General features: G+C 42.4%; 17 protein-coding genes and 2 long non-coding RNA genes across 60 annotated transcripts in view; 6 read left to right on the plus strand and 13 right to left on the minus strand.

Annotated features, from left to right (window-relative positions):
• Positions 1-20,902: 20,902 nt before the first annotated feature.
• dpys (dihydropyrimidinase) lies at positions 20,903-35,442 on the plus strand. 3 transcript variants are annotated; one of them, XM_052064760.1, is made up of 10 exons: positions 20,903-20,993; positions 21,609-21,883; positions 23,733-23,891; positions 25,424-25,603; positions 26,241-26,430; positions 26,623-26,779; positions 27,735-27,876; positions 28,763-28,905; positions 33,667-33,874; positions 35,049-35,442. In XM_052064760.1, exons 2-10 carry the CDS (start codon positions 21,632-21,634, stop codon positions 35,106-35,108), a joined length of 1,491 nt encoding a protein of 496 aa, XP_051920720.1. In that variant the 5' UTR covers positions 20,903-20,993; positions 21,609-21,631; the 3' UTR covers positions 35,109-35,442. The 3 variants fall into 3 exon arrangements, with proteins under 3 accessions (XP_051920720.1, XP_051920721.1, XP_051920722.1); XM_052064761.1 differs by having other exon boundaries at positions 20,925-21,003; XM_052064762.1 differs by having other exon boundaries at positions 20,925-20,998.
• Positions 35,443-38,092: 2,650 nt separating this feature from the next.
• Positions 38,093-39,882, minus strand: LOC127601223 (dendritic cell-specific transmembrane protein). The gene is made up of 2 exons (XM_052066286.1): positions 38,823-39,882; positions 38,093-38,434 (listed from the first exon to the last, which is right to left on the minus strand). Exons 1-2 carry the CDS (start codon positions 39,849-39,851, stop codon positions 38,093-38,095), a joined length of 1,371 nt encoding a protein of 456 aa, XP_051922246.1. The 5' UTR covers positions 39,852-39,882.
• A 2,921-nt stretch (positions 39,883-42,803) lies between these two features.
• rims2a (regulating synaptic membrane exocytosis 2a) lies at positions 42,804-198,282 on the minus strand. 30 transcript variants are annotated; one of them, XM_052064595.1, is made up of 33 exons: positions 198,013-198,267; positions 197,383-197,568; positions 174,384-174,416; positions 173,611-173,703; positions 168,092-168,302; positions 166,571-166,582; positions 149,107-149,396; positions 117,255-118,195; positions 107,444-107,655; positions 106,105-106,224; positions 105,045-105,144; positions 104,850-104,973; positions 98,056-98,102; positions 97,326-97,438; positions 96,560-96,607; positions 93,844-93,974; positions 93,482-93,653; positions 91,300-91,453; positions 91,165-91,188; positions 90,123-90,191; positions 89,164-89,302; positions 87,236-87,352; positions 84,653-84,808; positions 83,338-83,444; positions 78,180-78,212; positions 74,750-74,850; positions 72,242-72,408; positions 57,746-57,990; positions 46,169-46,310; positions 45,915-46,027; positions 45,700-45,801; positions 45,472-45,611; positions 42,804-45,382 (listed from the first exon to the last, which is right to left on the minus strand). In XM_052064595.1, the coding sequence occupies exons 2-33, from the start codon at positions 197,550-197,552 to the stop codon at positions 45,179-45,181; spliced, it is 4,830 nt and encodes a 1,609-aa protein (XP_051920555.1). In that variant the 5' UTR covers positions 197,553-197,568; positions 198,013-198,267; the 3' UTR covers positions 42,804-45,178. The 30 variants fall into 30 exon arrangements, with proteins under 30 accessions (XP_051920555.1, XP_051920550.1, XP_051920554.1 ...); XM_052064590.1 differs by having other exon boundaries at positions 84,623-84,808; XM_052064594.1 differs by having other exon boundaries at positions 57,746-57,963; positions 84,623-84,808; positions 198,013-198,266.
• Positions 61,406-170,570, plus strand: LOC127600296 (uncharacterized). 4 transcript variants are annotated; one of them, XM_052064774.1, is made up of 2 exons: positions 61,406-62,789; positions 169,954-170,530. In XM_052064774.1, the coding sequence occupies exons 1-2, from the start codon at positions 62,197-62,199 to the stop codon at positions 170,528-170,530; spliced, it is 1,170 nt and encodes a 389-aa protein (XP_051920734.1). In that variant the 5' UTR covers positions 61,406-62,196. The 4 variants fall into 4 exon arrangements, with proteins under 4 accessions (XP_051920734.1, XP_051920735.1, XP_051920732.1 ...); XM_052064775.1 differs by having other exon boundaries at positions 61,406-62,783; XM_052064772.1 differs by lacking the exon at positions 61,406-62,789 and adding an exon at positions 101,305-102,091 and having other exon boundaries at positions 169,954-170,570.
• A 627-nt stretch (positions 198,283-198,909) lies between the features above and the next one.
• dcaf13 (ddb1 and cul4 associated factor 13) lies at positions 198,910-208,917 on the minus strand. Its single transcript, XM_052064776.1, has 11 exons — positions 208,716-208,917; positions 208,224-208,423; positions 208,004-208,111; positions 207,819-207,908; positions 207,537-207,692; positions 206,086-206,163; positions 205,920-206,002; positions 202,540-202,704; positions 202,173-202,308; positions 200,375-200,538; positions 198,910-199,898 (listed from the first exon to the last, which is right to left on the minus strand). Exons 1-11 carry the CDS (start codon positions 208,783-208,785, stop codon positions 199,811-199,813), a joined length of 1,338 nt encoding a protein of 445 aa, XP_051920736.1. The 5' UTR covers positions 208,786-208,917; the 3' UTR covers positions 198,910-199,810.
• Positions 208,918-210,619: 1,702 nt separating this feature from the next.
• LOC127600327 (mitochondrial folate transporter/carrier-like) lies at positions 210,620-215,366 on the plus strand. The gene is made up of 7 exons (XM_052064824.1): positions 210,620-211,015; positions 212,426-212,576; positions 212,648-212,733; positions 212,962-213,116; positions 214,182-214,295; positions 214,472-214,617; positions 214,733-215,366. The coding sequence occupies exons 1-7, from the start codon at positions 210,823-210,825 to the stop codon at positions 214,854-214,856; spliced, it is 969 nt and encodes a 322-aa protein (XP_051920784.1). The 5' UTR covers positions 210,620-210,822; the 3' UTR covers positions 214,857-215,366.
• Positions 215,367-215,821: 455 nt separating this feature from the next.
• On the minus strand, positions 215,822-221,545 carry LOC127600344 (collagen triple helix repeat-containing protein 1-like). Its single transcript, XM_052064856.1, has 4 exons — positions 221,307-221,545; positions 218,912-219,130; positions 217,762-217,978; positions 215,822-216,271 (listed from the first exon to the last, which is right to left on the minus strand). The coding sequence occupies exons 1-4, from the start codon at positions 221,463-221,465 to the stop codon at positions 216,129-216,131; spliced, it is 738 nt and encodes a 245-aa protein (XP_051920816.1). The 5' UTR covers positions 221,466-221,545; the 3' UTR covers positions 215,822-216,128.
• A 120-nt stretch (positions 221,546-221,665) lies between these two features.
• On the minus strand, positions 221,666-234,793 carry LOC127600265 (frizzled-6-like). The gene is made up of 8 exons (XM_052064704.1): positions 234,626-234,793; positions 233,202-233,597; positions 226,246-226,442; positions 225,575-226,154; positions 224,979-225,398; positions 223,838-223,986; positions 223,394-223,753; positions 221,666-223,162 (listed from the first exon to the last, which is right to left on the minus strand). The coding sequence occupies exons 2-8, from the start codon at positions 233,373-233,375 to the stop codon at positions 223,006-223,008; spliced, it is 2,037 nt and encodes a 678-aa protein (XP_051920664.1). The 5' UTR covers positions 233,376-233,597; positions 234,626-234,793; the 3' UTR covers positions 221,666-223,005.
• A 628-nt stretch (positions 234,794-235,421) lies between these two features.
• klhl32 (kelch-like family member 32) lies at positions 235,422-270,693 on the plus strand. Of its 2 annotated transcripts, XM_052064706.1 has the most exons (11): positions 235,422-235,627; positions 236,822-236,947; positions 240,015-240,192; positions 246,797-246,904; positions 250,142-250,240; positions 254,017-254,232; positions 260,620-261,346; positions 262,599-262,657; positions 267,219-267,411; positions 269,571-269,665; positions 269,932-270,693. In XM_052064706.1, exons 1-11 carry the CDS (start codon positions 235,623-235,625, stop codon positions 270,091-270,093), a joined length of 1,968 nt encoding a protein of 655 aa, XP_051920666.1. In that variant the 5' UTR covers positions 235,422-235,622; the 3' UTR covers positions 270,094-270,693. The 2 variants fall into 2 exon arrangements, with proteins under 2 accessions (XP_051920666.1, XP_051920667.1); XM_052064707.1 differs by lacking the exons at positions 235,422-235,627; positions 236,822-236,947; positions 240,015-240,192; ... (1 more) ...; positions 250,142-250,240; positions 254,017-254,232 and adding an exon at positions 256,612-258,412.
• Positions 270,495-314,388, minus strand: mms22l (MMS22-like, DNA repair protein). The gene is made up of 26 exons (XM_052064626.1): positions 314,256-314,388; positions 313,528-313,714; positions 313,294-313,419; positions 312,828-312,880; positions 312,382-312,469; positions 312,116-312,293; positions 310,838-310,931; positions 310,383-310,513; positions 309,623-309,736; positions 309,054-309,230; positions 308,192-308,254; positions 307,950-308,069; positions 306,342-306,577; positions 281,467-281,683; positions 281,061-281,350; positions 277,115-277,293; positions 276,704-276,854; positions 276,391-276,518; positions 274,290-274,432; positions 273,841-273,997; positions 273,580-273,725; positions 273,170-273,381; positions 272,891-273,057; positions 271,980-272,076; positions 271,731-271,898; positions 270,495-271,660 (listed from the first exon to the last, which is right to left on the minus strand). Exons 1-26 carry the CDS (start codon positions 314,371-314,373, stop codon positions 271,570-271,572), a joined length of 3,831 nt encoding a protein of 1,276 aa, XP_051920586.1. The 5' UTR covers positions 314,374-314,388; the 3' UTR covers positions 270,495-271,569.
• On the plus strand, positions 292,573-298,270 carry LOC127600378 (uncharacterized). Its single transcript, XR_007962318.1, has 4 exons — positions 292,573-292,949; positions 294,276-294,497; positions 297,720-297,770; positions 297,882-298,270. It is a non-coding gene; the product is annotated as an uncharacterized LOC127600378 (long non-coding RNA).
• Positions 314,389-321,126: 6,738 nt separating the features above from the next.
• Positions 321,127-328,816, minus strand: LOC127601224 (uncharacterized). The gene is given in 4 exon segments (XM_052066287.1): positions 321,127-321,169; positions 326,592-328,049; positions 328,051-328,657; positions 328,750-328,816. Coding segments are annotated over 4 exon segments (2,175 nt in total).
• A 146,801-nt stretch (positions 328,817-475,617) lies between these two features.
• On the minus strand, positions 475,618-480,502 carry LOC127600406 (uncharacterized). Its single transcript, XR_007962352.1, has 2 exons — positions 476,595-480,502; positions 475,618-475,909 (listed from the first exon to the last, which is right to left on the minus strand). It is a non-coding gene; the product is annotated as an uncharacterized LOC127600406 (long non-coding RNA).
• A 6,761-nt stretch (positions 480,503-487,263) lies between these two features.
• pou3f2b (POU class 3 homeobox 2b) lies at positions 487,264-491,025 on the plus strand. The gene has a single exon (XM_052064793.1). The coding sequence runs from the start codon at positions 487,562-487,564 to the stop codon at positions 488,744-488,746; it is 1,185 nt and encodes a 394-aa protein (XP_051920753.1). The 5' UTR covers positions 487,264-487,561; the 3' UTR covers positions 488,747-491,025.
• Positions 491,026-497,411: 6,386 nt separating this feature from the next.
• Positions 497,412-515,125, minus strand: fbxl4 (F-box and leucine-rich repeat protein 4). Of its 5 annotated transcripts, none has more exons than XM_052064724.1 (10): positions 514,752-515,125; positions 514,581-514,641; positions 513,175-513,797; positions 509,773-510,100; positions 506,144-506,388; positions 505,737-505,950; positions 503,626-503,697; positions 502,114-502,238; positions 501,803-501,990; positions 497,412-501,091 (listed from the first exon to the last, which is right to left on the minus strand). In XM_052064724.1, the coding sequence occupies exons 3-10, from the start codon at positions 513,669-513,671 to the stop codon at positions 500,928-500,930; spliced, it is 1,833 nt and encodes a 610-aa protein (XP_051920684.1). In that variant the 5' UTR covers positions 513,672-513,797; positions 514,581-514,641; positions 514,752-515,125; the 3' UTR covers positions 497,412-500,927. The 5 variants fall into 5 exon arrangements, with proteins under 5 accessions (XP_051920684.1, XP_051920683.1, XP_051920686.1 ...); XM_052064723.1 differs by having other exon boundaries at positions 514,581-514,644; XM_052064726.1 differs by lacking the exon at positions 514,581-514,641 and having other exon boundaries at positions 513,175-513,618.
• Positions 515,126-515,609: 484 nt separating this feature from the next.
• Positions 515,610-518,516, minus strand: LOC127600317 (uncharacterized). Of its 2 annotated transcripts, none has more exons than XM_052064811.1 (6): positions 518,288-518,516; positions 517,580-517,651; positions 517,374-517,492; positions 517,220-517,268; positions 516,714-516,808; positions 515,610-516,596 (listed from the first exon to the last, which is right to left on the minus strand). In XM_052064811.1, the coding sequence occupies exons 2-6, from the start codon at positions 517,616-517,618 to the stop codon at positions 515,906-515,908; spliced, it is 993 nt and encodes a 330-aa protein (XP_051920771.1). In that variant the 5' UTR covers positions 517,619-517,651; positions 518,288-518,516; the 3' UTR covers positions 515,610-515,905. The 2 variants fall into 2 exon arrangements, with proteins under 2 accessions (XP_051920771.1, XP_051920770.1); XM_052064810.1 differs by having other exon boundaries at positions 517,723-518,516.
• Positions 518,517-536,176: 17,660 nt separating this feature from the next.
• Positions 536,177-549,528, minus strand: faxcb (failed axon connections homolog, metaxin like GST domain containing b). The gene is made up of 6 exons (XM_052064783.1): positions 549,034-549,528; positions 546,718-546,853; positions 546,353-546,549; positions 540,169-540,386; positions 538,914-539,030; positions 536,177-538,385 (listed from the first exon to the last, which is right to left on the minus strand). The coding sequence occupies exons 1-6, from the start codon at positions 549,291-549,293 to the stop codon at positions 538,063-538,065; spliced, it is 1,251 nt and encodes a 416-aa protein (XP_051920743.1). The 5' UTR covers positions 549,294-549,528; the 3' UTR covers positions 536,177-538,062.
• A 2,754-nt stretch (positions 549,529-552,282) lies between these two features.
• coq3 (coenzyme Q3 methyltransferase) lies at positions 552,283-564,329 on the minus strand. The gene is made up of 6 exons (XM_052064816.1): positions 563,705-564,329; positions 561,651-561,788; positions 560,016-560,115; positions 555,767-556,033; positions 553,262-553,421; positions 552,283-552,788 (listed from the first exon to the last, which is right to left on the minus strand). Exons 1-6 carry the CDS (start codon positions 563,896-563,898, stop codon positions 552,625-552,627), a joined length of 1,023 nt encoding a protein of 340 aa, XP_051920776.1. The 5' UTR covers positions 563,899-564,329; the 3' UTR covers positions 552,283-552,624.
• A 1,149-nt stretch (positions 564,330-565,478) lies between these two features.
• Positions 565,479-576,716, minus strand: part of pnisr (PNN-interacting serine/arginine-rich protein) — an 11,468-nt gene continuing 230 nt past the window's right edge. The window contains exons 2-12 of one of the 2 annotated variants that reach the window (XM_052064688.1): positions 576,259-576,350; positions 575,989-576,162; positions 570,741-570,982; positions 570,269-570,431; positions 569,829-570,019; positions 569,557-569,694; positions 569,383-569,482; positions 568,816-568,869; positions 568,277-568,471; positions 566,287-567,364; positions 565,479-565,815 (exon numbers count right to left, since the gene is read on the minus strand). In XM_052064688.1, the coding sequence (XP_051920648.1) occupies positions 565,782-565,815; positions 566,287-567,364; positions 568,277-568,471; positions 568,816-568,869; positions 569,383-569,482; positions 569,557-569,694; positions 569,829-570,019; positions 570,269-570,431; positions 570,741-570,982; positions 575,989-576,162; positions 576,259-576,346 (2,457 nt within the window). In that variant the 5' untranslated portion in view covers positions 576,347-576,350 and the 3' untranslated portion in view covers positions 565,479-565,781. Of the gene's footprint in view, positions 565,816-566,286; positions 567,365-568,276; positions 568,472-568,815; positions 568,870-569,382; positions 569,483-569,556; positions 569,695-569,828; positions 570,020-570,268; positions 570,432-570,740; positions 570,983-575,988; positions 576,163-576,258; positions 576,351-576,716 lie in introns of those variants that run through there. The other variant, XM_052064689.1, reaches the window with a different exon arrangement.

The raw sequence follows: 576,716 nt of genomic DNA on the forward strand, positions 1-576,716 counted from the left end.
AACAGAAATCACGCACGCTTAACATTCATGTTTAACATTGAGTCGCAAAGCGAGTACCTGACTTAACAATTACCGCAAATTAGCTACTTGCCACTCAGACCTTTCGGAAAACTCATTTTGTCATTTGACTCTGCATTAGCCCTTCCGCTCTGCTCTCTCCAGACAAGCAGGGATGTTCAGGCAGTCCACGGGGAATTAGGGAATATTTCCCTCCGCCTGTGATTCTCCCCATGGGGATAGAGGTTGCTACTGTGTGACTTTGTATCTCATTTGTTCGCTTATGTAATTGGAGCACTGATAATCCTCTAGGACTGCAAGTTGTGCACCTTCGAAACAAGAGACAAAGTCGTCAACATGCAGGCAAGCGCAGACTAAGCTGGTAATTGCTGCATGTACCAATATGGATTGCAATACAAGACATAGGCCTCTATTGTATTTGAGAACAGCTCCTGTATTTCAATCCCTACCTACAAATTCGACTGTGACATACGCCACATGACATTGAGGTGCGTAAACAAACCATCTACAATAATGTTCAATGTTACTGGGAGCTGGAGCCTATCCTGGGAACCTCTGGGCAAAATGCAGACTACACTCGCAGACTCGTCGCCAGTCAACCAAAGGGTGCCGAAACAAACAACCATTTACTCTCTCATTCACACTGTCACTGAGTGGGAAAGTCCGGCAAATGTACCACGACACCATTGGTGATTAAACCGCATCCTTACAAAATGCGAAATGAGCGAAGTGAAATGCATTATATCTAATCATTTTGCAGAACAATACTTGAAAATCAAAATTTGAAGCTGGAATGGTCTGTATCCTAGAATCTGGAGCCTTATTTTTATTGTTATTCTTTAATAAAGTCTACCGCACAATTGAGACAGTGTTCTGTTTCGGTTTGGTTCACTGATTTCAACACTTGACCCTCTTCCTGAGGCCACTGGAGAGCATCAACTTTGGGAGCAATGAAGACGGGAGGGCAGTGGAAGTGTCAGTATCATGCTGACGAACAACGTAACATCATTTAACCTTTACAACATCCGTATCGATCCATCTGGTTGTTATCATTCTGCGATCAGAGCTCAGCTCGGGAGGCTCAGCTTCAGGGGCTGGTTGAGTCTACCTCACAATATTACGCACAGACAGACATCAGGTGTCCTTTTTTTGCAGCCTGCCCTTCCACCATCCTTCATAGGAATCATTTACTGCAAAAATAATACAGTATGCATATTGTACAATGCAAAGGCACCATTTTTTTTCTTTCTACCCTTTCGTGCACCCCGTAACTTGATAACACGATAAGCTGTCCACTGCAGTAACCGCTCTCCCTGAAAGGGTTTATGAATGTTTCAAACTATTGATTCGGCCACACCTAGGGTTAATGATGTCACTCTTAAAAATGTATGTTTTCTGCACTGGTATTTATCCGTTAGTCCTTATGCCTTTAACTGTGGATCATAGTTCTGTGCTCTCTCTCTATGTGACTCATAGATGGTCACGTGCTCATGAAAAACAACTCGGGTCAGAATTAAACTTCTTACTTACTACCTGCTCCGGCCTTCCTGTGTGTGATTTGCTCCCCTGACCCGTGCAGGTTTTGTCCGGGCACTCCAGCTTCCTCCCGCATTCTAAAACCATGCCTGTTAATTTAAGTGAAGACTCAAAATTGTACATAGGTAGTGGGGGTGAATGGTCTATATGTGCCCTGCGATTAGATGATACTTTTAAATTCATAATGATGCATATTGTACAATATATAGTCGGAAATGTTAATTAGGCATGCAATACAATTTTCTTTTCAAGCAAATGGATGTTAAAGCTCCACCGTTATCACCCTTTGCCGTGAATGTGAGATATGTAAAATGCTGCTTTAATAGAGTTTTTAACTGTAGATCTCAAACAGAAAATTGGACATACATTCTAATTGAATACCTGGTTGAAAATGCACCCTGCACACCATTATAAATCATCTGGAATCAGTTTTCCTGAACTCCTCTCTCCCTCTTGCACACTTTGTGAACACAGAGCAAGGCTTTTTCAGCCTCTGATAAGTGTTAATAAATTACCTGAATTTGAAAATTAATGGCTAGCTGCCTGCTTCTGGGAGATATCATTGTGCTTCATGAATATTTTGATTTTGTGATTAGATCAAAAATGTGGTGAATTCCTAAACAGCCCCCTTGTCGAGGCACTCCTGATCATAAACTCTTCCCTTCTGGAAAAAAAAAACACACACACATTCCATGCAAATGTGCTGATATGGAATAATTAGAATGAGTTTTGCTAGTTTTTTTTTTTTGCAGTAATATTTGCATGTCTTTAGATCTCGGCTGACTGATCTGCTCCAGGCTTAGGGAAAAATATGTTTTTGTGCAGCATACCCGTACCAACCCACCCCCAACCCCACCTCCGTAAAAAAAAATGTACCTTGCCAGGAGAGATAATGGCTTATATTGTGATGTTAAAGAGGCTTGTATTTACAAAAAGAAACAAAGGCAAGGCATGTGCCAGCCCTGGAGAACATTAGGCTCTTCCTGTCTCTTTCTATTCACACACTGTATCAGTGGCATTCCAGCTCCGAGTGCTGATGGGGATCAAATAGATTTCCACATTTTTTCACATTTACAGGTTTGAGAAGGTGAGCAAACGTGTGAAAAGCTATGCAAAGTCTGATGACATTTAGACATTTGTTACCGCTGTTTATTTGCGTAATATTTTCTTACATGTGTATTCAATAGAAAAGCAATCGCACCAAGGATATGCATTCATCACGAACGAAATCCTCAAGTAATGACGGATACTCAATCAGGTGTTGGATTGGACCCCTTCGGCTGTACGGACCCGTTCTTAAAGGAGAGTGCCAAATTTTGTCACCTTTCAACTCCAAACGTCATTTTATGTGATAGACCAACACAAAGTGGCCCATATTTGTGAAGAATCATCTTTGAGGTTATTGACATATTGTACATGCTTCCATGCGGGTCCAGCTACTCAGAGCTAATGAGGGAAAGTGGTTTAGAAAATGCATGGTTGAATTGATATTGTGTCTATACTGTATCTACAATGTAACTGTTACTGTGGCAATGTAAATTGTTTGATGTGAATAAAAACACAATCAAATAAAATCCTTTCTCCTCTATAACAGCTTCAAATGACAACGAGTATGCAGAAAAGTGGTTAAGATTGAATGACTGTGTCTAATGTAAGTTGTTATGATGTTATGACTTCAAGATGGTGCCACAAAAGTGTCTGCCTTTACAGCAGCTCCTATACTTTTTGTTCTTCCACTTTCTTCCTTTCATAACTTTGCTGCTGTAAATTGACAATTTCCTCATTGTGAGATGAATAAAGGTTTTCTTATTATTTTCAACCGATATTCAATTGAATATACAGAACTACAAAAACATCATATTGAATATTCAAACCGATGAACTTTGAAACCCATTTTGAAGTTGATGCCTACAACACGTTCCAAAGAATCTCAGACAAGTGCATGGTTACATGTACCGTAATTTCCGGACTATAAACCTCGACTTTCATCACATGCTTTCAACTCTGCTACTTATTTAATGAATCGGCCAATACGATTTTTCTAATGGCCGCCAAAGAGCTCTAAAGCATAAAAGGTCGTGAGACAAGTTGATATACAGGTATACTGTACGTGTCGTGAAAGTTGACACAAAAGCGCAGATTGTAGAAAGCCTAATGAAGGAATTTTTTTCATAGACAAAAAAAAAAGCATTACTTGGCGGCGAATAGTGACTTTTGTGGGTTTTTTGTTACTTGGCCCTGTTAGTGCTGTTTTACTGCCATGGTGTTGCCGTGTTACAGGCACTATTTGGAAAGAAAAATTAAGGTATGTGATTAAAACTTTGAAAACGCTTTGCGTGTACTGTCTCTCTTTGTAAATATCTCATGATACAATGTGGGAACTTGCGGCTTACAACTAAATGCGCTCTATAGTCCGGGAATTACGATGTATATATGTTGATGTCACCTTTCCATTGAAAAAGGTTCAATAAGCATTTGCGAACTGAAGACACAAATTGTTGAAGCTTTGTAGGTGGACTTTCCCATTCTGACTTGATGAACAACACATCAGTCTGGCTCAACAGTCTGGCTTTATAAATGTGCCACACATCTTCAATTGGCAAGCGGTATGGGCTGCTAATAGGCCAGTGTTGTGTTCACACACTCTTTTACTACAAAGAAAAAGTCTTTTTTTTTGTTGCCCTTGTCTGGGCTTTTTTGGAATGTGCTGCAGGCATATAATATTAATAATAATAATATTCACACCCAAAAACAAAAGAAAATAATGTTAAACATTTGAACATTATATATCTTCAAGTATTTCACTGCTGTGATTGGCTGTCAACCAATTCAGGGTGTCCCCCACCTACTGCACGAAGACAGCTGGGATAGGCTCCAGCACCCCCCGCGATCCTAGTGAGGATCAAGCGGCTCGGAAGATGAATGAATGAAAGTATTTCACTGCATCCAAGTTAAACAGGATTTGCAAAGCACTGTATGCCGTTTTAACCCTTTCAGGGACTACGGTTACTACAGTGGACAGCTTATCATGTTATCAGGTTACAAGGTGCATGTAAGGGTTACAATTACGTTTTATACAGTCACGTTTGCGTGCTGGTGGTGGACCCCCAAAAAAGCAGGCAGACGGGAGGAGCCGGGTGTACTTGAAAAAGTGTATTAAAATACTAAGGAAACGAAATCCAGAACACACAAAGTCTGGACAATAAAACAAATCCAAAGTAGCAAACAAAACCATGGCATAAGCAAAAAAACAAAGTGATATACACAAACCAACAGAAACTGTGACAGCAACTAACAGGACAGAAGCAAACAAGCAAACAATGACCCGACACCGAGTGGTCGTGCCGAGTCCTTTTAAAGCAATAATTAGATAATGACCAACAGGTGTGCAGCTGCAGGGAGAGCCCTACAGTGCCACCTGTTGGTCACGAACAGAATCAAGACATATACAATGTCCAAACTTTATTGAAATTGGGGTTTGGTGCTTTTGTGCAAGCAGTGCGGGTTTAGTTCCCATTATGTGATGATTGTGAGTGTGGGTCAATGAGTTGATTAATTTAAAAACATAATGCCCGCATAACTTCTATCCACTCCAATTCTGTTGTGGGCAGCATATACTGTATATGTTCTTAGATTTACTCTGTCTAATCAATCTCTTCTGTGATATTGGGCTTTTTTTTTGTCTTCCCCACTAATGTTGGCACTGCTGCAGTAGACATGCAGGACATTACAGTATGTGATACAAGATGATGGCAGGTTCTCAATGGGAAGTTTTGTGACTTCAGATCTTAGAGTAGTATCCTTTCAAACATACTTTGAAGCCATGTGCTGTGTGCACACACAATATGTGTGTGCCCGGCAGCTGCACGGGGCCCAAGGGACCAGCCTGTGTGGATTGGGTCTCCTTACTCCACAGCTCATTAGTGGAGAGTGAAAGGAATCCGCACAGATGGCTGTCAATGGAAAAAATAATAATAATAAGTCGGCTTGCCGAGATGTGTCAATCGAGGTTTAAGTTCCTTCTGCACATTTCTGTGACATTGCAGAATTCAAACGATATTTGTTTGAATTAGTCTGCCCAAAAAGTACAAAACCCGAACGCATGGTGAAATCTGAAAATGTGTTTTCTAATGAATGCTCAGCCCACTGAACATGAGCCCGCACTTGTCAGTCATCACCATAAATTACTCTTACTCCTCTGACATTTTTTTCAGTGTGACACATGATGGGCTTGTCTGTTCAGCAGAGTAGAAGACTGGAAATATGGCTTGGAACAATCTGGTGAGATCAATTAGATTGTTTACCTGACAAAGTTGGAATAGAGGCCAGCCACTGTAACGGCTGCTCATAATTTTCACTCCAATGCTGTCACCAGCTCCCGTTACTCTTATTAATGCAAATGAAAGCCCACGTCCAACACAGTCTATCTACTCAACAACCATGTATTTTACTCTGATTGCTCTCATAATATGCCACACTCTAATTGTCTAGAAATGGTCTTGAACTTATGACATTTTTCATCAAGCCTGATAAATTCACTTTAAAACATTTATTGTGCTGTTTTGGTTCTCGGGCAATTACATATTTTAATGAGACAGTCTTTCAAAGTCACACAATGCAAGAAGTGTATTGCACTGAGAGGTTTATAATTTTATAATTTATAATTGTGGCTGTACAGTGACGATGATGATGTGATGATGGTTTTGTTCGTCTCATGTCACCACACTTAGTTAAGTGGCCACTGTGTAAAATGACGTTTGGTCAATGTTAAAATGTACATTGAGCAAAAGTAATGCCAGAAGTGTGCACATCAAACTCCTTGTGGATTAACCGTGATTTCTTGCGTTCGTCGGAGTGAAACTGACTGCAACACGGATTAAAAATTACTCTGGTCCAGAGATGGTACTTTTCAGTAATTGTACATAACAGCAATATGAACGCCAATGTGAGCTGACCTACTTATGGGGCTCGGAAACTTTCTATCCTGCAGCGAAGTCTAAAAATAACCCTGTGGCCAGTTTTGCATTCATCTCAATAGAAAACCTGACAGTTTTACAGGGTCCTGATCAGCAGTAGCAGTCTGTGACATCTTACACACTCTTCTCCTGGATGTTAGTCACTTTCTGAATTTTGCAAATTAAATTGCCATGAACATGCAATTTTAATGGGCATGTCAGCAGAGTTTCCTAATGAATTGAAGATACTGTACAGGATACCAAGTCTGATGAGATAAAAGTGTAAAACACCTCAGGACAGTTATGAGGAACGAGCCTGTGAATATTCTCATTCATCCAGCTCATTTCATTCTCAGGGCACCGAATCGATCACAAGTGAACTATTGTGGTAGTCTTAGAAGACGTTCGCCTTCAATCCCAGCAGGTTTCATCACTTCATGCAACAAGGCTTGCATGGATAGGGCTTAGATGGTGATGAAATTATCCAATATATCCATTGTTTTATTTCATAATGAAAAATAAATTAAAGGATAGGATTAAGTATTTTGCTTCTTCCTACTCCTCATCAAACATCTTAGTGATGATGGGTGCAGTGTTTTCTAATTCTTTAAATACAACATTTTGTTTGTTTGATGTTACTGTTTTTCATTTATATTTGAAATAAAGATTTCTGTCAATCAATCTGCACCAGCCTGAGTTGGTGCGGCAAGCCCAACTATTTATGCTCCATTTGGAGGCGCGGCCAAACCATGAATGTTTTTATCATTTTTTTGGAATGCCAAGGCATCCTCTCTTGTAGTACGCATGGCTCCTTTAAGATGATAGAAAATTAGAGGCTTTTCATATAACACATTATGTAGTTTGGTGGGACTCTATTAGTCGCAATCAAAGAGGACAGCATTCCATGTGGAGCCACACAACTGTGTGACAGCTTGCATTTTGTCAAATAAATAAATCCACCACAAGCTGCACCAACCAATGCAATAGTAATGAGGGGATGTCTTCTACACAGCTTGGTTGGGCTTTTTCTTGAAATACAGTAGTGTCCGTTTGAGTCCAAGAATTGCCTTATCACAGTGATTGTGACAGAATCTTTAATCATCGATAATTTATATCTATCAAACTATGTTTGTTTGTTGAAGAGTGCATTTAGGACCAAAGTGTGCCTCTGCATATTGCCTGTGGGTAGAAAACACTTTTTTTTGGTTTTGTGTTTTTTGTTGTTTTATTTTTCTTCATAAAATCTGTGGTCTACTTCCCTCCCCCTTGCGACTTCCTCTCCTCTAGTGTTCCTTCTCTCTGAGCATCTTGGGAGCATTGAGCTCAGACAGCAGGATTAGTCAAGGATCCATCTTGAGACGCAGATAATGTTTTGCACACAGACTTCCATTCCCTCCACTGCTTCTGCAGCACTGATTAGAACTCCAAACTCTACCAGAAATGGCTATTTGTTCTTAAGCTCGTTTTTTCCCCCTTCTCTCCCTTTGTTGTTCTGGTTTTGTGAGCCATCCTTCTAATTCAGTGCAATAACAAGTTACCAGTAGGTCAAAACAAAGGAATCAGCCAGCATTTGCTGGTCTTACGGTGGACTGAGAGCAACATGGGAGAGCCACGGGGCTGTTTAAATATGCTCTCGGGCTCCCTCGCATTTGCTAAATGGCTGCAAGTGGGTCGCCCTGCTACAAGTTTTTTTTTTTTTCCTCCAAGATTCAATTATTCATATTATATCTATTGGGGGCTTTGTTTGAGTTCTGAATAGTATAAGAGCAGGAAAGTTCAATGGAGAGTTTGTTATATCATTCCAACACACGCTTACTGCACCGTAGGCAATGAATTGCAGGCAATTGTCGTCTCACCTGCCTGTCAATGTGATTGACAGGTGATTGGAGGGGTTGTTTTGGGAGATTTACACACGCGTACACACACACACACACACACACTTGCAAAGGGTGACTCGCAAAAGGTGACTGACAGTCACAAAGGTACACTGTACAAATAATTTATTTCTTGACTCTCGTCTCAAGATGTACCTCTGGCAATTGCTGTTAAAATTATTTGCATTGGAAAATTATAATAGCATAGAAGAGAAATATACCCCCAAAACAATCGCTTGTATGACACCACATGTCTGCCAGTAATTATTTGAGGTAAAGCAGCAACGATAAATACAAAAAGTGGATCTGGCCTGACATAGAGCAGTGAGAAGGCTGTTTAGTACCAATTTAAACCTTACAATTACTGAAATCAAACAAGCTGACATTTAAATATTAATAGTCTCCACTTACGCGCATGAAACTATTACATGTTTTGTGTGATTGTCAAGAGGGGTGAAAAGCGCTTCAGTTTCAAACACACACAATGCACCACTGAGGCAGAGCCTGTGCAAATTTAATTTAGAGACAGTCTCTCCTTCCCACCACAGCACAGGCTTTTAAGACAGTGAAGTGACTGTTCTTCGTTGCCCGTAAAAAAGAAATAAAAAGAGCCCATTATCAAAGCATTAAGATATGATTTTTCATTTTTCTTAAGGAATATGAAGAGAGTTGGAAATAAAAGGAAGGAGAGAACGACATACTCCAGATCATATCAGTAGAGAGGTGGGAGGGGTTGAGGGGCGGCATCGAGGCTGATCTCTGAAGGAGCTTATTACAGAGCCAGTTAAGAAGACAAGCATGGTGGTGTACTGATCACAGGTATGCACGCCAAAGGCACCTGCTAGATTTCACGATCAGTCACAGTGTCAATAAGTCAGAGGCCCCCCGACTGCAGCTTGCACAAGCCGCTCAGGCCACCCGACCTCCCAAAAAGAATGTCCAGCTTCAGGAACCATTCTCACAAACATAGATTTAGTCAGCAAAACATCTTACACAAAGTTCGGTGGTTTTCTTACAACATTTCTACTCACGAACCAAGAAAAATGTCAATTGTCTTTACAAACATAATGTGCAGTGTTGGAGAGGTATTAATTTACCATATGTTCGACTTTGTGGTTGACAGAAGTGTAGAATTGCACTGCATCATGATAAGCCTTTTGAAGAACGTGGGAATCTACATATGAGGGACAGAATATAACAAACCCTTAGTGTGATGCAGGCACTTTATTTTCTAATAATAGTTTTTTTTGGTTTTGTTAATTTGCTTTTACGGCGGCCCAGTAGTCCAGTGGTTAGCACGTCGGCTTCACAGTGCAGAGGTACCGGGTTCGATTCCAGCTCCGGCCTCCCTGTGTGGAGTTTGCATGTTCTCCCCGGGCCCTGTGTGGGTTTTCTCCGGGTGCTCCGGTTTCCTCCCACATTCCAAAATTATGCATGGCATGCTGATTGAACACTCTAAATTGTCCCTAGGTGTTTATCATTTTACTTTATGTTAACCGTTTTGTTAAGCGCTTTGTTACAGCTGCCGCTGTTGTGAAAGCGCTATATAAATCAGCATGTATTGTATTGTATTGTATTGTAGGTGTGAGTGTGCGCGTGGATGGTTGTTCGTCTATGTGTGCCCTGCGATTGGCTGGCAACCGATTCAGGGTGTCCCCCGCCTACTGCCCGGAGATGGCTGGGATGGGCTCCAGCACCCCCCGCGACCCTAGTGAGGATCAAGCGGTACGGAAGATGAATGAATGAATAATTTGCTTTTACAGAAAAAAAAAATCAAAATATTCAGCTACATCTTTGTCAACCGGCATGCTGGGGAATAGGATTTATTTGCATATTACAACCAAAAGAACATATTTGGAAAAAGCAAAATACATCTACAATAGTAAATATTCCCTGTAAAATGCATATGTTGAAACATTATGAAAACATCGTTATTGTTGTCTTTTTAAATTGTTCATTTTCGATACTTCATGTGTCAATAAGTTTAATGGACATGAAATCAAATAAAAAGTTACCGGTATGTCTCTTATAAATTCAGCCCCCCCCCCCCCCCCCCCAACTCATTCTAGCATACTGTATGTTTTAACTCAAATTTGAGCCGGTAATATTACCACAGTGGAATGTCAGCTCACAATAGTTTCTGCAAAAGCATGAAAAAGTACATCAAAGCAAATAGCTAGCCGAGTGACTGAACAACATATTTTACAGACAGTGTTGCAGGGAACTGCCGAGCCCTCCTTTCCTTTCATGGTCTCCACACAGAAAAAAAATTAAGTGTATAGCAAAGCATGCAGGAAGCTGTCGACTGAACTGTAGGTATTCCCAGCATTTGATGTGAAATGGCTGCACTTTTTGTTTTAAATATCGAGCCGAGCAAAAAGCAGTCTGGCAGTGATTATGGTCTGGCCACAGACTCAAGGTACAGCAGAGATGTCTGACCAATAAAATCTCACTAGGAATTACTGTATGCTGTTGAACATCTCATTAGTTAGCATGTCTGAATTGCTGTTGTCATTTTCCAATGGTGATAATCACGTCTCTAAGGGTTTTCAAACGTTTCGGGTGCCAGGCCCTCTTACAGGGAAGAAGTTTTGCCATGGATCCCCGCCGGATCATACGAATAACAGTGAAATATAACTAACGTGTATTTCAAAATGCATCCGAGTAGAAAAAGTTGCCCATTTTTTAAAGGGTAAAGAAGTTGCAAGGTTACATTAAGAAAATCATCTTTTTAGAGGAAAACGAATTTGTAATATTAACAGTTGTATTATGCAATCCCTCCTTATTAGTCACTGCAGCTGTCTATGTGGGATTAAGTCTTCTGCGATTGGCTGGCAATCAATTCAGGGGGTACCCCGCCTACTGCCTGAGGACGACTGAGATAGACCAGTATGCCCGCGACCCTCGTGAGGATAAGCGGCTTGGATAATGGATGGATGAAGATGCAATTCTTGCAAGAACAATGTATTTTGTCAGGTAATGAGATGTAATTTTACAAGGATAAGAATGTATTTGTTCAAAACAAAGACAGAGAGCCCTTCGTAGATAGGCGCCCATGCGCACGTCCAAAAAAATGGTCAGATCTTCATTTTGGTGCCAGGGCTAATTTTGTCAAATGTGTTTGGGACCACAGTGCACTTCACTAGGCGTTCTGGCGCATGGAGCTGCTGTAACCCCTCCGCAACTGATAATTTGGTCACAGAAAGAAGACTGTATCCAGTGCAAAAACGGACACATTTCCATTTTCGTGCTGGGACAATTCTAGTTTTGCATGTTTGTGAATTTGATCGACCACACTGCGCAACGCCAAGTGTTCCGTGAGACCGAGGGTGTTTTCAATGGCATTACCCTGTTACACCTGCCAATTTGGTGAGAAAAAACAAACAGCACAGCTATTCTGGGTGTCAAATACAGACGCACAGTCGTGGGTGCAAAGGTCCAATTGCCCACATGTGCAGCTGACTAGATCATCCACAAGGGGAGATCTTGCAGTTAAGCTGTAGAAAAAATTTGAAAGGCTATTTCTGATTCCGCAACACCTTAAGAATTGCCTACATTTAGACTGCCTTCGTTTTAATGCAAATGAGGGATCCGCTATGATTGGCTGGGATTTGGCCACATTCCACAATGGCACAAACACAAAATAAAAATATATTCTCATAAAATTATGGCCTTTATTTGGGAAAATATACATTTATTCCAAAATAATGAAAAAAACCTTAGTCCTAAAAAAGGGGACTATATTCCTGTAATAATACACTTTCTGTTCTTAAAAAAATTAAAACTTCGTCGGATTTGCATGTAATGCCAAACATAGAGGATTTGATTGGCACAAAGCAAAGTAGGAGTAATTTTAATTTGTTTTTTCTGTCTTTTTAAAATTATAAATTGCAACATAATATGCAAATTATTCTAAGGACATCAAGCAAAGAATCCCAAACCAAGGTGTACCCTGACTCCAGTTTGAGAACTACTACTTTAAAAAGCATCATCCTCCCAACTTGGATGAAGTTCTGCCACCTGCAGTGAAATAGCCACATTTCAAAAGCAACATAACTTTTTTTTTTTTAATGGCAAAGGTCTTCACTGCTCCTATGACCTTATTTATGGTGTTGATGATTTAGGCCTGTGCTATCCAAGAGAACATTTTAAATTGAATCTTTCTGCTGTGCACTTGATGTGCATCCAGTGGCATGTTGCCAGCAACTTTCTGTCAAAAGATCTGAAATGTGATACCGGAAGCACATTTTGATTTATAGTCGGGTCGAGCTGGTCTTTCTTCTGTGTGAGCTGCTTGACAATTGTCGACTCACGTGCTGTTAATTCGACCTTCTTCCTGGTTTCATAGAGTTCACCTAATTTCTTTGATATATTTCACGCAACCGAGAGGATGTTCTCATCTGAGGTCAACTTTGAATAGTGGAGGTCAATCAGTGAGCAACAAACATCAACAAGGACATCTTCTCTTCCCAGTGAAGGGATTTAATAAACGAATCAATGGGCGGAGCGGAGTTACACAAAGTGTTGCATCGTTACAGATTTCCACAGTCCTGACACACTCCTGCTGAGTTAATAAATCTGACCTCTGCTTAATTAGAATAACAGAATATCCTCCACTGAGGAAAAAAAAATCAGCATGAGAATTTTTCAAACTAATCGCTAATTAAGATTACTCACGAAGAAAAAAAACATGTCAATTAAGATGCAAAATTTTGGTAAGAGAGAACCTCCACGCGGAGCTATGAAAATGTCTTGCTGCGAAGGAAAAACATATTTACTGTGAATGGCACAGCAGAAAATACAACAAACCACTTTAAAGCACACAATTTTCGAAATCCAGTGCTTTGCTTCTTTAATTGCAAATTTTGTAGCATTGCTCTTTTGACCGAATGAGGTGAACAGGGCCAGAAACACAGCCACAACATAATAATTGTGCTGTAATAACTGTGCCTCCGCGCTCGTCTTGAATCTTGGCCCCTGCTGCTGTGAGGGCTGTAATGCTGCAGCAAGGAGTGTTAAGAGGATATCATTATCATGTGTTTTCACCAGTAAGCTGCAGATTTAGTTAAATATAGTAGCATTTTTGTTTCCTTTTCAGTTTTGCATTAAAGCTGGGTCAAGCCGACCCCTCCCATGGCAATTCTTTGCAAACAGAGCTGCCAAATCGCCTCTTCTGCCACAAATGTGGCCAATATCGATGCCATGCTCGAAAACTGATTGAAAGGAGACTTACATGTTTCAAAGCATGCTGGGAGCTGGGGGCCAGGCAAAAGCCCAAAGTATTAAAGCAGAGATGGTCACCAATACAGGACAGCCCATGCTATAAAAGGCAACATATGCCTACATGTCAGAGCATCCACACTTCAATTCGAATACTGTACTGCTATTTCAAAAACTAAAAAAGTGTTGTCCTAATTCACCAGTGAAATATGTTAATGTATAGTGATTATGATATTTCTATGCATGTATTTGTATATATACTGTACATGTAATGTGAGAGCGTGTGTGTATAGATGCCAGTTTTCAAAGATTAATAAATTGCCATTGTCACAGACATTTTTTTGTTGAATTTATCACATTTTATTTTGTCAAGTAGTTGCATGAAATGAAAATCATCTGGATTTGTTTTAGGTAGATTATACATCTACTTCAAAAAATGTACTTAAATACAGAGGATTCTATTGTGTGCAACCACTTCACAAAGTAGAATTTAGTAAATTCAACACACCATTTTTTCTGTGTATTTGTTGTTGGTCAGAAGAAAGATGTAAAAAAAATTCAACCAAAGGCCAAAAAGGTTCGATTGCCTTCTCAATGTACCGTTTGCTTCTGTGCCGTGTCGAGCTGCACACTTTGCTTGCATATTTATTCATCTGTCTTATCTATCAGTGCAGATCTTCGGATGAGATAAACTAACAACATGAGGGAATGATAGAACATGTAGAAAGACTGCTACATGCAATGTGGTTAATTAAACAACAGTAACAAAAACAATTGTCACTAAAGCCTTGAAGTTCCATTTAACTTCAACATAGTGAGGAAAGTTGTGAACAACGTAAGGGAATAAGTGGCAAGTGTTAAAGAACACCATTAAAAAAAAAGATTAGCCATAAAAAGTCACTCTCTGGGTCCAAATATTCACTCAAATGAACAGAAACATTTGAGTCAAAAAACTTGCCTCAATTGTCTACACAAAAACATTCCACTGCCACAAAAGTGGGTCCACTGACAGACATGTCAGGCCATCCATCACTCATCAAAGTGCCATCACAATATCAAAATTATAACTTCATGATTATGATCAAGACTATTTACTACGACTACTACAAAAGGTATTTGTTTTGAATTGAACACATGGAATGGATGTTCTTGTCATTTGCACCTCCTTATATGGATAGTCCATTTTTGGAGTTGTCATCCTTCACCTTAAGAGTGGGGCAAAATAATTAAAATACTTCCCATACACAACGGTTCTTTACCAATAAAAACTATTTTTTTAAATCAGTGTCTTTATAAAAACATATATATATATTATTATACATGTACGGGTATATTAAATATATAGTTGGTGGCCTAGGGAGACTAGAAAATGTCCCCTTTCTGATTGACACTGGATATATGCAAATAGCAATAGCTTTTTAAACAGTGCCATGCTTGTGCTTGTTGAAAACATTGTGACCTTTTGTTTCACCACAGCAACTCTTGGAAAGCATTCATCATACACGTGAGGGTATCATGGAGCTCCGCGTGTCATCTATTCCTCAAATGCACGTACACTCTGAGAGGACACCAGCACAAGACAGTTAATTGAACAATATTTTGACCGTAATGACAGGCATGAGGAGAAACTCTGCTCAATGGTGCCATCTTGCGTGTCTTTTACTAACAGCCAGGATTTGTGCCCCAGTAATATTTCGTGCGACTGGTGAAGTTTGGAGAACAATTATCTGTTGTATTTGCATTAATGTGATTACTCTGCGTGCAGATTCATCTGCAATTATAAAGAGCAGCATTAAAACACTAATTAATTAACTCAATGGTGACAAGATAGATTAATTCTAGACAAACATGAGATTCCAGCAAGTAAATGAGCTCTGGTGTGCCGATGCATGTGGGAGTGCTGCTGCAGAAGTCATTCTGATTATCTGCAGACACATGTAGTTGCAAATCTTTTAATTAACAAAGACTATGTGGGTTACTTGGGCGGCCATCCTGTTTATTACTTGTACTGCATGAGAATTTGGACAGTATGTTTGGGAAAAGAATGATTTTCAGACAGTGATTGAGCGGCATCTCGGTTGTAAACGATCCCATCGCTTTGTTATCAGCACAGAGGTTGTTTGCATTTCTTGAGTGTGTGCTTTTGCCACAAAAGCAGGTTTGGACATGAGAAGCAGTCACACAAAAAGAGATAACCAAATTAGGATTTAAACAAAGCAGGTGGTCAAATAAATCACTCGCTCATGTGCTGGATTGATGCCATTGTTGCAGAACAATTACTGCCAATCAACATTCAAGAGGTGCCATTAAAAATGTTGTCCCCAATGCTATCACAATTTTGGGCTGCCAGTAATGGCATGTGATTTGTATTATACACATACATTATATATATTTGTTTGTTTTTTTACACACCAGAGATCAATTTCAGATCTTTATCTAGACCAATGAAAGTTTAATGAATCAAAGCTTTCTTTTTTTCCCCTCACTGTGCTGCCCGTATCTGCATATGGCAAAATTAAGCTTGATCAGAGATGCCAATAATAGTTCAGAGATGGAATGCCATTTTTAATTGGACAGAAGCCCATTATTTTCAATGCAGAAGGTGCAGTGAGGCACATGAAGCTCTCTAATATTTTAAAAGTCATGTTTAACAGCCCAACAGTTGGGCACAGCATTGAATTTGCCTCACAAAATCATCAGCAACCTTCACGCAAAACAATTTAATTGTCTCCCATCACATTTTCTGTCCTCGACGTGAGATGCATTACCATTTTTGTGACTGCTTTGCGGTGGCCTTTAGAGGCTTGAGCTGCAACAAAATGACGTTTTGAAGTGCAGCCGGAGACTTCTCAGTGTCTTCGAAGGCATGATGTCACTTTTGCTGGCTGTAATTGCTCACTCTTTATTTAAATACCAAATAAACGGTCGCCTTAATATGACACAGAACTATGAATTCTTCATACATAACATACATTACCATTTCAAACTCAAATATTTAAACAACCACTCATGACCATAAATTTCATGTGTAACAATTTTATGAGATGCTTTCAATAATTAAATTCAATATTGTTGAGATAACATTCTTACAAAATTGCGTTGATATTGATCAATACAAGTATATTAGGGATACGATTTCCTACTGCAAGACCGTACAAAACAAATGTTTTTTTTGGGGGGGGGGGTTGCTTTTTTTTTTGTTTCATGAGAGCTTGTTGTACTGACTGAAGCCTGAGGAGAACACTGTCATCTGCTTGTCAATAGAGGTAATGCAATCTGTTACAATTCACGCATGAATATTGAAGAGCCGATTCGTTTTGCCCAAATATACACGACCATAAAGGATGTGATACACACACGTGAACAAAGCCACGGAGACAATAATCATTGGAAATTAGTCAATCAAAAATGTTGTTTTGCCACCCAATATAGAACAGCCGCTATCAATTACGTTGCAATGTGCTCTCATATGCAGTCACAAACACCGTATTGCTATTGAAAAGAAAATGCACTTTCGTGTGTTTATTTTAAGTGAGACGCAAAAATGTGGCGACCTTGTGGATGATGCGTGCGTTCAGCTCAAGGTCTTCGATCTTCACAAATGAAATGACATTATTTCTTTTTGATGCAGCGACATCTGGTGTGTGTGTGTGTGTGTGTGTGTGTTCATTCTTGGAGTGCACTTGAATCTAACTGACGTGTGTCCTTGCTGAATGTGTTGTGTTTTTCGTCCGGCAACTGTATGGAGAGAGAGAAGAGCTCGAAATGACCGCATTTGAGAAAACCAAAGAACACTAGATGAAGTCAAGGGGACAATACGGATCATCTGAAATGTTTGTTTCTTCCGATTTTCCTTCGCGATCATGTTGACAGCTTTATAATGAGTGTACGCCGTATGCTCGCGAAAGGATAAATTGCTTCTTAGAAACAGATCGTGTGCATATTAATGTTGAAACGAGTAACAGAAAATGCTCCAAATTTTAATCTAAAAACATGTTCACCAAAAACCATGACTGCAGCTCAATGAGAATTGACCCGAGTGATTTATTTGCGACGGTGTTGCCCCTCCACTGCGCCAACTGAGCACGCTCACTCACTTTCAGTCGCTTCCCAATGCTGGCGGATGAAATGAAACGATAACACGTGAACGTTTCTAAATCCAGCGGAATCAGAACTTTCCTCTTTCAGCAACCCAACACAGATACTTTTGGGGAGATGCCATTGCTGCCTCATTGCTTTTTCACTCCCTCTGATTACTCCTCTCATCTTATGTAAATCCTCTTAAGTCACATGTTATTGTTTATTGCAACTGTGAAGGTTAGGTGTTCCTAAGCCCCGTGCGTGCGCTTATCTCTCCAGCGCACGCATCTTTGTCTCTCCAATGTGTCTTGCTTCGCTAATACACTAATGGATGAGGAAAGTTGTCTCTCTTGATGCGGCGCAGACAACCAATCTACTGAAGTAAAAAGCTAATCTCTCCCATTGGCTAACAACTCCTCATAAAAGGGAAGCAGACGCACTCATGCAGCTGGGATATCTCAGCATTATCAGGGCCATATTGTTCGGGGGAGGTGGGTGTGGGGGGGGCGGTTGAAAGAATGTCACATTATGAACAAAATCACGTGAATTTTAGAACACTTTGCTCACCTGACACCGTTACGTTTAGCTTGCTAAAAAAAAGATAACCCTTTTCAATAATAATAATAAATCATCATCATCATCCACTACACTCATTATAAGAATTTACCATTTCAAACTTAACATTTACTCTTCAAACTGCATATGTCTGGACCTACCTTTGTGGTGTCAGTCGATAGAAGTACAGACCTTACTTTCACACACATTTAATCCATGAAGCTTATAGCAGGGGTGTCAAACTCAGGTCGTGGAGGGCCGCTGTCCTGCATGTTTTCGAAGTCTCCCTGTTGCAACACACCTGATTCAAATGATCAGATCATCAGCAAGCTCTGCGCAAGCCTGACATTGAACCTGCTCATTTGAATCAGGTGTGTTGCAACAGAGAGACTTGGAAAACATGCAGGACAGCGGCCCTCCACGACCTGAGTTTGACACCCCTGCTAAAGTCAACTAAATTAGGCACTGACTCACCACATTAAAACTGACATCCATTAAAATTGCCCATTTCAAACGGGTATCGATTTATAGGAATAATGTTTCTCAGACATGTTTCTCAGGCTTTTTCTGTATGATACAGTGCAGTTCCATGACACTACAAACCACAATCACGGGATCAATTGGTGTACTGTTAAAGGATTACGTCTTCAAACGGCCCATTGTTTACTTTGTAAATACATACACTGAAAACTGATCTACCCGTGCCTAATGAATTGGTCAGCGAGAGGACATTCGCATTTTCTTGGACTTTGTAGATATATAAAAATCAGCCAAATAAACACAAGCAAATAGTTTTTGTTACACAACAATTTGATCCAATTATGACTTTGTGATGATTCCCTTCAGTTGCAACAAGAACAAAGTCACCAAATACCTTGAGTCCTACGTGTGGATGCACACATTTGTAGTCAAACTGCACGTCCTGGGGATTTATTAGGCGACTATATTGGGTAGGGGGACAGATTGAAGGAATGAAAAGCTGCTTAATATGGCAGTGACACCCATATTGAATGTGAAAGGCATTTCTTGAAGCAAATGATTGTTTGCGTGCCAAAAATGATAACTTGAACTGTTTGCAGTAAAAATCAGATTGAACCATTCCCCATTTGGCTGGATTAAGTGATAGCAAATTGCAGAAACACTGTGTGCTGCCTGCAGATACCAAAATCATCAAAGTCGCTGCCAGGAAGGTGGACCAATCTTTCCAATACTCCTAGAAAAAAAAGGAAATCACTCCCAGTTCTGTGGACCTGCACAGTTGGTAAAATTTGGTGGTAGGCTTTCTACATAAGCAAAGAAGATATGAATGTTATAATGTAATATTTATGAGCTAAAAAGAAAATAAAAGACAACATTCACACAATGAGTGTCTCCGGGATTCAGCCAACTTTCCTGTTACTGTGCTTTGATGAGTCTTTACATTTCAGGCGAGCTGTTGGATAATTTGAAACGATTTAAAAGGAAAGTATACAGCAGAGTAAAATGAAAGAGTTCAATAGAGAGTATAGAATTAAGTTGAAGTTCAATCTAATGAGTCCAGAGCTGTAATGTGTGATCCATACTTCCATGCAGAATGAAACACTAACTTAGAATGGCTCCCCAAATCTTGCTATAGAGGATTACAACTGATTTTTCTTGTTTCAATTGGAGTTGTCTTCTCATTACATTCTGTGGGGTTTTGTGACAGTACTCATCAGTTCGAAGCAGAAATATGAAATGGAATAGTTTGGTAACAAGCATTAGCGAGAATTTTGAGGTAGCTTTCAGTGTTGAATGTAATTATGCCTGATTCACACAAATGTTTGATCCGAAGTTTTCTTTTAAAAACTTTGTGATGAAAGTAAACTTTTAACAATTTTCGACATTCAACCTCACCTGCATGTATGTATGAATCACGAGCAGCTCCAATCAACCAATCAGAGGATAAAAGAGGTTGATGTCACTCTTTGCCTTGGTAAACATGCTGAAAGATTAATCTAAAATTTGAAACCGCAATTTCAGCGGTATGTGTGAGTGTGAGTGAGACAGAGTGAGAGTGTGAGAGAGAGAGAGATCAATGCCAGTGCTGGAGATTCTGAAGACCATTTTTACATGACAAAACATTTAAGATCAAATCTGATCACACACACACGCACACGCACACACACACACACACACACACGCGCGCGCACAACGACTAAGACGTACACTCTGAAACTAAGATACTATAATAGACATTTCGAAAGGAAATGTATACACTTCATCTGAATTGTAAATGTAGGTTCGTGCTTCTGGTAGTGCTGGAGCAAGCAGCGTGCCACTGAGAAAGATAATCTTTCACTGGTCAATATCGCAGTCAGTATGTTAATCATACTGAGAGTAAATATCAGAATCAGAATCAGAATCGCCTTTATTGTCATTGTATAGCATACAACAACATTTGTGTGCCACTCCTTCATGCGTTTCGAAAAAAAAGTTAAATAAAACAGAGTAAAATAAAATAAAATAAATACAAAACTCAACCACACACAACAACAGCAGCAGTAGTGGCAGTAGCAAAATATTTAGATGAAACACACACCTTGGCCGTAAACATAAAACAATCGAGAAAACAAGTAGGCTAACTTCTGCTTTCTTGCAATAATTTAGTTTTTTTTTATTTTGAAGGTTGGACTTTTATTTTGAATTTCTGACATGAAAAATACAGTACTGTATTAAAACCGTTGACTCCCAGCAAGAAATAAGAAAACTACGACCAACTTCTGCTATAGCAATAGTTGAGTAAGGTACACGTATAAGTGTGGCGTGTTTGTTTTTTGGGGTGGGGGTGCACATGATGTATTTTGTACTGTATGGCATAGTTTATTAGTTCTAAAATAAACAGAGAATGTTGTTTGCACGGATGTTTTTGCACGCGCAGCACAACTGTCCACAGTTGCCTGTCATATTAATTACAGAGATTGCATTGTTATGTCATACAATCTCTTTTTTAGCAGAACCGAATAATACCCAAAGTTTTGTCCATGTTTAACTGCAAATCAGGCAATTTTCTCTTCCAAAAATAATGAAAACGTCACATTTGTGTGTTACATAAACGTCGAAACGATGCCAAAATTTTGGAACGGTGTTTTATCTCCCTCCGGTGGCTGAGTTATGTATAACATGTACTTGAGGCCTGTTGAATGTGGTCATTGACTGTTAAAAGTCAACGCAAGCGATGTGTGTAGCCTACAACTGTTAGAGAAATAGTTTGTTGGATTCATGGCCACGAGGTCTTAGGACAAGCATATTTGCTGATGTTCCGTGAACTTTGGAACAGAGATTAGCAGTTTACTTATTAAAAGCCATTCTGACTTTCCACTGTGCAAACCCTCTCTCTGCATTCTCATAGACATTCATCAGTTTCACAGCAGGATGGCTGAGCCCCGTGGGATACTGATAAAAGGAGGGAAAGTTGTGAATGAAGACTTCTCTGTGGTCAGTGACGTCTACATTGAAAATGGGAAAATAGTGGAAGTTGGACTGAATCTTCAGGTTCCAGAGGGAGTAAGAATTATTGATGCTCATGATAAACTGGTCATGCCGGGTGGAATTGATGCACACACACACTTGGAGCTGGCGTTCATGGGCACCAAGACTGTGGATGACTTCCATAGTGGAACTCAGGTAAAACACACACACACACACACACACACACACACACACACACACACACGCACACGCACACACACACACTTTCCAATCTGATTGCATAGTACATTCATGTCATTATTATTCTTTTGAGAATCAATAATGATTTCTGTCAGTGCAGCAGAGTGGAAAACTGGTAAGGTCACCTGTCCAGCTCACCCATGAATCATGGGTCAAGCGAGTAGTTACAAAAATGCAGGATTCAGTGTTGTGTCGGGGACTTTGTAATTCTCACTTTACGTGTCTCAACAAAGATCAGAACGTGTCATTATAGCTCGGTCAGAATCGTGCTATTAGGCTGTGGCATGCATCTCGTCGGTCACTCCTGTTCTATTATTCTTGCACTTGCTCCATGTTTTTTATTAGGATATTTTTTCACTATTAATTCTTTTTCACTGTCTCTTACAGTGTGCTCAACAGGGGTCCAACATTAAGCCTTTTTTGAGGGGTGACCCTATTAGGCCACCATATATAATGTGGTGGCCCTGTTAGAAGTGGTGCTGGGCGCGTATAAATGAATGATACTGTCTAATACATTAATAATAAATGTTTTTTTTTACTTCTATAAAGGCAGCGGTCCTCAAACCTTTTAGTGCCACTGACAGCTTTCGTGTTTTGATGTTTTGATTGACCGGCATAGAAACAAATACAAAAACAAATGTTAAAAAATATCACTCACTCTTAGCTATGCTTCGATGAGACAGTTCGGAATGACACACTGCTGTAAAGTGACATGTGTCTGTGAAAAAAATACAAAGTACCTTTGTCTGCAATGAAAAATGTCCTGGCACGGTTGGGCCAGCATCTGAACATAGGTAATGGCCCAACACAGCAGAATACTGTCCACGGGTAAACAGGCCACCATTACAGTTGAACCCTGCTCAGGTTCTTCTTGGTGGATTTGGTGCCATTGTATTGTCCTTTTAGATTACGGCGGTCTTCTGACTGGGTATTATATGTCCCTCACACAAAATTTAAAACGAAAGGTTATAAATTCTTAGAATGAACAATTTCAAAAAGACACATCTTTTAGCCTGGCATTTCATTAACATTAGCTTGTTGTCTTTTTTGTTGTCTTGTTGTCATTTTTGAGGTTTTCTTGTCGTTGTTGGATGTAACTGTAAAATGTAAAATGATGACATTCTGTGTTGTATTCTATAACCATGCAAAGCACGTTAGTGAATCCTCTGTGAAAGGTGCTGTATAAAAAAAAATGCTGACTACTTACCTAACCATCTGATTGGAGGTAAGTGTACCTAGACCAGTGGTTCTTAACCTTGTTAGAGGTACCGAACCTAACCAGTTAATATGCACATTCACTGAACCCTTCATTAGTGAAAAAAATATATATATATTTATTTATTTTTACAAATTCAAGTCATAAAAAATGCATTTTATTAAAAATAGAAAAAAGTAAACACAATTAGTATAAGTATGAAGTATACATTTTTTAATTTTGCACAAAATGAACTAGCCAGTGATTGCGAGACGGGCGTGTCATAACTAATTGACATGGTGAGTTGGGTGTGTCTTCACCTCCATGGCAGAGGCTCTGTCAAACCCCTGAGACTGATTCACTGAACCCCTAGGGATCGGTCGATCCCAGCTGAAGAACCACTGACGTCGACTGATGCCGTTACTTGGACATGTATTTTTACAAAACTGAATGCCAGTGTTAAGTCCACTGATATTGTAACACTTTGAGGCATCGGTGGATGTCAGAAGCAAGTGTCCTTGCATCACCTTCATGCAACCTTCTGGCAGTTGACTTAGCACTGAAGTGGCAAAACCTTTCAGCAGTTAATCTGTAACTATATCTCACCAGGCTGCCTTAGCAGGAGGGACAACAATGGTCGTGGACTTTGTCATCCCCCAAAAAGGCAAGTCTCTTCTGGAGGCCTACGACTCTTGGCGCAAGATGGCGGACAGCAAAGTGTGCTGTGACTACTCACTGCATGTCGCTGTCACGTGGTGGAGTGACCAGGTGAATGGGTTGCCTTTGCTCACCCATATATACTACTACTGCTACTGCAACAAATAACAGTGATGATAATAATAGCAATAGTACTACTACTACTACTAATAATAATAATAATTCAATGTTATCATTTTGTCTGTCTATTTCCATTAGCCTCACAGTCAATTTATCTCAGACAAATTCATAAAGAGAGAGGGAAGCTGTCTCAAAGGTCTGGAGTCCTGTGGCAGAGCCAGTTTTGTTGTTGTAATTAACTATTGCACATGGTTGGAGTTTCCTTCATTTTGGTATTTTTACAGACACGCACAGTTAGAAATGGGTGGTTTGGGTCGCTGTGGGCAGAAACAGCTGACTAGCTTAGCGGCCAATCAAAGCAGATCCTCTCATTCCCTTTAAATTAAACGCACCAGAGGCGCAGTTCTTAAAATGGAGGAAGCAGAAACTCTCTCGCTAGTCCAAGCAGAGATTGACACGCCCAATTTACGTTCATAGGGAACTGCAAGCAGACCTCCACTTGTGCATGATGTAAAGCTTGCCAGGGTAGCCACAGAACACGGCTGTGAAATTGGCACTTGGAGACTACCATACAATCCAATTGTTTGTGCCCGAGTGCCCCCCCACCCATGACTTTAATAGTGAGTTTAAAAATGTAATAATAATAATGATAATAATAATAATTTAAAAATATGTTCAGTTGCTTTCTGCAGTGATTCAGAGGGTTTGATGCATGCCGTTGTCCCATTTATGAATTAAAAATGACATCCACCACAGATATCTGAGGTGCTCAGAGTCTATTAACCAGTACCCTGATCAAATTCACCAAAATTACTCCATGAGCACCTGTGCCACAACTTAGACCCGATTCCTGCAACCATAAAGTTTAGCCAACTTTCAGCCACCACATTGTGAGATCCACCGAGGCTTGTAAAAGGAATGCATGGTCTGGCAAATTCTCAAACATGCTAATTGAGGTTTGTACCAGCACAAAAATCAAGATGCACCAATTTCTACGTTGAGCACATATGTGTTGTCTATGTATAGAGAGCAATGTCTTGAGTGGTCAAGTCTCTGCAGATGTTTTGTTCAATATCTATTTCAATGTCAATAGCTTGAGGTCATTTTGACATAGTAAAAAGGCAGAAAACCATCATGGTCCGCCAAAATGTCCTTCCTGAAATCCATTGCCCCCATAATAGTAGCAGCCATCAGTTCATTATCCTCATCCATCCATTTTCTACATCCTTTGTTCCCATTAGGAAAGCCTATCTCAGCTGTCTTTGGTCAAGAAGCATGGACACTCTGCAATGGTCGGCGGCCAAATGCAGGCCATTCAAATTCAGATTCACATCTATGTTCACTTTAGTGTGCTCAGTTAACCGAAGATTCTTCATTTTTGGAATGTGGGAAGAAGCTGGAGAATCCGGAAAAAAAATCTCAAAAAAGAAAAACAACACAAAATAACTAGAAGAAACTGCAAACACCACAGCTGCTCTTCAGAACTATAACAATGAAGTTAATACTTTTTTTCTCCTTTCCAGGTCAAGAAGGAAATGGAGATTATTGCCAAAAAAAGAGGAGTCAATTCCTTTAAAATGTTTATGGCGTATAAAGATGTGTACATGCTGCAGGATAATGATCTCTATGCGGCCTTTGCCCAATGCAAGACCATTGGTGCAATCGCTCAAGTGCATGCTGAGAACGGAGACCTGATTGCTGAGGTTGGTAGTGTCAAATTTTACCATAACTTGACACACACACACACCTGCAATAAGCAGAGATCAGATCAAATATCTCATAGTGCCGTATAAAAACAAGTGTAAAATAATGTTGCCTTCCTAAAATAATGGCCTAAGTCATTTTTTTCAAAAAACACAAAAACTGAAAGAACTGTACTGATTATACATCAATATACTGATGAATAATTGTATTTAAGGGGTAGAATTGAATGATGTGTTTAACTATGTAGCTGATTGTAACAGACGTGGTCGTTTACGGCAAACACTTTTTTTGTTAAAATATGACATTTTATTTAAGAAAGTGGCGATGACTTGGTTTCTCATTGATACAGATGCTATGGTAACAAACACCAGTAGGGAGCAGCAGATCTTTAAAAAAATTGAACAGCCTGCAACGTGGCACTTTCCTGTTTTGAGGTTTTATTAAAGTTCATGTTCTTAATGCTTGAAGCACGATGTGTAAAGTCACAGATTATTTATAACTATTTCACAATTTTGCATACAATTTTTGTGGAATCAGTGGAATTATAGTGTAGATATTGTGGCACACTGAGCATTTTTTCTCCAATTGCCACCATCAACCTACTTTGTTGTTTTTCACTTCATCGGGACATGTCAGGGAGCTAAGAAGATGCTGTCCATGGGCATCACAGGGCCTGAGGGTCATGAACTGTGTCGGCCGGAGGAAGTAGAGGCCGAGGCCACCCAAAGAGCCATCACTATTGCCAGTGCTGTCAACTGCCCTCTGTATGTGGTCCATGTGATGAGCAAATCTGCAGCCAACGTGGTGTCCAAAGCCCGCAAAAATGGTAGGAGAGGGATGCTCAATTTATAAGTGAGGAAAAGCTACAATTCCCTTCCACTGATGTTTTCAAAATATTGAATGCTTCCCTGTGATGGTTGACATGGCACGAGGAAAGCTTATAAAACAGTCACACTCTTGTATAGTAAATGACGTTGAAATCGTTTATTGAAGCTGACGTGAAGTTTTCACCTACTAGGGCGGGTGGTGTTTGGGGAGCCCATTGCAGCAGGCCTGGGAACTGACGGGACTCACTACTGGCACAAGGATTGGGCCCATGCGGCTTCCTTCGTCATGGGTCCTCCCCTAAGACCTGACCCCAGCACTCCTGGGCACCTCATGGACCTGCTGGCCAAGTAGGTTGCTTACCCGGGTTTCCTCTGCCTACCTCCTGACACATTCTACAAATATACCTGTCTGGTTAATTGAAGGCTTAGTTTTCCCTCAGGTGACAGTGTGAGCATAAATGGTTGCGGGTGGCGAACAATCAAAGTGGTTCGCCACCCGTCACCCACTGTTAACTCACCTGCAAAGCTAACGAGGACAAGTAACATCAAAATATTGTTTGATTAATGGATAATGCTATCTATCATGGGGGGGGGGGGGCAACCCAAAAAGCAGGCTGGCGGGAGGAGCAGGGTGAACTTGAGAAACTGTATCAACAAAATACGAAGAAAATCCAGAACAAACAAAATTCTGAAAACAACAAGAATACAAAGTCACAAATAAAAACCCATGGCATAAGCAAAACATGACAAAACTACAAACAAAAATAAAAAATCAAGGGCAGTAACGCACAAACACGAACCAACCACCAAGCACACCAAGCAGTCACAGCAACACAAACAATGACCCGACACCGAGTGGTCGGGCCGGGAGTCCTATTAACAGAGAACCTACTCATGACAGGATGACCAACAGGTGTGCCGCTCTAGGAGGAGCCCTACAGAGCCACCTGTTGGCCCCATCGTCAAAGCTATGTGTTGGCCAAACCACAGAATCACTGAGTATGGGATGTTGCACATCTCAAGGTTGGAACACAGTTACGTGTGTATGTGGTTGGAACAACATCACTGAAACATCATAAAGGGAAAATCAATGCAATAAGATTAGATATCCTTTATTTGTCCCACTGGGGAAATTTACAATGATTGGAACGATGAACAGTATATAGTACGACTAGCATGACAAGGCAGACATTCATTCTTGAATTTCCAATTGAGATCTGCATCTTTGGATTCTTTTTCGTATTATTCTAACACAACTATTCTGTCATTCTTTTGTGTATTCATCCCCTAAATGCGTCGTTAGTGATGACCTCAGTGTGACGGGGACCGACAACTGCACCTTCTCAGTTTGTCAGAAGGCGCTCGGGAAAGACGACTTCACCAAGATCCCTAACGGGGTGAATGGTGTGGAAGATAGGATGTCCGTCATTTGGGAGAAGGGAGTGGTATGTCCACATCACATGCCCATACTTACACTCACTTGCTTATATTCTTCAGACAGTGTATATAGGATAAGGAGCATATTTTATTGTTTAACCTTTTCCATATCACTAAAGATTGTGAAGCTACACTCCGTCATGAATCAAAGTATTTGTCCTTCACCATCAAGACAATTTTGGATGCACAGTTTTGACGCAATATTAATTACAGTTTTACCAATCACAGTTTTACCAATCATCAGAGGAGATGTGTGAAGAGTTGACAACTGTAAATGGATGGAGCATTTACATTATTTTTAAGTCTATGACCGGATCTCACGAAAACTACGGTACTCATGATTTGAATTGCTGAACGTTTCTCCGGCCAAAGTAAACCGGATTTAAGACAAATCCAAATTCCAATGAAGTTGGGACATTGTGTAGAATGTACATAAAAGAGAACATGCAGTCATGATTAGGAAATGCTTTTCAGTCTAGATTCATGACAAAGGCAAGATATCGAGTCAACTCCAAACTGTCTTGATTGTCTTTTGCAAATATTCATATTGAATTGGATGCCTGCAACATGTTCTAAAGAGCTGGGACAAATTTAATACTGTGTTTACATCAGATTTCCGTTTAAGAGATTCATTGTGGTGTCCCACAACGATGGATTTCTTTTATTCAATTACATATGTCACTTGGAATTTAGCTGTTTTATTATTTATTTGTCGTTGCAATTTAGCATTTGTGACTGACATGTCAATTAATCGAGCTGACCGTTCTTTTTCTAAGACTAAGTGCAGATTTCAGTGCTTTCAAATCACACATTGCACCACATTGGCTTCTGTCTGTTAATTGTGTACAGTGCTCTCACTCCAACTGGCTTATTTGTGCTTTTCTAACTTCCCAGCACAGCGGCAAAATGGATGAGAATCGATTCGTAGCTGTTACCAGCAGCAACGCAGCAAAAATCTTCAATTTCTACCCGCAAAAAGGCCGCATCGCCAAGAACTCAGATGCTGATGTGGTTATTTGGGATCCCAAGTCGTCAAGGTGAGGGGCCAGTCGGGCCATTCAGCATTCCACTGATTAATTGCTCACATGAGAGATCACATCCCATTTTTCTATGAAGGACAGCTCCAAAAAAAAAAAAAACAAGAACACAAACAATACCATGTATCTTGTTATGATCCAATGTGCTGAATTTACATTAAAATTCAACGGATATGACGTCAGGACAAAGGGCAGCCTTGGCGGAGTCCTACCCTCACTGGAAACGATTCCGACTTACTGCCGGCAATGCGGACCAAACTCTGACATCGGTGGTATAGTGACCGAACAGCCCGTATCAGGGGGTTCGGTACTCCATACCCACGAAGCACCCCCCACAGAACTCCCCGAGGGACACGGTCAAACGCCTTCTCCAAGTCCACAAAACACATGTAGACTGGTTGGGCGAATTCCCACATACCCTCGAGAACCCTGCTAAGGGTGTAGAGCTGGTCCACTGTTCCACGGCCGGGACGAAAACCACACTGCTCCTCCTCAATCTGAGGCTCGACTTCCTGACGGACCCTCCTCTCCAGCACCCCTGAATAGACCTTACCAGGGAGGCTGAGGAGTGTGATCCCTCTGTAGTTGGAACACACCCTCCGGTCCCCCTTTTTAAAAAGAGGGACTACCACCCCGGTCTGCCAATCCAGAGGCACTCTCCCCGTTGACCACGCGATGTTGCAGAGGCGTGTCAACCAGGACAGCCCCACAACATCCAGAACCTTGAGGAACTCTGGGCGGATCTCATCCACCCCTGGGGCCTTGCCACCGAGGAGCTTTTTAACCACATCGGTGACTTCAACCACAGAGATAGGAGAGCCCACCTCAGAGTCCCCAGGCTCTGCTTCCTCCAAGGAAGGCGTGTTGGTGGAGTTGAGGAGGTCTTCGAAGTACTCTGCCCACCGGTTCACAACGTCCCGAGTCGAAGTCAGCAGCGCCCTATCCCCACTGTACACAGTGTTCGTGGTGCACTGCTTCCCCCTCCTGAGACGTCGGATGGTGGACCAGAATTTCCTCAAAGCCGTCCGGAAGTCGGCTTCCATGGCCTCACCGAACTCTTCCCATGCTCGGGTTTTTGCCTCGGCGACCACCGAAGCTGCGTTCCGCTTGCCCAGTCGGTAGCCGTCAGCTGCCTCTGGGGTCCCACAGGCCATAAAGGCTCGATAAGACTCCTTCTTCAGCTTGACGGCATCCCTTACTGCTGGTGTCCACCAGCGAGTACTAGGGTTGCCGCCACGACAGGCACCAACCACCTTACGGCCACAACTCAGATTGGCCGCCTCAACAATAGAGGCACGGAACATGGTCCACTCGGACTCAATGTCCCCCGTCTCCCCCGGAACATGGGAAAAGCTCTGTCGGAGGTGGGAGTTGAAACTCCTTCTGACAGGGGATTCCGCCAGACGCTCCCAACAAACCCAGGTGGTGATCAGTTGACAGCTCCGCCCCTCTCTTCACCCGAGTGTCCAGAACATGCGGCCGCAAATCCGATGACACGACCACAAGGTCGATCATCGAACTACGGCCTAGGGTGTCCTGGTGCCAAGTGCACACGTGGACACCCTTATGTTTGAACAAGGTGTTCGTTATGGACAATCCGTGACGAGCACAGAAGTCCAATAACAAAACACCACTCGAGTTCTGATCGGGGGGGCCGTTCCTCCCAATCACGCCCCTCCAGGTCTCACTGTCATTGCCCACGTGAGCATTGAAGTCCCCCAGTAGAACAAGGGAGTCCCCAGCAGGAGTACTCTCCAGCACACACTCCAAGGACTCCAAAAAGGTTGGGTATGCTGAGCTGCTGTTTGGTGCATATGCACAAACAACAGTCAGGACCCGTCCCCCCACCCGCAGGCGGAGGGATGCAACCCTCTCGTCCACCGGTGTGAACCCCAATGTACAGGCACTGAGCCGGGGGACAATAAGTATGCCCACACCTGCTCTGCGCCTCTCACCGTGAGCAACTCCAGAGTGAAAGAGAGTCCAACCCCTCTCGAGAGGACTGGTACCAGAACCTAGGCTGTGTGTGGAGGCAAGTCCGACTATATCCAGTCGGAACTTCTCTGCCTCACACACCAGTTCGGGCTCCTTCCCTGCCAGAGAGGTGACAGTCCATGTCCCAAGAGCTAGCTTCTGCAGCCGAGGATCGGACCGCCAGGGTCCCCGCCTTTGGCTGCCGCCCAGCTCGCATTGCACCCGACCCCTTTGACCCCTCCCACGGGTGGTGAGACCATGAGAAGGGGGACCCACGTTGCCTCTTCGGGCTGAGCCCGGCCGGGCCCCATGGGTGTAGGCCCAGCCACCAGGCGCTCGCCAACGAGCCCCACCTCCAGGCCTGGCTCCAGAGGGGGGCCCCGGTGACGGGAAACTGGGTACCATCGATTTTATTTGTCATAAGGGGCTTTGCATTAACCTGCAAAGGACAAATTGAATCTGATTTTGGAATTGTTTCCGCCTTTCTCCCCCTTAACAAATGTAAAGCCGAACACAAGAGGTCTCTTCATATGGAGCTGGTTGGGAGCACACACACACACACACGCACACACACACACACACACACACACACACACACACACACACACACACACACACACACACACACACACACACACACACACACACGCGCATTTATGTAATCCAAAACGAGACTGTGCTGTTCTGCTTAGAAGAGAATCTGGGCTGAGCCCCCTGAGGGAAAGCGTTATCAACTGATGAGAAGAACTCATCGTGACCCAACGTACTGTATCTTACTGTAAATTGATATGCTTGCATCTGAGATTTGCTCCGTTGTTACCGTGGACTAATTTGTTCTTCGATCCAATCAGCCTTCTTGTTTCAAGAGATATAGCATTTGCTTTTTTTGATGGGCAAGAATGCCTCGTGATTAATTGCTGCTGCCGTGAATTCATCTGGAAAACTGTGGAATTTATAACTCTCCGTGCAAGTGTCACTCCATAACATCCGGCGCCAGAGGCTACAAACAGTTGCGTAACACAGAGGAAGCACAGTCACTGGCCTCATGTCACACAAATAGGCTCCTTGGATGATGAGAATGCAACTTATTTGTCTCAGTCTTTGCAACATTTTTATTTTGTTTTTCTTTTTGTTCTTTTTTCAAAATGCTAAGGAATATGGAAGCCCAGATGCACAACAACAATAATAATAATAATAATAATAATAATAATAATAATAATAATAATAATAATAAATGCATTTGTACTGGAGTCAGTTGATCTTTCTTTTTGTCCTATTACAGTACGCAATTCTATATTGCTGCCGAGTTGGATTTATATGACACCTTTTAACCCAAGAGCTTTTAAATGGTGAGAACAGTTGTGTACATAACGGCGCCTGTCCAGGATCTTGCCAGGCATTGTCCTGTGGTCCAACCCTGTCTTGTTGTCGTCCAGATGAAGTGATTAGGGCATGAATCAGAATCATCTTTATGAGCCAAGACTGTTACAAACACTCCAGGAATTTGTCTCCGGTAGTTTGAGCCACAACAAACAAGCTACTGAAACAAAATATACATTTAAGGCATAAACACAGAAGTACAGGGTCATTGAGCAATGTAAGGTAATAATGAGATACTTGAACAATGACAGTTGTGCAAATCATACAGACAGTCCTTACGAACGTCTCTTACGAATTTTCAAGGTATTAAACTCCTCAACAGTAAAATGTTTCCTCTAGTTATGAAATACATTTCAAGATACGAGAGGTAAAAACACAGTGTGGGCATAACGCAACATACTTATTTTCATCCATAATCCGTTCCAGAAGGCTGTTCGAAAACCGAAATGGTTCGAAAACCGAAACCACGCTCTTTTTAAAATAAAAATGTTTACTGAACACGTCTGCTCACAATGGAAAGCAACACACGGAAGCGTCACTTCCTCGGGTAGGAAGGTGAGAGGAGTCAAATGGTGCATTCAAGTGCGCTCAGTTTGTTCGAGAACTGAAATTTGTTCGTCATTAGAGGCATAAAAAAAAACGAAATTTTTGGTCGAAAACCGAATTGGTCGAGAACCGAGATGTTCGAAAACCGAGTTTTGACTGTAGCTGCTCTGCCATTGGCCAAGAGGGACCTCGACCGTATGTTTATGTAGATAGATCGATATGTGTCTATGCAGCGTCATCGGGCCATGAGGCATTAGAATAGGTTTACGTAAATGTGAATCACCTAGAAAAAGTGTTCACTAGTCAGGCAATCGCTCACTATACTGAGGTTTGCCTTGGACATTTTCGAAGGATTGTTAAAAGCTGACACAAGCAATCTTTGGATCAGTTCTCTACAAAACGGCAGACAAAAATGAGAACATGAACTAAAGGGACACAAATAAGGGACACAAAAGTTAAATGACCATTTTTATTCTTGACCATTCAACTTCAATTAATCAATAGTGTCGAATAATCACACAGTCCTACTTCAGTCATCATTTTAAATCAGAAGGATTTATTCATTACATTATCGACTTACATTCCAATCGAGGACCTAACGGAAAAGAACAGCGGCAATTCATTTACCTGTATATTACATTTATCTGTGGACTGCAGTAACAACTCTGAGAAAAAAATTATATCCATGCATAAAATTACCATGATGTCAATCATTCCTTGTCCAACATCGTCTCCAAGGGGGCAATTTTTGCTTGAACACAAGAATCACGAGTGAAAGCGGTCACAGAATTGTATTCTCTGTTGTGGCACATAGATTTCTGCTCTGAGCAGGCCTTTGCTTGTACCTTTGCGTTTTGACAGAAAGATTTCAGCCAAGACGCACCACCAGGCTGTGGACTACAACATCTTTGAGGGCATGGAGTGCCATGGAGTGCCAGTGATCACCATTTCCAGGGGCAAAGTCGTCTTCGAGGACGGACGGCTGAAGACCACACCTGGCTGGGGCAGATTCATCCACAGAGAACCCTTCTCTGAGTATGTTTATAAACGAATCAAGCAGAGGGACCAGGTCAGTAAAGATGCCCTAAAAAAGAAAACCACTGAAGACAGAAGCGGTATTTGCCAGTCCGGACTGTTTGACTCCTATTAATTCTCCCAATCCTTGTTCACGTGGAACAGTCGTGCTTTAGCATGGTATTGTTGAAATAACGCACAAGCACAAACACTGTCGTGCATCACAGTTGTTGTTGTGTTCCACAAGCTACAAAAGATTGTCAACATAGCGACTTCTCATTGAACAACAAAGCCAGAAACGTTGCAGTTAATGTTGTGACTTATTACATATGAAATGACTCGACTCCAAATTTTGACATTCACACTAAGTGGCTACTCACTTCAACTGGGTTTACCCTAATTGAAAACATTGTCCAAAAAAAAAACCCATTTTAGTGGAGTCAATGTACTAAAATGAATAGTTATGTAAAGTTGATTATGCAATGGAGAAATGGTGCGTCCGGAAATGATTTGGCCTCAAATCACACTTTTGCCAAATGAAAATGACCTTCTTCTGAAGATATTAACAATGAATACATAATCATTTGAGGCCGCACACTGCACAGTGGATAGCGATTTCGCCACACAGTAGAAAGTTTCTGGACTTGAATCTTGACTCAGGCCTTCTTTTGTGGATTTTGCATATTCTTATCATTATTATGGTAGTTAAACGTAAGCCTCTTAAAGTGTCTGTACTTTTATGAAAGACAATGTTTCATAGTTGTTTGTCAAATATGCTCTGCAATTGACTGGTTGACCAGTCAAGCCTGTTGGTCGGCTAGGCTAGGCTAGGCTACAGCTCACCTGTGTGTGTAATGTAGAAAAGCAATAAAAAAAATGTGTGTGTGTGTTATGGCCATCGTTACTACAGTCCAGTACAAAAACACATCAATATGTTTACATTTTGTATTAATTTATTACAGCAATATCTAGTCTACATAAATATTAATTTAAGGCCTAGTGACAGGACCGCTCAAAAGTTTGCCAACACAGTTATGACTGTGAATGTTTTGAACAAATGATGAAAAAGTGTGATTGAAAAACAAACATTTGTAACGTGAAATACCAAACAGGCTAAGAAGTGCTACTCGACAAATAGAGAGCTGTATGGTGGACCACAATGCCACCTGTCCTCAGAGTTCATTTCGATTACACATAACCTTTCTGTCTGTTTTATCTTTTGCCTGCAGGTGGGCCAACCTACAGCTGTGATCAGAAAGCCATATGATGGAAAAGTCATTTCTGTGTGAAAATGTGAGTCACTAAAGAAAACCAGTTTGAGTCTCCTGCTGTGTTCGTGCCCTTGTGCACACACCACCATCAGCACCTGAGCAACGTCTCTCTCTCTCAAACAGAAATCATCATGCTTACTTACACATTTGATATATGCTTCTGTGTAACCTGTTGTCATTTTAACCCTTTCATGCACCCCGTAACCTTATAACATGATAGGCTGTCCACGGAAGTAACTGCGGCCTCTGAAAGGGTTAATTAATCTTTCCCCTTAGGAGTGGATGGATTGAGGTCAATTCAACATCAAGGTCAATTTCGTGCTATGTACTTTTTTAAAAATTTTTATAAAATCCAAATAGCATTGCGAAAAAAATAAAAGTGGAAGTAGAACAGTGTTGATTCATGATTTAGGCTGCAATATTATTGTCGTACCCATTGAACACTGTCTTGTTGTCATCTCAACCTTTGCGTTTGGTGAAAGAGTCTTTTCATAGACTGGAGAAAAAGTCAATAGACTGACAGTACCGGTAATTACATTTTTGTTGACCCACAATAACTCTGCATTTGCACATTCAGCAGGATGGCACATTATCATATCCACTCCATCCTTGCCCTTAAATGGAGCAAAGTCCTTCCCTCCCTTGGTAAAAAGGTCTGCGGCTGTCGGCAAGCATCATGTGGGAGCTTGCTGTCGGGCTGGCATGCTGACGTGGTTTTCTGCCGCAGGGCCCGTTGAGACATAATGTGAGCTTATCAGGTTGCCTCACGGGTCAGTGGCAACGTGTGACTCACACAAGGCCCAATCTTTCGTTGGCTGTACCACTTCCTCTTACTGTTTATCATTGAAATGATGGTGCCACACAGGAAGGAAGGAATAGTACAGTTGAGTTGGGGAAAAAAGTACAAGGTAAACTACAATCAAGGCATATATGTAACACTCATACATGAGATTATCCGCACATGAGTAAAGAATAGCGTGCTTTTATTTTGGAATACATTACTGTGGTCTGGATATGAAAAATTTACAAGTGTTTTAACGTGAGGCGGCACGGTGATCGACTGGTTTGCATGTCCTCCTCACAGTGTGAAGGTCTGGGATTCAATTCCAGGCTCGAGCCTTCCTCCTTCTTTGTGGAGTTTGCATGTTCTCCCTGTGCCTGTGTGGGTTTTCCTCCCACATTCCCAAAACATGCACGGTAGCTTATTTAAATCATCTAAATTGTCCTGAGGTGTGATTGTGAATGGTTATTTGTCTGTGTGTGCCCTGCGATTGGTTGGCAAGCAGTTCATGTTGTACCCCACGTGCTGCCCAAAGACTGCTGGGCAAGGCTCCACTCTTTGTCATGTGTTTATATGTTGAATAAAATTACCCAATCAGTACTGTTAAAAAGACATGGAACACCACACATGACTTGCTTTCTTGTTTTAGTGACATTGTGGACATTGTACTCCACTTAGGTCCTGTTTACAATTGAATGTAGTCAATAAGTCAAATGAGAACTTTTTTTTTCTACAACACACAGCCAGTAAATTAAATCATCAAACGTTGAAGAATTTGTACTATGAAAGTCAAATGCTCAAATGAAAGTCATACAAAGAAGCAAGTGGAAGGAGGGTTGTGCTGTAATGCTGTTCACTGCCCATTCAAGGGACATCTGTCTTGGATAATGTTAGTACACGGTCCCAATCCATGCACACACAAGGCACCTTTATTTTGTCTCATTAAACCCAACAAAACTGCTTATGCAAGAAACACAGAGCAGTTTTATTTGCCCTGATCACACTAACGTATCAATTGATGCTCTTGTCAGTTTATATAAACTGTTGCGATGTTTATAGTCTTGAAAGGCAAAAAGTGAAATCAATTAAGTGCTTGAAACTAGGAATGCATGGTTGTAGATGACACATTATTAACCACTATACCTACATAACATGTTGTCATGGTGGTCGGAGGACCCCAAAAAGCAAGCAAGAGAAAGGAGCAGGGTGAACTTGGAACAATGTATTAATCAAACCCTGAGAAAACCCATTCCAAAACATGCAAAGTCTTAAAAACAACAAGAATTCAAGGTAACAACAAAACCCATTTCATAAGCAATAAATATGACATGATAAACATTAAACAACAGAAGCAGTGACAGCAACACAAACAATGACCCAACACAGAGTGGTCTGCCCACGAGTCCTTTTAACAGAAAACCTACTAATGACATGATGACCAACAGGTGTGCCCCTGTAGGAGGACCCCTCCAGAGACAACTGTTGGTCCCAAACAGATCAACCGTGACATATGTATGACTAATTTATGCAGAAATGCAAGTAATTCCAAATAACTTTTCACTTTATCTTGCTACAGAATGATATGAAGATGTACAGTGGATATAAAAGGTCTACACACCCCTGTCCAGGTTTTTGTGGTATACAGTGTAGATTAAAAAAAGAGACCAAGATAAATCATAAATAAATCATATAACTCCTCAAAAAAAATATAAAGGGAGCACTTAAACAGCGCAATGTAACTAGAAGCGTTCCCGTTATTTTTTTGAGCAGTGTGTTTGTGTGTGTGTGTGTGTATAAATATATCCATCCATTTTCTGACCTGCTTCTCCTCTGCATGCTGGAGCCTTCCCCAGCTGTCTTTGGGCAGTAGGCACTGGAGACTCTGAACCGGTTGCCCTGCAATTGGTTGGCAATCCGTTCAGGGTGTATCCCGCCTATTGCTCGAAGACAGCTGGGATTGGGTCCAGCATGCCTCCGACCCTCTTGAGGATATACTGCTCAGATAATGGAAGGTTGGATGAATAAATACATGAATACAATGTCAGTCAGTCTTCATGTGTATGAGAAAAAACTTCCTCACAAAACGTTGACGTCTTCAGGGAAAAACAATGGACACCAGAAATGTGGCTGGTTGGTGAAGACAAAAAAAGAAAAAGATTATAATCCAACCTCAGAAATTCCCCCCCCCCCCTCCTGTCCCAATTATGCATTATTTTGTGACTCATACCTTAGTGATGAGTGATTTAAAACTGTCGCCGCTTTCTTTCTCTCGCCTCCTTTTTAATCTCTTCCTCAGAATTTTGGTATGAAGATACTTGATCCTCTCCTCTGCAGCGGTGCAGTAGAATTTCTCACACACCATGAGCCTGATCTGGACCAACTTGGCTGCCACTGGGGTCATAACAAGCAAGGTCAGCAGGATGGCAGACAGTGGGCCGACAGAGTTTGTGAGCAGCAGTTTGGGTTTGGGGAGGCACTGCTTCTCAAACAGCGTCACAGAATAAGAAAAGTCCTTTTGGTGATTCTCTTCACCCAACTTTACACCAATTATGGCTGCAACCCCCTGAAAAATGCAAGAAACACTGTTGTGCATAACATGTGCATATTATTCACATTTCCCATGCATTTGTGAATTATATACTCTTCATAGGTAACTACATTGATATGACATTATATTCCTATTGCCGTGCCTGTCTGGAAAACTCCCCACAGGTGTTGTTGGTGCATCATTGTTAGGCAAGTAGGCATACTTGGTGAACTGAGTGGGTGTTCAAATGCATCACTGCGAGGAAGTAACTGACCAATCATATTAGTTAACAAGTGAATCAGAATTGCAACAAATCTCAATGAAATAGTGGCTTACTGTGTGTGAGTATGCATTTAAGTGATCTGCCATAGTGTTAAATAAATATATTGTGACGTTGGACTCGTAATTAAATCAAAGGACGTACTTTGAGGCTCAGCAGCAGAGGGACGTGGAATGGTTCCATTTCTGAGAGCTTAGTTGTTATAATAGCAACAAAATAGTACAACAGGGCATCCACAGTTATAAGTATGACCCAGATGGCCAAATGGTAGATGACCGGAATGCCAAATTTGAACAGAGCTTTTCCTTCCTGGGCGGTGGGACGAAGAGAAGGGATGGACGGATAAAGCTTCTCCTCCTCCGACGTGAGAGGGAGCACGTGTTGCTTTCCTTCCGCCTTCTGCTTCTTGTCAAAATCAATGAATTTGTCGCTGATGAAAGAGTTTTTGTACTTCATGTCACTGCAGTAATTTCTAACGTGCAGTATTATAAAGATCATGAGCACCAAGACGCTGACGATAGGATAAATGCATTCCTTCACAGAGGAGACTGTGTTTATAAAGGTCATTGCATATTTGACACTTTGATTCAGCTTTAATTCGGCTTCGGTGAGTCTCTCCTGAAAATTCTCCAAGTTCACCTGAGGTGAAATCTTGAGCTGGGAGTCAAGCTTGACCACCCCGAGATCCGTCACCCCGAGCAAAATATCAGCCAACCATTTCAACATCTCCACATAGTTTCTGAAGGGAGCAACGACTGCTGTTTTCTTGGCCATCAGGTTACAAATCAGGCTCCTGACCAAGTCTGTGAGGTTCTCCAAAGTGTTGTGAATATTCCCAAGGACAACTACACTTGTCCCAGCGGTTAGCAGCAGACTGCGACTCTTCTTGGTGAAAATGGAGATGACAAATAGCGTGAAGAAGCATCGTACTCTCTGTGACAGGAAGAGGGCAAATGTCAACAGGACCCCATGGAGGGCGGCGATCCCCCCGGATACTGAAGGCTCACAAGTCAGAGTATAGAGGAGGTACGGGACGAGTAAGCCACTGAGGAGTAGGCTTAGGAAGACACACATGAGGAAGAGGACGGCGCTTCTCCTGAAGCCCTCTCTGTTACTGCTGGTGAAAACATCCACAGCCAATATCCTCATGTCAATCAGGCCCTTGCTGATCATTGTCCACAGTCCTACGAATCCGAAAAAAAAAGTGCTCTGGGGTGAGATTAATCAGATGGCTGTGCCGTATATTAGGTTGTTTGTGAAGTATGAACCTGAGACTTGGACCCGGGCATCTATTATTATGTGTTGCTAGCCGTCGCCTTAAATAATGCTGGAACAGGATGTGGCTACAAACCACAGTCATTCGTCACAGCGCTATACAGTCATTTTTTTCTCAAACAAAAAAGGAGGAAGTAACGAGGATGAGGTGGATGTGGGGGGTTTGGAATGACATTTGATTTAACAACAATCAGTCATCGTAAAATTCAAAGTCTATTTTTACCAAATGTAATCAGTTCTCCAAACATGGATAGCAAATATTGCAGAAACATTGCATTGCTGGTATTATTAATAAGAGCTACTACTACTCAAGCAAATGGGTCACTCAAGTCCCATGTATGTGTAATAATTATAATAATTATAATCATAATAATAATAATTTAATAAAATACATTACTGTAGTATATGAATAACTGACCAGTGTGTTAACATGAGGCTGCATGGTGGTCGACTGGGTAGCACGTCCGCCTCACAGTGCAGAGGTTGTGAGGTCAACTCTGTCCCCGACCTTCCTGTGTGGAGTTTGCATGTTCTCCTTGTGCCTGCTTGGGTTTTCTCCGGGTACTCCGATTTCCTCCCACATTCCAAAAACTTGCATGGCAGGTTAATGGAAGACTCTGAATTGTCCTGAGGTGTGATCATGGGTGTGAATGGTTATTTGTGTATGTGTACCCTGCGATTGGTTGACAACCAGTTCGAGTGTAATCTGCCTGTTGCGTAAAGACAGCTGGAAAAGGCTCCATATATATATATATATATATACACACACACACACACACACACACACACACACACACACACACACATACACACATACACATACCACCCGGCAGGTGAGACGAGGATTTTATATATATATATATATATATATATATATATATATTGCTGAAAAATACTTGTTGACGGGGATCCCGGTGCGGCCGTTGTGCGCCGAAACGTAGTTGGTGACAGGGTGCGGCAGACACATGCCATAAAATATAACACCCGGAAATATGCTGTCCGTTAAGGAAAATTCACATATTGTCTCATAATTCCTGATGGCCACCCCGCCCCTGGTACACAGTGTCATTTTTTTCAGGCCTATCCCCCCCACCTCCACACGCACTCTGTCTTTAAATATTTTTCCCATGTATGGTTGTATGTTCATCAAGAGGCTAATAAATATTTGGTAATGATCGCAAATGGCTCACAACACAAACAACTGTGAAATAGGAGGATTGCCAAAACTACTTGTAGAGAAACAGATGGGAGCGCAGCAGCCTCGAGCGATACTAAACTACTTTGAGCTCTTTAATCCAGCGGTGCCTGCTCACGTGCGGGACAGAATTCCGCACCATTTGAGTATGAGGAGATTTTTTTGCAGAAGCCTGATGCTGTGGAATGCAAAAATCTCACCAGCAGGTTACAAATCATGACAGTTTACTTCTTGGGGAAGTGGATGGAACATGGAATTGGACAGATTTACAGTGTCTCTGCGGCTTTGCAAACACCGAGGAATGAATTCAGAATCATTATTTTGTCGAATGTCTCCAATCTGACATTTTCTTGGATAGTTAGACTCAACAAATTTACTGGAGGAGCTTCCCAAAGATGAGCATGAGGTCTGAATGACATGAGGCGAGCCATGTGAGTAGTCCATAGTAGTAGTTGTATTCGTATGAGAAGAGTCAGGGCAACTATTTTTGTTGATGTTTTATATGTAAGCACTTTGTTCCAACTGCACGTGTTGTGAAAGCACCATCTCAATACATCTGTATTGTATTGTATTTGTATATTTACCATATTGGCACCAAAGGCCTCAAATTATTTTAAGATACGTGAGCCATCTTGGGCGGCTCAGTGGTTAGCGCATCGTACTTACAGTGCAGAGGTACGGGGTTCAATTCCAGCTCCGGCTACCCTGTGTGGAGTTTGCACGTCGCCCCGGGCCTGTGTGGGTTTTCTCCGGGTCCTCTGGTTTCCTCTCACATTCCAAAAACATGCATGGCAGGCTGATTGAAAACTCTAAATCATAGGTGTCAAACTCAGGTCGTGGAGGGCCGCTGTCCTGCATGTTTTCCAAGTCTCTCTGTTGCAACACACCTGATTCAAATGAACAGGTTGAATGTCAGGCTTGAGCAGAGCTTTTTGATGATCTGATCATTTGAATCAGGTGTGTTGCAACAGGGAGACTTAGAAAACATGCAGGACAGCGACCCTCCAGGACCTGAGTTTGACACCCCTGCTCAAAATTGTCCTTAGGTGTGATTGTGAGCGTGGATGGTTGTTCGTTTGTGTGTGCCCTGCGATTGGATGGCAACTGGTTCAGGGTGTCCTCCGCCTACTGGCTGGGATACCCCCCCACCCCCCCCATCCTTGTGAAGATAAGCGGATCGAACAATGGATGGATAGATGGATGGATGAGCCTTATTCACTGACAGCAGCAACAACAAAAAAAACCCACCTTTTCAAACACTTTAATGTTATGTACAATACAAGAATCAACAGCATTTGCCACGTGTGCTTAAACCCGAAAATAAAAACAAAAAGAAGCCAAACCAAACAATTGATATACATAATGCTAAACAAAATAGTCAATTGTGAAAATGTACCCCAGTGAAATGGCTACCGCTAAAGCAGCTTGTTCTGCAACGTTTATTGAACGCTACAATTGTAGCTCACCTGTTGCGTAAAGTCAGCTGGAAAAGGCTCACTTATGACCACAATGAGGAAAAGCGGCATAGGAAATGGATGGATGGCCGACAATTTTCCCCATTGTTGATTCAGGTTGTGAGGAAACCAGCAAGTTAAAGGAGGATGTGGTGCGTGAGTGTATTTGCGCTAAAACCGATAATCACACAACAATCAGCATTTGTGTAATATCATGTTTTTTTAATTTTTAATTTGAAAAATAACTTACATAAATCTCTGTACTCAACCATACTTGTTAACCAAGACAAGCCTTGGCATGAACACATTGCACAAAAAGAAAGAGAAACATAAATTAAAGGCAGTCAAAAGGATCAATTAAATGTCTTTTTCATCATGTGAGGCATTTTTCCTGCTCCAGAAGTGTCATCACGGTATTGTGTTTATTTAAAATCTGACATCTATGTATGTATGTACAATGGGAAATCCAAAATTAGAAGATAGACTGCAGACTGTGACAGAAAAATAAACAAACAAACAAAAAAAACATCCTTGGACATCTCCATGTGGTAAAGGAATAATGCCCCAGTACATTTTCATTCAGACACAACTGCAGCTATGCAATTTATTAACCTATCAGACATTAGACGTTTTGATTATTACTAAAAATAGAAAATAAAAAATTATCAGGTCTTGGCTTTGAAAAGAAAACTAACAAAAATATATGAAATCAATGTCATTTTCATGAAAACAAGAACAAAAGCATTTTCTGTGGCAATATTCCATCTCATTTGAACTTGTGATGAGCTCATCTCCTAAACAGTGCTTCTATGGAACTCCAGCAACACATCTTTATTTTGCAGGTTTGCTTCCTCTTGATTACGTCTTGACCTTTTGCTGTACCAATACAGAATATTTTGAAAGTTTGACAACAATAGCGAAATCAAATATACTTGTCATCACACCTCCTCAACCCCCTTAAGAAGAAAATATTTTCCTTGTCACTTTTTTCTTCAATATCCCCAAAATAATATGAGCTCGGGAACTTCGATAATTGGTCATTGGGTGACTGAAAACCAATTTGGTGTAACAATTAATTCATCGTGAGGGAGAAAAATGAATGACATTGACATGCACTGTACAAGAAAACTGCAAAAATTCCAAATATCATCTTATATCAAAACATGCTGAGTTACTTTAAGGTGTGCCCAAGCCATGTTGCAGAGAATCCTTTTCAACATGCTTGTTAAAGAAATCAAATCAGAACTAAATTGCATACCAAAACAAATCAAGAACTGTGAGATTGCCAGATCTGGACCAGAGCAAATCCGGACACTACTTGGGGGGGCGGGGGGCATTGGTAGAAATGAACAGTACAATGTAAAGTACCCTGGGAGAAGGAATAAAAAGAGAATCATGTACAATTTTCACATAATCTTTATCTCAGCCTTTTCACCATGAAATAAGCCATTTACATTTATTGTCATTATTTTTATTTATTTGTGTGTGTCTCATAAAACATCTGTTAAATACTGTACTCCAAAATGTCCCTTTTGTTTCCATGATCTTACTGACTCATGAACGTACGGTCTCAGGACTGATCAACAATGACTTTTCTCTTGATTGTGATCTTGCATTCATTCTCCAACCATGCACTAATGAAACACATCTTTAAAAAGAATACAAAATGGTTGGAAATGGCTGATCTGTTCAATTTCTTTTTCTTCATCTTTTTTCCAAGTTACAGCCTTAAGAAAAAAAAACAACATTTGTTTTGTAGTACTCAGCTAAATTTGTATTCATGCAAATGAACTAAAAAGGGAAAATATATATTTTTTTCTGAAACCTTTTTCATACAATACTTTATATCAAAAAGAGAAAGAGTGAAACAAAGATGGTGGATTGCCCATCTTTTCACCGGAGTTTTGACGACCCATTATTGGAAATTTGTAGCCACGGCAATATTACCTCTTGATTCCTGCTGCCTGGTTGAGCACATATCAAAAGTCTGCAGGCTATTTTCTTTTCGGATTTGGGGACGTATGGGTTCTAGCTGGGACAAGACTCACCCTATTTAATGGTTCAAAAAAAGCTCACTACAATTAGGCCGATTGGTGGGGCATGACCAAGCATCTGGAGGTAAAAGCCACTGTCACTCCCTTCGGACATTAAAAAAAAAATAAAAATACTAAGACAGGAAAAAGAAACAAATAAAAACAAATCCAAAACTGGAAAACAAAGCCAAACGTTTAATTTTCATTCGAAAAAGGGTTTCTGTAGAACTCGTTTCGCGGTTCCCAGTGCTGACCCCCATGGCTTCGAACCGGACGAAAACCTGGATATGACGGATTCCTCGTGCTAAGGAGTTCATTCCAGTTTCCTTCCGACAGCAAGAACAACATCACCCGGCAATCCTTGGGCCGCCAGACGCTTGCGATGCGCCGCGTGTGTGAGGTTTTTGCTCAAAACACAGGATCACATTTGCACCCCGAGAAACAGGCTCAGAAGACACAACATCAAGCATGCAGTGTAACCGGGGGGCGTGACCTGTCATCGCAACACCGACTGCTACAACAACGCTGTCAGTCCGCACGCTGCTATGACCGTGAGAAACTGTCCAGTGAGGACTGGGAAGCTCTTCTTGTCAGGGGGGCGAGAGTTGGGTCCACCAGCGAGGAGGGAGGAAAGAGCTTGAACCAGCCGATCACCATGTTGGACAGGTCCAGCTCGTCTAACAGTATCTGAACTGCTCCCATGAATGATTTATGGTCCATACGTCCATAGTCGCCCCAGACGATCACCTAAAAAGCGGTCGCATCATATACGTGAGTCAAACGAACGCGACAAACTCAGGCCATGCACTTGCGTTTTTCTATTTTTCTCTTCTCACCTGTAAAACTTTCCCTCCGGGGCTCTCCTCAAACGGCAGTTGCTGCTGGTAAAGAGGATCCAAGGTTTTTCTTGCTACTTTGGTCTTCTTTTTGGCTATGCAGACTCCATTTTCCAAAAGGTAGACCTTAACATAGGGTGCTGGGAGGAAAGGGCCAAACAACATAAGTCACTTTCACACACCAACGGAATTGCCGTCATTGTTTGTTAACATCACGCCTGCTCTTACCTGGCAGCGCCTTGGAATTTGGTTTTCCGACAAGGCCGCGAGCTCTGATGACTTCCACCTCCAGCGCTCCTTTCTTTTCCACCATGCCGATTTGGATGTCGCCTAAAATAAAACATGTCCAAGGTGCGCATTTAAAAGATGGGCAAAAACAGCAGAAGCAGAAAGCTCCTCCACATGTTCCTAAGATTCGGCGAAAGGAAGATTCTTGTGTTTACCCATTGGTGGTGTAGCCAGCGTCTGTCGTCCGACGAGCTGGGCAGGCCCGAGCCCGTCCAGGAAGTCACTAAACTGAGCTTCTGAGGACAGCCTCACTCCAGGGAAGATGAGACTAGACCACAAATACACGCTTGTTACCGTGGTGATGAACATACTGTATATATGTCAAATGACAGGAGGTAAGCAGCTGGATTGAGTTCAGGTGCTGGGAAGACAACAAAATCAAATACAGTGCAGGGCTTTGTCTGCTTACTTTCCCTCGGAGCTGTAGCTGTTCATGCTGCCGTCTGTGGATTCTCGGCTGGCCTGACGAGTCATCCGACTCCTCATTTCCACCGCCAGGCCCGTCTCGGTGCTCCTCTGGATGGTGCTGCGCAACTTCTTGCCCCCTGCTTCTGCATACACAATAGAGAAGACAGCACAAGAGGAAATGAAAAAAAGAGGGAGCCAGACAGACGGACGGACGGATGCTCGGTCATTTTTGGGATTGAATCACTGCAGTAATGCATCCAACTAAACACGAAAGACACTTGAATCACAGACAGCATCATCTGCTAAACTGGGAGTTTCAGTTTGACAAACACACCATCAATAAATACATCCATAAATCAATAAATAAACTGTGGCTTCATGTCACACCAGAAAATCTCGGAGCTACTCCCCAAGAACTATCTGACATCTGCCTCATCTGGCTGATCGAACATGACAGTTGACTGCTTGCATCAGCCAGTGAACTCTCGTATGTTCACAATTTCCCAGCCTTCATGAAAGCACACGTACGTGTCAGACGTACCTCGACTATGATGACCGCACAGCTAAATATATGCCGCTGTAAGTTTGTATCCTTCCTATTTTAGAATCATCCTGCTCACAGCACCATTCAAGCCGAGCAACAGTGACAGATTCTTTGATGTCTGGCTGGATGTCATTGAAATCGTAGTACGCTTGCTGCGTTTATTGAATCAACAAATTATATCTGCATGATCCGTTTTGTTTTCTTGTCCCCCTGCTTCTTTAGATTGCATTTCAGAATAATGTGACCGCACAGTATTTTTTCATACAGCATTTACGGTGCTCACAAAACACAATCAAAACAAGGGCAGAGCCATTTCAAATGCTCAAGATGACATTGCAAGGATGAAAAGGAGTCATATCACTGCGTAAAATGCAACATCAACAACGAGCACTGAATAGCTTGCAAACTTTTCCTTGCAAGCGTACTCAAGCGTTAACAAATCTAAAATAAATGGCACAATGAGTGCCAACAGTGTATAATGTTCAGAAGTCACCTTTGGCATAAATATGAATATTAATGACGCATGAGTAGGCTGGCAACCAGAACCAATTCATAGGGGTATTTTCAATACATATTTTTCAATACATGCTTCCAAAGCATGTAGTTCAAATGTAACACTGGTGATAAACCAAAGCTCATATCCAAGAGATTTAGTTAGTCAAACTCAAAACATGTTGTCGGTCCTCCAAAATACATATTTAGAGGCCAACCAGTTTTTTCGATGAGCATAGTGGTGTGTCACCAGTTTTAATGACACAGCAAGACATCTCTGCATCTTGTTTCAAGATTGATTGGTTTAGTCACTTAAAAAAAACAAAGTGAGCATGAGTTGGTGTGTTAAAATGGATATTTCAGTCACAACATTGCAATGCATTCCGCAGAGCAACTTGAGAATGGATCCAAGACTGTAAGCAGCCTGTGCATTGTTGGCAAGGGCAATGCACCTCACCCGAAATGTACTGGATTGGTTAATTCGTTTGCAAGTGATTCATGAGTTTTGTTCTGCATTACAAATACTTCAAATGTGTAAATCCAACCGGTAGGATCTTTACCACACAGTCAATTAGAAGCAATCACTCATTGCACGTCCTAAATTGTTGTTTTCCATGAGCTGAGGATTTCACGACAAATCAATAGCCTAAACGATGCACAGAATTGCATGTAGCTCACAGCCGCGGCACATTGTTGACTGAAGCTTGGCGGTGAATCCCACACACACAGCATCCCTCGGAGTCATCTTACCTCCATCGTCTTCATCAAAGGAGTTCATGCAGGGGAAGTAGACTGCCAACGCTTCAAACGACGCGGATAAGCTCATCTTACTCTGGGAGCGCTGTATACGCATCCCAGCAGCCGGAGCAGAGGAATCATGCCCCTGCCTGCCCATTGTGATGGCTGGCACGCGTCCTCAATGCGGTGAATCGATTGATCGACAGGTCGAGCTTCCAAATTCAACTGGTCGAATTTGTGTTTAGCAAATCGATCTTGTCTGTCGACTAGTCTGTCTGTTGAGGTGCGGCTGGGATTTGTGCTGCTGTGTGCCCGATGCTGCCTGCAGCACCTCTTTCTTTTCTAGGAGGAGGGTGGGGGGGTGCTGATTCTCGCTCCACCAATCAGAGGGCTAGCCTTCTTAAACCTCAGCTGAGAGTATGGGTGAAGAAGCTCTACCCAGAGATACGTAGAGACCTCCCTACTGAGTCCAGTTTTATCCTTTTTTTAAAAAATTCTTTGCGTTATTCGTCGCTGATACTTTCATTCCTATTCATCAGTATTTTTTTGTTCCATCATTGGTATCACGATCCCCTCGGATCCCCATGCTATCCACAGAGGCCAGAGAAAACAAGCCGTCAGTCTGCCTGCCAGCTGCCTTGCCACATAGCAGCCACTCCAATTGCATGTGCCATTTTCTGCTCCTTTGATTGTTCTCCCTCCCATTAACTAGCATTACACAGCTGTGTTGACTTGGGAGCAATTTTGTTTGCACAAAATGAGAGTTCCATAAGATGATCACATCCACATGCTCAACCTAAAAACGTCATCTACCATCCATCATTCGCCTCTTTTCACTTGATCGCTCGTGTACCACATCGCCACAAAACCGTTCTCTCTCATTCTGTTTAAATTAGTGTGAAACGTATCCAAACATTCGATGTCAACCTGCTTTGAGTAGACTTCTCTGGTGGTCTGAATTCATATAGCTTGAACTCAAAATGTGAAGTTCACTTCCGTATTCCAACAATGAGTGTCGTACATGGAAGGTAAATGACTGACATCCCAAGCACAAGAGGTTCAATCTCTTGCTAAATGCTACTTCAACTTCAAAAGCCAAACCATCACGCACTTGCTAAATGGCCACTGTCGCACGTTAATAAAGCAAATAAGAAAATATCCCATGGCTGATTGCACCGACAAGGCAGTGCAAGGCAAAAAAAAAAAAGACCTTTGGAAATAATGTTACAATAACATGTATCTCCTTGACGCGTGAGCATAAATGCATACGTTTATTCCTGTGAGATGCGGCAACCTATTTCCACAAGTGTGCCACTTAAGGTTTCATCTGGGTCAGCACAACTCTACACTCGCACATATGTGGGAAGTTGGACAAAACAGAGCAACATTACAACGTAATACGTACGTAATTGGGTCATATTTAATGGCTCCTCTTCTTGTGCTTCTTTGTGAAGGCCTATCCTATCCATTTGCACCCTAGCGCAAGTCTGTTTCCTGGAAAAACAACACGGTGCACTTTGGTTGGTCTCAAACCGGCTGTGACTGTGCTGAAAGCGGACAGATTCGACTGGAATCCTCGCCAAGCCATTCAGCGCTCACCCATGTTTCTCTCAAAATTCTCAATCGTAATTGAGAATTCATTCATTCATTCATTCATCTTCCGAGCCGCTTGATCCTCACTAGGATCGCGGGGGGTGCTGGAGCCTATCCCAGCTGTCTTCGGGCAGTAGGCGGGGGACACCCTGAATTGGTTGCCAGCCAATCACAGGGCACACAGAGACGAACAACCATCCACGCTCACACTCACACCTAGGGACAATTTAGAGTGTTCAATCAGCCTGCCATGCATATTTTTGGAATGTGGGAGGAAACCGGAGCACCCGGAGAAAACCCACGCAGGCCCGGGGAGAACATGCAAACTCCACACAGGGAGGCCGGAGCTGGAATCGAACCCGGTACCGGTGCACTGTGAAGCCGACGTGCTAACCACTGGACTACCGGGCCGCCTAATTGAGAATTTTGTTCTCAATTTCCCAGATTTTCTAAATTGGATCAAAATTTGGTTGTTCACCAACTCTCCCCTCTAATTGTCGTGGAACAGTGAGCCCAACACTTCTGGCTTTGACATATGAAAAAAGCAATCATGAGACAAGAGATAAACCTTTGAGCTTTACTTGCCTGGTGTTTTCATCTCAAGATTCATTTGTGGGTGACCAAAAGTATTGGAACCCAGACTTAATAAATGAATAAGACTTCGTTCGGGTTACAGGGAAATCCCTTGCTTGCAATAACTGCATCAAACTTGTGACGCATTAATATATATATAAAAAAAACACATTTGCATTCTTCCATTGCGATTCTTTTCCAGGCTCTCATCACAAGTTCTTTTTTTTTCTTGGTGGGGGGTCTGCTTTAGTGTCCTCTTGAACAAGTTAAATGCATGCTCTATAGGGTTTACGTCTGGAGACTGACTTGGCTAGTCTCAAACCTGTTTTTTCCTCTTATGAACAAAACTTCTTTGTTGTTTTGCTTGGCATAATAAGACAGCACAGTTCAGGGGTACCGGATTCAATTCCAGCTCCGGCCTCCCTGTGTGGAGTTTGCATGTTCTCCCCGGGCCTGCGTGGGTTTTCTCCGGGTACTCCGGTTTCCTCCCACGTTCCAAAAACATGCGTGGCAGGCTGATTGAACCCTCTAAAATTGTCCCTAGGTGTGATTGTGAGTGTAGATGGTTGTTTGTCTCTGTGTGCCCTGCGATTGGCTGGCAACGATTCAGGGTATCCCCCGCCTACTGCCCGAAGACAGCTGGGAAAGGCTCCAGCACCCCCCGCGACCCTAGTGAGGATCAAGCGGTTCGGAAAATGGATGGATGGATGGATGGATAATAAGACAGTTGCATGATGAATCCTGAACACTTTTGTTTCTTGAAAGTCACCGAAAGAATGTTTCTGTAGATTTCTCAATTCATTTTACCGCTGCCAGCTTGTATTGTCATCAATGAAAAAGAAGAAGCAGACGGAAGCCGAGCCCATGACATAATCTCTACACCTTCACAGGTGAGCTTGTATGTTTGGGCGCGTGAGCAGTCCTCACTTTAAGCTGTGTAACCAGTTCAGATGTAAAGGGAAGGTTGAACTGGTGATCCCTGTTTCCTCTTCCTCTTCTGATGTCTTCAAGTGTTTCCAGCAAAAATACAAGGAATTGGGCTCACTGTTCCAATGCTCTTGGCTGTGGAGCCAATTAAACCTGCGATGAAAGTTCACTTCATTTGGTTTCCATTCATTCTGACACATTGACGATGAGTGAGGGGTAAAAAATAGGAATTTAAATGGAAACATCAAGTCATTTACATCACATAGGTAAGCTGAATGCTTAATCGTTCCCAAATTAATGTACCATAGTCAAAATGATCCTGGACCTTTAAACTGAAATTTCCTTCTCCTGATTACTGTGGTTCATGAATTTCATACAGTATACTTGATTAGAATTAGATGGAATTGCGGTTAGAGTGGTCACTGAAAGGAGGCAGTGAAAGAAATAGGGGCAATATGCTGTTCCAACAACAGCGAGAACAAAGTAATGATCCGAGTCAAGCAAGAAAGATACAACAATCAGTCTCCCATCTGTCTCAGTCTCCCCCGCCAAGCGCGTCAAAGGACACGTGGCAAAAGTAGACGGCATTACTCAAACAACACATACACGTGATGTTTCAACTTTTGCACTTTCGAAGTTTATTCTTACCCATACACCTACTGCACATCAGCACATGGGCTTTACGAGATTTCCAGGAAAACATGTTGCGAACGTGACACGTCTCAAGGATGACAAGGTAATTAGAACTGCCGCAAAGATGTACTGCTACTCGTTGTGTTCTCCTCATTAAGGGTGACAATTATTTTGCCTAACGTTGTATTGCTGTTTTTCAAGCCCTCTGTGTTTCTGAGGCTAATCACCAGATTATTTATAACGGAGGCAGAAGGAATGAATTGAGCTGTTGATGAAAGCCAGTTTACTAGTTTGAGTGGGATTTTCTTTAGACCTGATAACTTTAGTTTCAGATCTTGAATTTTGGTTCAAAAGAAACGTAGTTCTTATTTTGGAGACCCCCGAAGTTGCACTGCGCTTTCACAACGGCATGACTAACAGAGGTAAGCACGACGGTATTAGAGTGTGACGTGGTCCCAAAGGGGCGACAACATAACAGGAAATGATATGCACCTCAGACGACAAGAATCTAAAAAATTCTGTCCGTTCTACCGTAACGGCAGAAGAGCGCAACATCCCAGAAGTGCAGTGAAGAAATCATCGTGATTGATGAGGCCAGGGACTCAACCGTGCTGAGCGTCAACAAGCAACTCTGGACCTGGACACTTTAAACACAACTCACTGCAGTGATAGCAGCCAGACATGTACAAACGCACACTTACGCATCGACACTTGCAGTTAAAACGTGACTCTTTCTAACGCTGGCCTTCATGTTGAGGCAGTTTTACACCCTCCTCCCATGACAGTATGTTTAGCTCAAGTGGCAAACCGAAAACCCTTCAGTGACACACCTGTCACCTGTCACCTATCCCTTGACCTCGGTTGTGGTCGTTGGGGCGCCCGTGAAGACCCTTTCACCGTTTCTTTCCAACCGTCTCTGTTTTCTGCCGCTCTCTGGGACTTTGCGAAATCCAGGTTGGTCCACTCTCTGATGTTGTCCTCCCACCTCTTTTTCTGCCTTCCTCGTTTGCGAGATCCTTGTACAGTTCCTTGTAGCACCGTCTTTGCAAGGCCTGATGATCTCGTAACATGGCCGTACCACCGTAACTTCCGTCTTTTTACGATGGTGAGTAGGTTGTCATGGTGTCCGATAGCTTGTTGTATCCTATTTTGAACTTCCTCGTTTGTTACATGATCGGTGTAAGGGATGTTTAATATCTTCCTGTAGCATCTCATCTCCATTGCAAGGATCTTTCTTTGGAGATCTGCTGTTAGTGTCCAGGTTTCACATGCATATAGGAAGATTGACATGACAAGGGAGCGTAGAAGGTGGATCTTTGGGCGCAGAGCTATGTTCTTATTTTTCCAGATGGTTTGGAGTTTTGCTATTGCTGTTGATGTTTGAGCAATTCTTGCCAACATCTCTGGCCTCGAGCCCTCGTCTGAGATAATAGAGCCTAAGTATTTGAATGACTGCACAGTTTCTAGTTTTTTCCCACTGACTCGGATATCAAGATTGATGCCTTGATTGTTGTTGGTCATCAGCTTTGTTTTTTCGGCAGATATTTCCATGCCATATGAGGCAGCTGCTTCGTCCAGGTGTTCTACTAGTCGCTGTAACTCATCTTCTATTCCTGCCAGTCCATCTATGTCATCAGCAAATCTGAGGTTGGTGATGTTTCTCCCTCCGATGGAGATTGTGCCTTCATGATGTTCAAGGGCATCTTCCATGATCCTCTCTAGATACAAATTGAAGAGGGTGGGTGAGAGTAGGCAGCCCTGACGCACACCGACTGTAGTTTTAAACCAATTGCCGATACTTCCATTCAGGAGGACAGCACTTGAGGCCTTTCCATACAGGTTTTCGATGATTCGGACGAGGTTGGCATCGATGTTATACTTGCGCATGGTGGTCCATAGGGCTGCGTGCCATACCCTGTCAAAGGCCTTTTTGAAATCTATAAATACATGGTATAGGTCTTTTTGGTGCTGTAGGTGTTTTTCGCAGATTAATCTTAAGTTAAAAATCTGTTCTGTGGTGCTGCGTCCTGCTCTGAATCCAGCCTGTTCCTCAGCTATGATGTTCTCAGCTATGGGCTTCAGTCTGTGCAGAATGATCTTCAGCAGGACTTTGCTTGGGTGACTGATCAAGCTGATAGTGCGATAATTTTCACACTGCTGTAGATTTCCTTTTTTCGGCAAGGTGATTATTAATGATTGAGTCCAGGGTGTTGGCCAGACTCCGGTACTCCATATATGGTTGCAAATTTTTGTGAGGGCTGTTATCATTGCCTCTCCTCCTGCTTGGACTAGTTCCGCAGGGATATTGTCTGCTCCGGCAGACTTTCCTTTTTTAAGTTTCTTGACGGCTAGTTCCACTTCTTCGCGCAGTATGGGGCTTGAGTCTTCTTCTGGTGGTGTTAGTGGTCATTTGAGTACTGATGGGTCCCCATTTAGTTTGTAATTGTACAGGTCTTTGCAGTATTCTGTCCATCTGTCCAGGACATCCTTTTCTTCTGTGAGGCATATTCCGGTCTTGCTTTGTATGCTGCTAGGTCTTCCTTTTTTCTTGGTGGTCAAGTCTTTCACCACTTGGAATGCTTTCCTTGTGTTGTTACAATACAATACAATACAATACATGCTGATTTATATAGCGCTTTCACAACAGCGGCAGCTGTAACAAAGCGCTTTACAAAACAGTTAACATAAAGTAAAATAATAAACACATAACATAAAACACGGACAGTCGTGCAGTCCTTCTTATCTAGGCTTTCCTGTATCTCGCTGCACTGTTCTATCCAGGCTTCTTTTGCTTTCTTCATTTCCTTCCGGACTTCAGTGACAGCATCAGGCTAAATTAGTTGGAATTTTAGGAGCAAATTTACGTTCACCTTTTTTATAGATCTGGACTGGTCTATTTAATTTTTAATGTCACTCTATATAGTTTGTTAAAATCTCACAGTTTAAGAGTAGATCATGAAGGAACACCATATTATTTTGAAATCCAACAAATGGTTATTCATTTATTTATTTATGAGGATGGTTGTAGGGCTCCAACTAACTTATTGCTGCACTCGATTAATCTGTCAATTATTTGTTGATTAATCAATGAACCATCGCTTCATTCCAAAACAGCACATGATTTCAAATTGGCAGTGTGGAAAATGCAGAAAGATTAGTTCAATATGATTTAATCAGTGGTTTGATTTGTCACATTTAAAAAAAGGTTGCTCATTGTTTTCCAAAGTAAAAGCAATTTATCATGAAACAAGGTCTCTAAGCAATTAATTGATGATCAAAAATAATTATTAATTCGACAATCAATTGTCAATTAATCATTACACCTCTTAATGGATGAAAATCATGTCAGGTGCCCATTGAAAAGGTAAGTATTGCATGTAGCAGCAACCCACTCACCCTGTTGCACTCAATTTACCACGCTTTTGGTCATGTTTCATCAAGCTTCCTGATTGACTGAGAGCTTTTGGAAGAGAAGCGGCGAAGGGGAAGTCTTTTTCTTTCTTTTTGATCTGTGGTTAGAAGTCTAAAAATATAAAATTGGAAGTTCAAAGTTAGTCATAACACAAACACAGTGGCCTGGTTGCCAGTGTACAGCCTGTCTCAGGTCCGTGTCATTCACCCTCCATTTAATTCCACAATCCAAGCCAATATTTTTGAATACTCTTTTTATGTTTGGCTGATATTATAAATATTGTTAAGAATGTGTAATCCAGGTAAACATGTTGAAGGAGTTCGCACACCTTCATCACAGTCAAGAGGTACTATGTTCTCAGCTCAGGCCCTCCTGTGCGGACTTTGCTTGCTTTCCTCGCGTTTGGGTGTTAGTGGTAAAAAAATTTGAATTTGGGGTTTTGTTGGGTGGTGTTGTGTGTTCCTCCTTGGTAATCATTCAGTTGATATGAAAATGAAGGGTTTAAGTGGGATTGTCAAAATTTCCTGTTGAAATGACAACTTGACAACTCGACTTAACTACTTCGCATGAACATTGAAAGCCTGAAATCGACTAATCACGTGTTTTGGGCATTTTGTCTTCCAATCAGACAAGTTGGAGACGACTTTCATCTTGCCCGTCTGCTGCCATGGCCTAAAGCTCTTTTGAGGAGCGACATGTCCGGCTAACAAAGCAACCCAGTCTTAGATCTGCGCGGGTCAGAGAGTATGAAAATAAGATGGTGGTTGATGAGGATAATACTTTGTTTTACTCGCTTTGGCTATTCTTATGGCCTTTTAGTCTTAAAATATCCATACCAGCGGGACCAGGAGACTGGCAGCAAGGAACAAGGGTAGCAGCACAAAGTGAAGCTCCATCTTTGACGTTGAAATGTTGTGTTCAATGATCTTTGGACAAGAATTATGTGGCAGCGATAACTTGACTCATAACACAACATACACCAAAATCACAAGACATGTGTTGCCATACTACGCTGCAAGATATTTCACCAGAAATGTGACTGGCAACATAGTCAAATACAAAACATGCACATTTATTCTCAAATGTACTCAAAGCACGAGGGAAGAGAAATAATGGAACAGACAGGTGCTTCATTTTTTTTGGAGCCTTGCCATCACAGAAGATGACGGGAGAAGATGAGACCGGCGCAGGGCTCTCACGATTTACATCAAATATATTTCGCGTAAGGGTGAGTTGTATTTTTAAAATCATTTGTTTTGGTCTGTTTGTAAATCGGCAGTTGAAATACGACTGCACAAAGTAAAACAAGGCTCCATTGTACACCGAAGTTCTAGGGAACATAACAACTTGTGCTCCCCATCGCTCTGACATCTCTCCCTGAAAGTCTGCATTAAGTATACATATAGGAACCCATTGTCAGCCATTAAGATGATGAATGAAAACTATAATGTTTTTAAGCCTGGACCTGTGTAATGTAATTGCAGCATTAATTAAACATTCATCACTTAACATTCAGCAGCGATTAGCAAATGGTTGGTGAGGGTCATAAAGTGGGCCGCACATAATTATGGGTGGGCCACGGAAAGCATTACAACTCAGAGGTTCTCAGTTTACGACAGTATCAACATTTGACAATCAGACGTAAGCAATGATACTTTGCACAGCAGAGCATCACACGTTGCGGTGCAAGAAGGCATGCACACTTATTCCTGCACTTTTATTTATTGCTTTGTCTATCTATTCAGTTGTACTCAGATTAATTTTAATTTACACTGACAGAATAGAGGGCATCTCCCACTTAAGTCAAATTGAATCAAAATCAATAGCTTGGGAACTACAAGTTCAGAGGCAAAATCAGAGCACTTGTAAATCTTATGGAAATACTGTTGTCTGAACACTACTTGAATAAGACAAAACCAGCTAAACTCATGACAGGAATTTTACATGAATATAATTCCACATGAATTGCTCACATTATTCCTGCGGGGCAACAGCCACTATTCTACAGGTATTTTTATAGCCAGACCACATTTTAATTAATACAGAATACAACTGACAACTGAACCAGGTCCCAAAATAAATACACAAATAAAGACAAATATCCCAAGAAATCGTATTTAAAAAAACAAAACCAGCATTTCAATGACACCAGAACACATTTTCTCAATTACACTGACACGTACAAGCAATATGTGGCAGCGTTTATGAATGCCAACAGCATATTCAAATGAGCATCACGAGACTAAAAGCAACGACAGGAACTCGGCAACAAGAACAAAGCTCAAACAGCTGTGACACAGAGACAAATGATAAATGATTTCTGTCGAAGCAGCAGGCATCGTCATGTAAACTCTAAAGCAGTAACGGAATAAGACTTATAATAACAATAAGGAAACAGTAGAGGGATTTCCAAGAGTTGACATAGCCTAGAGGAAAAGAGGAAGACATGAGGCAAAAGTCACGTTGTCGGCTTCATCTCGCCTTTGCCAAGTCCAAACCCTGTCTAGGTTAAAAGTTGGGAAAAAGAACCGTTGGGTAAAATTGAGTATAGACATCACTGTAAGAGACACACTGCAACACAACTAAAGAGGGCCACGATACAGATGCACATTGATAAGACACAAAGAGATACTGCAAATCAGTGTGGATGTTTGGCGGCACCTTACCTGTTTGGCTGAGTTGTGAGGTGCTCCGGCTCTTGCGTGACATGCCAACCATGGCCTGCATTTTGGCACCAATGCTGGAGCGCCTCTTCTTGTCGTCAGTGCCTACCGTGCCGACCGCTGTGTCCGACTGGCTGCCGTCTGTCTTTTCCAGGTTACACATGTCACCGCTGATGCTGGTGCTCTTCGTCATATTCACGCCGCCCGATGAGCCCATCTGCCTGTTTTTCATTTTGGATGCAAAGTCACTGTCAGCCACCACCATTGACAGGGGAGGAGGAGGTGAGGGTGGGGGGGGGGCACAGGAGAGAACAGAGAAGAGAGAACAGGCCAAAGGACAGGAAGAGGCCAGCAGAAAGGATGTGATAAGAGAAGAGGTAGACAGAAAGTGAAGGGAAGGATGGAAGCAGAAGGGCGGATGACAGGAGAGTGTGAGGGGATGGGGAGGTGTGGGGTAAAAAGGAGAGAAGGACAGAGTTCAGGTACAGGAATTCATGACTTACGGTATAGATGAGTTACGGCTCAGAGTGGATCTGCATGCCAAACGACTGCCTAGGTGTGGTGAATTTGACATGTGGTACCATTTTCAACTATAGGCTGGACAGTTGGGAAGCTACTGGTTCGTTTTTCCACAAAGATCAAATCAAAGCACAGAAAGCATGTGAATATCTATTGTCTGTGTTAGTCATCCCTACTTAAAAAGTAATCACTGCAGAACTTGACCTTGGAGACAAAACGTGGAAGATGTGTGATATGACTCAAAACGGCAAGTAAGAAGGTTTGTGGTGAGTTGATTTAGTCATCTGCTTTTTCCAAACTCGGTGGAGAGCTTTAAAAAGCCTAAAATGTCCTGACAGCATTTAGAAAAATCTGCAGCATCGCGTGGGTTACCAGACTGACAGTTTTACAGTTTACATGGTCACCATATCATCCACGTACCATAAAGGTAAAAACTAATCGTGTTTTGACCAAGTCATGTTTTAGATCTGTTTTCATATCTTACACTGATCTACACTTTGGTCTGCCAAGAGAATTAATTCACAAGTCGAGTGCTTCCTATCTAGGCCACATCCCAAATTAAGATCTTATTTTAGCTCATCCAGTTATGTTATCTTTAAGAGACAAATTATGCTTTGCGTCATGGGGTTTGAATCGCTGATGAGATGGATTACATGTAGAACCCTTTATCTGCTGATCACAATTCAAAATGTTTAACCTTTGTCATTTTTTGGGAGAGTATTTAAAGAGTCATGTGTTGTTTGACGGCAAATTCCATCAATTACTCAAATTGGGCTCTGCAAAATCTGCTCTATTAAATACAAAGTAATCTTGTACCATGTTCAGATCATTCAAACTGGAACACAGGCTACTCCCTATCACGCTAGCTATCTGTGGAACTGTACGGACTGGTACTGAGGAGTGGCTGTTTCTCATGTTGCTGTCCTGCTGCTGGTGAAATAAGACAGATGTCCGCACAATGTGGACAATACAGCGACTCGCTCTGCTTTTTAAAACTGTTTACGTTGGTGCCCATGCAGATGAGTTCTGCTGTGGATCAGTCTACCTTCTATCCATAAATATTGAATGCTTGCAGTGCCACAGTGTTGTGGATTAATTCTGAGCCTCGAGATTTCTCGGGCCCTCGATGGGAATCTGGAGGTGTACACTATTGGCAAAGGCTAACATGGCTCTGGAGCACGCACAGAAGCTTTCTAGCACACAGCAGTGTTCAGTGAAAAATACTCAGTGGAGAATAAAACAGGACACCCTGTGCCTCACACATTGTACATACAGTGGATCTAAAATGTGCTCACACCTCTGTTCAAATGCCTGTACTGTGTGATGTAAAATAAATTCACCAAGCCGTTCCCCACCATTAATGCAACATATACACTTCACAAGTATTCAACTGCTTGAAAAATAAATAAATCAATAAATCTTTGAGAGATGAAAACACTGCTCACCACTCAAACTATACATTGGCTACAATGAAGCATGGTGGCATCATTATGCTTCGGGGCGTTTTTTTATTCAGATTTCTCGTGTTTTGGTAAACACACTTGGCCAATAAAGATAATGCTGATTCTGTCAGGCTAATAATGAAGTCTTCTGTAAGTAAAGAAAACAAACCCGTTCTTTCAAAACGGCTGTTATTCTGGTCAAACTGAGCCAATGTAGTGCCGGTGTAAAAGAATCAACTAGCTGCAACGTACAAGAATCTGCCCGGTTAATAGAGTTGATGCCACATGCCAGGAAGGACTTCTGACTAAAAATCTTGGCTAAGATAAGATATCCTTTATTTGTCCCACACTGGAGAAATTTACATTGGCTAGCTAGATTATATCCGGTCCCTCAAGCATTTTTTTAGATACAGTATTTCTGTTAGTCAACGTGGCAGCATGCTCCTGAAGGGGAAATGACACCGCTTAAATTTCAGGATTTAAAAATCACTGCTGCCAAGCATGTGCGCTTTTCCGCCAGGCTTCGAAAGTACTAACCTGTCTTAAAAGGCAAATGGCACCGCTGTAGGAAACCATGACAAGAAGGCGCAGGCAAATGAGAGGAGGCGGGGACAACTTTTCCACTTGTTTAAATATTCTGCCAACAAAATATATTTTGACCCATTGTCGATTCAGCAATATAATTTTGGAGTTTCTAAATGATCAGAAGTCTGACTTGGAGCCAGTAACAAAGAGCCAAGCTACATTATGGAGCCACAGACTCAAAAGTTCCTTTCAGATCTGCATTTTCCCACTTACCCATTGGTACTGCCCCAACTTTTTGAAACCGAGTATTACATACAGTACATTCAGTTGCTCTGCCCTCGGGGCGAGTTTAATCGGAACAGTATGTATATATACAGTATATATACTGTGTGTGTGTGTATATATATATATATATATATATATATATATATATATATATATATATATATATATATATATATATATATATATATATATATCTATATCTATATCTATATCTATATATATATATATATATAATATATATATATATATATACACATATATATATATATCACAGCTGTCAGTTTAGCACGTTATTATCGGCATTCATTTAAATGAATTTTAATGTGATTAATTATTTCCTTGCGAGATTAATGCGGCACACGTCACAGTGGATGTTACGTTGCTCTATAAATAAACCGGAAACAAAACAACAAGCGTGCTGCAGAAGTCCACGCCCATGTCTGTTTTGCCAGCGTGACTCACCGAAAACGGATACTTAAAGTGTTTATGAATGGAAAGTTTACTTTTAAAAATTGCCAGATAGTTCCACTGACAAGACCAAAGTTGCCTGTATGTTTTGTAGTCCTAAACCGAGCTATCATCACAGCACGTCGAGTATGAAATAGCACTCAAAAGACCAGGCACACAGCTGATGTGAGTACTCCGCCCCCTCGTATAAGATAGACAGCTATGGATAATTTTAAAGCAAAGAAAATGGATAACACGACGATGAACAAATTTGCTGAAGCAAGTTTGTCAACATTGTCCACAGCTCAACTCAAGCTGAAATCATTCGCATTGCTTCTAACGACTCCACTACGGATTGTCAGCGAGAGCCTCCATTACAAGCTATGCACAGAAATTGTACGTAGCGGAGAGAGAGTTTCAGGAGAGAAATAAGAGACGAGGTTGATGAGCCTCTGGTGAATAAAGAACAGGTAGTCTGTTGAGTACGACGTATGCCACGGACACGATAGTTATTTGTTTGGAACTATTTTGTGTGGAAGGTTACCGTGTTCCATGTCCATATAAATAAAGGGGGTAGAGCTTCTCTGTGTTCGTCTGACAGTGACGGTGCGCTGAGGCACGTCGAGAGTTCAGCAGTGCAGTGGTCGCCACCACGCTGAAAAACCTCTCCAGTGTTGACCAACAGAATCAACATAGTCTGACTGCTGTGTTCAAAGCAAACTTGAGAAAAACGTATGCTGAAATCCACTATAGGCTGAGTACTAGTTTACCTTAGATAAACACTTCATAATTTTGTATCGCTCTGTTTTGATTCCCTAAAAGGAGCTGGTAAAGGAGCTGTTGTGTGACAAAATATTTTTTTCACTGTTGTTGATGGACAGTAATATTGTGTGGATAACTGCTCCAAGCGAAAAATGTTCATGTAAAATTGAAAATTGAAATTGTTATTTCAGTAAATATTTGCATCTTGCACATAGAAAACGGATCCACAATTCCATGTTGATGAGAGCATTAAAATGGGAAAAAATAGGACAGAAAATATAAAAGGAAATTTAGAAAAAAAAAATTTGAGTAATCACGATTAATTATTAGTTAATTTGAGCTAATTATGACAGTTACATTTTTAATTACATTAAATATTTTCATCGTTTGACAGCTCTAATTGAGGACAGCTACAAGTACCTCGGTATACCACAAGCCAATGGCAACCTCGAACTGGCAACAAGGAAAGCGGCTATGGCCAAATACCTCCAGCGAGTGAGGCAAGTCCCAAGAAGCCAGCTCAATGGCAAGAATAAGACCCGGGCAATAAACAACTATACCCTGCCAGTGATCAGATACCCTGCAGGAATAATAAGGTGGCCAAAGGAAGAGATTCATACCACGGACGTTAGGACCCGAAAGCTCCTAACCATGCATGGAGGGTTCCATCCTAAATCCAGCACCCTGAGACTGTACGCAAGCCGAAAGGAAGGAGGCCGGGGACTAGTGAGTGTGAGAGCCACTGTCCAGGATGAAACATCCAAGCTCCATGAATACATCAAGGAGAAGGATCCAACGGATGACGTACTCAGTGAATGTCTCAGACAATGGGGAACAGTAGATGAGGCGCTGGAACAGGGACCATCATGGGAGGACAAGCCCCTACACGGGATGTACCACCGGACCATAACTGAAGTGGCCGATCTCAAGAAGTCCCATCAGTGGCTCGAGAGGGCTGGCCTGAAGGACAGCACAGAGGCACTCATCCTGGCTGCTCAGGAGCAGGCCCTGAGCACCAGAGCCATTGAGGCCCAGATATACCACACCAGACAAGACCCAAGGTGTAGGTTGTGCAAAGAGGCACCTGAGACAATCCAACACATAACTGCAGGGTGTAAGATACTTGCAGGGAAAGCCTACATGGAACGCCATAACCAGGTGGCTGGCATAGTCTACCGAAACATCTGTGCGGAGTGTGGACTGGAAACCCCAAGGTCAAAATGGGAAACACCTCCGAAGGTGGTGGAGAATGACAGAGCGAACATCCCGTGGGACTTCCAGATCCAGACTGACAAGATGGTAATGGCGAACCAACCAGATATCGTGATCATAGATAAAGGGCAGCGGAATGATGGAAACATCAGAAAGAAGGAACACGAGAAACTCGAGAAATACTAAGGGCTCAGAGAGGAGCTGGAGAGAGCCTAGAAGGTAAAGGTGAGAGTCGTGCCTGTGGTGGTCGGAGCACTCGGGGCAGTGACCCCCAAACTAGATGAGTGGTTGCAACAGATCCCGGGAACAACATCGGACATCTCAGTCCAGAATGTGCAGTGCTGGGAACAGCAAGGTTACTGCGCAGAACCCTCAAGCTTCCTGGCCTCTGGTAGAGGACCCGAGCTGAATGAGGGACGGACACCACCCGAGGGGGGGTGACATATATATAGTGGCGTCTATATATATATATATATTCTGGGACTTCCGGGTAGAGTGAACGCTGGCACGTTTTGGCTGCCGCTGCTCTCCCACAAACTTTTGTGTTTTACGGTATTTTTACGCTCGATTGTTTTACTGTTTCGCATGGAATCACGATCATCATCTCACAGTCATTCCACCCAGCCCCCATTCACGCCTGCCTCGCACTCTCAACTATCTTCGACTGTTTCGTCCCGGCGTCTCAGCATCCTACCTGTCAACCTGTCGCTCCTCCATCGACCTGTCAAGGGTCTGCTCCAGTACTCGTTGGCCGAGCTCCTTCGGCTCCGCTTCCAATGGCTGGGCCCTCCTCCTGCTCTACACCGGCTCCCGGACATCGTTCGCTTTCCTTCCCGGAAATATATTCATCGTGGGTCTCGTCGGGGCTTCTGCCTCAACCGATCCAACACCATCATCTCCTTCTGGTCTTCCTCCCGTCGGCCATCCAGAAACGCCGGCCGATCCAACGACCATCGTGCGTTAGCCGGCTTGGCTAGGTCGGCTAACGGCCCACGCAGCAGCGAGACTGCCGCCGTCAACTTCGGGCTACTTAACATCCGTTCGCTTACTGGGAAGGGTAATCTCATTCAAGATATCCTCACGGACCGTAAGCTTGACATTCTTTGCTTGAATGAAACCTGGCAAACTCCCGGGGACTTCTCACAGTTGAACGATTCCACCCCCCCGGGATTTGTTTACATTTCCAAGCCCCGCAATTCTGGTCGCGGAGGAGGTCTCGCGATAGTATACCGCGAGAAGTGGAAAGTACTTCCGGTTTCTCTCCCGCCACTTTCCTCCTTTGAATGCCTTGCCTGTCAAATATCCGGACCCATCCCCACGATTATTGCCACAGTGTACCGCTCCCCCAAACCCCACCGCGACTTTTTAAATGAAGTGTCTACTGTCCTCACCCATCTCTCCTCTCTGTCACCAAATGTAATAATCCTGGGAGATTTTAATATACATATGGACAACACTGCTCTTCCTCTCACCATTGACTTCACTTCTTCAATTAACAGTCTTGGTTTTGATCAATTTGTAGATTTTCCGACACACATCAAAGGTCACACCCTGGATCTGATCTGCTGCTCTGGTATTTCCCCCTCCAACTGTACTGCTGATGAACTTCCAATAACGGACCACTTCCTTATCTCATTCAACATTACACTCCAGCTCTCAACTGCCAAATCACCCCGGACCATTGTCTACCGTAATATTAAAGACATTAACTCTCTCACTGCATGGCTGACCACCCTGACTCCGGACATTGACTCATCTCCTGATGACTTGGTTTTCCAATATAACTCTGGTCTCACCAGCATCCTCAATACGCTCGCCCCTGTCAAGTCCCGCCCTGTCCTTTTTACTCGGTCTGCCCCTTGGTACACCCCTCATCTACGTTTCTTGAAATCCCAAACCCGGCAGCTTGAGAGACTTTATAGGAAAACCGGCCTCACTGCTCACAAGGACATCTATGCAGCTCAACTATCCCTCTACAAGGATTCCATCTCTCAAGCAAAATCACATTACTACTCCGGATTCATCTGCTCCAATGCTGGAAATACTAAGACTCTCTTTTCCCTTTGGAACAGAATCACTCAACCTCCTGACTCCCTACTACCTCACTTTTGCTCTCGTGACACCTGCAACGCACTTCTCCTCTTTTTCAAGGAAAAAATCAACAGAATCCACCAGCATCTGGGCTCCTCTGTACCTTTCCCCTGATCTGACCCTCTCACCCCTTGCAAACTGTTCTCTTCTTTTGAACTCCCCCATCTCTCATTAATTTCAGACCTCATCATTAAATCCAAGACTTCCTCCTGTCAGCTCGATCCCCTCCCCACAGTTCTGGTCAAATCCTGCCTACCCTCTCTGCTTCCCTTCATCTCAGCCATTATCCATTCCTCTCTGTCGACTGTAATTGTTCCTGTGCTCTTCAAAACTGCAGCTGTCACCCCAATCCTGAAAAAACCTGGTTCATATCCCAATGACTTCAATAACCTACGCCCCATTTCCCATCTTCCCTTCATCTCGAAAATTCTGGAGAAAACTGTCGCCTCTCAGCTCCACTCCCACCTCACAGACAATAGTCTTTATGAACAATTCCAGTCCGGCTTCCGTCCCCGTCACAGTACTGAAACAGCCCTCATAAAAATCACAAACGATCTTCTCATGGCAGCAGACTCTGGCCTTATCTCCATCCTCATCCTCCTTGACCTGAGTGCAGCCTTCGACACAATCTCTCACCCCATCCTCCTCAACAGACTCTCTACCATAGGCATCACCAACACCCCTCTACATTGGTTCCACTCTTATCTCGCTGGCCGCTCTCAGTTCATTCAACTTGATTCTTTTACTTCACAATCCCTCCCCGTTTCTTCTGGTGTTCCCCAGGGTTCTGTCCTCGGTCCGCTCCTCTTCATTGTCTACCTCCTTCCACTCGGAAACATTTTCCGCAAATTTGGCTTACACTTTCACTGCTTTGCGGATGACACCCAGCTCTATCTCTCCAGCAAACCCGACGCTTCTCTCCCACCCTCGTCCCTCTCTCACTGTCTCTCAGAAATCAAATCTTGGTTCACCCACAATTTCCTCAAGCTAAACAGCAATAAAACTGAACTCCTACTCGTCAGTACCAAATCCACTCTAAACAAAGCCGACAGTTTCTCCCTCACAATTGACAATGCCACTATATCTCCTTCCCCCCAGGTGAAGAGTCTGGGTGTCATCCTTGACAGTTCACTATCCTTTCACTCCCACATCAATAACATTGCCCGGTCCGCTCATTTCCACCTTCGCAATATAAACCGCCTCCGTCCCTCACTCACTCCGCACACCACCGCTATCCTTGTTCACAGTCTCGTCACTTCCCGTATTGACTACTGCAACTCACTCCTCTTCGGTGTCCATCAAAAATTCCTCCATAAACTTCAACTTGTTCAGAATTCAGGAGCCCGGATCATCACGAGAACCCCCTCCTTCCATCATATCACCCCCATCCTCCGACAGCTCCACTGGCTTCCTGTCAAACTTAGAATCAACTTCAAAATACTTCTCTATACATTCAAAGCCATCCATAATCTTGCGCCCCCCTATCTGTCAGATCTTCTTCAAATCTCCATTCCCTCACGCTCACTCAGGTCCTCATCCTCCCTCCACCTTTTTCTACCCTCTGCCCGTCTCAGTACAATGGGGTGCAGAGCCTTCAGTCGCTCTGCCCCCAAACTCTGGAACTCACTTCCTACCAACATTCGTAATATTGACTCTCTTTCCTTATTCAAAACCCAGCTCAAAACCCACCTATTCAGACTTGCCTACCCGCCTTAAATCTTTCTTTCGTTATTTATTATTTTATCTGTGTTTTACTATTGGTCTTGGCTGTACAGTGTCCTTGAGTGTTGTGAAAGGCGCTTACAAATGTGATGTATTATTATAATATATATATATATATATATATATATATATATTCATTCATTCATCTTCCGTACCGCTTGATCCTCACTAGGGTAGCGGGGGGTGCTGGAGCCCATCCCAGCCGTCTCCGGGCAGTAGGCGGGGGACACCCTGAATCGGTTGCCAGCCAATCGCAGGGCACACATAGACGAACAACCATCCGCGCTCACACCCACACCTAGGGACAATTTAGAGTGTTCAATCAGCCTGCCATGCATATTTTTGGAATGTGGGAGGAAACCGGAGCACCCGGAGAAAACCCACGCAGGCCCGGGGAGAACATGCAAACTCCACACAGGGAGGCCGGAGCTGGAATCGAACCTGGTACCTCCGCACTGTGAAGCCGACGTGCTAACCACTGGACTACCGGGCCGCCTATATATATATATATATATATATATATATATATATATATATATATATATATATATATGCAATGTATATCAAGCTCAGGTAATAACGTGGGCGAATTTGCTTTAATCATGCGATTTATGCCATTCGGCGAAATTTTCTATATGCCATGAGTGCTCTTGTGAATAATGCAGTCATTTTGCCTAGAGATGAATGGCCCGGAAGAGCCAAGCTCATTCAGGCCTTAAAACTAAAGTCTGTGGCATAGACCCCCTTTGATTTTATTCTTGGGAAATATAAGCTATAATTTGCTGAAGCAGAGGGACATCTGACACAGTCCTCTTATGTAATTATTGCAATTGAATAAAAAAATTGTGACGCGTTTGTTGAAATAGAGCCTTTTTCAATGCGTCACCCTCGGCACAGCCATTATACATGATCTAAAAGAGCAAAATTTACATAATGATTTAATAATACGGTGTTTTGACATTCAGTCGCAGTCAAGATCAGTCGGCCCGATCCATTCACTCCAGCTAGAAAATAAAAATTAAATAATTAACTAATTAATTAATTAAAACTACACCAATCTTCATAGAGTTCAATTTTCTCTGTGAATGTTTTAGCCCCCACCAAACAGCAAACGTGCCTCTTTGAAAATGTCGGCCTATCTTGAGGTTTCAGATTGATTCTGCTGCTCGGGTATGGAATGATGCTGATCATGGGGATTTTGTAACCTGCATTTTCATCTTGGGCAACATGTTCCCAAGACATAACTTTAGTTCCATCTGAGATCTTCAGATTGGATGTCCTGTATATACTGAAAAGATGCAGGGAAAAGCTAACGGCAAAGCAATTTAATGACAGACATCTAGATTGGAAGACTATCGACAAAATGTCCAACAATCCTTTTCTCAAATTGTCATCTCAAAATTAACACACTTTCTGAACAAGGGACTGTTTCCCATTTGTTAGCCCTTAAATTATTCAGTGGAGCAGAGAAATATGGTTCCTGCTATTCTCTCCATATGGTTCCTGCTCTTCCAAGCAAATAGTCAAGCAAGCTTGTCCACACAGTATACCTAAGTTATGCAAAAGGTGTACATGAGAAATAAAGTCCAACTAAAGTCTGCAATTGTCTTTGGAAATAATTCAGCCCAGAAATGTAACTATAACCAGTTGTTGTTGAAATGGTGCGGATACACCAGGGTTTAAGTAAACATTCCCTCCTCCCTTTAAGTAATGATGAGTCCCCGGCCTTAAAAACACGGGTCTTTACTCTCTTACATGAATGAACCGTTACCAAGGCAACAACAATGGTGAAACAGATTCGAAGAAGATGAGATGTGAGATCGAAAAGCGTCAAAGGAACTCGTATTTCATCTTGGAGACAACTGGACACGTTGGCGTGCAAGTGAGTCGGGTGTTTTGTGTCTCTGTGAAACATAAGTTCTCATAAGGCTAAAACCACATTTGGCTCTTCTGGTGTTTGCACACCAAGCCAATGCGGGGTAGATGTGTATTTACACTGTGACCTGAATACATAGGGAATGAGTCACAAGCAAATGTACCTTGTAGCGATGTTTCTGTTGTATCACTCTGCTTCAGTGCTTTCATGGTTTGAGCATGGCTGAGCAATGAACAAACATTTTATCATTCGAGGCAAGCTGTGTCTTCCTTTATGTATACCGTTCTGGCCGATTTCAGTCATTGAAAGAATAATCTTAAGGCTCTGAATGAATCAAAAATACCGGCCTACAGTAAGTTACTTCATTGTGTAGGCTAATGTGCGTGCGGTAACATGGCAGATCATTCAACTTCACGTCGTTTTGCCTCTCCACATTGTGAAGAGTTGGGATCAATTATTAAAATATAATTTTAACAGTGTGCATTAAAATGTGTGAAATAATGCTTATTTTCTTCCCTTTTTAATGTTTTTTAAAAATTAATGCTACACATAGAAAAATAAATTGAATAGGTTTGGTGTCTGCAAGTATGGTAACTTGAGAAAAACACATTTTTCCCTTAAAAAAAAAAATCTCCAAATTGGAGGATATTCTACACGGGTACAAATGAAACTAAGAAAATTTGTCACATTGTATCGATGTTTACCAGTACATTTTCGTTGCCTACTAAGAATGATAACGGCCTTGCAAATGGATATGTTGTGAAACAAGTGGGGCGAGGAACAAGGAAAACATCCATAACAATAATTACTGAAGTCAAATTGGATGCAAATCGCATTGTTTTGTGTCTGAAACAATAATATAGACAAAATAGAACCAAACTATGGTATTTTTAACAGATATTCTTGAAACAAGTGTTTGATAACTACCAATTTCTGTAAGCCGTGTAGCTGTCGACAACTGTCCAACTATTCAGGTTTGAATCGTGCCTTAAAACCACATGTTTCTCTTCTTTCCGCAGAGCTTTGATTGGATTTGGAACAGGGCTCCCTTTAGAATACTCTGACGTTTTGTTCTTAGCCATTCTAGGGCTGTATTTTGGGACATTATCCTGTTGGGAGGACCCAAACGTTGTGGCTGAGACCAAGATTTGTGACACCGGGCAGCACTTTTTGCCCCAGATTAAGATATTGGCATTAACATATTTTCTGAAGAGACCTGTTCTAAATCTGAAGATCTGAAACATCGTGTGGAGAATTCACCCCTTAACCCTGCGGCAACTGGGCCAGTTTACTCAAGTGGTGGGATAAAATACCGGTTGATAGGTACACAACTCAAATTGAGTTATGTTGATTTCAGTATCAGGATTAGCCTTCGGACGCCCCAAATAATCATCTGAATAGCTTTGGTTTCGACATACAATATGTAACCCATGTTGGAAATGGTTGTCTGAAAAACTCATTTTTCTCCCCAGGTCATTTTCTTTGAAATACATTTTTGCTATTTAAGTATTTTAGTTTCTATGTCTTTTTGTTTAATTCCATGTCAATGATATCATATTAAAACAAAAATCTGATAATGGACTACCTATAGTATGGTTCTTAAAAAAAGCACACATTGCAGCAATTTACCCAAATTTATACTGCAGCCGTCATGAAAATGTTCCATCTGTTACAAAGCAGGTTCATCCGGCTCACTTTCAGTCAAATCTTTAAATTATGTTCGAAAGCAAAAAGGCGTGACTGAATATGTTACTCTACAATTAATTTCCTCATGTATTTATTTGAAATATTGGCACACAAACGTTTGCTCTTTCCCGAAAGTAAACTGAAGTTACGATGATAAAGGCTCTGGCATTGCTGGAACTCAAGTTAGGGTGGTTTGGGGGAATGTTGCAGGCTGTTGTGGAAAATGGGAGTGGCAGGCACACAGTAACAGGAAGGGGATTAGGACAAAGCACCGACAGCACAATGAGCAACACAGACACACAGTGAAGGAACACAAAGTGCAGCCATCAAGTCAAAACAAAGGACAGCTATCTATATTCCTGGGTGACCGTTGACTTTCAACCTGAACACTACTTTTAACTTGGTCAGAATCTTTCCTTCTGAAATGTGTTTTTGCAGACAGCCTGTCAGCCATTGGGGCCGTGCAAAGACCATAATGGGGCGCATTGCTTTTATTGTAATTTGTTTTGCTCGAGCCCGTAAAATACTGGGGATTACTTGCGTTGAGAAGTAGAACTAACGTGGCACCTGCGGTGAATTGCACTTGTAGTGTAGCCTTTCTCTCGGACTATAAATACATGTGTTCTGGTTTGCCCTTGATGTTTTATTTCTGTCAAATAGGAAGACTCTCATGTGGCCAGAATAAAGGGGCCGTCGTTGATTGTGCTGTACTCAAAATAACGAGGGTGCTTGCTCTGACACACACGTTAAAAAAAAATGAATTCAAGGAGATTGTTTGATAATTAGTGAAATGTCCCCATTTGAACTTTGGCTGAAGTCAATATGGATCAGTTTCAAGCTGACAAAGCTACATACCTTATATTGTTGAGGTCGCTTTGTGGGTCTTTCAGTAATACTAAAAACTGATTTGAGAGCTCTCTCTTGGGTTTCATCATAGGGCATTATCTTAAATTCTGGTGTTTGTAACACTTATTTGGCGGTTTTGTCGTCCATGTCTACACGATTGCTTCACCACCATGAAGGAAGCATGCGCAATGGTGATGCCTCACATAAAAGTAAATGAGCAACAGGGTAAATCGAGGTTCCTATTGATTCGTGGGAGTCTGCGGTTCGAGGCTGCCACGCTTGTTACCTGAGGTCAGTCTCTGAGATACTCCTCTGGTGAAAGTCGTCCTCTTTCATCAGCATTTCTTCATGATGCTGCTTGTCTTTGTCTACTTTGTCCCTTGATCCCTTTCTTTCTCCCTGCACAATCCCCTCTTTATTGACCCTCATCCCTTCACCTTCGCCTCTCTTGCCTGTCTCTTCCTCTTCTAGTACTTTAACTAAATGCTCATCCCCCTCCCGCGACTGGCTCCTTGATCGCAAATGGCTGTAGACGGGGACAGAGGCAAGACAGCAGCACATGCACAGCAGAAAGAAAACCAAACAAAAGCATGAGAAGTGTCAAGTGACAAAACTAAAGCCAACCCACACAGAAATATTGCAGCCAAGATCAAAGGTTGACAGAGCAATAGCAGAAGACAAGAAATGGAGAACTATTGCCGAGTGTCATGCACATTTTTTTTCTTCATCTGATACGAAAAACACCAAAACGATGCAACGTCTTCGGATAATTTCGTCAAATACCACCAGTTGTGGACAAGCCTCTCCCACAGCTTAAAAGCAGCAGAGTTCAACTGTTTGGCTCAAGATTTTTCGACAAGAGAGCCAAACCTGAACTCAGTGGGGTGAGAAAATGACCCAGTTATGCATTTTCCTCTTATGGCTCACCCAGGTACAAACAATTTCAGTGATGAAAATGTCTGTACATGGGAGCATATACGGGAATAAAACATTGCAGCTGTGGGGGATTTGTCCACTTGTGAAAACAAAATGTTGGGTTTATTGTGAAAAAAGTTCACCATTCCCTGAAAGCAGAGGTCAGCCTACCGGATTTTGCGGTTTCCTTGTGGCCTTTCAGACTGGACAGACATGTAGCTCGTGCTGCTGAACCGAGAGGCGCTACTGGTTCTCGACACAGCGGACACGTCGCTAACATCACTGTCTGATGACTTGGCGGACAGGTTATCTGAACCCCGTGGATCTCTGCCGGAATGCTGAAAAGATGAGAAAACAGGTTGTAGTCTTTCTGTTGTTTGCACAGACCAGAGCATCTGCACACTTGCATGATCTCCCAAGTACACCATTTTGCTTTTGAAGAGCAGCCACCCTCCATCAGGTTGGACCATGCTGCAGGGAAACCCATCCATTTTCTATCCCGCTTCTCATGATTATTATTTTTTTTTTACATTTACACTGGGGGCCATTGCTTGTGCTTTAAGATGTGAATAAAACAATGTCAGGAAAAGCCTACTAGAACTGCTAAACGTGATTTGGGGTTAATCGTAGGCACCATCAACTCATTCAGTACCAGCCAATTCTGGAGCAAGTCTGAAAAGACGTTTAAAAACGTGTTTGGGAGTGAATGATTTAATGGTGACCACATTTAACATGTTTAATTAAATGTGATTGGTTGATCTGGACATAGCCACATGGTCATTTACAAGATTATCTCAATTATTTCCCTCTCCGGCCTCGAGAGAGCCCAGGGAAGCAGGGGAAGAACATGTAAACTCCAGATGATAAGGCCCTATCGGCCTTGATGGTAAAGCACGTTCCACCATACCATCCGAGTGTGCGGATGTGCATACAGTAACATCACTGACATGGACGGTCTTTGAGCAATGTTTATGCGTGACTAAGAGGAGGTATTTCCTCTTGGGACATTCTGAACGTTGTTTTGTCAATGGAGCTTCCGAGAAGAGTATTATTCAACAGACAATTCATAAGTTGGTCTGCTTTTTACTGCACACTGACTGCTTCTAAAGTGAGAGTGTTCATAACACAGACATAAAAGGAAAGATGGGCAGTGACTCCTGAGTTTAGCTCAGACACCAAGGAGACAGCAGGCTGCGGCCAAGCTTTCTAAACATGTCCATGATCACTTTCGAGAGTAGTAAACACTTGACTCTGCAAAATGTCAAAGTCACGTTCCTTTAGTTTACAACAGTGGAGTCACTGGACTGAAAGAAAACACATTTTTTTATTTGCTGTACCTTCAGCTGTATCCGGTCGTTCAAGTACTGCAATCACTTTCATCTATACTTTGTACCTTGGAAACGGCAGCTACTGACTCAGATTTTCACATATATCTTGAGTAAGTTGTTACCGTACATACAAATAACAGTCTGAAGACAATAGGCGTGATTAAATTAATCACTCGCTCAAGAGATGTGGGAGGTCACCTCTCTCGCTTCAGCTTTTATGCTAAATCAAGAGGTTCGAGCAAGATTTCCATCAGGCTGGCCTCAACACATAGCTCAAGCTCCGGAACTAGACCACTTTAGAAGGGTTGGACTCTCTTCTAGCCAGGAGTTGCCCCCGGGGAGAGACACAGAGCCACAGTCAGCTAAAAAAAAGTAATCTGATGACTGATTACTACTTGAAAAAGTCATCTAGTTACTTTAAACGTTAGTGTAAAGCTGTCAATCATCTTATACACCAAACAGCACCTCAGAGCCCCACCTTTTTAGGAGTCCCTGGAAGGGGTACCGGAGAGGGTTACTGCTGGGGACTCCCATGTGGGCAATGATAGTGAGACCTTGAAGGGCATGACATCCCTTCGACATTAACCTCAGTGGTTCTTAGCTGTTGGAACTTTGTCCTCATCATGGATTGCCCACAGGGGTGTCCGTCTGTACAGGCCACATATTGATGATCAATTTCATGGTTGTGTCAATGAAGCAGAAGGTGGAACACCTCTCGATTGGCAGAACAAGGCGCTCACCTTCTTAAAAAGGGTGTGTGAGTTCACACGATCGGGGGCTCATAAAATCCTACTGGTCTATTCAGGGCATAAGGAGAGGAGGTTCAGCTTCACACCCTCAGCAGGCTCTGAAAGGGTGTTTGGGAGTTTGGCTATCCAATATTAAGCCGGTTTTGGGACTTGGAATGGGGTAGTGGCAAATGAGGAGAGTTGCCCTGCTAACTTGATGAAATGGCTGGGAGAGGGAGGTCTGGGCTTCACTGCTTAATTAGCTGTTGCTGCGATCCGACCGTGGATAGGAGGTATAAGAAATTAGAGAAATGATTAAATGAAAAATATAATACTGTGCAACAGTTTTATCTCATCATGAAAAACTAAAATGTGAATGCCACATTCTTCTTTACAAAAATGAATAGGTGGGACAAAAGAACATTTGATTTAAAGAAAGATTTGTCAATGAGGCCCCAATTTGTATTGCCGTTAAAAGAGCTGCTATGATACAGGTCAACACTATTGAGTGACTCTTTAATTACGTATGTGTGCCATCCAGCATCAAAGCAGTGGTGGATATGTCCACGACTCTCATTTAGGATGGATACGGCTAACAAATCCATGTTTCGACATGGTTTCACCTTGTGGTAGTCCTGCTCCAGCCGTGAGTCGGAGCCAGCTCCCTGCTTGTACTTGTTCATCTTCATCTTCATCTGCCTGGTCCTTTCTTCCATTTCAATACCTGAGCAGAGAATGACAGTTGTCACGTGGAGGTTAATAATCAGTAATAAACATGGTGTCCAGAAACACTGCAGTGATGGGAGACAAGCTTCTGCTGTGCTATGAGTCATGAACTATGATAAGGACCAGTCAAATGGGAGAAAGCTGAATGGTCCGCTTGGAAATCATCAACAGACTGAATGAAGAAACAAGCTTTGGAAGACAAGTAACAGTTCAAATTCTTCAAGAGCCATAATCTCACCTTTCATGGAAAGTGATGATGAAATACTGCATGTTTATTAATTGATACACTGGATAAAACAGCACTCTTGGCCAACTCAGATCAAACGTTTCATTTCTTAATTGCAGCTGCAGGTTATCATAATTTTCTCTTCAATCAATTGAGGGCATCATTCTTTGGGATTGTAGCTCACTCTACAAACATAAGTATATTGTTAGCAAATACAGTTATTCTTCTTGTGTTCAAAATGTGTAAACTGAAATATGAAAACTAAAGGTTAACATCTAGAATCAAGTCGTGGCCATTTCTTCCATCATCCCTGAAAGGAGCCTACATTTTTCCCACCCACTGCCTCTCATTCTTCTCACGTATAAAAGGCAGCTAGCCTCTCCAAAATACAGTTGCCTATGCTTACTGCTAGAATTCTTCTAAAAAACCTGACATCGACCCCAGTGATCTGACGAGAGAGCCACAATTTCAGACCCATTGTCAAATTCTTATTCTTTACATAAATCTTCGAAAGAGCTGTTTCAGAAAACCCAAGAAATATGTCCGCTCAGGCAATCTCTATTAAACATTGCAATGCATTTTCCAAAGCTACCACATCACTAAAAACAACCCTAATCACCAATGACCTCCTTCTTTCCTCTGATCTTAGCACAGTCACAGTTCTCTTCCTCCTCAATCTTCTTGTAGCTAACGTTTCCATCAATCATTCTATCCTTCGTCATCTGAAACCAGTTGGCATTGTCAACACTGAAGTTTCCTGGTTCATCTCATAACTGTATGACAGACCCACTACATTTCTATGACTATGAACAAACCCAAAAGTAAGTCCCTCAAGGCTGTGTGCTCGGCCCCATTCTCTTCATCCATACATTCTCTTAATCAGTCACCCACAGTGGTTAAGTGTATAGGTTTTGAGTACCCTCCAGCCACTTATGTCTTGTCCAGTTGTGCCCCGTTGTCTTGTCTGTTTGTATTTAGCTCACTGTTTTCTGTCAGTCCGTGCTGGATCAATGTTGTTGTCAGTTATGTTGTTTGAAAAGGCACCTGATACGCTGTCTCACTTGGCCTGCTTCCTGCATTCGGGTCCACCTTTTTCATTAAAACACCATGAAAGCCCTCAGATGACTCCGACACCACACTGTGGCAGACGGAACCTTTGCCATCACTACTTCAACCCTCTGGAACTCCCTGTCCATTGACTTCAGGGACTCTGACACCCTCACCTAATTTAAAAGTCAATTCAACTCCCACCTTATCGAAATTTCTTACATCTGAACATACTCCTACAAGCCACTCCTCTCTGTTTGGGCCGCTGCACAATGAGCAAAGCGGCAGAACTCCATTCATTCGTACAGTGTGCAGGGTTTTGCCACAAGAGCCCACCAGTTTTGTGGCGACTCAAACATTTGAATCGCAATTGCATGATGTGACAACTATGCAAAATATAGTCATCAAAATGCACGCAAGCTTTCAGACAGTCGAAAAAAAATCAATTTCAGGGTTATAAGCAAGCAAAACACAGCCACTCATCACGCACTGCCAAGCAACAGAAATACATTATATACAGTATGCATATGGTGGTTTACAATACGTGACCATATTTATGAGTTCATATGTACCTGTGGCTGAAATAGTGAAGCTTGTGGATGTGGCATACGTACAGACTACTTACATTTAAATGAATGAGAGTGAGCCCTGTCTTTCAATACATCCCCATCTTTTTTCTCATCCATGTCTTCTTTCTGTCTCAACCTGTTTTTTCCTTGACGGACGCTCCATCTTTTTATGAATTTTAAAAAATGATACCATGCAACGTATTGTATGAGGACCCTCAAGTCCTTATGCTTGATTGACCAATGGGGTGGTGGTTCAGGTCCTAGTCGGAATCTAAAGCCCATTAGCACAGTCTGTTTTTTTTTTTTACCTGTTTGTTGTAGAGCATCTATAGTATTATGAAAAGTGGTATGCAATTCTGATATTGATCATTATTATTATATATCATTATTAGTATCATCAAAGCCATCCATTCATTTTCCATACTGCTTGTTCTCATTAGCGCTGCGAGTGGGATGCCACTTAACCGAGCTAACTTACTAACATACTGTACGTACTGTAGACCCTTGATTTTTCACAAGCAATTTGCTGGGCAGTCAAACAAAGTATAAACACAATTCTTATTAAGTCTACGTCAAACCTATTGTGCTGCCTTCAGAGTTAACGTGATGATGAATAATACTAGTTTTACGCACACACCGACAAACAACAGAAAAAGGAGAGCAAATGATTACAAAGCCTTTTTCTCCCGTCGTAGCTATCTGGTTATTGTCACTGATTTTATGGTCAATGCTCAGATTTTTCTTCTCATTAGAAAGACTGTGTTATTGATGACTCTGTTGCAAGAAAATCTGATTTGTGAACAATATTTATGAAGGCTAAAATTTAAATCTCGCTGTAGATAGTGCTGAAGAAAAAAATAGGTCCGTATCTTGAGCCCTACAAGGGCGTCCAACACTGAGGTAAAGCAAATGTCATTGAGAGCATTTCAAACCTGTGTTATGTGTTAAGCTGCCTGTCAAAGTGGAATATGCTATACAATGGTCTTTGATAAATAACTTCAGTACTGAGTTGATGGATTTTTTGATTCACACATCGACAAAAAACACAAAAAAAACAAAATGAGAACCCGCTGCAATTCTGCACTGAATTTGTCTGGGGATCTGATTATGTGAGATCATGACAGATCATGATTCATTCTTTATATGTGTAGAGACCAGTACATTGTATCCGTTTTGAGGAATTTGAGACAATGTCACCACATATTTGTTTTATTTCATGTTTTCTATGTATTTTTTGGTGATATAAAAGAATGACATCTGGCAATGAGAACTATAACAAGGATTTACAATGTTGTGAAAATGAGATGATTTTCTTCGTTCAAGCCACACAGTCTGAACAGTGAAATAGTCAAATAGCAAGCAAAGCTTAAAAGACAACTGAGGTCAGTTGAAATAGGTGGCATGGGTAAGTCAGGGAGACTCGTTTGGGGTGATTGGTGGGTGCAAGCAGAATCAGAGAAGGAAGGTGATGAAGAAAGGACAGACCTGAGTTCGTCCAACTTGGTGAGGCAGTGTCTTCTGCGATCACATCCAGAATGGACAGACACAGAGAGTGGAGAGGAAGATGGATGTGAGAGGATGCAAGAAGGGGTTAGGGTGAAGTTAAAGGCAGTGTGACACCATCACACCTAATCACAGAAAAGGCCACTGTTGGAATGGTGAGAATGAAGGCTCGGGGAAGGGAGGTCACATAGTACAACAATACGAAACAACAATGAAGCAATGGTCATCAGTGAACATAAAACATGAAACACACACACACACACACACACACACACACACACACACACACACACACACACACACACACGCACACGCACACGCACACGCACACACACACGCACAAATAACGCAACATGAACAGAAAAAAACTCCACAATGGGCATAAAAGCAGAAATAGTGCAAGAGGATGTGATGCTATAAGAAGCTGAGGTAGAATTTTCATTATTAAATAACTGGAGCGGAGCCGGGATTGTGGAAGGCTCTGTGCAGAACAAAATCTGTAATAATAAAGACATGTTAACGCACTGAACCAAACGGAAACTTGAGCTCTCTGGGAGTTGGAGGGGTGAAAGCGGGGTAGGTAAGAGAGGAAGGAGAGGTCAATTGAGCCTGTATGGGTCAACTTTGTGAAGTCTGGAATAAAGATGTAAAATTATAATTCAAAGACACACAAATACAGAGCTGCAATCTGGAAAGCACACAAAGGAAAAGGCACAAAAGCACAAGGGCATTGGGAAATACAGCAAGAGTAAGTGGACGGCTAAACACACACAAGCATTAAACTCATGAAAGAAAATGATGTGACACATTGAACAATGCTTTCACATTGTTCTTTTTCAATCAGTCAAACATTTTTGTCCCTTTCACCAGTCCCTTCACATTTGCAGCCAACCTCAACCCTGAAATATTCTGGCAAATATTTGCTTTCACTTTGGTGAATAAATGTGTTTGAAGCAGCAAACCGTTTGTGATTTATTTCCCACAGCTCTTGTTTGTTTCACTTCTTTATCACTTTGTGTCGCAAATCGACAAAGCAGCAGTGAGTGCAGATAGGGAAAAACAATGAGTCTTCTCCAGACCTAATTCTTTTGGGCAGTTTGCATGAAGCTCATTAGTTGAAAATTCAGGTCAGTAACGGAGTGTCACGTGAATTAAAATATTTTGTGAGACTTGTGATGTGCCTTAGCAGCTTTCATCTCTTGGTGCAAGCTAACGTCACACTGTTATGAGAATCAAATAATAATCGTCTTATCAAGCGAAATTTGATGTCTTCACTGATCTCATGTAGTTGAGTATAAGTTGCTATGCTTTAAAAATAGGACACCGAGACATGTAAGTTTTGAATTGATATTAAGACTTCACCGATACTAAAAATATGATCAATTACTACTATTTTAAGAAGTACAGCAGTGGCGCTATAAGGACGGTTTTACCAGAGATTTGATTCACCAACACACTACTACTACATTACTACTACTACTACTACTACTACTTTGACTACTTCGACTACTAGAAGTAATTGTAGATGCAGCAGTAGTTGTCTTGTATCAAATCCACAAGACAAGGCTTTGTTTGGTATGGAATGTTGTGGCGTGAAACTAATGAAGAAGGCTGCTGACATCATGGGATTGAAGATGAAGACATTTGATTGAGAGAGAGACCTGTGATGACTGAACAAACCTGTCTCCATCATGGACATTCATTTACACCCTTTTTATGACACTCAGTTGCAGCAGAAGAACTCTTTCTCCAGCAAACTTACGCTGCTGGAAACAATGGCGTAGGTCATCCTTATACTGACATAAGAACTTTCCACTGTGTGTGTGTGTGTGTGTGTGTGTGTGTGTGTGTGTGTGAAAAATACTTCTGAATACTGTGCAGAAATGTTATACATAAGCAATATGATTCATTATCACACTGTTTATATTATTTTGCCTATTTATACCTCTTGATTTTTCTGTCATTGTTATATGACTTTCACTGTTTAATGTTATGCACACATTTGCACCTCAACAAATTTGAATGAAGTAAACGGGTTTCGTACAATTCACCATATCACATTTGAAAGTGGCGAACGGCACATAAGCTACCATTCACACTCATGTTCATACATACTGAAGAGAGTCTTTCATGGAACATGTGTGCATGTTTGCAGTGAAGTAGCCAGAAGCAAACCCACAAAAGAACAAGTTGATAGTAAAAAGACACGCCTTAGAGTTGTGGGGCAGACACGCTACACACCATGCTGCCCTGCTACTATTACTTTTATTATTCTTGTCCAGATGTGTCAACTCCATGCAACACTGCAACACCACACACATAGACAAGAAAGACAAACTAAAGGAAGCCATCCATAGACTGCATGTTCACATTTAATACTCAATTCAATGATTCCACCATCTAATATATAATATAGATCTGACATGACGAGATATTTTTTCTCATTTTTGGTAAGTGGATGGACTCCAGGAATCTGACACAGGGCATTATTAAAAGAGGCAGACTGCACACCCAGACCAACAAACCTGCGACACCGAGGGAGGGATGTGTCCCTTCATCAGACAGCGAGCCATTAAGCCCTCGCTGCTGGTCCTCCCAAGTTACTTCTAAAAAGGCAGACACAAAAACAGCTAAGCCAAGATGGAATCATGACACAAACCCGGTCAGCCGACTTAAAATGACAAAATGAAGCGTTTGGGTTTTAAAAGGCTACGTAAAAACAGAGAGAGAAAGCTCCTTTCCTCTTCAGCACCAAACAATGAACAGCTCCCTTGTCATAATTTAGTTTTACATTTATTATTACATGCGCGCCATCTGCTGGTCAACAACGGTAATGACATATTTGCTTCTCAACAAAAACACATCAATAATGATGTCGAGTATGTCCCCTGAAACAGAAAAAGGGATGTTCTGGGATGACTATTCTTTGCATTATTTTAAATGTAATATTTAACTGAAAGTGTGTGTGTGTGTTTGGTAATCCACATGAAATTTCAGTGGTTTGCATTTTAAAAATGAAACTGTGAATTATTGACTCCTATTAAAGAAGACAGCACAGATATGGTCTAGGATGCCGAATGGCAGAAGCAAAGATCAAAATTACAGAGCTCTATCCATATGACATTGAAATTTAAGTACGGTCCAAACATGCATACTTCTGAATTTAACCCTAATATATCCGCTACTCCACAAATAAATGCAGAGAAAGAGTAGGAGGAGAGAAAAGTAAAGAATACGGAGCTCAAAGAAACAGATTTGGTGAGGGATAGCCAATAGAGGAAATCAAACACAGTGACACATGCCAGAGGACTTGCCTTTCCTCCCATTTACTGCCGGGCTTTGAATCTTTTCTGTACAATATGCTACTGGTGGAAACACAGAAGGTGGCTCATAAATGGTCAACATTTTCAAACATTAAACAATACTATATATAATTAAGGCATTTCTTATTTTTAATAAAAAATAATCAATGAATAGATCTGCCAACACCATTTCCCTGCTAGCCAATACTTTGCACGGACAAACTCCTGACCAGTGGTTCTTAACCTTTTTAGAGGTACTGAACCCAACCATTTAACCGAACCCTTCATGAGTGGAATATATCTATATATATATATATATTTATAAAATCAAGATATTAAAAAAACAGACTTATTAAAAAGAGAAAAAAAGTCAATAAAATTTCAAGAGATAAGTGTACTTTTTTTTTCACGGCAGTCACACGTTGACTCCTAAGCGAACTAAATTTCCCGCAGCCTGCGGCCACATTGCATTGGACAAACAATGCAATGTGATCATCCGCAGCCAAGTGGGCGTGTCGTAACTAATAGACATTGTGGACTGTGTCCAAACCTCCATGGCAGAGGCTCCGTCGAAGCCCTGAGACCGACTCACCGAACCCCCGGGGTTCAATCAAAACCAGGTTAAGAACCACTGCTCCTGACTGTTATTCTCAAAAGAGTATTCCAAAAAAATCTGTATATCCAAGAGTCACTTGACACTACAGCGGGCATTGTATTACAGTACTGGCACATAAAAGGGAATATGATACAATCTAGGAACAGAATTAGTGGCTGGAAAAAGAAAAAAAACTACAAAAACAAAAAAAAAACAGCCACACATTTAAAGACACACTAGATTAGACAGGGTCCAAATCAGTTTTGTGAGTGGCCCAGATAGCGAGAGTACTACTAAAAATGCTTGAAGAATTACAAAAGGCAGGACTGAGAGAGCAACGGAGAGAAGAGCAGCGTCGAGAAGACAAAGAGCGCCCTAATGGACTCTGACAATGATGAAAGAGTCTTGCAAATGATTTGACAAGTCCTGCAGGACTGTCTGTGCTTTTTAATTCCTGCAAGATTTATCCCAGCCCTCAATCACTGTAAGCCACACCAATGGCTTCGGGGAAAGAAAAAAAAAACAAATGAAGTGATTGCTTTAAACTCATCAACTTTTATAGGATATTAGGAGAGTAAACGGGTTTTAAAAGGGTGCTGAGGATATATGTTCTATATCTTAAAATGTCACTTTGCATCACCAAGAACGATGCAAAAGATGAGACTAGAATGGTTAATTATGTCGAAGTACTGGTAAAAATGAAAAAAAAAATCTTTACCCAGGGATAATGCCTCAGGTAGTCTAAATGTAAAAAAATTAAATAAAATAAATCACAGCACAAACTCAAGACAAAGACACAAGAAAAGAAGACTAGGAGCGGGATCCAGACACGCCAACACAGAGGAAATATGTGACGACAAAACAAGAGTTAACACGACATCAAACATATCTGCAACCACCGTTACAGAGAGGGTTTCGGGGTTCAGCGTGAGGTGTGGCTCAAGCACCATTCACTCTGAAGACGTAAACTCCTCACACACAGGTACGAACCTTCACAAGGCTCGGTCCCTTCATCTCCATCTTCTACGAAGGAAATGGGAAGGGAACCGAGCAGACATGTTATGTAACCTCAATCAAGTACAAAATCATTCAGACCACAAGAAAGAAGAAGCAACAAACATCTATTTCACATTTCTCAAAGTGAAGTGTGGGAATAAAAATCGGAGCGACATCACACAGCTAGCCCACAATATGAAAATCTGTCCAAGGAATAAAAAGAAGAGAAAACAACCGGATGACTTACTTCTCTCCTTCCCTGTGGATGGAAGCTGGGGGAGTTGCCGACCTCGTCTGTGGGACATGGGTGTACTGTTTGGACTGGTCTGGACAGATCCACCACGCGGGTGCGCCCTGTATGACACAAAGTTGTTAAAAGTGTGGTAAGACGCACAAAGCACAGATCGTCTGGATGCAGCCATATAAAACAGATGAGATAATACAAAGCTAACATTTGCAATCCATATCTATTCTCCTCAATCTGACCATGTAAATGTCATCAATGCATTAATTTAACTACTTGCTTTGACCATATTAAGGTCAATGTGAGGTAGTTGACAACACAACGGGGAGGATTCAGTGCACTTTTGCATCCCTAAAGACAACGCACGCATAATGAAGTTTGGCACATGGCATGGGAGTGAAGGGACACATCAACTGTTCGGAACTGAGCTGCAAAACAAAACAAAAAACAAAAGCAAAAACACAGAGGCGTTGAAACGCATGTGCAGTCAGTCATCACGCTGCAAGAAGAAAAAAGTTCAATGCAGAATCAGCAGACCATTGCGACCATGCGTTCGGAGCGTCTCCAAAAGGGCTTGAACTCAAATCAGAAAGGAAAACATACAAACATAGGATGCCATCAAAAGGGACACAAAGTATCAGTCGATGTTAGTAACCAAACAAAAGCAAAGTCAGGCCAACACTGCTATACTCACACAGGTGTATGAGCAGTGTGTTCCAAAATCAAAATGAATCGGCACGGGATCTGGTGCCAGGTTTGGCGTGCTTTGGACATGTAAGAAAATGCAGCATCAGTACTCTTGTGAACAAAAACACAAATGGGCAAGGTGGGTGCATTTTAGGTCAAATAAGGTAAGGCGAGCAGGTATCGAGATTGTGTGCGTTGGGTGGTGGTGAAATGATTTCCGTCATTCGTTCTGGGTTAGTCGGGTGAGCTGGTTTAGGGTGAGTGCGAACTTGTGGGGAAGGGAGTCTAGTCATCAAACGTTTTAGTGGAAGTGGAATTCGCAACTAGGCCTAAAGTAACAGTATCTCATGTAATGACCAGTACTGATAATTTTAGGAATACGAACAGCTGCCTGAAAACTAATTGTACTGCAAACCTAACCTGGAATCCGTTGGCTGCATCTTATTTTTGCTGGACTTCATTTGATCAACAAATGCGGAATATCCGAACTTTATGTTGGGTTTATTCTCCCTCACAGTTAAAATGCCTTCAGGGAAGTCACGGTAAGGCCCAGAGTCTGAAATTGTGATGAGTTGATTGACGACTCCAATCTGGGTCACACCTCGTCATGGCAGGTGAGGGAGGGGCTGACCTCCCAGATGGCAGAGACGGCAAGGACCTCATCATCGATGAGTCGTGGGGGCGTTCAGTGGAGCGTGATCGGGATGCGGGGCGCTCTATTGTGGGCCGCTGGTCTGCAGAACGGGACCTGATGTGATACTCGTGTCTATCCATGGCTCCGTGGCTCCTATAGATGTTATTGAGAGATAGGCAGGAACTCAGTGGGCCCCTTGTGGCAGGGACAGTCGGCTGGAAGGGAGGTCAGCGCGGGCGACAGCGGTTAGCCTCCAAATCGATGCACCTCACCAATGGCTGGGCATGTGTTCAGTCAGGACCACACATGCGTTTTTGCCTTTGTCAGCAGTTTTACTCAACACTATTATCGAAGAAATATTTTCCAACCCCGGAACAGTGCAACATGAATATTAGGAGGGCTGCCGCAGTGATCAGAATGCTCGATCATGTCATAGTTTTTTTTTCTCCACAACAATATGAAACTATTTTTATCATGGTGCATATTTCCTGATTCATTATTCATTCTGAAGATTGCTTCCAAATATTATACTGCATTTGCTGTCAATAACTGCACCTGAACTTGAAGCATACAAAAATACAAGTGTGGTCCTTTAGGAGCAGTTTATGAACAAAAGATATCAAATCAAATGATTCAGCAACGCAGAACAGTAGCTGAATTTTTTACATTTTATATGATTGAAATTTCAGTGCATGCAATGACTGAGCCTTGTCGACAATGTGAATGGCTAAATTAGGCGGGGCAACTATTTGCCATGCCATTTGATGCTTCTGTTATTTTTTTTAACAGGGAATTTAGTGAGATCCAGTAGCTGTGAAACGTGCAAGGTATAAGATTGTGTGCTCATGCTACTGGCATAGTGCTCATGTGCAGCATCTTTGGGGGTCCAAAGTGCTCAGTGAGTGACGGTTATATTCATATTCCATTGAATTGCTCATCTCAGCACAACATAGTATTTTGGCACGCAGGGTATATATAAAAAAAGAGCTGTAAAAAAAAGAATTCACACTGTTATCAACAATTAACATGAATGATACATACACTTAAAAAAGAAAGGAAGAAAGAACGAAAGGAAACAACCCACCGATGAACAACAATTAGGAGGGAATACAATACATCATGTGGCACAGGATTGGGTTTTGGAGCATGCATATGATAAAAAATGTCAGTCGGTTGCGACTACAAATACAAACTTGGATAAACTTGTAAAGACACGTTAGGTCCTTCCTATAAACACAGGGGCCGTGTTTTCTTATGAGACAGTAAGACATCAATTTGTTTCATGATGCGATGTCGAAAATCATGCGGCGTTAAGAGTGTTCTACAGAGGAGATTTCAGTCTTTAATGAAGTTCATCAGTTAACTACCTTAACAAGGCTTGACGCCCTGAAAAAAAAATGTTACACTCATGGCCAAAAAAATCACTTTCTGTGAGCATGGTAGAAACCAAGCTGTGTAATTTGGCGGCATGTTGACTTTTTGAAGAAGCACATACCGGTAGTTATTGGATGGTGATGGCCTGTTGCAACGCTTTCTCATGGTACCCTCTGTGGCAGTGCACTTCAACGCAAGTACCATTTCCTTTTAATCTTTGAGAGATCTCACCTAAATAAGTCAACCCAAAAGCAAAAAGTCCCCTCATGCTTACATTTATTCACCTCTGTTCATAATAGCCCCCTAGTATTTGCCTTTCCTGCGCCCTGATCACTCTTGAGGCCTTTTTGCTGCTTTTACTGACCCAATGCCGACAAACAAACGGCATTGGGGAGTGGAGAGCATCAGATTCCTCAACGAGTGAACATTTCTGGTCATCTGTGCTGATTTGGAGACCAGCTGAGCTTTGGGGACATTTTAAGACACTTTAATGAAAACAGTCAAGCACTTTGAAAGAGTTCTGAGAACTCATCAGTTGTTTGTCCCAGAGGAGGAGCAGAGAGGCACCGATGGAATTTCTGACTGAAAATCAGATGGCAGAAGACTGCGTGATCATTTACAATGTTTCAGAGAAAAGGAACATGTGAGTTATTGCATTTTTTTTTGTGCAGCGGGGCACTGGCATTTATTTGTCCTGGGGGTACACTGGTGTTATCAACTCAATGTCCCATTCTGCGCAGGCAGCAGAATTTTAAAGGGCAAGGACAGCATTCACAGAGTTACTCAGCTGCTCCAAGCAATATACCTTACATCCCAAAGTATTGGTGTGCAAAAGGTAGCTGCCAATAGACTGAAAAGTACACTAAGGACCATGCACAGCCCGTATCAGCATACAGCTGCTTGCGCAATGTCAATGGAAAAACAGAAAAGAAATCAACAAAGCCACAGTCACGTGCTGGCCAGCGATTTACTGAAGTTGTACTGCTGACAACAGCAACAGAAATAGCTCTGAGCCTCAGCCTACAAACACAGAGACAGTTGTGTACCGTTCATGTCCATTTACACAACTTCAGAGCAGTGATGTCTCCTTGGCAGAAACCGATATCCGACAGGATATCCTTTTCTGGCATCACAGTCACAGATAAATGAACAACGGAGACGTCGACATTGCGGATGCACAGAGGCAGCAGCACTGCATGTCAATACCTCTCAAAGTCATAGTCAGAAGAGTAGGCGCCCTCAGAAAAGGCACGGGATATCCGAGTGGAACGCAGTAACCTGACTGCTTCCTCACGGCAGATTGGGTACACACGGTGGTTTCGGCTGGGAAAAAATATCATATCACAGCTGGTCAGAGGTGGTTGTTTTTCTCCTCCGCAAGGGATGGTAACACAAAGAGAGGGTGGGACCGCTAAGTTTCCATTCACAGATCATTTGCATGCACTCCTTCATGTGACTGCATCCTGAACTGAGGGCTATTCTGCAATGGTTGCTGCCTGAGGGACTGCACGGGCAATTTGAGGCAGGATAGGAAATGACTCTTGGCATGAAAACAATGAAAAGGATGAACATATTGACGACGCAATGTTGATCATGCATGGCTGAGGTGTTTTGTTGTTCGCTTTTTGTTTTCGGTTTAACCGAAATGTCTGGCACAAGTTCGAGCGTTTGACGACAACGTCTACACTGTCGTGATAACGTAAATGGCACTAAAACTTTCGGCTTTCAGTTGTATCTGGAAACCGTGAATTTTAATTGACAAGTAACGATATGTTAAAATGTACATACACTTATTTTATGTGAGGTAGGAAAATCAAAGAAGTTACTGCATGTAAAGTTGACTACAGTGAAAGTAAGCGTATCACATAGTCATTGTGTCAACAGAAAGCACGACACACTCAGATGGGAGATGTCTTGGAGAACAGGAAAAAAATGACTACGGATTAAAGGTTTGCAGTTTATTCAGTTGGAAACTGATTTGTGGGGTTACATGCACGTTTAGGTCAACAGCTACCTGGGCTCCTTTTGCATCATTCGACTGAGTATGTCTGGTTAGAGGAAAAAAAGGCTGCGACCATATGGAGGAAGGATAACAGATAGATCTGAGATGGTGTCAAAGGGGAATAGGAAGTGGAGGGGTGGTCCAAACGTGGACAAACTCACAGTGATGCAGATGAGAAAGTCCAAGGGGATTTGTGAAGATTACCGGTACATTTTTTTTTTTTGGCAAGAACCTTCAAAAGTTCAAATAAAGTCTTTCAAAAAGGAAAATAAGACAAAGTATGTTACTTATATGGCATTATTTACCAGATGCAGGTTGACTGCAACTGGAGACAATGGCGAATTTTTAAAATTTATTTATTTTTACATAAATCCAAATGACCTTAATTCGTTTATTATGTCATTTACTAATTCCTTAACTGAATGTTGTTTGGTAAAAAAAAAAAAAAAAAAATAAAAAGCCGCTTTACCTACACAATTTCGGTAAGTGTGTTTGCTCTGTCTATGACACTGATTTAGAGCGAGCCTCGAGAAAATTCAAACTATAATTGGACAAGAGGAAAGTAGCTATTCGTCTGCCAAGGCTATGCCCGGACACTTTGAGAAACATATTCCAATGCTGAGAACAAATCATAAAAGAATGAAAGGTTACTAGTCACTTTTTCTCCATTTCAAGATCTTCAGCCGCTATAAGGCATTACCCTCCAACTCAAACTGGAAAAAAAAAAAAGGATTTGGTTCAATTTTTATGTAATACACCGATGCCATCTAGGAACTCACGAGTCAGGGATCATTTTGATTAAATTACCCAATTTTTCACTCCCCCAAAAATTTATGAATAAATTCTCGTAACCCAGAGCATTCCGAAGGCATATATGCGTACAGAGGTTGCAACCCCTTGCTTTTAGGCACATGCTACCCTAAATTAACCTACCGGTAATCTCTCCCCCACCCCTCCACGATTTAATTGAAATTTGAATGGATTACAAGCAATACCATTAAAAAGAATTTGATTATCACAATAAATAAGGTCAAAAGGAACACTTAAAAGAAAGACGATAAAAAACAAACAAACAAACAAACAAACAAACACACACACAAAAAATGCTTATTGTATATTTATTGATAGTTACCTGGCAGGTGGGGGAACGCTTGGAGAGCGTGAACGTGCTCTGTGAATTTCAGCAGACCGGGAACAATGGTTCGAAGACATCACCTGTTCTGGGACAGACAAAGTGGAGCTCTGGAAGTCTCTGCCATTCGGTCGGTAGTCTGTGAACACGTCAAGGAATGAAGGGGTAACACCAAACCATTAGTTATTTGGATCTTGTGGTGCTTTTAAAGCATGCCAACAGCACAGCAAACAAACTAGCATGCTATAAAGCTTCGTGGGCTTGGTGACTGCAAAGATTCATCTCTGACACCTGATCATCAAATACTGTAACATCCCTTTCATCGTAACGAGCCTTTGAGAGCACACCCCAAATAGTTTGTTTGGAGGTAGCATGGGGGCATTGAGGACCCTTTTTATTTATTTTTTTGTAATTGTACTAACCCAAAAGATTTTCCAAATACACTGATAAACATTCACAAACAATGGGAGGAAACAGGGGGAGAATACTGGAAAAACCAAACGCACCATGACCTCTGTCCCCACGATGTTACCAATTACGAAAAAAGCATTGGAAAAAAAAAATTAATCCACAAATATGTGAATCCGCAAGTGCCGAACTGCAAGTATGCTGGGGTCGACTGCATTACAAAATAAAACTCAGTTTCCACATTTCAAGTACTTGTCATTTTGTGGCCCCTTTTCTCAGAACAGCTTCAGCTCTCATTCTGATGTTCAGCGTGGGCGTTCAGCTGGATATTTTGTAAAAACAGACAAATACCAAGTTGCAATGCAGAAGCAGACAAAAAAAAAGATCACAACTGCCTCTTCTTGCTGCCGTTACTGCTGACATTGGGGGTGTAGTCTTAATCTACCTGTTTTATCCAGACTTCACTTTGTAAAATGGTAAAAGGTTAAAATTACACGTTCGGGTCAACACAGACAGAAGTTAATAATGTCAATATGAGCAGAGTATGTTACCTGTTATGACCCCAACACCATCTTCACAATCATAGTCTGAAATCTCGCCATCACTTATCCTCTGGGATCCTTTGAGATAAAGATAGATAGAAGTGAAAAAACGTGAGTCACGAATGGGCGGAGCGAGTCAAGAATGAAACAGGTTTTAATGCGCTTCAATTAAGGCCTGAGATCAAACATCACTGCAGTCTAAATAAAACCACTGCAGTGATGTTGAATCATTTACATGTGAATTATTATTTTTTGGAGCACTTTTACTGACCAAAAAGTAAACAAATATTCGTGAATACATTGACACTGGTATGCATCACCACACTTGCATCACAAACTTTTCACAACTGTCATCACTTTCAATCCTTGAAGTAGCCAACATCAGGTGCCCACAAAAGGCATTTGAAAAGAAACTGTCAAGAGGACAGTATGTACAATACATATACAATATATAAGCATATTGGGTGTGTTAAATGACAACAGAAGAGAAGGAGGAGGCCTATGAAAATCATTTAATGTTCATCATGGATTTCACAAATGATACGAAGATGTACTGTAGCCCCTGTTTACAGACCAGTCACATTGAACACACATGTACAAGCAGAGCGAAATGAGACAGAGAAATTGGGTTTTTAATTTGAAGGGACCTGCTTGTGATGGGAAATATCACAAAGGGAAAGCAAGTGGTTTCGATCAGTCACAACGGGCAAATTGGGATTTTATAGCATTTTAGAGCACACCATTAGGGCTGAGTACAGTTGTTGCAGGAAAAAATTTTTGGTTGCGGGGTGGCACTGTTAGACATTTAACAGGTGGAGACGATTATGTTGGGGGGGGGGGGGGGCTACTATGTCTGCTAACCCGTGCAGATTTCAAAAATGGTGTAACTAACACACGGGCTCGCCACATTGCAACACGTGAAGGAGCAGACACATGCGCCCTTCACGGATGTGGGCTACAGAATCAAGCCAGAGGAATGCATCAGTCCAGAGGATAGCAGACACTGAAATGCACCATAAAACGGTGCCGCCTACGAGTGCGGGACCTTTACCTGAGTATGAATATGAGCCTTTGTCTGCAAAAGCAAAACCAGTACAAGTGATGTGACACACAGGACATAAAATACTCATAGTCATTTAGCAGGGCTTTACGACACGCGTGTGTGTGTGAAAGAGTCAGCACTTACTCTGAAGTCGCTGTGTTGGACTTTCTCCATGAAGCTGCCGACGTTGTGTGTTTGGCGAGGCACGCGGGAGTGGGATGGAAGACACGTCATGGGTCTGGAGCTTGTACCAGTGAGGCTCGTCATCCAGAAGAGCAGTCTCCAGTTCAATGAGTATCTAACCAGTGTGAAAAGCCAGAGTCAGACCGTGGCAATCGCTCATCGGGAAATTCATACGAACCAATTCAAAGGCCTTTGTCCTCGTTAAGAATTCATCTTTCAATTTTGCGATTTCATTTCCAAATGTGTATTTCCCATAAACTGAGCGGCGAACGATTGCTGCAAGTGTTTTCGAAGGCAACAAATGTTGCGTTCTTGTCAGGATTCGTCAGGGGTCGTTTAAGCTCACAAAGGTGCGCCAAACGGTCGACAAACGTTCACCTATGCTTCACTTGTCACAAATATTTCCTTGCAACAAGAACCCCCCGACCCCCTAAAACTGTTGGCAAACATCTGGCGAACTTCACGTGAATGTTTGCAAGCATTTGAACCAACCCTGACGAACGCTGATGCGAACACGCATTTTTCTACCCTCGCCAACAATCGCAATTGTTTGCCCCTTCGTGAGATAGCGGCCATACTTGCACTGATCTGATCGGTTGGATTGAAATTGGCCAATATCTTGCATTTTATACAAAATCTGTGATCGGCCATTGTCCCAATTTGCCCAATCAATCAATGATGGGGAAAAAGATTACAGCAAACACAACCTTGTTCACTTCGGGGACAGTCTTTACTGCCGTAATGTATATGTGAGCCCGAATGCTAATCTATTTATAGCCTTGTCGCCTTGTCGCATGTCGTGTGAGCCTTTGTACCTTTGAACATCCAATCAGAAAGGAATAGTATTGATGTAGTTTTATGATTAATGTGGTAAAAAGGTCAGAAACCCATTTTTTTTACATAAAAACCAACCAGCCCCAGTTTGTGTGTTAATGATTTCATTTTCAAATATTTTTAAATTAAGAACACAAACAATGTTGTCATAGTCACATCAAAATAGCTTTTCATCGCCAGGTGGCAGTTTCAAGAACTTTGGCCACGCACATTCAGCCAATCACAGATGTAAAAAGGAAGCGGGCGTGTTCTTTGAAATCAGACGGGAACGTATGCGTTGTTGACGCACAAAATTTTGGCTCAACGACGATACAAGATGTACTGCAGTCATGCCGAACGTGAATCAAGCTATTCTCGTGACACAATTACATATAAAGTCAATACAATCTGTGTAGATGGGGGCAAATCTTTGCCACAGCCAAACGACTTTGAGAATATGCTGACTATGGTACATGCGCACACACAGTCAGCTAGGCAGGCAAAAGTTGGACAATAATGCAAAACCAAACAATTACTGCGCGGTCTGCGGGTAGCAGGACATATACAACACAGACGGCTTCCAAGAGCAGCCAAAATGGAGCAGACAGAATGTGGAGTGAGGAAGTTAGCCTAGCTGCTTAAGTGTTCTGCTGAACTAAGATAGCAATGTTTTTAGCATTAGCCAAAGTTTTAGAAAAACCCCGGCCACCTGACTGACTGCCGATGTTCATGCATCCCCCCCCCATTTACATTTTTCATCAAAGAAAGAGATGTTGTAAACACATTATATCGGTTTAACATTTATCAGTGCTTGTGGAAGAGTTATTTTTAGTTCATTTTTCCCCCCAATGCATTTCAATGGCCATCAATTATATGTGGATTTTTGCTTTTCATGGACCCCTTGCAGTCCTTATTTGCCGTGAATGGTGGGTGTCAACTGTCGAGGAAATGTACAAGTTGTTTAAATTGATTTACTGCTCTATCTTCTGATTGGATCGATGATCAGGGATTTTATTTTATTTTTTTGCCCCCCAAATTACGATCATGCAAAGCCTCGTATCATTCGGCAGAAAATTGGAAGTGAAAATAGTTTTTCCACAGCCAACTCATCCAACCGTGGGCCAGGCTCCAGTATTTGTAACAAAGGCACTGCTGGAAAACAATTGGGAGCAAAATAACTTGGCTAGATGTACAATTAAGAAGTAAGGCAAATTAAGGGGATGCACGCAATCCCTGATCATGGTAAAAATGACAAATACGGTAACTGTGTTCCAACACATATGGATGTAGCGTGTACACATTGTGGAGATGTCTTTTTTGTCTTTCTTACCTCTCCCAAGAATTCACTCTCCTCTTCCCTCACTCTGGCTTGATCCCATAACGTGATCTCCAACATGCGCTCTCGAAACTCCCGCCGATGTACCGGGGAATACATAAAAGTCTGGTTCCATTTGGGCTCTAAGGATTTCTTGACTGTTTTTGTTCTCCTCTTGCTTTTGTCACTGGGGGAACAACAATTCAAATTATTTTCACCGACGATCAATAGGTTAAAGAACCACAAAGTCAAAGGTGCTGTGGTACAGTACACACCCAACTGCGGAATGATGGGAGTGTGGACAGACATGACACTGAACACGTTAGCAAATGTTGTCACTACACGTTACCATGGACGGGAACGGTCCCAGTGCTCACCTTCTATCAGGGAGGAAGTAGATTTTCACGTAAGGGTTCCTGGGCCGACCATCTTCCCTGGGTGGCAGGTCTTTGGCTCCCAGTATGGTGACTATTAATTGATGGCCAACTTTGTCATACCACAATTTAACCTGCAAGTGCAGAAAACAAACTTAATTCAGTCACGGCGATCTGAGCCATAAGCTGCGAAAATACACAAAGTGAATAATGTTGGGGAGGACAACTTCACTGGACTCTTTTAAATCTTGGCATGGACTTTTGTTTCTCGTATGTAGCACAGTTGTTGACTACAAAATGGGGTGCTCTTTGTTCCCGAGAATTTATAAAGTCACCTGCCTGAAAGTACTGAATTAGAGTATGAGGTCATTCAAATGGACAGTGCTGGCATTGATGCATTATGTGTTTATGTTTACAAAAATGTATTATTATTATATTATTAAATGTGTCTGCGACAAACAGTTTATTACATGCCTTGTGTATGATCAACTTGTGTGTGTGTGTGTGTGTGTGTGTGTGTGTGATTGCGGATGTTTGGGTTTGGGTCGATCATTCATCTTGCAGTGTTTCTCTTGCACAGAAGAATACATATTCGGGAAATGAATGGTCTGTAATTCATCTGGTTCTCATAGAACTAACGTTGAAGAGAAATACTACAAGAAAGAAGAAAGATGCTCTAACATTGCCAGCATGAGCTCAAGGGAAATAATGCCATCTTGCAGTGATGATGTTGTCTTTAATAATGTCTCCGATATTGGACAAAGGGCACTGATATTGACAAATCAATCATGCTCTTGCAAGACTAATCAAAGGTAGTAAAAAAGAGAAGTATGGACTCCAAAAGCAGACACTTAGAAGAGGTAAAACTCTTAACAGTGGCCTCAAAGCAACTGGATGAGATGGAGAAAAAAAAGACATCTTCTAAGTTACTGTCCATACTTCTTTGAGAATATGATCATGAAAAGCAAGTGAAACTATCAGCTATCCATGCAGCATTGTAAAAGAATGCAGCCAAGACAAGGTCGCCGAGAAAATGTAAACAGACGGACGGGAGTTTGTCACTAAAGTTGTTCCACATAAATTTAAATGTCAAAAGCAGACGACTAAAAGAATGCTGCATGTCAATCAACATGATGTGATCATATATTTGTGAGCTAATTCATTGAACAAAACAAACAAAAAAAACCCACTAATAAAACACTACAATAGCATCAAAACGCAAGACATCTACAACCAAGTCTCCCCGTGACAGTACAAAAGGGTGTTAACAAGCTGATTTAAGTATTAAGTTTGATCCAGACTTTTTTCCAAACCGAGCTTTTCCTCAACCAATGTGAAATGCACACTGCTTATCTGAAGGCATCACGAGACTTCTCTCTGCATCATAACAATGGAACCCATTTTCAAGCAGCTTTTAAAATGGCATCACCAAGTTCTACTTTTGACCTTTTTTAATTAAAAAAAAGTGTAGTCGATACCACCACATAAAACTTGCTTGCTGTGAATTCGAAGGCTACAGTCATATATTTTTAGCACAATAGCCACAACTATAGAAATGCTGACAACTTTCACAAAACCTTATGAGAAATTTGATCAATCATCATTGACATCGGTTATTAAAGTACTTTTATGAATGACTCCTTTGACGTAAGGTGTGGGCTTTATCCATTACCTGGGATCAGCCAACACATGCTTGCAATTTCGGAGCAAATTGATTGAACAAGAAATGTCCATGGGTCTTTTTAATAGCCCCTAAATCTAAGTTATAATTGTTGATATCATTATAAACACACATTTATGGAGCTTAAAAAAATATAATGAAATCAGCTAGACTTTTTCCCCTCAGGACTTATCGAGGAGCTGAAAAGACACCCGCACAGAGACATCCACACCACACACACACACACACAAACAAGGTCTAATATTCTGCCAATGAGTTTGACATTCATTCCACCTGTTTATAAGAATCTCTACAACTTTTGGTGAAAAATTAAACAATCAAACGTTGAAACCCCAATTCCATCAAAGAGTTATAGAAGGACACGGCTGACATCCAAGAGAAGTCCTTGCTGTCAAAGACGGGGTTCCTCATCTTTGTTTTAGTACCATTACGAATGTGCAATAGTCCTGTGTAGTTTACCTGGACGATTCATGATAGTTTGGGTGTAAAATGAAATGTTCAACTCTGCTTTTGCTGCGAAATGGCACCTCAAACAAGTTCAACAAAACAGGATTTAGAACGGTTTACACTTAGAACACACATGGAAAGGTATTCCTGGAGAAGTGTGTGTGATGTAGTTATGTATAAAGGTGGCTTTATTTTATAATGATGTGGAAAATAAATCCAGTCCTCTGTCCTTAAAACACCCTCCTGCAACTGTGTATGTCAAAATCACATATACCGTAAATGTAACGTCAGTAAAAGTGAACGAGGCAATGGAAACTTTTTTTTTCTTCTGATGTCGATTAGTTGGGCATGCACTGCCTTGGCAAACTGACATGAATGGGTTAAAATGAGCAATACATCATAACTCGAATCAAAATGGTGATAGCAAGAAATCATAGAGAAGAATGTAACACAAGGCACTGCACTGACAGGGAAACACAAAGCATTAATTTCCCTGGAAATGCATTTTCCCAAGTATGGAAACAGAAAAAGGCCAGTCAACAGTAAAGAGCAAAGACCAATAGAGGGTGCCCTTCAGACAGGGCCCATTACCTGGACCCTAGGGGGAATAGGCGGTGTTCTTCTACTAAGGCTTTGGCTCTGCATAAGCAAAATTAACAACAAAGGGAAATGCGATAAAACCAATATCCCACAAAACAACATCAACTCACAATTCACCCAAACACAAAGACAGGTGTGTGTGTGTACCTTTAGGGTATTATTCTTTTTGTCGGCTCATTTATATTTTTGGAGATTTTTTTTCCCCGACATGTCTCTTCGCTGCTTATCAGATGTTGCGGATGTGCAATTAGCCAAACCTGGCTTCTTGTGTCATCATCCCCACAAAGATTTTAGGTTGGAAGACTACAATATTTTACTAATCTAGCGTTTTCCTCACGTGAACATTTTTCATTGCATAAAACGCACAGACTCACGCACACACATGCGCGCGCACACACATGCACGCACACACACACGCACGCGCACAACGTTTATACAATTCGATCATGTCCATATTTCAGTGCAACTGTTTAACCCATTCATCCAAGGAGGGTTTTCAAACTAGAAAATGGACACATCGTATCACTGACACTCCAGAGTTGGGATGGTAAAAAGGTCAGCCAAATATATGTGACTCCGTGCCCGTTTGCCCGAACAAACTCGCACGCCCTTTTCTTGAGTTATGTCAGTGTGCGCATTGAAAATGATACAAAGGAAAATTGAAAACATCAATAGGACGTGGCTCCTGTTCATAACTCATCTCACCAATGCACAAGGCCTTTTATCATCATCCACGTGTCAGTTTAAGGTCACTTACTGAAAGCTGCCCTGACAAGTACTGCGGCGCGTCCCTCAGCATGTTGGGACTCATGGGGGACGTGATAGAAATGGACGGACGATCCATCTTTTGGGACTCAAAAGAACTTGAACCTGAAAGGCGACACAAGGCAAACATTTAGGAAATATAGTTCACTTTAATATATAAAAAGAATGCAAGAGAAACGATGAGGCAATGATACAAAGGGGAGATAGGCTGGGACAAAATAGAGAGGCAGACCGACGTAGAAATTAATTCAGATTTGGGGTTGATGATGATGTTGTCCTTATGAAGGGTTTATAAATTGCTTGAAAATAAGTTTATAGTTAATACTCTCTAGCTATGTAATAAAATGTTAGGAATATCATTCAAGTGTGGATGTGTCTTAATTCTGTGCCAAGGACGTTTTTTAATGTTTTTATTCCAGGATCGAGGCATTCAATCCCTAGTAAGTCTATGTATAAAAAAAAAAGAAATAATGCAGTAGCGTACAGAAACAGCTGAAAATGGCTGCCACTATTGCCACCATAATAGGAGTGAAGTACATACTACTGTTTATTTGTACATCGTTGAACCCTTTCAGGGACAGTGGTTACTACAGTGGACAGCTTATCATGTACCGGTAATCAGGTTACAGGGTGCATAAAAGGATGAATACCACTTTTAACCTAAAAAAGAGACGCAGTGGGATTTTGTCATGGACCAAGCATATTAAATGGTAAGGACTCACTTGATTCCAGTTGTGCATGTGTGCTGTCTGGTATCCTTGGAATATCTCTGGGGAGGGAAGAAAGCGTGAGTGTCAAAGAAAAGGATGAGAACAAGTGAATCGATAACCTAATACTGTGCTTTAATCACTTCCAGTACAACATTAGTCTTCATTTAGACGGCAGACCCCTTCACAGTACAAACCAGACAGAACAATGGACTTATTTTTAAAACTGCTGCTGTGTGTGTGTGTGTGTGTGTGTGTGTGTGTGTGTGTGTGTGTGTGTGTGTGTGTGTGTGTGTGTGTGTGCATGTGTGTGTTTGTGATGTTTGCATATGAGGCTTGAGAGAGTCAGAGCCAGAGAGAGAAAGTTGGCAAAAGGCGAGAACACATGGTGGCAGCATTCATTCTTAGACTAGGTATGCATAACACTCAAAATCCGAACCTTGCACCTCCAAAACCATCACGTTTGTTCAATCATTAACCTTGCCTCGTCAAAGAACGCAAGATATTTTCAACACTTTAGAATGGTTAAAAATAAACAAATAAATAAAATAACCACAGGTGTGAACTGACCAATCGTATATATTTGTGAAAAAAATGACACTTATCTAATTGTGACATGATGCCAGTGATATTTCAACAATTATAATTCAACCCTGACAATACATTCAGCCTTTTTTCCTGCAACTGTCACTCCTGCATATTTGAGGATATTCCCGATCAGCATTGTCCGCCTTATCCCGTCTATTCTTAACCTCTCTTTAACTCACCAAACGTGTGTTCACTCTTCATAAATTTTTGATGGGCTCCATGTTGAAACGTTAACTGGTCACACTTTGAAGCATTAAGATGGTTAAGTCAGATCTTTCCGCTTGAGCGCACCCCCTCATCATGCTTTTTTCTTTTGTTGAGGATAATTTAGTGTGGCACTCACAGTATTTTTGCTTTTTGTCTAACTTGTCCTGTTTTCCCTTAAGTTCACGGCAAGATTCATATTTTTTTTCCTCTCATTTTTGGACATATTCTGCATTCCTTGAAGCACAAATGTTTAGTTGGGTGGAGAGCTAACAGTTCTCCAAGTGAGAAAAAAAAATATTCTTGCTTCATTGTTGCTATTGTGAGTGAAATAACGCAATGTTGTCAACTTCTTGACATCAAAAATCAGCTTCACCTATATGCATGTGTCACTCTTGCCACAGTCAGGCCACGGTGCCTGCACACCAGAAGGGTCTGCACAGAATGTACAATAACCCAGTTTTATGTGTGGGGAAAAAGTTCAGATTTATTGATTTATTCATTTATTCAGTGGTTGCGGCTTATACGGCATACCGGGGCTTTTGAAAGGACCATTCAAAACCACCAGTGATGACAATGATCCTTTTTCTTTTAATTTGAAAAAGAAGAAGAAGGAAAAAAAAGATCGAAAACCAGGGGTGGGGGAATTAAAATACAGGGGGCTTTCTAAGAAATGAAAAATAAATGTTCACATTGTTTTGATTGTTTTGATATTTGCCAATCCTTGAGGGCTGTTTTATATATATATATATATATATATATATATATATATATATATATATATATATATATATATATATATATATATATATATATATATAGAGAGAGAGAGAGAGAGAGAGAGAGAGAGAGAGAGAGAGAGAGAGAGAGAGAGAGAGAGAGCTGTCAAACGATTAAAATATTTAATCTAATTAAAAATGCAACTGTCATAATTAACTCAAATGAACTAAAAAATTAATCGTGATTACTCACATATTTTTTATCGTTTCTGACTTTCCTTTTACATTTTTTGTCCTATTTTTCCCCATTTTAATGCTCTCATCAACTTGGAATCATGAATCAGTTTTCTATGTGCCAAATGCAAATATTTACTGAAATAACAATTTCAATTTTCAATTTTACATGAGGGCGGCCCGGTAGTCCAGTGGTTAGCACGTCGGCTTCACAGTGCAGAGGTGCCGGGTTCGATTCCAGCTCCGGCCTCCCTGTGTGGAGTTTGCATGTTCTCCCCGGGCCTGCGTGGGTTTTCTCCGGGTGCTCCGGTTTCCTCCCACATTCCAAAGACATGCGTGGCAGGCTGATTGGACGCTCTAAATTGTCCCTAGGTGTGAGTGTGGTTGCGAATGGTTGTTCGATTCTGTGTGCCCTGCGATTGGCTGGCAACCGATTCAGGGTGTCCCCCGCCTACTGCCCGGAGACAGCTGGGATAGGCTCCAGCACCCCCCGCGACCCTAGAGAGGATCGAGCGGCTCGGAAGATGAATGAATGAATGAATTTTACATGAACATTTTTCACTTGGAGCAGTTGTTCACACATAATCTCTCACACAATATTACTGTCCATCAACAACAGTGAAAACAATATTTTGTCACACAACAGCTGCTTTAACAGAGCAATATAACATTATAAAGTGCACATCTAAGGTAAACTAGTACTCAGCCTATAGTAGATTTAAACCATGGTGTGTGTATATATATATATATAATATATATAGCGGCTGGATAGCTCAGTTGGTAAGGCATCGGTTTGGCATACGGGAGACGGTGGCTCGAATCCCACTTGGGGCAAAAAATGAGCACATAACACCATCCAGTGAGCGCCTAGCAGCACAAATGAGGGATGGGACTCACCCAGGATGGCTAACCGAAGGGCGAACGATCCTGATCATGAAGGATCCCTCAAAGGGTGCGGTCCCATCCAACTATCGGCCAATAACCTGTCTCTCCACAACATGGAAGCTGATGTCAGGCATCATTGCGGCTAAGATAAGTGGACACATGGATCAATACAGGAGCTAAGCACAGAAGGGCATTGGTAGAGATACCAGAGGAGCCAAACATCAGCTCCTGGTTGACAGAACAGTCGCACAAGACTGCAGGTCCCTATGACTCGATGCCACATACATGGATCACTGAATGCTTGGAGTGGTATAAGGTGAACAGGACCCTAAGAGCCTTCGTTGCGAACTCGATGAGGATGTGGAAAACCACACTTGAAGCCAATGGCATGCCACTTACCCAAGTGTCCATCAAATGTGGCATATACCAAGGTGATGCACTCCCCCCAATGCTCTTCTACCCCCCAATGCTCTTCTACATAGGACTAGCCAAGACATAGTATCCATAGCCAAGACAGGCTATGGATAATGCCTCAGAAATGGAGCTACAATCAGTCACCTCCTCTACATGGATGACATAAAGCTGTATGCTAAGAGCGAAAGGTTCATAGACTCCCTGATCCACACGACCAGGATCTACAGCAGCGACATCGGGATGTCATTCGGGCTTGAGAAATGTAGTCGGATGGTGACTAATAGAGGAAAGGTAGTCCGCACTGAAGGGGTCTCACTCCCTGAAGGAACAATAGCAGACATTGAGGACAGTTACAAGTACCTCGGAATACCACAAGCCAATGGCAACCTCAAACTGGCCACAAGGAAAGCGGCTACGGCCAAATACCTCCAGCGAGTGAGGCAAGTCCTAAGAAGCCAGCTCAACGGCAAGAATAAGACCCGGGCAATAAACAGCTATGCCCTGCCAGTGATCAGATACCCTGCAGGAATAATAAGGTGGCCAAAGGAAGAGATTCAGACCACGGACGTTAGGACCCGGAAGCTCCTAACCATGCATGGAGGGTTCCATCCCAAATCCAGCACCCTGAGACTGTACGCAAGCCGAAAGGAAGGAGGCCGAGGACTAGTGAGTGTGAGAGCCACTGTCCAGGATGAAACATCCAAGCTCCATGAATACATAATGGAGAAGGCTCCAACGGATGACGTACTAAGAGAATGTCTCAGACAATGGGGAACAGAAGATGAGGCGCTGGAAGAGGGACCATCATGGGAGGGCAAGCCCCTACACGGGATGTACCACCGGACCATAACTGAAGTGGCCGATCTCAAGAAGTCCTATCAGTGGCTAGAGAGGGCTGGCCTGAAGGACAGCACAGAGGCACTCATCCTGGCTGCTCAGGAGCAGGCCCTGAGCACCAGAGCCATTGAGGCCCAGATATACCACACCAGACAAGACCCAAGGTGTAGGTTGTGCAAAGAGGCACCTGAGACGATCCAACACATAACTGCAGGGTGTAAGATGCTGGCAGGGAAAGCCTACATGGAACGCCATAACCAGGTGGCTGGCATAGTCTACCGAAACATCTGTGCGGAGTATGGACTGGAAACCCCAAGGTCAAAATGGGAAACACCTCCGAAGGTGGTGGAGAATGACAGAGCGAAGATCCTGTGGGACTTCCAGATCCAGACTGACAAGATGGTAATGGCGAACCAACCAGATATCCTGATCATAGATGAAGGGCAGAGGAAAGCCGTTGTAGTGGATGTAGCGGTCCCAAATGATGGAAACATCAGAAAGAAGGAACACGAGAAACTCGAGAAATACCAAGGGCTCAGAGAGGAGCTGGAGAGAGCCTGGAAGGTAAAGGTGACAGTCGTGCCTGTGGTGGTCGGAGCACTCGGGGCAGTGACCCCCAAACTAGATGAGTGGTTGCAACAGATCCTGGGAACAACATCGGACATCTCAGTCCAGAAATGTGCAGTGCTGGGAACAGCAAGGATATTGCGCAGAACCCTCAAGCTTCCTGGCCTCTGGTAGAGGACCCGAGCTGAATGAGGGACGGACACCACCTGAGGGGTGAGATGAGGATTTTTTATATATTATATATATATATATATATATATATATAATATATATATATATATATATATATATATATGTGTGTGTATGCATGTTCATTCTACAGGTGCTGGAGCCTATCCCAGCTGTCTTCCAGCCAATCGCAGGGCACACAGAAATGAATAACCATCCGTGCTCACACCTGGGGACAATTTGGAGTGTTCAATCAGCCTGCCCTGCATGTTTTGGGAATGTGGGAGGGAACCGGAGGACCCAGAGAAAACCCACGCAAGCATGGGGAGAACATGCAAACTCCACACAGGAAGGCTGGTGCTGGAATTGAACTGGGTACCTCTGCACTTTGAAGTAAAACTGGTACGAATTGAGTCAAATAGATTTAAAAATCAAATAAAGAATAACTAGCGGCCCGTTAGTCCAGTGGTTAGCACGTTGGCTTCACAGTGCAGAGGTACCGGGTTCGATTCCAGCTCCGGCCTCCCTGTGTGGAGTTTGCATATTCTCCCCGGGCCTGCGTGGGTTTTCTCCGGGTGCTCCGGTTTCCTCCCAAATTCCAAAAATATGCATAGCAGGCTGATTGAACACTCTAAATTGTCCCTAGGTGTGAGTGTGAGCGTGGATGGTTGTTCGTCTATGTGTGCCCTGCGATTGGCTGGCAACCGATTCAGGGTGTCCCCCGCCTACTGCCCGGAGACGGCTGGGATGGGCTCCAGCACCCCCCGCGACCCTAGTGAGGATCAAACGGTACGGAAGATGAATGAATGAATAAAGAATAACTAAAAGAGAATACTGTGGGAGAACAAGACTTTCTAAAACACAATTTTAAAAATAGTTTGAAAAAGCATTGATCATACCCATAGAAAACATCATAGTTTTTAACCTGGATTTAAAAAAACATTTACACTTCATTGGAATGTTTTAATTCATTAATTTTATTCACTCTGAAAATAAAGGATGCCAGAAAATTCGGTATTCATTTACCATATTTTCAGCACTATTAGTTGCACCTAAAAGCATTCAATTTTCTCTAAATCCGACGGTGCGCCTTATAATCCGATGCGCCTTATATATAGATTGATATTCTGATTTCTTCGACGTAGTATTTTAAATGTTCAGTAAAGAGCTTTGTTAATTTACAGACGCAACGGTTGAGAAAGCTCTACATAAATAAAGCTATATTTTATTGTAATGTATTCCCTTTAGCATAGCATCTAGTGGATGTGTGGTGTGGACGCAACCACAGCCACTATTGTCGCTTCTATTTATACAACGATCAGGCAAGCATCTGAAGCCCCATTATTCAAGTCTACTTGCTTACATCACAGCCTTATTGGGGTATGGTGGCCATTTAACAACCAACCAAAACGCCAGCCAGCGGGAGCACAGCCTTTTATCACTGAACATTCTGTCATTGCTGAAAATTAGTCCCCATGTACTTTTGAGCCCACTGCAAACATTTCTCCTCGTACACATTGATTAGGGGTGACCACAATACAGCGTAGGATGTGACTTCAAGCCTTTGTAGGAGCTCTTCTCGGTAGACCACAAGAGGATTCAATTATCTGCTCACATTTTTGGCTCGAGAGCTGGTCGCTTAATATAGTATAATTTGCCGGAGAAAAACTTTTCTTTATACACTTTTATGTGAATGCATCTCTTTGCTCTCAGACACAATATTTTTTTTTAACCGTGATACGTTTTCTTGAAAAGTCTGTTGTTTTCAGACATTGGACAATTTCATTCTTTTCACCAGCTGAAAAGATTTCCCCTTTTCCCCAGACTGCATAGAAACTTTGACATACTCGAAATGAAAATTGATGATGATTAATTTTTATTTTACTGAAATATGTCAGAACAGTTTTGTATAATTAAGTCATATTTTGAGGTCTACATTTTTCCAAAGCAAGTCTGACTGATGCGGGCTGGTCAAAATAAAGTAGTCCAATACCCTATACATTTAAATATTGATCATTTTGTAAGCTTCATCAATCTAACAACAACAACAACAACAAAAATAATAACAATGCATTTATAGTGGATTTGAAAAATATCAGAGAATTCTAATGCATGTACAAACACACTCGGGACACAGATGAGGTGTCACAAAAGGATGAGAGTAGCACATTGAATTCGGTTGTGATATCTCACCCGATGGGCCGTGAGACCACCAGTTCCACTTGTGGTTCAGGCTTGGATTCTAAAATTATATTGTAAACTTCTTTAAATGTGGCTCCTTGTAAAAGCCTTCCATTCCATTCCAGCACCTGGTCACCTGTAAAACCATTACATTTTATGAAACTCAAGTGCTTGTTCTGATGTCAATATTCGGGTTGTTCTGAATACCTGGTCTGAGGTGCCCGACAGTATCAGCCAGACTTCCTTTTCTCACTTTAGTGATGAAAGCGCAAAGTCTGCCAGATTCTGTCATCTTGCCTCCGACCACCTGTGGTGAAGAAGAGAAGTAAATGTCAGGGCAACTACACACTGATGGAAATGAAACCTATTTCTGGGAAAACCGGTGAGCACATCGCCTACAGTTACAATGCATACTCCTGTTTGTCCGCAGCCAGTTTTCAAGCATGATACTACAGAAACGCAACTGAAAGTCTGACACAAGAGACGATAGACTTTCTTTTCTTTCTGCTTTTATGACCAGGGTAATGCTTTTGTACTCTGGCACACACACAAGTCCTGTTCTGTGGTTCGGTAACAGTGCAAGCCTGTGGGCTAGAACTGTACTATCGTCGAGATGCCATACTCCGCTCTCGTCATACAAATAAAATCCTGCTTGATGGAAGCTGAATGCCAACATACAAAAGAGCTTAGGGAGGTTTGCAAATGAAATGGCTTTATATAACAAACTGAGGCCGAAGTGGGGGGCCTCGCAGAGGAGAACGAGGAGGGATGGACTGTGAGGGCAAAGCTGGCGGCATGAATGATGGACTGACTGGCTGGCCTGCAGAGTGCGTTTGCTGCTGCTGAGGAGACAGAAACGCACAAAGGCACCGAGCAGACACAAATGTGCATTTTTAGGAGGCTCATTTAATCAATAATGATATCCCTCCCACAACCCCCCACCCCTACCCGCTGTTCTTTGTCCACTCTCCTTCAGGTCCTCTCTCTATCTGGACTTCAGTTCTTTTTGTTATCTTTGTATGCAAGCGACAACAGTGGCACTTGAGTCTATGTGGGGATGCCGCATGTGCTCTAATATGTAACGTAATCATTTTAGAGGTTTCAATTTCAAGCGTGCTCTTATCAAACAATCACAGTCATGAGGACCAGAGTCAAGTCCCACTGAAAATTAAACGAAAGGAAAGTAAAGAGATATTGGCGGCATCAGGAGAAAATCACACAAAATGAGAGTACAGTACCGATCAAAACACTCCCAGAGTAAGCTCACCTTAAGACCAAGCAGAGCTCCTGAGTCTCGAGGCACACTTCCATCTTTCATTCTCTTATTGAGCAAAATGCGCCCTATTAGGCGATCCCCGTCTTTGGACGGCTGCCACGTCACCGGATGCTAAGAGGTCAGAGCAACAACACACTTTGTGTTTACAAACTTGAATGTGATCACTTGAGTAAGTTCAGTGGATGAGGGCAATTGGGGAAGTGTTTATTCACTTAGAGGGAGAAAGTTCACACAAGCTCAACGTTCAAGTACAGTACAATAAAAATATATTTTTAAAGTTCATTTATTGGTTGATTTTTTGTTTTCAATTTTCCACCTCAGAAAAAGAATCATTTATGAAATCGATTGATTTCATACTTTAGAGTCAATGTGAGATTTAACAAATTCACAATGGCCTTGTTATTTCCGGAGCTTTTGTGAACCTGCCAGGGTGGCGGGTGGAAAAAAGCCTCATGCAGTGCCCCATGCAGAGTACAGCAAGCAGGCCCAGCGAATCAAACTTGGCTGCGCGTATCCAGCCATATTTTTAAGAGGAATGATTGAAGGGATAGCAGATTATGACAAGGGTTAAAAGGGTCATCTTCAATCCAGCAACCAAAATAAAGACAGAGATATGAAAACAAAACTAAACAAGGAAAGCACATTGCGCACAACCAGGCAGTGAGACACACAGGGAGTGAAAACAGACACAGCAGTGGAAGGGAAACGAGAAAAACATGTTGGTAAAAAAAAAAAAAGGGAGAAACAAAAATCCACTCTCCCCTATTAGGTGTGCTGACAATCAGTTGGGTTTTTGTATAAAAGTGGGTGGAATATTGGCCAAGGGAAGGTTTTATCTGGACTGGTTGCTGTGGGGGAGGGTAGCAGAGTGAGAGGGATGGCCGAAGGTTTTCCTGTCGCTTTTAACAGGACCGCTGCAGAGCAACAACACAACATACGAAAACGAGCATGCAACTAGGAGAGACACACATTCCATTGTGCCATGACAAACAGAGAGGATCAGTGTCAGTGGTGTTTTTTTACGACTGCAATTGTAAGGTGTGTGTTTGTTTATTTATTTCTATTGGGGAGAAAAACAGCAAGTACAAGTAGCAAGCAAAGAGGGTGTCCCTGCAATACTTTTTTTTCAGCCACACCAAGCAAGGTGCAGCCATAATTAACCCAAATAAAAAAAGAGGAACAAAATCGGAAAGAAAAAAAATGGATCTTAGACAACGTCAAATAAACCGCAACAAAACAAACATCGAACCTATTTACACTTAGTGACACAGAGCAAACAAAGACGGGGAGGTCAGATTAAAAAAAGATGCAGGCTCGATTGTCTCAGTACCTTCTCACTATGGCTATGCTCCTCGTTTAGGGTAGTGCTACTGCACGTATCAACTCCTGAGTCTTTAACTTGCGGTTCACACCACGCCAAGTCCTCTTCAAATGAGTGTCCCCCAAAGCGTACCATTTTCTTTTGCCTTTCAGATAAGGTGTGTGCCGGCTCAGACATAAATGGCTGCTCAATTGTTTTTCTTTTTCCCCTTTGACTGTCGCCTAAAGGGTTGGGATAAAAACAGAAAGAAAACAGAAAAACAACATGCAAAGGTGTAAATAAAACAAAGGAAATGTGAAATGACAATAGACTCTGGAATACAAGGGACGAGGGGAGGAGAAGGAGAGGAAGAGAGACAGAGAGAGGTTATGAGGCAGGAGGGAGGGGGCTCCACATGTCTCACCAAAGACATTGGGGAGGCCTCGCTGCTATGCCAAGACGCATGGTCCCACCAATGGCCATCCAAATCTCCTGTAAGGCGCGGGGGGTGGGGGGTGGGGTGTACGTACATGAGAGAGGACAGCAAGAGGGAGCAGTGAGGACATCACGGACCACAACATCGACAAAACCTGACACAACCTGACACACTCGCACACACACACACACACACACACACACACACACACACACACACACACACACACACACACACACACACACACACACACTGTATGCAATTTCTTTTGGGGGGGCATGATGAAATTATACAAAGTCCATTGTTGAATCTTGTTCTGGTACAGGCGTAGCAAAATCCAATGACATTTGATTGATTCATTCTGAGTGTGGGCGTACGAGACCGGACACCAGCTCGCCGTCAATCCCGGTAAGCTCTACACAGTCAGGGAACAATTGTTTCCTTTTTACTTCAAAGCTTTCTCCTTCCTCTTCTGACCACCTATGTATTTGTTTCAAAAAGCTTCCACTTGCCTGTCTCTTTTCCAGAAAGCAGGCAGTGGGGAAGATCACTTCCGGACCCACGAGGAAAACAAGCAGTGTGACATGTATTTCTCAAAATGGATCTCAACAGAATTTATGTCTCACAACAGTTCCACAATCCAGAAATTAGGTCCGCCCTCAGGCTTCACAGAATCACGCCTCTTCGGTGGTTACGTCTGGTGGGTGATTCAGAAGCCAAGACAGGAGAATCGAGGTGCCTTGAACGTGCGTAGGGAATTTACCTAAGTGCAAACAGTAGAATATGTCCTATAGTGTGCCAAAACCAAAGCTCCATTAAAGCTCATTACAATGAGACATACTTGTCTTCTCCAGAGTTGTGAGAAAGGATCATAATCAAAATCATTACCACCGTCCATACAGCCATCAGATGTTAGTATGAAAATGAATAATGCATTTTGATAAAGCACTTTGAATGTCCCTTGACAGGCGTTAGCCTCTGTGACCCTCTAACAGCAGCTGACAAGAGTGATTATTTTCCCCAGCTGCTTTGATGTCAGCAGTATAAACACTGGAGAGTATTTAAGCCTGGCAGACAAACTCCATTGTACAAATCCATATCCTGAGGTCAGACCTTTTATCTGGGAAATGAAAAACAGACATGATTACTGTAAAAACACATCGCACTACATACGTGCACAAATTGCACGTGATCAATTCATGAACCATAAAGGTGGCTAGAACCCTTCGCACCAGAGCATCACTCTCAGGACAGCAGAGTTTTGGACAACACTGACTTGCAAACAAAGTCCTGACCTCAACCCATCTAAACACCTTTGCATCGAACCAGAACAGATGTTCTGGAGGGACCCAACATATCTATTTCATCTTACACACGGTCACTGAACAATCAGTGTCTGCGTGTAAGATAAGAATTGTAGAAGGGGTATGTCTGTGTCAGGGTGCAGGTCAGTCTCCAAAAAGTCACGATGTGAATGTGAGAGTGAATGGTGTCTGTCTCATTGGTACCCTGTGACTGACTGGAAACTAGTTCTCTGCTGGGGGAGGCCCAGTTTCTAAGCGGTCTCAAAAAAAAAAAAAAAAAATGTTCTTCTGGACGAACAGACCAAATAAGATCTTGCAAACACCAAAAACTTCACAAAGGTTTTCAGTGACTCTTCCCAGAAGAGTGGAAGCTGTTGTCATTACGAAGCAAACTCGCAATATCTCTGTACTGCAATTGCCTGTCTTGCACTTGTCTCTCTTGTCCTGCCTTTTACATACTAAATTACCTTACTATGAAGTAATCAAGTGTGCTTGCGCGCACACACACACAGACACTTACAGTGTATAACGTCGCCAATACTCTCTTGTTTTTTTCCTCCAAGGCCATCATCTGCGTCTGTTAAAACAAGTGAGCACGGGTGTCGGCATTGAGGGCCATGCAGTATTCCGTTTCTCTCTGCTCAATCTTTATTAACCGCGGCCCTCCGAAATTGGGCACCGTGCCCCAACAAGGCACTGTGTGCTTTTTTAACGGGGGAGGAAACTCATTAGAGTAGTGAATTGTGAGTATCAGCAGTCTACGCCCAGCCCTCCCTGTTCGCCCTGGCTCCGAGACCTGGCCTTCAGCCAGAGACTGTTACACCCGCGCTGCAAGAAGGAGAGATACCGACGCTCGTTCCTACCGACTGCTGTCAGGCTGATGAATAAAAAATACCAATCATAATAATAATAATAATAATTAAATGATGTGAAGGAAAATTGTAAATAGTACTGCGATTTATCCATTTGTGTTCATATTGTATTTAATTGAAAGATGTTTGTTGTTTTTTTCTCTTTCTCCTTTCTTCTTTCTACATACTGTACATTCTTGCTGCTGGAGGCAGTAAATTTCCCCAGTGTGGGACGAATAAAGGATATCTTATTATTATTAGACACCACAAAGTGCTGATTCAGGATGAAGGCAGAGCGCAGGCAGTGGCGGAGTTCACCACCAGCATGCTCGCCATCATTTTGACAGCTCAATAAAAACAAAAAAACCCAGTGTAAACTATTAATTGGATCGTTAATTATTGCTGCTGGTTTTACTACAGCGCAATAGGTGCAGAAAAGAGACATGTGTGAAACTGTGTACAGTATGTTACCAAGGTGACAGTGTCACTAATCGTGACTAATTGCGAGGGGTCACAGCATATGTTTTAAAATGCTGCGATTATTTAAAGTACTATCGAAGTGTTAGCCCCATTTGAGTGCACACACTTGGTCGCAGGTACCTGGAACCTCACCAAGTGAGCCACAGAGCAAGGCGGACTTCAGCCTGGATTGATCGGCATTCACTTATAATGAGAGAGGCCGCCATTCACACTTACGTTCACACTGTCCCAGAGTCAAGCAAGTGAACCACAACACTAACCGTGATTGGTTGAAAAAAAATGGGTTCAAATTGTCTCAGGGATTTCCTGGGTTGCAAAAACCGATTTCCACATGAATCATTAGGAATGTTGGCCGATGACTGCACAATGCCCTCCCTGCTGCTGTAGTTAGCCAACCCGTCCGTCCCCTATTTTGTCTGTTCGGCACTATTATGAGACTGCATGTCAGGGGAATCAATAAGGAGTAAAACACAGGGAGAGGATCATAGCGGTATATCAGTAACCAGCTCTCACAGGCACGAGCCAGACCCATTACGGATGGCACACCCTCTCGCTTCCCAACTTCGCTTCTTCTCATTCCATCAAACCCTCCTCCCTCCATGAGGCCTCTGGGGCTTTTGGAGCTTAAAATGCACCCTGCTTAGCCTGCTATTACGTCTCATCTCTACACCCAGGCAAGCTGAGTGCACAAACCCTGAGATGCTGACAGACCACATATGGCGAAAAGGTGCTTTGCGCCCTCTTTGCAGTCACTGTGCCGAGTTGGCCTCACGTTCAGGTTGATTGTTTAGTTTTGCTTTGGCTGCGGAACTAAAGAGTCAAGGTCAATATTTGAAATGGAACGGCGAATGACGATCATGGTCAAAATCACCGTGGAGATCATTTAAAAACAGATGGATCAATGGCGTGGTGTATGGGGTGTACGGGAGAGGTAGTACCCTTTAGGGCGATACGGTCGCAGCTGCATTGCTGATGCTTTATAGCTGGTTGATCCCTAACTGGTCCTCACCAACACCCAGCTCTTGTCTATGGCTCCAAGTAGCAGAGTTTCTGCGGCCACACCACGGTAAACTGCTTCGACCGGCAGGCTAAACTAGACAAGGGTAACCGGGGGGTCCTTGGCCCCCTGGTGAAGAGCTTGGAGAGGAGATAGGCACCACCAAGTTTAATCGCCTACTGAAATGTCATGAGGAATAAACAGTCAGGATCACACATGCCGGATCGGTCGAGGCCCGGAAAAACAACGACCGAGCTACCCACTGATTTGCCCCAGGGTGGGGACGACAAGTTTACTACTGGGACAAGAACACCATCAAGTCATCACAGCCTCCCAAGGAGTGATACCGTCATTGGTACATGGAATGTCCGCACACTGTATGCCTGTGGGAAAGTGAAAGAGCTGACCCATGAACTAGACAGATACAGGTGGGACGTCTTGGGAATGGCTGAGGTTAGGTGGACCAGCTGTGGTGAGACCACCACAGAAGAAGGTCACAAGATATGGTATAGTAGAGAGGAATCTAGACACCAACATGGAGTTGGCTTTATTGTCAACAACAGCAAAATTAACTCAGTCATCAGCTGCACGCCTATATCCAGCAGGCTCATCAGCATCCGGATCGCTGCGCGGCTCATGAATATTACCATCATACAAGTGTATGCCCCAACGATGGATTATGATGATGATGCAGTAGAAACTTTTTATGAGGAGTTAGAAAACACCATCAAGGCAACACCCAAGAAGATTGTCCAGGGAGACTGGAATGACAAAATAGGCACAGACGCACATGAGCACTGGGAAGGGACAGCAGGACGTTTTGGACTAGGAGAAACGAATGACACAGGGCTAAGACTGCTGGAATTCGCAAGGAGCCACAAGCTCACCGCAGCCAACACACTGTTTCCACATAAAATCTCCCGCAGAACGACATGGCATTCACCAAATGGTGTGACACACAATCAAATCGACTACATATTCACCCCACAAAGATTCAAGTCAAGCATCAACAAAGCCCAAACCAGAACGTTTCCTGGTGCGGACGTGGGAAGTGACCACGATATGGTACTGCTGACGCTCAGACTCAAACTTAAAACACAAAAGCAACACAGTACACCACGCATCAGGTTCAACTTAGACAAACTGAAAGACCCACAAGTTGCAGGAATATTTGAGGCAAGCATAGGAGGAAAATTTGCAACACTTAACCTACTACAAGACATAGACTCATTGACAGACACTATGGAGAGCATACTCGTAGAAACAGCGACAGAAGTATTGGGGAAGTTTAGAAAGAAAAAGAATCCGTGGGTCACAGATGACATCCTTGATTTGTGTGACCATAGAAGGACATTAAAAAGGACCAAGAAGGATGACCCAGAGGCAGCAGAACAGCACACTCTGGTGAACAAAAATATCAGGAAGAGGATGAGGGAAGCGAAGGAGAAGTGGATCACAGAGCAGTGTGAAAACATAGATGCAGGGATACGACAGGGCAACAGTAAAGCAGCATACGCCACATTGAAGACACTGACAAAGACACGGCAACATACAGCAACAATAATAGAAGATGGGGACGGTGCTCTGCTAACCGAAAAGACAGCAGTAACCAGAACATGGACAGAGTACTGCCAGGAACTCTACAATTTCACAATAAAACCCAACCTTAACATAATCACCGACGCCACAAAGACTACCAGCGAAGATGCCGACGTGCCAATACTGCAGGCTGAAGTGGAGGAGGCAGTAAGGAGCCTGCAAATTGGCAAATCACCTGGCATCGACAACATTCCTGCAGAGCTTTGGAAACATGGAGGGCATGAGACAACAAAAGTACTCACACACATCTGTCAAAATATCTGGGTAACCAAGCAATGGCCCCAAAAATGGACACAATCTCTCGTTATTCCCATCCCTAAGAAAGGGAACTCAAGGCAGTGTCAGAACTACAGGACCATCAGCCTGATCTGCCATGCAAGCAAGGTGCTACTACGGATCATCCTGAATAGACTAAAGAGCAGGGCAGAGGAAATCATTTCAGAAGAACAAGCAGGATTCCGACCAAAAAGGAGTACCACGGAGCAGATCTTTAACATCAGATTACTCATCGAGAAACACCTCCAGCATCAACATGACCTTTACCACAACTTCATCGACTTTAAAAAAGCCTTTGACCGTGTGTGGCATGAGGGGCTGTGGCAGGTGCTCCGAAACTACAACTTCAACAATAATCTCATCCAGGTCATCCAATCACTCTACACAAATTCAAGTAGTGCAGTTCTCATTAACAACACTATGAGAGAACTTTTTAAAACATCGATCGGTGTCCGCCAAGGATGTCTTCTGTCCCCTGTCCTATTCAATGTCTTTCTGGAAAACATCATGGACGAGGCCCTTGAAGAGTTCCACACCTCCATATCCATCGGAGGAAGACCCATCTGCAACCTCCGGTTCGCTGATGACATAGACCTTATGGGAAAAAGCGAAGCTGAACTCCAGGATCTTACCACCAGACTGGAAGAGGTAGCGAGGGCTTATGGCATGGAGATAAGTGCAGAGAAAAGCAAGATACTGGTCAATAGCCACAGTAAAACAACACCAACAAGCATCACATTGAACAGGCAAACCCTGGAAGAGGTTAAGGACTTCAAATACCTTGGGTCCTTTGTGAGTGAGGATGGCAGCTCCACAAAGGAGATTAAAGCAAGAATAGGCATCGCAACATCAGCCATGACAAGACTGGCCAGAATTTGGAGGAGCAATACCATCAGCTTCACGGTGAAGGTCAGGCTGTACAAGTCCCTGGTACTCTCCACCTTACTATACGGCTGTGAGAGTTGGACACTCACAGCAGACACGGAACGCAGGATTCAGTCCTTTGAGAACAAGAGCTACAGAAGGATGCTCCATATATCTTATAGAGAACACCGGACAAATGACTATGTCAGACAGCTAGTCACCACTCTCGTTGGAGAACAGGACCCCGTACTGTCAACGGTAAAACGTCGCAAAATGGCCTGGTATGGCCACGTTACAAGGCATACCTCGCTATCCAAAACCTTCCTACAGGGGACAGTGGAAGGGAAACGGAGAAGAGGCAGACAGAGAAAGTGCTGGATGGACAACATTAAGGAATGGACTAACTGCAGCTTCCAGACCCTGCTACGAACAGCTAAGGACCGGGAGTGCTGGAGATCCCTGACTGCCCAGACCTCCACCATGGCACCCCGACGGCCTCTTAGGCCATGGGATGAATAAGATATGAAGAAGGATCAATGGCTGTCCTGTCGCCTTTAGTGACAGTGTTATAGGTTACTACTCTGACTTTCAATAATAACATGAACGCGCATTATTTATGTCTTGGCAAAATGATTCAATAGTTCAGTGCAGTATTTTGTGGCTCCATCAAACAGCTGTAATTGTCAATCAAAAAGTAAAACAGTCAATTATAAAATCAAACAAATCCTGGTACGCTGGAACAGAAAATTAGTTTCTCAGAGCATTGTATGCCGTTTAAGTCTTACGTTTGATTTCAGACTCACTCTTATACAGGCTTGAATGTGGAGGAGACAGACACATGCAGACACAACCAACATTAACTCTAACTCCAAAACGGCCTGACTTTGTCTCTATTACCTGGAAAGCCCCACATCAATAATTTACCACTGGGTTATGTGTGTCAGGGAGCACAACAGTTACACAACAGAATAAATGAACATTAAGGCTAAAATAGACCTGAACGATTTTGGAAAATGATCCACCTGCAATTTTTTTTCGCATCAATTTCTGAATAAAAAAAAACCTGCTTTTTAAAAAGTCCTTTTTTCGTGCATTTTCAACAAACACAAGCTACTAATGAATATTCATTACAATGAATCATTGCGAATGATTGCCCGTGATGCAAACGAATTATGAATGACAACAAACTCATGAAAAAAATGACAGACACTGTCGGAAGCGGGTTTTCGTCCGTCAATGTAATTGTCGTGAAAAATTGTCAGTAAAAGTACCGACGGAACTCTCAGTCTGTCACTGACAGACACCCGGCTGATGGTGACACATCCTGCCTGCCTCACGTATTGTCGCGGGGGTCAACATAGTGACTTTGCTTGAATGGACTTCAGTGTCTAGATATGAAAACACTGCACGCTTCCTGTACAATAGGTGGCGGTATGCCTCCTCGATGTCATCATTTCATGTAGACGTCGACGAAAGATGTCACCTTCATTGGTGCCTGTCTGTCACAAATGCTCTGTCTGCGCATCAGAATCATTACTATCACCACAAATATCTACGTAATGATTCGCTTAACGTGAGATTAAATCATGGTCACATATTCACCTGGTTACACTTCACAACTTTACAGATGCAAAGATGAGAGCAACTGCTCTGTCCCAGGTGTGTCTCCACTGCCCCGTCCAGCCCTAATCCATGCAGTGCATCTTTGGAATGATTTTTAAATATGTAAAAAAGTGATGTGAGATATGTTTCTAATCCATTACAGTGAATGCTAGAAATTTGGAAGAACCATCAAAGCGTTTTTGATTTCACTACATTTTAGAAGGTGGCGGTAATGCACCAAAAGCTGATTGCCATCCCCCAAAAGACAGAAGAAGACAACGACGTCTAAGGAAAAGCAATGAAGTCATGGCAACTTTGTTTTGGTTGCCACCAAGATTTAGGATGCACATTAATCCGCCAGGAATGTATTCTGGCTAAGGTATTTTATGGTTTAAAACAGCGGCAGGCAGCCACCGCTGTACTTAACAGTTCAATAGATTGGCAAAATAAATGTATTTGTGTGTACAGCTCTTTAGGCATATATAGTTCACTCCATTTACCATTTAAATGAAATTGCATTTTTCATCTTGAATATGACTTTTTTTTAAGCCGTACAAGTTTAATACACTGTATTTATATTATCCTGCAAAGGACAATGTATACCATAGGTGTCAAACTCAGGTTCTGGAGGGCCGCTGTCCTGCATGTTTTCCAAGTCTCCCTGTTGCAACACACCTGATTCAAATGATCAGATCATCAGCAAGCTCTGCGCAAGCCAGACATTTGAATCAGGTGTGTTGCAACAGGGAGGCTTGGAAAACATGCAGGACAGCTGCCCTCCAGGACCTGGGTTTGACACCTACGATGTATACTATTGTTTTTATATCTCAAAATGAGTTTATTATAAATACACATGCACACGCGTGTGCGAGTGCACACACACCAACACACACACGCACACACACACACATACACACACACGCACACACACACACATACACACACACACACACACACACACACACACACACACGCTCACACACACACACACACACACACACGCACACACACACCACACACACACACACACACAAGCTCAATGTTTTTCATTCTTACAGTTGATGGCAAGTTGCTAAAATTATAAAATTTCAAGCATAACTCACATAAATGCTCATGTTTAATATAGGGAACCAATTTTTTGTTGTTGTTTTTGTTTAGAACAGAAAACAAAGAGCCTTTAACATACTTTACAAAACAAAGTAAAGGTGCATCTTATAGAGAACGCACAGACTGAAGGTTATACCTGACAGCTCAAGCAACATCATCACAACCAATCAACATAAACATGAAACAAGAATAACCGAATCTGCCTTCTCTGAAAAAAACAACACATAATGTTGTCATAATTACAATGGAGTGTAGATTGCAGTTACAGAAGGGGAAAAAGCATAGTAAATGCAGAAAGAGTGATGCTAAAGGGGTGTGTACGTACCTTTCTCACTGACTGACTCACTCTCTATCTCCACATCCTCACAGCTGGTGTACTCCGGCGTAGTTGCCAACTCCTCTTCTGAGCTGCTCAGTGACACCTGCCGCATCTTCCCTCCCTTTTTTGTTTTGTGGGGCTTGGGGGGTGGAGGACGTACAGACTCCGACTGATCCGAGCTCAGAGAGTCATTCCTCAACATACTTTCCATCTTCTCCCTCTTGCTCTTGCGAACAGCTGAATTGGGGTCCAAATGATGTTGTTGTCTCCTCATAGATTCCCCTCCTCCGCCCATGTCACCTCTCCGAAGATCCCCAGATAACACAGGGCTGCGGTGAGGTGTTGGGGGGCTGTGATTTGATGTTCTATGGCCCCCAAGGCCAGGACCCATGGGCCCTGGTGAGGAGCGGTCAACAGAGTAAGATCGCTGTCCCACCATAGGCGGGCGCCGCTCGGTGAGGTGTTGACGTGACAGCCGAATCGGAGCCGGGTCGTCCTGCTCAGTGTAAGCTAACGAGACGTCGCTATGACGTCGCTCATGCCTCAGGCGGCCCACCTCCGCATGCATTCTCATCTGCTCTTCATAGGGCTGCGGCTTAACAGGATAGCGTGCTAGGTTGGGGTCGCTGCGATAGCGAGTCTGGAACTCCTCCTGCCGTTGTCTCTGGCGTTCATATTCATTGTGTGGCCCATCTAGCTCCTGGTCCAGAGGGTATTCTTGTGAGTGCCAGTGTCCAGGACCCTGCCGGTCTCTGTAGCCAGTCCATGCTGCATTTACGTCCGGGTACAAGTGTGGGCCCCTCGGAGCCCGCCGAGGGTCCCCATTCCCATAGTCAGACGGTGATCTGGGCATGCTTCCGTCTGTCGGGGCATACTGCGAATGGTCAATCCCCTCCCTTTGGTCGTATTTTTGGTGTGGATCTCTGGATGCAGATGGACTACGTTTCCTGTAGAACAAAAAAGTACAATTACGATGAATATTTGCTGTTTTCTTAATATCTGAACACAGCTGTTAGGTTTCAATTCAAACTAAACAGAGACAGCCAATATTTGACACTTTTTGGTATCGTTTTGTTTGTTTGTATAGAATTAAGATACAATATCCTTTATTCGTCCCACACTGGGGAAATTTACAGTCTACAGCAGCAAATTTGGGGGGTAGAAAGAAGAAGAACAAAGTGTTTGCAATACTTTAATTAGTATCTTGACAAGGTGCTTGAATGATCAAAGTGAATTATATTTTATTGTTATTGTTATTCAAGGCTGTGAAAATATTGCTGTGTTTGTTCAGATGCACACGTGTGCGGGTAAATCCATAAGCAACGTGACAAAAAGGGACACTCGTTTGTGACTATGCTTCACTTTAAAAACAGTTGGATCAAAAATAACCCAATTTCAGTCAAAAATGTAATCCACTATCTGTGTCAATTTGACCCAAAACTCCATAAAATCGGAACTTTTTGTTTCACATAATGCAAAAAAAAAAAAGTTGACATTTTTTATCTATAGAACAACCCAGAAAGTTGGGACAGATTGACCCAAGTAGCGGGTTAGTCCATTTTTGACCCAACTGATTTCTGTATCTTGACTTTTGTATTGTCAGAGCAAAATGAAAATATTTTCTCTTGTAAAAAGAAGCCACTCATAGTCCACTTTCGATTTATCCCCTGTAAGTTTTTCATGAGTGACAATTTATGAGCTCCATCAATTACAAATGCCTTGATTGCTCATTGGCCAAGATGAGCCCAGGTGTTATATATTGATCAATTGAAGGCATGATTGTGGTTGGTGCTACATTTTTACTATATCATATATTTTGTTAGTAAGCAGTAAATTTACATATAGTTCAAAAGGACGTATATGTGAAAGCAGCATGGCTCAGGAGTTTGTGGGTTTGATCACTGGCTCCTGTGACTATGGCGAAGTATCCTTGAGCAAGATACTGAACCTCCCTGCCCCGAGTTGCTCCTGACGCTGCGTCAGGAGCTTGTGGGTGGAAACGCGTTATACAGATGAAATCTCATTTCCCATTAGGGTGTCTTGACATTACTGAATACTTAAAGACTGATACTTGAGGCAGGGACAGAATGATGAATGTGCATTTAGTATGGAGCGTGAACTACTGTACAGCTAAAATATGGGCTTTTTGAGAGGAAAACAAGTAGAGCAATTGTACAGTGCAAATGTGAATTGGAGGCAGATTACTGAATGAATGCTCGAAAGAGCTGAGGGCTATAACAGTGCAATCATTTGTTAAGGTCACAGGGTTGTGTGACACCACAAATACTATATAGACCAGGGGTCAACAATCTTCTGCGCACGGGCACCAGGTAGCCCCAAAGGACCACATGAGTAGTCGGTGGGCTTGTTCTAAAAATAGCTCGTCAGTGACAGGAAATTGTGAAATTCTAGGAATGACGTAGAAGATGTATTAACAGAAAAGCGCACTGACCAAGTACAAACAGAAATGGCTGGTCACACGGAGCCAGGGAAGAACAATAAATGAACAAAAAGCACTTATAAAAGGCTTGGTAGAGGTCTACAACACTTGAAGCACCACAGCGAACAAGGTCAATAATCCGACAAAGGAGTAGCAGAAGTCAAGAGTCCTGAAATACAAGGCTAATGATGATCGGGAACAGGTGCACAGACTGGAAGGAAACATGCATTGCTCTAGCTGGGGCTGAAAACAAAACAAACACAAAAGGTCGGTGACCCCTGGCATAGACTAAAGAATGGCTAAAAAATGGTTTGGAAATACAGCTTTCAAAAGCTATTTTCCCCAATTTTATATAAATCTAATTTGTTTTTATGAATTTACTTAGCCCTGCAAATTTTACCAACAACAATTGCATCTCAGTTTAAGCAACAAATGTTTTTAGAGTCTGCACCAAACTGAATGGCAATATCAATTTTATGTCATTTTAGTAAAGCGCTCATTTGTAGAATATTAATAATAATGATATCAATCTAATAACCAATTCCATTTAAGATAAGATATCCTTTATTGGTCCCACACTGGGGAAATTTACAGCCTCCAGCAGCAAGAATGTCTGTAGAAAGAAGAAAGAAAAAACAACAAACATCTTTTCCATACATTATAAAATCGTGTGTTGAATTTTCACTATTTTATTTCATCAAGTGGTTGCACAAAATGAACACATCTGAATCCAAACAAGTTTTTTTTTTAAGTAGAGCAGTGGTCTAACACTTGATGAAATAAAATGGAGCAATTTTTCTTCCAGTGTACTGTATATGTGCAAAGGGCGTTTTACAGAGCAAAGCTTTTCCATTTGTTTGCTTCACCACACAACATCCAACATCCACCAAGAACCAGCAGTTGCTCTCAACATAACAGTTGTTATAAAGTCCACTGGCTAAGCAGTGCTAAGGTCACAAGAAACAAGGTAACAAATGAGAAACAATACGTTCAAATCTTGGCTTTTCTGTTGAGACTTTTTGCCGAACAACTGTCGCGATGGAGACAGCATTACCATATGATACGTAAAAAGAAACAATCTAGACATTTACTAGAGATGTGCATCTGTCAAATAAAAGAACATAAATTGTGATATATGGGGTGGAATAGCATTCATGGATGGTACATTTCGGTACTGCGTGTTCACGTTATTTATTTATTTTTTGTCTCCAAGGTGAAAATGACAATTTGTATACAGACACACGTGTGTATACTTTGATAACCTCCGCCCCATCTCCAACCTTCCATTTATCTAAAAAATCCTTGAAAAAACTGTTGCTGCTCAACTCCACTCCCACCTGTCCATTCACTCTCTCTATGAACCCTTTCAGTCCGGTCTCCGCCCCCGCCACAGCACAGAGACTGCCCTAATCCGTATTGTAAATGATCTCCTCATAGCATCTGACTACGGTTTAGTCTCCATCCTCATCCTCTTAGACTTGAGCGCTGCCTTTGACACAATCTCCCACCCTATCCTCCTCAATAGACTCTCCTCCATTGGTCTCTCCCACACTCCCCTCAGTTGGTTCCACTCCTACCTCACTGGCCCCACACAGTTTGTCCAGCTCAAATCATTCACCTCAAAGGCCTCCCCAGTCACCACAGGTGTACCACAGGGATCTGTCCTCGGTCCACTTCTCTTCATCATCTACCTCCTGCCTCTTGGCCATATCCTCCGCAAATTTAACATCCACTTTCACTGCTTTGCTGATGACACTCAGCTCTACCTCTCCTGCAAGCCAAACTCCATACTCCCACCCCCCTCCCTCACCTCTTGCCTCTCCGAACTCAAAACATGGTTCACAACAAACTTTCTTAAACTAAATGCTAATAAAACTGAAGTCCTCCTTCTTGGCACCAAATCCACTTTATCCAAAGTAAACAGTTTTTCCTTCAACATTGACAGTTCCCTCGTGTCCCCCTCCCCCCAGGTTAAGAGTCTGGGTGTCATCCTGGATAGTATGCTCACCTTCCACTCACATATCAACACCATCACCCGCACTGCTTATTTCCACCTCCGCAATATTACCAGACTTCGCCCTTCCCTCACCCCCAGCACCACTGCTATCCTTGTCCACAGTCTTGTCACATCCCGCCTTGATTACTGCAACGCTCTCCTCTTCGGTCTACCTCAAAAGTCCCTTCATAAAATCCAGCTATAAGCATGGGCATCTAGAACGTAACTTGCCGGACATACTCATGCAGAGGTAAACAAACACGGCCAAGTTCACATGCAGCCGTGTGCAGCTCAGCAGCACACTTTTGGAGCGAGGAGGAAAACAACGGATTTATTCCTGTGGTGTGTGACACGATCCAGTGTAATTTGTTTTATTAATAGTAGACGTGGAATTGACTGCATGTACACCTAGTCACTGTCTTAGTAGAGACTTGTCATGCAGCTTGTAAAAAGGCTGACAATGTCCATCAGCATGCATGAATACCACGGCTGCTTAAGCAGCTTTTGGCAAGTACGGAAGAACAATTGCATGGACAGTATAGCAACTACTGAGCAATCAATTCATATTCATTGCAACCCACACATAAGAATAGAGGACAATGGAGGTACATTGCCATTAAAGCATATCCTCCAGCTAAAAATGGATCCACTCAACGAGGTTTTCGCAAGAAGTAGCGACATGCCTAAAAATGCAGCACTGAGGTCTGACTGCTGCAGCAATTGAGTCACAAAGCGCACTGTGATGTTCCCGCTCCATCACATCCCCTTATAAGGCAAGATGCAGATGTGATGTCACCATAGGCTGAGACACAGGTCAGAGAAGGAGGCGCCGTTGTGTTCAGCAGATCAGCCACGAGTGAATTATCTGAACAGGCGGACAACAGAAAGGCACGTTTGCAGCCTGCAATTGATAGAGTGGGAAGAAAATGCTATCCAATTGTGACTGCATTACATCAAGCCTCTGCTGTGACACTGCTTTGACCATCTGACTTCATTAATCAGTACACAAGGACAACGGTAACAATGACAAGGATGGGAACAGGGAAAGTGGCTCTCCTAAATAAACAAAAGAATATTTTGGGCATGAAATCATATGAACTTGGGCTCTTTAATGTCCATGGTGAAAACTATCTCAACTGCCAGCAGTCTTGCCAATTTGACACCTTTTTGCCCAGTGTGCTTGCGGTTGTGTGAATGAGTCAGTGCATTTGGGATCTTAGTAAATCAGGTCCTCGGGATGGATGTTAAATGTTACAAGTTGTAGACTATTATCAAGTAGTGCATATGCATAATAAAAAATAATCCTGCAAACACCTTTGATATGTTTTTTCTCTGGCTAGTATTATAAACACACACGTTGCAAATGCTGCAAACTTCGGAGTTTACTCCTGCCACAGGTCACAACCAAGTTGTACAACAGCATTTCTAATGTTTACTTGCACATCTTTTATTGCAGTAATGACAACATAAAACTAAAATAATCATGTGACCCTGAACATACAAGTGCTTTTGATGAGATGTTGAATCCGGTCATGAGATTCACCAAATCGCCACACAAACGCAAGAGCAGACAACACAGGTTGGCTGCCGAGAAACAAAACAATGTTCGTGTGAAAAATCCTTTATGTGGGAACTATTAAAAACCTTTTTTGTTATTGTTTTTTTCTATTCACGAAAAGAACCCTGGCAGCAGCAAATACATGAATACAAGTATGACTCTTTCAATTGCCTTTGTGAGGCCAGCAATTTGCTCTTTGCCTAACCAGCTGCTCGGAACACTTGTTAAGTAAAAAAGACTATACCATTTATTGAAAAAAAAAAAAAAACAACCCTGCAACATCAACCCAATAGGTATAGTGCCACCTGTACTTTGTGTGTCATAGAGAAAAGTCAAATGAAAACAAATGAGTGATGTCCTGCTGGAGAGCTCTTTCTTTGAGACGGAATCCGCTTAACTAATGATAACAATTCGTCTTGGGAGGGTCACTATTGAAACAAGATAACCAACAGGAAGGCAGCAAGGAGAATGTGTTGATGGGAACTCAAGCATTAAAGAGGAGAAATAATTACTTCACATGGATGCATCATTATTGATTCCTTCAATAATAGTAGCCACTGCGTAACTCTTAGACCCCTCAAAATAAAAGAAATCCATTATATCGAAGCGTATCTGTGTTACCATGTATGATAAATGCATGGCAAGTCTCAACATCTGCTGCACATGCTGCATTTTTCGACCAGTCTGCTGCACAGTTTCCTGCTCCTTACTGTATATGACTGAATAGAACAATTTATAACCCTGCTGCAAAAGCTCCTAGAAGTCTAAAAGAGAGCTCAGGATCAGGACAAAACATCATCATCATCATCATTTGACTGCTGCATCTGGCTAGAGGTCAAGCAGGAATGCTGCTCAACATGCCTGTCATATTCCTGTTCTGGGCCTGGCCAGCAGGTGGCAGACTGAGCGGACTTGCTGGCTGCACACCTGCTGCCAATCTGTCAATTACGGAACTGTGTATTTAAGCACTCGCAATCTGTCTTCTGGTTGTCCGAGTATTATTTATGCCTTGCTGTTTCCATGCTCATAGACTATTCTTGCTATAGATCTCGTCGTGTTTCGCTTTTGAACTCTCTGTACCAATGGTTTTGTAAGTATTGGATTTTATTTTGTGATTTGGCTTTCTCTTGCGTGTATTTTAATACATTGTTTTTGTTTGTCTTCGCGATCCTTATTTTCCTCCCTTGCCTTTTGTGCAAGCGCTTTTTGTTGTTGGTTTTTTGTGCCCTCTGGTCCTTGTTTTGACCAGCGCTTTATGTTATCTCTTAGTCGTGGTGATTTTTGTTTTAATACAAATTATATTGCATATTTTTGCAACAGAGACCTTGTTGACGTCTACACTTTGGGGGTCCAAACTTAATTCGGCTTGTCCGAAACGTAACAATGCCAAAAATAACAACATCATCAATCACAAGCAAGAATCAGATATGCAAGCTTTAATTCAGGATGAGGTTCATAGTTACAAACTCAACAGAAAGGAGAAAGATGAGGGGTAAGCGGAGGGATTGGAAGTCTAGGTGGGTAAAAAAAATCTCCACCTCATCATTTCCATGCATTATATTTATGCAAATACTGAACGTGTCTCCCAGGCTTGGCACTTTGATGATGCAGCTGTTTTTCAGCGGCTTGATCTGATTGAGATCTGGTTGATTCTGTTGGAGTGTCACCAATGCGTTACGCTCCCAAATTGATTTCACATCTGTTATTGTGATTGTCCAATCATGCCTCCCTATTCTGTGTACTACCATTTGCCTCACCCTTCCCAAGAGGGTGGCTCAGAGCTGCAAGGGACAATGGGCGAGGGATGTGACGGCAGACGAGTGTGGAATGATATAATGGCAGGAGGCGACACAATGTTGCACATCACTTATAAGGGTTGGAGATTGAGCTGTTGTAACAAATCACATTGTGCAAGAATGTATAATTGACATAATCCTGAAAAGGCAGCCACGAAGACAAAAATTTAAGACACCGGCAGAGCGGCGGCTGACGCTCTGTGCGTCACTCAAGAGTTAATAACTCTTGAGTGTCCAGGTCAGTTTGCTGTATATTTCAAAATCTATGACGGTGGTAGTTGCACTTTGAATGGTACATGAAAATAAAATTATTCCATGATTGAGGCACAAAAATTTTTTTAATTCACATTTTTATATTATATATTAAATATATTTCGTATGAAAGGGCAGTAAGAACATGCAAATGGTGTGGACTGTTTTCAGTATTTTTGGCCACAACATTCGTCAAAGAAGAAGAATCTGTGCTTGGTGGTTGTGCCTTCTCGGCGGCACGCGTGTACCAGCACTGATTTTGATTGGGAGGAATGTCGACGCCCTTAAACTGTTGTTGCTTAACAGCTCCGGGGTACTTGTGTCTTGCGCCTGAAGTAGGCAGCATTTTCACAGCGCCGCTTTGTTCAGCGAAAAGGTCGTTGCTGATGAGCAGGCTGCGGCTGGATGGATGCATGGCTTGAGGAGCCGAGGATGAGAAGAAAGGAGCGTCACAGCAGAGCGCCGATGCGTATGTGAAACTGGGAGTCGCGGCTTGAAATTGAAGCGGATTTACATGGACAGGAGAAGAGGGCCAATCTCTTTTTCGTTAATGGATGCTACAGCCTCTTGTTGCTTTCAAGCTTAGCTTGTAGCAGACATGTGCACATTTTCAGTATGACGTCTTTGATCCACTGGTGAAAAAGACACTTTGATTCTATTACTGCTTCAAACAAAGTGAATGGAGGAAAAGTGGTTAAGATGGCACGACTGTCTGTTTTATGTGTTGTGTTGTATTATTTTGTCATTTTATGTTAAGTGTTCTTTTGATGGCGGCGCGGGCACCCACAGCGGCTCCTCATGTCTGTTTAAGAGGGAGAGAATTTCATCTGTGCTGTACATTTGACAATAAAGTTGTACTTGATACTTGATAAATATGTAATGTTTGCCTATTATGTTCAACCAACAGTAACAGCCTAATTTGTTGTGGAATAAAATGAATATATAAATAAATCAAAGCACAAATGGTTTGTTTGTCAATGTGTGTGCTCTGCGATTGGCTAGCAACCAGTTCAGGGTGTGCCCCACCAACTGCCTGAAGACAGTTGGGATAGAGTACAGCAAACTCGCGACCCCTGAGGAGAAGCGGTTTGGATAGAGGATGGATAGATGCTGCAGAGTTGAGAGGGACAGTCCAAAAAAACCTTCAGTTTGAAAAAAAAACATCCCTTTAGTGCTGTCAAAGGATGCTCCGTCTCCCCGTCATCCTCCTCCTCCACCTCAAGTACAAGCTGTCCTGTTAAGATTTGTTCTTTATTTCCAGTCTTGCACATTAGGTCTACTTAGTGCCCGCACTTGATGCTGACACAGTTTAGGGACATCGACTTCTGCTCCTTCAACAGTCATCCCGCTGATATTAATGAGGCCAGGCCGCAAGACTAAAGCTGAACAAGAAACTTTGAGGACACTATGCACTTGGGAGACTCTGAGAATCTGGAATTGCAAACATGGTGACATATTTGAAAACTATAGAACGACAAACTTAAACCTTTCTCTCGACATTGACTGCCATGGACTTTTTCTATAGAGATTAAGGGTTTTGGTCACAATACCACTGCTTACTGCAGCTCAGAATGTGATGATATCTGTCATTATGAGATTATAGGAGACAGTTAAGTGACAAATATTCACAAAAATCACCAAACACTTTCTATGTAGTCTGAACATAATTTGAAGTTCTTCATGATTGAATATTGCCGTGGAACAGAGGTGAGCAACTCAGATCCTCAGATCCTAGCTCCAGGACACTCAATTTAAATTCACAGCCACATTTTTGTTGTCTTGCCGCATTATGTAGCATGAACAACATCGTCCTACAAACGGTTCATAGGCAGTGACCGACAATGAGATGGAGCAAGACACCTGCCACTCACGAGGTTTTGCAAAGAAATATGTGATTATATTCAACTATTGATAGCTGTGTGGCGAACTGTGCAACTGGTATGTGAGCACATTGCAGGAAGCACGTGGAGACATTTTATCATCTATTTGCTGGATGAAAAAATTCTGGCACAAATGCGACAAAATCAGAACAGCCGTGTGTTGTCTCAAGTGTTTCATTGAATCTCATTCCTGTCAACCTTGGTTAATAGCTAACTTTATAAATGATTACGATTCCCCTTACAAAGCAACAAAAACCCATACAACGGTTTACCGCGCATGCGCACATCATGCTTTATCAATTTGACCGTACACAGCGATGAAAAAAAATATACGATTGAGGATGGTTTGCCGTGACAATAGTAGCGGTCAACGACGGCATTGTCGTTGGCTCCCAGCAGGTGAGACGATCTGGATTTGAGCCAAAATGGTCTTTGTGAGATCGGTTCACAATTTTTTTCCCCCATATAAAAGTTGTAATACGCCATGTATGATTTGAAATTACAAAAAAACCCCTAAAATATGGGGAAAACATACAAGTTGACAGGTATGCAATTGAGTGATGAAAAAACATGCTAGAGTGGGTTTGAATATTATTCAAACCCTGCAAATGTTTTTAATCTGCTGTGTTCCACTGTACAGAATGCCGAGCCTGGAGCGCACGCAATGCTCTCGTTCTTCCTGCAGAGCCAAGCTCCGGCACAGACCCGCGCTTGTGTCCTGCTGTCGTGCATGCCCACAAACTGCCCCTGCTGCATCTATTCTTTCTGCCCCAAGCCCCCCCTACCACCCCTCCTTGAGGACCTGTGCCGACGGACTACGCTCTTGCGGCAGCACGCGATCATCAGGCGGGCTCTGGTCTGTTAGATTTGGAGTGTGGCATAAAATGTGTGCATAGTTGCTGAAGGCACTGAAAGTGCAACGCATTTGGTCGTGCATTTGAGCAGGAAATACACACATTCAGCTCTTTGATTCATGGGAATGATGAAATTGTTGACAGTATTGGATTGAAAAAGAAAATCACGGGAAAGCATAGAACAGACAACTAGAATGGAAAATAAAGGACTGCAATCATCACTTGTTTATTTTTAAATCTTTTCACTTGCAAGGAGGGGACAGGGAGGCTCTTTCTCCACTGCCTGTCCTGACGAACGCATCTGTTAACATATCGTCCCTTACATAAGCACACCCACCAACACCTTGTGTTTTCCTGTTGTTTGTACTGTGTATGGTGAATACGGACTCTGCTCTGCACTGCACTGCCTGTAAGGTCTCCTTTTAAAGAAGAGACACAGCAAGCATTCTATGTAGGCCAAGCCCCAATAGACTACGCCCATCTAGATAAGATACAAGTCAGAACTACCCTGGTGCTTGCTATTCCTCTCTGCAGAGAAGAAGGTTAAAAGTGCAAACAACATATATACGCAGGTGTGTGTGTGTGTGTGTATATATATATATATATATATATATATATATATATATATATATATATATATAATATATATAGAGAGAGAGAGAGAGAGAAAATGAATGACATGCCGGCTCAGACGTCGCCCGGCCAAACAAGGTCTGCGTCTGGTGCAGGGGAGCCAGAGCACCTTGATGAATAATGGCCTACTGGAACAAAGCGGAGATGGGCGAGATTGGATAACATGGCTCTGTTGGAATGCTACTACTCAAGCAACCCTAGTCAGAGGGGTTACATGCTAAATGGTTACTTCAAAACCCACAGTCACGGTTGACCACGAAACAACTAGTAGCTCATCCACAAACGGCAACTGCTGTCACAACTTGAGATTGATGAGGTACAACGCAGGTTCCATGGTGAAGGGCCCCAGGCTGCCAGATCAGAGGAGGAGGTCATACCAGAGATTGGGAGGCAAGCCCCAATGAATGCAGATGATGAGATTGGGAGGCCAACCCCAATGAATGAAATGCTGAGTGAGGCAGCAACTGACCTGAAAGCTAAGATCATGGCGAGAATTAAAAGCGGGGCAACCTAGAAACCAATTACAACGGCTATGTGAAGTACCACCTGAAAGTCTCATGGAAAGTTTGAATGCAGCACAGAGGGCAATCCCTACCGTAACGATCACGGAAACCAATGAGCTGATATACGCTTCAGCATCAGTGATCCTTGAGATGCTTGGCTATAAGAGCAACCATGAAAGCCCTGACATACGTTACCCAGCATGGAAAAGATGGTTGGAGGCTAAGATCAAGGCGGCTCGGAAAGATGTGAGTCAATTGAAGGAGGGCCAGAGAGGTGTGATGAAAAGACCGATACCCGAGAGGTACATCCAGATGACCATACCTGAAGCACTCGAAACTGCCAAACAAAGGCTCCAAGCATTGTCCAGCCGCCTAAAGCGAAACGAAAGAGAATGAGGCCTGACGAATAAACAGGCTGTTCGCAACACAACCTGTGAAAGTGTACGCTCAGTGGCAGGGTCCTAACAACTGAGCTGACCCACCAAGACTGGAAACTAAAAGGTACTGGAAGGGCATATAGGAGAAGGAGGTTGCACATAACAGCATTGCACATTGGCTGGTGACACTGAGAGAGGAGCACAGCAACCTCCCTGAACAGAACCCAGTTACCATAACAGTGGCAGGCATACAGGAAAGAGTCTCAGATATGAAGAACTGGACAGCACCAGGCTGGTCCACACCTACTGGCTCAAGAAACTCACAGCACTCTATGAGCGCCTAGCAGCACAAATGAACCAGCTGCTGAGGAATGGGACTCACCCAGGATGGCTAACCGAAGGGCGAACAATCCTGATCATGAAGGATCCCTCAGAGGGTGCAGTCCCGTCCCAATTATCGTCCAATAACCTGTCTCTCCACAACATGGAAGCTCATGTCAGGCATCATTGCGGCTAAGATAAGTGGACACATGGATCAATACAGGAGCGAAACACAGAAGGGCATTGGTAGAGATACCAGAGGAGCCAAACATCAGCTCCTGGTTGACAGAACAGTCGAACAAGACTGCCCCTACACTGAACTGAAGTGGCCGATCTCAAGAAGTCCTATTAGTGGCTCGAGAGGGCTGGCCTGAAGGACAGCACAGAGGCACTCATCGTGGCTGCTCAGGTGCAGGCCCTGAGCACCAGAGCCATTGAGGCCCAGCTATACCACACCAGTGGTACCAGTGGTTGGGCAAAGAGGCACCTGAGACGATCCAACACATAACTGCAGGGTGTAAGATGCTGGCAGGGAAAGCCTACATGGAACGCCATAACCAGGTGCCTGGCATAGTCTACGGAAACATCTGTGCGGAGTATGGACTGGAAACCCCAAGGTCAAAATGGGAAACACCTCCGAAGGTGGTGGAGAATGACAGAGCGAAGATCCTGTGGGACTTCCAGATCCAGACTGACAAGATGGTAATGGCGAACCAACCAGATATCGTGATCATAGATAAAGGACAGAGGAAAGCCGTTGTGGTGGATGTAGCGGTCCCAAGTGATGGAAACATCAGAAAGAAGGAACACGAGAAACTCAAGAAATACCAAGGGCTCAGAGAGAAGCTGGAGAGAGCCTGGAAGGTAAAGGTGACAGTCGTGCCTGTGGTGGTCGGAGCACTCGGGGCAGCGACCCCTAAACTAGATGAGTGGTTGCAACAGATCCCGGGAACAACATCGGACATCTCAGTCCAGAAACGTGCAGTGTTGGGAACAGCAAGGATACTGCACAGAACCCTCAAGCTTCCTGGCCTCTGGTAGAGGACCCGACACCACCCGGACACCACCCGAGGGGGCGGCGAGACGAGGAATATATATATATATATATATATATATATATATATATATATATATATATATATATATATATATATATATTAGAGCTGTCAGTTTAGCGCGTTTTTATTGGCATTAATTTAAATGAATTTTAACGGAATGTGGGAGGAAACCAAAGTACCCGGAGAAAACCCACGCAGGCCCGGGGAGAGCATGCAAACTCCACACAGGAATGCCGGAGCCATAATCGAACGCTGCACCTCTGCACTGTGATGCCGACGCGCTAACCGGTCGGCCACCGGGCCGCCCTTTGACCCCTGCGCCACCCTTCTGAAATTATATTGAGATTACTGTTCATGTTTCATGCCGAAACTATGTGGGTTTTTCAAATTACAATCGTACAAACATTTACTGTATGAGACAACACATCACCACCAAAATCTTTGTGGCAGTTGTCACTAGACTGAAGTACATAAAATAGAACAAAAAAAAAAAATACCTGTCTCTGACCAAAGGTCCAACAACAGCAAAGAATGAAACATTCCCACATATACCGGTTGTTATGAGAACCGCTCCAAATGTTGACTTTGTTGCCATAGCACACTTCTATGCCATGCAGGATAAAATCAGTCATTTAAACAGACCATTCGTTACACTCAAATTTATCGGTTGCCGACACTTTAAGTATGTGGCCAGTAGACTGTATTTCCCAGCAGACGGTGCATACCAATGGACTGCATGGACGGCAGGACTCCTATCCAACAGTCAAATAGAGTTGCATTAGCCTCTTGTGCAGAGTTAATTAGTGCCACTGAAAGTCATCACTTCTACACTTGACTTTTCAGTCTGAAAGTGCATAATTAACCTTGAGATCCTGTTTTCAACCCTGCTTTTTTTGTTGAATGCCTAGTACTTGGTAGGACTTGGGTATGACTGAGTTACTCTACATTGTTACAAACTTTGAGTGGATTTTTAAAAATGTACTTCCTTGTTCTCTGGTACTAAAGATTTCGTGTTCTCTCTCTCTCTCACACACACACACACACACACACAAACACACACACACACACACGCACACACAAACTCCTTTGGATTTGCAAAGTATGCAGTTTTCATATCAATGAGGAAACTGCATTTGAAATCAGAGGCAGTGATTCTGTCTGGCTCTCTAGCGATACAAGTTGGTAGGTAATGAAAAAGCTGAGGGGTGAGTCAGAGCAGCCTTCAATAATTCTTGCCGACCAAAATAACATCTCTGGGGCTGAACTGTGTGAGTAGGCTGTGCTGGATTCCTCACACCAATCCGTTAGCAAAGATGCAGGAATGCAGGATGAGATGAGCTGCAGGAAATGACCTCCCATTAGTGGGAAGTAGAGACGTGGAAGTCTGATCAAGGTGAGAAGTGCTCCTTTGTTTGTACAATCATTGCTGACAAATGATGATGGGCTTCAGGTTAAACAGCTCTCCATGTCGGGTTGGGGCACAGCTGTCTCATATAACACCTCACCGTGTCAGCTTCCAAAGGGAGAATGAACCCATCATCTGGGATTACCAGCACCAGTCTAATGTTTTAACAGTAAACCTTCTCAGCGTCAAGCTTTACGAGGTGGTAGTTGTAGGACTCCAAAAAGCAGGGAGGCAGGAGGAGCAGGGAGGACTAAACAAAATGTATTTAACAAAAATACAAACAGGAGTACACTGGAAAAAACTCACTGAAATACTCCAACAAAGTCCTGAACAACATCAAACAACAAACAACAAGACACCAAAGTAGAAAAAAAAAAACTGACAGAAACAAAACATGACAGGAGCATACAGACACTCACACGGACAGAACGCAGGGAACTAACTACAAGCAAAGTGACAAGACAATGAGAAACACCTGGACAAGACACAAAGGGTTGAAGGATCTGATCGGTTCAACACAAGGGGCACGAATGACGAGAACAGGTGAAGACAAAAAGGCCACATGGGGACCAAATGTAACCCTACACAAAAACATAACACTTTGTCACTTAACATTCCGAAGACATTATTGACATTTCCACCTAATCTTGGTAATGCTCAGAACATTTGTCTTTCAGGCCAAAAAAAGCTGGGATTGAAAAGTGGAACAATAGCCAATTATTAATGGCCAGTACATCCAAAGGCTGGGGAATGAGACTTTGGGAATCTTTTACAGACATATATTGCCTTTTGAGTTTGACAATTACTGTAGTTCCTTAATGAGACGTTGATAACAAATAGGGGTCAAGACGCTGACTGCATTAATTGACTGAGCATTACATATGTTTGAGGAAAATTGATTTGTGATCAAACTGGCCATACTTAAGCAGGAGAATGGTTTCAAAAGGTGATAGTGGGAATTGGGGTGATATAGTGAAGGTAAGAACATTTGCAGTGACAAAAAGTTAATGCAACAAACCCAGCATTTTTCCTGCATTGAAAATTGTGTGGCTGTCGCCTCAAGCTAATTTTGTACCGCCCCCAGCCAGACCGATCGATATCGCTCAACACAGCATAAAGCTCCAGCTCCGTTGATTGAACGATTGATGTCCCTCTGCGGCAGCTTTCTATTTTGACTGTAAGCAGCGTTGCACCACTGTGGAGGTGCTATATGAAAGGCAGTGCACAGGACAAATCTGAAGCAACTATCGAAGAAGAAACAGATCGAATTGTGTGGGAAAAAAATGTCAAGGCGAGATTTGAAAGAGCGCAAGAGACACGCTCAAGTCAATGAGAGGATCTGTAAAGTCCAAAAAGTGCACAGCTGTGCATCTTTTCAGACTGAAGCGCATAGGAAAATATGCCCTAAAATGGTCTGATTGGTAATGATCCTTATATTCATATAAACGCACGTGAGCAAATATAATGAAGCAAACAACTGAGACAGGATGAGCAAGCAGGAGATTATGCAGAGTCTGGTTGCAATACGTGCTATGTCAATAATGTGAAAAAAAAATTATAAAAAATGACAATTGTCCAACTGAGCTTTTTCCCTTTCCTGAGCCACCTCAAGAGATCAACTATTATCCTAAAACCTAAAGAACTATACTGGGGATATTACATGGTGCTTCTTTAATGCTAACTAGCAGACAGACAGAAATATTGAAGGTAGAAGAAGTGGATGCAGTAGGAGGCGGTTCTTATTCTCTGTTTACTCAGCATCTGCTTGCCAGAGTTGGAGGCTTTTGATCAATCCTTGGCTGAGTTCTCTCCTACGTTGCAGAAGAGGCCCGGAGAGACCGCCAAGTATCGCCCAAATGAACTGAGCTAATTGTACACATTTCGGCAGACAGGGGAACTGCACACGGTGCGGTGTTTGCAAAATATGGAGATAATTAATCTCATTGAGCTTGTGAAATACCATGAGTGCTGCAAAAGAGGATTTGAGAACAAGCTAAGGATGAGATGGATGACGACAGCAATGGGCCGGATAGGCGCAGATGTTCGATTAAGCTTTTTCATGATTCTGTTATCAAACGACTTCTTGAAGTGTATATTTGGTAATTTAATAAATTAGAGCATGAAATGGGTTTGGATTTGCTGCACGGTGACAGGATTACATGAAAAACAGCCCCTTAGCCATTCATGAAACAATACAGAGAGATCATTACAACAATGTCATAATGTAAGAGCCTCTGCCATGGAGGTTAAGACACACCCGACTCAACATGTCAATTGGTTATGACATGCCCGCTTCACCATCACTGGCTGGTTCATTTTGTGCACAATTTAAAAAAAAACGTATACTTTATACGTATACCAATTGTGTTTTTTTTTGTTTTTGTTTTAATAAATGTGTTTTTTACGTCTCGAATTTGTACCAAAAAATATCCCATTTTTATTTTTCATGAATGAAGGGTTCGTTGAATGTGCATATGAATTGGTTGGGTTCGGTACCTCTAACAAGGTTCAGAACCACTGCAATAACTGCAGTGTACGATACACAAGAAACTTTACATTGACCGCCTCCAACATCATGACGACTTGCACAGTTTAATGAGATTCAACATGAGGGCTGGATCAGATATTCTGCCCTTCCAAAGTAATAGGACTTGCTATTGATTGAAACATGGGCACTGTCAGGTACATGCAGCTTCGGAATGTTTGGTTCCTTTCCAATAGCCGTTGCAAACCGGCCGAGCCCAGTTAAGGGACAGGACTGCATCTAAAAAGGGCCGCCATCTTGCATAAAACTCAGCCATACAATCGATGCAATTTTTATGGCAACCTTTGATGGGCGAAGTGAAGGAGAATAGGTCGTATTATAACAATATCTTGTCTGTGTGGTTTACAGTGGTGGAAATTGCAATGCATCCCCAAAGTTGTTTCTGATATTTGTCTACTTAATCAATTGCACGAGACTGACACAACCAATTAAGTGAGCATTGCTATTTTGCTTACGTATAATCAACATGATTTCAGAATGTAACGTTATCCCCTGCTCATTTGTGTCACCAATGCTATCACATCGAAAAAAACCCAGTCATATTCAGTATGTAAAAGTGAAACTGGAATGTTAAAATGTGCCGTAACTTAAGGTTAAGAAGCAATTAGCACTACGGCCCAAGAGGACTTGTGAAATAACTTTTGTAGCTCCCCTTCCACAAACGCCCTACACTGACAGAAGGCAAGAATAGCAAAGTCAGGCAAATTTTGACTCTCTTCAAATTACTAAATAGTTCCTGACATTGACAAATAACATCGCACATTGGAGCATATGGTTGAAGGAAAAGCATCATCCATGCAGTTAATCTTCTCTCTTCTTGCTGTTTAAAAACAAATGACATCAGACATCTGTGTAAGCACAAAAAAGCAGCAATTTAGAAAGCAATAGATCTGCTAGGTCCCGGACTGCAGATGCGTGGCCAACCACATGCACTGACTGTCCCAAACACAAATGGAGGAACACACATTTATGTCACCCTTGTGTCTTCTATTGAGTCAATTTAGAAGCACAGGGACTTTAGGGACCTGGGGCAAAACTGCGATGGAAGACCCCTTTCTGATGAAATTGAAATAGTCTTTTACTGGGTGAACTCCAGAGCTAGTGTCACTCAACCATGAATGATATTTTAAGGTCAAGGGTCACACTCTTACACACATCAATGCATGCGCACGTGCCCATTCAACCTTTGAGGTAATCAGTTCCGCTCCACGGGCATGAAAAGGATCCATATGTCAGTACTATGCGAGTCTGTTGCAATGTATCTATTCAACTGTTGCTACCTTTATATACCTTGTTAATCCTGTTTCACTGCATGGAAAGAGCTCTACATAACGTCTATGTAGCTGGGTGATGCGTGACTTGGGCTGTGAGACTGTGCTGAGGCAACCTGCAACCACAGCAGCCGAAGGCAATTTCACCTAGCTTGTAGGGCAACAGGATTAGCATCCAGCAAAGCAAATCAGGGGTTAGGGGCATCAGCAAGACGCTTATCTTACTATATGGTCCACTCTAGCTACCTACTATGGACATTTTTTTTCTCTCTCACTGTGTCTGATTGTGAGGTATGACTTTATAAAAGCTGAGGAGCTGGAAGGACTTACTTTCACTCATCTACTTTCTTCTGCACTGCTATCATTTTTATTTTAGCTTTCTTCTTGACTTTATTGCTCTCTTTATCCCTTTCTTTTTTTCCCTCTCCAGTGTGCAATCATCAAAAGTCCTCTCTTAGATGCCCAGGAAATAAACCGGGGCCTCCCTTATTCCTGCATACATCTCCCTTGGCGAGGACAAAGCCAATAAAAGGCTGCTTTAATTACAGCAGCTGAGTGCTGCCAACACCCAGGTACAACACCAGTGGGTTGAGAGGTGCAGAGATGAGAAACTGGATGCACAGTCGCATGTAACAGAAAAGGCCTGAGAATAACGGACCCGTTTTCACTGTTGGTGGAGTGACAACTGAATTGAAATCTCTTCGAGACACGCTCAACAAGTTGATCAGAATGGAGGAAGCCTTTCGTATTAAATGTAAACAGAAAAAATTCCTGTTGTTTCTGTTCAACTTTGACAAAATGACGAGGATGAATCTGCACAAACACTCTGTCGGATGCCATTGCTGTGTAGTAATTGCACCTTTTTTTACTGGATGAGCATAAAACACGACTTTGTTTAAAATCAGGTGGTGTTTGCATTTTGGAAGTACCAACATCCAAGAGTACATAGTTATTATGACATATTTTAAGGGATGCTAATAATGAGTATTTTCTTATCCTTCGTACGCTGTCTCTCGAATCATATTCACATACGGACGCACGGTCGTGGGTGCAAAGCGGTATCTAATTGTCACATGCGCGCCCAACGACATCAGCTGCAAGAGGAGATCTTGCTGTTTCGCTGTATGAATGCACTTTACTGAGCGCCAATCTGATTTCCCAGACCACAACAACATTTTCTGCTCCTGCATTGTCAAGCATGTGTGCGCTTTCACTGCCCAGATTTTAAAGATAATGAGGGGCGCGGCTTTGATTGGTCGGGAGTCCACAAAGGGACACATTCACCCTTACGTTCAATTCTGCCTGTGTAAAGTCTAGGAAAATACCAAAAAAAAGAAAACTCCACCAATGCGCAGTCAGACTGCACTTTACGCTGTCCTGAATACATTAAAGAAATGCTGATTGAATGTAAGCGCAGCAGGGATCTGAGCTCTGCAAACTTGGGTCGAGTAGTGGAGGCCAGATTTCAAAGTAAACGTGGGGAAGCTGCATTTTGCTACTGTGCTGCACACAAATGGAATAACCTGCCAAAAGAAATGAAGTCAGCCCCAAGTATAACTGATTTTAAATCCAAACTTGGCTTGTTTTCCAATGCCTTTGATTACGGTCTTCTAAACATCTTTTAATATTGTTTACCTTTTCAGAAACCTACCGGTACTCTTATTCTTTACATTTAAATGTTTTTTCAGCTTTCTGTTAATTTGTTTAAACATTGTCAATATGTTATTTTACAGATGTATGGAAGCTACTTTTGCTTTTCTCTGATTTGCTTCAGATTGGCATTAACTGTTATGTTGGTAAAAGACTGTAGGTGTTGTTTCCTTGCTTGTGTACTTTGGATGAAATTTGCTCTACAAATCAAGCTGCCTTGCCTTGTCTAGACTTGCAAATAGGCCCCCATGAGTTGAACTGAACCAACTCAAACTTTATGGACACGTGGCCTCTCCTTCAATTTTCTCCTCTCACTTCCATGTTTATGTCCCATAAGCTTGCCTCTTCTATAACTGTGTCACCGTGGTTAATGGTGGGGGATACTCCAGCCACATTCTGGTACTTTGTATCTTGCTCTACTTTGTGGCTCTCTTTTTCATTCATTCATTCATTCATTCATTCATTCATTCATTCATTCATTCATTCATTCATTCATCTTCCAAACCGCTTGATCCTCACTAGGGTCGCGGGAGGTGCTGGAGCCTATCCCAGCTGTCTCCGGGCAGTAGGCGGGGGACACCCTGAATCGGTTGCCAGCCAATCACAGGGCACACAGAGACGAACAACCATCCACGCTCACACTTACACCTAGGGACAATTTAGAGCAGTGGTCACCAACATGGTGCCCGCGGGCACCAGGTAGCCCGTGAAGACCACTTGAGTAGCCCGCCAGTGCCTGGACATTGTGATTTGCTAGTAGAAATTATGATTTAAAAATGCAAACATTGGCAGTACTGTGAGACATTTCGAAACACGATCAAAGTCTGACAATTTAAATCATCAAGTATTAAAAATAACACATCCTCATATTATTGAAGGTATTTTGGACAAATATGTTATTTCAGACGTGTATCAATTTGGTAGCCCTTCACACAATCGGTACACATGAAGTTGCTCTCACCCTCAAAAATGTTGGTGACACTTGATTTAGAGTGTTCAATTAGCCCGCAACACATGTTTTTGGAATGCGGGAGGAAACCGGAGCACCCGGAGAAAACCCACGCAGGCCCGGGGAGAACATGCAAACTCCACACAGGGAGGCTGCAGTTGGAATTGAACCCAGTATCTCTGCACTGTGAAGCCGACGTGCTAACCACTGGAATACCGGGCCGCCCACCCTCTTTTTCAATCAACAGCCAAAATAATTTTGTCGTTTTAATTATTTTTCCGTTCATTTGTAACACCTTGGGAAATTGTGCAGAACGGAGGTCTACAACCTGGGGGGACCGAGCCTTCTCTGTCATCGCTCCCACCCTCTGGAACGCACTACCACAACACATCCGCGACTGTACTGACCTCCAATCCTTCAAATCATCTCTTAAAACTCATCTGTTCCGCAATACTTTTAACAGAATTAATAAATGACCACTTCAAGTGGTCAAACAGCCTCTCATGCCTGCAAAACTATTGATGTCGGGAAGTAGGCCTGGGAACAATAGACCAGTTCTCCTTTCTCATCTCCTGAACTGTACATGCTGTCATGCTCTTAAAAGCTCAGAGCGCAGCGCACAGTTGCAAATATGCTTTCACTTCAGAAGGCAATTTGATACTGGGAACTAAAGTCAACAATTGAGAGTAGGATGATGACTCATAAAAGCACACCCAGGATCATCGAGCTAGGTTTGGAGTTAATGAAGAGCAGCACCGCATATTCATGTGAGTGCTGCATTCATTCCATTGCACCTCAAACGAGCAATAGTACAGGCTCAAACAAGCCATTCATTACATAAAATATAAAAGCTACGCGGAAAAGACTCATGTCCTGTATATGTAAAACGGAAAAAGTTGACATTGTGGTCTGTGTGTGTTTTAAATGTAGGGAGCACTCAATTCCAAAACCTTCTAAGAACGGATCCCCACACCCTATTAGGACCCCGGCTGACATGTGCATGCATTATACATGAAAGCAGAATCTAAAAGCATGCAGCCCATTAGCAGGCATGGTATGGGCAAAAAGGCACAAAAAACCTTAACAAAAGATGAAAAGTGACACCTCCAACACAAAGAGCAAAGCTTGAGCTAACAGCAGCCTGTTTAGTCTCTGATAAGACCACTAATATGCAGTAATAATAATAATAATAATAATACATTTTATTTGTGGGCGGCTTTCTAGAAACTCAAGGACACCTTACAACAAGCAGTTAAAATCACGAGTACAATGTTAAAAACAACATCAAATAACATAAGAAAAAATACAACAAAAATAAATAAATAAAATAATGGCTTTATGGTCTGAGTGAATAGGCTTGTCGAAACAGATGTGTTTTGAGGCTGGATTTGAAATGTTTTAGTGAGTCTGAATTACGAAGGTCAGCTGGGAGTGAGTTCCAAAGCTGGGGAGCAGAGCGACTGAAGGCTCTATTTAAGTGATGTTGTGTTGTAATCAGAGTCAAAAGAAATCAAAACTAAGCTGGATCAGCCGCCAAGTGCTGTTTTGCTGTGTTCACTCATGTGATCTACAACGAAACCTACATGGGTGAAAATACCCCTTAGTGTGAAAAAATGTTCACACATGAAAGCCATTCCCACTTTTCTGCTCCCCCTACAACGAAAAGTCCCCTTGTTCCGTTATACGAAATATTTTTCTCTGCTCTTGCTTCACAACGAGATTCACTACAACGAAAACAAGCCTTCCGCAAAAGTCGAATCCAACCTCAGCATGCCACAGCGACCTCTACTGCTTCATTCGGAAACGTCAACAGCAACCACTCCACTGGTTTACACATGCACAATAGTACAGGAAGTATATGTTTCAGACGCAGCACGAACGTTGCACTGCTAAAATGGTGACAAAATGGACCTTTGCATCCCAAGGTAATAAAAATGAAAGATGGAGGAAGCAAAATAAAATACACTATGCAAGAAATTGATGTAAGTGAAAGTAAATGCTGATCGTAAATTTCGCAATTTCTTTCCCTTTTTTTCTATCTACGCTGGCTATATGAAGGGTCAAAAACGGTATGCTCATACTTATGCACTATTGGAATACAAATAAAAACATACTTATACAGTATGTTTTTTGTGTGTGTTCGTGTTTACGTCTGAGATAAAATTTGCTACAGTTAAAAGTCCCCTGTTGTGAAAAATTTCTTGCTGAAAACATGATTTTGGTGTAGAGGAGTTTCACTGTACATAGAAAGGGCACATTTTGTAAAAATGCAGGTAATGATAACAGTTCACTGGAATTGTGTTGTTCATTTTCTGAAACTACAAGTAAGCCTTAAATCAACAGTAAGTGGAAGTGGACTGTGATGGGAATGTGAAGATCTGACGATTGATAAAATCACTTTAATCCGCCAAATGGGATGATTATTGGTGATCTCCATGTTAAACACTTTCAGTTATTGACTGGAGTGATCATGTTCAGCGGTCGATAACCCAGCAACGTTGTGAGGTTCACTGAGTTTAGGATGGGGGGAGGGATCACAGTGTGGTGATGAGGAATAGGCTGAAGGACTCCAGCTCCTTTCACCATCAGCATAATGTGTCTACCGTGGCAGTGAGGTCTGCTCTACAAATGAAACAAGCATTTAGCAGGCTAATCAGAACATACTCCAGTGCGGCGAAGCCAAATCCAACTTCTCTTGACAAACCATACAAGCAGACAGTCTTCGAGCTTGCTAACATTTAACATGTTTAAGTACTAGTAGCGTTTTTTTTCTTTCTCTTTTCTTCTTTCTACATACATTCTTGCTGCTGGAGGCTGTAAATTTCCCCAGTGTGGGACGAATAAAGGATATATCTTATGTCTGTTGGTCTATCAAATCCCACCAAGAGCAGGTTGCAATTTGATTAAAAGCTAGAGTTTAATACAGAGCCAGAATATCCCTCAAGGAAAAACAATTTAAACAGTCCAGGTGTTGGTACGATTTTTTTCCTGATACTCTGCAGAGGGTCTCTTTCTAATTTCCGATAACTACATCCATGTGGTTCCAACTAATAGTGAAGTCCTTTTTTTAATTTGGTGGACTTGTGCAGGACACTTGTCCGCTTACATGTTGGAACCACAATGCCATGCATTTGAGTGAGTGTGAGTCTGTAGTCTATTGTTTCCTGGGTGAAGTTAAACTACCGGTCTTCAACTCCCTCATGTTCTTCTCTCCGGCAGCACACCACAGCGGCTGAGAAGCGCGCACACGCTGCAGCAGTGGTGCGCTGGAGCATGCACGCACACGCAGACACAAGCGCAATACGTCGCAACGAGCAACTCACGAACTGCACGGTTATTGTTTGAAGCCCGTGATTGTGATACAATAACAGACGCACACATGCACGTACAGTATAGTTACAATCACGGCACGCACGTGCGCGCCCACACATGTAGCGCACTCGAGCAGCATAGCCGATGTTAGGTGGCAGGAAAGATCTGCAGCAGAAAGCTCACTTCTGTGCCGGCGGCTGCTACTACACGAGTAAGGCTGCTAATCGATAAACGCAACAATGCTCCCACCTCCAATACTGGCACAGTCACGGGGATGCCCTTCCTCATAAATTAGGAGCACGTCTTCGCTAAGGAAGCACTCACCCTATGTTGCTCAGCGCCTGTTCCAACAGCTCAGTCTGTAAGATGTTCTGAGGGGCCGAGAAAGCACCATTGAAATGGGATAGAACCGAGCTACAGAACTGACGCAATGTCTCAAACTGCATTTTCACCCTCCTGCTTTCCTTCTTTTGTGTTCGACAGCGGATCTCCTCTTTGCAAGGTGTTTTTTTTCTTTTCAGCCACAATACACCCCGAAGCCTTCGTCTCCCCCTTTACACATTCTCCTCGGTTTGTGTTGACTCGTATCGCCGTGGGCGCATTAAACGCGACGACGTCGATCAAGTTCCATATTTCCCCAGCAGCTGCTCGACAAACGTGTCCTTAGGTGAGTCGCATTCCGGGTGGGATCCTTTGGTCATAATTCTTCGGACTTGCGGTAAGAGCGCGTTGAAGGTACCCAAAAGGCGTTGTTTCTTCTCCCGATCGTGACACGGACGTCGCGCGGGGCTGCAAAAGGCGAGTAGTCGCCCGCAGGAAGGTTAAGGTGGGGAAACATCCTACACGGCGACCGGGATCTGCATCTCCCCCAACCATGCATCAGCTGTCTCACATCCAAGTCATATTTTTTGTCGAGGAACGGCGTCTCGCTAACACACGCGCCCTGCTGCACTGGGATGCAGCCCACTCTTTGTCATCGCTCTCATCCTGCGCGCTCTGGCATAAGCGCACAGCAGCAGATATAAGGCAAAGCATCACTGAGGCGACGCTGTCGTCAGGTGTTTTCCGCGACTGGGGTCACACCATCCGCTCATCATTCCGATGCAGTGGCGTCCTACAGCGACGCCTCTCAAATGGGAAGTTTGTGTGTTCACGACATCCGCGGTGGGTGGAGGGGCGGGGGCTGCTATGGAGACGAGGGATTCCGTCCCATGAGTGTAAAGTGTAATTAATCAATCGCCCCATCATCATATGACATCTTTCAGGCCATTAAGATGACATATCAAATCTGTATTCCCTTTTGAAATGAATTGGAAATGCAGTCATCCGTTTTTGCCCCCTAAAACGACACTATTATTTTACGTGTTACACCAAAATAAAATAGCACTGCATTGTGAATGAATGTAAAGAAATAAACTAGGTTGTAAAACGTGTAATTGCCGTGTGGTCGACATGTTGTTTTTATGTTCCATCTTATGTACAGACAGCACTTGGTAACAGCTGCGGTTGTTGTTAAAATGTTCTATAAATACAGTTGACTTGAGTCTCCACAACTGTGAGTCTGAACTGCCGCCTCGTGAGCATGTCAGGTTAGTCAAAATGTGACCGTCTTGTCATGTGTCTCGGTCTATTGCTGCTGCTTGCTTTGAAGTGTTCTCATTTTGCAGTTGCACGTTTGACCGTTTGCACCGTTCAATATTCGTCTGAGGGTGCATTTTGACTGTGAGTCTCCTTTTTTTCCCACTTCACTTGATTTAAAGCATCCCGCTAGCTTTTCGTCTTGATTTATGTGCAGGTGACCCCCAAAAAATTAATGGCTGTTCAGTCGCGGGTCTGTTGTCATAACCGAGCCACAGCTAAATGGATGATAGAACAATAAAGATTCCTACTTCCGCCTTGTTTCGCCTTTGTGTTTGTTCATTCAGGAACCCAGTTTTGTTTTTATATAGATATTTTTTTTTTAAATAGCGCCACCAGGATATTAAGGGCGCATTTGGATAGTCATTCTGTCGCCCGTACAATTTGCGCCAGTTTTTACACCAAGAGCACGTACCCCCGTCTGTGAAAATAGAGTATATACTGTATATGGTGATAGGATTTATATTCATGCTTAGATGGCATTATAAGTGCGTCACTACCAGATACATTTATCTGTGGACTCAGTTTGGGTTTAATGATGACTATCCGCGTGGTTATCACTCATGGACACAGGATCAAGCGTGTAAAGACATCTCAAAGTGGCCACTTCACTGCAGTTGACATCATGCGGAAGTGGATATCTTCTTGCAGTGACTCGTAAATGGACTTTGTGTGCGTGCATGACGCGCATGGACTCCAGCGAGCCAGTTTATGCTTCCGTTATGTAGACCGTGGGCCTGCCCTGCGCCAAATTTAAAGGAAATGAGAAAAGCAATTTGAATCTGTTTATTGCCACAATGGCACAGAGGCCCATTCCTAACTGTGTGCATGTCTACAGAAATACTAAAAGAAAGAAAACTCCACCCATGTGCACTGTTTGACCGAACTTTGCGCTACACTTGTGCTAGGTACCGAAATAGGGTCCATTGTGTTGGTTATGTAATACACACATTTGTGGCCTAAATTTAAAGCTAAATTCATCAGTTCATGCTTTTCTCATGAAGAACATTCCTCCTTTTTGTAAGGTGTAACAAATCCTAAAGGAGAGTATTGTAAAACAAACACCTGCCTCGAATTCATTTCTTTGCTGGTGTACGCTTTTAGGGACCCAAAACAGTTATTTTATTTGTTCTATATTTCTTAAAATAACTGGCTGATTAATCGGTTAAAAGTGTATTTGTATAATTAAATAATGAAGTCGGCTTTGAAAAAACAAAACAAAAAAAATCATTATTCATTGGGTCCTAGATTTTACTTTATAGAAAAGCATTTTAGTGATTACAATCCCATTAGTCCATCCATTTTCCGAACAAAGAGAAATTCAATTTACCGCTTTTGAGTTGCAGACCACACACATGAAACCAAATCACACAACTGCAGGCATCTAAGGAGAAATGTCAGGGTGAAAGGGGCACGTAAACAGTGCTGCACCGCTTGAGCTGAGACCAGGAAGCAGACGAGCATCTTTCCAACAATTGATTTACATTTTTACACTTTTTCCACAGCGGAACTTAAAAATTCTGTTCAATTGTTCCTTAATCTTCCTGAATCAACACTATTCCAAGAATTTCCAAAAATCTTGTAATGTGAAACCATGACATACTTCTTGCATTGTAATAAGAACAGAGAGTGGCTAACTGAGAGGTGTAGAAGTCTGAACTGCTTGTGAACAGACATCCATTAGATGGAAATAGGAATCATCTTCACCAGTTGTACTCCAGCACATGCATTTGCATCATACTTTGCCAAAAACTAGACATTTGTACAGAAGCTTCATCGTGTTATGGAAGCACAGAGATTTGAAAACACAAATGAATGAATGAATGAATGAATGAATACATACATACATACTGGGAGATTCTTCCACCACCATGGCCTTAGGTTTAACTAATACCAGACTATAAACATGGATGGTGAGCAAAAGCGTGCAACGCTTTTTTTGTAGAGGTGTCTACAAGTGTTTCAAATGCTCATAGCTTCGAGAGAAGAAAGAGGAAGGAGCCACCAGGTGGATATGTACTGCCTTACATGGTAACAATATCATGACATGGAACTACATTTTAGAGTCCATGCAAGTACAGCATGTCAATGGTCCCCGAAAAGGAATTCAGTGCACATGAAATAAGAAAAAACGTTTTCTGAACAATAGAATTAAGTTGAATACCTAAAGCACTGTAAAACCTAAACTGGCCAACAAGATCAAACGAAAACGAGTCAACCTGTGAGCTTTGACCCTCCATCCACCAGCAGTTCATCAGCACTGTTTTCTTACATATTTTGTGTGGTATGTGAGAGTGGGTTGGGTGGATGGGTGTCGAAGAATTGCAGAGAGACACAGTCTATGTATCTGTTTCTCCTTTATAGGCTTTATGTGGACAAGCAGTTTGATGTGTGGCTTGCAAGGAGGCACAGTTTCAGTCACTGCTCTGCACCAACAGTGCACACATGAAGCATTCTTCTTCATGTCATGTCTGCTCACAGTGAAGAAGCAACCAATACTTCCACCGACCTAGTGCAATGCCTCAACGCGAACCGTAAGAAACGTTGGGAAGACATGGTCCAAAGCATAGACTTCACTCACTCCAGCAGAGTAGCTTGGAAGACCTTCAATCGCCTCACAGGACGCAGCTCTCAACCCAAATGCTGCCCTGTCACTGCCAACTGGATTGCACATCAGCTATTAGCTAATGGAAAGTATAAAGAGGCTGACAAAGTCCATGACCTCCGAGTGAAACAAGAATGCACCAGATTATGGAATACTCCAAGCATTGATGATTTCCTTTCAGCTCCCTTTTCCACCAAAGAGCTAACCTCTGTCATCAAACAGATCAAGACTGTCAAGCCCAGGGCCCTGATAATATTCCATCTGAGTTCTTGAAATATTGTGGCCTAAAATGCATGAACTGGCTATGCAAATACCTCTCAGCCTGTATGAAGCACCTGTCTATACCGAAGATCTGGCGGAAAGCTGCTGTGGTTTCCTTGCTGAAACCACATAAACCTCCCAATGACCCAAGGAGCTACCGCCCTATCTCACTGCTATGTGTTCCGTATAAGATCGTGGAGCGACTTCTCCTGACCAGACTTGACTCAGTGGTTGACCCCCAAGCTGCCTAAAGAACAAGCTGGCTTCCGACATGGACATGGACATGGACACTCTACCACCCAGCAAATAATCAAGCTGACCAGTACTTCCGAGAAGGGAAACAAGGCTGGAGTTATCTTGGTTGACCTAACTGGGGCATATGACACTGTATGGCATCAAGACCCGATACTGAAGCTTCTCCAGATGATTCTGGACAAGCAAATGGTTCGCTTCCTGAGCAATATTCTGGCAAACCGAAGCTTTGTGCTCAAGACCAGCGACGGACAACGCAGCCAACCCCACTGCTTGAGAAATGGAGTACAACAGGGATCATGCCTCTCGCCTATGCTCATGTATATCAGCGATATGCCCAAAACCAAGTCTCATCAATATGGATATGCTGACAATCTTGCACCATGCTACTCCCACAAAAGCTGGCGCATGGTGGAAGAATAACTAACTGCTGATATGGCATTGATAGCGGAATACTTGAGAACATGGAGACTTAAATTGAGCTTGGCAAAGACTACCACCACACCTTTCCACCTAATCAACATGGAATCCAAGCGCCAACTCACTGTCTACTTGCATGGGACTCCACTACCACATAACCCATCCCCCACGTACCTAGGAGTGAAGCTCGACAGACAGCTCACATATAAACTGCACATAGATGCTCTTCGTGCCAAAGCAACAGCTTGAAACAATCTGCTGAGACACCTAGCTGGCTCATCCTGGGGTGCAAGCACTCACACACTCCGTACAAGTGCTCTTGTGCTTACTTACAGCACACCTGAATGCGCAACACCAGTGTGGTGCCGATGTACCCATTCAAAGAAGATTGATGTTGCCCTCAACGACACCATGAGGATAATCACCGGATGTCTGCATCCCACCCCCACGGAGTTACTACCAGTATTGGCAGGCATTGCCCCAGCCAGCTTACGTAGAGAAAAAGTGACCCACTGCCTTGCTCAACATGCTTTGCTGGACAAAAACCATGCCCTAAACCAGTTGATCGCCGAGGTACAACCTGAAAAGCGCCAAAGGCTAAAATCTCGCCACCCTTTTCCTCATCATGCTGCAGAACTTCATGATTCCAACTTTAACATCCTGGAAGCGTGGGGAAGTAGTTGGGATAAAACTGCAAGAACCAACCAGTTCAAGGTCCAACCCAACACCGAACCCCCACCTGGCTCAACGCTACCCCGGAAAGTCTAGGTACGACTCAACCGCCTAAGAACTGGGGTAGGCCGTTTCAACGACAACATGTTCCGATGGGGTCTCGTTGAATCACCATTCTGCGACTGTGGACCAGAACTCCAAACTGCAGAACATCTCCCCTACTACTGTCTCATTCATCGACCACCAGATGGCAACTTGAACCTCACAGCACCTAATGAATCTACTGTCCAATGGCTGCAACGTCTGGATATTTAACACCGCAAAGCTGCCCTCATACGCGAGAAGCACTCTTCTGAATAGCCTTCTGTTCTTTTAGCCAGACACCTCCATGAAGCATCTGTATAGTACTGTCTATCATCATCATTTTGAACGCATCAAATAAAAAATAACCATTTAACTCAGGGGTCCCCAACCGCCGTGCCACGGACCGGTCATTTGGTGCCGGGCTGCACAGAAAGAATAAATAATTTAAATTACTTCTGTTTTATTCGTTTCGGAATCTGAAAGATGTTTTATTGTGAAAAAATACCAGATTTTCTGTTATATCAGTCTACAGTATGTCACTCTTGATGCAGGTGAATGCGCGCTTCACGGTCACGTGATAGGTTACCGCACAAAAAACAAACGTCTTTGAAAAGTTTGCTTCAGGAAGGGGAAAAGGCACAACCAGGAGACAGACAGAAGAGGAGCCTACCACTTTCAAGAAAGAGAAAGCTACATTTAATAGACAGGATCAGGAGTCCTATTTCAAATATGGCTTTATCTCAAGGGGATGCGCCAAGCCTACTCTGCATAACAAGCAGCAATGGTGAGTCATATTTTTCATGCACTTTTTAGTTGCGACGTATCTTATTTTGAAGGCACGTTTAAACGTTACCAGAGCGACCAGAGAATGTTGCGGCCAGATAGGGTGTTCCTCGTGTAATGTTTATTTTTATGTTTTGAAAATACCACACTTTTCATGCCGGTCATATCATTATATTGTTGTATTTATCCTGCCTTAAAGGCCGGTCCCTGAAAATATTGTCTGACATGAAACCGGTCCGTGGGGCAAAAAAGGTTGGGGACCTCCGATGTAACTGATCTAAAAATATTTTGATCCCTCCATGCATATTGTATCATTTACGTGTCGTTACTTTTGGAAACTAACCTGTCTATGGGTGTATCGCCATGTCCAGAGTACCTCAGCGAGCCGTTGTCGAGGGACGCCTGTCTGGGCAGGAGCCCGCCGTGACGTCTACTTCTGTCTGACGTTGGTGTCAAGTCCCCTGACGCTGCCCGGTAAGGGTATAGCGAAGGGTCCTGCAGTTTGGCTTTCTTTCCTTGTGGCCCGCCTTCAAATACAGCCCGCGCCTGACCAGGCACCGAGCCATAAAACCATGCCCCCGATTTGGTGAGGATTTCTTGTTGTTTTCGGCACAAGTTGCATACCCACATCACCTATAGGAAGGAAGAAGATACATGTTAGCGGTGTAATGGAAAGTGGCTGTAAAAATTCTGTATATCCATGTTCAAATGTCAGATTTTTGTGACATAAAAATAATGAGATCAGAATAAATAATTTCAAAACTTTTCTTTGGATGACTTACCGCTAAGTGAAAAAAAAAATCAAGAGTAAAAATAAACAACTGAGATAGTGAGGTTACGCAAGTTGCATTCCCTGTTACAGTCGCCGATTGTGTTTGGAATTTACCAGTCACATGCAAATTCATGTTAAATGGGAGTCAGCACACACCTGCCATGACTTCACAACTGCCTCTTATTAACCCCAAGTTAGAAGTTCAGAAGAGTAGGCTTCTGGGGGGTTTCCTCGCAAAAACCTGAGCATTTTTTTTGCTAATACTCACTGTGATTTGAAATTTCCTTCATTTCGACCAATGCTCTAGTTCCAGCTTTAGAAACCAGCCGCAAAGCATGATTCTGCCGAGAAAATCCTTCATTGTAGGTATGGTGTTCTATGTTCACGCCAAATATGTCATTATGAGAAAAAACTACCAACTTGGTTTGATCGGATCATAACACATTTTCTCACGTGCATTTGGTAGATTTCAAGTGTGTTTTGGGAAAATGGAGCAGAGCTTGGATATTTTTCTTCGGAAGAATAAGCCTTCCGTCTTGCCACCCTACCTTGTAGCACAGCATACGAAGAAGATGGGAGATTGTCACATGTACTTAACAGCCAGTACTTGCCAGAAATACCTGAATCTCCTATATCCCTGTCAGATTTTTGACGAACCGGTTTTGTTCTCATTTTTTTCATTACTTATAGAGGAATGTCCAGTTCTCGGAAATGTCACTGTTGTGCCATATTTTCTCAACTTGATGACATCGTTGTATTTCATGGCACATCTAATGCCTTGGAAATTATCGTGTACGCTTCTTCTGACTGATACCTTTAAACAATGAGATCTTTGTGATACTGCGGATGCTCTCTTTGGACCATGGCTTGTACTGCGCGATATATTGTCAAGAAAAGGCCACTTGAGCAGCTACAATTTATTTGGGGTTAATCAGAAACACTTTCAAATGGTCACAGTTGGGTGCCGACTCACAATTTCATGTGAGTTTGAATGTTATTGGTTAATCTTGACACTACCATATACAGTATGAGTATATAGTTATAAGATGGTGTGCACACTTTTTTTGTTTATTGAACATAAAACATATACAGTAATAATTTGACAGACAATAAGGTAGATAAAAAAGTAAAAAGAAAGAAATCAGTCTTCATTCAACAGTTATTATGTTCAAGGGAGTAGGATGAAGTAAAAAACTTATCTAGTCCTACCCCGTTATGTTTATATCTACTAAATCATTTTTATATCAATCAGAAAAGAAAAAAGTAAGAAGAAGTCTCCATTAAGGCTCATACTTTACTCTTAACCGTGATATTTTTACAACTTTTGGTTTGTATCGGGATTATATACATCCACCTGGCACTCTTGTGTCAATTTTCTCTTGTATTCATAATGGATATTTCAATACCTTTCTCTATTTATCAACTTAGTTCTAGTTCTCTTAGTTTTATCATTATATTTAATGTTTAGAATTTATCATTTTAACTCTGATTGATGTAGGTTGTTTGTACTATTTTTTTGAACTTGTTTTTGAACTCAGCAAGCGATTTACTCATTTTCAGGTCCGTTTCGAGATTATTCCACAGATTAATACTGTTGCTAGATACACTTCTTTGCTTGATGTTTGTTCTTGTTTTGAGTTTTTTGAATAAGTTGGTACCTCTTAATTCATAGTTGCTTTCTCGAATTTCAAAAAACTTCTGAATGTTTTGGCAGAGCAGGTTATTGTGTGCTTTGTACATTAATTGGGCGATTTTAAAGTCAACCAGGTCATAAAATTTCATCGTATTTAATTTGATAAATAGTGGATTTGTGGGTTCCGTATATTTTGATCTATTAATAATTCGAATTGCTTTTTTTTGTAGTTTGAGAATAGGGAGTGTGTTTGTTTTGCAGGCATTTCCCCATATTTCCACACAGTAGGTCATGTATGGTAATAATAATGAAGTGTATAATGTGTACAAGGATCTCTTATTTAGCACTTCCTTGGTTTTGTAGAGGATCCCTACGGTCTTGGCTATTTTTCTTTTTACGTTATCGATATGTGGTTTTCAACATAGTTTTGAGTCTATTACTAATCCGAGAAACTTGGTTTCATACGCTCTTTCTATTTCAATTGAGTTTACCATAATTTTAGTTTGGTGTTTGATTGGTCTTGTGCCAAAAACAATTAACTTCGATTTTTTTCAGGTTAAGTGACAATTTATTTCTGTCGAACCAGTTTTTTAATTTGTTTAATTCGTTTTCTACGGTTGTCAGAAGCTGTTTCAGATTTATTCCAGAACAGTAGAAGCTTGTGCAACTACAATATCTCAGCAATTTCTATGCACTTGCGCTTTGTAAAAAAACAGTTTTAGTTGAGCTGTACAAGTTGTAGAGTACATTAATGGTGGAAAAAGTTGAAATTATTTAGCTTGATCTGATTTCTTTGTGTCACAAAAATGTGGCATTTGAACAAGGGTATGGAGACTTTTTATATTTGCTAAATGTTCAATTTTCAATGATGAGTAATAATGGAATTATCTGTAAATGTATGAGATGTAAATTGTTCACAAAACAAATGCAGACCACTGTTGATGAATGAAAGTCTTTTCGATTCCAAAATATAATCGACTGTGTCACAACAGGTGACTACTTTTTAAAATCAAAACGAGGTTTCCACCCCACAAAACACATTTCAAAAACTGGCAATCTGTGTTGATGAGGGAACGATGATGGTTTTTTTTCACACATGCAGCAGCCTTTCACATAATTAAAAAAAGTTTTCATTGTATCAATGTTTTTTCACATTTTGAGTCTGTGAGTCTTTCATACATCTCTGAGCATAGCTCAAACTTGATCTTTAAGCGGCTTGGGTTGGCCAGGCGTGATCAATCCCACCCACATTTTTGAAGTTGTATCACGTTGCCATTACCTTTAGTTTTCCGATTCACATACAGTACTGCCTCAGCAAAGCTCCCGCATGAACGCTAATTGTTGCTGAGATTACTTAATGAAGGCACAGTATATAAGGGTAGCACATAATGCAATTACAGTTAATGTACTTTACAATGATGAATGGAAAATTATAGATACAAACTTCTTTAGTTAAGCGCTCCAAATACTAGAGATGAAGTTTTTACTGCTCTATGATGCCGTCTCTTAATCTGGACTACTTTGCGGCTGCAGCACCAAGCTCAGTACATTAGCTTCAAACATCGAAGAGCAGACAGCAGCCTTGATCATTATGCTCGAGTGCGAGCGCATGTGCGCACACCCACACCGACACATGCGCGCACACACACGCACAAACACACACACACACACATGCGCGCGCAGACACGCACAGGCTAAGTCCCAGTCCCAGTACCTGTTAGTGTACTGCAGTGTTTTTCAAACCCTGAGATATTGTCAGGTGTGCCATGGGAAATTATACAATATGTATGCCTGTGTGGTTGATCGCCTGGAAGAGTAATCAAGTAGTACTCTTCCATACCAGTAGGGAGCAGCAGCAGCAGCAGCTAGGAAATTGCCTGATGCTTCGAGACAAGCGAAGTTTCCTACGCAAAGCAATAAAATGAAAAGTATTTTTCATTTAGATTTACGTTTACTGGAGATGCAACGGCACCAATGTTCCCTCTAAGCTACGCAACTGCGCACTTGTCACACACTCTCAGCGCACATGAAAACCTATCCAGCGCAGTGAACACACTGTAAATTAATTCGATGTATAATTTATTTTTCTGTATCAATTTGCTGTATAATTCAGTGAGTGACAGGTGCCCAGCCAATCACACGATACGATGCAATGACGCTATGCAGTCAATCACGGCATTGACAGTACTTGCGCATATTCTCTGCTCCATAACAATAACAGTGATAAGTGACGCTAATGCCTTCAACACCATCCAGCCCAACTTACTGGGAGACAAACTGCAGAACGCCGGAGTGGACCACTATCTCACAGCATGGATTACAGACTACCTCACAAACCGGCTGCAGTACGTGAGGGTACAGAGCTGTGAGTTGGACAGGCTTCTCTGCAGCACTGGAGCGCCGCAGGGGACTGTTCTGGCTCCATTCCTGTTCATCCTCTACACCTCGGACTTCAGACACACCACTCCAAACTGCCACCTTCAGAAGTTCTCCGATGACTCTGCGAGTGTAGGCCTCATTACAGAGGGAGACGGTCGGGAGTACAAGGGACTGACGAAGGACTTTATGGACTTGTGCCAGCAGAATCACCTCCAGATCAACCCTAGGAAAGCTAAGCAGTTGGTTTGTGGATTTCTGCAGGAAACAGTCCTCACCTGCACCGATGAACATCCAGGGTATGGACATAGAGAGGGTGACCTCCTACAAGTACCTGGGTGTTCTTCTAAACAATAAACGGGACTGGTCTACGTCCTGATTAGGAAAGGACAGAGCCGACTCTTCCTAAGCAGGAAACTGAGGTCTTTTGGGGTTCAAGGGTCACTATTTAAGACTTTCTATAACTCGGTGGTGGCTTCGGCCATCCATTATGGCATTGTCTGCTGGTCAGGCAGCATGGTGTGTGGGACAAATAAATGCTCATCTTATCTTAATGCTACTCCTTTATCATGGCTAAACGACCGGGCAGTGAACATGGTACGTCGACTCCCCAGAACAAAATAAGAATGAACTGCGGTTCTTTTAAGTTGGAATCGCTGTCGGAGTATGTGTCAATAGAAGAACAGGCAATGAAACTGGGTGACATGTTTTCTTTTTCGACGGAGAAAAAGAGTCTGCTCTGCAAAACAATGCAGCAAAGCTTAAGCTCGAAGCAAATTTTCCGATGGAAAAATACGGACTAAATGGAAGCTGGACTACCTCAAACGACACATTCAGCAGAAAAGTCATTTGAATGATGTTGGAATTATACAAAGACTCAAGATGGGAAAAGTGATTGGTACAATACTGTGGGAGAGCGCAAACAACCGGGAGAAAAAGAATCGGCTGTCACACAGAAAAAAATACGACCCTGAGCAAGTTAAAGTTCTAATTGACTATATTTTACTTGCCATTAAAACGAATGCGCCACATATTGGATTGGCGTTGATTTAATTCCTATTCAATGTGTTAAGAATATTGCGTTCATTTTCAATGTTAAAAAAAACACTTACAGTAACAATATAACATAAAATAATCTTTTTTTCACATTTTGAGGTAGTGGTGTACCGCCGGATTTGTTCAATGAAAGAAATGTGCCATGGATCAAAAAAGATTGAAAAAACACTGATGTGGTGTAATGTCAAAGTCTGGTTCAGGTGATCATATCTTATTTTAAAGTTTGTCAGTCAACACAGGGAGAAAGGCCAATGGTTGACCGGCCACACATCCGGAGGACTAACCAACAGCGATAGCTACACCACTCACCCTCACTCGCACACGCACTGGCAACCAAACCGCCCCTCTTAAAAGTCTCGGTGCTGAGTCAGTGCATTACTGTTATTAGCGCAAGCAGGACTTGAATGCTGTCTCTCCCGCTTTCAGAGCATGTATTGAAGCTATATTGACATTAGTGATACAGTTAGCATCTGTACAGTATGTAATGTGCTGTGGTCTTCTCAAAGGATTTCCTGTAATGTCCAAATTCTGTGTGCTTGCATATTTCAACAATTCAATCTGGTACATGTTTCATTCGCAAGTTGTTTTGATTTCTGATTCGTTGAAAAGAAGATCTGGATATGGCTACGTGTTTAACGAAGCTATCAACAATGATCCATCCATCCTCACAAGGGTAGCGGGGCATGCTGGAGCCTATCCCAGCTGTCTTCGGGCAGTGGACAGATTACACTCTGAACTGGGTGCCAATCGCAGGGCACACATACACACAATCATTCACACTCATGATTGCACGAAGGGACAATTTAGAGTGTTCCATTAACCTGCCACACATGTTTTTGGAATGTAGGAGGAAACTGGAGTACCCGGTAAAAACCCACTCAGGCAGGGTGAGAACATGCAAACTCCACACAGGAAGGCCAGAGCCGGAATCAAACCCGGTACCTCTGCACCGTGATCCCGACGCGCTAACCAGCCGAGCAATGATAAACTAAGGCACTTATATTTTCAATTCAGACACTTGTGCACTTGCAGGCATCATGTACTAGCCTATGTGTTATTGACACATGGGGCATTTATGACTAGCTATCAATGTTTCAGATAGGCTGTAACTGTCCTGACACAATGGAAGATGAGACGCTACAAATTGTGCTTTATGCGTCCCGGTGGAGAGGAGTCAGCGAGGCCATGACTGCGTCTTTAACCGAGGTCATGGCGAGAGCTCTTAGGTCAAACATTAGTCATCGGCGAACACCCACCAGCCACTGGGGCAAGTTTTCCTCACTGATGAACCACAGTCAACTTTTTGCAAAGCATGCCGAAAAATTGGAGACTATAAGTGAGACCATTAACTCAAATGAGCCAGTGTGTCTAAAAATGATTACTTTAATCTGTTGGGCTGCAGTGATTGAAGAGCTAAAATTGTGGTTCAGCAAATTCTGTAGCACTGACACATCACTCGCATTTAGGCGAAATCTCAAACTACCATGTTGTATTTCCATCACACAACAGGATAGAATATTACAAAAAAAGGTAAGATAACAAACAGATGAATACGTTCAAGATCAACTTCCGCACAAACGTACAGTGATGTCGGAATCATGCTATGCACCTTCGTCCTAGGCCACATGTACTTTTGCTTGAATTATGCACATGACGTCTGGTACAACAAAATTTTCTAGACATGGAAACAGTTTGCGAGACTACATTTTCTGTTATAGTTACAGACTTCAAGAATGTGGGAATGCCAGTTGTTGCAGCTTAGATGATAAATACTTCAATCCCGCTATACTACTCATCCTACTCATGTAGCAGGGTAGGAGGATGACATAAAAAAAAGAGGCTAGCAACAATGTACAGTCACATTTAACTACTTTCCAAACTCAGTCGCTTCAGACATGAGGCAATGACCAATCTCAAAAGCTCTGCGGCAAATCAGTCTCTACACAGTAATAAATTTGGTCGCGTTTTGTTAACAGAGTTTGGACATAGTCCTATTTACTCTAAAGCAGACGTACGAGCCAGCCAAATCAAAAACTTCCCACTGCACAGGAACCACGTGACTGGGGCGCTTACCGGTAATTTAAACAAGCATCACATCACTCGATCGACTCCGATCAGTCTTCAAAGTTTATGTCAACATCTCTACTGATGTCAACTTCAACCGCAACGGCTGCAAATGTGGCATACGGCGCTAATGTTTTAAATGTTATGAACATGATGTCTTCCTCACCATTGGCGCTCACTACAGTAAACTGACAAAAATGCTTCTGGTCCATAAAATCCAAAATATTGTGGTGATCCTTTTAAATCTTTTTTATGGCAATCATAGTCGATACCTGTGCTCATCATGACTCAAAATGCTTCCCTTTGCTCCGACTTGTCCCGACACAGCCGCACACTCGGTCTCAGGCCATTCCATTGTTTTGAATTGGAGGCAAGGCAACACAACTTCTTTAATTCTTAACATATTGACAACATTTAAACACTATTTTGTTCCTTTATTCAAGTTCTTTTCAGTGACACTGGTCTTTCTGATTGGAAAAAAAAAACATGTGGGGAAAAATTAGAAACATTTAAATAAATAGACAAAAACGGTGGTGGCTCTAAAAAAGCTAATATATGAACAGTTAATATAAAATAAGAAATCAGTTGATCATTGCGCCATGTTTAACCAATTTATGTTGAGTAGCATCACAGATGTGTTCAAACATGTTATCTGTCAGTCGGTCTACTTAAAGGGTGACATGCAGTCATTGCGCTTGTGATATGTTGTGTAACACACAATACACTGAACAGTAGGACCCCAAAAAGCATGGAAGCAGGGAGGAGCAGACTGGATTGACAAAAATGTATTCAACAAAAAATACACACAGGAGTACAATGGAAAAAAAAAACACTAAGTCGAAGTACTCCAAAAAAATGCCTGGAAATCACAAGTATCAAAACAAACTATAACAGGAAACAAAACATGGCAGCTCACATACTCACAGCTCACATGACCCAACAAAGACTGACAGAAACTCAGGGAACTAAATACAAGCTAAGTGATGAGACAAGGAGAAAGACCTGGACAACACACAAAGGGTTGAGGGGGCTAATTGGTTACACACAAGGAACGAGAACAGGTGGCGAAAAAAGGGCACATGAGGAATCAAAACCAAACGTAACCAGATCGAAACATAACAGAACAAAGACAACAACTGATAAGAGTTGTCTCGGAGATTAAAAAGAACATTATAGACCAGCATGTTAATGTGAAAGGCTACAAGTCCATCGACAAACCGATTAATATTCCTGTGACTGCAGTCCCATATATTATTCAGAAGTTTAAGATCCATGGGAAGGTAGCCGACCTTCTTGGACATGGCCACAGTAGAAAATTACTGACAAATTTAAGAGACCGGAACTAAGAATCAGGGGTGTAGTGGGCGTGGTACGCGGGGGTACGCCGTCCACCCACTTCTCCCGACGCCACATTCAATTTTTATTGAAATGTTTGTTGATCATTGTTCTAATGCGAGTTATGCTTAATAACGTTGGCCTGTGATTGTTTTGGAGTCGTAAAACATTCAATTTAATGTTAGTTAAAATGGTGTTGTAGCCTATGATTGATGTTCTGTATGTATATATCGAACATCCCGGAATCGCGTACACCCACTTTAAAAATCCCCACTGCACCACTGCTAAGAATGGTTTAAAAAAAAAAAAAACAACCTCCAAATAAATTAAAGGTGAACTCCAAGGTCAAGGTACATCTGTGTCAGATTGCACCATCTGTCAATGTGTCAAGCAAAGGGCGGTGAAAAGCAAGACCGGACTTTGCCAAACTGCATGCTGACAAGCCACAAAGCTTCTGGGAGAATTTCCGACGGAAGATGAGACAAAGCTGGAACTTTTTGGCAAGGCAAATCAGCTCTATGCTTATAGATGCAAAAATGAAGAATACTAATAAAAGACCACTGTCTCAACAGTGAAACATGGAGGGGGCTCTCTTATTTTCTTGCTTCATCGGGCACAGGGTTGTCTTGAATGTTTGCAGGGTACAATGAGATCTCAAGACTATCAACGTATTTGAGAGAGAAATATGCTGCCCAAAGTCAGAAAGTTTGGTCTCGGTCACAGGTCGTGGCTCTTTTGTAACAAGATAACGGCAGAAAACACACAGCTCACCACACCCAGCAATAGCTAAGAACAAAATACTGGACAATTCTAAAGTGGTCTTCTAGGAGCCCTGACCTAAATCCTACAGAACATCTGTTGATGGTGCTGAAACATACTGTATGGAGAACGCGCCCTGAAAAACCTGGGACAACTAGAGCAATTTGCCAGTGAAGAGTGGGCCAAAATATCTGCTAAGCGGTGCAGAGGTCTTACTGAAAATGATAAAAATCGTTTGACTACAGTGAATGCCTCAAAAAGTTGTGCAACAAAATATTAAGTGTGTCCTCATTTTTGTCCAGGCTCGTTTCACGAGTTTATTTTAAATAGTTCTGTTGAATCGCAATTCAAAAGCAATGTCTGATTTTCATCTGTGAATTTAAATTATATTATTAAATTATATTTGTATTGATCATTATATTTTTCAGATTCAGGTTATTCCTGTGACCAGATCAAGGAACATCGTTAATATTAGTCAACTGCGGGTTTGTGACGACCTTTGAGACTTTTCTGAGATTAAGGGCTCTTCAAATATACTTGACTTGACACCGTGCGTTCCTCCATCAACAGAGGGGTGCCTACAATCCGGTCAATGTGTATATGTAAATTGCTAATTATTTTCTCGATTGTTTATTCAATTCATATTTGGAGTGGGGATGGGGGAGGGGGGGGGACACACACGGTGAATTAAAGGTAAAATATCACACGCTTACACTTTTTGTTCATATCCATTGTGGTGGTGCACGGAAGCAAACATATGGTAATGAATTCACTGCCCCGACACTAATGGACCTGACTGTATACAGTACAGACACATACGGGCACACACACACACACACACGCGCACACACACACTCGCCTCCAACCCGCTTTCATATTAAGTCTTCATGGCTGAGTGCAGGAAGGGGGTTGGGGGCTGCAGCCCTCAGGCAGGGCCATTTCTCCTTGTGTTTGCACATTTCATAGTCATTGAACCTGCAGCTAAAAATAGAAAGCTAAAAACTCTCGCACTAACCACACAACCAACCACAACAATATAGAGTGTATACCCTACAAATGAGCTCTATCCTATATACCAAGACACAGAACAACACCACACATCTGGTGCCAAAATATTACTTACACATTCTCCATCGTTGTTTCGGCTGCACTTGGTAAAGCATGTCACTGCACAAAGAGGTGTTCTAAATGACAGATGTTTTTAAAACCAGTAATATGTAATCTGATATGTATAAGTAATATAACAATATCACATTAAAACAAATAAAGAAATGAATAAATAAAAAAGATCATTTCCAAGCCCCTTTTTTTGCTGTCTTTAATATTGACATTTCCCATGTGGGTGGCAAACATTTTCAGCGCCGAGCAGGAGCGAAGAGCAGTGAGCGGCTCCTTGTGGCCAATTAACGGCACTGCAAACCCGACTTCACATGAACCGAGAGTGAATCAGCACTATTGCTGCAGGTATTCACTGGGTGCTCACATTGAGAGCCGGTCTCCGTGTCAAATCAAATCAATCACATTCATTTATCTCGAGAAGGGAGGTTATGTCTTCAATGTCTTTTTCATTTGTTTTCCTTTGGCAAGACTTTATCAAAACTGAATGTTTTCTTCATGAGACATAATATAGGTATGGTAAGTATGATTGTATACAAAAAAACATTTCTGATTGATTTACTAACATACAGAGGAAATTAATAACTGCATTATTTACATAACGCTCACTGTTCAGTACTACCTCACTAATGGTCAATTGCTTCATGACTACGCACTTTGTGTGCTTATGCCTTAAATGCGTATTTTGTTTCAGTGGTTTCTTTGCTATAATTGTGGAGTGGCTAAAACGACCAGAGACACATTTCTTGAGTGTATTATTCAGATTCTGATACTTGTCAATGACTTGCAAATACTGTAACCCGGGACTATGCCAATAGCCCGGATCAAAGCGTGTCTTTTGACATGCATGAAATTGTAACTATCAAGCAAGATTTCCTGAAAAGGCCAAGACATTGTTATCATCAGTGCTGTGTGAATCTAATTCAAAAGCGAGGAAGATCGAGTATTTTACAGGTATCACGTACTGTTGTGACAGACACATTTGATGAGAGACATCTTTGTAAAAGTCCCCAAAATAATTAAGAGTGGAGATGCCATCTGATGCAATATTGATGAGGCATTAAATGAGCTGTCAGAGGTATCATATTGCATTGCCGTATCTCTCCTTTACTTGCACTGAGGTGAGCTGAACTTCTCATTAAAAGACTCATTGTTCAGGGAGCGGAGCCCTTCTCAGAACATCCCGGGCTGGACCGCGCCCAGATGAGCTGCAATCATCAATAAGGATAGGAGCTAATACACTCCGGAGAAAATTATCGCCACAACTGGCGAGCTGCAGTCACTTTGTGCTGGTTGTTCAGCCAATGAATAATGAATTTAAAAGACTATCGTTGTATACAGACTCCCCAGGCATCTTTGCTCCAGGGCATACCTATCTAAATATAAATAATACTCCGTGTTAAGCCTACTTAGTTCTTGTTTGTGTTTTCTTTTTTTCTGCCCGTAAAATGAGGCTTTGGGGTATTTTCAAAAGCAAAAGGGTCTCCATAACGCTGTCGTGTGATGCACTGCATGTGCAGATGATGAAAACAAGGCAAGCAGCTCCAATCACATGATCCACTGGTGACTGCACGTGGTGAATTACATTTTAATGAGCTTCTAATTTTAGTCTGTGCAATAATAATAGACTTCATGAATATTTATGTCCCCTGTTTGAAGCTCAAACACACGGGAATGAGCTGGGAATACATTTACAACAATATTGTACATGCGAATATGTGGTTTGCTCACACACACCATCATCAGTATCTGTTTTTTAATTTTTCTATTTTACATGCAAAGGTTGACAAGTTTGAAAGGCTACAATAAGACATGAACACGTGAACCTGCCTCTACCAATAACCGAATGCAACTGTGCATGTATGCAGTAAACTGAATTCAGAGCATCAAATATTAAAATTGTCATTTGCCAGCTTACCCATTGTGCTGCCGAGAAAAACACGGAGTGTTCGATTCAATCACTCCGGAAGCCTGGCTGTCTGCATCTCTCCTAACAAACAAACCCGCTCCTCCGACCTTCAGGACCACGGACAGCTCCACGTCCAGACACCAGCTGCTGAGCTCATCGTGAAGGTTACACCGGAGACTCGACCGGCCACATCCGCTCTGATCAAACCAACACCGCAGTCTCTGCCCTACTTTCTTTCACCAGTGTGATGTCACAATCCAAATACTTGACTAAAAATAAAGATTTCCAGTTCCAGCCGATCTGTAGTACTGTCAGGACCACTCTCGTAAAGAAGCATGTGAATCAAGCGATAAGCCGTCAAATGAGGTTACGCATTCCACCACCGCCGCATTAGTTCATCCATGACACGGTCAGCCTGCCGTTTACATCAGTGAGCTTCATTTATATGCGGCAACCCCCACGATCAAGCAATAAGACCGAGCAATGTGGCAGTGCTGCACACTGACGGAAAAGGTTTCTGCTCCGCACTTTGTCATTCGCTGTGTGCTGTGACCACTCTTGTTGGCAGCGCACTCACAGTCTAGTTTGTCCTCAAACAACTGCAAGAGGATGAAGTCACAGAGACAAAAATATGACATGAAGTTACAGGAATGGTGCCGCGTTCACATCCAGTAAGAATAAGAATGTTCAATTCCATTTCACGCCCAGAATAAAACCAAATGCAGATGTGATGTCAGGGCACCCGCCGACCCCCGTACCCATAGATTCCTTTGCATTTTGAAACAATTCATTTGCTACCAGGCTCCCTATAAAGCGAATATGAGGTGTTATGTCAAGCCGACAAAGGTGAAAATATTTAGACTTGATATTGGGATGATATACTAAGACAATACTATTTCTGTTTATCATTCATATTTCACTCATGAATAATAATATACCAAATACCAAACGTTCAAACTTTAAGCTCGAGGAAATGACAAAGAGTCACAATCGAGAGACGCCAATGAATGGAAACAAACACTGGACAATATCTATCCATCTATTATCTGAACTGCTTTACCTTCACGAGGATCACAGGCGCGCTGAAGCTGATCCGAGGTGAATTTTGGGCAGTAGGTGGGGTACACCCTGAATTGGTTGCCGACCACTCGCAGAATGAACAACATTTGGTCTTGAAAATGAGCATTGCTTCAGATCACGAGCGACATTGTTTTTACAACCACACGCACGCAACTCAGAACAGCAATGTTAGCACCATTGCCAGTGTTAACTCAAGATAACCTCTGCCCTGCCTGGTCCATACAAACTTAGAGACCGCTACTGTAAACTAGGCCATATGGTTACCACAGCAGGAACAACGATTTGTATGTTGATTGCTTACAATGATGTAATCTATGCTGTATGTGGTTAAAGCGACAAACACATTTAATTTTAAATATATTGGTTGATTTTGAAGAGAAAATGCTACAATATGAAACAAATTCCTGGGGTCATACAAAACGCATTTCATTTTGTATGGTGATATGATATGACATAATGTGTTCTAATGGGTCAAAGGACTTAAGTTCACTAAATGCTCTTTTCAGATATAATCCTACAAAAATAGGTGGCAAGAAGCACATTTAGGGATTTCAAGAGCTGCTTTAATCACAAATGACTTCCTCCCTGGAGACTGTAGGTTCCTCGGGCTCTGTTGAAGCCGCATTAGAGGAAGCATGAGAGAACTTGCAGTGAACTCCACCAGGGCATGTAGGCATTCTGAGGACTTCAAAAACATTCGCACGTACTGTATATAAGATACAGCAAAGGTTTTAAAAATCCGAATGCCCCCCCCAAATAAAATATTTCAAGTTCGCTTCTTCCGTGTGTTTTTTTTTTTAATGTAGTAAGTCAAGTAACATAAGATGAGTATTCACTGAAAGAGCCTTCAAAATTTAGATCCAGTGTATCGAATTCCACAGAGCAATGGCTCTGCTTGCTGTTGACTCCAGACATCAACTTCTACTAGTAAACATTCTATGCTGTTTCACAGAACAAGATCTCACTCACCACAGCTTGACAGAGTCGACAGACGGGTAAGGGAGGGGAAAAGGGCAAATTTCACCACGGCTCGCTCCTTCACTGACACACATTACAAACTGAATGGACGGCCCACAATATGGCGGGGCAGAGCAAGAAAATCTTCGGATCATCCCAAATAAGCAGCACCAAAGGTAGCTAAGTGACAGACACTTCCAACCAGCACTAAAGCCCCTATCCCAATCAAGGGCAAACATTTGCGACTGTTGGAGAAGGTAGCAAAATGCACGTTCACATCAGGGTTCGCTCAAGGGTGCAATCATTCGCAATACGTTTGATAAACATTTGCGACCACGAACGATCCCTGACAAACATGACAGCATGCACCACTTGCAAATGTTCGCCACTCAGTGCCGATAGGAGTAATGTTCAAGCTGAGAAGGAAGAGGCCACAGTAACAACTGTCGCACTGTTTGATAGCTCATTTGTAAGCTTTTTTTTTTGCAAAAAGAGTGAATGTGCCCTGAAATACTTCTAATCTATCTATCAGTGTCATTTTCTGCTCATATTTGATTTAGCCAACTTTTATTCCATGTCAATGATGTCTCACTAATGTACAGCTACTTTATGCCTCTGTGCATAGGAGGATCCAGCCCATTTTTAGGGCGGGAGCAGACGCCTGTGCTTACGTGCATGCAGAAGGCGGAAGGAAATTGTAGTTCGTATGCAGAAAAATAGACTAAAAACAGAGATAAAGAAAATAGAAGAAAATAATTGGGAATAGCAATACTTTAGCTTGAGGATTGATACTTCACCCTTTCATTCACCCCGTAACCTGATAACATGGTAAGATGTCTATTGTAGTAACCGCTGTCCCGAATAGGGTTAAATTTAAACACTCTGGATCAAAATATTGATATTTTGGTATCCGTCTGTAGTGCACACAAACTTGCAAACCTCAGTCAAATAAAGGCATTAATGACGGACATTGGATCAATGTATCAGTTTCAATATCTTACTAGACATTAAACGCATAGCTTGGTTACCTGCCTTTTGGTTGATGGTTCAGAGAGAGTGAGACTGAGCAGCGAAGGGACCTTGTACTGCATTAGTGTTCAGTAAATTATTTTATCACTTTTATGTCTGTCCTCACATTCAAAAGAACAAAGACACTTAACATATATCAGTGGATGTCTTTCTAGACAGGACATTTTCATTACTATTAATTACATCATGTGTTACGACTAAATTTGCTTGGTTGCGTTGTATGAGGAGATGAAGAAAAGGGAGAGACTGCCTTTCAAGAAAAGTGGTACACAACTTGGTAGGCACTTCTGAAATATACATATTGTCAACGTGTCTGTTGAGGAGCTGGTGTATATCAAAAGACGTCCTCCCGCAGATATTAGGGTTTACCCCATGTTTGTACTTTACAAATGCTTTTTTTTTGCGCTGTCATCATTGAAATAACCTTGATCAGATTTGTTTTATTCACAAACTTCCCTGCAGAATTCCGAAGCAAATTTAGTTGTTTTTTTTTTTTTTTTAGTGAAGTGCTACACCACTGCCACGAACAGTCCCCTCTCCTCCAGGTTTTGTAGCATGAGTAGAGCTGTCTAGAGCACCATTAAACCTCTGTTCCAAGAATTATCCCTGCTTCGATGTATTACTGTCGTGTTTATGCTGAAATAGCAGTTGGTAAATGACGGCAGTAGCCGGGCTAATTTCTATTAACCCACCGATGAAGTTTCACATTGTATGTTAGCATTAAGCTTGAACACTTAGCCTCTGAAAAGGAGGCTTGGAAAACTGCTAGCCGTGTGTGTGTGTGCGTGTGCGTTTGCGTGTGTGTGTGTGCGTGTGCGTGTGTGCGTGTGTGTCCGCATCCGTGCGCGCGCATGCGTACGCACGTGTGTGCATCATACAAATGTGCTTGAAAGCTGGCAAAATGTCAAGTCTTGTACTGTTTATGCATTCCCCAGGAGTTGTAGCTTCTTGTCTCTGTACACATCAACCCATTCATGAGATTCTATTTGGTACAACATCACATTAATATTTAACGCCAGCACACTGTGTATTGATGGTTGACCTTGAGGGTAAAAAGGCCATAACACTACTGAGCGACAGGTGTCATTGCCTCTTTTCACTAAGTGGCACTTTCATCGGACTATTTGCCAACCCCACAAATATGCCATGACCGGCGTGCAGATCTCCCAACTATCTCCTAAAAGGAAAAGAAAATACCTTTGAGTGTATTGCTCAGATTTTTTGGCGTCAAAACCTTTTGAGTACTCTTTGCAGGCATGAGGCAAATAGAAGCAAAATCATGTAAGAACTACAACTTTTATTAAAATCGATATCTCTCACATCATTCAACGCCTTGATGCAAAATCTGTTCATCCAGACAAAACAAACACACGTCGTATATTTTCATTTTAATCAATGTTAGCATTCATTCATCACATCTATGGTTTAACTTCATAAGCATAATAGGTTCGCTAAGTTTTTACTCCAAACCTCAATGTATTTCTCCAGAATGATACATTGATGAGATAATTCCAATCAAATGATTGAAACATGACTGATATTTCTGATTGGGCTGCGGTATTTATTCCAGCATTAGGTGATGCACTCACAGAGACTGCTTTTCAGTATTGTTGTTGTTGGTGTCGGACTGTTTTTGGCTGCTGGATGTGTATGTTGCACATCACCGGAACAACAATGTGTCAGACACACTCCCAGAAAATGCAGAAAAAGATGTTGCTAACCACTTTGTCCTCCTATTGCAATTCCATGACAGTGGGGATGCAGTAGAAAGATAGAAAGGAAGAAAATAAAAGTGAGGAAGAAAGAGGGAAAGATTGTGAGTGTCAGTAAGAGGCGCTGGCAGGACAGTCACATGCTCGAACAGCAATTCGAGTGGATCAGTTTGCACAGAAACATTTAAGCTCATGATCAATATTTAAACCCATCAAATGTTAAAATCTTGGACTGAGTCGCTTTGGGTACATATAGTAGGTAGGCACAAAAAGCACTCATGTAGTTCACCGGTAGGGGAGAAGGGGGGTGGAACAAGGAATACCGGTAGTATCCTCCAATGGTGAAATACAGTTGAGCAACCATAGTTAAATTCTGCATGAATATGTAAAAAAAAAAACAACAACAACAACAACTGGAAATTAACACATAGGGCTCTATAGTTGTCAAACCCAATTTGAATGAAGTTGGGACGTTGTGTTGAACATAAATAAAAACAGGAAACAATGATTTGCAAATCATGTTCAAACTATATTTCATTGAATACACAACATTTAATAACTAAGAATTTTATGGCTGCAACACTTTAACACAATGTCCCAACTTTATTGGAATTGGGTTTGTAGAAAGTAGAGCTGCGCTCAAGTGTAACGAAATGGGAAAATATCATGCCGACTTTCTTGGCAGTGCAAAGTTCAACGCGTTTGTTTGGGAATTTGTTTAATCTCTCTCTGCAATGTTGGGTGTTCCGGCACACCAAGGGGCTTTGACATGCGGCCGACGCACATGACAATTTCATGCCGTGTGTAAACTTTACTTTCCTAACTTTACACTTACAAGAACCACATCTAAGTTTTGCGCTGGGGGCAATTTGGATGAATTTGATTGATATGCAGATTAAGAGCTCTGGGGATCAATGTATTTTATTTATAAATATGACACTGAGATGTATCAAATCCTCGGAATCATGGCAGAGATCAATTAATTGGACGCATGATTATTTTCCTCTTTATGATATATTTGTGAAGACATTTTGCACCCCTCTATCTGCATCAGGACTCAAGCAGATCAGTGTCTTCAGCGTGCCTCTCGTGCACAGAATATAACAGAAATAAGCGGAGCTGCTCTAAGTGGTGGTGAAACAAGTCAGCTTTGTTCACGCCCACATCCGCGCAAAATGCCCTTTTTAAAACGTGCCACACTGCCGTGGCTTGAACGGGTCTGCAAAAATACCAAAACTCGATCATACCCCTAGAGAGATTTACGCCGCAACTCGCGCCAGACTTGCACTTGGTACAAAAACAGAGCCCATTGAGTTAACAGTGAACATAATCACAACAAAAATGTTGTCGACAGTCTCTTCTCGAGGGCAAAATACTGAAAAAAGTATGCGTTACAATGAGAGACACCACTGGCTCAATTCCCAGATTATGATGTCACTATGTAGCGCAGGGAGAAATTTTCCGGAGGGCAGGACATCTGCATGTGTGTCCATATTAATGGATATTTTCAGGCATGCAAACCAGTGTTACCTTATTTGACCGCAGAGACACTCGTCCTCCGCATCGAGCACAGAATTTCGTTTGGCAATATGAACAGAGGTGGCCACAGCCGTCAGCAAACTTGGTTTTGTGGCATATCCCGCAAGTTGGGGCTTCGCTCTTCTGTTCCTGAGCCTGCTTTGTCTCATCGCCCATCTTCTTGACCTGGTCCTTGTATGATTCAAACTGCTGGTGTAACTTCCTGTGGGCAGATAGGAGGGCATGTGTTATAAAGGTCTAACGATGACTGAGACACCCAGTTTAACAGCAATGTTTCGAGTTGGAGTCTTTCAAAAAGTGTTGTTTCTCTGATGTAGTTTTGCATTCAAAAAGGTGTTTATGATAAACAGCAAAACTTTCAGTTATGCATTCAAATGATCAAACTGACGAATCTAATGATAATGCTTCCTGTTGAAAAATGGATTGTGTACACCTAATGTAATGATTAGAAGCATCATCAAAATGCCAATAGAGCACTGACATAAGGTGGACATAAGGTGGAAAGAAAAAAAAACATCCAAGGGCTTAACATACAGACATTCATTTGGTGTTAACTGCTTTATATATATATATATATATATATATATATGCGCAGAAGGGCATTGGTAGAGATACCAGAGGAGCCAAACATCAGCTCCTGGTGGACAGAACAGTCGCACAAGACTGCAGGTCCCGACGTACCAACCTGTGCACAGCTTGGATTGATTACAAGAAAGCCTATGACTCGATGCCACATACATGGATCACTGAATGCTTGGAGTTGTATAAGGTGAACAGGACCCTAAGAGCCTTCGTTGCGAACTCAATGAGGATGTGGAAAACCACACTTGAAGCCAATGGCAAGCCACTTACCCAAGTGTCCATCAAATGTGGCATATACCAAGGTGATGCACTCTCCCCACTGCTGTTCTGCATAGGATTGAACCCCCTTAGCCAAGTAATCACCAAGACAGGCTATGGATACCGCCTCAGAAATGGAGCTACAATCAGTCACCTCCTCTACATGGATGACATAAAGCTGTATGCTAAGAGCGAAAGGGACATAGACTCCCTGATCCACACGACCAGGATCTACAGCAGCGACATCGGGATGTCATTCGGGCTTGAGAAATGTAGTCGGATGGTGACTAAGAGAGGAAAGGTAGTCCGCACTGAAGGGGTCTCACTCCCTGAAGGAACAATAGCAGACATTGAGGACAGTACTACAAGTACCTTGGTATACCACAAGCCAATGGCAACCTCGAACTGGCAACAAGGAAAGCGGCTACGGCCAAATACCTCCAGCGAGTGAGGCAAGTCCTAAGAAGCCAGCTCAATGGCAAGAATAAGACCCGGGCAATAAACAGCTATGCCCTGCCAGTGATCAGATACCCTGCAGGAATAATAAGGTGGCCAAAGGAAGAGATTCAGACCACGGACGTTAAGACCCGAAAGCTCCTAACCATGCATGGAGGGTTCCATCCCAAATCCAGCACCCTGAGACTGTACGCAAGCCGAAAGAATGGAGGCCGGGGACTAGTGAGTGTGAGAGCCACTGTCCAGGATGAAACATCCAAGCTCCATGAATACATCAAGGAGAAGGCTCCAACGGATGACGTCCTCAGAGAATGTCTCAGACAATGGGGAACAGAAGATGAGGCGCTGGAAGAGGGACCATCATGGGAGGACAAGCCCCTACACGGGATGTACCACCGGACCATAACTGAAGTGGCTGATCTCAAGAAGTCCTATCAGTGGCTAGAGAGGGCTGGCCTGAAGGACAGCACAGAGGCACTCATCCTGGCTGCTCAGGAGCAGGCCTTGAGCACCAGAGCCATCGAGGCCCAGATATACCACACCAGACAAGACCCAAGGTGTAGGTTGTGCAAAGAGGCACCTGAGACGATCCAACACATAACTGCAGGGTGTAAGATGCTGGCAGGGAAAGCCTACATGGAACGCCATAACCAGGTGGCTGGCATAGTCTACCGAAACATCTGTGCGGAGTATGGACTGGAAACCCCAAGGTCAAAATGGGAAACACCTCCGAAGGTGGTGGAGAATGACAGAGCGAAGGTCCTGTGGGACTTCCAGATCCAGACTGACAAGATAGTAATGGCGAACCAACCAGATATCGTGATCATAGATAAAGGGCAGAGGAAAGCCGTTGTAGTGGATGTAGCGGTCCCAAGTGATGGAAACATCAGGAAGAAGGAACACGAGAAACTCGAGAAATACCAAGGGCTCAGAGAGGAACTGGAGAGAGCCTGGAAGGTAAAGGTGACAGTCGTGCCTGTGGTGGTCGGAGCACTCGGGGCAGTGACCCCCAAACTAGATGAGTGGTTGCAACAGATCCCGGGAACAACATCGGACATCTCAGTCCAGAAATGTGCAGTGCTGGGAACAGCAAGGATACTGCGCAGAACCCTCAAGCTTCCTGGCCTCTGGTAGAGGACCCGAGCTGAATGAGGGATGGACACCACCCGAGGGGTGGGTGGGTGGATGGATGGATGGATGGGTGGGTGGGTGGGTGGATGGATGGATGGATGGATAGATGGATAGATGGATAGATGGATAGATGGATAGATAGATAGATAGATAGATAGATAGATAGATAGATAGATAGATAGATAGATAGATAGATAGATAGATAGATAGATAGATAGATAGATAGATAGATAGATAGACCCGAGCTGAATGAGGGACAGACACCACCCGAGGCGGGGTGAGACGAGGATTTTTTTTTATTATACTCTCTCTCTCTCTCTCTCTCTCTCTATATATATATATATATATATATATTCCCAGATTATGATGTCACTATATATATATATATATATATATATATATATATATATATATATATATATATATATATATATATATATATATATATATATATATATATATATATATATATATATATATACATATCCATCTATCTATCTATCTATATATATATGTATACACACTGTATATCACATCTGTCTAATTGCGTTACCAACTCTGTCCTTTAGATGGCCTCCTACTGACACAGCACGTGATCTTTTACAGAAGATGCTGAACTCTTGACACTCCTGAGAGGCTACTGAAAACACAAGGGCCTCTACATGCATTTTGTATGACGCATGCCAATGGAGTGTCTCCTTAGAAACGAAACACTGGGCTGACTTCATAATATAGCGAATAGAATTGGTTTCTCCCCACATATCCCCTGCAACATTCATTAGTGCTTGTGAATTATTGAGTAGTGCTATCCTTTTACCACATACAGGTCTGTGTTTGAGTGAAACATGCTTCCTTTACCTTCAGCCAGTGCTTTGGTGGCTAAGTATAGCGGCCATCCACACAACCTGATAAGTAACTTGTGTGCGTGCACGCTTTTGTTTGTGAGCATGTGGCATCAAGACATGAAGGTGTGCCAGCAGCATGACCCTTGTGGCACTGCTGGATTAGAAGTGTCAAAGCCATTGTGTGATAAACAAGCCTAGATCAGAGTGTCGCCTTGTTCAACACATCTCACTGAATCTCATTTGTTGACAGAAGGTCTGATATCAGGGTGACGAAAACTGTTATGCTAGTTAAATGGTCAGTGTCAAAGAGGAGCGGAGACTACAAAACACACTTCCTCTGCTATTTCATGCTAAGATTCTATCCTTCACACACCCTTCTCTTTATACTGGTCATGCATTATAGTTCTTCACCAGTGCACTGCATACAACTACCACTATAATAAACATTTTCAATGAATACCACTATTCTCTTTGCAAAGAGTGGCTTTTTGATCTCATGAGATTGTACGGGTGTACCTAATGAGTCTACTTCCTAGAAAAAGCCCAAAGTCGGGAAAAAAAAATAAAAGTGAGACTGCCTATCAGTGATCATATTGTATGCTGCTCATTGAACCGACACATGCCAGCAACATTAATTTGAGCTCTCTTACCTCTGGGCTGTGCCCGGGCAGGGACATGCTGCCAGTAACGTGAGTCTCTTGTTTGTACATATGGCACAATATGTTCAAAGCCAGGGTGAACGACACACTGCCATGAAGCTGATGTTCATGCTGCTCTATTACGGTACTTTTTATAGTTAATCATAAGGTTATAACAATAACATGTTGAGAGCATGTAAGTGAGATAAACCAAACCTTTATTGTAATCATGATGGGACATGAGAAATACAAAATAAATTGGATTTGCTTAAATCGATCAAATGCTCCATGGAGCATCGTGCTCAGCATCGCATTCACAATAAAACTTACTTAATAAGCACAAGGCTACCATTCCTTTTGTGAAAAGCATGCTCTCCACATACCCACCGCATTCAGCATTTTTCATTCAAGCAAAGGCCCACTTGCCAATGTTTTGTCTTCTGTGGGATGGTGTGGTGTGTGTTCAGTTTAATATTTATATTAAATCATATTTTTGTATGTGGTCAACATTGAATTCAGCCAACCCAAAAAAAAGTCTTCGGAAGCTACCAAAAGCTTTCGCTGTTGCCAGACTCAAATTGAGAAGCAACTAGTTGCCATGAGTGTTTGATTTACAATAACAACGCTAATTATAAGCATTTGCAACCACAATCTAGTTACCAGATGAGCTAACAGTTAGCATAGATTTTTCTAGGCCTGTCACTTAGACCAGTAGTTCTATTATTTGCTGCTGCTACTCCTCCTCCTACTAATAATAATACTACGAACACCACCACCATCATTACTTTTCCTCCTCCTCGTCCTCCTACTACTACTACTATATTTTCTTCTTTGTTTGCCAGGATCCATTAAAGAAAACAAATCTGACAAAAAAAAGAAGAGAGAAACAATGGGATTGGACTCAGTCAGTCTGTAAAATATTACAAAGAAATGGAAACGCTGGTGAAACTTCCCAGGAGTGATTAGGCAACAACAAATTACTCCAAGGGTTGACATGGTGTGGTATGACCTTGAACGGATAGTTCATGCTCGCCCCTCTAATATAACTGTGTACCAAGACTCAAAGAAGACGCTTGATTTCAGTGAATGCTGCAAAGGGTGGCACTACAGGTTATTTGCTTCAGGAAATTGCTTCTGTATAAAGGTCCAAATACCGGTAGGTTGCCTCCCTTTAGAAAATCTTTTGAAACTGCATTTTATATTTACTTGGGCTACTTTTGTGAGAAATCAAAATGAGTTTAATGATTTGAATTATTTAAGTTTGATAAATGTACAAAACAGGAAGAAATCAGAAACACTCACAAATGTTGAGGCTTAATTGTTAAAATTTATATATTTTAATTGTATGTAAAATTTCAAATTTAACAGTCCAATCAACCTTATATTCCTGCAGAATTGCGAGTCAAATTATATTTTAAAAAATTAAGAACGGGACTTATGTAACAATTAAGAAACCCATTGTGTTTTGAAAACACAATGACAGATTTATGTATTTATCATGAATAAATCCCATGTGATTAAAACACCAGAACTATACTGTACTGTATCGGGTTGTATGGCTGTGTATGCTGAGGGAGACTGTGTTTGATCTATTACTTACGCGTCTGGCTCAGGCTCCGTGTCATTTTGGGACTTTTGCTGTGGCTGAAGAACATTATTTACCAGCTCAGTGATCCCACTAAAGGGAAACCACCTGTTCAAATAAGCAAATAAGCATGACACGTACAACGCAGCTAGTCATCACTTGGGAAAACAGTCTGTGATTTCCAGGAAGTGAACAATACTTGGGTACATTCACTACAACCAGAATAGAGAGAGAGAAGGGCACGGCAGAGAAGCAACTAGTTTCCTAAAACGAGCAATAGTTGAATAGAAATCCAGAGACAGAGGGAATGCTAAAGTGAGGAAGCGCTACAGCCAATGGAAATGAGAGCAGCCTCAAATGCTCAGCTGTGGAAAGGAGACACTTTAGGGGTCAAGTTCGTCCATACAGTAGATTTGGTTTAAGAACATCCACAGCACAGGAAGGTAGTGTTTGGGAAGAAGTAGAGATTCTATTTCAAGGCTACACAAGCCAGCCCAGGTGCATACAACACACAAGGTGAGAAAAACAGCCACAGACATAGGGACATTGTATGACTTTAACAAGGATGTTCGAAAGGAAACTGCATTGTCATTAATGTCATGGAAGTCATCTGTTTAGCACACAAAGTGATGCTCTCTGACAACAAGCAGCTGCATTCCATGAATTTAGTGACATTTCCTTCCTCCTTGTCTTAAACGCAGGGGACAGAGCCAGATGAAGCACTTAACACCAAATGACAGGAAGAAGTGTCAAAGCCTAAAGCACTCTGGTTAATGCAGTTTACTTACTGCGCTGACTGAGGCTTTGGTCCTTCTTTGATCCTAAAACATAAATCAAAAAGGTGCACAACTCAGAACACAAATGGATGAGGAAAACACAAGCAACAAAATATAAAAATCTCAAACTGGTCTGAAAATGTGCGACATAAATGAACTGAAAGAATACATGTATGATGTCGATGAGAGGAAGACAATATGGTGATTGCCGATTATAATGGCGATTACAATAATGGGATGAGGGGGATTTTGAAAAAGATGCATTCCAAAAAGATGTTTATTTGGACAAACTTATCGATGTATGCCACATGCTTACACCCCTGTATTTATTCCTCACTTTCACAACAAATGTCGGCAGATCACTGATTCAGGGAAAACAAGCCAATGTATCAGTTTAGTGATATAAAATGCATTGCATGCAATAACACAAATAGCTTACACAAAAAATAATATTGATAACAGAATTACATGCATAACTAGTTCAGGGTACGAGCCTCAAATTGGAATCTCCTTGAACATTTGGCATCATGCCTAATACATCAAACATAAAATTATTACTGCGCTGGCTTTAAATTAGTTTAAAAATGATGTCATCTCATGACGATGTTAAACTAAGCCACAATTTAGGAATGGTAGTTGGCCATCGTGACTCCACCAGAACAGGTAGTTCCGGAAACTGTGAAGACATAGTTTGAAGTTGCCAAAAGTGAGCGAGCCTACTGTTTTAACTTTTGTGGAACAATGTTAACTCTATCAAGAGACAAATAAAATGGGTTTGTAAAATGCACACGTTATGCATATGGAGCGGGTCGAAAACCACTCTCCTCAGACATTAAAGAAAACCAACTGAACAGCACTTATAAAGTGAGGTCAAAAAACAAATCTGAGTCAAAAAGTATAACAAGACAGCCTCCAGTAAGCAGCATCGAAATCACACAGCATCAAATTGTTTTACAATGGTGAGAGTGAGAAGCTCTAGTCCTGTTTACCCATCAGTCTTGCTGCTCTCTTTCCGGGTGAGCCAGTCCATATTTATCCTCTCTCTCTGTGTTTTCCCAGTGACCTACAACGTTGTTCTTTATTGATCCCATCAGTCTTGTCTCTGTGGCCGCATTACAAGCCTCATATTTATCCGACTTAGCACTCTCCCTGCCAGCTTGTCGACTGGACAGAAAGTATGAGGGCTGTCTCGAAGCACAAGCCTCTGTGGACTCAGATCCCACGTGAGTTGTGTGCTCCTGTACTTGACTGAATGTGCGTACATGTTAGTGTGGGAGCAGTGTATTATTTGCCATGAGGCAGTAAAATGACCGAGTAAGAAATGTCACAAGTGATGTAGTCACTATCCTACCATCTGAGGAGGGCAGTAGAAAATATTGACCCTCCCCCCCCCCCCAATTTGTGTGAAGCCAGTCTTACTATGTCTGGTGCTACACTGCTCTCTAGTGGACAAGTGGCCTTCAAAACTAACAATCCCACAGCAAGTATGAAATGGATGAAACAAAATGTGTCTATGTTAAAGTGTTTGTGTATACTAATAGTGAGGTATATGTGCACAATTATGCGGCTTATCCTTGAGAACCCATCCAGTATTTATCACTACTCAAGGCCAATCCAGAGACAGACAACCACTCATTCTTAGCTTTTGAAAATTTAGCATCTACTATTAATCTTACATCCATATTTTGGACTCTTGTGCGTGTTGATCTTGTTGTTTTATGATTAGTATTTTTTTCATTAATGTTGTGAGTGAGCTGGAGCCTTTTCCAGCTGACTTTGGCTGAGAGGTGCGTACCACCTGGACTGCTTGGCAGACAATTACAGTTTGTCCCTTCTTTAATCATTAAAAATTGTGATTGAGAATTGCAAGCTTTTTAAAATCAAAATTTTGTCTGCAAATGTAGACAACGCACCAATATTTTTTTGAAGATGTTTGTTTACCTCAAATGGTAATAAAGCTCCAAAGCTAACCGGATTGATGCAGGCCGGAAAATGAGACAGAGGCCAACTAAAATACTCCATGATTTTTTACAATGTGACACTCTGAATAGTTCTCTAATTCTTAGATGTGCAAAGCAATTTTTAGAGTAAAGTTAACACTTTTAACCATCCAACAAAATGAGCATCAGGGCATGACTACCCACTGCAGATAAAATGTGAAATGAGCCATGGAAGCGTTGCGATAAAAACACTTAATTCTACCACAAAAACTAATTCCGTTGACATTTTCAGCAGATATTGTAAATATAAGGTAATTTTCATGAGTAGAAGAATAATCTTACAAAAAAACTGTCTGGTAAAATATGGGTTCTCTATTAATTATACATTTTTGTTTGGGGGGAAAAAATCACCGCAGAGGAAAAAGAGTAGCCCTTACTTTCCCGTTTAATCTCTCCGCCTCTCACCTATAAACCAGCTGCTTCACAGAAACATTGATGTGACAGCTCGAAGAGCTATGAATCATCATTTTCTCCCAGTGCTGAGACAAGGTCGGCAGTATGACACATGCACCTCAACAGATCCAACAATTTCTGATTGGCAGTACATGGGCCATGTTCACTATTTGAGCATGGTTAAAAAGAAAACAACAAAAATCAGCACTGAACTAAATGGGAAAATTAACAGCAATTACAAATAATTTCTTATATGAGAATAAAGTCCAAGCTCAAAGAACATTACCATCACTTAATATCTGTAGCTACATATTACAAAAGTCTTTATTATCCATTTAATTGTTTATAGAAACATTTTAAACAAATACTGAGATGCAGCTTCATCTTGGCATCTGCAACAGACACAGTCTTTGATAAAAGATCTCATGCTTAAGGTAGTGAACCCTGAGGGCCCTCGGCATCCACCACGGATTGAGTGATAATTGGATCATAAGGGAGTCATCTGGCTCAGTGGGTAAATACCGACTACATATATCATTGACACACACCCAGCCAGCCAGTTCTGGCACGGGCTGAAGTTAATGATAGTCTGAAATCCTTCAGAGTCAAATGACCAACAGGGAAAAGTGACTGCTGGAATATGGACATTATGCTGACATGCATGAGATCAATACACATGACATATGGATGCTGGTTAGGGAATACTGTGGATGACCTATCACACTTTTGTAATGCACAAGAGCCTAAACAAGATTTACTGGAAAACAGACTTGAATCATCAATGCGTCGTCAATATACAGAGACTCCAATTGAATGCTATTTTTACCAGCACACACTGAAAAGTTGGCCCCGTTTGCCATCATATTGGGCGTACTGTCAAGCCCTGTTAGACCTCACGTCGTCCTACAGTTGCACATTTTGCTTCTTCTTTGGCTTTCGGCTGCTAGTTGGGACACGGACTCTCAAAAAAGACTGACACTCAAACCTAACACATGTCCAGCGTTTTCAGGTTTCATTCCCGATGACATGACTTTCAGTCAGAGTTGATCGCCAGTAGCCTCATGGGTGAGTGAGCAGAAGGAGCAGAGAGTGAAAATATTTGAGCTAACCACCAACTGGTTAGTTGCTGTACTGTTTTTTTCCTTTTTATAAATGGTAGTGTTTTAATGTTCCATGGTGAGGTTGACTTGTTTTTATGTGTGTGCTTGCGTGTGTGTGTGTGTGTGTGTGTGTGTGTGTGTGTGTGTGTGTGTGTGTGTGTGTGTGTGTGTGTGTGTCAGAGGGGGAGGAGGGCATCTCCCACTTAACTTTAATTACCCCCTTTATATACAACATGTTACAGGAATTAAGTCACAACTGAGAAAATTAAAAAGGTCTCACCACAATCTTTACTCTGATGTATGTATGTATGTAGGTATGTTGTTTATGGTTTATTGTACATTTCTTTGACCCCTTGGTAACAACAATATCTATGAAACTCAAGATCAATTGTGACCAATAACCATTTTTACTGAATTATTTATTGTGTGTAAAGCCTGCACTTTAAGGTTACTGTGTCACCAACAGATATAACACACAGTGGCATTATCAAGTGTAAAGAGGTTTTGTATCACTGCATTTTATATTATTACAAATCAGCGTATATGTCAAGTGCTTCAATGCGCAGTATTAGTCTTGTCAAATTTAGCATTATACGTGCTATTTGTGTGTGTGCCTCGCGATTGGCTGGCAACCTGTTCAGGGTATCGCCCGCCTCCTGTCCGAAGACAGCTGGGATAGGCCCAAGGACGCCCCACAACCCTTGTGAGTAGGAGCGAATCAGAAAATGGATGGATCGATGGACATGCTATGAGTACACTTTGGCTTTAGTCACCAACCGTGAATTATAATGGTTAATTTCCATCAAAGGTCATTTCAAGTCAAGTCAGAGCAGATAAAACACACCTTTCATTTTCCATAACTTTTTCATTAGCATAACAATTCCTCAGTAAATGGGCTATATTTTTGTACAGGTCTAGAGTGAGATGTGTAAATCTAAATCTGCACAGCGGCTGGTTTGGATTGGGTTTTGGGTGGTGTTTTTCGAGAGTCATGCAGCTTGGTGCAATGGACGTTTTGCGCCATTGTGGGTATGAAGAAACGCCCTTGACATCAGAACGTCCAGTATAGGCCGGCACGAAAATCAACATGTGCCAAATTTTACACTCAAGCACAGCTGCACTGCCTAACAAATGCGTCATTTTTTTTCCTGTCATCCACTTGCAGGAAATCAACATCATTATGTAAAAGGAGAGCATCTTCAAAACTGTAGGAGTGTAGCTCATTAAAAGACACATCATTGCCACTTGCTCATTCTAATGTATGTACAGGTAGTAGGCCAAAGCACTACGATTCCTCTTTAGACAGGCAATGCTGTTGACTTCTTCTGGCAAAGGGAGCTGGAAAAGTGTTGGGAGGTAAGAGGCTATGTGGGTTGGTTGTTGGCCTTAAAAACGGGATAGAATTGAATCCAAAGGGCACAATCATCTGAACAGGTAATTTAACAGTACACAAGTCAAACCTCCGGACCAAAGTCTAGCATTCAGAAAGATGAACAGAAGCTGGTGACTGCGGATTTTCTGCACAACAGGGAAGTGTTTAATCTGTTGCCATATATAACTAAAATCCATCTGTTTCCTTAGATTACTTGCCAGGTTTCCAAAAAGCTCATTCATGTCTCCCCTCTTCGATTCCCAAATGGAGAGTCAGCTGATCAGCAGCTCATACATTCACAAATACATTTCCAAATCAAGACTTGGGGAAACATTGACCATGGAACAGGCAATAAATAAATGAATGAACGAATGAACGAATGAATGAATTATGTGATTAAATAATTTCCTATTTTTCTCATTTCAGCTACAGATCCAATTTGGACAACAAAACCAAAAACATTATCCTTAGAGAGGTATGACTGACTGGTGACTAGTCCACCGTGCTGTCTACTTTTCACCCAATGTCAACTGGAATAGGCTACAAAAATGGTGTAGCAAATGGATCGGTAAATGGTTGACTTTTCTGTGGTATCATGTTGAGGAGTGTCCTTTGTATTTTGTCCATCTCGTATTGCAATGTGAGGTGGCCAAAAAATAGAAACACATATTAGTAACATTTGGCCAAATGCAATGACGGAATTTCAACACACACTTTAATCAATAAAGTACATTGCTCAGGAGTTGGGCTGGTATGAACTTCAACTTGAAACTTAATTCTTCACCTTACCATTACATTTGGGACAAATCTGAACTCTCTGCTCTTTAGGGAAACATTTGTTCTCCAGCATGACCTAAACCTGTGCACAGACAGATAAAGCTCTATATGCATGGGTGGAGGAGTTTGAGCACTTAACTGGCGCTGGCTGAACCTCATTAAATACCGGTAGTTTTGGTATGAACTAGAACAGAAATTGCAGGTCAGGCTCTGGCATCCAACATCAGTGACATCTGACCTCACAAATGCTGTCCTGAACGAATGGACAAAAATGCCAACAGACATATTGCCAAAATCTTGTAAGACTTCTTAGAAGAAGGAAAGCTGCGAATGGGAATTTTTTCCTGACATTTTGCATTTCCTGTAGACCCATATTTTGGCCTCTATTGTGTATTGTCATGGTCACGATCTTGCTTGTTTGTTTTCATGTTGGTTATGTCTTCTTTTAGAAGTGAATACTTGGCCGCCTTCTCTGTCTTTATTTTTTCATCCCTTTGGATCAGTTGCTTTTTTGGCAAATGACGATGTTCCATGTTAACATCACACTTCTTCCCGCTTCTAGCTAAATGGTACCTCTGGGAGTAGTCCAGAGAGCCAGCCTTAAATTTAACCCGCTGCACCATCACTTGGGTCATAACCCTTTACTTTAGCCAGATATCAAACTGCAATAATCAGACAGAGGCTCCTGAACCTAGTATCATGCCCTCCTCGAACTCGCTGCTATTCCAGCATCAAATGACTTCATAAGCACCAGTTCTGTCCAGTCTTGCTATCAACCAATTATTTTTTTGTCTCACAGCCAGTCTTAGCTTGCTCGTTTAACCGGGTGAGACAATCTTATAACTGGAGCAACTGGGAATTGAATTTCCTCGGACACAAACGGAACTAAAAAAACAAACAAAAGCTGCCTTCATCCCATTACAAATACCTGACATTGGCTACACACATCTGTCTACTCACAACGTATGTGATCCACATCTAAACAAAAACACACCCACAAAATCTCCATGAGGTTGTTGTGAGTAACTGGGTGCAGCAGGTGGACTGTAGTGTACACAGTCTGGGCTATAATAACAGCACAGGCATGGGGCCCGGCCGGGCTCAGCCCGAAGAGGCAACGTGGCTCCCCCTTCTCATGGTCTCACCACCCGTGGGAGGGGTCAAAGGGGTCGGGTGCAATGCGAGCTGGGCGGCAGCCAAAGGCGGGAACCCTGGCGGTCCGATCCTCGGCTGCAGAAGTTAGCTCTTGGGACATGGAATGTCACCTCTCTGGCAGGGAAGGAGCCCGAACTGGTGTGTGAGGCAGAGAAGTTCCGACTGGATATAGTCGGACTTGCCTCCACACACAGCCTAGGTTCCGGTACCAGTCCTCTCGAGAGGGATTGGACTCTCTTTCACTCTGGAGTTGCTCACGGTGAGAGGCGCAGAGCAGGTGTGGGCATGCTCATTGCCCCCCGGCTCAGTGCCTGTACATTGGGGTTCACACCGGTGGACGAGAGGGTTGCATCCCTCCGCCTGCGGGTGGGGGGACGGGTCCTGACTGTTGTTTGTGCATATGCACCAAACAGCAGCTCAGCATACCCACCCTTTTTGGAGTCCTTGGAGGGTGTGCTGGAGAGTACTCCTGCTGGGGACTCCCTTGTTCTACTGGGGGACTTCAATGCTCACGTAGGCAATGACAGTGAGACCTGGAGGGGCGTGATTGGGAGGAACGGCCCCCCTGATCAGAACTCGAGTGGTGTTTTGTTATTGGACTTCTGTGCTTGTCACGGACTGTCCATAACGAACACCTTGTTCAAACATAAGGGTGTCCACATGTGCACTTGGCACCAGGACACCCTAGGCCGTAGTTCGATGATCGACCTTGTGGTCGTGTCATCGGATTTGCGGCCGCATGTTCTGGACACTCGGGTGAAGAGAGGGGCGGAGCTGTCAACTGATCACAACCTGGTGGTGAGTAGGCTCCGATGGTGGGGGAAGATGCCGGTCCGTCCTGGCAGACCCAAACGTATTGTGAGGGTTTGTTGGCAGACCGGGGTGGTAGTTCCTCTTTTTAAAAAGGAGGACCGGAGGTTGTGTTCCAACTACAGAGGAATCACACTCCTCAGCCTCCATGGTAAGGTCTATTTAGGGGTGCTGGAGAGGAGGGTCCGTCAGGAAGTCGAGCCTCAGATTGAGGAGGAGCAGTGTGGTTTTCGTCCCGGCCGTGGAACAGTGGACCAGCTCTACACCCTTAGCAGGGTTCTCGAGGGTATGTGGGAATTCGCCCAACCAGTCTACATGTGTTTTGTGGACTTGGAGAAGGCGTTTGACCGTGTCCCTCGGGGAGTTCTGTGGGGGGTGCTTCGTGGGTATGGAGTACCGAACCCCCTGATACGGGCTGTTCGGTCACTATACCACCGATGTCAGGGTTTGGTTCGCATCGCCGACAGTAAGTCGGAATCGTTTCCAGTGAGTGTAGGACTCCGCCAAGGCTGCCCTTTGTCACCGATTCTGTTCATAACCTTTATGGACAGAATCTCTAGGCGCAGCCGAAGCGTTGAGGGGGTGCGTTTTGGTGGCCTCAGTATTGCATCCCTGCTTTTTGCAGATGATGTGGTACTGTTGGCTCCTTCAAACAGGGGTCTCCAACTCTCACTGGAGCGTTTTGCAGCCGAGTGTGAAGCGGTTGGGATGAAAATCAGCACCTCCAAATCTGAAACCATGGTCCTCAGTCAGAAAAGGGTGGAGTGCCCCCTCCGGGTTGGGGGGGAGATCTTTCCCCAAGTGGAGGAGTTTAAGTATCTTGGGGTCTTGTTCACGAGTGAGGGCAGGAGGGAGCGGGAGATCGACAGGCGGATCGGTGCAGCGTCTGCTGTGATGCGGACGTTGTATCGGTCTGTCGTGGTGAAGAAGGAGCTGAGCCAAAGGGCGAAGCTCTCAATTTACCGGTCGATCTACGTTCCAACCCTCATCTATGGTCACGAGCTATGGGTCGTGACCGAAAGAACGAGATCCCGGATACAAGCAGCCGAAATGAGTTTTCTCCGCAGGGTGTCCGGGCTCTCCCTTAGAGATAAGGTGAGAAGCTCAGTCATCCGGGAGGGGCTCCGAGTCGAGCCGCTTCTCCTCCACATCGAGAGGAGCCAGATGAGGTGGCTTGGGCATCTGATTCGGATTCGCACCTGAACGCCTCCCTGGTGAGGTGTTCCGGGCATGTCCCACCGGGAGGAGACCCCGAGGAAGACCCAGGACACGCTGGAGAGACTATGTCACCCAGCTGGCCTGGGAACGCCTCAGGATCCCCCGGGGAGAGCTGGAAGAAGTAGCTAGGGAGAGGGAAGTCTGGGCTTCCCTGCTAAAGCTGTTGCCCCCGCGACCCGGCCCCGGATAAGCGGTAGAAGATGGATGGATGGAGGCATGTCCAACAATAGAATTGTAATAGATACCCTTCTCCACTCCTTCCTCAGTCATTTGATTATCACTGCCCATTAGGGGTGAATTTAAGGTATGCACTTTCAAGTGCTCGGACCCTAACAAAAATTTCAGGCACAATTTAATTTGCAAATACAACGCATCTTCATAATCTATCCAACACCTTTTGGAAAGTGTATTAGGGACCAAAATAATCTATATATATATTGCGCGTCGTCCCCCACGCGGTCTGTCCTTCCGTCTGTCCCTTTTCAAAACGTACCTACTTCACCGCGCCGCTGCGCGCCGCCACTGCGCCGCTCAGGCAGTGGCTCACTACGATCGCGCGGGCATCTTAGCGAAAAAATGTTGTCTACCCACAAGCATTGCAATGAAAGTGTTAGTTATTTAGTAGAGCTAAACATCTCTTATTTTTCGCGATAAGCAATGAAGATGAACAAAAAGTTGAACCAAGCAACAACACTTTTGTGGGCCGAAGGCCCACCTTACCAGCCTTCCGCAGGAACTAGCTGATGAGCCGCCCGTAGGGCGGCGAACCAGCTAGTAGTTTTATAAGATTAAGATTAAGAAAACCTTTATTAGTATAAATAGGGGAACATGCAAATTGCAGACATGTTTTTCACTTCTATCAGAGTTAATTTGGAATACAGTACTTGTTGTGGTTGCGGTATTGGAATATGATTCGAAAAACAAACGAAGAGCAGACTTTTTTAATACACCCACTTAGGGATGAACACTTTACTTAATAAAATAAAGTTTTATATTAAGGCATGTGCTGATATTAGAGTAAAATAGTATTAAAGCTGAGAGCAAAAATATTGTGGTGTCATGGTATAAAAAATTAGAGCTCTAAAATGTCCTATTTTTTAAATATCACGGTAAATAAAAAACTTATTTTCCCAATGACCGCAATCTACTTTATTTCGTCATTATTATTTATAATCTAAGTTCTTAATAAGTCACAGTGTCCCATCACCATGGGGATAAGTAGTACCAGTTGCACCATGTTATTTTTTTAGGACAATGCACATGACTGGATATAGCAAAAACATATCCATGTAAGTATGCCCTGTTTCGTGCAGCTGCTCACATATTCCTCCCTCTCTTCTGCGTGTGACTGCTCAGCCCTCCCCTCTCTGCTCAGCCAAAAAAGGTGTCTCATCACTTAACTTGAAAGAGCGGCTCATTCAGCGATCCCTGCAAGGAAGGCAGTCATATTAAAGCCCTGACCAAACTAACACTTTGTGTCTAACGGACTCAATTTGGATTACAAATAAATGTAAAACACCCTGAGTACGCCTGATCTCGTCAGATCTCGGAAGCTAAGCAGGGTGGGCCTGGTTAAAACTTGGATGGGTACCAGGTTGAATTCCAGCTCCGGCTTCCTTGTGTAGAGTTTGCATGTTCTCCTCAAGCCTGTGTGGGTTTTCTCCAGGTACTCCAGTTTCCTCCCACATTCCAAAAACATGCATGGCAGGCTGACTGAACACTCTAAATTGGCCCTAGGTGTGATTGTGAGCATGGACGGTTGCACGTCTGTGTGGGTGTCCCCCGCCGACTGCCCGAAGACAGCTGTGATAGGCTCCAGTACCCCCCCCCCCCCCCCCCCGCGAACCTTGTGAGGATAAGCGGATTGGAAAATGGATGGATGGATGGTTGAATGTAAAACTTAAATATTAAACCACAGAGTTGTGTGCCAGAAATGCCAACTGAGAAGTAGGGAACAACACAAGTAATTAAAACACAATTTGACACAATGACTGGCCAATTCAAACTGTTTACAAAACAATGTTGTATCAAAATAAGAGGACACGGTGCTTGAGCACCCCAAGCGAGGGTATGACAGGGACATCAGGCCACGCAGGGAAGTCAGAGCCTCCCTGTCCTCTCCCCTCCCTACATGTGAAGAGTAAAAAAAGTAATAATTAAAAACTAAAGAGGATTGAAAGTGCAGTGGCATCAAGGGAAGTCCCCTTCTGCTGCCGAAAGGCGGCAGTGCTGAGCTGAAGCGCAGTTCTCCTAACATGGTGTCAAAATCCGGTCCTTGAGCGACGTTGTCCTGCATGTTTTCCATCTCTCCCGGCTACAACGCACCTGATGCAAAATGATCAGCTCATCAGGAAGCTCTATAGGAGCCTGATCATGACCCTGATAATTTGAATCAGGTGTGTTGCAGCAGGGAGTCATGGAAAACTTGCAGCACACTGGTTGAGAACTGGAGTAGACGGTTGTGGACATGCAGACCCAGCCACTATCTTTAACGTGGCACCCCCATCAATATCTTTCATTCACTTGTATTGACGTTACTGTGTTTGGCTCCAATAAATTGATCTTAACTCATGAAATTCTTTACCAATCACTTAAACATTTTCATATACAGGCCCACAGGCATTACACATTTAGGCTGAAGTATCTGTTCAAAAGCAAGATTAAGAGTTAGGGACAGACACTGAAAAAAAATACCACACAAGTGAAAATAACTATGCTTTGAACATTTGTCTGGAGACAAAACGTCTGCTGAACTTTGCTGTAGCAAAGTCTCAAATTAAAGAATTCTCTTGCGTTACCCGTCATATCGCACAGATGGAAAGCCGTGTAAACCAGATGATGCAGCAGCGATTAAAAGCACTTCGCTTGTTTGGTAAATTGTTTACCAATGTTCAGCATGGCAGGAAATTTTCCATAGATTATACTATTCTGAGGATTTCTGTAGTTGTGCACCACTCCTTACCCCACACCCTGACCTCATTTCACTTCTAAACAAGCAGACGTCGCAATGTGTAGCACAGTGGGTCTAATAATATTAAGGGATTAGCAAGAGACCCTTCATCACACTTTGGTCGAAGGGCATGATCCTGAGATCACTTCATCAGCTCTATTTGTCTTATGTCCCTCCAGCCAGATGATGGGGGATACAAAAAGGCCTCCTCGGTTATAATCATGGTGAATCATATACACCAAAGCACACATTTTAAGCATACATGCATCTAGACTGCGGATCTGTGGGATGATGCGTTTTATTTAACAACAATGCAATGTTCACCCCTAGGCAGGGTGACAACGAGTCCAGCCCCTACAATGTGCAGTATGTCTTCGTGTAGGTTCCATGCTGGTGCTTTTGTATGAAGTGTTCAAAGAATGGCCATACACAGTATAAGGCCCACTGCGACATTTGTGATGTTATGTGAATCGCTTTGAGTTATCATCCCTTTATGGCAATCACTTCGATAATCTACCTACTGCATGTACTCTACATGCAAAAAGAAAAATGCAAAGTTACTCAACATCAAATACTCTTTGGGATGCCAAAGAATGACTCATAGTTTTGAAGCCCTGAGAAGTGGAGAGTAAATGATGTAAACAGCAAAGAGTACAAAATGAATCATCCAGTGTTAAAAATTTGGGGACAGTGTTAGAAATAGTTGAATCAACGCCACTGAGTAATAAATTAGGCAGTGTAGTCTAGGATGTAACAATGATACACTGTTAAAACGGAGTGTCACCTGGATTTGGCCCTGATTGGTGTCTATTTTTGAAATAGAAACCACGCCCTTACGTAATGTCTGAAGTTGGCTGGTTATAGATTCGAGACAATTTTCTTCACCATCATTTTCCCCCTCACTTGTGTAGAGAGGAGCTGTCCATTTCCTTATGGCCCTTCTTGGTCACAGGTTCTTTCCTTTCTCTATAAGGTATATAATAAAGACCCAACACCACGTCATCTTTTCTGCAGTTTATCACAACACAATACGAATCGATTCCGGATTCTGAGAGTTTCAGATTCCGTCAGGAAGCAAAAGAAAAATACAGACTCGTGTTTATACAGGGGGGTAATATGTTAATGAGAGGCGGTCAGTCCTGCCCCTTATGTAAAAATCTGAGAAAAAGGAAGGTTATTGCAATTCGATCTTGGCATGAGAAGTCCAGGACTGAAAAGTACAGAGCTCTCCTGCTGTGCATAAATCTTGAGATAAGAGTTCCTCCTCAGGGGAACGTGACGGTCTCCAGAGGTGGGGGATGCAAAAGAACACACTACGGGGCTGTTAATCACTCAATGGAAAAGATGATACAAACAGATGTTCATGTGAGAGACTGATCCCAACAGTACTCATAGTAAGGCTAAATTCCTCAACACTTGCAAGACAGAATCAGACTTCCCTAAAATAGGCAAAACTCTCACATGATGGTATTTGATTAACTTAACTTGGTTTCCACTTGAGCTGTCCATTACATATTGTTCAAAAAAGACCAGTTGTGACTTATACTGCTGTTTTATATGTGTTTAATAAAAGAAAAATGTTTTCAATTGAACTATTGTAATATGTTTTATTTAAATTCGGGAGGCAAAGGGGTAATTTCCCACACACTGTATTGTGCATGAATGCTCAATAGTGTTCATCCAAACACTCATACATGTTATTATTACTACACTATCAACCATACATTTTGTTGCTGTAACACACTATTGGATGTTGAATATTTAACACTTGTAAATGGGACTGTAACACCAGGTATAGTGTGGATTTATAGAGACACTTTGCCGGTATTAAAATTAACATCATATTGTGTTGAATTAACACCAGCTGATATAGTTTATAGTACCCTTTATCGACCAAGAAGGATAGATTGATTCAAAGTTAATAAGGAACCCTGAATGCCTCGCTGTGATGTAATATAAAAAAAAATTGATATCCATTCATTCTCATCAAATATTTATATCCATATAAAGTAGAAATTGTGATTTCATTTTAATAATACTGCAATGAGACAACATTTTGGAAAATGTTAATGTGCTTATTGGAATAGCTGAGTAGCCGGCGTCTGTGTTTGAGTCACTGGTTTGCACCTGCTTCAAACAGATTCATTGAGCAGAACACAGAGATACACACAAGCATCCATGCACACACACACACACGCGCACACACAGGCACACACACACACACGGGCACACACGGGCACACACACACACACAACCGCACACACACACACACAACACGACACGACACGCGTGAAGAGATCATAGAGCTTTGTGTAAACTACCACTAGTAAATAAACCAGCTCTCTGACACACACAGCCAGACATTTGATTGTGCGCCAGTGTGTGTTTTTCTACACAATACAATATGCCATAATAGGCAATAAAATTGAAAAAAAAAACTGTACTGTATAGTCTTTTGACATGAAAACATACATACAGCATCAACCACATAAGTTAAAGTTATACATGTCATACATGGCAAAATAATTTCCAAGTTAAACACAATATTTATTTTGTGTGTTGCCCTTCTCGTGTGCAGTCTGTGGGTTCCAGGTGGCCCCTCGGAGGTGCCGATCCTTGCCTTTGGCATGAATGGAGATTGCTTGGGGCTCTTCTGTCGCTCGTCGAACCCTCCTCGTCCCCCGCCTCCTCTTTCCTCTTTCTACTGTGTTGCGGCATTGGGGGTTGCTCCCCATTCGCCTTGGGGCCTTTTTAGACATTGGGACTGCGAACTGCACTCATCTCCCTCTGAGGTCGGCTGGGTGGACTGTCCTACAATCATGCCTCATATCACATGTCCCACAATTAGCTACAAAATTGACTTTAAATATTCCTCACAAGGCACTTTTACCTCTAGGGAGCCTGTTGAAGGGATTCAATGGTGCTGGTGGAATTGTATTGCTTATGCTCTGTGTTCATATTCACCCAGGTCTTAATAGACATTGATATCATCTGCTCTTAAGTAGGTGATAAAAAAATGCCTCCTGTGTTGAAGAAATTACTACGATGGGCCGATCGGTCCCAGGAGGTGATGTTTTGACTGATGACAAAATGGACTTAACATTTCAGGATACACAGCATTTCAATATAACAACTCAATCACGCAAAAGTCACTTACTTCAAGTAGTTTGCATCTATTCAATATGCAATGTAAAGAACTCTGTGACACTCAAACATAAAAATATATAATCTCTAAGTGTCAAAATGCATTGCAATGACAAACCAAGGATCCTTTAGGGTTTTGTATACAGTATTTGATAAATGAAATATGGATGCCACATCCTCATTTTAAGGCAATACAACACTCCAAGACCAGGCGTGTCAAACTCCGGTCCTGGAGGGCCACTGTCCTGCATGTTTTCCAAGTCTCCCTGTTGCAACACACCTGATTCAAATGAACAGGTTCAATGTCAGGCTTGCGCAGAGCTTGTAAATGATCTGATCATTTGAATCAGATGTGTTGCAACAGGAATGGAGCCAGAACGGTCCCCTGCGGCGCTCCAGTGCTGAGGAGAAGCCTGTCCGACTCACAGCTCTGCAACCTCACGTACTGCGGCCGATTTTGAGGTAGTCTATGATCCATGCTGTAAGATGGTGGTCCACTCCGGCGTTCTGCCGTTTGCCTCCCAGTAAGTTGGGCTGGATGGTGTTGAAGGTACTGGAGAAATCAAAGAACATGATTCTCACAGTGCTCCCAGCCTTCTCCAAGTGTGACAGCACTGAGTGGAGGAGGTAGATAATGGCGATGCCAGGCTGATAGGCAAACTGCAGCGGGTCCAGTGGTCACCAGCGGTCGAAGGTGGGCGAGGACGAGTCTCTCCAGTGTCTTCATCAGGTGAGACGTCAGCGCCACTGGTCTGTAGCTGTTCAGCTCCTTAGGGTGGGGAGTCTTGGGCACTGGGACCAGGCACAAAGTTTTCCACAGCTGTGGAGCTCTGCCCAGCTTCAGGCTCAGGTTGAACATGTGCTGGACAATGTCACACAGCTGGTCAGAGCAGGTCCTGAGGAGCCGGGAACTGATCTTGTCTGGACCTGCTGCCTTCCTCAAATTCATCTTCCTCAGTTGGTTCCTCACCTGCTCTGTTGTGATGGACAGGCAGGAACCAAGTGACAGGCTGTGTTGATGAGAGCTGGTCGAAAGAGGAGGGGGAGGAGAATAAGTCCTCAGTGAGAGTGGTTGCATTTGGTGGTTGGGGGAAGGGACAGACGACTGGTCGAAACGGTTGAAAAAAACGGTTCAGTCTATCTGCCCAGTCCTTGTCCTTCTCAGTCAATGTCTTTGGGCTGTCATGGCCTGAGATGGTTTTCAGGCCCCTCCAGACACCAGTGACATTGCTGGCCTGTAACTGGTCCTCCAATTTCATCCTGTATATCCTGTAAGTCCAAAATATTATTGTCTCTGGTGGCACAGGTTACATATTGCGTGAAGGTTGAAAGGGAGGACGACAGAGAGACATGGTTGAAGTTCCCAGAGATGATCAGCAGGGCGTTGGGGGAGAGCAACTACACCGACTACTAAAATCGAGGGCTATGATGTCAAAGCCAGTGCCGCTGTGCTGAGGGTGAGTGTTGTTGGAAGCACAGATTAGCTAATAGTATTCTCAGTGTTAGCTGGGATGAGCTGTACTCATAAATTCTGATGAGCACATGTAAAACATGAACTTTCGCTGTCATTCCTTCCTTCATGCATTCATTCATTTTATACCCCCTAAATCCTGTCCTAGTTCACATAGAAATAAGCACATGACGCTTGAAATGACCGGTCACCATGATAAAGCTCTAAAAACTGTCACTTTAGTTTACGCTCATCTTAGACAAAAAAAGTTGCAGGACCAGAACAGACACAGACAAAACACTGCATTTAATTGTAGTTACACCTACGACAAGTGTCCCTTCTTTTCCTCCCAAATTAATCCAATGAGCAATGTTAATCAACGTCAATGTTTCATGAAGTGCAACCTGTTTTTTTTTCAGTAAATCAAAAGGATTTCTTTTCTTATTTAGTGTCGAAAGTACAGTTCGATGCGTCTGTTCCACTCGAAAAATGTTAACATTTCACTGTGTGTTCTGGTTCGTATTCTGATAATAAACAGACAGTTTATCATGACAGTAAAATATTGATTTAATTTTCACATTAATGTTCACCATAAAGCAAGTTAGCAAGTTCAAAGCAAGTTCATTCTCCAAAACCCGCTTAGCTATGATCTAATTCTACATAAACACATACAAACACTATATTATATATAAAATAATATATATATATATATATATATATATAAACACATAACACGGGGTAGGACTAGATACGTATTTTACGTCTTCCTACTCTCTTGAACATAATAATTGTGTTGAATGATGACTGATTTTATTTCCTTTTTACTATTTTACTTACGTTACTTTCTGTCAAATTATGACTGTACATGTTTTATGTTCAAGAAACAAAACGAAAGCTGCTTTGTGAACTGAATGTGGCGATGCTTATCTCAATGATGAGTGAAAAATGCATGCTGTGTGCAGAGTATCACACTCGCATGCAACAAGCCAGCTCTAGAAAGAGAAAAAGCTCAATACTCAGGACCTGTAAACTCATAAATACCCTCCTAATAAATAGGGAAGACACATTGATCATCGCCAGTCAATCACAGAGAACAATTTGACACGGGCAACAATTGTAACCCGCATTCGCAGCAGCACCACTAAATGGGGACTGAACCCTCTCCACCTACGTGGGATACAGACGAGTGAACCGCTTACCAATCAGTGACTTGAGATTCTGTCAATCAACTCACAAGCGGTACAAAGGAAAACCGTCATGGCTTTCATAGTATCATACAGAACCACATATACAGTAATATAACATTGTCCATGTACTTATTGTCAGTGCAAAAGATTTTTTGACAGTCATGTTTCGCCAAGGACATTTCGAACTGCAGCACCGTGGGGCAGGAAAATCCCTTCAAACTTTGTTCCAGGGATAACAGCCTAGATGAGAATAAATTATATGCTGACGAGTGCAGATGTTACTTAGAACAAAGCCTGCAAGACAATGAAGTCTGATGTGCCAAGCATGCTATGGGAGATGGCTGATGCTTGTCAGTGGGGACTGAGGCTGTCATATCAGCAACGAGACCTGATAGCATCTCGGACGTCAATGTCGCTCCTCTTGTTTTCTCTTCTCATTTCCTCTACTCGCTGCTACACTGTCAAACTTTCCACTTGCCTTTCCCTCTACTGTCCTTTTCTTTTCTTCGAACCCTTTGCACACACACCGAGAACTTCAGGCTCTAAATCGGAACAAACCATAATCAGTATGATACATCTGGTTAAACTCTGTTTTAGAGTCAAACTAAATCCTAAATCCAAACTCAAATTTACAACGCATTTTATATGTGCCTCCACCTGTTTAAGGGACCAAAAATACCGGGACAAATGAACAAGTCTAAATCCGATTGTCACTTTTCAATACATTGTTGCAAATCTTTTGCAATCAAGGAGAGCCTGAAGTCTCGAAGCCCTGGACATTTATTCGTAATCCGTCACATATTGTGTATGGCTTTTCCAATTTCAGTTCGACCTCAGAAAATTATTTCAACAGCTTGCAATGTTTTAATTGCAACATCAGCAGCACTAACACGGTCATGAATAGCATTGACTGAGAAACCCACTGACCTCCAACAAACACAGACAGCAAGAGAAACGGAGCACAAGAAAAGTGCGATATAGCTAGAAATGCAATCTCATGATTGCCCAAATCCCAAATCAAGCACTAACTTTCAGAAGACTAACTTTCTACCCTGGCTGGCAAGGCAGGAGAAAATAAGTTATTTCTCATCTGTCACTTCCTTGCTTTCACCCATCATTCGGTAACAAGTGACACCGAGGTCAGCTTAGTACAGAATGCTCTTGTTTTGGTTTTAAATGTGGAGATGATTCTGCTGCTGCTCAGTGCCGTGGTGTAACTACTGGAGAGGTAGACAGGCCCACTAGCCAACCCAAAAGGGCTGAAAAAAACCCATTGGCTTTTTGCATTATTATCACAGATTGTTTGGTTTTAGAAACAGTAAAGTCGTTCAGAAAATGGATGGATGGATAAACATCTACTGTATATTATAAGTGCTTTGCTTTAGTTTAGTGTGCTGTCTAAACTTCTCATTCATACATCCATCCATTTTCAAATCGGCTTATCCTCACAAGGGTCATGGGACAATTTAGAGGGTTCAATTAACCTCCTGTGAATGTTTTTGGAATGTGGGAGGAAACCGGAGTACCTGGAGAAAACCCACGCAGGCCCGGGGAGAACATGCAAACTCCACACAGGGAGGCCGGTGAATTTAAATGTTTTGATTTTTTCTTCAAATGGTAGGGGTTATACTTTGTCATGAGAAAACCTAATGAAAAATACATTTACACATATGTCTGATGCTGCAAGTACTTAAAACATGTTACTGAGCTCCCTGCTGATCGGCTAACTTGGTGCGCAGATATCAATGAAAACAATTTACATATTCACTTGGAATAAAATAAAATTAAAAAAAAAACATTAATCTTCACTGGCTATTTGCTTTTGAGCAAACGAAGCACAATTGTGGTTAGAAGGCAGTTTCCAAATGCCCACTCCACAGCCGTCAGTGAGATGAGATATCACCCGCAAGTGGAGATGTTCTTGCACTTCCTTTTAAAGGCACTTGTGTGCGCCAATCTCATGGATGGACACCCCCCACCCCCAACGATTCTTTTCACCATGTAGAGTTGTAGACCCTCTCGTGCCCTTAATTTAAGGGGGAGCCCTTTCCATTGGATGGCAAACAACTTGGCTGCATTCCCTACCGCAACGGCACAAAATGGTGTAAACAACCCTTTCGAGCTGTGCCAGTCCCCCAAACAACCAAAAGAAAAAAATTCCATCCATACACACAGTTGAGACTGAGCGCTACGGTACACTTGAGCTGTGCACAAAAAATAGGGCCTGTTGTCTGCCTCACTGTTGGAAACGGACATATTTTATTGTATTACTGATCTGATTCTCACTTCAGAGTGGTGATTGTAGGTCGGAAACGGAGGGAGCATGTATAGTTTGAAGACAGGGCACTCTGTTACTTTTACAAAATGTACATGATTAGTCATGTCGTGTACACTCCTTTACACAATATAATCTTATTGGAAGTGTTGCACTATGTCAACTTGTAATTTATTGTCACAAAGTTAAGCCATGGCTGTTGTACACAGTTGCGCACACACACACACACGCACACACACAAACGCACGCACGCACGCACACACGCACATACACTTGCTGTTAGTTTTGCTTTGTTGGTAGACGGCAAACATTAAACTTTCATGTCAATATTAAGTTTTAATGTTACACAATTTGTGTTTTATACCTCCACACAGTAATTCTGTGACTCTTCCAAACATGATAGAAAACAACTCTTCTCATCACGTGTGTCTCACGCAACTCGGTCACAGATCATGCGACACTACAGCGCCCTACAATAGCTACACTCGGAGGGAATCCCTTCTATCAGACAAACGTAATATTTAACACCTCAAAGGAGGTCCTCAGCAAAGGATTTGAATCCTTATGATCCTTGACCAGCAGGAAGCAGATGCACTGGAGCACTCATGAAAAGTGTCAAAGGGTTCGGGTTATACCAATATGATACCTTGACAATACATTCCTGTTTAACATGTGCTGGATTAGTGATCTTTTTTTATCACTGGTTGAATCGCAGCACAAGTAACACTGTAGAGAGACAGAGAAATAGAGGGACTGATATCACATGGGCGAAAGAGGGAAACCAGACCAACAGACACTCATTTGCTTCTTAGCCATTATGCAGAAACAGGAAGTAGCCCCAGGATCGAGGAGGAAAGTAAAAGTGGCGCTCGGGGTATTCTGTGGGTCACCCCATTACAGGCAGCTGATGGTTGCTTCAATTGCATCCCATGTCTGGATGGGTGGGGGATGGGGGTTCCATAACCATCATTACCGTTCGGCTCAGCGAGGCATTGATGCATGGGATGCCGAGCTATCTGATAGCTTCAGAAGATTTAATGGCGCAAATACTACTGGAACCACGCTTCATAATCTGCTCGTATTTGTAGGAGTATGGCGTTGTGCAAAAGGTATGTGCAGGGTCATGTGGACATATGCAGGTCTGCTAAGTAAGAAGAACCTAGCTGATTCATGCAGGTCAGCCCTGCAGGTGAAGGCTTCTCTCTCTATCCTGCATCACTTCATCCTCCCAGGATCCTCTCTGATGTTCAAACTGCCACGGTCTTGAAATGCCATCCAAGCTGCTATGGGACTCGACCGTGACTGCGCAGATGGACCAGCTACACGAGCGGCGTCTGTGATTGATTCTGAAACCGCTGGCATTGCGACGAATTACTCAAAGACAAGCTAATCCATTACAACTCATGAGCATATGAATGTTGCCTCAGTATCTGCGTTCATGCATACTTGTCTGATTCATGGGTAAGGAAAGCGGCTATTGACTTATTTGATGACTCATGACGATTCTGCTTGTCCACTTAAACCATACAATAGACAACATGGGCTGACTGAATGGCACTGAATGAAAACATCGTTATTTGACAATGAAAAATGCATCCTGCCACAAAACAAACAACAGGACTCTAAATGAGCAGTTCACTACACCAGACACAAAATTCTAATGTTACCTAATATTATGCTGAGATGTTAATCTCAGTACATCTAGAAAAACACTCGCAATAGGGGGTTTGCTGGAATGTAGGGATATGTTGCTCTGTGGCCCCCAAAAAAGTGGTGGGCCAAAAAGGCTTGTGTGAATCAAACTGCACACAGCACTGCAGCTTAGGTGGCTAGATCTTGGAATACATGAGTCATGTTTCTCATTGGGTAGCGCTAGGTAGGGATTGTCTAACTTTCGTTCCATTAGGAATGTTGCCTTAGTGCAAATATTTACCCGGTGATGGAAAACAACAGCTCTAATGCATCATAAAAGCGTATAGTGATCTGACTCACACTGAAGTCCCTGGGCAAGCTTTGAGGCAAATGGGAATAGAGCACAGGCGAGCCAATATGCACAGTTTTACTGACTCTCACTTAACATTTCATTTGGTACACCTGCACAGTCTGAAACTGGTAAAAGAGCCACCTTTATACAGATAGCAAGAACCTGTCAGAGCACAGCTGCACTGCATCATACTCAATGTTGTTTCTTATATTATGATCACCTTATACTATAGGGAGACATATCTCAGTATGATGCAGTGCAAACAAAAAAAAGAAATCCCATGACTTTGCTAATTTAACATTCCGTTTGAGCACGAAACACATCTGGCCAATATGCTCTATGTAAAAGCAGACTTTAGAAACATTTGACTCATTTGTATTGATACCTTGTACAATGGAAACCAGGACTAATTTTGAACTAAGGAAGCAACTACATTATCTCCATTAAAGAAAAAAAAACAAGGCTGGGGAGGTGGTGGGGGGGGGGGGTTTAACATTTAAACGCACCATTCCCTAGCGTAGATATGTATTTTTTTTTATTATTTTTTAACAATGCATAAGATGCTTGAGGTTTATAACCTGGACAAGACAGCCTCGTGGAATATCCCACGAATAAGCAGAGTTAAGGCTCACACGGTAAAGGTTAACGGAATCAGTGACGAAAATCCTCCTGGTCCGCTTTAAGAAAGAAAAAAAAATACTAGCTTTCAATGGACAGCGCCTGGTGCTGAAAGGTTCGAAGAGACATCTGTGCACCGGAGAAGTGTGGGCGCGCGCACGTGACTGCGTGTGCTCTCATGCAGGCGTGCACACAATCACGCGTACTTGGCCACCACAGAGGACACCTTAAATGATCTTTCCAGTGACATATTGTGTAATGCCGATGACGTTTCGTGGATAAAGGTGAAATAACTTAGCGTGTTTGTACATGAAAATGGCGCCCGTAGCCGCCGCTCACGCAACCCACCACAGTGCGGTACAAGAAAGTAGCAGGGAGAAAATCCCGTTCTATTAAAACATATTCAAATTTTATTTTCATAAAGAGCGAAAAAGTATCGAGCCCACGTCGCCTATTTCAACAGCGGCTTAATGTCAAGAGGCGACATGAGCCACGACACATCATGGAGCTTACCAGCAACCGAGCTAGCAGCCATAGCACCAGTGTGAATGAGGTGACAGGAGTGAGCAATTCCTTACTTTAACATGGACTGTTCCTTTGCCTCCTCCTTCTTTTGTCGGTCCATGACACCGAGGATGATCTTCCTCTCCTCCTCTGTGAGGTGGCTGAGGTCCGGCATCTCCGGCATGGCGTCGGCCGCTGTGGCAGCAGGGCCATGACCACCCATGGGCCCTTGTGGAGCGGACATCTTTTACTCACAGTGGCTACAAACACCAGAAAAGAATTTGCATTAGATAAAAGCATTTTTATGACAAAAAATATTTCGTGTCCTGAACAAAATCGGAATGAGTAGTTGCAGCCCGTCGAGGCTAACAGCTGACACGTCGGTTCATGCACACAATAATGTGCTGCAAAATTCAATGTCTAAAAATATAAAATAGTTACTATGAAAAGCTCATGGTGGATTTTCGAGTACGTTATGGGATGTAGGCCGAGGCTGCAGAGGATTGGTACTATCTTGGCTATTGCAGGTTGAAATCAACACAAACATTAGTGCTCTCGAGAAAGCACTCGGGATTAGAAATGGATGCCCCGAATTGAAGCGAACGCTGCAGGCTGAAATCTCCACGTAGTTTTGCAAATATTCGCCCGTTCACGGGGTGGGTCAAGAATAGAAGAAAAAAAGGGAAAATAAACGCTTGCCTTGCCTTTTATTTTGCAGTCATGTTAAATCCTGTCTAACCCATCGCTGCCATCCCTCAGAAAGGATTCACTCGCATGTCAGAATAAAACGTTAGGTCCGTCCGCGTTTGTTTCGGAGTCCTTGTGCCCCCTCTGTCACTGTTTGGCCTGTTTTCATCCAGATTGGTAACACTTAGAGAGTTCTTAAATGCACAAAAATGGATGCAATGAGAGAAGGATGAAGGGGGTAAAAAGAGATGGGGGGGGCGGGGGAGAGGGCATAAGAGGCGGAGCGACGGAAACGCGTTGCAGACTCAAAGGAGGACGCTTGGATGTTCATTGACAGCAGGCGTAAAGCAGCACGGGAAACACGAAGTGGAGCCACTGTGCAGCTGGAACATGTCAATGCCTTATTTTAGCATCATGGCAATGCGACGTGTCGAAATAATAGCTCAAGACAATGGGCCAGATACGTCTAGTACCTTCGCACAGTATTGTGTAATAATATATATATATATATATATTCTATATAGAGGTTTATACACATTAATGCACATCACATAACATTACCTTTTCTGTTTACTACCTCATTGGCAACACGCACACACACACACACACACACACACACACAAGCAATTCCCAGTTTTATAGAAAAAGTGTTTTTAAACTGCACATTTTCAAGAACCATTACTCATGCTGCCATGCTCAGGTAGGTGTGTGTGATGGATTTAAACGAAAGCATTAAGAGGATAAAGGATAAGCCTCACAAGGCCCGTAAGCAAATTAGTACCAAGTAAAACAACAGGTAGCTTAAGCGGTTTCAATCAAACACTGACATGTTGGCTCGTGACAACATTCAAATCAAAGTTGGGAAGAAAGCTTGCAAAGGCATGCCAGTGAATTATGAAAAAGCACAAATTTGGAATTGATTTATTGCAATACTACGCAACACAACACATCTCTATTCAATGTCAGAATTTCTATACATTTGAAGAGAACATATTCGACAAAATACTGACGCCGAGCTCGTCTCTATCGTATAACTGCGAAAACATTTACCTCATTGAGGAAAACAAAGTAACTCTGGTATTTTGTTCATTTTTGCTTAATTTGGGTAAATATGGATTCCACACATCTCTGCCCCAAATGAGGACAGTCACTGTGGGAAATGAATAAATGTACTGTAGGTCTCAAGGTGGTTGAATTGGTTAGAATCACATGAACGTGAATCGTGACTGCTTTGACAGCAGTGATTCCTGACATTTTTTTGTGTGGAGGCAATCAATTTGATGTTAGAAATCTTACAACACACCACCAAACAAAAGTGTCACAAAAAGTATGAACACTGCAATAACGACCTCCTCTCAGTTTACTCACAAATTTACCTATTCCGTATGAAATCTGGGGCTGTTGACTCTAACACAAAGAATATATATTCAGAGATAGCCATGAGTTATTCCGTTGTATGAATGGCAACAGGTAGATGCACCGTTTATTGTTCCTTAAAAAGTAATGAATTGTTCCGCCCGTCACTTCATGTTGTTGGCATAGACAGATGTTATTAATAAACAATAATTTTCCGACAAATGAAGCGGACAATTTCCCACAGCACTGCAGATGATCTCTGTGGCACTGTGGTTGGGAATCACTTCTCAATGGAAGTGACGAACATCAAATAGAATTTGAAAGACAGAATGTGGGTGTTTTGACTTGTACAAACATCAGGTGAAAGGGTGCTTGCACGATTCCAAAAAGAGAACAGTCTAATCACGCCCTTGGCATCTGTGATGCATCTGCAGATGTTGTCCATTAGTTTTTTTTAATTTATTTGACCACAGTCACAACGTGCTTCTCCTTTTCGGACAACACAGGCACACTTCCTGGTTTGCTGTGCGAGCGGACATTCTTCTCCCTGAAAAAGAAGGACGTAAGATGGTGAGAACAGCCTGCTGGTGATCACATAGGGGTTGGAAAATTCAGAGGTGATCAAACAAGAGGCCGGAGAAGACTGATTCAAACAATTTACTAACAGCTACACTAATGTACTCTGAAAACACCACAGTAACTCTACAAAGTCAATTATGCTTCACACGTGATCTCTGTGGAAACTTATGGTGGGGGAAAAAAAAGTATAGTGCGCTTTGGCTTAGTGACAATAGAGCGAAATGGGACAATCAATCCCCCCATCGAAACAGAGAACGGGTGTATAAGGCTTGATAAGAACATATCATGGTAGAGGATCCTCATTAGAGGGATTTTCCACAAGGTTGCATGGGACAACAAAAGGTATAACCTGCCAGCAGTCCAAGACACCATAACCCATGCACGTGTACATCATGGCTGTCCAGCAGTCACCAGTATGAAACAGGAACGTAAATAAGAACTCACTTTCTGCGGCGAGCGTCTTTCATTGCCTTCAGCTCCTTAGCCTGGTAGTAGATGGCCTTCGGGAGATGTCGATGCTGAGCAATGCGTCTGATCTGCGGGAAGTGCTTAAACTTCTCTCTCAACTTAGCGCGGTAGTTGGCGGCATTCTTCTCACGGGGTGCGAGCTACAAGACATTGTGGGAGACTTGAGCAGAATTTGAGACACAGCAGAGAAATACAGGGTTTGGATCAAGGGAGGAAAACCGCAACCAAGGAGGTGAACTATGACAACAATACGGCAAATGCCCGATCACGACAACTGAAAGGCGGGCACAGGCGGAAAGTCAAATTTGGTCTCTTTCACCAATAAGCTCACAAGATACTGAGATGTAGTCCAAACAGAAATGTTAAAAAGCATGCATCCGATGAGGAAAAAAAGAAACATTTGCAATGATCGGTTTCAACATTAATCAAAGAATACAATTTGAAAGCCATTTATGTTAACGCTGAATTTGCCGACTGACTCCATTTCAGACGGTGAGAGGCCAAATCAGGAAGGATGTTAGCCAACAAACATTAAACAAGATTAGAAAATGATCAAAATCACTGTTGTGTTACTTCATCACTGTCAAAGTTGAGACTTAAGTGTATCACACGCTGTATGCTACATATGTGACTATTAATCGTTTTTTTTAATTATAAAGAAACCAGAAATGGATTTACACGCTGGAATGGACTACAATCATTTGGATTATCAAATTAATGTAGCATCAACAACCCACCTTCCATATTGTCAGTTGTCAGTCATAACTATTCAAAGATGATTAGTGGCTTTATTATTTATAGTCAAATACTTGATCCGAAGGAAATTCATTCTACCCATTAATATTAATATAATAAAATGACTTATTTGTTGTAGGGAATACTTAAACAGCATACAATCGAATGTCAACAAAAAAGTGAAATCCAGCAACTAAAACAGAAGTTGCCTGTGATGCCTTGATTCAGCATTTCAGTATTTCTTGATAATGAATGACACTCTCGGTCCAGCTTAATTGTTAATGGTTCATTATGTTGCGAGCGGTCGGCTCTAAGTGATTGGCCGATTTAAACTGCTGATCGGAGCAGACCCTGTTTGATCTCTTAAGTGCAATAGGCGTGAATAAATCTCTTACGCAGCGACAGCATAGCAACTACCAAGTAAGTCAATTTTCCAAACGGAAGCAGCATTAGGAGAATAAGCAGAAGTGACCGATTTCAAATGAGAGATGGCTGCTGGAAATGACAGCAGCACACCATCAATCATTATTATGAAGCCGTAACTGTATTTGAAACATTACAACATGTCAACGGCTGATAAAGGAGCTTCATTCAACAAATGAGCGCAACAAAACTGTGGCGCCTGCTTCTTTGACCACAGACTGCACTGTCTGACTGGGTCAATGTATTGGAAAAAATGTGAGTGTCGAAGTCATACAATTCTTGAGTGTTTTGTCAAAAAAACTACACAGGTATTCATTTTCAATGTACTCCTCCTGGTAGATTTCGCTTAATGAGAGAGAGCCTGCCCTAAATCTGAACGTTTGGCATCTCCTGACAAAGCCAAGGTGGGTGTGCTGTCAAAAGCAACCATCTAATGAGTCAGGTAATAAATCGGAGGGTCTTGGCACATCTCTTTACAATTGAGGAAGATTTAAGTGGTGAGTGTTAAGGTGTATAGTGTGCTTTCTGGAGTGCATGCCAACTTAAATCCCCCAAAAAAGTCTTACTGGTGGTGTTCTCATTGTTACTGTGGAAAAGGATAAAACATGGTACTTACAACTCCCAATTTCTCAGATGCGGAAGCTTTCCACAGACGGATATTCATTTCATCCGATCCACTCAAAATGTAACGGTTATCGGCCGACCACTTTACGCAGATGACATGCTGCATGCGTTTGGTATGGTAGACCTCCCTGGTTGGAGAAAGACATGTTGAAGAAAAGGTGTGAAATAGTTGAGGTGCAAAGTAAATGAGCAAATGAAACAGTCAAACATGCATACAATTTTCATCAAATTACGTTATTTTGACATCCACTTCTCAACAGTTTGATCTCAGATGCACATTTATCACCCACACATCCATTTTTTGATATTTCATCATCTGAGGTGCCATTACATGAAACAAATTACAGGCTGGTACTGACCTACTATGGCCAGCATCCTTGGGGAAGATGCGGATCGTCTTGTCAAAACTGGCAGACACAAACTCTTTGCCAGTAGGGGAATAGTCAACATCCAGCACTGCAGACACGTGATCTACGTGTACGATGACCGGCTTGTTTAGGTATCTCATATCATACGTGTAAAGACTGCAGAGACAGACACAGAGACGTTAAGAAGCTTGTCAAAAAATTGCTGTCAAAGAACAGTGTGTCAAAAAAAAAAAGTGTCATTTTATAATATAAACTCAATTCCAATGAAATTGGGACCTAGTGTTTAGCCTAAGTAAAAACAAAATAGTGATTTGCAAATTGTGTTCAACCTATATTTAATTGAATACTACAAAAACATTATATTTCATGTTCAAACTGATCATCTTGACAGTTTTTAACAAATAATCATTAACTTAGAATTTTATGGCTGCAACATGTTCTCAAGTTGAGGAATGCTCTTCAAACACCTGTTTTGAAACATCCCACAGGTTCACTGGGAATAGGCGGGTGCCATGATTTGGTATATAAGAAGTTTCCCTGAATTGCTCAGGCATTCACAGGCAAAGGTAGGGCGAGTTTCACCTCAATTGCAAGAAAAAAATAGTCCAACGGTTTAAGGTCAATGTTCCACAACATACAATTGCAAGGAATTTAGGAATTCCATAATCTGCGGTCCATAATACGATCAAAAGGTGAAGCGAATCTGGCGAAATCAAGAAGCAAGTCCAAAAAACAACTTTGAATGCATGTGACCTTCGATCCCTCAGGTGGCACTGCATCAAAAACCGGCATCAGCGTGTAAAGCAGGGATGCCCAAACTTTTTCGATCGAAGATCTACTATTCAATCGACTAACCTCCCGGGATCTACCCTTACTGCACGCACACACACACACGCGCGCGCGCGCACGCCATGATGAGAAACAGCATGAAACGGAGGCATGCAACACACTTTTGCAGCCTGTTAACTATCGTAGCTCACTCGTACCGTTTTAAAGTGCTTCCCTGGGCCTTCCTAGATACCAATTCTTTGCTCGTGCCCTCGGTGAATTGTACACGAAGCAAACTCTGAATGAGAATCATGACGATAAAAGATACAGCGCAACAGCTCTGATCAGAAGTTGCAATTGCAAACTGCTGAGCGGTAACAACTTCCGGTGACGTAATCACTCGCCACCGTAAATTGAAGATTTACCTGCTTTATTTGATTACCGTATTTTCACGACTATTCGACGCACCGTACGGTTGGGCGCAGTCTCATTAATGGGTGACATTTCTGTATTTTACATATACAGACCGCACTGTACCAATGGGCGCAGTTTTACAGTGGTAAAACATACGCCAGCTTAAACATACGGCATGCATGCGCGCACGCTAACACGTTAGCTTGAAGCATACGGTAGCATGCCAAGACATACAGATACAAGCTAAAAACACGTTTTTAAAAAGGCAACGAAAGCCGAACTGAGTTCGGGTGTATTTTATTTAGCCATCGTACAATGTTCTCACGTTTTTCGATCAATCATCACCCAGAAATCCATCAAAGTCCTCATCCTCTGTATCAGAAGCAGAGGACTGCACATCCCAGTTGTCATTGAACACATCACATGCTAGTGTGAGTTGCTACGCATTGCCGAGCGGAAAGAAGGAGCAGCAACAGCAAAGTCAACATTTCTCTCGTGTGAAGCTTTCCCACATTTGAAAGTAAAGAACAGAGCGAAACATGGTGGCAGCGCGTGTGTGTGTAGAAAGAATTGAACAATTGTGGAAGTACCGTAATCCATCAAAAACGCCGCGTTCCCTCTCGTTGTTGCGTATTGTGGCGGAACTCGCCAAGCGCTGCCTCTCACTCTTTGTAAAGTTGTGTTTGCCACCGATCATCCATTGTTCCCATGCCGTTCGCAACTTTACTTTGAACGCCCGGTTGATGCCAATGTCCAGCGGTTGGAGTTCTTTAGTCAAGCCTCCGGGAATAACGGCGAGCTCAGAGTTCATTTGCTTGACTTGGTTTTTCACCGCTGCTGTGAGATGGGCACGCATGCCAAAAGCATAACCGGTGGCTTCAAGTTTGAACTGAGCTTCGCAGGCGTGTCTATTTGTCAAATTTATTTTGAGGGGTTCTTAGAAACCAAAACCGGAGTTGTTTTGCAACAATGCACATTGCCACACTATACAAGTGTTGGTACTGGCTTGCGGCGTCCCTTTAGCGTCCACTTACACGCCCACCCTTCACCGTTGGCGGACTAGCTTGCCTGTCCTCTCTCTCTCTCTCTCTCTCTCTCTCTCTCTCTCCATATATGTATATATACACGCCCACCCTTCCCTGATTGGCCGACTTCTTTCCCGCATGCCTGGCCACAGTCACTTCCGCCTTTTCTCTATATAAACAGCGTGTCGGCTGTCAGTCAGATTTTGGAACTCAGCGCATATAAAGGACGCTCCGCACCATAAGGCGTCCTGTCCATTTTGGAGAAAATTTAAGACATTTAATGGCGCCTTATAGTCGTGAAAATACGGTAATTATTTTTTTTTTGTGAAAATGAGACTGATAAGATGATTAGTGTGCAGTGTATATTAACACAAAAAATATATTACCAAGATATACAAAGACACAAAAATGGTTGTTTGTTTTTTTTCCTTCTCGAGACTCCTCGGATCTACTTGCAATCTGTCTTAGCTCTACCGGTAGATCAGGATCTACCTAATGGGCACCCCTGGTGTAAAGGATGTCACCACATGGGCTCAAGCACACTTCAGAAAACCAATGTCAGAAAATATGGTTCAGCGCTGCATCCATAAGTGCAACTTAAGACTCTCCTATGCAAAGCAAAAGACATTTATCAAAAACATCCTGAAACGCTGCCGGCTTCTCCGAGTTCAAGCTAATCACAGATGGATGGATGCGAATTGGAAAAGTGTTCCGAGTCCGTCTTTGGGAAATTGTGGACATTATGGACTCCGTGCCAAAAAGGAAAATAACCCTCCCGACTATTACGAGCACAAAGTTCAAAATCTAGCATCTATGGGGGCTGGGTTTGTGCTACTGGCATGGGTAACTTACACATCTGTGAAGGCCCCATTAATGCTTTGAATGTTGTTGAAAGAAAAGGGGATGTAACACAGTGGTAAACATGACCCTAGCACAGCTTTTTTGCAATGTGTTGCAGCCAGAAAAGTCTTTAAGTTAATGATTATTTTCTAAAAACAATAACGTTTATAAATTTGAACATGAAGCATCTTGTTTTTCTATTGTCTTCAATTAAATATGAATCACCATATTCTGTTTTTATGTATGTTTAACACAACGTCCGAACTTCATGAGAATTGGGTTTGTACAATCGGAATTATCTGAAGGTCTCACGGGTTCACTCACTTATAGTCTTCATTGCAAGATGTAAAATAATAGGCCTCCATCGGATTCCAGCACAAGGTGTTGCTCCTCATTGTCATAATAACCTAAAGACAGAAACAAAGATAATATATTCTTGCAAAGAGTAAAATGGGTTGAAAACTGTAGTTAGGGTGTGGCGTCACTGTACTTTTTTTAGCGGAGCAGCCTCTCTCATGTCATACAGTATGATACTTCTGTCAGAGGCACAGCTCGCAAGAAGTTCAGTCTGAAGGGAAAAAAAAACAATAAGATATGGTCAACACAACGGTATCGAGACGATCTCGTACAAGCATATACCATTCTGACACTTTGTTTAGTGTGCAATCCAACCATCATACCTACACGGGACACAAATCAAAATCATTTGTACTTAGAGAACAAATATATAAGATAAGATATCCTTTATCCTTATATATAGCCTCACCCTGAAGAACAAACCAAAAGTCCCAACCGAATACTAGCAAGTAAGTTGACGGCCAGGAAGGCCAGGCAACCCCGATACATACCTGCAAGAATTTTTTGAAATGGTTTCATGCCAAAACACCGCCTTTTGAATGCCTTTCTAAGTTTGCGAACCCATGTACCTTTATCTTATAATGGTTTTCAAAAAGTCACGGTCAAATTGAAAAAAAGCATATCGCTGATGTTGGTCCAGAACCACTTATGTCACATTTTTTTTCATAAATCTATAATATATACTTGTTGCAATGCAAAATGCTGTTCAACACTTTATCGCAAACAGCTGATTTCAGTTATTGCTGTGAATGGTGGCACAACCAGTTATTAGATTTTACTTAGCAATGACTTTCCACAATGGATCCGTTATTTTTTTTCCTCCTTAAAGGGAAAGTCACCCGGAAAAATGTTCTTTACGGTCTTTGTTCTATGCGCCTCCACTAGTCTCAAGACTGCATTCTGATTCACATAGCGTTTGTGGAATATGCATTAGCTCATATTCCACAACCAAAATATGAATCAGAATGCCATGTTTCTACAAGTCGGGCTGCATATAACATATTCTTGTAAAGAAACTCTTTGGGTTGACTTCCCCTTCAAAAAAATCATGAATTAGAATGTGTAAAGTAAAATGGAAATCTGATGAAATTGAGCTATTTTCTAATACTGATTGCTGGAGAACAGAAAAAGATAGAAGCATACTTTTTTCGGCTGAAAGAAGAGAGTCTCATCTGTCTTTTGGTTGCCTGCATGTTTATATCGCAACAGAACACAATAATTTGTGGGTCTTGCAAATCAGTCAAAATGCAGTAAAATGGCTGGGATTGAGGGGGTTGCTCCAGTGGAAATGGGTGGGATTAAATGAGTAAAAAATAAAAATGGAAACCATGGATCATTTTTCTTACCGCTTCATGACTGTGTACCACTTTGTGTTGGTTTATCACAATGTCACAACGAAATACATTTGTCTGTAGTTGTAACATCACGAAATGTGGAAAAGTCAAAAGGGTATGAATACTAAATACTGCTTTCTCAACGATCCAACTTCCCTGGCTAGCATGTATGCACCCATTACTGGAAATCATTTTTCCCTCTGTGACAGAATTAAAATAAATTGATGTGCTCGTTGATGCATCGGCTCACCTCCACTGGGTTAAAATGGACAGAGCTGAAGCTGTCCACACCCCAGGTGAAAGAACGGATGGGGCTGGTTCTTTGCTCATCCCAGATGTCCACCTGCTGGCCACATGTTGCAAACACACCTTCTTTCTGATGATGGGCAAGCCCTGTGTAGACTGTCTGCAATGGACGAATACTCTTTTCACTTGACAATTTTCCTGAATTTGTCTATTTGTATATCCATACACCATTAAGAGCACAATGGTCCATTATTAAAAATAACCAAGAGGTTCCTGCTCTACATACCTTGCCCAGAATTGTGTTAAGTGGCTCCACAGCCTCACCATAACCTGGGGCCTCCATTTTCCACTGTTTGATTGTTTTGTCATCCCCAACCTGGTAAATAGAACATTTCTGTTAGCACTGAAATACAAAGACTGATGGGGAAGAAGTAAATAGCACATCTCTCGCATGATAAAAGTACCAGTCACCGTGAAGAACGAAGTTCCACAGAAGCGAACAACCATTCCGCGGACAAATCCTTCATGGGCTTGGATCGTGCGGAGGCATTCACGTTTGGAGAGATCCCACACTTTAACCTGGGGATGAAATTAAACAGACTTTTGAGTGTTGCCACACAGCTGTGCAAACAACACACACATTTCAACACACACAATAATTAAAAAATATATTTATATAATGAGTAATTACCTCCCCATCACAAGAGCCAGACAACAATGTGGATAGGCTCGTGGTGTGCTTGGCCATGCAGTTCACACCATCTCTGTGTCCATCCAATGCGGTCAGGAAAGGCTTTGCAAACACCCTATCCAGTTTCGTGGCATTAAGGGCCCGGGTGTATTCTCTGCACACCTCAAATGGATGAAGTGTAGGGTCATAGTTTCTGGGAACTGGCAACAACGATTGACATGTCAAGCTATATACACGGTGCATCAAATCTTTTTGGTGCCCACCCGACACATGCACGCCTTAGTGATTAGCAAATTACACTTCAGGTTAAACAGCAAATTTCTATCATGCAATTCACATGCGGTAAAAAAAAAATCTATTGTTGATGCATTTTATTAAACAAGTGCTGCAAAATCCAATGACTTCTTATAAAAATTGGACTTAAGAACAGCATTATGCTTACCAAAAATTGCTAGTATTAGGAGCTAGCCAAGCCAGGTTTACTTTACTTACCACGCTGAATATCCAATTTGGTCTCCCGGACGTAGTCGTCCGGGTTCCTCGAAAGTACTTTTACTTTCATCTTAATGTGAAAAAAATAATGTTAAAACACACTTGCGTTTGGTTAGGGAATGAATCATTCAAACAATCACTAAAACTACAACCCATGTGTCGGTTTGGAAACATCCGTTTATGAAAACGGCGGTGCATTATGGGATGACAATTCCTGTCCTGTGGTTACGTCAGAGAAGGCGTGTACTAGAGTTGTAGTCGACATATCCGTAAAGTGAACACATTACCTCGTATTCCTCCGTCGCATCTGTTTCCTAAACGGCGTCTAGTATGCTTGTACATAACCCACCGCTGAAATTCAGCAATTGTGAGAAAGGTATGCGAGAATTAGAAGAATTAGAAGAATTAAAAACCTGCATCAGGTTACCAATTTCAAGTCAAAATTAAGCAATGTGATTTTCAAATGGCACGTTTATAGACCGCTAAGACCACGGTTTTATAAAATGTCATTAAAAAGAATAATGTCTATGTCGACGAAGGGAATTTAAATAACCTTGCTGCCCATTGTTTACGTTGTGTTTTCAAAAACTGTTTTAAGTTGAAATTCAACAATCGGAAGTACTACAATATCACGTCAGCTCATTTGAACCTCCTACCAAGGTCGACCAGTGGCGGCTACTTGACATTAGTGATGGGAATTCCGGCTCCTTTTAGAGAGGCGGCTCTTTTAGATCGGCTCCCTAAAAAAAGCCGGCTCTTTCTGCTCCCAAATGGCTCATTGTTGCTTAAATTAATTTAATACCAAAAATAACGTAATGTTATGTGTAAAATGAAGTACTAATGCAAAAAATAGACATTATATCAAATATTTATTAATTATATGGCTTTATTTATATTCTTCTGAACATACTCAACATGGAGCCCTACAAAAATAAAAACAAAGTACAAAGACCCATCTCAAAACAAGGTCGTCAAAAAGTTCCAATCTCTGAATGTGTATATTTATAAGCTTTTAACTATTTACAGTAAAACAACATAAGTAGGCTTTGACTACCACACAACAAATTATAAATTAAAATTTGTAAAACAAAAAGAAAAGAAAGCAGCATCCAGGTAAAGGTTTTAGCTTGTCTTTAGCAAAGATTGGCATGAAGAAAAAACAAGTGCCTCAGCTTTGAGAGGTTGATCCTCTTTCTCCTCTCTGTTAATATTTGCCCTGTTTTGGAGAAGATTCTCTCTGAGGGGACAGATGTTGCGACAACACACAGCCAACACAAAATGGATGAAAATCCCTTGCAATCATTTTACCCAGTTCCTCATCAATTGTGTTCTGTTTTGCTGGTTTTATAGCATTTTGTATAAAGTGGCTCATAGCGCTCTGGGTTGTACATCTAGGCAGTTGTGACATTGCAGCAGCAGCAACAGTTGCAGACACACTAGCACCTTCATTAATAGCTGGTTCCCTTGCTTGTTTTTTCTCTTCAAATTGTACTGATGGGTGGATATTTCTGATGTGCCTGTGCAGGTTATTTGTGGAGCCTGATCTATGGGATATTTTAACCTTGCACAGTCTACACGCTGCCTTTGAACTATCAATTAAATTGAAATGAGTCCATATTTCACTGCGTTTCCTATCCATTTTCACACCTTTCCACTTTCCACCGTGTTGTTTTTTTCACGAATTAGCTCTCTCGTCTACTCGTCTGTCTTGTTCGCGTGCTGCTCAGTGTGCTGCTGTGTCTCTTCTCTTACCCCTCCCCCTTCTCTAAACTGCAGGGCGCGCGCGAGTGTGTTTGTTCGCGCGCGCGCGCGCGCGCGTGTGTGTGTAACCCTCCCCTTCCGGCTCCTATCGTTCACTTCAAAGAGCCGGTTCTAAGAGCCGGCTCGTTCGCGAACGACACATCACTAATTTGACGCCACATGCCAAAAACGTGGGTCACGACTTAGCATGGATTCATAATGAGACATTCAAAGAAGTTACATCGCAGCAACACCGTGACGACAATAGAGCTAAGACTATGATTTACCTCATAGACTCGTTGGAGACTTGTGATCACGTGGTTTAAACGCAGTTAGCTTTTGCGAGCTACGGCAAAAATAGGTAAACATGAGCGCTGGCCCAGATCACGGCACCGTCGGCGTTAGTGATGGCAAACCAGGCCCTTCTGTGTCATTCGCCGGACATGTCCTGCAGGTTTTCAAACGTGTGAAGGTAGAAAACTTGGTGGCAGGATTAAGCGGAGGAGTTGTATCAACGCTGGTGCTTCACCCTCTCGACCTGGTCAAAATCAGGTTTGCAGGTGAGGTGCTTATATCAACGTACTCTAAACCAGTGGTCCTTAACCTGGGTTCGATCGAACACTCGGGGTTTGGTGAATCAGTCTCAGGGGTTCGACCGAGCCTCTGCCACGGAGGTTGCTGACTCAACATGACTATTAGTTATGACACGCCTGTTTGGCCATCACTGGCTGGTTCATTTTGTTCAAAACGTATACTTTATACTTATTGTGTTTACTTTTTTCATAAATGCGTTTTTAATGTCTTGAATTTTTTAAAATTAAAAAAAAATCATATTTTTAACTAATGAAGGGTTCGGTGAATGTGCATATGAACTGGTTGGGTTTGGTACTTCGAACAAGGTTAGCAACCACTGCTCTAAACTATTAGATACTGTCAATACTGTATTACAATAAAATTATCAGCATTTTTTTATTATATAGTTTTCTATTTCACTTAAAAATATACTCATTTTAATGTATAAAGCAATATAATGAGTACTGAATGTATTTATTAAAAGCTGTTTGCGCACCTATTTAATATCAAGGACATCAAAATCATTGCGTTTTTATTTAATATCATTGATCATCTTACCGTGATATCGGCAGGCCAAAAATGGCACTAGCAGTGGAAAAAACATGTTCCTAGTAAGGCAGTCATTCTACTAATGTTTAGTTGTGGTTCTACTAGTGCAAGGGTTCTCAAATGGCAGTATCCCGTGGAGGTACGTGACATTTTCAAATCTATTTAAAACCTAGAATCCATGAAAAAAAATCCTTCAAAAATAATTGTTAGACTATGAATATACAGTATTTCAGAAAAATATAACCTCATAAAATAAACGTTGTATTCATTGGACTATTTAATTGCATTATCCTAAAAACCTAGAGTGATCAATCAAACGTCAGCAACAATTGAAAGTGAGTTTTAAGAAAGCGGAACGGTGGGCCATTGGCACATCTGCCTCACATTTCTGAGGCTTCCAAATCTGGTCTCTGGTATAAATCGAACCATGACAGCACAGCAGGCTGTTTTAAGTCTCTCTTTCTCTCTCTCAACCAAAAAATGCTTTGCATTGATTAGTGTGTATTTGGGGAAGAAAAAAAATCACAGGATGTACATCACTGAACAAAAGGTTGAGAATCACCGTACTAGTGCACTGAAATGAACAAAAAGAGCATGTGAGGTAAATGACCTGAAGCTGGATGTCAAATATTTAATCAATGCTCTGACAGTCGTTAATTCAATAGAATTCATGTAGCTTTAAGTAAAGCCACCGTGTTATCATTAATGTAGTCAAGGTTAAACTGTTAAACCCGTGCTCAAAATTATTTGGCGACTATCAGCGTAAAACATTAAAACAAATGTTTGAGTGTTGTGATTGATTCGTCACTTGCAAAGACTAAATACACTTTCATATATTTTTGCTGCAGTGAGTGATGGTTTGGAATTGAGACCCAAGTATAATGGCATACTGCATTGCATGAAGAGTGTGTGGCACCATGAAGGACTGAGAGGACTCTACCAAGGAGTAACACCCAATGTGTGGGGTGCTGGTGCCTCTTGGGGTCTCTACTTTTTCTTGTAAGTCTGTTTGTTTACTTGTTTGTTTACACGACCTTTTTTTGTACCATGACACACTGCTTCATCCACAGCTACAATGCAATCAAAGCTTACGTAAAGGAAGGCCGCCATACGGAACTGAGTGCTACCGAACATTTGGTGTCTGCGGCCGAAGCAGGTTAGTTTAAACTATACCCTGTTTGTTCACACACTACCTCTTTGCTTGAACAGGAATCACTGATAATGCTGATCCAAATTGACTTTGTTTTGCTCCACATGAACAGAAACTTCTCTCACCCTGTCCAAATTAAGTTTGACATCTCAAAACGTCCTTCTGTGAAGTTGAACAGCTGAAAAGCATGTCATAATTACAAATACGATGTCATCTGTTTCCCTGTCACTTCAGGCATTCTAACGCTCACCATAACAAACCCCATTTGGGTGACCAAGACCAGGCTTATATTGCAGTACAGTTCTGACTCAACTAGTAAACAATACAAGGGGATGCTGGATGCCTTGTTCAAGATCTACCGCACGGAAGGGGTGTCTGGTCTCTACAAGGTCAGTCATCAACTCTGCCACAAGTCATTGTATTTCCAAGCAAACCCAGAACGGATGTGACTACTTCAGTACATTTGACCGCTATTTCTGTCGTCACCACTAGAGGACAACACTACTACACTTTTGTGGTGCACTTTGTTTTTTTTTCTGATAATCTGAAACGTAATCAAACGTTCGCTCCACTGAACGTTGTGAGAACCAGGCCACTCAATAGATGTTTTGTTGTACTGTACTTTAGTTAAATTATAATGAAAAACAATTTTATGTACATCACCGCATCATTTGCTTTTGAATTGGCCAAATGCAAAATTTTGAAATCACCCTTCACTAAGTGCTAATAATACAAGTAATAACAACCATGAATAACATAAATGTGGCCTACCACATTAGTCAATACGCAATAAAGCCAATTAAAAAACAACAAATGAAGAAATTATCTTTTTTATTTGTCTATACAGACCAATTATTGATTTATCATGATTGATTAGAAACAGATCTACACAGTTAAATACACCAAAATATGCCGTAATTTTGACCATTTCAAATTGTAATAAGTTCCATACCAATGGTGCCAAGGATAAAAAATGAGGCTTCAAAATTGTGAAAAAATCATGCCGTTGCTGTGTATACATACGCCATGAAAACGATGGTAACTTCCAAGGAGGCTAACCTTCAAAATGTATTTGTTTCTGTGTATTATAATCAGTGTTTCGTGCAGTCAATACATTATCTTCAAACATGAAGGATGTTTTTAGAAACAAATCTGTTTTCACTTTGCATTGAATTAACGTACATTGTTCAGTGGTGCAAAACTGTATTGAATCAGACGATGAATCATACAGTATCTTAACTCCACTGTCGAGCTAGACGAGTCAGGAACCAAACATATTAGATGTGCAATTGGTCATCATATCAGTCAGTGTATTCACTGTTTTATATCCTCTGCGTTTTGGTAATTACTTCAAATTCCCCTATGACAGCAAGTATTGCATGTTGTGTTTTGCTGTGAGATGACATTTGAGAAAGTTACCGTAATCAAATTACTTACAAGGCATTATCTTAAAGGGTTACGTTCCCGGTCTCTTTGGAACATCCCATGGTGCGCTGCAGTTCATGGCCTACGAGCAGCTCAAGAGAGACTACAGTAAATACAAGAAAATTCACTCAGATGCAAAGCTGGTGAGTCATTTACGGTAACCCCGTGAGCCGCAGACAGTCTCAACTGAGTTTAATAGCACTCCACACCTTTCAGCTGACTCAAGAGGCAGACCACAGTTGATGGACTTATAGTATGTCGTATGACTCACTCGCTGAGACTTTTCTTGCTTCTTCGATCACTCCGTCCCATTCGATAGAATGCATTGGAATACATCACGATGGCGGCACTGTCCAAATTATTTGCTGTGGCTACGACGTACCCATATCAAGTGGTGCGAGCTCGACTGCAAGACCAGCACAACAGATATGACGGTGTTGTGGATGTCATCAGACGGACCTGGAGGTATGCTAGCGTGGCTTGGTCAGAACGGTATACCAGTGATGCCTTCTACAAGTCTGTCCTAGCGCTGAGTGGATGAGAAAGATGGCATGTGTAACTCTCACTGATCCCACTGCAGGAATGAAGGCGCCCCTGGATTCTACAAAGGCATCATCCCAAACCTGATTCGTGTCACTCCAGCCTGCTGCGTTACATTTGTAGTTTTTGAAAATGTCTCCCGCTTCCTCCTTGGCCCAAGTTAGCGAGGTCCAACAGTAAACAGGATACACAATTGCGTAGGTGCCAAACACAGCAACAGTGACTGAATGGCCAGTCAGAATATCGGTACCCGTAAAATGAACCTCAGTGCATATTACACTGAAAAGGAAGGCTTCAAGTGTCCTTGCTGAACCTCTCAGTGCGGTTGATTGATTTCTGGCTAGTACTCTACATTTGTGCTGCACCCTTGAGGATGTAATGTTTTTTTTTTTGTTTTGTTTTTTTGTCTTTACACAGATGTGAAAATGTCTGCAAAGGACTTCACAAAATTGAAATGTCAAAGTTAGATTTTTGTACGATTTTGTCTGAAGAATGAGATGCGCTGTGGATAATCAATACAACTTTGTTATCCATTTTTAAGAATTAACTTTATGTAAAAATAAAATTTAAAAAAGTATATGTTGTTCAAACACATTTCTATTTATGGAGTATATGTAACAGTTCTATGCCTGGCACTTTTTTTTTATTGCTATAAACCTAGACCTGCACTCTTGCCTGAATTGTCTTGTTGATTCACAGAAGAAAAGAACAACGTAAGAAGGTTATAATTCCTCAGTTCTGCTTTGGAGAAACAAATATGCACCCTCAAAATTCTTCCTGTGATTTATTTTTTGTTTGGAGCAACATCTTGTTTCGATTCAGCCTGCTTTGCTTTGTCATTGAGTATCTATTTTCTATAGTTACATTTGAATTTGCATCTAGTTTAACCCATGTCTGTCCCATGTATGTGTATATAAAACACGTGGAACAATTGATCAAAACATTCTCTGATCGCAATCACACAACACGCAAGTTCCAGCCTGCAGGGAAAATTGAATCGAACTTAGACACAAGCGCACACTGCAGCACAAAGTGCAGATCGTTTTTGACTTACCCGTGTGTGTGTTAACAAATACAGCTTAACTAAATGCAGAAATATAATTGAAAGTATGCATGTTGACGTTTAGAAAAAGCTTTAAAAAATTATTTTATTAACACTGAAAGTGCAATGTAAAAAAAAAAGTCAAATGAGTACGTTAACCAATTGGCAATTACTGCCGAGAGCACCAGCAAACAGAAAAATTACACTACAATACAGTTTGTTATTCCTGGCAAAGTGAATGGCCTTTCAAATCGTAAATTCTGTCCACAAAACATGAAGTTCCCATCAGTGTGGTTGTGAGGCGTCAGCAAACCGTAACTGCGCATTTTGGAAGACGATATAACATACTCTCATGTGAACCGGGGCTGACCCCATTCCTCTTATGTAACGGTTTTTATTTGGGAAGCTCTTCAATGATAATCCTGGAAACCGAATTCCACCCCGTGGATGCATCACCACGGGGATAGTCAGCGCAGGTCCCCACCCATACAGCCACGTCCACCAAGCCTGCTTTGACACCCTCACAGAGTCCTTCCACTGACACAGAAAAAGAACAGAGACAAAGACAGCACATGTAAATTGTAGGGAACACCCAAAATGCATGACCACAAAACTGGTGTATTGTGATGTGACCTCTCCCAATGTTGACTTCCCTTGAACCATAGAACTTAATGGCGCCACATGAAATGTGTTTTTCCCTTTTAATTCTGGCTAAATTAGGTGAACAATGTGACTGCTCAGGAATTATCCACAGTGGCGGCTAAAAAAAAGCTATAGTGGAAAATGTATATATATATTTTTTTCTTTTGCCAATATATGTGTACATCTGGATTCCTTTGTTGCTTAAGAGGTCTTTAAAAATATATTTTTTCAACATTTTTAATAAATCAAAAGATATTTTTAAATGCCTGATCTCTCATCTGAAAATTGTCATTTGGCCCTATTTCTGATCACGTGATTCGGATCAGTACATCCGAAATATCAATCCATCCATCCATTCATTATCTGAAGGGCTTTATCCTTACAAGAGTCGCGGGCGTGTTGGAGCCTATCCCAGCTTCTATCCTATCGCTACTTCTAGTAGGCATGCGACACCCTGAACTAGTTGCCAGCCAATCGCACACATACACGAACAAGTATTCACAATCACATGATGTGACAAAAGTGTTCAATTAACCTAGTGTGCATGTTTTTAGAATGTGGGAGGAAACCGGAGTACCCGGAGAAAACCCACACAGGCACGAGGAGAACATGCAAACTCCACAGAGGAAAGCCAGGGCCCGGAATCAAACCCTGTACCTCTGTAATATGAGGCGGACTTGCTAACCAGTCGCCCATCCCTAATGTCATATATAGGACTGTAACTTTATAGACCTCACTATTAGCATGTGTATGGTAGTACTGCATCTCCAAACTACGAGTCATTGTTGTTTAAAAGTAACTAATGGTGTTTGCTCAGCTGACTTCCACATAAGCAATGTGAGTTCATTTCCACCGAGTAAAGGTGTGAATGAGTTTGTAAAATGTCTACCTTTATGTGCCCTGATTGAATGGCAACCTGTTCGTGGAAGTGGGTCTGCCATCTGCCTTAAGTCAGTATATACTGTTTGTAGGTGGACAGAGTGTGTGATGGTACCGATAAAATTGATGTATCTGTTACGCATACCCACGTGCGTTTTTTTGGGCTCCCTCCCACATGACCGAAAGTCAAGTCAACTGTATTTATAGTGAAAAGCACAATGCTTATAAAGGGTTGAAAAAGGTGGACTATTGAAAATATATGAAAACCTGTAACCTGACGGCTGCCCACTGTAGTAACCGCTGTCCCTGAAAAGGTTAAAGAGACCCACTGAGCACAGTGTGGAAGATGTCACCCCAGCCATCACAAGAGGACGGTTGTTTTCCTTCTTTCAAGATTGTCTCTCTATTTTCGAAATTGGTAGTCCTCATTCGGGTCACAGGTGAGCTGGAACCTACTCCAAGTGAGTTGTGCAAGAGGCAATTGAACTTTTGGACAGTAATCATACCTGAGGATGTTCTATGGATATTGATGGTTGAGTTGAGCTCTGGACTGCCTTGGTCCAGGTATATGATGGACTCTATGGGCAGTGGGGCAGCACACTCTGCTCCATTGAATGTGAAGTACCACCTTTGGCAACATGCGTTCTTGCACTTGAGCCTGAGGGAGCCACTGAAGAGGACTCTGAGGGTGCTGTCTGAGCGCAGCTTGGTAAACGTACAGTCCTACAAGACACAGCGCAGGAGAATGCAACGTTTGATGTCATGATCTACTCGGGGCTGGGGGGAAAAAAAGGTCAAATCGCCACCGCAATGTAGTAGAATGCTATTTTCATTTGGAAAAATCTAAACCTCAGTGGGCTTTTTTAATGTATTTCTGTATTAACTATTTATTGATGAAGTGAAGTGCAGACCACCCTTCCATACCACAGTTGCATGAAATATAAAAAAAACTATGCTTTAAGACTTTGCTTATTTCGGTGTGGAGTGGGGTGCAATGTATGAGCAACTCATTCATTCATTCATTCATCTTCCAAGCCGCTTGATCCTCACTAGGGTCGCGGGGGGTGCTGGAGCCTATCCCAGCTGTCTTCGGGCAGTAGGCGGGGGACACCCTGAATCGGTTGCCAGCCAATCACAGGGCACACAGAGACGAACAAGCATCCACGCTCACATTCACACCTAGGGACAATTTAGAGCGTCCAATCAGCCTGCCACGCATGTTTTTGGAATGTGGGAGGAAACCGGAGCACCCGGAGAAAACCCACGCAGGCCCGGGGAGAACAAGCAAACTCCACACAGGGAGGCCAGAGCTGGAATCGAACCCGGTACCTCTGCACTGTGAAGCCGACGTGCTAACCACTGGGCTACCGGGCTTGTATGTATGAGCAACTAACACAGACTAAATCAATAGCTTGAATATGACTCACAGGGAGGCGTGACGATTTAAACCATTCACAGAAATTGGGTGTTCCTGCTCTGGTCTGACCAAGTAGCTGCTTAGACTGATACTCGTTTCCCATCTGTAACATTTTCCAGCTCCATAATATGTGGCAAATAATGTACGTTTATGTAATCGTGGTTACAATATCTTTTAAGACTTATTTTTATAAATGCATTTCCCATTTGCATTCTGTCTGGCATGCAAATTGTACTTACAGCTATTTTTCCGAGGTCAATCCCATAATTCAAGGAGTTCCAGGCACACTGCTTGTAGTTGGGCCTCCAGGGCTCCTCGAAGAGCTCATTGATGCATTCGCCCTTCTCCCCTTTGAGACCATCACGTCCAGGGATGCCTGGCGTTCCCGGGATGCCGTTGGCGCCAGGGTTTCCGTCTCTGCCGGGGGTTCCTGCTGGACCCTGCATGCAGCTGCCATACTACCGGAACAAGCAAATCGGGGTCGAAAGTGGATGTTTAGAATTTTAATTTGGTGCTTCCTGAGAGCTAAAGTCCCTGCAAAGTGAACACCTTAAATTTGCCAGCTAGAATATTTGAAAGTCCTAGAAAATTACAAACGACTACTGGGTTGACATTGGTGTGTAAGCAAAAATGAAAATAAGATGCAATGGGACCAGGAACAACCATGACGCATCTGAATTACATATTGCCGTGTTGACAATAGGATTTGAAAGGCTAGCTACAATATTACTTTGTCTGAGCACGCATCTCTGTTGTATTCATGGTCTCTCCGCCATATTTAAAGAAATGTTACATCTTACTCAACTCGACTCAAATACAGACACAGGGCTGCTAAAAAAAGACCCATTCAAAATGAAGACCTTGCCCTGCATAACTCTGCCTAAGTTCCCTTTGTCAATCATAAAATGCATGGACAATAGTTTATACAGTTGTTCCATTTTTAGCTGAACCTGAAATCTTTATTTAAATATATTCAGATTTTATGCATGATTCCCATCCATAAGGACAAGAAACACAAACTGGCCCATATCCATAAATGAATGTCTGACGAACTGTTAATGCATTTTGCTGAACGAGCAGTGTTTGCATGACAAAGAGACATTACGTTGAAAAAAATGCCATGAGATGAGAACAAAGAGCCTTTACTTCACATCTCCGTTTGAATCCCTCGGGTGGAATCTAAATTTATACTTTAGAAGATGAGCATCTGGAAAAAAAATGCCTCCATTAAAGGGATTTGTGGTGTGCTAACATTAGCTGGGGAAACAGATGGCTAAGGGTCTGTTTTAGCCATGAGTGGTTTTGCAGGATCGATCTGTTGACGTTACATCAGTTCTGAAGGAAACTGGGAAGTGTGTGGTCAAAAACAGCTGACGATGTATTTTCTGGAATATATCATTGAAATTTGGCCCCACTAATTGACCAAGTATGAGCTCTACAAGATATTTCAGTGGTGCTTTGATTTACATGAAAATGAAGAAAACATCTCAGTGCTGAATTTTAGTTTGATATTCACAGCAAACTAATGAATGGATCCACTGTCCACTCTGCCACACTGCAGACTTTTATACCACCTTCCAGCTGAAAGTTTGGTGCTGCTTGTATGAATAATACTGAATATTCCAAACGCACAGCCCGTTACTGTCCACGCATGAAGGCTGTATTTGGCCCAACGGTTTAAGAACTCAGATGAATTTAATGCTTCGGCTGGGACAGACTGTATTGAGGACCGCAGCACTCCACGGTGAATACAAAAAAAGGGGGTGGAGGGCATTTTATGATAATCAATATAATGCTGTTTGAACAGAAATATTGACCTCACCCAGATAGCCAAGTGTAATTTGAGTTCCCAATGCCACAAGATTACGTTGTAGGACAACATGCTGTTCATCATTTCCTATCACTGCGGTGAGAAAAGTGCAACTCATAAGTACTAAAGATCTTTGGGAAGATTATGAGAGCAAAAATGGTGCCTCAAGGCTTCTCAAAGTGTGATGTATAGACTTTTAATGGGAGGTCTGGAAAGTCTTGGCCAAATAAACAGTTTCTTTCATTTGATAAATGCCCAAGAGCAGACAGAGAATGTGTGTGTATTCTTCCCACCGCTGGCCACCCACTAGGCTACTTATGAATCCTATTCATGCAAAGATTTAGCCTGATTAGTAAAAGTGCATGAAAAAAAAAGAAAGTGATGAGAATATAAAGTATATCTTTATATGGGTTCCATTTTGATGGCATTGAAACAGATGTTTAAACAGATAAAGTATAAATAGATAAAGACGGAGGTCGTGTGTTTCCCGTTTGGCCTAATTTCTGTCACCAAACCATAGCTGAAATAATAGAAAAACCAGCTGACCCCGCCACATTTCCAAAACTGTAGCACATAATTCAAGGGGCCAAAATAAAGATAATTCAGCGCGGACTCACGTTTTGGCCATTTTTTACTGTAGCCTGTGGATTTGATATGTACTATCAATTCAGTTATCTCAAACATCAACGTGCGCTTATTAACTATAAATAAAAAGTGGCACTCATCCGGGACGCAGCACGGTCGTCCACAAGGTTCCCCCTTCCATGGAAAACGTCACATCGCTTTATCGTGATGTCGACCGAGTTATTGGCAATGTGTCTTACCTTATCAGCGTCAGGGTCCTTTCGGTATCCTCTAATTCTCTCCTTTTCCACGCCAAACACGGACAAAGTCAAGCAGACGAGCAGCAGCAAAAGGCGCCGAGCTAGAGGAGACATCATACGTTGCATCTCGCTGAGAGCTTTTGAAGAGTCAACTCGCATCCAAGTTTGCACTCTTTGAATGCAGGAGGAGGGCAGGACCAGCGGGAAGGGGCCAGCCAACGCTCCTGAAGAAAACCGTTCCAAAGCAAACAGCCCAGCAACACACACATGAGAGCATGTCCCACATTATGACCAAATGTCTGCACTGCGACATGCATGCCTGGCGATAATGGCATGAGTGGAGGGGAGCAGGACATCAATGCACGAAATCCAATCTTTTATTTACGTTTAAATCTTACTTTTTTGTATAAAAAAGACACGAAATTAGAAAAGGTACGATTAAAAAAAGTTAGGAAAGCAGCAGCAGCAAAAAATGTCATAAGAGTAAATACAATAAAAATCTGTAGTTCATTATCCGCATAGGTAACAGATGAAAGTTCCACAAATGCTCCCTTTGAATTGGCCAAATTTAGACGACGTTGACACTTCAACGGAAACGGACGACAATATTTTAAGGAAAAACAATTACATTCATTGCACAGTAAATTAGATAATGAATCAAGTAGTTATATGTTATATATTTTAAAAAATAAACCCGTCACAAATTTGCACATGACCATTTTTCAATTCCTTTTTAAAATAAGTAGCCATTACATCGTCACATTATCAAATTTTGTTTCCACTGTTTCCTCCCACATTCCAAAAACATGCGTGGCAGGCTGATTGAACGCTCTAAATTGTCCCTAGGTGTGAGTGTGAGCGTGGATGGTTGTTTGTCTATGTGTGCCCTGCGATTGGCTGGCAACCGATTCAGGGTGTCCCCAGCCTACTGCCCGGAGACGGCTGGGATGGGCTCCAGCACCCCCCGCGACCCTAGTGAGGATCAAGCGGTACGGAAGATGAATGAATGATTGATTGATTTTTCAACTGGGATGCCAACGCTGACATGTTCAACATCTGCTTTTACCTTTCAAATTAAGAGCAACTTCTCAAATTAAAAACACATTTAAAACCAACATTCACTTGACCAACAAACACAGTTAAGAGCTGAATAACTGAAACAGAAAGAGGAAATATACTATATATCTAAAAAACATAGAATGACAAACATCTTAACACCTTCTATCACGACTTATTTTTAAAGCAGGAACTGGACGAGAGAGACAAACTCTCTTTAAAGGAATACATAAAAAAAACACACGGGGGCACTTCCCTCACATTGAAGGTTTGGAAACATCATGACCTCACATTAAAATACCCAGTGTAGTGACTAATTCGTTGAATGGAGGGGGAGGGGAAAAAGATCATTCTGCATTAAGACTTCCATTGAGCAAAAGACTTAATGTTTCAAATCGATCCACAGGTAATATAGTAGTTGGCATAGAGCTGTACAGGTAAAAATGTGACTACATTACCACATCGTTTAAATCCTCCCAGAATGCAGATAGATGAACAAATACTTTAGAAATTGTGGATGTAAATATTACATTTTGGGTGTGCACAATCAGTAACATTTCCTTAACTAACTGATACAATCAAGTTCAAGTGAACCATAGAAACCTGCCGTCAGTGTACGGTGACATTTTGTTCACCGAGTGTCTCAGCAGTTGCTGTCATTTTTGTCCTTTTCCTCCCCGGACACCTTGGGCACCAACTGGTGGGTGGAGTCCTCGATGCTGGAACATGGACTCAAAGCTGAATCCTGCTGTATGATCGGAACTGGTCTGACCTCTGACTGCTCACTCTTTGGTGTCATCCTAGGACACAAACGAAGCTTTCAGCATCATGGAATGGATTACTTCATTTTCCATGAGTTGCATGAGGAAACATTTTTGAAACAGTGGAGGACTAGCATCCCAGAACTGATTGTGGGAATCCAGAGAAGACAGTCATGGTCTTTCAACAAATACAATTTTGTTACGATTGTGGCTTTAAAAAAAAGTGCACTCACTGGAAGAGAAAATGTATGCAATAACAAATCGACTTACCTTGCATCCGGTACTCTGCTGTGTAAACTCCCCGACTGGCAGCTCAATTTACCGGAGCTCCCCCCTTTGCTACGTCTCCCTCCCCCTTCTCGCTCCCGCTCCTTGTCATCACGCCTGGCGCTACGGCTCGAAGTGCCCTTGGCCTGGGTATGGAGCTCATGATTTCCCAGAGGTGACGCTCCTGCACCAATGGAGCCATCGGTTGGCGTGGCGCCCGTGCTTGTGCCCATAGACTTTGAGATGACCTTCAGCTTGTGCGAGGTTGACTTGTCGTGGTTCTTCTTGTGCTGGACGCGGCTGTTATGCTTGAGAAAGAACTCGCAGGACTCCTGGAGTACCCGGCGGCTCTCGCCGATGGGACTGTGGATCATGAAAACATTGAGAAGAGTGGCCAAAAACTACAAATGTCTGTCATCGATGCCAACATTGACAAAACGTCCTTACTCTCTTTTGCGGGTCCTGTTGAAAAAGTAGGCCCACTCAGAGCAAGTCTTTTTGCTGCTGACCCAGAACACTGCAGATATTCCAACAACCAGGGTCATCAAATACTTTACAAGGAACAGTGAGAGGTCCGGTCGCTCATGCTCGGTTGCCTGACATGGAAAATTAAACAAAATATGTATTAAATAAGCAGGGGAACATTTTACATTTATGAAATAAAGTCTTAGGTACTTGGCTAAAACTTTTTTTCCATCCATATTATTTCTTTGGCACATCCACATCATAGTTCTCAGATTGGGGGTTTGAATCTGGGCTCTGGCCTCCCTGAGTGGACTTTGCATGTTCACCCCGAACCTGTGTGAATTTTTTCCAGGTACAGTACTATGGCTTCCACCCTCATTGCAAAATCATGCTTCTTACTGGAATTTAATTGCAAACTCTAAATTGTCCTTAGGTGTGAGAGTGAATTGTCAATATATGTGCTGCGACTTGCTGGCAACCAGCTCAGGGTGTACCTCAACACATGCCCAAAGTAATCTGGGATAGGCTCCAGTTCACCTGTGACCCGAGAAAAGACTCAGCAGAACAAAAAAAAAAAAAATTTTAATGGGGTGATGGATATTGCGTTACTGTTACAATATTCTACGGTAAATCTCAAGAGAATGCCTTTAAAAGAAGTCATAGAATTAATCTTGAGTTGGGTCAGCCACATTCCTTTAGTTCTGATAATGATACAGTAAATTAATCTATTGGTTGAATTATAATACAGATTTTCTCTTTTTGTAATATTTTATCATACTAACTCAACTCTGTTTTGCAGATAAATATGAATGTTTTGCGATAAATGTACTTTGCATTCATTTACATGCAATTCGCATTTATCATCAATGTTCATGCATAAAATACCAAATATATGCAAGTGAGGTGCAGGTATTATTTCTGTTCACTTGAGCTCGCCATCCTCGGCTTCGACACTACTGTAGTATCTGTGCCCATCTGTGACTGAAGACGTGTGACTTTAAAAGGCACTGCAGCTTTTCTCAACTCCACCAAGCGATTTAGAAAAAAAATACTCCATTCCCCTCTTTATCCTTAGCTTGTTCCTCTACTGTGCCACCTGGAAGTGTTGCAGAGGTACACTTACCTTATATGAGCAGGGGATGCTGTATTCTTGGCAGTGGTCATTGATCCATGTGTTCTCCCAGGTGCTGCGTTGACTTTGTTCGTAAGTGTAGCATGCTAACAGGGTGACCAGTGGGACCAGGTAGAGGCAGCTGAAGACACCGATTCGGATCATGAACTTCTTGAGTTTCCCCTGGTTGCGCTCGTCATGCTGGATAACCTGCCGCACGTGGTTCAGAGAAATGATGCCCGCAAGGATGAGGAAGAGACCAACGATGACGCCCACACACAGCGGAGCGATAACAAAGAAGCGCAGGGCCTCCAGATCGTAAAGTCCCACGAAGCAAACTCCGCTGATATTGTCCCCTTCAACCTTGTTCAGAGCTAGCAGCATGACAGTTAGCGCTCCGGGGATTCCCCAGGCGACAGAGTGGAACCACACCTAAAGGGAAAATACACAAGAGACCTTTGAACAGCATGCGACATTACCCTGCCTTGATGCACATTAAAGTCTGTCACTTCTGATCATATTTGAAGCCTCAAGTTAATTTCAGTCTTGTCAGAACAGGGCCAAATCTTTTCATCTGCTCACTTTTAGACATCCTCTTTTAATCTTACCGCTTTCTTCTCTATGGCTTCACAGCTCCACTTGGGTCCAGCTGCCAGGAACCAGGTGATAGTGAGTATGACCCACCAGATGATTCCAGCGATTGAGAAGAAGTAGAGCAGCATAAAAAGCAGAGTGCAGCCTTTGCTCTGAGAGCCCAAGACAACTGTGTCCACACTGCTGGGATGGACTGCCTTGTTACACGCTGCGCTGTTGCCCAGCAGGAAGCCAATGAAGTATATGAGTGAAACAAAGCTGTAGCAAACTGCATAGAAGATGATGGGACGCTCGGGATAGCGAAAGCGTTTGACATCGATGAGGAAAGTAAGGAAGGTAAAGAGAGTGGCGCCCAAGCAAATGATGGAGCAAACGCCAATGAAAGTCTTGGCAAATTCAATGTCGTGGGGTTTAAAATACATATTGGAACAAGGTGGAGCACAGTCCTGAGTTCCAAGGAATGATGCGCCTTGGCCAGCTTTGGATTTTAACTGCAGTGGGCACCAAAAGCCCAAGTCCCTCCTCGCAAATGTTGAGCTCATTGGGGTGGTTGCAGGAAGCTTGGAGTCATCTCCAAAGCCACATGAGTCAAGTCTAGAACAAAATAAATGGCAAGAATGTATTTATGTATTTATTTCCCCAATGGACTTATTTTGCATGACTCCTATGGATGGGTCTTACTTACTTGTCACACTGTAGCTCAGGAGGCCAGATAATTCCAAAAATATGAATGTTCTCCCGACAATCGGATATTACAGCCTCACAGTCTTCTCGGCAAGGCTGAAGCACTGTATTCTCCTCAGTGCATACCGGGAAAAAAGCCTGGCACAGGAAGTGGTGAACATTTGGGGAACAGCTCAGCCTTGCCAATGGCATAAATGGCTGCAATGACATGAATGAAACAATGTTCAGAATAACTGCAGAGGTAACTGGTTAAGACCAAAGCAAAGATACACCTTGTGTTTCATGACAAATTTGGTCTTGGTTCACACTGGCTCTTTTTGGACCAGTTACTCTGTAAATGGCATAGTGGCAAAAGTTGGAACACTACTGGGCAGCGTAAAGAATGCAAATTTCTAAAATGTATGAAAAGGGATTAAAAAAAATAATAATAATAATGTGTGCCTCTATTGCTGAGCAAGATTGACAAGAAGAACCAGACATTTTTAATCACCTCTAACATCAATAAACAATACAAATAATATTGTACATTTATATATATGTGGGTGCCTGAAAATTAGATTAGTGATGGAAAGTCCATGTATTTAAGTACCGGGTAAATAAAGGCTTGAAATATTTCACTGTGTGTGTTGAACTCATAAAACATACAAGTTTCACTTTTTGAAACAGATTCTTAAAATAAATGGACTTTGCCCTCATTATTCAAATTCTTTTGGCACCCACCTGTCGTGCCTTTGAAGGGAACAGGGGAAACTTTATAAAAATACATCGGGGAACTCAACACCCCGCGATTCACACAACAATGCCGAAAACCCTTTGCACCAAATTATAATCACGAAACATTTTTGTAGTGACTGCCAGCAAATTATAAATTGATTAAAAAAGATTTCCAAAACCGTTGATTGTGCCAGTGGCATTTCTGAGAGTTTTGAAAGGCATATTTATCAATCAAGTCTTATATTTACAATAATAAAGGTTTCAATGTTGGCAAAGTCAAATTCCAGACTGTTTTCATGACCAAGACATGTGCTTCGATTGATCTGATATCACCACTATGCTGCTCCCTGCCCTGGTGCCCAATTCTAACAATGATATATCTATAAAAAACATTCATTCATTCATCTTCCGCTTGATCCTCACTAGGGTCGCGGGGGGTGCTGGAGCCTATCCCAGCTGTCTTCGGGCAGTAGGCGGGGGACACCCTGAATCGGTTGCCAGCCAATCGCAGGGCACACAGAAACAAACAACCATTCGCACTCACACTCACACCTAGGGACAATTTAGAGTGTTCAATAAATAAATAAATATATATATATATATATATATATATATATATATATATATATAAAACAAACACCTCTCAGAAATTTCATAAAGTTTTTCTTTTTAAATTTCATGTTTAGCTTTCTGAAAATGTGTATGATTACTTTTCATCCATTGCTATAACTCCATTATGGTTATTATGACAAGAGCTGCTCAAAGATTATATTGAACAGCAGGCCAGGGCATATTAACCGATGTGTACCGGTACATAATCAGCAATACAGATTTAAAGATGTCAAATCATTGAGGTGAACAGATATTCTCCACAATAATAACTTTTCAAAGTCATTCCGCATTTCATTATCACTCATTCTTATGCAATGTTACAGGACCCCCCTGTGTAACGTAGTTTTTTTTTTTTTTGATAGAACTTGTGAACATGTCGGACCAATAAACACTTCTGTATTCACTTACAGTAATTATTGAGATTATATTAGTTTTTTTTGTTTTGTTTTTTTAAATACAGTACTTCCGCATGTCTGAATTTAGAGTTGCATGCCTTCAGCGTAGTACCATGTTGTGTCACAACATGCTCGGCAGCCCTGAGGCCTACTGGAAGAGATGCAGCATAATTCAGAGCAATAAGAAGAGGTCCCCAATTTACAGAAGCTGGTTAATGTTCCCACACAGAAGAGACAATACAGCATTGTTGTATGTGTCAAAGAAGCAGTTGTTTGAAGGGTTAGAATTACCATAACTTTTAAGCAAATTTCCTTTAGCCCGTCTGTGGAGTTAGACAAAATCATAATTTTGTTGAACAAAATGAGGGTTTACTGTATACCATGAAATGAGGCTAAAGGTTGGAGGGCAATTCCAGAGTAAAGTATTTACTCTGGAATTGTTTCGATAAGCTACAGTTCTCAACATCATCACACTAGGAGCCATTTACTGCTTCGGGTGTATATTCTGTTACCAAATGGGTGGCAGGAAATTAATTTGAGAACTTAAGAGATTCTTGGCAAGCGCAGCACTTGTTATGTGCCTGACATTATGCACTGCACATCAACTGCAATACTATCATATCATAGCATACAGTGTGTGGATTATTTAGAATAATTGGGAACTCATAAACCACTGCCAGTCCAGTAATATTTGTAAGCACCATCAACACAGACTGCTATTGAATCTCCTCCCGCCCCCCTCTTTTCTGAAATCCAGTCTGGCAGGTAGTCCACATTTCTGCGAGCTATGTGTCGTTCTCACAGTAAGTGTCCTTGTTTCTCCCCAGTTGGGGGTTGAGGAATCCTTGTCAGCGAGTTCCTCTTGCAAAGTTAAGAGGGTGAAACTATCCATTTGTGGTCAGCAGTTGGTTGAATTTTCGACTCAAAAGTCAACATCCTCACCTCGAGCATTCCTACAACTTGAGGTTTCTCAAATGATCCTGCTTTGTTAACAGTATGTCATTGGCTGCTTCTCACTGTCTTTTGCATTCTCACACTTATCACTTTCATATACAGGTGAATGCTCGTGGAATGTTGGGCCATGGGCGATACAAGGGAAGCTCTACTCCAGAAAATCCTCTGTGGTAGGCTGAGCTGGGCTCAAACTGAATCTGACTCCTGGTTGATTACAGGGCCAGAATTTGATAAGACACTGCATACCTTCTTAGAGGAGGTATGAATGTGCGCAGTAGATGAAACTAGTGAGTGATTAACAGAGAGAGTGCTTTCAATGTGGTATGCAGCACAGGCTTTGTGTGACTCTGGGCGTGTCCATCCCCTTCCTGAACAAATCAAAGGGCTCCATACAACAAAGCCGATGATTAGTTGCCTGTGGCTAAAGCTGATGTGTAATCAGAAGCCTTTAACTTTGCCAGATGATACACTCGAGATTCCCTCAGCACGTAACCATTCATGGTTGCGCTTCTAACATGTACAACCCAAACCGATTGCCTTTAAGAATGTGACATGATGCAACTATCATATATGTTCGCCAATAAAACAACAATATATCAGCAACATCACTCACATATTGTAAAATGCAATCCACGTTGTAATTACACAGCGACATCGGACACGAGTGCAGAAATGTTTGTCCTGTATTTCTTCAATGAGATGCCCTCCACTTGAACAGACACTGTGCCCCCGTTGACCACCAATGAATCATGCACTTAAAAAAAGAAAACAGAAACATATGCCTCCTTTCCTGTAATTACACTAACCATATTTTTTGGACCATAAATTGATTTTTTGATAGTTTGGATGCTTCTCCGACTTACACCAAAGTATAGTTGTATATATTCCAATTAGCGATTGGATTCGCACCAAAAATTCACATTACCCAACGTTTCTTTTTTCCTCTTTATGATGCATTTTTTGATGAGTGCAATTTATACTCCGGATCGGCTTGCAGTCCAAAAAACATGGTACTTACTGTATGTAACTTGTATAGCGAAGTAGCATCAACTTGACATGTTGACAACATTTTGCCAGGCATTATAAATTTAATGTGAACATGCAACACAAAAAAGCATGTTGACTAAATTAACTTAACGTCAGTATTGGAGAATCTTTGAATAAAAGAGTCTTGAGCGAACACACTGGAAAGCTCTGTGGGACACCTCACTAATATTTTTCCTCTCAGTTTAATGATTCCCTTGGCCAAACATTGTTTCTGTCCCTGACTGCTTTTTAGCAACAGTTTAAGAAGTTTTCTGGTCGTCAGGCTGCTCTCATGCAGAGTACAATTTATGCGATCCATGGAAATCTTCTTGAAACAGGATCTGTTCTTAACAAAACATGCAGCTTTGGACTTGCTACTACCACAAGTAATGATAACACCGCACACCTAAAACAGACATTCACGCAAAAGGGGAGGGCCGGGAGGGCGGGGGGGGGGGGGGGGGGATCGATTGGGGCGCTGCACTGGAACTCAGCATTGATAAACTCTCGATGGAGCAGATAATTTGGAGTGACATATTTACCCCTTCCACCTTCCAGTGAGCGTCATAATCTTCATCTTGAATCCTTCGAATAAACAGAAGCTGTGATTGGTGAAGTTTTATTACCTTTTGAAGCATCCTCTGAATCACGCTTTTCTTAAGCCGAGTTCCAGTGCAGCTGTAATAAAGGAGGATGAGCCTGGCTTTGCGTAAAGGACTAGCCTGCCCATTCATGGTTTAATCAAGAACAGATCCTCCTTCGGGAAACTTGTCACACAGAGTGCAAACTGTACTACACGTTAAGGATGGATGATTATTACAATCGTAATTATTTTGACTGAGATTGAAATAACGGTTAAAAAAATGAGTAGGTATTGATTTTTCAATGAACTATTTATTCAACTACTAGACCTCAACTACTCAAAACCACCATCAAAGCCTATTCAACCCTGCATATTGAACACTTTAAAAAAATATTTTTGTCAAGTACATGTAAATATGTGAAATTCAAGGCTCTTACATTTTCATTCTCCTAGAGTCGTACCTTGTATTGCCTGCATCTTTGCACACATTGAAGACATAAATAAGCACTACCCTTGGGCCTCATCTCTATCATATTTATTTTACCAAATTTTATTTTCACAACTCTTGGGACTTATTGGGCTAACCTGGGACCTCAGGGATTGTATTTTGTGCCATGTCAAGTGGAAATGTGTTGGTATAAAAAGAAAGACAAGGATTGGATCTTTGTATTATTGAAAGGGAAATTCATTGACTGTGATTGGCTGGCAACTATTTCGAGGTGCACCCTGCATACTGCCCAAAGACAGCTGGGACAGTTTCCAGCATGCCCACGACCCACGTGAGGATAAAAGCTTTTTTTTTTTTTTTTTTTTGGTGCATGTACAGTAAATACTTGTTTTCCACTTTCTTCCCTCCACATTTTGCTGTTATACGTGTGAATTTCTCCATTGTGAGACAATAGAGGTTTTCTTATCTTAATGGATGGAATATTCCTTGGATCCTTTAAAACTTAACTTTAGATATAGCTTGAAAGGACAATGAAAGAATAAAATTAGTGCGAAAGTAATTCTACACTAAAATTATACCAATTAGAAAGAAAAAAAAAACAAGACAAATACCGGAAGTCCCTTTGTGTGTTGGCAATGTGGTGTATGGATGGAGTACAACAATGAGGTGAGTTGACATTGAGCTCTATTCACTGATTGGGGAAAAAAATGTCTTAGTGTTACGTTACCTATGTGTATGAGTTTCCACATAATTTGTTCGTGAATATTCATAATTGAAAGGAATATCACTTCTGAAGTTGATGCTAATTTGCACTTAGCATGTCAATGAGCAATTACATTGACTTTAGCATTCACGCAAGAGATGTTTTAAAAACAAAGCATGGTTTGAATTTAAATATACAATGGGCTGTAATTATTTTTGTTGTGCATTTAGTTTTGCAGTAAACTCCAACTGGTTGTCATTAAACAACAACAGCAGAATCACATACACTACATGCTTGCTATGCATTTCGGGAACTTTCAAAATGTTGGGAATTTGTAAAGGCACCGCACCGCCGTTCACATTGTTTTTCTTGTATTTTAATGTTTTAAATATTGAGAGAGGCAAAAATCGAAATCTGATTACAGGTTGATTAATCATCCCATCCTGCTACAAGTTGGAGCGGTGTGGCGGCCATTAAGCCTCTCAAACTGAAAAAATTCTTGGCAGACAGCAATTCTGCTAACCTATGAAAATTGAGTCGTTCAATATTTGAGTTAAAAAGTTCTTAATTACAATGCATGGACAAACCTCTGAGTGTTCCCGCTGTCGACCATTATATAATGATGATCAAAAAACAAAACAACAACAACAACAACATCTGCTTTATGAAAGGAGAGGTTCAAATCTAGCATGTTCACTTAAATCAAGCTTGTTACAAGCTCAAACCTACTGTTCATTTTCTTTATTTCTTTCGTTTTTCCACCATTCTGCCTCGACTACTCCACTCTTGCATGCTACCTGACTATCATGGCTATAGCTTGTTGCTTCGCGATCCAACTTTATACTACATGCATTGGTTTTCAGGAGATGATCTGCAGGCACCAAGGAAAGAGTGGCTTGCCCCTGATCTACAGTTGTAAACTTGGAATGAGTGTGAACAAAACCAATGACTGTTTTAGTGAAAACAAGTGAACCCTTAAAAAAATGAAGAACCTAAGACTGTAAAATTGGGAATTCCACCAGTGTATGTCACTTAAACTCACACTAAGCTTCAGACTACCGTTACATGTATCACAAGACACCAGAGTGTCACACACGACTACAGCAAATCTAGCGAGACCAGAGCATAAAAGGATTAACTGTGCTTGCCTCTTGCTTTATTCTTTTGGTATTTGTGACACTTTTTCTAAAAAGGAGACCAGCCTCAACAAGGGGTGTGAGGAGTAGAATGTGAGAAGAGAAAATTAACAGAATGCAAGTTACATGGACTGCCAGCCAAAGTAATAATAATAATGTTGTAATAATGTAATAACATGTTATTAAAGTTAAAGTAGAGAGCTACATTTTAATATTTTACCGTGGTTACTCTACTTAAATTTGTGAGACCGTTAAGGATTTTAAAAATAAATTGAATGAGGTGCATTGGCCATCCAATTTTGTTTTTGCTTGATGCTTTTGCCATTTGTTACTAAAGACATCATGTTTGATTGTGTGTTTTTTTTTTTTTTTTATAAAAGACTCACCTCCATTTTATTGGCTGCAACATCCTGATCATAGTGCTCCATCATGTTGGGAAAGAAAGTCATGTTGTAGGACAACCCCATGCATCGATGAACCTGAATTGGCTCGCAGGTGAAGAGGCTGTGAGCACTGCAACATTGCAGCCAAAGCAGACCCAACCACACCAACACGCTCATTTTGATGGCTCACTGGAAATTTTAGGATATTTTGTTTTCCAGCGTGAATGTGTTTTTCCCTTTCAGGATCACTTTGAGGACGCAAATAGTGACTTCCCCCGACTCTGACTGTTCCACCTATCCTGGTGTCATCTCAGTGGAGGCGATGGCATGAGCAGAGGGTGTAGCTTCCGCATTAACGCGGTGCATGTGCTCTTACTTAGGAAAAGATATCCAACATCACTGAAATTAGAAGGAAATTGTGCACAGGTTACACATCCAGCATCTTACAGCCATTATTGTTGCTGTTCGTCAAATTCATGCAAGCACTCCATCAGGGCTGAGGCATATGTAGAGGTTAAGACTGTTGTTGCACCAATCACCACATACACTTATTGTGCTACCATAAAACTGACACAATGCAACTCCTAATTTTTTACCCGTAGAGAGCTCTTGGCATCCAACAAGTCATCGATGAGATGGAATAGCACGTGGGAATTTTAAAAATCCGTGTTGATTCAGTCGAATAAGTCTCAACTTGTTTGGACACATTCAACGTGACTTTTCGGAATGGATGCACAACTATATTTGCAAAATTAACCTGGAAACTTGAATGAGTGAGACCTACGTAAATAGTACTCTCGTAAGTTTATGAACATAATACGCCAGCCGTTAGTTATTGTTTAAAAGGTAACATGACAAATACATTTTTATTTGGGTGATTTATAAATTAATTACTACTATAACTACATCATGACAGTGTAGAATAGTATTTGATGTATTGGGCTTCTTTGAGTTATATTTACAGAAGTGGTCGAATAAAGTATATTTATGAAGATGGAAATTCATTCGAACATACAGCAGCAACAGGATTTGCTTTTAACCACACGTTATAGCTGCGTCATTGCATACTACAACTTCAAATCATTTTCTGGTTACGTTGGTAATTTAGATTTCAGTGATGTAATTTTCGATTTCTATTAAAAAAATAGCGAACGTGCACCGTATTACAACAACATGATTTTAACGACTGCATTCGAGCAGGGAGTGAGACAATAACATACCCGAAAAAAGAGGAAGTAAACACACGTAAATATGTATCGATTTAAGTTTGAATATATGGTCTCCCGTCAAAAAAGCAATTTCTGCGAGTTCGCAGTAAACATCGTCACCTCCGCTGCTAACCATGGAAATGTGGCACAAAACAACATTAGTAGCAACACAAACGTTTGAAAGGCTAACCAAGGAAGAATAAAGAAAAAAAAACATACCAACAACTGTTATGAAGCGAGTTCGAGCTGGGACACACTGCATGGATAAACTTTGGTGTACACTTTTGGACTGAAATTTGATCGTGCGTTTCCTGAAAAAAAAATCGAACAAACTCCCGTTGGTCAATCCAATCTCGTGCTGCCTTTGCGTTCCTGCGAAAATTGTATTTTTCATTGTGTGCGTGTGAGTGTGCGTGTGCCTGTGTGTGCGCGCGCCTATGTGCTTGCGTGTATTTGTAAATTTTCGCTCGAGGAAAGCATCCACATTTCAAGTTCTTGATCTCTTCCAATAGTGGTGACCATATAAGACATGTTGACAGAAGTTGCCCTGCTGAGAAAAGATGCTTGAACGGTTTCATGAATTGAATTTTGGGTATACATTATTTAATTAAAACAATATAATATTTATAGGTGCCTTTCAATTTTACCATGAATTTTCTTTTTAAGGGAGCAAGAGTACAACAACCAAATATGTATGATTACAGTTTTAAGGTGTTTCCAGGAGTAAATTAAGTTACATCAGCCTGATATGTAAAATTTCCAGGGACCTCAGCTGCTTCGTGAGGCCCAAACGATATTGGTCCACATGAACTTTTTTTCTCACCAGCAGAGAATGAACCAGCGAATATGGATGGACTCGTGTGAAGCCTGGCGTCTGAAATTCCAAGCTTGGCTTCTTTTCGACACCCCACGACGACCCCTGGTGTCCGGCCATCGATTACACCTCCATACGACGCTATTCCCACATTATCCACTTGGAGACGCTGCGTCCCCCGACTGTATTTGTCCACATTCATGTGACCACCGCGGGAGGCGGAGTTTGGTTGTCACATTATAGTGCTACACTGTCACTACACAAATAAAGTGCTGTTGACATTGGACTCCTTTTTCATCGTCGTCGTGCTTGGTTCTTTTGCCTGCAGATGTGCTTCAATAGTGGCGGCTTCGGACAATTTCATTGTCAAAGAGGAGACGGACGAGGACAGGACACTGACATATGAGGTGCGTGAGATGTGTAGCACACAGAGTGACAACCGTAACATGCATTCCCGAATGTGAGTGTCTACGGTGTATGGTGTGTGTGATGGAAGTAAGAGGCTTTATTCCGCGGAGAAAGGCGCTGGCCTGTTGCTAGGAAACGCTTTGACAGCTGGAAGCTTTGGGAAAGTGATGGTCAGTGCTACAATGGTGTCTATTTATCTGCCAACGCAACCCTCCTGCACCATCATTCACCTTTTGATGTTGTGCTCGAGTCTAAATCCGTATTGTGTCTGATTTGTTGTAACACCTAGCCTAGTATTTGGAGTTGTTCTCAATCTCGGGACAATTATTGTTTGCATAAAATGGCCTACTTCTTGTGATCATCTGACCATCATATTTTCCACCGTATGACTATGAGTGAAGTACCGTATCTGTATATATTTACACAAAGACAGGACATAGACAGACATGCCATGATCACGATCTGAAAACCTGTTTGTTTGTTTTTTTTGGGGAGGGGGGTGTAATATTGGACTGACATGCCCCCCCCCCCACCTATTTCTTGTTATATAACAAACTATTTATTGTGACAATCATTTATTGTTGTTTTATGGTAGATGCAAAATGGCTCCTTGTGGACTTCATCTATCAGATGCATTTGTCTGTGCCCATGGATTTGAAGGTCACTCATGAATGGATCGATAACTGCATCTTGCTGGGAACTAATCTCTCCAGGAAGATGGGATGAACCATACACATGTTTGCATATATAAACAGCTTTTGAATAGCCATATGAGGAGACATATAGTTTTGAATTGTTCCGGTCAGAATGCTGCTGACCTTAGTGCCGATATATTCTTTGTTGTTTAGTTTACTGTGGACCACAACGCAATACAGATGTGTAATGCAACACCTCTGAAGTTGTAGTGAGAGAATCTAGTTTTTGGTATAAATTTGGCTCCCAATTTTTCATAGTGCTTATTATTCCATTTTCAGACATCAAATTGCCTGTCACCGTTACAGTGCGGCTTTTCACGATTATCACCCCCACACACCTCCAGGAAACTGTAAGAATGATAATGGCCAGTGTGTGAGTGTGGCACCATGCTTGATGGGCAGTTGTATTTTTTCACGCATCACACAGAAGGTTGCCACACTGAATTTGAGTAGATTGCACGGATTGATGAAAGCTGACTCTCTGCTCTGTCCCATCAGGCTGATTGATGTATGTTGCCAGCGAGGAGACTTCAGTCCTCAGGAGACGTATAGCACCTCCACTCGACCCCCACAAAAGTCCCTTCACCCTGCATCCAGGGGCATGCCTCCGGAACGCGGCCTCAGGTAAATGACATGCTTAGTCCATACATATTGAACACTAAATCTTTACTGTACATGCAAAAGCTATCTCAATGGATGGTACCGTATATGGTGTATGGTATTGACTGCGTGAACAAGTAATTAGCAGTTGTCACCTTGTATTCATTTAATCACGTTACATTATAATTTAATACAACCAATCAATGGATTAAACGTAGATAGCCTTCTTAGGGGAACTTCAGATACTATAATCACATTGGGGCTGAAGTAAAATCAATGTAAGTCAGCCCATTTAGTATATTTTCCACCCTAACCAATGTCTCAAGGAAAACTGTCTGGAGTACCAGAAGACCAAGTTTCAAACTGATTTGTTCACCAATGAAAGCCATGTTTATTTGGATGATCACAAAAGATGGATGGACCATGTCCCAACATGGTTGCAACGCCAGCAAGGTGCCGGCGGTCTAAAATGTTGAGCTGGAATATTGGCGAAGGAGATGGTAGGCCCAAAATAAAATCATCTCTGTGATGATAGAGAATTCTGGAATTATTTTTGCAGTGCACACAAGCAGTGGAAATTGAATACTGTCCTCCAGTTCAAGGCTGTCAGTGCGCTTTTGTGCACTTGCAATATTTAAGGACAGCCTCACTTCGAAGTCAAGTCAGCCATCACAACAATTGCCTCAACTTAAAAATCAAAATTAAGTAAGGCATTGATATTCATATACAGCAGGGGTCACCAATCTTCTTGAAATGCAAAGCCTCTTGGTTACCGATCAATGCAAATTGTTACCAATAGAGGTTTAAAAATGAATCATTTCATTGATCATCAAATTCATCGATTATTGGTTCAGATAATTCAATGCTGAGAGCATTTTTTTTACCTTAAATTTGTCAATATCCTCTTTCAGCCTCACTAAAGCAGACTGACTTGTTTTTGATCAGTTACAATTGTATATTTGTAGATGTTTTATGTTATGCGTCCTGTTGTATTCTTGTTATTTTATGTTAAATGCTCTGTAAAGTGCTTTGTTCCAGCTGCAGCTGTTGTGAAAGTGCTATTTAAATAAAGATGTATTGTATTGTAAAATAAGACATTTGCAAACATTTTCTAATCTACATTTTCTTCGGAAAACAACTATTTTACCTATTACATGAGGTAAGCGGTACAGGGTTACAATAACGGAATCATAATCAATTTATGAAAGACGATTAAGATTCATCTATTCCAAAAGCAATAATGTGCAGCTATTCTAGGAATGACCTTTTATTGATTGATTGACATTTAATTGACATTAAACATTACCTATCGTAGTGCAAAATCAATTTGTCTCTGATGATTTGATTAATCAATGGAATCATTGATGCATTAATCGATTCTACAAATATTAAATAGTGACAGCCCAAGATACTATTTTGCTGCACCAATCTGAAACATGTTTGCTCAAACTATATTTAATCATCTTATTGTTCATAATTTATGTGAAGATATTGATCATTTCAATTATATCTCACAATTAGGAAAGAGATAAATATCAATACGCAACACTTAATTTCTATATATTTTTGTCGATGCTTGCATTTTCAAATGATGCCTTATATGACGTATATAACAGGCCAAGAAAGTCACAAAGTCCCATCACTGGTAAGCTATTTTTGCAACAGGCCTGCAAGCTATATTGGTGACGCCTAATGTACACTAATACTTGGTTTGTTTCTATTTGGGAAATTGAAGCTCGCGGCGCGTTGCATGATAGGAGGCTATGAAACATCATAGCGGGGGCTGGCTTGACTCAAGCCGGCTACCTGCTAACATTCATAGGGAGACGTGGCCTAACGTGTTGCAGGAGGGCCACCAGCTCCCGGTCGCTGTGCCACGGTTTCAACGACCCATCAAAATATGTTCTTACACGAAAGCGGTCCGTGGTTCAAAACAAGAGTGAGCAACTCGAGAACCCTGCCAAGCTAGCTGATCATAGTGTCAGAGGTGGGAAATTAATTTTTTGAATGGGCCATGCAACTCAATCATGTTAAATATGAATGTTAATTATTTGTATTGTTTCAATAAACTGTCATTGTGTGGCTCTGGTAATTAAGAAATAAAAACTGAAAATGTGTTCACTTATATTAAAATGACTATAAACCTCGTCCAGATGGACCATAAGTCTTTAAGTTAATCCATAAGGTCAGTGGGTAAAGAAAAAAAACCCCAAAACCTCTTTTGCTCTATTTGAGAACCACTTCCAAAAATGTAGGTGCACCCCTGCTTATATATTGATTTAATTGTTTTGTCCATTGTAATCTTAGTTGGAGTAACGATTCAAGAAAATCACCATTATTTAGGAGCAAACATACGTCATTGTCGAATCCTGAAGTTTTCAGTCCATCCACAAATCCCACAGAATACACTTTGAGGTTTTAAATGCAGTCATTTCTTTTCACTTCAATGGTGCCCCAGTTCCAAACAAACACCCTGACTCATCAGTCGTCTCACTTCTGGCCCCACCAATGCATTTAAACCCACACGCACCCATTATGTTCTTTCTCTTACACCCCAACACGACAGAGTGTGTTGCCCTGGCAGGCTGATGCATTCACACGGATGGCCAACACTAAATGGACAGAGACGGATCTGGATGGACAGTGTGGCATTTAATGAGGAGGCATACAAGAGGAGAGAGGCTGATTTTTTTTTTCAAAAATATGACCTGGTCACCTAAGCCCATCGCACTGCCTGTCAACCACACTCAGTCATTTTGACACATTGGATTCCCCAATGAAGTGTATATACGTTTCCAGCCTTCATTAAATAGTTTAACGGTGAAATGTGGTCGGTATTGTGGGTCAAATACCGCAGTCAAAAAGGGATGACACGATTCAATGCTGGTTAGTTGCTGCTTGAATTGTCTTAAGTTGATGATAATTGTAGAATCATGTTTGATGACATGTTAACATGTATTGTATTCATCAAGTCTAAATAACACCAAATAGAAAGGTGAAATCAAAAATGCAAGCACTTCAGTCTCAGTAGTTTGAAAACTCAAGGGACTTTGTGTTGGGTTTAACTGTATAATTTGTGTGTGTCCGTTAGCAGGGAGATGCTGACAGGACAGAGACTCTGTCAATCCAAGTCGCATCAGGACTCCGTCCTGTCTGCCCTCAACCAGCAGAGGAAAGATGGACTCCTGTGTGACGTCACTCTGGTGGCCGGGGAGCAAAAGTTCCATGCTCACAAAGCCATTCTGGCAGCATGCAGTGATTATTTCCGGGTGAGTGTAGAACCTTATTATACTTTATAATGTTAAAATACCGGTAAATGAATTTTTGGCAGGCAGCTCGGTAGTCCAGTGGTTAGCACGTCGTTTTCACAGTGCACAGGTACCGGGTTCGATTCCAGCTCCGGCCTCCCTGTGTGGAGTTTGCATGTTCTTCCCGGGCCTGTGTGGGTTTTCTCCGGGTGCTCCGGTTTCCTCCCACATTCCAAAAACATGCGTGGCAGGCTGATTGAACACTCTGAATTGTCCCTAGGTGTGAGTGTGAGTGCGAATGGTTGTCCGTTTCTGTGTGCCCTGCGATTGGCTGGCAACCGATTCAGGGTGCCCCCCGCCTACTGCCCGGAGACAGCTGGGATAGGCTCCAGCACCCCCCGCGACCCTAGTGAGGATCAAGCGGCTCGGAAGATGAATGAATGAATTTTTGGCAATCTTTCAAAAAAACACATTCCCACTTCTGTCTGAGACAGTACGTAATCAATGCCAAAGGAAAGACGTGTTGGGCATCACTTCTTGGGGCATTATGTCTATTTGAGAGAGAACCTTTAACATGTTCATCTTTTTAGGGTCCAATCCTGGGGAAAAGTTTTTAATCTGTGTTTTTTTTTTCTAATCTGCCTGTTCATCAAAAGATCTGTCATTTTCTGTTACAAGTAGTATACACACACACACTGACTGGCACTGACTTTTCTCGAGTTGAATGTAAAAATATGAACCCTAAATTGAATAGTTGAATATTTGTTTTCAAAGCTTTTAATTATATTTCAAAAATGTCATGCTGTTCAACAACATGATGGCAAGAAAAAAAAAGAATATTTAATACAAAATAATATTTAATATGAGTTCAAGTTCATTGTTGTTTCGCTCTTCATTCTCTTTCAATGCTTTTATATATAAAGAAATCAAACATTTGGTCTTACCTTTTACTTATTATACTCTGAAGGCCCCGATTATAAAGTACCATACACGTCTAATGTTGGAGACAAACCAATCGTGTCAGAATTAGGAAATAATTTGACAAGTTAGGATTCAATTACTGGAGCCAATCACAGTTACTTCGGAACAAGTGAACGGAAGAAATTGGTGAGGGCTCTGGGTTTAAAGATAGCAGCAAAGTCCGCTTTCTCTACGCATTGCGCCAAAGGCGCATGCACGGAGGGGGCAGAAAGAAATGCAAGGCGAGTGCACATGATGCCGTGTAATCTCTGTCACACACGAAAATTGTTTTGTGCTGAAGCCAGCCTTATGATCAGACACTGCGTTTTATAGCGATTGCCCTGCCCACTCATCACCTCAACAATCCACTCATAACCAATCAATCAAGGGAAGGTGCCCCGATGTTCAGTGTGTCTCGATCTGCACAATTGAAGCATATTAAAACGATGCACGTAGCAAGTGTTGTTTGTCATGTGTCTTGCAATTCACTTGAGTTCTGGCAGCCCAAATTGCCTTTGTCGCCAATGCACGAGATGCAAATGATCATATTTTGGTTGGTGCAGTCAAACATAATCAGTAGTTAATTGCGGGTTAGTGTAGAACCTAATTATACTCACTGTCTTTCCACTCCCACATCAAATAACATAACTCGGTACGCATATTTCCACCTACGTAAGATCAAGGGAAAGGTATCAAAGTACACTTCCCTGACACTTCATTCGCTAAATGGTAACTTTACATGCATCCATGCATCCGTTTTCCAATCTGTGTATCCTCACGGGGGTAGTGGGTATGCTGGAGCCTATCCCAGCCGTCTTCAGGCAGTAGGCAGGGTATCATGCTCAAGGGCACTTCAACAAGGTTGAAATGGCATGGGATTGAACCCCAACCTTTGGGTTGGGGGACGACCACTCTACCCACTTGCTCAAGTTTTCACTTGCAGTATTTAAGGAAGAAAATGTATTTGCAAATAAAAAGGTTGCTACAGCTGATTGGATCCCCGCTATTTCTTGTTACAGTCAAATTAAGCTTTATTTGGAGATGGCCAATAAGAGAAAAGTGCAGCAATGATATTTGCTTTAGAGCAGTGGTTCTTAACCATGGGTTCGGTGAATTGGTTTCAGGGGATCGACGGAGCCTCTGCCAGGGAGGGTAAGACGCACGCGACTAAACATGTTAATTAGTTATGGCACGCCCACTTGGCCATCACTGGCTGCGGATGATCACATTGCATTGCTTGTCCAGTCAGTGCTGCGGGAAATTGAATTCCCTCAGTAGTCAGCGTGTGACTGTCGTGATCGTACGTCGTGTGATTAAAAAAAACAAAAAAACCCTTTTAAACACATGCTTTGTCAAGCAAAAAAAGAAAGTGGTCAGACGAATATCTACAACATGCATCACGGAACATGATGGGACTCAGCGTTGAGCAACTCTCATCTCGCCGGCAAAACTAAAGGAACACTTCTCGATTCATATTTTTAGTTTTCACTAAGGGTTCGGTGGATGCGGATATAAACTGGTTGGGTTCGGCACCTCTAACAAGGTTAAGAACCACTGCTTTAGAGACACAAAGCAGATTAGGAAATCACAATGAATCCCTCTTGAAAATGAAAGGCAGATTATAATCATCCAAATTGGCCTGCAGAATTTCTCCTTCTGTGTGAGTGCAGGTTATTTTTGCTTCTCCTTGCACAAAGAGTGGCCAATTGAGTCAGACTTTTCTGCCTTCTAACACCATGATCAGTACTATCAGGGCCAAGTCATTGTACTGGTCAGGACTTGGATTATGAAATAAACCTGATGAAATCAATAGTGACCATGTACCGGTATTCACCCTCTTTACTTTCACCCACTTTCTGTCACCAGTCACCCCCCCTCCCCTCACACCACCACACACACACACACACCACCACACACACGCACACCCACACCCACACACACACACACACACACACACACACACACACACACACACACACACACACACACACACACACACACACACACACACAGTCCACATCGGAGTTGTGTGAACACAAAATTCGACTCACTAGTGAGTGGGTGTAATGAAATACCTGACCAAGCGTGAGTTATTTCAATGTGTCACCTGTCTCCTCCAATTTTGTCACATTACTAAGACATTTGGAAAGTAAATCAGTCACGCCAGCATCACATACACACGGATGCCCCATTTGTCCTCCTCAGACTGTTTGAAAGAGAGGCCAAATTTATTGAGTGTTTTTCAAACTCTGATGTTATCTTAGAGCATTAGATAAGTACATTAGCATAGTAAAACACATGGTTACAAAAGGAAGGAAAACAACTCTGTCTTAGGCCCTGGAACAGCAAGGTTGCCTGGCAACAAGCTGATTGGCTTGGAAATACTGCTGAAATCATGACTAGGGTTTTTTTGTGTCCAGGTTAGGCAAACAAGATGTAATGATGTGTTCAAAACAAACTTTGGTTTCACCGTTGGACACAACGAGACAGTTATTTTCCTTGACTGAAAGAATATACATTACAAACAATAAAATTAGCTGTAAATAGTATTCTGGAGAGTGTACGGGTACTTTCATATGGATTGTTTATTTATAAACCAGTTAATAAGGTACCCACCACTGTATATCCATCGATCCATTTTGTAATCCATAATCTAAACCCTTATCCTCACAAGGTTTGGAGACGATCCCAGCCAGCAGTCTTCGGGCAGTAGGCTGGGTACGCCCTAACTGGTTGCTGGCTAATTGCAGGACACACATAGATGAACAACCATTCACGCTCACAAACACACCTTCCGTTAACCTGCAATGCATGTGTTTGGAGGAAACCGGAGTACCCGGAGAAAACCCAAGCTGGCACGTGGAGAACATGCAAAGTCCACACAAGAAGGCCGGAGCCGGAATCGAACCCTGCACCTGTCTGCACTTTGAGGCCGACGTGCTAACCAGTCGACCACTGTGCCGCCTACAAAAACACATGCAGTATTAAATTAAATAAAAACATTTATATGTTTCTTCAAAATGTTGCGTTATGTTTGTGATTTTTTTTCATCCATTCATCCAGAAAAAACATTTGTGAGGTGTGTGTGTGTGTGTGTGTGTGTGTGTGTGTGTGTATATGTGAAGTAAAATTGTAAATAGTACTGCGATTTATCCATTGTGTTCATGTTGTATTTAATTGAAAGATGTTTGTTGGGTTTTTTTCTCTTTCTCCTTTCTTCTTTCTACATACATTCTTGCTGCTGGAGGCTGTAAATTTCCCCAGTGTGGGACGAATAAAGGATATCTTATCTTATCTTATATATACAGTATATATATATACTGTATATATATATATATGTATATATACTGTATATATGTATATCTATCATATATATATATTGCGCGTCGTCCCGCACGCGGTCTGTCCTTCCGTCTTTCCCTTTTCAAAACGCACCTACTTCACCGCGCCGCTGCGCGCCGCCACTGCGCCGCTCAGGCAGTGGCTCACTACGATCGCTCGGGCATCTTAGCGAAAAAATGTTGTCTACCCACAAGCATTGCAATGAAATTGTTAGTTATTTAGTAGAGCTAAACATCTCTTTATTTTCGCGATAAGCAATGAAGATGAACAAAAAGTTGAACCAAGCAACAACACTTTTGTGGGCCAAAGGCCCACCTTACCAGCCTTCCGCAGGAACTAGCTAATGAGCCGCCCGGAGGGCGGCGAACCAGCTAGTATATATATATATATATATATATATATATATATATGGGCCTGTTTTGTTGAATGCAGGGCTGATTTACTGTAACAGGAATCAAAGAAAGACATACAATAATTTCCAAACCAATTAAGTGACATTGCGTAAGTTCACGTGCACACCTTTTTGTGAATGCCTACTCCAAATGGAATAACGGATTCATAAATCAAAGTGCAGTCATACTTATTTTTCCAGAAGGTCAGGCTAAGTGCAGCATTGCACTCCTCCTGCAGCATCATGCAGAAAAGACTGCAGTGAGCAGGACTCAGGGATCTATATTCCAAGTCAGCAGAGCTATCCATCATCAACTGTCCCTTAGCACCGACACCAAGGTCAGGAACAGTCATGCGAGGGACAGACAGCTCTAAAAACACTCCACAGTAATGACACAAAAGCTTGGATACGCAACGACTTTTTCACTGACACTCATCTGTGTAGGCACACCACAGCGCCACCACCATTACTCTCTGGTTGTACCACCGCACTCCCTGTGCCTAATGAACCGGTGTATTTTTAATTGGCTGCGTGGAAAATCAACTCGGCTGTGTAAGCACTGGACAAAATTCCGCTCAAATTCAAGTTGTTCCAATTCTTACGTGGCCATTTGCCTGAGGAGAGCGGGGCGCTCCCATTACCGAGTTAAAGTTCATGTGCGCCATGAATCATCAAAAACTCGATTGGAATTTTGGGAGGAATGCACTTTGTTTTCATGACAGAAAGAGATGCTTTAACTGCCTTGCTTCTGGGTCCTCGACACGTATAAGGAGATTAGACACACACTGAACTTTTCATTAGATAGGGCTTTACACTTCCACAGTCGAGTGACATGAAGTACAAAAAGCTAAGCTAAAAGTTATTCCTTTACAAGGGCAAGTCAAATGATATGTTAACATGTTAAGTCTACCATTCAGTCTGAGTACCGGTAATTAAAAAAATGTTTTGTTTCATAGAATAACCACAACATGTCAGGCAATACTGCTCCACTCTAAACCTTGAATCCTCAAAAAATATTTATCATAAGAATTGTGCAATTATCATTGAGCCAAATCGGAACAAACGAATTATTAGAATCACCCATCAGTAATGCAGCGCTACTCTTCTGCAAATTACTGTCCCCAAAAATAAATAAATAAACTGACATCTCTATTTTTTATTCATGTAGTTTGTTTTGATTAAATTAAATTGGAACGTTTGGTCGATCAGATGGAATACGTCAGAGGAAAAAGAGTGAATGTGAAGATGTGAATGTAGGCGGAATAGATATCTCGTTTCCTTGTTTGGAACATCACCCTTTTGTGCTTTACTATCACACTGCTGCACTGGTCCCCTGATCAGTGGGTGACATCCCATCATGGCATGACAGCAATCAATAGCTTTGATGACCAAAGCTCCACTCATCAGTGTCAGACTACAGACACTGTGGCCCCTGCTTTGATTTTGCCCAGATGTCTGTGTGCGCCCAACTTAAGTCAAGTCAAGTCAAGTCAAGTCAAGTCAACAGTATTTATAGAGCCCTTTCAAACAGCCATCGCTGCATACAAAGTGCTGTACATGGAGCGATTTAACATACAGAATAAACAGTAAGACGAAATGGTAATAAAGGCGGTAGAAAGCACCAGGCGGTACTTAAGGCAAGAGGTGTACTGTGTATCACAAAGTACTGAATGTCCTATATTGAGTTTTGGAGCTGAGGAAAGCAATAAATACCGAAGGTTTCTTGGCTGTTGTGTCTGGCAGGTTCGGATTAAACTGTCTTGTTGTGTTTTCTGAAGATCCACAACTCATTTTGCAGTGCAGCTCCAATTCACACATAAAATACTAAAACGTAAGGGAGACAAGAGTCTGGGGGGAAAACAAAAATCTCTTAAATGATAAACCAAAATGTAAAGTCCCTCTAATGACTTCCGTATTTGGTTTTGTCATCAGGCCATGTTCAGCTTGTGCATGGTGGAGAGTGTGGCTGATGAAGTGACTCTGCAAGGAGTGACCAGTGTCGGGTTGAAGCACGCCTTGGACTTTGCCTACACTGGACAGGTGAGAGGTTCGATAGAAATGATTCATTAATAGATTATCATACATTCAATTGGGAATATGTCAATATAACAATTCATTTTTCAGTTTCATGACACATTGTCATCGCCTCCACAATTTGCTGTCTCCCATGATGTAAATATTTTTTGGGTTAATAATTGTTTTTTCATGAGCGTGTCTTTTGGGGTTTGCAATTTGTTTGTTTTTTAAGTGTTCTTGTTTTAATAAACACAAGATATTATGTTTAATTCTGATGTTTTAGTGTACATGGATAGAAGTATTTGAGTACCCAATACAGTACAGTGTTGAAGCTTTCCTCTCATTTTTCATTTATGCCCCTTTCACTATTCACTTTGCCCATTTTATGATTGAATACTGCATTTGTTAATCCTTTAATCATTTTAATGCTGTTACAAATGTATTTGCAAATTACACTTCAACACAAAGACAGTGAAAATGATTTCGCGTTAGACGAGACTTTTCAAATGGACCTTCCTCCTTGTGGTTTTTCATGCAGTCAAATACGTCTTCTAAATATCGAACATGATACAAGGTTTTTGCCGATTAGCCTTTTAATCGCACCCGCATTAACGTAATCAGCAGCGTGACTGTGGATCTGTGGGGGGAATTGTATTGGTTTTCAGCCATTCGTGTACTCTCACCAGCCCCAACAAGTGTCTGACCATGTTATACGACCTTCCTTTACCCTTGCTCCATCAGCAATATTCAGTCCCAGAAGCATCCAAGGTTTATACTGGATAGCGAGAGGCTGCAAACTCAAATTGTAACTAATGCCCTAATTTTATTTCTACAGTGGAAATGAGCAAGTGGTAGTTGGTTTGGGAGTGTAAGTAGGTCAACAGCAGGCTTGCAAGCCGCCTGCATCAGTTGGCTCAGCCATCCGTCTGCCCAGAGAAGATGATAGCGGATGAGATGAGGACAATATGCTTATCCCCACACCGTAAATAACAACCCACTAAAATCATTCACTCACACGTCATACAGGCCTGCAAATTAATGGCACACGCCGCCATTGGATCGTTTTGCTATTACTGAGAAAAAGAAAAAAAAAACACACACTTTCCATTGCTGTGTGTTTTGCTTTTATTTTAAACATTTAAACCTCAAATCCAAACACTGAAAGCAATGAATAATTGTTTTATAGGGAACAGTCCAGGTCAGTGGTCAACATTTGAACACACTTAACTAAATTGCAAGTGTAAAAAATGGCTAAAAACAAACAAACAAGAACTCATCGTTAATCTTGATGATGACTGACTAAAATCTTTCTTTGGAGAAGTACAGAGGCAGAAACCCCAAAGTCCACCTTAATCTTTTCATTCATTCATTAATTTTCCGAACCGCTTTATCCTCACTAGGGTCGTGGGGGGCGCTGGAGCCTATCCCAGCTGTCTTTGGGCAGTAGGCGGGGACACCCTGAATCGGTTGCCAGACAATCGCAGAGCACATAAGAGACGAACAACCATCCACGCCCACGCTCATGCCTAGGAACAATTTAGAGTGTTCAATCAGCCTACCATGGATGTTTTTTTAGGAGAATGTGGGAGGAAACCGGAGTACCCAGAGAAAACTCACGCAGGCCCAGGGGAGAACATGCATACTCCATACAGGGAGGCCGGAGCTGGAATCAAACTGTGAAGCATGCTAACCACTGGACTACCGGGTCGCCTGCCCACCTTAATCTGTTCCATCTAATTGTTTTTTCCACCCCAATTTCAAAATCATATCCAATTCAGATCTTAATTTCTTCTAGGGTGCATCTGACTACATCACAATAAATTTATTTGTTTTGGTTGTTTTGTTTTTTTACTATAGAGCAGTGATTCTTAACCTTGTTAAAAGGACCGAACCCAACCAGTTCATGTGCACATTCACCAAACCCTTCACTAGGGAAAAATAAAAATATGATTTAAGAAGTGTTCATTCAGTTTTGAGTTGCTCAAATGATGCAGATAGGCCATTGAGTCCCATCACTTTCCGTGATGCATGTGAATCCATGTTGTACATATTCGTCTGACCGCGTTCTTTTTTTTTGGCTTGGTTTATTTTTTTTTTAATTCTCCCCAAAAAAATCACGACGTATTATCACGACAGTCACACATTGACGACGAAGCAAACTGCATTTTTCGCAGCACTGATTTGACAAATGATGTAATGTAATCATCTGCAGGCGGCGTGTCATAACTAATTGAAATGTGGAGTCGGGTGTTTCTTCTCCAAGGTGGAGGCTCCGTCGAACCACTGCTGTAGAGTTTCAGTAACATTTCAACATAAAGGTCATTGAAGTGTCAAAAAACCTTGAACCACTTCATGTTAAGAGTTACAGAGTTTGAGTTACAGTAAAATAAACTCCTCCATAAGAAAACCTGATTCGTGAAGTCAGGCGGCTTCTTGCACACCATATTCTCTCCAAGTAAGACATTGTAACCATCATATACATGTATGTATAGATATAAATAGACCACAGTACAATAAAATGTAACAATTCAAAAAGTAATACACGTGCAAAGGGAGATTACTGCCTGTGTCTGGGAGCTGAGTCACTTCACATCAATCTGTAACATTTGCATTGTTCACAGCATTCTATATAATACTTCGGGTTAAAGCATCCATTTTGTACTTTTTTCCCTCCGAAATTGACATACAGTAAAAAGGTGTTAATGGTTTAGGACAATGGATCTTAACTTTCTTAGAGGTACCGAACCCGACCAGTTAATATGCACATGCACCGAACCCTTCATTAGCAAAAAAGAAATATACTTTTTTTATTTAATTTTATTTTTTTACAAATTGAAGATGTTTACAAAAACATTTATTAAAAACAGAAAAAAGTAAATAACATTTCAAGCGCTAAGTATACCTATCGATCGATCGATAGATATATTTTTTTCATTTGTTTTAATTGTACTATACAAACAGTCACACGTTGAATACTAAGCAAACTAAATTTCCCACAGCACTGATTGGACAAGCCATGTCACGTGATCATCTGCAGGCAGTGATGGCCAAGTGGGTGTGTCATAACTAATTGACATCTTGAGTCGCATATGTCTTACCCTCCATGGCAGAGGCTCCGTCGAATACCTGAGACCGATTTACCGAACCCCGAGGGTTCGATCGAACCCGGTTTCAATCGAACCCGGGTTCACAACCTCTGGTTTAGGGGTTATTATGACATCATTGACATATATGGCAAAGGTTGTGTTTTCCTGTGGGCAGATTGTACTGGAGCCAACAGTGATCCAGGATGTGTTGTCTGCTGGAAGCCACCTTCAGCTGCTGGAACTTCTCAGCATCTGCTCCCACTACCTCATCCAGGTACCAAACCTTCTCTCACACACACACACACACACACACACACACACACACACACACACACACACACACACACACACACACACACAATTTAAATCATGTCCTGGGCCACATTTTTTAATCTACTTGGAGGCAAAATACGTGTTTCTGTCTGTTTTATTATTGACCCAGTGTGCAGAAGAGTATTCTCATCGGGTTTTAATTTTCAAATGCATATAGAAAATGCACTGCTCAACTACTCAAAATAACCACGTTTTGTTTTATATCTACCGTGCCGCCCTTACATTCTTTATTCATTGTCAATATGTAGCGCATTTCCCACAATGCAACTGATTCCAACAGAGACTGTTTTGCAAATACTGGCAATGAAGCCTTAAGCCACTGGAAGCCAAAAGCCAAAAGCAGCTTCAAGCACACACACGCACACACACACACACACACACACACACACACACACAATTTAAATCATGTCCTGGGCCACATTTTTTAATCTACTTGGAGGCAAAATACGTGTTTCTGTCTGTTTTATTATTGACCCAGTGTGCAGAAGAGTATTCTCATCGGGTTTTAATTTTCAAATGCATATAGAAAATGCACTGCTCAACTACTCAAAATAACCACGTTTTGTTTTATATCTACCGTGCCGCCCTTACATTCTTTATTCATTGTCAATATGTAGCGCATTTCCCACAATGCAACTGATTCCAACAGAGACTGTTTTGCAAATACTGGCAATGAAGCCTTAAGCCACTGGAAGCCAAAAGCCAAAAGCAGCTTCAAGCACACACACGCACACACACACACACACACACGCACACACACACACACACGCACACACTACGGATTAGATACAATATATCCACTCTTCTGTGCAGGCACACACTGACAATTTTGGGTGCAAGTGCAAAAGCAAAATAAAAGAAAGTAAATAACAGCATCCAGCGGCAAACTATTCACACAATTAAAAAAAAAAACATTCGTTCTATAATCCCCTGACCCCTGAATTTATTTCTAATGATTAAAAAGCATTGGGTGTATTTTTTTTTGGTTTCAAACAGATGAGAAGTGAAGTTGACAAAGTAAATGTGTGTATCGTACATAAAATACATATAAATGTAGATAAAATGCATCTTATTAACAATAGCGTAAACAAGTACTTGGTCCCATCTCACATATGGAGATTTTTTATTGGTGTTGTTTTCAGGAGTTACAACTATTACCTATTCTATACTATTATAAAACACTGTTACAAACAATAAAACACACACATGATAAACACAAAACACAAGTTCACTTCCCTTTACTCCCAATACATATAAATGAACATTCAGTGTGGAGCATGAGCATGTCACTTCAGATCATTTGTGGATTCTCACAAAAGCAGCTGTTGAGGCACAGAAGAACGTTGCATTTCACCCATTTGTACAGTCTTTCCCTAACAAGTGGTCAAAGATGGAGAAAGAAGAAATCACTTTAGGATTGAGCAGCCGTTTATATTTATTGAGTGGCTTTGTATAGTTACATCCATAAATGTCACAAACAAGCTAACACTTGACTAACTTTTTTTTCAACTAGTCAACAAACGTATTCCTCATCACTGTCCCGACTATCACCGAGACGTCACTGTCCACAGGAGGAACCCTGGTCCGAACTGCTTCTGCTGGTTTTGTTTCGCTGGATGCTGCATTTATTTGTACTTCTCCAGAAACTAATCAAAATAACCGATGTTGACAACTCAGCATGTATTTGATAATTACGGATACAAACTAGAATGGCAGTTTCTAAATACGTGCGAGTGATGAAACTCATCTCGATATACCTGTTGACTTTTTAGAGGAGGAGGATGCATTTCATTTTGAATTCTTTGAAGATGAGAAATTAAATTATTTTTCGATAAATTTCAGCTCCACTTTTCAGGCACATTTTGTGGAGGTTGGCTTCGTCAATGGCTTTCACAAATTGTCATGTTTGTCCGTGGTAGGTAGAGGACCCCAAAAAGTGGGGAGGCAGGAGTAGCAGGCTGCGCTGAACAATATGTATTAACAAAAACATTTGCAGGGGTACACTGGAAAAAACTACATTAACAAATACAAAGTCCTGAAAACCACAAGAAGCCATAGTAATAAACAAACAAACTCTGACCGGAACAAAATATGACAGGAGCACACAGACACACACAACGATCCAACCACGATTGACAGAACCCAGGGAACTAAATACAAGCAAAGTGACGAGATGACGAGAAACACCTGGACAAGACACGAAGGTCTGAGGGAGCTGATTGCTTAAACTCAAGGTACCCAGATGACGAGAACAGCGGAAAACAAAAAGGGCACCAGGGAACAAAACCAAATGTCATCTTAACCAAAACATAACACAAATATGCATGAAATCAAATGATCAGCTCATCAGCAAAGTGGGAGAAGCCTGATAATGATCCTTGATCATTTGAATCAGGAGTGTTGGAGGAGGGAAACATCAGACAGAACTGGTCTACACAAAAATGAAAACAGAAAAAAACCCCACCAGATATGTATTAAACTTTATATACCCATCAATACCTCAAAATGGTCCACTAGAGGTTCACTTTGAGTGTGGGTACTTATTCAGGACTTGTTCAAACACTGTTATTTTCCAAATCCTTGAACCATTTCTGTAGGGATCATAATGGCCTCTCGATTACACAACATCCATTTTAAATTCCCACATTAAATATTTGCGTGTGAGTACAAGGTCATTTTATCCAAAAACGCCGGTCACGAGGTTAAAATATATAACTAGTTTAGCATGTTTAACTCTCAATGGCAAACGTTGCTCTCGTGAGCCATCTGGTGGTTTTACAACGTTATGGAGCAACAGATGACCAACCATTGACATTGTAAACAGATGAGCGTAAGTGATTGTTTATTAATGTTAGGAACAGTAAACCCACGTCTGTTTATTTACATGACAAAAGTTGTACCAGATGCTGAATTAGATATATTGGTAGAAGTTGAGGTCAAATGACTACTATTGATTACCTGCCATGGCATTAAAATTCAGATTGAGTGGCGTGTCACGATGACCTCCACCGATAATTGTGAATAATGATGCGCAGCGAATACTTAATTGATCCAAACCATTCTTGGTGCGTACAGTACTTTCATTTAAAAATACACCAATCATCATAACTCTCATTTAATTGTTTGATTAAAATGAAATGAAATAATCTTAATTGAAATGCGTGTGTATGTAATGTATCCTGTGCAGAATATGTACGTGATTTGTGTCGTTCGAGGGACTACACAGACCTGTCGAACATTCAGGCTATGCGCAGTTGTATTCACCAATGCCAGAAGGTGGCAGTCGTATTCCACATTTTCAAACGACTTGGATTTCCCCATCCCACCCCCTTCCTCTCACATTTATTGCCTTTCTCCCTCACTGCTTTTTCATTACACTGTGAGATTGAAATCAGCTTACGCTTAATGTAAAAACTGCACATTTGTGGCTTGTCTGATAAAGCACATGCGCTCTATCATAAATGTTTGGCAAATGGGAATGTGTGGCATTTGTTAACTAGAACTTAGTTGTGACTGTAATATTGGCGCGTGCTGTACTGACTGGATACTAATAGAATGTTTTAGCCAAGTAAAAGATGGCCGTTCATCAAGTGCTTACCTTCTATCATACAAAAGAATTTAAACTATTCTTTATTGAAGTTGAGTCCGTTTTTCTTTGCATAGGCATTAATTGCCCCACTCCCGGAATATAAACTCTGTGTCTCTGCGTGTCTGCAGGAATTGAACAGTGTTAACTACTTGGAGCTGTACCGTGTGGCCGATCTCTTTCACCTTCCTTCCTTGGAGGAGGCTGTGGTGGGCTTCTTGGTTGGTCACCTGTCTGAGCTGAGCCAGACACGGCAGGAGGACGTCCTGCAGCTGCCGTTCCGCCTTCTCAAGGAGGTCCTCAAGAGCGACCGTCTCACCTCGCTGAGTGAAGAAGAGATATGGAAGGTATAGAAACGTGTCCTAAATTTGTTTGAGATACCGTTCTTGCGTATAATTTTTGAATAACACTCCGAGTTTCTGTCATTAGTAATAGAACCTTCAACTAAACATTTTGCAGAATCAGCGGGAGCTCTCCCCGACATTCCCATCCGGGAGTGATGGGAGACTGAAGTTGTGATTTTTCAAATTGCAGGATATGTAAGGAAATGAGATGAATAAGAAAATCTGGAGGCCCAATCGTGTCTCCTGTCACGTATTTTTACTGTAGAAAACATTTGAGTTTGACTTTAAAATATGAAGATGAGACAACAGCTCAGATTGTTTTTTCGTGTATTTTCATTTGAATCCAAAACACAAACACGAAGATACGGTTGAAGATATGGTTGAACCTCTTTTCAGCGTACTGCGTTTACCTTTTCACCCCTCTGACGTTCACATTTCAAAGTTCCATTTGCCAATTTTGCTTACAACAAACATGTTTATGATATAAAATTCAATATAACAGCCATATTTTCCCACTAAAAGGTGAAAAGGCCTACTTTACAATGAACCATGGTTTGACTGTACTTGCGAAAGCAAGGCGCGGTCCTGAGCTCATGGTCTGAAAGCTTGTCTGGTAATTGGAAGCAAATCCTGCTGTCTGTGAAGGCTGACATTGTCTCTCACTTTCAAAAAGGAGTCTCCCCGACAATGCTCAGCTGAGGCTACGAATTGGCAAAATCAATGATTTCGACAATCATGGCAAGAACATCATGGCAGAGTTTGAGGCCAACAGATTGAAAGATGATCGTAAATGGCTTTGGGGCGCAGCATATCCTGAACTTCAGATTTAATTTGCTGACTGAATGTTTTCCGAGATGAATTAGGAACTCTAAAGTTGCTTGTTTCATATCTTATAATTTTTTTTTCTTTTCTCCATACTGTGTACACTTATTTGTATTTGACATGTTTATACTGTATTACATCTACGAATGTTCATTCTGTAACATACATAGTGGCCATTTTATTGGAAATGGCTACAACGAACTATCTTTATAACATACACATCCGTTGTGTCAAACAACGGTCAGTTACATCAGCAACAACCTCCAGAGCACTAATGGGTAACCTACTCATACTGTTCGCAGAAGACTTCTTGACCAATGGAACAGATGCTTCACTTGATGATGCAAACAACTTATTAGCAAGAAGAATATTAGGGCTTGACTGGAATTTGTCAAAAATCTAAGACAAGATTTCATGAGACAAAGATGAAATATTTTCAAAGCCATGGAAACACTAAAACCTTGATCTGCTCAGATGTCCAATCTGTACAACAACAAAAAAAAAAGTGGACCTGATATTAAGGCTTTGTCTTGAGTGGCTTCTGCTGGGGTGATCGAACAGATGATGACACAAGCAAAATAAATGGGGTTAAAAACATCTGCCAATTTAAAGAAAGATTTCACCATGCAGCACGATTATACTCCAAAACAACAAAGGAGTTTGTTAATTAGGAGGAGGAACTGGAAAGTTCTAGACAGTCAATCTCCAAAGTTAAACCATACAAAGCATGCATTTTACCTGCAAAAAGAGAAGGAATGGAATAAACCCTAACAAAACAAATGGTGAGAAATGCAGATGTTTGCAAAATATTTCAAGCAAATGGATTTTCATATAAATATTAAAGACTTGTTCAATACATCCATTACCCATCCATTTTTCCTCACCAGTGTCGCAGGTGATCTTGAACCTATCCAGGCTGCCTTGGCTGGTTTAGGGATGAGAATCGAAAACCAGTTCTTGTTGAGAGCCATGCACGTTGTGTAACAACGTAATTTATTAATGTGGCTAGTCATAAACATGGCACCAAACGTACGTAAGATTGTTTAGGTTTTACAAGGAAGGATAACTGCAGGACAGCTTGCAAATTGTATTAATATTTCTTCTAACCACCTCCTCTGCTGTCACTACTCCAGATAACTCAGATAGTGCCATTTTGACCTTATTGTAGTACCTGCTGCGTGACGAGAGACAGAGTCCTATTGGCTCAGAGGCTGGCAGTTCTCGGTCCAGTCTACCGCTCGCTTCACCTTTCACCGAGGACGGGGCAGTGAGAGCTCCCATACCACAGTTGGATTTGAGTCGATTATATTTGTCACCGGCTGCCCGAGTTATATTCATATCATATGAGTGTTGAAATCTTTCTGGACATTATTATGTAATTGCCAAAGAATAAGTGTGGTTATATTTTGTCAATTTCTACAGAAAAATATACATGAACTTTTTTTTTTCTTGGGCCCCCAGAGCACCCCATCCAAGAGTCCTTGGGTGTGGACCTCTTCAGACCACACCGTTGGGTTTGGAAGGTCATGTTACTTTTTTAGTATTTCTTTTAATTAAGATATAAGTGGATGCTAATCTACTTATTCAGTCTCTTTTTTCCTCCAAGAAATATCTTTCAGAGAATCGCTAAAATATTGAATCAATGAACAGAATCAATACTGGAATCAGAACTGTAAAAATCTCAACAATTACCATCCCTAGGCGGGGTAAACCTTGGACTGGTCGCCAGTCAGTCACAGGGCACATATACAGAAACAAACCTTCACATTCACGCTGGAGGACAATATAGTCTTCAATTAACCAAAGGAGGTGGAATGTGAGCGTAAGATGGAGAAGCTGAAGATATCGCAAGAATGGGGAGAGCATGCTTCCTCCTGCCCAGATTTGGATCCCCACCCTCAGAATTGTGAGGCGGATGTGCTAACTGCTCGCTCCGCGCCAAATTTATTGACTTCAGACTAATTTAATTATCTTTTGCAGTCATTTTGTACACCTGAAAAGGTGGTCTTCTAAGCTGTGAATCAGATTCAGATAGAAACACATGGAAATGAAACTCAATTTTCAAACTCTTTTCTCATCTACATTTTTGTTCCAAAATATTTTTGATTGACCGCAAAGATAAAGGTGTTGGCCTTCCTGTTGTAATACATTTGGATGGGGTGTATAAGAGTCTACCGATGAAGTACCAAAGATGATGTACGGTGATTGACAATAGAAATGAAGGATTAAACTCCTTCACTCCCAATACCACAATGACGTTGAAGGGAATCACCTGGTCACATTCTCATTCACTTGATGAAGCTGCACCAATGACGCATAAAAATGTATACCAATGTCACAGTCTTTAACTTAAAGTGAATTGTATCTTGGCACACAACTATAAAATACACAACTGGAATTGAGGGATACAATAGAAGGAAAAACGCACTGCTAACGGAACAAATTAAACACTTCCATCTGCATCTCATTTAATGTTTGTTTGTGTTGACCTGCAATCACAGTGGTATTTCCTCTGAATGTGTATGTGATTGATTGCCATTCATTCATGCGCGCGTGGAAGCAAGCGAGCTTGGCTTGTGTGCCTGTCTGATGAAGTGTCAAGGTGTGTGCGTAGACGGTGGCGTGAGGCGGTTGTGCGGTGTGAGGACTTGCCATTTTGACTGTTCATTTGCGCCAATCAGCCCCCCCCCCTGTGCCCTCCCGCCTTCCTCTGCTCTCACTCCCTTTCTCTCTTTCTCCCCTTCTCTTTTCTGATTAGGCCCTCCGCCTCCATCAGGGCCCCAATCCCCTAGCTGTCAGTCGCGCGCTCGTCTGATTGAAAACAATCAGGCCTCTGATGGCACAATTACGCTGACCCCTTAACCAGCCGCCGCTGCCATAATCAGTCTCTGATTAGGCTGCTTTAGGCCTCCTTCACTGCGCCCAGAAGGTTAATTTGAGCATCAGACGGAAGCGGACAGGAAGAGAGGGCCATCGTCCGAAATTGTAGGGGGACTGTGCACACCAATATCGGACCGATATAGCTCAGCTGTCAATCATTGTCAACGTGTGTTTTCTCAGAGAGTCTCACGCTCGGAAAATCACATTTTCTCTGCCTTTGTTCCCCCCTCTTCTGTCTTGCCATCCTTTGCTCTGCCTTCATGTAGCTAACCCCCATCCCTCCCCTTTCTCCCTCACTATCTCTGTCCCTCACTTTACCCTTTTTATACACCCCCCCCCACACACACACACACACATACACACACACGCACGCACATGCGCACACACAAACACACTTGCACTTGCTCTTTCAGCATGGAGCGGAAGGAGTTGATTTATTCTGTGCCCCGAGGAAGTTGTGTGATGCAGCGTGACCTTCACAGTAAGCTGCCGCCATCCAAACACACACACACACACACACACACACACCAGCACACATGATGTCACTTCAGCGCTGTGAAGAGGAGAAAAGCAGAGTGAGCGACGGCAAAGACAATACAGTCACCACAAAATGATGGAATCCTCACTAGAGTGTTTTGTTTCACTTTTCCACTTTTAAGTGATGTTTGAAAGGAGAGCAAAGCTAAGACTAAGATAACTGTGATTTATGCCCGCACCCAGCACAAGGTTTCCCATTTCTTCTCCAGAGCGACACAATTGTGACTTATATTGCATATAACAATAGTCTACTGAGTTGTCTTCATAGTAAAATCACTTTGTATTACGTGAAAATGAAATCAGTAATCCCCAGACGTCTTGCCCACATCCATACCTCACAGCAACTAAATAACCTTCCACAGCTCTTAAGTTCAATTACCCAGTTTACCCGCATGAAACAAACGAGGGTGCCCGTGGATGTTTACAGTCTTGACTTTGGGATGTTGTGTTGGTTTGACTGAGGTTTTCATAATATCCTGTAGGTATCCTAAAAAATAATTAGGATTAGAAGTCCTCCATTGTTTCTTCCCTGAGAATCCCCCACTGCACTTTCTTATTTTGCAATCGGTGTGTTCGCCTTCTTTTACTGTTTTTGTTTATGCCTTGATGCTGTTTTGAAGTTCCTCACTAAAGGACAACCGGTAATAATTAATTACTGTATCTGTATTTCGTGGGCGCGAGAGTCATTCACACTGATGTTCTAGCGTATCAATTGCAATAATTTTGCAATGGATATCAACTGAGACCAAATTGTGCAGTACATTTTGCTTGAACCGGAAGAGTATTTTTTAATACGTATTTGTACCAAAATATTTGTTTCTTTACTATTCAATACAATACATCTGTATACATAGTAAAATATTTAAAAAAGCAAGATTACACCCATGTCATGGCTATTATACTGTATGTAGATTGTATCCAATCTGATTGCTATTGATTCGTGATAGAGGTGGTGATAGATAGTGGTGATAGAGTACCCAGGAGAGGAAGTGTGGACTCAACAAAATGTAAAAAAAAAAAAAAAAAACACTCAAAAAATTAAATCCAAGACAAACAAAAACCCATGGCATAAGCAAAAAACATGTCGTGACAGAAATACAAACACAAATCCATGACAGTGACATACACACCAACACACAAGCAATGACCCGACACTGACTGGTCGGACAGGGAGTCCTTTTAACAGAAAACTAATGACACAATGACCAGCAGGTGTGCAGGAGGAGTCCTACAGTGCCACCTGTAGGTCACAAACACATCCATGACAGTACCCCACCCTCGAGGGACTGATCCCTGAAGTCCCAACATTCACCCAATGGCTGGGCCTGATGTGGACGTGGCTCGGCCTCACATGGACGGGGCTTGGTGTGATGGGGAACATGGGATGGTCGCATGACGTGCACTGCCTGGGGGGGAGAGAGGGCGACATGGGACGGCTGTTATCCCCCCAGGCCATCTCCCAGGAACTTGGTGCTGCTCACTCTCTCAATAGCAACATCAGCAATGGTCAGGATGGTTGAGCTGCTGTGAATGACGTCCCCTGAAGTCTACAAGTTGTCCCTATATTAAGGAAGAGGTTTTTGTTTTTGCACCACTGGGAACAGTTGGCTCATCTCCTTCATGTAGTTGACCTCATCATTATTGGTAATGAGGCTCACCACATCATGCCGTCAGCAAACATTTCTGATTGGTGCAGTAGGTTGAAACACAATCATGGGTTGGTAGCATAAAGAGCAGTGGGCTGAGCACACACCCTTGTGGGAGCACTGTGCTCTATGGGAGGGGTCAAGAGAAGTTCCTGCCAACTCGCCTGTTTTGTGGTCTTCCTGTGAGGTAGTCAAGCAGCCTGTTGCAGGGAGATATCAAGTGACTGAGTGAGGTTTTGTACAAGCTGCTGAGGATTTATTGTGTTTGCATGGACATCCATTGTTGTCGCCCGTTATGCTCATGCAGTTGTGCGCCTCTTCTCTATGTATTGTACTATTTTTATACTTTATACAATGGCCAGCAACAAATGGCAATATAGCTGATCCTAATGTTAATTAAAAAATAGATGAGTTACATTTTACTTTGGTTTTTGCTTCACAATTGTGTCTAAATTGTTACATATCATTAGAGACTTCATCACGCTTTTTGTGTTATCCTTTTTAGTTTGTTGTCATGTGGTTGGAACACGACTGCCGGTACCAGTACACTGAGGATCTTCTGCAACATATCCGCTATGGCCTGATGGATGTCTCAACTCTGCACCACCTAGCCTGTAGCCATCCGCTGGTGCAGTCCAGTTCCACTGTTGCTGCTCTGATAGATGAAGCCCTGGACTATCATCATAGCACCTTTGCACAGCCCCTTCACCAGTCAGCCCGCACCAGGCCTCGTTTCCAGTCACTCACCCTCTACATAGCCGGGGGAAGAAAGCGTGAGGTGTGCAGAGTCCGGGAGCTACGTTATTTCAATCCAGCTGCGCGGGAGCACGTTCGTGTGGCAGGGGGCTCGAATTGGAGCGAGTTGGCACCCATGCCTACTGGGCGCAGCCACCACTGTGTGTCTGTCATGGGGAACTTTCTCTTTGTTGTGGGTGGGGAGATGGAGCACACCAGTGGGAGGACATGTGCAGTTAGAACCGCCTGTCGATATGACCCCAGGACAAACCGCTGGACTGAGATAGCCTCCATGAAGGCTTGTAGAGAACATTTTGTACTGGGAGCTTTGGGTCAGTACCTTTACGCAGTGGGTGGCAGGAACGAGCTGAGGCAGGTGCTTCCCTCAGTAGAGCGCTACTGTCCGAAGAAGAATAAGTGGATGTATGTGCAGCCTTTCGACCGTTCACTTTCATGCCACGCAGGCTGTGTGGCTGAAAACCTGCTCTGGGTCTCAGGTAAATACCAATGGCGACACACAACATTACATGTATATTATGATTTGTTGACAAAAGTATTAAGACACAGTGTCCCAGTCAAACAATTGATCCAAAAATAATCCTAATATTACCAACACTTTTATGACAAGACCAATGGAAAGCTCAGTTTTGTACCACGGTGATACAAGTAAAGTCAATCAAGGTACAGTTTGGTGAGTTCATGATAAGCCTCTGGATAAATGTGCAGTAAGAATCCCTTTGACATACTCTAAAATTTCATACAATCCCATCACATTATGAAGTTAGTAGAGCCGATCAAGTGTTTTCCCTCCATGTTTGCTTGGGAATTTAAAGGTGCCATATCATGCTATTGTTAAGCTTTCCAAAACTATATTTCTATAACTATAGCATATGCATGATTATATATTAGCTTTGGCACAATGGCAATTTAATATTGAGTGACAGTATTTTGGTGGTTATCTTTCTAATCCGTAAGTAAGACGTCTTGGTCACTAAAACCACACCTCTGCCCTTGTGGCTGTCGCACCCTTTTCTTGAGATTGTCCTAAAGCTGGCTGCTGTGCACATCCCCCACAAAACTGTAATGACCCTTTGTTATCTCTCATCAGGCAGACTAGTGCTGCTTTTCCATAAGTCCCAAAGTGCCCCACACACCCCACACCACTTCGAGCTCGCTGTCACGCATTTGGTCGCCCCTCCGAGTCACTGTGTGGTGTCCGAAGCCACCACCGTTGGGCTGGCGAGGTAATGATGCTCCGCTCGGGCGGCTGGAGACTTCTCACTTAATTGAAAGGGGGCCTGTTGTGTGAAAGGACCTGCTCACCGGCTCCAGTGCAAAAATGAAAGTGTTTCACGGGTGCCTCTTTGGAGAGAGTGGCTGTGTGTTTGGTCTGCAGGGGGTGGTATTGGGGTTGGCTCCTCACTTTGTAATGTAGAAAAGTGAGGAGCCACTCGTTTTCTTTGATTGCTAGGGGCTGGTGGTTTTGAGAGCAGGAATAAGCAGGAATGCTCCGAAATGGGTGAATAGAGGAAAACACCAATTTGCGGGTGTTTTTGGTGAGGGATTAGCATTTTTAAATAATGGTAGCCAAAATATAAAAAACAACGTTGTTCAGTATGATATGGCCCCTTTAAAGTGGACGATTCACATGCCCTTTTACTTTAGTACAGATACAGTACAGTGCATGTGAAAACACTGTCCCTTGTATCATTTGCTATTGATAAAAGTGTTACTTATTTTCTTTCCTAGGTGGGGTGACAAACACAGCTCAGTACCAGAATCGACTGATGGTATATGAGCCTGAAAAGGTATCCGTTTGCTACTGTCACAATGGTAGAAGAAATGGCTTGTGTGGTACAGTTTTTCTTGCTCATTTCAATCCAAACAGTTGCAAAACAGCAACTTCATATAATCTCATTAATGTTGCCCCTTAGACGGGAATGGCTCCAACCTTGTAAATAACTGCGTTTGTGAAGTTTACAGCACTGTGCCGCTTTACTCATTCAAAAGCTAAATTAGCCAGCGATCAATTAAACGTACATAAAAGTATTTTGCCCGTATTATCAATATGAACAGAGCGCAAATACACTCATGTTTGGTAGATAGTTTCTTTGTTGTAATAATGCTTCTTGGCAAATCCTATAATGTTGGAAAACCTGTTTATTGCACTTTCAAATGGTGCCATATTTGTATGAAAAATGCATTTGTGAGATGAGGCTTTCACCCAGGAAAATCCTACCAAATCTTCTCTGACAATGCCAAACAGCTTACCGGTAGTTTGTTGTTGCCATTGACTTTTGTTGATGGATTGAATGAAAAAAATACAGTACATTAAAAAAAAACATTGGCAATTTAACCATTCATTCATCGCAACAATCAGTATCCTCCGTAGCATATGTAAGAACCATACACAGCCAGACTGACACCTGCTCATCATGTTGGTTAAACACTGCTGTTGGTTGGCGTGCCTTTCTTCAACCTGCATTTCTAGTAACTCAACGTCAACGTGGTTGTGGTTGCCATTCATGCACAAACAGCACACCCTGGCTGATTCCACAAAGGTTCAAAGGGGTTGACGTTAGGACCGCTGGGAGGCCATTCCATCCTCTCCCTCCCAAATTCTGGTGGTCGTGTTTGATAAACCCTGTTCTGTGGGACGAGCATTATCCTATTGGAGGATTGAATATGGTTCCATACTGTGGAATTGCACGCCAGCTGAAAAAACTCATCTGATATCTCTGCATTGAGATAGCCTCCAATGATGGCGAGCGTTGTTTTTTCCAGTGAGGGAGATTCCGTTTCACACCATCACACTGCCTTCACCGAAAGATGTTATTCAGTCGGTGCAGCAATCAGTTCTCTAAGTCTTCTCTACACTTTGACCCCCATGATCCAACTGCCGTAGGCAGGGTTTGAACTCACTGCTGAACATAACATTTGTTGACATTCAGGTTTCAGTGCACATGTTGGCGACACGAGCAAAAGCACAATAGAAGCCTCACTGCCTATAGCAAAACAAGCTGTTTGAGAACATTTGTAAAATTTTTCATGGGCGCACACCAGATCCCACAAATGCTTATTATTTCCAAATGTGCCAACATTTAAAAGGTAAATAAACAGACTTAGACAGACTGGCCAAGAAGCAATGCTACAACAAGCAATGTTTCTCACGCAATTTCCCTTTTATATGACGAAAAGGAAAATATCATGCTCGCAGGAGACAGAGCACATTTAACCCGATTCACAAAATTTACAGTTAACTTGATGCCAAAAAAAGACTCAATTTGTTCTGCCTCTCTTTATGGGCTATGATCCTATTTTGACAAGAGGTGTATAAAAAATGTTGCCAATATTAAGACAATAATGCTCAATTTTGTCAGAGAAGTATTCATTTGATATTACAGTATTTGATTATTCTTGTGATTGTCATTGGCTGTGGAGTGCATACATCATACTGAGATTTTTTTCTAATATTATTATTATTAGTAGTAGTTGTTATAGTAATAGTCATAATAGTAGTGCAGGTAGTAGTAATCGCAGTAGTAGCGCAACTGGTGATCTCTCATAGCACAGTGGTTGAAAATGATTGTCCTATGAAATAAAACTCCAGTCAAAAATAATTTTACGTCCAATTGTCATACGCAGCCAATTACAATGGAATGTAGTGCGATCCAGTGTGTGTTTGTGTATGCATATGAGCCAGCTGTTAACAAGGCCTCTGCATCTTTCTAAGGCTGCACATAATGTGGTGGTATGCGCCATGTTTACAAGTGAGGCACACATCCATATGGGTCTATGTTTGTTCATGTTGGCCGGGAAGCAAGGGAGGGAGGCACAAGAGAGGCTCATTTGTATTCACCACCAATCTACATTCACCTGCCAGAGCGACAGCAGCCCCCGCCCCCCACTGTACCCACAACAGATGGCCACATGTCAACACACACACACACACAGGCGCACACACTTTTTTTTGCCTCAATCAAGCCCTCTCTCTTTCTCTCGCTCACTCCCTCTCTCACAAAATCAGCTTCAATACACTTAGTAAAATGAGCAAGGACTGTCCAAAATGGAATAGCTAAAACATACGATTAGAAATACGGAGGGAAGTGATTAGTATAAAGCGGACCTTCAGTGCCACATTATTTATTTAGTAACCTGAGCATACATCATCCCCAATTCAAACTGTACAGTATTGTGCTGTGAAATAGTATTTGCCCCTTCCTGATTTCTTTGTTCTTTGCATATTTATTAAGTACAAAGGTTACAGTTCATCAAACCATTTTTAATATCAACAGAGGCTACCCAAGGAAATACAAAACACAGTTTCTAAATGCCAATTTAATTTAAGGCACAAAAAAAGTCCAAAACTTCCTGTCCTTGTGTGAAAAAGTAATTGCCCCCCTACTCGTTGTTGAATCACAAAGTAAGTATGACTAACTACTCAGCTGAGTTCATTTTCACATGCAACACTCAAACAGTTGTTGAATCAAGAAATCACACAAATAGAATCTGTCAGACAAAGTGAAGTAGGCTATAAGATCTCAATAAACAAACACATATTGCCACCATCCAAAGAAATTGGAGAAGAAATTCGAAAAAAAGTCCCAGGAGAAGTCGACAAGCAAAAATTACTCCAAGTGTGCGACGGCGACTCATCCAGGAGGTTGCAAAAGCACCCAGAACCGATAACAACACACAAAGGCCTCAGTTCAGGTCAGTGTTCACGACTAGCATAAGAAAGACACTGGCCAAAAATGGCATCCAATGGGAAATTTCCCAGCCAAAAACTACTACTGTCCAAAAAGAACGCAAAGGATCATCCCACATTTGCAAAATGACATCTTGATTATCCTCTGTCACGTTGAGCCCGAGGCGATGAGAAATCGCCTCGTGCACAACAGAAAAAACGAGGTGGATCCCCGGAGAAGCAGACAACGAAAAGATCTTGTGAGAACAAAGGGGTTTTAATAAAGAACAAAAGGAGCCCGAACAGGGAAAACGGTAACAGAAAGCGCTGGTCAAATAAGGACCAGGAAAAAATAAGGAAGACAACCGAAAACGCTCGCGAAACGATAAAGGGCGAGGAACTACCGAGATAACAATTTGATCACAATATGAAGTATGCGAAGATTGAGGCCGTAAGGCAATAGGGCAGCGAGAAATTGTCAAACGACGAGAATAGCAAATAGAGAGCAATGGCACGGTAAGGAATTCTCCGGCAGTGAGATGACTGCCGGAGTCGCCTAATAAAGGCACGTAATCAGCCCGAAATAACGGGCAGGTGTGCCGAACAGGCGGCGGGGGGAACCCGCCACCTGCTGGCGAGCACGCGACGTGACATCCTCAAGAGTTTTGGAAAAACATTCTGTGGACTGATGAGACAAAAATTGATCTTCTTGGAAGATGTCTGGCCTGTTACATCTGAGGTAAAAATGGCTTAGCATATGATAAAAAAAAAACAAAAAAAAGTTATGCCAACAGCGAAGCTTGATAATGGCAGTGTCTGTGGCTGCTTTGCTCACTCAGGACCAGGACAACTTCCTGTAATTGATGGGACAATGAATTCTGCTTTCTGCCAAAGTGCTGAGGGAGAACGTCTGACAATAAGTTTGTGCCCTCAAACTCAAATGGTCTTCGATCATGCAGCGGGACCACAATCCGAAACACACCATTTGAATGGCTAATAAAAATTAAAAAATATATACGGTTTTGGAGTGGTCAAGTCAAAGTACGAATGTGAATCCAGTTGAAATGCTGGTGTGACCTTGAATGGGAAGTTCATGCTATAAAACCCTTCAATATGGCAGATTTGAAGCAATTCTCCAAAGAAGAGTGGGCCAAAATTCCTCCACAGCAATGTGAAATACTCATCACCAACTATCCCTAAATCTTGATTTCACTTATTGCTGCCAGGGTGGCACAACCCATTATTAGGTTCAGGGGGCTATTACTTTTACGCATAGGGATAGGTAGGTTTGGATTTTACATTATACATTAAATTGGCATTTAGAAACTGCATTTTGTATTTCTTTGGGTTGACTTTGTGTGATATTAAAATTGGATTAATGAACTGAAATCTTTGTGTGTGATAAATATGCAAAGAACACAAAAATCAAGACGGGGACAATTTCACAGGATTGTATTCCTGTATATTAATAATAATAATTATTAACTTTATTGTTGAAAGTGCTTGTCATCATACTCAGACACTTTACAAGAGCTTAAAACACAGGATTAAAACGTGCACTTAAAAACAAGCAGACATGATTTAAGCATATATTAATTTTATTCATCCACCGTGCCTCCTTCCCATCACTTTCCTTCTCCTCACTTCCCTTTATTCACTCTCCACATCCTCCTCTTCTTTAGGACCAGTGGTTAGCACGCAGTCCAATGTTGCAGAGGCGTGTCTACCACGTGATGGCTGCGGTGAGAAGGAAGCTTTACGTGCTTGGTGGGAATGACCTGGACTACAATAACGACCGAGTTCTGGTGCGCCACATCGACTCCTACAACCTGGACATGGACCAGTGGACCCGCTGCTCCTTCAGCCTCCTCACAGGTGGGGAAAGTGGAGAACGCCCACAATAACAGACACAAGGAGTGGAACGGAATGCACAGCATTTACTGCGGATGTTGGACAAGGCCTGTGTCAGTCCTTACTCAAATTAGTGTTCACCTCCCACACAAGAGCTGTGTGAAACTCGCCACCTCTGCTTTAATTATGTAAAATGGTCAATGAGTAATTGTACTAATTTAATAATACTCTGAATGTGGTGTGCAGTAATACAAAATAATTATGAATACACTAATTGGATTACCTCATTTTTTAGCGTGAGATGCAAATAATATGTGTGCAGCTTTCCACCACTGAAAGCCACAATCATCAACAGATATTTCAATATCTCATATGTACATTTAATGGGGAGGCACCATCTTTTGTTTTGCATCTGAATGCATGTTTCTATGCAATATTATCTAAAAATTCTGCCTAGAATACTGAACAAAACACATCCGACACAAAAATAAACACGACTCATTATCAGTGTGAGACCTGAGCCAAGAGCAATGGCGTTGCTCGGCATAATGCTCGACTAAGGCCCTACTCCAGTGGTCTGCAGGCCACTCGGTATTGTGACACAGCGATATATATATTTTTCAAATCATAAAAAGAATTCTGTAATGGACAATATACGTGCAGCCCGGTGCAGCGGTCCAGTGGTTAGTGTGTCGACCTCACAGTCCAGAGGTACCGGGTTTGATTCCAGCTCCAGCCTCCCTGTGTTTGTATGTTCTCCCCGGGCCTGTGTGGGTTTTCTCCCGGTACTCCAGTTTCCTCCCACATTCCCCCCAAAAAACATGCATTGTAGGCTGATTGAACAGTCTGAATTGTCCCGAATGCGGTTCCAAATCTTTACATTAACATTTTTTTAATGTAATATTAGCCTTGACCAGAACATTCCAGGAGGTTTGTACATCTTTCGTTTCAAACACAAATTACCGATAACACCACTTTGGACAGACCAAGCTGACAGAAAAAAAAATGGGGTTGTGATCAGGTTTTGCAATGTTTTATGTGAACTAATAATGTGCAGTCAACATTGTGAGACTTAGACAAACTCATATAGTACTACTTTTTATATTGCATATAAAACACTCGCCACCATTGCGTTGTTCTTTTGTTCATCCTCTTGGGGGTTTTCGTGTTCTTTTTGCATGCCCTTATTGCTAAGTTTGCTTCACGTACTTTCAACAAGCCGGCTAGTAGGCGGGCTCTCAGATTCCCAATCTCTTCGCAATGGGAGTTGTGATGTCGATATAGACCAATTTAAGCCGTCTGTCAGCGGTGGGGGCCATCTCCCAACGTCACTGGACATACAACCAACCCGGCAGGTGAGGTGAAAGGAAGTGAATGTCTATTGAGAGGAGGTCGCAAATTATTCATTAGAGGAAAACACAGTGGGTGGTTGCTTCGACATATTAACAACTGCCCAGCAAATATGTTTTATTTTTTTCCCACACTCGGGCCATACCAGCCAGTCCGTGCCTGATTCTTGGGCACAGCTCATCGCTGGTGACGCCCATGCCCAAGAGTAACAAGCTCTTTGCTTTTTGTTTTGTACACTTTCAATGTAATTAAAAGAAATCATTATTATTTTTGTTTGTTTGTTTGTTTTACACACGACCAAGCAATATCACAATAGCAATGACCCCTGACTTACTGTATCTGCTGTAAGCATACAGTTGGCACCCTTAGCTCACTTGAATTTGAAACTCATTGGATAATAATTCTCTTGTCAACATCTACTGTGGCACTGTCTTTTTGTTACGATTGAGAGTGAAATATACCTCAGTCATGTTTAGATGGCAACAAATTGATATTTATCAAGAGCAGTTAATCCAGCAACAGCTTGAATGTCATACAATACAGTATAAAACATGCTTTCTACTTTATTTCGTTGTCTTTTCCAATGCTTGAAAGTTTAGATTGGTTCATTCCCTTTCTCTGCCCCCGCATTTTCTTTTTTCCTGAGCTGTAACAGTGTAGTACATGGCAGGTGTCCTCAATGTCATGTCTGGCAACGTGTGGGTTTGGGTTTTACAAACACCTCCGCTAATGTGTGCCCTGTCTTCTGTTTAACTTTGGCTGATACCATGTGTGGGAGTTAAAACTTTCGCAGTGTCCTCAGCTTGGCTATTTGAAGCTCTTCTCCTTCTCAGGTCAGAATGAGTCTGGCGTAGCGGTCCATGATGACAGGATCTATGTGGTTGGAGGGTACTCGATTTGGACCAATGAGCCTTTGGCATGCATTCAGGTGAGGGAGGATTTCTAAGATTTGAAACTTTTCATCCCTTTTCCTTGACATAGCCACTAAGGTGCAAGATGGCATGTGCATGGTGTCTGGCAGAGAGAAAAAAAAAAAAGAGAGAGAGAGAGATAAAAGTGTGTGTGTGTGTGTGTGTGTGTGTGTATTTTTGTGGGTGGGGGGACATTATGACATTGACATCTTTACACATTGACAATACAAGAGTTTGAGGTTTTAAGACCCAGGACCAACAACCTTTTTATGTCCTGTTTCAGGTGCTGGATCTGAGTCGGGTGGGAAAAGAGGAAGTTTTCTATGGGCCAACGTTGCCATTTGGCTCAAATGGGATAGCAACTTGTTTCCTCCCTGCTCCATATTTCACATGCCCTAACCTTCAGACACTCCAAGTACCCCAACACAGGATTGCTTCCGTTTGAACCACAGCAAATGCAGGACTGAAGAACAACCATACATTTGACAGTCAGTATTTGCAAATGTGATTTGAAAAAAAAAAAAAAGATAGTATTTACTCGTATTCACACGAGACTAACTCTCCTAACAAGAATTGCTGCTGTCCTATCCCAAACCCAGTTTCCCTGAAATGCAAACTAGCCATCCTGGTGTCTAGTCATTAAAATAATAATAATAGTTCATATGTAAATCATTATATGCAGACAATAAATGCAAACCCTGGAACGTAAATACTTTAACTCATTTCATTATTCACTCTGTATCATGTCAGTTATCTTTAACGGCAAGATTTTTTTTTCCCAAACCTTGAATGAAACACACTTTGGCAGTGTACATACATATCACCCTCTGTCATGACAGAGATCCATAACATGTTCAAGACATGTTTATTGTGAAATAAAATGTTTGCTTGTCATTCTCGGTACATAGATGACTATTTGTCATGCTGATTTTCAAAGCAGTTTCTACCAAAATAATTCAGTGTCGTGTTGCAATTCCCTCGTCAGTCTTTGAGTGAATAGTGTATATCGACTTTCCAAAATAAATGACTTGTGTATTAGGTGTGATTTATCTACTGTATTATTGTCCGAGCTGGAGCATTCATAGAAAACGAGGGATTAAGCTCCCTGATCATTGAGCAGCAAGAGGTAAGTGAACAGAAAATTGAGGCAATGCATGAATTCTACAGCCACCACTGAGAGTGAAGGTTGAAGTTGCCCAACATAATGTCACCGATGTGAGAAGGAAAAACAATACAGTGAAGCAGGAAAATGACCGAAACAGAGGCTTGGTGATTGCCTTTGTGATTTGGAGCAAACTTAAGTCACACTTCAAGAAATGGCTTGCAATAGGACAAACTATAAAATATTTGAGCCTTTACACATCATTTTCCCTCACAATTGGGAACTCTAAGCTTGCGACCCACTAGAGAGATCCAGCACCTAACTGTGATCACTTCACATAATCCGAGTAGAATACATCCAAAATCTGAATTGCATATTTAATTGCAAATGATATGCTTGTACAAATTCAAGTCAATACCTTCTTTACAATATATACAGTAAAGTACACTATACAACATGCATAAACAACCAGTATCGATGCTGTAGTCTTCGGTACTACAGTGATTACACAATTGCATATTTCTTTTTTAAAATACTTATCTAACATGATCAATCAAAATTATTAGTATTTTTTTTAACAGCTGATGTATTGGACATCAATCATGGAAGGGTACGTACGTCATGCTACTGTGTCGACCTGGTTGAAAAAAAAAAACATTCGAGTCAAATTTTAGTTAATCCAGCATTGACTCAATGTTTGTGCCAAACAAAATACAATTGCATGGAAGTTGTTTTTTTTTTAAGGTGAACATTTGTGTTGGTAATAGAAAAATATTTGGCAACAAAGAATATGACAGTAGAAGATGCTATGAGCTGATTTTAGGTCTTGGCACTTTCATCTGCTTCCAAACTTGAGATTTCTGCCTGCCCACTCTCCCCAAGAAGACACAGCAGTTTCTTGTATGCACTTCTGTTGAAACAAAAAGGTGAACTTGTCAAATCAAGCAACAACAATGCAGTGGATTTGTGCGCTTGCTCACCTTAAGGTGGCGTTCTTGCCCAGTCCTTTCTTGTGTTCGTTGTTTCTCAGAGCAAGAGACAGGGTAGGAATAAGGGCTTCAACAACAGGGGGATCTAAAACAGCCACCGTCTCGAGAACGGTGTAAATCTGCCTGTCATACACTCTCTCATTCTCGGCCACAAATGACCTTGGAACATAAAAGAGAAAAACGGTAAAATCATGAAGTGTAAGCCAAGCCTACTGACTGCAACACATTAATAACGGTTACCTTAAGACCGACAACAGCTGCTCACACGGTCCTTTTACACACACTGCAGCACATCGCTCGACCACAAGTTGTACTGCATTTGTGCTTGTCTTCCTCACTGCACAAAAATATCAAGCATGGGATGTCACTGAAAAATTAATTCCAGTTGAGTGAGAAATGAAGACATCTTGACAGCAAATGGATAGATTAAACATAGAGTGAAGTTCATGTTTCAAGAGTTTAATTCAAAAAGTGAAAGCCATTGTTTTTCATTTAGAATGTATACTTTTTTGAGAGGCCAATTGCTGCCAATATCTGCCAATAAAAGCATTCTGATTGTTGATGCAACATTGTCATTTCTTGAGATGAATATGTAGTCTTCATTCGCCGTAAACCATCTTCCCCAATATTATAAAAATAAAATCATGAAATATTTCACTTTGTGTGTAGTGAATCAACATAACGAGAGCGGCGCTCTGAGTTGAATGACTCAAATGAACATAATGTCCATCCATCCATTCATTTTCTGTGGCGCTTGTCCTGATGGTTTTTGCCGAGCTGGAGCCAATCCGGATAACTTTGGGCGAGAGGCGCGGCACAGCCCGCACTGATTTCCAGCCAATCACATGGCACGCAGGCAAACAACCATTCACATTTAATCACATCAATGCATAATTCGTCTAGAAGTGTCAAAAGTCCTTTCTGTCACCTACCACATGGAAATTACGGTGTCCGCCAGAGAACTGTTATGACCGTAAAAATCATCAAATGTAAAATCACCTCATACATAAACAAAATTGACCCAAATAGAACCCGCACAAGCACAGAGGGAGAACCCCCACGCTGTTTCTCTCAATAATCTAATTGATTAGCAGGCTCCGATAGCGTAAAAATTGGAAGCAGTCAACAAGCCCTAACCAACTGAAGCTCACCCTGAGGGTCATTGACCAGCATCAAGCAGCGCAGTAAAGCAGGAAGCGGCAGAGCGAGCAGGTCGGGGTCTGAGTCGCTGTTGCGTCTCAGAAGTTCCAACAGGAAAAACAGGACTGATGCGAGGCGAGGTGGAGGACAATGACCTTGGAACTGAAGGAAGCTCCCGCTGATAGCAGAAAAAAACCCGTTTATACGTAAATTAGAGCAGATTTGGGCAACCCGTGCCAAACTGACGTGGGAGTTGAAATTCAAACAGAGCAGATTTCATGTCAACCGACCAGAGGACCTGCAGGATGGTCCTCCTCAGCGAAGCTCCGGTGCCGCTTGGGATGGGCTCGCATGCACCGAGAAGCACGGGATGATTGGCGATGCTGCCCAGCGAAGTTGAGGCGGGAAGGAAATGGTCAAGATATCTCCGGATGATGGAGTGGAGCTGCTGCTTCAGGTACACTCCTTGCGACGGGGCTACACTAGAAGCCACCGACAGACCCTGCAGGGATTTTAGTGCAGGCATCATTTTCTCTGGTCCCAAAAAATATCTTGAATGTTACAGTAAGACGGTGAGAGTTTTCTGATGCATTTAGCTTTAGGCATATACAGTATGTCTGAACATAGAGGCCAACTTTTCTTCTGATGTTGTTTTTTTCAGATTAAATAGCGATTTGGTTCGTGCACGTTGGACCCAAACCTGTAGATAGAGTGGCAGGCTGTTTCTGAGAGCTGTGTCTTGCTGAGTGAGGTTCTGAGGGAGGAGCAGCCGATCCACAATGCGGAAGAGCAACTGCTGCGCCTTGGATGTGACCAGCAGGGGGCTCCAGTGCTTCACGACGCAGCCTGGCTCACGAGGTCCAAGAAAGACAGGCAAACAAACGAGTGACAGTTTCCTGACCCTGCAGGTCAAGAAATCGCCATACACACATACTCCTGAATTGTATCATGTGACTCTTACCGAGTGCCCAATACGCCAGCTGAATTCCTTTCTGATTCTTGCTGACCAATGAGGGTTTAATATATTTAAGGACGTCTCCTAGGTAGTCCAGAGCTCTGGTCACCATGGCTGAACGCTCGGAAGAAACCTGCAGTGTGCCGAAGACTCTGCCTACAGCCTGACACAAGCGAGAAGCAGATAAGCGAGTTTGGAAAACTTTACATACAGACTGTCGGGCAAAAATACACAGGGACATATGCGGAATACATCTCTCATGTATCATTATTGTACATAAAAGGTCCAGTTTGAATTTCGACGAATGTATCGGCCTTATTTGTGTGAGATTTGCAGTTCTCAGCAGGAGGTTAAAAAACAAACAAACAAACAAAACCCGTCCCCTGAAATCCAAACGCATGCTTGGTGGCTTTAGCTACAGTAGAGCACATCTATCAATGATGAGTGTACGTTACCTCAACAAACAACTCCAAGGCTGAAGTGGGCGTCGTCATGGTGGCTGGGAGAGAGAGGTTCGCTTTCCGCAGAAGACTCTCCACCTCGGGAAGCATCAGCACTAGGCGCGTCAGTTCACACAGCTGCTCCTCCATAGCGAGGCCTGTATCGGAAGTCAGGCACAAACACCACCAGGGTTTCAAAATCAGATCTAAAACAAAACTCAACTCAACTGTATTTAGAGAGCACTTTAAAGCAGCCATCGCTGCAGACAAAATGCTGTACATGGAGCAACTATCATATGTACAACAATAAAGCAAGAAATCAGAAACAAGGACGGTAGAAAGCACCAACCAGTTGAGTCAAATGCCAAATAATACAAGTGAGTTTTGAGGCGGGTTTTAAAGATGGGCATTCCAGAGAGAGGGGCCAGCAACGGTAAAGGTTTGATCCCCTCTGAGCCTCCACTTAGTTCTTGGTAGTTCTACTAATGACAGGTCTGCAGACCTGAGGCGCCGGGCAGGTGTGTAGGGGCGGATGAGCTCAGTGAGGTAAGGTGGCGCGAGGTAATTTAAAGATTTGAAAACAAATAATAGGACAAAGAACTCTAAAATGTATAGGGAGCCCGTGAAGCCAGAGTAGGAGTTATGTGCTCCCTCTTACGAGTACCAGTCAAGAGGCAAGCAGCGGCATTCTGGACCAGCTGGAGACACTTAATGGAGGATTGGCTGACTCGAAAGTAAAGTGCATTGTAGTTATCGAGCCGGGATGTGACGAAGGCACAAATTACTGTCTCAAAGTGCTCATGAGAAAGGAGAGGTTTCACTTTAGCCAGCTGCCTAACTAAACAATCACGATAATGCCACTGTCGTTACATTCCTACGACTTATTCAGTTGAGCTTGGACTGGAAGGTTGTATTCCAGAATCATCTTATGTGAAAAGTCGTTCGAAAGTTTAATCCTGAGATGCGGCCAACTGAATTATTCAGTCCAAGATGGGAAAGAGAAATTTCCAGGTCAGTCACCATAGTAACATATTCTGTGAACCTGACCTGCCCACTAAATCTAAAATGATATATGACAAAGCATTTTTGGTGGTCCATCAATAACTCTGGAACACAGAAGAGTGCACGAGGAGAAGGTGTGCCAGAAATGCCCACATTTTAAGGTTGCGCCACCCACAGCATGTATTTGGCTTGAGCGTAAATGACAGATTTGAGTTGGGTGGCAGCAGCCAGAAAAGCTGCACACTTTTCTGACCTAAGCACATGGGAGAATATGGCCATCTTGGTCTACGAAGCAGTGAGTTGCATGTGGAGATAAAATCGTGTTCAAAAAAAGATCTCATCTTAATATTTATCGAATGGATTGTCCAATGTCAATTAGTATGAATACAATTTCAGGGATGCCTTGCCCGTCTGAATTTGATGTCTCATTTGAAGCTGCTTCCGAGGAGGCTACTCCAATGCAGAACTGCATCGACATGAATGTGAGATTTTATTCGGCAGTGCCTTGCAGCTCTGATCTCAAGTGCGACTAAATATTAAGTAGGTGTATGACATAAAAGCTTATCCAAGCCTATGTTGTTGCCCTTCGCTGTCAAGGCTTTGCTGTTTTTTTTCTCCAAACAGAATATATTTTCATTGTCACTGTGCCCTAAAACCTCCAATTACAAGGGGGAATTCAATAAATTAAGTTGAATTTTTTTTCTCTCTGTTGCCATGGTGAATTGACATATGCTCACATGGTCGTCAAAGCCTTTTGTTGTTTTTACACGTGAGATTGAATTCTGCTTAGTTAAACTGTTGTACAAATACATTTTAGCTCTCAATTTTGCCACTTCTACAGTATGTAACAGTAGCATGACATCCATCCATTTTCTAATTGATGACTTCGGGCAAAAAGCGGACTTAAACCCCGGCCGGATTGATCACGAGTCGCCAACAAGACCTTTACGAATGGGTGGGAATGAATACCACATCAGCTGCAAAAAACAGTCACGACAGTCAGTAGCTTTGTGCTTTATGAAGTGGAACACACAAAAAGGAGTGATAAATTACTCAAGAACACACAGCAGAATTGGAGAAGACAGGAAACCTTGGGAGAAAAAATTGCTTTTACCTGCTCTGCTTTCAGATCCACCAAGGTGTTGCTGTAGAATACATCGGAACCAGGCCCTGACTGACAGACTTTGTGACGACGCTGACAGAATGACGCCACGATCGCCGGTGAGTGACTCCAACAGCTCTCTGAAAAAGACAGATGGTCAAAGGTTTAAAAGCAACCATTACTTGGTGCCACACAGTGAAGCCGGGAAGAACAAATGGCCACTACCTGATTCTTTTGCGTGAACACTCATTAATTAGTACGTGACAGAGCACACTGGAGGGGATTTTCATCAAACAAGCTTTGGTATGGTCGCAGTGGGCAGTACCTGTTTTGGAGTAGATGCGGAAGGTAGCGCGTGACAAGAAGTGGATGAACCATGTCATCCCAACCAAAGTATTGCATGATGGACTGCACGGGAGTGGGTTGAAGGTCTTGGGGGGCAGAGGCGGGCAGCTCGAATGCCAGAAGAGTGAAGCCTGAGGGCATTCCAGAGTCATTCAGAATAATAAAGATGCCCATGTGTCAGCTCGTACATGCAAGATCCATGCGTCGTCTTCTGTTTCTGTCATCGACTGTCACAGTTCCAAATTGACCTTCCTCATCCTTCATTTATGAAAAATTCTTCAATCGATTCAAAAGGCAACAAAATTGAATTTGGCCTCAACTCTTCTCTCTGATTGTTTTTCAGACTGTTAGTCACCTTTTCTCCCCTGATGAGGATCCCACTGATACTGACCTGCGGCCGCATCTGCCAACTGAGCCGGAGGGGTCTGAGAGAGGCGTAAATTGCGGAGGAAGGGGAAGAAGTGGGCCCAAAGTGCCACTGCTAACGCTAGGTGGGGCTCTTTCACAACGGGGTTGGTAGTCATCCGGGTCAAGGCGGGTTCTGACTGGACACGCTGTTGATGTGCCCGTCTGGAAAAACACAGATAAACAAATCTGTCCAATGCAAAAGTCAAACCTAGTGTGCAAGATTACAACCCCCGCCAAAACCCCACCTCTTTTTTTTCCTCTCTTTTTATTATTCATCCCGCTTCTCCACTGTTCCTCCCTCACTGCTTCTTAAGTGTTTTCTTTCTTCCCTCCTGGGGGATTACTGGCGGCTGTGGTGTGCTGCGGTGTGGAGCAGCAGAGTGTACGATGAGATCGGGAAGGAGAAGAGGATATTATGGGTACAGAGGGGGAGCCTAGTTGCTGATCCTCTGTACACACAATGTACTTTGGCTCTTCTGGCTCATCCCTGGCCCTAGCCGCAGCCTCACGAGCAGCTCCACAGTGGCTGGCATTAGCCCAGATAAGCAGCTGAAGAAGCTGTAATCTCATTTAGACTGGAGGTGATCCTTCTGTCCCCCTTCGACTACCCAGATGGGGGTGCGGGGAAGTAGGGGTTCGAGGTGTACAGCGAGCACAGGCTAGGACCCCCCCCCCCCCTTCCCTCCCTCATACACACACTATCCCATCCCCATCTGTACACACAGACACACACAATTCACTTCTTCCCTTCCAGCAAGGTTGCATCTAATCCAGAGAGAGCTGAGACAATCGATTAGACTCTGAATTCATTAGCCTCGTTACTACTGCGGAATGGGCCTTTCACACCCATCGGCCCTCATTGTACAAGGCATCATCAGAGACCCTACTTAATCCTGCTAACTGACATTCCTTACAAGGTGTACCCGCAAACATACAAATACATTCAACCCGGTGCCAACCCAACAAAAAGACACCATTTGGATCCTCTCTTCCCCCCATGCACTTTGCAAACTCCGAAGGTGAGTCACAACCACCTTTCACCCGTCCCTCAAACTACCCCCCCCCCCACACACACACACACTCTACAGACACCAACGAGTGTTTTTGATTTGACTTGAGATGTGCCCCACATTCACCTGGCAAAAACAAAAGGCTAGATATCAAGTGAGAGGTTGTAATGATCTCAAAGGAAGGCCTGCCTTCTATTAAGCCAGGGCGACTGGAGTTAATTGGTTCTGCTGAAAACAGATCCAACAGGTTGCCGGATCACCTCATCAGCCGGCGGCACCCCCACCTTACCACAGCCGAGAGACATGGGAAGGACTAAAGCTGAGGAATTAGGCTTGGGACTGACTTCTTGTATAAGTGCCATCAAGGGTGAACACTCGGACGCTCCATTTTCTCAGCCATTGGCACAATAATCACCTTAATGTGTGCAGATTCCACGTGGCTCTTAATCGGTGTAATGATGCACCTGCTTTTGTTTTTTTTTGCCAATCAAACAAAATGACCACAATTAATAACTGCAACAAAAAAGCAACAAAGCTTTATACTTTAGTCTCTGTTTTCGGTTTGAAGGCGCTTAAAATTACGGTATCAATTCTGTGCGTATACAACAGCAAAAACAGCATTTGGCTTGTTCTATTTTAAGATTTGACTGCTGTGTAAAACAATAACAGTACAATTTGGTGGCCAAAGTCGATAATGTACTCACAGATAAACTACTATGAACTTACTGCGCATCCAAGTTGGTTATTTTTCACACGAGGTTTGAAGCAGTCTTTTAACATTGTGGAAGTTTCATCGCTGGGAAATAAAGACAGATGGAACTATTATCCCATGTCTAAATTAAGACTACTGCATTGTACAGCAAGTGAGAGTTGTAGCTTATTGAAAATAAAGGAAGACTAATGCAACTTAACTGTTGAAATTAGTAAGCAGAAATGACTGCAAAGTTGCCCTTTGACATCAGCTTTAGTTTGAAAGTCCATAAAACATATTTATGCGCTGACTATGGCTCTTCCTAATTCACGGCGGTTCCACTTGAGTTACATTCAACTCTAGTTACAATTCGGAAATATCAATAGAAGACAATAAAACACCCAATTTGGTGGTAACCTTGTAAAAATAAAGTTTGTAGTGTGTCTGTGAACAAATATTCATCCCAAAAAATACTTGTTTTATGAACATTATGACCACAATTATTCCTGAACTGCCATATCTTATATTTTATGTATTGCATGTTTGTAAAGCGGGGAGGCACGATGGGGGACTGGTTAGCATGTCTGCTTCACAGTGCAGTGGTGCAGGGCTTGATTCCGGCTCCGGCCTTCCTGTGTGGAGTTTGCATGTTCTCCCCGTGCCTGCCTGGGGTTTGTCCGGTTTCCTCCGATTTCCTCCCACATTCCAAAAACAAGCATGGCAGGTTAATGGAACTCACTAAAATGGCCTTCGGTGTGAGTGCGCGCGAGAGGCTGTTTCTCTATGTGTGCCCTACGATTGGCTGGAAACCAATTCAGGGTGTCCCCCGCCTACTGCCCGAAGACAGCTGGGATCGCCTCCAGCACGCCCCGCGACTCTTGTGAGGATTAGCAGCCTGGAAAATGGATGGATGGATGGATGTTTTGAGAGCAAACATCAGTCGGTAATATGTAGTTGAGCGGTCGTCCTTTGTAGTAAGTCTCGTATGCATGTATTGATTATTTCAAGTTTTGATTGTAGAAAAGGTTTGCTCTTTACACTTTAAAATGTTTGCTTCAGCCTTTAGCTTTGAGTTGTTGCAAAAACCCGATAAGATGCAGATAGAACTTTTCAATAGATATGGAACATTTTTTCTCATGAATTAGTCATATATTGTTCTGCTTCTTTGTTATGAATCATACTTTGGCTATTATATCGGCGCATGGGTACATATGAAATTGTAAATATTGATAAAACTCAAGTGCACTGTTTACTCGTATCGAGTCAAATCCTTGTACCTCCTAAATAATCACTTTTCAGTAGACCCCCAAAATGTCAACTGTAAATATTGCTTCGCCAAAGCGAGAAAGCCAAAAGAGAGAAAGCCATTTTTCAACACTATGATGAATAAATTGTAAAAATTGTGTAAGCAAAGAAATAAAAAAATCTACCAAATTTTGAGGTTTCGGGTTGATGCTCGCAATAGATTTTATTTTTATGACTTTGCGGCGGCAGGCTCTGTCTCGCTCACTTAAAACCAGGAAATGGTCGTGTGCAGCAAAGTTCCTTCTGGCATCACTTAAAAAAATGCAGAGAACTGTCAGCCAATCAGATGTCAGTGGCATCAGGGCCTTCCTCAGCCTGCTTTCCCGAACCAGGTTGGAAGAGGAAGAACAGTTCCAACACCGTCCGGCCTCCAAAAAGTAAAGAATGTGTGTTTATTTACAGTATATATCCTGCGTGTATCAATGTTCTTTTATTTCATACAAATGGCTGATGTTTCAGATATCTTCCAATCTATATTTGACACAATTTTTTTTAGCCGACCTTATCGGTGTCTGCCCCAAAAATCTCAGTCCACCGGGTTCTATTGGGCGCACACCAATGTCGGGTAGATAGGAATGTATTCACCAGTCTTTTTCAGACAAAATCCATAAATTGTGGCCAATAGAGCAGATAAATACAATAACGCGTAGTGACATTAGTGCCAGTATCGGAGACAGGGACTGCTTTCAACACAAATGGCCAAGAGTGGTGAGTCTTTGTCGCAAAACTTCCTGGTGGCATTCCGTCTGACATGCCTCTGATACTATTTCAAAACCTGGCAATTTTGCAGGTAGGCTTCAACCCTGCAACTTTCACAGGTGGTCAGTGTAAAAGGGGCTTATGTGAGAGAGAGAGAGTAATTCAGTGGGAGAAAAAAAGAATAATGAGAATGGCTGAAAAGCCTGGGTGGTGATTACTCTCACCTGAGCTGGGCGAGGACAGTCAGCAGAAAGCCAAGAACAGAGTTGAGTTCAGACTGGCGGCAGGCTGGCAGCAACCACACAAAGCCTTCATTGAGAAGTTTTTCCTCTGATAGGTTGAGCCTGGTGCTTGTTTCGAACACTTCAGCCACCCCCTCCAGGTATGATCCAAGAGGCCCCCAGAGGGCAATCTTACGAGACATCTCGGTAGTTTTATTGTAGAACTCCTTAGCGATATCATTGAAAGATGTGGCTAGCCCACTAGCAAGTGGGCCGAGATCCAAGCCCCTCTCCTAGATCAAAGAACACAAATGTCAAAAGCGCTTGCACCGATAAATCAAACGGACTGGACTGGACCATGCTTCGGAATTATTCAGCAGCTCTACTTTTTTTTAAAGATTGAACATACCTGAAATAACAACACCAGTGCCAGCTGTCCCCTCCACACCAGTGTGCGGTGTCCTGGAGGGCAGTCAGATGGCAGGAAGCCCAGCAGCTCACAGGTTTTACTGGCAACATCCTCCAGTTCCACCTTCCTGGCAACCACCAGAAACAGGAGCAAGAAATTCATGAGCCCGGCCTCCGTCAGCTCCTTCATCTTCTTTGAGGAGAACTTTGAGCAAATCCTGAGAAAGGACAAAAACAATGAACACTTTGGTTGATAGTGTAGTCGTTTATAAGATCGGAACGAGTGCAACTATGAAGCGCAAATTTGGCAAAACGTAAAATGTCTATCAAATCACTTCAGAAGTAACGTGTCCTTTTTCAGTCCGCGATGACTAAACTTCCCACTCTCGCGATGCTCTCTACCGCCTGCCTCCATCCCCCTCACTGCACCAAGGGGTAAATATGCACTGTCTGGCCGGCCTTGAGAGTGTGTGTGTACGTGTTTGTGGGTTTGGAGGTTGGGTGCATAAAGTGGGAGAGGGAATAAGAAAAGCGAAACACCCAGCATTCTGTTAGATCCTGAAGGCACTGTGGAGAAATGCCTTTAAAGATCATGTTAAATGTCAGAGACACTCAGACACACAGCAGTAGGCGCTTGGTCCCTCTCTACAGCCAAACCAATTTACTGCAACACCAGAGAAGGATCAATAAAAACACACACAGATGCACACGCACACGCGCACACACGCGCGCACACACACACACACACACACGCACACACACACACACATACACACACACACACACGCACACACACACACACACACACAGAGTCATGCTTCCTGTTCACATTCTGCTCACCTGGTTAAACAAAAAATATATATACCGGTATACTGAGCCCATATTCCCCATCTCAGGTGAGTTGTGATGCTGCGTGGGTCAAAACACCAATAGTGCCAAATCCCAAGATAAACTTACATCAAAAGTGTAGGGCTGTAGCAATTTGAAAAATAAGCAAACATTGCTTATTTTCCCTCTCTTTGTGATTGTAAATTTAATATTGGGATATTATTTTTAAAGGTCCGTTTATCATGTTTTTTAAACAAATTTATAATCGATATATTTATATTTTCATACAAGACATAATTACACACACACACACACACACACTTAGACTGTATATAAAGCCATCTGACCAACGAAATGCATGTGGCATATAAAAAAAGATGCCACCATGAGTAGATGTTCTCCCCACTGTTCTGTTCTGTTTGTTTATTTGAGTGTTTTCTCTGCAGCCAAGCAGATGTTCTAAATTCCTGGTTCTGGATATCAACCTGGCCAATGTGTCACGCATTAACCTGGCCATCATTGATGACTCCCTTGGCTTACACAAACAGTCGAGCCTCCTGAGGAGGAAGGAGCGATAGCATTCATTGAGGTAACAGTAAGAGGAGGCGCGGGGTGTGGCTGGAGGGTAGGGGGAGAGATCTGGACATGTTCCAGCCTAGTCTGGCTGAGTACACACATCCACCAACCCCCACCAGACAAGCCCCCTTTCTATCCGTGTTGGAAAACACCAAAGCTTTGCTAAGGCGCATTAACCGCCACGCTCGTTAACTAATTAGCCCCCATGTCTGCAATGATGCTGAGAATATTCCAGACAGAGGGAAGACATTAGGCAGACTTATCTATGGTTGCCTCATTTGGGTGGCCAGCCTGTATGTGATATATGAGGATACCGCACTAGGTGATGCTGCTATTACACATGCATGAACAAAACACAAAACAGTGTCTTCCAACCTTGGTCCAGCCAAGGCATTAAGAAAACTTAAAAAAAAAAATATGAATACTGAAATAATGGCGATCTTGCTTCAATTTACTCACAAATGTGCATACTGAGTGCATAATCTGGGCCTGTTTAAATCACAAAAAGCTGATTCACTAGCAGGAAGCCATAACTTATTCTCTAGTTTGAATGACAACAGGTGATCACTTAAGGGCCGTTCACACGGCACACATTTGCTCCGGTGCTGCACCGAGATATTTTGTTGCGGGATATTTTGCACCGCAGCAAATTGTGTGGAGCGTTCACACGTACAAAGCTGCTGAGCGAGGCAGCCCCGACACTGTGTGTGTGTGTGTGTGTGTGTGTGTGTGTGTGTGTGTTTGTACGGCTATACTTGTGAGGACCACTGTGATTATAAGACCAACGTAGTGAGGACATTTTTGACAAGTGAGGACATTTAGGCCAGTCCTCACAAGTTTTTCATTCTAAAGGCCTCTAGAGGGTTTATATAGGCATCTCTCAAAGTTTCAGAGAGGTCCTCACAAATATACCAAAAATGATTTTTTGTGTGTATTTTCATTTAAATTCAATACACACACTTTTTACTCACTACCGCCACCTATTGATTTCTGAAATATTTTTGTTCCAACAAAACTGAAACTATAGAAAACAGTCTCATGGGCTTATTAGAAAGTAAAACAATGATGTATTTTTATTATATCTAATATTTGTCTAAGTTTAACTTTTTTAACAAACATCTTGTTATGAAATAGAACTTGTTATGCAAACCCAAATCTGGAATATGGCCTCAGACCCACACGAAATTACACCTTAAATCAAACCACTAAATAAAAAACCTAAAATAATTTAGTGAAGTACACACTTATTCCATTTGTGACATATTGAGGTTTTAGTTGTCATTTCATAGCTCCACATTTGTAATTTGAAGTGCACATTTCTAACATTAAGCAAAGCTCTCTGAGTATTTTTACTGAGTAATGTTTTATATTCTATTGTATACTACTGATGGAACTATTATTTACTATTATATTTAGGGCATCAGTCTCATCTTTTCCATAAGGACACAAGGACAGAGGTGGCAGAATAAATGTGCACTCAATTGTATTAGTGTTACTTTTGAAAAATATGACATTTAAAAAAAAAGAGTCCTTGAATAAGAGTAAATATGTACGTAGTGGGGCAGCCCGGTAGTCCAGTGGTTACCACGTCGGCTTCACAGTGCAGAGGTACCGGGTTCGATTCCAGCTCCAGCCTCCCTGTGTGGAGTTTGCATGTTCTCCCGGGCGTGGGTTTTCTCCGGGTGCTCCGGTTCCCTCCCACATTCCAAAAACATGTGTAGCAGGCTGATTGAACACTCTAAATTGTCCCTGGGTGTGAGTGTGAGTGCGAATGGTTGAACGTTTCTGTGTGCCCTGCGATTGGCTGGCAACCGATTCAGGGTGTCCCCCGCCTACTGCCCGAAGACAGCTGGGATAGGCTCCAGCACCCCCGCGACCCTAGTGAGGATCAAGCGGCTCGAAAGATGAATGAATGTACGTAGTGAAAGAATCACAAGTACTGAGTAATTGGTGAGGAACTTCTTATTTATATTTTCAAACTACCACATTAAATAGAAATAGGAAAGTGCAATTAAATTAAAAAAGTTAAAGCTGTAAGCATATTTACGCCCTCAGGCATGTCGGAGTTCTCATTGTAACATACATTCAGTCATTTTCAGATCCGTTTTATCCTCACAAGGGTCACGGGGGGTGCTGGAGCCTATCCCAGCCGTCTTCGGTCAGTAGGCAGGGGACACCCTGAACCGGTTGCCAGCCAATCGCAGGGCACACACAGACAAACAACCATCCGCGCTCACACTCACCACCGAGGGACAATTTGGATTGTTCAATTAGCCTGCCATGCATGTTTTTGGAATGTGGGATCTGGAGAGAACCCACACAGACCTGGGGAGAACATGCAAACTTCACACAGGGTGGCCGGAGCTGAAATTGAACCTGGTACCTCTGCGCTATGAGGTCATCACGCGGACCACTAGTTCACCAGGCCGCTCCCCAGAAAATCCATCCATCCATCCATCATCTACCGCTTATCCGGGGCCGGGTCGCGGGGGCAACAGCTTTAGCAGGGAAGCCCAGACTTCTCTCTCCCTAGCTACTTCTTCCAGCTCTCTCCGGGGGATCCCGAGCCGTTCCCAGGCAAGCTGGGTGACATAGTCTCTCCAGCGTGTCCTGGGTCTTCCTCTGGGTCTCCTCCCGGTGGGACATGACCGGAACACCTCACCGGTGAGGCGCTCAAGAGGCATCCGAATCAGATGCCCAAGCCACCTCATCTGGCTCCTCTCGATGTGGAGGAGAAGCGGCTCGACTCTGAACCCCTCCCGGATGACTGAGCTTCTCACCTTATCTCTAAGGGAGAGCCCGGACACCCTCCGGAGAAAACTCATTTCGGCCGCTTGTATCCGGGATCTTGTTCTTTCGGTCACGACCCATAGCTCGTGACCATAGGTGAGGGTTGGGACGTAGATCGACCGGTAAATTGAGAGCTTCGCCCTTTGGCTCAGCTCCTTCTTCACCACGACAGACCGATACAACGTCCGCATCACAGCAGACGCTGCACCGATCCGCCTGTCGATCTCCCGCTCCCTCCTACCCCCACTCGTGAACAAGACCCCAAGATACTTGAACTCCTCCACTTGGGGTAAGATCTCTTCCCCGACCCGGAGGGGGCACTCCACCCTTTTCCGACTGAGGACCATGGTTTCAGATTTGGAGGTGCTGATTCTCATCCCAACCGCTTCACACTCGGCTGCGAAACGCTCCAGTGAGAGTTGGAGAGCCCCGTTTGAAGGAGCCAACAGCACCACATCATCTGCAAAAAGCAGGGATGCAATACTGAGGCCCCCAAAACGGACCCCCTCAACGCTTCGGCTGCACCTAGAAATTCTGTCCATAAAGGTTATGAACAGAATCAGCGACAAACGGCAGCCTTGGCGGAGTCCTACCCCCACTGGAAACGATTCCGACTTACTGCTGGCAATGCGAACCAAACTCTGACATCGGTGGTATAGTGACCGAACAGCCCGTATCAGGGGGTTCGGTACCCCATAACCACGAAGCACCCCCAACAGAACTCCCCGAGGGACACGGTCAAACGCCTTCTCCAAGTCCACAAAACACATGTAGACTGGTTGGGCGAATTCCCACATACCCTCAAGGACCCTGCTAAGGGTGTAGAGCTGGTCCACTGTTCCACGGCCGGGACGAAAACCACACTGCTCCTCCTCAATTGGCGGCTCGACTTCCTGACGGACCCTCCTCTCCAGCACCCCTGAATAGACCTTACCAGGGAGACTGAGGAGTGTGATCCCTCTATAGTTGGAACACACCCTCCGGTCCCCCTTTTTAAAAAGAGGGACTACCACCCCGGTCTGGCAATCCAGAGGCACTCTCCCTGTTGACCACGCGATGTTGCAGAGGCGTGTCAACCAGGACAGCCCAACAACATCCAGAGCCTTGAGGAACTCCGGGGCGGATCTCATCCACCCCTGGGGCCCTACCACCGAGGAGCTTTTTAACCACATCGGTGACTTCAACCACAGAGATAGGAGAGCCCACCTCAGAGTCCCCAGGCTCTGCTTCCTCCAAGGAAGGCGTGTTGGTGGAGTTGAGGAGGTCTTCGAAGTACTCTGCCCACCGGTTCACAACGTCCCGAGTCGAAGTCAGCAGCGCCCCATCCCCACTGTACACAGCGTTAGTGGTGCACTGCTTCCCCCTCCTGAGACGTCGGATGGTGGACCAGAATTTCCTCGAAGCCGTCCGGAAGTCCGCTTCCATGGCCTCACCGAACTCTTCCCACGCTCGGGTTTTTGCCTCGGCGAACACCGAAGCCGCGGTCCGCTTGGCCAGTCGATACCCGTCAGCTGCCTCTGGGGTCCCACAGGCCATAAAGGCTCGATAGGACTCCTTCAGCTTGACGGCATCCCTTACTGCTGGTGTCCACCAGCGAGTACGGGGATTGCCGCCACGACAGGCACCAACCACCTTACGGCCACAACTCAGATTGGCCGCCTCAACAATAGAGGCACGGAACATGGTCCACTCGGACTCAATGTCCCCCGTCTCCCCCGGAACATGGGAAAAGCTCTGTCGGAGGTGGGAGTTGAAACTCCTTCTGACAGGGGATTCCACCAGACGCTCCCAACAAACCCTCACTATACGTTTGGGTCTGCCAGGACGGACCGGCATCTTCCCCCACCATTGGAGCCTACTCACCACCACGTGGTGATCAGTTGACAGCTCCGCCCCTCTCTTCACCCGAGTGTCCAGAACATGCGGCCGCAAATCCGATGATACAACTACAAAGTCGATCATCGAACTGCGGCCTAGGGTGTCCTGGTGCCAAGTGCACATATGGACACCCTTATGTTTGAACAAGGTGTTCGTTATGGACAATCCGTGACGAGCACAGAAGTCCAATAACAAAACACCACTCGGGTTTTGATCGGGGGGCCGTTCCTCCCAATCACGCCCCTCCAGGTATCACTGTCATTCCCCACGTGAGCATTGAAGTCCCCCAGCAGAACAAGGGAGTCCCCAGCAGGAGTACTCTCCAGCACACCCTCCAAGGACTCCAAAAAGGGTGGGTATGCTGAGCTGCTGTTTGGTGCATATGCACAAACAACAGTCAGGACCCGTCCAGCCACCCGAAGGCGGAGGGAGGCGACCCTCTCGTCTACCGGTGTGAACCCCAATGTACAGGCACTGAGCCGGGGGGCAATGAGTATGCCCACACCTGCTCTGCGCCTCTCACCGTGAGCAACTCCAGAGTGGAAGAGAGTCCAACCCCTCTCGAGAGAACTGGCACCAGAACCCAGGCTGTGTGTGGAGGCAAGTCCGACTATATCCAGTCGGAAATTTTCTGCCTCACACACCAGCTCGGGCTCCTTCCCTGCCAGAGAGGTGACATTCCATGTCCCAGGAGCTAGCTTCTGCAGCCGAGGATCGGACCGCCAGGGTCCCCGCCTTTGGCTGCCGCCCAGCTCACATTGCACCCGACCCATTTGGCCCCTCTCATTGGCGGTGAGCCCATGGGAAGGGCGACCCACATTGCCTCTTCGGGCTGTGCCCGGCCGGGCCCCATGGGTGTAGGCCCGCCCACCAGGCGCCTGCCAACGAGCCCCACCTCCAGGCCTGGCTCCAGAAGGGGGCCCCGGTGACCCGCGTCCGGGCAAGGGAAACCTAGATCCATTTATTGTATTCATCATTGGGGTCTTTGAGCCGTGCTTTGTCTGGCCCCTCACCTCGAACCTGTTTGCCATGGGTGACCCTGCCAGGGGCATAAAGCCCCAGACAACTTAGCTTCTAGGATCATTGGGACACACAAACCCCTCCACCACGGTAAGGTGACGACTCACGGAGGGCCCCAGAAAATCCAATTCATTTTATTCTGCTTTGGACATTGAAACTGGAAAATATGACTTGCATTCAATAAGTAAAGAATTCCAATTCCAAGAAACCAAGAAATGATTAAATTCCATATTAGAGTTTGGAATTATGTTGCTTTAAAAACAATTGTAAATTTTTAAGTCAGTTTAAATATACTGTGTGTGCGGTTGTGTTTGTGAACATATATATAATTTTATTTGCTGTAATTATTTTAGGAGTATGTGACATTGGTGATCCTCGTTACTCAAATACTGTATGTAGATGTTGCTCAAAATTTATCATGCTCTCCTTCACATCAGACCTCAAAGTTCACAAAGGCTGTGGGAACTTTGATAATTGACTTAATCATTGGCCAAGAAGAGGAGCGGCTGTTACCTGCTCCAAAACGAAGTTTTTGCAGCACCCCTCCCCCCAGACATGAGTTTGTTTACATTTCATTTAGCAGAGCTGCGCAGAAGCCAGCCACAACGCTTTGCAAGAAAAAAATGAGTTAGGTACTGTATTGCAGAAGTGTCCCCAGCATATCCAATTTATTTCATTCAGCTTTGGACATTGAAACTGGAAAATATGACTTGCATTCAATAAGTAAATAATTGTTTCATCTAAATTCCATATTAGAGTTTGGAATTATGTTGCTTTAAAAACAATTGTAAAATTGTAAGTCAGTTTAAATATACTGTGTGTGCGCGGAGTATGTGACATTGGTGAGCCTAGTTACTCAAATACTGTATGTAGATGTTGCTCAAAATTTATCATGCTCGCCTTCACAGCAGACCTCAAAGTTCAAAAAGGCTATGGCAATTTTGATATTGACTTAGTCATTGGCCATGAAGAGGAGCGGCTGTTACCTGCTCCAAAACGAAGTTTTTGCTGCACCCCTCCCCCCAGACATGAGTTTGTTTACATTTCAATTAGCAGAGCTGCGCAGAAGCCAGCCACAACGCTTTGCAAGAAAAAATGAATTAGGTACTGTATTGCAGAAGTGTCCCCAGCATATCCAATTTGTTTCATTCTGCTTTGGACATTTCAACTGGATCATTATGATTTGCATCCAATAAGTAACAACAGTAAGTATTCTTTAGTAAGAAATCATGTTTGCGTTGCTCAATCAGTCTTGATAACAGAATTTCCTTATGTGGGACATGACTACGGTACACGTCCTTTATGAACATGCAAGTGTGTTAACAAAATACATGTGTAAGAACACAAGCAGTAAAATGCAAAAATATATGCTCCAACAACACAAATAACACAAAAACGGCAGTATACAGTACAGGTATATGAACAAAATACATTATAACAAGAGTAGTCACAAAATGAGGGCTCTTTGCTCCAAAATGAGACCTATAACAGCTGGTGGCTTTTCTTTCCAATCACTCACTATCTCGAACTTGACCTCCCCTCGATCACCACCCAAGACAGCGTTGCTCAGCTGATGTTGTGCAACAAATGTCTGAAGGCATCCACGGGACCCTTCAAAGTCCTCCATGCCCATAGCGCGATGGAACTCGCCTTCTCTCTGATTAGCGCTCCAGTTAGCGCAAATTGTTTTCAAATCTCTAAATGACCTTTTCAAATCTCTAAATTACCTCGTGCCACCTTACCTCGCTGACCTCATCTGGTCTGCGGACCAGACATTATTAGAAGGACCAAGAACTAAACTGAGGCTCAGAGGGGATGGAGCCTTTTCTGTTGCTGGTCCCTCTCTCTGGAATGACCTCCCACTGAACATTCGGCAAGCCTCCTCGCTGCCCATCTTCAAAACGCGCCTCAAAACTCACTTGTATTCTTTGGCATTTGACTCACCATGACTTAGATTTGTTCTTGGTTTTGCTGTTCGGTGCTTTCTACCGTATTTATTACAGACTGCGTTACTGTTTGTTGTATATGTTAAATTGCTCCATGTAAAGCACTTTGTATGCAGCGATGGCTGTTTGAAAGTGCTCTATAAATAATGTTGAGTTGAGTTAGCATGATAGCAGGTCAAGCATTCCAGGAAACGTTCATTTACTCTACAGTCCGTCGAGCCACAAGCAACTTGCTTTGAGCATCTAATCGGATGCATTCCATGTTCCCTTCCACAGTCATTACCATTCCTTTGTTTGGATGCAACGATCGACAGGACGTAAATGTAAATGAATGGAATAGAAAGTCGTTCACGATTCCAGTAAACTCATGCTAATAGAGAGATTCTGCTGTTTTTGTGCCAAAGAGAGTAAAAAGTGGTGCAGACAGTTATTCCGCGGTATCGAACGGGACTTGCTTGAGTTTGCTCTAATTCGAGCTTCCGTATGGCTTCCAGGTTCCAGGTATCGGAACGTTCGTCCGTTGTTATGAATCGATCACTAATGTAATATCCATCCATCCATATTCCACCGCTTATCCAAGGTCGGGTAACAGGGGCAGCAGCTTTAGCAGGGAAGCCCAGACTTCCCTCTCCCCAGCCACTTCTCCTAGCTCTTCCCGGGGATTCTGAAACGTTCCCAGGCCAGCTGAGTGACACAGTCTCTCCAGCGTGTCTTGGGTTGTCCCCGGGGCCTCCTGCCGGTGGGACATGCCCGGAACACCTTTAAAACTCATTTCGGCCGCTTGTATCTGGGATCTCATTCTTTCGGTCACGACTCATTGCTCATGACAGTAGATGAGGGTTGGAACGTAGATCAACCGGTAAATTGAGAGCTTCGCCCTTTGGCTCAGCTCCTTCTTCACCACGACTGACCGATACAAAGCGCGCAGAGCAAGCAGCAGCCGCTTCACCGCTGCGCCTGTCGATCTCTCATTCCCTCCTGCCCTCACTTGCAAACAAGACCCCAAAATACTTAAACTCCTCCACTTGGGACAAGATCTCCTCCCCGACCCGGAGAGAGAACTCCACCCTTTTCCGACTGATTTTCATCCCAACCACTTCATACTCAGCTGCGAAACGCTCAAGTGAGAGTTGAAGGGCCCTGCTTGAAAGAGCCAACAGTCCCACATCATCTGCAATAAGCAGAGATGTAATACTGAGGCCACCAAAATGGACCCCCATCAACACTTACACTGCGCCTAGAAATTGCCAATGTCCGTAATGTTTATGAACAGAATCGATGACAAAGGGCAGCCTTGGCGGAGTCCAACCCTCACTGGAAACGATTCTGACTTACTGCCTGTAATGTGAACCAAATTCTGACATCTGTGGTGGAGGGACCAAAGTGCCCGCATCAGGGGACTCGGTACCTCATACTCCTGAAGCAATCATATAATGTAATATCGTACTCAAATGTGTAATGCATAGATTTTTATTCTGGGTGAGGGAATTTTCGTTTGACAGAAGTCAATATGTTTCATTGAACAATTATAATATTTAAGTCTGGTTTAAAAAATATGAACAGGTATATACATTTGTGTTATTACAGTTGCTGAAACATATAGATGTTGCTTGAAATTTATCATGCTCCCCTCAAAACAGACCGCAGAGTAAAATAAAAGTTAAAGGCTGAGCAATTTTAGTTTATCGTTGGCCATGAAGGGGGGAGGGGCTGTTCCCAGCTCCAAACCCTCGCAGTTGCACTGTTTGAACCTAGTTTATTCAGCTCCCCTCCCCCACACTAGTTTGAGCACGTGATCAACTAGGAGCGCGGTTCATACAGCAGCAACAAAGCTTTGCAAGAAGAGTTGAGTGTTGCAGTCGTGTCCCCAGAAAATCTAATTCGTTTTATTCTGCTTTGGACATCGAAACTGTATAATACGAATTGCATCCAATAAGTAAATAATAATGATGTTTCATCACAATTCCATATTAGCATTTGGGAATAATGTTGCTTTCAGAACAATTACAATATTTTAAGTCGTTTTTAAAATGTGTGTGTGTGTGTATATACTGTATATATATATACAGTATGTATATACACACACATGTATATATGCTGTGCTCATTTTAGGAGTACATGACATTGGTGTAAACAAGAGTTCATAAAATATGTTGATATTGCTTGACATTTACTATGCCCCACTTCAAAACGGACCTCAGAGGAAAAGTGAAGGAGTTTTGGTTATGAAGGGGCGGGGCTGTTTTCACACCCCAAAACGTCACAGTTACGTTGCAGGAAACGAGTTTCTACAGCTACCCTCCCCCACATCACACTCGCTGACCATCAATTAGGAAACGCGCGCTTTGCTACCTGCACAAAAGGAAGGCGTTGAGAAGAGTGAGCGTACGAGTCAGCATCATCGAGAAAACCCCAGAAAGTGACAAATACTTCAGAATTAAAGCAGGTAAGACACTCAAGTTTTGAATATTTTCTTACAAGTTAGTTATTCTAAGTAATTCGGGCAGGCTCAAAGGTTCGTGTTATATCAGCATTAGAGTGAAACCAACTATATGAATAACTCTACTATGCTGTACCTAAGGAGTTGTCACCAAGATAGAAAGTTTCCTCTCAAACAATAAACTTTCAATAGGCCGTCAGACACACAATACAGCGCCACAGAATAGGCCGTTGGTGTGGTAAAATGAAGTTTTAACACCCCCCCCCCCCCCCGCCGCCGTCGTCTCGCCGTCGTCGTCGCCATTTTAGTTGAGCAGAAAATTAGTTGCAAATGACCCAGCGTCTTTCGCCGCCGCCGCCATCTTAGTTGAGCAGAGAATTAGTTGCAAATGGAACCAGTGTCTTTCCATATACAGAAAGTAACTGCAAAAAGACGATGTAAAATACCAAGCAATTTATAGATAAAGTGGGTTGAACGAAATATTATACTGTGAACCATTATCAACACAAAAGTTAAAATTAAATAATAAATGAATAAAAAACAATAATAAAGGTTAAATGTGTGGATCACCAAAACCTATGCATTTTGGGCTGAAAACCCCCCCACTTATATGAGGAGAGATGCATATTTTCTATGTTTGTTAAGCTTTCTACTATTTTATGGGGACATTTTGATGATTTTTTTTGTGGCAACATACATTGTCACTGTCATCAACCTTTGCGATTTGTAACCACACTCGCTCATCGTTTATTGATCCCAAATATCCTTATTGGCAAAGCCGAATTAGTGGTGATTGAAACTTTGACTTTTCAAACGTCAAACCAGTTATTGGCCCAGGCTTATAAAAACACACTAGTGATGCATTCTCAGCATGAATCTTAACCTTATCATACTCATATCAACTTAGTGATTAGACGTTAATCGGCAAATTAGTGGATGAATGTTGATGTTGATTTTCTGAAATATCGATTGCTGGTATTGGCAGCCTCCACGATAACCTTAAAATAATGCCAGTATCAGCCTGATACCATTATTTGGTTTCGGCACTTGCCTATCTTTGCCAAGCACTGGAAATGAGTGATATAGACATTTTTAAAAATTATAATAAGTCGACTTTTAATTGATTACCCGGTCAGTTTCAAATGCTGTATTTGCCCATATTAAACAAAATAAGTTTCTATAAGGTATTTCTGTTTTGCCATGTTAATGTGTTCGATTAATATTTTATCCCACAGAACTATCTTGTCATGTAAGCCTGAATTATCAGTACTATTCTCTAACATCATTAATTGCAATGGTATTTTCTGATCTTTTTTTTTTTTTAAATAACAGATGGACAATCCCACTGAAGATGGTGATTATTCTGACTCAAGTCTTTTTGGATCAGATGAGGAATACAAACCAACTAAGACATCCTCTGAGTCGAGTGATGACGAGGAGATATTCCATCCAAAGGTAGAAAAATTGTTCTTATGATACATCCAGTGAAGACTCTACAAGTCATCAGACATATGAAGCAGAGGAGCACAGTCATGTCTGCAATTCGTAAAGAAGGTAACCCATTAACCTATGTAAAAACAAAAGATGAGCAAAGAAGATCCTTCTTTAACCATAAAAGCATTTACAAAAAGGGAAGGCAAATGAGTTTGGCACAAGAGTCATTATTGCTTCTACTGTGGCCAATCAAATTTAAAGATGGCAAGGCAATTGGAAAGGAAACATAAGGCATCACAAAATAAATTCTGTGGGGGGGTTTGTGAACACATAAAGGAACAAACTACACAATCAACTCTGAGACGGTGCAGTCTCCTACAAAAGGAAAGATGACAGAAGTACAAACGAGCACGAAAGCAACACATTCTACCCGTATGTAATCAACTCTTTTCACGCGTAGCAAGTCTACTCCTGTAGCGTTCACACGTCCCATTTTATATCGGTGCTGCCCCGCATACTAGCATTTACTCCAGAGTAAATGTTTAAACCACCTCCTGAGCAGGGTTACATTTGCTCCGTTTTAAGCTGTTTTCAGGGGCTACACTGGTGTAACTTTGTACGTGGCAACGCTCGACATGGGGGCAGTCGGCTTTTGGGGTGGGGGGGGGAGCAGAACGGATGAATGGACATGTCAAGAGTTTTAATTTCTCCATATTTTGTTCCGGTCAGTTGTCACGCAGTATGAGGAACATATATAAATTATATTTAATCCTTGTGTATTTTTAGCCGTTATAAATCAAATGTTTCTTGGGGGAAATAATGCGGCGTAAATTCACTCTAGCACCTAAAGCACTATGAAATGACATACAACAAAAATTTCTACTGTACAATATTACACGATCGATTACAGCATTGTTTTGGGTATTTTTGTATTTAGATTCATGTTCTTACCATTTCATTTATCAAATGCATTGCCCACACTGGACAATGTAATCTATCAATATAAAAGATGTTTTTCGAAACCCCTGCTATTCGCGTTCAATAGAGACCAGGCTCGTTCACTGGCTGCCACTGGAATGCACTTGAAGGGGGAAGATAATTTATGGATGATAGTTATTTTGAATCAGGAATCAGTATTTTATTTCTGCCAAATATTTGCATTGGTCTAACAAAATGTAATTATGTCGGTTGGTTCACACTGACTAGCATGAAATCATACAACATGTTCTTGTAACATACCTTTCAAATGTTATATGTTGCCCAGTAAATCTTCTCTATTCTTAATGGAAGCACGAACTTGTATTTAATACATAATACAATGATTTGCATGTCATGTTCAACCTCTATTTACCGTATTTTCACGACTATTCGACGCATCGTACTAATGGCCGCAGTCTCATTAATGCGTGACATTTCTGTATTTTACACATACACAGGACGCATCGTATGAATAGCCGCAGTTTTACAGTGGTAAAACATACGCCAGCTTAAACATACGGCATGCATGCGCGCACTCTAACACGTTAGCTTGAAGCATACGGTAGCATGCCAAGACATACAGATAAGATAAAAACAAGTTTTTAAAAAGGCAAAGAAAGCAGAACTGAGTTCGGGTGTATTTTATTTAGCCATCGTACAATGTTCTCACGTTTTCGATCAATCATCACCCAGAAATCCATCAAAGTCCTCATCCTCTGTATCAGAAGCAGAGGACTGCACATCTCAGTTGTCATTGAATGCATCACATGCTAGTGTGAGTTGCTACGCATTGCCGAGCGGAAAGAAGGAGTAGCAACAGCAAAGTCAACATTTCTCTCGTGTGAAGCTTTCCCACATTTGAAAGTAAAGAACAGAGCGAAACATGGTGGCAGCGCGTGTGTGTGTAGAAAGAATTGAACAATTGTGCAAGTACCGTAATCCATCAAAAACGCCGCGTTCCCTCTCGTTGTTGCGTATTGTGGCGTAACTCGCCCAGCGCTGCCTCTCACTCTTTGTAAAGTTGTGTTTGCCATCGATCATTGTTCCCATGCTGTTCGCAACTTTACTTTGAACGCCCGGTTGATGCCAATGTCCAGCGGTTGGAGTTCTTTAGTCAAGCCTCCGGGAATAACGGCAAGCTCAGAGTTCATTTGCTTGACTTGATTTTTCACCGCTGCTGTGAGATGGTCACGCATGCCAAAAGCATAACCGGTGGCTTTAAGTTTTAACTGAGCTTCGTAGGCATGTCTCTTTGTCGAATTTATTTTCAGGGGTTCTTAGAAACCAAAACCGGAGTTGTTTTGCAACAATGCACATTGCCACACGCTGTACAAGTGTTGGTACTGGCTTGAGGCGTCCACTTACACGCCCACCCTTCACCATTGGCGGACTAGCTTGTCTGTCCTCTCTCTCCCTCTCTCTCTCTCTCTCTCCCTCTCCATATATGTATATATACACGCACGCCCACCCTTCTCTGATTGGCCGACTTCTTTCACAGTCACTTCCGCCTTTTCTCTATATAAACAGCGTGTTGGCTGTCAGTCAGATTTTGGAACTCAGCGCATATAAAGGACGCTCCGCACCATAAGGCGTCCTGTCCATTTTGGAGAAAATTTTTAATGGCGCCTTATAGTCGTGAAAATACGGTAATTGGCTACACTACTATGTTGGAATTGATGGCTGCAACACGTTCCAAACAAGCTGGGACAAGGTGGTTTTGGATGCAGTGCTCTCTGATAGGTCGAAGGTCATGGCCTTTGAATGTTATCTGTTTTTGGCCTTGCCGCTTACATGCACTGATTGGTCCAGATTCTCTGAACCTTTTGATATTATGGACCAAAGATGACGTAATCCCTCAATTCCTTGCAATTATACGTTGTGAAACTCTGTCCTTCAACGATTCAACTTGTGGTGACCCTCACCCAATCTTTGCTTGTGAATTCAGGATAGCTACTTTTTGACCCAATCATGGCACCCACCCATTCACAGTTAGCCTGTTCACCGGTGGGATGTGACAAACAGGGGTTTGATGAGCATTTCTCAACATTATTTTTTTTGCTAGCTGTTCCATCTTTTATGGAACGCATTACAGCCATTAAATTCTAAGTTAAATATTATTGGAAAAAATTAAATGTACCAATTTGAACATTGAATGTTGTCTTGTCTTTGTAATGCTTCACTTAAATATAGGTTGGACATGATTTGCAAATCATTGTATTCTGTTTTGATTGATGAGCATAATGTCCCAATTTCACTGGAATTGGGTTACTAAATGAATGCCTTGATAGCATATTTTTGTTCAACACTGATTTAGTAAAATGTGTCACTTTGTTCTCCTTTTCATGTGGTGGTATCGACCTTTAGCCCCAAAAAGGGAAAAGCATCTCTCCAAAAGAGGGAAGACTGAATTGGATGGTAAGCTTTGGATGAGGAACTATATCTCTTTTTTCATAATTTAACCAGTTAAAATGCATGCAACGTATTTGACAATGAGTGTCAAATCAGGGATGTCCCATTTCATTGCAGATTCGAGTCCAGGCGGGGACCCTGGCGGTCCGATCCTTGGCTGCAGAAGCTAGCTCTTGGGACATGGAATGTCACCTCTCTGGCAGGGAAGGAGCCCGAGCTGGTGTGTGAGGCAGAGAATTTCCGACTGGATATAGTCGGACTTGCCTCCACACACAGCCTGGGTTCTGGTACCAGTTCTCTCGAGAGGGGTTGGACTCTCTTCCACTCTGGAGTTGCTCACGGTGAGAGGCGCAGAGCAGGTGTGGGCATACTCATTGCCCCCCGCCTCAGTGCCTGTACATTGGGGTTCACACCGGTAGACGAGAGGGTTGCCTCCCTCCGCCTTCGGGTGGGTGGACGGGTCCTGACTGTTGTTTGTGCATATGCACCAAACAGCAGCTCCGCATACCCACCCTTTTTGGAGTCCTTGGAGGGTGTGCTGGAGAGTACTCCTGCTGGGGACTCCATTGTTCTGCTGGGGGACTTCAATGCTCACGTGGGCAATGACGGTGATACCTGGAGGGGCGTGATTGGGAGGAACGGCCCCCCCGATCAAAACCCGAGTGGTGTTTTGTTATTGGACTTCTGTGCTCGTCACGGATTGTCCATAACGAACACCTTGTTCAAACATAAGGGTGTCCATATGTGCACTTGGCACCAGGACACCCTAGGCCGCAATTCGATGATCGACTTTGTAGTTGTATCATCGGATTTGCGGCCGCATGTTCTGGACACTCGGGTGAAGAGAGGGGCGGAGCTGTCAACTGATCACCACGTGGTGGTGAGTAGGCTCCAATGGTGGGGGAAGATGCCGGTCCGTCCTGGCAGACCCAAACGTATAGTGAGGGTTTGTTGGGAGCGTCTGGTGGAATCCCCTGTCAGAAGGAGTTTCAACTCCCACCTCCGACAGAGCTTTTCCCATGTTCCGGGGGAGACGGGGGACATTGAGTCCGAGTGGACCATGTTCCGTGCCTCTATTGTTGAGGCGGCCAATCTGAGTTGTGGCCGTAAGGTGGTTGGTGCCTGTCATGGCGGCAATCCTCGTACTCGCTGGTGGACACCAGCAGTAAGGGATGCCGTCAAGCTGAAGAAGGAGTCCTATCGAGCCTTTATGGCCTGTGGGACCCCAGAGGCAGCTGACGGGTATCGACTGGCCAAGCGGACCGCGGCTTCGGTGGTCGCCGAGGCAAAAACCCGAGCGTGGGAAGAGTTCGGTGAGGCCATGGAAGCGGACTTCCGGACGGCTTCGAGGAAATTCTGGTCCACCATCCGACGTCTCAGGAGGGGGAAGCAGTGCACCACTAACGCTGTGTACAGTGGGGATGGGGCGCTGCTGACTTCGACTCGGGACGTTGTGAACCGGTGGGCAGAGTACTTCGAAGACCTCCTCAACTCCACCAACACGCCTTCCTTGGAGGAAGCAGAGCCTGGGGACTCTGAGGTGGGCTCTCCTATCTCTGTGGTTGAAGTCACCGATGTGGTTAAAAAGCTCCTCGGTGGTAGGGCCCCAGGGGTGGATGAGATCCGCCCGGAGTTCCTCAAGGCTCTGGATGTTGTTGGGCTGTCCTGGTTGACACGCCTCTGCAACATCGCGTGGTCAACAGGGAGAGTGCCTCTGGATTGGCAGACCGGGGTGGTAGTCCCTCTTTTTAAAAAGGGGGACCGGAGGGTGTGTTCCAACTACAGAGGGATCACACTCCTCAGCCTCCCTGGTAAGGTCTATTCAGGGGCGCTGGAGAGGAGGGTCCGTCAGGAAGTCGAGCCTCCAATTGAGGAGGAGCAGTGTGGTTTTCGTCCCGGCCGTGGAACAGTGGACCAGCTCTACACCCTTAGCAGGGTCCTTGAGGGTATGTGGGAATTCGCCCAACCAGTCTACATGTGTTTTGTGGACTTGGAGAAGGCGTTTGACCGTGTCCCTCGGGGAGTTCTGTGGGGGGTGCTTCGTGGGTATGGGGTACCGAACCCCCTGATACGGGCTGTTCGGTCACTATACCACCGATGTCAGAGTTTGGTTCGCATTGCCAGCAGTAAGTCAGAATCGTTTCCAGTGGGGGTAGGACTCAGCCAAGGCTGCCCTTTGTCGCAGATTCTGTTCATAACCTTTATGGACAGAATTTCTAGGCGCAGCCGAAGCGTTGAGGGGGTCAGTTTTGGGGGCCTCAGTATTACATCCCTGCTTTTTGCAGATGATGTGGTGCTGTTGGCTCCTTCAAACGGGGCTCTCCAACTCTCACTGGAGCGTTTCGCAGCCGAGTGTGAAGCGGTTGGGATGGAAATCAGCACCTCCAAATCTGAAACCATGGTCCTCGGTCGGAAAAGGGTGGAGTGCCCCCTACGGGTCGGGGAGGAGATCTTACCCCAAGTGGAGGAGTTCAAGTATCTTGAGGTCTTGTTCACGAGTGGGGGTAGGAGGGAGCGGGAGATCGACAGGCGGATCGGTGCAGCGTCTGCTGTGATGCGGACGTTGTATCGGTCTGTCGTGGTGAAGAAGGAGCTGAGCCAAAGGACGAAGCTCTCAATTTACCGGTCGATCTACGTCCCAACCCTCACCTATGGTCACGAGCTATGGGTCGTGACCGAAAGAACGAGATCCCGGATACAAGCGGCTGAAATGAGTTTTCTCCGCAGGGTGTCCGGGCTCTCCCTTAGAGATAAGGTGAGAAGCTCAGTCATCCGGGAGGGGCTCAGAGTCGAGCCGCTTCTCCTCCACATCGAGAGGAGCCAGATGAGGTGGCTTGGGCATCTGATTCGGATGCCTCCTGAGCGCCTCCCCGGTGAGGTGTACCGGTCATATCCCACCGGGAGGAGACCCAGGACACGCTGGAGAGACTATGTCACCCAGCTTGCCTGGGAACGACTCGGGATCCCCCGGGGAGAGCTGGAAGAAGTAGCTAGGGAGAGGGAAGTCTGGGCTTCCCTGCTAAAGCTGTTGCCCCCGCGACCCGGCCCCGGATAAGCGGTAGATGATGGATGGATGGAAAAAACCTTACACCCAAAGAGCAGGCAAAATCTAAATTGGAGAAAAAGACAAGTACTTTTATTTTTTTTACGTATAAAATCCACATTGTAAAGCTATCACAAGGTGGTCTTTGTGAGTATCATTAAATTGCAATTGTCATCATATTTAGGGTCTCCCAGAGCAAATTTGAGGAGACCATGGAATGAAGAAGAAAAGGCTGCTGTGGAAAAACACCTGGGGAGACTTATAAAAGGGTGTCAAGCAAGAACAAGGCACTGACTGCAAAATGAAAGAGCCCGCAGGCCTTGGGTCAAAGAACCTGTAAAGACGTAAAGAACTTCAAGAAAAGATCTGCTTCTCGAGTTCTTCATTTTTAAATTTAAAATTTCTTGCTGGAGTATTTTTTTTTTCAATTCTTTTCTACTCTTCCTGAGCAGTGTTGTTAAAAATGTTCTACTTGAGGTGAGATTTAATGTTGACATGTACTTATAAAGTTTTACAATATATTTGATTTAGTTCCGTAAATTAATTGGCCAAAGCATAGGTCACTTTTATTGTAGTAGTAATTGTACAGCAATCAATCGGTTCAAGTTGTGATTGATATATAATGTATAAATGAGGAACTCTGCTTATCTTAAGTTGAAACTATCAAATTATTCATAAAACAGACTACTCACACTTTTTAAAATTAAAATACAAAATGTCTGCTGTGTAATTGCAGGTTAATAAGAGAGGAAAAACTCTGAAGGCCATACCAAAAGTTGATTTGTATGCTTAACTGCAACAAAACCAAAAAAGATAAGATATTTTAACCAAAGTCACAACAGGAGTGAGGACTTTGAATGTGCCCATTCAGAGTCCTCACTCCTGCTATGATTTCAGTTTCAAGTCTACTTTTTATTGCTCTGTTTTTTAAAGAAGTTGAAGTGGGGAAAGTAGTTGGGGTGACATCTAGTGTACAAATCTAAGACTAGTTCCTCTCTAAACCTATCAGAAAGGGTGGTCCTCACTCCCTATCTGGAGTTACCCGGACCTCACAAATATAGTCTTACAGGAATGTGTGTGTGTGTGTGTGTGTGTGTGTGTGTGCGTGCGTGTGTGCGTGTGCGTGTGTGTGTGTGTGAATGTGTATAAAAAAAAAAAATCCTCATCTCACCCCTCGGGTGGTGTCCGTCCCTCATTCAGCTCGGGTCCTCTACCAGAGGCCAGGAAGCTTGAGGGTTCTGCGCAGTATCCTTGCTGTTCCCAGCACTGCACATTTCTGGACTGAGATGTCCGATGTTGTTCCCGAGATCTGTTGCAGCCACTCATCTAGTTTGGGGGTCACTGCCCCGAGTGCTCCGACCACCACAGGCACGACTGTCACCTTTATCTTCCAGGCTCTCTACCACTCCTCTCTGAGCCCTTGGTATTTCTCGAGTTTCTCATGTTCCTTCTTCCTGATGTTTCCATCACTAGGGACCGCTACATCCACTACAACGGCTTTCCTCTGCCCTTTATCTATGATCACGATATCTGGTTGGTTCGCCATTACCATCTTGTCAGTCTGGATCTGGAAGTCCCACAGGATCTTCGCTCTGTCATTCTCCACCCCCTTCGGAGGTGTTTCCCATTTTGACCTTGGGGTTTCCAGTCCATACTCCGCACAGATGTTTTGGTAGACTATGCCAGCCACCTGGTTATGGCGTTCCATGTAGGCTTTCCCTGCCAGCATCTTACACCCTGCAGTTATGTGTTGGATCGTCTCAGGTGCCTCTTTGCACAACCTACACCTTGGGTCTTGTCTGGTGTGGTATATCTGGGCCTCGATGGCTCTGGTGCTCAAGGCCTGCTCCTGAGCAGCCAGGATGAGTGCCTCTGTGCTGTCCTTCAGGCCAGCCCTCTCTAGCCACTGATAGGACTTCTTGAGATCAGTCACTTCAGTTATGGTCCGGTGGTACATCCCGTGTAGGGGCTTGTCCTCCCATGATGGTCCCTCTTCCAGCGCCTCATCTTCTGTTCCCCATTGTCTGAGACATTCTCTGAGTACGTCATCCGTTGGAGCCTTCTCCTTGATGTATTCATGGAGCTTGGAAGTTTCATCCTGGACAGTGGCTCTCACACTCACCAGTCCCCGGCCTCCTTCCTTTCGGCTTGCGTACAGTCTCAGGGTGCTGGATTTGGGATGGAACCCTCCATGCATGGTTAGGAGCTTTCGGGTCTTAACGTCCGTGGTCTGAATCTCTTCCTTTGGCCACCTTATTATTCCTGCCACTGGCAGGGCATAGCTGTTCATTGCCCGGGTCTTATTCTTGCCATTGAGCTGGCTTCTTAGGACTTGCCTCACTCGCTGGAGGTATTTGGCCGTAGCCGCTTTCCTTGTTGCCAGTTCGAGGTTGCCATTGGCTTGTGGTATACCGAGGTACTTGTAGCTGTCCTCAATGTCTGCTATTGTTCCTTCAGGGAGTGAGACCCCTTCAGTGCAGACTACCTTTCCTCTCTTACTCACCATCCGACTACATTTCTCAAGCCCGAATGACATCCCGATGTCGCTGCTGTAGATCCTGGTTGTGTGGATCAGGGAATCTATGTCCCTTTCGCTCTTAGCATACAGCTTTATGTCATCCATGTAGAGGAGGTGACTGATTGTAGCTCCATTTCTGAGGCGGTATCCATAGCCTCTCTTGGTGATTACTTGGCTTAGGGGGTTCAGTCCTATGCAGAACAGCAGTGGGGACAGTGCATCACCTTGGTATATGCCACATTTGATGGACACTTGGGTAAGTGGCTTGCCATTGGCTTCAAGTGTGGTTTTCCACATCCTCATCGAGTTCGCAACAAAGGCTCTTAGGGTCCTGTTCACCTTATACAACTCCAAGCATTCAGTGAACCATGTATGTGGCATCGAGTCATAGGCTTTCTTGTAATCAATCCAAGCTGTGCACAGGTTGGTACGTCGGGACCTGCAGTCTTGTCCGACTGTTCTGTCAACCAGGAGCTGATGTTTAGCTCCTCTGGTATCTCTACCAATGCCCTTCTGTGCTTCGTTCATGTATTGATCCATGTGTTCACTTATCTTAACCGCAATGATGCCTGACATGAGCTTCCATGTTGTGGAGAGACAGGTTATTGGCCGATAGTTGGATGGGGTTGCACCCTTCGAGGGATCCTGCATGATCAGGATCGTTCGCCCTTCGTTAGCCATTCTGGGTGAGTCCCATCCCTCAGCAGCTGGTTCATTTGTACTGCTAGGCGCTCATGGAGTGCTGTGAGTTTCTTTAGCCAGTAGGTGCGGACCATGTCCGGGCCTGGTTCTTCATATCTGAGACTCTTTCCTGTATGTCTGCCACTGTTATGGTAACTGGGTTCTGTTCAGGGAGGTTGCTGAGCTCCTCTCTCAGGCTCACCAGCCATTGTGCACTGCTGTTATGTGCAACCTCCTTCTCCCACATGCCTTTCCAGTACCTTTCAGTTTCCAGTCTTGGTGGGTCAGCTCTGTTGTTAGGACCCTGCCACTGAGCGTACACTTTCGCAGGTTGTGTTGCGAACAGCCTGTCTGGTCTCATTCTCTTTCGTTTACCGCTTTAGGCGGCTGGACAAGGCTTGGAGCCTTTGTTTGGCAGTTTCGAGTGCTTCAGGTATGGTCATCTGGATGTACCTCTCGGGTATCGGCCTTTTCATCACACCTCTCTGGGCCTCCGTCAATTGACTCACATCTTTCCGGGCTGCCTTAATCTTAGCCTCCAACCGTCTTTTCCATGGTGGGTAACGTATCTCATGGCTTCCATGGTTGCTCTTATACCAAGAGTCTCTAGGATCACTGATGCTGAAGCGTATATCAGCTCATTGGTTTCTGTAATCGTTACGGTAGGGATCGCCCTCAGTGCTGCATTCACACTTTCTATGAGACTTTCAGATGGTACTTCACATAGCCGTTGTAATCGGTTTCTGGTTGCCCAGCTTTCATTCTCGCCATGATCTTAGCTTTCAGGTCAGTTGCTGCCTCGCTCAGCATTTCATTCATTGGGGCTGGCCTCCCAATCTCATCATCTGCATTCATTGGGGCTTGCCTCCCAATCTCTGGTATGACCTCCTCCTCTGATCTGGCAGCCTGGGGCCCTTCACCATGGAACCTGCGTTGTACCTCATCAATCTCAAGTTGTGACAGCAGTTGCCATTTGTGGATGTTGGAACACTAAGCTACTAGTTGTTTCGTTGTCAACTGTGACTGTGGGTTTCAAAGTAACCATTTAGCCCACATTCTCTGCATGTAACCCCTCTGACTAGGGTTGCTCGAGTCGTAGCATTCCAACAGAGCCATGTTGTCGCATCTCGCCCATCTCCGCTTTGTTCCAGTAGCTCATTTTTCATCAAGGTGCTCTGGTTCCCCACCTGACGCAGACCTTGTTTGGCTGGGCGACGTCTGAGCCGGCATGTCATTCGTTTTATTGTCTCTCATCATTGTATGAGGTAGGCATTAGCGTGAAGGATCTTGCCCAAGGACCCACACTGGATGGTGTTATGTGCCAATTTTTGCCCCAAGCGGGATTCGAACCACCGTCTCCCGTATGCCAAACCGATGCCTTACCAACTGAGCTATCCAGCTATATACCAACTGAGCTATATATAATTATTTTTTTAAGTCCGCAAAAAGTTCACAAACAGACCGTGAGAAGCTGCAAAACAACAGCGGGTCACAGAGAACAACATATACAGTACTGTGTTCCATGTATATGAAAAAAAATATATATATTTTTTTTTAATGAATATGTTTGAAAAAATCCGCGATGCACCGAATCCGCAATAAACGAACCGCAAAATAGCGAGGGATCACTGCACACGTAGTAGAGTACTATTTATGTTGCTCTATGTGACTCCCTTTTGTTTTGACTTTCGCAGCTTCTCGCTGAACGTTTGCGGACTTAATTAAAATAATTATATGTTTACTGTATTTTGTTATTCTTGTTTAAATCTATTCGTGTACAGCTTTAAGTCATGTTAATTACTTCAAACTGACTTCTACAAGCATGTATACCGTTAAATTCGGCCTGTACCGAATGGAGGGGAGGGGGTCGCTACTTCACGGATTTTCGTTTATCGTGGGTGGTTTTGGTCCCCATTAACCGCGATAAACGAGGGATTAATGTATTTGTAATAAGTAAATAAATGATTCTTGGACAAATGAAGTCAGTTGAATCATTTCCCACAACACCTGTGATGATTTCTCATGGCACAACCAGGGTGCCGAGAATCACTGACCGAAAAGAGGACACGCTCTCTGAAAACACCGCAATTCTAGAAAGAGCAGGTGCATATTATGTTGTTTTTCTGTGACGAAGAGCAGGTGGTTGACTCCTGAGACACCGGCTGCACTTGGAGACATACATTTCAAAAGCTTCTTGCAAGATGAGATCTTCTCAATAAGAGTGAAAAGCATGGTTAAGTGCAATTACTGTCTGAAGCTGTATGTTGGGTGTGTGTTGCGGGTATCCACATTTAACACGTTGAGATTTGGTTTTGTGTCACCAGTCGAGCTTTACCTTCCTTTGATCTGTCTCTGTGGTACTCCCCCTACGCTGTCCTGAGACAGGCATAAGGCCAGCACTCGCAGAAAGATGTGGAAAGAACTGGCCGAACGGTACAGTTGGGTGTGTCCTGGGGAGAGGAGGGGAGACGGCTCACAGCAGTTGCGTGCCTGCTGCAAAAGAGACAGGGGCGTCTTGCACAAAGTGCCCAGGCCGCTCATTCCAAGCCACGGCACACTGAATGAGGCACCCTGGGGATGGGAGAGACACAGCAGAGCAGGCAAACTACAATTGACTATGGAAATTATGTCAAATTGACAATAAGCATCTTAGCGGGGCAAAGAATGTACAGAAAGAAAAACAGACAGGGACCAAAAATCTGACTTTATCGCTGCCGCAAGATTATGTCAAAGCACTTTTCTATTAGAAACGGTTCTGGCCTTTATGATGGAAGTTCCTCCCTCACTTTAAAATCAATACCACCAGATGGCAGCAACGTATTACTTGTGTATTAGACGAGGCTTTGGCCTGACCACCAAAAGTGTGAATATGTGGGGTTTTCAGTGAACAATGCTGGCTAGGTTCCGAAACAATCAGCCAGTAGGTGAATTCACGAATTGATCATGAATACGCGGGGAACATTCCTTTTAAATATGCCATTTGTAGGTGTCTTGCAAGTCAGTCAAAGTATTTTACATGTTCCCCATGGGTCTGAAAAGCAGCCACACGAGGACCTGGAGAAACATCTCTCATGTACCACATTTTCTCAAAGGATGGCTCTTATAGATTGGGTAGCATAGACCTCATTAAGTGAGAACCAATTTATTTAGGAGTTTCAAAGAGAAAGTTATGACAAACAAGTTGGTCCAGAATGCCGCTGCTCGCCTCTTGACTGGTACTCGTAAGAGGGAGCACATAACTCCTACTCTGGCATCCCTTCACTGGCTCCCCATTCATTTTAGAGTTATTTTCAAGATCCTCCTCTTTGTTTTCAAATCTCTGAATAATCTCGCGCCACCTTACCTCTCTGAGCTCATCCGCCCCTACACACCTGCCCGGAGCCACATGTCTATGGACCAGCCTTTGTTAGAAGTACCAAAAACTACGTAAACTGAGGCTCAGAGGGGATCGAGCCTTTTCTGTTGCTGGTCCCTCTCTCTGGAATGACATCCCACTGAACATCCGGTAAGCCTCCTCGCTGCCCATCTTTAAAGCCCTCCTCAAAACTCACTTGTATTCTTTGGCGTTCGACTCAGCATGACTTAGATTTGTTCTTGATTTTACTGCTTGGTGCTTTCTACCGCCTTTATTACCGATTCGTCTTACTGTTTATTGTGTATGTTAAATCGCTCCATGTACAGCACTTTGTATGCAGCGATGGCTGTTTGAAAGTGCTCTATAAATACTGTTGACTTGACTTGACAAACTTTCCACAGCAAAACATGCTAAAATGACAACAACATTACAACAATAAACAACTTAAGCCCTCCACTCTAACAGACACCAAAGCCTTAAAGGAGCCCAACAACACAGACACTATAGGAGGAAATACAGTAGATTACGACGGGATTTAATATCACTTTGGCTGTAAATCACTATTTTGAACAAAGTATTACGCCTCACCAGGTTTTTGCTGTAGTAGTCCCAGAGGATCGAGACGGCGCTGGTACTGGGTTTCCACAGCAGACACAGAGATAGACAACAGTGCACATGCATTCTGACCTGCTCCTCTGCAAGCCCCCCCTATGATTATACAGATTATACAGACACGTATACGTTCATGCAGAGTGGTGTAGTCATCAAAACTGAACAAATAAAAAAGACTGGTTTTCATTAAGTTTGACAAGTTAGTTGAAGATGTTGACCTGTGCCTTGCAAGTCAACTTCAGCAACTCCTCCACAAACGTCCAATTGTCATCTTGGAATTTCTGCAGGGATGGGCGAAAGAGTATGAGACAGAAAACAAAAAAAAATCAAAACAACACTTATTAACATACAATTATTAATATAGACCAAATGTTCTCAAACCTTTTACACCAAATACCACTTCAAAAAATAATGTTCAGCAAAAATGAGGAAGAGGTTTTATTCCAAAACAACATACTTGATATTATTGTAAGCCACTGTAATAAGCACGGATGTTTAAGTACTTGTACTTAAAAGATGATTCAATTAAGATGTATTGCACAGAAAAGAAAAAAAACAGCTTGATAATGTAAAATGCAAATGTTTTTTCCGTAACCAACAGATAAAGAACCGTACTCAAGAAATGTGCTGCACTTGCTTTAAAAAGTCAATGTAACTTTGTGAACAATTAAACATTTAAAGCAGCGATTCTCGCATACCACTAGAGTGAGCCATCAGACAAAGTACTAATACCACCTTTAATTGTCATACCCCAATTTGAGAATCAATGATATAGACAATACATTTCAAATTGTGTTATTTATATCTCTCTCTATCAAACATGATACAAGGACACCAAAAATACTTCCATACCACAGACATGATGATAAAGTCAAACTCTAAACAACCACAAACGTCAACAAAAACAGCAATACACATGTATCATTTTTTGGGGGGGTTTGTTTTGCTTTTAAACGAATAATTTTAATCGTGTGAGTGAAAGCTGAGGATTACAATCTTTGTTGCATTGAATCATACCGAATTGTGTGGGTGTATGCAACTAACTGCCAGTGAGTCAAGTTATGTAAATGTGCCCCTTACCTCATCTTGAATTATGCCATTTTGACTGTACTGGCCTAATATTGCTAGATGAGTGAGCAGCCACCATGTGAATCCTTGGGGGTCCTTGCAGTGTGTCGGGAGGCTACTGAACTGTTCTGCTGCAGGTTTACCTGACACTAGAGGCCTCAGTAACGAGTTGAGATAGCTCCAAAAAGACTAAAAGGAGGAGAGAGACAATATATATTTCGTTGGTGCAAATGTGCAAGTAAATGCTTCAATTTTAAGTGTTAGCTGAAGACAACATTACAAATTACCGGTACATAGACCATCATACTTTATGCCGCTGTGCCAGGAGGAGCACTTGGCAATAAAATGGCTCACGAGTCCAATACAAAAATACAATATTATACTTTTATTTTCCAATTATTATGATTATTTCTCTTTTTTAACAATATTGTGAGTTTTTATACAGTATCGTGAGATTTTTTTTAATTTTGCCAACTTCCCCACAATATCGTGATAATTATTGTATTGCGAGGTTCATATCATGATAATATCATTTTGTGGCGTTTGCATATTGTTACATCCCTAATTGGCATCTACATCACCTGTGAGTGTCGCCTTTTATTCCTATAATGCAAAAGGTGAATGACAAGGATCCACAGCTCTTTGGTGCAGGAGCAGAGGTAATGGTGACTGCTGAGAACTTCTGTTGGCCTCACCTCAAAAAACAAACAAAAAAACAAATAAATAAATACATAAATAAAATAGTACACTTCATTACAATTATATTAATTGTAATAATTTGCCTTGTGATTGCATCGCGACCAGTTCAGTGATTATTCTCCGCCCAGAACAAGGACTGGAGCTAGGCCAAGTTGTTCAAACATTACATCGTTAGTCTAGCAGCAAGCACGCCGAGCAAAATAATTTTCCTCTGGCTGAAAATAAGATCACGTAAAAGCGGGCATCACGTTGACACTCTTGTTCTCAAACATGTATTCACTGTGTAAATTTGATTTTCCAAGCTGTCCATTGTCAGTGAATATAGATAGTTGGAAAGCCTGTGAAATTTTAAAACTAGCCGCCCGAAGAAAGCTGGGCTAGGCTTCAACATGGCCGTGACCCTCGTGAGGATAAGCGGATCAGATCATGGATGGATGGATGGATAGAACTGTACTGAAAAAATATGAAACGACAGCATCAGCATCAGCCTTCTCGACCGTCATCATGATGGATTGAATTTGAATCACAGTGCTTGCTTAGATCTCTTTTCTGTTCGAAAAATACATTTTAATCGATACAAGCTACAGATATCAAGGGCATATCTCAAAACTAAGGTGTGGTACCTCAATGCTTCATGCCCACCTTGCTGTATTTCCCCATGGCCAGGCCAGTAAGGTCACACAGGAGGCTGCACAGGTGCTCCTCAAACAGACTGGTATCAGTCAAGTTCTCTCCCGTCAGGTTCATGAACTGGTGTGCGTACACCACCCGGCCTGGGCAGAAGAGGAGCTAAAACAGTGAGGACAACATCTAAAGGTCAGAAAGAGGTAGCCTGCTCTGCTAGCTGCACTACACATCAACACCAACCTCAATGCAAATCACCTACAGTAGAAGAGGGGAAACTGCACTGTCCAGAAAATACAGTATTTGCTTCTTCTGTCCCTGTTAATCACTCTGACATTTTCCTTTCGTTTAACAGTCTTCTTCCGATATGTTGTTCATGTGTGACAATGACATCATTTAAAATCTTTCACATCTTTTACTACGCCAGGGTAAGCTTACTGTATTTCAGAGAATGCAAAAATACTGCACAGTACCATGCATCTTGTGGCCCAACAGGTGGAGGATCTCCAAGACTGACCAATGGATGTCAAGGTGAAGGTGTAACAAATGCCAAGATGGAGGAAAAATCTGTGGACACAACACAGAATATCCCACTGGCACAATGAAACACCACACAATATTCCAGCGCAAGCCTATCGCTGCCGTCATCGGGCATTAGGCGAGGGACACCGTGAACTGGTTGCCAGCCAATTGCAGGGCACACATAACAAGAAACAACCATTCGCACTCACAGTCACACCGAGGGACAATTGAGAATGTCCCATTAACCTGCTATGAATGTTTTTAGAATGTGGGAGGAAACTGTAGTACCCGGAGAAAACCCACACAAGCACGGGGAGAACATGATAACACCCACACAGGAAGCTGGAATTGAACCCTGTATCTCTGCACTGTGAGGCCGACGTGCTAACCACGAAGTCACAGTGCCGGCCCTCAACAAGTGATGAATTTTGTATTTCATATTTAATTCCTTTTCGTCAGCTATGATTCACAACCAGTGCGCCGTGAGAGCACGATTGGTGTGCCGTGTGAATTTATCAAATTTCACTTTATTTGTTAGACAATAATTGATCTTTGTCCAGCTATTTATGCCAGTAACTTACAGTGACTGAAATTGCACTTAAATGATCTTCTACTAGATGGAAAAATTATGTAATTGACATACCGGTATATATGCTCTTTTTGTGACAATTTTGTTTGGTGGTCTACCGTGCGATTTTTCACACTTAAAAAATGTGCCTTGGCTTCATAAAGGTTGTGAATCACTACTCTGCAGCAACTTCAAGCTTATCCCATGTCAGTGGTTCTTAACATTGTTAGAGGTACCGAACCAGTTCATAGCATTTGTTCAAAAACAAAAATGACATTCTACAAATTCAAAACACGAAAAACATTTATGAGAATCAGAAAAAAGTAAATAAAATGTCAATACATACACTGTATGTTTTTTTTTTAAATTATATGACATACTATCACGGCATTCACACGTTGACTGCTGAGTGAACTAAATTTCCCGCAGCACTGATTGGACAAGCAATGTCATGTGATCATCTCCAGGCAGTGACGGCCAAGTGGGCGTGTCATAACTAATTGACATCTTGGGTTGGGTGTGTCTTAACCTCCATGGCAGAGGCTCCGTCGAACCCCTGAAAGGTTAAGAGCCACTATACAATGTATTTCTTCACAGAAGCGCGCTGGAACAAACGGAAGCCCCAAGTTTCAATTACATAATACCTAACCAGGAGGAGTACCTTTCCAGGGTTCTGTATAGTGAAAGCATTCTGAATGTTGCCAGGCAGGTCTTTAAGACGGCCAATGAGCAGAATGATGCCGAACAACTCCTCGACTAGAACAGAGGGAAGTTGACCCTCCAACTCCTCAAAAGGGTGGGTTGGATGTACATCAAGGCTGCAGGAAACCCTGAGGTATCTGAACCCAAAAATTAAAGTGAAATGGATCACAGAAACAGTGTACAGAAACCCAGACAAGGATATGATCATTTTGGTATGGAGATTACCTGTGTAGGAAGACTTTAACATATTGAAGAAATAATACACACTGCTGTCTGAGCTCAGAAGCTTCATAGTGAAGGTTGGATCTTTGACCTAAAACATAAAAGACATGTTGCGACACAGACTACGTCGTCTTTATGTAACCAATATATAATGAACAGAATAGAAACTTGAGCTGTCAATTTTAGTTCAATATCCAAATGATTTCTCCACGGTCACCTTGAAACCAAATCTCAATATATTTTGATTGATGTTAATGTGTTGCAATGACTTTATGTGAATTAAGGATCACAACTGGATTTAGTTATTCACAGTAAGGCTGTATTAATAGCCTATTGTGGAGATTTTTTTTTTTGCCATAAATGCTGATAGCCAAACCATTAGACATATTGTGGGATAGATAACGCCAGTTATAAGGAGTCGCTCTTCGAAGATATAGAACCATGCTTACCAAAGTCAGGTGAGATGTGCTGTGCCATAGTCTCAAGCATGTAGATCTTTTGCCTGAAATTTAACACCAAGCAGAAAAAAGTACATTAGTGAAACTTGATTGAGAGTTTTATGTAGACAAAAACTGTTTACTTATTTACCATTGTCACGCATACACAAAAAGATTAAATGAAATTAGTTTCTTTACGTATGATGGTTGTGTGGGGTTTTTTTTAGGCTTCTGTACTCACATACAGTAATTCCAAAATCACAAAGGTTAAATTCATTGAAAACTCAAAATTGTCAATAGGTGTGAATGCAAGCAAATTGTTGTTTATTTATATGCGTTGTGCAAGTGACTGGCAACCAGGCTATGGTGTTCAAGCTCACCTACAAAAGTAATTTGCTTAAGCAGTATAGTAAAGGCATTGACGCACAGCTGTTTCTTGGAATGTGCAAAATTAATTGAGCTTTGTGTCTTAGTTTACCTCAGTAGACCAAAGAGTAGCTTTGTTGATTCAACCAGTGCTGTCTCTGTAACCCAGGTTAAACCAAAGATCTCTACTGTGTCACTCTCGTAGTCTGCAGGGGCTGGATCGAGACACAACAGCAGCCTGCGTAGTGGGTCCATTTCAGGTCAGTATGGTTTCATATCCTGTTAGTTTTTATTTTGTACATTAACTCAGTAAAACGCCGTTCAATAACATAAAAAACTGGTTTACCTTTTCAGTGAACCACTAGCTGTGTATCCCTCATCTGAGAGAGATCCAGTTGGATTCTCCTTTGCTTCAGAGCAACAGAACCAAGGTGGTTTGGCTGGGGAAAGCTCACACAGACCAACTGTTGGGGAGACTGGAGGGGTGAGGGATTGGTTGAAGTCGTCTGCCATGCTGCTACTCATTGTCACCTGTAGTCATTAGAAAAAACAAATAAACAAATCAACGAAGAACACACAAAATGCCACAAAAAGCATTGAAATAATTTCAGGTTCAATCAGCAATCGTCCTTATACTAATGTTGTGGGTTAATTGTCATAAGACTAATGTTATGCGTTTGCAGTTCAACCTGAGATTCAAAATATAACGTGCCCACGCTTTCGAGATCGAAACATTTATAGGTTCAAGATATGTTAGCAATGTTTACAGTGCCATTCAGTGTTTATTTACTTGATTCCGATCAGGGCAAAACTAGAATCAAGACAATTAAACTGTACTGTATCAATCAATCAATCAATCAAATTTTATTGATAAATAACTTTTCAGACATAAAAATGCAACTCGAAGTGCTGTACAGTTAAAACATGTCAATCTTACAAGATAAAGAGGACCCGCTCCCCTTCAACATATACACACATCTATATATCACCACAAGATCTTACACACACTCACATGCACACAAACATACCCGAATGATCCTGATGTTATTATACTACACTATAACATTAACGAACCTTTATTGTTGTTTATGTGAGGTAATATTCCGTATATTCGTGTCAATGATCGCAGCTTTTCCAAATGTCGCCCGACTGTTTGTGTTCCGGCAATGTCCCGCGCGTTTGCACTGCGCATGTGCGAAGCCAACACAAAACGTTTTGATTGGCCCAAAGTTCAGCAATGGGCGTGGTTTTGTAAAAACACAGCGGTAACTGGAGGAGTCGCTCTTCGAAGGTTTACTACAATCCGAAGTTAAACAGCAATTCCGGCTCTGGACACGTATCCTTCCACTGAAATTACAAATTGAAGAGTGAAGACCACAAAGCCTAGCTGTAGTCGCGCTGCTTGACACCAGCAATCGTATCCTTGAATCCTTTCCCGCTTGCCCGAACACCATTCAGGGTCGTCACGGCGAAACATCGTGATACATTTCTACCTGTCCTCTGCTGAAAAAAAATGGAGAAGCAAGATATTAATGTTAATTTGTTCACAATGTTACCAAAACAATGGGGATATTTGTTTTATAGCATAAAGTTTGAGCCAAAACATTGGTCATAAGAATGCATTCAATTTCATTCATCTTGTCCGAGAAGGATTCGTTATTGATTACAAATATTTCATAGTTCAGATATCTCTGCCAGTTATAAACAGGGACAGGTAGAATAATTAATTGATTTTTTTAAATGTGGTCAAGATCCAAACTGAAATTCTTCAAGGTTGGAAAAAAAGAAATGTCCATACATTATATTTGAGCAAAGGATTTATGGATTTGAATGTGACATTTGATCTCCTTTCACATCATCATGGTTTGAGGCTGTACCTGCATGTACATGTGAGAGTCACTTTTACTCAGATTTGGCAGTGACCGGTGGCAGACACAGCATGGAGTGGGAAAACGACATTGTTGATTGCAAAGGAAAGGTCAGGTTGACAGTAGGGTAGTTTTTCTGTTTGATTGCTAAATAAATCGGTTAAACTGAACCTTTTGTTACTTGCTCTTTTCTCATACAATTAAGTGTTGTTGACTTACTTGTTCAATTGATGACATTGAAATGCCAAAGTGCTGCACCCCATTCAGGCTGAGAGCTAAAGAGGATTTATTGGGTGAAATTGTATTTTAAAGACAAGAGCAAATTAATCATGTGTAGTGACCTGATTTTATTAAGTCCCTATTTTATAAGCAATAATGATGAAACACTATCAGGGTTTCTTTCTTCTTTTTTTCTAATCTTCATTTGGAGTACATATCTAAATACCATTTCACAATACAACCGATGTACTGTACTGCGGGTGAGAACGGGAAGCGCAACCATATTTTAATGACATAACCTAACATAAAAAAATGACACAGAAAGTAAAAGAAGTTTCGAAAAAACAAAAAAAGCCCACATACTATCTCAGCAGACCGAACAATGTTGAACACATTGTGAGGTTGTGTCAGAGATTTGACGCAGTCAGAGATACATCGAAAATAAATTCTTCTCAGCCTTGCAAAATTGGAAGCTTTGTCACCACATTTAGCAAGTACTCAGACACTAGTAGCAGCTATTTTTGCCACAAAAGTTGCAATGTGAAAAATCTACCAACTTAGTTGTCATTGAAGACTCCCTGTCAACCTTTTTACTCTTTACACAAAATATACATGACACAGAACAGTACCTACGGTGCATAGCAGTAAAGTGGAGCGACTAATTGGTTTGTGCACCGGAAGGGCCGCATATCTTGTTCTCTAGGCGCTGTTCGTAACAACACAACGTCGCCTGTATTGGATTGCAGTTGTCAGCCAGAGCAACTGAAAACGCCAGGTGAAGGGCATTTGCAAGACACATGGCACCATGTAGGGCGGCCCGGTAGTCGAGTGGTTAGCACGTGGGCTTCACAGTGCAGAGGTACCGGGTTCGATTCCAGCTCCGGCCTCCCTGTGTGGAGTTTGCATGTTCTCCCGGGGCCTGCGTGGGTTTTCTCCGGGTGCTGCGGTTTCCTCCCATATTCCAAAACTATGCATGGCAGGCTGATTGAACACTCTAAATTGTCCATAGGTGTGAGTGTGAGTGCGAATGGTTGTTCGTCTCTGTGTGCCCTGCGATTGGTTGGCAACCGATTCAGGGTGTCCCCCGCCTACTGCCCGGAGACAGCTGGGATAGGCTCCAGCACCCCCCGCGACCCTAGTAAGGATCAAGCGGTTAGGAAGATGAATGAATGAATGGCACCATGTAATATTTTGTTTTGATCTCAAAAGGGCATTGTCCAAAAGATAATAAGCCAATATGTTGCTCCACCTTTTTAATAAGCCCTGTATTTCAGTTTGACCTCAACATGGTTATCTTTTTATTTTAGAGCAATAATCTTTTTAAGCACTGTTATCATAAGACTGGTCGTTTGACCTCTAGAAATCCTTACCATACAATTTTACTATTAACTCCCTCTCTTTAAGCAGAGTAGTCAGAGGCCAGTAATGACTTTGCATAATGAGTTACTTTTTTTTTCTTTTTCATTGAGTCTGCATTCTAAAAGATCTTCATATATTGTACAGGCGAAAGTGGCAGTGCCTTTTATCTCCAGAAAAAGAAAAAGAAAAAAAACGCTTGCGGCTACAGCTTGATCAATTAAACTCTTGAAAACTCCCCACCCCTCATTCTTCTGCCTGAGAGGAATATAAAGTTATCAGTCTTCCCAAGCGATATGAGGACCGAAATAAGTAGTTTGTCTATAAAAATGTCCAGGTACTTTATCAGCATCTCTGGGGCCCCTGAGGCACGAGCAATGTTCAATGTACCCTCACGGTCCCCCCCCCTCCCCCCCACCTTTGCTGTCTACTTTGTCTCTGCCCGTGGTGTGCTCCTTGCGGGGCGGGTGTACGCTGCTGGGCCTTCACCTCGGTGGGATTGGCTGGGGCTCGAGCACCAAGTTAGGGAATCGATTTCAATCAGAGGCTTGACAGATTGGAGCTGAAAGGTGTTGCAGACGTAAAACATCCGTCAGCTCTTTTAAGACAGTGCAGGTGGGCTGCTGTTGATTTTTACTTGAAGTGAGAAAAACGAATGGGACAAGAATGCATTGTATTTGAGCAATTTGTGAGCATTACCATAATGCACAATGGAAATTCCCATTTTATGAAAAGTGAAATTTTGGCCCATCATCACAACAGAAAGCTGAGGTAGAGAACAATTGATACAAGTTTTTGCTGTCCCGGGAGGAGGGGAGTGAGTTCACACAACAAGACAATTGATGTTGTTGCTCTCAGAAGCACCTGCATCAAGGATAGGGGCCCTTGATGTCAACGTTCCAGAATTCATGAGACTGGATGGAAGATTTATTCTGGGAGTTTCACCCTCTCTGGCTGCAGATGGCCAGTTCTCGTGCTGATTATTTCATGCGGAAGTATAGCGGATGTGTCTGTGATGCTCACAAGCATTTTATTTATTTTTTACCAATTCCCAGTGTCAGTACCACATTCGAGAAACTCATTTGTGTGAAATTTTGGCCATTTGGATTTTTCCGGTTAAATATGGTAGATGCAGAGTTGACTGTTGTTTGTTGAGCAATCCAAATTTGCATTGCAGAGCATTTGATTACAGGTAGTTCTCTTGCATGCTTTTGTGATCTGAAGAAGGGTCAACTGAACCGGCACGGTGACCTTGATTCCCTGAACCATCTGCAGCCCTATGGAGACGGAATGCCATTAAGATTTACCAACTGTGGGCATTTGAACCCATTTGAGACACTTTTGTGAATAAGAGCCGGGCAATAAAAACAAATTTGACTTGGCTTGACTGACAGCCAACCCCTAAAAGCTGGAACGGATGTTCTGCCAGATAAACAAATGTTTCTGTTGCATCTTAAGAGGCTTGCCAGGCCCGCCAAGCTGACTTCTTACTTTTTCCACGGAATGCTGATGTTGTGTCACAACCTGAAAATGAAGGCAGTGGACAGGACAATGACTTTGCAGTCATAGGTTGAGTGTAGCTCTGATTACCTTGGCTGCTCAAGACATTGAAACAGCTCGCATTTTATGCCTATTTGATGAAAATTGATGAAGTCTGACAGGGAAAGAGAGAAGGACCTCACGGGCAAAGCATTCATCCTACAAGTTACTACTCGCTACAAGTTATTTTCAGCTGGCCAAAGAGTTCCAGGTTGTTCTGTGTAAGGCACGACTGCACCGTGATAATTTTGATTTTCAGTAGGAAAACATTCACTTCAGTCAGATTTTTCTTTTCTTTTTGGGTGCGATCTGTTGTTAATGTATAGTAAAGCAGTATTTATGAATCGGACCAACTTGAAGCTTAAATCTAAAACAATATAGAGAGACAACCCTGTGTGTAAACCTAAGGGTTTATTTCTCATTTCACTTTGCCTGTGCATAAAATAAGATGTTATTTGTCATTTATTCGTTTCACCTGTACTATGTAGGAATTTATAAAGGATATCGAGGTACCACTTGTCTTGTATTTCAAATTTACACATCATTTTGGATGTTTAATATTTACATCAGATTCCTCGTCTTAAGTGGACAAAAAGAACTATTTATCAGCAGTGGTCACTATGGTTAAGTTGTTAGCACTGTCAACGAACGGCAGGAAGGTTGTGGGTTTGAATCTTTGCTGGTCCAAACCGCTCCATGCAGGTTGCCTTTTTTTGCTTCTTTGTGTCTTCTCCATAGGAAGCTTCTTCCCACAATCCAATGCCAACCCTCTAAGAGGCAGCGGTGCATCAAAAGTACAACTTTATACTGCAATAACTTCGAATCACCGGTAATGCAATCAAAACTGGACATACTTTTAAAAAATACTGTAAAATATGTTGAAGCTTCATCTGTATGCTTAAAATGATCAATGACACAAGGACTGATGTTTGAATAACCAAGCAAAGCAAATGCAACATTGAAAGCCAATAAAAATGACTTCATTTTTATAGCGTGTGACGGAAAAGTGGTTAGGACTGCACGACTGTCCGTGTTTTATGTTATGTGTTGTGTTTATTATTTTACTTTATGTTAACTGTTTTGTAAAGCGCTTTGTTACAGCTGCCGCTGTTGTGAAAGCGCTATATAAATCAACATGTATTGTATTGTATTGTATTGTACTTCAGCATAATGATGGCTATTTTAGTTGAAGTTGTATTTTCAAACAGAATTCATGTGTTCTTTTTCAGTCACGAATGGTATCGTGGTTCACTCACCATACTTCTGTGCGAGAAAGTGGCTTTGGCTCCCACTCGATGTCATTGTGAAATATTGTCCTTCTCTCGATGTAATCTGTGATAGTCTGGCGACTGACACAGAGTGAAGTATGCCTTTGGCCTGAAGTCAGATCTGACAGGCTCCCACTGCCCGTTACCCGAAATGATTGAAGCAGTCTAGAAAATGAACGAATGGAAGTTTACTTTTACTGTACTTGATTCTGATACTTGGCTGCCTCCTGCAGTGTAATCGCTTGGCCACAGAGAGGCATCATGGGACCAACCGACATGGCTTACATCAGTGTTGACAAGAGATCACTGCATGTTTGCATGTTTAAAAAGCATCAGTGACATATGCCCCAGGAATTTACACTGTTGGAAGAGGGTTTTTTTTTAAATGCCTCTTGAACATGACATGATAAAGATACCGAATGGATGATCAGAGAGAGCCGAGTGGTGTTTATTTTTCTGATGAAATGTTCTCATTTGTCAGGTTAATGCCTGTGATTTGGACTCAGCACTTTGAAGTAAACATAAGTGGTGTTTGTATGCATGTCAACGACTTTGCCTAAAAAAGTACAGTTGTTTTAAGTAACTCTTGGTCAGGTGATTTTTTTAGCTATTTTCTAAGACAACGAATGGAGAAAAATAGAGGAGGTAAATGGATTATAAATTAAACCAGCAGTTTTCATCAATGGAAATTGTGCTTTCTAAAAAAAGAATGGAAAGATGATGATGATGATGTGTGTGTGTGTGTGTGTGTGTGTGTGTGTGTGTATATATATATATATATATATATATATATATCCATCCATTTTCTGAACCGCTTGATCCTCACTAGGGTCGCGGGGGGTGCTGGAGCCTATCCCAGCCGTCTTCGGGCAGTAGGCGGGGGACACCCTGAATCGGTTGCCAGCCAATCGCAGGGACGAACATCCACCCACGCTCACACTCACATATATATGATTAAATCTGTTTTTTAAAAAAACAATGCAATCACGACCTTGTAGGTCATTTTTCTTTCAAATCTGCTTCTCGCTCTGAAGCCATAGCCCAATTAAGTAATTTATTGTTCATTAGAAGTGGAAGGAAATCGAAAAAGCACTTCCAACAGAGAACTGAAGCAATAAAACATATAGATGAGGGGTGTGTATCTCTCCAGTGGAAGACCAAGTTTGAGACCATACGTCGATACATGGGGTGCAATACGATTCAAGTGGAGTGATTCGATTCAGGTTGATTCAGTGGGATTACAATTTGACTAGAGAGGTAAAGGTCAGTTCGAGAGGGTGTGATGCAACGAGTGCTTTTATTGTCATTTTACAACATTTATGAACTTGTCAGGACTATAAATGAGGCTCACATCTTTTGAATCAAAACACATTTTCTGAATCAATTTATTTTTTTGTCACGCTACTAATTGAGAACATTTTTAATGGGTGTGAGTTTGCCAAATGTTGTTGTGCAAATATATGTCTGGCAAAATTTGAAATGTCCATTCACGGTGAGATCCATGTAGGCAGGGGTTATTCTTACAAGGGTATTTCTTCTGGCAAACCACCTAAAGTTGTCTTTTAAACCTATTCATGATTACTGGTTGCGGGTGAACGTGTTGTCATTGTTGATAAGTATGTGCTAGTGTGTGCTGGCATTGTGTGTGAAGTGGTGTGCAGCACTGGCTCTGGGGAATCAGGATGCAAGCTCATTTTAACCGTGGCCCTGGTGCTGCTGCTGCCTCTGCCTTTGCCGCCTGAATCATGAATAAAACATCGCTTTGACCTTTACCGGGGGTATTGGACAGTGCATCCCTGTCTCTGTTGTCCTTTCACATTGTTCCTAATGTATGCACACAAATATTCTTTGTGCCTTTACCACACCACTGAAATCCCCTTGTATATAAAGACTGCTTTTTGTTAACAAACTAAACACATTCACCAAAACGATATTTATTCATGGTCACAGATATAGTGCTGCTCCCCTCACCCCCAAAATGCACTGGCAATCTTAGTTTCTGTTCCAGTTTGTAAGCAGCATTCGTGTGTAATTTTCAGGGACAGTTAATAAGTGAATTAATTAGGGCATCATCCAGCAAAGCCCCACCTTAACCTGTACTTCCATTCTGCTGACCAACCTCTTTTCTGTCAGCAAACGGGCGAATATCACTGACACTAAATTGCCTTAGTTATCCAAAGCTATTTTAATTGCGTCTGTGATTTGCGCCTAGCATCTACAGTGAATACCGCATAAATCAAGAGAGAACAGGCACCTCACAATTTGCTGTGATTTATTTATTTAAAACACTGAAGTGAAATGAGACGCCTGACAAGCACAACACCTGCTTCCGGGGATTTTGATGTCTGTTGGCTTTCCAGTGGTAATGCTGCATGAGTGGAATGAGAATCAAATGTCTCCATGATGATGCTCAGCATATTGTTGGTCTCTTTGATTTAGTGTGCATCACTCTGGAAAATGTCACTGTGCATCTCAGGCAGAGTATATCCCTCATGTGAATGTAAGACACAAAGGGAAGACAACAAAGTGGCCATCATGTTCCACTGTATATACACTACTGTTATGTACTACAGATGCATTTTGTAGGAATATCCGACAAAATACCATTACCGGTAGTTATTTACTGTACGATGGACTGAATTTATTTCCCAGCGTGTCATGTTTACTTGGCTTCACAGTGCCAATCTTTCAATCAAACAAGTCATTGTTGTCGGCTAAATATGGAAGGAAACAGCAAATGCAGAGCTCCTAATAAACAAACACAACTTGTAACTGTGACGGCTAAGACGTCACTAAAGTAAGACCGCCCATATAGTGATGGCTCTCATCACCCAACCAGGGCTGGAGTGGACTGTATGTGCAATCAGAAAGAGGCACAGAGAATATGTTGCCGATAATGGCAGCCATCATAGGTGCTGGGTGTCACAGACAATGACAAGAAAAACAACACTTTGGTGGTGATATAAAATGAATCAATTTCTGTTTTGGTTTCTCGGCAGAGAAAAACAATGACCTTTTGACACGCATTAAAAAACACAACAAACAAAAAACAAAGAAAGAAGTTCCGATATTAACTCTCGGAAATAACCATCCAGTTTTTGGTTGCTCACCTCTCGGATTTTATTCCCTTAATCAAATAAGATGTTGCACTGTATGTATAATTCTCAGAGTATTCTAGAAGTGTTTGCTAAAGTCTCTGTATTTGTGAGTGTGCATGCGGTTGTGCGTGTAGGTTTGTTTGGTCTTGAACTCTGACATCACGTAGTCCATGGTCTTCAACCAATGGTGAAAGGTCTCTCAGGTTCCCCCTACTCTCCTGTGAGGAGGAATACTGCCAGCAGATTACCATATCATTACCATATCATTAGCATTACATTACTTCAGCACAGCTTTGCTCGTGTCTCACTATCAGCTCATCGAGAGATCCAATCTCCAATCCGCTCCGTGCGAGTAAACCCACGACATCCCCTCCCTTCCCATTTCCTTTGTATGTACAGTACACGAGAGGTGTGTTTCCCTTCCGAGTAAAGCAAATGTAATTGAGGTAGAGTTCTGGATTTACCAGCTAAATGAAATCACACAAACGTTCAGATCGGTTTGCTGTCGAGGAGACTCAGACAGCTTCTTCTCTGAAACCTCATCCACCGAAAATGCTTTTTGAAAATTCTACTTCTATTGAAAAAAGCCTTGGTCAGATGCTAACGTATTTTAAGCCTTACGTCTGTGGGATGACACCAACCTCTCATGACCATTGCGCGTGTACATACCTCTATATAGGGTAAATGTGTGCGCATGCGTGAAATGAAAAAAGCAGTGCACTGGCGCCCAGGGGCACATAAAGGGACGCCAATCCTCTAATGGTTGATCATGGGTCCAGTCCATTAGGGAGAGAGCCCAGAGTTCAGTCTGACTCCTCAGCACAAAGAGCAGAGGCAGTGAAATTAAGGAAGGTGCAGGCCAGGGGCGGCAGGGAGGACAACCCCGCACCAGATGCATGCTGGGAAATGCAGCTCATTTGGCTGCCCCCTCACAGACCTCTATGTCCATTTCTGTTTCCTCGTGCAAGATGCACACGTGTAGCTTATGAATGAAGGATGTGCACACATTCACACGTGATCTTCCTCTCGCCGACTTTCGTCACCCAATTTAATTCATTCCATTGAGCTTTTCTCCATTTTTCTTATCTATTTCTCCCTCGCTGTCTCTCTCTTAGCCTCACACAATTCGTTCACTCTCGCCTATCTCCATCTCTTTTATATTTGCTCTCTCTCTTTGCTTACTGTCCTACATTGCAGACTCCCTTCAACAACCCCACTGAAACCCCCCACTTCCCACACACACACACTCACATACACACACACCGACACCCCCTCACTCCCAGCCTGACTCATACCTCACTCTTCATTTGCAAATGAAGGAATCTTGGAGAGCCAGGACTTGACTGTGGGGAAAATGTGGTCTCCGTCCCAGGTTGGAATCTCTTGTGGGAAATAAAGGTGGGAAAGAGGGAGAAAGAAGCGTAGGATGGAGGGGGCCAAGAGGGGGTAGAGTAGCCAAGCTCTCCACCCCCTTTCGTGGCTTAGATGATGTATAGCTCCAAAGGCCACATGTTGGCTCTGTTGATGGATTGAAGCACTTTCTTGGAAAATTAATGAGAGCGCCTTAGCACACAGGAGTCTAGCCTCCAATAAAACTGTTAAATATTGAAACAAGAGAGAAAGAGGGGGGGGGAGAGAGAGAGCGGTAAAGACGACAAGTATAGATGATGAACTCAGGCACACCCAACTGGACATTGTGACATATTTTACTTTATAGTGTTAAAGAAAATGGATGGATAAATGGCTATTGAGCTTATAGCAACCGAACTGTTCTGATTATCTTAAATGACGTTTCCCCTCCTATCTGAGCAGGCTTCTTCAGTTCATGCACAAGGCTAGTTCGGACAGTAGTTGGCTTGGGTACTGGTGTAGAAACCTAACTATTTATCCCCCAAGTTTGAACCACACCCCAAATCATCATCAATAGTATCACTCTATTGGGATTGGAATTGGCAGTCGTTAAGATGACTTGTAGAAAGACCTCAGCCGATCAGCAGCAGTTGTTGGGTGGAAACCGCCTCGTCAATGTTACATTCAGAAGCAAAAAAACATGTGTAGCCACCTCAAGGCCAATACAGGCTGTGTTGGTAGTTAGAGGCTGAATTATCCGCCTTGTTGCTGAGGGCCCTTATGTAGAAACAATTACAGGCTCGACTTCCTGGTCGAAACCGGAAATAGTAGAGTGCCATTTGTGGCAGCAGTTTTCATTTGCAGAAGTGGGCTATTTTGAACACCTTTTGTTTCCTTTTCTAATGATCACAAGTACCAGTAGCATTTCAACATGACTTGCATAGCTTGTGAAGTTGTTATACTCCTGGCGGTTGTAATAACAACCAGAAAATGATGAATCACTCGCTACAAGAGCAATCTGGAACAGCATCCTGGACGAGGAGAGAATGTTGTGATGAACAGTATAATTCCAGTGCCTACCCTTGGATGAGGAACACAGAAGTATCACGGTAGTCTGGAAATCGTCATTTGAAACGATCACCTAAATGGATTGATTTGAAGAGCATTCTATGTGGCCTCTTTCAAGTCAAGTCAAGTCAACAGTATTTATAGAGCACTTTCAAACAGCCATCGCTGCATACAAAGTGCTGTACATGGAGCAATTTAACATGCACAATAAACAGTAAGACAAATCGTCAATAAAGGCGGTAGAAAGCACCAAACAGTAAAACCAAGAACAAATCTAAGTCATGCTGAGGAGAGGTTTTATTTTGGCCAGCTGTCTAAGGTGAAAGAAGCTGGATTTAACAACGGCACCAATTTGCCGCTCGAGTTTGAAATATTTGTACAGTTTATGGGCCAAGTTTGAGACTGTTGACTTAAGATAAGGAGAAAGGGGGCCCAAGTCATCTTATATATAAATGATATCTGCAAGGTCTCAAAACTATTTAAATGTGTCCTATTTGTTGATGATACAACTTTCTACTGTTCTGGAATAAATCTGAAACAGCTCCTGACAACCGTAGAAAACGAATTAAACAAATTAAAAAACTTGTTTGACAGAAATAAATTGTCACTGAAAAAATCGAAGTTAATTGTTTTTGGCACAAGACCAATCAAACACCAAGCTAAAATTATGGTAAACTCAATTGAAATAGAAAGAGCGTATGAAACCAAATTTCTCGGATTAGTAATAGAATCAAAACTATGTTGGAAACCACATATCGATAACGTAAAAAGAAAAATAGCCAAGACCGTAGGGTTCCTCTACAAAACCAAGGAAGTGCTAAATAAGAGATCTTTGTACACATTATACACTTCATTATTATTACCATATATGACCTACTGTGTGGAAATATGGGGAAATGCCTGCAAAACAAACTCCCTATTTTCAAACTACACTGTGTACATACATCTACTGATGCCTAGTCTGGACACATCATCAGTGATGTTCCTGGATTCACTGGACGTTTCGGGTCTTTCAACTATCAGACGCCCTCCTCCAGGTGACCCAGCCGGGGTTGATCAAGTCCCGGCTTGTGTCCAGACAGCTAGCTAGCTACCATGACTCAATGGATCTCCTCTTTTGAGCCACAGCCATCTTGAGGCTCTTTCTGCCGCTTCAGTGGTATTGCGGATGGCTCTCCTTTCCCTCTCTCCATCGATGCCTAAACTACAATAGGCTCTGGCCAAGGAACGGGCTGCAAATCCTCTGCAACCAACCTCCACAGGGAAACACCTTGCTCTCCAACCAGCCAGCTGGCAGTCGCTGACCAGTCCTGCGTACTTGGAGAGCTTCCTCTCAAAGGCTTCTTCCAAGCGATCTTCCCACGGCACTGTCAGCTCCAGCAGCACTGCTTGTTTGGTGGACTCCGATACGAGGACAATGTCAGGTCGTAGGGTGGTAACTGCAATATGGCTGGGGAACTTCAGCTTTTTTTCAAGATCCACCAACAACTGCCAGTCTCTTGCAGATGTCAGGATGCCTGCAGATGATGTTCTGCTGGCCGCGGTAGGCTTGTCCCCAGCTCTGACAAAGGCGATGGTTTTATTTGAGGGGAAAGTGATTTGTTTCCGTAGAGAGCGATGCTGCTCAGGCTCTTTGAAAGTCCTAGCCATCTCCGGAGGTGGCTGCTGACCTTCCTCTCTAAGGTCTCAACTGTCGAGATGGGGACGGAGTAGACCAGGAGGGGCCACAGGATCCTGGGAAGAATGCCGTGCTGGTATACCCAGGCTTTAAACTTCCCCGGTAGGCCTGACTTGTCCACTGATTTCAGCCAGCCATCCAACTCCGTGCATGTCGCCTGGATAGATTTTGTGTCTCTCAGAGAGCAGTCGAAAACCTTCCCTAGGCTCTTGACCGGCTTCTCTGAGATTGATGGAATGGCTGTGCCTGAGATGGTGAACTGGAACTTGTTTTCCACCTTCCCTTTCCTTAGCACCATAGATCTTGATTTGGCGGGTTTGAAACGCATCCGGGCCCACGCCACCAGCTTTTCAAGACCCTTCAGAATCCACCGGCAGCCTGGGACTGATTCTGTCGTGACTGTGAGGTCATCCATGAATGCCCTGATGGGTGGTTGCCGTTGTCCGGAGTTCGTGCGGGGCCCTCTGCACTCTGGCTCAGCAGATTTTGTGAGCATGTTCATGGCTAGCGAGAACAGTGTCACAGAGATAGTACACCCTGTGATGATGCCGATCTCCACCTTGTGCCAACTGGATGTCATTGCTCCTGAAGAGATCCTCATCCTGAAATTGCTGTAATAATCAGCGATGAGATCTCTGCATCTGCTGGGTACATGATGCTTTGTCAGAGTGAGCTGGACGAGCTTGTGTGGAATGGAGCCGAATGCATTTGCCAGGTCAAGCCACAGCACTGATAGGTTACCTTTGTTCTCTCTGGCCTCCCGAATAAGCTGTGTGACCACACCGGTATGTTCCAAACATCCTGAAATTCCTGAGATGCCACCTTTCTGGACAGATGTATCGATGTAGGAGTTCTTTGCCAGGTAGGTACACAGCCGCTTGGAAACAGCACTGAAGAAAACCTTTGCCTCAACACACAGCAGGGAGATGATGCGGAACTGGTCTAGCTGAGTGGAGTTTTCCTCCTTCGGGATCCATACCCCTTCAGCCATTCTCCATTGTTCAGGGATCCTTCCCCTTCTCCAGAAGACTCGCAGGATTGTCCACAGACGCAGCAGGAGTTTGGGACAGTTCTTGTACACTTTGTATGAAGTGCCACTCGGTCCTGGAGCAGAGCTCGCCCTTGCTCTGCGGACAACCTCCCTGACTTCCTTTAGCTGCAGCTCCGACATGTCGAACTGCTCTTCAGGTTTAGGGGGGTCTATGAGGATGTTGCATTCTCCCAGCTCCTGCTCTCTTGCGGGGTCGCTGTACGTCTGCTTCAGATGTTGGTTTATGATTTCCTGCGAGGAGACCAGATTGCCACTCCGCTTCCACCCCAGCATATCCTTCGTGAACTTGAAGGGGTTAGCGATGAAAGCAGCACGCTTCCGTGCCCTCTCGCGTCGCCGCCTCCGGTGCCACTCTGCACGGCGGAGAACTAATCTTTTTCCGTAGGATGCACATTAGCTGGGCCAGGCCAGTGCGTTCCTCTTGTCCTGCCGCCTTGTACTGGGACTTCAGCGTTTTCATCTCCTGCCTGATGTTGTGGATCCTTACCGCTCTTTGATTCTTTGCGTACGTTGTTCCTGGGCTTTTCTTCTCCTCCTCGCCAAACCTTTCTGCTGCGAAGCTGACAATGACTGCTGTCATAGCTTGTAGCTTCCCGTCGGCGTGTCCCTTCGCCATAGCCTCCAGAATTTGGTCGACATCGTCGTCGAATTGCTTCCAGAGAGAGGTCATGCTAGCTGCAGGCCATTTGATCCGCCTCGTTTCAGACTTGATGCTCGAGGGATTAGTTTGCAACACGTGGAGGTTCTGGGCACTGTGGGGTGACTCCGGGCCTGGCACCTCCTGCGTCTCACCAGGTGTGACACCTGTGCGTTGTGTTGTTTCTGCTCCCAACGGGCACTTCATCCTCGCTCGGTGGATCTTCAAGCCATGGATGTTCTTGCAGACTTTGCCGCATGTACACGTTTTACTCAAAGTCGATTGTCCGTTGCCTGGGTCTGTAGCCGTTGTGTCCGTCCGACTGGGGTGCTCATCCTCCCCCCCTTCTCGGGCACCCCTGGGGGTATTTTTCCATTGAGTTCATCGTAGCTTGGTTGGGTCCCTCCTCTCAGAGGATGCAGATTGGGTTGCTGACCCGTTCTGCCCCGGTTGCCGTTTCTCCGGGCTGTCACTGACTCTCCAGTCGTCACCACGCTCTTCATGGTTGTCATCCAGTCTTTCCTGGCTGTCACTGATCTCTCAGGGTATTCGCTGTGTACATACATCTACTGATGCCTAGTCTGGACACATCATCAGTGATGTTCCTGGATTCACTGGACGTTTCGGGTCTTTCAACTATCAGACGCCTTCCTCCAGGTGACCCAGCCGGGGTTGATCAAGTCCCGGCTTGTGTCCAGACAACTAGCTAGCTACCATGACTCCATGGATCTCCTCTTTTGAGCCACAGCCATCTTGAGGCTCTTTCTGCCGCTTCAGTGGTAAAAAAAAGCAATTCAAATTATTAATAGATCAAAATATACGGAACCCACAAATCCACTATTTATCAAATTAAATACGATGAAATTTTATGACCTGGTTGACTTTAAAATCGCCCAATTAATGTACAAAGCACACAATAACCTGCTCTGCCAAAACATTCAGAAGTTTTTCGAAATTCGAGAAAGCAACTATGAATTAAGAGGTACCAACTTATTCAAAAAACTCAAAACAAGAACAAACATCAAGCAAAGAAGTGTATCTAGCAAAGGTGTTAATCTGTGGAATAATCTCAAAACGGACCTAAAAATGAGTAAATCGCTTGCTGAGTTCAAAAACAAATTCAAAAGAATAGTACAAACAACCTACATCAATCAGAGTTAAAATGATAAATTCTAAACATTAAATATAATGATAAATCAGAACTAAGTTGATAAATAGAGAAAGGTATTGAAATATCCATTATGAATACAAGAGAAAATTGACACAAGAGTGCCAGGGTGAGGATGTATATAATCCCGATACAAACCAAAAATTGTAAAAATATCACAGTTAAGGGTAAAGTATGAGCCTTAATGGAGACTTCTTCTTACTTTTTCTTTTCTGATTAATATAAAAATGATTTAGTAGATATAAACATATAACGGGGTAGGACTAGATACGTTTTTTACTTCATCCTACTCCCTTGAACATAATAACTGTTGAATGAAGACTGATTTCTTTCTTTTTACTTTTTTATCTACCGGTACCTTATTTTCTGTCAAATTATTACTGTATATGTTTTATGTTCAATAAACAAACAAACAAAAACAAGTCTACAGGTTGGAATGTTCAAGGGCCACTGGGACCAAACAATATCACCTCTGTCTTCTTTTCATTGAATTTCAAGAAATTTTGTGCCATCCAGGTTTTGATTTCTTCCAGACAGGATAGGAGTGGCCTTAATGAGAAGGTGTCTTTCTTGCTCAGTGGCTCTTTCACTTCACTTTCAAACCACCTTGCTTCTCTGTCCAGAGCATGCATATTTTTGTCCTCCAAAGAGTGCTGTGTCTCTTTGAGGCGCAGGTAGAAAGCTGAGCCTTGAGCTGAAGAGTTAGTCTGTCAATGCTGTGCCAGGTGCCTGCTCAGTGGTTGCTTGTTTTCCCAAAATATCATCATGCGATGCTCACTGCAAGTGACCACATACACCGGATTGCTTTTCTGGTTATGGGGTGTCTTTCCGGGATTTGGGTTATTGTCTCAAGGGTCTCTACAGGCACGCGTGCACCCTGCGTAAAACCTGGCACATCTCCATTTTTGTGCTCGGGCAAGTCTAGTTTTCCATTCTGGGGAATCTGGCAGACCGCACTGCAGCATGCTGGGCGTTCTGGTAGAAGGAAGGCATTTTCTTTTCCACGCCTGTGGTGCACCTGACAATTTGGTGCCAAGTATGATCTGGATCTTAGACCAGCTAAAAGTAGGTAAGTTGTGGCGGCAGTGGTGTAACATGAGTTTGGTGGATTTGATTGGAGCCCCGGCAGACGGATTCGGCACTGGTATATATGGTGGATGTCATCCTATTTCATTTCTAAATATGACCACAACATGCATCGGCCCTTTTAATCCTAATAGAATTAACTTCATTGAACACGTTAATGTTGTCATCTTCTTGATTGTATATTTTTTTTAACACACCCTCCTGGGCAATGGCACAGCTATTGGGGATGCTGCGATTCATGCATGTAGACACAAACCATTGCAATGGAAGGTGGTCTCCAAATGCCCGCTTCACAACAGTGATTGGCGATCGCCCTGGTCAGCTTTACGTCAATCTTCTGCATGGACTCCAGCCAGTCCATTTGTGTCAAATTTCAAAGACTGCGTGCACGCCTCTCATGCGCTAAATTTAAAGGACATGAGTGAAGCCGCTTTCATTGTTCAGGAAATAAGTCAGCTGTGTTCACTCCCGCAATGATGCAAACGTCTGTTTCTGCCTGTGCCCATCTGCCAAAATACAGAAACAATGAAAATTCCACCCATGCGCACAGTTTGACTGCACTTAGTTGTCAGGTGTTATTAGATTTGAAGTGTGCAGTGTTGGTTGAAGCCCTTCCGATCTTCTTCTCAGATAGACCTAATAAATACAGACTGACATTGTTGTCTTCTAAACCAATCAGAACCAACAATTTGCGATTGATTGAACTCCCTGAGAATGAAATATTGTTTTACATTTTATCCATCTTGGATGGGATTGTTTTTTTTTTCTCTGAACGATCCAAACTAGCAAAGCTTTCTTCTAATTTGTTCAACCCGTTTTATACAATCTCTACCAGAAAGAAGTGATTTGTCAAACTTAAATCATAGGCCCCAGGGTTTTCTGCAAGCCATTGCTTGAGACTCTGCCAAATAATTTGCAAGAAATTATGCTGCGTCCACAGGCGGTTATACAGGGAGGCATTTCAAATTTACTCCCACTCCCCCCAGCCCCCAGCACCACCAGCTACACACTGACTGGATATGTCATCACCAGTCAGTCACAGGGCACTTCTAGAGACAAACCAGTCACACCCACATCCACACCATCACTGAGTGGGAACCGATCCCACGCTGCCCGCTCACAAGTCAGGTGAGTGTAGCATTACACCATCAGCAACCAGTATTTTTCCATAATTGGATGTCTGTTACATCGAGGTGTTGTGCCTAGATGTAGTAGATGAGATTTTGAAAACAATACATTGTAACATCTTTCACAAAGCACACACTGTATGGACGTGCACTCTCTCTCTCTCTCTCTCTCTCTCTCTCTCTCTCTCTCTCTCTCTCTCTCTCTCTCTCTCTCCAGTCATTGCCACATTTGCGAATCATTTTATCCATTCATCCATTATTCTCACAAGGGTCGCCGATGTGCTGGTGTGCTTATCCTGACACCCTGCACCGGTTGGCAGCCAATCACAGCGCACACAGAGACGAACAACCATCCGCGCTCACACTCACACCTTGGGACGATTTGGAGCGTTTAATCAACATACGATGTATGTTTTTGGAATGTGGGAGGAAACCGGAGAACCTTGAGAAAACTCAGGCACGGGAAAAGCATGCAAACTGTGAATCATTTTAATGCTTTTATATTATACATACTAGCGAAGCAAAGCAAAATGTTTGGGATGAATAAAGGTTTTATGAAAACATAAAATAAAAACCTATATTTATTTTGCCTTTCTTTAGCACAGTTCCTTTTTACTAATTTTACTAATTTCATTTCTGTCTTTTGCATAACAAAAGGCTTGATATGTCAGAAGAGTGCAACATGTATTTCTTTTTTTATTTATATAGACTTCCATCGTATTCATAGTGAAAGTACGCATAGTCTATCCAGTAGTTGTTGGTTCCATTTTAAAATGCACTTAACATGAACAGATAGAAATGATAAGGGCACATTATTGCGCTCATTTGAAGTAGCACCATTGTCTATAAACATGTGCGAAATGCTGGTAAAAGCTGCAAAGTTGAATCAAAGTTGAATGTACCATTATCTTAAATATGTTTATTAGTAATTTGTACATACAGTGAATAATTTAACTGTAAAATAATGATGGCTACATGAGAGCAGCTACAATCTGCTATGATTTACAATACATGATCCAGTTCGTCGACTAATTGCAACTGTTATTGGTGACTAGACAATAAGCACAATAACGTGTGTGTGTGTGTGCGCGTGAGCATTTGAGTGGGTATGGGTGTGTTATAACCTCTGGCCTCCCAACGGAACCTCCTGCTACCCCCTCACCACCGCAGGTAAATTGTCTAGAAATGCCAGTGGTTGTATCATTGGAAAAAAAATGCATAACTACATCAGGGTTGTTCGTGCAAATATAGCAAACATGGTGATTACTGTAGGTTTAATTGGCATTAGGATTATGAGCTGATTCTTGGAAAAATGTAAAAAGGTGGAAGTGCTATAACACAACTACACTGAGAAAGATGGTTATTTTGTCAAGTGGTTGCACGAAACATCTACTTAACAAATCCAAATCCAGATGATGCTTAACAAATCCAGATGGATCGATTGCAGTGGTTCTTAGCCTTGTTAGGAGGTACAGGACCCAACCAGTTCATATGCACATTCACCGAACCCTTGATTAGTGAAAAATAAAAATGTGACTTTTTACAAATTCAAGACATTTAAAAAAACATTTACCGGTATTTAAAAACAGAAAAAAACCAATAAAATTACATAGCCTAAAGATAGTTTAAAAAAAAATTGTATTATGTACTATCATGACAGTCACACGGTGACTACTGAGCGAACTAAATTCCCCTTCACCGAATCCCTAGGGTTCGATTGAACCCAGGTTAAGAACAACTGATCTATTGTGTGTAGCCACTCGACAAAAGAGACTAAATTCAGCGCGCCATTTTTTTTTCCAGTGGAAGCAATGGTTCATTTGGTGTCCACATACTGATCCCAGGCTGATTTTCTGTCGCATTTATTTAAATGTCGTCGAGAAAGCCTTGTACATGTCACCTTTTGTTTCAAATAACAAAACAAACACCACATTTTAAAGTGTAGGTTAGAAATCAGTGGCACGTTGATAGTCACAAAAAATAAGAATACAAATACTATTAAAAGGCATTTGAATACAAAGATTACAATGTATTATCTGAATGACAGCTTGTGTGGGAAAAAGGCTACGGTGTCTTAGAACCATTTAATTCACTTTGAAAATCTTGTATAATTCATCCATCCTGTCATATAAAAATCTGATTAGGATGAAAAGTGATTTGAGCAAAACAGCAGATCGAACCAGCAAAGTTTATCAATAATAACATCCACCTATCCATCTACATTCTTCTGTTTATCCGAGGCCAGATCAGCGACGTAGAGAACCTCAAGCTTGCCTTTTCCCAGCCACTTAGTCCAGCTCTTATGGGGGTAGGGGGGATCACCAAACCTCAGGCCAGTTAGTGTGTCTTCCTCTGGGCGTCCTCCCAGTGGGATGTGCCAGAAATATCTCACTGAGGAGGCATTCAGGAAGCATCCTAAACATCCGCCCAAGCCATCCCATCTACCTCGTCTTAATGCAGAGGTGCAGCAGCTGTACTCTACTTTTTTCTCGGATGTTCAAGCTTGTCATCCTATCTCTAAGGGAGAGCCCGGACAACCTGTGAAGGGTCCAAATTTTGTCTGATTGTATCTGATATCTTGTCCTTTCGGTCACAACCAACAGCTCATGACCATGAAGGTAGGAACATAGATCGACCAGTAAATCAAAAGCATTACATTTTGGCTCAAGCTACTTTTTCACCATGACAGACCTGTGTAGAATCCCCCTCACTGCGGACGCTGCACCAATCCGCCGGTCAATTTCCTGCCTCATTTTGGCTTCACTTGTGCACAAGAACCCAAGATACTTGACATCCTCCACTTTGGCCGAATCTCATCCCTGACCTGAATACTGCACTCTACCTTGGCCTCAGATTTGGAGGGACTGATTCTCAAATGCTTCCCACTATGCTATAAAGTGCTCTGCCATACGTTCCCAGCAGATCATCATCATAGATTTGGGACTACAATACCTAACTAGCATGTGCCCACACCATTGGAGCAAACATACCACCAGGTCGTCATATGTTGACAGCTCCGCCCCTCCCTTTACCTTCGTGTCCAGGACATGCGGCTGCAAGTCCAATGCCATGACCATAAAGTTGGTCATTAAACTGCGGCCTCGGAGTGAAACCAAATGAAGTTCCACCGGGACCCTCATGCAAGAAGCCCCTGTCTCTTCTTTTGTACAGTAGCACATTTAACCATGACATCACATGCTCTTCCAGGTGGCAATGGCCAAATGGCACAAGTAGACACTCGTTTGCATGTTGCTTGGCCAGGGCAAAGCAATTGAGAAAACAGGGCAGAAAGATTGAAGCATTTTTCTCTACCACCGTAGTTTTAATATATTATGTTTTGCAAAGTAAATTGTTGAAAAGGGAGGCCCAGTGGTTGCCACAATTACACATTTGAACGGGTTTGTTGGCTCAAAATCAGACATGATGAACATAATCATTGATGGCATGCTAACTGGCTCGTGAACTGACTACTGTATTTTGTTGCTGGGATTAATGGCACAGACATTGTCTACTGTGGTGCTGAAACTGGCTAGCATGATGCTTGGTTGAATTTGTCAAAGACAACCCAAACAAACATTTGACACACATCTGTGAGAAAATGTCCACAAATCCACTGATAGAGATTTTTAGTTCCCAGTCCGGTCATTCACTCTATAAAACAGCCGTGCTATCTTCCCTAAGGAAATTGAAAAACTACCGACTCTGTTTGGAGTATGTTAGGGAGCAGAACAAAAACACAAAGTCTTTGTCGTCATTTCAAAACAGGTCAGAAGTCGTCACTTGTGTCATGCCACACAGATGTATGATATGGTAACCTACCGCCTGCTGGAGAGTATAGTTTTTTTTCCTCCAGTAATGTTATATGCATGATTACGTAATTAGAGTCAGTGTATTTCTGTGTTTGAAAACAGTGGTTGGCTGACGGGGATGATTTCTCCGACGGTTTGCTGTGTCAGGCATGCTCAGGATCCACGTTGGAGAACATGAGTGAAGGAGCAGATAATTGATCATGACAAGGTACTCCCATTCTTAATTGCAGCCGGTTTATTAGATTACCTTTTGAAAGTGCTTTCATTAGTAGAGAGAGAGCCATACCAGTGTTACCTTGATTGGCCTCATATTGTTTTGCTATGACCCTTCTTGACCAAGGCATAAGGATTTGTGCGTTCGTTTGCGAATGCTCTCTAATTATGATACTGTCATACTTATAACCCAGCAGTAACAATAGCATGGTAGCAGTGACAGTTCAAGGCAGCTTGGATTGTTTTCCCATGTCCTCCTAATTACAATACTTGACAATACAGTAAATATTCAAGATTCGGTATAGGACCTCTCCTATTGATAACCAAATAGAAATTTAAAAAACAATTTTGTTTCAGTCCTCAGAATTTGTTGTGATGTTTGAGGCTTAAATAGTTTCACATTCAAATTTCACATTCGTTTTTACTGTATGGATGTATATCTGCCCAGACCCGTTACCGTCAATAGTCATCACCCATTTCCACCTTTCTTTTCTTATATTTTCATCATTCCTGATATTGTTCTTTGGGGATTTACAGATTAATCAAACTTTCAGCCATGTACAAAAACAACATCCATTAGTTCTTTTTGTTGTTGTTGTTTTTGTGAGTTAAGGCTCAGTGGGGGGGGGGGGGGGGGTCATGATTAAAAGCAGGCACAGTGGCATGTGCATAAAAGTTTTTGTTTTCATGTCAAGCAGCAAACATTTCAGGTTTGTATCTACTCCAATCGCAGTCCCACATGTACAGTCTCTCTAGTGCTCTATTACTATTCCTCTCTCCAGGCCCAGTACTCCCTCATCCCAGGACATACTGTACTTGGACTGTATCCCCATCTTCTTCCTGCGTTTCACCCGTGGCCCCAGTCAGCCTGCAGCCTCCCTGCTGAGTTTAATGGAGTGTGTCAGCATCAGGGCTGGTGGATGTGCTCAACTTGGCACAGCTGGAATCCCAGAATTAAAAAAAAAACTCACTTTGTGATAATTGTTGGAGCAAGGCTTCACCTCACAAGAGGCCTGTCCCAAGTCACATTGCATCCATAGATGGCAGAATGCAAGGGCTAAAAGGGGAAGCAAACAGTTAGGATAGAAACCCGAGTAAGAATGACAATACACATTGACTAGAAACAGAATTCATTTATGCTATACCAGAAATGAAATGGGATCAAGCAGGAAAAATAATAAAAGAAGAGGAAGACACACCATGGTCAAGAATCAACAAGGGGAAAAGCCGAGACAAGGAAATGAACCATTTATTCATAGCAGACAAAGACACAAGGAGACGCTGAGAGAATCACATAAAACAGGAGAAGTACAGTCGAAGAATAATGTGCTCCTTGAAGACAGAGAGGCAGCAGGGAAATTTACAAGACAGGGAACCTAGGCACAAGTGAAAGGTAAAGAGAGAAATTAGTGTGAAAATTTAGCAAGTGATGTGTTCTTTGATTTTTTTTCTCTCTCTCTCTCTCGCCCTCCATCCTCTCCCCCCTCGCTGTCTCTTTCTAAATGGTCGTGATGTGGCCTGTATCTGCCAGCAAAAAGGAACTCAATTTGGGACAATTTACTCGGCAGTCCCAGCCCTGGTGCACCTCAGGGACAAAGAATAGAGCGAACGAAAGTGAAGGAAGATAGAATCAGTCAGGCACACACACACAGACAGACAGACACACACACACACCAATAAAATGTGCACCCTGCACACAATTGCAGTCGAGTAGATTTCACTTAGTTAGCTGTAACTCTCCCAGGCGGTCAATACAATTGAGTTTATAAAGCTTGGAAATGAAAGGCCCAGTATAAGGTTAAATAAATGGTGTGCTTTTTGATATCAGTGCACTTCATACAAAACTCACATATAAAAACAGTGGCACAGTGGATATCCGGAAATTGTGCTGGGCAAATGGTTCAAAAGTGAATATGATTGGCCACATTTCTAGAAATGTCTTGATCTTTCTTGATCTTGGGAACTACTTTTTTCCCTTCATTTTATAACATCAGTTATATTATTTGTTACTACGTGCATAGCATAGGACATATTTTACAATATCAGGAGGTGAGGGACTATAGTTGAAACACTTCAGTTCTGCAAATGCCAACACTGACAAGTCAGCTGCTTAAAGGGTCTGTTAGTATTAAGAGACAGTAGGGGGCGCCCTGACCAGGAATAGACTGGCAACTGCTGAAAGGGTGTATGCATTTCAACTGTGCTAATAAATAACCAGTGTCTTACAATATGATTCCCCTCACACGGTAGAGTCTAGAGAGTGGATCAAGCTAAAGAAGCCACTCATTGTTTTTTTTATTTTTTAAATGTATTTATTTTTATGACCTGATTGGGATTGTCTGTAACACAGCGGGAAGTAGATTTGTATCCCCACTAAATCAGTGTCATCAGTTACTTAGACACGACCGTGTGATACATTTGCATGGCCACCTTAAGATAAACTCACACCATCACTTTGGTACTGATTTTACACAGCATGTTTATGCAAATGACAATTCATTTGGACAGCTGTTGTTTCAATCAGCGTCTAGTGTTGATTACCAAGACGTGGATAAAAGTGTCACGTGGCAAATAGCTGAAAGTTATTTACTCCTCCTGTGGATGACTTTTGTCCCTTCTATTGCCACCTTCAACCAAGCTACTTCTCCTTCGAGCAGTGCTTCTTGCAGGGCTTATGTTGCCACGGAAACCGTCACCCTCTGAGACATCCCATGACAGCACAGGGTGAGAGGAGAATTGTGAGGAAAGGGTCGAAGCTTTGGCCTTGTGCTTTCTCCAGGGTGCACCAGAACGCCGCCTTCTCGCGAACACACCCATATATTAAACTACAGTATTGTGCAAGGACACGAACATGCGTTCAAAATGCATTGAACCATGAGGGGCAAAAGGACAAACGTCTAAAACGAATAAATAAAATTTAACTCAAGATTTTTGAATCAAGAAATTTTAAGAAATTGGGCCCAGGGTGCTAAACGGTTGTGGCCCACTCAGGGACGGGGTCAATGTTGGATGCAAGTACAGAACTTATATTTATTTTAACTGTGTTTCCGTCATTGCTAAATTACAGTTCATCACCATTTTTTGATAACCTTCTTTTTCCTTCTTCTTGGCAGTGTTGCATTGGCAACCAATCGGCATCGAGAATGTACTCCTTACTAGTTAGACCTAGGCACAGCACGAGAGACATACAGCCAAATAAAGCCAAACACACACACACACACACACACACACACACACACACACACACACACAACATAAAACCAGTATGGGACTATGCCATTGCAGTCTCTTGAACCAAAAGTTGTACAACACAGCCAGCTTCCTTTATTGGCCGGTATGTCCTAAAAAAGGAGCAGGTTTGGAGAATTGGGAGCAAAGAAGTTTGAGCTGGAGATCGAGTGCAGGGGTCTCCAGCGTGGTGCCTAACGGCACCAGGTAGCCCGTGAGGACCACACCAGTAGCCCGCCAGTATTAGGATTGTGATTTGCTAGTAGAAATTATAATTTAAAAATGCAAACACGGGCCGTATTATAGATTCTATAGCTACCTATTTAGCTATCTAGCTAGCTAGCTACAGTAGCTATCTATCTAATATTCTAATATCAAATGTAATTTGTACAAATGTTATTTCAGACGGGTATCAATTTGGTATCCCTTCACATAATCAGGACACATGAAGTAGTTCTCAGTCTCAAAAAGGTTGGTGACCCCTGATCTAGTGAGTGCAGTGAATGGTTTACAGTTGTTGAACAAAGATAGCATTTACCAGCCGACACAACCACCAGTCACAAGATTGACTAGCGATGTTAAAGATTTGTTTTTTTCTGAAGCCTGGTTTATTTACCACCGCGAACAAACACACGCAAGATGCATAGGGTGTGTTTACTTCTGTCAGTCATTAACGAAACAGGAGTCCGTTCGTGACGGACGGAAAAGGTCCATCGGTACTGACCCAGTTAGTGACGGTTCTAGTGATGGATGAAAACCTGCTTCTGTCAGCGCTTAGTCATTTGTCTGAAGACTGAAGACTGAAGATTGAAAACGATATACAGAATTGATTGATGGCCTATGAATAGTAAAACACTTTCTTGACAAACCTAAGTTGTTTCAGTCAGACTTGGCAAAATGTTTTGGAGAATCACCTACGTGGGAAACGCACATATGGCTTTGCAGTATGTTCACTGAAAGTGAAACTGTACTCACGTAAGAACTAGTGCATCCTGATTTTTCTGCGGGTGCCAAGAGGTATGACCACACAGGCACAGTACCTTTCACCCCAGAGTGGAAGGCCAGAAACCATTCTATATATTTTCAAAGGTGGGTGGTAAAGCCCTCCATATACTTTATCGTCTTTTTGGATAAATTGTACTTATCCAGGTAGATCAATGTAGCTACTCTTTATTTTAATTTGACAATTTTTTGTTTAAAAGAAACACTACTCTGTTACATTTAACGACATTCCGCTTGCTACTTGTATTTTTATCTATTTCCGCTGCCTCAGGCGCTGTCACAAGTCACTCTTTGTGACAGCGCCTGACCAGTAGTGAGGTCAAATGTAGCCAGGCACTTATATTCTTTGTGTTGCTTGATCCTTCCAGCATCTCCCAGATGTTGTTGTCACATTCATTTAAAAAGGAACGTCTGAATTCTCTTAAATTAGCTTCGAAAAGCCAGAAACAAACATTGTGGTGGGTCCACAGAGGAGCAAGAATCGAGGAACCACTGATGTTTCTTTTGCAGAAGTCCTTTAGCTCGCTGAAACCGACTCGTCAAACTGGGCGTGTATGAGCTGGATCGTAAACAGAGGGCGACTTGAAGTTTAACATATTATACTTTGTTTTTGTAACGGTAGAAATCTATGTTTACCTAGCAGACTACAATAAACAAGAGTTTCAGGATGTCATCGCTCACTGTGAGTAATGACGGAATGCCCTCCTCTGCGATTGTGAACATTTGCATACATACAAGTGAAGTAAAATGGTCAGTATCAAAGAGTGTATAACCATCATTTTCTACATTTTTTTTCCCATTTTTACATGTTTTTTACTGTCCACAACAGGTTATTTGATAAGACGAGTAATTTTTAAAATATTCTATGTTTACAATCTTATCAAACATTTTGGAACTGAACCATGTTGCGAAATAATGGTCCCCCATGTGTACGTTAAATGCTAACATTACCAAAGACGCTGTCAGGAAACTCACAGCTGCAACTGAAAGGCAGGGTTTTAAAGTCCTTTTTGATTATTTTTTACCCGCTAACTCCGACAACCCCAATCCAGGTGATAAAACCTTCCACAGTTTGGGAATAACGGTATTATTTACTGTACTCCACCTATCTTATTCAATAACTAATCACAGTGCCACAATAAAAGACAAAGCTTACGTATGGTCCACCATTCTCCTATATAAGAATAGTAAGCTAACAATGTTGTGTTTTCAGGATTGGAATACCCCCCATAAATCAGTGGACTGTGCAACAGCTGCTCTAGTTTCAATCAAAGGCTGGTTTGACGACAGTGGTCCATGAAAAGGCAGCTTTGAGGCTCATATGCAGCAGGCTGTACAACAAGCCATTGTTTACAGCAAACACATAATCGAGGTCCACGGTGGTTTCTCAGAGGAGGCGGAGGTCTGCCACCATGTAATCCCAATTGATCTAGCCCCCAGTCAGCAAGGCAACAATGAGCTGCTGTAATAATCACACGACTAATGACATAATTAGCAAGATGGTGGAAAACAGCTCAATATAAACGTCTAGGCCATCGAACACAGACATGACCACAACTTAACAAAATGGGCTTGATTTATTCAAGGATTGTGCGTGCAAACTTGATTTTGCACACAAACAGATGTGAAAGCTGATCCACCAACTGGGCACAACCAGGTTCGCATCCTGCAAAAATTGATAAATTGCCATGCAGATCATTTGGCGTATTGTGGGAGGAGTTCAGTTTATGCAGATAGATGAATTTATCATGCCGAGTGAGATTTATCAAACACAACATGCAGTCCATCGGCTGATTTAAATACTGTAGTACGCCTGAGGTAGGTGGTACAAAGTTGTGGCACAAAAGTAGGGTGGGAAAAATTCACTCATGTAAACATTTTTGAAATGCCAGAAACAACAATTTTGCAACACACCTATTTATCAATACAATCTGAGAGTAGTACTGTTCCATACTGTAAATCAGTATGGAAATATATGACCTAAATAGCAGATTGCAACAACTAGGTGAGCAAATCCGTCACTTTACTACTTCAACATATTAAACTTCATATTTCTTCAAACATCTTAATCACTCTATCATATACATCAATAAATAAAACAGGTAAGAACGTAAGACGTAAGAACCAATCTCCAGCCAATCACATGGCAAATACTAACGTGTAGGAAAACGCAACGTCTTCCAATGTCCCAAACGGCAGTGTCGACAGGATCAACGACCCAAGTGCAAAAATGTTGACAGAAGTTTATTCAAGCACAAAAAGCAAAAAAATCACATTTTTGGGAAATAGCTTTCAATCAAAAAGAAAATAACCACAAAATCACCCAAAAACAACTCACTACAAATCAATAACTGGAAGCAGGACGCCACAGAACCACTGGAGAGCAGAGACATGGAAAACAACCATGAAGGCAAAAATCATCTGGCACAGGAGGAGAATTTGGAGTCAATTAATTGCAGGTCAGGCTTCACGAGCCCGCTCTCCAGCAGCTCTGTCTCGCCTTCTTACACCGCCCTGACTGAAAGGGGGGGGGGGGATATAGATTCTTGTTGAAAACGTTCAAGACAAAAACGTAACCCTAACCGATATCTCATCAATTAAATGCGGAGCAACACCTTTTCGTCTGTCTTTGACAAGGCAACATCGGGTATGTTGCTGCCCTTTGACCAGAGGGTGAGTTTTCATTTGTTACCGGCAAGAAGTTCGGACTCTGTTGTGTTGAGTGTGTGCTCAAACATCAGAGACACGTAAATTGAAGTCAACCCTTTTGTTTTATATGGGCAGCACACACCATAAAGTTGTGGTCGCTCACACATAAAGCTGTGCAGATAACAGGTTTATTAGCACGAACACTTCCTATTTATTTATTACCCACAACGGCACACGCTCCAACATACAATGGCAGCCGATGAGCTTTTTTTTTTTTTTCTTTAACCCTGCAGGGCGAAAAGGATCAAACATGTTAGATATCGTGAGACGGGAAAACACACCGGCGGGCTTTACTAATAGCATTGCCTTTCCCCGGCTTTCCGCTCTGCTGTCAATGACCTTTCAAAGATGAGCAATTATATTTGTGTTTTAGCAAATTGCGATTCAATTGCAAATGCAATGAATCGTTCATCCTGATAAAAATAAACTCAGTTGAACTTGATTTGTTGAACACTTTAAAACCACCATTACTGCATACAAAGTGCAGGACAAAAAGTGCAAATCAAACATATAAAACCAACCCCAGTAAAAACAATAAATGAATAACATAAAAACAGTAAACACAATAAAACACTAAAACAATGGGGAGTCACATGCTGCATCGAAGATCAAAGGCTTAAGTGTTTTTTGAGACCATTTTTAAAGCTGGACAGAAGGGCCTTGCCGAATGTTGAACAGACTCAAAGGGAGGAACCTGCAATGGAAAAAGCTTGATCCTCAAGGCGCCGCTTTGTCCTTAAAACTAAGCTATTGCAGGATTGTTATCTTGCTGTTTGTGGTTCTTTTCAAAATTACGAAAAAAAGAAAATAAATCAGATTTTTTTTTTTTTTTTTTTACAATTGAAAATTACATGCGGTCTGGTGATTGGCTGGTTAGTGCGCCGGCCCCATAGTGCAGCGGTGCAGGGTTCAATTTCGGCCTTCTTGTGTGGAGTTTGCATGTTCTCCACTTGCCTCTGTGGGTTTTTTTTTTCGGGTACTCCTACATTCCAAAATTAATGAAACACTCTCAATTGTTCTTAGGTGTGAGTGTGTGCGCGGATGGTTGTCTGTCTCTATGTGCCTTGTGATTGGCTGGCAACCACTTCAGGGTTTCCCGCGCCTACTGCTTGAAGACAGCTGGGACAGGCTCCAGCACGCCCCGCGATCCTGTGAGGATAAGTGCATCAGAAAATGGATAGATGGCTGAAAATTATATGATCGACCACGATCTCCACAACAACTCTGTCTGACTGTCTGACTCTGTAGGCAAGGTATTCATTTGACAACATCTCTTAGAGCTTGTAGTTTGCACTGCAGAACTGTGTCACAGTGATCTGTGCTAACATTTTAACACTCTCATACCCAAACCAAATTATTCAAATCGACATGATGCACTGTAATGATGTATAACTGTAAACACACGCACGAATTATGCAGGTGTCCCAAATAATATGTTTTGTGAGGGGCAGTGTCCTCCATGGGTGTAGTGATGGACAGTATATCCATGTGCAATCCCGTTATTTTTATGTTCAGTTGTGAGTGTGACATTCCAATGTTGCATGAAATCAGGTGACAAGCCAGAGAGCTCTTCAGCTGCACTCTCACACGACTATTCTTTATATCTCTTTACCACCTATTCACATGTCAACACAGGACTGAAATAACAAAATTTTCCCCTCAATGATGTTTCCTCACTGCGGCATTGGTGTGTTTTCTTCCCACCCACTTTTCTCTCCTTTTTCCCCCCCCTCTCATTTTGCTATTTCTCTAAAGACTCCAGTCACATCTCCAATCCCGCGGCCCTATAAGGAGCTTTCACGCTTTTTGGTTTGCTTTAGATGTTTAATACCCCCTCTCTTTTGTGTCAGGGAGCTGGAGAGGCGTTAAGAAGCGCTGATAAACCCCACTTAGATCCCTTCCTGGCCCGTCACCCCGGCCTGCCGGGCCGCTTTAGCAGGGAACTGATCTGTGACGGACTGCCACTCAAACTGAGCACTTCTGAAGGCTGACACAATGGAGTGAGCAACACCAGAGGGCCCAGGGGTGGGCATGGAGAAGGGGAGGGCAAGAGGTGCCCTGAAAGAAGGCGAGAGGAGGGGCCAGAGTGTATCTCAACCTTATCAGTCTCCTCTCTTTCACTTAATGCATTTTCTCTCTCCTCACTGCGGAAGAACTCTCATTTCTCTATTCCTTCTCGTTTCCCGATCATTTTGCTCTTCATCTTCTCCGCACTTGCGCACGCACACACACAAAACCTTTCTGTTTTTCTTTGTGTGGTAGTCGAGGATGAAGTATTGAATGAAGATGGGGGTGATTAGGGTCCAGATATTGATCAGCAGTGAGTCAGGTCCTGGTAGGGCGGCACATGAGATGCATTCACTGCTGCGTGTCAAAATGAAAAAAAGGACCATCAGGAAGGACAATGTTGTGATTGACAGATGAGGTGGAGAAAAGGGGGTGTCGGCATTTGGCCACTGACACTGCCATCGCTTTCCCAGGAGGCAGCGGGTGGGTTGCGAAGCCCAAAATGTCAGCGCCGATATCTCTGCACCCCGGCTCGTATCACGCTTCTGCAGCTGCCTTCTAGCCTCCTTATTCACTCATTCATGGAGAGTCATGGGCACACAATGCACATATGCAAACATTTCTCTTGGTTTATTCCTGACCTTGCTCACCTCCTCCAGAGAAGCGATACACACAGCTACATATAAACACACACGCATGCACGCACGCACGCATACATGCACACAAACACACACACACACACACACACACACACACACATTGTAGTCATTTACACACCTGTCGATTCACTGTCTTCTCCGTACAGTCACGTTATCCGCTCTCCCTCTGCCACTCAATCACATGGCTGCAATGTTTTTGTTCTTTGCGCTCTCATTTTAGTAAAGAGGTTTTACCAAACACATATATTTTGGAATTCCGTTCTTGTGTTTCGCTGACTTTGCCTGGTGAGTTTCCCTGAGAAAATCCAACTTAAAGATAACCGAGCCTGAATCACACCTGCTCATTTTGGTTGCTCATGTATCTGTTTAACTGGCTCATATATTGATTTTAAACTCTTCCAGTTCTCCCCGGTAGAATGCAATATGTGAGTATACAATACGTGTGTGTGTGTGTGTGTGTGTGTGTGTGTGTGTGTGTGTGTGTGTGTGTGTGTGTGTGTTTGTGTGTGGTGGGGGGGCTTGCTGTACGTTTGTGTTGGTGTACCCTTACTGTCTATACAGTATGTCTCAGTGGATGATGAATGTGCTGACAGTTGTGGGGTCAGTGTCATAGACAGTGCGGTCAATTGCCCCTCACCCCCTGAGTCTAACCTTCAGGAATACTCCCTAAAGAGTCTATGTCTGCCATTAGCCCCCCTTACAAACGACGCCCCCCCCCCCTTACACACACACACACACACACACACAAAATCCCCTGTGAGTTTGTGCTATTAGTAGCCGTCAGGCCCTGGTTTGGCGAAGAGCGATTAGCATTCTATCATGTGTATTGATCAGTGGTTCCTGGCTGCTCCTCCAAAGCAACTAGAGGTCTTTTTCAAGGTACACACACACACACACACACACACACACACACACACACACACACACGCACACACACACACAGTGAATTATGAGTGTAATTCATTGATGTAAGTAGCATTTTATTAGAAATTTTATATTACTGTGTTGCAATGCTCACAAATATAGTTCTAAAAATGGGTGGTAGTTATTATCTGTTTGTTCGTCATTCCAAAACATCCATGCATCCATCCATTTTCTAATCTGCTTATCCATACGGGGGTCGCGGGCATGCTGCAGTCTGTCTCAGCCGTCTTGGATCAATAGGCGGGGTACACCCTGAACTGGTTGCCAACCAATCCCAGGGAAACACATAAACGAACAATTTGCGCTCACAATCACACTGAGGGACAATTTAGAGCGTTGCATTTACCTGCCATGGAGTACCTGGAGAAAATCCACAACAACAGTACATTACAACAGGATTTTTGCAACATCATGCAGGAACAACCCCGAATTTTGTCCATACATACAAGACAGAAAGATAGAAAACTCTATGGTCATAATTAAAGTAAATATTAGTATAAAACACTTTTATCCCATAATTTTTAACCAATAAAATAAAAAAACAGGAATTATAGCGGTAATTACGCATGTGTTCTCGTGCTACTTGATGTCATGTTCAAACGAACAAAAAAACTAAACTAACTTACTAACAAACTAACCTAACCTAACCAGTACTGGTTATTGGAGATAGACGTTATTAACAAATGTGACAATTTGAATGTATAATTAATTTGAGAATTTGAAAATTGCCAGTTTCATTATAAATGGGAAAGAAAATGTGCACAGTGCAAACATTGTGAGTGTTTGCAAGTGGTGCTTAAGTTAGTTCATGTGGAGTAAGTAAGTATTCTTCATCCATTTAACCACTCTTTGGACCGCTTTTTCTCACTAGGGTCACGCGGTGCTGGAGCCGATCCCAGCTGACTTTTGGCCGAGAAGCGGGGGACACCCAGAACGGGTCGCCAGCCAATCACAGGGACGGTAAGTATTCTTCTCAGGGGGAAAAAAAAAATTGTGACGGGCGATGAAGAGAAATTACATTTTGATTACCGGGAATTAAAATAATGATTAAAAAAAATTCAAGATAATCAAGTGCATTCGTATGAACCCCCCTCCCACCCACTCCTAATCAACAAATCATGAATTTTCATTTGATTACATTCGGGGATCTATAAACATCTCCTGTTCTAGGTCTGTCTATTGCAGTGTACAGCTCAAGGTATTCGGAACTGTATCTTTTAAATGAAGAACATAAATGTGGGGGGTTGCAAAAGACAAAGTTTCATTTGGACAGCACATTTCATGCACAAGGTAACTCAATGTGCTTCACACAAAAAAAGACACAGCAAGCACTTACAAGCACAAGAGTTAACAATATTCCAAAGCAGAGCATAGAAAGCAAAAGTGGCTGACAAAAATGACGAGAATGTATTGACAAATGACAACATTTGAACACATTAACAAAACACTATAAAGAAATAAAGGTAGATTTCCAAAATATGGAAAAGAAAAAAATGAATCCATCCATCCATCAATCGATCCACTTTCGAACCCGCTTATCCTCAGGGTCGCAGGCATGCTGAAGCCTATCCCAGCCATCTTCAGGCAGCAGGCGGGGTACACCCTGAACTGGTTGTGCTCCTTTGAACCTTTTGCGCTCACAATCACACCAAGGGACAATTTAAAGCAGTGTTTTTCAATCTTTTTTGAGCCACGGCACATTTCTTTCTTTGAAAAAAATCCCGCGGCACACCACTACCTGAATATGTGAAAACAGCTTATTTTAACAATGAAGTGTTATATTGTTACTATAAGTGTTTTTTTTTTTTACATTGAAAAATAAGGGAACATTATAACACATTGAATAGGAATCAAATCAACCTCAATCCAATATTTGGTACATTCATTTTAATGGCAAGTAAAATATAGTCAGGATCGGATTTTTTTTCTGTGTGACAGGTTCTTTTTCTTCCAGTCGTTTGCGCTCTCCCGCAATAATGCACCAATCCCTTTTCCCATCTTGAGTCTTTGTATAACTCCAACATCATTCAAATGACTTTTGTGCTGAATGTTTTGCTTGAGGTAGTCCAGCTTACATTGAGTCCGTATTTCTCCATTAGACAAATTCAGCTTTGCTGCATGTTTTGCATCTCAACCAGTTTCACTGCTTGTTCTTCTATTTGCACATACTCCGACATCCATTCCAACTTAAAAGAACCGCAGTTCATTCTTATTTTGGTTTGAGGAGACGATTTATCACATTCACTGCCCGGTCGTCTCGCCATGATAAGGGATTAGCTTTAGGTCACTTATCGCCGCCGCACTGTATTGTTATGAATCAGACTTGAGAACAAGCGCAAGTACTGTCAATGCCGTGATTGACTGCATAGCGTCACTGCATTGCATTGTGTGATTGGCTGGACATCTGTCACTCACTGAATTATGCAGCAAATTGCTACAGAAAAAAGTTATATATCTAATTCATTGGCAGTGCGTTCACTGCACCGGATAGGTTTTCTTGTGTGCTGAGAGTGTGCAACCAGTGCGCAGTTGTGCAGCTTAATGAAAGGTACCGTTCATTGTATTGTCTCGGGCCTGAAACTTTGCTTGTCTCGAAGCATAAGGCAATTACCTAGCTGCTGCTGCTCTCTACCGGTGTCATGATTCTGTTTGTGACCAGCAGGTGGCACACCTGGTGGTCATGATGTAATTAGGAGCATAAAAGGACTCCTAGCCAACCACTCCGGGTCATTGTTTGCTTGTTTGCTGCTGTCAGGTTTCTTTCAGTCATGTTTTGGTCACAGTTATGTTTTAACTTCAGTCATGATTTTTATTTGATAATTTGGACTTTGTTTGTTTTGGATTTAGTTTTCTCTATGTTTTAATACAATTTGTTAAGTACACCCTGCTCCTCCCTCTTGCCTGCTTTTTGGGGTCCACCACCACCTCGCAATGTGACAACTGGTATGGAAGAGTACAATGATTGATTACAATGTCAGGTGATAGACAGCACAATACTGTAATGGAGAATTTCCCACGGCACACCTGACAATATCTCACACACAAGGTTTGAAAAACACTAAATTAAAACTTTCAATCAAACTACCATGCATGTGGGCGGCCCGGTAGTCTGGTGGTTAGCACGTCGGCTTCTCAGTGCAGAGGTACCGATTCTAGCTTCGGCCCCCCTGTGTGGAGTTTGCATGTTCTCCCCGGGCCTGCGTGGGTTTTCTCCGGGTGCTCCGGTTTCCTCCCACATTCCAAAAACATGCATGGCAGGCTGATTGGACGCTCTAAGTTGTCCCTAGGTGTGAGTGTGAGCGTGGATGGTTGTTCGTCTCTGTGTGCCCTGCTTTGGCTGGCAACTGATTCAGGGTGTCCCCCGCCTACTGCCCGAAGACGGCTGGGATAGGCTCCAGCACCCCCCGCGACCCTAGTGAGGATCAAGCGGTTCGGAGAATGGATGGATGGATAGATACCATGCATGTTTTTGGAATGTGGGAGGAAACCGGAGAACCCCCCCCCCCCACACACACACACCAGTTCCCTGCCTTCTCTCTCATGCTTCCCTGTGCTTGGGTCCACCTTTGACTGCGACCCGAAAACTCCAGGCTACCCAATCGTGACAGACTGAGGTGTCCTGAAATAATGATATGATAATACAATTCTAATGATATGATAATATGTAGGCAATATGGGAATATGGGAGGCATTTCACCTTTGGCCAGATACCACAGACCTAGTTTCTGTTGTCAAGAGTTCAAGACATGGAAATAAAAACATGTACACACATATGGCCATGTGATGACTCTTGTGGTTATCGAGTCCCAGAGGAGAGGACTGACAGGCAGTCTGAGGAGACGAATAACGGCCAGTCCCTCACCTTAAATAACCTACTGTGCCCCTTGTAGAGGGAAGCCTATTTACCAGGCTTTTGAGGAAGTCTCCAGCTTCCCTGTCTTATCTTGTCCACATGGTGAACAATGTTTCTCTGACAGGCAAGTCAGACAGGTTTCCATGTGTGACTGGAGAGGGAGACACAAGACATCTCGAATGGATGTCTGGGTTTGATGAGCCTTGCAGTACCAATGACTCACAACTGTTATACAAACACAAGACTTAAATTGCTCCTTTGGCACAATCATGACATTTACCCGTACTGACATTGGGCAATAAATGGGCCTCATTTATTATCAAATGTTTAGGATTGATCATACTGTGCATATACACAAATTTACCATTGGTTTCATGACAATGGGCGTACCAGCCCATTTTATTTGAACAAGTGCGCGCATGTTGCTGAAGCAGCATTCATACTCAAAAACAGGTTTTTCCATTTAAACAGCTGTGCCTATGTGCAAATATGTTCTTGTGTGTATTCCATTGCTGTCGTAGTTTGTAGTGATTTATATACATTTTTGTGGATAAAAGCTTGCTTGGGTGGCTTCCATTTCATGACTGTTTGATGTGAAAAGACTCTGGTATTGCCTCTGTCTCAGGTTATATCCACACTGTCAAAGGTGTGCGTTTGTGTTATTTGAATGTATGTTCACATTCCCCAGGGTTGGAGCTGTGGCGGACGCGAGCTTGCCAGCTGCTTGCATGCATCTTTATTCTGCCCCACGACAAAGCAGCACTCTCCCCCATTGTAACCTTCACAAACACAACATACACCACGCCCATACTCACACACTCTACCCCCGACTGAGCTGCTCTTTTGCAATTGTGTTGCTCGTATCTTTACTTGCACAGATTTTTATCTGGGTTTTGGTCTTTCTGCAGCCTCCTGTCTGTTTGATGATCAATAAAATAGCTTACAGTTTTTTACTCTGACAATCGGCGACCCAATTAAAAAAAAACAACAACTCAAGAACCGTTTCAAAGCGCTTGTCTCGCAAAAAAAGAATACAAGTAATGAAAATGTATTCTGTTGTAATTATGGTTTCCTCTGTCGTGACAGCAGGTATAATTTCTGTGTTCACGCACACACACACACACACACACACACGCACACACACACAACACACACACGCACACACACACACACACACACACACACACACACACACACACACACACACACACACACACACAGGCCAAGTACCGTAAGTGCATAACATGTTGGTGGGGTAAATCTTTGAAATGCTACCCAAACTAAAGTTTCAAGTAATGTGAAAGGTAACATTTTATGGATAGGTTAGTGTTGTTGTTCTCAAGATCAATCTTGATCTTAAGATCGTTCTCGAGACTAGTTTTTAAGGGTTTCGTCTCGGAATTGAAGGTCTTGGATCGGGCTGACTGGGGAGTTTTTTTAATCGAGACTGGTCAAGACCAGGCCAATACTACTGTGATCTGTGAGAAACACGCCCTCCGCCCACAGCGAGTGGGTGAAGATGACTGGAGACGCGGCGCTTGAAAAAAATTCTGCAATTATTAAGTTTCTTTTCCAAAAACATAATGACTTTATTTGCCAAACAAAATAAGCAGAACACTGCAATGTGCAAAACCTGTGTTGCATTGCTTGCAGAAATCACATCCAACTTTTATTGACACATTGAGAGGAAGTCAAGTCAAGTCAACTTGAAACATTAATAAAGGTCAAATAATACCCATTAAATTAACTACACTGGCAAAATTACAATCAGAACACCCCATTCAGCCCAAGACAATGAGGAAAGACAGGCTCTCTTCTAACCTTGATCGGTTTCTCTTCTCTGACGTTCAGAGCTGATGATGACTTTATACCAAGTTAGCTTGTGCAGCATTGTCGAAAAGAAGATAATACAATAACAAAAAAAATAGTCAATTCCCAAGGAGTTAATTTGGAGATTCTTATGGAATGGAAATATTTTTCGCTGCACCGGTAAATTCGGCTGAACTTTAGATGTGACTCATGGTACATATTTCTCGTCTACAGCATCCACAATGTTGGTGCTGCAGCTACACAAAGTTGATCGCTTAGATCAGCAATAAACCTGAAAGCTAACACTCTGCTAACGAGTCCAAAGTCAATGAAATCGAATGAATATGGTTCATCAAATTTGTTAAATAACAAATATTCCTTCAAAGATAACGTTTGAAAAATCTTTTAAAACACTAAAAAGTAAGGGTCATGTCAAAGATTCTAAAAAAGCAATTCAAGCAGTAAATTCAAACGGAAATTTTATTTCTCTCATATGAACATTATATATTTGGAATATCTAGTGATATGTGATGCTTGTTTCCACTAAGCACATACTTGTTTGTTGTGGTACTTGTTGGTTTTGTTACAAACAAGTGATGGGAAGATGAAGCTTCACATTTGCTTCATGAAGGAGTTGTATTTTTGAAGGAAGCAAATTTGAAGCTTCATTTTCCCTTCATTATTGCCACCATAATAGGAAAAAAATCTGGTCAGTTGGTTCTGAAAGTGTTTTTAGTATGACAATGCTGAACCCGAAGCCCCGAGGAGGGTCAGTGAATGTATTTCTACCCCGCATCCCTCCCCAACAACATCAACACGCTCCTCATCTTCATCTCAGTCACGGCACAATGAGGATTCGTTTCTGTCTGATTGGTGGAATATCTGCCAACTAGGGAAATGAGAAAGTGTCACCTTATGGGCTCATTCATCAAGAACTAATTGAAGTCTCTCTATTCTGAAGTGCTGATAGAACTGCAGTTGATGAGCCTTGTTTCGATACAGTACCTGTATGTGTGCATTCATGTGCTCTTCTAATGTGCCTTTGATTTGGAAAGTTGTGCACTAAAGTGGACTAAGAAAATGGCATGTGCTATCCAAAGTCTATTGGTGCACAGTAAATTTATGTTGTAGTTTGTATGCATGTGTTCATAAAGTTGATTTTGTTTTGTCATGTTCTCCAGCCAAAATGATTGTGTGTGTGTGGATGGGGGTGGGGGGGGTATTGCATCATGTGGCTCTCCTGCAGGAATAGTATTCAGGTCCAAACCATTTTAAATGAATCTAGCAACTATTCTGAACATGCCTCTGAAGTTTAGGCTCTGCCTGCATAGAATTATCACACACACAATGTCTTTTCAAATGTGTTGATGAGGCAAGATCTGTCCCATCGTTAGGTCGCTATTCATCGTAGCAGCAACGTGTATGCTAGCTGAAGCTGCACAAACGTTTTGGGAAGAATGAAGCATGATGCGCAAAGTAAGCATCCATCATCCATCCATCCACCCATCAATCTATTTTCAATACGGTTTATCCCGAAAACGGCTGTGGGGGGTTTCTGGAGCCTTTGCCAGCTGACTTCAGGCGGAAGGCAGACTACACCCTGAACTGGTCGCCAGTCAGTCACAGGGCACGTATAAAAACAAACAACCACTCACACCCACATCCACACCATCGCTGAGTGGGAACCAATCCCACGCTGCCTGCACACAAGTGAGGCGAGTGTACTACTACACCATCAATGACACATCCATCATATATGTTAAAATTGAGTACAACTACTGAGATGCAAAATGCTATTTTGTCAGACGTGAGACAAAGCACTTGAGAGTGTTAATACCTTTTCACCAGTACTTTAAGTGGGTCGGAATGCGCCAGTATGGAGGACCAGCATGTTTCAATTTAGGGCGTAGCATACCAGGACTATAAGTCATATAAGTCCACAGAAGCATCTCCTTTTCCATTTCTCTCTTGCGCCGTGTGATACTCAGATGCCTATGGCCTATGGCTGCATTACCCGTTGTGCATTGGTACGCGCCTTACACCTATCACTCGCGTAGTGAATGTGGCAGAAAAAAGATGTGAAGAATGAAGAATAGAAATACATTAGAATGAGTTGAAACTTTGCAAAGTTATTTATGCAGTCATTGGTTGAACACAGTTTCAGCGATAAATATTAAATAATATTTATTGAATTAATTAATGACAGCACGGTGGACAACTGGTGAGCATGTCCACCTCATAGTGCAGGGGTGCAAGGTTCGATTCCGGCACCGATCTTCTTGTGTAAAGTTTGCATTTTCTCCCCATGCCGGCGTGGGTTTTATTCCACTTACGTTCCCAAAACATGCATGGGATGGAACACTCTGAATTGTCCCAAGGTGTGATTGTGAGTATGTTTCATTGTGTACCCTGCGATTGGCTGGTAACCAGTTCAGGGTGTACCCCGCCTACTGCCCAGGGACGGCTGGGATAAGCTCCATCACACCTGCTTTCCTATACAGACACCAGGAGAGGAGCGCAAGTGGGCAGGATGTTGCACGCTCCTGGCCGTGGGCCTTTACCTCCTGCCAGACCTCCACCTGACCACCTGACCACTTACGACCACAGCTACACAGCTGAGCTACAGCGGAGATGAGGGGCGAGTAGAAGGAGTGTCCTCCCACCCCACCAGCCGTGGCATATGCCTAGCCCTTTACCACCCCAAGTGATGATATTTGTGTGTGTGTGTGTGTGTGTGTGTGTGTGCGTGTGTGAGAGAGAGAGAGAGAGAGAGAGAGAGAGAGAGAGAGAGAGAGAGAGAGAGAGAGAAAGAGATAAACAGAGACAGAAAGAGACAGTATTTGACTCAAATCGACTCCTCTCCTCTGAGACTGTAATAGTCCATTTCACCTCTCTCTATTGATTCAACTGGACACAAGTTCAAGCGCTGGCAATATTCCTATTTCTTTCTCCTTTCTTTCTCCCTTCTCCTATTCTGTCTTCTCAAGGCCATCCTTTCTTTCTTTGCTCAATAAGAGGTAAGTTAAGATGACAAATTATGTACTGACTGTAAACACTCACCTTCAGCCATCTCAATATGTATTAATTAATGTCACTTTGTAATTATTTTTTTAAAGTGTATTACTAAACTATTACTAAAACCAACTTTGTAGATTGTCTGTATAGTGTCCCTTCGAAGCGCTCTCACCCGTACGCATCGAAATGAAACAGGTCGATGTATGGCACTAAAGAAGACCATTTCATGTATTTGAGGATATTACCAAAAGGAAAGAAGCACAGTCACCTTTATCTTCCAATACATCACCATGAGAACACTGTACTACACAATCCTTCACAATAATGTTTTAGCAATATTAAAACTTAAATAACATCAGACTACTCTGCAGGGAAGGCTTTGAAAGTTGAAAGTACGGATGGAATGAAACTGATATACTCATATATACACAGTATGAGTCCAGGATGAAACATCCAAGCTCCATAAATATATCAAGGAGAAGGCCCCAATGGATGACGTACTCTGAGAATGTAACAGACAATGGGGAACAGAGGATGAGGTGCTGGAAGAGAGACCATCATGGGAGGACAAGCCCCTACACGGGATGTACCACCGGACCATAACTGAAGTGGCTGATCTCAAGAAGTCCTAACAGTGGCTAGAGAGGGCTGGCCTGAGGGATAGCACAGAGGCACTCATCCTGGCTGCTCAGGAGCAAGCCCTGAGCACCAGAGCCATTGAGGCCCAGATATACCACACCAGACAAGACCCAAGGTGTAGGTTGTGCAAAGAGGCACCTGAGACGATCCAACACATAACTGCAGGGTGTAAGATGCTGGCAGGGAAAGCCTACATGGAACGCCATAACCAGGTGGCTGGCATAGTCTACCGAAACATCTGTGCGGAGTATGGACTGGAAACCCCAAGGTCAAAATGGGAAACACCTCCGAAGGTGGTGGAGAATGACAGAGCGAAGATCCTGTGGGACTTCCAGATCCAGACTGACAAGATGGTAATGGCGAACCAACCAGATATCGTGATCATAGATAAAGGGCAGAGGAAAGCCGTTGTAGTGGATGTAGCGGTCCCTAGTGATGGAAACATCAGGAAGAAGGAACATGAGAAACTCGAGAAATACCAAGGGCTCAGAGAGGAGCTGGAGAGAGCCTGGAAGGTAAAGGTCATGGTAGTGCCTGTGGAGGTCGGAGGACTTGCGACAGTGACCCCCAAACTGGATGAGTGGTTGCAACAGATCGCGGGAACAACATCGCACATCTCAGTCCAGAAATGTGCAGTGCTGGGAACAGCAAGGATACTGCGCAGAACCCTCAAGCTTCCTGGCTGAATGTGGGACGGACACCAACCGATGGGTGAGACAAGGATTTATTTATTTTTTTCAATATATATGGGGCGACCCAGTAGTCCATTGGTTAGCACGTCGGCTTCACAGTGCAGAGGTACCGGGTTCGATTCCAGCTCCGGCCTTCCTGTGTGGAGTTTGCATGTTATCCCCCGGGCCTGCGTGGGTTTTCTCCGGGTTTCCTCCCACATTCCAAAAACATGCGTGGCAGGCTGATTGAACGCTCTAATTGTCCCTAGGTGTCAGTGCGAGCGTGGATGGTTGTTCATCTCTGTGTGCCCTGTGATTGGCTGGCAACCGATTCAGGGTGGCCCCGCCTACTGCCCGGAGACAGCTGGGATAGGCTCCAGCACCCCCCGCAACCCTAGTGAGGATTAAGCGGTTTGTTTAAGGCCTCTACAGAGCTTGCAGATCATTTGTGTTGAAGTAGATTGATAGAGATCTAAAACAGGCAGGATACTGTAGCTCTCGAGTAATAGTAGATCCCTATCACTACCTGACAGAAAAAAATTCCCACTTCCATGACAATCCCAGTCGACTTTATGACTACCAAGCGAACACTCTGAGGGGGACTAGGTGCTGCAGTTGTTTTTTTAAATATTGCCCATCCATCCATCCATCCATCTATCCATCCATCCATTTTCTAAGCCACTTATCCTCACAAAGCTTGCAGGTGTGCTGGAGCCGATCCGCCTTCGGGCAGTAGGCGGGACACACCATCAACTGTTCGCCAGCCAATCGTATGGCACATATGGGCGAACATTCATTCACACTCACAAACACACCTTGGGACAATTTAGAGTGTTCTATTAACCTGCCATGAATGTTTTGGGGAATGTAGGAGGAAACCGGAGTACCTGGAGAAAACCGGAGTACCTGGAGAAAACCCAGCAGTACACAGCGGAACGGGACAAACATTGAAATTCTAAAAAAGGGGGAAACATTGACGAGTGGCTGGAGAGAGAAGAGTGAAAGATAACATGTTTATACCAAGAAGGGTGAGAGGTGGCATTAAGGGAGCAGATGTCTCTAATGTAGTGATGTTTTGGAGCAGAAATTTGAAACAACCTTCAGCTCTGCTTGTGTTTACTGCACCTTGTGGCATTTTTTTTCCCTTTACGATAATTACAGACTAAAAAAGTAAGCCGTGCGTTGTCAAGGCAAGCCTCTGCGGAAATAAGCGAAGCACAATACTGTCGATGTAGAATGATGTTTGTTGACATATTTATCCTTAATGTAGGAGGAGTGATAAAATACTTTAGGGCTGGTTATGTTGGCTCACACCTGCCCTGTAACAAATACACTTTGCTGATTGACTTAATGAGGTACACTGAAAAAAATGGTGTGTTGAATTTTCTCAATTTTATTTCGTCAGGTGCTTGCACAATATAAATTCATCTATAGATTTATACTCTGTTTCAAAAAATTACATTTGGATCCAAACGATTACCCCAGTATATTTTGCGCAGCCACTTGTGGGAAAAAAATGGTCACATTGAAAAAAACGTTTTTAAGTGTACACTACATCACTGCATCATGTAGGCTTTAATGCTTACTTTAAAGAAAAAAAGGGGGGGGGGAACAATATTGCAAATCATTTTAAATAACATAATTTATGCTTGAATCATACACTAAATGGCTTCAGAAGATTCAGCATTATGAGTTTGTACTAATGAAGACTTCTTGGATGTTAATCGATGGTAGGTATTCGCTCAAAATGTTCTTATTAACCTTAGGTGTGAGAATCCTAAGAATCATGACAAATGTGTGTGGAGGGGCAAAAGCCTCAACAGATGAACATAACATAACAGCAGACATTTTCAGGGTCATTACGATTTAATCCATAATTGCTCTTTGGCTGCAAGGTAGCTAGCAGTGGACGGCTAATCGTGGCTCACCTTCAGAAAACAGGTGACCAGAGGCGTTTGCTCTAAGACTGCAAGGGAAGCTCAGCTTCCCCTAAAATGTCAAAAATAAGTGATCAAATATATGTGTGTCCATACAATTGTGTGTACATGTTATTGACTAAATATGCACGACACCACGCTCAACTTTTGTTCCGAATCAGCTTCTTCTTACTGGTTACGACGCCACTCTCTTCTCATTCATTACCGCAGCCTCAATGTGCTTTAAACTGTGTGGACGCTGAGCATCTACAGCGTGGACGCTGGGCGTCGAGAGAGTTCAGAGCCCGTTGTCCCAGTGCATTGAAACGAGAGGAGTCATTGGATAAAGGCTGACTTTGTCCGACCCATCGGACGCTCAGCGTCTCTGTGAGTCTATGGACAGTGGGCATTTATCGGCTGGCCCGGACGCTCAGCTATTCTGCATGATGATTGAATGATCTGTCTGAGGCTGAATCTCTTTTTCATTGACAGTGAAATGAGCCAATCACCGATCTTTTGGTGTAGGCACCTGTGAGAGCATTTTTCAATTCTCATTCTGTTCTGAGTTGAACTGGAGATGTCTAATCAACTCAGCGACACTCTCTTTGTTGAAAACGACTTGCGACAAATTAATATTTTATTTCTGGTGGGTTTAATTGTACAGGAACGGAGAGTAGAATTCACGCATAAATAAACGGACACATTTTATGATGTAGGCCGATATTGAGCTTCCCCTCCTTGACAGACCAGCATACGCCACTGCATGTGTCCCATCATTGGTCATGACTTGAGCGTGAAAGTGGCAAAATGTCTGCCCCATGAGAAGCATAAAACCCGGTGGATTTTGCTTCTTAACTTAACTCATATTCCACAAATGCAATATTAATCCAAATGTCGTGTTTAGACTATTGGAGGTGCATAGAACATCCATCCATCCATTCATTTTCTGATCCTCTTATCCTCACAAGGGTCACTGGCGTGCTGTAGCCTATCCCAGCTGTCTTTGGGCAGTCGGCGAGAGACACCCTGAACCGGTTGCCAGCCAACCACAGTGCATAAAACATATAGATATAGAACATATATCTTTCGGGATGATGTTCTCTCCAAATGTGGTTTTTGGTCGTAAAATTGATAAAATATGTCACACACATTCTTAAAAAAATATTCAACATACCGTTGAACGTCAACATGTGCAGCATTTATGTGATGAAACATGTTTATTGGCATTAGAAAGACAAACAGCAATGTCTCTTGTGTAAATGCACAAGCCAACTGTCCAATTCGGCAATGGATGAACTGAGGCTCGAAGCCTGCGTTGCACTTTCCTTCACTTCCTGCCCATCCCCCATAGCAAATATGCACATTCAGCTATTTTGATAATTGTTAATTATTTGATTGAAAAAGGAAATCAATGGAAAACACACACCATAGAACTGAAATGGAACAGAATTTAACATCATTTTTTCCACCTTTTTTCTTTTTCTTCTCATTCAGAGAATGTCTAGCAGGTGTGTCTCCTTTGCTGCCCCTGACTCCACATCACTGCTTTATTTTTGTGCCCAATGCAAGTCTCGTGCAAGTGCGGTCTAATTGTGTCGTGTTTGTGTGTGCTAAAGAAACAAAAAAGCAGGGCTCAATTTCCATCTTATTTAATGCAAATGAGAGAACCCGTGCCCAAACAGGTAGTGGGAGTAGTGTGTGAAAGTGGAGAGTGGAAGTGTGTAGTCGCTGAGTGTAGAGGCATGATTGGGGACGAGCTACTGAACAAATTATATGAACAAAAACACTTACAGGGGCACACTGGAAAAAACGACATCAATAAGACAAAGTCCTGAAAACCCCAATAACCTAAAGTAAATAACAAACAAGCAAACAAACAAACAAACACCAATGACAGTATCACACCACTCCAAATACAAGTTGCGAGCATGGTCCTTTTAAGAAAAAAAAAAAAAAACTTATGACATGATGACCAACAGGCGTGGCCCAGGAGGAGAACCCCTTCGATGTCACCTGCTGGAAACAAACGGAATAGAACTGTGACAAACTGTTGTGGTTTTAAAAATGCATTAAAGGTGATAATAATAATAATAATAATAATAATAATTAATAATGCATGAAATGAATTCAATTCTTTTCTACAATAAGTCTGAAGAATCAATGGCACGCTGTTGTCATATTTATGAATGGAGTTAATCCAGTCCACATATGCCACAATTTAGACCTGCTTTTAGATGGGCAAAGGACTAATCTACGGTCATTCACCAAATTATCAGGTGTGCTGAGCGAGTGTAATAAGTGCCCAACATGGCGTAGTCGCTGTGTCAAATTTCAAATCTCAGTAAACTTGACATAAAAATAAAGATACACAAGTGCTTGCATGCGCCTGTCGATGAAAATAGAGGTCTAAGAGTGGCTTCAAGCACCGTTCAGTAGTGGAACAATAATCAGTCACCTCCCCTCCATGTATGACATTAAAGTGTTTGCCAAAAAATGAGCATGATATCGACTTCCTGCTTCATTTTACAAGGACATGCAGACTGTCATTCAGATTAGATAAGTGTGGGTGGATGGTATCTCGACGAGGCATGTACGAGCAACAAATTGAAGAAGTGGCTGACATCAAGAAACATACCGGTGACTCGAAAAGGCTGAAGTGAGAGACAGCACGGAGACCCAAATCAGGGCAGGAACAGGCCACGACACAAGATCCTGAGAGGCCAAGGTCGACCACATCCGACAGTCTTAATACATGGAAATTGAGTATGGCGGCTTAACAACAGTGGTGCAAACCAGTGGTTAGCTTCAAGTAAAATATACTTTGTAAAAAGCCAACCAGGTGAGGAAATAAATGTATTTGTCAACATGAAAACAAGGTCGAATTGTATCGGAATGATGGAAAAAGGAAATTATTCCTAAGACAAAGCATACCATGGGTCAAAAATGTTATTATGGCATAAATATGTATGACTGCTAATGAAATGGGCTCACTAGTGTTTAATGATTCCATTGATTGGTTCTGATTATTGTAATGATGAGTGATTGGTGATCACCTCTCCAGATTTTTACCTAAGTAATTAAACATACCGATATATTACCTTTTGCATTTACCGTTGAAAAACAGCAATAAGAACAAAAACCCTATACATTTCATTTTAATGAAGCCTTTTTTTTAGCTATGATTGCTAGTATTTTTCAAGTATATTTGCATCTGTTTCCTGGTATAATTTCTTCTAAATAAGTGTGTTTGTGTGCTCATGGTATGTGTGCATCCATGCAGACTTACTCCTGGCGGCAGTCCAATGATTGTTATGAGCCCGCATGCGCATGTACCTTTTGGTACGGGCTGCTTGGTTGGGATGACACTGGCCGGCCATGTAAAAGTGTGTCTGACAGGAGGAGCGACAGAGTCAGCGCTTTTTTCCCCTCTCTCCTTGCCCCCCGCTGTTCAATCCATCCAGCTGCTGTCACCACAGGGGAGCAGACAATCTATCAAGGCATCGGGATGCATTCTCCTCACCTGCGCCGCGCCTTTAATGAACAGCCAACATGATCCCGACTGACAAGCAGGAAATGGATGTAATAAAGATTGTTTCTGCATGCTCTTTGCATCCCTGATAAATCACCTCGCCGTGCAACAGATTTGGGAGCTTCATGGAAATTTGATTTCACACTGTAAGGGGGAGGATGAAGAGAGCAGTGTGGTGGGGGGAGGGGGGGAGAGATGCAGGGTCACTCAATTTTATTTCCCTTTTCTCTCCAGTGGAGCAGTGGAGCGAAGGGGGTGGGGGTTGAAGGGGAGTGAAGGAGGAACATTATATATTTTTTTCTTTCTATCGCTAGCTTGTTTTTTATCCTCCAAATGCTCGGTTAAGCCCAGAACAGGCTCTTGTGACTATAAGTCTATAAACAATAATAATATATCATTCACATACTGCAAATGTACCCGACTTGGATTTAACCAACCATACCAAAATGTGTGGTGAAAATCCCAATACAACACATCAAATCGTTCAAGTCCTGCTGGATCGGGTTTTCAGTGAGTAACAAGAATGAATACACCGCACACTGTCAGAAATGAAACTAATAGCACTTGTGTTTAGTCTAACAACTCAATCAATTGAAATTCTGAGAACTATCATCCATCCATCTATTATCAACTCCACTTATCCTGAACAGGGTCGGTGGGAGTTGCTGCAGCCTGTCCCAGCTGAGTTCGGGCAGAAGGCAGACTATACCCTGAACTGGTCGCCAGTCAATCGCAAGGCATTTAGAGACAAACAACCACTCACACCTACATCCACACCATCACTGATTGGGAATCAATCCCACGTTGCCCACAATTTAGGCGAGTGTGACAATACCCCATTAGCGACGCTACCCATCAATTGATTAGTTATTCATAAGTATGCGTGTAGTTTGCATAGGATGACAAGACGTAGTCTGGTTGGAATACGAACCTACAAAGAGCAGAAGCAAATTCAGCTGTTCAAGCACATGACCTCTGTTGAAGTGGACGATTTCCAATTTGATATTGCCAGTGCAGTTAAACTTTCTTCAAGTTTGCTTCACTTACTATCAACTAGAGAGTGAATTATGCTCGAAAATAGTTTATTAAAACTGATAATACCATGCCGCACTTGCGCCAATTCACTGCGGCTTTTTTTTTTCGTGATACAAGAGATTTATTTATTTTTTAATACAGAGACAGATTACTACATGAGCTTCCTTCACACTGCATCATACAAACACACACACACACCTCATTTGAATAAAATGTATCACGTGTTGTGGCTAACGATACACTGCTGGCAACAAAAATACTGTAGCCGCGCTCCATTGTAGAGTGTGGTGATCGAGAAAAATGAGGGGGTGAATACAAGAGAATAATGATTAGGGTTGGAGGAAAATAATCGTGGAGAAGCGGGAGAAATACCGTACATGTGGAATGGAAGAGACGAGACGAAAGGGAGAGCTCCATTGTGATACGGAACGGACCAGCGAGGATCGTGTGCGATGGGACGATGGGAATGGGTAGGTGGGCCGGGGGTGATGCAGATATGGGGGTCGGTGGGTAATTTATGATTTAATCTAATGCAGTCTGGACCTGCTGTAAGTCACACAGGCCTCAGCTGGTAAAGTGAGGGCAGAGTGGGGGGCGGGGGTACAGAAAACGAGAGAGAGAGAGAGAGAGAGAGAGAGAGATTAACCTTTCCTTGAAGGAAGTTTGTATGGGGCTGTTTTATCAGACCATCATCCCCACCTCGTAAACGTTTTCCCCTCTCCACCTCTTCTGGTCTTTGGTTTAGATTCACCAGCTGCTGCTGCCGGCACAGTTTGGAGCATCCCATAATTGGTTACTTTGGGACAATGATCTACGTGCAATTGCAGAGACACATTTTTTAAATACTCTTCACAAACTTTGTATTCCATAAGTAGAACGACTCATCGACCACCTCTTTTATTTCAGACTGATTTAATAACCAGCGACGGTGATAGTGATTCACTTCCATGTAGCCATTGTGGGTTCAATTCCCACTCATTGTCGCTGTGAAAGTGAGTGAGACTTGTTGTCTGAATGTAGAATGTGCACTGAGTGGCACGCAGTCCAGGGTGAAGTCTGCCTTCTGCTCCTTTCAACCCTCAGAAGGAAAGAAAGTAAAGTCAGTGCATCGTTATCGACAGTGGTTCTCAGAACATGTTATGCAAAAGTATTATTTTGGACCTATGGATTTGTTTATGTATTGTTGAACAATTTCCGGAATTGTTGGAGATTCTGACGATCATTCTGATGACTAAATCTTTGTCCACGCAGTGTCCCCTGTTGCCACTTGTGATTGATTCTGGTCCTCCTTTGACAATCTCATATACTGTATGCGTAGGCAGATTATGGCACACACTAAGTGACCTATTTATGCAATCTCCACGATCCACAGCATGTGTTGTGCCCTTCAACAGTCTAGGGATGCTTTTATGTACCTTGTCGAATTAATGCAGCCAAACATAAGGGGCCATAAGACTTCTGTGGCTTTGAGGCAGGGCGTCATGCCCCTAAATGGTGACATTTTGCCCCTAAAATTTTAGACAATGCAACTACCGGTACAATTTTCTTCAACCCACGTCAGTGCAACCAGTCAATTTGCATTTTTTTTTTCAAAGTAATCACTAGCTTCTGCTCTACACTTCAGCCCATTTATCAGTAATGCGGGGAAAATTAGTGGAATGATTATATTTAATCTGCATATCATTTTACAGTGTTTGCCCCGAAATCTTCTACTTGTATTCTTAAAATGTCAGATTAGGGACCATTGTGCTCATAGCGGGAAAAAAGCCAGCATTCCAGACATTTTCAGACCCTCCTTTACCCTCCCACCTGATAAAATGTGAAAGACATATGTCCCTGGGTTTGAATGAGTTTTAAAAATGTGTACTGAATGAACACTGAAAGTTGATTTCATGACACCCACACCATTTGTCCACCCAGTTAAACAATTGTGAGGCTTTGATGATGGTAAGAGTGAACTTGTCTCTTCGTCCACTCCACAGTACTTCATACAGTATTTGATGGGACCAAACTGATCCAAAGTTGCCTTTGGGAAAGTATCTTCAGACTCAAATATATATTTAGAATCTGGTTATTTCTTTGTTTTACTTTTGTCCATGCGGCAAATGTTCAAGCTCACGTTTGAGGAAAGTGTCGCCAAGTAATCGCTGGTTCACTCTGAGAGAGGCGTTGTTTCCATTGACCTGGGAAGCATTCAATTAGTACCTTTGCATGTCTGTGCACCTGAAAAGCCTTTTAAGGGGATTTGCAGTGTAAAAACTGCAAGTGCATCCTGTCTGGATATGAAGTGTTCTGCTGAGTTACACAAATTTGTCAGTATAATAGCAGCCGACCAATGACAACGTGAGGGAAGCAATGAACCACGGCTGTTGGCTGCACCAGCGCCTCCTACCGGAGCGCAACACTTGCGTCTGCAATCATCATCCCTCTCATGAGAATCATTTGCTTGGATAAATATTGGTTTTGCGTTGGCCCTTGTAATGGCACACTGTGCAGGCGGCATGGCCCCTAAGTGACGCTGTCTGTCACACTGATGGCAGGCCGGCGGGGGAGTCGACGGCACATTGGTGGGTCTCTCCAGTGCTCATTTGAATTTGCTCGTCCCCAATCATGCCTCTACACTCGGCGACTACACACTTCCACTCTCCACTTACACACACTACTCCCACTACCTGTTTGGGCGCGGGTTCTCTCATTTGCATTAAATAAGATGGAAATGGAGCCCTTATTTATGCCAACAGAAATGGAGTGTGTTATTAAGGGCACTATTGTGCAAAAGAGACTATGGCAGTAAGCATACATTACAGGGGCTATTTCTGGAGTGGCTCGAGTCACACAGAGGCTAATGCTTTACAGGTCCGTGATGACTTCAGTCTAGGCGCCAACACTCTGTGGTTCTTGTTTATGACCATTTTAGATGCGGTTGTGTGTGTATTATATTTACTGATGTCTATCAGCAAGTGCATTATGCTTGTGTTAATTGTGTAAATGCCATCCCTTGTTAGTGTGGGCTGTGGTTTAAGAGGTGGAGAAAGTTAATCAAATCTTTGGTTTGGTGTTTTGTTCCCTGGCCAGTGATTTTCATGTGTCCTTGAGCGCAACATTGTCCTCTTTTTTTCACGCGCTGCCTCTCTGCCACCATCCGCAAGTAAATATAAAAATGGAATAAATATACGAGTGAATGATTGTGTAAGACGTCATTTTGTACAATGTGCTCAGAACTGTCAAGGTAAACAAAATATTCTCCGACATTGTACATACCTTTCAATGAAGACCCGGAGCTATGATGACGTAATGTTTGACAAAAGCTTGTAACTCTGCAAATACAACTTTTGGGGGATTTACAGTCATCTTGCCCTCCAGTAAGGTAATGTACAAGTTGTGTCAGAAAGGTTCAAGGACAAGCGTCACAAAAGGCATACGGTATTTCTAAAACCCAAACGACAGACTGCTCGTTTTGCCCTTCAATGTGGACCAGAACCTCACCAAAGAAATAATTTGGCCATTTGCATCGGTCAATGAGGGTTCACAATTCCCTTAGCATCCAGCACTTCCTGGCCACGAAGAACACCACTACGCTGGAGCAACATCACTATTTGCCCGATCTGATTTCGCCATCTTTCACGAGCCTGAGGGAGTCATCTCCAAGAAATCGGAATGATTCCTTTTCTTCAAAAATATAATTTGTGTTCCCTTCCGTTTTTAATTGTACTCATCTCACCGCTCTTTTCAGATAACTTACCCCTCTCCTGTTTTTTTTTTTTTATCAGTGTATCGGCACATATATTTTAAAAAATATTTCCTGTGTTTCATCCACATGGAGCCAGTTATTTGTGAACCTGAATAGGATAATTTTTTTTCAGCATGGATGAATGTCAATACGCTGTCCTTGCATTTCTGTGTACAACACATACGCATATTTACTGAAACTATGACCCATTGGCCCAGCTCTGGCAGCATGTACAAACAACGTCAACAGTAACAATAACCATATGTTGCCTTCATGCTGCAGAAACAACTGAAGATGGTATGGCTTTTCCAGCAAAATCTCAACCCAAATCCGTTCCAGTCTCTTCTACCCCGCTTGGCATTCACTGCCATTGTTGTGAGTTTGTTTTCATGGCACGGCTTCTTCATTCTATGCTGTTGGTAACTTCCTGTGGCAGTGTAACAAGGCCATACTGATCAGGCGTATATCGTATAAAAGAGCGAAGAAGTTTGCGTGTTTTTGGATGAACACAAACATTTTTTGGAATGATTACATGTTAAGATAATTTCCATGTCCATGTGGACAAGGTGTGTATTAGTCTATTTGCCTCTGTTAATGATCGTTCGTCTGATGAGATTCTATGCAATGCTCCAAGTCAAGACTTGCCCAATGTAAAGTTTTGTGTTTTGTTGATACTTTGTCTCATTTGTCTTTCCAGTTTGTCCTCATTAAGAGGGATTTTGTGTTCATTGTAGTGGTTGGCTTTTTCCCCTTTTGAGTGATTTTCTGTCGTACTTTTTGTCATTAAACTGTTTCCCGAGGGAGCGGCCCGGTAGTCCAGTGGTTAGCACGTCGGCTTCACAGTGCAGAGGTACTGGGTTCGATTAGAGCTCCGGCCTCCCTGTGTGGAGTTTGCATGTTCTCCCCGGGCCTGCGTGGGTTTTCTCCGGGTGCTCCGGTTTCCTCCCACAATCCAAAAACATGCGTGGCAGGCTGATTGAACACTCTAAATTGTCCCTAGGTGTGAGTGTGAGCGTGGATGGTTGTTCGTCTCTGTGTGCCCTGTGATTGGCTGGCAACCGATTCAGGGTGTCTCCTGCCTACTGCCCGAAGACAGCTGGGATAGGCTCCAGCACCCCCCACGACCCTAGTGAGGATTAAGCGGCTCGGAAGATGAATGAATGAATGAATGTTTCCCGAGGATGAGCAATGGTGGTCCACTGACTAATATTGTGACCCGTTATTCACTCCGGAAGGATGCTTGACCCGGTACTTTGAAACCCTGCATGAAAAATAGTCCTGCAAAAAATCCAACATTTTAACAAATGTGCCGGTAATCTGACTGTGGGTTTCTTTTCTGCATCGACAACAAATTTCAGTTTTATACTTTTTGTATCCTGATTAAGTCACGATGGTACGTATATTCCATCACGTACCCAAGTCTGCTTTCATGTGCAGAAAAAAATAATAATTGTGGATTAAGGAGATCACTTTATTTGTGAAGGTGCTGCCTGGTTTTTGTTGTTGTTGTTTTTTGCAACTGTTGTTTTGGTTTTAGGGCTTATAATGGAGTTTATTAGCATGTGAGAGTTGTTGCCAGGGAGGTTTTCTCATCTATCGTCCTGAAAGGTTTTCACAGTTCGAACTAGATGTTAATACAAGAGTCATAACAAAAAGGTTGGCTGCACTGGAAATCCCGCTCTCCCAGGGCTAAATTGGTGTGAATAGCAATGTAGCTTCTCAGTCAAACGATACATGGAATGACATTTGGCTGATGGCTTTGGTTTTCTCCATCCAGGCAAACGTCTATTGTGATGACAAATCTGCCTCAGCACTGCACCTAACCACTGGACTGTGTTACTGGCCTCATATAGCATTTGTCACGTGGGGTGCGTGCGTGCGTGTGTGTGCATAGCTGTTATGTCTGTGTTCACAAGCTTTTAACAGAAAAACAACAATTGACACGAGTACAATGAAAAGAAAAGAAATATTGGGGGCAAAGAGCGCTGCTGTTGGGAAACTACACATCAAATAAGCTAATATCAAGTCCAGTGTGATCCCATAACTTCGCCATTGAGCGAAAGGTCAAACTGAAGTCAAGCTTTATTGATTTCTTCCCAGGCTTTGTGGCAGTATTTCTCTCCACTAGTATGGTGCTAAATCCAGGCCATATAAATTGTCTGACACACAACAACAAAAAAAGAAAACAACTTGAAAAAACAAGATGTGTACCTGACACAATTAGTGAGGTTAAAAACCCCAATGAACAAATTTCTATTGCATTCTGTACAACTCTTATAGTGTATTGTATTTCCACCTTCGTATAAAATAATAGCCAGGCATTTTTTGTACATTTTTGGGAGGTTTGAGGTTTAATCTTCTCATTCACTTACTGATGACACAGCAGCAGAAGAAACGGAGGATCAGTCTCTTGCTTAAGAACACTCTGACATGATCAGAAGGGCTGAGGACTGAACCCACAACCTTTGGGTTGGGAGTTGACCATTCAACCATCCGAGCCATGCGGTACGATGGATACGCTGACGCTTTGCCTGTTTATTTTGCAGTAAATATACACATGTAACTGGAAATGTCAGGTACTCCTCAATGTATTTAAGTATTTAATTTTTTACTCTTTACCCAAAATGTATGATTTAAATTTATCCAATGAAAGTGGCTGTAAATTGGGACCAGACATTTATGGGTGGATTCTCTCTCTCTCTCTCTCTCTCTCTCTCTCTCTCTCTCTCTCTCTCTCTCTCTCTCTCTCTCTATATATATATATATATATATATATATATATATATATATATTCTTTTTTGTAAGGATACATTTGGGTAGAATTCAAAAATTGTCTTTTTGAATTCTTTTTTTTTACGAATGGGGAATATTTTACAATTTTTTTTAGGCAACACTTGCTACTGATGTAATTTCTTTACTGCCTAAAACTATCTGGAACATTTTACACGATTTTCATGGGTACGAATTGACACTCTTCAAAATCATTTTCTACAGTGCAGTCTTTCTTTTTTACTCTTGTGCATATGTGTGTGTGTGTGTGTGTGTGTGTGTGTGTGTGTGTGTGTGTGTGTGTGTGCGTTTTATAGTTGTACTGTAGGTGTGTTTCCAACAAGCCTGCAAGTAGGGGGCCCCATGAGAGAGCTCTCAGAATGACAACATTTTATTCCAGCGTTTACGGTTGGGTCATTGGGGCTCCCTTCAGCTGGGGGCACTTAATTCTGTGATATATTCGTTTCGGGTAATTTTTGTGTTGGCTCTAGAAATGTTTTGTTCTTGTTTTTTTTAAAGCTCACATTGCAGGAGCCTGATAATGATCTTGATCCTTTGAATCAGCTCTGCTGTAGGAGGGAAACATCAAAAACATGCAGTATACTTGCATGTAGCCTTGAGGACTGAATTTGACACACGTGCTTTATTGAGTAAAATCATTCTTTTCTGTTTCTTAGTCTAAACAGCTGGTTATGGCTCTCTTTCTGTCACAATTAGATAATGATGGCGTAGGTTCTAGATTCGTCTGTTTGACTGCCTAACTCAGGGGCGTCCAAAGTCGGTCCTCAAGGGCCGCTGCCCTGCCTGTTTTCAAGCTCTCTCAGGAGGATTCAAATCATCAGGATCGTTCTAATGCTTCTTCAGAGCTGGCTGGGGAACTGATCATCTGAATCAGGTGTGTTGCAGCCGTGAGAGCTGGAAAACAGGCAGGAAAGTGACCCTCCAGGCCCTGAGCTGGACATGCTTCGAAACTAAACCTGACCCACTCCACTACCTGTCTGAGATGTATTCCAAAGTCAGTATCAGACATATCACTCACTGTACTCTTGACTCCTTAGTTGGTTAGCCATCACATGCAGGCTGCATCACTGTTATATTTCTATGTACAAGTATGTCATTGGCACCAGGTTAGTAATCTAAAAATCATCACTTTCGCAAGAGACTCCAAAAATGGTATGCTTGTCCAACCATTACATTGCATGTGTCAGGTTCGAGAACAAACCGAATAATATTTTGGATGCCCAAAATGCAGACGGAGACAAAAGGAAAACAACAAAACAATTGATTAAAAAAAAAAAAAAACGCAAAATCGACAAAGTCCAAACAGAAATTGCTGGTCACAAGGAGCCAAAGAGAATGCATAAAAAAATAAAATAAAAAGCGCTTGCAAAAGGCAAGGTAATAGCACACACAGAACACAAACGAAATGTTAAGAGTCCAATTCACTCAACAACAAAAAGGTTCGAAATGAACCTGATAATGTTTTGGGATCCCAGAAATGTAGACACCAAACAAAACTCTGTAACAAAAATCTGGGGCGTGCTGGAGCCTTTCTCAAGGGCAAGTAGGCAGGGTGCACTTTGAACTGGTTGCCAGCAAATTGCAGGGCACACATAGACAAGCGACCATTCACACTCACAATCACACCTGGCGACAATGAGTTTGATTTTCCAATTAAATAAAGGTCAAGATGATTGACTGACATGTTTCCCCAAACCAGACTTTTTTTTTCCAATAAACAAAAGCTTATTGTCCTGGACTTAACATAGAGCATGTGCAGGCCTTCACCCCCATTGAAGGTGATTTCACTGAAACGGAGAGAACAGAAGAATCTAATCCATGGATCTTAAAAATAAACCACCACATGTTAGCGTGCACGTGAAAGCGTATTCTTGTCTGTGCTGGCACATAGTGATGGATCGCAGCAGTTGCCGGTTTACCTAGCCTCATGATTTCCTGTTCGTGCATGTAACAAGTGGAGTTTGGCAGGATTAATGAGCATGCTGCTTGCTGAACGGGTGTTTGGCTCTGTGAAGCAGTCCATCATGGCCTGATGCCGAGGCTGGCCACACACTCGCATTTACGCAAACACACTTACGCACGTGCACGTGTACACGCATACAACACACTCACATTTACACAGCGCTGGTGGTACCTTAACCACTCACACCTGCTCTTAATTGCATGTGCTTAGCCCTGTCCTTTTCAGCTCCATCCCCAATGCTAGACGCATGCATTAAATGTCGACATCTCTCATAGCCTGGAGTCCTTCGACCTTGCAGCTTGTAGGAGGCAAATTGTTATAGGCCTACTGAATATTTGTGCGAGGCAGACATTGAGAAAAAAAAAACTTTCTCAACAGTTTGTCGACCAAAATGTATCTCAGTTCATGTTGATTTTCTCAATGTAATGTTAGCATCATAGAAACATGCATATGTGTACTTTATTGATCATGTGCATATATGATTTCAGGTGATAGGTACAATTCTGCATTCATTGATAATCCTCTCATCAAATATATGAAAATATTTGCATGCAAGTGTTATCAATCACAAGTGACTTCATCATTTCAGCAGGCTTCTGTAAATTTTGCAAGTTCATTTCCAGTCCTCCAAGGCTTTGTCACGATTCTGTTCACCGATTCTGGCCTCAGTCTTACATCTCTGCTTTTTGGTGGCTTCATCAAATTGTGATCCTCACCTCTTCGAGGAGCGGTATGCATCCAAATGTGAAGCAGATGAGAATGAAGAAGTGCGATGAGTATCAGCATATCCACATCTGAGGCATCTGTCCAAAGTAGGAAAAGTGTGCTGTGACCAGAGTCAAAAATCTTCCACAAGCGGAGGGGTTAAAATATATTGGAGTCTTGTTGAAGGGAAGTATGGGTGGGAGATCAATGGACAAGGCGGCCCGGTAGTCCAGTGGTTGGCACGTCGGCTTCACAGTGCAGAGGTACCGGGTTCAATTCCAGCTCCGGCCTCCCTGTGTGAAGTTTGCATGTTCTCCCCGGGCCTGCGTGGGTTTTCTCCGGGTTTCCCCCGGTTTCCTCCCACATTCCAAAAATATGCGTGGCAGGCTGATTGAACACTCTAAATTGTCCCTAGGTGTGAGTGTGAGTGCGAATGGTTGTTCGTCTCTGTGTGCCCTGCGATTGGCTGGCAACCGATTCAGGGTGTCCCCCGCCTACTGCCCGGAGACAGCTGGGATCGGCTCCTGCACCCCCCGCGACCCTAGTGAGGATCAAGCGGCTCGGAAGATGAATGAATGAATGAATCAATGGACAAATTGGTGAGTGGAGCAGGAACACAAGGAGCAGAGTCACCACCAGGGACAATGGAGCATGTGACGTTGGACACACAACATTTGACAATGGTCAGTGGTGGAGGATATGGAAAACAGCATGAAATGGCTCCACTAATGGCAAAGGCTTCATGATTTTAACGCTAACAAAAATGAAAAAGATACCACATTTAGGCAAACACACTACTTTTAGATCAGAATAACAATTATTTAACTGAACTCGCCAACCAAAAAAACTAACAAAAGAACATCGGGCTGAATTGAAAACAGCTGAAAAAACTTACGCCCACTAAACAATTTGTCACCTTTTAATTCTGACATACTTTATCAGAAAAGAAGTATTTCACCACTGTAAAGAACTACAGTACTTAGATTGTTATCTCAATCAGCATCAGGGAATGAATACCTGATCCTGGTAGTGCACCTCATTGAATTAGATGCAGTTTACAGAGCCCTAGAGGGGCAAGAGACACTCGCTAGCCCAACCGTGATGCAACCAAATCCACAGGTAACGTCACAAGCTTAAAGGAACCATCTATGGAAACATTGACCACAAACACACTCAACCCTAGCTTGAGAACAAAAAATGGACTAGGCTTCTCGTGTCTCATGACTACTCTATTTAAAATAAATAAATACCTAAATACAAATCACACTTTTTTCATAGTTTGGTTGGTCCTAAAACTTACATTCAAGTGCAAGCTGACCTTGACTGCCACTCAAAAGCCCTCCTCCATAAACGGGATGACTTTCTGTGAATTACTGCCCCCTTCGTTTTATTGGCGGTAATGCCCCAAAACATTTGCCTACTGCCAAAAGACAGCAGAAGTTGAAGAAGGAAAAGAACAAGAAGTTGAAGAAGGACGAGTAGTAGAGCAAGGAAGAAGTAATTATGCATTACCGCTGGTGGCCACTGTCTGTACAGCATGCTGAAGGTTGCTGTAATGCACCAAAGTAAATGCCAACCACCACAACAAAGGAGTAAACTAAAGTGTTGAAAATATCTTGCTCTTTTTGATGACGCACTGTTCATGATTGAACAAGCATGGCATTTTGGGGGTCTCCTTAAAAGTGATGATTTTGGAGCTACAAGGATTCTCCAGCAATAAGTATTATACGCATCGAATGTCAAGTGAAGGATTGCATGGCTTTTATTGCTGAAGAGTAAGTAATAAGACGCTGGGTACTGTCTCTTCATGACTAAAGCTTGACACAAAAATGCAGACAGCGAAAGAGAAACAGAAATGAAATTCATCAGCTATCACCTCTTGCCTCAGCATGCCGTATAGCCGATATGTTCATATGCTTGTACTTGTGGATGTGTGAATGAGTTCCCTTGAGTTTTATGCATTTATGTGTTCACCTCGGTTTTTGAATAGGGGTTGGATATCAATTTTTTATGTTTTATGTGTGTGTGTGTGTGTGTGGCCCTAAAAGGGGCAGTAAGAGAGAAATACAGAAGGGTAGAGCAGAAATCAAATCACTTAATTGCTGCATTTTTCATCTCCATTTTTTGTTCTGTGGCGGCCTGTGAGCGACTCAGGCTGTGATTCATGGAGGCGAGGCAGGCCTATGAGCAGCATCATCCCTCATCGGCACCCAGCCGCTTGGGTACCCAAAGCACCCACACAATTACAGTGATTAATATGAGTTGTTTTGGTTGTTTGTTTGTTGTTTCACTTCTTTTCATCACTACCATCATGTGGTTTCACTGGGAATGGGAGTGGTGTTTTATGCCGCTCAGTTGTCAGAAATAAACCATTTTCCATTCCAAGATCATTCCTCCCTCCTAGTTTTCACCTCGTGGGACATGAGCCCATTGAGAGTAGGAGAAAGGGAATGCAGAGATTTGTGCATGCAAGGAGGGAGGGTGAGATTCAGAAAAAGAAGAGATAAAAATAGTGTGAGAAGGAAGGAGGTGTTCATAGATGTTCCTAGGAGATGAAGGACATTGGAATGTAAAGAGAGAGTGCAGATATTGAGAAAGTGGAAGGAACAAGATGAGATTGTGAGACATATGCTATGCCAGAGAAAGTGAGAGGGCTGAATAAGGAATGCTCGGTGTTAGTCATGCACCACCTCTCCTACTCTGTGCTTTTTACATTGACATTTATTTTTACAAGAAGGCGCCCTATTGTGTGTTTTGTATGAATGTGTGCATATACACACACACGCACACATTTCTCTCTCTCTCTCTTGCTCTCTCTCCTCCATCTATCTATCTATCTAATGCCGAAAACGGTTTAAATTATTTAAAAAAATGCCTAGAGTGTCTCATTTACAAAGTATTACTTTGACATTTTATTTAGTTTTCTGTTTCCTGCTTACACTTAAGGTGGTGGAGTAAAAAAAAACTCCAAAAGCAATATTTCCTGCTGCTGCTCCTTTACCTGATGAACATTGGGTGGTCCAACCAGTATGAAGCACAGTGTGACTTTTGCTGAAATCAACACTGACAATGATCGCTCTTCGAAACAACTCTTATTTTTGTGGAGTGACAATTATTTTCTTGTCTGACATCGAATATGTGTGTGTGGGGGGTGGGGGGGTGTCACCACAAGAGGTGAAAAATCGCAGGAGCTGCAATCATAACTATTTTCAACAATGTATACCTTGAGATGAATTATTGTCTCAAAATACACAAAAAAATCACATTTGTTTTGTGTAAGTAGTTTTCAAGGGAACATCAACTCATTTGCTCTTGCTGATCTTCATTTGAGTTGAAGGTAAGCTGGGGCCCCCCCGTGCAGACTCCGGGACTGGTGACTGGTCATCTGCAAACATACGCAAGCACTCACACTCAAATTTACACCAATGGACAATTTAGGGCTTCTTTGGAAACTCAACCTTTCAGCCACCTCTCTATAACCTTTGTTGGAATACGTCACTCGGTCTTACATGAGCCGATGGGACTCCTGATTTATTTGTTAGCAGTCAGGTGTGGCTGGGCGAAAACTCCTCACAACAATAAAATATTTCCTTTAGAAACCACAGGTAACTGCCCGTCATACAGAAAATGGGATGGTTATGCCAAACTAAAATTCAATTTAAATTTAGATGAGATGGACCTTTGAGGCAATTAAAGGTTCTGATACCTTATACCTTAAAATACTTCTTGTAACGTATTAACGTTATATATATACCGGTACACACATATATACATTAGGGATGTGAATCTCAGCACTGAGGACGATTCGATACACATATCGATGCACTACCAGCGATGCGATACTTAAACGATACATGGAATTTTCTGGCGACACGATGCGATACGTTTCACCGTCTTCACGATGTGATACGACGCGATACACATTTAGTTCAAATCAATGCGATCCGATACGATACAGTGCAATTTGTTGTGATATTGTGCAATTAAACATGATGCATATACGCAAAGAAAAAAAGTTTTAAAAAAGATGGAATTCAGTATGGTATTGCAAAAAGTAGACCACTTTATTCCTTATAAACAGTAGAACGTGTAAAACGTATTTAAGCCCTTTCACAATTTGGTTTTGTGCAAAGAAAATGTAAACAATTTGGCACCTGAGACTCACAGCTGTTGCTGTAGTGTAAACACAACGAGACTACTCACTGAGTGTCTTATATGAAATATCCATCTCCATAGGACAGAAAAAAAATACAATTGAAACAATGTGGCAGTCACAGCCTCAAAGCTGCTGTGTGTATTGTAGCGTACACAGACCACTCTCACTGAGTGTCAAAATGAAATGTCCAAAAGAGTCATCCATATATAGTTTTACCTTGCGCGGTCACAGTGAGCTGCAAGGGGACCCCCAAAATAAGAGGCTATTTTTTTCTGATCCTCACCTGTTTTGCCAAGAGTTTCTCCGGTGTCCAACGAGGAACTGGACGGGAAGGCGGGGGGAAACTTGTCGGTGATCTGGTGCCATCGTTTTAAGCCCGTCTGCATATTTGTGGTGCTGCCGTTGTATGGCTTCGTAGTGCGACATTCTTTGCAAATTACGGAGCTTTTATCAATCTTTCCGTCTTTCTTTTCGAAGTTGTAGTATTTCCAAACATAAGATCTGAATGTTGCGAAGCATTAAATACAGTAGTTACCTCGCTGCTGCTTGCACGAACTTCCATAGTGTTTCGCTAGTGTGTACTGGACTGTATGTGACGCACGGCTACCGTCCGTTTTCAATAGAAAACGCAAAACAATGATGGTGCATTCATTGCGCCTAGGAAAGCGCAGATAAGTGACGTTTAACATGAATAAAACAGCGCTTGAAACGGATTTTACCGATACCCACCAATGCATCGTGATGAATCGCGATTTCACCCGTCAATCGCGTCGTACCCAATGAATGAGCCGATGCACTCGCATCGCGCACGTGCGCATCGATGTATCGATTAATATCGATTATTTTCCACACCCTTAATATATATGTATGTGTGTGTGTGTGTGTGTGTATACTTTGACTACAAGCAGTATTTATCTATACATAGATCACAAGAGGCAGTTAATGAGGAATACTCCAGTTCACCCGTGGCCTAAGGGCACACCATGATCAGTGTGTACTTGATGTGTATGGGTGTATAGACTGGAGCTGGATTTTAAATATTAATCTCAAGGTCAAAGTGACAAAGCTTTTTGATATTCATGCAGGGTTCTGTACCCTCCGCCTGGTGCTGAAGCACTCTCTGCGCTGCTGCTTTTCTCACTGGGTCATTATGTCTGCTTCACTTTCTTTTTCTTACTGGGATGTGTTGGCACAATATTGAACCTGACTGTGCGCGCTCAGAGGCACACAGCCAATGCAGTCATTAAAAGGTGGTAACATGTTGAGTGGTGGAACTATTGAAAATCATATTCACCTGTAAGAATGATTTCGCACACACAGTGGAACCACTGTTAAAATCTGTGATGGTGGATGTTTGAGCTTGTTGGAATTTTTCTGAGGCATTCTAAAATTGGAATCAATTGAAATACACTTTCACTTGCATACCGTTATATTTCTAAGGAGTATTTCAACATCACCAGCTGCCATGCAACAACACAAATTGAGGGTCTGCCATTGTGGCATACCGGAAAAAAAAAGCAAAACAAAACAATCCAAAAAAACACCCAAAAATTTAAAAACGGGTTTGTATAGCTTTAGCTGACCACTGAGCTGAGGTTTTACGGGATATGCTGACATTTCATCAGATTTCTTGACATGTTACATGATGAGGATTCGACTTATATAGGTTATTGTTTGACTTGGAAATTGTGTTTATAACCTGACACACAATAGGGTTCACAAGAGTATCGTGTACAGTGTTTCGATGTCTCGAAATGAGAAAAACAACCTAACAAACAAACAGAGCAACCTGATCAGGCCAGCTAAAGTTACAGTAAATCTCAACCTTCTTTATTTGGCTGCCATTGTTTACAAGTTACCGTAATTTCCGGACTACAAATATTATATTATATATAGTCATTCATTCATTCATCTTCCTAACCGCTTGATCCTCACTAGGGTCGCGGGGGGTGCAGGAGCCTATCCCAGCTGTCTTCGGGCAGTAGGCGGGGGACACCCTGAATCGGTTGCCAGCCAATCGCAGGGCACACAGAGACGAACAACCATTCGCACTCACACTCACACCTAGGGACAATTTAGAGTGTTCAATCAGCCTGCCACGCATATTTTTGGAATGTGGGAGGAAACCGGAGCACCCGGAGAAAACCCACGCAGGCCCGGGGAGAACATGCAAACTCCACACAGGGAGGCCGGAGCTGGAATCGAACCCGGTACCTCTGCACTGTGAAGCCGACGTGCTAACCACTGGACTACCGGGCCGCCTATATTATATATATTATAATGCAATACAGTTTTAGTTCTTCAGTTTACATAAACCATATGCCTATAACCTACAGTATGTAATTGCCACAAACGTGGTGTTTTGTTGAAAGTTCACTCATCTGTCACACCCACATCCCCACCTCCATTTTGATTTGAATAACTCTCACCTTCATTTTATACAATGGAACATGTTCATTTTCCTTGCTTCTAAGTTCAAATATTTCTTTTATCCAGCCTATCCGTGCCAGAACATTTATCTGTCAACGTGTTTTCACAGACTAACTTCTGGGTTTACCTATCAGTGTCGAGGTATAACATCCCAGACTATGTGGAGCACTCAAGTATGTAACTGACTGCTTGGCTTCGACATAATTACACTATGAGCTTGACGTAGTATGAGTGTCTAGTAAGTGTGTGCGTGAGCGTGTGTGAGCGTGTGTCTCTTTTCACCCTCTGCAGAAACATGTCATTTCCACTGCTCCTGTCCTTCTGGTAGACAGATACAACATTAAGAGCTACAAATCGGAGTGTGAGTTGAGAGGAGACATTGAGTAGGTGTGGGGATGGGGAGACAAGGCGAGAGGAGGTGGAGAGATGACAGTAATAATAGCACATAGACAATTGTCAGGGAGGCAGACAAGCAGCAATTTTGTGCAGGAGTAGAAGTCATGCTTAAAGACAAGGTGTAGACACAATGAAGATCAGACAAATCTTGGTATGTGGCAGAAAAAAGAAGTCTGTAGTGTTGTTTTATCTCAGGCGCATTCTGAATTATTTCAGCTAAAGTTGTGGGATCAGTTACATTTTGACAGCATTTTACAAAACACTTGTGTATGTCACCAATTCTTTTTCAGTTTGCTGTTGACAACAAACACAATCACAATAACAACAGAATATCCTCAGAATATTGAGAAATATTCCACTTATCCGAACTTGATAAGGAAAACAGCTTTCCTCCGATTGGTGGTTGCACATACACACACACACATTGGTTTCATACCTTGTTTGTGAGGTGTCACCATCGGGGTGTACGCTATATATATTTAATACCAGTTTAATCTATGCCTTTATCTATCCATCATCATTTGAGACGCTTATCCTCATGACGGTCCTAGGCGTGCTGGAGCCTTTCCAGCTTTCTTTGGACAGTAGGTGGAGTACACCCTGAACTGGTTGCCAGCCAATCGCAGGACACACAAAGACCACCAATCACACTCACAATCACATCTACAGACAATATAGAGTGTTCAATTAACCTACCATGCATGTTTTTGGGATGTAGGAAGAAACCAGAGTACCCAGAGAAAACCCACGCATGGGAAGAACATGTAAACTCCACACAGGATATCCAGGACTTGGAATTGAAACCATGTCCTCTGTACTGTGAGGCGGACGTGCTAACCAGTTGTCTACCATGCCACCCATTATTATTATTATTATTATTATTATTATTATTATTATTATTATTATTATCAGGATGTATTGTATTGTATAGCCATGCACTACTCACACAGCAGCACTGACTGACTAGCCGCAAACCACCAAGCCCCCTGTCCCACCCGGTGAGCACGGAGTCCCACTACGCAGCCAGTTTGCCCGTTCCATAGGTCACATCAGAGGCTGGCACACTGTAAGCCTGTTGACAGCTTGTTGTTTACAGTATGTGCAGCCAGCATGGGGTAGACACTGCGGATCTGGGGCCTGGTGGGAGGCGGATATCATGATGGGTGTGTGCGTCACATGACTTTTTTTTCTGGTGGAGGCGGGGGGTTGGGTCGTGGAGTTGCATTGGTTTAGTTATGGGGGGTTGATACTGGCGGGGGGTCTGAGACAGGTTGCATAGCACGGAGCCCCTGGCGTGAGGCCCAGCAGTGTTTGATGCTCACTGGTTCTGAGAGAAAGCGGCAACAGAGGGAGAGATGGGAAAGAAGATGAATGAAAGAGGAAAAAGGTTACCTGTGGATCAGCCAACATTCAGCACAGAAGGGTGGGGGGAAGTAGGGGCTTTGATGTAAGTCCAGGTTGGATGAGATCATTGATCGCAGGAGGAAAGGATTGCGTGTGCGCAGAGGTTTCGATGACATGACGATGGCTAAAGTTTAACTGCAGCAATAACTTTTCAGCGCAGAAGACTGTGAGCTGAGGCTCAATGTCGTGGCTGCAGTGTGACGAGGATAAAAAAATGTGTGAATGACATGTACCGTATGTATTGATAGTGAACCTGGGAGTGGATTTTAAGAGATACTTTTTCATCCTGTCTGCTTGGAAAGTGAGTGGCGTTCTCCCTCAGCTTTTAGGGTGAGCAAAGGGATTTTGACTCCCTTTGTACAAGTGTGTTGGTTTGTGTTTACGCGCGTGAGACATTGGGTGATTTGGCATGTAGGTGTGTGTTTCCAGTACCGCAAGTCACACATCTGAAAACACCCACTGGGTCTAGCACTCAAAACATGCCAGCTTCCGCATTGCATCCATGATTCAAAAGCTCCACATCCCAGGAAACTGTGCTAACAATGAGGTCCTGTATCTCCTACTAGGAAGTGATGCGAGGAAATGACACACTCCCCTGCTGAGACTCAAGTCTGACAGTGCACTGAGGTGGCTCCCAAAGAGATATACCAAACATATTTATGCCTGGTGGAAGCATGCGGCTTTGCATCGATCTGCGTGCTATCAACTGAATGCAGATTTCCCCAACATTCCTCCTCTCGATTCTCTTTCCTACTTCAACAGAATAGTTTTCCTTCTTGAGGGGCGTAGTTTAGGTTTTTCATGCTGGGGTCCAGGATTGACCGTGAAAACAAAAAAAAACTTTTCTTTGTCGTTTTTCCTTGCTCTCCAGTGAGCTTAAAATCAGCAGATTTTGTTAATATTTGCCAACAGTGGCTTGTGAAAGCCTTTCGGTCTCTCCTCTGATTGAGGAATAAATCCTGATTGTCAGACTAATCCTCCTATCATGAGAGTGTCATTCCAAGCATGCGCTCACAGACTGATATATTGCTTAACTGATGTGTACAGTCGACCCCGCGTACTTGCGGTTTTTCAATGCACGTAAAATGGCCGTCAATTCTACATAAATTATTTCACTATTTGTGGGCCGGCCCGGTGCCTTTCCCCTGCAATTCACGGGCTTTCACTGAATATTATCTCTTGTTTGTATTTTATCTTGAAACTAATATATAAAATCAACAGTGGCCAATTCTGTCAAGTTGTCGTGTCTCAAGGCAAGTCCTGAGTCTTTAACTGCGACGTCTAAATCAAATTTAATGCAGGTGTATACAGTATTAGACTCTGTGATTATTGGAGGCATTTAAGCTATGAAATAACTGGATCCTACCGTGAACCCATAACAATCCAAAGGACAGCAGGTCTAATAAAAAGCACAAAGTTTGATATTGTCCTTGGGGAAACATAGCACAGCAATAGTGCCTCACTATTGAAGTCACTGCCCTCACATTTAGCCTTTTTAGTGGATGTGGATGTACCACAGTTGGGAATCAAGGGTTAATTATAGATCTTGTCAGATCTTAGACCTGGCCAGCTCAATAAGGGCCTGCAGTCATTGCCATGCCAACTTTTGTGTATATGGTTGTGACACTTGTGTATGTACACATCTTGTGCATACACACGACTTGTTGTCCTCCTGCATCGGCTTTGTTGTTGACCCAGGGCCACGTCTGCCTCCGCAACCCGTCTGTATTGGCACAGCTCAGACTCCAGGGATTAATCTGAGGCCAGGGAACCTTATCACACTGGCTGAAAGGACACCTGTCCCTTCTTCCACTTTTAAACACACTCAATTCACACATAAATGTGTAGAAATATTCTTTCTCTGCACACGTGTTCAGTGTATACCAATTGTGGCTGTTCTACACACTGCAAATCAGCTGGTGTTAATTAACATTAATTAATTACAGTTTTCGTTTTAACACTGAGAAAGTGTCTATATGTATCCACACTACCCGGTGTTAAAGTAACATTTACAAAAGTGTGTTACAGCAGCAAAATGTTGTCTTACTCTGATGCACTGGTCAGCCGGACATCCCAATAACAACCCCCACACTAACTGGCAGCCATCGGAATACCCCAGGCAATGCATCAGTGTTTGGTTGGACTGTTCCTCTATCCCACGTATCATTCTCCAGAGCCCGAGCATATGCCCAAGTGCATCGCCTGCATCCCGCTGGCCCACTCGTTCTGCAACTATTAGGCTCAGACACAGTTTTTGAACCCAAGCTGTCTATGTGGATGGAAGAAACAGAGCAGACTTGAACACAATTTAGTGCAATTTACAACTTGAGCCTGAAAATGTTTCTGTGACCCTTCATCCACGGGGGACCGGCAAACTGCAGTGGGCAGTTCAAGCATTTTTAGTGAAGATTTACAGCCTCATTTGCCAACACCAACCAGACTGGATGAGGGAGCAATCAATTCAGACTTGTTTGCCAGATAACCACAGCAGCAACCTGGGATGTACCGCCACAGAGCCCACAGCAAAAACAAAATCCTCCTTTCACTCTGTATGGAAATATTTAGCGTACTTGGTCCACTAATCATTTTTATACTTTATTATTCATTTTAGGGAAGACGGAAAAAAATGGAAGCCGCTAGTTCTGCCTGTTAGCACCCTTGAATGCACATGCACGGTGATGCAAGCAACAGATGTATGACTGGCAACCCTGTATGTCAATCGAGGGACACATTTCACAATGTTTTTTGTTTTAAACTCATTGACTGTTGTTGTCATGCTTCTATATCAATAGCATGAAACTGGGAGGCCTAGCAGTGATTGAGTTAATGCCATACATACAATTGACAGGTAACCCCTTTGCGAGCTCCTGGTTGATTGCGAAGGAAGCATCGGGTACCCCTACCTTAGGGCACATTGGTCAAACTCTGGTCATCGAGTACCACTGTCCTGCATGTTTTAGATGTTTTCCTCCTCCAGCAAACATGATTTAAATGATCGTGTTCATTATCAGTCTCCAGCAGAGCTTGCTGATGATTTGAATCAAGTGTGCTAGAAGAGGGAAATATTTAAAGCATGCAGGAGCGTGGCCGTTGAGGATCAGAGTTTTAAACACCTGTGCCATGAACGTTTATGCAACTCAATATATACAGTATGTTACTAGTTGGTGAGGCCATGTCTTCCAGATTGGAGGAAGGACACATCGGCAAGCACCTGATAAATGACGCTCATTAGCCTGAATGGAGTCAGCTCGGTGACTCACGCAACTCATTGCCGTGCTGTGTGGCAGAGGGTGCCTACAAGTTTACACATACATGGAATTTCATATGAACCAATATTCAAGCAGAGTGAAAAGAAAATCCTTGGAAATTAGTTGGAATTAATGTGCAGCCGGAGTACATGGAGCAATTTAAAACGGTACTACAGCCGTACAACCCGTATTGTTTTGTGTTTTTTGTTATTGTAAAGTGTCTTTGGGTGTCTTGAAAGGCGCTTTTAAATAAAATGTATTATTATTATTATTATAGTACACGCAAGCTAAGATTGTATGTGATGTAAGTGATGCACTTAACACGCTAAAAAATTGCATCCCTGTATCCCTATGTCAAGTGTCCCATGAAAGTAGGCAGTGATTTCCTTTTCACAAACTCATTCTTTTCTTGTATCTCTGTCATTCATGTTAGGATGCAATATGGCTGTTGCTCATATGGTGCGCGTGTGTAAAAATTTCTTTCTAACCGACAAGTGACAAACCTGGAATTGTGACGTCAATTCAAGAACAACACGGGCAATAATGAATATGGAAAGTGTATAAAGCAAGTCAGAAATTGATTCAGAAAGCACATTTTTACACTTGTCTGAGGGGATCCAACTGTTTGAAGAGTTGGAGGAAGAGGAAGTTGATCTTGGACCATACATGTACGAGTCATTATTTTGCAGTTGGATGTCAATTTAGTTTCAACGTTTTTAAATGGATCATGGATAGGGATGCGTGCCTCTACCAAAACAACCCATGCAGATAGGTTAGTGCAATCCGGTCACATGTTAATGACAGTGAAGAGGCGAAAACTTAAAGATCTGCCTATAGTGCGACCAATGACTTTGAAAACTAAAACAACATTGGAGCACAAAAGCCAGGCCACAACAAAAGTAACTCATCTGAGTTACTTTTGCTTTATAATAAAGACAAATGGCTGGTGGCCCGGTGGTCGACAGGCTAGCGCGTTGGCCTCACAGTGCAGAGGTGCAGGGTTTGATTTCGGCTCTGGCCTTCCTCTGCGGAGTTTGCATGCTTTCCCCGTGCCTGAGTGGGGTTTCACCAGGTACTCCGGTTTCCTCCCACATTCCAAAAACGTTGCATGGCAGGCTAATGGAAGAATCTAAATGATCCCTACGTGTGATTGTGAGTGTGAATGGTTGTTCGTCTATGTGTGCCCTGCGATTGGCTGGCAACCGGTTTTGGGGTCTCCCCCGTCTACTGCCCTGCGATCCTTGTGATGAGAAGCGGATCAGAAAATGGATGAATAAATACCAGAGGACTGTGTGGGACTGGATTTGAGACTGTTGTTGTTGTTTTTTTAAATAAAAAAACCCCAGAACAACAAAAAAAGCATTTCATTCTCACTTATGTGTTTTCAGGTATATTCCCCCTGCCACCTGCCACTCTCGCTCCTCACTTACCCACCTACGGAAGCACACATCTGCAGAAACACACTACAACTTCCATCTCTGTTGACAGAGTAAATTGTACAAAAAGCTTTTAAGGCAATTAGTGGATTGAGCTTGAGCCTTTCTTCCCATTCGCTCTGTTCATTAGCAGCTCCTCGAGTGTCTGATATTACCATCACTCCAAGCTGGCATCAACATCACTCGAATTGTGTGTTTGTGTGTGTGTGTGTGCGTGTGTGCGCGTGTGCGCGTGTGTGTGTGTGCGTGAGTGTGTGTGTGTGTGTTCAGCTGAGTGTGTATTCCATTTGAATGTTGCACGTCTCCTTGTTCAATTGCAAATGCAAATTTAATTGTGATTATAGCACTGGAAATCTTTACTGTCTTTTTTTTTTTTACTTTTTTCAATTAATAACAATAAAAAGACTAAAATGGATGTCACTCAATGTGCTATTGAAGATATTTGAGTGTTTTTCCTCATTAATGTTAACATGCCATGGCAGAACTGTTTGCTGGAAACAATCTGATATTTTCATGTGTTACAGGGCTCATATCCTCCTAACCTGAAATGATCATCATCATCATCATCATCATCATCATTATTGAAATCCCTTGTTATAAGCATGGTTCGAATTTGGGTCCGAGAATGTTTCTTCTTTCTTATATGTTAGATGAGAAATAACAGATGAGTTTTCTTTTCAAAGAGGAGCATGAAACAATCATTTCAAAATGGGGTTATTTCCTTCAGATTATGGCATTACAAATCGTGTACACTGAACTTGTGGTTACATTTCCTTTTAGTACAGTAAATCTATCGCTTGGAGTACCCATTTATTTTTTAACATGTTTATCAAATTGTGTGTGTTTGCATATGTGTTTCAAAGAATTAATTATGTGGAAAACTAGAGTGTCACTGGCTTTGAAGAGGGCATAAATGAGAGTTGTACATTATTGATGAGTGACACACATTGCTGATGTGGTCACACACAGATGTGATCACTCAAGCACAAATTTTAATATGCACGGATGCGCGTGCACACACACACACACACACACACACACACACACACACACACACACACACACACACACACACACACACACACACACACACACGCACACACACACACTTTCATACAAGTATGTATATATATATATATATATATATTTGGCAATCATCCTTTCACAAACCAGAGGATTTAACAGAAGTCGTTGACATACTTGCACCACTTACTATATATTAATCGTCAAACATTTCTCTCCGCTGTCCAAATGGGACAGCAATTGGTGCTACCTGCGAAATTATTTAACATAACAGGTATCTGATCCCTGAACTTGAATTGCTCTCAGTGCGTCATTAACACCAAAATTGGGTTGAAGATAGAGCATGCTTTCAAACATGTATGTACAGTGCATACACGAGCATGACCTCACACACAAACACACACACGCACACATTCGAAGTATTCTTGTTATGATCATCTAAGTAAGGATTTTAAAATAAATAATGACATGGTTATTTCTTCAGTCTAACTGTGCTGGTTTAGTTTCAGCAGTAAAGCAACCCATTTTAATCCCATCACAGTCATATTTTAAATCTTCTCTCTTTAAATCGGATGATCGTCATGTGACTCAACTGATGATTTTCCTGAAAAAATAAAACAACCAAAAAAACAAAAACAAAACCCTGGGGCAGTTTCTCAGTTTCATGTACGGGGGATTGTGACTTTCCATTTGTTTTTTTGTACATGGTGATTTTAGTTCAATGCTTGACTTTTGATTGAAAACGTGTTTAGATTATAATGGTTGGAGTTCACAAAAACACAGCACAGGCTATGCGCAAGCTTCATCATCATTACCTTTGCTGCAGGCTTTGAAGGCGACAATGCTTTCATTCATCCATATAGTTTTTTTTGGGTTTTTTTTCTGCTTAGCTCTCGACGAAGGCGGACGCTTTTTGCACAGCTCCTGCCCTCACCTCCACCCTCTCCTTGCTCGCCACTTAGTCTTTGTACTGTCTTTGTCTAACTTTTCCTAGCCTCCTACAGTATTTTCATCCGAAGAACTAACCATGGAATTAGTTGGCTGGTCTCTTGATGCAATCGACAAATTTTTTTCTACGAAAAGAGCAGACAGTGGGGAGCCTGCTTGCCATCCGGGGACATTTGCTGCCGGATACGCCCTGGATCCATGGAGAAAGTGGAGACTGGTGTGCCTGGCAGTACTGTCCGTGGAGGATGTGGAAGACATATACATTATTGGCCTGTTGATAACAGGTATGCTGCTGTTTGGTGTTGGCAGCTTTCTGTTCTATCACAAAATTCAACCGACGGGAGCGGCTTTATTGGAAGTGAAGAAGCTGCTGGTCATTCTGGATGGTTTGGCACAAAAGTCCAACAATATTGTCCGCAATATTGATGCGTTTTTGGAGCGGCTCCGTGCGATCGACAACATCATGGAGAAGTTGGAATCCGTGCTGCGGAAAGAGTTTTTCAGAATCGGCGCCAGTGAAGAGATACAGGCCACAGACTCAAGGCTGTCTGAAATTGTTGGCGTCCGTCCCTCCAAAACAAACAACGCTGTCTGGCCCTTTCCCCTGGATGGAAGTAGGCATGGAATCTAGGGCCCCCACCATGACCCCCCTCCTTCTCGGACGTGGACTGATAAGCATTCATGATGAGCAGACCTCGACAAAGCAGCTATGACCTGTACACGCATACACATACACAACTGGACAATCACAAGCGCATACATATCCTTATTATCACCGTCTTCATCGCTCCGATTCTTTTCCCCCGTGACGTAGTATTATCTGCATAGCGCATCGGGGACCGTGCAGCTGGTCAGTTAAGCTGCGTCACGGAGTGTTCCATTAACCTGCCATGCATGTGGGAGGAAACCAGAGTACCTTGGGAAAACCCACGCAGATCTGGGATGAACATGCAAACTCCACATGGGGAGGCCGGAGCTGGAATTGAACACAGTAGCTCTGCGCTCTGAAGTTGAAGCGCTAACCACTGGACCACCGGGCCGCCCATGAAAGAAACATAGTTACCCAATTACTCCTCCCTTCTTTGGCTTTGGCCTAATTTAAAGCTCCGGTATGACTCTGATGTATCACATATATCATCCTTGCATTGTTTCCTTTGATGGTTGAATCACTTGCATGCAGCATTTCCAGCTACAGACAATGTACCGTATTGGCCCGAATATAAGACGGCCCTGATTATAAGACAACACCCTCTTTTTCAAGACTCAAGTTTGAAGAAAGACTTTTTGAACCCCAAATTAATTTTTATACAGAAAATAATTACAGTACATCTGAAACAAATGATTATAACAATATATTTGAAAGAAAGAGCATGTTATTTTGCCTCATTCAAATCTAAAGTGCAATCACATTCGTAAATGAATGGCTTCTGTTTTTTGAAATGTAAATTACATCATAACTTTTCCTCAGCTGCCGGTTAACCTGGCCGATCTTCGACCCACTTTTCTCCAGATAGTCACTACGTTTCTCCATATTCTGTTATCTCTTCTGTTATTTTCTTCTCTTTTCCTTGTTACCGCTATTTTTTATTTTTCTTCTTCGTGCTACCGCTATTTTTATTCTTCGTGGCAGGGGTTCACTTTGGCCTGGAAATCTGGCGCTATCTAGTGTCGTGAATGGGTACGATGTCTAGACCCCGAATATAAGACGACCCCCACTTTTTCAGTCTTATTTCAATGCAAATAACACCGTCTTATATTCGGGCTAATACGGTACAAAGATTTCCATACATCAAGCAGCGCTAAATTCTAAATGTATCAATATTTAAAACATAAATATGGCATTTAGGGCTATTTATCATAAATTCAATTGGTGTTTGGATTGTGAGTGGTAACATTCCAACAATCCGCCCCTACCAGGTAGGAGGTCACAGAAATGAAAGGTTTGAACCCCCCGTCTAATTGCTCTTAATACACATCAAGACAAATAAACACCTCCCTTAAATTGGCGCTGTCCTTTTCTCATCATGAAAAAAAAAAAAACAACAAATGAAAGCTTTAACTATTGAGCTCATCTAAACTCATTGGGTAACACAGAGCACCAATGCATGTCAAAGTATCACATGAATTACGGTAAACTGCAGTTTTAGCACATGCTGTGAATGAGTTCCCTGTGCGGTATTCAAAATAATTTTGTGTTATATGGCGAGTGGCGATGCAGTCAGTATTCAGACATGATCACTCCGTAGTATTATGTGTGCGTCTTTATGTTCAGTCAGTATGTTACTTAAAACTCCACTTTTACTTGATGTACTGGAAATTGTAACATACTGATATCATAATTTACTAATATTCCAAAACTGTATGTCTCCATTTTGGATTCATGGCTGTTTCTTTTTACTTATGGCTTCCCTAAAGCAGTGATTCTAAAACTAAGGAAACCCCAAGCATCTGTGAACAAGCATCTTGTTTGTGTAAGGTTCTGATAATAACTGGATGGACGGACGGATGGATGGATGAAGAAAAATTTAATGTGGTTATATTAAGCCGACATTTTGCTGTCCTCGTTCTCGTGTGCTGCTGGGGCGCAGAGCACGCTGCGCTTAAATGAATTGATGGATGCAGCTGACAATCCTCATTTTTATTCTCCATTTTCCATCTTAAAAGTTGAATTAATTCAGTGTGACCAGTGTTTAGAAGGATAGGAATTGTGTGGGGGTTTCATCGGGGCTTAACAATGGCACAAATCCACCCCCCGACCCCCCCCAAAAAAGTCACCCTCTACACTGTGGATTTTGCCGATTGTGTGCAATGTTGGGAACATAACTTGCGCAAACAACTTCAGAACACTGTCTGTCGGGGTATCGATTCAATGATATAATTGCCTCACAAATAACAAATGACACAATAATGTGGAATTAAATGCCTTCCGATAGGCTTCCTAGAGCAGGCTTTGTGTACTACAGCCGCAGGTGAATGACAGACACTTCAACAAGTGGCAGAATAATATGAAACTCTTACAACTTACAAGAATGTTCGGCCCTTTCCACTGTGACGGCGCTGCACAGAATCGCCTGCAGGATCCTGAACTCATGGCAAGACTGTAAAATTATTGACAGACGTTCCATAACTCAACTAAGTTGTACAACCCGAGCCTCTCTCAGGTAATTTGTGTCTACCAGTATTTTACAAGTATTAATAAATTGAGGGATCAAATGTTATGCAGGTGGCTGTCAAAGTAACAAATCAGAAAAAAACATTACTTGATGATTTGGTGATGAATTCTAGACTATGAGCCTGCAAAATATGCCTCACTTGATGAAAGCGATAGAAATGTGAACGGGGAAAGTGATATCTTGAATTTCAGAAAAAAGATGGACATTTCTTTTTGCAATACGTATCTCCAATGCTATTAAGTCCTCTTTCCCTCGACTCCTTGAAAACATTATCCATCAGACCAGGTTGAAGCATGTGAGTTTTAGTTATTGAAGCGCCAATTGAAAACATTGCAATTTTCACATTTTTTTTAATGCGTCTAAGATTTTGAAGGAGCTTTTGAGAATAAAATTGCTGGCATTTCATTTATTAGGTAATTTCCAACATGAAAAAAAGCAACGCTGGAAGGAATGTACCTGAAGCCGTCCGGAGTTAATAGGACTTTGATCTTCTATATTGGCACTCCACTGCCAAAAATTAAGAGCCCTCAAGTTAGTGGCCCAGCTGTAATGCCTAAATATGAGAAGAGCGAAACCTCCTGCCTTTTTTAAATGAGCTTTAGAAATATCAGGAGACTTATTCACCCAAATGAATTAAAGACAGAATCTAGTTGTTTCATTATGAAGAAAATGGATGGATGGATGATGAAAACACTCAGGCATCTTTAAAGGTTTATTTTGTACTACTAATCTTTGTACCCAAGAGTAGGTCAGTGCTCCTATAAGCGCTAATTTAATTGCACATTATTATTATTATTGTTATTAGTAGTAGGAGTAGTAGTAGCCGTAGTAATGGTAGTATTCGTCGAGTTCCAACTGATACCATCACCGGGCTCACAGAGAAGTGCTTTTTTTTTGTTGTTCAACTGCTGCTCATAAGAAGTCAGTGCAGTCGAGTTACAAAGTATTATGGGGTTTTTTTTGTGTTCAAGTATCAAACACATAAACCCTCAGCTCGAACTTCAGATAAATACTGTATAGAGCTGCCCAAGGAGCAGAAAGATTGATTAACAAAGATGTGTAAATCTCATGTACTATTTTTCTCTCTCTATATATATCGCTCTCTCTCTTACTTACAGACACACAGGCACTCACAGACACACTTGAGCGCAAAAAATAAACATTTGTTTTCAAATTGAATTCATTAAATTATTTTATAACAGCTATTTTTGTGTTAAGAAACACTAGTATTGAGTATGTAGTGTATAAGACACTAAAATATGAAAGTAAAAAATGAGTGTGATTAATCGAGTGTGAGGGCGGCCCGGTAGTCCAGTGGTTAGCACGTCGGCTTCACAGTGCAGAGGTACCGGGTTCGATTCCAGCTCCGGCCTCCCTGTGTGGAGTTTGCATGTTCTCCCCGGGCCTGCGTGGGTTTTCTCCGGGTGCTCCGGTTTCCTCCCACATTCCAAAAACATGCATGGCAGGCTGATTGAACACTCTAAATTGTCCCTAGGTGTGAGTGTGAGTGCAAATGGTTGTTTGTTTCTGTGTGCCCTGCGATTGGCTGGCAACCGATTCAGGGTGTCCCCAGCCTACTGCCCGGAGACAGCTGGGATAGGATCCAGAACCCCCCGCGACCCTAGTGAGGATTAAGCGGCTCGGAAGATGAATGAATGAATGAATAATCGAGTGTGACTCTAAACCGCAATAACCTATTACAATCTTACTTCAAATAATGTTTGGTGTACAGGCTTATGTGACAAATACATCAATGATTGATCTTAAGAGTTCTGCACATTTTTCAAAGTAAATCTGTGAGATTTTTTTTTTTTGTGTGGCATTGTGTAATGACATGATATGCCTGTAAAATATGTACGTATTTGTAAACAATGACTCGAGTCATGAGAGTGCTGTGGAGGATTGGCACACGTGCAGAATGACACGCGAGGAGTGATACATGACAATGTCAATCATTTGAACCCGTTTCACACAGAAAAAACAAATGGGAGACACAAAACCCTTTTGTCATCTTAAATGGAGATTGCTTTTCTATTCTTTTTTTTCTGCTGCAAAGCCTGTCCTGAGCGCCCCTTTGGATTACTATTACAGTTAGTTTTATATCATCATAATAGCTGCGAGATACGGGTTGGGCACACGAACGATCGGGGGTCAGGGCAGATATTTTTTATCTCCCCCAGAGCCAATTTTACATAATCAGCCAATAGAGAGGTCTGCTTTGGTAGTAAATGATTGAGGTCAGCTGTGTTCACTCCCACAGCAGTGCAAACCTCCCTCTTTTAAATGCATCATCTTGCACTCCTCACTGGTCTGTGATGCTACCAACAAATGGTCTAACCCAGTTCTGAGCACATGAACACTAACTGCCTCATCGGATTTACGGCAGTCACCACTAAAAGACAGCCGAGTGGGCAATTACTTTCATATATGTGTTGGTATGTGTATGAAGGTATTATTTCTGACCATAAAATATGGCTAGTGTTGCCCTAAGCACAGCCAAAACAAGAACAAAAAACATCTGCAATTTAGCACAGTGTTTTTTTTTTTTTAAATTCGAGTTGGGATTTCTACTAGGGCTGTCACAAACGAATCTTTTTAGAATTGATTATCCTATCGATTATTCCATTAATTACTTCGGTATTCGCCCGCTCCCCACCTCCCCCCCACACCTCCCCACACACTCTCTCTCACACACACACACACACACACACACACACACACACACACACACACCCATTACACTCACAATTTCATGAATGTTATGTGTTAGCAGCACGGAACAACCCCACACTGGACTTGAATCCACATTGTGATGCTAGGATATAACTACTCATTGCCTCACTCAGCAAGCCTCCACTGCGCTTGCAAGTCACAGACCTGCAAGTGGAAAGCGATAGCTACCTGAGTATTACCCTGAAACATGCTACTGCTGCTGAAGGACCTCTCTGTTATATTATGGAGGCACAAAACGCACATCACCATCATTATATTCATGGCCTGGTGTGGTTATGACGAAAAAATCTCGCTTCATCTTTCAGAGCAACAGTTGCCCACATTACCATGTTTTTCCGCAAGCGAGGAAATTGAGACGTCATTGTTTCCATTGTGACACCATTGGCGAGAAAGTGTGCAAGCTGCACATCAGTGTGAGCAATGCAGTGTGCTCACAAACCATGCAGAAAAGGGGGCCAATCCACTTTGAACACAAAGGGTATCTCTTTCTTCCTGTCTTTGTTTCAAAACAAAAATCAAGTCGAACATTGTGGAGGATATTTCATGACCGCAGTTCTCTGTCTTTGTCTTTGCTCCTTTTATCGCCGGCCTATCTCTCACCGCCTCTTGCCGTCACCCATCTCACTAAACTAGGGTGTCATGACCAGCCCTCGGTTGCTATGGTGACAGTCTCAGTGGTATGACAAAAGTGGCAATGACTATGATAGTCCTTTGTGCACTTATAATTGTTTATTTTTGTGTGTTTGTACTCAGAGCTGGAAGTTGGAGTCGCGTGTCTAGTTATGTGTATGGTTTTGTGTGTGCGTATACAGTATACATTTGCACATACACAGGCATGAAGCGTTGTTGCCACCTGCAGATGTTTTCTCCCCTCACCGCCTCCTGCCAGCTGCTCCACCCCCAGAAAACACACACACACACACACACACACACACGCACACATACACACACGCATGCACACGTACACAAATACTATTCTCTTAATTGAGAGACCGGTGCTTCTGTGGTACTCAACAGAGGCTTGATGATGTACACCCGCCAGTGTTTGTGTGGGGTTTTTTTTTGTTGCCATTTTTATGTGTGTAAATGACTGTTGTGAGGAGCCGCTGTGCTGTTATTCCTGTAGTTCTGTTGTGTTCCGTATTAAATAATGCAAAGAAAAGTTAAGTAACTGCTGAAGTAAATGGAATGGCACATTGGAAATCTGTGTAGCCCCAGTTAAGCCTTCCAGCATTTTATTTCATATTCTAAAATCTATTCGTAAATTATTTTCTCAATTCCCCCTATGTAACAGTCAAGCCCCGCCTTTAGTCCTGGCAGAGAGAAAAAAATCCCTGCCGTCCCAGCTCTCTTCCCTGCACTGTCAGCTCCTCTCCTCTTCTTGCCACCACTCTGTGACAAGACAGAACACAACAGATAGTTAATAATTTTCTAATTTACGCTCTTCACGGAGTGTTGAAATTGTTCCAGATAACCTGATTTATCAGTCGATAATTAGAATGTGGAGCAGGCGTATTACTAGGTTGGACATTAATGTTCGCATTGCTTAATCCACACCAGTGATGAATAGATTTCCGAATGAATTTGTCAACAGTTTTTTTTAAGTGCATGTAATTAAACCAACATGAACAAAGAAGTGAGAGAGGACACAAAGGATGCCATGTAATATACATTAAACGAGGTACTGCATCTCTCAGGTAGATCACCGTTTAGGTACGACCCTTCCGCATGACGATCATAGATCACAGGCAGGATATGACTCTCGGGGAACCGGAGTTCCCTACCCCTGCTTTAGGCGGTGGTGGTGTCCAGTCGGTAGAAGGCAGCCCTACACTTTGTGACCAGCCAATACTACCTGAATAACCCTTTCATGCACCCTGTAATCTGATAACACGACACGATGTCCACTGCAGTAATCGCTGTCCCTGAACGGCTTAAGCCAGTGATTGTGCACCTACATGAACCTAATTTCATCTTCATGGAAGGCAAGGCTCCAGGTCATCGACGTGACATCATCAGGAAACGGCTGTTGGAGACCTCCAACGGATTGCCTGCATTTTCTCCAGACCTGACTCCTATTGAAAACCTGTGGAATCAGCTGAGTCGCCATGAAGAGGTTCAAAACTCATCTTCTGCATTAAGATTAAGATTAAGATATCCTTTATTTGTCCCGCAATGGGGAAATTACACCCATTACCCATTACCATCTCTAGTGAGTATGATGTTATTTATTAATTTTAAAGTTTTCATATGGTCAAGAAAAATTCAAAGTACTTTATTGTACTGTCGAGGTTTTGGAGTTCTTGAGGTGATGTAATGCAAGATAAAGTTACCGGTGTGTTTTTTTTTAAACATTTCTTTAAAATCCTTAGATACGTAAAATTGTCTTCTTTAATGGCACATATATGCCTCTTTTCAAAACGATGCAGGAGTAGATGCTTGGAAGAGAGACTCTTCAGGCAATTGTCTGTGAATCTGAAAAGGTGTTTTTTTACAAACAGTTTTGTAACACACTCTGCAATGTGAATGTAGCCAAAGATTGACAGTATTTTTTGGGGTGCTGTACATATGATGCACAATATTTCATTTGATTATTGAGAATACAAACAAACGCAAACACAACCCTTACACACCATCTAATAAAAACCAAACCAATATGGATATACCATTTCCATACCTTGCATATTCTGTGCTACATTTCCTTGTCACAACTGTTGTCCATTTTAGCATGAAAAATGGTGAGAATGTAAGCAACAACGGTGCATCTTGATTTTGAATATACGATTGGAAATGTCAAGGTAGACTGGAGGAATTAAGTACGGTATCTTAAAAACATAATGTCTAAAATATTTTAGGATTATAATTTTTCAATGACAAAAATAGTATTTTTTTAAACTCTTATATGTAATGATTACCATTATGTGACTCCTGATTCTGAAATGATGTGAAACAAATTAACATATGCCTTCCATGGCACCTGCAATGCAACATGGCTTTGTGGTTTGAAGTCATGATTCACTAATTTGCCTCGCTGGCACTGGTGCATGCAATCAACGTTGCAGATGAATGTTTTTCTATTTTGCTCAACTGGACGTTGGACTGCAAGCTATTCGGCTTCCCTAATTATCTGCATCTTGGTACGTGATAAGTTAAGTGCTTCCAAGCTATTTAATGCTGTCAAAGGTGTGCTCGGAAACATTGCGCTCTTTTTAATGCAAGTATTTGCCTCTGCCACATGCGGCTCTGTGTTTGGATCCTCGGCAGGAGGAGAGCTGGCCGCTGGGCAGAGAAGGCAGCGGAGCGTGGTTGGGGTGGTGACAGCGCAGTGTGTGAACGGCTGTAGTCTGAATACTAATGTGTCAATTTGGAAGTCAAAACTCGACTCCATCACCACACCTCCTGCTCGGCTCCTTCACGCCTTGCCCTCCCATCCGCTCTCTTCCTCTCCTCTGCTTTCCTTCCTCATTTTAACCATTCCTCTCCTCCACTAGCTTGTTTCCTCTGCCTTCTCACTTATGTACCCTTTCCTTTTTTTTTTCTCGATCAAGGCTTTCTATCCTTCCCACACAGGAAAAAGACAGCTAATTACAAGTTACAAGTGTCCACTCCAGCACTTCTTTAACAGAGCTATGGAGCTGATTAGCCAGACAGAAGTGCACGGCGAAAAAAAAATCTCAGGGCTACATACCCTCAACATGCTCTCTCACATATGCATACCTTTTTAAAAAATATATTATTTTTTTTATGTTCACACTTGAGAACACAAATTATCCATGTACAGCTTTCATTGTGAAATGATACCAGTGTTTCATGCCTGATCTCCTATATGTGACTCCCTCGCAGCAGTAGCCTGTTAACTTTTGCTCTTTATTTCTTTTTGCTTTTTTTTTGTACACTGATGTAGGTAAGGAAAGCCATATAGGAAAGAGAGGGACAAAGGTGGAGGTGGAGCTGGGGCCTCTTCTCTAAAGTGATGCTCATTTTCTCAGAAGCAGCAAAGCAGTGACTCACCACCAGCTTCGACTGGCCTCCGACACATCTATGTGTCTGATTTGCGTGTGCGTTTGACCCTGAGGACCAGCGTGAATGCTGTGGGAGCAAAGAGACAGAGTGCAGCTGCTTCCACTGAATGTTTCCACACAAGTGGAGCACCGACACACTCGCACAAGCACAATCGAGACTGGGTCAACCAAGTTCAAAGCATTTGTATTCACAAAAGGTTTTGCATTGGCTCCACCACCTACAGTTCTTCATCTAAACTGCGGGATGTGGATTTCTACTTGTCACACTCAGAAGAACTTGCACTGAGATGGGATGTGTTTATGGCTACACGTATGCCAGGCATGGTCCGACATGAATAGTTGCTTGCTCAATTATTTTCCTTCCCAAATCATGCTTGTTATTCGTTGAGGATGGGTACAAATTCCACTGGTTAATAGTTGTGGGTGGTGAAAAGTGCTTGAAAGATGCCAAGTGCAAGACCCACCTTTGACACACCTTAGACACACCAAGCTCAGATTTGTACAATTTATATATAAATAGAGGGAAAAAAGCTCCGCCTTGTAAAGTCTAAATGTAAAAAACATAAAAAGGTGTCAAACAGAAGCTAAATACAAAGTAACCTTACATGATCTAATCAATGAAAATTCAACACATAAATAAAGTGGTGTTATAATGTATGAAGTCACACACTGTAGCGTTCGTGTTGACAAATGCCTTTGACAAAAGGTGCGGCCGAGCATGTGACATCTGGAGCTCTGATTCCAGCTCAGGTTGGTCCTTTAGCACAGCAGTACACAAAATGTTTTTCCCCACGGACCGGTTTAATGTCAGACAATATTTACAGGGACCGGCCTTGAAGGTGTGACGGATAAATACAAAGAAATACTATAATATGACTTACACGAAAACGATGGTATTTTCGAAACATAATAACAAACATGAATCATGACATGACGTGGGAATCTCCCGTTGAGATTAATCCGTATTTGAAGTAGGACTCCGGATATTGTCACTTAAATGAAACTTTCTTTTTCTGGGAAGTTGTAGGCTCCTTTTTTGTCTCCTGGCTGGGCCTTTTCCCCTTCCCAAAGAAACTTTACAAAGACGTTCGTTTTTTTACTCAGTTTGCTAGCTACCGGATATCAATTCAGCGGTAACCTATCGCGTGACCGAGAAGCGTGCCTTGACCTCAGTCAAGAGTGATATACAATAGACGGATGTAACGGAGAATCCGGTAACTTTTCGAAATAAAACATCCTTCAGATTCCGAAATGACTAAAACGGAAGTCATGCAAATTATTTATTCTTTCTGTGTGGCCCTGTACCAAATGACCCACGGACCGGGACCGGTCCACGGCCCCAGGGTTGGGGACCTCTGCTTTAGCACACAGTGAGTTCAGTGTTTGCATCTGCTCCATGCCCATTGCGAGTGTTTTTAATTTTGTCTTTTTGTGTTTGATGTTTAACCTGTTCAACAAATGTCTGAAAGTTCATCCGCAACTTTTGTTTCCTTTTACTCAAGCGGCAGTGTACGTGAAACTCCCTCCTAACTGAAATTTTTGCCTTGAAAAATAATGTTTAGGGGTCATTTGTAACTTGAAAAATATCTGGGTTGGACATAAGTAAAAGTATGACTGTACTATGGCACTGTCAGCTAAAATGAACAGTCTTAAAAAAACAACTTCAGTCACATATAAGCTCATTGATGTGGTGTGAAAGGACATCATATAATTGATAGTTTTTGAAAGCTACTTTTATGTTCACTGTTTTGCTTCTAAATGCCGTTCACTGTTGTGTTTGTAAATACCGGTGGGTGTTTTGTCTAACCTCTGGGAAATGCATTGTCTTCCCTTGCCTAACTGATAAACAGTTTAAGGTACCATATAAAGTATACTGTATAATTTCATAAAATACACATACAGTAATGTATAATTTATTGTACTACAAAGAACGTGGCACGTTTGTCAGTCTGCTGTCTTTGCTTCAGGCGTGGTGCACTGGAGTCACTCACCCGTCTTCATCAACCGCATTGGACACCACCACACCACCAAATTGTCAATACATCCAGCTTCTTGGTACATTTTTTAACACCGATCCTGATTTGTATTTTCTCCTGATTTGTATTTTCTCCCTGTTCGCAGGCTGCCATTTTGCCTATGCTCCCTGCGAGTCTACTCGCTTATAGTGCCCTGTCAACCCAGACTCAGCTCTTGGACCTCCTGCACACCTGCAGAAAACATCTCTCCCTCTCCACCTCCTACCTCCTGTTATAAAATAAACATTCTGTCTTCTCAACCTGTTTGTTACATATCATTTCTGTATTTGGATACTCCCACTACTGGAACCTTGAGAGAGACTGGCCACTATGGCCACTATTCATCCAATGTCTGAACCGCTTACCCTTACTATGAGCACGGGCGTGCTGGAGCCGATCTATGATAACAGTACGCAGAGAGGAAACAAGTGAGAAATAAAGAAAAAAGTAAGGATATTTTATTTGTTAATGTGATGGTAGTGTAATTTGATTGAACAGGAATATTTTGTCTGGTTATTTGTGGTTACATTTTTTTTTGTTTTGCTATGTGTTGTTTTATATATGTTTTCTGTAACACAGTACAGTTTGTTGTAAAGCTTGATAATTAATTTAAATTCCCTTGGAATTTCGATTATGGCTTCTCTCAATCTTTAAAACATTATAATTGGGAAAAAAATCATTTGCAGAATGGTGTGGTGCGTTTACAAGTTACCAACGTTGTGAAGTTAAACTGATTGCACTATATTGCTTGAAGAACAAACGTATAGTATATTTGAATCTGGTGTCCCAGAACGTGCTTTAAGCTATTTAATGGAGTTTACTGTGAAATTAGACAAACAAGAAAAATAATTTCACACGTTGAATATTTAAAACATGCTTTGTTTTTAAATGGCAACAGTGTAAATGCTAAAATCACTGTAATATCAAACTGACATGCTAACATCGACTTATATTCCTTACCATAACCAACATGCACACACAAACGCTGTGGAAACTCATACACAGGTAAATTAACAATTGTAAAAGGCAGAGCTGGGCATTCCGTCATTACTGATCGAAGGTCTATCAGTTTGTCATTGATGGACGCCTGTTTTGCTGACAACTGCTTAATGACAGGAAACTAACAAAACAAACAAACAAAAAAGATGGATTGATGGAAATGGGTTCTTGTCCGTAACTGTAATCATCGTTAACCGGTTCAAGTACCGACAGACCTCTTAGTCTGTCACTGACAGACGCCCATTTGCTCCTAATTTATTTTGTCATTGTCCTTCCATATTTAAAGTTGAATTTTCAGTGATTCAAGGAATTTCCCCTTCTTCAAAATTCAAGGAAACAATTACACAAGACTCTTTTTTTGTCATACCAACACACATGTCCACCTCACATGCCACAAATGCAGTCCCAAGTTAGCATGAAATTAGAGCCAAGTAAAGGTGCAACTCATACACACAAAGCAAAGAGCAATATTCTGATCTTTGGGAAAAATGATTGGAGCTTGAGACTTGGGGGCCCTTGCCTGCCTACCTGTTCTTCTGGATTTCTAAATCTGCTGCATTTGTTCCAGTAGACCTCAGTGCTGCCTGGAATCTTGCGGCACGATGTTGTACTACACCAAAGGCATACACCTCTAAATTTGGACTTCCCTATATACTGTGAAAATCCATAAAAACGATTGCTTACAAATCCGTGATAAGCAGAGCACAGACGATGAACTGTGGGCAAACTGCACCGGCAGAAGGAAGCAATGCGTCACAACATGCCTTCACCTTTATGCTTGTCTGACTTCATGATCTCCATGACACTATAAAGTCATGCAAAACTGACTGACTGAATATTTCAAATAAATATTAATTTATTTCTTTTTTTTAAGTCGTTAATTAGATAAACAAAAAATACGCAAGCAAAAATAAGCTGATGAATGATAGAATGATGTGGGATGAAGGGACAAAAATGGTTGATAAAGGACAAATATGGCATCAAAGTCTAACCTGGCGTGGTATGAACAGCATGACACGTCATGGCAGGCTCCAATGAGGCTTCACGCACCTGGGGCGCCATCCTGCCTAAGCTCAACACAATCAGTTCTTAACAGCAAATCCAACTGCAGGTTACCATGACAACTCATAGGTAGTGCCTGCGTGGGACAAAGACAGGGCCGCGTTGCGCGAGTATGCATGATTGAGAGGGAGCAAGTGAGCGATGTGTGGCAGAGCAGGCGATGCCCTCCCGGGGCCCTCATTCGTTTGTCTCCGACTGAGACCACAGGGGCCATAGCGGAGATGGGGAAGAGGAGGGGGAGTGGAGAGGAGAGAAGACCAGGCAAGTCAAAGATGCACAACTAATATGGAAAGAAGGAGTGGGGTGTGGTGGGGGGGGGGGGGGGCAGAAAAAAAATGAGATTATACAATACACTAAAACCTTTTGTTCATTTGTATCAATCAGTCCTGGATGGGAATATCTGAAATAAAGAATTCTGAAGCCATTCTTTCTTTCGGGTTGTCTTACACAGTGATTTCAAGAGACATTGAAATAACCCCACAGGCATAACTGAGTCAATGTACAAATAATTAGATTCACAATTATTATTATTTTTTTTAATGATTTTTCATTGGTACACGTTCACATTGGATTTGTGAATGGTGAATGGAATTGGAGCACCTGACACATGCTTTATTCTGTTGAGATTAAGTGAGTGACTTCAAAAAGTCTAGTCTGTGAAGGGTCATTATCTGATCCCTGAAGCACCATCGTCTCTATTTTGTAGTCTCGGGCTGATGGAACAGTAAGCATCATACAGTCAATATAGTCAAAAATGTCTGACTGGTAGATGCTATAAAATGACAATACCTCCCAAATTTCTCACTTATGCTTTGGATCATGAACAGTTCCTTGAATACAGTATCTCAAACCTTTCTCTTCTCATCATTCTGGGAGCAAAGGGCCTTGGTTTTGCTTTGCGGCATGGCTCAGTGGTGGAGGGGTCCTTCCCCAACCCAGAGGTTCGTGGTTCAATCCCCAGCCATTGCGACCATGTTCATGTGTCATTGAGCAAGACACTGAAACACCACTTGATCCTGATGCTGCGTCATCAGTCAATGAATGAGCTAACAGTATGATCTGCTTTGAATACCGGAGGTAGAAAAGGGCGATGCAAGTGACAACCAATTACCGTTTGCTGACAGAACACATAGTGCATGTTAGATGTCGAATCTGGCTTTTTTGTTTTTGAATGTTATCAGTTGTTGTAAACCTGTATTTCCATCAAATCAGCAACCGTCTCCAATGTATTGTTGACTGCTGTTGATATTGTGAACCAGTGTGCTCTAGTACTCAAGTTGAGCTTTGAATCCTTTGGGACTCCTTGTCATTTAACTCTGACTTCTCTCAGACTCAGCCATGGGACTTGTAAAATATTTTAATTTGCTGTTTTTATTCTTGAAAATTAACATCCTTTTTCAAAAGAACTTGAAATATATATTTTTTTGTGATTTTTAAACAGCCATCTGATTGGTTAACCTGACCGTGAGGGAATCAGGGACAGCAATCCCTTCATACATGTTCATTTTCATTCATTAGCTTTGAGTTGGGCGTTGTTTTGTAAGACACTTCTCACTCCTCGCTGCAGTTTATTGCTCCCAGTGCCCAATTTCTTCCCTGTCTCTCCCCGAGATTGACTACCATTAATAAAGCTACACCGTTGTTTTTTTTTTAATGAAATTAGTTTTCTTGTTTATATGCAACAAACGGTTAATAAAGCAAACGTTTCCATGCTATCTACCGAGAGTGTTGAGCATAATTTTGTGGATGTGAAAATTGTGCTTTTATATCTGTTTTACTCATCTGGAATAGGACTCAGGCTTGACTTGGACTTGATAAAGGCAGACCATTCTCAAATCCCATCTGCACCAGCAGTAAACAGTTTAAAGCATGTGGATTTGTTGTCTTTGCGTTGCCCTCAGAAATGCACAAAATGCTAAAGGCGCAATATTTTTTTTTTACATTTCCACGAGGCATGTGACTCCAACCGATCATGTTCTCAGGGTGAGACAAAGTAGGCCAGCCCATCCAGCAGCAACACAAGCCTTGGGGTTGGTCGAGTGTGACTGCAGACTATGTGGGCCCCGCCCATTGACCGCTCAACGGTTTCTGGCCCTGTCGCGAGTTTGCGAATGGATGACTGGATTAATATAACAGATTTCAAAAAATTACTTGCACTCACATTGACAAATCGATCTGGTATGTATCTGATTTTTATGATCATTTTCTAATTCCCATCTAATCCAGAACGTTAGTACTTGAGAGCAAAAACATTTCAAATTGTGTCACTTGAACCAAGTAATTCTTCTTTTCGGTTCATAGTCTTAATGCCAAAAATACATTTTGCCGAAAAAACATCATCAAAATCATTATTTTGAACCGCACTACAACAGTGCCGTGTTCCTCCAATGTTGTGATGTACACATTATGTAACACACGTTTTATACAACAACAACAAATTTATCCCTTGACACCGTATCTGAGTGGTGAAGGTTTGCAAGTGTGTGCGAACATAATGAAGGTTGATTTTTTTGCAAGGCTTCGTCCAAAGTTGCAGTTTCGCTGGTTGCTGGGGAACATCTTTGTGACCATTTCCGACTTTGAATAAACCCTGACGGAAAAAACATTCGCTAGGTGCAAACACACTAGCAAACGTTCACCACTCAGTGAAATATGGCCTTTAAAGATGGCAGTTATATTTCAGAACACTGTTGTTATGTAAATGTTACATAATTGTCTCTTTTTCACGATTCATACACATTATGCTTTGAAGTTGCTTCAGATGTAGTATAATGCTTTGTCTCTGTATGCGGGTAGGGCATTATCATGTCTTACAGAAAAGTACCTGGTGTGCAGAGGAAATTACAGGACAGCAGCTACCGCTGTGCACCGCCATATATACTGAAACAGTTGGTGGCATTGTATTGTGGTTGTACTTTGGTGGCCAGGATTATGACATGATATTAAGAGTAAGGCTTGTGGCAGAGAACCTAATTATTTTATCACCATATTCTGCAGTCATTTGTTATTTTGGTCTGTGGCACTGTAACAATGTGTACTCTACATGATGGGCCATATTGGCTCCTTCAATTACTGTCTTTTTGCAAAAACGTGAAGGGCACAATAATAAATGATGGAAAAAAAAGAATATATACTGGATATCCTTTCATCCATTTTATGATCCGCTTTATCTTAACAAGGGTCGTGGGGCATGACGGCGCCTATCACCAGCCAATCACAGGGCACACAGAGACGAACAACCATCTGCATTCACATTCACACCTTACAATTTAGAATGTTGTTCAATCAGCCTACCATGCATGTTTTTGGAATGTGGGAGGACTATATCTATATCTATATCTATATCTATCTATCTATAGATAGATAGATAGATAGATAGATAGATAGATAGATAGATAGATAGATAGATAGATAGATAGATAGATAGATAGATAGATAGATAGATAGATAGATAGATAGATAGATCTATATCTACGTATAGATATAAAGATATCTATATCTATATATCTATATCTATATATCTATATATACAGTATATATATATATACTTTTTAGTTCATTTTATCATATTTAGCTTTTTTTTTTTACCCAATCATGCGTTGTTTATCACTGAAATAGAAATATGGAAGGATAAGGAAGGTCTGATTTTGGCTCAGTCATGGCTGGTCTTACCTGCGACAGCCTCTCCTTCACAGACGTATACACGAAGAATTTTTCAATACTGGTGTGACATTTCAACGTGAATCTCCGTGCTTTTTTTGTAGCACTGTGTCATGTTGCATGATAGGTCCGTAAAATAGTACATATTTGTAAATAACCAGAGCTGAGGACACTCCACTACACTAGCACACAGGACAGTCTCGCTTGACATTGGCGTAAAAAAAAGCTTACATCAGACAAGCGTGGACCATGCAGAAGGAGCAGGATGCCAATCAACCTCGACCACGAACAAGAGCAATGAACAAGCTCAGTGTGGCCACTTTTAAACTTTTCAATCCACTCGTACACCCTTCTTTTTGATAATGTGCCATTTCCATATTGCGTTACGGACCTCTGGTGAATTTCAGCCCCAGACATACCTTCTGACCATAAAAAATTGAATCACTGCGCAATGTTCTTCACAGGTACGTTCTGTGAGTGGAGTGGTCAATATCACCGACTGGAACAAACACGGGTAAAATTTTTTTACCAGATCGCGATCACGTGACACACACGTTCCCGCACGCAGAGAAAATTCCATCGAACTTAAACACAAGTGTGCGCTGCAGCATGAAGTGTGGATAATTTAGGATTTTCTCTTGTATTACAGTAGAATCAAAAATATGAAGCAAGGTAATTACTATCGGTATGAAATTAATCATAATTTCCACCCTCCCTCCCATGACCTTCATGTGCCCCCGTTAAGGCTGAGGCCTCGGGTATAGATCTAGGCTAAATTCTTGCCACGGGATGGGTGAAGCCTAATTTTTTGGAAATAAAATCAGTGATGGGGTTTCATTTTGTGGTCCAGCACCAGCAAGAAAGGCGGAGATTTGTAATGAGCATGAAGTGAGGACTTCCCTTCAGTTGCCAAACAGATGAACTCTTGTCATCTTTCACCTCTTATGCTCCCTCAGTGTTCTAAGATGGAGAGCCTAATGCATAATTGCTAGAAAATACTCTTCATTAAAGCATGATTTGAAGAAATATTTTTTAGTCTTGTTTTAAAAGTCTGTTTTTCATGATTTAGAAACCTAATTTAGCACACAAAAGCCGAGAGGTTAAGACCCAAATGAAAGTTGCATGTTGACATCCTGAATGTTGCATGTGTTTGTCGGCTTGCCATTAATTGAGCCTTTCTCAGGCTCACTATCACTGGCTGTAAGCATAACACCTATCACATAAAAAACAATAATAATGTACTTATCATGAATGAGGCTCCATTTATTGTTACATGCTATATGTGTGTGTACCTTTGGCTTTTGTGAGGTGTGGAAAGTTGCTGAAGAGCAACCACCGGTATGATGTTTCTTGAGGCCTGGAAAATGTCCCAAGTTCAACATACTCACACACACAGGCCAAGAATATTCCTTTGAAGGTAAAAGGTGCATTATTTTTGTGAATCATGTATGTTCGATGGTATATAGTCCATCAAAAACATCAGTTAGCGTCACATGTCTCGCTTGCTCTTGTGCTCCATGCAACGACACGGGAGTTGTTTTCGAGCGGAGAAGAGAAGAGGATCCTTCGACAGACAAATAAAGATTTGAACCTCGCGAGTCAATCTGGTGACGGTTTTAGTGTTGTTAGTCAGGCTAATGCTAAATGCTATCTTCTCCAAAATGAGTGGTCATTAACGCCAAAGTAGATCAAGACAGTACTACGCCACCAAAACAAATGGAGATTGATTTGTTGGCTCTGCATGTTTTGTCTCAGAGGGAGCTTAACAAACTGGCGGCCTCATATGATGTGGAGAACAGGATTGGCCAGCAGTGAGTCAGACTCCTGCCAAAAAGTAGGGATATATGCATGCGACGTGAACAGACTGTGACAGAGTTTTGCTCTTTCCTTCCTTGCTGCTTTGTTGCTTTGGTCCTTTATTTGGTCACGCAGGGCCGGGCTTGTTTTTCTACATACAAGTTTGAGCTACTAAGTTACAGAATGATAGGCTTGTATGCCTTACCTCGTCCTCGTCCTGCTCTGTTTTTTTATTTCAATTATTGCTTATAAAGATTTTTACTTTGCCACTTTCATCTCCTGTCTGCTTCTGCATTCGAATTTCGCTCATCACGCTACACAGACGTTTTCTCAATATATAGATGCTCATACAGAAGCAAATAAAACATTCTAAAACATGTACTGTGTTATTTGTATTGATGTAATTCGTAAATTCCAAAATATCTACTACCCTATATGACATTTGAAATAAGTAGTCATTTATTGTGCAAAGTACTAACGAGTGTCCATTTCATCACCAAGGACCACGTGTTTCTCGTCACTTGAATCTTATGAAACATCTCTCAATAAGCGTTTAAAGCACTTTTTTTGTTCACTTGTTATGGAAGCCATGTGACAGTTTTCCTTATTTTGTAAATTGCATTACAATAAGTCAAAACCACTTTCTGTTGAAACTTTAAGAATTTTAGAAAATACTTGAATTGGTGTCTGCCTAATGGCCTTCTCAAACTACATGCCTATTTTGTCATTCACGACAGTGGCGCTGTGTCTTGGAGATGTCACCCGACAAGTCCCTCAGGCTTTCGTTCACCCAATTACGCACATTAATTAGCGTTGGGTTAGCAGATTGGAGCCAGGAAAAAATGTATGTAGTTTTTTTAATTTGATGGTTATACAGGTTCACGCCACCATTCAGAATTTTTCTGTATCACCGCGTGAATGTTAGTATGAAAAAATAACATGGTACATACAAACATAACAGGTAAGGTCCATTTTGCAGCATGATTAGTGATTTTTGTGTTTGTTTTTAATTATCACTCCAACATACAGTTTTTTGTGACAGAGCAATTTTTATGAATTCACTAACACTTGCTTGAACCAACTAATGACCTGATTTGAGGTGCTTGAAATTTGGTGGCCACTCGACTTGATGTGTTTGTTTTTTAATTTTTTTTCCACAGTGATTTGGAACTTGCTTGATACTTGCAGGTTACGACTTGAGACTTCCTTGTGACTTTTTCTCACCTCTGCTGTGTCAACAGACAGAAGTGAACGGAAGTTGTTTTCAATCGGTGGCCTGTTTAAAGCCAAACAGGCATGCACGAACACAAACACCCGATTAAGAAAAAAAAACCATTCATACTCCGACTACTACTGCTGCTTCTACTATGTCTGATTCATTAATTAACAGTTAGCGAACAAGGAAAATGTTACCATAGTTTGCTGCCTTACTAGTTACTTGTTACATATCTGGACACATTTGATGGTCATGATATATTATATATTCTTCTCATTGTACCCGTGGCGGGCAGTGCCTTTTGGATGTGGGTCTTTGCATAGCACTCCAGCACCCCAAGATGCTCATTATTTGTAGACAAATTCCATCATCTTTTAGCGGCAGTCTTATATGATCAGAAATGGCTATGTAATTTTTGCCACAGCACAGGTGGTGAAAAAAAAAAATCTGGATTGAAACAAGCCAGCCAGCGACAAGTGCTGACTTATTCTCAGAATGTCCACGTTTTTCAAAATTCTGATCAGGACCAAAGTCCCCCAAAAACTAAAAAACAAATACCGTAAATAAATAAAAACAACTCGAAGTTGCGCAGCCAATACACATACGTTCTGAAGCTCTGAGCGTGCATTGGTTCACATACAACTGTTCGGAGACTCGGAGAGCGTTTTTCAAATGTGGCCTTCATTTATTCAGAGACTTTATAATTTTTCATATTTTAGCAAGTAACACAAACTGTCTTCATTGCATATTCATTGAGAAAAACATTCATTTTTTTGTTACCAACCTTCCTTTTACAATACATTTGAAAATATTTGAAGAAACAATTTTAATAGCCTCTGATTTCACAACTACCGGTAGGTTGTTTTGATATGTAACAGGCGGTCATACATGGATTTGGGTTCACAGTCATAATGGCCCTTCGAATTAAACCATAACTGCGATTTGGCCCATGGCAAAAATGAGTTTGACGCCCCTGCTCTCAGGGCTCCACCTGGGGACACAGTGCACCAGGCAGTACAAATGGAAACAGTTCAAGCACAAACTGCGGATTGCTTTAGAAAACATAGGCTGAAGTCGGAAATTAATGAGAGGGAAGTACGCTCTATGTTTCCAAAAACACACGCTCACAGATTAGTACGCAGGCGTTAGAGTGAATTTCCAAACATGCCCGATGAAATGGAGACCAAAGACTGTTCAATAGCTTAGCATTGAATTGATACAATTACATGTCAATTGTGAAATGCAGGTCATTGCTTTTGATAATGTTTAGGCCAGCACAAAAGGCTATTAAGGCCCTCCCTAAATGCCACTGCCTTGTACACACTACATACTGCAATTCACAGCATCAAGTCATAATTTTTTTAGTAATAACTTGATATTAAGATCAAACTTAGGCATGGCCTGTGTGAAAATAAAGGAGGAGAAAAATGGTGCTGACTGTCTCTCCTAAATTGGAGAAGTGCAGATCTGTAGGCAGAGTTTAATTAATTACATCTCTCCAGAGTTCATCTAACCTCATATGTTCAACTCTGTGTAATAAGACCCCGTTTAACTCTGAAAATGTTAAAATTACAGTTTGGGAGATAAAATTAACACCCTAAAATGTAACTCTTAAATTTTATGACTCCAATTTTTTGCTGTGCGGTAATTAAAGACCCAAAAATTATTTTGTGAGTAAAATGCATGCTATATCTCCTTTAGCATTGCAGATATTTGCAAATGTATTTTTTACATTATCCACCTTTTTGACTACATGTACTCTGCGCCTCATGTTTCCTGTATAACCTATAAAAACAGACAATTCATCCTTTCCCTCCTTTGTCTCCTCTGCTTCTTTCAGCAATTTTCCAAGCCTATTTTTTTTCCTCATGCCTCTTAACTCGCCAGCTGTCGCATGGCCTCGGGCTTGGTGTTTTGTGGTGGTATCAGTGGCGTCCACACCTCCTTCATGTTATAGATGGTACGAGAGGGCAGCTTTAATGCTCCAGCTGTCATGCCACAACGTCTCAGTCTCAGTCGCTTGGCTGTAAAATGGAGCACTGGTCCCCTGGGCGAAGCAACTCCCAGGACATTGCCGTTAAAGGCTTTGTTGTGACCTCCGCCACTGACTTAACTATATATCACCTCTCTGGCTTGCATCCACAACATTCTGCTCACGTTTTTGAGAAGCTTCATTGTGTCGCTCTCCGTATCTTGGTTTTCTCTGTCTCTCTCTCACTGCATCTCCCACAATTTTAAACACACGCACACACACACAAACACACACAAACACACACACACAAACACGAACACGCATACATTTATTTTGAGAGATGTTTTGCTTTCATTATCGGATCTACAAAATTGTAATTATTTCAATCTATTAGCAGGCGATTACCTATTATTTTTATTTTGGTCCAATGGTGGATTTCAAGTTTTCAGGTTCATCATTAGTTCTTATTTTCATACTCTTTTATGTTCTTGCATACACTATAGTTTTGCTGCTAACTGAAGCCTATATTATGTATTTGGTGAAACACACCTACAATTGTGGAGGGATGTTAATTGGGAAGCAGTTTCATTTGTTTAAGAACCACTTTGGTTTTTATGTTCTATGTAGGTACAATGTACAAGAGGCTGCTTAGTTCAATGAAAGGCCTATGGCCATGCGTTTCCAGGGGGGTGTCACACTAAAACACACAATCAGAGGTTGAAGATGGTCCAATCAGAGTGTCCAATTTGCAGCAGCCAACTAGACATCATCCGCAAGTGGGGATCTTCTTGCAGTTCCTTTGTAAAAATACTTTGTGCATACCGATCTCCTATATGGATTCCAGCAAGTCTGTTAAGCTTCCACAATTTCGAGGGAATGAGGGGAACCACTTGATTGGCCAGGAATCAAGTCGGCTGTGTTCAGGCGCACAACTTTGCAAATGTCCATTTCTCACCGATCCATCCCATTGTAAAAAATGCCAAAAGACAGAAAATGCAACAAATGCGCAGTGACTTCATTATTATTATTATTATTATTATTATTATATTCACTGAATCTAGAGTAGCAGCAGAGTATTAATTTGTTCAACGTTAGCCTCTCCGTCACCAACACACCTGACTTTGTCATTGTCCTTTTCACATTCTCACTTCAGTGGGAGCAATGGCGAAAATGTGGATCTCTTTAGGGCACCGGTGTCAAAGTCAAGGCTCGGGGGCCAGATCTGGCCCGCCACATTATTTTATGTGGCCCGCAAAAGCAAATCACACATGTCAAGTTCCATGATGCTTGCTAAAGAGTGAACCAACATTTCAAATTGTCATATGTAATCCACAATAACAGTCAGTATTCTTGACTTCTGATTTTAAAACGAGTTATTCATCAATTCGTTGTGTGCTGTGTATGTAATACGTGGAGGCAATTAAACATTTGTATGGTTTCCCAAAATTCATAATGTCCCTCCAAGGTAAACCGTAACCACAATGTGGCCCGTGACAAAAATGAGTGTGACACCTCTACTTTGACACACACACAAATGCACAGACCAGTAACAATCATGTTACTTAACATGAAAAGGCATATTCCACCCACAGCAGTTTGAAACACACAAAATCGCACATTTTTGTACACACACAAATGTGTCAAGAATGCCTTCAGGACACCCAAGGTGTACCTTGTCCACTGCCTATGCAGTATGATATCGTGATGTTCCCGCTGTCTCTGTCCTCGCCTCATCTTGATTAATCTTATAGCAGTAAGCCAAGGACTTGTAAGATGCCCTACATTGCATGCAATCTTCTCTTAATGTGCTGCTCTCTCGAAGTGAATCTATTTGAAGGGAACGTGAGCACTGTGAGATTTCCCCCATGTTATCTATCCCATGTCTAACAAATGGCTTGATCAATTTGGTCAAGTCCAATGACTGCACACCTGTTCAAATTTTTCAAAAACATTTTCCACCAGTAGTGTAACCTATATTGGAAAAAATGAATATTTTCAAAAGGAGAATTAAAAATAAACAAATTTTAAAATGACTTCTTCTAATGTGCCGTCTTCCGTCTTGATATAGCCTTCAGATTTTTTTTTCTTCCGAAAAGACAAACAATGGTATTAGTCAACTAGACTCTCAGGACTTTGGATTAAAAAAAATGACGGAAAGAGCAGGTGGTGGGGAGTCTACCTGCCCCTCTGGGACATTTGCTGCTTGGTACTGCGGAATTCCTATTCACTCCACCTCTCCCCCGTGGCACAGCTGGAGAGACTTGAGCACACCTATTTTGTGCAGCCCGTTTCACAGATTGTTTCACTCAACCCCCTTCCTGCCCTCCCTCCCCCACCCTGTTCATTACATGTTAAATCTCGAGAATTATTGTACTCTCTTTTAAATGTACTGCATGTGCTGAGGTTTATTTCTCTGGCTCAAGCCATCCTACCATTTAGAGAAAATAGTTGGAGTCTATCATTTTTTCCCATGCTCTTCCCAAGTGTTTCCCTTTTCTAAAATGTTGGGGCGCTTAACAGTGACCCGCTAGACTTCTCATTCTGTCTCCTGTCTCCCAACAGGAGACTGTCTCCCCATGTTGGTTATTGCTGTCTTGTTTATGTTCCTCTGGATGGGTTGTGTGTGTCTTGCGTACTTGGCCAATAAATCAGATTCTGATCTGATTCTCAGGCAATGTGCACACCCTCTTACTATAACCAGGGATGTGTTCCGAATTGGCCAATCACATTCAAGTAAAATAATAATTCCGATTTTAAATGTGACTTTATTCAAGGAAAAAAAATCTAAGCTACCTGGCCCTCTGGCAACAGGTACTTGGCCCCTAAATCTAAATTAAGCCACACCTCTTCCTTGTCGAATTGCTCCAATTCTGCAAAACGGGAAGGTTCTCGAAAATGAATGGTGCCACAGCATTCAAATCAGATTCAAATCTAGACTTTGATGAGGCCACTACCAAACCTTAATTTTGTTTATTTTAAACCATTCAGATTTTGACTTGCTGATGTGTCTTCGATCATTGTTGTAGAACCCAAGTGTGCTGCAGCTTGAAGTCACAGTCAACTGCTTGTTCAGTGGTGAAAACAGTCAACCACATAAATCAGAAATAGAAAAACTAGCAAAACACTACAATAGGCCAAACCTCATGTCCAGACACTAACATAAAGGCGTTCCTGATGTCACGCCTTTGGCAACACCCACTAGAGCAGGGTTGGCCAACCAGTCAGAGACAAAGAGCCAAGTTTTTTACTGTGTTACTGCAAAGAGCCGCATCATACCTTTCCTCGCACGCACGCACGCGCACATACACACACACACACACACACACGTACACACACACACACACACGCACACGCGCAGGCACTAGCACGCACACGAATGGGCCGAAAATGAACGAAAGCTCAAGATACAAACAAACAAACAAATTCGCTGGCTCCCGGTCAATTCTGATTGACGTATTGGGCACCCTTGCCTTAAAATCAGAGCTAATTCCTTTGACTAGCTTAGCACTTAGCGCCGTTGTTTGCGCATGAGCAGTGATGCAGTCATCTGATTGGTTGCCCTCTATGTCAATCAAGTAACGGGATTGATGATAGGTTGACCTAGTACGTTGTGTGTAATTTGCCCCTTCGTTTGAATGACATCGCCACTGCCGATGCTTGTCGTTTGAAAGCCCGGGAGCCACATTGAACCACTCAAAGAGCCGCATGCGGCTCGCGAGACACGGGTTGGCCACCACTGCCTTAGAGGGACACAATGTTGATTTCAAAAATGATTAAACTAAGTCATGAGTATTTTCATAAGTAATAAGGCCAGTGAAAAACTTTGGAGTACCTGATGTGTTATTTTACTATGTTCTACTACTTTAATAATTAATGTGACACTGCCCCTTTTAAGTGGATGACCATGTGGGTTGGCCAAGTTGTATCGCCACAATTGACGAGAGGATTTTGTTTTGTGCCGTTATCATTAGGTTTTGTGAGTCAGATGCTTAAAAGCAAGCAAGAAATCCTGGTGTGTGCCGTCACTATGATGAAACACAACACAGTCGAAAACCATCGGTGACACACGGAACACATTAAAAGTGAGTCAAGGTACCCCTGTAACTGGAGAAATCAGTATCGCAATCATTGCTAAACATTTGGACAACTGTTTTTTTTTTTTTATCAATGTCACTATCGCAGAATAGCAGAGTGCAACTTATTTAGTTGTGAGTAAAGCTTTATTGAGTTACTACAACCTTTCGAGAGTTTACGGAAATGATGTTGATGGTGATGCCTCTCAATATTTGTGTCATGTCTTGGATGTGTTTTTGTGTTTTGGTTTTCAGCTCCAGCTGGAATTTCGTTCAGCGATACAGCTTTTTTGCATTCTGTAATCAAGCTCTTGGACTACTAAAGGACTGCCTTGTGCTCATGTAGCTGTTAGACGAGTCGCCTTGCTCTCGTTCTTCGTACCCAGTGCAATTCTCTAGACGATCTTCTTCTCCGTTCTTGCCATCGACTGAGTTAGTTATTCTTAATGTGCTATTTAAGTTTCTGATTGATAGTGTAGTCTGTTTTGTGTTTCACTCAAGAGTGGATTTCCTCTTCCTTTAGACAAACAATTAATGCTATTTTGTTGACCACGGTTCTCCTGGCCCTGTTAGCCAGCGATCTTATTTGGTCTTTGTTGGTCTTGCAATGTTTATTGTAAATAAACCTTTTGTCAAAAACAGATTTTTATCCTTGTTTATGTTTTTGGGATCCACGCCTTCCCGGATTATTCCAGAATGTGAACATTTGGGAGAGAACATTGTTTTCCTCTGACACCTGATTTTTGCCTTTCTTTAGCCCTTCATCTTTCTATCCCCTCGATTGGCAGTGGTTTGGCAATCCCTCCCTTGGGCTGAACACTTTGTCCTTCCACCGCATTTCACCCCCTCTTCCTCCTCCTCCTCCTCCACGGCCTCCTCCTCTTTTTTGCCCAATCCTAGTGTGAGTGATAAATTATTCGTGGGCATGCTCAGAGGGCCCAGGGCTGCTCATTCCAGCACACAGCGGACTAGCATTGATCAGGCCTGTGGTTCAACTTAATTGGAAACCTAGTTACACTGTCTACATACACACTGTGACACACACACACACACACACACATTCACTCACACTCACGGGCATGTACATGCATAAGCGTACACTTGAGGACATACCTTCCAACACTAACTCCTCACAATTAAACACGTATGTATATGCAATACAGCGTTCTGCCTGGGCATGGGTGCATGGATGATAGCCTAATTAACATAATTATTTAACAGATGCAGGTAAACCCCGTGTGTATTTCTGCCATTAAATTGTTATGTAATTACCATCTCCCTATGTATCAATTTAATGTATATATTTAATATTTTAACACTAGAGCACCACTCAAAACATGCACATTCACTGCGTGAGCAGATACTGCAATAAAATATGGACTCAAACAAGGGCAACTTGGCACAGAACAACAAATACACACACACACACACAAACATGCACTAATAAACATGGGCACACACTTGCATTTTATAGGCACAAAGCCTGAATTCTAAGCAGTACGAAAAAAAAGTAACGGTCCACAGTGGAGCAATACGTAGGCCCGGGGTTATCGATTGGACTGAGACACTGACTATCATGCAGCTAATAGATTACATCAGACACATTGAGGCGACCCAGTCAATGAGCCCTGATCCTATTAAGTAGGATTTGTAAACAGTTGTGTGCTCGCTGTGATGGCTGCTGTGCTGCTTTGTGAGTCTTGGAAAAGGGAAGGAGGCTGCATGCAGTGGTTTGAATGAGCATCATAACTATGCTGCACTCTATCCCTACAGACTCTCCTCAACTGCTGCCCAGTCATGGTGTCTCCAGAACTACACACTGCACTTCAGAACTTCAAATAAAAATGGGAATTTTTTTTCAATACACAAATAAACATCTACCTTCCCCTTCATGAAACAAAAAAAATTGAAAAATATTTTTAGAAATTTCGATTCCAGCTCCGACCTCCCTGTGTGGAGTTTGCATGTTCTCCCCGGGTCTGCATGGGTTTTCTCCGGGTGCTCCGGTTTCCTCCCACATTCCAAAAACATGCGTGGCAGGCTGATTGAACACTCTAAATTGTCCCTAGGTGTGAGTGTGAGTGCGAATGGTTGTTCGTTTCTGTGTGCCCTGCGATTGGCTGGCAACCGATTCAGGGTGTCCCCCCGCCTACTGCCCGAAGACAGCTGGGATAGGCTCCAGCACCCCCCGCGACCCTAGTGAGGATCAAGCGGTTCGGAAGATGAATGAATGAATGAATTTTTAGAAATCTGATTATTTTTGTCATGTGTACTTTAAGTATAAATTTTGAGTCCTCTCCACAGCAAAATGTAAACAGTAGCATCCCATCAGTGTCTTGCATCTATAGCCATCTGGACCAATTTACAAACAGACAGACCGAAATCCAGCATCCCGTGGAATTGTACTTTTTTATTGGTTGTATGTATAGTTGGGTCACTGGAGTACCTTCCCCTCATCAATCATAAAAGTAAAGCACCAATTAATCTTGTCAGCTACCTATTTCCAGATATGTGTCTGTTACAGAGCTGTTCTGAATTACACATCTTGGTATGAAACAAAGCTTCAAGGTAAGCACAGTCGCATTGATTTATGAAGGGAGCACTGTTTATTGCTGCGTAACAGCATTATCTTCTGACACTGCAAGTGTATGAAGTACTGACTCCATCGACTCCATATTCATGCCTAGCGCATGTTTCGCGCAAATCTCGGTCTGTGAGCATGAGTGGAGTTTCCTTTCTTTTGATATTTTCACAGACACATGCAGTTGGAAATAGGAAGTTTGCGCCATCTTGAGCGTCAACACATCCGACTAGCCTCACTGCCAATGGAAGTGGCCCTTCTCTTTCCCTTAGATTCAGTGCGTGGGATGCGCACAATCTTTGGCACGAACTTGAATTGAATCACAAAAAGTACATTGATAAGGAGCTGCAAGGTCTGCCTTTGCAGATGTTGTAAAGTTGATCACAGACCACTGCTGTTCAGTGGACACTTGGAGACCGCTTTCCGCCCCAATCTTTGATGGCGTTATGTCTTCAACAATTCAGAGGGTTCTTTGCATACTGTTGTCATATTTATGAATGAAATTCTATGACATCCACCACACATACAGGAAGCTCAGAATCTGTCTGTCTGTACCTTCACACCATGGAAACTATTGGAGAGCACCGCAAGAGTTAAATAAAGCTTGAAGTCATGCACATTACAGTGAATTAGTTAGCGGAAGAGGCAAACAAACATATTACTGAGTTACAGAAAATATATTTACGGTTCTTGTTCTGGGCAAGCCAGCAATCACATAAGCGCTGTGTTTTGTTTGATTGAATTTGCCCTGAGTGCACGGCAATTTGATTTATTGGCCCTAAAAGTTAGGATAGCACTGGGAGTACCCAGCACAATGCTCTCAAATGATATAAAAGCAAAGAAATGCAGACTTGAAATGAGTTTTGTCATAGATGGTGTAGCATGACTCCTTCTTGTGACAGGCTCCAAGTCAGCCCTTGGAAGCGCGAATAAATGGTGAATGAATGCCAATGCGACAATGATCTGGTTTCTGGAATTTAAAAAATGCTGACGCGAGTGTAAAACGTCTTCTCCACGTTTCCTGTCATAATGGTTACGCACACTCTAAAGACCAAAATTTGCTATCCCCATTCGTCTCAGGTTTGATAAATCACATTGTGTGCACAGAATTACTCCAATTGCATGTACCCCACAAAAAAGGCACAAAATGAACTGCTTGGCAATTTTGCACATTTGGTAGACACAATCATTGGTGAGTCCAGTTTGTACATCACCTTCCACATCTGTTTGCGTAAACAATAAAGTTTGAGTTTATTTTTGCCCTTGCAAACCTTTAGTAAATCAGGCCCGAAATGTAATGGATGACAGTAAATTACGCAAATCATCAGCAACAGATGCATTTAAAACAGCCGTGAATGTTGTGTATGTGTTTTTTTAACAAGGCAAAAATGACCTGGAGTCAACTGTTTTGTTGATACATATAGCCAAAGAGAAATAAAAGTGTCACTCTTATCTGAAGGAATCTCATATGGTACCAGCACAGTAAATCTAAAGAACATTATTTCTGCCTAACCAGCATGATATATTCTGGTCCGAGTCTTCAGATTAATTCTGTGACCTTAACCCATCCGCATGTCCCTTCAGGGCTTGTGCAGCAAAGAGGAGTGAAACATAGATAACCAGAAACTGGGTTCACAACCAAGTGCGTGTTTTTAAGAGCGACATGGCGTTTCTAAAATAAATAGATCTGTGTCGCGGACTGTTTGGAGAGAGGAAAGCCTTGGGTTCAATTAATTCCCGAGTCGAGTTTTGGAGAACCGCCGATTGGCTTGATACTTTTTTTTCTTCTCTTATTCTGTTATGATACAAAGGAGTTCGTTTGAAGTAATTTGTCCCAGAGAGAACGGCGTACATGCTTTGATTTAGCAAAGCAAATTTAATGTTGTTTGCTTTATGCAAACTAGCCGGATCTATGGGGCTTTCTGTGATTCCACTAGAGGGGTGATGCAGGTGCCTGTTCTGATGATGATGGAGGTGGGTGGCATGAACAAAATAGAATCACACTCCTGCTCCTAATATGTGTCATGTACTTTTCACATGCACATACTGCACAGTTAACAGCAACAGTCCACATGGATAGGGAGTATTCCTTTATTGCACACATAGAAATCCCTTTTAATCAGATTTTTCAATAATTTACTTTGCTCTTTATTTCATTCCCCCAACAAGTCAAACAAACAGTCCTTGCTTTTACTCTCAAGTTAGTTTTTTTTTTTTTTTGTAGACGAGTGCGTCCGTGATTCAGAATGAATACGTAATTAATATCCTCGTTCCCCCAAATGTACAAATGTTGAGCCTGATGATGGCTTCTTCTGAAACACGGTTCAGATTGGCTGGCAGAGTGACTTTTCTACACAGTAGGCAATCCGTTTATTTTGGCGGAACAATAATAAGTGAATATAGCCGAAAAACCCAATTTCCTTCATGCTTTTTATATTCAGAAAAAAAAGCTCACAATGACAGCCCTTTGGTCTTTTGTTATAGAAAACTGAGCTAATATCCTCTCGCTCTCTGTGCAGTTTAAAGGTCTTAATTGGATTCCATTAGTATATTGCTTGACATGACACTTGGGTCTGCTCTATTAGAATTCCCTTGTCTGGGATTAGAAGACTCTACCCGGACTGCTTTGATAAAGTCTCCAATATTCTTTGTTGGATTCCCAGTTTTAGTGACACCATTATTAAAACAGCAAGCTTGGTTTAAACCTGGTCTTTTATATCCACAGAACCTGTTGTAAATGGATGACAGATTCTCATTGCATGCTCGGAAATTCTCATAAAATGACCCTCTAGTTTCTTTTTCACACAACAACGGTGCATACGGGGAGCTCCATGAAGATTTCTTTTCAGAATAACATTTTTTGGGCCACGTTGGAACAAAGGCCAAAAGAATGTCTTTGATAACTTCTGTTTCATAGGTTTTTGCCTTAGTCCTTAGGTGACGTTGAAGATGTTCAGAGTTTGAGTACCAAGACAGTTTACCACTTGTTTCATTTAAAAAAAATAAAAATAAAAGTCTTCATTGCATCAGTCCGAGCTGAGAGATTAACACAGCAAATGTTTCGGGACAAATTGACATTTCATTGATGGATTAGCACCTATATAGTATTGTGCATATTTTACCATTTAAAAAAAAAGAATATCAGAATCAGAATCATCTCTATTGGCCAACTATGTATAACACACAATGAATTTGTCTCTGGTAGTACAGGCTCCACTCCAACTTTGGCTGCCGCTGCTCAACCGTTATTGTTTTGTGTTTTTTGTTATTGAAAAGTGTCCTTGGGTGTCTTGAAAGGCGTTTATAAATAAAATGTATTATTATTATTATTATTATTATTATTACTATGATAAACAAGGACATGCATACATGCATACAGTAAATATGGAGAGACTTTCCGTAATATCAGTTATTTAGATATGTGCAGTCTGTCTGAAATTCGTGAATCCATACAATAGTCACAGAATAATTTGACCAAATCTATCTATAGCTTCTTTTTACGATGTTTTCAACTTGTTGATACATACAGTACCGGTACATATGGCAAACGACTCTAAGTTCGCTCAGCACTTACTGTACATTACATTGAGGAGCGAACCGTTAGCTGTTTAGTGAACCGCCATGTTCATCACCACCAAAGGCAAAACAGACCTTTCTCTGCTTCATCTTAAGAAGGTTACCACTGTGCTTTCTCTAGCATCAACCCCACAAGCAGCCCTGCTCATCCCCAAAACATGCACATTGTAAAGGGTTGAATCTAAGTTGTACTAAAGCTGCAGTGCGTAGCTTCTATCACCCCCTAGATTGGAATTCTGCATTGTGACAACAGAGCCGCGGTATGACATAAGCTACGCCAAGCCCCCACCTACCTAACATGTGATTCTCTAGCTTTTAAAAAAAATTCTGTTGGAAGGACAGCCAGTGGTGAAAAAGATGCAATTTTAAAAGAGATAGTTATTTTATGCTTACTTTCTGCTACAGATATGCAAATTAAATATTTTTTTTGCAAACATGGGGCATCATGCGGCACAGTGGACAACTGGTTGCAATGTTATGCCCCGTATTAACAAAGTTGGGACATTACCGTCAGGAGCTAACTAGAATTTTTCCATTTTTTATAGTCCAGCATCAAACAACTGCTTGACAGTAGTGCTGATATTAGCATTTAGCTCAAAACACTCCAGTTAGTGGATGTCCGTGGTGCATATCAGGCATAGACAGTAAATATTACACTGTTAACATGTCACAGACACACGATAGGTACATGAGGTTTACATCGCAATGCCTACACTGACAATGGGGAGTTAACCGCTGTGTTTATGGAAACTGAGACTACAGTAATTATCCCCATATGATCCCTTGCTGGAATAATTTGATAATGTGTGTGTGTGTGTGTGTGTGTGTCTTGTCCAGTCACGACAGTACTTGGTAAAATTGTCTGAAGGTTCTACAAAGGAAATGTGTCCACAGTGCAACACAAAAGTACCAAATTGAAAATTGTTCTGTAGACACATTGTCTTCTCATAAAACAGACAGAAAGCAGACGTCTACTTTACGACAGTCGAGAAAGGTGATCTTGTCCAGAGAGCAATGACATTGTAATTCTCTAATGTTATTATTACCCCCCCCCCCCCAACCCCCCCGGTTGTCTGTACCTGCTCTGATTTACGGAGGCAGCCTGCGACAAATGGATCTTCTTCTGAACGAATGAAGTGTAGTATCAAGTAAACGCCTTTACAATGATTTTACAATCAAATATATTCGGGATGAATTATTGGCAATCAGTGATAGTACTTGTGAGCTCGTTCCTCTGCCCTTCATCTCACTCCCCTTACGATTTGCAAGCTTTCTGTCTTTGCCTTCCTGTTTCTCGCCTCCACGCACACTTTCTCAGCATGTTGCGTGATAAAATAGATTGTAATTACTGTGTTGCTGTGAGAAGAATGGATTAATTAAAATATAATGATACCGATCACACCAGCGGGCATCTGGTGAAATCTGTCCATTTAGGGGCTCTGGCAGAGGACTTGTAATACCCTGATCATACTGCAGCGGCCACGCTAATTATGAAAAATGGTTTATTACATGGGTGAAGATGGATAGAGGAAGGCAGTGTACAGCAAGTAGTTAACCTTTCAGATTTTTGAACACCATTTAGAATCATCTTCAATATGAGATTTGGAACAAGACGAAGATATACTGAACTAAATTCATTCTAACATTGAATCTTTATTCTATTGGTACATTTTTTTAGCTTATTGTTTCAAGAGGACAACCCTGTTAGTAAAGTGGTTTGTGCGTCTGCGTCCCAATGCAGAGGTGCAGGGTTTGATTCTGGGTCAGGCCATTTATGTGTTGGTGGCCCGGTAGTCCAGTGGTTTAGCACGACGGCTTCACAGTGCAGAGGTACCAGGTTCGATTCCAGCTCCGGCCTCCCTGTGTGGACTTTGCATGTTCTCCCCGGGCCTGCGTGGGTTTTCTCTGGGTGCTCTGGTTTCCTCCCACATTCCAAAAACATGCATGGCAGGCTGATTGATCACACTAAATTGTCCCTAGGTGTGAGTGAGGGCGTGCATGGTTGTTCGTCTCTGTGTGCCCTGCGATTGGCTGGCAACTGATTCGGGGTGTCCCCCGCTTACTGCCCGAGGACGGCTGGGATAGGCTCCAGCACCCCTCGCGACCCTAGTGAGAATCGAGCGGTTCGGAAAATGGATGGATGGATGTTTCAAGAGGGACTGAAAAATGTATTATGGACTTTTTTTTGGTGATAATTTCACTCATTTAGAATGCAATGCGCTATGTTGTTTTAAATTGATCTATTTAGGTCTCAAATAGCATATATGTCCTGCTCGGGGTGAAGAACTAGGCGGAGTCAATATGAAAGATGTTTCGGTGTCCAACATCAGAAATTTAAGCAGATTTTAGGCTGGCTACTTTTAGATTGTGTGCGTGTGTGCGTGTGTGCGTGTGTGCGTATGTGCGTGTGTGCGTGTGTGCGTGCGTGCGTGCGTGTGTGTGTGTTGTGCAGGCCTGATCTGCAATGACAGGAAATGCTTGGTTGAGGTTCATGCTGCCAGGAGGCTCAACTAGGTCTCAAATCCAAAGTTTCTCATAACCTTTCCATGCTGCACTGTGAATGCCCACATGTTGTGTTCAATAAAAACATGGACTATGGAATAATACTTCACTAATTTCATAAGTTCATATGTATCTTTGGCTAGAAAGAAATGCATGGACTGTCTCTGTCCCTGATATGCACGGGTGTTGTCAGTATTCGTGCGATGGATAACTGCCAACATTCTCTCAAATATTCACACGCTCTATTCTCACTCACATTTTTTTTCCTTTGGGGCCATCCGCTTCTTCATTGAGAGTCATGTCAGGATTTTGTGGGGTTTTGTGCGTTTTTTTGGGGGGGTTTTTTGTAGCGCATTAGTAGATGTGCAGCACTTAATTACCTGTGATTATTATTAGTTATATTATTTTTTTTTTGCGATTGTCCACTTCAGCCATGTTTGGCAGCTTAATTGACTCGGTGTAAATAAATACAGTGACTGCTTATGTTGGTGATGAAATGTTACTTAAATACTTACATACTCGAACCTCTTTCAATAAATCTGATGATTAAATCATTAGATTTTTTTTATATACATTTTCTCAGGATAGCTACACAGTGTCGGGACATTGCGTCAACAGCATCTGCAGTATATGGCTGAAAAAAAGATCAATGTTTGGAAAGTGTACATTATAGTGGTGGTATGGGAGCTTGCTTTTTGTGTCACTTTCCATCTGTTTGACCGCCACATACAGTAGATTGAGAGCTTTAGAAACTATAACGCCGGGTACTAAGCACCCACTACCACTGCTGCTGCTCCCACCGCCATGGCAACAATAAACATGTCAGTCGCCACACGCCAGCGCCATCTGCAATCAGATTTACTGTGCATGAAATATGGTGGTTCATTTATTGGTCCAAAGGCTTGTCACTCATAATTTATTGGCTGTTGCCAGGAGGGCTGTGATGTCAGCGAGCTCTCAGTATCCTCAGGAGAGTGAGAAGAGAGCGGATGAAAGAGATAGGGGTGTGAGGCGTCGTGGCATGGTGGGGGAGGGAGATGGAAGAGGACTGAAAATGCGTGTTTTGTGTGTGTGTGAGAGAGAGAGAGAGAGAGAGAGAGAGAGAGGTGAATGAAGGTGAAAAAGGTGACAAAGATACTGTCAGTAAAAGGAGTGAGGAAAATAACATTCATCCACCCAGTTTCCCCCCCATGGTGAATTTAGCAGGTTGAACGAGTGAATTGATCAGTTTTCCTTCCTTTCATTTTACTCTCTTCCAATCCTCGCTCCATCCTCTCCACTCAGCTACTTCCTCAGTATCCTTTGATGTATTTATTTATCACATGGTTGCCAAAATGTAAATAATTCATGTCTACCTATAGCAGAGGTAGCAGTAAGTCGCATATGTATTGGTACCAAGTCAGTCTCAAGTCGCTACGTTCCAAGTCTCAAGCAAGGCCCAAAAGTCACTGTGGAAAAAGAATATAAGCAAGCCTATTTGCCACCCAATTACAAGAAAGTCGAGTTATTAATGCGTTCAAGCAAGTCGCAAGTCAAGTCGGAACTCCGGGACACCAGTTGGCCACATTGCCTGGTGACGAAAATAGTTAAACTGTTTACCTTACAACAGGGGTGTCCAAACTTTTTGCCAAGGGGGCCAGATTTTATGTGGTAAAATGTCGGGGGGCCGACCTTGGCTGACATTCTTTACATTGAACAACAATATTGTTCAACAAATTTTAGTTAGCCAGTCTGTTTCATATTTCCATTTTTATTTTAATTTCAACAATCTTAAGAATTTATTTTGGTTCATTTGAAACAGGTACATCACATGCAACTGCTTATTCACTTGACTTTTTCTTAAACAGAAGTCTCCTGAGTGCAAATTGATTGATTTGAAACACAAAATGTATAACCATGACTTTTCAATAGTCACAAAACCTTTGACTCGAAAAACAGGGAAATGAACAAGCAATACACATATCCACAACTGCAAGGATCATTTGAAATATGACATATCAGTCAATATAAACACGGAGTGATGTCTCGTTAACTCGTGATTGATGCCCTCTAGTGTCTAAATGCTATTACTCATTTAGTGAATGCTATTACTCATTTAGCCACTAGAGGGAAGCAGTACTCTATGAAACATCACTCACCAGTCTACGAGACCTCAGTCAATGCAACACGTGTTCCATTGCGCCCAACCTGCGGGCCAGACGGCACTGATTTTATGACGGGGGCCGAGGGCCGGATGAAATTCGACCGCGGGCCGGATTTGGCCCCCGGGCCGGACTTTGGACATGCCTGCCTTACAACATCCATCCATTTTTCACACCACTGTTCAGCGTCGTGGGTGCTGGAGTTTATCCCATCTGACTTCGGTCAACACCCGAAGCTTGTCACTGGCCAGTGCAGAGCACAGATTGAAACGAGCAACCATTTTGCACTCAACATCACTCCATCACTGAGTGAGAATTGAAGCCACACTACCCGCACTGAACCAAGTTAGTTGTACGTATCTCTACACTATCAGTGACTACAGTACGGTGACGCCACGTTCAACTCCAGATTTCTTCATTACAGTATAATAGTGCACGATCATTTAATAACATGTCATAAGAATATAAAACTTTGAATAATACTCACCAGAGATGCTTCTTATAAACTCCATTCCAATCAAGTTGGCACATTGTGTTTAACATAAATAAAAAACAGAATACAATGATTTGCAAATCATGTTCAACCGATAGTTAACTGAATGCACTGCATCGAAAAGACTGATTATTCTGTAGAACTAATTTGTTTTAGCTAAAACTTAAAACTATTTCATCAAGTTATCCCACCATGCCTGACGATAGACCTCGTGTTTGGCTGCACGGCATTGGCGCTCAAGCTTTCTACATGATTGTTGACGTGTACTCGTTTCATCTGTAAACCACAGAGTACAACTCTTAGGACAAGTTTTGTCTTCATCAAGCTCCAGAATCAAGCACCTTTAACATAACGGCATTGAAATCGTTGAATCAATTCAACCACTATGAGATGGAAAGTAAGCAGTTGCCACAGAGAGTACCGGTAGTTCGGAGTGCGCAGCAACAGTAATATGATAGCTTTGATTGTAGTCAGAATGATGACCTTGAGCTCAGACTTCAGATGAAGTGATGGGCAGACATACAGTACGTAGCAGTGGTAGACAATGACACCATTACATTTGAGGTTGCCAAATTTACAGTGTTACAATTTTTATGGCTCACTTCGTCTATTATCTCTGTAAAACCAAAAGTATCAATGATTGTCTGAAATGCCACGGTCCGCGGTTCCAAGTTTCATATGCAAATTAAAGTCACCTAGAATTAGTATATTATCTGTGTGAGTCACTAAAAAGCCATGGAAGGGCTGGGGGGCGGTAAATAAAGATAGAATGACCAGCGATTTCAGTTTGTACTTTGTTGCTGCGCTTGGTAGCTCCTTCAGCCAGAGACTGTTACACCCGCGCTGCAAGAAGGAGAGATACCGACGCTCGTTCCTACCGACTGCTGTCAGGCTGATGAATAAAAAATAACAATCATAATAATAATAATAATAATTAAATGATGTGAAGGAAAATTGTAAATAGTACTGCGATTTATCCATTTTGTTTTCATATTGCATTTAATTGAAAGATGTTTATTGGTTTTTTTCTCTTTCTTCTTTCTTCTTTCTTCTTTCTACATACATTCTTGCTGCTGGAGGCTGTAAATTTCCCCAGTGTGGGACGAATAAAGGATATCTTATCTTACCTTATCTTATCTTTTCCGTGATAAAAATGTTTCTTATCGTACTTTGTCCTGGCTTGCATTTCTGGAATCCAAAACATTATTCGGTTTGGTTTAGAACCTGACAGATGCCTTTTTATGCGTCACATTTTTTGACTTATTTTTGTAGTATGATTCTTGTTTGTGTTCATTGTAGGCCAAATATGCTGTAGCTCTCACCAGAGAGATGGCGAGTAAGTAACATAACACCTCAACAGATTTAATTTCATATACTACATTTCCTTGGATAGCCTTTGTGCAACCACAGCAATATCCAGGTGGAGATGGAGAAGAAATGAAAGAAACACCGTCCTCTGCAAAGACAAAGTAAATATGGAGGAGAATACACAAGTGGTGCAATGGCTGCATTGTGGCGATAAAATATGAGATAAGATTGAATCTTTCTGTTGAAAAATGATCCAGTGTTCCCAGAAAACTATTAGAATGTTTACATTTGTGGCACTTTGTTCCATATAAAAATAATTAATTGCCTCCTTTTTCAAATTAAAAGTACATTACAAGACAATTAATGATGCAAATGAGTCTCAGCCTGTCAAGAAGAGATGGAAAGTGAAAGGACTGACTGTGTTGATGTATGAGAGTTTAGTTGCTTTTATTGTGCGCGCGTGTGTGTGTGTGTGTGTGCGCGCGCGTTGGTTGTGCCGCAATGCATCTTTGTGCTCCTGTGTGCTTGTGTGTGTCTGAATTAAAAAGGCGACATGGACATGCGGGAAAGAGGAATGTGCTTTTTTTTCCATGTTTCAGGAAAATTCAGTGTGAAAATTACATCAGCGGACGTGGATAAATAAGAGTTGTGCAATCGTAATCAACAACAAAGTATGGAGGTATTTTCCCCCCTCTGTAACTGATTTGTTAGAAGAATATTTGTGTCAGGAAAAGACAGAGATGCTCCCATTTTCCTCTGCCTTCCTCAGAGGGACTGACCTCCAATGACCGTGTTCCATGAACAATGTCTACATTGTGCTCGAAACGAGGGACAGTAAAACATAATTTTGTCATAACCTCCTCTCTTTGGAGGGAAAACATATATAAAAATATATAGCCTGTGGTTAACTGCGAGCCCCCCTCACCCAGCATGGCGGCAGCACGCGGGGCTGATGGATGCGGGGCGTCAGCCAACTTTTAATTGCTCGTAAATTCTTTGATCCGGGGAAAATGCCACATTCTCCTTGTCCCCCGTCGACATGAGTGACAGAGACTCTCTGGGGGAATAACACCGTCTCGTTGAAAGATACAGACGGGAGGCAGAAAAAGTGGGTTACCCAGAAATACTAGCGTCATAAGGGACAGGCCCCCGTCTTCCACGGACACAGGTAATTCATGGCCAAGATATTTCAGGGCAAAACACACAATTCAGAAAATGAGAGCCAACAATCAAGGCCTGATTCCTTTCGAGGAAGGTCTTTAATTATATTTAACATTCCTCTGGTTGTGTCAAATCAGAGCTCTAATGATATTATTCCATTCAATGTGAATAAATCGACGTCCATTGAAACATTATATATTGAGAACATGTATTGATGATGTGGCAATGAGGGAGAAATATTGTGTACTTATTCATTTCTCCAGTACCAAGACTGGAGAAAAGAGATGAGGTTCATTTGCATATCTACCGGTAGTCGTTTTGAGCCTTGCTCCATTGTAGAACAAGCCCTGTAAGTACGTGACCACCGTTGACAGTCATGGAGATAACATTGAAAAACAGAGCTTAAAAAAACTCTCTGAAGGCTTGTCAGTGTTGCCAAGTCGAACAGATGCACACCTGATCAATGCCTCCTCCCCTTCACGGGGTTCTACTCCAATTGCATACACATGAGATTTCAGATTTTAATTGTTCTTTGGCACACAAAGTTATTTGCGGTTCTTCGAGCTGCCATTTAGGTTCACATGTCCCCGGAATGTGAGTCTCGAAAGTGGGGGGTGGTCATCCACTGGTCCTGTAGGAAGAAGCCTGTAAAAAGAAAGGGAATCTTCTGTCTTAATGCAATGATCAATGTGGAAAACTGCCAATAAAAAAAAGTAACACCAGTTTAAAGTCTACCCCTTTTGCTTGAAGTCACTTAGGAGAGGCTCCAGCTTAGTCGAGACCATGATGAGGGTTAGTGACAGACAAGATGGATGGATGGAATGAATGGGCCTTCTTCATCCACAATTCTTGACAGATTAAATTCTTTTTTTCTTCCAGTGCATTTCAATGGGCATCAATAATATGAGGATTTTCAACTTTTGCCAGCATGCGCAGTCCCTATACCCTGTCAATAGCGGGTTTCCACTGTCTAGTTTTAAGTTGCAATATCACCGTTCACCACTAGATTGCAGTCAAGGCTTAGTTGCACTATTGGGTTACATACTGCCCAGTACTACAACGTGAGTAGGACTATTTTGAGCCAGATTTGCAATGACATTCAGGACAAACATAGTATGTAAAAAAAATAAAAAGGTTTTCAGTGAAGCACACATCTTTTGTGAAAGCATTGATTAATTGAATATTTAACATTTAAAGCAAATATTGTGCAGGTATGCAGCATTTTGTCCATATTTAAATTGGGGTTTTTCTCATAAGCTGGTTAGGAAATGCACGGTCCTAGGTGGCTCCCCAGTAGCGCTGATGAAAAATGATGGGGCGCTTCAGCATTTCAGTTGCCCGTTACCTGGTCTATATCTTGGCTGTAACACGTCCCAAAGCTCATTTTCAGTGGACATACATGAAGAAAGATGGGAAAGCATGTCAACCCAATTAATCATTCTCTTAAAGAGCTATTAAAGCAAGATTGCCCAGCAATTTAATATGAGCCCAAGATAATTTGTTTTCTTTCTTCCGTAAGTGCTTTCTTTCTCTTTTTTTCTCTTTCTTTCTTTCTTTCTTTCTTTCTTTCTTTCTTTCTTTCTTTCTTTCTTTCTTTCTTTCTTTCTTTCTTTCTTTCTTTCTTTCTTTCTTTCTTTCTTTCTTTCTTTCTTTCTTTCTTTCTTTCTTTCTTTCTTTCTTGTGGTGACTGAAAAGTGTGTGTAGGAGAGAGACGGAGAATGTAATTTCCTGAGTCATTGAGAGAAGCATGTTGGTAGCCCTATGTAATTGTTTAAACCCCGCACTCCGGCACCTTCCAGTCACCCCCTTTTAATCCTCGTTATCACTCTCATTAGCTCATGGTCAAAGATCAGCCAGATCCCCCCAGAAAGACAAAACTGGGGCACTGAAGAATTGATGGTGAACTGGTGAACTTGAGAAAACTGTATGAGAGGCTGCATTTTTTGGGGGTTAAAATAAATACAATTGTAATTTTATGTTTACATACAGTGAGTGAATTGACTTTGTTCATACATTTCCCCATAACTATGACCCCCTCAGAACAAACAGCTGAGCGTATCCTTCATTTAATCATGAAATACATTAGGTCCCATTAGGGCTTGCCTTTTCCCTCATTTGGTATAGCTGAGGATATTATCAAATTGCGTTCCTATTTTTTATTTTTCAGCTATTTCTTAGTGAATTATTTGCTATGGAAGAGTGATTCCACAAGAGAGTACACATATAAGAGGAAATCATCAGGGATGCCACTAGAAATTACCCAATTCCACTTAATTTGTTCGGAAATGAACATTTATGAATAACTAATAAATCTTGGGGTGTCACGGTGGTTGACTGGTTAGCACGTCCGTCTCGTAGTCCAGAGGTGCAGGGTTCAATTCCTTCTTCCCATGCCTCCGTGGGTTTGCTCCAGGCACCCCGGTTTCCTCCCACATACCAAAAACCTGCATAGCAAGTTAATGAAACACTTAAATCAGGGGTGTCAAACTAATTTTTGTCACAGGCCACATTGTAATATTTCCACATTTTTTTCCTCCATTTCATTTGTTTGTTCGTTTGTGCGCACCACATCCAACCTCTGATCATAAGTAGGAATGCACTGGCTTCCTATTGGTCAATGCCGAAGAACCAATCAAAGGACAGCATCGGACATGTCACACTATGCGGCAAGACAAACAAAACTTCTGACATGCCAAACTTTCGTTGTTGTGGTCGTGAAGTGTCCCGGATGCCAAAGGACCAATCGACCAATTGAGCTACAATGCGTCAAGACAACTCAGCATTGGCGACGAGGCACTACGTTTGTACACGACACGTATGTCAGCTGAAATAAATTGGGCTTCATTCATGTAGCGTGAAGTCTGTATTACTCTCAGTAATATGACTCGAGTCCCCCACCTCTGTGGAGAAGTGACCCATTCACAGTGCAGCAGGGAATCGGATAGAGTCAGCATGAACTGACAGGACTGTCAACAAACTTAATACAGCCAAGCAGTTTTGTGTTCTGTATGTGTGTAGTGAGTGAGTCGTGAGAGGCCATCTCGGCAAAGACTTGTGTGCTGTTAAGATGTCCACACTTTCTGAAAGTCTAGGCTTGAGTGTTCTTGTGCATTGCTACCTCTGTGCGTTGAACCTTAGACCTAAATGTATAAATTAAAGACTTTAGATGTTTCTGTCACCTATTTATGTTATGTTGTGGATTAAAAAAAATTCCAGGTGTCTTCATAAAATGTCTGAAATACTTTCGTCAAAACACTCCAAGGTATTGAGCTAGATGTGGCTGGACTTTTGAGTCCCGAATCTAAAGTCTAATCTCAGTGGGAATTGTGAAACACACTTAAACCCTTTTAAGTCGGCATGGATTTTCCCTTGTCGAGAAAACACTTCATCACCAACTTGCAAAATTACACTTGTCAATTAGTATGCGGATTTAACTATGTGGAGCAGCAGAAACAGGCAAACACAAATACCCCTCAACCTCCATCACGTACGTGACTTCACCAATCAAATACTGTATGTGCATCTCATCAGAAGCTAATGCTATAAGCTAATGCTCATTTCTGCATCCAATAAACCTCAGTGTTGTTCTGCTTACCTTTTGGCTTTCACATAAACAGATTTAAAGTGTCATGGGGTCTTGGCCCTGCCAAGCTTCGGTGCGGGGGTGGTTATTATGTAAATCAGTGAACTTGTGATGGCACAGTTGAATAAATACAATACGGCTTACAAATACATGTTTAGAAAGAGGCAACAAAAGATCTGGCTGCTCATCAGTCCAGACTGTATGTTGCCTCTTGCCCAAAATCGGCTAAATAGGCTCAAGCTCACCTGTCACCTGAATGAGTGCTTGATGCACGGATGTCCCCTTTATTTTATGAGCTCATCCGCCCCTACACACCTGCCCGGCGCCTCAGGTCTGTGGACCAGTCTTTGTTAGAGGTACCAAGAGCTAAACTGAGGCTCAGAGGGGATCAAGCCTTTTCTGTTGCTGGTCCCTCTCTCTGGAATGACCTCCCACTGAACATTCGGCAAGCCTCCTCGCTGCCCATCTTTAAAGCCCTCCTCAAAACTCACTTGTATTCTTTGGCGTTCGACTCAGCATGATTTGTCCTTGATTTTACTGCTTGGTGCTTTCCACCGCCTTTATTACCGATTCGTCTTATTGTTTATTGTGTATGTTAAATCGCTCCATGTACAGCACTTTGTATGCAGCGATGGCTGTTCGAAAGTGCTCTATAAATACTGTTGACTTGACTTGACTTGACTTATATCTCATCCCTTCATGTTTAGATGTGTGTGCATTATATGTGGAGTGTAGCCAAATCTGTTTCATTAGAACTGTTGCTTCATGTCCTGGTGTGCACTTTCAGGAGCATATCACAGAGTCAAACTAGGAAGCCCACATTTTGCCACTCTTTATATGCCCACATTCAGTCTTTACTGCTTCCCCAGGCTTCTACGAGTGTACTGTGTGGAGGAATTAAGTGTCCCATCACTCAGTCGGGACACACAATTAGAGCTGTAGTCGTAACTTGCTGTAGACATGGCATGAGTCATGTTACTACTATATTTCTCAGCCAAACTGATGCCTGCTATTTTAATGCTCTCAAGAGGGAGGAGTAAACACATCAATGGACACACATACATGCACTCAAGATGCTCCCTCACTGCCAATCTTGGTAACTCAAAGGCAACAGTGAATGTTAGGAGGCAAAGTCGGATCGTACCGGGTGATGACACATTTTACTGTTTGCCTTGCATAAAAGCAACTGCTAAATGACACAATGGAATACTTCGCATCCATCCATTATCTGAACTGCTTATTCTCGTGAGTGTCTATCCCAGTTGTCTTGGGCAGTCAGCAGGGTACACCTTTAACTGGTTGCAGGGTGCAGATAGACGAGCAACAATTTGCGCTTACGATCACACCTAGGGACAATATGTACAGTATATATATATATATATATATATATATATATATATATATATATATATATATAAAAAAATCCTCATCTCACCCCTCGGGTGGTGTCCGTCCCTCATTCAGCTCGGGTCCTCTACCAGAGGCCAGGAAGCTTGAGGGTTCTGCGCAGTATCCTTGCTGTTCCCAGCACTGCACATTTCTGGACTGAGATGTCCGATGTTGTTCCCGGGATCTGTTGCAACCACTCATCTAGTTTGGGGGTCACTGCACCGAGTTCTCCGACCACCACAGGCACGACTGTCACCTTTACCTTCCAGGCTCTCTCCAGCTCTTCTCTGAGCCCTTGGTATTTCTCGAGTTTCTCATGTTCCTTCTTCCTGATGTTTCCATCACTAGGGACCGCTACATCCACTACAACGGCTTTCCTCTGCCCTTTATCTATGATCACGATATCTGGTTGGTTCGCCATTACCATCTTGTCAGTCTGGATCTGGAAGTCCCACAGGATCTTCGCTCTGTCATTCTCCACCACCTTCGGAGGTGTTTCCCATTTTGACCTTGGGGTTTCCAGTCCATACTCCGCACAGATGTTTCGGTAGACTATGCCAGCTACCTGGTTATGGCGTTCCATGTAGGCTTTCCCTGCCAGCATCTTACACCCTGCAGTTATGTGTTGGATCGTCTCAGGTGCCTCTTTGCACAACCTACACCTTGGGTCTTGTCTGGTGTGGTATATCTGGGCCTCGATGGCTCTGGTGCTCAAGGCCTGTTCCTGAGCAGCCAGGATGAGTGCCTCTGTGCTGTCCTTCAGGCCAGCCCTCTCTAGCCACTGATAGGACTTCTTGAGATCAGCCACTTCAGTTATGGTCCGGTGGTACATCCCGTGTAAGGGCTTGTCCTCCCATGATGGTCCCTCTTCCAGCGCCTCATCTTCTGTTCCCCATTGTCTGAGACATTCTCTGAGTACGTCATCCGTTGGAGCCTTCTCCTTGATGTATTCATGGAGCTTGGATGTTTCATCCTGGACAGTGGCTCTCACACTCACTAGTCCCCGGCCTCCTTCCTTTCGGCTTGCGTACAGTCTCAGGGTGCTGGATTTGGGATGGAACCCTCCATGCATGGTTAGGAGCTTTCGGGTCTTAACGTCCGTGGTCTGAATCTCTTCCTTTGGCCACCTTATTATTCCTGCAGGGTATCTGATCACTGGCAGGGCATAGCTGTTTATTGCCCGGGTCTTATTCTTGCCATTGCGCTGGCTTCTTAGGACTTGCCTCACTCGCTGGAGGTATTTGGCCGTAGCCGCTTTCCTTGTTGCCAGTTCGAGGTTGCCATTGGCTTGTGGTATACCAAGGTACTTGTAGCTGTCCTCAATGTCTGCTATTGTTCCTTCAGGGAGTGAGACCCCATCAGTGCGGACTACCTTTCCTCTCTTAGTCACCATCCGACTACATTTCTCAAGCCCGAATGACATCCCGATGTCGCTGCTGTAGATCCTGGTTGTGTGGATCAGTGAATCTATGTCCCTTTCGCTCTTAGCATACAGCTTTATGTCATCCATGTAGAGGAGGTGACTGATTGTAGCTCCATTTCTGAGGCGGTATCCATAGCCTGTCTTGGTGATTACTTGGCTTAGGGGGTTCAGTCCTATGCAGAACAGCAGTGGGGAGAGTGCATCACCTTGGTATATGCCACATTTGATGGACACTTGGGTAAGTGGCTTGCCATTGGCTTCAAGTGTGGTTTTCCACATTCTCATCGAGTTCGCAACGAAGGCTCTTAGGGTCCTGTTCACCTTATACAACTCCAAGCATTCAGTGATCCATGTATGTGGCATCGAGTCATAGGCTTTCTTGTAATCAATCCAGGCTGTGCACAGGTTGGTACGTCGGGACCTGCAGTCTTGTGCGACTGTTCTGTCAACCAGGAGCTGATGTTTGGCTCCTCTGGTATCTCTACCAATGCCCTTCTGTGCTTCGCTCATGTATTGATCCATGTGTCCACTTATCTTAGCCGCAATGATTCCTGACATGAGCTTCCATGTTGTGGAGAGACAGGTTATTGGCCGATAGTTGGATGGGGCTGCACCCTTCGAGGGATCCTTCATGATCAGGATCGTTCGCCCTTCGGTTAGCCATTCTGGGTGAGTCCCATCCTTCAGCAGCTGGTTCATTTGTACTGCTAGGCGCTCATGGAGTGCTGTGAGTTTCTTTAGCCAGTAGGTGTGGACCATGTCCGGGCCTGGTGCTTGGGCAGTCAGCAGGGTACACCTTTAACTGGTTGCAGGGTGCAGATAGACGAGCAACAATTTGCGCTTACGATCACACCTAGGGACAATATGTACAGTATATATATATATACACAGTCAAATCTCGGTTTTCGTCCATAATCTGTTCCAGAAGGCTGTTAGAAAACCGAATTTTTCGAAAACCGAAATCACACTCTTTAAAAAAAAAAGTTTATTGAACACGTCTGCTCACAATGGAAAGCAACACGAGAAAGCGTCACTTCCTTATCTACTCGAGGAAGCGTCATTTCCTCATGTAAGGAAGGTGAGAGGAGTCAAGTGTTTCATTCAAGTGCGCTCAGTTTGTTCGAGAACCGAAATGTGTTCGTCATCCGAATTGGTCGACAACCGAGACGTTCGAAAACCGAGGTTTGATTGAATAGTGATCCCTCGCTAATCGTGGTTAATGGGGACCAGAACCCCCCCCCCCCCCCCCCCCCCGTGAAAGAAGAAAATCTTAGGTTAGGGTAGTGTATAAATAACAAAACACAGTAAACATAAACATCACATATACATGTAGTACTGTATATGTTGCTCTATGTGACTCGCTGTTGTTTTGCTAACTTTCACTGCCTCTCGCGGGCCTTTTGCTGCATTTTTGCTTTTTTTTTTTAATGAATATTTTTGAAAAATTCACGATGCACTGGTAAATGAATTGCGAAGTAGCGAGGGATCACTGTGTATCTAATTTAATATGTTACAAAAATGGTAAGAGATAACTCTGTGTCTCAATGAGAATGCTGAATGAACCATCACACCAACTGCATCTAAATGTGTTCCAAAAATGAGATGATGACCAAAGACCAAGTCATTGAAAAAACATGCCTGTTATTGTCTACATTTCTAATCATGTTGAGGGCATAGACAAAATAGTCCAGCCTCAAATCCTTTTTGTATACCGATTATCCTGTTGATACTCCTGGCAGAGCGGGAGCCTATCCCAGCTAACAACACCATACTGAGAGAGGAACGTCTTCGTAAACCTGGGCGTTTTGTTTCTTTGTGTTACACACAAATGATTATGTCAAAACGTCCCCGTTCACTGAGCTACAAAAGCAACTGCAAACACTTTAATTTGCATACTGGCCAACAATAATGAGCGAGTTACTTGCAATATGTCATATCCAGTTGGGCGTATAAAATGTTTTTAAAAAATGTATTTATTTATTTTTATCATAAGTGAGATATCCGAAACGCGCATATCACTTTCACATAAAAATTGCAAACTGTATGTCTGCCAACTAATGGTGAATGTCGCGAGAGTTGTACTTATAAGTTGGCATCGACATCCCACTATGCAGCCTCAAAAAAAATTGGTCTTGGCTCAGTTGTTTGGTCCGCACCAGGATTCGTTTGTCTGTAATCACACCTGTGGGAAATGAAACCCATGTCCATTTACAGCGAACCAAACAATGCATGTATGAATACACCCTGAGAGATGTCATTGTGATATCAGGTAAACTGACAATCCATACTTGTATTTGCTATTCTATACAGTGTATCCTATGGTTGCAAACACCTTGAAGCCTTTGCTAGCTGCCCTGACGCAAGAGGTGAGATGCACTCACAATTGATCGTTAGTCAATTGCAGAGCTCAGGGAAAAATTGGCTTGAACTTGATGTTTCACACCATTTTGGACTCTTATAATATTCATAATAATAATAATAATAATAATAATAACAGTCATATAAAATAATCTGACCATTTTCTGTATCTCTAACCTCATGACGGTCACGGGTAAAATGGAGCCTATCCAAGATGTCTTTATGGGGTGCAATGGAACTCGTCAACACGAACTCACAGTTTATAACAACAACAATAATAATAATAATAATAATAATCCAAACTGACTGTAAACATTCCAGAATTCCTATTGTCAGCCAAATATTCTTTGTCGAGTGACTTAGTCCAAAAATGTGAATTGCAGACAAAGTTAGATAATTGCCACTCACACTAGGAATTTGGCAAGCATCTTCCCCATGAGACCCCAGATGAAATGGTGCTTCAACCCCCAAAAGTGTCATTCCTAATGAAATGGTAATTACAAACCCAGTGGAACAGCTGAGGGGCCTGCTGAGACCCACAGAGCCAAACTACCAGAATAAACCTGCTACAACATCCCGCAGAGAAGAGAGAGCTCGGGAAGGTGGAGATGATGGAACGGGGGTGGGGGGCTGGAGGGAATGGGTACAACAAGAAACAAAAAAGAGGTCCAGGTAGACCAACAGGATTTTAGGATTCATTTCAACTGTGATACTGTATGTGATACACACCAGGTTGAGTGTGCTGTACACTGGGACCCTCATCAATAACGCCGACCGTGTGGGAGACAGGAAGGGGTTGCTTGGGGGGGTTGGTGCACAGTGCTTAAAAGCACCCTCACAGCCTGGGTAATTGATTGCTTTGTAAGTGAACGTGTCTTTAACCTTTGGGAGGTCAGGCCCAGTCGGACACCATCACTCCTGCCTGTGGTTGAACCGCTTCCAGCCGTTTGTCTTCAGCTGCTCCCTCGTCTCAGGGCAGATTTGTCAAGCATGAGATGTTTTGGGTGTTTAGATTAGAGGCGAGATGGGAAAACAAAGGCAAAATGCCACCCCAAACAAAAGGCCTGGGCCTGGATCTCCCACTGATCTGCAGGCTGGGCACGGGGCCAGCTACCTGGGGTGCTGAGACTACGTGAGTGTGGTGTGTTGCTGAGTGGTTGGATGTTTGGGGAAAAGAGCGGGGGGGGGTGCTTGTTGTGGGTTGGGCTTCTCTGAAACAGAGCCACAATGAAGCCCTGAAACACATCAACTGTGGTGCTTGAACAGGAGCCAGAATGGAAGCTGAACAGGAGCCAGGGCAAAATTGAACGCCAGCCAGAGCAGTGACATGAGATAGAGGCAACACATCGCCTTGAGATGCAGCCAAAATGGCAGCGACAGACTCAGGGGCGAAAAGAGGGGCTTCCAACTGTGCCTTTGGTTGTAATACTCCTCATCACTGGAGATTTGAAAGTGTTCCTCTGCCACCCACCCAGATACTTAGGTGTTTCTGTTTGTCACACTGTCAGACAATGACTTGAGGTGATTTATCTTTTAAAATGCCAGGACTGGTGATTGAACTGGAGCCATACGATGGCGTGAAAAGATCGGTCAGAAGCCAACAACACCTCCTGACAAAACTTCCTGAAATTGACTCTCAGACCTAGAGTATTTGTATTGTAGGAATATATCTCTGGAAGAGCTGTTTATAGCTGACTAGCACCATTTCACACTTTGAACAGGAAGGAGACAAACTGAAATATTGTCAAGTTCATGTGTGGAAAGAGTGTTCATCTCCAGACGGGATACTTCATTATTGTAGCCAAAAGGAAGCCTGTTCTTGATTGTTTTGTTTTGAAGTACGTTTTGTAACCTACTGTATAAACAGGTACGTATGAACACATGCATGTCAGCATCGGTGTTTGTATCAAAGCAAAAGGTGCTGCTTCTGCCTGCCACTTCTATCTCTTCTTTTCCCATAAATGAAGTGCACTTGCCATTTCCCTCCTCTGCTGACATTTGCGGGTGTTATATTTTCCCATCTTTGTGCTTTTTGTGACTACCAGTAGCATGCGGGAAAATGGTGCTTGAGGTGATGATTGTGGATGGCACCTTGATTTTGACAAACTGTCAGTAAGCATACTGTGGGGAAGTCAGACTTGACTTTTAGTGTAGACTATTCACCTAACTCCTCTGAAATATTTCAATGGGGTCAGCTTATTTGTACCTAATGAATATATATATATATATAAATATATATATATTGCTCGTCGTCCCGCACGCGGTCTGTCCTTCCGTCTGTCCCTTTTCAAAACGTACCTACTTCACCGCGCCGCTGCGCGCCGCCACTGCGCCGCCACTGCGCCGCTCAGGCAGTGGCTCACTACGATCGCGCGGGCATCTTAGCGAGAAAAATGTTGTCTACCCACAAGCATTGCAATGAAATTGTTAGTTATTTAGTAGAGCTAAACATCTCTTTATTTTTGCGATAAGCAATGAAGATGAACAAAAAGTTGAACCAAGCAACAACACTTTTGTGGGCCGAAGGCCCATCTTACCAGCCTTCCGCAGGAACTAGCTGATGAGTTGGTATATATATATATATATATATATATATATATATATATATATATATATATATATATATATATATATATATATATATATATATATATATATATATATATATATATATATATATATATATATATATATATATATATATATATTTTGGCGGCTGGATAGCTCAGTTGGTAAGGCATCGGTTTGGCATACGGACTACGGAGATGGTGGTTCGAATCCCGCTTGGGGCAAAAAAATGAGCACATAACACCGTCCAGTGTGGGTCCTTGGGCAATGATGAGAGACAATAAAACGGCTCACTGGGGAACCAGAGCACCTTGATGAAAAATGGGCTACTGGAATAAAGCGGAGTTGGGCGAGATGCGATAACATGGCTCTGTTGGAATGCTACTCCTCAAGCAACCCTAGTCAAGTCAACATTATTTATAGAGCACTTTCAAACAGAGAATGTGGGCTAAATGGTTACTTCGAAACCCACAGTCACGGTTGACCACGAAGCAACTAGTATCTCAGTGTTACAACATCCACAAACTGCAACTGCTGTCACAACTTGAGATTGATGAGGTACAACGCAGGTTCCATGGTGAAGGACCCCAGGCTGCCAGATCAGAGGAGGAGGTCATACCAGAGATTGGGATGAATGCAGATGATGAGATGGGGAGGCCAGCCCCAATGAATGAAATGCTGTGCGAGGCAGCAACTGGCCTGAAAGCTAAGATCATGGTGAGAATGAAAGCTGCGCAACCTCAAAACCGATTACAACGGCTATGTGAAGTACCACCTGAAAGTCTCATGGAAAGTGTGAATGCAGCACTGAGGGCGATCCCTACCTAACGATCACGGAAGCCAATGAGCTGATATACGCTTCAGCATCAGTGATCCTTGAGATGCTTGGCTATAAGAGCAACCATGAGATTCGTTACCCACCATGGAAAAGACCGTTAGAGGCTAAGATAAAGGCGGCTCGGAAAGATGTGAGTCAATATACGGAGGCCCAGAGAGGTGTGATGAAAAGGTCGATACCTGAGAGGTGCATCCAGATGACCATACCTGAAGCACTCGAAACTGCCAAACAAAGACTCCAAGCCTTGTCCAGCCGCCTAAAGTGGTACACGAAAGAGAATGAGGCCAGACGAATAAACAGGCTGCTCGCAACACAACCTGCGAAAGTGTACGCTCAGTGGCAGGGTCCTAACAACAGAGCTGACCCACCAATACTGGAAACTGAAAGGTACTGGAAAGGTATATGGGAGAAGGAGGTTGCACATAACAGCAGTGCGCAATGGCTGTGACCCTGAGAGAGGAGCACAGCAACTTCCCTGAACAGAACCCAGTTACCACAACAGTGGCAGACATACAGGAAAGAGTCTCAGATATGAAGAACTTCACAGCACCAGGCCCGGACATGGTCCACACCTACTGGCTAAAGAAACTCACAGCACTCCATGAGCGCCTAGCATCACAAATGAACCAGCTGCTGTGGGATGGGTCTCACCCAGGATGGCTAACCGAAGGTCGAACGATCCAGATCATGAAGGATCCCTCAAAGGGTGCAGTCCCATCCAACTGAGCAAAGCACAGAAGGGCATTGGTAGAGATACCAGAGGAGCCAAACATCAGCTCCTGGTTGACAGAACAGTCACACAAGACTGCAGGTCCCGACGTACCAACCTGTGCACAGCCTGGATTGATTACAAGAAAGCCTATGACTCGATGCCACATACATGGATCACTGAATGCTTGGAGTTGTATAAGGTGAACAGGACCCTAAGAGCCTTGGTTGCAAACTCGATGAGGATGTGGAAAACCACACTTGAAGCCAATGGCAAGCCACTTACCCAAGTGTCCATCAAATGTGGCATATACCAAGGTGATGCACTCTCCCCACTGCTCTTCTTCATAGGACTGAAACCCCTAAGTCAAGTAATCACCAAGACAGGCTATGGATACCGCCTCAGAAATGGAGCTACAATCAGTCACCTCCTCTACATGGATGACATAAAGCTGTATGCTAAGAGAGAAAGGGACATAGACTCCCTGATCCACACAACCAGGATCTACAGCAGCGACATTGGGATGTCATTCGGGCTTGAGAAATGTAGTCGGATGGTGACTAAGAGAGGAAAGGTAGTCCGCACAGAAGGGATGTCACTCCCTGAAGGAACAATAGCAGACATTGAGGATAGTTACAAGTACCTCGGTATACCACAAGCCAATGGCAACCTCGAACTGGCCAAAAAGGAAAGCGGCTACGGCCAAATACTTCCAGCGAGTGAGGCAAGTCCTAAGAAGCCAGCTCAATGGCAAGAATAAGACCCGGGCAATAAACAGCTATGCCCTGCCAGTGATCAGATACCCTGCAGGAATAATAAGGTGGCCAAAGGAGGAGATTCAGGCCATGGACGTGAAGACCCAAAAGCTCCTAACCATGCATGGAGTGTTCCATCCCAAATCCAGCACCCTGAGACTGAACGCAAGCCGAAAGGAAGGTGGCCGAGGACTAGTGAGTGTGAGAGCCACTGTCCAGAATGAAACATCCAAGCTCCATGAATACATCAAGGAGAAGGCTCCAACGGATGACGTACTCAGAGAATGTCTCATCTTCTGTCAATGGGGAACAGAAGATGAGGCACTGGAAGAGGGACCATCATGGGAGGACAAGCCCCTACATGGGATGTACCACCGGACCATAACTGAAGTGGCCGATCTCAAGAAGTCCTATCAGTGGCTAGAGATGGCTGGCCTGAAGGACAGCACAGAGGCACTCATCCTGACTGCTCAGGAGCAGGCCCTGAGCACCAGAGCCATTGAGGCCCAGATATACCACACCAGTCAAGACCCAAGGTGTAGGTTGTGCAAAGAGGCACCTGAGATGATCCAACACATAACTGCAGGGTGTAAGATGCTGGCAGGGAAAGCCTACATGGAACGCCATAACCAGGTGGCTGGCATAGTCTACAGAAACATCTGTGCGGAGTATGGACTGGAAACCTGAGTGGTTGCAACAACAACATCGGACATCTCAGTCCAGAAATGTGCAGTGCTGGGAACAGCAAGGATACTGCGCAGAACCCTCAAGCTTCCTGGCCTCTGGTAGAGGACCCGAGCTGAATGAGGGACGGACACCACCCGAGGGGTGGGTGAGACAAGGATTATTATACGTATACTAGCTGGTTCGCCGCCCTCCGGGCGGCTCATCAGCTAGTTCCTGCGGAAGGCTGGTAAGGTGGGCCTTCGGCCCACAAAAGTGTTGTTGCTTGGTTCAACTTTTTGTTCATCTTCATTGCTTATCGCAAAAATAAAGAGATGTTTAGCTCTACTAAATAACTAACAATTTCATTGCAATGCTTGTGGGTAGACAACATTTTTTCGCTAAGATGCCCGCGCGATCGTAGTGAGCCACTGCCTGAGCGGCGCAGTGGCGGCGCGCAGTGGCGGCGCGCAGTGGCGGCGCGCAGTGGCGGCGCGCAGTGGTGGCGCGCAGCGGCGCGGTGAAGTAGGTACGTTTTGAAAAGGGACAGACGGAAGGACAGACCGCGTGCGGGACGACGCGCAATATATATATATATATATATATAAGATATAGAAAGGAAACTGACGAGACACGGAACGCCTGGATAAGACACAAGTGATTTTGAGGGAGCTGATTGGTTAACACAAGGGACCAGCCTGATGAGAAAACGTAGAAACAAAACCGAATGGGCAAGACATAAAAAGGCACACGTGGAAACAAGATATAACATGAAACAAAACTAAATGTGATCCAAACAACAGGAACAGATCATGGCACATTGTACCTGTATATAGTCTTGTATGTGTTTGATCTACAAAGTATATTTGCACACAGATACACTGAATCAATTTGTATCAGGCCTCTGTCTAATGTGCTTGCCCTCCCTTCATCCTCTTTGTCTGCTGGTGGAGACCTCGCCTTGTGTCTCCTCAACAGCCATATATATTAATTCATTATACAGATCTCTTTTTTGAATTACTGCACCATGATTCAGCTTGGGATCAGTCGAAGGTTTTGACAAAGAGACGCATGTGTCTTATGGGGGTGTGTATGCGTGCGCGCGTGTGTGTGTGTGTGTGTTCGCGCATGCGCCAGCCAGTAAAAACAAATTTGAGTGATGGGTCAGCACAAGAGCCGAGATGAATAAATGAATATTGCTAGTGTGTGTTTTTGTGGATGACACACACACCATCTTGCCGAAAGGACAGGGGAAGCAAAGCTCTGCGTCTCCTGCAGAGGGTGCCGTGTCTCTCAGCAGGGGGGTGCAGCAAGCAAACAGAGGGGGAGCCTGTACATGCCGCTCCCCAAACTCCAGCACATGCACCATCACCACCACCATCACTCCACCCTACTGTGTTACAAGAGGGGTGACTTTGTTGCCCTGACCCTGTGCTTCGATAAACCACCGCTCATGCATTATTCATCTGCAAATAGCAATTTTGATATTTTGCTGGGGGGGAGATGAAGAAGAATACAGAAGAAAATCCAAAATAGAGCTCAGCAACAATCTCGACACTATTATTAACCAGATTTGATTTAATAACTGCAATATATATATATATATATATATATATATATATATATATATATATATATTATATATATAATTCCTCATCTCACCCCCCACCCCCTCGGGTGGTGTCCGTCCCTCATTCAGCTCGGGTCCTCTACCAGAAGCCAGGAAGCTTGAGGGTTCTGCGCAGTCTACGTGTGTGTGTGTGTGTGTGTGTGTTTGTGTGTGTATATATATATACATATATATATATAGATATATACATATATATATATATAGATATATATATATATATATATATATATATATATATATATATATATATATATATATATATATATATATATATATATATATATATATATATATATATATATATATATATATATATATATATATATATATATATATATATAAAATATTTATTTTTTTTATTTTCCATGGACACACACATACACACACACTCACTCACACACACCTGTGAGGACTTATTTCATTTCAATAGATGCACAGATGTTTAACTCAGTAAGGCAACTCTTGATTAATCCGCTTTGAACAAAAAAAGAGACTAAAGCAGGGGTGTCAAACTCAGCTCCTGGAGGGCCGCTGTCCTGCATGTTTTCCAAGTCTCCCTGTTGCAACACACCTGATTCAAATGATCAGACCATCAGCAAGCTCTGCGCAAGCCTGGCATTGAACCTGTTCATTTGAATCAGGTGTGTTGCAACAGGGAGACTTGGAAGACATGCAGGACAGCGGCCCTGCAGGACATTGAGTTATGGACTAAAGTGTTTCTCCGGTCCAATTACAAAATAATACCCTGAAAAAGTGATCATATATTCGATTTGATTTTCCTAGACATGAAAACTCCATGTGAGAGACCCATTATGTTGAGCGACATATTCGTATGCTTTTGTAAATTTGATCATGAGGTGGGTGATGATGTGGAAGCTGTAAAATTTGTTCTGGAATGCTGCTATAAAGCATAAAACAATCGGCACATTCTATCTGAACTTTAATAGCTCTTGTGTAAATCAGAGATGATTCACAGGCTTGCTTTTTACTGCATGTAACTCTTCACGTTCTCCTCTGAAGAGTACACACCCCTTGCTGGCACCAGTCCTTCTTTGGAAGGACTTTTGCAGAAGCCAAATATGAAGAAAATGTTGGTGAGATGTAACCTTCTGCTGCTGACTGATGGATATTTGTTTGGGGGGGGGGTTCCTGACATTCGATTCCTGACACACATTTTTCAAAGTAAGCATCGCAGCAGACACTGTTTATTTCTCACAGAATTTCAGAGCAAATTTCAAATTTTACAACTTCAGGTACATTCAATTTTCATTCCCCATGTTAGCCGTTCCACCATTGTTTATTAATAAAACCAAAGGATATCACGGAGTCACATAGCAGGTGCCATAACTCTTTGTCTAATCTAAATGATAAAATTGAGTGCTCATGACCCCCTTTGAAAATGTATTTGGAGAGGAGGGAAATCATTCAGTACCAGAGAGGAAATCTCTCCCTCTTGCTCCTCCACTGGGGCAATGCCATCTGAAATTACTTTGCCTTGGTGTACGTCCAACAAAAGCTCTCTCCTGAATTTCATCCTCTTTTAAATTTGTGTTTGAATAACCCTCAAGCTACAAATCAAAGGATGTCGGACATGAAGAGTTAGGTCATGGAGTATGGATCATCGTGGCTTCCACAGACGTCTCCTTGGAAGAAAGAAGGGAACGGGTGGCTGCTACTTTGACTGATGGAAGTGAGAGAGTGACGGAGGGGGCCGTTCGGTGCCCATTCTCCTGAGACGAAATCCAAGCCTGTGCCAAAATTCTCATTTCCTTGCCGCAAAATATTTCATTAAGCTTTTAACTCTTTGCAAGGTGACTGGCTGAACTATCTGCAGCTGGATTCCATGTTTTCTTTGTCTGCTCAATATGTCAGACAGATGTTGACCAACAGCCTCAAACTGTGCAGCGCTAAACGGTATAAAAAAGGATGACATTCGGTACAAAACTGGTCATGGCGTGCAGCACAACATTTCACGGGTACATCCGTGCAGGTCCCAGTGGCACCGATATAATTAAGACCTCTTCTTAATTACTTAATACGCCCAATTAGCAGCAGATTTAGCTATAAGAACGATAAGAATCAGAAGGAAGTTAAGTCTATTTGTCATTGCATTTAATTCTGAATGTTAATCAAATTAGTGCGGCCTGATATGATGGAAACACACCACGCCGTGTTTTGACCGAGGGGCTCAGCCAGCTTTTCCTGTTAGAACGGACTGACAAAAACGGTATAACACAAAGGCCGCCACTTATGTGCCAATGTTGATCACGGTATTTGCTTCCATGATGTATTTCACTGTTTAATATATGATGTGACGGTATGGCTGTGACATCAGGCTTAAGTCAGGCAGCCCACCAATCATGGGCAAAAGCGTCTGCTGCTGCATTCTCGGCCACTTAATTAGAAGTTGTTGGTACCACAGAAGGTGTCCCTAACCTTTTCAGGGGCTGAACAGATGGTGTCCCTTCTTTTTGAGGTCCTGCCAATGCCCACTCTGTGGCTCCTGGGAAAATGACCTAACTCACAGGCAGCTGCTTAGTGCGGCTTGAGTGATTCTTTATAGCCACTTTTGTTGGGGACGTCTACCACCGCAAACAATGACCGAACCGCTGTAGCTCCATTCCCGCTATGTGATGAGAAATGCGTTTGGATGCAGCATTACAGTTGTAACTGTGGTTCCAGATACATGTGTAAGACAAGCGGGAGAAAATTGACATCTCCATGCGAGGAAAGTTGTGTGCACCTTCCTTATGCTGCTGGCAGATGGTGTGAATATCAGCCGTGAAAGGACCTGAGAGGGCAGGCAGAACAAAAAGTGAAAAGAGTTCCTTGACAGTTACAAAGAGGCCCCATGGAGAGGTGGGGTGGGGAGTGGCCTTCTCCCTAATGGATAAAAAGTGGCGGGCGGGGGGGGTAGACCTTGCCTGGGCGTTAATCGTCGAGGAGCGAAAGTGGATGGTGAAAATGCGCGGGCGCAGATTTGATATGGACGGAGGCGGGGGTTTGGTGCTTTAACATGCTCCGTGCTGTGTAGATGGAAGATCGGCTGTCACTCTTAAGAGACTTGGCTCAACCTGCTTCCGACCACGCAGGAAGTTGAGTTGGATGACTGCTCTCTGACTAATGATATGCGTAGCATTGTGTGGGTTTCAACATAAAGACATTTTTAACATGCTTCTGTAAAAGTTTCAAAAAAGAAAATTTGGAGTGATTCAACTCGTAAACAGTAACCCGAAAAGAATGAATTGGAATGAAGAAACGATATGCGTAGCATTGTGTGGGTTTCAACATAAAGACATTTTTAACATGCTTCTGTAAAAGTTTCAAAAAAGAACATTTGGAGTGATTCAACTCGTAAACAGTAACCCGAGAAGAATGAATTGGAATGAAGAAACGGAATGAAATTGCTCCGCATAAACACCTCAATTGGAATTTCATTCGAATTCACAGGGATGGTTTATTATGTTTGTCAATCCCAACCAGCGTCATCGAAACGGTTCAATCAGAATAGGCAGGCTACATCTACGCTCTGTCTCGACGTAAATGAGTAGCGACGTCGTCGTATACGCAATTTAAAATGGCAACACTTTATCAAAGCTCGTAGGCAACAGACTTGTTTGAAACTGCATGTACCTTGTTTCGTCAAGATATTGCTTTAATACAGTGGTTCTCAATTATTTTCTGTCATGCCCCCCCCCCCAGGAAGAGGAAAGCATCTCCCGCACCCCCTCCCCCCGCATGACTATAAATAGTATCGTTTGTCTATAAAATTGTAAAAGAACACTGTATCCTTATTAACGTATAAGAGAATTAAAAAAATGAAGAAATATGGACCAACTTTATGGACCAACTTACAACAAAGAATAGCTTTAGTAACTGGAACAGAAAAGATTTAAAGTGCATCTGAAATTCAAAAATTGCATTATATCCTTACTTTAACTACATTAAAAATATTTTTTGACTGACCATGTCAAACCATACGAATACTGAAAAATAAAATTACATAAAAGAAATACAATACAATACAATACATGCTGATTTATATAGCGCTTTCACAATAACTAATAATGCATTCAAACTAATCACCAACATTATCTCAGAGAACAATATTTTTAAAAACTTTAACCAGCAAAACAAAAATATATAAAAGTATTTGTGCTTTTTTTAAAAAAATCAAATATGATGTCTGGATTAATGGCTACAATGATCACGTTTTGCAATGCACAGCTTTTCGAAGCAAGGTTTGAAGCAGGACACAGCAACTCTCCGCTCCTGCTCAATGTGTAGCTGGTACCTGTATTTCAGTTGACTGAAGTAGCAGTCGCAATACGTTATGATTGTTGGCAATATTCAGCACGTTCTCGCTGGAAAAAAACTCTAGCAGCTTATCACCGTGATTGGGGTGTAATGTCTATAAGTAGCGCTTTAATTTATTTAGCTTCATGCTGTCCGCAACCAACATTTTTGGAGACACTAAACTCACCAATCTTTCCTCGTCTGCCACCACAGTCGCAGTGAAGCCAAGTGCTACATACGCCTTGTCTTATTTCCTCCCTGAGAATGCCAGTGCCCCCTAACGTAGTGGAGGTGCAACTGTATGTTACTTTAGGACTAAAAAAATAAAAAAGCATGTTCACCGAGGTCAAACGCGCCCCCCTTGATGGAGCCTCGGGGGCGGGGGGGGGGGTCGCTGGGGGCGCTCCCCATTATTTGAGAAACACTGCTTTAATAAAAGCAACCGGTGTGTTTAATAAACGAATTACTGTATCTCCAACCCAACAAATCACATTGTGTTGACATTTATCTCCGGGTGGCACACGGCTGATCTGATTAACAAGTAAAGCATAAAAACGGCAGATCGGGATAGATCACGGCACACGTAAAAAGGTGACCAGAGATCTTCATTATTTGGAATGATTTCAATCAGAATAAAAAAAATGTCTCTCTGTCAACCCGGCTGTGTGTAAGCTTGTGAAAAGGCCTCAGAGTCTTCCTGGAAAGTGGCTCAGCTCAGTCGTGTTTCACTGACATGGCAGGGGACATAAAATGTGTCATTTTCATCATGTACTTCCATGGGTAAACCTGTTTCCTGCATCTCTCGGCATCAGATAAATGTCTACAGAGCCTTATGGCCATGAAGCAAGAGCAGACTCGATCGATCTTTCGGGCAATAGGATTTAATAGGTGTGGAGCTTTGGGGTGGATATATTTACTCAGTAAAAGGGAGAAGCGTGACAAGACCCCGTTACCCATTTGTTCAGCTTCATGGGATGTCCTGGCATTTTGGTTTCAAGTAAAGTGAAGTCAAATACAACTTGATTGTCAAATGTGCTGTATGTGCAACAGACTGCACAGATGAAATGTCTTCCCTCTCAACCAGTCAACAATACAACAAGAGGAGCCGCTGCGGGTGCCCACACCACGATCAAAAGAACAGTTCACATAAAGTTTCATTTCCTTTTACATTCCCTCATTACATTTCCTTTATGGTGGTTAAAAAATGGACTCACAGATACTCATTAATAGTAATTTGGGACTTCATTAAGTACACCTGATATTATAAAACAGAATAAATCCATTCCACAAAGATAACAAATACAATGCCAGATAATTGTGAATAGTCCTCCCAAAGAGGTATTAATTCCACATGCTTATGAATGTGGTGGTAGTGTGTACAACCTTAGAGGATCAATAATAACAAGATCAAACTGGATTTCAGTCATTTTTAATTCTTACTGTGAACTGCCCACGGATCACCTATCCATCCATCCGTCCGTCCATCCATCCATTTTCTGAACCAGCGTTTATCCTCATTGGGGATGCAAGATAGCTAGAGCCTTTTCCAGCTGACTTTGGGAGAGAGGTGGGGTACATACGCACTACCAGGACTGGAGCCCCACAGGGATGTGTCCTCTCGCCACTGCTCTTCTCTCTCTACACAAACGATTGCACCTCAACAGATCCAGCTGTCAAACTCATAAAGTTTGCAGACGACACCACGGTTATCGGTCTCATCAAAGACGGCGACGAGTCTGCGTACCGCCAACAAGTGGAGCAGCTGGAGCTCTGGTGCGGCCGACACAACCTCGGGCTGAACACGCTCAAGACTGTAGAGATGATCGTGGACTTCAGGAAACATTCTTCTCCTCAGTTGCCCCTCACACTATCCAACTGCCCTGTGTCAACCGTCGAGACCTTCAAGTTCCTGGGAATCACAGTCTCCCAGGACATGAAGTGGGAAGTCAACAGCATCTCCATCCTGAAAAGGGCCCGGCAGCGGATGTACTTCCTGAGGCTGCTGAGGAAGCATAGCCTGCCACAGGAGGTGCTACGACAGTTCTACACGGCAGTCATCGAATCAATCCTGTGTTCTTCCATCACGGTTTGGTTTGGGGCCGCCACAAAAAAGGACAAAATCCGACTTCAATGGACAGTTAGGACGGCAGAAAAAATCGTTGGCACCGCCCTACCCACTCTTGAGGACTTGCACACTGCAAGAATCAAGACAAGTGCACGGAAAATCCTCCTGGATCCCCCGCACCCTGCCCACCACCTTTTTCAGCCACTCCCCTCAGGCAGACGCTACAGATCCATGCGCACCAAATCCAGTAGACACTTAAACAGCTTCTTCCCTCTAGCCATTAACTCTTTAAACAGTCACTGACATAGTCACTCTTCTTGCACCACAAAATGGTACTACAAAACTACTGGTATACTCTAAAATGGTTCAATGATTTTGTTGTTTACGATGATACTAGTGCAGTGTGTTATACCGGAGACAAATTCCTTGTGTGTTCTACATACTTGGCCAATAAAGATGATTCTGATTCTGATTCTGATTCTGATTCTGATCCTGGACTGGTCGCCAACCAATCCAAGGCACAAAGGGTTATTTATTCATGTAAACAGCTGATACTTGGTAAGTAATGTATCACTTTCAAATGTTATCACGCTGACATAGGAAATAAAAACAACAATAGATTTTCATTTTTATGTCAAGTCAACAGTATTTATAGAGCACTTTCAAACAGCCATCGCTGCATACAAAGTGCTGTACATGGAGCAATTTAACATGCACAATAAACAGTAAGACAAATCGGTAATAAAGGCGGTAGAAAGCACCAAACAGTAAAATCAAGAACAAATCTAAGTCATGCTGAGTCGAATGCCAAAGAATACAAGTGAGTTTTGAGGAGGGCTTTGAAGATGGGCGGCGAGGAGGCTTGCCGAATGTTCAGTGGGAGGTCATTCCAGAGAGAGGGACCAGCAACAGAAAAGGCTCGATCCCCTCTGAACCTCAGTTTAGTTCTTTGTACTTCAAACAAAGTCTGGTCCACAGACCTGAGGCGCCGGGCAGGTGTGTAGGGGCCGATGAGCTCAGAGAGGTAAGGTGGCGCGAGATTATTCAGAGATTTGAAAACAAAGAGGAGGATCTTGAAAACTCTAAAATGAATGGGGAGCCAGTGAAGGGAAGAGTGGTATCACCGAACATTAAAGATTTAATGAGGCGGGGAAAGGTAAATGGTGATAATATCATTGTCTGACCATTCGCGATTTGTGTTAGTTTGTGTACATCAAAACAAATATTGCATGTTTGACCATTTCGGTGTAGGAACATCGAGAAATGATGTCTTGAATAACATATCAGAATAGAATCAGCTGGAGGATGTTTTCTCTGGAAATACTGCTCTTTAGGTGCCACTTTTACTGCCTTCTCTTCTCTCCCCATCAAAAGCAAATCTTTTTTTTTCTGGGGTGACATTACGGGTGTGGCGAAGCTATCAATTGTGCGGGTGAAACTCTCAACTAATACATACTTGCTTGAGTAAGACAACAATTTTAAATCTGCAAAGTCGAGCAAAGGCTCATGCAAACTGTGGAGCAACAGCAAGCCTAAAACTCTTAAATCACCGTCACTGAAAAGTGCATTTTGATGATTCTGGAACTAAATTTAGTGAATGCAGAGGCAAACGAAGGACTTTATGTAAGCTGTGGGTGTTTTTGTGTATAAATAGGCCTACATCGCATTGTTTGTTTTTTGTTTTTAGCAAGATAGTTCACGTTGCTTTTGAACTATGAAATTTGAACAGGTGAGAGAGACATTACGGTCAATAAATAAAAATGCGATCGATGCATCTTCAACAAGCACCCACTGATTACTCGATAAACAGTCAGCCTTCAGTCAGTGCAGTGGCGTGACTCCCTAGCTGCGGGCCGAGACCCCCCTAAGATCATTGTTAAGGTCAGAAGATGAATATTTATTACAAAATGTTAATCTCCTTCTGAAATGCTGAAGGCATTTAGAACAAGTGTGAAGAAAATAAACAACAAGGTGGAGCCTCTCCACAGTTTCATTCCAAGAGATGAAATAAAGAAGTTCTTTGGAAGCAAACAACATCACGAGTTGTGTTTATCATTTATTTCGTTTTGAGTCTTCCCTCAATAATAGCCCTTCTCGGATTCTGTATTGAACTGCAGTTTTGTTCGAAGTCTGGCCTCCACCGCCTCCCCAAATGACCTTGTACTTGAGCGGCGCACCTCAGTCCCCCACACACTTCTACTAATGCCATTATGCTGGGCCCTACATGCTAAAAGTCAGTGGTGGTGATAGTGGCTGATTAGATTGTGTCCATCGATTGAGCAATGTGCCATTAGAACGTGGACAGTGTGGGCTGCGACTCGTGCCTCTCCTCTGAAGACACTCTGACAGTCTGAGAGCGAGGAGATGGAGCCCCATGCAGGGCACAAGATTGAGTTATTGATTAGCTCTCTTCTTTCTCTTCTCCCCGTCTCTCTCGGAGGTGCTCCCAAAGACCCCTTCATCAGGATAATGAATTTCACTTATTACACATTAACGACGTAATGTCTGTATGGTAATAATGGCAGAAATTAGCTCTTTGTCACCCCCTTTGGATTTAAAAGAGGTTAGCGAAGGGGGGGAGGGGGGAGGCAACGCAAGAATGAAAGGCCGTGAACATGTAAGGTCCCATTACACACTGAGGAATGTGATTTTTATAAAAGTGAACTCCGTGAGACATTTGCAGGAGAAATCGAGACACCTCCTGTGATTTTAGCTCTACTAAAGCGGCGGAGGAGCATTTTTTGATGGAAGAGATGTGTTTGATGTGATTGAAGGAGTGCAAGAGAGAGAAATAACGACGTGTAGCCGGCTGTGATGTGGAAAGGAGAGGGCAATGAGAAGAGCCTGTGATTCAGGAGAGACAAAGAGATGCTGAAGCTGGAGCAATGAAGTGGAAGAGTGAAAGCAGGGCCGCTCACATTATCATCACGCAGAGTCAACTCTTCAGGGTTGGTCATCATGTCTCTTAGGAAGCTTACAAATGACTAATGAGACTTGATTATAGTCCGTGAGATGGCCCGCTGTCCAGCATCAATCCACTCAGCAATTACAGGAAACACAAACAGCCTCAGCCAAGTCAAAGAAGCATGCGACGGTGTCAGAGCACAATATCTTCCTCTATAACTTGTTGCCGCTATACATGAGCTGGAAGTGCCGCTGAACTGCGTTCAGCTGCCCTCATAAAGCCCCATATCCAAAGACATCGGAGAAAGGTTGAATCATTTTTTAGCATCTTGGACACTTAACAGCATGTGAACAGCAAACTTGTTTCAAGTGTTGACAAAGTGTCCATACACAGCAAGGTACCGTTTTTTTCCTTCCTGCGTATATATTCTATTAAAAAAAAAATTGACATTTTATGCTTGAACCGGTACCTTTTTAGGGATTCTTAATACATTACAAATTTTATGCAGGTTGAGAATACATTTGTGCTTAAGAATGAGCAATGTGGTCCTTGAGTTGAGTGGCCAATAATGAGCACGGCTATGAATGTGATATGGGGATCAGGGAAACATTCTGTGCAAGTGTTTAGAGAGGAACACTGATAATAGCATACCGGTACATATTTTTGTCCGTAAAAATGTACGTTCTGACACCCATATTTAGGAGTGTTCCTATTAGTATCCCTCACTATTGACGTAATAATCGAAGCACAGAACGATTTAACTACAATTCACATACAAAATCCCTGTATTTATGGACTGCAGGAAACTGGAGGCTATCCCAATTGACTTTGAGCAGAAGACTACACCCTGCAATGGTCCTAGACCGGGTGTCGGCAACACGCGGCTCTAGAGCTGCATGTGGCTCTTTAGCGACATCTAGTGGCTTACTGGAGCTTTATAAAAAAAATTGAAAATGGAAAAAAAAATTGATTGTAGGCTTATATAGCTCAAATAGATATAGATACATGTTGCAGCTCCGAAAAAGGAGAGCTGTGGTGTTGTTTTTTTTAAACCTACACTTTTATGCTTTTAACAGTCTCGACGAACACAGACACGTCTGTGTCCGACTCCGTGCCTTCTCTCTTCTCGTTCAACTTGAGAGGCGTTCAAAGACAGCCTCCGAAAAACGGAAATTCATGATGACTTCACTGACACTAAGAAAAGCGAAAATAATGCACCAAAATAAAAATCAAGTGAGGAAATCACAAAATAAATTCTATGGGGGCGTTTGTAAACACACAACAGAGGAATGAATAACATGAACAATTCTGAGACAGTGCAGTCTCCTACATACATACAGCATGTGTTTCCTTCATTGTAAGTTTTATGGAAGGCTTTTATTTTTTTGCGGCTCCAGACATATTTGTTTTTTTGTTTATTTTGTCCAATATGGCTCTTTCAACATTTTGGGTTGCCGACCCCTGTCCTAGACCTTGACAGACAGACAACCATTGACACTCCCATTCACTAAGTGGGAACATTTACCATTAATTCGATTTATAATAAGTACAAGGAACCCACATTGTCATGAGAATATGTTCCAGACCCACCCGCAATTAATAAAATCCATGATATAGCGACTCGGAGTTGAACCGACAAGTTGACAAGTTGACTACAGCTCAAAGTCTATTCATCACCAGTCATGTGTTTTGGCATGAATAACAAGCTGGGGCAACAAGCTAGCAGAGGTGCCTCAAGAATATGAAAAAACAGGACATAATAAAGTGCTATGACTTCAATATCATAATGTTAGCGTCGATAACAAAACAGTCAACAAATTTGGCTACTGGTGCTGGTGTAATGCTGTTGTTTTATGATAGGGGTTCTAATGTTAGGAGAACAATTAGTGATACTTTGTAGGTCTTCAGCATTCATAGCTATGCAATATCTTTATATACTGATATGCACACATATATGCGAGTCATTTTTTTAAGTGTTCCTGTGTACTGTGTAATCCTGTGTTTCATTTTGCCCTTGACACCAAATATCACCATATAAGTTGCAAGGGGTTTCATCTTTGCCGCCAATGCAACCAAGTGTGATTGATGGGCATGTTGCCACGGTAACGCCCTGTAAACAGGCGCAGGCTTTTTGCAGCCTAGTGGCTCTTTTTTTTTTTTTCGATGTGCCATTGTCACGCCAGATGTGCTGCTTGTGAAGAACGAGGACAACAAAAGTGTTTACTAGGTGGAAACTGGGTGTTGGAGGGTACACACTTATCCAAGTCACGTATAATTTTCCTTTTTTTTTCTATACCCTGCTAAATTATTCAATCCCTCTAGTTGATAATGAGTGGACGATGAACTCTTCCACCTACCTATTACGCAGTTTCTCTTGTCACTTTACGATAGTGCTGTGTGATTACAATATCCTCGCCTTTATCGTGTTCACTTTATGAATTGAGTCTTTTGGTTTACTATCTTTTGTTTGTTTGTTGGTTTGTTTGTTTTCTTGAAATAAGACTGTCATTCCCAATGTAATAAGGACTTTGTGGCCAGCCCAATTGCTGAATACTAAAAAGGCCCCTTGACTACAAAAATGTTGAAAGCTTTTTGCGTTGACTTTTTATGTCACTGAGTAACTAATTAAGCATTAGCAAGCGGTTGCATGTTACACATTAAACTCAGTGGTATACAATTGGTTAAAAAAAAAAAAGTATTAACAGTAGAGAAAGTTTATAAAGGTTTTTAGATTCTACACACTAACCATCCATCTGTGCTTTGGATCTGCTGGGGCCTGTCCCAGATGACCTGGGGTGAGAGGCAGTGGCCACCATGAACTGGTCACCAGTCAGTCACAGTTTATACCGTATGACAATCTCATTTTATTTTGAAAAAAGAAGCAGCCTCTTACAGCAATACAATCTCATTATGTTTCGATATGTAATTCCATTTATAATTCCACGATCAGATTCCAACAGTGAAAATTCCTGGAATGTGTCAGCTCTACTCTCATCCAGTTTCAAGCACTCAATGCAGTATTTCCCATACAATCTCTTACGATATAGAAATGACACGTCCAACAGTTCAAACTGTCCTCCTCCATTAGCTGTGGCATATATAAGTTTAAAAATAGCACAGCTCAGCTTTACTTGGTTCAGTTCATTTTGCCACAGCAATGTGAATCATCCTTTACTTTCATCTCAGAGCTTCAGCCAAGCATGGCAATCTTCATATTTCCTCCAGACACTCTTCTTTTCCTTTTTTTTTTCTTATAGATGCGCTGATGTTTGATACGCAGGAAGGCACTAAAATGGAAGGGAAATTAAGACTGGAAGGTTAAGTAACCTTGGCCAGGTTTGACAGACACAATACTGCCGGCATCTGATTAGAATCCATACTCACAGACGGTGGCACGCAAAGGTCATTCACTGTATATGTGTGGGTGGTAGCAGAAGAGGTGGGGGCTGCCTCATTTTGCGTGTGTATGTGTGTGCGTGCGTGCATGCGTGTGCAGATAGGCAGCAGTCCTTGTAAACAGTTGAGAGAAAAAGTTGTGAAGATGAAAGACTCCCACCCACTGTCCTCTCTCACCTAGCTCTCCCTTTAAACTCACACAAACACGCTCTTCCTTCGCTCTCCTTCTCTGTGCCTCTCCCACATCCTCGTGCAGATTTACTGTCCCCTCTGTGACCAATTACCAAGGCGCAGTGTGTCGCAGAGACGGGCAGGAAACACTGAGAAGCCGAGCCACACAACAGTGCTGCTGCTCATTATAGGGGGGCTGGAACAAGTCACTGAAATGCTCGCAACACAAATTAACACTCACATCTGATGTGCCACATGCCTCAACACACCACTAATCAGTGTACACATGGAGAGTGGTTTCACACAAGTTGTCAGCCTTGCAGGAGGTCACCGAGAAACAACAGTGTCAGGTGATGGACAAGGTTACATTTATCAGTCATTGCAAATAGCACCTGAGCTTAGGAAAAGATTATTTTATGATTTAAAAAAAAAAGTTCAACCAGATCTGTCCGCTTATTTTCACCCCTGTTTGTTGCTTGTGTTGCGTTGTGTGTTTAGTTAGCCCAAGAGAAATTGGAAGACATCCAAGAGAAAGTGCCCTAACATTTCAGTAGCTTAACTAGTAGCTGGTGCACCACTCTTTTTCCTCCTACAAAACGTTTTTTATTCAGTTCTCAACCAAGCATTGAGAACAAATCTCTTGGGTGATTGTTTTGTATTTATTCTGTGCTGATGCCACTCTAGTGGACTTCTTATTGAGGTTTTTAGAAAGGTAAATCATAGAGTTGTTACTATGCAGTAGATATAGCTGTACATCTCTCAACAAAAGACTAATCAATATGGTTTCGATCAGGTTCAAGAATAGTTTGATTTGGAGTGAAACGACTCGATTCGGTTCAACTCAGCGGGATGATGATTCGATTAAGTATGGTATGGCTCAGTTCGAGTGGCAATGATGCTTGTCATTTTACTTCCATATGTAATGTGTAATATCAACAGCAACAAAAATACCAATGTACATTCATCTTCCGTACCGCTTGATCCTCACTAGGGTCACGGGGGGTGCTGGAGCCCATCCCAGCCGTCTCCGGGCAGTAGGCGGGGGACACCCTGAATCGGTTGCCAGCCAATCGCAGGGCACATAGGGACGAACAACCATTCGCACTCACACTCACACCTAGGGACAATTTGGAGTGTTCAATTAGCCTGCCATGCATGTTTTTGGAATGTGGGAGGAAACCGGAGCACCCGGAGAAAACCCACGCAGGCCCGGGGAGAACATGCAAACTCAACACAGGGAGGCCGGAGCTGGAATCGAACCCGGTACCTCTGCACTGTGAAGCCGACGTGCTAACCACTGGACTACCGGGCCGCCCACCAATGTACAGTGTGTTCCAAAAATCGTGTTTTTTCTTTCCATCCATCGATCCATTCATTTTCTGATCCACTTCATTCTCACAGGGGTCACGGGACGTGCTGGAGCCTATTCCAGCAGTCTTTGGGCAGTAGGCGGGGGACACCTTGAATTGAGGGGAACACCCTCTGCGCTCACACTCATACCGAGGGACAATTTAGAGTATTCTATTAACCTGCCATCCATTAATCTGCCACGCAGGCACGGGGAAAACATGCCAACTCCAGGGAGCCCTGCACCTCTGTGTCGACATGGTAACCATTGGGGAGATATATACTGTATATACTGTATATATATATATATATATATATATATATATATATATATATATATATATATATATATATATATATATATATATATATATATATATATATATATATATATATAAAAGTAATATATATATATATATATAGAGAGAGAGAGAGAGAGAGAGAGATTAGATTGGTCAAATCATTAACTTGTGAAAACACGCGAGGTCTCACCAGCGTTCCGAAAGCTGCTGGATCGAGAGGGGCTCTCCTGGTTGACAGTTTGCAAGTTAATTACTGTTCCCTTATAGGTATATTCTATGGAACCTTTGGACAGAGCAGGCTTTCATATTATGTTTTTAGCTATTAAATATGTATCATATATGTGTTTTAGGGCAACCCGGTGTTCCAGTGGTTAGTACAGCAACCTCACAGTGCAGAGGTCGTGGGTGTGATCCCGGCTCCGGCCTTCCTGTGTGGCATGTTCTCCCCGGGCCTGCCTGGGTTTTCTCCGGGGACTCCAGTTTCCTCCCACATTCCAAAAACATGCATGGCAGGCTGATTGAACACTCGAAATTGTCCCTTAGTGTGAGTGTGAGCACGCACGGTTGTTCGTCCATGTGTGCCCTGCGATTGGCTGGCAACCGGTTCAGGGTGTCCCCCACCTACTGCCCGAAGATGGCTGGGAACGGGTCATACTGAAAAAATAAAGAGGTGGTTAACTGAGCTACTCTTCAAGATTCATGTTTGAAAACTCAAGGGTAGCACACAGAGGGGTCTGTGGAGAGTTTGTATTGATTTGTCATGAAGACATTGGTCAAAGAGAGCTGTGGTGTTGCTGAACGAAAAGTGGGGCTGAAATGAGAGGAGAACTAGTGTTGGGACTTCTGAGGCTCTCGTGACCTTCCACAATTGTTAAGGAGACAGGAGCAGGTGAGAAGTAAACAAGTGACTTTCCTCTCTACTCTACTTCTTCCCATGTTGGTTCTGCTACTGAGAAGATGATCAAACTTGATTATCAAGAACAGGATTACTCAACAAGTCTATTCTGGTCGACTGGTAGACCGCATGCTGGTCCAAATGTTTTCTATTTCATTCATGTTTGGGTCTGTTATGGCTATTGCTCACCATGGCACACACGTGTGCGTTCGTATATGGGTGTGTATTTGTGTATGCGCCCACTTGCATGTGTGTGGACTGGTCCATTGCCTGCAGGAATTTTCCTGCTCTTGGGTCAAAAAAAGGGCGGCCAACCCTGAGCTGGAGCAAGTAAAAGTTGTAACGAGGTTTCTGAATGGGAAACAGTGGAAGGATCTCAACCATGTTCAAGTTCTCGCAAAGCAAATTAATTATTTGTAAAGATAAGAAATACTTCATACCTTTCATTTAACCAGAAGAAATGTTGGGCAAATTACTTCCAAAAATGTCACACCTTTCACATTGCAGTTACTTGCATTTGAAAGTAATATATTCCTGTACAAATATGGGTAAAATAATACTCTACGTACTACAAGGATCTTTAACTATATAGTGTGGGGTATGATCATGGCCTTTGATTCATTTATGAATGACATGAGGCGGCACAATGGTCGACTGGTTCGCGCCTCGGCCTCACAGTGCAGAGGTGCAGGGTACGATTCCACCCTCGGTCTTCCAGTACGGGGTTTGCATGTTCTCTCTGTGACTCTGTGGGTTTTCTCCAGGTCCTCCCACATTCCAAAAACATGCATGGCAGGTTAACGTTCATTGAAAACTATATTGTCCCTTGATGTAAGTGTTTGATAATGTGTGGTGTCATCAATGTGTGCCCTGCGATTCAGGGTATACTCCGACGACAGCCTTGGATAGACTCCAGCATCCCTAGACCCTTGTGAGGGTGAGCGGATTAGAAAATGGAAGGATGAATGATTGACAAGATCCGTTTTAAATATAATGGATATTTCGTCCAATAAATAAATAATCCCAGATTGTACACAAAATAAAATTAACATACACAAATGTATTTACACACATTGGAATGATAAATGTATATAATTACTGATGTAAGTTTTTTTAGGCCTTTGCCGATGCCGAGTTTTGAAACATACATTCATTCATTCATTTTCCGAACCGGTTTATCCTCACAAGGGTCGCAGGAGTGCTGGAGCCTATCCCCGCCGTCTTCGGACACCCTGAACTGGTTGCCAGCCAATCGCAGGGCACACAGAGACAAACAACGGGAGGAAACCGTAGTACCCGGAGAAAACCCACGCAAGCCCTGGAAGAACATGCAAACTCCACACAGGAGCTGGGATTGCTGCACTGTGAGGTTGACACGCTAACCACTGGACCACCAGGCCGTAGTTTTGAAACAGATAGCTGATAAATCAGATGTTGAATTAAAACATTTATAATGCATGAAATACCTTTTTTTACCCTTAATGCATCTAAATAAGTAAATTGTACAGGTAGTTTCACTGTTCGCCGACCTGGTCCCTATTCACCGTAATAGCAGCGGTCACATACGGAGTGACTAAACTGGGGTATTAAGGGAAGCAAGGATGTGAGGCGGGATTGCACTCAAAAAGTATTTCAATTCAAAAACATAAAACAAAACAAAACACTTTAGAAAAAAAAACTAAAAACCCAAAAGTTCAAAAAGCAGATACAAAGTCACAAACAAATACATTAAAGTCAGCCGGCCACTGGGACGTTCTGACTGACAGGGGTGACGAGTGAAAGCAAATGATCCAATAAAGACTCTTCTTCTTCTTTAAGTTCTTGGCGGCTTACCTCTCCCTGGTGCATACTACCACCTACTGTACAACAAAGACTGAAAGAAAGCAGGGAACGAAATACAAATGAACCTACGAGACAGCAAGGAACACCTGGATAAGATACGTGGCTGAGGGAGCTGACTGGAAGACGGGAGGGAGCACAGGCGGAAACATCAACCTAACAGGACAAGTCATGAAACACAAGAAAACATCACATAACATGACACAAAACCAAGTAAAAACGCAGATCATGACATGCAGGGGGATCAAACTCATGTCGATAAAAATCATCACCTTTCATTGATGAAGCCATTGGCACTCTACCATGCAATCACGGTATGCAACACAAGGACAATACCTGTGCGTGTCGGACAAGGGCTGACTGCACATCACACTTCAGACGGTAGTCTACCGTCGATGTCCTCTGTGCCCAAATCGGAAGAACATCATCATTTGGGACATCAGTTTGAAAGAATCAATTTGTAAGGGTCAATTTTAACCATCATTAACTGTATACTATTTATCACACTAATTTTTTTAAACTGCCGTAACATATATATTGAAGTATTTATTACTTAGTATTTATTTATTAAAATATTTAATTTTCATGAATTAATTTTTGGTCTATCTCAAGGTGACTCAGCGGGGCCAGAGGGCGGCACCTTTGCACATTCTACTCTGTGTATACGACATAATGAGAAACCACCCCTTTGGTGATTAAAGGCTGACTGAAGGCTGAATGAAAAATTGCCATTTAGACTTTTGCATAGAAACTGTTTCATCTCTGGAGTGCTTGCCCAAAAATCATGTTTAAAAAAAAATCAAGGTAAATCTTTTGTTGGCTGTAATGAAGTAAGTCTAAATTTTGAATTCTGTACAATGTAAAACAAAAGCTGAGATGCAGCGTGAGATGCAGATTAGGGTTAGCTAATTTGTCGCTTCTGATTGCCAACGTATATAGTGGAGGGCCTTTGTGTATGATTGTGTGTCAGCACGAAGTTATTTCAAGCACTGTATTCCAAGTTGATCAGAAGTGTGCTGTAAGTCTCGAACCTTTGTGTATTTTAAATTTATATATCTAGTTTTCTTTTTTTTAACTATTGGGAACTCTTTTCACTTGTTTAAAAATGCTGAATATATCACCTCTAGTGATATATTAGGCATTAGTATTGTGTGTTGTGTGTTGTATTTCAATTTGTGCAATCAGTAAGTTGTACTATCCACTGCTTGGCATGTGTTTGTGTGGTTACATAAGGCTAAGTGCTTAAGTCAGACAGGACTTAGATTCTCAGAGGCCTTATTTGGCACTTTGGTGCCAAAATGCTCCGTTAGAATTTCATAGCATGGAAGCATTTCCTATTAGCGGAGAAAATAATACTGCAAAAAATATCTCTGCAGTTTCACATCACAGCATATAACAAAGCAAACGCATCACTGCATCATAGACTGTTGGAAACACCGTCAAGGCATCATGGGGTTGTTCAGTGGAAACATATACACTCTTGCAGCCATGTACTTTCAAGTGCACACGCTAACACTCTGGCCCAAGGTGCATTTGCAGAGGTGCATATATTTGCATATATATGCATTCTTAATGAGTTTTGGGAGATCAAGTGATCCAAGCGTCCCTTTGTGTGTTTTCTTCCTTTCTTGTGTCACTGTGTGTTGGTGGGGGTCGCCCAGTAAATATCAGCCGCTGTTTGTTGGCAACCATCACAGATGGTACTGGGTGAGGGTACGCTGTGGGCACAGGACACCTATTTCTGTTTGTCAGTGGCCATTTTGTGACACTGGAAGGCGCCGAAAGTGTGACTGTATGTGTGTGTGTGTGTGTGGGGGGGGGGGGGGGGTCTGTTGTTTCGTTTTATGCTTTTTGGAGTTTTGTGAACTCTTTCCTTTATGCACTTTTACAACACGTTTGTGTATGTATGTCGGTCTGACTGGCCCTTGTAGGGTAATTGTGCGTGCGTGCGTGTGCGTGCGTGCGTGCGTGCGTGCGTGCGTGTGTGCGTGTGCGTGTGCGTGCGTGTGTGTGTGTGTACGTGCGTGCGTGTGCGTGTGTGTGTGTGTGCGTGTGCGTGCGTGTGTGTGAGTGTACGTGCGTGCGTGTGCGTGTGTGTGTGTGTGCGTGTGCGTGCGTGTGTGTGAGTGTACGTGCGTGCGTGTGCGTGTGTGTGTGTGTGCGTGTGCGTGCGTGTGTGTGAGTGTACGTGCGTGCGTGTGCGTGTGTGTGTGTGTGTGTGTGTGTGCATGTGCGTGTGCGTGTGTTTGTGTGTGTGTGTGTGTGTTTGTGTGTGCGTGTGTGTGTGTGTGCGTGTGTGTGTGTGTGTGTGTGTGTGTGTGTGTGTGTTTCCCAGCACGCGGTGTGGCCGTGATGTCCCTGTTTTGTATGATTGATGTGGTGGAGGGAGCAGAGGGGAGCTCAGGTTGGGCCAAGGCGTCAGTCTGACACACTGCTGCTTCCCCGCTGTCTTACATATGTAGCCACAGCAAGACTCCACCTCCATTCCCATTTACCATTGCCTCCTTCCCAAATACCACCAGCGTTCACTGCTTCATCCAGTGCCAACCAGTATTTGTTGAGAATTATAGATGATTATAGAGAATTATAAGTCAGTGTTTTCTTACAAGAGAGAGTGTCGGATCACTTCCGATTACTGTGGCTTCCTTCATTTTATATCTGAACTCTGCCTCCTTTTTTCTCGTGGATGCTCAGCCATTTCAATATCCTATCATCTCTTGCTCATCACTAATCCCCTCACTTATCTTTTTTCCACAGTTTTTTCCTCTCTCTCTGCTTTTGAAATCATTCCCTTGCTAATCCTCTCCTGTCTTTGTCTCTATTTTGTCCAAAAGTCAGTTTAATTTCTTCCGCCTTTATATGATGGTTTGCTTGTTTCATAATACCACAAAGACACTCCTGATGAGTTCAGTAAGAGTTGTTTGAAATCAACTTGATTCATGATTGATTTTCTGCCAGGCTCCTGCCTCTATGAAGGTTTTGTCAATCAATGGCAGACATATTTGGGTATAAGAGACCTGCACTTTTGGCAGCGAGCAAGTTTGATATTAATTTTACGTTCGTTACATAGCTGGTATGGACAAAGTAATGTACTATTCTATTAAGAGGTGGTATTTCCTTATATTTGATATATTGTCACTTTGGGACTGAATCCTTGTACTTCCAAAATAACAACCTTTCAGAAAAAAACCCCATCTCTCTTGAGTTTCCAAACACCGCTTTGATTGAGTCGGTATTACATCATGCGAGTTTGTTTTTTGAACATAAAACATGTACTGTACAGTAATAATTTTACAGAAAATAAGGTAGATAAAAAAGTAAAAAGAAAGAAATCAGTCTTCATTCAACAAAGTTATTATGTTCAAGGGAGTAGGAAGAATTTGTTTCATTTGAATTTGAATCATATTTGTCTATCATAGACAATTGCACACTCACATCAACGCAACAGCACCCTACAATGATGTTCAATAGCTACAAAATGGCCAATTTATTACGCTGGTGATGATTAAATGGTAAAATACAGTGACAGACACTAGCCGTCCTCATCACAATGTTTTCTTACGCCAAGCCTGCTACCGTACAGACAGCCTTTAACTTAACAAAAGCAAATGCCTGTGCTACGTCATCTTCGCAAGTTCTTTTCAAAGGTCTTCAAGCAATGAGACACTCAATAAATAAAACGATGAGCTGACTAGCCATGTGTATTATGGGTGGAAATGAATCTGCATACATTTAACTCTGTATGGCTCACACAACTTCCTTCTGTAACAAAGCATTAGAGCAGGGGCCGGGAATCTTTTTTACTAAGAGAGCCATAAAAGCAAAATATTTGGAAAATATTGCAAAATGTCAGTATAATAAGCCTCGGAATGTATTCTTTTAAATACATTTGTGATAATACTCACATTAAGGTGAATTGATTTCCGTTTTTCACGATTGCTAAAGATCCAGCAAAATGAGTGAAATTATAGCCTCTTGCAGGGTATTTTGATTTGAACGTAGTCAAAGTGCCGCTTTACATTCGACCGTTTCATCGATGGCATTTTGCCATTGCAAATCAGGCACACCGCAGAACCTGTTCTCTCCACAAAGGCGAATCCTTCTGTCCATTTCTCTTGAAGTGTGCCATAGTCGTCATCCTTTTTTTCTTTTCGCCATCTTATTCGTTTAGGATTAGCTTTGAGCGAATGACCGAGCGGGCTGATTCAAAGGGGCGTTTACCTGTTTCCGCAGAAACTGCCAATGTAGGCCAGTATTATCTAATCATAATTGCTCCTGGAGCCACCTGCAGCCTTGAACAGGAAATGAACAGTAAAAAATCGATGGATGGATTTAACAAGCGAGGATATTTTGTTTTATCTGCGACCCAGATGCAATAATCAAAAGAGCCATATATGGCTCGCGAGCCATAGGTTCCGGACCCCTTAATTAGAGGGATGAATTTTAACCCAAAAAAACTACTCACTTGTGTCCAACCTAATTTTGTTGACTCATAAATATATTTAAAAAATAATCCTAACTTAGGCGGAACAAGGAAATAGAATAGGTGACGTTTCACGCCACTTCTCGGACATTTTGAATGTTCATTTGCATTTATAGATTTTTTTCACCCATTTAAATAAGTAAAATTAACAAATGAAGTAGGACAAATCACTCGTAGCGATTTATGAAGCAACCAAGAACACATTACTCTTAAAAACATGTGCTGTCATCTATCATAGCCGTCAGCAGGCTGGTGTGGCAGATTTCAAACAAAATGTATATGGGTAAAAATCAAACATATACAGGAATCAGAAACCAAGCCAGAAATCACCACAAAATCTATTTGGGGAGATTTTTTTTTTCTGCAGACTTGGTTTTTCAGTCCAGATCTATGGAATAGGTGCTGCTGTTCACAGCATGAGGGAGGACCTTTAAGTGGACAACCCTCTTTTGAAGATAGCAGTCCCCACCATTTTACATATTACAACTGCAGTATTTTAGAGCTGGGGAGAAAGTACATCCATTGTGATCCACCAGTTGCTTGTCAAGGGATTTGAAGTTGATCCCATGGCATTAACATATTCACTGCCAGACCTACCTGTTTTATACTTTTGATATATAGCTGCCTGTAAACACCAATTGAATGAGCTTTTTTTATGACATCATCATCAACATCCATTGACACCAACACCACTTGATTGACGGACAGGGCAGCCTGTCATTCACCTGTCGCATGCATCAACACTGCATGCACATACAATGACACTATCTGCCAAAAAACTCAGTCAAAATAGTCAGTTGCCTTATTAGCCTCCAATATCTTTTGTCAACTCTAAATTTAATAAACAGTATTAAAAGGATTAGGGGACCAAGTAAGCCAATTATTTCTATACACGGTGTGGGAGGAGGACTTTTTCCCCCCGCTGTGTCTATTTTCAAGTGCATTTGCCTCATCTGCCAATGTAGAAGGGAAATATTGAGCGTTATTTTCTAGTCCTTGATAAAAACATAAAATCTCAGGACCGCTCCACCATGACTGATGATCATTTGAACGTGGGATTTTAGCTTGCTAATCAGCAGTCTACTGATGACGCATCCCTGAGTGATTGCATTCAGTTGGTCATCAGAGTAAAGTAAGGACAGAAACACTAGTTTCATTGTACAATACGGGTTCATGCAGTCAAGCTCGCTACACCAACATATATTTTACATATTAACCCTTTCATGCACCAATAATGATAACCTGTAACCTGATAATACCTGTTATACCGGAGACAAATTCCTTGTGTGTTCTACATACTTGGCCAATAAAGATGATTCTGACACGATAACACGATAGGCCGTCCACTGTAGTAACCGCTGTCCCCGAAAGGGTTAAAACAATGTCAATATATTCATAAATAAAGATATGCTTTGGATTTTATTGTTGGTAGATCAGTTTGCTTGCAAATCGAAAAAGTGTGGACACTCCTGTGTTATTATGTGGAAGATACCCACCAACGGCCGAGCAAGTTTTTGGGAGCGAGTGAGCAATTCATCATCTGCTATAGCAGTTCCTAAAATCCTGAATTCGAGATTATTATTAGTCAATCGTATTACACTTGTCTTGTTTTACATGAATCCATTAACTTTCTACACGAGCTTGTCCTCATTATGGTCAACTCTGAGCTGGAGCTAATCCAAGCTTACTTTAGGCAAGAGGTCCACTTTTGACTGATCACTTGTCAATTGCAGGGCATATATTGATAAACAGCCCTTTGCACACCTATGGACAGTTTGGAGACGTTAATTAACCAACCATGCCTGCATTTGGAATGTAGGAGGAAGTAGTCAGATAGCCAATGCAAGCACAGAGCGAACCCATCGCAGGCAAGCAAGCTGCAAACCTAAACCAGAAGCAGACATGTCAAACTACTTCATACTGACGCAGGTTGCCATCAAGAATGGTCACATTTCCTTGATAACATTTTCTACAAAGGAAAGTATGGCATCAGTTTCGACCTAAAACATACCATTTATGTGTTCCCCAGATCCAAGTGTCAAAAGTGTGAGCTTAATTGAACTGAAATTAAAACTTTCACAAAATATTCAATTTACAAGGGCTTTCATACGGGTCACAACTGAGTAGAAGCATGTCAGCCTTGTAGGAAGGCATGCTGGGAGGCATGCAAGGCATATTGATTCAACTATAACATCCAGCTGTTTGTTTACCAACAACAAATCAATGAGGGCTTGGGGGCTGCCATGCCTAGCCTCGGTCAGCTCAGAGCTGAACCCACTCTTAGCAATCAGAAAGGGAGATGGTGTGTATAGTCACGCTGAGCTCAGGATGTAGACACCTGCATCCTGAAAATGTTTGATTTCAGGTAATGTTCTTGTTTTTATTTATATAATGTAGGGCATCGTTCAAACAATGGATCACATCTATCAAAAAGAATGCCACTATTTGCTAATAATTTGCGGATCGGAAGACCATAGTAATCATCATAAAACGATTCAGGGTTAGAAGCAGATATTTGGGCGGCAGTGAAATTGCACACAGTTTAGTTTTTTTTTTCTCGAGTCAGTCTCACAACACTGCTCGCGTGGCCCCGAGCAAATGAACGAGTGATGGGTCTCCTAAATAGGTCTTGCTGTCTATGCTGGCGGTGAATAGAGATCCACCAAAAACGGCTCCACAAGTGATCAGGAACAAAATTACACACTTCTCATTCTGTGCAGGAAATGCATTCCAAGGTTCAGCGGAAGTTAATGTGACTCTTTGAGTCGAAAAATCACATTTTGTGTGGCAGTCACTACTGTGACTCGATAAGTATATCCCATCTGTAGAAGAGCACAATATAGATGAGAAGAAACCTCAAATACATTTTAGATGACTACAGTTATATTCATTTCAATGGAAAATTTGGAGATGGAATCTTATTTTTTTCCATTCCAACAGATAAGATTTTTTTTTGACATGCATATTCATGAAACCTGTTCTCTGCATTTAATCCACCACAGTAGTGAGCACAGCACGCACACACTGCAGCTCGCTCACAGTCTGAGATTTCAGTGGCTTGCTCAAAGTAACCGTGGCGGGGCCCCACTGAGGCAATCAGACTTCTCAGCCACTGAAGCACGGCTGCATTTATATATTTATTTATTTGTTTGTTTGTTTATTAACTTACAATGAAACATTAAACAAACAGTCCATGAGCATTTTGTTTCTTGGTGATATTCTGCAAAATGACACCAAATGTGAATGGGTATAAATGTGCTTTAATTGTGTTTAAATTTGTTTTGGCAACCATTCATGAAACCTCCAAAATGCTTTGGTTCTTAGTTTAGGATAAGTGTTTGGGACACAATTCTTTAATCCAGTAATTAATATGTCAGGCCTGCAGGTTTGCCCATAATACTTGATGATTCATCTTTAGACATTTGCATCCAATTTTGTGGATGCACAAAGCAGGGTCCTGAAAGACATCTCTGGATTTATTTGACGTGAAACAATTTGAGATCTTAACTTAACACCACACTTGTGAGCAGGACCATTTTTAGTTCATACCTTGCCATTGAAAAAGTTTGGTCGCTGTTCTTTTGTGCATTTGTGTGCATTTCTTTTGTGTCATGTAATGCAAGAAAACCAAAAGTATGACATATTATCCTCTTTGGACAGATGATAAAAATGTTCATATTAAGAGGTGTTTCACCTCTGTCGCCCTCAGGTTTGCCGCATGGGAAAGAAAATGTAGAATTTCTCATTCAAGAAAGACAGAGAGAGAGAGAGAGAGAGAGAGAGAGAGATGCAGGGCGTCGGGCACATATGGACAAAAGCCATTCACAATCACATTCACACTAAAGACCCCACGCAAGCATTGAGAAAACATGTCAACTCCAGACTGGAGAGACCAACCCACGCTGCTTATGTTCACGAGGGCCGCAGCCATGGTGGGGCCGATCGATGCCAGCTGTCTTCAGGCAGTAGGCAGGGTACACCTTGAGTTGGTTGCCAGCCAATCGCAGGGCACACATAGACAAAAAAAAAACATTCACACTCACAGTCAGACCAATGGACAATTTACAGTGTCCAATTAATCCAGCAAGCGTGTCTTTGTAATGTGGGAGGAAACCGGAGCACCAGCAGAGCAGAAGTCTAGGGTTCAAATCTAGACTTTGGACTTCCTGTGTCCAGTTTGCATGCTCTCCCCATGTTTGCAAGGGTTTTCTCCGGGTACTCCAGGTTCCTTCCACATGCCAAAAACATGCATGGCAGAGTAATGGAACACTCTAAATCGTGTGTCAAATCATGGCCCAGGGGGCAGATCCGGGCCGCCACGTCATTTTATGTAACCCGGAGGAGCAAATCATGTGTGTCAACTTTATTAATCCTTGCTGAAATCTGGACCGAAATGTCAAATTGTCATGGGCAAGAAATAACGTTGAGATTTTACATCGGCCCTCCGAGGGAAGCCATAACTCCGAAGTGGAAGGCGACAAAAAATGAGTTTGACACCCCTGCTCTAAATCATAGGTGTCGAACTCCAGTCCTCGAAGCCGTTTTCATGAATGTTTTCCAGCTTGCCCTTTTGCAACACAGCTGATTCAAATGATCAACTCATCAGCAAGCTCTGCAGATGCCTGATATTGATCCTGTTCATGGGGAGGCCAGCGGCCCTCGAGGACCGGAGGTTGACACCTATGCGCCAAATTATCCCCAGGTGTGAGTGAGAGCGTGAATGGTTGTTCGTGTCCTGTGATTGGCTGGCAACCACTTCAGGGTGTATCCCAGCCGTCTTCGGGCAGTAGGCGGTGGACACCCTGAATCAGTTGCAACATTCATTATATATATATGCCTGTGGGCGGCCCGGTAGTCCAGTGGTTAGCACCTCGGCTTCACAGTGCAGAGGTACCGGGTTCGATTCCAGCTCCGGCCTCCCTGTGTGGAGTTTGCATGTTCTCCGCCTGTGGGCGGCCCGGTAGTCCAGTGGTTAGCACCTCGGCTTCACAGTGCAGAGGTACCGGGTTCGATTCCAGCTCCGGCCTCCCTGTGTGGAGTTTGCATGTTCTCCCCGGGCCTGCGTGGGTTTTTTCCGGGTGCTCCGGTTTCCTCCCACATTCCAAAAACATGTGTGGCAGGCTGATTGAACACTCTAATCAGCCAGCCAAAAACATGCGTGGCAGGCTGATTGAACACTCTAAATTGTCCCTAGGTGTGAGCGTGAGCGTGGATGGTTGTTCGTCTCTGTGTGCCCTGCGATTGGCTGGCAACCGATTCAAGGTGTCCCCCGCCTACTGCCCGGAGACAGCTGAGATAGGCTCCAGCACCCCCCGCAACCCTAGTGAGGATCAAGCGGTTCAGAAGATGAATGAATGAATGAATATAAACATGTATAATAATAATAATAATACATCACATTTGTAAGCGCCTTTCACAACACTCAAGGACACTGTACAGCCAAGACCAATAGTAAAACACAGATAAAATAATAAATAAATAAAGAAAGATTTAAGGCGGGTAGGCAAGTCTGAATAGGTGGGTTTTGAGCTGGGTTTTGAATAAGGAAAGAGAGTCAATATTACGAATGTTGGGAGGAAGTGAGTTCCAGAGTGTGTGTGTGTGTATATATATATATATATATATATATATATATATATATATATATATATATATATATATATATATATATATATATATATATATATATATATCAATAATATATATATCGTCTCAGGGGTGAGACGAGGATATAAGAAATATTTGGTCTTTCTCCTGATAAATTAAGTAATTGTATTGTCTGTTTCTCCAAATGACCGTAAATGCTCGGCGAAGAGCACTTCGAGACCAAATGAAGAGGAGGCAGCTGGAGGCTTGCGAAGTGTAACATTGTGCACTCCGCAACATTCACCGCCCACACAGGAACGTGCACATGCTGCTCTCATCACTTTGAACACTTGCAAACAGAGGTGAGCATAGAACTGTAGAGACTGGACAAATCAAATTCTGATGATGGAGAATGAAAAAACAACACAGCAACTATTCTGAATCGGATATTCTATTCATTGACACATTCTTACCAGCTACTCGTCCCCGCACCACCTGCCATCAAACTTGCTTAACTGGACCAATGTAAACAGTGGAAGTTAGTCAGACCACTGACCACAGAGACTGTGATGTGCAATAACGAAGTGACCGCGGGCTGCACCCATTTGAAACTCTCAACCCCTCCTCAGCGATGTGCTTCTGCTCCCCTGACGCCCATGACCTCCAAAAACACCTTATTAGCTCGACTCAGACTAAGCCACACCACCTTCATCCCTGCTACTGTCATTGGGGATTAGGCCTGTTAAAAATCACTGAGGCATGCTGGGTGAGAGCCATGTGGGCTGCCTTTCCTGTTGATCTTTGTCAACATGCAGTCTCGCCGGTCATTGAGATTCTGCATTATCAGAGAGTTTAGAATGGAAAGGGAAAATCAACAATCTGATTTATCTGGCAACCTTTCCATCCCGAAAGCCTGAATTGGATTTAACCCTGCCATAGGAGAATAACACAAGAAAATACTCAAAGTTTGTTTGTGTGTGCATGCGTGTGTGCGGTTGCTTTTTCTTCCTTTGTCATGCTCTGATCTAAAAAAAAAATCAATTGTGCCCCCACCCACCAGACACACACACACACACACACACACACTTGCACTGCCCCCTTGCCCCTCCTCTCTCTCCATCCATCCATGTACAGTATTCCCTCTCTGTGCTGCTGGATCTGACCCAAGATCAAGCTGTTAGTCAATCTGCGATCCACACACAACACATTTTCAGAAATTACACATATTTGCTTACATGGTGATAGCTAGATGAGAAAGTTGTTACCACTCTTCACCCGATGCATGTGTTGCACCCGTTAAGGTTACATGCAAATGTGTTTTTTTTTTTCGAAAGGCCCACTTATTTTATTGGATGAACCCTCTTCCTTATGTCACTCCGTACCAACTCTGTCTTTTCTGCATCTCGACTCACTATTGAGGGTTTACCATTGGTCAAACAAGATCCAGGACATTCTCGGTTTACGACAGACGACATTTTTTTGTTGCATTTCCGTCTTAATGAAATAAAATAATAATAATAAATAGCTTGTATACAATAAATGGGCTATGTAATGTTTTTTTTTTTATCGTAGCCTTTCTGGACTTCACCTAATATGACACCTAATAATTATATATAAATATATAATATTTTTTAATGTAAAATAAAGACGGTGCTTTTTTATTTGACATTTACTGTGTACTGTAATGGCAAAATCCAGCATTTATAATGTATGTTGTTTGTAAAAGTAACGATTAAATTAGGGGACCTCCTGCAGTTACAAAATCTCTAGACACAAGATTGATACTAAACATGTTTGTGAGTGCAAACACCAGTTTCTGGGCCCAATTCGTTTGAATGAGAGCCCCAGCCGACGCAAGTTGTGGCCGCGCTTCGGAATGGCCTGCTTCGCTCGGCTGCCGCAGGACTCCTATGCGGAAGAGTGACGATGACCGAGTCATGCCTTTTAATCAACATTGGATTACAGTACAGAGTGATGAGTTCTTGGGAATTTCCATTGCACGTTCAACATTCCGGACCATCAGTGGATTGTTGTCGAGTCTAGCTGTGCAGGCAACGTAAGCAAAAGTGTGGTGGCCGAACAGAGAGCTATGGGTAAGCTAATGGCGAAGAAACCTCAAACCTCCACTGTTACGAGCATCTCTAACAGATCCATACCGCACAAAACAGTTGCTCTGGAACTAGAACTACTGTAGTTGGAAATTGCTTATGTTGATGACTGTTGAATTTGATTAATCATGGAAACCTGGCGACAGACTCAGACTTGCTCCCAACGCTTTAATGCAAGGCAATGGCAGAAAGTGACATTTCATCACTAGATAACGATGTCCGACTACAACGAATGACAACTTTGTTGCACGCCCGCGACCCTCGTGAGGATAGGTGCACTGTATCCTCCTGTCATAAAAGTAATGAAGACTTCTTGGAATACAAACAGCTACGGCTGGGTGAAGTGCAGCGATGATGGGTTCTATTTTTAATCATTTGGTTTTATTTTGGTACTTTAAAATGTCTGCATGTGAAAATGGCCAGTCACACTTAAATGCTTGGGGCCCTGCCTTGATTTAAAACTGTGTGTGCTGCATTGTTGAAATGCCACTGCTCAGTAAATAATTTTGTGAATGATTGCTGCATTACTATCAAATATATATAAAACACCAGTCGGGGTGATAACAAAACGTGGCCAACTTTATGAATAGGGAATGTTGCGCATCAGCGCTTTTGGCCATCGCCTCAACATCTGAAGTGACAAGAGTTCAGAAAGTAGCAAAACATGTGGCTGTACATTGTTGCTGACTACTTTTTCACGCCACCCTCCAACCCTGCTATATTAGGAGGAAGTGGGAGTGAAATGTTTAAGATGCAACAACAGGTACATTTGTAATATGCCAATTTAAAAAATGTTTCTGTATCGTTTTGGAGAAGCAGGAAGTTATTGGTTATTTGTTTCGGTGGGGGGGGACATTATGTGCATCCCTAGACATAAGTAAAATAATCACTCATGCTCGTGTTTGGTGTCCAGCAGCTTAGCAGCTTAGCTCTTGAGGCCGCAGTATTATACGCCATAGTTTCTACTATGCTGACGCGGTCTGTTTTCTTGTCGTTGTTTGTTTTGTTTTTTTCACATAATGCAGAGAATAGTCATCAATCCATTGGTCTTTGTTGGCACGCCATTTCCCAACGGATGAATGGCTTGGTTTTCCTATCATACCAAAGCAAAAAGATTGCAGCACTAGTTGTAGTTGTGTCCGCTATTTCAGTCTCTGTATTGTGTATTTGACCCCCATGTGTGTTTGTTTGGCGGTCGTGCGGCAAAGGAACGTAAATTGCTGTGATTATATGGCAGTAATTGAGCAGTGATGGTGTGTTTAATTGAGTTCTTCCTGATGTCTCTGTGACAGGTGCCTTTTTTTCATGCTGCCGGGAAAGGCTTTGTTGTGTCTCTTTTAGCGTGCTTCCTCTGTGTTTGGCCTAATGGTTTATTTGACTGGGGGATGGTATAGAGACTGTTGGAGGGTTACCTGACAGAATGCGATATATGTCTTTGTGCTTGTCTGTCTTTCAAAATGTGTATTTGAAGTCTTTCATTGTTCTTGCATCCTATATGTATTCATGCGTCGCCATGCCTATGCTGATGTCAAAATCTGTGTGTGTGTGTGTGTGTGTGTGTGTGTGTGTGTGTGTGTGTGTGTGTGTGTGTGTGTGTGTGTGTTTGCGTGTGTGTGCGATTCTGTCTGATCTGCCTCCTGGGCTCTATGACCCAAATCAAATGGTAGGAAACATCAATTTCACTTATCTTATCTCCTCCTCCCCTCCCTCCTCTCTCCTTGTCTAATTTCTTTTCTCCACTTGCTCTCCTCCCCTGCAGCTCCTCTCCTCCTCGCCTCCTTCTGTTCCAGAGGTGTGATTACGGTGCTCCGCTGTTTGCGTGTGTGTGTGTGTGATTGCTGACTCGTTGGTGATCTGAGCAGCCTGGCGCTGGGTATTGTATGGTGCAATTCCTGGATGACGTCCCTCGATGAATGCCTCTATTCACAATTATAGCCTCTCCATTAGTTGCAGCCTTCACTGCCTTGTTGTCGTCTCCTTCCACGCAAAAAGACGCAATTAAAGAGGACAAAAACAAGCGCGGACACAAACAGTGTACGTAGGAAAAACACTTGGTTGGAGAGAGCTTTTATGAGGGTGTGTGTGCGTCCGCGTGCTGTTGCGTGTGTACCGGGCAGTCTCTTGAACATACAAACAAATAGGTATTGAGATGTTCACGGATTTTTCACATTTCACATCTTTCATTCATTCAACTGGACATTGTTTTTGTGCTTGATGAATTTGACTGTTTTAAGGTTTTTTTTTTAAACTTTTGGACATCCGATTTACTCCATGTACAGCACTTTGTATGCAGCAGTGATTGTTTTTAAAGTGCTCTGCAACTTGAGATTGGATTACATTTAGTTGTTTTTTAAATTTGTATGTATGTATGAATGAATCTATTTATTCTATTTATTTTTGTTAGTTACTTTTCTGCACGATGTATCTGATCAGCTGATCCGCAACATATTTGTAAGACAACGGCGGGGTCCTATTGAGTGCCCTCATGGTAGACTTTTCTTTACGGATCTTGATGGTGGTTCGAATGCGTGACACACAGAGTTTGGTCATGAATCACGTGTATGTTGAGGTTAATGCAAAGTAGTTCAAATTAATATTGCAGAAACAAGAGCCCAAATGATGTGATACATTATAAACAGCTAAACTCAACCTTTTTTTCTTGTAGTTGAGTATTTTCAAAGCAGAAGATTTTTTCTTTCATTCCCAAACTGGAAAAAAAATGCTTGGCAACATGAACTAAGCTTTTTTCAAAACATGATAAAAGAGCATTTCCATATTTCATAGGATTTAAGAAACTGCATCAAAAATTGGGTGTCGCTTAATATTTGTTAAGATGTGATATCGGCTTATTGATATCAATGTGAGAGAATTTCCGTACAATGATTCTGCATGTGAACTGGAATTTTAATTCAGGATATGACATGATACCATGGCTGTAAGAGCAAAAGAAAAACATTTGCGCAATGGTGACAACCTTTCCTCTGTGTAGAAATCAAATTGCACATTTATCATTGTGAAGTTTTCCTTTGGCTGTTTGTGTCCATGTGCTCGCATCGTCTCCCTCCTTGGGAATGTTGTGACTGAGCCCCTGTCGAAGTGACCTATGGGGCTCGCCGCGGAATGAGACAGGAAGGAGCTCGTTGCTGTTCTCACCGTTCCGGTCAGCCACAAGGTGCTGTACAGAGACACGCAACAGACAGTGATTTCCTATTCCAATAGTGGCTGAATATCCCCTGAACATATCTGCATTGATCAACCTCACATGTTGGGATGAGCTAGTCGGCGCTAAAGGCGACACTGAGGAATGGCTTGCACTGTCCGGGTATGAGGCATGGAATTCATGTACATGCGGCATTTCCTTTCAAAGCCGCGCTCACCGTCAAGGCTTTCGGATACAAATACTTGTCTCTGCGTAATAACATGTGAAAATGTCAGAATCGTTGCCACTGAGATAGGGATCAGACAGGTGCATCAGGACTGAGATATTGTTATTCTGATCCTATCTGCACACAACACTCCAAGTAGGTTTGGATACAATGAAATATCATTCGAGCTTGAAAAGCGCTTGGAGATTCGATTGGAATATAATTGCTGGTCTATTTTACCATTTCTCAGCACTGCGTGTGAAAGTGCAACTCAGCATGTCTTTTGCAGTACACGTAGCCCTGACAACATCTTTAGCCCCTATTTTCGCCCAAGTGGTAGAGTCGAAGACATTGTCAAGGCAAAGAGGAGAATCAATTGGGGAAAAAAGGGCAAATGGATCGATGTTCGGAGACATGACAACCTCACGACCACACACACACACACACACACACACACACACACACACACACACACACACACGCGCGCGCACTCACCTTGAGTGTTGCACATTTCCTTGGGCTCTGTTCGACTGGTAAGCTGAAGAGAAGGAAGCTCCCTGAAATACTTGGCCTACAAATGACATTCTTTGCTTTTTATTCATTAGGATGGTTGGGCTGAAGATGGGGTGTGGGCTGTCTGTGCATGTGCGTGTGTGTGTGTGTGTGTGTGTTTGCTTGTGTGTGTGCACGTGGGTGTGTGTGTGTTTGTCTGTGTGTGTGTTTGTGTGTACGTGTGTGTGTGCATGTGTGTGTGTGTGTGTGCGTGCTTGTGTGCGCGTTTTGGGTTGAGGGTTGTCCCTCAGAGACAAACGAAATAAACATCTCTTTCTCTCTCTATGAGTCTCCCTCCTTCTCCCTCTTGCTCTCATTTTCACCAAAGGCTTCTCATCTAAAGTAGAAAAGAAAGAGCCGCTCTAGGAAAAGATGTCAGTCATCTGTTTGTGTTGACAAGCTAGAGGCCAAGAAAGATTGCATTGCCTGAATAAGCGGCCAATCTGTCAATGTGAAGCATTTAATGCGAAACAGATCATTTTGGTTCTTGGGCTTACTTTTGAGGATTGGCTCTTAATTCATGTACAGTATGTAATAACACAAAAATAAATAACATTTTGCCCACAAAGATCAATAATAACGCTAATTTAGTGGCAGTCCTGTATAGAAGAGGGCAAAGGCAAGCTAATTAAGCAACTAAAATTTAAAAAGTTTGATTATCTGGAATTAATGTTGTATATCAACAACACCTTTCTGACTGCTGGTGGCATTTTTGTTCATGTTTTTAAATGGAAAACATTGTAAGCTGTCCACTGCTGTCACCGCTGTCCCTGAAAGGGTGAATTCAAGTCAATGTCACAAAGTTGTGACGAGTCAAAACCACAGATTGCGACATCCGTAATGATGGTTTGTTGAGTCAGCGTTCAACCACAGATATCTGCAACGTCATTTTGCCAATACGACACTTGTTTTGTAATCACAGAGCTCTATCTACGGTTTACTTACCGGTACTTCCAAACAGATCGAAGGGGAGAAGATCTCTACTGCTGCTCTATCTATCTATTTATTTGCTCGCTTGCGTGAGTGAGTGTGAGTACAACTGGAATAACGTGTATCTTTTGCTGCAGTTTGAGGTATCCACAACACTCTTTTGACTAGTCCTGATTCACAGATATCTATGACCTTGTTTGGTTCTAGAGGTAACTGGATTTAAAATCTGAAAACTGATATCTCGAACTGGAATTATGGCCATCTCAAACTTGGTTTAACGATATCTGCATTCTGAAAATTAACTTGATTGCAGATACTGTAGATATCTGTCCCAAAAAAAAAACAATTCACTTTTTTTAGGCGTATTTTGACAACCATCAAACCCGATGGGTTCAACAATTTCGGTTCAGCGCAACATTTCCATTAAATTCTTTCACTCAACGCTTTCCTCTTTTTTCCTCATGAGCGCAAACCTAAAATGGTGGGCAGCGCACATGTGCGTCAAATCCTTCCAGCGATGCGGCAGCCAATCATATTGCAGTGAGGCGGGATGATTGTGCGCCTTCATGTCCATGAATGAAGAGCTGAAGTAGTGAGCATCGTGTACAAGCTGATCTCGTTCACACAGAATTATCTTGCGTGAGAAGAGCATCCTTCTTACTCGAGCCGTCACAGATGTGAAATATGACAATCTGAAGTGACTCTTTAACCGAAAACAAACTTCCTTTCACAACAAAATGGGCCACAATATTAATTCTCTTTGGCTTTGCTGAATTCGTCATCATTTACATTTGTACTCCCCAAGAACAACTTTTTTTTTTTTATACTTGTCAAATGTGATTCCAAACATAGATTAGACCTGGATTTTTGCTCCATTACAGCATGCGTGTGCGTTTCACATTAATCTCCTTCCACCCAGTAGCAAGACATTGTATGCTCAGTCTTTACCAGCCTGGGAGTTGTATTTGCCCCGTGTCTTTTTATAGGTTTGTCTTACTGTACTCCCTACTGGGCTTCTATTTTCGTGAATGCTGTGAGAAATAATTGAAAGTGTTGTGTGCAGTCTTATCTTTTACAGCGTTCACACTTCCACGTGCCTTGTAATAAACTCCATCGGTAAAATCACTGCTGGCTGCGGATTCTTTATTCCTGTGAGATGGTAAACACTTGCTGGAAATTTGAGCTCAGATGAAATCTTCGCGGGAGACTTAGACGGCGGTTGATTGATTTAAGATTCAATTGTTTGCGCTCATTTTGTACCTTGTGAAAACACGGTCGGTCGGTCTGACTGTCTCCCATCAGGGGCGTACATGTATTCATATTTAGAGCTTTTGATATTTGGTGCAGCGGTGAACAGAGTTTGTGCGCTCCAAATGCAAGGCATGGCACAGGGACTGAAGAACTGCCTGGCATTCCAAGCACATTCCCCCTCTGCAAACCAATACAGGACATCTCAGCCTCTGGCCACTGGATGTCATGGCGAGCAATATGCTGAAGTCCTTTGTTGTTTTGGGTCATTGTCTAGCTCGATAATGACGGATCTCTCACTCGCCCTGGTTACATTTTTGTTCGAATTTGCAGTCAAGGTGTTTCTGTGGACATCCTCGTTCGTGTTGCGTCAAAGAACATGAATGAGTTGCTCCCAGAGGAAGAAATCCAAGCCCGAGCCGTGCCATTGCCTCCACTGAGGTTGTTGACTGATGTTGGACATCATATGCAGACACTTTCTTCTGCTAAGCTTGAGCTTTTCTATCACTTTTTTAAAACATTTTTTCAGAAACTTTCAGGCCTGTGCATGCACTTCTGTCAAATTCCAGGCTGTCCTTTCTGTGCTTCTTGTGAAGGAGCAATTTGCAATTTCTGATGAAGCCTCTTTACTTCTGGTCATCAAGTCATCTGCAGACATTAAATTGTTACATCTTGACATCTGCACTTTGGAGGTTGTTGCTGAAGTCGCTAATACCCTTTTCCCACTGCAACTAGCGGGCAGTAATGATCCGTGGCGACACGCAACCAATTGGCGTATTGTCCCTTTCCCATTGACCAACAGAAGACGATTTTACGCCGACCCATTCCACCACTTTGCGTCCGGTTACGTCACCACGCTGTGATTGCGTAGATGATATTCCAACAGATTTCTTGGTGGTAAACAAAGCAAGATGGAAGCGAGTGTTCTTTCTTTTCTCATACTTTTTATTGTCCTCAAAACGGTTGAAAAGCAGCGGAGGATCAACTCTTCGCTACTACTGAGACAACTTAAACGACGGGAATTTTTGGCCAAAATAGAAAGGAGTCGTATAAATTATGACGCATCACGTACCGCCCTATGTCATCACATAATTACCGGGAAGTCCCGTGTTAGGCTTTCAAACTGCAAGCGGAGGCGATCGGAGGCGATCACAGCCCGCCTCCCATGGCATGCTGGTGGACACTGATCGACACTGGCCAGTGAGCCTTTCCCACTGCTCAAAAAAGCGTGTTTACCCGTGGTTTTGCGGCAGTGGGAAAGGGGTATAACAGAGTTGTTTTGGGCGGCCTTCTTGATTGTGAGCCTTCTTTCACTACATTTCTGTCATCGAATGTTTTCCGATGTTTCTGACTTTGTAAACGGCTGGTTGCTTCTTTCTTCCTCTGCAATTGTTTATTTCTCACCCACAGACGGCTCGTTCACTTTCATGTCCGTTACACTTCTTCACGTCGTCTGCACAGGAAAAACTCAAGTGAAGACATGCAGCGCTGAAAAGTTCAACGCTGAACTGCCGAGCTCTAGTCTTGTATTGGTTAATTAGTCTGACGGTTGCAATACTTTTGGAGAGAAGTCTAACTATTTGTTCGATACACCGTTCGCAGTTTTAGGCAACCAAAAAGACGGATGGTGGTTTTCCACGAATGCAGACAAATGCAACCAGAACAGATGGCATCCGCGGATTTGTGGAAGGTGCTGCCGGGACCAGGGCAAACTGCAAAGTAAAAAGCCGTGCAAGGAGAAGAGGAAAAAAATGAACACGGCTTTTCAAAAAGAACAAATTCAATCAATGGCGCGGCAAGTCAGATGATCATGAATCAACCCCATGGCCGCGTGTGTGCGGCCTTAGTCAGCAAAAGATCCTGTAGGTGGATTACCGACTTGGTTTCGGAACTCCATCACTCTGTCACCCTGCAAACACGTACAAACATAAATCACTCCTCAAAAACAATTTGTCTCAGGAGCAGGTCTTTCCTCTGCACCGAGTTCTACAGCTCAGACAAATATGTTTGTCTTTTTCCACTTCGTTGAAGTGCAAATTCAGAACCGCTAAGTAGGAAATGGATAAGTCGTTCATTAAGGAGCCTTCGTCACTCCCCATTGGGTTGGACAAATAACAAATTAATTTCTAGCCGCCTAATTTCTCTCTGTTCTCCACTGAATTTATACGGTAACATCAAATTACCGATCACAGGAATGGGAACTCCCTCAAGTCTTTATCAATTCATTAAAAAAAAAATGCCGCAAAGGAGACGCTACAGAGCAAGTTCTCTTTTTAATTTGACTCCATGCCTCCTTTAGCACCTCGGCACTCGACAAACACAAATCAACTGATGTGTGTCATTCAAATTAGGAGATTCGACATACCTGAAACAAGTTGCTTTGCGGTAATTACAGAGTTGACTTTCAACTTTTCAAAGTAAAACAGTCTGACTTCAAAACCAAACCAAAAAAAAGCCTTTTCTCTGTGGGTAGCGGTGTTTGGTAAAGAAGCAGTTGTGTATTGACAGGGCCGTATTGATGTTTCAATTAGAGCTGTGTTACATTGTGCAGCAGCACGGTAACACCATGCATCTCCTGCCATCTGCTCTGCCTCCACGTCTGACGAACGACACACGTGGGGCTAATCGAGCCGCACATGAGCGATGGGACCGCGAGCTCTGACACACACACACGCAGGCATACATGCACACAAGCGCACTAACACACACTCCTCCTTTATGTGCATCCTTATGCAGAAAACTGGGGGAAGGACGAGGGCGAGCTCCTTTTTTAACACCCTTCAGAAAGCCTGTGATTCCTCCCCTTCTGCCTTTACGTGAGCATCACAAGCGGGTTCTTCCTCTGACTGGGAAAATGCAAAACAGCAGATGTAGGAGTTCAAATACATCAAAAGCTCATCTGATGCAAAGATTGTCAAAAAATTAATAAATAAATTGGGGGGAAAAAATAGAAGGGGACTGCTTGTGCCAGATTTCCCGTGCTGGCATTACTGCCTGCCAAACCGCATGAATCAAAGACCTCATTGTGTGGATTATTTCGTTAATCTATTGATGCCATTGAAGAGTATTGCAGGTGTTAATGTGCCAGCTTCCCCCCTGCTTTATTGGGGAGGTGTAGCGTTAGGTCGGTAATCTGTTTTAAATGCTTTCTGGGGAAGGAGACACTGAAACGCAGCCAAGAAAACTCTGCTGCGGTGAAGAGCGTTCCCTTAATACAACGCAGGCGAGACTGACGCCGACGGGGGAGCGCCAAGGAGCAACACTTGTTGAAATATTTGACTGCGTGAATAATAAGGAGGGAGGGATATGATATAGCTGAAGCAGTCCATTATTCGCATCCATCCCACCAACGCCTCGCTGCTCCTCTTCTCTCGCACAAGTTGTGTGCGCGCTCCATGCCAAGCTCATCTCGACGCCCGCTCCAGCTGACTTTGGAGGAGCAAAGCAAAGCCACGCAGAAAAGGGAACGCCATAAAGAGGCAGAGAGTGATGAAAGGTAAGAGGGAAAGGGGACAGAAAGAGAGGTAATCCTGCTTTTTCTATACTCCCCAGGGTGGTCTCTTCATCCAGGCCTTCAAAAGGAGGGACGGAATACACCTCTGTGTGACAATGGAAGGGACCCACAGGGGTTGTTGCTCGCCGCGTGCGCGTATGTGTGTGTGTGCGCGCGCACGGTGTGGTACAGCTTTAAGCAGGCCTTTGAGTGTCCTAATTGCGATGGAATACAAGCAGTCTGAGAGCTGGCTGAGATCACGGTGGGCTGCTCGGAGGGGTTAGAGCCCGCGCCTTCGACAGCCACACTCGGCAAAAGAGAGCTCAATGCGTGCAATGAATGCTCTCCCTCTCGTTAACTCGCTCCCCACTTTTTGTCTTCCTCAACTATTTGAGACCCCTTCCCACCCTGCGGTTCCCTCGCTCACGCTTCAGTCTGTCGTCATCGGCCGCCGCATTAATCCGCCTTTCCAGCCTGTCAATCTCCATCCTCTTTGATGCCCTCAACAATTAGAGTAGGCAAGAAAGGCGTGGGTCAGCTGCTGTTATGTAAGCCTCGCCGCAGCCTTGACAACCGTTTTTCGTACCTGTTATTCAATCAACAGTATCACTTTCGGAGAGATGATCGTGTGTGCTTGATTCAAAACTCTTTCATTTAATACACGGGACAAAATGAGCTCAATTATAATTTAATTTTAGAAATCACTATTGCTGTTGTTTGGAATATTATTGTTATCGTAAAGGGGGAGAAATCGGTCATTAAAAAAATCGTTATCATCCGATTATTATAAATTTATGGTTATTTACATGCATCCCAATTTGTACAACGATTTGTGAGCCCTTGAAAATGGCCGTCCTCCTGAAAAAAAAAGGCTGTAGGATTCCAGGATGGCGAAACTTTTTCATGGGACCTCTTCAATTCTAGCTCGAAGTCATGATTGTTTTATTTCAAATACATTGTGGAGGTGTCAAGGATTGTGACATTTCTGACATTATCCAAACACCCCCCCCCCCCACACACACACAACAATAAGCTCATATTTGACTGCACACGCCACAGTGGAGCCTCTAGCTGGTGAATCTGCATCACAGTGGCCATTTGGGGATTTACCTCAGGCCCTCTATTTGTACCTGCAAAAATCCATGTAAGGTTTATTGAAGACTTGAATATTCCCCTCGGTGTGAATTACTGTTGGCCTCTATCTTTCAGCTCTTTCATTGACCGACGATCAGTCCAGGGTGTTCCCTGCCCAAAGTCAGCTGGGATAAGCTCCAGCTCACCTATGACCCTGAGCAGGATAAGAGGGAGAAAAAAAAAAGATGGAGGAACCAACTCCTTTCCGTCAAGTGACTGAAAGCATCATTAAGATTATTATCGTGCTTTAAATGTCAGATGAGAGAGGCATAAATGCATAATCTTTTCTCCGGTGAAACATGCCATGTTGTCTGACATGGGATCTGGGAAGTTCTGTGCGGGTGTCACTTTCGACTTGACAAACGGGGACGGTGGACAGCGTACGGAACGAACCATTTAAATAACACATCATATTCAGCAGTCCCTCCTTTGTCTCTGTTCATTACACAAGCCATGTCTTAATAAAATGCAATTATTTCCGCTCACAGGACGCTTTCTAGTGAGAAAATGGCAGAGGGATGTGAACTGATGTATGGGGAGACGGTTGCCTAATTAGCGCGTTAGAAATTGAATCTTTACAACACACGGGTCATATAATTATCCCACTGTTAATTTAATGCCGACGTTCTCTGCTGTTCATCTTTATTCCCTTAAATGTTGGTTGACAGCGGCTCTTGGTGCTCTGTAAATGGTTTGTTGTTCTTTCTTTCCTTTTTCTTTTTTTTTTTTTTTTTGGTGTATAAGAGATTTTAGTTTGGCCCCTCGCACCGGTCCCTTTAAGGGATTGAATAAGGACGGACCCTGCAGTCCAAATAACAAGGCTCACATCATTTATGCATTGTTAAACCTCTGTAATTGAAACAAGACATATTTTGCATATTAGACCATTAGAATAATGCGCTTTACGTTTCTCCCAACACGACTATTTAAGCTCGCGTGGCGGTGTGGTAATTCCTTGAATTACAGCCTAATTACCACAATGTTCTTTTGATTTGGCCCATTTCGAAGTTACGCCACAATAATGTTCAATATTACCAGAAGGAATTACTGAGCCGTGCCCGGAAACTTTATTTCGTATCACTTGAATTAATTCAAAGGATTATTAGCCTATGAATTGATCGACGTTAATGGTCCAATCAGGTGCACTTGTTGAAGCGTTCCACGTCAAAGTGGAATTACAGTACAAGCACCCGGCGGGGGTTTTTTTTTTTCACCAGGCTTTGCGAATCGTTGCCATCTGTTTATTCTGAAAAGGATTGTTTGCTCAATAGACTCACGGTGAAAGCCATTCCCAAGCCGTAACACTTTCAAAATATATTTCTGTAAATGTAAACCGCATTTGGCGAAAGCTGCCTTAAGTGGTATTCACTGAGATCAATGTGGGGCATATTCCACCTTTATAGTCATAAAAACTGGGTTGCGCTTTGTGTATGATGACGATTTCATTCTCCACTCGCTGACCACAACGATGGGGACATCTGATTAGGCCCGATACGAGACTTGAATCCCAAATACTTTTTCAGACAATGTTTGGTTTTGAATGAATCAAGAATATGGCCGTAGTTGAAGTGGACGGTAATATTTTACTGCGGTGAAAAGAGAAACCATCCGAATTACGGCTCAGTTTGATGCATCCTAATTACACAACTGCAAACACCAACCACAATGAGAAATGTACTGTATTCCTCTTTCTGACCGACAGGTCGAGCTTGTGTTTTCTCTTCCGACTAAGAACCGAGTCACAATTACATTGAAGTGTTTCTTAAATGTTACTAATGACTATTTGTTTCTGAAAGTGAGTTGTTTGATAGCTTTGTCTCCATTTTCTCTGCGTGACCCAAAAGAATGAAATGGTGAGTTTTGTCCATTTGAATTCTTTTCAATGTATATATTCGAACATTTGAAGAACGGTGTCCATTGACTTATTAATTTCATCTGGGGCCTTTATCGCTTTGTTCATGTGAGATAAAATTTAAACTAAATGGGCGGGGGTGGGGGGGTTCTTCTTTGCAGTCATAAATAATGAATTATTGAAATAATTTCCAATGAAATACAGCTGTACTTGTGGTTTACCTCAAAGGCTTTTTCCCCCCAAACTTTTTCTTTCTTTTTCTTTCGTTCTTTCTATTTATAAAAGTAGTTTGCATGATCTCACTGCAGTGTGAGGAAAAGCTTTGAGGAGGGACATAATCTCTCTCATCTTTTCGGTTTCCTTCTCCTTTCGCCCTCTCAGGGCTCTGTGCTCTTTACTCCTCCCTCCTTTATCCCCGGCCATGCTTTGTCCCCACTGCAGAGAGCCTCTCTAAATAGAGGCCTTTCGATGGCACAGGAGCATTCAGGGAGGGGGGAAGGGAGTAACGCCACTGCTGTTGTTTCATTTACTTCTCCCTATGGCAACCTGCAGTGTCGGGCCAGGAATGTCCCCTCTCCGGACAAAGTCCTGGTCCCTGAAGCTGACACCAGGGGGACGACAGCTGGGGCGGGATGGAAGCCTGCTCCCTCTGCTCTGGACCGAAGGCCCCGGTTTGAACATTAAACTGCCTCTTCATTAATTTTGGTCTGTCTGTGCTTCACTGTGTGATGAGCAGCCAGTTTTCCCACACGCCATTAAACTTGAGTGTGACGAATGATAGAACCGCTGCAAATATTTTTAACATCTCTTTTGGTGACGTAAGGATGGAGGATCTTACAATTTTGTCTTTGTTTTGGCCCCGATCTCGCAGAACGTTGGACAACAATTGAAAGGTCATACAAAATACATCATCACGCTCCTCATCACAGAGAATGTTCATTCTTATCAGAAAATAATCATAATTCACAGAGTTAACTGAAGAACCTATCCTTTTCACAGTGAATGCAACAAAAACAAATCCAATCACAAGTTTTGGAACACCTTGAAAGTTATCTAAAGCAAACAAATGTTGTTTTTGTACATTTCCTAACATGCTAAGAACATTCGTTTAATAGGTTTAAGTGTATATTTTTTTATTCATCAAATACAAATCCGTTGAACATAATTTACCCTGAGGTCGCGTTCAAGTCATTTAATTAAGCAACGATTTCATGTCAGGCCATTCCACTTCAACGTGCATCCTCCAAAGTGTATGTTTTTAATTATGTATTATTTGTTTGTTTTTGTTTGTCTTGAATATTATATTGCCTGGAGTTCCTTTTACTTAATATAGATCATTTCTAAAACACACGCAACTTTTTTGTCTTATTGCTGATTCAAAAGACAGCTGTTGTCATTTACTGAATACTTTTATTTAGAAAACATGGAAAACAATGTCACGCCTTTAAATTCTGTTTTTAGAACTGCAAATGTTTGCGCACGTGTTGTTTTCAACCCTCTTGTTATTTGATGTAAAGTGCTGAATTTCAGTTGCAGCTGTTGTGAAATGAAATATAAATAAATTTGTTTGGTATAAACGTATACGTTTAACGTGTCAAACTTAAATCCGAGACCAAGTGTAAAATAAATCAGTCGACAACAACATTTTTCCCTGAAATGCAAGTAATGCACACGAGCGGGCCATATCAATACAAACGACTAAAAACTACAAACATTTCACGGGCCAACTCATGCATATCGTCACGATGTAGCCCCAAATGACATATTTCCACAAATAGATGAGGATGTTGTACGCAAACAATACAAACATACGCCCATCAAGACAATGGGTCTGAGCGATCGATACATGCTGGGCATCAGATCTTTTCTGGAGCTAGCGGCTACCCGTGAGACATCTTTCGTCACGACACGACAGTGCGCGCTAATCCAAATAAATCAACGCTATCTTACAGTTGCACTGCCACTGCCGAAGCCGCCGCTCCGCGCCTCCACGCAGCACTCCGAGGCTCTCTTCCGCTCGGCTCCCTCTCGCACCCCGCTCACCAAAGAGAGGAGCGCGTTGCCGGCGGCCAATCGGCGCGCCGTCGCCCTTAGCAACGACGTCCATCAGCCTCGCCGGGCCAATGAGCGCGCGGGGCGGGGCGGCGCGGAGTCGCAGGTGAGCCTCGGCGTCCACTCGGCAGAGCGCCTGGGAGGGAGCCGACTGGAAGCAGCGGGCGAGAGGATGCGTGCGTCAAATGCGAGCTGGTTCTAATGCGAGCTGCCAGTCCGGCTCCGAGCGTCATGGCGACCGCAGCGTCTAACCACTACAGCATCCTCACGTCCAGCGCATCCATCGTGCACTCGGAGCCCGGCGGCATGCAGCAAGCCGCGGCGTACCGGGACGCGCAGAGCCTGTTGCAGAGCGACTACCAACTGCAGGGCAACGGCCACGCGCTGAGCCACGCTCACCAGTGGATCGCCGCGCTGTCCCACGGCGAGACGGCCCCGTGGTCGTCGGAGCAGGACATCAAACCGGCGGTGCAGAGCGCCCGGGACGACATGCACAACTCCGGCGGCAACCTGCAGCACCAATCGCGGGCGCCGTCCCACCTGCCGGTGCACCAGGCGGCGCACGGGGGGAACCACCACGACGCCCGGGCGTGGAGGACCACCACGGCGGCGCACATCCCCAGCATGGCGACCACCAACGGCCAGGGCTTGATCTACTCGCAGCCGAGCTTCGGCGTCAACGGGCTGATCCCGGGGCCGGGCGGCGGCCAGGGGCTGCACCACCACAACCTTCGAGACCCTCACGAGGACCACCACAGCCCGCACCTGAGCGAGCACAGCCATCCGACGTCTCAGCAGCAGCAGCATCAGCACCAGCACGGCCCCAACCACCACGACCACTCGGACGAGGACACGCCGACCTCGGACGACTTGGAGCAGTTCGCCAAACAGTTCAAGCAGCGGAGGATCAAGCTCGGCTTCACGCAGGCGGACGTGGGACTCGCCCTGGGGACCTTGTACGGGAATGTGTTCTCCCAGACCACCATTTGCAGGTTTGAGGCCCTGCAACTCAGCTTCAAAAACATGTGCAAGCTGAAGCCTCTGTTGAACAAGTGGCTCGAGGAGGCCGACTCCACCTCGGGCAGCCCGACCAGTCTGGACAAAATCGCCGCGCAGGGCAGGAAAAGAAAAAAACGGACCTCGATCGAGGTCAGCGTCAAGGGGGCTTTGGAGAGCCATTTTTTGAAGTGCCCAAAGCCCGCGGCCTCGGAAATAATCTCCCTGGCGGACAGTCTGCACTTGGAGAAAGAAGTGGTCAGGGTTTGGTTTTGTAACAGGAGACAGAAGGAGAAACGGATGACGCCTCCCGGAGGAGCTCTGCCGGGGAGCGAGGACGTGTACGGGGACACGCCGCCCCACCACGGGGTCCAGACCCCCGTGCAATGAGCCCGCTCCGACGGGACTTGGCCGAGATTTTCACTTCTTATCCCCCGCCACGCGGTTCTATATAAATCACTGGACTATAAAACGATAGTGGGTGTTTTATGTATGATGAATAGCACTGAGTACGGTCCCCAAATCTGCAGCGAGAACGAGAGGAGAAGGGGGGGGGGGGCGGGACGACCCCTCTCTCGTCTCTCTTCCAGAGCTCATGGAACATCAACGCGTGTTCTCTTCTGTTCTGAGGATACCAGCCGAGCACTGTGAGTCCATTCGACGCAGTTTCGAGGTGTAGCCCCCCCCCCCCCATTGTGTCATGGAATTATAGAACAGCAGAGGGAGGGGAGGGCACAAGGATGCCGTTGTTTTCAACGCCAAACGCACGCGTCCGCTCTTCAACGGCAGAATCTCTTCAACAACACTTTATCCCCGTGTGTAAAAAAAACATTACGATTACAAAAAAATACAAAATAATAACAAGGCAAATGCGTTTTTAGTTGCGTTCGCCCCATGCGGCAGAGATGCTCGCTGCTTGATTGGATGCTGGGGGCCATTAAAGAGTCGAGCTCAGGGTGAGCATCTGTCAGCTTTGTATTCATTTTATTGCGCCGAGACAGCAGGCCGTGCAGCTCCGATATTTAGGATCTGATCACCGAGGTCAGTCAGCGTTTCATAATTAAGAGATTGATGATTATATTTGTGACTCCAACTCATGGCCGTGGCTGTGATGTGATCAGCTATCGCGAAGAAGAGGATAAAGTCTTATAAATGAATCAAACCACCCCGCCTTTATTGTCCTTTAGACTCCCAGCTTCCAAAAAGAAAGGACGGACTCTTGATTTCTACAATAATAACATCATTCGCATCCGCTTTTGTAAATAATGTACTCTAAATGGCATGGTTCCATCTTTTATTTTGTTTTATTTTATTTTTCCACTGGGGCACTTTTTGAAAGAATATTCCATAAATAGAATTTTTCAAAACCGGGTTCCTTCATAATCTACCTGCTGCCTTGTGTCCGTGTGTTATTTATCGCTCTCGCATCCCCGAGTGCATTTGCTCTATTTTTTTTTACGTCATGTAAATTCCGTTTATATCGTTTCAGGAGTTTGATTCTCTCGCACTATACTGCTGAAATGTGTGAATTCAATTACAAATTCGCACGTATGCTTTATGAACTCAATTTTAGATGGAAATACATTCGTGTTTTTAAGAGTTCGCCTCAAATCAAAGTCAGGGTGAGTTAATAAAAAAAAAAACAGCAAAACTAATCAGAACCGCTCATTGGTTCCCAAGCATATTGTAGGCTCCGAATACCCCCACCCACACACAAACATCAGCATTTGATCAAAAGTGTTATTATTATTATTATTATTATTATTATTATTATTATTATTATTATTATTTTGTCGCTGATAGTGTTGTGATACACACGCCGGACTTGTGTGCGGGCAACGTGGGATCGGTTCTCAGTCAGTGACGGTGTGAATGTGGGAATGAATGTTCGTTTGTCTTTATATGTGCCCTGCGACTGATTGGCGACCAGTTCAGGGTGTAGTCTGCCTTCCGCCCGAAGTCAGCTGGGATAGGCTGCAGCAACTCCACGCGACCCTGTTCAGAATAAGCGGTGAAAATGGCTAGATTATTATTATTATTATTGTTATTATTATTATCATCGCAGTATTTTCGAGTTGTCTTCATCTTCGCTCGTGTTTTTTTCATCACTTGGAAGCCTTTTGTTTTATATTTGTATTTGTCTGCTTTTGTAATTTATTCTCGAATGGATTTTGTGGAGGACAGTATTTTAATTTCCATTTCCACAACTACATGTATATACATTTTTTTTTATCCCGTAGGTGGCCTCTTATTTTATCCAAACATTTCCACCATCTCGAAGGGTTTGCTTTACTCCCCGGGATATTTTTTCCCCCGCCAGAAAGCAAGAGAAAACCTCGTTACATTGAAATGTTTCTTCAGTAGCTTTAATCAATCCTCAAGTCCAAATTCACTGCAAGTTCAAGTTGTGAGATCTGGATCTGCTCTGAACCCACCAACGTTGTTTTTTACTTTTTCTTTTCCTGCGGTGATATGATTTGTTTTTTGTTTGTTTGTTTTGTTGCGTTTATGGTTCTTTGTTTGTTTATCGGGGTTATATTAAGTCATATTCCCAGGATGAACCTGGGGTTACCGAGGTGGTCAATGTGTGGGTACTTCATGACTTATATGAACAAACGGACTTGCACATTTTTAAATAACGGGGTTGATATTAAAGAGCTTTTTTCCAATGTCGGGACTAAATGTGTTTTTAAGTCAAAAGTGAACTTATTCCCTGCCTTGATTTAAGGCCAATGTCTCGAATGTTGTTTTTGTCCGTGCACCAGGTTTTTGTTTTTTTTAACAAACGAGTTTCTCATTTTTCTCATTATGAGGGCCGGCAGGCAATGTTGAGCCACAGAGAGGCCTTTTTATCCTTGCAATTAAACACTAAAAAGAAAAGCTCTAAAAGTGAAATGTGTAGAGATAAACATACCATAAAATGCATCATTTGAATGTTTGAGGAGTATTAGAGGCACGCTTTAAAATGTTTAATGACGTAATTCCTTCCAAACGGAGAATGGGATATTTGTCCTGCCACAGGGCAATACATTCCTATATAACACAACAACAATAACAACAACAAATAATAATAATAATAATAGTAATAAGAAGAATAGTACGCCCGCGAACCTCGCGAGGATAAGTGATGGTGATATGGGTAATAATAACATCCTGATTTCGTTGTTGTTGTTGTTTTTTTTTTTTGCTCAACGTATATAGAGAAACTACATGCAGACGACTTTGTCAACGTGGAAAGCTGCTCGATTGCAAGTTTACTTTCAGATCGCGCCCAAAAGGATATCTTCAATTCATTCCTGACGACGTTGTTGACCAGTTAACGTGAACAGAAATAAATTAGCAAACGCGTTCATTTAAATTGCGATAGTTAAACATATTGACACAATAGGCTGCCACCGGTGGGTAAATGTCATCGTTTTATATAGCAGTCAGGTATAATTAGGTCTTAAATAGTATTTAATGAACTCATAAAATAAAATGACCTTAAATATGTCTGTCTGTAAAAACTTAAGTGTTGTGGTTTCTTATTTAGAGGTTCCATTTCCACCTCAGCTGTTTTCATGGCATTTTCTCATTTAAGGCAATGCGATCAATTCATTTCAAGAGCAGTTAATTTTCCTCTAACATTGAGAGTTCCAGTTCACGTCACCGGTAAACACGGCTTTTGAAATGGTGTGTCTATAGAGGCTCCTAATTGTGTTAAAAGTCCGCGACGTCCAAAAAGCACACCCATGTGCCCGCTGTAGCAAATGCAATTAATAGTGCGTCGCCTTAATTATACCTTCCTCTTTATTTAGGTGAAATTTCCCATTAGACGTCCAGGTAAGGAAAAGTGCGGTGTTTGTGTTGCTGATGGTCGTAAAACGTTGAGTAGGAATAGTCAGTGTCGTAGCGCCTCCTAGTGATTGTATGTGGCCCTCTAACTGGCACGGATGATCAGTGGAAAGAGCTTAATATGCAGTCCAGTATGCCAAACCAATCCGTATCATGTTAAACATATGAAAAATTAATCCTGCAGTTTGAAGAGACACTTTTTTTCTGATGAATCTGACTGAGGGGGCAAACGATGACAAACGGGATTCATTCAAAAAAATATCTAAAACAAAAAACAAAACCAAAAAAAAACTCCACAAATTGCAAAACATTAAAGACTTCCAAGGATCCAAGGCCACCCTACCGTGTATCAAGTTTATATCAAGTGCTTCCTTTAAAAAGAAATAATAGTGATAAAAATATCTCTTTTATAATGGCCACTCAATTTGACAGAAAAATATCAACTTTAGCTACGCGACTTTAACAGTACACTATAGTATACGCCAGTCTTCATAATGGAAATAACCGTGACACTTTGATTTACCACACAAAAAAATGTAGTAAATGTAAATTAAATGTCAAATATTCTTACTCCTAACAACAGATTCTGTAACAATAGCATGGTGGCCAAATTATTTAATTTTGACAGCTGTTGAGCACCCTGGACAGAATGAATGCATCGACCAAGCGTGTTGTCCATAAAGAGTGTCCATAAATGACAACAGAAGTCAAGGTGATCGGCGATCCTCCAGAAGGCCGAGAAGATCAATGGAAACATGTGTTGGACACTTTCTGGCTTGCAGCGTCTCACCTCTGACATTCTGCAGCATACTTTTCTCAACTTCAGCACATCATAAATTGATTATGTCTTGGCATTGACTTGGATCAAACAGGGAATAGTCACCCCTCACCAAAGACATTGTGACAAGTCAAGGTAAGGCAAGTAGGGAAAATGAAATTAATTTTGGATTCAGGAGTTGCTGCCACATTTGAGTTAAATAAGCAGATCATTTTTTCTTGTATGTATTAGAAATAAACCATTGCAGAGATTACGAATGCTGACAAACACAGTTGGCAGGAAAAACAGTCCAAACATAAGCCAAACATGAAATATCTTATGGTGCTGCATAATTGCGATTTGATTATCGCCCTTAATCTGAACAGTTAATTATTTACAAAAGCATACACAACTCTAAAGCAGTTGCCAAGGAATCGCTGATGTACAGATGCTGTCATCGGAAAACTACAGTGCATGTACAGTAGCTGTCTGTAGATTTCATTCTCGCTTGGAATTTGTTGAAATTGCCCCAATTTACTTCCAAAGATCATTTAAACTCTTTTAAAAAGATCTAAAAAAATGACTGAAGAAAATCCAATGTTAAATTGTGCGTTGGTGTTTTGTGGTGAATGAGAAGAGGCCCAAAAAGTTGGTCAAGTCATCCTTTTTGTTGATGTCAAGTCATTCATGTCTTATGGCAATGCCCTTTACATCATTGAAAGCCACGCAAAAGCGAGCTTCAATGCACCAAAAGGTCAAAAGACACAACAAGTCGACAACGTCGCGCCGAATAATTTTCATTTCCTGATCATACATTTCCTAATAAACTTGTTTGTCTTAAACTGTAGTTACACCTTGTGAGGACGCTTTTTTGTTTTTGCACCGCATACACACGCACACACAAACCAAACATTGTGCAACTCCAATATTTGACATTGTTGTTCTCCCATCTCGCTTAGACGCTCTGCTGCTAATTACACTCGGCACACTTAAGCACACAAATACGTGTGTGCGTTCATTTGTAAACGAGTTTAGTGTTTAATTAGAACTTCACATGAACTTTTCTGATCAGTGGAGCGAATCGTGTCACCCCATCAGTGCGTTATTATTCCGGCTATAATTGCTCGACATGCTCATCTGAGCTCCGATGCCTCCAAACCCTGCTGAGACACTGGTGGTCAAGGTAAACCAATCAGAACAGTCATAAGACGTACATAAATAAAAAGAAAACCATTTAAAACATTAAATGGATATTAAAAGTCTACACACCCTTGTTCAAAGGCCAAGTTTTTGTGGTATACAAAACAAATTGTGACCAAGACATAATGTTCAAAGCATTTCCACCATTCATGGGACCTGCAACCTGTACAACTAAATTTAAATAAAAAAAACTAAATCTTTGTGAGGGAAAGTGAAATAACCAATTGATATCTTGTTGCAAAAGTATGTACACCCTCATATAAGTGGGGATGTGGTTGTGATCAGAATTAACCGTCTGCCATTTAAAGTGCCTCTGATGAAGTTTTTTTGAAGCCTTCTCGCGTATGTGAAAATGGGTTATGGTCCGCCGAAACCAAGAGTGAACGTTTTGAGCATAATTCCAAAAGGGGCAAGGCGGCTCATCGCACAGCGTGCCGTCTGTTGAGCCGTCACTCCTCTCGTTGTGTCTCCCTATGTTGGTATCGTTCTTGTTTTGTTTCTTGAACAGGTTCATCTATTCAGCCAAACAGTTTCTATCCACGAGGGTCACGGGCGTGCTGAAGCAGATCTCAGCTGTCTTCGGAGGTAGGCGCGGTACAACTTGATTGACAGCCAAATGCCGGGCACACAAAACATAAACTATTCACACTTGCGATCACATCTACGGACAATGCATGTTTTTGGAATGTTGGAGTACCGGGAGAAAACCCACATATGCACCGGGAGAACATGTAAACTCCACACAGGACGGCCGGAGACCGCATTCGAAGGCTTGACCCTTGCACCGTGGCGCAAATGTGCTAAGCAGTCGCCATTGTGCCACCCTCTTGGACTGGTCGCAACTGTGAGATGAATTTCATTACTCTGTACTTGTGAAGTGCAATGACAACAAATTTGATTTCCATTTCCACCACAGGCAGAACATCATAGCTAAAGTGAAGCATGGTTTTGGCAGCATCATGCTTGGGGCTGTTTTTCTACAGCTGGAACTGGGGCGCCAACAGAGTTGCAGCAGCTTCAGAAAATAAGAACTTTGTTTCTCAAACCTGCTAAGCTCACTTCACTTCCACGTTAAAGACAAAATGGAAAAGATCCTTCCAACTCGGACGGCTGCTTTATGATACAATATGAAGATGTGTTTTTCCACACTGCATTAGTCTACAAATGGCGAAAAATGTTGTTGGAGAGGCTCGTCTTCTTCCTGACTCCTGTTGACGTGCCCTTGAGCAAGGCCTCCACCTACTTCAAAAGATGCAGCAATTTTCCATTGTAGCTGTAAGTTGAATTTCTTCTTTCACGATCAATTAAATGCAATAAAAATTACATATACAGAGAAAATATGTTCCTGTAATACATTGACAATGCTCTTGTTTTCTCACATGGTGAAATACAAGAACGAATAAACGTATTTTGTTTAAATGCAGAAAAATCCACTCCTAAACATCAGCATTGCAATCTACAGTATATCCACTCCAACGAACTAACTACAACTGGGGAAAAGAAATAAATAAATATAATTAATAATATAAAATATAAATGATAATTCTTAACACAAATACATTTTAAATTAATAAAATTAGAAGCAAATTATAATTCTAGCAAAAATGTCCTTTAATTTAATCTTTTTTCATTTTCAATTTATATAATACATGAACTTTCAGGATTCATTATAAATGTATTTATTTTTGGTGTTGCTGTTCGTAAGCTGAAGGAAAGTGAAAATGTCATTTGTAGTTTACTTTCTTAAACAATTGTTAGCGACTTTTTTTGTTTTACACTCAACATATAATCCAGACCAAAAAAAAGTACCGTTATATGAAAACTATTTTAAAAAATAAAATAAAAACAAGCCTGCTCCAAAACCAAACTGAATTTTTTTCAAACAAAAGTCAAAATAGGATAATAATTAACTATGATGAAACATTCCAAACTATTATAACCTTGACCCACTCAGCGATCACAAGATTGAAGTATTGAAGTCAAACGTTGTGCAGCAAAAAAAAGTGTGTACTTGTGGATTTAAACCTCAGATGACCATTTTCAGCACAGCTTCAACATTTCCTTGAGAACAGACCCAAAAGAAAGAGGGACGCAAAGATTTGAGCTAAGGTTCAACTTTTGCCACCCACCTCATCCTTTTTCCTTCACTAACATTTTTGGGTCCAAACTATGACACAAAGAGTAGATTCAAACTCATTCATGTCGCCACCCCCACCCTATGGAACGCTCTACCACAACACATCCGCAACTGTACTGACCTCCAATCCTTCAAATCATCCCTAAAAACTCACCTGTTCCGCTATGCTTTTAATACCTTTTAATCTCTTTTACCCATTTTTCTTTTGTTCATCTAAATGTGCTTTTGTAAATTATGTATGCTTGTTTTAAATGCACATTTTTATCCTGTGTTTTTATGCTCTTGTAAAGTGTCTTTGAGTGGAATGAAAAGCGCTTTCAAATAAAATGTATTATTATTATTTTCCACAGATTTAACAAACATGCTAAATGCTCAACAAATACATGGAGTCCTCCCCTCGGATAAAACGGCCTCCTAACTAAAGGTGAGTGGGGAATCAAACGACAGCACCTTGCAGGAAAGCCTCCATGAATCCTGTTTGCATCCTCACACTGAGCACTGGCTGAGGAATAATCATTGGGGAGGCAGCCTAAATTAATACTCCAGTTGAGGCTGCCTCATTCTCTGCCATTAGGGCACATTACAGGGCCACAATATACATCATTAATCCAGGCACAAACAATTAATTAAAAGGCAGTTAAGGAGACAAGCTCGTGTCACTTCTCCCCGTGGTTTTAATAGACTGCAAAACAGCAGAGGGCCAAGTCAAGAAGGATCATCCCGTCGTTTGCTTCCATTCAGTCATCCTGGCTAATGGCTGCACTTGTCCTCGTTGTGGCTGTGGCTTCAGAACCTGAAGTATCCGCTTGCTCATAAAGCCACGCGTTGCTAAATGAATAGCTTCGGGGAGGATATACTGTAACCGTTTCCACTGTACATCACTCATGTCTGCATGGATCTTGAAAAGAAGTCCTCATACATACAGTAAACACACAAAGAAATGCATGCGACCAGTGCACGTACGATTCAGATTCCTAATTTAATGTATTTGTAACAGGCTATTTGTGTCCCAGAGTTTCACCTGGGCGAGTTATCTAAATCACAATTCACAAGTAATATGACTAAAATAAAGCCCTGCATTCCACATGTATTTCAGCAGATAACTTCAAAAACTCAAAAGTGGCATCTGACTTTCACAGGTTGATTTTTACTACATTTTCATTTATTGTTACGATTATTGAAATGATTTTATCTCTTTATTATTTTTTGGGGGTTTGTTTCGTGACAGAGGGATACAAACAATTTTGTCCTCATGTGTATCGACAAGTCAAGTTGTGACAGGGAAAGTAACTTGCCATCACATTGGCGGCAATGCAATCAATCAAACAAAACAAACACTGTCATTGTCAAAAAGAATAGAAGGCACAATTGTGCACCAATATATCAGTACTGATGTGTTATGCTCTGGCTACGAGGTACAACAACAATTGCCAAAAGTTGAGCTGCTGAAACATGTACACATGAAGTATGATAAACATTAAATAACTCACACTGGATTCCTGTGGATTTGGTTGCACCATTTTCTAAATTCCAAAAGATATGCAACCTGATACATCACATTTATCGCTTTCCTTCCACAAGACGTACTTGTACGTCTTTTTAAAATTAGGCCCCACCTACCAAGGACGTACTTGTACGTCTAAGTCTTTTGTTTTGTGTTATAGAGAGGAGGAGGGTCTGATGCAATCTGTGAATAAGAATAAGCCGTTTACATTGTAAATTATGTAAAAAAAAGCGACCAGTAGGTGACAGTAGTGCCTCACGTGCTTGAAATGCATGCTTTCACAAAAAGCTCTTCTTCTCCGTTTTTTGCCCAGGAATCGCCATTTTCTTGAAACTTAGCCATTTTGTAATGCTGATTGCTGAAGAATGGAAAAAAAAATTATGCTGAAAGAAGAGAGTCCAAAATTTATTTTGGTAGGCTCCATGTTTATATAGCATTAGAACTAAATATTCTGTAGGCCTCGCGAGATCAATCAAAATCCAGTAAAACGCTGGGTTTGAGGCGGTTGCTCCAGTGAAAATGGCCGGGATTGAGTGAGTTATAAGTAAAGCTAATTCAGCGATGAAACAGTGATCGGTAGTATGCTTATTACTGTATGTCTCCTGTGTCGATTTGTAGCAAACGCAGTACAAAAGAAAACGAGATGAACCTCTGAGCTGCACAACAAATGGTCAAAATAGTATGACATCGTGTCATTTTAGGATGTCTTGAGTCAAGCATAACTTCTCTTTGGTTGCTAGGTAGCTAAATGGTCAAACCGCAATGGCCGGTAGCTCACACCAAGGGACAACGGGGAAAAAGGTCGTGTCCCAAGAGAAATATCGGGTCCTGGTTACGTCGACATTAATTTGCCATGTCATGACTCGTGTTGTACTTAAAAGTGTCTTTGGTGAAGTACAAGACACACAAACAAATTGAATGGATCAGTCAGGCTGACCACAAATGAATTATCGATGCATGGAAAACTATTCAATCATTGTTCGAGGAAATGTCTCCAATGTTTTTGAAAATGTAAACAAAAATAGTCTTAACATGCCAAGTATTCAAGTTTTTTTTTGTTCATTTATTGACCACTGAGTCATCACTCTCTCAAAACACAGACTTCCTTTAACTTAATATTGACTCTTTGAGATGATCAAATTCCACAATTTTCCTTCACGCAAGTCTTTGATTTGAAGAAATGAAATTGTTGACTGGTTGATGTCATTGCAAAACATCTGAAATAAAAGGTTTCCCCTGTATTTCAAATTACATATTTCCAGTAACACGATTGCATAATGACGCATGTATTTACATTTTCATAGAACGCCTGTTCAGCGTATTGCATCCTATCCCTCACATTCATTTAAAATTAACTTGAATAAATATATACATACTGTATATATATATATACTGTATAACTTCCACCATCCATGTGACCTATAGATTTTACAACTGAACACAATGTGTGTGTGTATTTATCTATTGATTGATAGATATGTGGGGTCCCATTCAAAGTAAGGCTACAAATAATTATTTCAATCATCGATTATAATTCAATTATTTTGGCGGTTAATCAATGAATTGGATTTTAAAATGTGGTTTTGATTTCCATCCCTTTATTCAAAAACAGGACATAATTTCCAACTGAAAGTGTAGAAAATGCACAAATAAATAAATTCTGATTCAGTTACTGATTTGGTCATGTCAGAAAATGTCCAACTGTTAATCATTGTTTTCCAAAGTAAAAGCAGATATTTGCATATATTTCATTTTGATTCAACAAAATAACCTGTCTGCTTTCATGGAGGACAGAAATACAATCTGGGAGTATTTACTGTTGACAGGCTGAAATTAGGAGGATTCAGACACGTTTAAATTAAATAAGATCTCTAAACAATTAATCGATAATCAAAAACTGATTTCAATTGCATTGGTAATCGATTCATTGTCGAACAATGGTTTCATCTCTGATGCAAACTCATTGCCGGCATCAGCCGAAACTCGGTATGTCGAAATTTGGTCAATTCAATGTTTTGTTTATTGTTCGGTCCCTAAGTGTGTCTGCTAATTTTACAAATCATTGATCAGAGTTGAAAATGGTTTGCCTTCTTTGACAATGCAATGTTAACGGCGAAACAAACATGCCGTTTATTTGGTTTCCTGAGAAGTGCTGGTTTTGGAGATGGGAGGACTCCACCTTGTGCCTCTGTCATATTAAATGGGAGTCAGCACACACCTGCCGCCATTTATAGTCCCTCTGGTTAATAACAGTGGCATACCACAGAACTGGACGGTCTTCCAGAATCGATTCAAAGACGAGAAAATAACGGGTCAGGGAGGCTCTTAGTGGGCTAAGATCAACATTGAAAGAGCTTCAGGTATTTCTTTTGAGTACATGTCACAATAATCTATTGTCTGCTTATCTGGGCTAACAACAAAACAAAAACATTCAAACCCCGGCGACATTTTTGCAAAAACACGATGAAATCTCCAAAACGCAGGTGGGAAAAGTGTATATTCTATTTAATGATTCTTCGTTTAATCGGGTCGGGCAATTGAGAAGAGTTTCTCAGTCAAGATGTCATGGTCCAATAAAAGTAAGGTTGACTATTTCGGTTATCATACCAGAGGTATGCTTGGCACAAATAACACTGCTCATCGCCATCAATGGAGCATGGTGTTGGCAGCATCATGCTTGGCCTGTTTCTCTTCAGCTGGAACTAGGGCCTTAGTCAATGCGGAGGGAATTATGAACAGTTCCAAATACAGCTCAGTTCGAGCACAAAACCTGCTGAAAGTTCATGGGAATTTTATCTTCCGGCATAGCAAGATGATACTGGTTTAATGGTCAATCTGACAAGGCACTGACCAAAGTCCTGATCATTCCTAAGTGCTGTTTCACATTCCAGAGATGCAGTTGCTTCACTGTGTCCCAAAGTACTTGAGTTTCGAATTTCATCGACCTCCGGTTCTGAGTTTGTGGTTGATTTTTGACTTGTTTTTTGTTCCTTTCCAATCCAAAGACCTTCATCCCCAAGTTGACTGCCTTATTTGCCGACCGCTAATAGAAGATGTTGTGATACTAAAGCGTCTCTCCATCTTCTGCTGTGCCTCCTCCGACTCTCTCAAGGCAATGATAAATGAGAGCGTGCTGGGGTCAGTGTGTGAAACTCCTCTTGATGGCTACACTGGGGAAGAGGCTGGATAGCTCTTGAGCTATCCTTGTGTCTATTTGGGAGCAGAAGGAAACATCCAGGAGGAGCAGCTTTGGACACGACTGGAGGAGTTTCTTCAATGAGGCGGCACTCACAAGCCGTGTTCCTGACATGTCACAACATGAATATGAAGTCAAGAAAGTTGGGATTATGCTCATTACAACAAATATGCACAAGCAGTGTCGCCATAGAATTGACTCATGTCAAATGACAGTATTTCCTTCACTTAACATACCAATCAAGATTGCAATCACTTGACACTAGATTTTTTTTGTCATACTTCCATTATTTCCTGTTTTAACATTTGAACAAATTAGAACTCAACCAGCACCTTGTAACAGATTGCGTTTGACCTTAGAGCTTCCACAATTTGCGTTGACATTTTGGTTGTATCCACGTCCACCGTGCAGGACAAAATGCAGTGAGCTGCAATGGGTCAATCTATTGCCATCATGCTTTGGTGTTCTTATCAATAACATCGTATACATGCCACAAATAAAAAGGTACAATTAGCGTCTAATGGACATGCATGACCACAGATAATCAGAGTGACTGAGAGTCTGATTTGAGTTCTGAGTGAGGGAGCCGTACATGAACGAGGCAAATACCTGCCTTGCAATTTGCCAGAATTACAAATTTGCATTTCTCAAACAACAAGTCCAGGTTTTGATAACATTGCAGGACATAACCTGCCGCTATTTGGTCATCACAGCTACTGTGGTGATTAGTGACTGACTTGTGTGATAGTGTTGCTGCCACCAGTAATTGACATGACACACGCAATGTCTGTTGTGTAATGTATAAGGAAATCATTTACCCAGTATGTCGAGATGTTGGAGCAAGGGGCAGCTGGAGGCCAACTCTTCGATGTCCGAGTCACGGACTGTGCGATTGGCAGTGAGGAAAAGTTTGCGTAAGCGTGGTAAGCTGCGAGCGAGGTGCTGGAAACATCCAGTGCTGCTCTGCAGAGTGGGACTCCAGCCCAAGTCCAGTTCCTCTAACATTCTGAGCAGTCACAGATCAAACAACAAACGGTTAGGCAACTGAGTGGACTCCAAAATTTACAAGCCACCTTAAGTGAGGTCAGCTTTGAACTGCCGCCGGCAGTCAGAGGTGAATTTGACTGACCTGCAGCCAGAGACAAGCTCATTCAGACCACGATCTGTCAGATTTCTGCAGCGCCACAGGTCCAGTGAACATAGTGAGCGGCAACGAGCAGCCAGGATACTGGCCACAGCATCGTAGTCTTCAATCTGTACACAATCACGGTGAGTCAGGGCACATTCACCAGCATTCGTAGTGGAACTGTAAATATCAAGCTTTGGTAACGATCTGTTCACATTTGGTATTTGGCTGAGAAGATCAATGAACTGTGTGTACTTTGTGCTCTGTGGTTGGCTGGTGGCCAGTCTAAGGTTTACCCTCCTCTTGCCCAGAGTCAGCTAGAAAAGGCACGAGCTCACCCACGACCAAAGGTAGAATACATGTTTTAGAAGTTCGATTGCATGAATGTTCAACTTGTTCAAAAAAGTAACTGAAATGCTTACATTCAAAGACAAAAATGCAAACACGAAATGATGCAGTTGCTGAACTGTGGCGCAGCTGGCTGGGATAAGGGTCAGCTCAGAATGTTGCAAACTCATGTTAAATAATTCCAAACTATTTTGCAGAATGACTCTTATTAAGCCCAACAGTTACCTGGCCCCCAAAATGTGATGATTGAAACATATTCACCATTATGCTTACTTTAGGTTGAGTTTTACAGCAAAAAGCAAAATTCTCCAAAGTGGATCAAAAACATGATCAAAAAGAGTTCCACATCATTTTCACGGCATTTGCCTGGACATCAACAGTACAGCAAGTACACAAACAACACGGCAGAGCAGTGATAAAAAGAACTGGGCGTCCTTTTGAAATTGACATTTGGAAATGGTAACAAAACTGGTCAGTGAAGCTGCCAACAAGCCAGCAGCCATATTTAAAAAAACTGCAGTAATAATTGGCAAATAGATCTGGGCACTAAATGTGTTGACCATGACTCGTCTTCCTCATACATCTGCATTGCGACTTGGGGCTCAACATGGAATATTCATCTTCCAGAGGGAAAAAAAAAACAGGTTTAAATCTATACCTTATACGTTGTTAAAACGAAGATTTAAGTCTTTTTGTCATGCCAAAAAAAAACAAGAAAAAAAAACTTGCACCAACCACAAGAACACCACACACCACAAAGCATGCTGGTGGCAGCAAAATGCCAGCAAACAGAACACGCAGACTAATTTCATTTCTCCAGAAGAACACTTAGACTGAGCCAGCAAGTAGCCACATATGAATTTCAATTTGATGAATGAATAAAACAAATCTCTCAGCCATTCAAACTCGTGTACCATTTTGATTTTCTATCCCAGTGGACTTTGGGTAAAAAATAAGGTACACGTGCAATCAGCCTTGTCTCGCTGTCTTTCAATATTTCCGTGTGTCCACCTGTCTGACTAAAAGGAGCATTCAGATGCTTGTTTCTATAAACGTCTCATTCTATGAAAGAGGTGCTGCTTTCTGTCTCATGACAAGTGTCCTCATTGAAAACTAATAAATGCTTATTCTAATTTATGTTCGTGTTGATGTCGTGTTTATTCTCACCCTGACACAGCTCCCGAGGTTCAGGTGCTTCAACTCAATGCAGAAAGTCAAGATGCTCAGAATAGCTGTTTGCTATAGAGAAAGCAAGGAAGAAAAGACAAGAGGAATGTAATGTAAGAATTGTATATCAACTGTACACATCCAAAAGACGGTTCTGTTTGGAGAATCCCTCCCGACGTCGCCATTTCATTCAAATGCAAAAGGGGACATATCTGACTTTGCTTAAAATGTATTATGCTGACGCACATTACACGCACTTGACCTTGTTACCAAAGACACGATTAAAATGATTCAAAATAAATGCTGATATACTTTAAAGTGCAAAAGGATGACAAATTAAGGTTGACTAATCTCAGTTGAGAGTACACCAACTGTACGTGAGGAAAGGTTGAGTATCTATGCAGACACATTTATCAGCAGTGAAACGGTGTCAGTGTACGTAGACATGCTCAATTCTGCCTCTAGCATCTTCTCTTCGGCGAGCGAGACATTTATGCATTGAGTGACAAGATCATGACAGCCTGACAAAAAAAATGAATAAATAAAAATAAAACACTGCTCATTCTGTCTGTCTCGCTGTAAACAACCAGCAAGAAACTGCATGCGCGGCTCCATCCATCCATTGCAGAAACTTAACTTGTGTCTCTCACACCTCAGTAGGAAAACATGACAAAGAACGAAAACCACTAAGATCTGACACCAGAGTCACAACTTTTTATCTTTCAGACAATCCTGAACATGAGCACTGTAGCATGTCAGAGTCCGCCTGTAATCGGAGCTCACATTGCTCATTTTAAAATCAATGGTGGCGACTCTGAGACATACCATTGAATAAACACAGATTAAAAATACACACGTTAAGACAGTGTGTATGCAGGCTGTTTTTTTTAAATCCTCACCAAAATATGAAAAAAAGAAAAGGCTCACATCATAAATAGGAATTTGTGAAAAAACACATGCCCGAGTTAAATCGTTAATTGGTTTGGTGACATCCAAAATGTTGTTGTTGAAGTGACTATCAACTAGTCCACATTTTGTGTTTCACGTGGATGCTAATCAGTTGAAAACAATGCTTTTGACAGGCAAACAGCAATCAAACCAAATGCTATGTCTTCCAACTTTAGAGTGAAACTTAAATACTCAAGGAGACATTTCGGCCGTCTAACACAGACACACAGACAGACAGAAAGAACAAAAAAAAGGGAAAAAATGAAGATCTTAGTGCATATGTCATCTTTTTTTTCTTTGTTTTTGTACCTGCATGTAAAAACAAAACGTGGGCTGCATTTATGAAAACTATTAACTGCTACAGGGAACACAACATTATAATTCTGCAGGTATCAAAAACATGTTGAACTCTAAAAAAAAGAGGCTTGGTTGAATCTTAAGTTAAAATAAAACGTTGATATGAGTCCTAATTTAAAATGAAAGGGCGGCACGTTGATCAGGTGGTTAGCACGTCGGCCTTCTTGTGTGGAGTTTGCATGTGCACCCCGGGCACTTCTGTTTCATCCCACATTCCAAAAACATACATGAGAGGTTCATGGAACATTCTGAATTGTCCCGAGGTGCGATCGTGAGTACGAATGGTTTGTTCGTCTATGTGTGCCCTGCGATTGGCTGGCAACCAGTTCAGGGTGTCCTCCTGACCAAAGACAGCTGGGAGAGGCTCCAGCACGCCCGTGTGCCTCGTGAGGATAAAGCGGATCAGAAAATGGATGGATGGATGGTCACAGACATCCACAGGAGATGAAAGTGACACATGCAGCTGGGAGTTGCAAACTCCTTCTACAGGTCATAGTATGTGTACCCGGATCACGTTCCTAACTGATTTGGGAGGCTAACGAGATAAAAACCTTTGCCTATGATCGTTACCAACTAATTCAATTCTCAGTTTTCCATTTTGTATTTTTAATCTGAGCCTAATTTGAACCACGAAAAATTTGCATTTTTGTGTTGGATTAAAAACACCACTCAGGGTTGCATGTTAAAGACAAAATATGTCATAACAAAGAGTGGTCTTGCATTGCTGTGAGGTAACAAGCAACGCAACTTGCGTACAAACAACAAGGTCACTGATATATGTGAGGATGCGTGATGACCGCGCCTACCTCAATCTTGGTACGATAAAGTACGAGTCTGCGGAGACGTGTAAATTTGGAAATGTGTATGAAGGCCTGTGGGTGAAGGCGGTCGCAGGAGGCCAGGTTTAGCTCCTGTAGCCCTGGACAAGTCTGGGCAAGGACCTCCAAACAGGCCTCATTCAGGAAGTGGCAGCAAGACAGCTCCAGACACACCAGACTGAGCCCACACGCCTTCATGAAACTGTGGAAAAAGGAGAAATAAGGTTAGATGCACAGCTGCGGTACTAACAAGTACTTCATTTGAATCAAGATTAAGAATAATCACACACTACTATGAAATACCAGAGGTGGGTAAACTTGTGTGCATTCTTTCGCAACTTTTCAAGTTCTTCAAGGCCATTTCTATCCTTGAGAGCCCACGCTGAGAGTCTGACCTGCTGAAGCTAGTGAGGGTGAGAGCACCACGGTTGCCAGTCCAAGAAAGGTTGAGCCTCTGGAGGCGTGTGCAGCGGCTCTGCAGGTGTCCCAAGGAGGTGTCACTCAGCCTGGCCCAGTAGGGCTGCAAACTCAGCTGGGTGTATTGCAGCGGGTCACAACAGTGCTGGTGTAGCATCTTACAACTCTGGGCCAGACGGCACAGGTCTGGCAAGGTCAGGTGGCTGAGTATCAGTTGAATGAGCTAAGGATGGGGACGGAAATCAGACAAGGGGGAAAAAAAACTCAGGAGAGAATCCACCAAAAGTAGAAATTTGGGTGCACAAGGGAACAACACCTCACCACAAAATGCTGATTAACATTCATTAGATCTATTTTATATTCAGTACATAGCGATAATTCAAACGGAAAATGAATGTGTAGAAATTTAATTTTCTAACAATTCAGTGTTCTGCTCGTACCAACTCTCTTTTAAGGGGAATGAACCAGTCGGTCCATCAGAACTCACTAAAAGTTGTTGTTGTTGTTGTTTTTTTAAGATCAATCAATAGTGGAGCGAATAGCAAACTCTTTGGGTCCAGGAACCGCTCACAGGGGAGACATTTTTTGCAACCTCAAATCCCTATCGCTAACTTATCTACTATACTCCTAAATGGCAAAGCAATAGGAAGTTGCCTATTTTTAAGAAAATAATTGGTTGTCATGTTATGATAAGAAAATCATGTTTTATTGACAAAAGGCAGAATTTTGACAAGAAAAAATGCTGTATTTTGATGAAAAAGGCCCATTTTAAGAAAACAACTGTACCGTATTTTCCGCACTAAAAGGTGCACCTAAAAGCCTTCAATTTTCTTAAAAGCTCACACCGCGCCTTAAAATTCGATGTGCCCTGTGTATGGTCATTACGGTAATATTTCGACCCCAAAATGGCTCCTTGCTCAAGACATGCTGACAACGCAGAGTTCAAATGTAAGGCGATCGGTTACGCAGTTGAACACGGAAATAGAGCAGCGGCAGGAGAGTTCAACGTTAACAAGTCAATGTTATAACTTGCTGTTGGTTAAGTGAACTGTGTCGCTGCTTGATTCAATGTTTTACTGACAGCTGATCGTTCTGTTGCCGTTTCCTTGAGCATAGCTCCATCTAGTGGACGCATTGTGGATTGCGTCTTAGAATGCGGTGCGTCCAATGTATGAAAAAAAATTATAAAATAGGCCATTCATTGAAGGTGTGCCTAATAATCCAGTGCGCCTTTTAGTGTGGAAAATATGGTCAAGTCATAATACTACGAGATTATAGTCAAGGTTGAACAAGGGAAGAAAGTCATTTTTAGAAAGTGAGCCTCAAAAATACGGCACGAATCTCATAATATTCTACCAATTATATGATCAAAAATGAAAAACATTCACCTTTTGTCCTTGAAAAGATCGAGGACTTTAGTATATTATATGCGAAATATCTTTATATATTCATGCAGGAATGTCAGATGTTTGTCACAATACCTGTCACTCACATTTTATAATGGGCCCAAAGCTGAGGTAGGGACTGCGACAGTAATTCAGTTATTATGTTTATTTTATCAGTGCGCCAGTCCCTCTATGTCAATCCTGTATGTTCAGCGGAACCTCGGTTTAACACACCCGGAACCAATAGACTCACAATATAACTCCAAACGCCCACTTGTAAAGTATTTGTCAGTTCGTTGGCTCCATAATTGGCTGCTGTTCACTGGCGCTGTGGGGCAATCAACAGTCAGCGACTGGGAGACGGATTTCCGGGTTGTGACGCTAATACACAGTCGAACAGAGCAGGCCGTCACATGCCTTCGTGGTAGCCACGTTACAGGCAATGCATGGGTATACGTGGCGGCCATGTTGCCAGGGGTGACTGTGCCAGAAAAAGCAATGTATGCAAGCACGTAGCTAAAAAGGCCCAGCGTCGATAATCTGGAAACCGGACGATTTCCAGATGAGCCAGCCTGTGCATTAATTTCTGCCGGTCAGCAATCTGTTTTGAAATCAGACAAAATGCGACATTTAAAGGTCTTATTGCTTCTCACACAAATGTACTACTAATGTATTAATGGAGTCTGGTAGGCCATTTTATGTAATTAGAGCACTGACGACTCTACATTTGTTAGTTAGGGTGTCACCAAGTCAAAATTATTTAATACCAAAAGATGCCATAACCTAATGCACCACTAGAAACAACACCGCTGTCACTATATTTCACAGTCAGTAGGGGGAAAATATATCAATTAACCTGGCATAAAACAGTCACAATTGTTACTTGTTTACAGCAACAAAGCATGTTGGGGATAGCTATGGCAACTGAAAGGTTAGCGCCAGTCTGCTGAGGAGTGTACGAAGAGCGCGAACAGGAAATTTCGTGTTAGCTGCCAAAATGTTGCTGGTTTACCAACATTTGATACATATAAATATGCCTTGTTTGGTGTCAATTGTCTTGTTATGGACACTTGCTTATTGGTGCCTTTTTGTCTTTTTTTTTTAATTTCCACTATTTACGTTCTCATACCTTTTCAAATCAAGACTGACCGTGATCTTTTAAGCACATTCCATTGTCATTTTTGATGAAATATCAGATGAACATTTCAGCCTAATGAACAAATTAGGCTGAAATTGCACATCGTCATGAAAATATGAACTAAAGTGTGCCATTCAGAGCCATGAAACTTCAGGGCTAAAAACTCTGACACTGGTCTCATCGATGAATTTTGTTTCATGGAGCGAGCTCTTGTTATCTAGTGTGTGTACACATTTTTCCAAAAAAAAGGGTTTTTTTTGTCAAGCCCTTATTTGTGGCATCCAATCATAACCAAGATGATAGAAGGAAATGCACTTACATCGCAGCTTGTGAACACAACTAACTGCACGCAATCATCGTCCCCAAGGACCAGCGAGGTATATTTAGATAACGTGTGAAACTTTTGAAACAGTTTCAAGCTTTTTTTGATATTTTGTTACAATAACTTCCTATTGTTCTGGGCATCTATAGGACACCAGCACAGTACTCTACGATAATTTTGTACTGTATATAGTGGCAATATTTTATTTTTTTGGCACAACCAAGTGATTCAACAGGAGAAGTATTCACATAGGATTGGTTAATCTTTCTTTTGCTACAGCTGCTTTTTTGTCAATATTAAAGTTGTGTAATGACTATGTTGAGCAATTTTAACAGATAAAACAATTCATTCACTCTCGCGGTGTATAGTATCTTTCACGAAAGGATGAATAACGTTTCTATCCCTTAGCTGATGATTCAGACAGGTACTGAAGTGTTGGAAGCATCAGCAAGTCAGTCGTCAGTTTTGTTGATAAGTGGCATAGCAATACTTTGAAGTTCTCAGATGGCGGTGGCACATCATCGGCCGTTTTGCTCCCATGATTGCAAAGTATTAGACAACTTCCAATTGTCTTGTGGGGAGCTCAGCTTGTTTAGTTTATTCAGGTTGTGTGCTATTGATCTTCCCTTTCTGCTTAAAAATAACAGCCACTTAAACGGCATATTTAGCAACAGCCTTATCAAAGTCACAATTTTGTTTCAGTCATCAAAAATAATCAAATGTATAGAAAGTCTTGCCTCATTAGAGTTCATAGTCATTCACCTCGTAGGGTAGTTTGTCAAAGTAGCCGTTGCCTGTCCTGCTGTCTGCACTCTGTCTGAATGGACTGCCCAGATCAGAAAGGTCCTCTTCACTGTCACTCAGGTCAATGATGTCAATGACAGGCATTTTGTAGAGCGCGAGCATGGGCCTCTCTTTCACGCCACGTAGGATGACGGCATCCAGTTCAGTATAATAATCCAGAAGAGAGCTGTTGACCTCCAGGCGTAGCAGGTTGGTGGGAAAACTGATATGCTTGATGTTAGGTGAAAACTGACGAGCCTGGGGTGCCAGCACCTTAGTGGGCTCCCCCGACCACAACACCTCCCACCTGCATGAGAGAAATTGGACAGGATGAAGGTCCAATCCATTTTTTAATCACTGTGATGGCTATGAATTGTCAGTGTTTAAAATGGTTACGTTGATGTACTTTTCCTGCCTAAAATATCATGGCATTGTATTGCTATGTTATTTACTGTAAGCGACTCCGGAGTTTGAAACAATACAAATCTTTTATCATGTACCATGTTAAAATTCTGCTGTGCAGTCGTGATAACTCATCATGGTTTGGTATATCTGCCTTACGTTCATCACCATAAATTGCAGTTTTAACAGTTCCATGCCTCGTGCACAAACGGCCAATGATCACTGGTGATGTATGGTATGATTCCTCATCTAATATTACACTTCAGGGAGATCACAACACACTCCTCTATGGGCTGTGAAATATGTGCCACCAGAAATTCAATCTGAAAAATGAATCAATTGGAATCGCTACAATTGAATCTGTGTGGAAAAGATTGGAATTTGTAATACAATGTGGAAAGGTATACGCAACTGAAACACAATTCAAATTGTATAATTTGAATACTGTTTTTCAAAGTAAAGATTCAATTGAACAATGCAAATTGAATTGATGGAAATTAGATTCCATTTTCAAAGCACTTTTTCAAGTTTGGCAATGCAAATTTAAATATAAATTATTCCGATTCCATTTCTGGTGGCACATATCCCGGCCCATGCCCCCTCGGCCTCTCTGGGTGCATGGAAGTTTCACCCAAAAAGTCTACATGTGTTTTGTGGACTTTGAGAAAGCATTCGACAATGTCTTTGGCAAGAGAGTTCTGTGAGTGGTATTCGGGGAGTATTGGGTTTTAAAGCAGCAGCCTTTACTTATGTTAATGGTACAGTTTGTTTGTTACATATTGAGCCCAAGGGAAATATTTTTGTTAATTTATTGATGTAAATTGTGACATTTAAATTGTTTTGTCCAAATATATCAAAGGGGAAGTGAAGTCAAAAATGTTCTTTACAATATAATTTTGTCCCCACTCGTCTAAACACAGTACTCTGATTAATTTTGCATTGGTGGAATATGAATTCACCAAAAATATCCAGCCGTTTTATTTCATCTCAGGGGGTTGACATTTTGCCTTGAATGGGCACTTTCTGGCGACTAAAGATGACATCACAGTGCCGAAAGGTTTTGGTAAGAACCGTAGTGGCTCACCTGTTTTCTGGGTTTAGTCATGTGACGTCGACAGCAAGTGGCAGTATAGGGCTAAATGGCCGCACCATGAGATGGTTAAAATGGGTGGATTTTTCTGCTTCAATCATATTCCACAAATGCAATATTTAGCCTAATACCAAATTTACACTGTTGGGGGTGCATAGAACAATTATCATAAAGACATTTTTGATTTGACTTCCCCTTTAAAGATTGTGTTGAAAGGGCCATTTTGACTCAGATGAAGCATTTTTATTTTACACTATAAAGAAAAAAAGAAAATCACATTTAAAAGACTAATTCTTTCCATTTAAGTTGGTAGAGTTCATACTGTACTCATTTGGGGGAAAGAATCAATAGGAAACTGGATTTTTCTATACAACCTGATGGAATACAGCAGAGGAGCACATCAGCAAGCTTTGCAGAAGCCTAATACCGATCCTGGTCATCTGAACCAGGTGTGATGGAGGAGGGAAACATGTAAAACAAACTGGATAGGGTCTCTCCAGGACCGGACTTCGCTACCCCTTAAATACGCTGATCTGTTTCTTGTGTTATACTTCAAGTTAACAGTACATGGTGAACACAATCCTAACTATTTGTTAATGGAGCTAAAAGTTGTGTGAATACATTGGTCCCTTCCGCTACAAAAAATAAAACATCAATCCAAAGTACTGGGATTATGTGAAATTGGGGGGAAAAATGTGATGTGTTATGAAGGAGTTTATTAATGGGCAATTGGCATAATTGCGATATTTAGCATGGACTTGAAGACATTTATTAATTTATTAACATTTTCTAATGAATGCAGTGCATGTTTTCATGTGGCAAAATAAGCAGGCTGTATTCTTATGGAATTAAGCTAAAGTATGATCAGAAAACCTTTAATAGTCTAACAATGGAGAAATTCCCACTTCACTTCACTTAATTGTAACGACATAGAATTATTTAATCATCCATCCATTTTCTAATCCAATTATCCTCACAAGGGTCGCGGGCATTCTGCAGCCTATCCCAGCTGTCTTCGGGCACCCGGCGGGGAAAACCCGGAACTAGTTGCAGGCCAATCGCAGGGCACACATAGAAAAACAATCCTTCATGCTCACAATCACACCGAGGGACAATTTAGAGTGTTCAATCAGCCTGCCATGCATGTTTTTGGAAAGTGGGACGAAACCGGAGCACCCGGAGAAAACCCACGCAGGCACAGGAAGAACATAGAAACTCCACACAGGAAGGTCGGAGCCAGAATTGAACCCTGCACCCTCTGCACTGTGAGATGTACATGCTCATCAATTTACCACCGTCCCGCCTTATTTATTTATATATAAATATATTTCATTTTATGTTAATAACGCTCCTAGATACTGTTCACTTATTGGAAGGTGATGGAAATTAAAGGTTGCATGTGATTGGTCAATGTCATCAGAAAAACAAACAAACATACAATTCCAGATAAAAGTATTAATTTATCAAAGCTTTTTGTGATACACATATTGTACATGCCATTGTCGCAATATTTTAGCAATATATTATGCAGCCCTACAGGGTACAGCGTCACCTTACAATTACCGGTAAGTTATACCTGTAGATGAATGAGATGAGAACTCGAGTAATTGTTTCAGAAGTGTTCAAGGAAGCTTTGCTTTAGCATTAGGGTGTAAGGCATCGCAAGTCGGACTCATTAAATTACACTAGACGTGCATTTTTATCAAATATGGGAGCTTTTACGCATTTGCATTAATTTCATTACTATGAGTCTGTAACCTTAATTCTAAGAATTCTGTTACACAAAGCATGCGTAAGCATGTTGACAAGTAATACAGACAACATATGCATACAGTTACAAATTGATATTGCGTCTGCTCATAATTTTCAAAACCAGATGGTTGCCTCACCTGACATCCGTGGGAGGATTTTGGGAAAAGGGGTTATGCGAGCAGGCCAGAATCTGGACAATAGCCCCAGGGTAATAAGTCTCAAGCACCTCCACAGCTGTAGGATAAACAGGCTCTTCAAATCCCAGCTCAATATAATCCTGGCTGTAGAAACTTTTAGGTGTGCGCCGGAAACGTGGTGACGCGCTGGCACATTGTTCCCACCAAGTTCCATAAGTTCTGAACACCGCAGTCTGTGTAAAGTCTCCAGAGCTGGGGTAGACATTAGGTACACCAGCCAGGTTCCACATTGTGTAAGACATACTATTCTCACTGCCATAATGAGAGCTGAAGTCCAAAACCTCCTTGGTGTACTGCTCCACCTCCACACTGACGGGCAATATCGCCCGTTGGCCAGACTCCACTGCTCGCCGACTGGTCAGTGCCTCACCACGAGTCCCACTCCTGGAGCGTCGCCGCAGACAGATATAGTAAAACATGCTCAACAGAGTTAACATAGGGAACTCTAGGCTGTTGGAGGCAGTGGGGAAGAATGAAGGAAGAGCCTGCACCTACTAGAAGCACAATTGCTCTAGGGTGATTTGTACAAAAGTGCAGGTTAGAGGCCTGGCCGCATGCATGACCTGTAGGTTAGAGACAAACATTCATGAGTGAGAAATACCAACACAGAATATTTCTTGACTGAATCAATTAATACACATGTCTAAAATGGTATATTTTAGTTTATCAAATCATGTATCGACTAGAAAAGGACTCTGTCTCTATGTATAAATGCTCATCTGCTCTTTTGTGTTGTTCCAAGTGTAGGAATAGCAATGTGTATGAGACTTTCAGCTCGTGTTGCATTAATTAATGGCTTTTGGTTGTAGCTTAGATGGGGAAAACACAAGTGTACATTTGGTGACGCCGAGTTCAATCAATAGCTGCCGCATAGAGTAAAACTGTATACTGTGTTGATAAATCCGGCTAATAGAACCTGAGCTAAACTAAAAGAACCTAAAACAAGATTCTGGTGATCATATATTTGTAAAAATGATTGCTTTTTTCAGTGGAAGGTTGTTAGATAACAAACTGAGACGAACGAGCAATGCAAATGCACTAATGATAGTTTTGCTAGTGATATATACGACAGCATTGCAGTTTACTGTTCGATTTGGCATGCAAAGTAACCACAAGGCATTGTCATCCATAGCAGTTTTATCGACATGTTCTATGTGGAACAAACTAAAATGTAAAATAACTATCACGTAAAAGTTATAGAAGTGTTTCGGTGCAAACTAGTGTTTGCTAGTAAAGTTACAAGCATTAGGGATGATTGCATTACCGTTTAAGTGACAGGTTTTGTTAAAACAGCTGATGTTAGTTTTAGGGTTAGCTAGCTAGCCGACAGAGTCTGGTTAGCTCACCTTTGAAAACATGGGCAGTTAGCCAACAACCAGACAGAGAAGAAAACACACGGGGAAAGTACTGCTGAATGTAGATGAATGCATAGGTTTATTTAGGTGGGTACGGTAAGTCTATTTCGGATTTCCATTCTCAAAATACATCAACACCCTGACCCGCAATCGGGACGTTACCTTATGATGCCTTCCATCACGTCGGAGTTGCACACACACCAAGCGCTCATTAAAACGGCAACATATACAGTACGACGGAAAACGATATCGGGATGTGTAAAATTCACTGATACTAGATAAGTTGCATATTTAATACGCAGATTCACTCACAAACCATATCGTATAAGGAAAGTACTTGTTCTGCACTACACAAGGGCATCGATTCAAAACATGTTGTAATACGTCATCATAAGTGTAACATTAGATTAACATTCTTTCCAATCAGAAACAAATTAAAGTATCACCCAAAACGGCACGAAGCTACATAGTATCGATGACAGTAACGAGTTTGACAAAACATAAGATCAACATCCGGTCAGTGAAAGAAAAGCATTCTGGGAGTGGGAGTTCTTTTCTTTCGTTTATTTCTTTGCAGACATTAAAATCAACATTTAAAAAAGATACAAAGAAATGAATCTGGCTTGATATTAATACAGCTATTTTGGATGTCTTCAAACAAGTGAATTGAACATCAAGTAGATTTGAATTCGTAAAGGGAAAAAAGGTTATCAGCACCAAGCCTTGGGACTGTTACAATAGCAATAGAAAATAGCACATAATGTAGTTTTTTTTAAATCCAAATATTCACATTGTGCACAATGAGTATTATATATTACACTCTACATTGCATAAGATGTATGCATTAGGAAAGGCATATGGTGTAATATCAGTTCTACATAAATGATGCAAATGGCTTTCTCTGGCAACCTGCAGTGGAAGAGCCAAAAGTCAACTACTGTACTGCTACAGTGCTCAACTAAAATGCCCCATTCACAGTTCTGTCATCTAAGAAGTGATTCTCACTGTTGTCCCCCCCTCCCCCCATCATTGTACTTTGAGTAAGGTGAAACATGAAGGGGGCTTGAAATCGACCTGGGAATTTGCTTCAAAGGTAGACAGAAGTCCACCAATTGTAACTGCAGTGTGAGTTTTTTAAAATGGTACACCCAGGATCACTGTCAACGTCCCTTTGTATTCAGGGAAACGTTGCACTAAAGTCACCATGCATTTATTTAAAAAAAAGGCAAACTGAAACTACTGTGTGACACAGCAATAACCCACTTCGAGGATTTGTGTCCTAAAGGCAAAGTATGCAGTGTGTAAATGTCAGAGGTTTATGATCTTAATCTGTGCTCTCTGACAAAGAGCATTTTCATATAATTTGAGACGTTCCTGAGAAGACTCTGCATCACTGTAGTCACTTCCTGACTAATGTTGTCTCTCTCTTTGCTTGAAGGAGGTAACTGAGCCGATGCTAAAGCAACAGTTTTTCTGCTGGCGATTGAGTCTTTTTCCTTGGTTGGCTCTTGAAGCAGATTGTCATCATCTGGCACAGAAGTCGTCTCCAAAGACAGGTCCGCAGATGGGGAAGACGGAAAGGATCCAAAAAGAACAAAGAGTGTACCGATTTCCTCAACAGTGACATCTGTGATGGTCTTTAAGAACCTTGGTTGAAAGCTGTGAATGCTCTCCACCAGGTCGTGTGCAGTGAAAGCCTGTCTCACTTTTTCATGGATAGACAGGACTAAATTGTCTCTTATGGAGTAGGAGAATTGGAGTTGGACATAGGACAGTTTCTGGGAGATGCGGTCCAACACAGCCTGTGTCACTCCGACAGCCATTTTGCTAAGGTACTTGGATGGCATGGTAAAGGGGGTGGTTGGTGGAGGCAACCAAAAGATCTGCAGGACTTTTGGTAGAACCTTTATCACCATCGCACGTGGGTTGAGTAGATCAGCATAGGTTGCCTTCTGCTGCTCCAAGCTCCCAGCAAACTGTCGAGCTTTGCGGAGGATCGTAGTGTGTCTGGAGTTTATAAATAATGAAAGCATATATTGATACACGTGTTTGATAAATATTGCATGCAGACATAATTAATATTATACTTTGGCTGATAATAAATGTGCATCAAGGCTGACTCACTTTAACTGGGAAGGGATCATCTCAGGAGAGTCCAGGAGCCTTCTGGCTTCAAATTCAATGTCTCTCATCTTCATGCTGGTGTTCACCTCAAAAACCTATCACAACAAGATGCAATGAGAAGCTGTGACATCACGTGTAGGATTTGTACAAGTTTGGATCACCAGTGTTATTAAATAAAGCCATAAACAAATAGAACAAACTCCTCACTGCACTGAAGGGCATCAGAAATTACAGAACCTTCTCCACAGAAACCTGATCTTCAGAGGACAAAAATTGTCCGCCTCAACATCTTCTAACTAGATGTAAGTGACACAATTAATGTACGTATGAATGCGCATTGCTCTTTTAGCTTCATTTTTTTAGGTTATTTGACCGGGACTGCAAATGAAAATTTGCTACGAATCTTGGAGAAGCATCTCTAATCTCAAGTTTAATGTTTTCTGAAAAATAAACTAAACTATGTGCGGCAAACAAGTGAGTGCAAACTGTTGGGAGTCTTCTCTTACCAGCTTGGATTCGGCCTCAAAGCAGTCTTCCACTTCATACTCCCAAAGCCTGCAAATAAACGACAACAAAATATCGGCATCATGCCTCTTCACTCTTCTTCAAGAGAATCACCTTAGAATGAGGAGTGCCAAGTTGCTGGAAGTTGATACTAACTTCACTCGAATTGATTTTTTTGTCTCCTCTACTAGCAGGTCAGCCATTTCATCAGCAGTCACCTCAGATGGGATCAGGTTCTTCTGCTGGAGTACAAAAAGTTCTGCCAACAGTCCAATCTAAGAGAGAAAACAAGACCTTATATCTTTCTGCTTATTTTTCTTGTTTTTCTATTTTTGTGCAAACTGCTATCTCGCGGGTGTTACCTGTAGTTTATAAGAGATAGCATTCCAGCAGGTCTCCATTGATTGTTTATATGAGGGAGTGTCAAAAAACTCCTAGGACGGAAACAAGACATGACGTATTTTAGCACTTAAATAGTTTCAAATATACATCCGAACACACATACCACGAGGGGTCTGTAGATGCCGATGCTACCCTCAATAAAATCCATGTTGGCGTTGTGTCTCAATCGAGCGCCGACTAACTAACGTTCCGTTTACCTAACGTGCGCCAAGAAATTTAAATTCCACATGGCAGGGATGCTTATAATCGCGTCACAGATTACGTTGTTCTTTGATTGTTGCTAAGCAACCCATTCTGCTGCCGTTTGAGAGTTAAACTAAGGTGGAGGTCCTTATCAATTTGAATGTTGATTCAATCACTCTGGCCGGTTCGGGCTTCCGTCGTCGTGCGGCGTCCCAACTGTCCTCGTGACTGTCTGATGAGGAGGAAATTAATGACCACACTGTGAAACAGAATGGCTATCGGTATTTTTGATCAGCTCGCCTAATATTTTCTTTTATGGTTGATAATCAGCAACAAGGAGTGCACTTTTTGTCGTTAAGTATCGTGAAAGAGTTCGTTGCCTTGGATTAGCAGGCTAGCTTGAACTCAAGTAACAATGTCCACAGAACTGCCAGTTGAAGCAACAACTTTTTACAAAATTACAAAACAAAACAAACAGTCCTCACCGAACATGTCCATTTGTATCCAGACGCGTTCTTGTTAGCCTTTTTGAATCGTTGGGGGGTTGGGTGGAAACACAGCAGTCACGAAACGTTACTGCGCTTTGTGTGGTTTCACTTCTCAAAATATCAAAATTTACAGTGCAATTCTGCTTTATTCATAATGACCAATATACTACGAACCAACTTTGTGAGAATAAGCGCATGAGATAATCGATGGATGGGTAGCAATTTTGCACTTATTTGATATTTTGATATTACTGATTAAAATATCTCGTTTGTCTATTCGGTCTCTTTAAAATATTTTTTCAGTGCTCATCACTTCCTTGCATCGCAGCATATGGGTCTTCAACCCTAAACACATAATATCTGAGGGAAAATTTGGATACCTGTGACTTCCCTGCCATTTTCACATTAATGTGTTATTCTTAATCCTTTTATATGTGGCCGGATTTAACCGAACACAAAATAAATTTTACGTGGGGGGGCTATTCCCGACTGAACACAAAAAATGCACAGCATTAATAAGATAAAAGACTGAGATATGTCACTTGGAAGTGTGGAGATGCCCCTTCATAGACATCAAAGAAAAGTACCTTACAGATCAAAGAAAAGTATTCAACAGTGGACTACAGCAGGGCTTGTCGAGACTTTATTTTCATATTATATATTTTATGTCCATCACTAACCTCTCTTTTATTTTGAAAAATAACTTGATTTTGACAGCCATGCACCAGAACTCAACTTCCAGCAGCATTTAAACAGCCTCTCACATAAAAAAAGGCTGGTGTTTTCACGACATAATACAGACTTTAAAATGTTGTGGTTGCTTTGTTCTGTATCCTTCATTTCCTTTTGAGGAGATCAGTGTCAAGATATATATTTTTGTGTAGCAGGTTATGTTCATGAGTTTTTTTTAAAGGTTCTCTGAAAAGCACTTATAACAGAAATGTGAGATTTTCAAAGGCTGTTTTCAAAAAACACACATTCATTATTGTTTATTGACGTCTGTAAAATTTGTGGCGACAATTGAAAAAATGCCGGTCCCAGTGAGCTGACAACTACTGTTGCACATGCATATTGTGGGGACGATTCAGCTGCTCATTGCTTGCGCGCACACAGAGTTGCACACCTACCTACATATTCCAAATCACCTGATAGATCATGGGAACCTTAGCTTGTCTGCTTTTGCTTTGATTTGAGACACAGAGTGGCTTGTTTAGTTTAGTCTTTGGTGTAAACTAGTGCTTTTTTTATTGTAAAAACCACATGACCAACTTTTGGTCTTCCACTGTGGAGGTGAAATAATAAATACCATCTCAAAATAAGTTATGACTTCAATGACCTGTCATAGCCACTCCACGTTTCAAATCCATCCATCCATCTATTTTCTGATCCGCTTGATCCTCACAAGGGTCCCAGGGGGTGCTGGAGCCTATCCCAGCCGTCTTCGGGCAGTAGGCGCGGGACACCCTGAACCGGTTGCCAGCCAGTCGCACGGCACACAGAGACGAACAACCATCCACGCCCACACTCACACCCAGGGACAATTTCAAGTTTTCAATCAGCCTGCCATGCATGTTTTTGGAATGTGGAAGGAAACCGGAGTACCCGGAGAAAACCCACACAGGCCCAGGGAGAACATGCAAACTCCACATAGGGAGGCTGGAATTGAACCCGGGACTTCAGCACTGTGCGGTCGACGCGCTAACCACTGGTCCACCGAGCCGCAGAATTTCAAATCAATACATGTTTTTCTTATGATCTGCATGGTTCTTTCACAGCGAATCTTAATAGTAACGTCAAACATTTTCAAGTGGACTTCTGCTGGTTCTTTCATCTTTAATACTCGCCACCCTAACATCAACTGCCAGAAGACTGCCAGCAGTTTCTCAGCTAGACAATTCATTAATGCCAAGAAATTCAAAACACAATCCTGTGGAGTCTTTCAATCGTAAAGGTGTCGAAGAAGATCTACCTGTCCAAAAAGATTCCTGTCCTTATCCTGTTTCAACTGAGCCCACGTGGAATAACCCATTTATGTCTTGGAATTTTCCTATGTGTGACTCCACAGTCTTAAGAGCGCTTATGCCAAAAGGTGCCAATAAATAGCAAGGCCATAGCAAGAATAAAAGTCACAGCAATATAATGGCCCAGCTCATATCATTTTTTAAATTATGCGTGCCAAAAAGGGCTAAATGTAACACTGTGTTTGTTTTTGCATGTGTTGAACTAACATCCAATGTGTGATATGTACGAACTGAAAAGTGTTTCCTATTGCCATCTTTGGCAGTAAGAAAATGAAAGGATGTGAAATTGGAACTCGTGGGCATATATGCTGATTGACAGGCGGGGCTTCTGTCAGCTTCTCAATGCAGGCATCAGCGAGCAGCAGCAGTTCCACGACTGTCAACACTCTGTTCTGGTCCACTGTGCCACACACTTCTGCACATGGTCGAGCACACTCTAATGCAAAAGGGGGTGGACATACGCATGGAGGCATTGCACGCTCACATTCAGACACACATGCTTTCTTTTCCTTTTTTTTCGATGTCACTCACACAGCCATGCATCAAAGTGTTGATGTCCCACGGCTGTGTCCCAGCAGTCAAAAGTCAGCCCAATAACCTGCTCTAATTCATTTTATGGTGCATGAAGATTAGACGCCGGTGATCGCCAGTACACCTACAGAAGGTGCATGTGCTTCAGGCCTACTATTACTACTTTTCCTACGACTACTCCTCCTACTCCTATTCTTTATTCTCCAAGCCTCCTCTCATAGATCAGTCTTGGTACTAATCTAGATTACAGGAGCAAACGCGCAGTTGTCGCGGGATTATATCGTAAAGTCTGTGGTGTGCTGTTTTGGTCATCTTGAGTATGTCACGCACTATAAGAGCAGAAAGCATACCGGTGCCTTGCCCATTTTTTTCCTCATCATTTGTTGGTCTTTCTCACAATTAAAAAAATAATAATAATCAATCAGATTTTAAAACCGGTATGGGTAGTGGGGATTTTTTAAGTGGGTGTATGTGATTCTGGGATGTTCGATATATACATACAGAACATCAATCATAGGCTACAACACCAGTTGAACTAACGTTAAATTTAATGTTTTACTACTCCAAAATAATCACAGGCCAACGTTATTAAGCATAACTTGCATTAGAACAATGATCAACAAACATTTCAATAACCCGCAGACAGCGTGATTGAAATTGAATGTGGCATCGGGAGAAGTGGGTGGGCGGCGTACCCCGCGTACCACGCCCACTATACCCCTGGGTATGGGTGTACTATACTTAACAAGACAACGGGGTATACCTGACAGAGTGGAAGGAAAGAGCTTGTTGGAAGAGACACAAGGAGGACCATGGCCAGAAATGGGTGGGGCAGCTAATAAGGAGACAATGAGTGAACAGAAAAAGGGAGCACCAGGAATGCACATCAAAATCTCAGCAGAAATAGAACTATGAAAACAAAAGAGGGAAATCAATATCATGAATCCTTACTCAGTACACCTGAATGCAAATTTAAGTGTTATTCCAAATGGAAAATACAATTGAAAAAACATGTTGGCTGTTGAAGAGTATTGAAGAAACAATAGAGTAGTGATTACAGAACAAATGTTGAGTGTAATCGTACAAAAGTATAACATGAAGAAATGTACTCACCGGAAGAGCCTAAAAATCAGCTGCTATTCATAAAAAGCATTAATAATTTTTGTATAATTTTCTACTTTCATCCCACTGTTATGATCAGAGGGTTCAAAATATTGCACGTGGATGCAGTAAATGTAACCTTGACAAGAATCGCTGATATTTCTCATGTATTAAGTCTACAATTGCTAAAATGTGATCAATTTTTTTTTAAATTTCCATAGGGTCATAATGTGTTGTACCGGTATTTTGTTTTGCGTCCCCTCTTGATGACGACAATCTTTCTAAAACTTACGTTAAACAAGTTCATTTACATATTAGTTATGAATGACAAACTAGGCTTCACCGCAAATACAAATGATCAAATAGAGAGTCATGTTGACTGATTACATTCATCATCCAGGCCCGCGCACATGGCATCTGACTTGTGATAACAAATATGAACAATTGCGAACTTCTCCACCATTCCGCGGTTAATGACACAATCTGCAAAAAATAATTAATGTTGCAAGAAAACATGGCCAGAGATAGCAGAGAGCAGCTGCCATGTGCTATTGTTTTGCCGTACGTGTCCTCCAACCGAACTTCACCAGCCAACAGATTAATTGGTTTCACTGAATTGGTTGTGTGGAGGAATCATGACCTTGATCTTTCTCCCGGATAAATGATTTTTTTTTGTTTGTTTTGTTTTTTTTACCAACCAGTTATACATGCAAATATAGGGAAGTAAACAGATACAGATTGTCTCATTTTCTTGTGTGTTTAGTGGCTGATTAGCTGCCTAATTAAATAGAATGCTCCTAAGTTCAGAAGCAAACAGAGGAGACATTGACCCTGTGACTTCTAAGGCACCCCGGGGATCATCTGAACAAAGAGAATAAACGCACACAGTCGATAGAGAACATACATTTACTGTCGAGACTCTCCACAGACAAGGGGCATTAGACCTAAAGCAGAAAGCTATGTCCTGATTTCACTTTGCACCTTCTATGATGAATAAAAGTTAAGTGGACAGGAAGTTGAGCACAGATATGATCATAACCGTGATTTTTGTTCAGATTTAACGCACCGTACCCTTAAGTGGATTGCACAACAGTTCTGAGGTTGTAGGTTCGAATCTGGGTGCCGGCTTTCCTGCGTGAAGTTAGCATGTTCTCCTGGAGCACGCATGCTTTTTCTTTGGCTTTCTTTCCAAATACACAAAACATGCTTCTCAGGTTACATGTGTGTCCTTGGGTGTGAATGCGAGTGTAAATGCTTGTTTGTTGATACATGCCTTGCCGTACATGACGACCGGTTCGGGGAGTAGCTAACCTCTAGGCCAAAGTCCGCTTGGATAGGCTCCAGCACCGTTGCGACCCCACAAGAGTACTTTACTTAAGAAGCTATGTATTACATTCATATGCACTGTAATATGGTCACGCGCCGCGTCAACCCATCAGTGTTGCATCGCTCAGGTGGTAGCGTGGTAGCTCCCAACCTGAAAGTTGTGGGTTCCATCTTCAGCACTTGTGCCCATGTCCCCAATTTCTCTTGATGTTGTGCCATCAATAGCTGCGTGAGAAGACTGTTCGGGAACTTGAAATACTTTCAAGGTTGAAATGCAATATATCAGTATCAGCCCATTCACCGTTTTACTCATGTTATTTAATTTTGAGGAAATTAAAGTGGCTGCAAATTGTTGCCCTATGTATGTTAGGTAGATTCTATCGAGGGGTTCAATCTTTGTGCTAAAAATAGAAACATATCCCACCACAGGCGTAGGCCTTTTATTGTCTACGCTTGTAAAGGGGAGGTCAACCCCCAAAATGTCCTGACAGTAATACGTTTTATGCGCCTCCACTCGTCTAAACTCTACATTTCGTTTCATATTGCAACCCCTCCCCCATTTTTTTCAGCCATCTCAAGAGGCGGCCATTTTGCCACTTTCTGGTAATTAAAAATGAGATCACAGTTGCTCAGGGCTCAGGTAACAACCAATCGCGGCTCAGCTGATTTCTGAAGCAGACCAGTATGTAGAGGACTTTGACAATCTGTTGAAGAAGTACACGCAGACTTCAGACAGGCATGTGAGTGTATATTGCGTTTGATTGAAGATTTGGATCCTTAAAAACAGAAACACTCGAAAGTAAGTACTGCCCAGCGTGACTAATACTGTATTGATCTTTTATTTTATAATATGGGCAGCACACTGCACGATTGATTAGCACGTTGGCCTCACAGTGCAGAGGTCCACGGTTCGATCCCGGCTCTGGCCTTCCTGTGTGGAGTTTGCATGTTCTCCAGTGCCTGCATGGATGTTCTCCGGGTACTCCGGTATCCTCCCACATACCAAAAACATGCACGGCAGCTTAATGGAAGACTCTAAACTGTCCCGAAGTGTGAGTATGAGCGAAAATGGTTGTTTGTATATATATGCTCTGCGATTAGCGGATTAGCGGATTACAAAATGGATGGATGATGGATGGACATGAAGAGCAAAGTTCCAGTCGGTGATTGTACACTTGCTATGTTTTCAAAGATGAAAATATTGAATTAGATGATGAGTGCAATATATGCAGCAGACAGTGGCAAGTTGCCTTATTTCCAGCCATTTCAAATCGAGATAAAGTGAAAGCTGGTCTAAACGAGAATGCGGTCCGTCTAACACGGCTGCCTGTGACAGGAATGTGATGACTTGCACTGTGCAGTGACAACAAAGGCAGTGTTTGAATAATGCTGCTCATCAGTTGGGGTTTCCTTTGGTGGGTGCTTAATTGTCTGTGGTCACTGTGCACTGCTGCAATGGACAAACATACTCAACGTCAAGGTTGCCATCCATCATTAAACTTAACATAAAGTATTTAAACATTTTTTTCAAGACATTTCTATTTTCTTATCTCAGTGTGAATGTGAGTGTAAAAGGTTTTGGCTCTACATGTGCTCTGCGAGTGACTTTGACCAGTTCAGGCCCTTTTGCCTGCATTCAGCTGTAATAGAGTCCAGCACCCCGCGTCCCTAAAAAGGATAAACGGTGTGGATGGATGTTTCCTTATCTAGTGTATGATGAGATCTTACTGTGTGTTGCTTTACAACTTCCACAGAGATAAAAGTAATGCCAATTCTCCGGTGGTGTACTGTACACTGTGCCAAATAAATAAATAAAAAACACACACAAAAATCAAAAGGAACTCTGAGTTCCAGAAATTTAGAAAAGAACAAGCCGACTCACCAGTCCAAAGCTTACAGCAGAAACAAAATACAGTACTTTTCTTTTGTTTCACATCCAACAGAATGTTTCACGTGAGTTCCAGCTAAATCTTGGAAAGTCATATAATTTCAATTTAATTGTTTTGTTTTTGTTTTATTTTGAGGGAATAATTTGGAAGATATACTGTCCACATTGATATGTTCTTCGGAGTTACAGGAGAAAATGAAACTAATCTCATGCCAGTTTGTCAATGAAATGAGCCTTAGGAAGAGCCGAAAGGTGATGACGATTTGAGGAGCTGACAGGGAGCATAGAAATGAGTGCAGCATTCAAGTGGTGGGCCCCGAGTGATATTTTTTTCATTTGGATCCAAATGCCCGAGCGGCCACAATGGCACGGGACTTACAAAATTGAAAGAGATCCAATCCAACAGCAGCATGAAAAATGTGTTTTCTAGTTTGCAGCGGTGTAAAGATGCACTTAGAGCTCTCTATAAAACATTACCAAGAGTATGAGACAGTGCGGTTCCACTCCAATGCAAGCTGCGAACCAAAATAACAAGCAAACTGGTCGTGTGCTCATCTGCCAGTGTCTGTCAAAATTAAGCATCATCTTATAATCATCTTTGTACTGCATCTCATTAGATTCTACAAGAATTTAAAAACTATTTTATTGGATTAAAGTGGAAAATAAAGGGGGGCACAAAAGGTGCACGTTGTGTTGCTGTGATTAACAATGGAAAGCAACTTTGTTTTGATTTTTTTTTTAAAAAGCATTAAGTAAAACAAAAATCCCCCCACAAATAAATAATTAAATTCTGTTTCTCCATATGTAGGAGGACAGTCATCGACTGCCAAAGAAAGCTCAGGCTAATAAGTGTGTGTAACATAATCAAAAGGAAAATTAGTTCATAGCTGTCATCTTCTTGATAAAGAGGCAATCAAAATCAAAGTGTGGAAGATTGTGTTTAGGAATTCAAACGGGCAATGCTTCAAAATGACAAATCCACCTGTGCAGTGCATGTTGATTGATTCCATCCATGAAAACCTAATAGATTTAGCCCTCTGCGAATTTGGCTCTCATTAACCTCGCAGGGTTTTCGTCTGAGGATGTATTGGAACCATTTTATCCAGCACTCAAAGGCAATTCACGAGGTGATAAATCCTTTAGCTTATCTGGCTGCAGGTGACAGCGCGGCAGTAGACCGGACAGGCGAGGCCGCAAACACACACGCACGCACACACACACATATACACACGCAATGCCTGCACACATCCAACATGTCTTTACAGGGTCGCCATTGTGACTTGGAAAAAAAAAACCCAAAAAAACATGTGGTCCGAATGCACTGAACTGACCCAAGTGATCAACCGCAAACAAAAAATCTTCCTTACAGCCTTCTACAGAGAAAAGAAAGATGAAGACAAAGGAGGAGAAGAAATCTGAATTCAATTATACAGTGGAAACACTGTCCTTGCCCTCCGGGAGTGATCTCAACACCAGTTAAAAGTCTGATTACTCACAAAACCAATAACATTTTGACTCTTTGGTAATGGACCAGTAGATTAGAAAATTTAGATTACATTTAACTGCCTGTAGATTCTCATTAAAACGCCACCAACTGGTTCAAAACAATAGGTAATTAAGAGTGTAATGAAGCACAGTAACGTTAGCACACGTCGGCGGTATGCTATCCTTGTGGGACCCAGTCTTACTTTGCACTTATCCTGCAGCAAAGCCATAACACTGTCTCATTTGGGCACTATGACATATCTAATTAGATTAATGAATTTCGGAGGCCTCTCCTTGCGGTTGACTGTGCTCCTTGAGGTGACAGTAAATCAACAGATTATATATTAGGGAGGCCTCCGCGCTGGAGACAGACTTGAGCAGGTTGCTCCCTCAACAGAGAGGCAGCGTTCAGATGGGACGGGACGGAACGTGTGTCAGCTTCACTCCTGTCAAAAACAAATAACTGCAAGCAAACGTGCTGCAGAACTCCAGATTAGATTAAGACGAGTGAGACACACAAAATTAAACATGTCTGATTATTGCTGGGAGAGCACAGAAGCAAAAATGCTCATGACGGTAAATATCCATCCATTCATCCATTTTCTGATCCGCTTAATCCTCACAAGGGTCGCGGGGGGTGCCGGAGCCTATCCCAGCCGTCTTCGGGCAGTAGGCGGGGGACACCCTGAACCGGTTGCCAGCCAATCGCAGGGTACACAGAGACGAACAACCAGCCACTCCCATACTCATACCTAGGGACAATTGCGAGTGTTTAATCAGCCTGCTATGCAGGAAACCGGAGTACTAAGAGACAACCCACGCAAGCCAGGGGGAGAACATGCAAACTCCACACAGGGAGGCTGGAATTGAACCCGGTACTTCTGCACTGTGAGGTCGACACAATAACTACTGGATCACCGGGCCGCCCGGCGGTAAATAGCTGTACGGCTACGGACGACCACAAGTTCATGGTTCCGTGTGAAGAAGCCAAACGTGAATAGTGACAAACACATGCGGTTGTTTCTGTGAACTGTTTTGACTGGCGCGCACTCTCATGGCAACACACATGCTGAAGATAATGCTAACAAGATGACACAAACAGGCTTGAAAAGAGTTTTACAGCGAAAGTGCTCATGTTGAAGGTGTCTGCGATTGGACCATTTTAAGGGAAGAATATAAAAAAGATGCACGGAACTTTGGATTTTGAACGGCCAGATCGTGCATGACATCACGTGAGAGGTTGGCAAATTGTATCAAGAACTCAGACCAGAGCAAAAGATGCTTAACTGTCAGCACGTGTTGAATATTTTTTGTAAATGTTCTTGTGTGGGCCTATTACAAGTAAAGATGGGCAAACGGTCTTTGAAACGTCACATTTAACTTAAGCAGTTTAGTGAGTACTAATAGAATAACTGCGTGAGTTTTGCTTTGCCTTTTCGTGGTCACTTATTTCAAACTAACTACTCTTCTCAACAAGGGGTGACAGCACGTGAAGTAAGCAGATTCACATTTAAAGCTTAAGCAAACAAGTGTTTTCACTTGTTTTCAAAATGAAAACAGTTTCTAGTCGTCACATGTGTCTGGTTACAGTTAAACCAGCATCACTAACAAATGGCTAACACAAGCGTCAATGCTAATCATTTGGGATGATGTCAGTGTAAAAAGAATCGCATATTTTAATGGAAGTGAATTTAAAGGCCTTCGTTTTGACACACCACTCTTGGCAAATATTCTCTACGAGATTCTAGTTTGAAGACTGCTGTGCATTAAGGGTGTGGAAAATAATCGATATTAATCGATACATCGATGCGTACGTGCGCGATGCGAGTGCATCGGCTCATTCATTGGGTACGACGCGATTGACGGGTGAATCGCGATTCATCATGATGCATTGGTGGGTATCGGTAAAATCCGATTCAAGCGCCGTTTTATTAATGTTAAACGTCACCTATCTGCGCTTTCCTAGGCGCGATGAATGCACCATCATTGTTTTGCGTTTTGTGTTGAATACGGACGGTAGCCGTGCGTCACATACAGTCCAGTACACAACTAGCGAAACACTACGGAAGTTCGCGCAAGCAGCAGCGAGGAAACTACTGTATTTAATGCTTCCGCAACATTCAGATCTTATGTTTGGAAATACTAAGGCTTCGAAAAGAAAGACGGAAAGATTGATAAAAGCTCCGTAATTTGCAAAGAATGTCGCACTACGAAGCCATACAACGGCAGCACTACAAATATGCAGACCACTTAAATGATGGCACCACATCACCGACAAGTTTCCCGCCCCCTCCCCATCCTCCCCGTCCAGTTCCTCCTTGGACACCGGAGAAACTCTTGGCAAACCAGGTCAGGATCAGAAAAAAATCGCCTCTTATTTTGGGGGTCCCCTTGCAGCTCACTGTGACCGCGCAAGGAAAAACTATATATGGATGACTCTATTGGACATTTCATTTTGACACTCAGTGAGAGTGGTCTGTGTACGCTACAATACACACAGCAGCTTTGAGGCTGTGACTGCCACATTGTTTCAATTGTATTTTTTTTCTGTCCTATGGAGATGGATATTTCATATAAGACACTCAGTGAGTATTCTCTTTGTGTTTACACTACAGCAACAGCTGTGAGTCTCAGGTGCCAAATTGTTTACATTTTTTTGCACAAAACCCAATTGTGAAAGGGCTTAAATAAGTTATTTTACACGTTCTACTATTTATAAGGAATAAAGTCGTCTACTTTTTGCAATACCATACTGAATTCCATCTTTCTTTAAACTTTTTTTCTTTGCGTATTTGCATCATTTTTAATTGCACACACAATATCACAACAAATTGTACTGTATCGGATCGCATTGATTTGAACTAAATGTGTATCGCGTCGTATCACATCGTGAAGACGGTGAAATGTATCAAATTGTGTCGCCAGAAAATTCCATGTATCGTTTAAGTATCGCATCGCTGGTAGTGCATCGAGATGTGTATCGAATCGTCCTCAGTGCTGAGATTCACATCCCTACTGTGCATGTGTACTATTGATACTTAATTGAAACCTCACGAAAAAATTGTCATATTGTAATCTACGAAAAGGTCAATTAAGATCTCAACTACTATGGGCCTTTTAAGGCAAAAAGAATTATCGTGATATACTTGAGTACATGACTTTAACTGTTTATTTGATTAGTTTCGTCCTCTGACAACCACGTGGTTCGATCTGTTTTATACTTGTTTGACACTGTCTCCTATAGGGCAAACCCCTAACTGCAGGAGCTTGAGCCTTGGAACATGAATAGCACCTACCACAGCACCGATTAGTCAAAAAACTGAGAATGACACACTGTTGAAAACATTTAAAGCACTATATTCCTCCGTTGACTCGTTTTCACATTAACTGTAAAAGTCTCGTGCGGTTTAAAACGATCGCACTGAACCCGCAGACGAGTCGTCATGTTGTTCCTTCTGCATACACGTTGGTTGTGAATCACAAGGGGAATGTGCCTCAAAAACACTCATAAACACCTGCAACCTGGCAGAGTGTTTGTGCTGGTAAACACTTGAATGTTTGAGCTCGATTCAAACACAGAAGAGGAATGAGAAGAAAGAGAAAAGGCGAGCAGATGGCCCACTGCAGATAGACTTGGTAAGTGCGCCGTAGGAGTGCTCTCTGAAGGACGAGCCCTCGTATTGTTGTGGCAGCGAGGGCTGCTTCTGTCACACAGCGTAGCAGGGGTCCCCAAAGAGTTGGGTCTTACGGTGTCAGTGTCCCTCCACTGCTACCGCGACCCCGCCCGGGCCCTCATACACCAGTACTGGCCTATTGTCACTGCTGCTTTTTAATTTCTCAAATGCAATCAAGTGTGACACAACCTGTTTACTGAGCATGTCTGCCACAAGCAAGGGGAGAAATGGGGAGAGGAGAAAAAAAACAGACACATAAGCCAGGATCTCTGCACAAAATAATCCTCTATAATGCCGGAGAGTTTAAATAGGCTTTGCCAGCGTGCCACCACCCCAAGCCCCCTTCTCCACCTCCCTTGGCTCTTATGAAACAGAGGAGGGGGAGATTAAGAAAAAAAAAAGGATGGGGCACATCAAAAGAAAGCTGTTAGATTTCTCCCTCAGTCTTGTAGGGGATTTATAATTATTGTTTTTTTTTTTAGAGCACAACAATCGTGTGTTAGGGCAAAAGGAACTTGATAAGATCCTGATGAAGGCGATGGTGAGGAGTGGGGCAGGATATAAGCAGCAGTGTAAGAGATAGGGGGCCTCTCGAAATATGACTGTCATGTTGATGTCAGCTTTCTCCAGTTAAAAATAAGCACATTCCAGGCGTGTGCACATTTTGGGAGCAGGTGCTTGAATCCAGAAAAGGCAACGTATTGGGAAAAAAAGGGGGAAAGAACCCAGCAAGATATATTGTTTTCATACTGAATGTTTATTTTTGTTAACACAATCAAAACAGTCAAATATATACACACTGATATATGTGTATATATATATATATATATATATATATATATATATATATATATATATGTGTATACACGGTGTGTATATATATACACACACACACACACACACATATATATATATATATACATACTGACAAGTGATGATGGAACCGCGGTTAAAATAACATGACAGACCAACTGACAACGACGGACGGGTACCCAGGCCGCTGACGGATGACAAATGACGGACCGGCAACATTTTGTAAATTGGCCACCTCTGCAAATCAGTCATGCTACCACATTTTTTGTTTTTGCATCGCTTCAACAAACAAGCAAAGATAACTGCTTGTTTGTTGAAGCCACAGTCTCTGTGCATTTGAAGATTTTGAGGGTGACTCAATGGGTAAGGGGGTGGATTAGTTTATCTCACTCTCAGCCTCCTCACTCCCAGGATCCTCACCTGTCTCACTTTCTTGCTCCCTGTCATCTCTCTGAAAACCAGTGTCACCCAAGTCCTCTGGCATTCTCTCTCTCTCTCTCTCTCTCTCTTTCTCTCTATCAAGCTCTCAACTTGCTTCTCTTCAGTGCACCATCATATGCGTCGGTGTCAATGTCTGCCTCCTTGTCATTCATCTTTTATGCTGCAGAAACAGGATGTATTGTCCTTTCTTTTCTCCTCTTCATTTTGAATCACAGTCGAAAAAAACATGGAGAGGAATACCCAAACTTTCAACAACCCAGTCGATAAATAACATTATGATTTGGGTTGCTGTTTAGAACTCGTTGGGTTTTCTTTTGCTGTAAGATTACCTAACATTAACTAGAAATGGGTTAAATGTGCTATTTGGACATAAAAAAGGTCCCAGAACTGCCGTTGGCCCTGAACCTGCTCATTTTTTGTGTTTCGGAAATGACGGGACAGTCAGCATCTAATGGTTCAAGTGATTTAAATACTGTTGGTTAATTTTACACCAAACAATGTCAGGGATTGTACAAACATTCCTACATTTCCTTGGCACTCTGAAAATGAAATCTAACCAAAGGAGGTTGAGGGAGGAGCTTGTGTGATCCATGTATCAGCTCTGGGCCTAATTCTAAGTAAATCTATAAAAAAAAAAATATTCCCAAATCCATTTTGATCGTGAAAGGGGTAATATTTTAGGGTTTAAATAAGAATGGACTCCAGCAGAAAGAGCACATTTCTCATCCACGGCAAAAAGGCAAGTGCCGGAGCACCACATGGAGTTTATCTATGCACATGCCTGACAATATCAGTGACTCCTAAAATCAAGTGAGCTAGTAAGTTTGTCGTCGCAAGTTGATCACCTCAACTTTGGGTTAATTAGAATGAGTACCACCCCAAAATTTGCTCACTTTACAGGCCAAGTCTGAGCCTTTGGTACATTCATTGGTTTAATTCCCTGCTGGGAGCTTGACAAGGACATTGTGTTGATAAATATGTAGCGACATCATTCACCATGAATAATGAAATAGCTCGCCTGGCTCAGTCAGTTAGCAACTGAAAGTAACACCAATGAGTCTTGTTAATTAGCAAGCAATATCTCCACTGTTCACACTCTACGCAAAGTGTCAAGTCAGTTGCGCTGTTGGCGTGAAATGTGCTGGGCAATTTACTGGACAAGCCATTCCGAAAGGCTTCTTTGGTGGCCCAGCTAGAGAGCAGATTGCCCTCACGAATATGGAATTCATGGATCTACATTTTAATGAAGGGAGAAATCAGTCAGTCTGTCAAAATCAATTTCTTTAGGATAAAATTTGAGCCGGATGTTCAATGGAAACTTGATGGCCTTCAAAAATGATGTGATCATCTATAAATAATTAGATCTTCCTGTGTGGAGTTTGCATGTTCTCCCCGTGCCTGTGTGGGTTTTCTCCGGGTACTCCGGTTTCCTCCCACATTCCAAAAACACGCATGGCAGGTTAATGGAACACTCGAAATGGCCCCGAGCTGTGAATGTGAGTGTGAATGGTATGTATGCCTGAAAAATGGCTGGCAACCAGTTCAGGGCAGTTGGGATGGGCTACAGCATGCCTGCACCCTTGTGAGGATAAGCGCATTAGAAAGTGAATGGATAGATGGATAGATGTTACTCTTCTGACTTTATTCACTGCATTGAATAAACACCACAGGCAGATATTGTATGTTTGGATAACATTAATAAGTTGAGTTGATGTGATCCCGACGACATCAACAGTCAGCCTCAAAATGCATTGAACATTACCTCCTCAACATTTTGTGAATGTTGTTGGACTATTGTTGTTGAATGTTCCTGATTTCCTAAATCTAAAGTTGCACATAACTTCAGTCACATTTCAGCAACACCTTTTATTCAGTGGCTTTTTGTGTGAGAGGGGGTGACCATCGAGAATTTCAGGAAACGGCTGCTCGGGCCATAATGTATAAAATAGCACTCCAAACTGAGCAAGCGCGGTTGACTGTTAATTGTTCTTGGGCTCCGCCTAGTGGTCAGGGGGATCCAAGCAGGTTCTCTACTTTGCCTTATACCGCATGCACGTACGCACGCACGCGCGCACACACACACACACACACACACACACACACACACACACACACGCTCTTCAAAATCGAATAGGCTAGCCAATCATCTGGAAGGTTTTTCATGCCAATGTATCAATAAAGCTGCAATTAGTTAAGAAAACAGCGCCACCTGTTGGTGTCTCGCCCCTGTAAGCTCAGGCCATTAGAAGGGCTGCGTGGAAACACCTGAGCCTGAAAATTAAAGAGTTAGCCAATATCACGACTGTTTGACTGTGAATGTGTGTGTGTGCGTGTGTGCGTGTGTGCGTGTGTGTGTGTGTGTGTGTGTGTGTGCGTGCGTGCGTGTGTGTGTGTGCATGTGTGTTTTACTTTTATTTGGCCGACTTGTATAACCATGTGTGTTCTCGGGCCTCCATTTGTAAAGAAGCTTATTGAGCATATGTGTTGGTATTGTGAGAGTGTGTTGTTGTGTTCCTCTTGCAAGTCCTGGGGCGCACCTGGCAGCAATGTGCACATTCTGTCAAGCAAGCAGCTGGCCTGCGGGCTGGTGAGGGTGTTGCGCAGGGATGGGGTTTAAGAAGGGTACAGGGGTCTTCCGCGGACCCCTTCCCACCAGACTTACACAGTGGGAGGCAGATGGACAGGCCAAAGCCACAGCCAGAGGGGCAAAAGGGCCCAGGGGGGGCCGAGGGAGGTGTCTGATTGAGCTGAAAGACAAACACTGTCAAAAAAAAAGAAACATTCTGCAGAATAATAATGTATGCCTGACCTTTTGACCTCTTGTTTAATCAGTGTTTTATATATATATATGTGTGTGTGTGTGTGTGTATATATATATATATGTGTGTGTGTGTGTGTGTGTGTGTATATATATATATATATATATATATGTATATGTATATATAAATACATACATACATACATACATACATACATACATACATACATACACACGAGTGTGTGTGTGTGTGTGTGTGTGTGTGGCTTAGGAAAGCAAATATTCAACCCCCTTTAACGTTTTGATCGTTTGGCACATTTCAGGATTCAAACATAAAGATATAAATTTTATTTTTTTTTGTAAAGAATCAAGACGAAGTCAGACACAATTGTGAAGTGTGGGCTGAATAAAATTCAGCCGATATTTTAATCATTTTTCTTTTTTTTTTTTTAAATAAAGAGGAAGTAACAATGTCCGCCCACGTGTCGGCACTCATCTTCATAATTAATCACGTTGTGATTGTTCACTTTGGGGAAGAACGGTATAATGCATTGAAGGGTTAGCACGTTCACCTTACAGTGCAGACGTGCAGGGTTCGATTCCGGCTCTGGCCTTCCTGTGTGGAGTTTGCATGTTCTGCCCGTTCCCACAAAGTTGGAAATACAACTGTACAAAATGTCCGTCAAATGAACAATTCCGATTCGGGTTGAACAAACTGAAGTAACTGCAGATAGCGTTTGTGTCAGTGTAGGACACATCCGTAAATTCAGTCTTGATGAATATCTACTGTATAGTAGTTGCGTATAGATGTTATCCAGCAGCTCCAGTAGTCCAAAGAGTCACAGATGCTCGACTATTTGTGTGTTGACTCTGTGTAATTTGTTTGCACTAATTTGTTTTGCTGTGCCAAGGGAGTTCCCTGGTTTAATTTAGCTCTGTGTTTACCTCTTTTTGTGGCTCGTTGATCTGTTCAGCATCGAGACAGAGAGGGAGCGATTGCGCGGAGGGCGGGCCCTTCACGAAGCCAAATTAAAAAAGGAGCCGTGCAGATTGTTTTAAGCTCTGGCAGCCCCTTCAGGCCCGAAGGCCTCGCTCGCAGCCCGCACCTGCTCCGTCCCCCAGGAGCTTGCTACCTGATCCATGGCCCTCGCGGGCTGCCTGCCCGAGCACCTCCTCCATTCCCTTTTCTCTTTCCTTTCCTTTTATGAATCCCTCTCACATCCTCCTCTGTCAATCCGAGCCCTCTTCTCACTGCTCCCATGACTCCTTGTGTTCCTGTCCTCCTCTGTAACTTCTTGCCACTCGTCTGGCCTCTTCTTGTGCCCACCACCTGCTACTTCTCACCCTTTCAACTCCTTTTGTTTTCATCCACTGGCACCCTTAAAAATTTAATTTTTGAGCGACAGCAAATTTTATTTTTCACAATTTTTAATGATGGCCAATTTCTAACCCGTTTGACCGAGTTATGACTTTTGTTCCACTATAGCCACTGTACTCTCCACACCCAAGTCGACAACTTAGCCAACGTCTATAGCAACATCATCATCAGAGGCTCATGAAGCTCAATAAGGCAACCAGCTTTTGGCTTTGACACAAATTGGCTATTTCGTTTGGAACTTCATCCAACCTTGCTGCCAGGTTAATGGCTGTGAAACTCAATGTGTAGATACCAAGTGATTATTCATTTAGAACCCCACTTTTTCATAACCAGGCAGATAAGATTTACCGGTACTCGTTTTTGAGATTTCACACTTTAGGGGTGCACTCCAGAGGCACAACTGCTTGTAGTAATGCAAGGCATTGAAAAGTACATGTTCACATCTCCCTGTTAAAAAAAATAGAAAAAGATTCAAATTGTCAACGCTTTTTATTGAAATAAGCCAGTCGAGCCATTTTATGACTACAATGTGATCGACAAATCTGCTCTACATATATGATACAGTTTGTAACACACACAATATTTACATTAAACCGGCAGAGATGACATGGTTTCAAACATTTACTTTTTATATGGTTTGGTCAAAAGCAGTTCAACCGAAGGAAGCGTTTCAAGGGGACAAAGCACAGGACAACATGACAGAAGTCGGTTACGTTTGCCTTTTTTCTGTCTACCCAGCTCTTGAAATGTTCGTCTTGCGTGCTTTGTCACTAAACACAAAGCTCTGCATCCACGTTGAGATATTATCCTCAGTCCAACTTCAGTGAGGCTACAAGGCCAAGGTTAACATTAAAGTCAATTAATTTTGCCGTGGCGTAAAATATAGATGCACCTCAAGTGACTTCTGAGGGGTATATCTTTGCAGTCGTTGGCATCAACATTCACCACTGCAAATTCTTCACTGTTTTTGTTACCTTTCAGCAACCGAATGTGACGCTTCAGGGGAGTTAAATATGAAAGTAGCGTTTTCGCAGCAGCACATTGAGTTAGGATTCAAATATGTTTGAAAAACGGCTGAAAAAAAAGGTTATTGGATAATGCACATCTTTCGAACACAGTGGTACACTTGTCTTTTACTTAACATCACAAATGTTTGACATTAGCCAAATGTGTTATTTTCACATAAGCTGTTTGGAATCCTGAGTGCATCCAAGCCGACGTTTTCCATCAACTGGTTGGTTGAGGATATTTACACAGAACAGGTTTTAGTAGCACTGTGCCCTCACTGCACCGACACTACTTAAACGTTCTTTAAGTTTTCGTTTTTTTAGTCTTTTTCTACTCAAATATCCTATTCCCCAAGCTTTCACATACATAAAAATAAGATGAAAATAAATTTTTACCAGTGCAAAAAATAATTTCTCTTTTAACCGTAAGAAATATAAGACTAATACAAATAGATGTTTTTCCTCACACACTCACAATATATAAAGAAAACAAACAACCATGTTTTTGAGTCAAGCAGGAAGGCTGAACTATAGTTCACTTAATTGTATGCAAGTATTCCACTAACGATGAAAATCGAGTATGCCTCTGTCCTGAACGGTACCCACAATGCTGTTTTGCCTGCAGGCTTTCACTCATGGCGAGGTGCGATTGCCACCTGGTGGTCAATTTTATTAACTACAACCACCCTGTTCATGTGCGACACAAATGACCAAAAGCTCTAATGTAACACATGAAACAAACAACCCAATAGAAAATAAATGTAACAGGCACAAAGATGCTGTTCGTAGAATTTCCAATCAACCAGCCAGCAAAGGAGTTCAGTCTTGATTGACATTTGATGTTGACATGCATATACAGTATGTATGATATGTACATAAAGTCTTTCCATGTCTAAAAGCCAAAAAGAACGAGCATGATAAAATGTAATCTCTGAATCGAAAGAGCTGAGGCGGAGCAGTGACTCATTTTAGCCACATGATCAATCTCCATTTGTTTGAACGAGTTTAAGACAACTGGTAAAATAGACACTATCCCTGCACCAACCCGAGCTGTTGCTTATGTCACGCACCTTCTGCATCACGAGACCACACAAATAAGGCAGAGACAAAATGCCACCGTGATAGTTGTGACATTTTGGGAAAGAACAAACCGGGCGGTGAAATGCAAAATTAGAGATTCAGTTATGGTACTGTTCATTTCAATACCCACTCCGTCCAAAAGGGAAGCTGTAACATGTCGGGTAGACAAGACAGTGTCTGAACAATGACTCTGTTGTTCTGCACTCAGCAGGCTGTGGTGGCAGCTGCTCCGCTCTCCAGTCAGCCTCCACCTGTCAGCCATCGTCACATCAAACCTCCAGGTCGGGCATCACGTCCTCCTTGAGCTGGGTCTCATTGTCTGACGCCGTGCCCACATCTGAGTCAAATAGTGAGTGGTCAGAGAGGGGCGTGTGTGTGTGCGTGTGTCCCGCCGAGCGGCTGCTGGCGTCGCTGTCATCCAGAGTGTCAGTCCTGGAGAAGAGCCCAAAGTCCAACAGACCGGTCGCCGATGGTGTGCCGCCGCTAATCTCGCTGTCTCCGTCATAGTAAAGGTCCTCCACCTCCACGAACCATTCAGGCCAGAATCTCCTTCGCATTCGCTCGCAGAACATGGCTAAATTGATCAATTCCCCTGTGACAACAGCAAGGTCACACAAATTCATTTTCATCTTAGGTAGTTTTCAAAACACAAAAGAATAAAAATGCATATTTATTATTCATTCATTCATTCTTTTTCCGAACCGCTTAATCCTCACTAGGGTCGCGGGGGGTGCTGGAGCCTATCCCAGCCGTCTTCAGGCAGTAGGCGGGGGACACCCTGAACCGGTTGCCAGCCAATCGCAGGGCACACAGAGACGAACAACCATGCGCAGTCACACTCACACCTAGGGACAATTTAGCGTGTTCAATCAGCCTGCCATGCATGTTTTTGGAACGTGGGAGGAAACCGGAGTACCCGGAGAAAACCCACGCAGCCCCGGGGAGACCATGCAAACTCCACACAGGGAGGCCGGAGCTGGAATTGAACCCGGTACCTCTGCACCGTGAAGTCGACGTGCTAACCACGGTGGACTACCGGGCCGCCGCATATTTATTAGTGAGAATAAAGTCAAACACATGCCTTTCTTTGTTCGATTTCAAAATGTTATATTGCACAAACCTTTAATGAGTTGTTCTGGTCTCGTACCGGGCAGAGTCCACATGGCCTGAGCAAGATGTCCAAACACAGTGGCATCTAATGTGGATATCTTGGAGCCCATAAAGTATTTCTTATCTCCTAAGGTGTGAAAAAGAGACAATTGAGAGAATGTGCTATTTTTTTCACACTAGTCAGTGTACGTCAGTGCAATTGCACTACTACTCCTAGACATACAGATAGCAGGGACAGTAGATAGCAGTGACACTCATTGTTAGAGTGTGCTCAGAGACTGTAAACCTCCGGAGGTCACATGACTGATCTTGCGAGCATTCGTTGTAGCGGCCAAGCTGGCAGGATTGTGGTGGCAGAAGGATTTACAATGGAGTACAGTGATAAAATTTCCGTTCAACAGTCAACATTCTGTCCAAATGAATGAAAAAGAAGAAAAATACATGACGAGATACATGTACAGGATGGACAGGCTGCCTTTTACAGATCACATTCAATTGCAACGGCAGACAGAGAGAACTACAATGAGTTCCTGCGATCAGCCAGCTTTAAATTGGTGTGCATCGGTGCACCCTGACTTCATTTTTGATTAAAACAAAGAACAAAAAAACCCAGCTTAAATTGTTTCATGAATTTTTGTTTCGTCGGGTAAAGGGTTTTAAATATTGTGTTCATGAATTAATATTGGAGATCAGTTTGTAGCACATTTGACAATAAAGTTGACATGAACTTGGATTTATTTATTTGTTTTATTACATTTTATGTTTCCGTATCATATCGGTCAATTAGCCGGTCAAAAAATGTTAAATGTTCTGAAAAGCACTTTGTTACAGCTGCTGGGAAAGCGCTATTTAAAAACATACTGTATGTATTGTACTGTATTATAGTTTCAATAGGGACTTAATATTTATTCGAATTTCAGGCAAAATTATGCACTTTAAATCTTTTGTAATATACTAAAGACAGCATTATTTATTCTTTGTTAGAAGTTATTTTAGATACAGTATATATTTTATTCCTTCTTTTTTAATGTTAATAAGAATACAACGTTATGAAGAACTATATCACAGTGGTTCTCAACCTGGGTTCGATCAAACGGGTTCGGTGAGTCGGGCTCAGGGGATTGACGGCTCAGGGGATTGACGGAGCCTCTGCCATGGGGGGTAAGACACACACGACTCAACATGTTCATTAGTTATGACACGCCTGCTTGGCCATCACTGGCCATGAATTGCATTTGAGCAAAAAGGAAAATAGTCCCTCTTACCCAGCAGTGTGGCCAGTGTCCTCATGTCCTTCTCCATCAAGGCGTAGACTTCCTCCTTGGAGAAACGTCCGATGCCGTGGCCGTACATCTCCCTGCGTACCATGCTGCCGTTCAGGCGGGTCAGCAGCCATTTTAGTGCATCGCTAAGGGGTCCACTCATGGCCAGGAGCTTCTGGGTCTCCTCTAAGTTGTCCACCCACTGACAGTAGGCGATCGTCCTGGAAGAACCATGACATATACAATGTAACAACGTTTATTTAGATAGATAGATAGATAGATAGATAGATAGATAGATAGATAGATAGATAGATAGATAGATAGATAGATAGATAGATAGATAGATAGATAGATAGATAGATAGATAGATAGATAGATAGATAGATAGATAGATAGATAGATAGATAGATAGATAGATAGATAGATAGATAGATAGATAGATAGATAGATAGATAGATAGATAGATAGATAGATAGATAGATAGATAGATAGATAGATAGATAGATAGATAGATAGATAGATAGATAGATAGATAGATAGATAGATAGATAGATAGATAGATAGATAGATAGATAGATAGATAGATAGATAGATAGATAGATAGATAGATAGATAGATAGATAGATAGATAGATAGATAGATTTTTTTTTCAAACCTTGAGCATTTATCTTTTTGGGAAAATTCGAGCCATTTTCAATGTATATATATGCAATATATGTCCTGTGTGCAATATAAGTCTCAGTTCCACACTACCCCTTCTACTACCATTACTGCTGCTATTGCTGTGTGTTGTTGTTGAGTTTTGTATTTATTGACCCGTTATTTTATTTTTTTACTAAATGCACTAAGGCAGGGGTGTCCAAAGTCGGTCCTGGAGGGCCGCTGTCCTGCCTGTTCTCCAGCTCTCGCAGCTGTAACACACAATTCAAATGATCAGCTCATCAACCAGCTTTGGAGCAGCATCAAAACAATCCTGATGATGTGAATCAGGTCTGTTGCTCCTGGGAGAGCTGGAGAACAGGCAGGACAGCGGCCCTCCAGGACCGACTTTGGACACCCCTGCACTGAGGAGTGGCACCCAAATTTCGTTGTATGTAATACAATTTGTTTTAATCAAGCGTATGCAGGAAATAAAATGATGTGGAGCCAGATACATTTTCTATATGTACTTAAAAAATGTATTTGTCTCCAAATGATTTTATTTTGTGCAACCACTTGATGAACTGAGTAGACTATACATCTGCTCAATAAAATATCTGGTCCTAGACAATTTTATTTTGTGCAACCACTAGAACGGGGGTCAGCAACACGCATGCGGCTCTTTTGCGCCCCCAGTGGCTCCCTTGAGCTTTTTCAAAAATGTTTGACAATGGAAAAAGATGGGAGGGAAATATATTTTTGGGTTTTAATATGGTTTCTGTCAGAGGACAAACATTATTAACGTATTCCAATGCTGTAAAAATGTGTCGAGTTGTCACGTTTCGGTTTTTTTTGCAGGTTCAGTCTGGCCAGCAGGTGGCATGAGCGGTCTTCCTAGCACACCTGCTGGCAATCGTTAATCAATAGAGACACTATTTAAGGACTCCTACGTTCTACACTTGTTGTGGGAGTATTGTTTATGGCATTGCTTTCCTCTTTGCTCATTGACTAGTGGCGTTTGACCTCGTTGTGTTTTCGCGTGTAGTCTCGGTACCAAGTTTTTGTGTAAGTACCATTTTTTTTGATGATCTGGCTTTTCATGCGTGTACAAAGCGTTACATTGTTTTTCGTTCGTAGTTTGTGGGCTTTACTTTCCTTTCTTGCTTTTTTGTGCAAGCACCTTTTGTTAGTCGTTTTTGATTTACCTCCTGGTCCTCATTGTGGACCAGCGCTTTATGTTCTCGCTTATTTTCGATTCGATTAAGACATTATATTGTCTTTACATCAGAGACCTTGTTTTTGTCTACGTTTTTTGGATCCCCCTCCCTAACTCGGTTTATCCGAGTTCGTAACACGAGTAAATATTAAATGTCAACGAATATTTGCATCACCAGCCTGCGACACACATTATTCTATTATGTGTTGTTTATTATTTTACCGGTACTTTGTTAACTGTTTTGCTAAGCGCTTTGTTACAGCTGCCGCTGTTGTGAAAGCGCTATATAAATCAGCATGTATTGTATTGTATTAGCAGGGTGGGATGTCAGTCAGGAGGCTGTTGGTAAAAAAAAAAACCACCTGCCTTTCATGTACAATTCACTGAGGGTACTTGCTAAGAATGGGAATCAGGCCAACCAAGAGAAGCATTTTTAAACGGTACACGTGAGCTACGATAGTTAGCACGCTGCCAAAGTGCGGCCCGTGCCTCGTTCATCTTAGCTGCCGTTATGGCTGTTGCTCATTATGCGCGCGTGTGCGATAACTGATCGATCGCGGGAGGTTGGTTGTTCGAAAAAGTAGATCTTCCATCAAAAAAGTTTGGGCACCCCTCCTCTACATGATGAACTGAAAAATGTTTAATCATGAATGCTAGTTGCGTATTAGTAGCCAACTTAGTCATGTTGATCGCAGGCTAATATCGCTCATACTGTGTAGATACATACAGCATGTGTTGCCTTCATTAAGGCTTTTTATTTTGTGCTGCTCCAGACATCTGTTGTTTTTTGGGTCCAATCTGGCCCTTTCAACATTTTGGGTTGCTGACCCCTGCACTAGACGAAATCAAATTGAGTAAATTCAACACATGATTTTTCTTTCCATGTGCAGGTGCATGTTGGTCTCCAATGTGTCAATTCACCAATAATGCAAGATATTAACAAATTTGAAAGTATTTTTTCACAGGGCCCCAAAGTCCCTGACAGTGCTCCTGCGTGCAGACACTAACAGGATTAAGTCTCTATTAACCTTTCACACTTATACTTCCTCACTCAGTGCTCGGATAAACAGATTGACCTTTTAGTTCAGTCCAAATGTGAGGCTGGATGGCATTCTATAGCTAGTTGGATAGTCAAGAAGTGTCTGCTCTTTGTCATCTGCTTCCTTGACAGAAATTGCATAAAAGCATCTGGATTTTTTTTTTTTTTTTTAACAGCCTGCTGACGAGAGGGGCCCAACCACTTCCTGCTTTGTATCGTCTGTCCTGAGAGCACATATTGTTTGTTTTGTGCAGATTTGACAAGGCCAGTGAGTGCAAGTCAGATGATCAAAATATTAAAATGGGATTTAGATGAAGAGGGTGCTGAGGTTCGGGGGAGGGGGGGGGGGGGTTTGTTTTTGTACTCTCCAATTCACCCGACCGCAAAAAATGCTGAACCCGTTTGAGTTGAATGAGAACCCAAGTATTTAGCTTCACAGATAGGAGTGTTTCAGAGAAGTAAATGACTCATCCTATTCCATCACTCCAAAAATATTTGGGAAAATCACTTTAGTCGATGCGGCCTGGTAGTCCAGTGGTTAGCGCAGAGACCTCACAGTGCAGAGGTGGAGGGTTCGAGTCCGGCTGCGGCCTTCCATTGTGGAGTTTGCATGTTCTCCCCTTGTCTGCGTGTGTTTTCTCCAGGTACTGCGGTTTCCTCCCACATTCGAAAGACATGCACGGCAGGCTGATTGCACACTCTAAATTGTCCCTATTGGGTTTTCTCCGGGTACTCCAGTTCCCTCCCACGTTCCAAAAACATCCATGACAGGTTCATGGAACACTCTAAATTGTCCCTGGGTGTGAGTGTGAGTGTGGATGGTTGTCTGTGTGTGTGCCCTGCGATTGACTGGCAAGCCGTTCAGGGTGTCCCCCGCCTACTGCCCGAAGACGGCTGGGATCGGCTCCAGCACGCCCACGACCCTTGTGAGGATGAGCGGCTCCGATAATGGATGGATGGATGGGTATTGCTTGCATTTGTTCCAAAATATTTATATATATATATATATATATGGGAGTATGATGTTGTAAAAATAATCGCATATTAAATCGCAATTTACATTTTTTCAAAATCCTTCAGCCCTACTTCCTAGCCTGAATCCGGCAGCACAAACAGCAGCATGCTACTACACTGCCCTTCCCTGCCATCAATAATTCATCCACGAGGTGAGCATGTATGTCTAAATGTGGCACAACGTGGACAGGCTGAGCAAATAAACAGAAGTTGGGTGGCAAGCATAGAGTGATGTGGGTTACATCACTGACCTCTGTGGATGGAAAGTCATGCTTTGAACACTACAGTACATGCCACAGAGTGTACGTAGATACAGGGATGATGTCAGCAAAATGCACAGTGAGGTGTGTGTGTGTGTGTGTGTGTGTGTGTGTGTGTGTGTGTGTGTGTGTGTGTGTGTGTGTGTGTGTGTGTGTGTGTGTGTGTGTGTGTGTGTGTGTGTGTGTGTGTGTGTGTGTGTGTGTGTGTGTGTGTGTGTGTGTGTGTGTGTGTGTGTGTGTGTGTGTGTGTGTGTGTGTGTGTGTGTGTGTGTGTGTGTGTGTGTGTGTGTGTGTGTGTGTGTGTGTGTGTGTGTGTGTGTGTGTGTGTGTGTGTGTGTGTGTGTGTGTGTGTGTGTGTGTGTGTGTGTGTGTGTGTGTGTGTGTGTGTGTGTGTGTGTGTGTGTGTGTGTGTGTGTGTGTGTGTGTGTGTGTGTGTGTGTGTGTGTGTGTGTGTGTGTGTGTGTGTGTGTGTGTGTGTGTGTGTGTGTGTGTGTGTGTGTGTGTGTGTGTGTGTGTGTGTGTGTGTGTGTGTGTGTGTGTGTGTGTGTGTGTGTGTGTGTGTGTGTAGGTGGGTGGGTGGGTGGGTGGGTGTGTCAATGGACCCTCTTAGTAATGGAAAAACACTCAAGGCTTGAGGGCGGAAAAGGAGTTCCGATAAGTGGTGTCTTTCTCACCTCGACAAGGTGGAGTAACTGACCACTGGAAGGCTACTGTACATCCTTAGGCCTTTCACTAGCCTTCATCTTGTCATTGTTTTAGCATTAATGTGGCTAGTTGTCCAGGCTGCCTTTGAAAATTTTCGTGTGTAACGTGCCTCATGTGGTCAGCGTTCGGTCCTCATCTTTTCTCTGTCACTCGACTGGCTAGCTTGCGCCATCAGGCCGGTTATATCACGTCATCTCTTCTTGGAAAAATATCCAAAACATTTGTGAACTGGGAAAACACTTATTATTGAAACTTTTTTGGGTGGAACTCTTTTTGATTCTTGCTTGATTACCTTACTGAACTAGATTTATTTCCTGACATTGGTTTTCTGACGTGTTTCTGAGCCTGTGGGGTGATATCCTTACACACTGATGTCGGTTTTTGTTGCGGTGCCGACTGACAGATCTCAAGTCACGGGCATTCAATGTTAGTTTTTAGCCTTGCCGCTTCCATGCAGTGATATCTCCAGATTTTATGAGCCTTCTGATGATATTATGGACCGTAGATGATGAAATCCCTAAATTCCTTGCAAGCGTACCTTGAGGAACATTGTCCTTAAACTGTTGAACTATTTTCTCATGCAGTCGTTCCGAAAGAGATGAACCTCGCCTCATCTCTGCTTGTGAATGACCGTGCAATTCAGGGCAGATCCTTTGGTACACCATCATGGCACCCACCTGTTTCCAGCAAGACCGTTTACAGGTGTCAGATGAACATTCCTCAACTTTGTTTTTTTTTGGCCACCTGTCCCAGCTGTTTTGGAACGTGTTGCAGCCATAAAATTCTGAGTTCATGATTATTTGCGGAAAAACAATCACGTTTATCAGATTGAACATGAAATATCATGTCATAGTATTGAATTAAATATAGATTGAACAGGATTTACAAATAATTATATTCTGTTCTTGTGTATGTTTAACACTACATCCCAACTTTATTGGAAGTGGGTTTGTATATACTGCAAAACATTGGGTTAACACTTCCAGGGACAGCGGTCATTGCAGTGGACAGCTTATCAGGTCATCAGGGTACAGGTTATCGTTATTGGTGCACGAAAGGGTTAAAGAAGGATGAGGAACGTGTAATAAAGTCTCTTGACGAATGTAACTACTCAGTTCCTATCATTTGTTCATTCAAACAAATCAGTCTGCTCATGAGCCTGGAACTTCGTGTGTAACTTTTCTTTCAACATTCTTTTCTTCGACTGCACAAGTGTAACTCATGTTCTGAAATTATGGCTTGGTGATGATATGATGTGACAATCACCGGTTAAAAGTCATCTTCAAAGCCGCAAAACGACATGGCGAACCTTACCAATACAGATGTTCTTCAACCATTTTGGTGACAGCTCGAGACACGGCTCTCTCCTCCGGTGTGAGGTTGTGGTTGAGGTTGACTCCCAGCTTCTCCTCCAGGAAGTCGACGATGAACTCTGACCCTGAGACCTGCTCGTAGTTGTACTCCAGCCAAGGCATCTTGCCTTGTGGTGACAGCTTTCCATCAAAATAGTTCTAAGGAGAAACACGGCATCATGTAAGAAGCCATCCATCCGTTTCCGACAAAGGCTTGTGCTCATTTGGGTCTTAGCCCAGCTGGAGCCGAGCCAAGCTGACTTTGGCCAAGAGGTGGGGTAACACTCTGGCCTGGTAGCCATCAAATAGTAGAAGTCCAGCCTTTACCTGGTAGGGCAAGTCCACCATTCTCAAATAAGTCTCTATTTTGAGGCAGAAAGGTGAGAGGCTGGGGACACCGTTCTTTGGTCTGGAGAACTGATGGAGGATGATAGCATCTTGGGAGTCCAACTCCTGCTCTTTCCTGCACACACAGTGAGAATGTTGTTTTTTCGTCTAGTTCTCTTTGTCATGACATAATACTGTCGGTGACTGAGTAGAATCAAACCAAATCAGTTCAATCTCTCAGCCGATCAATACTTGACTGACTGAGTCATTTTCAAGAATGGCTGGACGTTTCCCATCCCTCTCCAGCGATGCGGTCACAGAAGTCATTTATTAACTTTTGTGTACGTTTGGAGGCTGTTTCAGTCCTACTGTCTTGTTTTGTTTTGTTTTTGAGCCTTGCAGACGTTTTAATGATTGTTCAAAGTCACCTTGGACATTAAGTATCATGAATACAAAGCTAAGTAATAAAAACGGGACCGTTTTTAACAGCAATTTAGATTCTTCCATTAATCCATTTTCTGTACTCTGGAATGGTCTTCAATTAAACACTGAGCACGTAAAGAGAGACAGACAACCATCCACACTCACGCTATCACAATATATGAATTGAACCCACTCTGATTGTGCCAAAGTCAATTACATCGTATGCCACCAGTGACTAAATTGATTTGCGGGGTACATCCTAAATTGCGGGGTACGCCCTGAACTGGTTGCCAGCCAATTGGAGGGCATGGATAGACAAACAGCCATTTGATTTTACAATCGCACCTAAGGATAATTTCGAGTGTTCCATTAACCTGCCAGGCAGGTTTTGGATTGTGGGAGGAAACCGGAGTACCCAGTGAAAACCCACACAGGCACGGGGGAAACGTGCAAACTCTACACAGGAACCCTGCACCTCTGCGCTGTGTGGCGCATGTGCTAACCAGTCGACCAACATGCCGCCCGGCCCGAATACGGTTATGCATGGATATGGCAAAACTAAGCCCAGTTGATATGGCAATGCATTTTTCCCCAATGAGTAATGAAAATATGCCTGTGTGAGTGAATATTCTCATGTCTGCCTATGTATTACTCCAAAATGTATGTTCTAACATCAGTTGCTTAAAGGGTTATAACACTGCGTTACTGATGTGAATCCGTAGCCATTCAATGGCTTTTTGCAGTGTGTATGAGCAGTCGGTGTAAAACAACAGACATTCGAAATAATGTGGAAGATAGAAATAAAAAATGTACAATCTTTTTGTTCTGTTTTACAGCAAAGGACAACTAATGGCGTTAAAAGGTTTGTTGATCTGAGTTTACTGCTATACTTCAAATTTCTGCTCACAGACAAAACCAAGGAAAAAAAGGCCAAATGAAGGCTTGAATTTCAAAACACTCGGAAATGGGGTCTCTCGTATCTCAAGGCACCACTGTACTCGTTCTAATTATTCAAGTGGGAGTACAACAGTGAATGATCCGTAATCAATAATAGTGACAGAAAAGGAGGGGCCCAAAATCAAACCTTACTTGTGACTCCACGGAGTCTTGGCTGAGCTCTGATACTATTGGTTGGTGGCAAGAGCATGAACGAAAATTCACTTTCAGTCTGTGTGGGCTGATCTTGTGTCTCTGTCCAATGCACTATGGTGCTGAAACGGTTCCTCGATCAGTGACACAAACGTTGGTATGTTCATGTTGACTGATCTACAACGCCTCGTATTACATTAAAACAACAACAAAAACAACAACAACAACTGCATTACACCAACATGACATCACATGTCTCAAAGAGATGATGCTGGTAGGCTGGCTTCAGCCTCAGTCGGCTACACGTGATTCTGCGGCAGTGCCCGTGCACGGAACGCAAGGTTGCCAGATTATTATGGTGAAGTGGGCCCTGAGACACTGTTTACACAGGATGCAGTTACTCCTCTGGACCATTTTAGCCCAAAATAATCCCGCCATTGCAGCCTTGCACTCTTCGCACTAAACATAGCCATTAATCTGTTTGGTATGCTAAGGACTGATCACACCTCATTAGATACCAAGAGGGGCATAAACAACAACAAGAGGGGTACGACTTATGTGAGCAGCAGCAGGGGTTCATCACAGGCCGGCCCGAGCACGGGGGCAAGCGGACGCGTGACTTTGATATTATTTAAATATATATTCCCCCTACTCACTCGTTGAGTCGTGCCCTTGGAAAGAGAACGCAGACAGTGAAGCCCCGGTAACAAGACAGAGAACAACACTTGTGGAACGGAAAACATCAAATATTCACATTGTGTATAGTCTCAACGGAGCTTCGACAGGAAAGGAAAGAACGCGGACCTGATGGCAAGCAGCTCGTGCAGGAGGTAGGCTGCGGCGGCCAGGAGGGCCCCCCCTGTGATGTAGAGGGTCTTCTTCCACCAGGAGTCCGAGCCCAGAGCCGTCATGATACCACCGTAGTCCTGCAAAGGGAAGGCGATGATATATCCATACAAGGACTGCGGTTGCTCGGACACACACAGCCCCAGGGGGAGGCTGTGATTCCGCCCGAGATCCACCACGCACGGCCGGGAAGAGGCGAAGCCAGCAGCCCAGTACATCCTCTTTCGGTCGGTCACAACCAGCCCTCTTCCTCGGCGCCACGCTCCCTGCTAGGCTTCATGTACACGCCGTTCCGGTCTAAGGCATGACGGCGTGGCGGAGGGGTGGGGGCCGAGGGGGTCTCAGATAGTTCCGCAAAACTACAAGGAGTAAACCCTTCGATTTCCCCTCCCCAGGATGATGGTGCTCACCACCCCGGGAGTTCACTTTCCGTTGAATCGTCCGTCATCGTCAAGTTTAGGAGACATTCAGTTGCTTCACTTCCGGATCTCGTGTTCCAAAATAAAACATACGATCCGCTTAATTGTAGGAATGCTGGTTTCTTAGATGACGAAAAAGTCTTAGCATCGTTATGTTTTGACTCTGCTTCCCTGACTTTACTAGAAAAGGTTTTCCCAATAAGCAAGATAAATCAATTAAGTGAAAGTGGAGAATATTCCACAACACATCTGATGATCTCACATTTTGGTAATACTGTACTGAACTGGAGAGGTCAAATAAACATGTTTGAGATGAATACCAAACTCCAGTTTTGTGCATTTAATCGCTTAATGGTGAAATATTACAAGCTACTGTTTGTTACAATCAACTCATGAGTATTAACCACTCCTCCTTTCTATGCCATCCATTCAGACTGCTTTTATGAAAATAAAAATTGTACAAGTTGAATACTTAAAAACATCCAATTATTTTCAACACAAGGCCATTCAGACCTTCACCATGGTAGGTTTTAAGCCGTGGCAGACACTTGGAGTACAAACTTGCTTTGTTGGTAGAGCTTGGTTGGTTGAACTCGACCCCCAGCTAAACGCACAAATAATCAATATAATATACGTTTGATTAGTTCGACGGTAAAGCTGGCTAAATTATCACAAAACAATTACAGGGAAAATGTGATTTCTTTCCAAAAATTATTTTATTGCCTCAAAACATTTTCTGCATCTGCTTTATGAGGCTACTTTTTCACATGTGGACGAAGGGCTAAAGCTTTGTACAAGATGAATCAGGTGATTCCTAACTTGCTCCTGATTGAATTTTTCCGACTGTACCGTGTTTCACGGTCTTTGCTTTTATTTTGGCAAACCACACCATGGTTAAGATGCGGCCGCAATGTAGCAAATAGTGCAAACTTGACACAGCCGGTCTATTGTCTGGTCGAGAGTGCACTGGAGAGCCACCCCGCCCTACGAGCCCCTTCATCCATCCCAGTGAGACCAGAGTCGCGCCAGATCAACTCATCCCAGGAACACAGATAATTAGGCTCGAAAGCGTTCTATAGAATGTTTATGCTGGTACAAATTAGCAGGTCGTCCTACCTAGGTTTACTGAGGTAAAATTGCACTGACTAAAGATAATTTGACAAATTGTACTTGGAAAATTTAGCTTTCACCAAAATATTGACTTTTGAAACTCTTGTGGCCAGTGGTTTGCAGTGATTTTCTTGTATAAATTATGCGTGCTTATAATAATTTAACTATCGGCTACAATTGTATTGATCTAAGAGTGCATGAAATATTAAATGCTTGACTTGTTCCAAAATCCTTGAAAAGGGCCCTTGTAATCACTTAGGTAACCACGTAGACAACAGGGAATGTTCATTGCAAATCAACATTTTAACTTCTGCTGATGGATATATTTTTAAGCGTAAAAAGTCATACCAAGACGATAAAGTGAACTTTTGTACTCACTCTGGAACAACCTCGGAAGTACAGGAGGTAATTCATGTTGAAGCCGCCGACCATCGCGTGTTGTTGGACAATGTTGGCCGGGCATGCCTACAGATGGCTGCGAACAACTCGCTCAAAGAAGATTTCGTCAAGATGCTAACAATATCGGGGCTGGAGGCGATCAACAGGTGGCGGCGTGTCCAAGCCAATAACGAGATCGCCTTTTCGAAGAGCAGCGGGGCGATCTGCGCCCGTGTGCATTTGAGTACCGCAATTTACTGGCGCGCACCCGCGGCTTGGAGGCGCGCGCAAGAGAAGTGCCGAATGTGAATTTGGGAGGGGATAGCATTGTCATACAACTATGGAGTGTACAAACTTTTACTTGTTTTACAGAAAAAAAGAAGGCCGTAACACCACTTTCATATTCTTAATTTGGATTGATTGAACACAGACGCCCCCAAAAAAGAAGAGCTAGCTGTAGAAAACTGACCATCGTTACTGTTTTCATGATTACAGTACTATATTAGCGCGATAGCGTTATAAACATACTGTCAGGTTGGTCCAAATTGACACTCAGGAATAACCAAAAGGAGGAGACAGGAGACTCGATTCTGGTACCAGGAGGGAACGAGGAGAAGCGTTCGGTTTCAGTTCTCCACACGGAACCCTAACGATCTCCCCCTTCACCCCCTCATTTATTGGGAAAGCTACTACATAGGTGTGTCCAACCTAAAGGGTGGGGGCTGTTGAACACACACTGAACTTGTTTGAATATGTGTGTGTATGTGAGTGCAATTTACGTACATGTGTGCAAATGTCACATAAACATCACGTTGCAGCTGGTGTTGATGTCTCCATTCACTGTTCACCCTTGCTCACTGTTTAGTCTTAACAGTTATCTCTTCCCAACCACGTCCTCGGAAAGGTGGTTGCGACCCTAACCTTTCACACAGTACAGCAAGCAAAAGTGAGCACATAATGAAGAATATATAATGATTATAGATGTGAGTAAATAATAAAGGATATATCTTTATTGAAAGCATAAGCGTTCTTCATTGCAGGCAAAGCCAACTAATGATTGCAAGCATAAGCGTTCTTCTTTGACTGATATTTTGTGTACTAACATAATCAATAAATGACCCATAAACATTGGAGACTGGGGATCATTTCTTTGTAAATGAGCAAACAAATTCAGCGGAATCAGATGAAATAATCACTTCCCCGCTGTAGAGGTTGGATTCCCACAGAATACATGTAGAGTAATTGAAAATGTGCTCTCGCTCTCACATCCTAGCTATTTAGACATCAGACAAAACGTGACTCATTCTCTGCCATTGCCTTTATTCCGATTACATAATACAGTAGTGGCACGTGAAATGCTCTCCACCCTCACGAGCACATGACTGCCCCCTTTTCCTGCTTCCACGCTAAAAATACACAGCCTTGTGGCGGCAAACTCACACGGAACTGTTTATTGTGAGCATCCCAGACACAAATAACACATTGCACTCGTGCTCACAATATTCAGCCATTTGAGTTGGAATTATTCAATGTGGAGCTGCGGCTCTGCTTTTGACAAAGTCATTTTGATAATTGTCTGCTGCGGAGATGTGCAAAACAGCAAGCGGATCAAATTTCTTGACCGATGTTTATGTTCCGTGGCTCAGCTCTGTGAAGCTGCGGAGTTGTCTGCCTTGTCCGTTTGAGGGTCCTCAGCCAGTTTGACAGCGTGCAGGGCATAGTTGATGGCAGTGCTGTTGGTCCAGCTCCAGGCTCCTGATGCTGGATTGTACATCATACCTTGGACCGACTGCACTGAGAAACAATCTGATGGAGGACGAAGTAAGATGTGCGGTCAAAGTAGGAAAAGAGCAGACTTCAAAAAAGTTGCATGAAATAGACAAAACATGGGATGTGAAGAAAAGAAAGTTGGGGAAAATAAGATGACTCAATCCACTAGGAGTTGTGAACATATTTCAGACAAAGAATACAGCTTAAACCTCCACATTTTTGTCATTTTTTTCAGTGTTCAGAATGAATTGTTTTATTTTTACATCCAATCGTTACCTTCCTTTTGAAACCTGCACAATTAAAAATGTTTATGTTTAAAGAATCCACACATGAGGTAAGGCTCATTTTTGCATAAACGTCTTCATCCTTCCTCATTCATCACATTGGGTAACTTATTTTGAACACTTTTCCAAAAGTTCATGAAATTAAAATGGGAATGAATAAAATGACAGCATTGTTATGTATAGGAAGGGGCTATGTAGATGTAGTCGTGAAGTATGGTAACTTACTGGACTCCAGAAGGCGCTCCAGTTCTACAGGGCTGATGAACTTTTCCCAGTCGTGTGTCCCCTTGGGAACGATGCGCAGCAGCTGCTCAGCCGCCACTATAGCCAACGCGTATGACAGGTTGGTTTTATTAATGGTGGTGATGAAGAGTGACCCGCCTGGCTGCACAGGGAAAATATGGACAGTTTTAGTTGGAACAGGATCAATAAATATTGTACATACTTGTGTCGGTCTTGATTCTGCTGCTTCAAAAGTGCTGAGGTAGATAATCGTACAACAATAAAGTTCATTAAAAAAACACTGTAGCGTTTGAATAAGAAAGTGCAGTATGATGAAAAGTCGTCAGTTCTTAAATCCACCCTTTCATCTTCCGATCCACTTATCCTCACAACGGTCGCTGGGGTGCTGGAGCCTATCCCAGCTGTCTTCAGGCAGTGGGCGGGGCACACCCTGAACCAGTTGCCAGCCAATCGCAGGGCACACAGAGACGAGCAAGCATCCGCGCTCACACTCACACCTAGGGACAATTTCGAGTTCTCATTCAGCCTGCCATGCATACTTTTGGAATGTGGGAGGACACCGGAGTACCCGGAGAAAACCCACGCAGGCCCGGGGAGAACATGTAAACGCCACACAGGGAGGCCGCAGCCGTAATTGAACCCGGTACCTCTGCAATGTGAGGCATGAACCACAGGCCCACCGGGGCCGCCGTCAGTTCTTCAAGATCTTTGATATCCACCTTAAGGCGTGTGCAGTAGTATACTCTTTGTTCTCCCTAGCAAGACAACTTCGGCATACTCATGGGACAACTACATGTTTGTGATGAGAGAAAATTGTGGACAACTGCATGCTACTAGTATCACCAGTGATATTTAAATAAAATTACTGGTTATTATCTAGCGCTACATGAGTAGTACAAGGAGCACAGAGATGTCAAACAGTACGCTGCTTGAGCCCACGAGTAACATACAGTTCTCCACTTAGTTATGTTGAGGTTGTCCTACTAGTGTGCAGAAATGTCAAAGGCCTTACAGGAGTGGAAAGAGACAGTGGAAGAAATGTTACTTGTAAGACACAGTGATTCGACGAGTGCACTGACCTGTCTTACTAGTGGGAACAAAAAGCTGCTTGATAAGCTGGTGAACAAAGATCGTGAGTGGATGCTCAAAAGGCTTTCAACATGTACATCACTCTACAAGTCTCTCCAGGGCGACATCTAGTGTTACTTAACAAAGCTGTTCTCACGCTGTCTCGATTTGTCTGGACTTCATAGGGACGAATATTCAGCCGCACACGCCATTCTCTCAACACTGAACATAACGTGAAAGTGAACTTGTTTGATCATAACTGTGCTCCGAGTGTTAGAAACAAATACCGTATTTTCCACACTAAAAGGTGCACTCGGTAATGTACCTTCAATGAATGAGCTATTTTTCTTTTTTTTTTCCATGTATTGCACGCACTGGACTATAAGGCGCAATCTACAATGCACCCACTAGATGAAGCTACAGCCCTTCATTTGACCCAAGAGGAGTTTATGACCGCCTCCAAAAACGTAAATGAACGATTACTTCAATGAAACTATGAAAATTTAAAATACAGCAATGTATTAAAATAGGACATCTGAAAATAAATTCCAATAGCCCCCCGACATAATTTATTTTGGCATTTCCTTGAGCATAGCTGCAACAGGACGATCAGATGTCAGTAAATTGGGGGAGACTGGACTGTTTTAGAAGTGTTTGTTATTCATTCCTTTGTTGTATACTGTATTCACAAACAAGGAAATCACAAAATAAATTCCGTAGGGAGGGCTATAGAATTTATTTTGTGATTTTTTTCGCTTGAGTTTCTGTTTTGATTCATTATTTTCAATTTTTGTTGGAATCGTTAATTTACGTTTTTCCGAAGCGGTCATGAACGCCTCTCGAGTCGAAAGAGGAAGAGAAGGCACGGAAACGGACAGATGTAACTGTATTTGTTGAGACTGTGAAAAACATTTTATGTTCAAGAAACAAACCAAAACCATTCATAAAGTGTGCATTTAAAAAAAACACCACTACAGCTCTCCTTTTTTCGGAGCTGCAACAAAAACCTATTTAATAAAGCAGTGACGCATTTCACTGAACCAACAGCAAGTTCTAACATTGTAAGCATGTCTCCAGGAAGGAGCCATCTTGGGGTCGACATATTACCGCAATGACCATAGACAAGGGGCGCCGGATTTTAAGGCGCTGTGACCTTTTAAGAAAATTGAAGACTTTTCGCTGCGCCTTATAGTGCGGACAATACGGTACATAAGGTTAGACACAGTGTTAAAAAAATGAAAGAGGCAGATTTTCTCTTCAGTGGCAACTGAAATCTATATAGAACAACAGTAATGTAATCCCATTGAGGCACAGCAGAGGGTACCTGAGCAATGTCACCATATGTGCCTCAGCTGAACAAGCCCGCGGGGACGCAAAGCAGGATCTGACTTCAGGGAGCAGCTGGAAGCAAGCACACACCTTCAGTATGCGGCTGCAGCAGAAGGCGAATGTTTCCAGGTCGGCCAGATGTTCCACGACCTCGGACGCTACGACGGCATCGAACATCGTGTCTCCCCGGTCCGTCTCTCCTCCCGCCACATCTGCCGACAGCTCCTCCAGGGTGCACGCCCGATAGCTGACCCGCCCGCCAAGGTGGGGGTCACACGACGAATGCAGCTGTGCCGTGCCAATGTTTTCTTCCACTGGGTCAATACCTAACACACTGGCTCCCAGGCGACCAAGAGGCTGGGGGTTAAGGGTTGGGGGATTATCGGATGAGGTGGATTGATAGGAGAAAGATGCGTTATGATCACTGTGTATGGGAGTGGGAAAACTAAATCGGAAATTGTGCATAGACACACTCTCACTCCGCCGTAGACAAGTGTCACTCAATTTTTTCACTTTGTCACCTGTGTTTTTTCATGCTTGCACTCTTTCCATCCCTACAACCTGATGCATTGGGCCGCGGCACTCCCTTTTTGGGGCAAACTGAATAACTGAACGGCACAGGAAAGGGGATTTTGGATGCGAGTGCGAGGTCTTCTGTCTTTGGTCTCTTTTTGCAACTTATCCTCCGAAATTACTTTTATATGTTTCGTTTCTTCTTCATGATGCTGTTTTTGAATAGTGTGACTTAGATTTCAGAGACGTATTGTCTAAAAAGTACAGTACATATAAGCTTAGAGTACATTTATGTGCAAAGAACATGTACATAGGAGATATTTGAGATTTGAGATATCCTTCATTGGTCCCACACTGGGGAAATTTACAGTCTACAGCAGCAATTTTGGGGGGTAGAAAGAAGAAAAACAAAGTGTTTGCACGCACAAAAACTAAATGTAGATAAAGAGAGCTGTACACAGTTCAATATAAGTGCAATCTAAATGCAGATAGAATGGCTGCCTCTCCAGCAGCTCATACATACATTCTTGCTGCTGGAGGCTGTAAATTTCCCCAGTGTGGGACGAATAAAGGATATCTTATCTTATATAAGCATATATGCAACTGGTACAAGGTGGCTGTGCATACTTAGTACACAATTTTGAGCATTTTTGGTTTAAAAAAAAGTATTTTTACATAGAGACATACACTATTACACATAATTGCATATTTATATCCAATATGTATGGCGGCAAGAAGTCCATCTTGCTTTATTGAACCATTTTAAAAACCTTGAAAAAGGATTGCCTGGCTCACACAGGCCTTCAGTGTCCATGCATTATTAAAGTAATAGCTTGTAATGTTTTGATGGTTTGGTGTAGCTTTCCGTCATGGTTGGAAATGTGACTGGATATTGTGAACATTGCAAGGAAGCTTGATGTGAAGAAAATTGTGAATTGAATTGAAATGCAATCTTTGTTGGAAAAAAGAAAATCAAATTGCAGTTCAGTTTTTTCCTAATATCATTCAGCGTTGTAGGTACATGAATGTTTATCCACCTGTTAGCATTCACTGTACAACTGAATAAGTCATGGCATCCTGTGTGTTCAATTTACCAGGCTCAGACTTTACACGGAAAGTAAATTTGTGAGGAACCTGAGACGAGATAATCATTATTTCAGTATTCATACTTTTGTCATTTTTGTTTGGTGGTTTGTCAGAAGATATTTCCAATGTAAAGTAGGTGTCTTGGGCTCAATAAAGACTGGGGAAACACTGGCCAGGAGTGATTGAAATGTACATCACATGGTACATCGAAACAGTAACATTCATTTTGTGAATGCAAAGACTTTGTTTTTCTTCTTTCTACCCAATCTTGCTGTTGTAGACTGTAAATTTCCCAAATGTAGGACAAAATAAGGATATCTTATCTTATCTTAGCAAAGAAGTGTATCTATCAAAGGTGTGACCTGAAAATGAGTAAATCGCTTGCCGAGTTATAAAAAAAAAAAAAAATCAAAAAAAATAGTACAAACAACCTACATCAATCAGAGTTAAAATGATAAATTCTAAACATTAAATATAATGATAAATCAGAACTAAGTTGATAAATAGAGAAAGGTATTATGAATACAAGAGAAAATTGACACAAGAGTGCCAGGATGTGTATGTATAAAATCCCGATACAAACCAAAAGTTGGAAAAATATCACGGTTAAGGGTAAAGTATGAGCCTTAATCGATACTTCTTTCTTCTTACTTTATTTCTTTTCTGATTGATATAAAAATGATTTATTAGATATAAACACATAACACGGGGGTAGGACTAGATAAGTTCTTTACTTCTTCCTACTACCTTGAACTTAATAACTGTGTTCATTGTTGACTGATTTCTCTTTCTTTTTTTACTATTTTATTTACCTTATTTTCTGTCAAATTATTACTGTATATGTTTTATGTTCAATAAACAAACCAAACCAAATCTAAATGGCCATTTTAGCGCCCCCTCATGGACTAAAGCTAAAAATACAGCCCGGTCTGAATTTACTTGCCCAAAGCCAGTTTCTCCGCTACAGATGATCTTCTCTGATGGGAAGGCTTGCATGAAGTGACATAAACATCTAGAGACACTTTCCCGGTTTGCATTTGCCGCAGATAGACTTTGTAACTTGCTCCAGTGTCGGCATCTAAATGACAGTCTGTGTGAGCCGCATAAATACAAGACCTGATTTTGTCTTTCCAGATCACATGGTGCAACTACTAAATCCTCAGCGTAAATGAAAGCAAAGACAGGGGCTTGTTCCCTACTAAACAGCGATCGACACTAACAAATGCAAAAACAATTTCAAAAGACCGACTGTCCACTCCACCAAACTGAGACCAGTCAAGTCAAAAGAAACTGCAAATTAAACATCCGTTTCGATATTTAATGCTATATGTCAGGTTGGTCAGAGGCCACTGAAAGCACATTCTCACACTGTGAAAGATTTTCTTTTTGCAGAACAAGACACTCTGACAGAGCAAGTGATTTAAACATTTGCAGAAGATTGTGTTCAAAGGTGACGCTGGTCTGCTTGCCACCACCAGCTCTGCACATATATATGTACAACTCCAATTCCAATGAAGTTCGGATGTTGTGTTAAACATCACTAAAAACAGGAAACAATGATTTGCAAATCATGTTCAACCTATATTTAATCGAAAACACAAAGACAAGATGCGTAATGTTCAAACTGATATACTGTTTTTAGCAAATAATCATTAAGTTTGAATTTTATGGCTGCAACACGTTCAAAAGAAGCTGGGACAGGGTCATGTTTACCATTGTGTAACATCACCTTTTCTTTTAACAACATTCAATGAAGGTTGGGGAACTGAGAAAACTAATTGTTGAAGCATTCTAGGTGGAATTCTTTCCCATTCTTGTTTGATGTACAGCTTCAGCTGTTCAGCAATCTGTGGTCTCCGTTGTCATATTTTACATTTCATTATGCGGCACACATTTTCAATGGGAGACAGGCCTGGACTGCTGGCAGGCAAGTCAAGTACCTGCACTCTTTTACTATGAAGCCACGCTGTTGTCCTGCTGGAATAAACAGGGGCGCCCATAAAAGAGACATTGCTTTTCAGAGCATGTTTTTCTAAAACCTGTATGTAGCTTTCAGCATTTATGGTGTCTTCAAAGATGTGTAAGTTCCCCTTGCAGGTCGCACGAACACAGCCCCCACAGAAGCTAGATTTTGAACTTTGCATCTATAACGGTCCGCATGGTTCTTTTTCTTTTGGCCCAGAGGACACAACATTCATAATTTCCAAAAACAATAAAAATGTGGACTCGTCGGACCACAGAAGACTTTTTCACTCTGCTTCAGTCTATTTTAGATGAGCTTGAGCCGAGAGAAGCCTGCAGTTTTTCTATGGGTTGTTGACAAATGGCTTTGCTGTGCACAGTAGAGTTTTAAGTTGCACTTTTTTCTTTTAATGTTGGACTATTTTCTCACACAGTTATTCACAAAGAGGTGAACCTCAACCCATCTTTGCTTGTGAATGACTCAGCAATGCAGGAAAGCTCTTTTTATAACCAATCATGGCATCCACTTCTTCCCAGTGAGCCTGTTCACCTGTGGGATTCTTTTTTAACACCTGTCCCAGATTTTTTAGAACGTGTTATTTCCATTACATTTGAAGTTAATAATTATTTGCTGCAGTCAATAAAGTTTATCATTAAATATCTTGTCTCTGTAATCTATTAAATTATAGAGAGTTGGAACATGATTTGAAAATCATTTAATTCTGTTTTTCTTTTTGTTTACCCAACTTCTTTGGTTTTCTACATAAAACACCCATACCTCAGTCAGCAGACCGCCTCCACAGCCAACATCCAGTACTCTTAGTCCGGCAAGTGGTTTTCCAGGATGCTGCGCTTTGTGCATATTCAGCAGATTATCTCTGAGCAGGAAAATAAGCAACAATTATTTAAACCATGAATGTTACACACAAAGACGGCAGCAGTCTTCAATTTGAAATGGGCAATACAGTATAATCAATTGCATGAGATGTATTCTTTCAATGGAGTGCAGTGATCTGCCATAACCATCAGTCTTTACGACACTTTGATTGAAAAGTAACACCTTATTTTCAAACACAAATCATCTAATGATATTTTTCTCATTTGTGGTGCTTTTTTTGGGGGGGGGGGGGTGAGGGGGGGGTTGGCGGCGTTTGTACTTTGTTCTCAAATGGATGAGAATTGAATCTTTTTTTTAATTGATTATTCTCTTTGAATGTCCCAAATCCCACAAACAGAGCTGAAGGACAGTGGATTCATGAACTGTCACAATAGTCACTGCTGGGCAAAAGAAGATCCTCTTCGAAAAAGGCAGCACCTGCCTAAAATAATGGCGTGGTTTGGGGTGACGTCAGACAGGATCATGGGTACATTTATTTTTCCTGATACCACGGATGCCAAAAGGTACCTCGCCATACTGCTTGTGAGAATGCTCTTGAATTTTCTACTGTCATTTGTAAATAAGTGAGGCCCATTTCCCCAGGAGAGTCACGAATGAAGGTGGAGGTCCTGACTTTATGTTAGATTATGAGTGCACAACAAGCACAAATTATTATCTGGCTAAATTCAACCTGCTGACCACTGTCGAGCTCATTGCTTTGTTCTGTCCTCTTGCCTCGACTCCCATGCTGTGTGACCAGGCTCGGCCTTGCCCAAAGAAAGCGTACGAGGCACAGATTGCTGTCATTTAAGTGTGAGCTTTGGTGCAAATAAAGAAAATAAGTTGTTGACAGATATGTAGCCAGCGAGCTATGAGATGTGCTAATCAAAGCTATGAAAAATCTAACATGTTAAATACCATCTGACCTGTTATTCTAATTAAATAGACGAGGGGGGTTGAAAATTGTTGTTTGCTAAACAAGGGGTGGTTCCAAATGTCCATGTGATCATTCTAAAAGAAAGCGCCATAGCGACATTAACGATATCACAGTAAGAATGTCAGAAGGTGACAACCCTGCAGCGAGAGTACAAATGATGCTGCGTCTCATTCAGACATGTCCCCAGGGCTGAGATTCATCAGGCAAATCAGCCACACTCAAAATATGGGCACTGGATCTGTCATACTGTCACCATACCGACACATCAACTGCACCAAAGAGACCAAAGTGGGGGTGGAGGAGAGCAGCAATGGCCTCCACGAAGGACGGCTCAAGTCATGATTATCATGCTGGCCTCTAGCAGCAGATCTTATCAATCAAAGCAGGCACGTGTGCAGTGCTGGGGTGACTGAAATGATGAAAATGTGCCAATGTGAGTAGGAATTCCGTCACCTTCAATTGATACGCTCTGCTCTAATATACCACAAGAACAGATTCCCCAAGATTATCTTCAGACAACCAAAATATTTAAGAGCACTTTAGAAGCATTACAATTTAAAATATATCCAATGCGATATATAATCCGTACAAACACGCACCTTATGAAAGGCACTCTCAAGTCATTCATAGCGTGCAGTGCTTTGAACTCGCCATTTTCATCCCACCACTTGCTGGCCAGTAATCTGAAACGTTTCAGCTCATCAGGGTCCACTGTGGTTTGATGGACTGCTCTTGTACTATGAGGGTGGAAAATGCACAGATGTTACAAATGGGATGGATCGTCACATCCTGTCAATGTGGAAAAGCCTTATGTGCATCGTTTATTCACATGAACACACAAAAATCTCACACACACGTGTAAAGATTACGGAATGAAGTATCTACACAACTTGTTTTACACAACTTGTTTTCATTGGGCTCATCAATGTGCTGGAGTCCATTTCAGCTGACTTTTGGACATTTACATGAGATATCATCTTGCCCGGGTCCAGGCACTGCTTGGATACATCAGAGCCATCTGCATTTTATGGCAGCTAAGACCACCCTGTAAACCAGTACAAGTCGGTGTGACAGTGATGTGTTTTCTGAAGAAATAGTACGATGTACTCACGTTCACATCGACATGGTGGTCAAGAATCATTTCATTTGAACGATTTATAGATATCGATGAAACATGCTTTTAATAGAGAGAGTGTCAAATATAAAAAAAACTACTTATTTTCATATAAAGTTCTATTTGCACGTACAAGTTAGATGAACATAAGTGCAAAAAATTACACTTCGGGTTGAAAAAAAGTGCAAAAGTTACTTTTCTGGGGTGGTTAACAATAGACACTCTTGCAAATATCCATAATTAGGTATTTATAGACAAGAGCCAGCCATCAAATTGATATGATGGTTATTCTTTATTTAACCAATTTAAAAACTTTGGAAAAGGACTGGTGTGGCATGTCCACCTCAGAGTACGGAGATTGTGGGTTCGATTCCAGGCCCCAGCCTTTTTGCAAGTTCTTCCCCATGCCTGCGTGGGTTTTCTTCAGGTACTCCAGTTTCCTCCCATATTCCAAAAACATGCATGACAGGTTAATGGAACACTCTAAATCAGCTGCATACAACTTTAAAGGGTCCTATCTTGTTTTATTGTAGACCTATCAGGGTTGTTCCCGGCTCAAATTGAGGCAGAGGTGGTACAGTACCATGCTTACCATTTGCCACAACTTGCATTTATTCTGTGAATTCAACACTCATTTTGTTTTTCAGAAAATACAGTATACCTGAACTTTAAGTTAAGAGTTCCATTAAGAATGACTCTTATCATGTGACAGCATTCCTTTATTATGATAGTTACGGTCTCTTCTCAGAGTCCAAACTCTTGGGTAAGGATCCAGAAAAAGCACTCACAAGTACGGCAGGGTGAAAAAGTGCAGTGAAAAAAAAAGAAGAAATATGAGTTAACACACAAGTTAGCACTTGAAGCGAGAGAGAAACGCCAACAGGGCTAAGGTCACCCGGAAATGAATTAGAAGTGAGGCTCGTGTCTTTCCTTTTGTCAGGTTATGCAGAAGGATGACACCACCTGTTTTAGAAGATAGCGGCGGCTCGGGTTTCGTAGCGCACAACAGTCAACGATGCAAAAAGATTGGTCGCCAAGCGCCCACGCGGTCAATTGGAAAATCAGATCGCCTCTTTTGAGCCCTTGGTTCCTCTCTGGCAAAAGATTTGCACTTTTCCTTTCTTGACAGCGTAGCCATCTTCGTTGGCTTTCAGAACACCGTCTTACCCATGGCCGTCCTTTTTAAAAAAATGTCAATTTGTTTTATTGACATGACGTCGTTTTTCCTATATTTATCGTGCATCCCGAGTTTGCGGGGTGTTTTTTGGGAGGCACTTGCATGTGCACAGGACAAAGAGGCGTACCGCAAATGTTTGACGCCGATATCAACCTGCAGAGGTTCGGACAGGTTTCTGATATACAATATCGATAGATTGCCTATTATTTTTCATTAATTAAATTAGCTACTTAAATTCAAAGCACCATTATAAGTAACATGAAAGGTGCAGCAACTAATGTTGCAAGTGGGATTAATCGGGTTTGACGTTTGTTAATATAAATGATTATTTTGAAAGCTGTTACAACACTCGCGTACAGTACCTGAGTTTACGGTGCACGGCCCGCTGTTGTGTCCGCTCCGCAACATTCATCTGGAGCCACAGAGTCCGCTGTTTGCACCCCACATTCCAACTGAATAGGTTATTACCCACGAGACTCTGAACAACGCTGCAAACGGAGATTGCTTTGCGGCGACACGACCCTAACATGACACGGCCCGACTTGTTTGCGAACATGTTTATGACAAATACAATTTGACATCACAAACTGCCCGTGGAGCACGGTACTGTAATGACAACTGTTCGACTAGAAACAGCAGAGAAAACAAAAGGTTCCTGACTCGCATAATTTGTGTTGAATCACGTTTGTTGTGAATCCGTTCTTCATACATCGCATGACAATAGTATTTGTGATGTCCACGCTGCTCTTAACTTTTCTTCTGCAACAATTCGGGTTTTCGTCGTAGAAGAGTAGGGATGGATCATAACAATCTACACCAGCGCCCTGACCCTAAATGTTAATGACTAATCCAAATTACATTAGACGGCATTTTCTAAATACTGTACCGATTTCAGGGAGCGCGTCTAAAAGTTTAAGTGATGTCCGTTCAGAATTTTACCATTACCAGCCCCTAAAAGGTTTAGTTTGTGCTCCCGATGGACCATAAGTAGTCCGTGGAACTGTTATGTTCACCAATGATGGGACCTTTGAGATTTCCTTAAGAGTGTAAACACCTGCGAACTCAGTGTTGTATCTTTGTATGTTTCGTACCTTATGAAAGAATTGGTCATAATTGATCCGTGGCTTCACATTGATTAATAGGCTACAATCAAAGGAATATGAGCCAATTTGCTATTTGAGAAGCACGCATAAAACTTGAAGCCTTTCAGGAGCCAAGAAGTAGCACTTTTTCAAAAAGTTGGTTAGTGACCTCTTACCTCGGAAAAACATGCTGTTGGTTTACAATGGCAAATTACATACTGTATCACTTGTCAGGCCTTCCTGGTCTCATGCCAATATGTGAACTGGATGATAACGACTGCTTAAAGAATGTTTAATTGAGCTCGGAAATGTTTTGGTCTTTTCGTGGATCACACACCTGTTTATCAATTTGCCATTCAGTTCCTTGTTAAGAAAAGAAAGTTGTGCAAGGCATACTGGAACATTAAATTGCTGGGACACGTGCAATTAAATGATTAGCTCAAATGAAGCTCATCTGCAGAGGTGATGCATTTTAGGTTGGTCCTAAAATGTCACTCCAAAAGCCCAATTTACAGTAATTTTCTGTAAAGAGAGTATTTATTAATCCTCCACGAAGTTGAATGTACACACTAAATTGTACAGTGTATCCCCACTATTCTCAAGAGATATGTAGCAGGCCGATCAGCAAAAATCCTTGTATTTGTGTGTGTGTGGTTTGCGTGCGTGTTGGAGGGAGGGGGGGGGGAGGACTAGGTGTATGTGACTGTTATGTTGTAAACACCACATAAAAGAACCAGCTCACACACACACGCAAGCAGATACAGCTGGATGAAAGGGGTGCGAAAACAGTGCTGCATGCAACTCTTGAGCTCGAGCGGAGATGGTAAGCAGTGCCTTGGCCAAGGGCAACTACCGTGGTCGCCATTTTTTGTCCACAGCAGGACTCAGACAGTGACTCTCTGGTTTCAAAACTTCCCTTACATTTGTGATCGTGCCACCTCAAACACAAATACACAACGTATGACAATCACATCATTCTTATGTGCTCCATTTTAAATTGATGAATACGATATGCATGTTAATGCTCATCAACATTAGAGATCAATGCGGCAAAACGAGGACAAATAGTTTTATTGAACATCTCACAATAACGTTTGGTGGCGAAATCTGTGAATCCTGTTACGATTTAAAATGGTAACTTCAGTTGTTCAGTGTCAGCCAAGGCTGATGCTTTGCCACTGATACAAGAAAGAATTGGAACTAGTCCTGTCTTGCGCCTCACACACACACACACACTTTAAAAATAACATATTTACAATGGAGAAAGAATTGTAAAGGGATGACCACCTACACAAGTGCCTCTATAATGAGACATGCCACTTGAATCGTGGAATTTAGAGATGGGGAAATAACGTCCTCAGTGTCTGCTACGGCGACTGGGTGAAGGCGACCTGAAAAAGGGTGCACAAAAACAGATTAATAATGCACCGATACATTCATTTAGATTAAAAAAAAAACCAAACAAAAACAAAACAGGAACATGCAGTAATTACCTACAGTGCTTCACCCACCAGATATTCTTAGAATAACAATCACTGAATTCACAAATTATTGTTATGAAAGTCTATCCTGCGAATCTTGCTGTAGGACCTTAGGTTTGGATTCCTTTAGCCCTACTAAAAGCTCTTTAGCTTCATAGTGTTTGCAAGGTACACCGCAGAAGAGCCTTGCGCACTGCAACATGGGGCCATAGTTGAATCTACACAATTGCATTTGATAGCCAGCTTCCCACATTTGTCCAACAAAGGACCATTCATTCCCTTAGATTTAACATGTTGGTTAAAATGACTTGAGAGAAATCACAATTGGACAAACAATGAGAACACAGGATAGGAATATAAGAGAAAAAGAAGGAATACTACCTTGATCGCGACTTAGACTTGTGTTTGCGGCTTGCCTTCTTACCAGACTTGTGCGATTTTTCCACTGACCGTGAGCGACTACGTTTGGATTTCTTCGATTTCTTTTCCTTACTAAGCTCCGGCGTAGGGGATCTGCTTGACTCTGAGTTCGACAATCTCTTGCTGGCTTTGGCCGAGCTCTTTTTACTGGATTTGCTATCTTGCCTGCAATACTTGTCACCCTGTGATTCAGCGTGAGAGTCCATCTCTTTCCGTTTCTTTAATTTGCCATTTTCCTCACTAACAGAAGAATTGGTCTTTTCTTTAGTTCTTGATTTATCCTTCTTCCTTTCAGAGTTTCTCTCCTTATCCTTATCCTTCTTTTTTTTGTCTTTTTCATCGCTACGGCTTCGATCTCGCTTCCTCTCCTCATCTTTGCTGGAGGCTTTCTGCTTGTGTTTGCTGCTGTGACTATTGTCCCCGCGCTCTCTGCTCCTTTTGCCGTCTTTCTCTTCCCTGTCCTTCTCCCTCTCCCTGCCCTTGTCTCTACTGTTACTGCGGCTATCTCGGGCCCGGGCCCTGCCCCGATCTCTTGATTTGGAGATACTCCTGCGGTTCCTTCCTTCTCTGGAAATACTGCGGTCTTTCTTGCGGTGTCTCGCTCTTTGGTCTGTGCTGTTTCTCCTCCTGTCCTGGACCTTTTCACTACGATGTCTACGAGAGCTGTGGCTGCGACTACGCCGGCGGGCCTTGTGGGAAGAAGATCGACTACGTCTCCTCTTCCTTCGAGGGGAAGAGGATTGCGAGGAGCTACGAGAAGACGATGTTGAAGATGAAGTGGACGACCGACTGCTGCTGCGGCTGGAAGAAGAACGAGAGCTGCTGCTGTGACCGTTGGCTGGGGAATCGCTACCACTTCTGCCTGATCTTCCCCTGGCCGAATGCCTTCCCTCACTACTCTCAACTTCACTACGGGACTTCCGCCTTTCTACTAAGGGTTCTGGTTCCCTCTCTTTTACTTCATCTTTGTGATAATTTTCAGTCTGGCCTTCATCATATTCAACCCTTTCTCTACTCAATCGTTCCTTCACCATCTCCTCTGCAAAGACAAAGAAGAAAACGCACATAGATGAGTAGGGATGGCAATCGAAAAACCGGTTCTTGTTGAAAAATGGTTCGCAGAGTTTCAATAGCTTGGCATCGTTTGCCGTTTTTGCAAACAATTCCCTTATCAATTCCAGTCGGGACAAACGATATCACCACACACGATGCGTAGCACAATGTCATGAACTAGTGCGGCTAGCAACGAACGTGGCAAGGAAGGATAACAACCGGGAAACTTGCAATACTTGCAAAGTCGATATTCCCTTGAAGGCAGGTAACACTACCACCATGCAAAATCATTTGCACACACAGAATTCGCTAACAGTTGTGCTTTTGATCCCAGTAGAGGCGGCAATTTAACCACGTCTTTCTGCTGTTAATAGTCCTGGTAAGTTAGTGCTAGCTTGGCACCCCATGGATGCGGACCTCTTGAGGCCGTATCTGTTGGCTTTGTAAAGTCATGTATCTTGTTTACATGTACAAAACTCCTCAAAACTCACTTGTATTCTTTGGCGTTCGACTCAGCATGACTTAGATTTGTTCTTGATTTTACTGCTTGGTGCTTTCTACCGCTTTTATTACGGATTCGTCTTACTGTTCATTGTGTATGTTAAATCGCTCCATGTACAGCACTTTGTATGCAGCGATGGCTGTTTGAAAGTGCTCTGTAAATACTGTTGACTTGACTTGACAATTAAGACATAAAACAAAGCGTATGCTTGTATACTTGTTTGGTCTCCTTTTTTTCCAGCAAAATATCAAGAGAACTGATAAAGAATTAAATCATTAACCAGAATCGAAAATGGAATCAACATTTTATCAATGAATACATAAGGGACTAATTTTACAGCTAATGTGACTAAAAAGTAATCATAAATTAAACATTTGGGGGACAAAAAGATCTCACCACGAGCAAGTAGAGCATCTTGTGCATGTTTTTCTTGGAGCTGTTGCATTTCTCGCTCCTTGCGATAGAAGGCATCCAGCTTCTCCCGGATACGATGGCGCAACTCCTCCTCATCAGTGTCGGAGGACTCTGACGCTCGGGCGCTGCTGTCGTCCTCGTCCGCACTCTCCTCCGAGCCATAGTCACCCAGCCCGCCTGCCAAAACAGAACTCCCATGTATTAGTGTTGAACAAGGACGAGCATCAAGTTCTTGCATTCTGTGGGTGAAATCATGAATCTTAACCCAATGTTTAATTTAGAGGCAATTGGTAAAGGTTAAGCCCAAGCAAATAGGTCATGGATGGCATGCTTCTATCATAAAAGGGGCAAAACTACACTCACAAAAACCAGAGAGCTTTATTTAAACTGCAGCATCTGAAGTTGAATATTTGAGTGCTATGATTTATCCTGCCAGTTTCCCCCAAATGAAATAACTAACAAGGGAAAAAAAATTATGATGCTTCTGCCCTCCCACCCACCGTAAAAAAACGGATACTTACTGAGACCGGTCAGAGAAGTCAGTGCACTTGACTGTGCCAGCTGTTTTGCAGGAGCTTTGATTCACATCAACAACAGGAACAACATGTTAAAACACATATTGCCATTCTCTCACAGGCAAGAGCCGCTAGAGATTGGGGTCGGGTGAGGTTGGGGGGGTCACAGATAAAGCACTATTCACATGAGCTGCCATTGGTAACAGGAGAAAAAATAAAAATAAAAAAGAAAAGAGAGAGGGTTAACAAACAAAATCCCATCAGACAATCCACATGAAAGCAGTCAGAGATGAGGGAAAGAACCACTTTGTACTAGTGCATCACATGGCTCCTATCCGTTGTGGTGGCTGTTGGGCAGCAGGACCTTTACGTGCCATGGACCACTGCAGCTTCGAATGCCCAGTGCTAGCTGATGCATTAGCAGAGAATGGTTGTAATGATATCATATTCTCTTCTTACGCTCAGCCACTGCTACTTTACCAGACATTCTTATTTTCTTCCTAGATTCAGTTCAAATTCTAACTGTTTGGGTGAAAAGCAGAAATGCATTAGCTGGACAAGACAAGAGCAGACCTCGTGTTGCTTTGCGGTGGACTTCTTTAGCCACATGCAGGATTTCTTCATTGGTGACTTCCAGAAGGATCTCTGTAAGGAGTGTTTTTGTGATGATCATCTTTAAACAACAAAACAGAAATCCAGTCAGTCAGGCGCTCCTAACTATGACATTTTCTGTCATGGGGGACAGACCATCTGGAATTCCTTTTCCTCCTCAGTCATTTCTTGTTCACTATCTTCTGCAGGAGGCGATGGGCTGGGCACAATAAACTCTTTTTTTACAGGAGGCTTTTCTTCATCATGGTCCTCATTTGCTTCGTCATCACTGTCCTAATAAAGACAGTAGCACCCATTTTAAACGTTTAGTTCATGACCCCCAATACCTTTTATCAACATTCATACAAAAACAAACATACATTTTTTTTAGACAATAAGATGTCACTTGAAAAAAGGTGTCTGCTTACAAATTTACTCCTGCGGGGAACACGAGGCCCATCACCCCCTTCATCCACCTCGTGCGCTTTGTCGTCGTCTTTTGACATTTCTGCACGCTCCTTCTCCATTCGCTCTCGCTCCAGTTTCTTCTGATTTTCTCGGTCCCTCTTTTCTAGGCCCTCTCGAATCCAGGCAGGTAGTGTCCGTCTTTTCACTGCATCTGGAGATGGCCAAAGGTTCAAATGATGCTTGTCATTGGCACTAACTTGTCATGCTGACATCTGTAAACCACTCAATATTCCATTCGTTGGTATTCCAAAGTAGGATGCCATATTTGAATAATCATTCAGAAATACAAAAAAAGGATATTCCTGAGAAAGCCTTAAGAGTAATGCTCAGGAATTGATCGTGTGTTTTAGTTTTGAGTTTGCGTCACAGACATAGCCCGTTCAGCGTGAGGGGGGCTTACCAAGTGGTGCTGGCGTTTCCTGTTTAATCGGAAGCTGTACCGGGGACCTGGGCCGGTCCCTGAAGCCAGGTGGTCGGGCATCCTGTCTATTCTGAGGGTGCCCCTGCCAGTATGGGGCGTGGAACCCAGAAGGCGGCGGGGCAAAAGCTGATGCAGCTCCATGCTGTTAAGAGACAGCACAAAATTCAAAGTTATATCAAGTAATCACGGGCTTGAAATTCTGAATGTCGGGTTGGGGTCGTTGTCTTCTGGAATGGTAAGAGCCAAAATGACTTACGCCTGTGCTGGTTATATTGTTCGGCTCAAAAGCTATGAAAAGAATACCAAACCATGCTGGATCCTCAACATGCCAATAGACTCCTTTCAACTGCCTCAATGAGGCAATGACTGATACACCTAGATGATTGGCCCTGGCAATGTTTCTATGGAAAACCCAAATGCTTCAACAATTCTGACTGCATCATCTGCATACCTGATAATCAAACTGGTTTATGGCCATGGGGGCCATGGCGTAGCTGTCGGGCTGTGCCCCATACCCATGGCTGTTCTGGGGGAAAACCCCGCGGTGCGCTTCAGAGTTGAACTCTGCACTGTCTTGGCTGTTGCTATCTTCACTGGGGTTCGTGACATCCATCTGAGTTGAGCCCGGAGGAATCCAGGTTTGTTCAGGAGGTGGTGGAGGCGGCGGTGGCGGTTGGCCATGCATTCCCCATTCTGTTCATGACAAAATATTTCATAAATATGTGGTAAACCTGGGTGGGCAGAAAAACAAGAGCATGCATCTTTGCTTAATTCACATCACACTGTAGTTTCAAGACCATAAGGCATACTTGAGTCTTAATTTTCCAAAATGGATGGGGCGCCTAATACGCCTTGTGTATGCACTGAGTTCCAAAATTTGTGAATGCCGTTGTGTGACTTCGATGAGGGGTCTGATTGACTGACTAATGTTGTGCCGACACGCTGCTTATATAGAGCAAAGGCGAACGTACCTGAGGAGGACAGCATATGGATGTTAAAGTGGGAAGGGTGGGCGTGAAAGACGATGCTAAAGGCACGCGACAGAAGATGTATATTGTATAGTATATAGTATTCGCATTTTGCAAAACATCCCGAAAATGGCACATATAAAGAAGCTCGCTTACGAGGCACAGTTTAAACTGCAAACTATCAATTACATGGAGGACCATGGGAATCGAGCAGCCACGTGAGACTTCTAGAATCAAGTAATTCATGGTGCTTGGTGTTTTTGTTTTATGAAATGCTGCCATCTATCCATCGGGGCTCGGACGACAGTGGCCCAGCAACATCCAGGAATTATAAGGTGGTCATCTTCCACTCCTACTGCAATAAAAAGTGTTCCGCGCGAAATTAAATAAAGACGCTTTCTTGGAGATTTTAATCCTTGATTCTGCCATTTTCCCAGCCTCACTTGGCTTCCATTACCGACTGTTCTCTCAACCAATCCCCACCCGTAGGGCTACGGCTAGCTGAGGGACAAGCATTATTTGCATTTTGAAATACAACAAAAAGATTGCAGAGAAATACACCCAGCTGAACTGAAAGAGGATCACTCCAGAAGCTAATGCTAATTTCTCTGACATGACCTTTTGAACACAACCTTTAATACATTTGATAAAACCTTTTAAATGCTCAACAACGCAACATCAAATAAATGCCCTATGGAATTAACAACTAAACAATCACTGAACATAACGATTGAAATATACAGCCCCCCTCACAAAAAAAAAAAAAAACTTTGTCCCTGAAAAGGACAACAAAATCCTGCAAAGAGTATTTAGGTATCTAGCACTCCTGGTCCATGCCAGGTAGGGTACCTCATTTTAATGCTTTGGCAAATAAAATAAGACTGTCAACAACATGTGTCTTTATAGTGCATGGCCTGTCAGACTGTCATCCCTACACTGAAAAGCTCAATCAAATCACTATTTACACGGCCACTATACTTGCGGCGATGTACAGTAATATCACCGCAAGTATGGTGGTCGTGTAAATAGTGGTATACTGTCACATGACAAATGAAATATCTGTAATGTACCTCCGAATACACATAGAATGTGGCATTCATTGAACAGGTAATATTTTCATCTCAACAGCTGCACGCACCATCTAAGTAAATCAGTACCATTTTGTGGCTAACTAACTGGTTATGCTATGTTTAAATGGGCAACTCTGACAATGTTTAGAGTGATTAACTCCTTTATTACTGGCCTCCTTGGCATAAGTAAACATATGTGACATAATTCTGCTCAGGTCCGTTTCTTAGTGGGAATTTTCGTTCCCATGTCGAGTAGAGAAAAACATTTTGCTGCCAACATGTCTATTTTAAATGCTGAAATAATTGCTACTCGCTTTGGTTTCAAAAGCCTCTAAACAGGCTCTAACCAGACTTAATAGTGGATTGCGTGTTCCTCACTGTTTGACATTTGACTGATAAAACCGTCCATTTTTGGTAAACTTGTTCCTTTTTTTGTTGTTCACTCTGTTCACTTCTCATTATGTTGTTAGTGTTAAAAACCAGCTAATCAGCAACAAAAAAAACGTAATAATACAATGGCAAATATACAGGTCGCACAAGCACGGGTAGATGAAAACATTTACTTGCAGTGTGTGATGCAAGTACACACATTAATGCAACATTTGATTGATTGATTGATTGCTGTCGGGTGGAGACACTGTTTGTCCAAATCCGGTGGGTTTTACGTTTTCCACAAATCAATACTATTGGTTCTGTCTCCACATGATCAGTTATTTTTACACATCATTATCCAATTTAAAAAGTGTTGAAAATAGCTATGTGTTGTAAAACACAGCCTATTCCCCTCACTCCGTGGGAGCCATGGGGCTCAAGACTGAAGACTGGATTTTTTGGGACAAAAATGAGTGAAAATACCAAGGTTAAATATATTTGAGTAAGCCCGTTTTGTTCAAAATGGATCGTAATAATGCTTCGTCGCAGAAGGATCCGTGCAGATTTGTCTAATACACGTGGGTAGTCAGTTTATTGCCCTCTTCCTCAACTGGCGGACCGCGATCCACGACCGGCCCGCCGACCTCCTCTGTCCGGACCGCCGACCTCTTCGGTCCGGACCTCCTCTGTCCGGACCCTCTGCAAATTGTATAAAATAATTTATAAATGGATTTTTACGTTATACATTTTATATTTGTGGACTATAATCTGCGCATTACCGCGATCGCTTGTTAAAATTATCCGTTGTATTCTTTGCGTGCACTAACAGATGTAATGCAGAGGACCGCGGCAGCGCAACTTTGTGTGTATATTTGACTCACTCGAGACCCTGCCTGAGCAGGGCATGTCGGCGATAACGATTCGCTGATTGGCTCCTCTGAACTTAAGGTGTGTCCATACATAAGCGTCGGCACGCATTCAAAATGGTTGATTGTGTCAGGAAACAGACGCATGCGCGACGCCACATTGTGCTCACAGCTTCAGCCCAGGAGAGCCCCACACAGACAATTAGACAAAACGAATCGCGGGAGGTTTCGATTGTGTGCAGTTCTGCTGCCGTGTACTTTGCAGCTGTTTAATAGCAGAACACCGCAAAATGGTAAATGAACATCCCAATGGCGTCTTCAAATAATATTTGCATGCCTCAGACATTGCAGTCACCTATAGTGGAAGAAAAGCACTCCACATTCCTGTGCTCCCTTAAGTCAGTATTTAAAATGGTTCTTAACTCCTCTTCTGATATATTTTTTAAGTGATTTCAGAAGGGATATAAAAAGGGGAATTGTACAAATGAAAAAGATATTTTTGTTTTTATGTTTAGTATTTATTTTGTTAAAATTAGTATTTTGTTTTGTTTTTGTTAAATTAATGGGAAAATTACAACTACTGTTTAACAAATTCAAAATAAAAATGTCTTATTTCCCTAAAAGGGCTATTTCTATTATTAATCAGGCACAACTTAACAAAATAAAAGAGTTCCTGTGCCTCAACACAATACCCCTCATTATTTGCTGTGTAGTGGCAAAGTGAATAATTGTTATTTTCATACACCCCATTATTGGTTGGTTGTGAGGAGTGTTATTTGTATAAGCTTAACTTGACCATACTAAATTGGCATATTGCCCTGCTCCCCATGACCGTTGTGCATGGGACCGGACCTTGGTCTTAAAAAAAAAAAAAAAAAAAAGTGGACCGACAGCTTTTCTAGTTGAGGACCACTGGTTTATTGCATCACTCATGGCTCTAAGACCATTTAAAAAAAACTTTGGGACGATGATGTAAGATGATGATGTTCGCTTTTGTAATGTACATACAGTTTAAATTGAAGCAGACTATGGCACCCAATGACGTTTTCTACCATTTTAATCAATGACAGCGAAATGAATTTGTACTTTTTCCCCCCAATCATTTTGAACACCAACAGAACATGATTTGGGTTGGGATACTGTTATCTTCATAGTAGTGCCCAACAGGATATGACAGCAATACATAGTACTGTATAATGCCAAGTTGAACAAAGCGCTGTTTGGTAACTCAAGTAAGATGGCAATGTTTTTTTTTGTCTGTTTGTTTTATGTTCCCTGAAAAGTAGTGCCTTTTGAATATATGAGAATTCTACCCCAAAACGACGATTTGCAATATGTACAGGGCATGACTGTATTGGGCCAGTTGAAATTCATTGACACAAGCCAACTGGGCCAGTACAGATTTCAAATATAAATGTGATAACATTAACATATTCTTTCTTTCCGAATATTTAATATTCTGTATTTTGAGTGAAAGTGATCAATCATCAATGATCTTTATAACGTGCTGCGCACATTTTTTTGCACATCAGGTTAAATCCTACCATAAGGAATAGCTTGATCAAGATTTAAATGTCAGTCACATCATTTTGAATATAAAAATAAACATACTTGTTACACACAGCACCATGTATGAATAGCACATCAATGCTGTATAAGGATTGCCACTTGACTCTGCGTCGGGGGTGTAAGGCTCAAACATGACGTTCTTCCATCCATTATTGCTATTTACTGCTTCGTGGGTGGTGGGGCGCAGCAGCTGGCTTTAGGACAATATTATGAAAGAGGGGCAGCAGCCACACTGGGAGAGGCAGGGTTTTAACGAGCCAGGCGCCCTACTTCTATGTTCGAAAAATAACAACCAAAACAACTCATATCTCATAAGAAATCGCCATTATGAACTCCATTGGCATGTGCCAAAAGTAGAAAGCATAAAATAGAATTTTGCAGATCCTTTAAATATTCAGTTTGATTTTACACCACCAAATAACAATAATAATCATAAAATCACACAACAACGCAACTAAACAGAAATAACATTTTCTTAAAGTCTTAAATAGTACCATATAAAGATACCAAATACGAAATACCGATTGAAATTATGTTACAGCATGAATATACAGAGCCAGCGGTGGGGCTCAGGCAGGGCCAACACAAGATGGCTTATGGTCCAAAAAGGCTTAATGTTGGAACCCTGACATATTTGCGTTACATAGATTCATACCTATTTTGTTTCAATTTTAGCGGTAGCAGATTAGCTGGGCCGAAATATTTGCACTCCATGCTGCTTTCCAAGTGGTAGCATTTTTGGTGAGTTTTTTTAAAGCTGGTGATTACACAAAACAGTTGATCAAATATCAAGTAACAAAACTATTAATGCTGCATTGTTTATCTGTTGATCCAACTGTGTTTTAGACATGTACCTGGCTGCCACATTCTGCCAAAAGCAGAGTCACCCTGGAAGGACCCATGGTTGCCTTGTGCTGGTGGTTCCAGACCTGGGATTTCCTGTCCGTTGGGCTGAATGTTAGGCTCTGATCCAGTAGACTCCTTATGTGCTATCCAAGCTTGTGCAAGGGCAGCCCAGTCTACTTGACCTGTGCATGGACATCAAGCAGTCAACAAACAAATACACTTGGTGGCATTCGTAAATATTTTTTGTGTGGAAGGTGGCCAGTGCCTTCCTCACAGACCTGGATCTTGCTGGTGCTGGAAAGACTGCATCCATTGCTGCTGGCTCAGAGGCCACTGCGGCCAGGGCTGGCTTCCCTGGTCCCACATTATTCTTTAAAAGAGCCAAAACTGAATTACATTTAAACCATGAGTGTTGCTGGCTGCAGCCAATATGACTGAACTGTTCATCAGAGTCGTCTGGGACAAACGTTAGCGTCGTGCTAAACTGGCTACAATAGTTGTGAGGCTTCATGAATGGGTTCTTTGTGGAACGGCACATTGTAGGAAAGAACGCACACACCGACTGCATACCAACTAAACGAGAGACGAAGAAATAAAGCAGGCCGGCGCTTGAATGGAGGATATAATGTACGTTCGGACGCACATCCAAGCTAACATGAGATCGCTTTAGCTAAACCAAGAACGATGGCTAACCAAGCCACTGCACTTGCAGCTAAATGTGCCAATGTTTACTTTG

Source organism: Hippocampus zosterae, chromosome 5 (genome assembly GCF_025434085.1).
Source record: "Hippocampus zosterae strain Florida chromosome 5, ASM2543408v3, whole genome shotgun sequence".
NCBI classification, from domain to species: domain Eukaryota; kingdom Metazoa; phylum Chordata; class Actinopteri; order Syngnathiformes; family Syngnathidae; genus Hippocampus; species Hippocampus zosterae.

Coding starts and splice junctions, on each gene's coding strand:
- dpys (XM_052064760.1), top strand. CDS start 21,632: ATGGCTGAGCCCCGTGGGATACTGATAAAAGGAGGGAAAGTTGTGAAT. Junction 26,780..27,734: donor CTCATGGACCTGCTGGCCAA/GTAGGTTGCTTA, acceptor ATGCGTCGTTAG/TGATGACCTCAGTGTGACGG. Junction 33,875..35,048: donor GAATCAAGCAGAGGGACCAG/GTCAGTAAAGAT, acceptor TTTTGCCTGCAG/GTGGGCCAACCTACAGCTGT.
- LOC127601223 (XM_052066286.1), bottom strand. CDS start 39,851: ATGATCAGCAAGGGCCTGATTGACATGAGGATATTGGCTGTGGATGTT. Junction 38,435..38,822: donor CTCTGCTGCTGAGCCTCAAA/GTACGTCCTTTG, acceptor TGCATTTTTCAG/GGGGTTGCAGCCATAATTGG.
- LOC127600296 (XM_052064772.1), top strand. CDS start 101,325: ATGTCATTCGGGCTTGAGAAATGTAGTCGGATGGTGACTAATAGAGGA. Junction 102,092..169,953: donor AGACAAGACCCAAGGTGTAG/GTTGTGCAAAGA, acceptor ACAAGACCCAAG/GTGTAGGTTGTGCAAAGAGG.
- rims2a (XM_052064590.1), bottom strand. CDS start 197,552: ATGTCCGCTCCACAAGGGCCCATGGGTGGTCATGGCCCTGCTGCCACA. Junction 87,353..89,163: donor AGCGTTCCCCCACCTGCCAG/GTAACTATCAAT, acceptor ATTTTTTCCCAG/CCGAAACCACCGTGTGTACC. Junction 84,809..87,235: donor TCTGACTATGACTTTGAGAG/GTATTGACATGC, acceptor TAACATCTATAG/GAGCCACGGAGCCATGGATA.
- dcaf13 (XM_052064776.1), bottom strand. CDS start 208,785: ATGAAAGTAAAAGTACTTTCGAGGAACCCGGACGACTACGTCCGGGAG. Junction 202,309..202,539: donor AAGGATGCTGGCCATAGTAG/GTCAGTACCAGC, acceptor TTCTCCAACCAG/GGAGGTCTACCATACCAAAC. Junction 200,539..202,172: donor CATCTGAGAAATTGGGAGTT/GTAAGTACCATG, acceptor AATGTCTTGTAG/CTCGCACCCCGTGAGAAGAA.
- LOC127600327 (XM_052064824.1), top strand. CDS start 210,823: ATGAGCGCTGGCCCAGATCACGGCACCGTCGGCGTTAGTGATGGCAAA. Junction 211,016..212,425: donor GGTCAAAATCAGGTTTGCAG/GTGAGGTGCTTA, acceptor TTTTTGCTGCAG/TGAGTGATGGTTTGGAATTG. Junction 212,734..212,961: donor GGTGTCTGCGGCCGAAGCAG/GTTAGTTTAAAC, acceptor CTGTCACTTCAG/GCATTCTAACGCTCACCATA.
- LOC127600344 (XM_052064856.1), bottom strand. CDS start 221,465: ATGCGAGTTGACTCTTCAAAAGCTCTCAGCGAGATGCAACGTATGATG. Junction 219,131..221,306: donor AGGACCCTGACGCTGATAAG/GTAAGACACATT, acceptor TTGTTCCGGTAG/TATGGCAGCTGCATGCAGGG. Junction 216,272..217,761: donor TATCCATAGAACATCCTCAG/GTATGATTACTG, acceptor TTTCTGTGTCAG/TGGAAGGACTCTGTGAGGGT.
- LOC127600265 (XM_052064704.1), bottom strand. CDS start 233,375: ATGAGCGTGTTGGTGTGGTTGGGTCTGCTTTGGCTGCAATGTTGCAGT. Junction 225,399..225,574: donor AAGCCATAGAGAAGAAAGCG/GTAAGATTAAAA, acceptor TTTTCCCTTTAG/GTGTGGTTCCACTCTGTCGC. Junction 223,987..224,978: donor GCATCCCCTGCTCATATAAG/GTAAGTGTACCT, acceptor TTTCCATGTCAG/GCAACCGAGCATGAGCGACC.
- klhl32 (XM_052064706.1), top strand. Junction 250,241..254,016: donor GCTCCCACTACCTCATCCAG/GTACCAAACCTT, acceptor GCGTGTCTGCAG/GAATTGAACAGTGTTAACTA. Junction 261,347..262,598: donor AAACCTGCTCTGGGTCTCAG/GTAAATACCAAT, acceptor TTTCTTTCCTAG/GTGGGGTGACAAACACAGCT.
- mms22l (XM_052064626.1), bottom strand. CDS start 314,373: ATGCGCAGTGCAAACGCGCGGGACATTGCCGGAACACAAACAGTCGGG. Junction 309,737..310,382: donor CCATGGGGAAATACAGCAAG/GTGGGCATGAAG, acceptor TTGTTTTTTGAG/GTGAGGCCAACAGAAGTTCT. Junction 276,855..277,114: donor GTTGGCAGATGCGGCCGCAG/GTCAGTATCAGT, acceptor GAATGCCCTCAG/GCTTCACTCTTCTGGCATTC.
- pou3f2b (XM_052064793.1), top strand. CDS start 487,562: ATGCGAGCTGCCAGTCCGGCTCCGAGCGTCATGGCGACCGCAGCGTCT.
- fbxl4 (XM_052064724.1), bottom strand. CDS start 513,671: ATGTTAACTCTGTTGAGCATGTTTTACTATATCTGTCTGCGGCGACGC. Junction 510,101..513,174: donor AATCCTCCCACGGATGTCAG/GTGAGGCAACCA, acceptor TCTCTCATGCAG/GTGGGAGGTGTTGTGGTCGG. Junction 503,698..505,736: donor TTTATCGTACCAAGATTGAG/GTAGGCGCGGTC, acceptor CTTTCTCTATAG/CAAACAGCTATTCTGAGCAT.
- LOC127600317 (XM_052064810.1), bottom strand. CDS start 517,767: ATGGATTTTATTGAGGGTAGCATCGGCATCTACAGACCCCTCGTG. Junction 516,809..517,219: donor TTGAGGCCGAATCCAAGCTG/GTAAGAGAAGAC, acceptor TTGTTGTGATAG/GTTTTTGAGGTGAACACCAG. Junction 516,597..516,713: donor ATGATCCCTTCCCAGTTAAA/GTGAGTCAGCCT, acceptor TATAAACTCCAG/ACACACTACGATCCTCCGCA.
- faxcb (XM_052064783.1), bottom strand. CDS start 549,293: ATGTACTGGGCTGCTGGCTTCGCCTCTTCCCGGCCGTGCGTGGTGGAT. Junction 546,854..549,033: donor CACGAGCTGCTTGCCATCAG/GTCCGCGTTCTT, acceptor CTGTGTGTGCAG/GAAAGAGCAGGAGTTGGACT. Junction 538,386..538,913: donor ACCAGAACAACTCATTAAAG/GTTTGTGCAATA, acceptor CTGTTGTCACAG/GGGAATTGATCAATTTAGCC.
- coq3 (XM_052064816.1), bottom strand. CDS start 563,898: ATGTTCGCAAACAAGTCGGGCCGTGTCATGTTAGGGTCGTGTCGCCGC. Junction 561,789..563,704: donor GCCGTGCACCGTAAACTCAG/GTACTGTACGCG, acceptor CCACCCTCATAG/TACAAGAGCAGTCCATCAAA. Junction 552,789..553,261: donor GGAGCGCCTTCTGGAGTCCA/GTAAGTTACCAT, acceptor GTCCTCCATCAG/ATTGTTTCTCAGTGCAGTCG.